The sequence below is a fragment of the Heteronotia binoei genome, chromosome 10 (assembly GCF_032191835.1).
Source record: "Heteronotia binoei isolate CCM8104 ecotype False Entrance Well chromosome 10, APGP_CSIRO_Hbin_v1, whole genome shotgun sequence".
NCBI lineage: Eukaryota > Metazoa > Chordata > Lepidosauria > Squamata > Gekkonidae > Heteronotia > Heteronotia binoei.
The window spans coordinates 73230512-73742324 of NC_083232.1; the positions used below are offsets into that span (position 1 = coordinate 73230512).

The following is a 511813-nucleotide window of genomic DNA, read 5'->3' on the forward strand; positions in this document are numbered from 1 at the left end:
TGTTGACTGTTTATTATTTAGTTAGCTTTTAATTCAGAAAAAACAGTGAGGATACAGAAGGAAAGACAAAAAGGGGTTTTCAACATAATTGCATTTGTCGAAAACAATCATGCAGTACAAAATGTATAAAACAAAAAATATTTTCCCTTATATCATCCTCATAATTTTAAGATATTATCTATGAAATACAATAGTACTTATTTCTGTTGTTTAAATTCAGTCTTTAAATTTCAGCATAACTAATCTGTTTAGACTACATCATTAGTTTCATCATTACTTCGTATTCAGTATTAGATATTTTTGTGACTTCTGCATATTTATTAGAACCTTTTAATAGATAAGATATCAAGGTGCAAAAGAAAGTCTATTATATATCTCATATCAAAAAACATTTGTATTTGAGATATTTCATTTGAAACAGATTTCAATTCCACTTCTATTTCATTACCATACATTTTAATATGATATTTACAGTTTTCTATTATTTAATTTGGTCCTGTTTTCTGCTTTCCTACAGTTTAATTGGCAATCTACTGTTTAATATAAATATATATATGAGCTCCTGTATATATCATTATATATCCTTATATGTCATTATATATATATCCAATTCAGGCAATATGTTCTGTATATAGTGGGCATACAATGCTACAGCTAGGGACATTTTTATAACGGGGGGAAAGGTTGTTGTTAATGTCTGTGAAACACCATTTGTATTACTTTGGTTCTCTTATATATTACACTGTTTTATCACATTGATCTTCACCACTGCAATTCATCTTTTGTGCTATTGATTTGTATTATATACTTCTAGGGCTTTGTTTGTAGGAAAAACCCAGCAGGAACTCATTTGCATATTAGGCCACACCCTCTGACATTACCATTGTTTCATGCAGGGCTCTCTTTGCAGAAAAGGCCACAGGAGCTCATTTGCATATTAGGCCACCTGACACCAAGCCAGCCAGAACTGCATTCCTGTGCGTTCCTCCTCAAAAAAAGCCCTGTATACTTCTATTGTTGTATTTAGTGGATTGTTCTCTAATTTGGTAATCCAGTGTTACTCACTGTTGGTTGTGTGTTTTATATGGTTCTTATTGCATGGCGGCGTTTTTTTACATGGTTTTTAAAAAATTGTTTAATCTACTTTGATTTGAAGTGAGACTAGAAGACTATCAATGAAGCAAGTAAATAAAAATGAATGAGGGTAATCTGAGAAGCATAACATGGGAAGGGGTTTTCCCCCAATAGTGGCAATATAAGACAATTGCAGGGGCATCAGTAGCTAGGGGTCAAAGGAATGTGATGCGTAGGGGTCATGAGAGTGTTGTGGTGGGATAAATAGTCTACTAGAGACTGACTAAAAGTATGACATGAGAAAGGACCTTCTCTGTTGTGGCACCAAAACTTTGGAACTCCCTCTCCAGGGAGATTCATTTATCTCCCTCTGTCAATGTCTTCTGCCAACAGGTGAAGACCTTTTTGTTTCATCCAGCATATCCCTAATAACAGTTATTGGCCTTCTCTGTAGTGTTGTTTGTGTGTTTTTAACTGAAATTTATACTTTTTACTGTATTTTAATTCCTTTAATGTTTTTGTGTTTATAGCCTTGTAGACCCAGTTTAGGAGGAAAGGTGGCATTTTTAAAAAGGTTTCAAAATAAATAAATAAACCAGGCCGCAGCTTTAATAAACTCAGGGAAGTATATCCTTCACCCCAGTGGTTGTCTCCAGACTGTGTTAATTAAAGTACAATATTTCATATGTGTCTGAGATTCTCTTAAAGGTTGTTCCTGAGTTTAGTTACCAGAATCTTGTTCCAAGACTTTATCCAACCCCCCTCCCTTTCCAATCCAGGGCACTCTTAAGGCTGCAATCACACATGCTAAATTAGGCTTCCCAATCCCCAGGTCCCAGCGGGGGGATCCTCCGGTTTTACAGGCTTCCCCCTGCCCCCAGCCAGCTGGCCAGCGGGGGAAGCCTTGCCCCCACAGCCACCACGCAGCTCTAGATCTCTGGCTGGTTTAGAAACCTGCAAACAGGTCCGTTTCAAAATGTGTGTGTGTGTGTGCCTTTAAAGTTGAGCAGGAAGTGCTTCATGGGAAAGGTCAGCAATACAGTCCCTCAGTTTGTTCTGCTTTCATTTCAGAGGAATTAAGTGTGTGGGTGGGTGAGAGAGAGAGAGAGCAGGGTAGCCCCTGTTCTTTTCAGATGTCGTTGTGGAGGAACCAACCGGTAAGTGAGTGTGTGTGTGAGAGAGAGAGGGTTGCCAATCCCCAAGTTTGGAGGCCCTCCCCCCCACCTTAGGATCATCAGAAAGCTATGGGGGAGGGAAGAAAATGTCTACTGGGCAATTATTCCCTATGGAGAATGATTCCCATAGAGAATAATGGGGAATTGGTCTGCGGGTATCGGGGGCTCTGGAGGGGGCTGTTTTTTTTAGTTAAAGGCACCACATTTTCAGTATAGCATCTAGTGCCTCTCCTGGAAATACCCCCCGAGTTTCAAAACGATTGGACCATGGGGTCCAATTCTATGAGCCCCAAAAGAAGGTGCCCCTATCCTTCATTATTTCCTATGAAAGGAAGGCATTAAAAACGGTGTGCTGTCCCTTTAAATGTAATGGCTAGAACTCCCTTGGAGTTCAATTATGCTTGTCACACCCTTTCTCCTGGCTTCGCCCCTAATGTCTCCTGGCTCCACCCCCAAAGTTCCCAGATATTTCTTGAATTGGACTTGGCAACTCTGCTAAATAATGCAGTTTCCACTCCCAATTCACTTTTCAACTGGATTTTGCCAGTTCACACAGTAAAATCCAGTTGAAAAGTGCTTTGAAAGTGCATTATTTAGCATGTGTGATCACAATCTTAGTGATTCTGGGGCCCCAGGCAAAAAACCAGGATGAGTCACTGCCAGCACCTCCCCTACCAGGGTAACCCCTGGTTCAAGCAAAGTGGGCAGGCACAGAAGCCCCTGAGAAGGCAGAAGTGTGTGCACATAGTAGTCAACCACTGCCTAAAGCCCAAAGGGGGTGGGGGCAGGCACTTGCAGTGGTCAGCTGCTTTTCCCCCTCTCCATGGGGGAGGGGTTGGCAGTCAGGGGCTCATCCAGTCCAAGGCCTGGGGCAGTTACCCGTAAATGCCCCTGGCTAAGAACACTCCAAATCAGTCAACACATATACAGCCCACAAAGGCATATTAACAAGTAATTGCACTTTTTGCAAAAAAACCCGCATTCAAATGTTCTGGACAAAGTCCATCAGAAAACACCTTTTACTGTAGAACAGGGGTGGCCAAACTTGTTTAACATAAAAGCTACATAGAATAAACGTCAGATGTTTGAGAGCTGCAAGACATGAGTGCCAGATGTTTGAGAGCTGGAAGGAAGAAAGGAAGGAGGGAGGGAGGGGGGGAAAGGAAGGAAGGAAAATAGATGGGGAGGAAAGGAGAGGTGGAAAGAAAGCAACTTTAACTTTAAATGTATTCTCCAAGCCACCGGCTGGCTTGGAAATGGCTTCTCCAAGGCTGCTGATGGGGCAGTGGGGGATCTGAAAACCACACAATATGTGTGAAAGAGCCACATGTGGTTCCTGACCACCCATGCTGAAGAACATCTGAATCAAGAACCTAACAGTGATAAGGCTAAATATGCTGATAAGAATGTTTCAAAGCAACTTCCTCTTCAGAAAGCAAGGCTTAAAGCTGATACTAGTCCTCCAGTTTCATTGTGACCCTCAGGTTCATTGTGACCCATATTTTGTACCCTTAGTCACCCCTCATCAATGACAGAAAACAGTACTACCTTTCCCTGGCTTAACTATAGCTATGCATCATAATTTTATTCATTACACTTGTAAGCCAGCTTCTCCTTCAAGCCTCAGGCCAGTGTACATGAAATGGTCCCTGATATGCTCTCAACATCTCTGCAACACAGTTCAGTCTGAAAAAGCAGTGAGCTGGCCAAAGCCACCAAGAAAAACCTATTGCTGAACACAGATTTGAAGACAAGTCTCCCCAGTTCAAAGCTGTGCCATTCCAAGGCACAAGTACACAACACTACTGTGGACAACTTTCATTGGTCGCCAGCCGGGATTGCCACTTCACCTGTATTTGCTCCAGTCCATTTCCTTTCAAAACAAGGCTGAGCTCCAAATGGTGTTTTGAAAACCCTGTCGGGGGTATGTTTACTTTTCCTAAGTATACACTGTGCCAAGTTGTAACAGGCACTCTTCACAGCATGGCTTACCAGCTGGATTCTTCCTTGTCCAGAAACAGCTAGTGAATGCTGCTCTGTTTTTCCTAAATAATTCTTTTTCAGCCAGGCTTCCTCACCGGCTATGGCAATGTATATGGCTAGTTGTGTTGTTTAAAAAGAAAAAAAAGCAGAACAGCTCTTGGGTGGGCTTACCTCAGCAAAGATGCTCGTTATTCTGCAGCTGCACTATTACTTAAATATTTCATTTGGTTCAACAGACTCCATCTGTTCTGTTTTTCCACCCAGCCCTTTTACATTATGTGGTCAGTGGTCTAAATGTTTCTTCCCAATTACCTTCTCCTGGACTTAGCATCTGCTGTCCCCTCTTCTACCAAACTCATACTCTTCCTCTGTCTATCTAGATGGATATATTATGACAATGTAGAGACAACTTTACCTCACAGGGAAAGCACCTTAAACCTTTGCATCTGTTTTATCCAGGGCTTTTTTTGAGCAGGAATGCACAGGAACACAGTTCCGGCTAGCTTGGTTTCAGGGGTGTGTGGCTTAATATGCAAATGACCTCCTGCTGGGCTTTTTCTACAAAAAAGCCCTGTGTGAAACAATGATAACATCAGGGGGGGTTGGCCTAATATGCAAATGAGTTCCTGCTGGGCTTTTTCTACAAAACTAGCTCTGGTTTTATCAATTGGAGAACTGGCCTTAAAGATGAGTTAATATCGTTCTTCTTGGCCCCATCACTGACCCTCATGGATCCAAGGTCCTGCTTGCACAGAGACCAACATGCAGTTCATGCCATTCATTTTTGTAGCATATCGTCTTCTGCATTTAGTATACAAATTCTTCCCACTTCCAGACTCAGCTGATCTGGTTACTCAGGTTTATGAATCTGAAACTTCCAAGTTGGATTACTGAACATCTGAAATTGTCTTGTAGTCAACCAGACTCTTGATTTATAAAAGCCAGTATTGTCTATAACTCTAGACTCTCAAATACTACTTTCTGATCCTGCAGGGCAGCAGCAGGGCTCAAGCCTTCCCCAATGGAAAGCAGGCTCCATGGAGTGCAGTCGCTGCCCGACTAGTTTCACGTTCCCCGGGTCTGTTACAGACACGGGAAACGTAAAAGCGGATGGCACCTGTGCAATGTGCTCCTTGGAGCCCAGCAGGGATAAATTAACCAATTGTAAAAGCTGAAGAAGAGCCGATTATAGTTTATAAAAACTGGCTCCTGTTGAAGTTGTATGCTGTCACTCATCCTTCCTACTCTACTTTAACAGAGCCATGGGGTGAGAGCCATAGCTCAGTGGCAGAGCATCTTTCTCACATGCATAAGGTCTTGTCACTGGCACCTCCAACTAAAAGGATCAAGTAGGAATGGTCATGTGAAGGTCTTGTCCCTGGCACCTCCAGCTAAAAGGATCAAGTAGTATTCTCACAATTTTTATTGCATAATCTCACAATCTCACATAATCTCACAATTTTTTAAAAAAAATTAAAATTTAAAATAAAAAACTGTAAATTAAAACTGTAAATAGTTTCAAGTTTTTTCATTTCTCCTACAGTTCTCTGTTTTTAAACATTTTTTTTGGGGGGGTGCTAGTGGCCAGCTCGCCTAGGGCACAAAAAAGCCGCAACTCCACTCCACCCTGGGGCAGTGCCCCCACTGGGATGTCAGGCCCTCTGGGATTTCCAGCCTCCACCCAGCCAGCCCTTTTGTCCACCCTGCCTGAATGCAGTCTGCTTTTGTAACCTTTCTGGGAAGCCCTCCCCCTCTTAACTCAGGCCAAACCAGGAAATCATAGATTCTCATCCCAGGCTCATGGATCCATGAATTCATGGACCTTCTTTCTTTGAAATTCTTTTGTGCTTGCTCCTATAACTATCACTGCTCTGCTGGCCAACTCTCTCCACTTGCACAAAGGTTGCCGATTTCACTTTTCTTTCCCTGGGACATTTACTTGCCGCACTAGAGCACCCCTCCCACTGCCTTACATTATTTTTTTTCTTTGTGTCTTTACAAGTTTTGCCTTAAAACTCTGCTCTCAATCTGTGGATCATTGAAACAGACAATGTACTGGAAGTTAAGGTGATTTTGGTATCTTGGAACTTGCAGTTTTAGAGAAAAAAAAATGGAGGAAATGGAAATATTTCTGTCTTTAGCCAGGAGTATGTGAGTGGTGTAGCTGTTAGAGTGTTGGTCTAAGATCGAGAAGACCAGAGTTCAAATTCCCACTTAGCTATCTTATTGCAGTGTGTGTAGTATAGCCAGGAGATCCTAAGATTGCCTGGCAGACACAAGTTCTAGCTATTTTAGCAATATACACCACTAGGTGGCAAGCTAGAAGTTACTGGAAGTTAAGGTGATTTTGGTATCTTGGAACTTGCAGTTTTAGAGAAAAAAAAATGGAGGAAATGGAAATATTTCTGTCTTTAGCCAGGAGTATGTGAGTGGTGTAGCTGTTAGAGTGTTGGTCTAAGATCGAGAAGACCAGAGTTCAAATTCCCACTTAGCTATCTTATTGCAGTGTGTGTAGTATAGCCAGGAGATCCTAAGATTGCCTGGCAGACACAAGTTCTAGCTATTTTAGCAATATACACCACTAGGTGGCAAGCTAGATTTATTGTTAAGGGAAGAAACATTTAAAAGGTGGTTTGCCATTGCCTGCCTCTGCATCATGCCCCTGGTATTCCTTGGAGGTCACCCATCCAAAGACTAGCCAAGGCCAACCCTGCTTAGCTTCCAAGATCTGACAAGATCAGGCTAGTCTGGGCTATCCCGTTCAGGGACAACAGACTATGTTACTTTTGGCCAGTCATATACTGAGCCTAAGTTATTATGGAAGAGGGGGAGTATTTCCTTTCATACACAAATGAAATATTTACTCAAATTGTCTAAGGGAAGGGGATCATGGCATCTTTCCTCTTCTCTTACAGAGTCCTCTTTCTTTGACTGAGACTCAGAATATTATGGATGATTTTTTAAAAAGAAAAACTACATGATTAATTGTTAATGGGATATGATTTTTGGAAATATAAATAATTTTATTGAAATAATGTAATATAAATTGCTAGGTATGGGTCTGGACTGGGTTCAGCCCTGTGCTCTCCCACTTGGGAAATTCAGATGTCTACGCCCCTGAAATGAGATGCTGGAACTTGAGACTTCTGCATACCTGGAACTTCTGCATAAAAACCAGATGCTCTGCCATGACCCTTCATGGTAACATGCTTTATGCAGGCCTACTGTTAGAATCTGGAATCGTCAACTGATACAAAAAGCAACAACTCATCTACTGATGGGTGATGACCAGTGGTGTTGAAAAACTGGTTGTCTCTTTGCTTTCCAAGCTCAGTTTAATATGCTGGTAATTATCTTTACATTTATCTATTTTTTGACCTGCTTTTCTCCCCAGTGGGGAAAACAAAGTGATAAATATCAAAATACAATTTAAATAAACCAAAAGAAAGAAACAGTATAATACTCCTCATCATGAGCTAGCCTGAATCCACCAGTCTGGCTCATTCAGAGAGAAGTCCTATGTCTTAGGTTCTATTTCTGTGAAACAGTCTGCCAGAAGATATGCACGGGACATTCATCAGTGGCAAATTACCAACATCACATCAATGTTTTGTTGCCTTCCTTGAACACAAATTGGGGAGAAGATTTTGAATTGTATTTTCAAAGTAAGGGATATATCCTTAACAAATCTGGAGATTTTTTTTTAAAAAAAAATTGCTTGTCACCAAGCTACACATCTGGATGGGGAAGAGGTGTGGTTTCTGGTTCAGCAAACATGAGTCTCAGAAGCTGGGTCCTTATGTTATTGTGGTAAAATGGGAGCTGCAATAGTGTTTTTCTTTCTTACACTGCCAAGTAATTTCTGGAATTGTGTAAGAGGAGTCTGCACTGCACCTCCTCACCATACCAACATTAATCCTAGTTTTGAGGGCAGACAGTGGATTGCGGGGGGGGGGGGGGGGGCGGTTCTTCCACATAACCTGGAGTTTCTCAAATTGTCTCAGTGCACTTTGGCTGCAGCCTCCCTAGAAAGATTAATAGCAAGCCAAATATGATTTTGATTTGTCTGGAACTGAAAATATAGAAACAGGTGTAAGCAAGTTTACAGTTATAAATATTGCAGTTCCTCTATGTAAGATCACATAATACATTCTAGACATTTTCCAGTTAAACTAGGAAGATGGAGCCCAGAACATATATGGTTTTTCTGTGGTAGTAGCGTGAAATAGTCCCACAGAATGTCCGTTTTGAGAGAGACAAGGTATCCTCTGAATCATTGAGGAGAATTTCCACCAAGCTTTGCATGACATGGCCTTGAATGATGATATAGACTAAGGCTAAGGTGCAGCTACCAATGAATCAAAGGGGGCAGGCTGTTGACCCTTCAGTGTAATTCTCAGAGGAACCAAGGGTGGATCCAACTACAAAGTCTGGGCCAGACTCTTGCTGCTGCATTTCCTGAGCCAGAAGTTCCTGAGCCAGAATCTCACAAGGAAGTGCCATACCCTACCATTGAAGATTAGCAGTCTCCTCCTCCCTGTCTCTCACTGAAGACAGCATCACCCCTCTATGAAAACTCTGGGCAACAAAAGAGTGCTAGGCTCAGGTTAGCATCTTTGTGAGATTAAGCCTGGAAAAGACTATGGGGCAGACTTGGGAATTGAAGTGTTTATTTTGATGGTAGAATTCAGTGGAGCTAGCTGCTTATGATGGCCTCTGTTCTGGCTTTTTTACTTCCCATGGGCATTGTGGCACCCTCTGATCTGTTTCCTAGCATCTCCTTGCTTCTTTCACAAAGAGCCAAACCTGGCTTTCCTCTATGTCACTGGAATAAAAGATGCTTCAGAATAGCCCAAGAGGTACCTCTGTGTCTACAAGGAACATCTCTTTGGTAACAGCTGTCTCCATCATAGGAGGATGCTTGTCTCTCTATCATCTAATGTTTTGTGCAACTTCCTGGTGTTTTGTGATTCGTCCCCCTTCCTAGCAGCTCCCTTTCAATTGGTCCCATTTTCTATAATTGCCATTTAGATGAGGCACACACCAACTGCCTATGCTCAAAATTACCCACAGATTTAATAAAGTTAGCTCCCCCTCCTCAACTGAACATGTCTTTTGCAGAACGCCTTCCCTGGTCTGCCTTTGCCTGCTACCTAAGGTTTTTGCTCATCTCAGCTCCCCTAATTGGAAATGGGGTTCAAATGCAGCCAATATAAATCTGGAAGATTTTTCTGCTTTCAAAATATTTGGAGCGCTTTCCTTCAGACACTTCCAGCTTTCCTACGGAGGACAGGATGATTAGTAGTGTCGTTACAAATCAGCAACCCAGAATCGATATTTATAATTGGAAGTGGTTTGTAATATGCATTGATCCTCGAGAACTGGACATATAAGGCAACACATAATTTTTTTTAATTGTTTGAGGATACATTTGTAAAATGTTCTTTTTTAAAAAATGCCTGCTTCAGAAGAGAAGATAAAACACTTACGAGCAACCCTAGATAGCCAACAAGAGAGTATGGCAAAAACCACGCGAGGATTTCCTAGCAGTATAAACAAAAGTTGCGGATTCAGAATAACTCTCAACCAACACCCTCTGAAATAACCTAGGGAATCCTGGTGGTGTAAATGATCCCCCAGCTGTGTCTTTGCAGCTCTGTTCCTTTTATTTGCAGCTCTGTTCCTGAGAGCTCTGTTCCTTTGCAGCTCTGTTCCTGAGAGCCAGTTTGGTGTAGTGGTTAAGTGTGTGGACTCTTATCTGGGAGAACTGGGTTTGATTTCCCACTCCTTGCACCTGCTGGAATGGCCTTGGGTTAGCCATAGCTATTGCAGGAGTTGTCCTTGAAAGGGCAGCTGCTGTGAGAGCCCTCTCAGCCCCACCCACCTCACAGGGTGTCTATTGTGGGGGAGAAGATATGGATTGTAAGCCGCTCTGAGTCTGATTCAGAGAGAAGGGTGGGGTATAAATCTGCAGTGTTCTTATTTTCCCATATGGCTGTCTGGGAGAAAAATTGCATTAACTCAAAAGCATATCCATTCAAGCAGATGGTTCTCTATTGTGCGTAAAGTAGAGGATTAATTTAAGGTTCTACTACAGAAACAAGTCTATATGACATCCTTTCTATTAAAATAGAAAAATTCTACTCCAATAACTTTCCTACAATAGAAGCGCAGTACGTTTATAAAAATAGCGCTGAAATAGAAGTGATATTATTATAGGCCTCTCTCAAACTCACAAGTTCCATTGTAAAAGTACACATTTCAGTGTGTGCATGAAGGGAGACTGTTTCTTTCTAGTTGTAAATTTTAAAAAGTGCAATTTGGTCTCTTTAGAAGCACCTTGGCAGCAATTCCAAGATTTATTGTTCAGCAACCCTAACATGAGAATCAGGGCTTTTTTTTTGTAGCAGGAACTCCTTTGCATATTAGGCCACACATCCCTGATGTAGCCAATCTTCCTGGAGCTTACAGTAGGTCCTGTTTTTAATGTCCTTAAAGTTTATGGCAAATGATAAATATAATAACAAATGCCTGCAAACATAGAAAGGTCCTTCTTGTGAAAAGTGAGATCTTTGTTTCTATCTTGGTAGGATCAAGTTTATTTAACAGATTGATTTGTGGGTCAGTGGTTTTTGCTATAAAGACTAGGAAAAATCCCTAGAGAGTCACTAGGTGGAGGCCATTTATCTCCCACTGTGAAGTTCCTCAGGGCAGGAAATTGGGCCTTGGGGTGTGTAAATTCCTGCTTTGCAGGTAATCGGGAGGTAGGTTTAACAGCTGTTGACTGGAAAATTCCTGGAGATTTGTAGGTGGAAATAGAGAAAATTGGGGCTTGGAGGGACCTCAGCAGGGTATAATGCCATAGAGTCCACTCTCCAAAGCAACCATTTTTCTCCAAGAAAGCTGATCTGTACAGTCTGGAAGCCAGTTTTAATTCAGGGCAGGGCTTTTATTTTACAGCAGGAACTCCTTTGCATATTATGCCACACCCCCCGATGAAGCCAATCCTTTTGGAGCTTACAGAGCTCTTAGTACAGGGCCTACTGTAAGCTCCAGGGGGATTGGCTATATCAGGAGTGTGTGGCCTTATATGCAAAGGAGTTCTTGCTACAAAAAAAGCCCGGATTCTGGGCAGGGCTTTTTTTTAGTAGGAACACACAGGAATGCAATTCCAGCTGGCTTGGCATCAGGGGTGTGTGGACTAATATGCAAATGAGTCACTTAAGATCACTTAAGAAATTAGAAATTGAAAATAGGCATGTATGAGAACTAGTCTGGATGACTTTGTAAATTGTCTTACGAAGAAGCTACAATGCAGCGGAACGGGTAACAAGCCGGTGATCACGTGAAGGTGAATTTTCCTTTGGAAGCCGACATCGGTGGAAGGACTCCACGTTTTGGATTACTTTGAAGTAGTATTACTCAATGAAGATTTGTGAATTTCTTCAGAGTCACCTTATGAAACTGATTTATTCTGCATGGGACTTTGTGTATAGAACTACTAATTTTAATACTCATGTATGAATTTTTGGATGCTTATGCACTTTCATAATAGGTATAATTTTCATATTTTGCATTAAGTGTGTGGTATTTGTGGCGCAGTTGTTTTTGGACATCTAATTGATATTGTGCCGTCATTGTTTCTACCTATCCTTCATACACCCAGCTTCCAAATTGCTTCTGGGGGATTTTTCTGCTTAGCACTTTCCTCTGGCATAAAAAGGCCTTGGCCAGAGAAAGGCTTCTGGTGCCAGAGGAAAGAATCACCACAATAACCAAAATTCCAGCTGGGGCACCTGTGTATGGTAGTTGCCCATTCCTCAATTATCTCTTGGCATGATTTCTTTAGCAGGAACCAGCTGGGGTATAGTGGTTGGAGACCAGCATTCATATCCCAGAAGCCCTCTGGGTGACAGTAGGCCAAGTCCTCTACTCTTAGCCAAACCTACTTCACAGGCTTGTGGTGAGGATAAAATGGAGGAGTGGAGAGCCATGTATGCTTGGCAGAAGGGTGAGATTTAAAAAGGAAAATAATACATACGTATTTTAAAAGGAAGTGTGTGGTCTTTAAAAGAAGATCACACACTGGATCCTGTAGTGCTAAAGGCAAACCAGTCTGGTAAGGGGGATGTGCGAAGAACAGCCTTAATCATATGATATAGATTTAGCTGTCTGAACATAATAGCGATATTTAAGAATCTGCGCCATCTCTCTTGTAGTTTGTGGCAGGCCAGTTCAATCTGAAGTGCTGCTAGGAGCTTGCATCTATATTAAGCAGTGTTGGGCAAAAAACATTTTGTGCCAAAACACATTTACCATTTCTCCCCATATAACATCTAAGTGTTTCTTAATTACACTAATGTTTTTCCTTTCCCTGGCCTTGACTCAGGGGTCATTCCACACATCAGTTACCACTTCTATAACAAAGCGATACTTGACAGCTTCTCCTTTCTCATTTTGCTGGCTCCCATTTGGGCTTATCTCTCCTGATGGGATGCAAATTGTAACTTCAGATGACATTGCCCATTAGGATTTTTATATAGTTCAATTAATGTCCTCTTAAAACAATAATTTTCTTCACCGCCTTCTGCCTCCCCCAAATATACAAAGTTTCTTTCTCAGCCAGATGCCACAGGATCTGTGTCTTTGTATTGGGATAAACCCTTTCCTACTTTTACTTTGAAGGTCACAATAGTTGTTGTGGTTTTTTTTTAAGTTGTCAGGAAAACAGCTCATGGGCAAAAATATGGGAGAAATGATGGGTGAGAGAGAGGAGTACAATAAGAGAACCAGATGGATACCAGAAGCAGAAAATAAGGATTTGCACAGAGATGTTATTTTAGTTGTTTTCCATTTTATAAAAGAAAATATACGTACTTTACTACAGTTATCACACCTGTTCAGGTTTACTTTTCCATTTATTGTTTGATTTATCAGGGCTGTTTCCACACAGAGATTTTTCAATGCTTTGCCTTCTAAACTAGGACATTTGGTGATGGTGTTTCAGTAAGTTCTACATGACATCATGCTGTAATTTTCTAGTTTCCGGGTTTTTCCTGTTCTCGACAAACTCTCTACCAAGGCTGCTTTACCCTGATCTTTTTGGATAATGCAGGTTGAGCACATTAGCACACTATCTAGAAGGAATGATGCACATCTCATGGAGAAGATCTCTTTCATGCTTAGCCCTACGGATTCAGATTCTAAGTTATCTCATTTTTTTGGACAAGTGAATGCTTCTTATTTCTTATTTGGAAATGTCAAAAAGGTGGGGAGATTCCCTCCAAATATAGGGTCCTTTTTGCATGGCAGTTCCGTCTATATCTCCTGTAGTAATGCATTTTAATTATTTGTTTTAATAAGTAAAAATTAAAATAAAGTTTTAAAAAAAACCCTCAAGGATTCAGATCAACATTTCACTCATTCCTAATGGTCTGCTCCTAGGATTTTTTTATCTCTTAAACAACTTTCTTCATCCCATCAGATTAACCTACTGCTGGGATTCCCAGAGAAACCAAATGTTTTCCTCACAAATTTTTCCTAACATTTTATACTAGGTTCCTCACAGGTAGGGTAATGGAACCATTTCCTGGCAACTCTGAAACAATTGGCAATTACCTGAAATATATTTGATGAGCTTTAAAAAAAGTCAGCACATTTATTACAATGATTTGTAGGGAGGGGGGTTAAACAAAATGCCTTGCTCACTAGACACCAGCAAACAGTTACCACATGATTCCCCAAGTCCTGGTATAAAAAGGAGACAGACTTGCACCAACAGAGCCTTTGCTATTATGCATAGCTATGAAGTCCAGCTTCTGAATGAAGGATGTGGCCGCTTCAAGCTAAAGCAAGGTTAAGGGATCTTCTCCTAGATGGAGGGATTGGTGTGGGTTGGGGAGGCTGTGTCTAACAGTACTGTTGTGTATGCAGCATGGGCAATCAAAACTCTCCTATTAAAACCTATTTTGATTATCTATTTTCACTGTTTGCAGATATGTTTTTACTGAGTACAAAATTAAGCACAAATGTTGAACTATGGAGGGGGGGGGGAGTTGCACCCAAGTTATGGTGACCCCATAGGGTTTTCAATGCAAGAGATGAACAGAGGTGGTTTGCCATTGCCTGCCCCTGCACAGCAACCTCTGGTGGTCTCCCATCCAAGTACTAACCAGGGTTGACCCTGCTTAGCAGCCAAAATCTAACAAGATAGGGCTAGCTGGGGCTACCCAGACAAGGTAAATATTGCCTTTGAAGATGCTAACAGTCTCACAGGGGAGGTTATGCCATAATTTTAGTGCTAGCACTGGTATATCACCATCTGTCAAACTTCTGCTGCTTCTGGCATTCTAAAAAGAGTACATTGTCTTAGTAGGTTAGTGCGGAACAATAAAACATATGCCATTGGATGGATAATTAACATATAATTGTGTTTATTGTTTGTCTACATTTGATAAAGTCCATTAATTTCAAAACTTTGAAGTTAAAAGTCATATTCTGAAAACAGTTTTTTTTTTTCAAATCCAAGATGCCATAAAGGAAATGTAAGTGGCTGAATCTGAAATTTAGGGCTTCAGTTTATCCATGATTCCCACAAGCATTTTTTTGCACCGTTAGCTTTTACTTCAGATCCACCCTCCAGTTTTTCCATTTCTTTTGAGATAATTTTTACTCTGATCTTTTTATGAAAGCTGATTTTGAGTTTCCCTTTTACTCCTGTGAATGCGTCTGTCAGTTTTCTTTCTCCCACCAACTCCCACCCACCTCTATCTAGGGTTTGCTAGATCCCCTCTGGCCACTAGCAAGGGATGGGGGAGTAAGGTTACCAGATCCAGTTTAAGAAACACCTGGAGATTTGGGAACTGAACCTGGGGAGGATAAGGACCTCAGTGGGGTACAATGCCATAGAGTCCACCCTCCAAAGCATCCATTTTCTGAATAAGAACTGATCTCTGTAGTCTGGAGATAAAGTATAATTCTGGGAGATCCCCAGGTCCCACCTGGATGGAATCCCTACCTCTATCCCACTTTTTGATGGCAGGATGGTTTTCAAACCACTTCCTTTCCCTCTCCCCTGCTCTGAAGATGAGTGGTTTCATTTTTTCTTTGTTAAAACAGAACTACAACATCAATATATTGATACAGTGTTGCCATGATAGGTTAAGCAAGTTATCTGAATTCCCAGCTTTCATTAAACAAAAAAGTTAGTTTTTAGCTTTTCTCCTTGAGAAAAAATGCCTTTTCCTTTTATCTCTGTGAGGGACAAGGCTAGAGCCTCACTTTCCTTTTTTTAATGAAAGCTGGTTCTGAGAGCCTGCTTAATTTATAACTATATCAATATATGGATATTTTAGTGAAGTTTAAAAATGCAAATATACACACTCACACATACACAAAAGCTTAAAAGTGGTGGATGCTGCAACACTACCAATGACAATAGCACCTTCCCTTGAAACTCCTGATTATTTAAGGCACATGAAGAAGAAAATAAATTGACTTCACAACTGTGATAATTCTCGGTACGGGGTGGGGGGGGGGAAGAGACATGCAGCAGAATTCTGCCCACACTAATTTCAGTGCTTGCAGATCAACCGCCAAGTCAGGAGTAGGTTGAGCATGTGGGAAAGTCCTTAGACAGATTTCAAAACTTTTGTGAATATTCAATCTAACTCTGCACGAATGCAGAAAGGGTCCTGAACTAGGCAGTACTGAAAAATCTAGTACATCTTTTCTTTAGTTGCTTTCCTTGCAAATGCAAACAGTAAAATATTGCTGATGCACTTGCCTGGAAGAGAATACTGCATATAATTCAGTTTTGAGCTGTCCTTTATTACAGAACAGCTTAAAAAAATATCGCCAATATTGTAGCTCTAATTTTGTTGGGAGGAAATCCTCAAAAAGGCCCTCCCTGTCCCCTTATTTTCCTGGTTTAAAAAAAACACACACACACACACAATGGCACTTTAAAGGTTTCTTTGCTCCGAAAACTCTGACTGCATCATGAGTCACAGCCTCTGTAGAAGCCAGGGAAACTTTGCTAACTCAAGCCTAAACAAAGATTGTGTCTGTGTGCCTGGAAATAGCTGAGCCACAGGGTGAACTCCTGGTTTCTGTCCGACATTGAGTCAACTGCAGGACACTGTAATAAATGTGAGTCACTGGTGTCATTAGATGAGAGAATGACCTCAGAACGGTGATGAAAGTGCCACTTCTGCCAGCTGTATATTCTCGAAAGTAACTATTTTTTTCTCACTCACGAATAGACCTCTTCTTAATATTCACAGCACTTCCATATTGCAGTAATTCTTACAACAATCCCGTAATGTAAGCGGATGTTATCCCTGAATTACTGATGGGAGGGGTGGAGAGTGAGCATAAGGTTACCAACTTCCGGGAGCTGCCTGGAGATCTTCTGGGATTACAACTGATCTCCAGGCAACAGAGGTCAGTTCCCATGGAAAAAATGGCAGCTTTGGAAGGAGGACTATACAGTATCACATTCCTGCTGAGCTCCCCTCCTCCACTCTGCCCTCTCCATGCACCACCCTCCAGGAATTTCCTAAGCTGGAGCTGGCACCCTAAGGAAATGGCTTGCCTAAGACTACTTAGTGAATATATGGTAGAGATCAGATTTGAATAATGGGCTTCCTAGTCCACAACCTTTTTTCTTAACTACTAGGCTATGCTGCACATTACTAGCATGTAGCAATATGTATATAACCCTGAAACATATACTGCAAGTGTATCTATAAACTCATGCTTTGGTCCTAGGTCTAATGGTTTTGCTAGTGTACAGTTCAAAATAAGGGAAAATAGTGGCAAAACCTGCAAAATAACTACTGCAATATTATAAAAAAGCTGAAAATTACAAAAATTGGAATGTCATATGAGAGTATACACCTCTAGTTTCAGACCCTTGTAAATACAAATTTTGAAACCTTTCAGGAAACCAAGAAATAGAAGTTGCTCACAGGATCCCAAATGCAGCCAGTGTTTCTAACTGTCTTAAAATCAAACTTGAGACTGTTGCCTAATGTGTGTGTTGCTATTCCAATGTATACAGGAGAAGGAGGGCTAGATTTGAGTCCAGTTGCACCTTAGAGACCAACAATGAGCTTTCAAGAGTCAGAGCCCCCTTTGTCAGATAGCTTCATCAGGATTAGCAGAGAATCGGTATCTCAAAAAAAGGTTAGTTCAGGAAAGTGCTTTGAAGATAACAAAGAGTGTTTTGTTTCTCATCATCTTATCAAAGATAAAGTTTGTCTAGTTCAAGGATGACTTCTCATCTATTGAGCATTGTTCTACTTAAATCTAATGAGCCCCAGAAAGCCAAAGAGCTGAATTCAGCAAGGTGGCCCAGAGATGTTCCAGCCGGCAGGGCACGTTCGCACGCCATTCTGTGGCTTCTCCAACTCTAAGCAAACTCTTCCTGATTTTTTTTTTTAATGCTTTCCATTCTAAGACTGCCAGTGTTGGGAGCAAAATGGGATCATGTTTCTGTGGGTAGAGGGCGTCTCCCCTCTCTTTTCTCCACTGCAAATAGAACAACAAGCCCCCATTTCTGCTGAGTTGGCTGTTCCTTTGCTTAGCTAGGTCTCTGTGTTTTTGTTGGCTAGGCGAGCACTGCAGATTTCAGAAACCGCACAGAGCAGAATGACTGCTATAATTTTTGTAATAGTCCTGCTAAATGCCTTGTCCTAAAATACACTGGAAGAGGGATTCGATGCCAGTACCAGCAGCCATATGTTTAAATACAGATCTTGAGGTTTGCTTCGGGTGTTGGGATCAAGGCTCTTCAACTCAGGCTGCCATCAGGAGAGGAGGGCCAGATATATTAAAACCACTGGCTTTCTTAGATCACCTATAAATGAACATAGTGGCTAAAAGGCTGAGCTACAAAAGCTGGGAATGCTTCAAATCTTGCCACTGTTGTGAATCCATTAGGAAAGCCCCTCAGCCTCCCTCTCCTGACACCTGAAAATGACAGTAATAATTTTCTTATTTTTGTTATGAGGATTACAGTAAAATAAAGTATGAGGAGATAATCTATCAAAAGTAATGTCTGAGAAGTTAATTTATGCACACTCTAACACAGGGGTGTCAAACATGTGGCCTGAGGGCCCCCAGAGGGCTCCTATCGCCCCCCCCCCCCAAGCAACTGGCTGTCATCTGCTTCCTTTTCCCTCTCTCTTGCTTCCTTCTGCATAACAGAAGGTTCTGCATAACGGAAGGTTATGCAAGGCTTGCTCAACTGCATGGGAGCTACAGAGCAAAACCTCTAATTTCACCATCAGCTGAGGCTCCTCCTTGGAGAGGAAGGTGGGAGGCAGAGCTTGTTTTTCCTTTCCAGGCTGTCTCAATTGCACAGCAGAGCTACTGAAGCAAGTTCCTCTTTCTTCTATTGACTGAGGCTCCCTTCCCCCAGTCCCCTGGGGAAGGAAGGAAAGAGCCAGAGCTTCCTTTGTCCTGTTCCGTGCAACCTATGGGAGAAATACAAAGCAAGCACCTTTTAGGTTTTTAAATATATACATTTAATTGTGTTTGTCTGTGTCCTTTATAAAGTTTATATCTCTACTACCTAATCTTAAATAGGTATACACATGGCCTGGCCCAACATAGCCCAGCCCAACCTGACATGGCCCAGCCCAACAAGGTCTCATTTATGTCAGATCTGGCCCTCATAACAAATGAGTTTGACACCCCTGCTTTTACACATTCCCTGTGCCCACTGCAGTCGGTGTCTCACATAGCTTTTGTAAATGATTCTCAATATGACCTTTTTGGATGGCCAAAGAGGACCCCTGCCTTCATTTTTGCCAGCAAAACAACTGGTTGCACCCAACCCATACATCTGTTATTTACACACAACAATCCTAAATAGTCAAGCTTCCAGATATCTGAAGGATCTCCTGCTCCCATTCTTGCTCAACCACCATGCTCAACCAAGAACAACCAAGAGGGCATGAGGTCATGAAGGTCATGAGGTCATTGTAGTCCAGTCATTGGGAACCTGCAGCACAGCACGCTTAGATGCCACCTCTGCTCTGTGAAATTTGCTCTTCCCCCATTCATCTGGTTTCTTCATTGAAGGCCTTCTGGTAGCAGTGAAAGACTGTTTATTCTCCAGAAGATCTTTTTAATCAAATCCTTCTATGTTTTCCTAAGTTTTCTGCTGCTGAGGCTTACATACATAGTTTTTAAGTGGTTTTCCATACATTACCTTTCTATACCTTCTTCAGGATTTTCTTTAAACAGAAAGGTTTGACTATAAATATATGTATATGAAACTGAACACTTCAGATGTATTGTGTCTGTTAACTGTTTCCTTATAATTTTGAATTGCATGGATTGACTGGAGGGGAGGTTGGGTGATTGCCATTTGAAACTCAGTGCGATAGTCTTCCTGCCAACTCTCACCTGGCTTCCTCTCTGCCATCTTGCCACAAGATCTGTGGTCTTCCTAGGCCTCAGAAGCAAAGGTGGTTGCTTCACCTTCTTCCTCTCTTCCATGGGCAAGAGCTCCTGCAGTCTTCAACTGAGCCTCCTCCCTGGCCATCATTAGGAGCCTTCTTTCAAAATCCTTGTTGTCTCCACCTCTTCCTGATGGACACCCTGTCTGGGGCCAGGTTCTATCCCTGCTGGTGCCTTGGCCAATCCCTGGCCTTGGAGGTGACTGACCCTCATTACTTCTTCCCCTTGCACACACCTGGCTCTTTCCCCACCCTTCTAGGATTGCCAGGTGTGTGTTGGAGAATACCTGCAGACTTTGGGGTGGATCTGGGAGAAGACAGAGTTTGGGGAAGAACCTCAGCATGGTACAGTGTCATAGAATCCACCTTCAAAGCATCCATTTTCTCCAGGGCAGCTGATTTCTGCCAGCTGGAGATCAGTTGTAAAAATGGGAGATCTCCAGGCCCCACCTGGAAGCTGGCAACCCTACAACCTTCTCTGCCTCTTTCCTCCTTCTTTTACTCAGGCAGGCTAGCCAGCAAGGAGGACTACTGGGTTTCTAGTTTTTCCTTACCTTGCAGGAAGCTCACCTCTTCTTCCTCCAACAAGCTGGGACCCCAGGCTGAGCTGTCCATTGCTGGAGCCCATTCCTGTGGTGTCATCCCCACCCCTATGAAACCAGGCTCCATCCAAACAGTCCCATCCTTAATGCTTGCCACACTGGGAAGGCTGCTTGCAGTTCCTCCAGCCTCTGACCTACCGGTAAGTAGGCCTTGTCACAGCTATCTTTGGACATTGGGTTACTTTAGGGTCCAAATTTATGATTCTGTGACATGATAGTGAATGTTGTAATGAATTTTCCTAATGGACCTTTGTGAGGCAACATAGCAAAGAAACAGTCTAGCAGTAAGCTCTGTTCACCCCAACGTTCCAAACACAATTGAACGTGATCGTGTAGAAATCGCTTGGGGGACTTAAGATTCCCACTAACATCATATTTAATGGCCAGTCTGAAAGACTCAAGGAGCTTCAATGAAAGCAGATAAGCATAATTATTTCCATTTCATGTCTCAAAAGGCAAAGAGCCAAAGTTCAGTAAGAATATGAATGGTTTCTGCTTGAGGAAGAAAGTTTGTTTTTCAATCTTGCCTCTGAGGAAATCTTATTACCTGAACAGTTTAGATCCATGATGGCTCAAGTACATCTATGAGGTCCAAATTTATTTCTACCAGGATTTGCTTTCAGGCACAATCATTAACCAGGTAGCAAAACAGTCATAGTTGTAACACTGGTCCAGTGTATGGATAAAGGAAATAATCTATCAACCATTAACCTAATGTGGCATGCATGTGACTGCACACTTCCACTATAAGGACAACTTTACCACAGACTAGATGCCGAAGTGTGGCAAATGGTTATTTATCCTATTTAGTAATCCAGCATTTAGAATCAATTGAGAAAATCATCTGATTGTTCACCATGTATAGATGGATGCTGTTGGGTGGGTACAAACAATTGTTTGTCCAGCTTGTTCAACTGGTCCCAAGCTCTTTCCTTGATCTGGATGGCCCAGGCTAGCCTGATCTTGTCAGGTCTTGGAAGCTAAGCAGGATCACCTCTTGTTAGTTCTTGAATGCATGGGATGGAGAAAGAAGAGAAAGAAGTATTTTTCTCCCTTTCTCACAATACAAGAACTCGTGGGCATTCAATGAAATTGCTGAGCAGTCAGGTTAAAACGGATAAAAGGAAGTACTTCTTCACCTGAAGGGTGATTAATATGTGGAATTCACTGCCACAGGAGGTGGCGGCGGCTACAAGCATAACCAGCTTCAAGAGGGGATTGGATAAAAATATGGAGCAGAGGTCCATCAGTGGCTTATATATGGGAGACCATCAAGGAAGCTCAGGGTTGCTATGCAGAGGCAGACAATGGCAAACAACCTTTGTCCATCCCTTGCCATCATGACTTGGCTGCAACTTGACAACACTTTCCTCCACCACCTAAGCTGTCATTGAAGATTGTTTCACAGCATATAAGTTTCATCACAGAAAGGATGTCCAGTTTTCCAAGGGAAACAGAGATGGGACTAGATACAACTATACATATCGAAGGCCTACCTCTTTCTTAATTGTTGTTTTTTTAAAAAACAATCAAACTTTATCATTGTTGCCTGATTGACTGAAAAATAGAAAAAAAACAGTAAAAGCCTATGCAGGTGAACATACCACCAAGAGTTACCACAGTGTAGGAGGCACATTCTGTGGTATGATGTGAAGCGGGGCAAAATGTCTGATAGGCTATAACGACCATCATGTTTACCCAGTGGTACTTTCCACATCAGAAGGAAGCTGGTATGATTACCTGAGTTGCCTATCAGGGGGTAACAGCATGCATCCACAGCAGTGAGGGTGTTAAGTTGTTCTTGCTAAAGGCAGAGAGATTATCTTCACTGGTTCTCCCACGGCCATCTGGCACAGATGCACATGAGGGAGATTAAACATGCGAAAGGCAGCAGCAGCAGTAACAACAACAAACATTTTCATAATAGTAGTTGTGGGGTGCGAAAAAAAAATACGTTGACTGTCTAATTTGGATTCATAAAGGAACCCATTAATCAGAGGCTTCAAAGAATTGTCTCAGAACTTTTAATCAGTGGCTGCATTTCACTATGGAAAGGGAGGAAATGGGCTCGGCTTGTTTTTCTGAAAAATACAGCTAGCTATTTCAAAGCCGACTGGGCCAGGGAGCCCAGCAGGGAGTCTCTTTTCACCCACCTGGAGAAGAGGCTCCATGAATGCTCATTTTGATTAGTGCAGGCCTTGCCAGCTCTTCAAAACCCTTTCCATTGGTTGCCAAGGCAACCTTGAACCGTATTGCGGCACACGGATGTTGCACGTTGACTGACATGCACATATATGCGCTTCGCTTGGCTAAAATGAAAACGGAAATAAACATGAGAAATGTCTTCAGCTTAATATAGGGGCATTGTCCTTTATTATGGGAAAATACATCAAATCAGTTTCTTTTATTTCTTGGCTTCTTTTGAAAATGGAACATAAGAGTTAATTCCATAGTAAACATACACGCACTGTTTGTGGGTTAGAGTTTCAGCATCCATATTCAGATGCGTATTTAATCACTGTTCAGTGACAGATTAGTAATTAAGATTAGTACGACATAGCATGGAGTTCAGACCAAAGTATGGCTTCCTCAGAATTAATTTATTTACTTTATTTATATCCTGCCTTTCTCCCCAATGGGGACCTAATGCAGCTTGGATTGTTCTCTTCCCGTCTCTTTTATCCTCACAACAACTCTGTGAGATGGGTTAGGCTGAGGGTGTGTGATTGACCCAAGGTCACCCAGCAACCTTCCATGGCATGAATGAGGATTCAAATCTGAGTCTCCCAGATCTTAGTCAAATACAGTTGACTACTACACCATGCTGGCAGTCATCCAAGTGTTCCTTGATTGGTGCAACCATATATATGTAGAGGAAAAATTCTATGCTATGTCATAGAATGGATATATTTATATGGGTCTCTGTGGCTATACATCTGTGCAACCATATGGCAAAAACAAATGTCCTTTAAAGTCATTTAGGTCCTAGAATGATTCAGCATAGGGCAGAGCTTAAGGTAACAACTGTTTACACAACCATTTGTTTCAGCATGTTGATGTCACAGCATCAGCCATGTTCAGGTTTCCTTCTGATCGCAGCAGTCCTTGGAAAGGCTTCTATTTGAATCATGCAGGATTCAAGCTTTTAGCACACAGATGTAAAACATCTGAAAAGTGGAGTTTGCAGAGGCAGGGCAAAAGCCGTTTCAGGCCAGTCCTAGCAAGATGGATGCTCCCCTCCTTGCCACAGGCTGAAGAGAATGGTGATGAACACGAGCACGCTTGTTCTCTGTAGCTATCATAGGCTATTATGGTTATAAGAAGAGACACTTGATGCAGGAAGCATTGTTTGAACCTTTCCAGAAATGTCTAAAACCAGGGCTTTTTTGGTAGAAAAAGCCCAGCAGGAACTCATTTTGCATATTAGGCCACACCCCTGACATCACCATTGTTTCACACAGGGCTTTTTTTTGTAGAAAAAGCACATCAGAAATTAATTTGCATACTAGACCATACTCCCCTATGCCATGCCGGCCAGAATTGCATTCCTCTGCATTCCTACTAAAAAAAAACAAAACCCTGTCTAAAACAAATACATTAACTGGTGGAACCATCACTTCAGTCCTTGAGATAAACATCAGGGGAAGGTCTTGGCCTCTGTGGCCTGTTTGTTAGCCTTTCACAGCAATTTATCAAACAGGATGCTGGAATATTTGGATTGTATGTTCTTATGTAGATTATCCACCCCCCAAAAAAGGATCTTTGCATTTTCTTAGAACATGGTTTACAGTGAAGAACTCATAATTAGCTGATCAAACTAGAGCTTCTCTACAAAAAACTGAGAAGCAGAATGAAGGACTACCATCACCACAGCAACACACACATACATGTACACACTCCTTTGACCAATGGGATGGATCCCATACTGAGCAAAACTGAAAGTCTTCCACACTGCGGAGGCATCAAATAGCAGCAAGAGGAAGAGCCATTAAAGTTGAAGGTTGCGGGAAGACTGGATCCACACAATCAGCTCTGCCTCTTGACACTTTCTGAGCCACAAGTAATAGGGCGTTACAAAATATGTCAGTGTAATTCAAAAGAATCCCAGGTTGGCAAATGAAAATATTGGAGTGGACAAACATTTAGGGACGGACGGTGGCTCAGGGGCAGAGCATCTGCTTGGGAAGCAGAAGGTCCCAGGTTCAATCCCCGGCATCTCCAAAAAAAGGGTCCAGGCAAATAGGTGTGAAAAACCTCAGCTTGAGACCCTGGAGAGCCGCTGCCAGTCTGAGAAGACAATACTGACTTTGATGGACCAAAGGTCTGATTCAGTATAAGGCAGCTTCATATATATGTTATCTAGCTGAACTCAATAAAAGGCCATTATCTAAAAAGACTGTATTTTCTAGTGTTGTACATAGCACATTTGGCACCCAGAGGAGATAATTTTTAACACCCTTCCTCCCACCATTTTGTTCTCCTTATCTATTCTCCCACTTCACTCCTGGTTTCCTGCCTTCTGGAGGAAGCCCCACCCACTTGGGTTGTATCGCTTCTGCCTGCTCAGCAACCTCAATATGGCAGCACCCTGTGGCTCTTCAGCCTCTCTGGCCTTTCTATGTTCAGCACTAATTAACCTAGTTACCCAGGTTCTTTCAAGCCAGGAGGCTGGGACATTAAAGTATTATGGTTGTTGTTTTTAAATGCTCTACAGACAGTACCCCCCCCCCTTATTGCCTGCACCCAGGGCTGACTGCTCCCAGTGCCCCACCCTTGGCATGCCACTGATATTTTCACATCTCTGGTGGGAATTTGTGACCCCCCTCCTCCCAAGGTCTGACCAGCTAAAATGGATGCTGACCTGGCTATACCTTAATGTTCTTGCCTGTGAAGAAAACATCCCTAGAGGTGAGGAAGGTATTAGGAAGATATAAAGTTATTTGCAAAAGGTATATATCATAGTGTGAGCTAGTAACTGCTGGACACTTCTGAAAATTTAGCTGCAAGTGGACACTTTCGGAAATATAGCCACTCAGGTGTACCATCCTTATCCAGATGACTGTGTCCTACTGGCATGGTCACTCATGCAAGTAAAAATGCAATGTCAGGTCTCTTTACATTACTTTCTGAAAACTCATATATCTTGCTAAGGCAATCTTGTGGAGGAGAATTCTTCAAGCACTGCTGTTGGCCATAGCAGTGAAAGGCACATGAAACAGCAGATATTCACATGAATATAGCAAAGGTGATCCAGGCACAGAAAAATACGTTTCCGTACATTAAGTGTTCTTCTGCATGACAACCAACGAATGTTACCTGGTGCTACCTGGTGGGGGGACAGGAGACTATAAGGACACTGCCTGAAAACTTCCTGGAGGCATCCAACCACCCACCGTTAGAAAAAGAGTGTTTGAGTAGAGTGACCTTGGCTCTGATAAAGCAGGCTCTGCTTATATGAAATTGCCTCTGCAAGAAGCCTTTTTAAAGAGCAAAAATGTGGAGGAATAAGTCATTTATTTATTTTTCTTACTTTATTTTATTTATAGCTCACCTTTCTCACTGAGATTCAAGGCAGTTTGCAGAATGTGAAACAAAGTGATCAGACATCCTAAGGACAAACAGTTTGGTGTAAGGAGAGCCAGTCTGCTGTCATGGTTAAGTGTGTGGACTCTTATCTGGGAGAACTGGGTTTGATTCCCCACTCTTCCAGATTCACCTGCTGATGTGACCTTGAGTCAGCCAGAAATTCTCTGAGCTGTTCTGTTCAAGGGCAGTTCTAGGAGACCTCTCTCAGCCCCATCTACCTCACAGGGCGTCTGTTGTGGGGAGGGAAAGGGAAAGGAGATTATAAACTGCTCTGAGACTCTCTTGGGTAGTGAAGGGTGGGGTATAAATCCAATTTCCTCCTCCTCCTCTTCTTATTCAATGAACAGTGCAATATAAGTACAACACAAAAAAGTAGCAGACATGATATATCATATGCAATGCAGAAAATGAAATTACAAAATGCAAAGCAGTAAGAGCAAAACAGTGCATTCAATAAGAGTAGAACAGAGCACAATCTGTTCCCTTTATAAAAGCATCCTTCTAAACCACCCCTAATTCCCATTAAAATATCCCCTACAGTCCTAATTCCCTTTATAATAATGTCCTCCTGAAGAATTCTGTTTTGCACATTCTGCCATCCTAGGATTGCTAGGCTGTGCTTGTGCATCTAGCAGGAGCATGGGTGGCGGGGACACATAGGGGTGCATGGCATTCAATGTGCCATGACAAGTTGCTATTTTATGATCATCTTAATTAGCTTCCTACAGGAGGCACCTGAACTCCCAGAATAGCTGCCATCTTTGGCCTGACTAGTAATTTTATTGTTAGCTATTAACCTTTGTTTGTTTTGATGTTTTAATTGTTCTATGTATTCATCTATGAATTGCTGTGACCCACCCTGAGCCTGCTTGCAGGCTCAATAAGTCAAATAAATAAACCAATAAATAAATAAATAAGATCAGTTCTGTAAAAAAAAAAAACCCAGATGTGACATCACATTATTCTAGGAATTACTGGAAACTCTATAGCAAAAACTTACAAGTTTCCTGTGATTCCTAGAACTATGTGATATCACTTCCAGCTTTCCCTCAGAAGTGACATCACATCACATGCAATCCCAATGGTTTTTTTCCCCTCCCACCACTTCTCTTAACAGTGGCAGGCAACAAGAGTTGATGGCAAGAGGCATAGCGGCCTCCACAAGATGCGAACCACAATAGAAAACGCACATGTAAAGGCCATTAGTGATCTTACCCATTTGCAACCTCAAGAGGTTTTTCTCAGATTGTCCATGATTTTTCAGTAGAACAGGTCAATAAATATGTGATTGCATTAAGTATACAAAAACTTAAAGAATTCTTGAATAGAAATTCTCAGTTCTTCAGGGGGGAAAAAGTCATATTATGGACTGGTTCTGGACTTCCATTGATGCAACATTTCCCCCCTCTCCTTCAGAGTGCATTGGGATGAAACCAGTGGATTCATACTCATAAGACCCAATAATTCAGAATAGAAAACCCACATAAACATATCCATAAGCAGCCTCACAAGGAAAACATGATATTGAAACCAGCATCCAGAGAGAGTACCTGAATCAGATCTGGCAAATAAATTTAGCAGAGCCAATGACCTCTTTCCTTTTCACAGGGTCTGACTTGGCCACAGGCCAATGTGTAAATAGTCTCCTTGGGGAATGATTGGCTGGGAGACTACTTTGGCTAAAGAAAGGCACATGACCCTGAGAGCTTTTGCTGTCCATCCACATAAAATATGTCTGAAAAAAAATAGTTTTCATTTAGATTCAGGAAGGGAGGGACTGGCTGCAAACATTCCAGGGGAAGAAGGAAGGGCGTGGGGCTAAAAACATCATACAATCACTTCCAACCCACCCGTGCTGCCTAGCTCTCAGCACCTTCCTGCAGCTTTTGCCTCTAGTACAGTTTAACTCTGAAGGCAGAAATCTAGGCATTTCGTTCTGTGCCAAGGAGAGTGTAGATTTTTATGGCTGCTGGGATGTGTGCACATTTGAGGGAGAGAAAGCAAAACAACAGCAAACATCTGTTCTAGGTGTTGAGAAAAACAACTTTGGCTGCAGTCCCACATATACTTGCAGCTGAAACTTAAACCTGGGGTTGCTGGCACAGCATCAACATTGGTCCAGTGCCAACACTGTTAGTCACTATCCTTGGTTCACTTAGCAAGGGCACCGGAATCCAGAGCAATCCTTCCTTTCCAGCATCTTTCCAGAGTAACTGGCAGGGCTATCCCAAGGATGCTATTCTAAGGACCCTTTCCTAGGAGCAAGCTCCATTGAGTAGACTTCAACCTGCTTAGGATTGTTCCCAAAGTTCTCAGTTGACCAGGGCTTCTCTATACTGCCCAGAAGAAGATGAAATCCATATCAGTCATTTTTATTGACTTCTTGCATGTGCTGGAGCTTTTGTTCTTTTCCTCTCAAATAATGATTAGATACTTGGGGTTTCTTTCAAATCGGAGACTGGGAGTGCATTGCTCAAGTACAGAGTAGAAATCCCAGAATCCAGAAAATAATACAGAACAAGACTATGGAAACAGGACTGAAGAAGAGCCCTTTAACTGGACTGACGTCAGGTTTTCCAGAGGACGTTAATTGGACAAAGAGATGTGTACAAATCATAAAAGCAATTGTTTTAACTACACAAGCTTGTCTGGTTTGGGGGGTCTGGTTCATTCAGAGGCCAGAAAACAAGCACTGCTAGCCTAATGTTGAGCAGAAACAGATGGGTCCTTTTTTTTGGCTGCAATTGGAACATATGAGGAAGTTGGGGGCATTTTGTTTTGTTTTGTTTTCCTTTTTCTTCGCTGGCTCCCTTCCTATCTCACAGAGTGCAGTGTGAGATTAAGCATTTAGGTACAGCCCCGTGGTGCAGAATGTTAAAGCTGCAGTACTGCAGTCGGAGCCCTCTGCTCACAACCTGAGTTCGATCCCCGGTGGAAGCTGGGTTTTCAGGTAGCCGGCTCAAGGTTGACTCAGCCTTCCATCCTTCCGAGGTTGGTAAAATGAGTACCCAGTTTGCTGGGGGGAAAGTGTAGATGACTGGGGAAGGCAATGGCAAACCACCCCTTAAAAAGTCTGCTGTGAAAACGGTGTGAAAGCAACGTCACCCCAGAGTCAGAAACAACTGGTGCTTGTACAGGGGACCTTTCTTTTTCCTTTCCCAGTGTTAGAGGAAGAAGTCTATGCTGGATGAGGGCAAAGTGCATCTACTGGAAGGAACATCTTAAACAACAGAATACGGAGAGAGAGAGAATGAGAAAGATACCTCTCTCCACATTCAGTTGTCAAATGCCCTATATCCAGACTATATTCAGGTATTGTGCATAGTGGGAAAGAGCAACAAGACACAGCACCAACTAGGGTTGCCAATTTCCAGGTGGCATCTGGAAATCTCTCACTATTGCAACTGATCTCCAGACCACCAAGATCTCCCCTGCCGAAAATGGCTGCTTTAGAGGGTGGACTCTATGACATTATATTCTACTTAGGTCCCACCCCTCCCCCAAACGCCACCCTCTTCAGGCTCCACCCCCCCAAATCTCCAGGTATGTCCTGACACAAAGCTGGCAACCCTACCACCAACCCCCCCCCCCGAAGAACTCCATTTCACTCCTACTAGTTGGCTAAAGTCCTGAGCTGGATGGCCCAGGGTAGTCTGATCTTGTCAGATCTCAGAAGCTAAGCAGGGTCAGTCCTGGTTAGTACTTGGATGGGAGACCACCAAGCAAGGCCAGGGGCTCTATGCAGAAGAAGGCAGTTCTGAATGTTTCTTGCCTTGAAAACCTTACAGGGTTGCCATCTGTCAGCTGTGACTTGACAGCAAAGATGACAGATCAATGATGATGATGATGATGATAGACAAATAGACAGGGACAGCTTTCTCACATCCAATGTCTAATCCCTCTGTCTGTGGGCAAGAACACTTTTTTCTTGAACTTGATCAGGAGGGGAAGGAGAGTGTGCTCCTAGCTGACCTTTGTGAATGCACTTCCACAGGGGATCTGTCACTAAAACGATGCACACTGGAATGCACTCATCTTCCAAGCACTTCTTCTGCAGGACCCCCATCCAATATACTCTTCTCTAGAACAATAGGCTCCCCTGAGGTTCTGTCTTCTGCACTAGGGTTTAGGTATGGTCCAGGGAGTTCTCATTCTTTGCCACTAAGCTCTGCCAAGATCTTAGCCATAAAAAGGCCACTTCTGACTGGCAGCATCCTCTCTTCAGGGACTCCTCTTCCATACTGCAGGCTGTAAGATTTGCAAGGTCTTAAGAGCTGAGCAGGTACTGCATTGTAAGGTCCTCAAATGAGAGGCTTGGGGCAACTACCCAAGCATATCCTATTATTAAAATGGCCCTGGAGTGATGATCCAGTGGCCTTGGAGTTGCTGAGATGCTAAATATGGAAAATTTGTTATGCATATATTTTCAAGTCCTATTAATAAGAGCAGCAATACATTGTAGCAAGGTGTCAAAGTGTTGTGTCATCCTTCACTGGCGATCCCAAAATGCAGGCTAAGCATTTAGCCAGGCGTTTCTGATTAATCCTGTAGCAACCACTGGTTAATAATGAACTCAGCAGGAAAATTTACTCTAATTCCATCTTTCCAAACAGTTGACCTTGTTGTATTATGCATATTTGTGTTTGAAAACCCTCCTTCTCTCATTCAGAAAAGGATAAAAGTATGTACTTTTTTTATTCCCCAGGGTAGATTATTCCACAGCAAAATAGACAAGGTTAATCTCTATCTATATATATGTAAAAAAAATCAGTTGTGCCAAGAAATGAATGAGATAATATATCAACTATCAACCAGGCTTTTTTTAAAAAAAAAAATGCATATATAGTCAGGATGAGTATTTTATGCGTGGCTTCTCTTTCCATGAAGGTAAAAATGACCTTGGTTATTAGAGAAGGAGAATATATTGAGCTGGGTAGAATCAACATAGTTCCATTTCATTTAGTCTCCACTAAAATTGCAAGGAGTGAACATAGAGATTGAATTTATTTTATTATATATTGCCTCATTTGAACTGTAGGAAGGCATTTGGTGCTGTGGAAAGCCCTTCCCCCACGCCCGTCCTCTTCTATAATCTCTTCTAGATGGCATGTTAAGGAAATTGCCTTGAGTTTATTGATTCTTGGTTATGAGGTACATTGTAATAGTTGGTAGGTTAAAGTGTGGGGGGGAAATGTATGCTGAACTACACTGGCGGTGATGCAGCTCTTTGACCCTTTGCTCTATCTGCCTGCACAGGAAAGTGACATTTCGAAATTATGAATTAATATTTCCTGACCTCCATTTTGTATCAGATGGATCTGAGCCATTTCTGAAAGACAGAAATCAGCCTGGTGCTCGCTGGCAGGGGCTACGGCTCTGGGTACCGCATTAAACCAAGCAATTATGTTTACTGCGATCTCTGCTTTGCAAATACATTTTGTATACATCGATATTAAATGGGCAACACAGTATACAGTTACTGTGAGAGAGCTGGGAAGTGCCCTGTCCAAACCCAACTTCATCCTATTTACAGTGACAAGAAGTGTGCCATTTAAACAGCACTCACCCCATACCACAACATGCATAACAAACATGAATAGTAGAAGGCAAAAAGTGGATCAGCCCATTATTTAGTCAGGTGGGCAATCTGGCTTTAAAAAAAATTAAAGCAGTACCTGAAAGCTTACATGTATGTGTGCTTAAAATAGGGATGCCAGCTCCAGGTGGGACCTGGGGGGGGGGGTGTCTCCTGGAGTTAGAGGTCATCGCCAGACTATAGAGATCAGTTCCTTTGGAGAAAATGGATGCTTTAGAAAGTGGTTTCTGTCAGTGTTCCCTCTAAGCTGAGTTAGTGTGAGCTAGCTCACAGATTTTTAGACTCCAGCTCACAGATTTTTGTCTTAGCTCAGGAAGGATGACCTCAGAGCACACTAATTTATGCAGTAGCTCACAATGTTAATGCCAGTAGCTCACAAAGTAGAATTTTTGCTGACAAGACTCTGCAGCTTAGAGGGAACACTGGTCTCTGTGGCCTTGTACCCCACTGAGTTCCCTGTCCTCCCCAGGCTCCGCATCCAAAATCTCTAGGAGTTTTCCAGCCTGGAGCTGGCAACTCTACCTCTCCATCCACCACCAGTGGCCAGAGGGTACAGGGAGCAGGTTTGAGACAGCACTGGCAACAGGCAAAATCAAACCTGCTGACCCATTTTCAAGAGTTATCAGAGTGGAAATAGATGTATTCATGGAATAGTTGAAAGCACCTCCAACACTTTCAAGATGGTACATTTTTAATGCACTTTTGTACCTTTCCTGCCACTTCCCTTATCACCACAGATCTCTCTACTTATTCTGCCTAATTCCCAGGCATAGTCATGCAGTACATATTAACCACACAAATCTTATCAAACAGGGAAATTAGGTTATGCCTTTTATATGATGAACTGACTATAGGTTGTTAAGACACTGTTTTACCACAACTTTGCAGCCAATTTGTGGTGCAGTTCCCCTTTGCAGCTAATATGTAGCAGAATCAAGCTACTGCAATAAGCAAGCTCACACTCGATTAGTTCTAGGGTTCCTGTGAATTTCTAGAGTTGCTGAGAGCCAGTTTGGTGTAGTGGTTAAGTGCACAGACTCTTATCTGGTAGAATCCGGGTTAGATTCCTCACTCCTCCACTTGCAGCTGCTGGAATGGCCTTGGGTCAGCCGTAGCTCTCAGAGAGCTGTCCTTGAAAGGGCAGCTTCTGGGAGAGCTCTCTCAGCCCCACCTACCTTACAGAGTGTCTGTTGTGGGGGAGGAAGGTAAAGGAGATTGTAAAACATTCCAAGATTCAGAGTGAAGGATGGGGTACAAATCCAATATATCTTCTTCTTCAAAGCAGATATGTGTGTTAGGAGAACATATTCTGTTTAACAGCCATGATCATTAGGGTTGCCAAGTCCCCCGCATCCTCCGGTGGGGGACTTTTAAAACCTATTGTACCATAGAGTTTCCCCTCCCAAATTGCTAGAGCATCCCAGAAAACCATAGAGTTTTCCTGGAAACACCTAGAGCAGCCGGCGCACAACGTCGCCAGCGCAATGACATCACCCACAAGTGACATCATCGCGCTGGCAATGTTGGGGGAGGTTCCCCCCACCGCCCCAATGTGGGCCGACAGGTTGGGAACCTCCAGGGCAGGAGAACCCCTGCCCAGGCCAGGGGTTTGACAGCCCTAATGATCATCTATGAGCTGAATCTTGGATATGATCACCTGTCCATCATCTGCTTCAAATGGCTGCAGACCAGCTTTGCAGCTGCACAGTATCTGTGGCAGTGGAGTTGCAGTTCCCTGGTGGTGATGAAGTTTTACTTCCCTGCCTTGTGGCGGCTTTTGGATATGTGCAACCAGTGATGTGATCCTAACAATGGCTGGGTCAGGTAATTAAATTATGTGAAGGGCTGGCACTGCACTTCCCATAAGGCTGTGCAAAAAAAAAGTATACATGAGTTAACACTGGTTGCACAATTTGTGGTTCATGGGCTTAAGCAAATACCCACTGCTAAGACTTTTAAAATAATACAATGATTATTTATAACTCCTGGCTGACTGATTGGTTTGTATGCTGTTTATTCATACAATCATCTGCTGAGTAATGTGCAGTGGCGACAGGGCTGTGGCGGGGGTGGGGGCAGAGTAAAATGCCTACTTAGGATTGCCAAACTCCAGGTGGGGCCTGGTGATTTCCTGCTTTTACAATTGATCTTCAGCTGACTCCCCTGGAAAAATGGCTGCTTTGAAGGGTGGAATCTTTGTACCATGCTGAGGCTCCTCCCCTCCCCAAATGCTGCCCTCTCCTGGATCCATCCCCAAAGTCTCCAGGTTTTTTCCAACACAGACCTGGCAATCCTATGCCTTCCCAGCTATCTAGGAGTGTACATAGTGGTGGCGGGGGGGAGGGGTTGGCATCAGGGATCAGGAATGCAGTTCCAGCTGACTCCAGTTGGCATCAGGAATGCAGTTCCAGCTGGCTTGGCATCAGGGGGTGTGGCCTAATGTGCAAATGAGTTCCTGCTTTGTTTTTCTACAACCCCCCCTTGCATATTGGAAACACTGTTGATTGCACTGTAGCATTCTGCTTGCACACACAAAAGATAACCCAGTGAACAGGCTTAAACTGTTCACAGTCAAACTGATTCATGAAAAATTATCTCCCTGTTCATGAGTGACAAACAGATAATGAGCCAAATCAGTGGGTGTTTGAGGATCTGTGATTAGTTCAGTCATCTACATTGTTTTTATTAGTTCTTCTAAATGAGTCAATTTTTAGTGTTGCCCCCTTTTTCGTCCCTGGGCTTTTAATTAGCAATCTGATTTGGAGGCATTGACCAGGTAGAGGTTTTTTCCCTGGGAAAAGCTTCACTTGCTGAATTTTGCCAGGTCAGGCTGTTGTGGCAATAGATGGATTCATATATTTGAAAACCTAAATTTGCAAAATATAATCGTAGCCAACACTGAGCGGAGATCTGCCCCATTTCTGACTGACAAAAAATGTAATTTTTATGTTATGTAAAGTTTATTATTTCTTTTTCTTAAGATTTAAAAAAATCTAGAAATTCACAGCTATATATCTGGTTCGGAAAGTTCGTCCTCCCATCATTTTCTCAAAACTTGGATAACTAAAGGATAAAGAAGCTGCTTTTGAGAGCTAGGTCCGGTCTGAGCTGTATTTTCTTGCAGCATTAGATCATGTTCATATTAGATATAATCCAGCACAAATCCTCTTAGTGTCGCAGGCACTGTAATCGTTGCTATAATTGCTCAGTGCTAAAAACACTTTTGTAGCTTTTTCTCCTCTCAGTCAGTCAGTCCCAATTAGGGCAAGCTAAACTTTCTGAAGGTCCAATGGTTTTATTGAAGACTTGGTTTCATCTGAGGGATATATGACCTCTAGGAAGAAGGCTGAGTTGAGTAACATGCTGTATGCCTTGATATCACTTCCCTAAGACAGAGCTAATGGGAAGAGAACCCTGTCTTGGAGCAAAAGAATAACAGCCTGTTCTTATGCATATTTACTCAGAAGAAAGACCCACTGAATCAAGAGGGGTTTTATCTGAGGTAACAAATGTAAAGTACCTGACAGGCTGCCATCCTCCTGGGGTGGCAGGCAAGCCCCTGCACCTAGTTTGTAGCCAGACGTGACATCATGATGCTCCCGGACCTGCAGGTCTCTATGGTAAAAAAAAAGTCCATAGAGATTAACAGTGTCAAGATGTCACTTCCTGATACAAAGCGGAAGTGACATCACAACATTGTGCATCATCATGCAACATGACCCCCTCCCCACCAAAGGTTCCTGTTGGCTGCCAGCATTAAACTGACAACCTGAATCTCTACTCATGCTGAAATTGTTGATTTGAGGTGCAACACAAATTAGGAGTATCTTCAATGACTTAGAACCAGTGTGCATGCACTTTTTTCTTTCTCAAGGTGGCTAAAAAAATGAAAATAATAAACTCAGACAGTTAAAAATATGCCAAGTGAATAGGCTTTGTTGTCTGTCCTTTCTCCGCATGCAGAATGGGTGACACCTGATGAAGTCTGAGGATGCACCAGGTGACAGTTGGCTGGACAGGTAAATAGAAGGAACCTTACTCTTTTCCCGTCCTGCCAATGGAATCCAGGAATGATGGGTATTGTTGAGCTGCAGTTGACTATGTGTAAGGAAAAGGAAAGGTCCCCTGTGCAAGCACCAGTCGTTTCCGACCCTGGGGTGACATTGCTTTCACAACATTTTCACGACAGACTTTTTACGGGGTGGTTTTCCATTGCCTTCCCCAGTCATCTACACTTTCCCCTCAGCAAGCTGGGTACTCATTTTACCGACCTCAGAAGGATGGAAGGCTAAGTCAACCTTGAGCCGGCTACCTGAAAACCCAGCTTCTGCCGGGGATCGAACTCAAGTCGTGAGCAGAGCTTAGGACTGCAATACTGCAGCGTTAACACTCTGCACCATGGGGCTCTTGACTATGTGTAAAGACTGCACTAAAATGAAGTGTCATAAAAGTTTTGTATCCGAGGAGCGATCTATGAATGCGAATTCACAAATGCAAGTCATTGCCCATTGGTGCAGTCATCAAAAGGTGAAGAATGGGCATACATACAGGAACCAGAACTCAGTGATGATGTAAACAATCCTTCAGCGGCATAGCAGGGCCAATGTAAATGGTCTCACCCCTCAGGCTGATTGACATCACACACTTCAGGGAGGTTCTGACTATTCTTTGTGTCTCCTCTATGTTAAGCATCCAGTTCATGAATAAGCGGATGGCCAATTGCCTTGGGAGCAGTTCTGTTTAACAGGAGGCCATCAGGTTGTCTCTCAGTTCCTTTGACAGCTATTCATCTTCCCCTGCACCTCATCCCGCTTGGTTTTGACAAAGGCCTTGTTGCCCCAGCCCGGAATGTTATGAAGGTATGCACTGACATCTCATTTGAAACAGAGATTTGCAGAAAGGTTACAGGAGGTCAACGCAAGAGAAAACTGGATTATAAAACGGCAACCTGAATTCCGGGCCTCCTGATCCTGCTCTTACTCCTGGGCCAGCCTTATAACAAACCCTTTTCGACGCAGTGAGTTAAGAAATCATTCTCCAGCCCAGATTAATAATGTTAACATCCATAATCCAAATTCCTTAATGTCTTAGAAATTTGTAATGTCTTAGAAATTTGCAGAGAGGATTTGTGCAAAAGTTTTATGGAGTGTAACTAGAACCTGTTTTGTGAAATATATACCGAAGACAATAGAACGCTTAAGATTTTAGAGCGCCACTAAAACTGTCTTGTTTATGTTTGCATCTGATTACTTACTAAGAACTTAAGTTCTGCTTAATGCAATGGGACTTGCTTCTGCGAACATATTTCAGATCTAGTTATTCTTCTAACTGATATGAAAACCAGATTACACCCTTCTTTCCTGCCTCTCTGCAAAATTTTGTTTCATCCAAATATGTTTAAAAACAAATGTCCCAATTTACAAGGCAAAATTGCTCAACATATTATGGATTTGAACAATGCTCAAGAATCATTTTGCCTGTGTTCAAGAATGAAATCAACTGGGGATTCTGTTTTAATATTGGTCATGTAGAGAAACTGTAGTTAACCTCAGGAAAAGAGAGAATAGAGATAAAAAGCTGTGATAAAAAAGGAATGACTTTTTCTTTAAACACACAATACAATGTAAAATCAGATTCATTATGTGCTTCAGCTTCTGCAAATGAGAGGAAGCTGTCTCAAAAACTATTTCTCATTTCAAGGTCAATAAGCAAAGAGCCAGTCCTCATTCTTTGGAGATAGTGTCCAGTCACATCCAGCAGCTCTTTTGTCAACCAGCTGTTATCTACATAGCCCATTCCTGCAATTTGATGTGCTACTGGTTTCTTGTCACTAGAGTGTAGGATATTTTCATCCTTCCTTTAGCAGATACCCTTCACATGCCAGCATAAAACCCCCATGTCCTTACAATGTCAGCTGACTATGAAAAGAAATATGGTAACTGTTCAGATCAAAGTTTCTAAATAATTATCCTCATCATTGGATGGCAAGTGAAAATACTTTTCACATATCCCCTGTGAGCTAGCTGACAAAAATAAAATTGATATGGTTGGCATTCCTGTTGATACCCTGGTTGACCTTTGGAATGGGGAAATAATCCTGGCAATTGACACAATTGCACCTAGAAACCTTTCTTAAGTGTAAGAGCCCAAGCAATGCCTTGATTTGCTGAGATGAAAGGTCAGGGGAGACAACTAGAGAAACAGGGGAGAATGACTGGGGATGAATTTGACAAGCATGAACTACAGCTCATTTGAAAGCCCACTCTGGCAGGATGGTGGCAAAGAAACAACATTTCTCTGTCACCATTGCATCTGCACAGGGTAGACCTTCAGAATTCTTCTACGTGGTCAGGAGTAGGGATGGGCATGAACCAGGAAAATGTGGTTTGGTTTGGTTTGTGGTTCAAACGCCAATGTGGAGTAGTGGTTAAGAGTGGTAATCTGGAGAACTGGCTTTGATTCCCCACTCCTCCTCCAAATGAAGCCTCCTTAACAGTTCTCTCAGAGCTCTCTCAGCTCTACCAACCTCACAGGTTGCAGGGAAAGGAAGGGAAGACAATTGTAAGCCACTCTGAGACTCCTTTGGGTGGTGAAGAGCAAGGGGTAAAAACTGACTCTTCTTTTTCTTCTGGTTTGTAGTGTGCCTGGTTTGTGGACCATGGACCATCATGAACTAGGACCAATATGCCTTAAGAACTGCTTTCTCTACATGAACCTACTCATTCACTCTGGTAATCTTTGGAGGACCTGCATAGGTTGCTACCATCATCTTAGGCTAAAGGGCTTTTTCAGTAGTGGCACCAAAACTTTGCAATTCCCTCCCCAGGGAAGTTCATCTGTTTCCCTCTCCCTCTTTCAGTGTCTTCTGTCAATGGGTGAAGTAGACTTTTTTGCTTCATTTGACAATACCCCAAAACAGTGATTGGCTCTCCTTTTGGTTCTGGTATCGTTCATGTGTTTTTATTGAATTATTTTATAATTTTAAACATTGTTTTTAGTTGTTCAGATATTTGAATGTTTGTATGTTACCACCTTGGGCACCCTAATGAGATCTGGGAGTGAAGCCAAGTTCAAGAGGGAAGGGACCTGAGTGGAGTCCATCCTGTTAACCTGTCATTTTTAGAGCCCACATTCTAAAGCAGCCATTTTCTCCAGAGAAACAATCTCTGTAATCTGGAGATCAGTTGTGATTATGGGAGATCTTCAGAGCCCACCTGGAGGCTGGCACTCTAGTCGCAGTGTTTATTATGTAATGTGTGGTAAGAGGGTCAGACTAGGGTTGGGGAGACTGACCATGCACTCCTAAACAAGGTCTAGGGTTGACAGGTCTGAAGAACAAGCCGGTGTGGGGCTTAGCAGAACACTCTGGGAGAGTGCTCACCTCAAATGCAATGTACCCACCTCATCTGGAAGTGGTATGGGCACACTGGTGATGTGGGGGTGATGCTCTGGTTTTTGGGCGATACTCTATGGTTTGAAACTAATTCTATCATAGAGTTTTGCCCCAAAACCAGAGTGTTGCTCCCCCTGCCTCATCAGTGTGACTATGTCACTTCTGGGTGAGGTGGGAACATCATGTTTGGGGTAGTTACTCTCCCCTGCCAGCCACCTGGTGAGCACCAGAGGGGGGCACCAGAAACCGGGGATCCCCCACATGCTAGAGGGACCCGGCAACTCTAATAGGGTCACACCCTTCTAAGGCCATTGAAATCAAAGAGCTTAGAAGGGTGTTATTCTGTTTAGGACTGCACTGGCAGAGTGTATTACCTGGTTAGGGCATTGTGCAGATAAAACAGAGGAGCTTTTTATGTCACGCTGAATTCCTTGGAGGAAGGATGGAATAAAAATTCTCTCCCAATCTCAGTTTCTCCATCACCGCAAACATAAAGTCCCAATTTAAATTATCAAAAGCTTTCTCTGCATCCGCAAAGAATAGCGCCACTTCTTTTTCAGGATGTCTTTCATAGTATTCCACAATATTTACAACAGTTCTAATATTGTCTCTTATTTGTCTCATTGGAAGAAACCCTGCTTTCTCTTCTTTAATAAACTTCATCAAAAATTGTTTAAGTCTTTCTGCTAGTATTCTCGTGTATATTTTATAATCCACGTTTAACAATGAGATTGGTCTATAATTTTTTACATATTTGACATCTCTATCTTCTTTTGGAATCAAAGAAATCACTGCTTCTTTCCACGTATTCGGTACTTTCCCCTCCATTCTTACAATATTCATCAATTTGTGCAGTTTGGGTATTAACCCTTCTCTGAGGACTTTCTAAAATTTCACTGTAAATCCATCTGGACCAGGTGCTTTTCCCATTTTCATTACATTTATTGCTGCTTCAATTTCCATTTTTTCTATCGGTTCATTTAAGACTTTTTCCATATTTTCTGTCAATGGAGCCACATTAATTCTTTGCAAATATACCTCCAATTTTTCTTTACTTATTTTTGATTTTTTAAACAATTTGGCGTAATATTTTAAAAATTCCCTTTTTATTCCTTCCTGATCTACAATTTCTTTTCCATCAACCTTTATTTTACTTATAATTTTAGCTTCTCTTTTCTTTTTTTTCAATTGCCAAGCCAAATATTTACCAGGTTTATTTGCTCCTTCAAAAGATTTCTGTTGCAGTCTTTTCAGGTTCCACTCTACTTCTTTATTCAACAAATGTCCCAGTTGTGTCTGCAACATTGTAATCTCCCTAATAATTTTCTTCTTCCTGGGTCTTTTCCTTAGTTCCATTTCCTTTTTCTTTATTTCATTTTGAATGTCTAACATTTGTTTTTCTTTTTCTTTTAACTTTATTATTCAATATAATTAAAATACCTCTCATCCCTGCTTTATATGCATCCCATACCATTTGAAATTCCATGTCCTCAGTTTCATTTATTTGAAAAAAAGCTTTAGTTTCTGTTTCTAGAGATATCCCTATTTCTTTGTTTTGTAGTAAATCTTCATTTAACCTCCACCTTCTGGTTTTTTTAATCAACTTAGTTGACCACATAAATGGGTTGTGGTCTGCTCTTACTTTAGGAAGAATCTCTATGTTTTTAGTTATAAGTCCTAAGTCTTTTGTACACCATATCATATCGATTCTTGAAAAAGTATTATGTCTTGCTGAGAAAAAGGTATAGTCCTGTACCTCAGAGTTGAACTTCCTCCATAAATCTTCCAAGTTTTCTTGTTTAACTAACTCAAAAAAAGATTTGGGCAATTTCCCTTCCTTATTATATTTTTCCTCCCTCCCCGATCTATCCAATGTATTTTTAATTGTACCATTAAAATCTCCCATTATCATAATTTGTTCATATGACACTTGATCAAGCTGTTGCATTATTTCTTTAAAAAAAGAGTCTTTCGCACCATTTGGTGCATATAGTCCTAGCAGCAGTGGGGGTTTTTTGTATTTAATGTTACTTCCACTGCTAAATATCTCTCATCATTATCTTTAAAAATTTCTTTTGGCTCCAATTCCTGTTTAATATAAAAAAGTACACCTCTCTTTTTTTGTTTAGCCAATGAATAAAATTCCAGACCCAATTGCTTATTCCATAAAAATTTATAATCCATTTGTTTAATATGAACTTCTTGTAAACAAATTATGTTGCATTTTTGCTTTGTAATCCAATGAAATGTTGCTTTTCTTTTTTGAGGTGAATTTAGTCCATTTACATTCCAAGATAATAATTTGTAATCCATTATATTTTCTTCTTTAAGCTGTGTTGCCAAATTCTTTATGTTCTTCCAAAAATCTTCTCAGTTCTTGTACACTTGTAATTGTAATCCTTCTGCCTTGGAGTTCAAAACTCAAACCTTCTGGTAGAATCCATCTATACTTTATATCATTGTCCCATAAGTTTCCTGTTAATTTTTTATAGGCCTTTCTATCAGTCAGTACTTTCCTTGGCAGCTCTCTCACAATTCTCACTACGCTGCCTTCCACCACGAAGTTCTTTTCAAAGCTTTTAGCTATAATTCTCCCTAGCATATCCCGTGTCACAAATTTTACTACCATGTCTCTTGGTAATTTATTTTTCTTAGCAGAGAGAGAATTGACTCTATACACATAGTCATATTGGTATTTTGATGTTTCTAAATCATCTTCCAAAAAATCCACAATGATTTTTATTATATAATCCTTCAGATCTTGTTCATTCTCAGGTACTCCTCTCAGACGTACCAGGTTTTCCATCAGCTTACAGTCCTGCAATACAACTTTCTCTTGCACACTTTTTAAGGTGGAATCATATTCTTTTACTTTTTTCTCCACATCATCTGCTATTTTTGATGTTACCACAGTTTCATTTTTAAGATCTTCAATTTTTTTTCTCTAAAGCTACTGTACTAGCTTCAATGTCCTTTTTAATTTCTTTCTTGAGTTCCTTCATTCCTTTCATCAGACTTGCTTCCATAGCCTCTAACTGCTCCTGCATCTTTTCCATTGAAACGGCCCTTGTCTTGTGATCTGACATTAAAAAATATTCGAAAACTTGATCTCAGCAAATTGAAAACTATATATCAGAATTAAAAGAGCAAGACTTGCTCTTTCCAATGAACCTAAAATCACCACTCCTGGGGCACCCCAAGCCGAGATATTAATATTTCAATTTTTTTAAAAAAATCCAAAATGGCAGTCACGACTTTTCTTACCCCTTTTTTAAAAAAAAAATTCTTCCTTTTCAGACCTTTATAGTTGCTTTCAACAAACTGTCCAATAGTGTTAACTTTATAATGTCTAAATATGCCAATTCCACCAATTTTCGAAGTCCCAAACTCTTTAAAATAATATTTTCTTTTGCCCTTCCTTTAACGGCCGCCGATGTTTTTCTATGGTTTTTCAGTCCTAGAGTAGGCTGGCTGACTTGCAATTTGACCTTTCAATGGTTACTTCCTGCTTTACTTGCCTCCAAATCCTGTTCTCACTGGTAATCAAATCATGCGATGATACAAAACGTTACTTCCTGTGGAATTATACTGACCAGCAATGCTGTAACAATGGGGGTGTTTTTCAGAAACCGCAAGTATTGAAAACATTCTTGTTTTTTTTGCTTTTAAACTCTGTTCCTTAATATTAAATAGTCCCAAATTCACCCCTCCTCCTCTTCTTTATATAAGCATGATATAGTCCTTTTGCCACCTTTTAGTTATTTTTGTAAATTCTTATTTTAGTCCCGGAGTGAAAGATAAAAATCAATACCTTCAGCAGCAGCTATCCAAGTAGACACCATCCTAGTAGTAATCCAGATGTTATTTGTAGTATAGAGGTGCTGGATCCTGGTGATTTTAACTCAATTTAATGACTCTGGAGACCCTCTGCAGACGATGTAATGCACTCGTCACCAGAGATCCTTCAAAGCTTCAAAGGAGCCCCCTCTGGAGCTCCCTTTCCGCCAAAGTTAATCTCCTCCAAGTTTCCCAAGCGTTTCTTGGACTATTCTCTAAATGAGAAAAGTAGGTAGTAGGCGTTGAATTGCCTTCTCTACCCCCACACAGAGGTTCCAGCTGCCTCCCTTATGAGAAGCAGTTCAGCTATCCATTTTCCAGCCCCTGGAAGTGTACTTTGCAATTATTGTTGAAGTAATTATTTTTCATTTCTACTCAGCAGAAACAAAATCGGCGTGTGCCCACAGCTCACAATGATTAAAATGCATGATGGCACAAACCAAATGAATTTAGTCAATTGATGACCTTCTAACTTTGTGGACGCTCCTCTTAGCAATGAGACTCAAGTCTTACAGATCTCTGTAAGTCAATAACTCCATAAGTCATAAAATCTTCATAAGTCACTAACACATTGAAGTGTGTCTGAATTTCTGCTTGTGGTGAGGTCATGAACACTTCCAGCCAACTCCCTTTGCTGAGAAGGATATATTTCTTGCTTTCAGATAAGGGCCTAGTGGCCAAGATCCATGCCACTATCTTCAAGGCTAAACCACAGTAATATGATCTACCAGGGGCTAGCCTTGATGAGTCTTCAGAAGCTTTGTATGACAGAGCAATGTGACTAGTGCCATATTGTTCCAATAAAGCCCTTGATACTGAAAAGGTTTCCAGTTTTTAGGTAATGGCCTATTAAAAGAAAGATGTCCAAAGCTCCCATTATCTCTAATTTTTTGGTATTTTTGAAGTTGATTGTGTGTGTGTGTGTGCGCACTTTGCTCCTGGAAATCATGGTGACTTCTGGTGACTGACCTCCATTAGGGACCTGGAAGATATTAGGGAGGTGGCAGAATAAAGCCTGCCCCTGACTCCTGGTATTCCAAGGTCTCCCATCCAAGTACTTGCCAGGACCAACCCTGCTTAGCTTCTGAGATCTGACGAGACTGAGCTTGCCTGGGCTATCCAGGCCAGGGCACTCCTATCATCTTTATGTGTGGTTCCATTCAAAGGAATGTTTCCTGCTTGTACTACTGGCCTCTTCAGAGGCACGCCTGCACAGCTGGCTTTCACGGATTAAAGAATGACCTGAAGATGCTCAGAAAGTTTGTCAAAATATATAGTGCAAGTGTAAAGTTCCCATTTTTTTTCATGTCCTACAAGAGCAGGAAAAAAAGGATGAAATGGATGCTGCCATTTTTGACAGCAGCAGGAATAAATTGTTTAGCGGAGCCTGGGGATGAATTGTTTCCCATTAAAAGTAAATGGGTCAGAGTTTTGACAACAAGACTACCAAGTACATTAAAAAGCCCAAAGGTTATATCTAAAGAGTTTTACAGACTTGAGACAAATTAAATCTCTCTAGTTTTATAGCTTGCCTTAGCATTTTTTAATAAAAAAAGGAAACAGGTATAGGCCAAAACCAGAATTAAGAGAGACAAGTTCCTGATGGTTTGACAGAAATATGAACATATGAAACTGCCTTATACTGAATGAGACCAGTTTTGTCTACTATTAGGTTCTGTCCCAGTTTGAGAGACCTGTCCTAAGACCTGCTACCTGAGGTCCTTTAACTGCAAAGGCTGAGGTTTGAACTTGAATGCTTTCACATGCAAAACATCTGCTCTGCTCCAGTTCCTTCACATGAACACAGAAAGTTGCTTTATGGTGAATCAAGTCATCATTACCACATCTACAATGCAATCCTAAGCATAGTTATAGGCTTCTAAAGTCACAGAAGTCATGATTGTCTTGATAGCCAACATATATTCTAAAAAGCAACAGCTCTAAGTGCTCAAGCATAGGTCTTTTGCAACCATGCTCAAGGGCTGGCAAATGACTGGGAGTGGAGGGAACCCTTATCCCGGCATTTGTTCCTTAATGGAAACTTGACTGGCAGAAATCAGTGGATACAAATGTTCACAGCATGAAGAAAAAACAAACACTTGCCATAGTCTTATATCATGTTGTGCTTGAAGGCATAGCTACTGTGGGCAGATGATAAGTTGGCTATTTCACATGCTCCCTGGTGTCCATGGAACAGGGATCAAACCAGAGATATTCCATATTCCAAGCATGTAGTCTACCACTAAGCCCAAACAAGCTGGAGGAGAACGGAGAAGAGTATCAGCTAGGAAATGGAAGATGTATTGCTTTTTTGACCTGTGTCAAAGTAAGCAACAGCAAAATTTTACTGAAAAGGACTGCCAGGGTCTTTAAAATGCTAATAGGCAGATACTGTATTCTTCTAAGGCTCCAGTCTGTCCCATGATTACCATTCCGCAGCATCCTGCTAAGTAAATACTATTGAAATCATTGGAACCACTGAATAAACATGGTTTGGACCTGTCTTTCAATTGTTACAATACATGTTGAACAGCAAGAATCAAGGAATCACAATCCTTCCCACTGCAGCCTGAAATGTGCCCCGCCCCAACATTACTCCCGGAGAACAGGAAATCCCCTAGGAGCAGCATGGGGGGAGTCAGAGATCTGCATTGGAAGGGAGGAATTGGTGAAAATTTCCCTCCTTGTGTCTATAAAAACTTTCTGCTGAACCTGGTCCATACCAGCTTTGTTGTCCTTTTGGTCATCTTATGTATAGGCTATTGTAAAATACAAAATCACACATTGCTATCTTGAGCAAACACTATAGAAAGGCCATGCAGTAAAGGTTTTCCCCTTGACATTAATACTTGTTCCAAAGAGAGCCAGTTTGGTGTAGTGGTTAAGTGTGCAGACTTTTATCTGGGAGAACCAGGTTTGATTCCCCACTCCTCCACTTGCATCTGCTGGAATGGTCTTGGGTCAGCCATAGCTCTGGCAGAGGCTGTCCCTGAAAGGGCAGCTTCGGTGAGAGTCCTCTCAGCCCCACCACCTCACAGGATGTCTGTTGTGGTGGAGGAAGATAAAGGAGATTGTGAGCCACTCTGAGATTTGGAGTGGAGGGCGGGATATAAATCCAATACCATCATCATCAAATTGCTAAGGTTTAATATTGAACAGGAGAGCCCCATGGCGCAGAGTGGAAAAGCTGCTATACTTCAGCTGCTATACCTCTGCTCACGACCTGAGTTCGATCCCAGCAGAAACTGGTTCAGGTAGCCGGCTCCAGGTTGACTCAGCCTTCCATCCTTCCGAGGTCAGTGAAATGAGTACCCAGCTTGCCGGGGGTAAAGTGTATATGACTGGGGAAAGCAATGGCAAACCACCCCGTAAAAAAGTCTGCCGTGAAAACATTGTGAAAGCAACGTCACCCCAGAGTCGAAATGACTACCTTTTTTAATACTGAACAGAAGAATCCAAGAGAGAAAGAAAGAAAGAAAGAAAGAAAGAAAGAAAGAAAGAAAGAAAGAAAGAAAGAAAGAAAGAAAGAAAGAAAGAAAGAAAGAAAGAAAGAAAGAAAGAAAGAAAGAAAGCATATTAGAACAAAATTTTATCTGTCTCAGTGACAGACTTCCATAGCAGTCTATTCCATGCCCTTTCATTATAGGATGCTCAATATGTATTTCATACTGTTGTTATGCCCTGGCTTGTTTTAATGGTGTCATCTTGTTTTCAGAGGCTTGTTTGGTGGCTTTGTTTTTAACAGTTGAATTGTAATGGTCTCTCTGCTTTTTTTTGTAAATTGCATCCAGCAGGTATCTGGAATATAATATAAATTTTCTAAATATATAAAATGTTTGACATAATAAGAAGGGCACAGTCTGGAAGAAAACAATCCATGCCTACACCATTAAATCTCAGGGAATCATGTGTTTCACTGTTTGTTCAATTCCTGTCAATTTCAGTGGGTTGTAGGTACAGTTGACTTTTTCAAGTTCAATTGCGATTAGAGGTGCCAGGTGTCTTGGATTGGCAGGAGACCTCTTCTTGGAAACCCTCTTCCTTCATTGCTACTTGGTGGGTTGGCAGGGGGGCAAATCACCACCCCCAGTAATGCAGTGATGTCATTTCTCATGCAACCCCAAGTGATGTCACCATATAGGGGCTGTGCTCTAACTTTCAACCCAAACCCTGTGCAAGAGCATCGCCCCAGGTGGTGGCAACTCTTCAGATCATGCTGGAAGTGACATTGGGCTGGCAACCCTAGTTACAGCTGTGGGTTTTAAGGTAGCAGTTACTTAATCTACCCCAACATGCCTTTAGCGCAATTAACTTTCTCTGCATAAAGTTGCATAGAGTTGCCTTGTCTGCATGGAAACATTTCAAAAGTATAGAATGCAAGTGATTCTATTGTCTCTTTACTCTTACGTTCAACCCCTTGGATCACCGTAGTAATCAAGATACGAAGCAAAGATAAACGTATAAAAAACATGGACCTCTTATTCTAATCAAAATTAGGTCAATTCTCTTTTGTTTGGCAAAAGGATACTTTTTAAAGTAACACTATGAAGGCAACCATTTATGCTTGACCTATCGTTTTATCCTTTGATCCTCCACTTTCAGCAAATTCTCACTGATCCAGTCATAATTCTAAACAGACATATCCATCTGCAAAATGAGTTGGCTTATTTATAATGTTTTCCTCGTGCAAAGAAAGGCTGCAGCCCACTGAAGCAAGCCCTGCCTGTAAAAAGAAACAAGCCAGATCTTCCTTCGGATGTATTTTTCATTTCAACAAGTAATGAATAAGAGTGTAAAATTATATGCATTGAGAAACCATTTTGTCAAATGCCTTGTACTCTGTGGAAGGATGAAAAAGTCACAGAGAAGGTTGCTGGTGCTAGAATAGTCAGTTGCAATGGATCAGTGTAACTTGGAACCAACACTGTTTTGACAGCAGACCCCCCCCCCAAAAAAATAGAAGAGGAGTACGAGTTGGTTTTATACCCCGCCCTTCATTACCCAAAGGAGTCTCAGAGTGGCTTACCATCACCTTCCCTTCTTCCACTTGCAATAGATGCCCTGTGAGATAGGTGGGACTGAGAAAGCTCTGAGAGAACTGTAACTGGCCCAAGGTCACTCAGCTGGAGGAGTGGGGATGGGGAATCAAACCCAGTTCTCCAAATTAGAGTCCACCACCCTTAACCAGTACACCATGCTAAAACTGGATTTGATTTCTCAGACTTGCAAGACCACATTGAAACTTATTCTGTAGTCTGCCCCCCTCCATCCCACAACCTGCCTCTTCCTAGCAGGTGAGAGGGCAGAGACCCTGACATGTGGCCTTTCTACTTGCAGGACTCCTTTGTACTCCTGCTATTAGGACTGGCCTTCCTAATGTAGACCTATGTGTCCACTCTTCTCACCATTGTCCCTATGAGCAGGTTAAAACCGTTACTTCTCATGCACAGTCATTTCCTGTGGCTGCCTCCATAGCCTTCTTGAGTGCTGATGCTTCAGAACAATGTCTAAAGAAATTCAGTAGGCTTCATTGCATAAGAGAAGCCATGTTGGATCAAGCCAGTGGCCCATCCAGTCCAACACTCTGTCACACAGTGGCCAAAAAAACCCAGGCTCCATCAGGAGGTCCAACAGTGGGGCCAGGACACTAGAAGCTCCCACTGTGCCAGCCCCAAGCATCAAGAATAAGGAGTATCACTGCCTCAGACAGAGAGTTCCAACAATATGCTGTGGCTAATAGCCACTGATAGACCTTTGCTCCATTTGTTTATCCAATCCCCTCTTGAAGTTGTCTATGCTTGCAGCCACCACCACCTCCTGTGGCAGTGAATTCCATGTGTTAAAAGGAAGAAGTACTTCCTTTTATCTGTTCTAATCCAACTGCTCAGCAATTTCATTGAATGTATTGTGAGAAAGGGAGAAAAGTACTTCTTTCTCTACCTTCTCTATCCCATACATAATCTTGTAAACCTCTATCATGTCACCCCTGAGTCGACGTTCCTCCAAGCTAAAGAGCCCCAAGCGTTTTAACGTTTCTTCATAGGGAAAGTGTTCCAACCCTTTAATCATTCTAGATGTCCTTTTCTGCACTTTTTGCAATGCTATAATATCTTTTTTGAGGTGTGGTGGTCAGAATTGTACACAGTATTCCAAATGAGGTTGCACCATCGGTTTATACAGGGGCATTATGCTACTGGCTGATTTATTTTCAATACTCTTCCTAATAATTCCCAGCATGGTGTTGACCTTTTTTATTGTAGTTTATTGCATTATCTCCTCATATTCATACAATTCAAATTCTGTGACTGCTGACTTGTTTTGAAGGGCTTTTTACAGTTCATGGGAAGATTGCACTGGTGGATCATAGAATCATAGAGGCGGGTGGAACCTCCAAGATCATCTAGTTCAACCCCCAGCACAATGCAGGAAATTCACAAATAACTCCCCCCCCCACACCCCAGTGATATTTGCTCCATGCCCAGAAGATGACAAAAATCACAAGTATTTAAAGTCCATGGTTGTTTTTAGTGCAATTACAGATCTGTACTTGAAATGGGGCCACATCCACACGTTGTTGGAAATCATGCTAGAGTTCTATGATTCCACTTTTTCACAACTGCAGTTTCTTGTGTAGATAAGTCGATGATAGCTATAGTACCATGACAGCAGAATATCTAGTGATATGTGGATGCCCCTATGAATTTATTTTAATGATTATGTGAAGGTTGTTTTTAATTATCATTGTCAACCTGCTTTGACTTTACAGCTGGAAAAGGCAGGTTAAAACACTCTAAATAAATACAGAAATAAATGAATAGAATGGCAATAGAATGGTCAGGGCAAAGGACTGTAAAAGATGCTTTTAGAAGGAACATTCCCACTATCCCTGGCCTTATCCTTTCTCTCTTGTGCAGTTCCCATCCCATTTAATTGTCAAGTGAGCAACACAACAGACTACCTAAGAGTCAAAAAGTCCATCTGTTCTCATCTTCAAATAGGACCTCACTCTTGTGAAAGTTCCATTGGCAGTAGAAAGAATTCTGATATCCTTGGTTTCTCATTACCTGGGGTAAGGGAAGAAACCTTGGCAAGAGATAATGAAGGAATGGACAAGACGTGTTTTGGGATAACCTTCAGCACTTTCACACATACTAAATAATGCCGTTTCAATCCACTTCAGTGACCATTTGCAAGTGGATCTTGCCATTTCACACAGTAAAATCCAATTGCAAAGTGGATTGAAAGTGCACTGTTTAGTCTGTGAAATGTCTCAGTGTGTCAACGAGTAGTACCGATGCCAGGAGAATATATCATAATACTGACTTGCCCAGATGGTCTGTGGGAGGACAAAGAAGCTACAATCTTGGTCTAGATGTTGAAATGTTGTAATGTTGAAAAAGAGACAAAAAAAGAGACAACTGGGCCTACTCAGCTCTTTTTTAGACAATAATCTGAAGAAAAGGAGCCTCATTGCTGCTTGCAGAATTTCTGCTGATGGTTTCCTGGTACACCATCTAGATCTCCAGAGAGACAGCATGATGCTCAGAGGAAATGACACCCCGCTGCCCAGTCACTGCTAGGGTGCAGCAGAAGTAGATCAGCAGATCACTCCCACATTCCATGTGCTCTATCTCTAAAGCATTAAGCTTTATAGGTCACTCTCTCATTATTGATCTGAAAGGCAGCGTGAACACCCCCTTCCCCCACTTGCGGCATATTTCGTAATCTCTGTATTATTCAAAATGAGCATAATAATCAACAATTACATGAAAGGAGAAACTGGTCATTAGCCCAAGTTTACACATGTGGATTTAGAAGTAAGTTTCATTGTGTTCAGTGGGATTTATTCCCAAATAAGATTGCAGCCCTAGTTTCAGGATTTAGAATCTTTCCTTCACCACAAACCAAAAAGCCCTAAGAACTTTAATTCATAGTAGTCCAGCATCCAAACATAAAGGGATTTTAGGACCAAAGTCTCAGTATCATAACTATTCTTGCTTTGTCAACAAATCCTGTAAATGGGTTTTGTGGGTTGTTGTAATTTTAATCCAGTATTGTATTGACCAGTTTCTGACAGCACTCTGTTGTTGCTTAGCAACCAGCACTTTCTCTTTCGATTTCTCCCCCGCCCAATATATTTGTATAAGAATGAAGAACAAAATAGGCAAAGACTGACATCCTATTATTCCATTTAATGCAGGGCCTCCAGTACTTATGCCAAGTCTTGCTTTGATCTGCAGCAGGACTTATTTGGATGGATTTCAGCATCTCACTGAATTCTACACAGAGTCCTGATGGGGCAGCAGACTATTGTCAAGGCTGGACAATATAGACTAGGCTTCAAATCCATACAAAATGGACTCGATAGTCAGGGATCCAATCACTCTCTCTCAGCTTAGCTGACTACCTTTAGGCGCTTGAGAGCATAAAATGAGATAGCTTCATATACACCTTTTTATTTTTTAAGCATAAATTCAAATAAATTCAAAATAACTGTTCCACCTGGTTTGCAATTCTCTTCCAAACTGTATTTATCCAAAACGTATCTCTGTTTCTCGTAATGCTTACAAAATACAAATAAGATTTTATTTTATCAACAAATTATCTTCATGTTGGAATCTTCTTTTTCTACCAGACTGTAGCTAACTCTATTCTGGTGGCCCTAATAATGTATTGTATAGGAATCCATGCCCTGACCTGCATAGCCCAGGCTAGCCCAATCTTATCAGATCACAGAAGCTAAGCAGGGTTGGCCTGGCTAGTATTTGGTGGGAGACGTCCAAGGAACACCAATGTTGTGATGCAGAAGCAGGCAACTTCTGAGATCTGACAAGATTAATGTAGCCTGGGCCAACCAGGTCAGGACAATATGGTAATCACAGCTACCTAAAAGAAATACAAAGATTCATACAGGGATACTCTTAATTTAAAAAGTTGTTGATATAAGCATTTTATGAAAAGCACTTTAGCTTATTAGTACTTTTAATTATTCAGGTGTTCTGAATATTCCCCCATCTCAAAACTACTCTGATGAAGTAGGTGGTTCAGTACCTATCTGGGGGGGGGGTCTATTTTTTCTTCTTTGGGACAAATGATACACTGCAGCCACATCACATCATCTCTATCGCAAAGAATTCATATTCTGGTTTCCCAGATCTGGATATTTCTCTATGCAAACTGTTAATTATGCAGACCAAGCACATTAATTACCTGTCAGTTGCACTGTACCTTTTCTGTATAACTGCAACAACAACAAAAAGCTAATCTGAAGAAACATCTTTGAACCTGATCATTTCTCATTGTCTGGATTTCAGTCATGCTTTCTTCTCAGACAACAAGTGTGACAGGGAGAGATGTAAAAACATTTCAGTCATTGTGATGACTTATTGATTAGATAAAATGGAAGGTGGGAGAATATTTGTGTCTCTCAAAATTATTGGACATTTTGCGTTGTGTCTATGGATCTACAATGGTTAGGGACTAACTAGTTCTAAAGAACGAAATCTGAAAACTGTCTCATTGTCTGGGTATGCCACCCTATACCCTGGTATGAGGGCTCTTTAAAGGCTCTAACACCAGGACACAGGGTGGCATGCCCAGGCAAAAGAGGCATTTTGAAGTAGCAAACAAGCAGGGATGGGGGTGGGGGTGCTTAATCCTTCTACAGCCAGCTATTTTGGCCTTGAAACTCCCCTCCCGATCAATGTTTACCTCATAAACTAGGATCCAGGTTAAGAGAAAGGAGAGAACAGCTTGGGGTAGAGTTTCTGAGGGGAAAACATCTACTACTTTACTATAAAATGCCTCTCCTGCATATTATATATCACTGCAGGATATTGCTTGTTATCTTGTTTACTGAAGAGCAGCTTGATAACATGCTTTACAGAATGTCCCTCTTCTTGATCATAATTTTGAGGTCCTTCCTCTCCCTTCTACAAGCTTTCCCTCAAACTAGGAGCTGGCTTCTATCTCATCTGCTCTCCCACCCTCAGCTTTGGGTAAAAGGCAGATTTAAAGTCTAAGTGTGGTGAATGTGACGCAATGCACACTCTCAGCTCAGAACACAGACTGCCTTGGGGTGCAGCTTGTGTTCAGAAGACTGCACCACATTTCAGAGTACATGTTTCTTTTAACTCCTAACCAATACCATTCTAGCCTTCATTCCCCTCCTCACATTGGAACCTGGCAACTTTTTCTTACACACACACTCATTAGAATAAATCCAAGTTAGAGCTAAGTTGTTACTAATACTAGTATGAACCTTGCAGGAATTCTGTGGAATGCAGAGAGGAGGTCACTCCAGCTATAATTTTTAAAAACCCTGAACCAAAGCTCTGCAAGTACCTTAATGCTGCACTCATCCAGAACTTGGCAGCTTTTCATTAGAATATGGATTTTACAGAATACAGGCTTGAATCAAACACAAATCATTTTATTATTCCTCAGGAGGACTAGTCACCTGAATGAAATTACATGCAGACTCCAACCCAATGAAACCATCCGCTTAATTTTCCCATTATGCCGAAAGGAAAGACAAGTTGTAATGTGAATCATTTTATTTGCCTGAGTCATACCATGTAAATATAGACCACTGTATTTATAGGCATGTTTCGATGATGGAAAGATGCAACCCGGAACCATCACAATGGATGAAAAGGTAGCATTCAAGAACAACCCTAGAAGCCTAGCAAATGGGAAGAGGCCTCTGTTCAGATTCTCGGTTACTTTGTGCAAAGCAGGGAAGCAGGGTTAGTAGCAAAAGAATAACAGAATGAAGAGTTCAACAAATACTAATACAACTCCTGCCTCCAGAGTTAATTGTGTAAAAGATTTATGTCTTCTGTCTTCACTGTAGACATATACACATATAGCCAACAAATAGCTAGACATAACTCTTGCATTCATGCATATAGCCAGCACATACACAGAAAACATGGCAAACTATAATTGTCTTTAAGCATTAGGATACTGATTCCAGCGTAATGAGTTGATCTTAGGAATGGCCAGGGCTTTTTTTGTAGACAAAGGTCCAGCGGGAACTCATTTGCATATTAGGCCACATGTTGACAGTCCCAGGGCCAAAGGCCATTTGCCTGACCTCAACTTAAGCTAGAACCTTCTCTGAGATAGCTTCTGCTCTATGGAGAGAGACCCAGGCCTTGCAGAACTCAGCTCAATTCTGCAGGGCCTGCAAAATGGAACTGGATCACAAGGCATATGGGTGAGTTTGGGGAGTTTTGTTTATATGCTTGCCTCTTGTTTTTTTCTCTCCCCTCTCTCCCAGGACAGTGGAACAGGTTTTTCTGCCATCTGGTTAATTTGATTCTGATGTACGTGTCTAATTTTCATCCGTTAGTGGTTTGTTTATTTATGTTGTAATCCACTCTGAGCCCCACAACTGTGGGGGAGAATGGAATAGAAATCTAATAAATAAATAGTATTACAGCTCATCAGTTATAGACATCCCCTGGAGAAAATGGATGCTTTGGCAAGTAGACTCCATTGTACCCCGCTGAGGTCCCTGTCCTCCCCATCCTCCATCCCAAAATCTCTAGGATTTCCCAGCCTGGAGCTGGTAACCCTACCCCCATTCCCCACTGATCTCCAGGAGGAACCTGGGAACCCTTTGTACCCCTCCCTCCCCACACGCAGCCACTTTTAGCCCCAGTAGGGAAAATAAGCACCCAGAATGTAACTGTCTTTGTTCCATAATGGGCTAAGTGCAAGTATGGGGGAGCAGATTTCTCTCAAAAGAGAGTTGAGGGTGGAAACCATTAATTCCACCCCCCACCACCACCATGCACCAAGGCCCCAATCCAAGTCAAATCCTTGTTATATGCTTTTTAGTCTTACAAAATAAATTTTGAGTAATGGATCTTTTTTGTTTTGCTTACATGTGCCCTATGCTGTGTCATCCTGGGAAAAGCTTTACTAGCTCCATCCTATGTAAAAGGGGCAGGGACGGTAAAGGAGTTGCCAGTCCTACTTAAAAGAGCCAACACATCTGATTCATTGTTTAGACAATTCTATTTTTGCCCAGGGCACAATTGTTTCAAAGCTCTCCGATTCTCTCACTTGGTCCTCTAAACAGAAACCTGTTTTATGGGAACACACAGCACAACAAATGTATGTTTATGTTTTATGTATTATAAATGCTTAAAATAATAGATGCCAACTATTTTGGTCCCTTATTAATTTACTCCCTCATGTCAGTATGGAATGACAAGACTGCTTAGTAATTGGTATCCAGAAAGACAAAGCCTATGTCAGAAAGACACCATGTTCTTTGGTATAGGTCCATGTTGAAATGAAGACCCACCATCATGTCCCACATATGAAATATACAAAAGTTATTCAAAATAGATGGAACTTGGAAAAGCTACAAATATTCAGCCTCCTTTCCCAACAATCTCATTTTGTAATGTAGTAAATACACTATTTATTTCTCATAGTCGATGTGGTGTTTCTGTTTCAGGGAAATCGTATTTCCCAAACACCCCAACTGCAATATGTTATCATTTAGAAAATGCAATCCTTCACCCTGGTAATTGTATACTCTTGTGCTGAATGCAATGCCCAGTAGCAGACCCAGTTTTATTTCTTTTAATGTGGCAAGCTTAATAGAGCAGGAAGAGAATATAGGGATTTGTGCCTTTAGTATGCATAAATAGAGCCAGTTTGGTGTAGTGGTTAAGTGTTTGGACTCTTATCTGGGAGAACCAGGTTTGATTCCCCACTCCTCCACTTTGCCTGCTGGAATGGCCTTGGGGTCAGCCATAGCTTTTGTAGGAGTTGTCCTTGAAAGGGCAGCTGCTGTAAGAGCTCTCTTAGCCCCACCTACCTCATAGAGTGTCTGTTGTAGGGAGGAAGGTAAAGGAGATTGTGACCACTCTGAGACTCTGAGATTCAGAGTATAGGGTAGGATATAAATCCAATATCTTCTTCTTCTCATGTGCATGCCCATTTCATTGATAATGGAAGCCTTACAGTGACTGGCATTATCACATGTAGCCTAAAAGCATGGTGTCTGGGGGAGGTAATTGGATACTGTTTGTGTCCTATGCTGCTAATACAGTTTTTGCTTAACCCCTCTATAAAGTCTGAAAATATTCTCACCAACTCTTTTTAATGTATACTCCTTCACAATTTAGCCTTGAATGCATCTAGGACCAGGGCCTTTGAGCCTGGCTGAATTTCCCCCTTTCTACATATGCACTGTGGGAACCTGAAAGATTGCCCTTGGCAAACAGTCTATCCCCCCTGAAGCAAGATCACCACCTCCACGCCCTTTGTGCAGAACTGATATTATACTACCTGTGCTGGATCAGGATTAGCACACACACAAAAAAGAAGAGGGTCTTGTTTTGTTTTTTGGCTTTGTCTGGGGAGGACCCAAACCAGCCACTTGAGTCATTTCTAATTTTCACAGGGTTTTTTTTTTAACTCCAGCATGCAGCTGGAAAGTGCAATATGCTTTGAGTGAAAGCGTAGGAGTCTGTAGGAGGGAATGACAGCTTGTAGATTCTAAAAGAGGGTGATGAAGTCCTAGGAATATTTAAGATTAACACTGAATATTTTATTGGTGCTTAATTCCAAGACATTTTGCATTACCAAAGCAGAAACATAATGGCTCATCTCTACACACCCATGCACACAAATCTTCTTATTTTTTCACTGCTTTGTTATTCATGGCTAAACTATGCATAATAATGGCAGGCCTGCATCTTCCAGTGAAAGCCTGCCCCATTAGCACCAGCATTAGTGAGAGCCAGTGTAGTGCAGTGGTTAAGAGCAGTGGATTCTGAAGAACTAGGTTCTATTCCAAACTCCTCCACATGAAGCCAGTTGGGTGACCTTGGGTCAGTCACAGCTCTCTCAGAGCTCTCTCAGCCCACAAAATAATCTAAATATCTGGTGAGGTGTAATGCAAAATAGAGCTAGTACTTCAGGCAACCAGACAATATTTAGATCTTCTGGCTATACCACACACAACACCTGATGATGATGCACTTGATGATGATGATGATGATTGTTATTGTTATAATTATTATCAGCATTAGCCTTATTGAGTAGCTGTTGAGGCCCCCAGTATATCAGGAGATGCATCTCTGACCTCTGAGTCACAGCTACCAAGGCTCAATGTTCACTGGTGCCCAGAGGGAGAGGATCTCCGTGATGACCAAGAAGTCACCCCTCCCTAAAACATCCTTACCTCTGTATCAAAGATTGAATACATTTGGGAAAACCTCAGAGTGCTCCCAACAGCAAGAAAGGTCAATAGGAATCAGATATCTCATCTAGGGAAGAGGCTACCATTCCTTCCTACAGACTCCTATGCTTCCACTCAAAGCTTTCAAAGCAATAGTTTTAGCTAGCTAGCAGGATGACCTGTAAATGATTTCCTCCACACTTTTCAGTTGACCCACAAATCTCTCACGTGATCAGTTTCCCAATGAAAATTAAGCCAATGGGATGACTGAGCACTAAATTTCAAATAATCTATAAAAAGAAGACCCCACCATTGGACTTTGTCCAGTCCAGCCTGGCACCCTTTTGTTCAGTTCAGTCTGATTTACTCTTCTGTTGTTTGCTCATCCATGCTGATGGTCTCTTTCTAAATCTTGTACCCAATTCAACTTATTTGCTTTTAATGGGAATAAGTCATTGCTGTGTTTTAACTGAGCCCCCTGCTCATGCTTCACAGACTCCTCAGCAAAGTTCCTCCAGCAAAGAAAGGAAAGATATAGCTTTCCACCTGGGTATGGGTTGAGTGTCTTGGCTTGAACCAACAAACAGAGTGCTGTCCAGGGTCCTGACAAAGCAAAGATGGGGATGTTGCACCTGTTCTTTGAAATAATTCTGCAGCTAGCGGTGCAAAAAACCCTCACTTCTGTTTTGGGAGGGTTTCCAGCTCCTTTTTACCCTACTTTCTAACTGAGCCTTCTCTCCTCCAAGGGCATCATTCTGTTAATACTTAGAGTTGATTCTGTGTCCATTCGTATACTTTGCATGTTTCATAATAAGGCTAGGAGTACTTTTTGCTTTGATGGCAGAAAGTGCCATCAAATCACAGCTGACATGGTAGAGTATTCAAGGCAAGAGACAAAGAGAGGGGGTTTGCCATTGCCTCTCTCTGCAGAGCCGTCCTGGGCTTCCTTGGTGGTCTCCCATTCAAGTACTAACCAAAGCAGACCCTACTTAGTTTCTGAGATTGGATGAGATTAAGCTAGTCTCAGCCATTGAGGGCAATGCTTTGAATACTTAGGGAGGACCAAACAAAGTGTCTGGCAGCCTGGGGAGATGGTGGGGTGGACAACATCTTAGGCTCCTTGGCACTGTGTTTCCTGTAGTTCCATCTTTAACTTTATCATCATGTAATTTTTAAAAAATCATTTTGTGTTTGTAGTGGTATTGTTGAGAAAAATCTTCTAAATTCCTCTTTACCCAATTTCTCCCTGAAATCAAATAGCCCATTTCTTTTCCTCTTTTTCAGGAATGTAGAGCCAGTTTCTACTCAATTCTGTTTTGTTCCAGAGGAAATTTGAAGAAAGAAGGGGCAGGAAGGGAGGCTCTGCAAATTTAAGAATTTCATGCTGTAGATGCCCAAAGGCAGAAAATGTCTTCCCAGACTTTCCTGTTCTTCTTCTAGTGTACCACCAGTGGTGTGTAACATAAAACAATTCAATGGGTTAAAGTTACACAGGGGTGCACTGATATCTCTTCAAAGAGAAATGAAAGGGAAACACTTCTTTTAAAAGAGAATAAAAGGAATCAACAACAATGTCTTGGAAAGTAAATTCAGAAAGAGAAATTCCCTCTCCCCACAACAATGCTAGTTTGAGAAGAGTTTACTGGTGACTGGGTGCAAATGTTTCTGTTGAGAACTGCATCTGCTAGTGCATGAACAGCTCATTGTTCAGTGTGGTTCTTTAGTTGTGTGAAAATGAGTACATTCCCTGCATTCAGTTTTTCCCCTTCAGCTATTGAGGTTCTTATAATTAACCAATGCACTTGCTCACTTGAGGGCTTTCACACTGCACCCAGCATCATTTGTGGGGGGACAGGGACTGAGCCCTAGTGATGACATTGGGGGGGGGGGGGGTAAGGGGGCCACAGAGGGAGGAAGAAAAGTTCTATTTACAGATGGAGCTCTGTTATCAAATTATTAGATCTAACCCAATGATAGGCCAGCCCATTGCTTGTTTTGAGTAGGTCTGGGATTACAAAAGTAGAAAATGTGTTCTGTTTAGGGATAACTGTTTTAGCAGATTTGGATTTCACAATCACCACTTCAAGATTACATGAGTAATTCTCAAGAACATCCAGCAACAGTCTCTTAAAGGAAAAAATCCACTTTTTTCTTATTATGGTGTCTGTGGCTTTATCGTTAGGCAATGCCCCCTATAGACTAGCAGTACTACTTTTGCAATATAGGTTTGACTTTGTACCCCTTGAAAATAACTGAGCTAGCTGCTACAATAGCGAGTCCTTGACTTGTTCAAAATTTCCTTGCATAGTTCAACTTCATTGACAAGTGTCCATGGCCAACCACTCTATCTTCCCTCAAATTACATTTGTTGCTTTTTCCCTTTTGATTTTGCCAAGAAAGGTGACCAATGCTTCTGTTACATGTTACTGGGACTTGTAGACATTCTGCAGCATTTTGAGTGTGGGACAGGTAATCCATTGATTTTGTGTTTCATGGTGAAGGTACGCTGAGGCCAGGCTCTCCAGTCACCCACTGGCTGGTGGTTTTGAATCTGGATGTTCAAAGATGATATTTTGAGGTCTGTGATCACTGATTAGGGGGAAACTACTTTTGTAAAGACATAAGAGGAATAAGTCACTTTATTTGGGACAATAGCTAGTTTGTCTCCTTTGTTTCTGCAGACTACTTCCTTTCCCCCCACACACACACAGAAACTAGGAACTTTCTCTTGTGCATCCATTTTTATATGGGCAGCTACTGTCACAGAAGAAGTAAAAACTCCCTGTGCTAACTCCCAGATGCCAGGTTTGCTTGTTTTATCCCTTTCCAAGTGAGCAAGCTAATTGATCTTTTCTTCTAGGAGCTGATGAGCCTTTTCAGAGATGGCTACTTGCACTTCAGCCATTTCATGATGCATGCAGAACTCCGCAGTTGTGTTAGGGTACTGTCACAATCAGCAAGCTCTTGGCTTTCTCACTCTGGCTGAACTGAAATACTACATAGTCTGTGATTTGATCGCTTTATCTGTTTTTCTAAAAGGCATCATTTGCTACTAATTGCCTGAATCTGGTGCAATAGTTTTCTCTTGTATTTGAAACTTTGCTTCCCTAAACTTGGCGGTGAAAAGTACTGACAAATCACAGCTGACTTATGGTGAACCCACAGGATTTTCAAGGCAAGAGGTGAACAAGGGTGGTTTGTCATTGCCTGTCTGAACTTCCTTGGTGGTCTCTCATCCAAGTACTAACTAGGGCTGAACATGCTTAACTTCTGAGATCTGAGGAGATCAGGCTCTCATGAGTCATCTAGGTCAGGGCCCCTGAACTAATGTGTAAACAAATGGCTGCAAAGCCAAAAAGGTTTTCACCTGGTTCCTAACATTTAACAAGTGCCAGCAGAACCTCTGTCAGGAACACATTCTATGTCTCCACAGAAAAGCCCATTCACCTTACCTCAGAAAGTAGGACCTCTGATATAGATCTGGGCATGAATGTTCGTATAGGAATAGGCCCTCCTTTGAGTCCCTGGTTCCCAAGCTATCTGGGCCTTGGATTCTAGGATTATGTGTAAGATACCATTCTCCTCTCTGTGGGAGTGTGTCAGCTATATCGTAAACTTCTTCTGTGGCAAACTGCAAGAGCAAAGCTCTCTTCCTGGTATTAACAGTATAGCTAAGGGACACTTATTTCTTCTGATGCACAAAGCAAGTAATAGGGTGCCATCAGGTTGTTTGTTTGCTTTATAGTTACTTTTAAGCCATTCCTCATTCTGTTAGTTTTTAATCTGGGAAGCCAGAAATGTTACGATACTGTCCTTTATCACTTTATTGCTTCAGATGCTGACTCATTTTTGCTGAACAAAACTATACAGTTGTCTGCTGGATTCTAGACCTTACACCTCATCTAGACCTCACTTCCTGTAAGACCTTCCTTTTCTTACAGCACAATCCAGAGAAGGGGTGGAAAGTCTCTTGGGAGCAGACGAGCCGCTATGTGGGCGCAGGAAAGGTTTGCACTGACATATGACCGGCACCACCACAGTGGAGAGGAATTATGTGGGTGGGGGGCCGCCCGAGCATCGCTCCATCCAAGGGCAGCGGCGCCTGAGGGCTGTGCCTGAGCATGGGCGGAAGTGAGGTGGAGTGCAGCTTTCAGGTGGAGGAGGGGGTGGAGTTGGGGACGAGGCCAGGTTTAGGCGGCTTTCTGAGCAGTTTGGCCCATGACACCCCCCCCTGAGAGGCACAACGTTACACCAGCAAAAATAGCGGCGTGTCCCATAGGCACTCGTTGAAATAAAAAACAAAGGTCGCCTCCACCGCTGCGGAAGCTTGCAAACCCCTTAGGGAGCAGTGTGATTGCCTCACCAATCCCCTCATGCCTTGGCCTGGCTGGCACCAGCGCCCAATCGCGGTCTCCTCCCTCCTAGAAATATTTCCACTCTGGCCTCGCACAATTCAGTTGGTAGGAAGAAAAGTGCATGGCGGGAAGTTCTGCCAGTGAGCTCCCAGCCATACAGACTTAGAGTGAGGGACAGGCAGGCACGTTGGTGACAGGTTTTGCACTGCGCGGTTGCTTTGACAGTATCTTTGACTTGCAAGGGGGAGAGAGGGGTCTCTCCCCTGCGGTTAACTGCTTTTGTTTCCAGGTCTCCACAAGTTCCGGACTCCCAGAGGCTCTGCATGCGAGAACTGTGACCCATGGCTGGGTAAGTGCCACTGTCTCCCCCCCCCCCCCAGCCTCCCCTTCTGCTTGCTCTCAACTGCTTGGTGTGCGAGCGTCTCTGGCACTTGAACCAGGCATTGGGCTCCGGCAGGGGGCATTTGCTGACCCTGCTTCCCTGTACTGCCGCCTGTTCCCTTCCCTTGGTCTGCCCTCTGCCATGTTCCCAACCCCTGGCAGGGCACGGTGTATGTGTGTGTGGCAGCTGCCCCATTATGGGGAAGCAGGTCAGAGACTGTCCAGCATGCCGAAGTACTCAGGAAGTCTACTAGCGACGCAGCAGCTATGCCACGACTGGCCACCACTTATGTCTGGATTGGGCTGCCCATGTGTCAAACACCAGGGCCATATCTAGGGGAGAGCAGAGGGGGGTGTTTGCCCTGGGTGCCGACGGAGGGGGGATGCCAAATTGAGTATAGAGTCCATTGTACTCTATGGGACCATAAGACAGAATGGCCCATAAGGGGGAGTCATTTTTTAATTTTGCCCCCCCCTTCAAAAAACATGTAGATTCAGTCTTGCAAAACACTTCCTATAATATATCTCTGTAAGATTGTCTTCATCTCTCTGAGAAAATATTTCTGAGAAAATATTCTTGTCTTCATCATCTCTGAGAAAATATTTTAATGTGTTATTGAGTTTTGAGAAAGCTTAGGAAGTATGTGATTTTAAAAAATATATTAAGTTTGAAAGCAATGTAGGATTTGAAAGCAATCTAGGATTGGTGAACGACAGTAGTCTACTGGATTCTAGACCTTACACCTCTTATAGACCTCACTTCCTGTAAGATCTTCCTTTTCTTATTGTTTCAAAATGCTTTCTAGAATATACCTCTGTAAGATTGTCTTTGTGTCTGAGAAAATATTTTAATGTGTTATTGGGTTTTGAGAAAGCTAGGGAAGTATGCGATTTTTAAAGACCTCAGTATTAAGTTTGAAAGCAATTTAGGATTGTAAAAAACATTCTTGCAAGTTATAAGATTTAACACCAACTGTTTTGTATTTCAACCTTGTTATTTGAACGCCAAGCATTATTTTACACAAGCACAACCAAGCTCACTGATTGGCCTTCCTCTCAGCTTGCTATCCTGCTTGTGGTTTTGATCCTGGAACAAAAATAGGAAGATGGATTTAAACACCGATTCAACACATTATTAGAGTGACCAGTACATTTCTGGAATACATGGGAATGAGGGTATAATTGTCACTCTGAACTGCAGCCAGGTCAGATACCACAGAGAAGGGGCTGTTTGCTTCCAGCAGTGCTGAAGCTCGGTGGATGGGTGCGGTCACTCCCTCCAGTAGCAGAAATACAAAGCCTGTGCCTCTTCCCTCTGCTTCCTTTTTAATTCCCTATTCCCCTGCTGAGAAAATGCTATACTGTACAGAAACAACAGAATGTTCTGCAAGGAAATGTCAGTGTTACTGGCCCCTGTTATGTAAGAGGAAATGTAAGCAAGGGTGGTGTTTTTATATCTGCTACAGCAGCCCTCACAAAAAGGAGGAAAAAGAAGCAGCTGTAGAAATCCATTCCTTTGTGAAAACCAGCCTGTGAGCTACGTTTAGGGGTTTTTTGACACGGATGTCTACATGTCCTCAATAACAGCCTTGAGAACTCCTCTAGGCCAAGAAGCCCCAAACTGTAAAGCAGGGGTTGGGAACCTCTGTCCCAAGGGCTGTATGTGGCCCTTGAGGTCACTTGGTGTGGCCCTCAGGGATTGCTGGGCCAAACCGAGCCATGTGGCAGCTTCTCTGGGGTCTGGCTGGCCAGCAAGGATCGTGGGGCCTAGCTGCACTGTGCAGCAGCCTCCCCAGGGCCAGGCAGGGATTACAGAGCCCAGATGTACTGTGCGGCAGCCTCCCTGGGGCCTGGCTGGCCAGCCAGAATTGATGCAGGACCTGGAAAAGTTACTATCACAGTTCAGTTTGCACTTGATTATACCAGATGGTGTGGCCTAATATGCTAATGAGTGTGTGACCTAATATGCTAATATTAGGAGATATGGTCTAATATGCTACTGAGTTCCTGCTGGGCTTTTTCTACAAAAATGCCCTGGACCTTTGCCTAGGGCGGCTGGCTATGTATGTGTGTGTGTGCCAGATTAGGCTCTCCCCACATGACTTCAAATAGAAAAACAATTATTTGCATTAATTTTGATGGCCTGAATCATTCTCCCTTGGCGGAGCACTGTTTTTTAAATTGATAATTTTTATGGCCCGAATGATTATAAATATCCATATGGCCCTTGGCGGAAAAAAGGTTCCCCACCCCTGCTGTAAAAGGGCCACCGTCTATTGTGAGTTTGCAGCCTGGATGCTACGTTGCTGAGGTATGAGCAGTTTTCACAGGAGATTGTTCACTGGAATAGAATATTCTCAGAGACTTTACAGAAGACCAAATGTATGACCATGACATAAGAGTTCTGCTTTCTTATTAAGATGTTTGTGATAAAACAGATATTATGCAATCTGAAAGACAAAGAACTAGGTACTATTAAAAGCATCTTAGGTTTTCTTAGATCTGAGTTACACATACATTTTTGAGTTGCCAGTGTATGGCCCCTTCACATACGAAGTTGGAGGTGCTTCCCTTTAGTGCACCTCTACATAACTGGGGGCAACATATAAATGATGCAGAAACATTGGGATGTATGATAGAGAAATGAAGCATATTTTGTTTTAAAATAAGGGAGAAATGAAGGATATTTTGTTTAATACTAAGGGAGGCCTTGATCTCAGGGTGGGATTTTTTTCCTGGGAAATAAAACAAGACATTCCTCAGATTTCAGTCTGAGATTAGATGAATTTCCAGATATTGGCAGAATGGAGATGACCATTTGGCTGCCTGCCAGAGGCAAGAAAGATGGCTATTCGAATATCTTGAGCTGGGCCATAAAGGTTTTGAGACATGTACCTTAAATTGGTTGGATAAAACATACTCATGGGGACTCAAACACACATAAAAAAATACAAAAAAGAAAAAACCAATAGGCTTGTTTCTTGATTACCCTAATGCTGATTTAATGGTGATGATTCAAAATGCAAGAGCAGCTGAAATATATTTGGCAACAGCCAAAGCAGTGCAAATTTAACACCCTGACAGGAGATTAAATAGGTGATGATTATCTGAACTGTCAAGCAATGTTCTAAGAAACACAGTTACTAGGAGAACTTATAAACTACTGAAGAATTTGCATGCAAAGTATGTTACACTTCAGGGAATTGAAGTCCAGATGGACAGATCCTTTGACCATATGGAGTGTTGAAGAACCTGCCATATAGATCTAAGATTGGTAATATAAAACAGGCCAGGGCAAAAGTGTATGAGGGAACAGTAAGAAACTGTATGTACTTATTTTCAGGAAAAAGATGTTGAGGGCATAAAGCCCAAATGCAATGGAGAGTAAATTCATCTGGTGTCTATTACAAGATACTCCCAATCAAGTAAGTAAAGTTTTTTTTAAAAAAAACCAAGTACAAGTTCTTCTAAGCCTTAACTCAGCCAAGCCTGGAATAGAAAACCTAGCTCTACAATTTTGGAGGAGGAATTGAAGAGGTTCACAAAGACTACTTGATCTCACCACACAATGCCTCACTTGCCTCACCACACAATGAAGGGAAGAGGGAGACCTGCTGTTACACACATGCATCCATCCTCTTCCTAACATCCCTAGCTTTTGAAAGCAGAAATGTTGCCTTGGCTGTTCTGCAAGCCAGTTTCTGGATTCTTCCAGAATAGACCAAGTAGTGAGTGCATATCTGTCCAGAACAAAGCCATGGTAAAGAAGCCAATTCCTCTGATTATCTCCAGCTCCTTCTCATTAGCTGCTGGTGGAAGGAGGTTGGCCCTTGGGCCACAGTCGGATGTCATGGGTTCATTCTGCAGTTTTAAATTAAGATCTCTTTGTCTCTAAAGCAAGGGTCCTTTAAGCTCCTGCTGCCCTTGGCTTAACCATTATGGTTTCTCTAATAACTTTACTCTGTAAAGATTTATCATACATTTCTGTAGGTTTCTCTTCTAGAAAGGTTTACATATCGTGCTTTGAATTCATCCCTGGGTCTCTGACAGAGAGGATCCCTGATTGTTTGCCCCTCTCTGTTTTCAGACACCACTGCAGCAAAACAGATTATTTAAACCCTTCAGGACATGTGCTTGTATGTATATAATTTGCTAGAAATGCATCTTCAACCCATTTTGGTGAAACGAGATGGAACAAAATCAACACTCGTGGTTCTTTACAAGTTGCCATTTCGATGTTCCTCCTCTTTGAGTTCATTGCACAGCTGAACTAACTGGGTCATTTGCTTTGGGTGGCTAGGATGTTTTCCCCCCTTTCTTAAAGTAAATTGGCTTTTATGTAAATAATTTCTAGACCCACTTTACTGAACTAATTATCTGGGTCATTCAAATTTCTGCTTCTGGAAGTAATTATGGCCTTTGGGAGTGTACAGGATAATGCAGGCTTCTGATTGGAGCCGAAGTATGAGGCCTCCTTATCTGCATGAACAGTATGAAGCAAGGTTAGCAAATCTTCTTTATGTCCTAAGGGCCTGTGTTTCATGCATAAAACTCCCATTGATTTGAATGAAAATCTCATACAAACACATACATACACTGAGACTGACACTGGGCTCTTGCTGCCTCCACTTATTATGTCTTCATATCTGCCTAAACAGTGCAGAGTTATGTCACTGTCGGGACACTGATAGCCAATTTTTTTCAGTTCATTTCAAATTGACTTGTGCCCCAGAGGAACCAGAAACTATCACGCACCACACTGAAGAAGTCAGGTGGCAGCTGACCCAGTTTCTGATTGGCTCATGCAGCTGCCATTTGTGTGAGGGTGGGAGAGATAGCAAACAGCATCAGAATTCCAATCTTCTTTTAACAAGGTGTGTGATCCCTTTGCATATCACTTGCAGTATGCTCAAACAGTAAAAAAAAAATGCTTTTAACAAGTTATCTACCACGAGTGTTGTGAATTAAACTGATATAGGACAAACGTCATATTTTGGTTGTCAAATATTTTCATAGGAGACTTCTTTAAGGGCTGTGTTTTAATTTTTAGATTTATATTCCACCCTTTCCTGCAAGCAGGCTCAGGGCGGCTTACAATAGAATTCAATACAATTACAAATAAATATAAAACATAAAACATACAGCTTAAATTTTCAGCACAGCATCTGGTGCCTCTCCCCAACAGCCCCCCCCCCAAAGTTTCAAAAAGATTGGACCCAGGGTCCAAGTCTATGAGCCCCCAAGGAAAGTGTCCCCATCCTCCATTATTTCCAGTGGAGGGAAGGCATTTGAAAGGAGTTCAGTCTCTTTAAATGTGATGGCCAGAACTTCCTTCAGAGTTCAATAGTGCTCGTCACAACCTTGCTCCTGGCTCCATCCCCAAAGTCCCCAGATATTTCCTGAGTCAGACCTGGCAACCAAAGCTCCTGGGAGTTACCCTAAAACCTCTGACTCTGTTATATTCTACAAGTGTCAGACTAGATGGCCACACAGAATGAACAACTCAAACTAAATTTTGAAACAAATGACAGTATATGGCAAACTACTTCTTAGAACAAGAGAAACTGGTGATACTCTTGTTTGCAAGACTGAAATCACTCCAGATCTAAATGAGACAGACCACAAGGTACACGAAAAATCTGACAAATCCTACACAGTAAACTTTTCACATATGAATATTTCTTTTTAAGATCAGACAGAGAAGCTGAGTTTCCTTGCTTATATAACTAAGAAGAGGATGACTAGCAAGGTTCTCTATATAAAGGTAAAGGTAGTCCCCTGCACAAGCACCAGTCGTTTTCGACTCTGGGGTGACATTGCTTTCACAGCGTTTTCATGGCAGACTTTTTACAGGGTGGTTTGCCATTGCCTTCCTCAGTCATCTACACTTTCCCCCAGCAAGCTGGGTACTCACTTTACCGACCTCAGAAGGATGGAAGGCTGAGTCAACCTGGAGCCAGCTACCTGAACCAGTTTCCGCTGGAATCTAACTCAGGTCATTCTAGATATAGATATATATATAGAACCTTCTATATATATAGAACCTTGCTAGTCATCCTATATAGTAAGTAAAAGTAAGTAAAGCAAGTAAAATTTTATTTGTATCCCGCCCTCCCCCGCCGAAGCAGGCTCAGGGCAGCTAACAGTATCCATAAATAAACAATACAATAAATAAAGCATTAAAATTAACATTTTAAAAACAATCAATACTTAGTTAAACATTACTAAATCTGACAGTAACATTATATAGAAGAGGCAAAAAGACAGAACATATGCTATCTAAATCAGCTGTGATGGCTCTTAATCCCCAAAGGTACAAGATTTGTAATCTCAAAATCTGTTGCACTTTTTCCAGAAGAGCTTCTTTTTTAGCAGGAACACAGTTCTGGCTGGGTTGGCAACAGGGGGTGTGGCCTAATATGTAAATGAGTTCCTACTGGGCTTTTTCTATTTTTTTCAGTTAAAAAAACACAAAAAACTTATTATTGGAACTGTATAGCCCAAATGTCAAGTTTGTGAGTTTATAGCTGTTGCTAAGAAAATATTTTACTAGAGAGACACTAACTTTCTTCAAATGAATAGTGAAGCTGAATTGCCTGTCTGTTTTTAGACTCCTCATTGTTTTCCCACACAGAGTTTCTGATGAGGGTATTTAATGACATTATCAAGTGTTGAAATCCTTCAATGTATATTGTCTAGAGGGTTAACAAAACATTTCATTTTGCATGTAGATCCACAATAAATATATTTTCTATAAAAGGAAATAAGCCTGTGGATGACCTGTTCCAGGCAAAATGTATAAACTTTTTACTGTATCTAGTCATATTACTGCACACCAGCTGATCTTTTAGGTTTATTATTCTCTTGAATACAGTAACAGGCTTCAAGTCACACACAAGTATATTTCCTAATAGCTTTCTGTATATACGTTTATTTAGGCCAATGTCAATGCTGTCACACATTGGATTATGAACAGTCCATTTATTTTCATTTCTCTCTTTACTCTAACTGTCCCTATTGAGTTTTAAGGTTTTGTTACATGCTGTCTGGAAAACACCAGATGAGTAGCTTCTAGAAGCCAAATTTGCTGTAAAATGAAAGCTTTCCTTTTAACTACATCATATTTAAAACCTCCTCAATCACAAACACTGGCTATATGGCAAATTGTTTTTATTGTGTTTAGGATAAGGATATCTCAGGAAATAATTTCTGTCAGGATTTTTTTTTTTAGAAAGTAATAATCAGTTTTCTATCTTCTTTGAACCATAATATCCAGAAAATTAATTTGGCTGCTATCAAAATGAAGCTCAGATTCATTATTTTAATTCACAGAATCTATTTAAGATGATAAACTGACAAAACAACACATCTCTCTTCCAAAGTAAGAAAAACATTAATGTGCAACCACTATTTCACCATATTTCTAGCAATGGGTTGTCTGAAAAGTGAATACATTTCTGTTCACGTTCACTCATATTCAAATTAGGCATTTCTGGAGCTAGAGATGAGCCCATGGCAATACCCTAGATTTGCCAATCTAATTTGTCATTAAATGAGAAATTCTTCTTCTTCAGAACCACCTCAGCCAACAATATCAAAAAAATTATCAGTGAGTTTTTCTTAACCCTTTCATTGAAATATTTTTAATGATAGAGTCAAAACCTCCATCAGGAGAATGTTAGTGGACAGAGATTTAACATCTGATGCAACTAAAAGGTCAGCTATTAACTTAAATAAGATATTATTCAATTTATTAATGAAATCTATGAAATCTCATATATAAGATCCAAGATCTAGTCCCAGTGTTTTATGTATTGGTCAAACTTAATAATTTCTTAATTTACACTACTAGGAAAACAAACCCTCATCAAACTATATTGATTACCTGCTCAGAATTTTCATTCATCATGTACCATCAATAAGTTTTGATGGTTCTAAAGAACACAATGGGTCAATTTTGACCAATACATAAAAGCAGAATGATTCAAAGTGGACATTCCTGAAGGGTTCAGTGGTAAACTCTTATAGCCACAATGGAATTTCTTGGTAGGCCAATGGCTTGCCCCTCTACCTTGGGCCAGTCCAGCCATCTAAGTTAGGTGAGCCTCAGCTGGTTTGGGGAAGGTAGCTCCTTGTCCAAGTGAGCTGTGCTTGGTCTGAGGAGGGGGACTCATAGCCATTTTAAGTCTCACCTTGCCTGGAAAAGGTGGCTCCCAGCCCAGGAGAGCCAAGTGCAGGACCCAGTAGGGCTGGATTCTTCACTCTTCCTGCTTCCCTCCAGACTTTGTGGAAGTAGGGGCTGGACAAGCCAGTGGGTGAGGCCCTTTCCAGGGCCATTATTTCCTCCCAGTCCACCTCTACTGAATTGTCATGAGTCATGACCAGATTAGAAACTCAAGGATACTAAAATATCAGGCCATCAAGTTGTTTCAGAATCTCCAGTTCATAGTCCCATCTACTTTGAAGGACAATTACGTCTGCCTTATCTGCTTCTTCAATTATGATATTCAGGTATTTAGCCTGATTTCTAAGTGCTATCATTTCCCTACAGCTCAAATTTGTCAATCAATGTCTAGGATTTAATTTCAGCTTTTCCAGGTCACACAGAATCTTATCTATCTATCTATCTATCTATCTATCTATCTATCTATCTATCTATCTGTCTGTCTGTCTGTCTGTCTGTCTGTCTGTCTGTCTGTCTGTCTGTCTGTCTGTCCGTCCGTCCGTCTGTCTGTCTGTCGTCTGTCTAGAAAATTTAGATGGAAGGATAAAATCAGTTGTAGGATGAAAAGGGGTGCACAACTGCTTGTCCAGTTTTAAAGTTCTAATAAATAAAATAAATGCAATTGAGTTAAAATAAAAGTCAAAGTCAACTTGAGTTATTTTCTCTCAAAGTGATTTATTTCTCCTGGTCAAGAGAATGATCTGAGTGTTTAGGGATTCCATATCTGCAACACAAGAACTAAATAGATTGAGTAAAATTAGCATCCTCATTTGCAATGGTGGTTTTTCATCAATTTGCATGTTCCAGTTTGCATGTTCAGTTAGAGAGCTGCTGAGGAATCAGCAAATAAAACCCTTCACACTGCTACAATTCTAAGAACCTTTTTTCTGGAAATAAGCCCTATTGAATAATATTAGATCCTTTTTGGTCTGGTTTCTGAACCATCTATGGGATGGAAACAGCTTTGGTTGCCCTGGTGGATGACTTACTCTGGGAGACAGATACAGAAAATGAAGCCAGGATTTTCAGGTCCCCAACCAATCCCCCACCCCGGTTGTTGCCTACCAGTGCCTGAAAAGACAGTGCAAGTAAACGGGGAAATGGGTACATTGGTACTGATGTCACTTTTGGGCTCATCATTATGTTGATGGGCCACCTAGGTCTGGGCCCTCTGGTGAGTTGGCTGCCACCCTTCCTGGGCCAAAAAAACCCCCTTGCCACTGTGGTACATGACCTGGTCATATTTATGTTAGAGTACTGCAATGTGCTCTCCATGCAATGCCCTTGAAAGATATTCAGAAACTACAGCTGGTACAGAATGCTGCAGCCAGAATGCTGACTGAAATACTTTGTAGGATTTATATGACTCTGATCTTGTTCTACTCACATTGGTTTTGAATTGGCTGCTGGGCCCAATTTAAAGCCCTATACAGCTTGGGACCAACACAACTTAAAGATCACCTTCTCCCATGTGAACTACCTGAACTCTGCAGTCAACTTCAGGGACCTTTATTCAGCATCTGAGCTAGATTGGTGGCAACTTGAGAAAGGGTTTTCCCAGTTGTGGTCTCAAAGTTATCAAAAGTCCTCCCCAAAGAGATCTCTCTGTCCTCTGTGATCATTGTCTTCTATCATGTCACATTTAGACTGTGCCCCAAGTGCCATGCTGTTTTTGGTTGTGGTGCTGTGGTGTAAAGGGGGATGCTCCATAAGCCTCAGATGGAGAAGAGGAGTTTACTCTTCCACCTCCCACCAGAAGATCATAGCCAGGTAGCTTGCAGGCTCCAGCTCCTGCATCATCCCTTGCTTATCATTTGAAGTCCCCTTTTGAACCTCCTATCACCCTCCTGATTCCCCCCATTGGCCAGAGGCTTGCCCTTAAGGTGGAGCCAAGCCCAGGACAGTCAGGTGCAGGATCCAGTAGGGCTGGCTTCTTCTGCTCCCTGCTTCCCTCCAGACTTTGTGGGAGAAGGGTCTGGGCAAGCCAGTGGATAGGGCCCTTACCACTGCTATTGGCTACCTTTCCCAACAGCTTCCTTCCTAGTCCCACCTAAACCCTTGACTCTCAGCATCTGCCAGGTCTGCCCTGCCTGTAGTGAGGCTCCTACTCAAGGGGCTGGGATGCCCATGGTTGCTCTCTGGGAGTACTGGCAAGGTCTCTGCCCCAGCAAGCATCAGCACTCTGGAGGTGGGCCTTGGCTGCAAGATCTTGTGAGGTCCTCCTGACTTCTACATCAGAGTCCCTGGGGAAGCCAACATCCACCCCGGCCTTTTCTACCCTCCCTCCATCTTCTGCCAACACACCGGTCTGTCATGACTTGAGCCTCCAGCATTCACCAAGCCTCCAGCATTCACTCAACTGCCTCCATCCAGGTAAGGTTGAGCATCTGGGGATTGGGGTTACTTTGGGAGGCCTTTGGCTCATTGGGTTGCTGCAGAAGTCCGATGACAGCCTCAGTGCCAGATACAGCAATAGGGGATGATGTACCTGTTTTATTTGGTGTTCTTTCCCTGATCCTCCTTCCTGTTCATGCATTTAAATTGTTTATTAGTTCACTTAATGGTTTGTGTGTTTGGTTTAACTGTTGTTTTTAATTGCTTTTATAATATGTGCATTTTAAAGCTTGTTTTGATGTAACTGCCATGTGTCTGAAGAGAAAGAGACTCATGCCAGAGAAACCCCAATTTGATTTGTGGGTAAATATATCATCTAGTTTGTCTCTGAGTAGGTGATATGAAAGACCTTTGCCGGGAGACCCTGGAGACTCACTGCCAGTCAGAATAGCCAATACTGACCCTGACAGACCAATGGTGTAACTCATTATATGGCAGCTCCATGTGTTCAACAACTATCGCCCTTGGTGGTTAATGAATTGGAACAGATCCCAAGGTCGCTCACAACCAGCAGAAGTCTGTTATCAGCCTGAATCTCTTGACTTATAAACTTTAAATCCAAAATAAACAGCATGGCCCATTTGAATTTTAGGAAACACTGGCTCTGGAATTTCCTGAGCACAGACTTTGACAACTGTGTATTTTAAAGAAGGCTCTTGGCAAATTTCCTCCACTCTTGCTTGCACTTTGTTTATATTTCACTTCCTGTTATTTAGCCCAGACATTTCTCACTCGGCTACTGGATAAAACAGAGGTCTCCTTGAAAATATTTGTTCTAGAACTTTACCTCACTCAGAAGTTTAAGGTAATGCATCCATCATTTAGGCTGGCTGTTATGGTCCCCTTCCTGGCATTGTAACGCATCCCATTAGCAATTGCTCCAGTTAGCAGGTATTCCTCAAGAGTTAATTGATTTGTGAGTAGTCTTGGCTAGTGGGCCTGCTATTTCATGCACCAACTCTTTTAATATTCTTGAATGAGGATTATCTCTTCTCTTCCCAACCCCCTGATTTGAGTAATTAAGTGCTTAAATTTCTCATGCTCAGATAGAATAACTCCTATTTTATCTCCTCTTTTTTGTCATTGTTTTGTTTTAAAAACATTTTCTGTACAGCTCAGTTGAAAACCAATCCTCTGTCTGCTAAACTACGCTTGTTTGCCTCTTCTCCTATCAAAAGGATAAATATTCCCTGATTGTCCATGCTAGCTCTCCAAGTTTGGGTTTGGAAACATTGTTAAGCAAAACAGTGCACAGAATGCCAGATTTCTACGCAGCTCTTACCAGTGTGTCGTAGAATGACCCTTCTCTGTATTTTTTTCACTCTCTTGCCTGACCTGCTGTGGAATCCTATTTGCCTTCTACCTAGTTGGATAAAGGGGCCTATTCAACAGTACCTTATCAGCCAAGGGAGGCTGCTGGGAAAGGTTCCATTAGTATGACCCAAGCCCATTGCCAGCTGCAGTTTCTGACATGATATTGGCACCTAGAAAAAAAGAATAATACTGAGAATGGGCCAAGACTGGAGAGGAGGAGAGCTACACTATCACTTTTCCTCTTTCTTCGTATTTAATAGACTAAACCTTGCTGTTGCCAAATGCCTATGTTGTCAATTATGCAATTTTGTTAAAGGGTACATCTCAATAATGTGAACAAGGGAACTGAAACACAAGGAAGCTTTCAGGGGCATGGTGTCCTCAGTGATATTTTATTTGCCCACTTTACCACTTTACTCCATTCCTACAAAATATCTAAAACCACTTTACTTGTCCTTTACTGGACTACATGGCAACACCCACCAATAAAACATGCTTTCTTACTCATTGGATGATGCTACTTCAGTGTTCATATGCTGAGCTGCTCGTTTGAGAACATCCCATCAAAAAAGAGCACCAAATCAAAACTTCAAACCATAGAACTGATGTGGAATTTTGACAGTGCTTTTAAATAAGTTCCCTCATGTTAAAATAGGTCCTATGATCCCATAAGAATCCTGTACCATCTTAAGCAACAAGCACTGGAATTGGTCCTATTCAGGTAGTAGCATCTAATGGTCCATTGATATGTATCTGCTCAAATCACTTGCTCCAGGCATTATTTATTTTATTGCTCTGACTAAATTTATTTCCCACCTTTCTACCCTCACCAAGGCCCCCAAGGCAGCTAGCAAATAAAAACATACATCATAAGGTCATATTGTAAAAACAACCACAAAACTCACACATTATTAAAACGGTAAAAAACAGAGCTAAAATATAAACAAAAAGACATAAAAACAGCAATTGAAGCACTGGTCAGGAAGGAAGAATCCCTGAAGGAAAATCAAATGAAACAATCAAATAAAAAGTCCTCACCCACTGGCGGAAAATGGCAACAGGATACAGATGAACCTCCCTGGGGAGAGAGTTCCAGAGCTTTGGTGCCACAGCCAAGAAGGCCCTCTCCCAGGTTGGCACTTACCTAATCTCAGAAGGTGAGGGCATCTGAAGCAGGACCTCTGAAGATGACCAGAGTGGTCAGGCAGGTCCATAAGGGAGCAGGCAATCCTTCAACTATGTTGGTCTGAAACCATATAGGCCTTTAAAGGTCAACATCAACACCTTGAATTGTGCTGGAACAAATTGGAAGTCAGTGTAGATGGGTCAAGGCTGGAGTGAAAGGGTCATGGCAAACCACTCCAGTCAACATTCTGGTTGCAGCACTCTGCAACAATGAAAGTTTCCAAACACTTCTCAAGGATGGGTCTATGAAGAATGCTTTGCAGTAATCATGGAATGCACTTGTTGGGTTGCCAGCCTACAGGTGGGGCCTGGAGATCCCCCACTTTTACAACTGATCTCTAGCTGGAAGAGATCAGCTCTCCTGAATAAAATGGCTGCTTTAAAGGGTGGACTCTATGGCATTGTACCATGCTGAGGCCCCTCCCCACCCAAACCCTGCATTCTCCCAGATCCATCCCCAAATTATCCAGGTATTTTCCAACACAGACCTGGCAACCCTACATCACAGTGGCCAGGTCTTTTCTGTCCAGGAAAGACTGCAGCTGGCTAACAAGTCAAAGATGCTAAAAAGTACTCCTAGCCACCTCTGCTACCTGCTTATCCAGCTTGAGGACTGGGTCCAAAAGCCCCCCTCCCCAGGTTACGGAACTGTTTTTTCAAGGGGGATGCTATTCCATCCAGCACAGGAGTCAACTCCGTTCCATCTTGTTGGAACTAAGCTTCAGCTGTATTAGCCCACATCCATTCCACAACTGCCTCCAATCACCGGTTCAGGGTTACTTTAGTTGCAAGATTCTCTCCTTACTGCCTACTCCTTCCTTTAAAGCAAATGTGCAGGACTGCCCATCTCCGCAAAGTGCTGCCTTCAAATTTAAGGACTGATAGGCCAAGAGTTGCTCATCTATGAGTCTCCAACTCACACTCAGTACTGCTACACCAGTGATGCCAAGCACAGTGGTTCCAAAATGATATTTCATCTATGTATAATTTAGCTTGCAGGCTGTAAACCCATTTGAGCAAGTTCACAACCGGCAGACAGATGAGAGCCATTTATTTTGTATACATTTGGTTATGAACACCACATTGAACGGCTCCTTTCCCTATTGCCTCTTCACAAAGAATCTTCCTTTTTTCTTGCTTGGCTAAGCAGCATCTTGCTACATGCATTATTAGCCTATCACTCTCATTGGCATTACATAGAGCATACCACCCAGCACGGCTTCTCTTATTTCTATATCACATGCTGGAAGCCTGGAAGTGCACTGAGCATGAATGACAAAGAGTTCCCTTGATTTAAAAGGAAGATTATTTTTGCCGTCATTACCTAGTAGGTTGTCTACAAAACATAGCAGACATAATACTGTGACACAAAGGCTCATCTTGTAGCAAGAGGGAGACGTTAATGGAGGGAGGGACTGGGATGCTTTATGTTGAACCACACTGGGGCTTTTAAAGCTCTTAACAAGCTGGGACCTACAAATCGCAGAGGGCTGGATCTAGGCAGCTTTTTCACTCAGTCCCACACAATTCTCTTGCCTGCTACAGCCCCTGTCCAATGTGGCTTTTTAACATGCTGATCCCATGGTTCTCAGAACAGTCATATTTGATGGCCAAAGAAAACCCCTCCTTCCTTTTTCATCCGCATAAATGCAGGTGGGATAGCATCAAAGCATGTGTCTGCCAGGGTTGGCATTGAGGATTGGCATTATTAGGCATCTGCTGAGATCCACAGCCCAGCACCAGACTCACTGCCAACAGAGAAACTTGCCCATCTGTTCCTAGAATAAACTGGGGATTGCTCCAGTGGTCCCTGTAACATCCTTAAAGAAGAGTTACATCCTGCTGCCTTCTCCAGGAGAATGAGTGCATGCATGCACATACACAAGGGGGAGATGTACTTAGTAGGAGGGCCATCAGAGGGCATCGTGCCCTGACCGCTCCCCCAAAATCTGGACCTACCCTTAGTGTCTTATTGTCAATTATGATGTAATTTAGCCACTTGCTTTGAGTTTGATCCTTGCAAAAAAGTCAGATTAGCCAACGCAAGGAACATGATTATCCCAGCTTGATGGATAGTCTGACACAGGAAGTACAGCTGAGCAAGACTCCAATGGCTGTAAAATCTATTTTCCTCCATCAGTAAGGAGAACTGACTGTAGGTGTCTGTGACCATATTTTTATAGTGTGCAGTTTTTTAGTGCTATTGTTCTCAATATTTTTATAAGCCTCTTAGAATTGGATACAACGAAGGCAGGCTTGAACTGTTGTAATTTTTAAAGCATATTCTGAGAGCACAAGTCTTGCAGTAAGTGAAGAGGAACTTGTATGTATTGAAAAGGTACCTACACATAACAGGGGACTTACATTATGTTCCTGCTAGTACTAAGTGACACAGAGAATCCAGACCTGTCTGCTTCATCTTCTGTGTGTTGTTTCTCTGAGTAGCATATTCCAAGTTTCCCAAAACCATAGGTAGATCTAAAGAATCCCACCCAATTCTTTTTGCATCAGCAGTGAGACAGCTGATTTCTCAAATGCCCACAATTTCTACAAACCCCCTCCCCATATCAATATCAGTAGTAGCACAAGAAACAATTCAGCATTAGCATACATCAAGTTCCATTTATGGCAGGGCCAAGGTGGGACAGTGGATGTACTACCCACCTTAGGCATTGGTTTGTCCCACCTAAGAGTTGTGGGGAAGACAATAAGTTTCTTAACCTGTCACGTGAAAGTTTCCGTTAAAGAGCACCTGTTCCTCCAAAATAGCAAAATGACTGGAAAACCTAGTGGTAGTGCACCCAGTTCTACTTATTCAAAATTCCCGTGATGGATTTATAGGTTTAAATGATTCTGTAAATAACCTTGTAGCTCATGCATTGGATAATGACATGGTGCTTAAATGGAGTAAGACAGGGGTGGCCAACAGTAGTTCTCCAGATGTTTTTTCCTACAACTCCCATCAGCCCCAGCCATTGGCCATGCTGGCTGGGGCTGATGGGAGTTGTAGGCAAAAAACATCTGGAGAGCTACCACTGGCCACCCCTGGAGTAAGAGATACCTTTATGAAATTAGTGTGTATGAAAGATTCCTTTCCTAGTATGTATACACTTTCAAACTTTAAAATAACTTCCCTTATTGTGTTTATGCAGAATATACCAACAATTTATAAATAATAGAGGACATATAGAATCTTGGGCTTGGTGACAGGTCTACAGAAGTTAGTGCCAGTCATAAGAAAATCCCTTATTTTCCATTCATGATTTTTAAGATTTCTGGAAAATATGGCTGTGAAAATATGACCTTGATTAATGGGTAATAGATCCATCATTTAAATGAGGTACACAGGATTGTATTCAGACAAAGTTCAAAGCCCTTGGTGCAGTTTTTCCCATTGGGGTGCAATCCTATAGCAACCTATACCCTTCTAAATCCAGTGAAGTCAACAGTTTAAAAAGGTGGAACTCTCATTAGGATTACGCTGTAAATAGTAGAGGCATTCTGAGGAAGTAACAAGACACTCTGCTCATGAGAAAATAAATGCATCTCTTCAAAGGGTAGCATAAAGAGATGTTTTATTTGCAATCGTTTACCCTGTGCCTCAAAGACATGAATTCTCCATCCCTACTGCCGCATAGCATTAAACTGGCAATAAAGCACCTTATGTGAATGACAGTAATTGTTTTAAACCAGAATCTAAACTATCATCTTAAGAAATAAGTGTTGCCTGAGAAACAAGAGAGCCAACAGATGCCTCCTTCTAGACAGAAAGAGAGACATTTGTTTTCTATATTACAGCAACTTTCCTGAGCAAGTCCATTTCCTTAGCTGCTGTGGGATTTCTCCTTTGGATTGTTGTTGGCAAAAGGGATGAATGAATTATTTTGTACCCGCTGTTGTGATCTAAGTTAGCCAGAAAACCAGCTTTCCATTTACAAAGCTGAGTTAGGCTCACTGCTATGCATGAACTGAGCAAAACCTGTATGTAAAATTTCTCAACCATAATTTTCTACCCACCAAGGTTAGAATTATCTATTCAAAACATTGAAGTGTTTAAGGATGCCTTGTTTTTTATCTTAAAGGTTAATATTATAAGGATGTGTGAAGCACAAAAATCTTAGTCTAGAGAAGATCTGGTCTAGTGGGATATTCCATTTAATTCACAGATGTTGCTGGAAAAAGGCCGTACCTCAGTGGTCATTACAATAAACTTGACTGCTACCTACAATTGCACAAGAAGGGATGGTTTCATCAATTCTTCCTTCCTGCAGCAGCCCAAATTGTCCTCCTGAAATGTTTCTCCTGAGGGTGGGGAGGGTTCCATGGGAGTGAAGAATCAGTGAAAATTACCAATTTTTGTGAGTGCAGAAATTCTAGGCAGGTTCCAAGCCATTCTTTGGATGTATGGTCCAAGGTTTGTAGTTTGAATAAAACATAATTTTGTTAGTTGGGTTTCTGTGTGTCCTTTAAAAAGTTTATATCTCCCATATCTGGAAATACATTTTATGGCACACATGGCCTGGCCCAATAAAGTAACATTTAGGTCGGATCTGTATATTTATAAGAAACTTGGCTATAGCAATGATGTCATGACAGAATCTGCTTGGGGAAGATTGACTGCTGTGGATACAGAAAAGAATGAATCTGGACTTGCTTTAGTTCAATCGCAATTTGCAATTGTGCCCCATGGAAATGGGTATACCTACACATGCTATAGAGGATTCTATGCAATTTTTGTAAATTAATATGCCACATTCCTACCTCTTTCTGACAACCATACTCACAGCATTCTTATACAACTTAAAAATTACTTGCTTTGCTCGCATCTTTCAACCGATAAGCTGTAAAGCGATAAATACAGTGTTTCCAGCATAAAAATTTACTGTCAGGGTGCATCTAGGCAGCATTACTATTTGTTTCAAAGTCAAGAAGAATAGACTCCAGATAGTATCTCTTTTGGGGTTCTATTTAACATTTCAGTTATGTGCCATTTAGAGATAAATATGTCCCACTGTAATCTGATACTTTAAAAGGAAATATGAACCTTCCTACGACCTAACTTGTGGTATATCATGATAGATTCATTTGTGGAGGCCACAGAACACATTACATGCATAAGAATTTACCCATATGGACAAGCATTTGAAACCCCATGCAGAGGCAATAGAGGGAGAAGCTGCTAGGTAGGGGAAATTTGGGGCAAGGATATAGCAAATAGGTGTAATCTTGGCTCTGTGCTGAAGTTTGTAAGGAAAGGGTTGTCCCTGAGACACAGAGCTGTAGAGGTTGACCAAGAAAAGGGGAAAGAGATTTCTAAGAGAAAGAGGTAATTCTGAGGAGAAACAGAAAAGAAAACGTTTTGAAGAAAATGTGTTCTGTGCACAAAAAGCCAAACTTGGTGAACAGCGTCAAAGGGAGCTGTATCCTCCACAGCACCACCAAGGCTACAATCCTAACAATACTTACCCACGAGTAAGCTCCACTGAATGAAATCAGACTTACTTCTGAGTAAATATATATAGGATTGTATTGTACAAATCCTAAAAGTAGCTCCACTTGAAAGAAAGACTATGTGTGAGACTTTCAAAAATCCATAGTTCTCTCTTCTCTTAAATTCTGGATGTAAACTGTATTTCTTGTGTTTGTGTTTATACATACATTTTCTTAACTTAATTTCATTTCCTATTCCTCCTTGTTGAATAAACTTTGTTAAGTTCTATTTGTGAAGGTTAGTAGAGGGTTGGATGGTTTTTAAATTGTAGTGTTTTTCTTTCCTCTGCTGATAATCCCCCCTAGTTAGAAGTGGAAGCCAGAGGGCAGGAGGCCCAGCATTTTCTTCCTATCGCCCTTCAAGTCCTCCAAGAATTTACAAGCAGGCCTGGCGCATGGGAGTCGGCCAAGTAGGCGGCCACCTGGGACACCACTTGGCCTAAGGTGCCATGAGGCACCCCCTCTCCCTGCGCCTGCCGCCCGCCTCCCCGCCTGCCTCTCCGCACCCACCTCCCTGTGCTGCTGCCGCTTGGCTCCTCCCCGCGCTCCCCGCCGCCGGCCACCACCTCCCCTTGCCAGTTTCACTCTCAGGCTGGCTCTCCTGCAGGAAAGGCAGCTCAAGAGTGAAGAGGACGCCCTGCGCCAGCTCTTTCTCCTGCCCAAGACTCAGGCAGAGAAAAGAGGTGCAGAAAGGTTGGGGGGTTGCATAGAGGGCTCCTCCTGCAAACGGAGCTGGGAGCCCTCCCCCACTGGAGGGGGGGCAGAGCCCGCTGCCCTTTCAGATTTTGCCGGGGTCTCCCGAGGCTCGGGAGTCCTCGGCAAAGTTGGGGGGGGTTGACAGTGACATCATTGTGACATCACCAGCATGCGCTCGCTTCGTGCATGCTAAAATGACCGGGGGGGGGGGGGATGATCACGGTCTGGCCTAGGGGCACAGGCACCCCTAGCACCGGGCCTGTTTGCAAGGCTCTTTTTTGTGAGCTCTTAGAGGATTGGCTACATCAGGCGTGTATGGCCTAATTTGCAAAGGAGCTCCTGCTAGAATTCTACTCCTGCATTTAGGTGAGTTTTTTGTTTGGAGGTTCAGTCTGGAGCTGCCTGGTTCATGAGCCCCAGACCAAAGCAGGCTTGCCCAGTCTGTGCCCATTCCTAACAATAAAGTACTTGATGTGTCTGTAGAGGGTCCCTAACTGTGGCATTTTGAATTTAAAATGAGCTAAATGTAATAGGGCTGCAGAAGTCTACCTGAGGGCCAAACAAGACATCATGTCTGTAGACTGTGAATGGAATGCCCCATATTATCAAAAAACGTAAATGGCAGACTTCTGGTCAATGTGGCAGGGCAGATGGACATTCCTTGCTTCTCCTGATTGAGACCCTTGCCATATATGCCAACCTGGCTCAAAATCTTGTTCCTCTGCCCCTCCCTTGAGCTACAAGATAATGACCCTGGGACCTTCTATTTGCAAAGCACGTGCATTACTACTTGCTGAAGTAAGATGAGAGAATATAAGATCCTACACAGCATGACCAACCTTGTCCATTGAGGTCCAGGGCTCATCCTGTACAATACCAAATCTTCAAAATAGGATTACCACTCTGCCATAGATCATGCAGCCTTTGAATTGCCCAGAACTGTCCACCTTGACAATCTTGGAAGCATGCTCCTAGTATATGGAATCTATATACCACCTTTGCAAATATTGAAGAGATGGTTAAATATATCCTCTCTCAGGAATGCGGTGTTCAAAGAACAAATTCACAGGGAACTTAAATAACAGTTTGACCTAAACCAAAGTTCAGTGACTCTGAGGGCAACGCTGTGGGATGCAGCAGAAGCCTATATAAGTGGCCACACAATACCTTATGCAGCTCAGAAGAAAACGAAAGGGAGAAGGTGATGCAGGAGCCGGAGGTCAAACTCAAAACACTTTTTGAAAAGTTTCTGTCTAACCTGGACAGCACAGCCCCACTCAGTTTAATTTGTACTATATTCAACAAGGACTGCATTTGCTTCAGCCAAGTATGAAATGAAAATTCTGGAAGATGTCAGAAAGAATCCAGGAATTTTGACCAAAACGAGCCAAAACACTTTCCACCATTCATTTAAGATTTCACAAATAAATGTCAAACGATAACCAAAAGCAATCAATTGTCAATGTTAGTGGTTTTATTTGAAATGATGTATATACAAGAAACACATGGAAAGACCACTGCGTCTTCTGAAGCAGGCAGCGGCATTTGCCACCCCCCCCTCCTTGAAGAAAGCACAAGGCTGGGGAAAACCAATTGGGGCTCAGCACGGGAGTGCTGGCCAATGAGATGTTGTCGTCAACCACCCTTCAGCATCAGTTTGGCCTTAAGTGCAGGTATGCCTGCAGAGCTTCCTTTAAAAAAAAATACTAGCAGTTTTTAATTTTCATAACAAGTACAAACAAAACCATAAAACAATTATCATTACACAATGAAAGGCTACTAACATAGCACCATTGCTCTTCGGCTGCAGAGCTTCCTTAAAGGAAGATCATGTAAGGTAACTTTCAGGTTTCATCTCTGTGATGAAAATGAGGAATAGAGTTAAAAATCAGAGAGCCAGCATTGGTGTAATAGTGGGGTTGCCAGGTCTGACTCAAGAAATATCTGGGGACTTTTGGGGTGGAGCCAAGAGACTTTGGGGGTGGAACAAGGGTGTGACAAGCATGATTGAATTCTGAAGGGAATTCTAGTTATCATATTTAAAGCGACTGTGCTCCTTTGAAATGCCTTTTCTTAATTGGAAATAATGGAGTATAAGGGTGCCTTTTTGGGGAGCTCATAGAATTTGACCCCTAGGTCCAATCTTTTTGAAACCTGGGGGGGGGGGGTGTTGAGGAGAGGCATCAGATGTCATGCTGGAAATTTGTTGCCTCTACCTAAAAAACAGAACCCCCCAGAACCCCAGATACTCATGGAATGATTCTCCATTATACCCCATGGAAACTGGTCTTTTATAATGGAGTGCCCAGTGGACAAGCACCCCCCCCCAGTGCTTTCTGACAACCCTGAAGAAGGGGGAGGGCCTCCAAACCAGGGGATCCCCTGCCCCCAACTGGGGATTGGCACCCCGAAGTAATAGAAAGCTGCACTAGGATCTGGGATAATCTCCACTATGCCATGGAAGCTCACTAGGTGATCTTGGGCCGGGCACTTCTCTCAGCCTAAACTATCTCATAAGATTGTTGTTGTGAAGAAAAAACAGAGAAGGGGAGAACAGTGTTGTAATCCACCACTGGGGAGAAAGGTATAAATATAAATGGGTATAAATATCTAAATACCCAAATAAATAGAATGTGACAAGATAAAGAGCCTCAGGGTTAGATTACTTCCCAGAAAAATGGTTACAAAGGTTTCAAGCACATATTAGTCCCCCAACTACATGCAAGCTTGTGAAAGAAAAAGGAAGGAGCTACATTGCAGGCTCCCTTTCCATCAAGCATACCCATGATATACAAAACAGTTGACCTAGCTAGCACTCCCAGCTACCACCATACTTCTTTGATAAATATAGATTCCAAAAAACCTGTTGCTATATCCATATCATATCCACTCAGGTTGATCAGGTGGGCCTTAAAGGGAACAGACCAGTCTTAGGTAATATCTGATTGGTAGTCTAACTGGTGGCACTGACACACAATAATACTATGCATATCCACAATGTCCCTGAACACAGTGAAAGTACAATGGGAACTCCTGTGAGCTACAAAAGAGGTTTTGTCATCCCTAAATCCTTCATAACTTGAATACAAGCCTTGTTATCTTTCAGTCATCTGCAGAATAATCATCAGTATTGTGATCTTGGGAATCAGTTATTTTATAATCAGGCAACTGACATATTCCTGCTATTTTCAATATTACCATCAAGCCCTCCTGCACATATTCTTCAATTAAATGAAAACAGAGAACTCCTGCTGGTGATCAGTAGCATAAATTCCTTCTCAATACAGAGGATGTGATGCTTTTCACAAACAATCCTAATAAAATTACCTAATAAAGTTACAGGGGAAATGTGGAATGTTCAATAAACTGGATGGAATCAGAAACCATGCCCCTGGGAACCAACATTGATCCCAATATGTTTAACAAGTGGAAATTCAGATGGCGAAAAAAAACCCCAAATTAAATACCTTGGTATAAAAATCTTGAATGAGATATCTCAGATGGTCCAAATAAACATGAAGTCTTTTTGCAGTTGATTAAAACATATCTAGACAGATGGAAGCAGATATAATTCTCTCTGTGGGGAAAGGTAAACATAATTAAAATGAATGTTCACCAAAGACTGATATATATTCTACAAGGCTTACCATAACATATCACAACTAAATATTGCACATGGCTCAATAATCTGTACAGGGGTTTTCTATGAGACCACAAGCATATTAATTTGCACTTTAAAATATGCAGGTTCCATTGAACAGAAGAAAATTTAGTTTTCCAGATCTGCCATCCTGTCATAAAACTCACATTCTGACACAAACACTAGAATGGCGGTAAGAACTGTCATAAACCCTCCCTTTGTTTATATGTTCTTACATGGATGATGCATGCTTGTGTGCATGTGAAGCATACTCTTGATCATTGTGCTGTCAGCCCAAGTTCAAAATCCATCTTCCCATATTACCAGTGATTTGGTGAACCCCAGTAAAGGCTGCCTCTGGGCAAGTACAAAGGGACAGAGCTTTCCAATTACTTCAGCCTGTCCCATGTGCAAGTGTGAGAGCATGAGCAAGTGATCAAAGGTGCCTGTGAGGAGAAGTTAAATCACAGCTTGCCTTCTTAAACAGATTAAGCTAGAGCACAGAGAAAATAGCTATCATTCCTACTGGTTACAGATCTAATGAACAGAACAGAAACATAACACTAAACTTAACAATACAAAATATTTACCTCTGACATTCCACCTGGATGTCTGTTGAACAAATGCACCTCCAGACCCCCTCTTGGCCCCTGCAGAGAAATTGATCTCACACATTTGAACACAGCATTTGGACCAGACAAGCCATTTTTAACCCTTCCTGTCTTTTGTTGGCAGAAAGCCTTTTCCAATTCATATTTAGAGAACTTGCCCCATGTTGGAAGGAAGGCACCCCCCAATTAACTTAGACCATATGTTCCTCACATCTCCATTCCCATAAAATAGCTATCCATCTTGCTTCCCCTGGAAGGTAGGCAAATGATTATCTCCCTGTAGAAATACATCTTCTCTTTTTGACCTCTTTGTGCATTTTATGGCTCTCTTCTCAGGAAAATGAATGACTGTCAGGATTCCAGGAATCCCCAATGCTCTTCAAAGCACTTTGCATCTCCAAACTACAACAAACATAAACTTCTGGGCCAAACTTAGGGTTGTCAACTCCATACTGGGAAATTCCTGGAGATTTGGGGGTGGTAGCCAATGTTTCCTCTAAGCGGAAGAGTCTTGTGAGCAAAAATTCTACTTTATGAGCTACTGGTATTAAAGTTATGAGCTACTGGCATTAAAGTTGTGAGCTACTGCATAAATTAGTGTGCTCTGGGGTTGAGGGAACACTGACTAGAACCAAAGCAGTCTGATCTAGCACATCAGATGGAGAGAGCTCTGAGTCACGAAAGCGTATGCTGGAATGAATTTTGTTAGTCTTCCAGCTGCCACTGGACTCCTGACTTATTCAGCAGCAAAAAGAGAGTCCTTGAAACAGGAAGATCCTAATTAAAGCAGAACTTCCTGTTGGAGGGATTTTGAGCGATCCTTGTATTGACAGCCCAGTCTGCTGCTGGCCATCCTAATTCTGCTCAACAGTCTGGGAGGTTGAGTTTACACTTTTGAAGGCAGCGTAGTCTATGCAGGACTGCAACATAACCTCCACTTTACCCACATTCTAGTCTTATTTGTTTAGCCACCAGATTATTTCAGAAACTGAGATCAAAATCCTGTGGCTGGGGAGGGAGGAAAACAGAGTAATATCACTGAAATTTTAGGGACAGAACCCAGCAGAGCCAGCCCTAGACTGTCTGGCCCCCTAAACAAGGCTAACTTCTGGCACCCCCACACTGATAATGTCACCAAATCACATGGGGAAGTGCCCACTTTGGCACCCTCAGAAGGCTGGCACCCTAGGCAATCGCCTAGTTTGCCTAGTGGCAGGGCCAGTCATGGATCCCAGATTCTGGCCTAGCAAATAATCTGCAGGTTACAGTGTTCATCAGTTCTAGATGAGCAAGTTTCTGACTGTGGTGATTCACTTGTGAAAATTCTGGGCACTCCTTGAGCTGATAATACATTTCTAATGAGCTAAATGCAACCATGGAACAGCGACTTCAGTGGAATTATCATGCAGAGAGAATGAGTTCATGGTTTCCATCTGTTGGCAGACCTGTATGCCAACAGAGGAGCTCCATAGAAGTTCACAGGGAAGTCACAGAGTGCTTTCAATCATCATGTCATAACTAGAAGTAGTCCAAATGCATGAGAAAACTGAAGATGATTCCTGTTAAAAATACTGCACATATAGTTTGTTGCTTTTGTGAAAACAGGGACTTTTAAAATAATTGTGCCTGTTTGTGAACTTTCCCCTCCAAAATGTATGGTTTAAATTCAGTGGTTATGTATGATCAACAGCACCTTACCGGGAGAGTAATGTAAAAAAGATGCTTCAGGAAATGTTGAAACCCCACTCCCGCCCCATATAGCCAAGCCAGGGAAAATGCTCCAGCAATTTTGGCGAAACCTAAACATTCATCTTAGCAGGAGCATGTATTTGGACGATGCAGTTAATCTCCGTGTTGCCAAAGCAGACTAAAAACAAGAATAAATTCTTGTTGAAGAAATAAATTCTTTCATGCAAATGCTGGCCACAATTCAGAGAAATGCACTCACAGCCAGGTGTTGGCTCCGGAAGGCAAAGATCTCAGGATCCAAGTAGGAAAGGCCTGGCAAATCTCACATACTTCCCTGGAGGACAGCTTGGTCTTCAGTTCTAATGCCAGTAACAGGGCTGATTCCAGGTTTGGGGGGTCCTTGGCAAGATGCTGCCCAGTGGTGCCCTTTCCTTGTACAGCAGTGGCCACGGTGGAAAGGACTAGCAATGACAGCTGCCCCTTGTTCCCCTTGCTTTGTATTCACCCATGAACAGCCAAACGAAGCAGCCGCTGTTGCTAAGAACAGCATCCGCTGCTTGCTTACCTGCCCTCTCTGGTTGGCAGCTGCTGCCGTTCCTAACAGCCAGTATGAATTGATGGAACAGCAAACAGGACCATTCCGCAGCTAATGCTGCCAGCCCTCTGACAATTTGGCAGAAGAGGTAAGGAAGGAGAGGAGGAAGAAGAGCAGCCATCACGGCTGTGCATGCCAAGGAAAAGAGAAAGGATAGGCAGTCACAACCAGTGTTCCCTCTAAACTGGGTTAGCGTGAGCTAGCTCACAGATTTTTAGCCTCCAGCTCACACATTTTTTGTCTTAGCTCGGGAAGGATGATCCCAGAGCACACTAATTTATGCAGTAGCTCGCAACTTTAATGCCAGTAGCTCACAAAGTAGAATTTTTGCTCACAAGACTCTGCAGCGTAGAGGAAACATTGGTCACAACTCTTCTTGGAGAGCCCTGTATCATCACTGAAAGGTGACCATTCAGGGTGTCACCATTTGAAGAAAAGTTCCTGCAGCACAGAGGTGAGCCCTAAGAACCTCAGGAGCTGCCCAAACATGTCTGTTGTTGGCCCTGCACAACGGAACATCCTTGACAGCAAACTCTGCCTACAGAGGGATTAAGATCAGCTCTTTATGGAAGGACCATGGTTCACTGACAGCATCTGCTTTGCAGGCAGAAAGTCCAAGGTTCAATCATCACATCTCCAGTTAAGAAAAGAATCAGGCAGTAGGTGATGTGGCAGACGTCTACCTTAGACTATAGGGAGCCATTACCAGTCAAAAAGAGACCACACTGACCTAGATAGATCTGTGGTCTGACTCAGTAGAAGGCAGATTTATGTGCTCATGTATGCTTGTGCATATTTATATGGAATCGGTAGAGACATGTCTTAGTGGTTGAGCATCTGCTTTCCATTAGCAGATGGAAAGCCCTATGTTCATTCCCTAGTATTTCCATTTTAAAAGCTTCAGAAAGAGCAGGAGGTTTGAAAGACCTCTACTGGAAAGCTAATGAAAGAGCCCTAAGAGCCACTGCTTTTCAGTGCGGACAATACTGGTGCTCAAAGAGTACATAAATACATGAAGCTGCCTTATACTTGTGCATCCAGGTCAGTATTGTCTACTCATATTGGCAGCGGCTCTACAGGCTCTCAGGCAGAGGTCTTTTGTATCGCCTGCTGCTTCATCCTCTTAATTGGAGAGACTGAGGATTGAGTCTGGAGCTTTCTTCATGCCAAGCAGATGCTCATCTGCTGAGTCGCTGTCCCACCCAGATGAATGGTCTGACTCAGGATAAGGCAGCTTCAGATGTTTATGTTCATAACAGATTCATCAGAGCTTTAAATCCCAGGTCATTATGTATGAACACCATCAATGGAAACAATCAGGAAATAACATTGAGATTTCTCTGCCAACATGCCAGACCCAAGAACTATGGCTTTTTTTGTAGCAGGAACTCCTTTGCATGTTAGGCCCTGTACTAACAGCCCTGTAAACTCTTGAAGGATTGGCTACTTGAGGGGTGTGTGGCCTAATATGCAAAGGAGTCCCTGCTACAAAACAAGCCCTGCCGAGAGAACACTGAATTCTACAGTATGCTATTAATGTGTAGTGTGAAGCAATTCACTGTGTGGATACTGTGTATGGATATTGCTTACTGAGAGACATTGTAGTGTAGTGGTTAAAAACAGTGGACTCTAATCTGGAGAACTGGGTTTGATTCCCCATTCCTCCTCCACATGAAACCTGATAGGTGACCATGAGCCACTCACAGTTCTGTCAGAACTCTCTCAGCCCCACCTACCTCACAGGGCACTTGTGGGGAGGGGAGGAGATTGTCTGCTCCTTTGAGACTCCTTAAGGCAGAGGAAAACAAGGTAAAAAATCCAACTCTTCTTTATCAACACTTGGTTTCAAATGGAGAAAAGGGCAGAAGAAATGACTCAATTCAAAGAGGCAGGAGGACCACCGAACCCCTAAATCTGACAAATCATGTCAGGAAAGTGTGGTGGCTTTCCATGCGGTTCTTGAGCAACACATTGCCCATCTTGGTGTAGTGGTTAAGAGCCACAGACTCTAATCTGGAGAACTGGGTTTGATTCCCCATTCCTCCTCTGCATAAAGCCACAACAAAAGGGAAATTCCCAGTTTTACCTTTGGGAAGTTATTTAAAACATGAGCCTGTCAAAAGGGTGGAACTTGGTGCCTCATCAAGGTGCCTTTGAGCCTAAGCAACTGCAAACATGTGTAAGGACTTCTCTTGGCAGCTCTCCTCAAAAAGGAAGCATCAACAGAGAAGGGGTGATTTCACATGCAGGAAGTGGTGGGGGAGTAATGTGAGAGGAGATGTTTTACTCTTTCCATGAAGATAGATCCAGGTGGGTAGCTGTGTTGGTCTAAAGCGGAAGAACAAAGTTTGAGTCCAGTGGCATCTTTAAGGCCAACAAAGTTTTGTTCAAGGTCTTCAGGCACCCTTCTATAGATAACAATGAAATGGAAATGACCAGTCCAAATGCTAGTCAGATGGCTTTGAATGAAAATAACAAACATGGAATTGTTTGTCACTTCTGAGGAAAGTGAGACCAGATTAAGAGGGATTGCTCTGTGGCTAAGCAGAGGAGAGCTTTCCTCAAAGCAAAGGGGGGAAATGGCGAGTAAGTTCCAATCAGATTTAAGGAGCTTCCATTAAAGAAATGTGTTGTGTTAACACAAGTAGCCACAAAGTCATATTTGGTATCTGGGCAGTGCCTGTGTGACCCACATGTGTCTTATAAAGATTTCTTTGAAATGTTAGATGAAGAAAAGAAAGAAGATTCACACCTGAGGAATCTAAAACAAACATTTTTGGAATGAAAGCATCCACCTGATGAAGCCAAGAAACAGATTAACAAAGCCCAAATGATACCCAGAGAAAACCTATTGCATGACAGGCACCAGAGACAATAACAGAACACCACTAGTGTTCACGTACAGCTCTCAACTCAGAACAGCCCTTACATCTGTATTCTCATCAATCCCCCAGAAGGACCATGCACCCTCTTTATTTTATTTCTTATTTGGAATAATAGATTAGAATAGTAGAATACAATGTAATTTGGAATGGTAGATAGGAATGCATTTCTCTGGGCTGGGGGTAGGGGAGATAACTCTACACAGCCAATCAATTGCCCCACTTCAAAAAAAGATGATTCTGTAAGGTTGCTGCCATGCTTGAGAGGAGACGGATGGAACATAATGGCAGGGTCTCAGTTAACTGCTTTCAGTATTCCACAATTAGGGATAAGAACATAAGAGAAGCCATGTTGGATCAGGCCAATGGCCCATCTAGTCCAACACTCTGCATCACACAGTGGCCAAAAATTTATACATACATACATATACACACACACACACTGTGGCTAATAGCCACTGATGGACCTCTGCTCCATATTTTTATCTAACCCCCTCTTGAAGCTGGCTATGCTTGTAGCCGCCAACACCTTCTGTGGCAGTGAATTCCACATGTTAATCACCCTTTGGGTGAAGAAGTACTTCCTTTTATCCGTTCTAACCTGACTGCTCAGCAATTTCATTGAATGCCCATGAGTTCTTGTATTGTGAGAAAGGGAGAAAAGTACTTCTCTACCTTCTCCATCCCATGCATAATCTTGTAAACCTCTATCATGTCACCCTGCAGTCGACGTTTCTCCAAGCTAAAGAGCCCCAAGCGTTTTAACCTGTCCGCTACCTTCGCACCAGGCAGGCAAGTCACCATACGGTCAGTATGCGGTTTTGCCACCCAGCTGTCTACTTGCCTAAGGATCGAATCACCAACTACCAAGACCCTCCCTCTCTCCCCGCCCAGGGATACATTTGTCCAGGGGGTTTTTTGAGCAAGAATGCACAGGAACACAGTTCCAGCTGGCTTGTGTCAGGGGTGTGGCCTAATATACAAATGAGTTCCTGCTGGGCTTTTTCTACAAAAAAGCCTTGTACAAAACAATGGTGATATCAGGGGTGTGTGGCCTAATATGCAAATGAGTCCCTGCTGGGCTTTTTCCAACAAAAAGAGTTCTACATATGCCCATCCATCTCCAAGTTTAACAAATGTATTTCCTTCTCTACATTTCTCCAGGAATTAAATCCAAGCAAATGGTAACCATCTAAATTAAGCTTCTTATTCCTTTTTGGTTCTTGAATCTGTTCAACTTCTTCATTATGCTGGATGCTAATTTACTGCTCACTCTCTACCTATATGTATGGACTGGTAATTTCCATTTCATTGTATTTGAAGAAGTGTGCATGCATATAAAAGCTTATACCTTGACTAAAACTTTGCTGGTCTTAAAGGTGCCACTGGACTTAAACTTTATTCTGTTACTCTTTCCTCGTCTGTCATTTTTTAATTCCAGATCACCTACTCAACTGCTTAGGTGTCCTCATTTGGGGACTTTCCCCTTGAAACCGAGTTTCCTAATAGCTTTTTCCAGTTTAATTATGAAAATAATACCTAGTGCATTCAGAATTATTATTCATCCCACTTCTGGGCAGATGAGAATATTAATTTATGACCCACTGCTTCCCTTATGTATGGAGTATATTCAGTTATATTATTAGCAGGATTAAAACACACACACACACACACACACACCATGTCAGAAACCATTGCACTGGCACTCTGCTCTGCAAACAGCACTGAACAAAAGCAGGACTTGACATTTCAGTGTATTTGCCTTTGTGTTCCTTTGACATTAACTGCACATGCTTTTAAAAAGATTTGCTTTTTGTTTTCAGTAGTCCTATAGTGGTCAGTGGTACATATCACAAGACCGCTCAAATTAATTAAGCCAGAAATGGAGGGGTGGAGGAGCACATTTCCATAGAGACTATATTGCCAAAAGCTATTTTATTCAAAATAGGAGAGCCTTTCAAATGGAGAAAAGGCTCCATTTGAAGTTAATAGGAGGGTAGAAAGACAAGGAGGAACTGGCAAAGATATAGATTTAATAGCAGGAGTTCTATTCAATTGCATGATCTTCAGCCATTGATTCAACTGAGTGCATGGAGATGAAGACAAGAAGTGTGGACGTATTTATTTCTCCTAGGCTTTAAGGGACCTGCAGAGAGAAACACAAGGGAGATTATGAAAAAAGCACTGCCTTTTCTTGCTTTGGTATTTCTTGGTCATTGGCAAGGGAGCATCAATACTGTCTGCCCATCTAACCATTTGCAAAGAAAAAGAGCATGCCATTCTGTTATGTGGCGTGACAAGGGCAAGGTAAGACCCAAACATGGTCATGAGGTTAGCAGATTGTTTTCACAATGACATCTACTGTGTTCCTGTTTTCTTGACCATCATATTTGACCATGGGACTCACCCAACACAGCAAGCAGACAGGGTGTCCTGCCTTCAGCCTGCCTCCAGCTTCCTGCTGGGGCAGCAGGAGAAAAATGGGAGGGGGCAGGGCTTTGTTTGTAGAAAAAGCCCAGCAGGAACTCATTTGCACATTAGGCCGCACCCCCTGATGTCACCATTGTTTCACGCAGGGCTTTTTATAGAAAAGGCCCAGCAGGAACTCATTTGCATATTAGGCCACACCCCTGATGCTGAGCTAGCCGGAACTGCGTTCCTGCTCAAAAAAACAAAGCCCAGGGAGGCAGAAATACAGTGACAGACTCTCGAAACCAGAAGTTGTGTGACATCAGAGGACACCATGTGATGCCTAGCCTTGCTTCCCTAGGTAAGAGCCTGCAGATTTGGGTAACAAGGGGAGCCTGATTTCATCAGATTTCAGGAGCTAAGCAGGCTTGGCCCTGGTCAGTAGCCATCCTGGTGTTCTTTGGTGGTCTCCCATCCAAATACTGACCAGGGCCAAGCCTGCAATGGAAAACCTCCTCTGAAATCTCTTTCCTTGAAAACCCTACGAGATTGTATTGCCATAAGTAGGCTACAGCTTGACAGCAAAAAAAAGGGGGGGGGGACCTTGGAGAGTTCAGACTATGGCCTTCATGAGCTTCCTACTGTCAAGGTGTGAAAAGGTTACTGCTTCCAGGGGTAATGTTTTCTTTTTTTTCTTTTTTTTCTTTTCTTTTTTTTTTTTTTTTATATATTTGTGTGTGTGCACATGGAAGTCATGCCAGCCTCTGGTGACTGACCCCTACTGGAGGATATTCAGAGAGGTGGCTGAATAGAGAGGTGACTGGGTGTTTCAAGGAGGTCTCCCATCCAAGTACTACCCCACAGTCAACCTTGCTTAGCTTCAGGGGATGAGATCAGGCTTGCCTGGGCTATCCAGGTCACGGCTAGGGACAATATTTTCAATCAGTTTAGTGCTAATAGCAATATAAGGAACTGTCAGTGGAATGGATCCTATCCTACCTCTCCACTGAGTAAATAAGTTTATTTATTAAAATATTTGTACTCTACCTTTCCTTGGGCTCAAGTTGGAATCCGCAGGAGAAAGAGCCACTTAAGATGGAGGAAGGCTACTTGGAGAATTATGAGCTTCACCCCAGTCATACTTATTGCTGCTAATCGAGAACAAACTTCTTAACCCTTCCAAGTAATTGAGGGGGTTTTTTGATCCAGGAAGTTGGGGGGGGGAGCTTTCTACAGGCACCAAACTCCTGTTGAGCCTTCTCCTCAATGAATTTCAATGCCCTGAAGTCCCTCTCTCCCCTCCCCACTACCTTTCTTTTTTAATTTTTAGTTTCATCAACATGGTACATGGGGTCCATCTGGTCCCCAACAGATGGCCTGAAAATGAAAGCGCTATGCATAATCATTACTGGGGTTTCTATTTCCCCCAACAAATACTGGAAAAAATGTTCCCATGTTTAAATAGATGAACCAACACCTATCATCTCCATTGTATTGAAAGGTGGAGCAAGCAGTAAAAACAAACAAACAAAAATTCTCATAAGTTATATCTATAGACATTTTTTGGCTTTAAAATTTTACATCACTTTTGGAATTGGGGGTTGCAACAGCCACCGAGGAAACCAGTCTTTAGAACCTGAATTGTTTATATAGCAGGAGCAGGTAAAAGCCCTGTGTTTGTGCTCTGTCAAAGCTTCCCTCATGCCCACGCCACATGGAAAAGCTCAAACTGAACTGTACTACAGTTTTGGAAATGGGGTCATTCTGTCTCTCAGCAGGATAAGCATGGACATGTTTGAAGGCATCCTCTGAACCTCACATTTTCCAGACCTGAAGGAACCATGAAGCCTGGAACTCTAGAAGACCCCTGGCCACCTGTTTTCTGAGCTAATTGCTTCCCCTTGTCCTTCAAATTTCGCATGCCTCAGAGTTATATTCTCAACTTTACATATCTGGGGTGGGGGGAGTACTTCAGGTGACCCCAGCCACGTGTCTGCTGAGCTGACCTTTGAACTGAAATATTCACCTTCAAATTTTCCAAACCTCTGATCTGACCATCTCAACTTTACAAGGGAAAGTTCTCTAGATCAGAGGTCCCCAACCCCCGGGCCCTGGACCACTACTGGTCCGCGGTCCATTACCAAACGGACTGTGCAGCCTTGCTGCTCCCCTGTGGTGCAGCCTCACCAGCCACCACCTCGTGGCACCTCCTCCTCCCTCCATTTTTACAATGTTAAGGCCCTTTAAAGACTCACACACACACACCTCTGATCAGTTGATTGGCGTGGGAAACCACAGCAGCAGCAGCAAGCGACCCACTGAACAAGCGGCGCTGCCCTTGCCTCCTTCCCACTTGTGGAGGAGGCAAGGGCAGCGGTGCTTGTTCAGTGGGTTGCTCGCCGCTGCTGCTGCGGTTTCCCCTGCTGATCAGCGGGGGGAGGGTGAGCCTTTAAAGAGCCTGGAAGACACTTTCCCTGGCCTTAACAATGTAAAAACGGAGGGAGAAGAAGGCGCCGTGGGGAGCAGGGCGGGGGCTGCCTGGCACCTCGGCGGGGGAGAGGCTGAATTCCGTGGCCCCACCCTGTTGGCCTTGGGGCTGCGGTGGACCAGCCGGCCCTGGGGCCAGTCCCTGGTGCCAAAAAGGTTGGGGACCACTGCTCTAGATGACCCATAGCCACCTGTGCACTGAACTGTGCACTACTCTAAATGACCCCTGGCCACCTGTTTTCTGAGCTAATCGCTTCCCTTGGTCCTTATTTGTTGTTCCACTATTATCACATTAAGTTTCGATGTTGTAACAGTTAAAAATGATTGTTTCCTTAAAAATAAACAGTTTTATAGATTCCCAACTGTGTCTTCTGCTTCAAAAATGTTAGGGACAATTTGACCCCATTTAGGTTTTTGTGGAGTTTTGACATTTTCAATGAGGGATATTTTTTACCCCAATTCCAAATTTTACTCTCCTTTGTCCTACATTTCTGAAGGAAGTTATTCTTGAGTCCAGATTTTTTTTTCTTAGTAACTAATGCCATGACTGAGAGAGCCATCCAGTTTCCATTGCTTTTTGCTGTAATGTGGGGTCACTTTGGCCCCTATGCCAAAGTAGTATAGTTGGGGGGGGGTTCCCCTTGGAAGGGTTAGTGAACTGATGATTTTTTTTTTATTAAAATGAGACGTTGACAGCTCCCTTTTCCTCCAGACTGCATTGCTTTCTCTGGAGGTTTTAATGTGTTTGTGTTTGCCACTGTTTCTAAGGGCAGTCTAAATTGCCATCCTAGGATTTGTTCACAATAAAGGGGAGTTCTCTTTTGGTTATCTTGATTGCACATATCTTGCATCTGAACTCTTTCCCTTTGAGATTTGTGTCATAACTAGTTGCCCCCCCCCTCCTTATGACAGCCCCTGAGAATAACAGGGAACCTTTTGTTGTAATAACTGATAAGAAGGAAAATCCTTCCTCTTGATATCAGAAACTGATATATCCTTCATACAGTAAATATTGGAAGAGGAAAGGCCAAATTCTTAACATAGCTTAAAATTATGATCCAGTATTTATATCATGTTTTCCACTCACAAAATGTCAACATAAGATCAGTTTATTTTAACTACCCCAGTGGAATTAGAATTATTGTCATTAATCAAGGGCTCTTAAAGGGGAAGATGGGGCTCTTAATGGAGGGGTGTTCCCTCAGGGTTTTATTAAATAGGATGGATTTCACATTGGTTTCTGCAGCCCCCCACCTTTATATATAATCCATCATCTACTCAAGAGGGTGTATGTAATAAACAAATGTTGCTGGAAAAACAGTACCAGAAAACAAGTTTATTGATTGCTTGAGAATATATGTAATGGAGGTGATAAGGTTTTTTTGTTTGGTAATCTTGTATGTGCAATACCTCTTGGAGACAAAGGAGCAATTTGTTGTTTGCAGCTCTGTGAGGGTTTTGCTAGGTATCTGGGCAGATAGGCCTTTGGTATGATGTGACAAAACTGATAAAAATAGACCAACCATCCACTCCCCTGCTACAGATTTGGAAGAAGACTGGTGCTTAAACAACAGGAGAGCCATGAAATCAAGCCATTAAAAAAAACCAATTTCTCTGCCAGTAACCTTCTCTCGCCTCCCTTTCCACTATGATAAGGAAAGCCTAAAGAAAGGCATTCAGTGTTTCTTTTTATCTTGTTCAGGCTGATAAGCGGAGTGCCGCACAAACTTTCCTATGAGGGGAAGGGAAAAAAGGAGTTCCATGTTTCAGGAATACATCTTTCTTCTTTTCCCCAATTCCCCAGTCCTATTATATTGGGAGAGCTTTGAGTGCTGATAGCGTGGGTTGGGCTGGGAGGTGCTAAACTTAACGAAGCAACACAGCCGGCTCTCAGCAGGATTCAGGAGTGCAAAGGAGAAGACACAAAAGGAAACAGCACTTCCTATTGGCCTAATTTTTTTTTTCAATTTGAGCACAGCTGGACAAAAAACTTAAGAGAAGAGGATCTATCATTGTTCTTGATAAAATGTTTGGGGAGATTGCAGAAGGGAATGTTGAAATTCCTGAAATGGCCTCTGTGTGTCTTTCACTCACTGTGACAAAAGCTACCTTCATTTGTGCCCCAAATCTCAAAGATCAAGTCTTGCAATATACACAGAATATTTGCACACCACTCTTAGAATAATGAGGTTTTGTAGAAATTAGAATGTTTTTGTGAAATCTAAGGATACTTTAGGGGCAGGATGTGAGAAGGGGGAGGAGAAGGGGTGGGAGGTGGGGTGTGGGATATTTATCACACATCTGTGCTGAGTGGGGTCCCAAAGAAGTTTACAGCATTGTCCTCCCTCCCTCATCTATTTTATCCTGACAACAACAAGCCTGTGAGGTAAGTATCTGGCTGGCTCAAGGTCATCCTTTAAACTTCCATGGCAGAATGGTGGTTTGAACCTGGGCCTCTGGGATCCTGCTTCACCACTCCAACCAGTTCAAACTGGTGTTTAGCCCTAGAGCCTCCCCCCCCCCCCAGCATCAGGTCACAATGTGAATATTTTGTGCACATGTGAAGTGCTTTTGTCATCCCATAGCCTCCCCTAATTAGCCGTGGCATGCAGCCACCTGTCTCTTTCCTCTGGACTTAAAAAAAAAAAAATCCCCTGTGAGCTTTAGTGAAGGAACAGCAATTCACTCAGCTGCTTTTCTCCCATTTAGTGTTGGGGGGGGGGAGACATGGGGGAGGACAAGCATAGTGTCCCATCTTTTTTCCTGTGAGTAGCATGCAACTATGTGGCAATATTTAATCCAAAAAACTGCCAGGGGGTAAAGGGTAAGCAACTCATCTTCTTTCTCTCCTCATCGCTCAAGGCTACTTTTGGTTAAAAAAAAAATGAGGGAGAGATACATGTAATGGTGTGTCATATATGATTCAGGATGGAGATCCAAAGTATTTGTCAGTCAGCTACCCTCATCCCCAAATCCCAACAGGGATAACTTGGAAATAACAAAGTGTAGCTCTTGTGCCATACAGTTTCTGGCGATTCCTAGAACTACACTCTGTTGCTAGTGAAATTCCCCCCAAAATGATGTAACAACTCACATCACAGCTCCCATGTCCCTGTCCCTAAAACTTCCAGTGTCTTTGGCAACACTAGGTTTGGTTATTGTCATAAGGGATCAATCAAAAGGTAGTATTAGGTTTAGAGTCAGTTGATGCATTTTTTAGCCAAGTTTGGTTCTCTGGATCAGACTTTTCTCAGGAACTACAGGCTGCTGTCCCATATTGTCCTGTCAGTAAGTGCTGTAATTTCAAATATAGCCAATTGGCCTGCTTAGAGAGATTGTGTTCTTTTTGAAACTCTTTGTAACTCAGAGAGAGGGAAAAGTTGCTCAGTCCTACATCCAGCATGTAGATCAGGACCCAAGGGAGGGGGGAGGGGAGAGTTGTCCTGCCATTCTCAAGATTGGGTTTTCCCATTGTGTCAGTTTAGCATAAGAACAAGGATCAGACTGAATCTGCCATCTCAGTTTTCTGCTGTACAATGAGCCACTGCAATTGGGAGTATATAAACAACTCTGAGGTATAGCTGAAGAAAACCCTGTGCCATCCAGCTTTTAGTAGTTTTATAATGTCTCCTGTTTGGCTAGGACTTTCAATCTCAAGATGAGGTCTGGGGCTCTTCTGGAATTACAATTGGTCTCTGGACCATGGAGATCAGTTTCTGTGGAAGAAATGGAAGAAATGGCAGCTTTGGAAGGTAGATTGCTAGGTGTACTGTATAACCTAGTTGAAACTGGAGTGACTTCATATTCCAATTAAGCTTCCTCCCCTTCAGAAACTCCATCCTCCTTAGCTACCACCAGTGTTCCTTCTAAGCTGAGTTAGCGTGAGCTAGCTCACAGATTTTTAGCCTCCAGCTTATACATTTTTGTCTTAGCTCGGGAAGGATAATCCCAGAGCAAACTAATTTATGCAGTAGGTCACAACTTTCATGCCAGTAGCTCACAAAATAGAATTTTTGCTCACAAGACTCCACAGTTTAGAGGGAGCATTGGTCCTAACAGTAATTCAGGGGAGGTCTTCCTTGCATCCAAAAGAACTAGGGCTGAAAACCAGTTGGCATCCCAGGTTTAAGCGAAGGCAGTGGTTAATACTTGGGTTCCTTCACTGCATAGAGTTGCAACAACTGGATTAGCTTCCTTCTAGAATTTCCTTCAGCCTCTGAAGAAATGTGCATGCACATGAAAGCTTATACCCAGAATTGGACTCTGTTGTTCTTCAAGGTGTCACTGGACTCAAACTTTGTTCTTTAGCCTTTCTGTTGACAAAGGGGTGGCCAAATTAGTTTGTTTACTCCTGTTTTTCCAATCATTGATAAAGCCTGGAAAGGATTAGCTTGTTCTGTGATAGCAACTGACCTGGACAATGGTGTTTGTCAACTCCCTTCTTTGATCCCAGCTTGTCCAGACTTTCTAAGTAATTTTTGTAGATTTGTATGTTATTTCACTCAAGTATGTAAATTTCACCCAAGTACATTGCCGTGGCAGATAACAAGTCTTTTTCCCCCCTGTGTTTTATCTCACACAAGTGGGATAAATATCAAGAAAAGATATGGTAGTTCTTGTTTGTAAACAACATTTTAATGCACATCCAGAGATGAATTTGAATTTATTTAAATCCTGCTTTTCTCCCCAGTTGGGACTCCAAGAGACTTAGAATGTTGTTCTCCCCTTCTCCATTTTCTTACAGCAACAACCCTATGAGGTAGGCTGAGCTGAGAGTGTGTGATAGGCTCAAGGTCACCCAGCAACCTTTCATGGCAGAAGTGGGGATTAAGGGTGATAGGATTACCATCTTCAAGTACTTGAAGGGCTGTCATATAGACTGGTCCAGAGTTGTTTTCTGTTGCCCCAGAAGGTTGGACTAGAACCAACGGGCTGAAATTAAAATGCTTTTGGCCAGTTGTTAGGAAGAACTTCCTGACAGAGCAGTTCCACAGGCTTCCTTGGGAGGTGGTGGGCTCTCCTTCTTTGGAGATTTTTAAACTGTGATTAGGCAGTCATCTGACAGCAATGCTGATTTTGTGAACATTGGCAGATCATGAGAAGGAGGGTGGGAAGGGTTGCATCATTGCTTAGTTCCCGTGGCCCTTTCTTACATGCCCAGGAAAATGCTGTTTCCCACTTTGGAGTCAGGAAGCAATTTTTCTCCAGGCTAGTTTGCCAGGAATCCTGTAGGGTTGGTTTGTTTTTTTGCCATCTTCTGGGCATGCAGCAGGTGTCATTGGGGGTGTGTGGGGAGAGGTACCGTATTTCTGAATGTCCTGTATTGTGCAGGGGATTGCACTAGATCACCCTGGAGGTCCTTTCCAACTCTGTGATTCTTTGGTTCTATGATTCTATGTTTCTTTGATTCTAAAACCCAGGTCTCCCAGTCTAATACAATATCCATTACACCATGCTAGCTCTCTTGGAATTTCTATCAATATTTTATTTTATTTTAGTATATTTCTATTTTGCCCATTTCCCGTAGGGCTCAAGGAGGAGCACAACATATAATAAAACAACAAAATACAATAAAAACATTTTATGAATAGACAACTCAACAGCACTCAGAAAATTTCCATCATCGAAGTATTTTAAAAAACTAAGAATGCAATATCTAGCTAGAAACTCCTCCATCTCCAAATTTCCACTCTCATCTTTCCACTTCAGTCTTCCAAAACCCAGTGAGTACCAACTAAGCATGCTTTGCTTTACACAGCAACAAAACTCACCAATGGAATAAAAGTTTCTATTGTTTTAACACATTGGCGCCACCTTAATTATCACTTAAATTGCTATCTAAGCACCAATTAACACCTGGCTGGTTGGGATGAATTACTGAGTCATCTGAAGTGCCAAGTTACTCCCCCCCCCTAAAGTGTCACAGAGGTTGGGATGAAATTTGAACATTTTCCTTTTGTTTGCAATTAAGGAATTTTAATCACCCATCAAAGTAGCAATGAAGTGCATATATTTATTTATTTGTATTTTAGATGCCAGGACACTGGGGAGACACTGAAGCAAGACAGGGATTCCTTAAACTTAGCACTAGTTTTTAAAATTTATAATTGGTCAGATTTTACAGTTTTAAAAGAACAGAAAAAATAAAATAACAAAAAAAATCAGACACATTAAATTAATAACGGTAAAGGTAGTCCCCTGTGCAAGCACCAGTCATTTCCAACTCTGGAGTGACACTGCTTTCGCAACGTTTTCACACTCAGTTCCAAACTTAGTATCTTACAAAGGTCTCATTCCACTACCAGAAAGTCTTCCGATTTCTACAGAAGCCCCATCAAAAATCCACTTACCCTGATGCACTTCAAAGTTGTTACCTTGTATATCTACATGATTTCCCAGAATCTTTTTAACTGCTCTTTAATCAAAAGTGAAGTTTTAATCCCCATTTTTAGTTACATTTATTCTGGTTGTTGTACTCAAATTTAGCACTATCTCTATAAGGCTTTCTCTGACCATATCTTTCAATAAACACAATAGCCCAAACAAAGGTAATTAAAGGAGATAACACTGTGTTTAAAGCACTGAACTAACATGAGTAATCTTAAATGCAGAGACAGCAAGGCTGAAGTGGCCAGCTGTATGGTTTTAGGTTGGTCATCAGCTATGTAAGGACAATGCTAGATTTTGGCCCATTGGATCCCATTATCCATGTTGGGGTGACCCTAGACTATGAGCTGCCCCCACTGGCAAGGCTGCCTCCACAGCCAATGCCAGTTGGGACTCAGGACAGCCCCGATGAGACATTGAGTCCAGTAGCCACAAAAGGGGCTGTGAGGAGTCCACATAACCACATGAAGCTGCCTTATACTGAATCAGACCATCAGTCCATCAGGGTCAGTATCATCTACTCAGACTGGCCGTGGAACTCCAGAGTCTCAGGCAGAGGTCTTTCACATCACCTCCTGTCTGGCCCTTTCAATTGGAGAGGCCAAGGATTGAACCAGGGACCTTCTACATGCCAACTCAGTCACCAGTCCACCTGGGTCCAGCAACAGCACAGGCATTGAGGCTTGGAAAAGGGTGACACAGACAGTGTATGGCCAATCCCAACCAGTCAACTGGAGAGATGTCTGGAGAAGGAGAGAACAACTTCCACTCCCTGGACATAGGTTGGGTGTGGCTGAGGAGGTGAAGATTAGCAGGTGGTAGTGGTGAAGGGTGGGGCTCTGTACATAGCCTCTTTAAAAAGGGCTCCTGTAGGAGGCCAAGGAAGAGGGACATATACAGCTTCAGGCTTAGGGTTGCCAATCCCCAGATGGGGCAGGGAATCCCCTGGTTTGGAGGCCCTCTCCCCTGCTTCAAGGTTATCAGAAGGGGGGGGGGGGAATGTCCACTGGGCACTCCATTATACCCTATGGAGACTGGTCTCCTAGGGTATAATGAAGAATCAATCCGTGGGTATCTGGGGCTCTGGGAGGGCTGTTTTTTTAGGTAGAGGCACCAGATTTTCAGCATAGCATCTGGTCTCTCTCCTCAACCCTCTCCCCCAAGTTTAAAAAAAATTGGACTGGGGGGGTCAAATTCTATGAACCTCAAAAGAAGGTACCTCCATCCCCATCCATTATTTCTGATGAAGGGAAGGCATTTAAAAGGAGCATGGTCACTTTAAATGTGATGGCCAGAACACCCTTTGGAGGGCAGCTTTGCTCCTGGCTCTACCCCCAAAGCCCCCAGATATTTCCTAAGTCAGACCTGGTAACCCTATTCAGGCTGTGCAAGCCGTTGCTTGGGGTTGAGGAAGGAACTAAGTGATGAAACCACTTTTCTTTCCAATTCTGAGGGGTCCTGCCAACAATCACTACCAAGATGGCTGAAGGATGGCTGGCAGAGCTGGAGAAGGGGAAGTAACACATCTATCAGCAGACAAGGCTAGTGCTCACCAGTCTTCCCAGCTCTCCCATTCCCTCAACAGCCATTTCTGATCTCCAGAAAGTTTTTTTTCCCAGGGATCCCCCTGGAGTTATTGTCTACATGGGTCAGAAGTTTGCAGTGGGGGACAGAAAGTGGATGGGAACAATTTGTGGCGTGATCTCCAACATAATAATTACTACACAACTCCCTTGTTTTCTCTGGTGATAAAATGCTTAAGCAATTGTATAATTTATGGTGGGATATATGGGAAGAGGTAGACTATGTTTCTGTTGAGAAAGACGTACATTAAATCCTGAAATACCCACCTAACAGCCAATGTACATTGTAGAAAAGTTATATGAATCAGTCTGAAAAGAAAAAGATGGTGTCAGCTATATACAGGCAAATAAAATGCCACTTTATGGTGCTTCCCAGCACTAAACATTTTACTGAAAACAAGACATACCATCTCTGTGAATTAGCTACAGCACTTGGCATTAACTGTGTTAGTTTAAAGGTTTGCATCGAATCGTTAACCTTTATTAGTAGCAAGATCCCCACTGCAGATGGTGTGAGACATACCTCATACCATATGAGCTAATTAAGGCAGATGATACTGTTTTGGAGGCAGGTCAAGAAATTATTTTCCTCCACAGTCTTTCTCATTACATTGAGGATCTCTGGTTCTCTTTCAGTTTGGAAATGGACGGTCTGGAGGTGACAATTTGTCTCTTCACAACAAGCAGATCCTCTCATCTGCTGAGAACGTAGCACCTAAAACCACTCAGACCTGGAGGCCTTGGTTCTCTGTCTTGTCAGCCCTGACCTGATATCACTCAGATTTGCATCGAATCATAGGCTATGATCACACACACTAAATAATGATCATAGGCTGTGATCACACACACTAAATAATGCACTTTTGACCCACTTTCAATGCACTTTCCACCTGGATTTTACTGTGTAACCTGGCAAAATCCAGTTGGAAAGTGCATTAAAATTGCATTGAAAGTGGATTATTTAGTGTGTGTGATGGCAGCCATAATGAAGATTCTTCAAAGCCCCAAACAAGAGTCTTATTCAAGATAGCAATCCCATAAATGAATGTGCAAAACACTAATCAATTCCATCTAAGGGTGAAACACTTTAGCATAGGCAGTTAGGATAAGAATCTGTTTGGCCACATGACAGCCTTTGGTTGTGTTGGATGCAAAACTGTGGACAACAGGATGGGTTGGAGCCAACCATTTTCCTGCTGGTAAAAAGGGAAGGCAGCATCCTGTTTGTCCACACCACAAAGCTAGGCTGAGGATCACTGGGACCTGTCTGTGCAAAAAGACATGTAGGATGGGGGCTATGGTATGGAAAGGAATGGGATGAAGCTGCATTTAAAAGCTGGCTGGATTGAACCCAGTAGCTGGGATTTATGTTGGGAAACATCTTATAAAGAGTTGATTGTGTTGATGGTCTTTGCAAAATATTTTTGCTTCGTCTAATGACTATTACAAAACCAGGGAAGGAAAAGAAAAGGAAGGTTTAGCAGAATTGCACAAGATGTGGAATAGCTACAGCTGAGCCCTTGGGGTAGTGGTAGTTACAGTGCTAGACTACAACTAGCGAGACTGAGGTTTAGATCCCTACTCAGCCCTGAAGCTCGACGGCTGCCCTTAGACCTGTCACTCTCTCTCAGCAGGGCTGTTTTAAGGATGCAATGAAGTCAGGAGGACTACATCTACTGCCTAGAGCCCCTCAGACGAAGGGTGGGGTGGAACCAGACAGATGACTGGATCTCTCAGCATTTCTGTTCTTATTTTATACTAGCCATAGGGGGTGAGGAGGCTTTGAAATGGATTGTTGCAGCAGTGCTAGAAAAATCTAGGAAATCTTTAAGTCTTTCCATTCTATTGACAATTAGGGCTAAATTAAAATAAATTAATGTAAACAGATTGTTTTAAGAATGTCATATCCCCCCCCCCCCCCACACACACACACTTTGGCATTTGGCAATTCAAAGGAATTTTAATAACATTGTTACCTGATTGGGCGTATTGGCCTTGATAGGTTCCTCCTTGACTGGATCAACTTTTCCCCATAAAAGATGCCCACTGTGTCCTTCATCTTTTCTTTCTCTTACTTGTTGCCCCTTTAGACCTCAGCATTGTGGCAGAATGTTTTATTTCCCCCTCCACAGGTCATTAAATCTGCATTGATTTCAAGCAATTGGTTCTCCAAGCTATCTGTGCATTGTTATAAATTAGTGTTACATGATGGGAGTTTATTTAGCTTCCCACGGAATGCCATTAATGGTATCTGGTAGACTGTTGGATTTTCAGTTTACCTTTCTATGCCATTCAGGGTGCATTTGTCACTGTCCTGGCAGCTCCTGATTAGCCTTCTCAGTAGCAGCAGTGCAAATACCCAAAGCCTTGACTAAAGAGATTGTTTTAAACATCTGGTAGATGCTCACAGTGCCATCCTAAGCAGAATTCCATGGAACTCAGTGAGCCTCGACGGGTGTTACTTCTGTTTAGGACTGCACTATAATTGGCCTTCCTTTTGGCACTCTGCAAAGGGTAGCAAATAAAAGAAGAATCCACAACAAAACTAAAATTTCCCATTAGAACAACGTAGCATCCAAAGTAAACACTGGGCATTTCTCTTCATTCATAATTACCCTCCAAATTCATCAACAGTTGGGAGCTGTCCTCACCCACTCTCTGTGGATTTATTGTTCTTTTGATTGGGTCTCACTCTTTGAAGGATTTACAACAGGCCTTTCTTTGTGAGAGCTCTCTATTCCTGCCCTTTGGATTGTAGCTTTGGGCATCAATGCACCTGCCAAATGGAGGTACATTTTATGCATCTGACAGCGAGCTCTGATTCTAGCACACATTTGGTTAGTTTTTAAGGTCCTGCCGGAGTCCGGATTAATTTTGTTGCAGCAGATGTACCCAGGCTTCCAAGGGGTGCTTGCCCCTCCCCTTCAGTTCTCAATGTACTGCTCTACATGGGGTGATCCACAGTAACTAGCAGAACTTGCTCCCTCCGAGTAAGTTTGGTGTAGTGGTTAAGTGTGCAGACTCTTATCTGGGAGAACCAGTTTGATTCCCCACTCCTCCACTTGCACCTGATGGAATGGCTTTGGGTCAGCCATAGCTCTGGCAGAGGTTTTCCTTGAAAGGGCAGTTGCTGTGAGAGTCCTCTCAGCCCCACCTACCTTACAGGGTCTGTTGGGGGGAAGGTAAAGGAGATAGTGAGCTGCTCTGAGACTCTGAGATTCGGAGTGGAGGGTGGGATAGAAATCCAATATCTTCTTCTTCATCTGTGGATGCCAGCTAACCCTTGGGATTTATGCCACTCTTAAGGTGGCATCGGTAGAAGGGTCCCTTCAGACAACTTGCTTTTACCCAGAGCCAAGGTGGAACCACAGCCCAAACAACACACTTACAAGCAGCTCTCACAAAGACTGGGGTTGATCGCACAGCAGGGACTCCAAACAACATACATATCTGGATGGTGTCCATCCCTCTCTTTGTGCATTAGCCATACCATAGACTGATAGCCCTTTATCTTCACCAGAATGTTGCTTCCCCAAAGTCCCTGAACGAAGTCGCTGAATTCCATTCCTCTTAGGCTGAGCGATAACTCTAATGCAGGATTAACATTAATACTAAGTACACTATAGTGTGGAGTGTCAGACAAATTGGAGCCCCTGGTGGAATTATCTGACAGCATCTCTGTGTATAGAAGCCGGGCCTCTTTGCTTCTTCTGAACTCCTTTAAATCCTTCACAGCTCAGGCCCTGGGTAGCCGATTCCTCCTCATGCTTCAGGGGAGTAATGGCCAAGTTCATATTTCCTAAGAAATGTCAAAGGGCGTCCTTTTTTTTTTTTGCAGCGGTCCCCAACATTTACTATTTGTTTAATGTAAAAACTGGGGGGAAGGGAATCCTTAAACTTTTTAAATTTTAAAGTGAACAATATGTGCCCCACAAAAGAAAAAAAAATGTTACAGGAGTTTTTTCAGTGCCCCTCAAAATTTTCACTGGTGTTTTTTTTTTTTAAGTCCAAAAATTTGTCTTGTGAAAGCATTTCACTCATTTAAAAAAATATTGACAGGAGGGGGTTTTGTGCTCTCTGAAATTTCCTGATTTAGTTTTGTTTCGAGAGCCAGGGAAAGGGAACAAAAAAAGTTCTGTTTTGACTCCCAGGCTCTTGCATCTCTAACTCTTTGAGAATTATGTTTTATTTATTGTATTGTATTTATTTAATCTGATTTTTAAACCACCCTCCCCTGTGAAGCAAGGTTCAGGGCAGTGCACAACAGAATAAACATTCAGCAATAAAATCACAATTAAAACCATATGATGTAATAAAAATCTAAAACCAATAAGATGGCGCTACCTCATGGGGGAGAGGGCAGGACAAACAGGAGTGCCAGCCAGATGGAAGAACCGCTGCTGCCCTCAACCAAACACTTGGCAGAACATCTCTGCCTTCCGTGCTCTGTGGAACTGTATTAAGTCCAGCAGGGCATGGAAGTTATTTGGCAGAGTTCCACCATGTTGAAGCGGGCCCATGGTGCAGAGTGGTAAAGTAGCAGTTCTGCAGTACTGAGGTCTGAACTCTCTGCTCACGACCTGAATTCGATTCCGGCAGAAGTTGGATTCAGGTAGCCCAAGGTTGACTCAGCCTTCCATCCTTCTGAGGTTGGTAAAATGAGTACCCAGCTTGCTGGGGGGGAAAGTGTAAAAGACTGGGGAAGGCAATGGCAAACCACCCCGTAAAAAAATCTGCCGTGAAAACGTTGTGAAAGCAACGTCACCCCAGGGTTGGAAACGACTGGTGCTTGCACAGGGGACCTTTTCTTTCTTTTCCACCATTTTGAGGCCAGCAGGGCTGAAAATGCCCAGGGCTTGGTCGAGGACAGATGGATTATCAGAGAAATGTGGGGCCCTAGGATGTAGTTCAGCAGAAAGAACTGTGGGGGTTTTAGGTCACCTGCATTTGTTCCAGCAAGGCCAAAGCAAGTAAAGAAAGTAAGGAAGATAGTAGTGAAGGGCAGGGGTGTCAGACTCATTTGTTACAAGGACCAGAACTAGGGTTGCCAATCCCCAGGTGGAGGCAGGGGGTCCCCCGGTTTGTAGGCCCTCCCCCCATTTCAGGGTCATCATAAAGTGGGTGGGAGGGAAATGTCTGCTGGGTACTCCATTATTCCCTATAGAAACCGATTCCTATAGGATGTAATGTAGAATTGATCTGTGGGTATCTGGGGCTCTGGGGGGCTGTTTTTTTGAGGTAGAGGCCCAAAATTTGCAGCATAGCATCCAATGCCTCTCCTGAAAAAACCCTCCAGGTTTCAAAAAGATTGGAGCAGGGGGTTCAATTCTATGAGCCCCAATGCAGGTGCCCCTATCCTTTATTGTTTCCAGTGGAGGGAAGGCATTTAAAAGGTATGTGGTCCCTTTAAATGTGATGGCTAGAACTCCCTTTGGAGTTCAATCATGCTTATCACAACCTTGCTCCTGGCTCCACCCCAAAGTCATCAGATATTTCTTGAATTAGACCTGTCAACCCTAGATGGAACCAACATAAATGGGACTTTGTGGGACCAAGCCATGTGTGTCATTAAATGTAATGCCAGGTAGTGGAGTTATAAATTTTATAAAAGATATAGACAAACTCAATTAAAGATATTATTTTTTTAAACTTAAAATATAAACATACTTCAAACTCTTGTGATACGTTGTTTGAAATAATAGGGGGGAATAGTGGGATTTGCCAATGCAATTTTTAAGATAAAACATCAAGAAAAAGCACAAGGATCACTGCAGAAACTAAAAATATAAAATGCTTTGAGCCTAGGAAAACTTGAATTGGCTGCAAGCTTCTCTCCTACTCAGATTGGCAATGGCTCTCCAGTGTAATGTCCCCCTTTGGCTGTGGGTTCCTAGGCTAGAGTACTCACTCAGGCACCTGTTCCTAGGTTCATTCAGCAGAAACAACCTGACTCAAAACATCAGCCATTTATTCACAAGGAGACAACTTCAGCAAGCAACAGCTTCAGCTAGCATACAAACAATGGAAACCTAGATCCAATTAGAAATCTTCTGGGGACATCCTCTGTTTTTTTCTAGTCTGAAGGAGAACATTTGGGAGCCCTGCTGAATCAGACTAGTGGTTTATCTAATCAAGCAGTCACTCAGTTGCCCTCAAGGCAAAAAGGTACAGAAGTCAAGGCCCTCTCCTGAAGCTGCCTCCCAGTATAATGATTTGCTCCTCTGTATATGGAGATTCCCTTAACTGACCATGGCTAGTTGCTATTGATGGCCATGTCCTCCATGAATCTCCTTCTAAAGCAATCAATAGTCCTGACCATTGCTACATCCACTGGCAGTGAATTCCACAGTTGAATAAAGAAGAATTTATTTTTCTTTGTCATGAACCTATTGCCCATTTACTTCATTTGGATGCTCCTGAGTTCTAATATTATGAGAGAGGGAGAAAAAGCTTTCTCTAGCCCCTTTCTCCACTCCGTGGATAATTTTATAAATATCTATCATGATTCCTTTTAGCCATATTTTTTCTAAACTGAAAAATCCAAGTCTAGTTTTTCTTCAGAGTCTCCAACACCTCTATCATCTTGGTTGCCCTCTTTTGAACTTTTTCTGGCCCTGCCAGAAAACTGCACACAGTACTCCAAATGTGACTGCACCAGTTTTATGCAAGGGCTTTACAATATTGTCTGGTTTACTTCAGTGCCTTTCCTAATAATCCCTAGCATGGAGTTTGAGTTTTTCTTTGCTGCTGCACAGTGAGTTGACACTTTCATTGAACTTTCCACTATAACCCCCAAATCTCTTCCATTCTCAGTCTCAGCCAGTTCAGACCCCATCAGCATATATTGAAAAACAGGGTTTTGTGTTCCAATGTGCATCATCTTACACTTAATCATGCTGAACTTTTTTGGACAGGTTTCTGCCCATACATCCAATGTAGAGAAATCCTACTGCAGCTCTTTGTATTCCACTTTGTTTTCCAGAATAATTTGTTATCATCTGAACAGCGCTTTATTGCAGCCCTTTGAGACACACAAATTCAGATAGCTTGTAAAATAGGGTGGGGGATACTGGATATAAGGTGCAGAATATATTTTTGTTGGGGAAAAGCAACCATTTCAAGGTGTGCCTCCATCACATTACCAGGCATAAATCGGTTATGGACCATCAATCCAGCAAAGTGTGTACAAAAATTGGGCAACACAGTATCCAAAGTTCAGCTGCTATATTACAAACAGCAATAAACTCTCCCACTGTTCTGGAGATGAGAAGATGCTTTATAGCAAGACTATTAGCTGGGTAAACCCTGGGGCAAGGAGCTCAAGTATGGGCATTAGATCAGTCCTACTGTGCAGTGAGAATCCTTTCCTTAAAGGTTACCGGTAGGGGCTGCCTTTGTTATGACCCTGGTCAGAAATCAAAGTCTGACTTTTTCCATTCTGTGCACAGACAGTATCTGCCTTGATATGGTCAAGACCCTTAACCCAAATTTGCATCTCTAAGCAGGGCTGCCAGCCTCCAGAGAGAATGGCAATGCAAAGGAACACAGAATAGAAAGTCAGACAACCAAAAATAAACCATGAACAAAATTACTGATAACAAAATTGTAACAATCTTATTAAAACTTCACTGAAATCCAAATTCCATACACACACACACACACACACACACAGTATTGATGACTTCCCTCAGTGCAATGCAATAAAAAGCTATAAAGTGCTTATGCAAAAATCAATATAGTCCAAAATTTTAGAAGTGCAAATAAGGAATAAGGAATGGACGTCTCAGATCCACCTCAATAGAGCTGACTAGCTATCATACCAAACTTTTAATAGCATAACAGTTGCAAATAAAAATACACAGAATAGAAAAATTTAAACATTGGTGATAAAATCAAAATGAAACCGAGCTTACAGACTCATTCATACATGGTCAGATTTAAATTTAAGGATGTCAGCCAAAAATTTTGCCACAGCCTCACTAACCTCCCCCTCAGTATCGTTCAATAAATAATAACAGGGTGGCAGAATAGACAAATCTGGGGAGAAAGAAAGCTTGCAAAATAAATCTTTATGGAGATTATGATAAAAGAAACAATCAAGCAATATATGCTGAATTAGGTCGGGAATATTCGCTCCACAGGAACAGAGTCTGTCGCCTAAAGGGACTCCATGATATCTCCCTTGTAAAACTTTGGAGGGAAACGCATTTAGTCTAGCCAACATAAATGCCCTGCGATGACTTGGAATGGTTAAGTCTGATAGAAAATGGGGCATTTTGCCGCAGAAAGCATAAAGACCTAAGGAAGCTGGGGAGCAAATATAAGGGTCTGTTGGATGTAGTTTCGTTTCCTCCAACTCCCAGTCTCAGTTTAATACATCTGAAGATATATGACTCATCAGAAGTAAAAAAAATCATCAACCTCTATCCCCAACTGGTTAAGTTTGGACATAAGCACAGCTGACCAGGATGAAATATATGGGTCTCTTTTCATACAATCAAGAAGGCTGTTGGGGATCTGTTCTAAAGTGAATTTTGAGCCAGAATTTAAACACTGCAATCCAGGCTTTTGTCTCCACCAAAGATTAACCCACTTCAGAGCAGAGAGCAAAGTAGGACACACATTTTGTCATACCAAGAATTTGTCTAAAGAATGAGGCTTGAATGCCCTCCATTTTCCTGGTAAATGCTGATATCCATATAGGGATACCATAGAGAATTTGGGCTAGCATTTTGGCTTTGAACACCTTAATTGCTGCCGGAACTAATTGGTTGCCCCTTGCAAAGAAAAACTGTTTAATTTGAACAACCGAACATTTAGCCAAGTTGACGGTGTTGTTACAATGTGAAACCCAGCTTAACTTGTGATTAAAAGTGATCCCCAAGTGTTTAAAATTTTTTGCTTGCTCAGTTGTTGAGTTGCCAATAAACCATCTCTGTGGGCGCCAGCAATTTGAAAAGACAACTACTTTAGATTTGGCATAATTGATAGAGAGTGAATTACAATTACAGTAGTCATAGAAGGCATTTAAATACCTTTGCAGGCCCACACTTGTGCAAGAGAGGATGGTAGTATCATTGGCATAAAGTAATAAGGGGACCGCTCGGCCTGCTAGTTTAGGCGGATGACCATTAATAGGGTTCAAAAATTATACCAGGTCAGTTAAAAATAAATTAAAAAGATGCGGAGCAAGCACGCAACCCCTTTAACACTGGGATTTTGCTAGTCAAGTCACCACTAGAAGAAAATTTCACTTGGCAAAAAGTATTAGAATGAAGTTTCCTCAAGAGAAACAGCAGACGAGGGTCCATTCCCAGGTAACCTAGCTTAATCCATAGTTGGGCTCTATCTATTGAATCAAATGCACCCTTCAAGTCGATGAAGGCAGCATATAATTTTTTTGTTCCGGTATGCATATATTTTTCAGCAAGGAAGGCCAGAATGCAGCAATGGTTCATAGCAGATTTGCCTTTGGAGAAGAGCTGAATAGTTTATTAGTCTGTTTCAAACACCTTCTTCATGGAGAGGTTTAATAGTCTCCATAATCACTTATTCCAAACCATTTACGATAGTCAACATGCATAACAAGCACAAAATTCTTCCAAGAAATGTACGTTGACTATTATAAGTGGCAAGGAACATAAGATATTGTGGATGATATTCAACCCCTCCATGAAGAAGGTGTTTGAAATGCACTAATAAGCTAGGCAGCTCCACTGAGGTGGTTCTGAGATGTCCATCCACTGATTCCATACTTGCACTTTTGAAATTTTGGACTATATTGATTTTTACACAAGCACTTTATAGTATTGTATTGCATCATGCTTAGAGAACGCATCTATATTGTGAATGGTTATATATAAAGAATTTGGACTTTAATGAACTTTTGATAATATAGTTACAATTTTGTTAACAGTAATTTTGTTCACAGTTTATTTTTGGTTGTTTAGCCTCCAGCTAGAGCCTGGAGCTCTCCCAGAATTATGGCTTATCCCCAGAAAGATCAGTTGTTGGGGAGGAAACGGCAGCTTGGGAGGGTTGAGTCTATGGCAGGGGTCCTCAAACTTTTTAAATAGGGGGCCAGTTCATTGTCCCTCAGACTGTTGGAGGGCCGGACTGTTGTGGTGGCTGCCGTTACTGTACAAGGCCGCGGGCCGTCAGTTCTCCGTCTTCTGCATCTCTCTCCCTTCTCCACACCACACACTCCAGCCTGGGAACTCACCTCACCTCGGTATCGCCTCACACTCTGTCTCTGCCGCCTCAGCCCAGTGCCGGAAGTGTGCATTGCTAACGCAAGTTTAGGTCAAACGTCACTTCCGGTCTGATTTTGCCATAACCCGGCGGGCCGCATAAACATCCTCAGTGGGCCGCATCTGGCCCGCGGGCCGTAGTTTGAGGACCCCTGGTCTATGGCATCATAGTGCCCCCTCCTCTCCCCAGACTCCACCCTTCCCAGGCACCATCCCCAAATCAACAAGAATTCCCCAAGCCAGAGCTGGCAACCTTTTGTGTGAATAGCTATGTGGAGAAACGCCATTTTAATCCAGGTTGGAGCTTCATGGGGAGGGAAAACATGAAACTGCGAAGCAGGCTTGGGCCTAGCCTTCCCCTCACTCCCCCCTCCCTTCCAGAGCCAAACCAATAACGCTAGGGGGAAAGTCTCCTAGAGAGACAGGAAGTTCTTGAGTTCTCAGCTGCAGCTCGAAGGAAGAGGTTGCCAGTGTGGGGGCTCCTGCCTGTGCATGCGGCCTATTCAAGAGAAAAGGCCCCCAGGCAGTCAGACCAAGTAAGTCATCCAAAAAGGCAGGGCGTGTTTAGACCAGGGACAGGAGGACGCGTTTAAAACCACATTTTGTTTGTCATGCTGTTTGCTGTACGGGTGCTGTGCTAACTTTTTAAATGCAACTGTTTTTGTTTTGTTCTTCTTTTATTTTCTTTTTCTCTTTTAAATAAATATATTTTTACTGTTTGAATGCTGGCAGTCAATCTCTGTACCACATAGATCCCCAACCGCTCTAGACCACGCTGTGTTGAGAAGGGGGCCCCGGGGAAGGGGGAAGGCATGCAGTTGGATAAGGTGCCAATCCTCCAGGGGTGCCCCAAAGAAGTGCTGAGGTCTCTGTGAAACCCAAGTGCAGGGTGGCAGAGGACCTTGAGGCCTAGCCTCATAGCTGGAAAGGGGGATTGGGAGTCCTGTTCCTCTCAATCTGAACCCCTAGACTGAGCAGGTGGTGGCAGCGAGCCCAAGGGGCAGGAGGAGAAATAGCTCCCTCCAGGAGTTGGCGACTCAATAGGAAGCTGACGGGACCGGGTCTGAAGGCAGAATCGGGCCGGTTCCGTCACAAGCTACAATGGTAGAGGTATTTGCGCTGACATGTCTACAGAGATATCCTGGTGAGAAGTGCATCAAGCTGCAGCTAATTTATGGTAACCCTGTAGGGTTTTCAAGGAAAGAGGCCTTTGGAGGTGCTTAGCCATTGTCTGCCTCCGCAGAGTGACCCTGAGCTTCCTTGATGGTCTCCCATCCACCAGAGCTGACCCTGCTTAGCTTCTGAGATCTGACAAGATCAGGCTAGGCTGGAGCTTGGCGCATTTATAAATTTGGAAGCCTTGTGATGATCCAGCACATGGAGGCATATGATATAACTGCTTAAATACCAACATCTGGTGGTTGATTTGGACAATGAATATTTATTATGTGTAACAATCTATTTTACAAGATTGAGATGTGTTCTTAATACCTTCTGAATAAAAATGTATGTTATTCTTGCCTTCAGGAAACCCACGCAAGATAATAACAATAATCACAAAAAATAACCTTAAATATATATTTTACAGTTTCATGTTGAATAGGCCTTTGGAGCTCAACCTCCCCAGCTAAATCACTTGGTTCACTGCCAGATTAAATCTGAACTGGCATTCCTGTTTTGAACATTTGGCAGCCAACGAGTCCCTTGCCCTTTCCCCCTGCCCTCTGGCCAGCTTGAGCTTTATACAATTCTGCAGTCCGCTGTGACAACCAGCCCACATGACTGCGCTAGGTAGACATCCAGGTTAGGTTAGAGCACTCTATGTTCTGCTCTAATCAGATCTAATCTGCTCAGGGTTCAGAGCTGTTGCATTCCACTCCATGAGGCTCTGAACTGCCATAGCAGTAGCTATATTTCCCAATTCTTTACTAGCTGGTGTATCAAACAGAAGTTGGCTGTTCATGTATACTCCAACTGTCCCAACTCACTGGGGACTGTCTTTACTTTTTGTCCTGACCCCAATTTTGTTGTTTTGCAGAACACTGTTACATTTTGGTAATGTGAGTGGCAAGAGATACCATAGTTGGGGTTCAACTCCTTCCCTATTGTCTTCTAAAGGTTACATTTCTTAGTAGGGAGTTCTGGATGCATCTTGTGCTTCTGCATATATAAAGACATGTGCAGAAACACTACAGAAGTGTGCAGGGTACCACCTACCATTTCACACATTGCAAAAGTCAAACTGTGAGGGCAGGCATATAATCATGCTTTTAAAAACAAAAACAAAAAAACCACTTGCTTTCAAACTGAAGTAAATTAACACAGGGTATAACAAAGATTCCAGTGCTTTTTGGTGTTAGAAAAGTAGCATTAACCATCAGGTTCCTATTTTGATTGGTGAGATATTGGAAGGCATACGTTTTTACTAGCATGCTACATTATGAGTCAATTTACCCATTATTTATTTGGCTATTCAACCCCCCCCCCCCCCAATTTTCTCCCCAAAGTAGCCTTTTGCATCATTCTCCCTTCCTCCATTTTATCCTCACAACAACTCTGTGAGGGAGTAACAGCTGAGAGAGTGACGCCCAAGATCAGCCAGTGAGGCAGAGTGGGGATTTGAACTTGGATTTCCCAGATCCTAGTCTGGCACTCTAACCACCACACCATGCTTCCTCCATTACAATGTTACTGTACAATTGAAGGGGGGTTTAAATGTCCTGCACCCACTTCCTGTATATAAGCCAGCTAGAAGTTAATTGACTTATGTGAGCATCACATAGAGAGATGGAGGCTCCCAAGGCCTATATCAAAGGAGAGTTGAGACTGTTCACCAGGGAGAAGAAGCCATTTGGAACATGACTGATGCTCACATTTCAAACAGGAAACACAGTATGTTTTGATTTTTGAGATCCTGAATGTATTCACATTGCAGTGAATGGGGGAAAAGAGACAGCTGCTCCTCAAAGAACATCACAGTGCACATATCTGTTTCTCATATTTTATCATACCGTGTCCTGAGGAAGCGGCATACCTCATTCTCCTAAGCTTGCCAGCCCAGCTCTGAGTTGCACCAGGAGCTTCTGGCAATGGAGACTTCAAAACGGCACTGCATGATGCCTCAGTGTCACTTGTGGATAGGAACCCAGAAATGATGTCACCACAATATTGCAATGCTTAAGGATTTCTGCCAATATCTATGGTAGAAACCACAGAGACTGGGGAAATTTCTAGAGTGTTACCATGCAACATCAGTTCCAGCCAGAAGTGATGTTGCACCATCATGTGATTCTGTTTCCCTCCCATTTCCCCCTTCCTGCTCCACTGAATGCTGAAAAGGTGCTGTCAGTAGGGTTTGCTCACTATAAGTGGGCAAGTCTCCCCTCCTCCCTTCATAACAACTGTCTGTGGCAGGCTAGGCTGAGAGAGAGTGATTGGCTTAAAGCTAATCAATGAGCTTTGTGCTGATTGGGGATTTGAATGTAGGTCTCTCCAGCCCCAGTCTGGCAGCTGAACCTTCACACCACCACAGCCATCAGCCCAAGCCTGACCAATTTTCTACCTCAGAACTAAGCCATATTTTCAAAACATGTCAGGAGTGTCAAACATAAGGCCCGGGGGTCAGAACCAGCCCATCCAGGGGTCTTATGTGGCCTGCAAATGGCAGGTGCAAGGAAAGGATCAGAAGAAGACTACTCAGTGAGGGGAATGGGTGGAGCCACTCCAATTGTGGTTTTAGCATGGTGGAACAAGTTTGCCTGCAGTAGTCAAGCAGAATGGGAGCATCTGCCCAGTGCTGCATCCACTGGGAATTCAGTTTGCCCATTTGGGTTTTCCTCTATACCCCCTCCCAGCCCATGGGGTTTTGCATTGAGGATGCAAAAGCTTGGAATTTACAAGCTGCTGTCCTTTATACAGTTTTATATGTCTGGGATCTGGCATTATGTTTTATGGCACACATGGCCCGGCCTGACAAAGTGACATTTATGTCAGATGCAGCACTCATAACAAATGTGTTTGACACCTCTGTGTTAAATGATCTCTCTCTTTTTTAAAAAATCAAACTCTTTTACAGAACTATTTTGTATGTGATTCCACAAATTAAAATCTGAAAGCAAGAATTATGCATTAAAATAACTTCCTCAGACTAACTGGGGGAGAGGAAGGAAAATAGAATAATATGTATATTTATTTTTTAAAAAAAGTTGTTCTTATCTGAAATCAAATCTAGTTTTCTTGTTTTTCATGTTTCCCTTGTAGACTAATCTTGTGTTATGCTGAATAGTTTGAAAACTTCCATTTAATAGTCATGGGCCATTAGCTGGATAGGAATTTGAAAAGGTCATTTCTTTTTAAAAGGAAAAAACAAAAACCAGAAACAAGTGTGTCAGGCTGGAGAGTCTGTATTCACTATCCATATACTGCTGAAGGTTAATTATGCTTTACAAAAATACAAAAATGCTTGAAGAACAACAGTTTGGTGAATTATTGGGTGGGGGAGGAAAGCTTTGGATGCATTCCTGGCCCTACACAAACCATATCTATTTAACCATATCATTCTGAAGGAGCCGCTGGATGCAATCCAGAAAAATGAAGCTATGTAAAGGAACTAGTTTTTGCTTCTAGATAAAACCCTTGAGAAATTTTATGGAGAATGCAGCAAATAAATCCCTTAAAATAAGCAAGTTAATAACAGAAATAAATGGCATTCAGGAGCCCATTATACAAAGCCATGTAAGTAGTGTCTACATGCTATCAAAAACCACAAGCCCAATTTCACCAGAGATTGTGGGAAGACATAAACAACGAACAGTCATGTACCGGGCAATGACCAGACTATACAACACCACCTCAATTTCTCTAGAAAGTGGTCTCTAGTGTGTTCTTATGCTTCTACCATGCAGAGTTGTGTGTATGTGTGTACATTTTGGGTTTGAACTCTGAATCATAGGCAGTGATGATGATAAGCATTCCTTGTAATATTATTTATTTAAATGGACATACTTTTATTCTGCTGGCTACTAAAATGTAACCAAGGCTGCTATCAAAATCAGTTCCAAACAGTAAACACACCCAAAATCATTAAAACAGAAAACAATATCAGTTAAAAGTATAGAATAAAAGTATACATCCCCTTGTCCCTCTCTTCATCAGGCCCATAGCTACAGTGGGGTCCGAGGGGGCAAGCCCATTCTTTAAAAAAAAATCCCTTCTGACTGTATGGTCCCTCCATTGGAGGGTTCCCTATCTGTTTCCTTTGCTCACCACTACTCTGAACAAGTAGTAGCATTGCTGCTGGTCTTTTCAATTTTTTCTCTCCCCTTCCCTAACACAGCTTGCAGAGCAAAGGGGGGGAGGGAGTAAAGAGCTCTCTGTCTCTCTGAGAGAGGGGCACATAAGAAAGGGGTGGGGAGAGTGGAGCTGCTGTGACTGCCCAGGCAGAGTAGGTGTGTTAGCTTGTGAAACTCAAGGCAGTTTACAGTGCTGAGAGCCCAGGGCCACCAAACTGGATGGCCTCCCAACCCACCCCAAACAACAAATCCTGCTGTGGGCCCCACCAAACATGAAATCCTGGCTATGGCCCTGCTCTTCATTCAAAGATACGTCTGAACTCTTTTCACTTGCCAGGAAGGAAGGGTCAGGGTATCCTCAAGTCTAGGTGCCACAGCAGAATAGGCCCTGTTCCTTATTGTCTCCTACCTATCTCACCTTTGTAGGTCACCCAGACCAAGGCTTCCAAAGATGATCTTGCCTCATGAGCAAATAGTCTTTCAAGTATCCTGGTCCCAGTTCATTAACCTGGGTTTTAAAGGTTAAGACCAGTACTCAGGAATAAACGGAAGAAAGAGCTAGATAGCCCTATTTTGCCAAAGCAATGAGATATGGCCTTAAAATTTATACCTGCTGTCTCCCCCTCTGTGAAACAACCCAGTGTTTCCAATGAGACTTAAAGAAGGTTACAAAGCAAAGCAACTTCGGTTGAATTCTGGTGGTTCTAGAAATTGAATTTCTTTGAAAATCTAAATCAGGCATGTGAATCCATATTGATCTTATGTGACATTACCTTTAAAAAGGTAAAGGTATTCCCCTGTGCAAGCACCAGTCATTTCTGACTCGGGGGTGACTTCGCATCATGACGTTTTCACAGCAGACTTTTTACGGGGTGGTTTGCCATTGCCTTTAGTTGAGTTATTTCCAAGTATTTATGCTTTCAGTCCATGATGCAGAGTGGAAATGACCAACGTTTCTTTATCTTGCTAAAGATCACAGAGTCATTTGCTAAATGAGAATTGCTAACCATGTTACGAAACTAAGAAGGTTAAAGCAGTATGACTGTTTTCTACAAAAATCCCTTATATGGTAAAAAACATTAGTGGTATATAGTGCAAGTTTCACTGGGTTTGATATGATTGTGAAACACATCTTAGTTGTTTGGAAACCCTTTTACACACTGGTAAATATCGGGTGTGTGCACACACTGGACAATATAAATGTAAATAAGGTGATGATTTTTCAGATCTGGACTCAAAGAAAGCAATTTCCTGTATGTGCTTGGGCACTGCATATATCAAAGGGGACTTGACACAGGACTGAGTTATAGGATGAGAGAATGTAGAATTCAAATTCCATTACCTGTATGACAAACATAGATACTATGGGTCCATAGATTTGTAAAAACAAAAATCCAGAATTTGATGAATACCAGTATTTGCATCTGAGGATCCCAAATTTTGCAAATGCAACACTATCATGATTATACAGAAATAAAAAATAACATTTAATGACTGGTAACATTAGCATATCTCTGAATTCTTATTAATTCACAAAATCAACAACATGATGAGTAGGGGAATCTCCATGTTCAAAGGCAGTAGACCTCTGAACACCAGCACTAGGGAACAACACCAGGGGAAGGCTTTGGCCTCTACACTCTTCACTGGGCCTCCAGGGCAACTGACTGGGCACCTTTTATTGGCCATTGTGTGAGCCAGCTGCTAGACTAGATAGACCAATAATCTGATCCAGCAGGGTTCTTCTTATATCCTTAAATTTGTCTGGAATTGTCAACATGCACCAGATTTTGGACAGTCACTTAAATTAACAGACGGTGGGTGGTTTTGAGAGAAAGTGGCAACCATGGTGAAAGGAGTAGGTCTTTCTTTCACATTGGCTCTGCTGGTTGGTGGGGAATGACTGGTTGAGTAACTGGCATAAAGGTATTCTGAGAGTTCTGCCTTTTAGGAGTGCGGCACATTCTTAGGGAGAAATGAAAAGCCATCTTTTGCTTGTGCCGAGGCATTTGCAGGAACACACAGCTTTGATAAATAGCGTATTCCTGATCAGGCTGATAATGATCGTCGGCCTAAGGATCTAGACCAGAGGTCCCCAGCATGTGCCTGTGGGTACCATGGCACCCTCTGAAGGAGAGTTGCTTTTGTACTCTGCCCTTCTCTTCCCAAAGGAGTCATCTTTCCCTCCCCCCCCCTCACACAAGAGACACCCTGTGAGATAGATGGAGCTGAGAGAGTTCTGAGAAAGCTGTGACTGGCCCAAGGTCACCCAGGTGGCTGCATGTGGAGGAGTGGGGAATCAAACCCAGTTCTCCAGATTAGAGTCTGCCACTCCCCACCACTGCACCAAGCAGACTGCCAATTCCTTTCATGGCACCTGCCAAGTAGGGTTGCCAATCCCCAGGTGGGTGCAAGATATCCCCCGGTTTGTAGGCCCTCCCCCTGCTTCTGGGTTATCAGAAAGCCGGGGGGGGGGAGAAATGTCTGCTGGGCACTCCATTATTCCCTATAGAGACCGATTCCATAGGGTATAGTAGATAATTGATCTGTGGGTATCTGGGGCTCTGGGGGGCCCTGTTTTTTGAGATAGAGACACAAAATTTGCAGCATAGCATCCAATGCCTTGCCTCAAAACACCCTCTAAGTTTCAAAAAGATTGGACTGCAGGTCGAATTCTATGAGTTCCAAAAGAAGGTGCCCCTATCCTTCATTATTTCCAATGGAGGGAAGGCATTTAAAAGATGTGATGGCCAGAGCTTCCTTTGGAGTTCAATTGTGCTTATCACAACCTTGCTCCTGGCTCCACCCCCCCAAGCCCCCAGATATTTCTTTAATTGGACCTGGCAACCCTACTGCCAAGTGTTTTTTAGAAAGTGGATGGTGCCGGGCAGAGTTCTGACAATGTGCAGATATTTTATTTAAAATGTGGCTTTGGCAGCAGCCGCCACCACAGCACAGCACCACACCACAGCACTGTGTGACTGAAGGTAAGCCAGCCATTTTACACAGCAGCCATTTTGTGGCATCGTCCAACATACTGTGTCAGAATTCCAAGGGTGTCCATGGCATGAAAAAGCTCAGGGACCCCTGCCTTGTACCATGCCATCTCAGTTAAAACCATTTTTTTTCTGGAGTGACATTGTTTGGATATTTCTCATTTTAAATATATCTTCCAAGTTGCATGTGTCAATGTATTCTGCTGCTGAGTACCATCAACTGGATGCTTCATATTTTCTACTGAAGGGTTTGGAAAAAATGACTCAAGCCACTCACTGGGAGGATTTGCAGAGAGAATTGGTAATAGTAACCCAGAGAGCCCTGTGTGCTGGCAACATTATGTTGCAATTTTCTAGAAGCAGGCTTCCCAAAGTGGAGAGGGGGAGGCTGACGAACGAATGTGATTGCTTTGCATGATAGGGACCAGGCTTTTGTAAAACAGAAAAAGAAAAAGAAAAGACAGGGTTGCATCACAAAGAAAACTTCCTGCAGTTTGCTCACAGAAGACTTTTACTACTCAAAGCGAACAACTATCTCCTGCCTTGAGAAAGCAGAGCTAGAAGGAGGCTGGTATGAGGCAGTAGTGCTGATACTTTCACCAAACACTTACCATGAATCTGCCCAGAACATACTTCTGTTTTCTCTAGTGGTGTTTTGTGGGGTTGACAATCAGCCAGTATTTTACTTCTCTGATTAGTTTAAAAAAATGGATTCTGTAGGTCATCAGCTCAAGTGAAGGCCAAACCAGACAAGGTTCTAGAAGGTTCTCTAGAAGGTTCAAGGCTAGACTAGACCTTCAGTATTCAGTTTTTGTAACTAGCACCTGCATGAGGCCCCACTTTGGGTCAAAATGATGGTGTGGGTTGAAGGGGCATTCAATCTTTCCTCCTTGTGCCATTTTCCTGACTTCAGTTGAGTTCCCAGATCAGCTGTTTTCCTCAGTGGTGCAGCTGAGTATCTGTATCTCCTAATGGGTCAAATATCAGCATGAGGGAAAGGTGGCTGAGGCTGAACCAATGGTGCTGGAAGAAAGAGCTAATACCCTCTCCACTGAATTATAATCCTGATTTGAAATGATACCTCCAGGGTCTACTAGTTAAAACACAAACACAACCCTTCTAGCACCTTTTTGACCATGAAAATCCAGTAATGTCCAGCCATTCCATGTCCACAACCCACCACATTTTGACTCATGATCGCACAACCTTCCAGATTTCATCCTGGCTCCCATGGTCCTCCAGGTGCAACCCAGGCTGTTCAGTTTACCCAAGGAAGCTGGTATTTTTGAAATCATAAGTTGGCCACTCAATGGGACATGGTTGACTGACAAGAAGAGAACCATGACTCTAGGGAGTGAAACAAATCTGTGGTTGTAATTCATATCGATGCCTAGACACCAATATATCCACCTTTTGTCATTACTTGTTATTAATTGTTCTCACTTACTCCATTGGCCCTATTGCTTAGTTTTTCAATGGTGGATAGAAGAACACAGAAAAAAATTATATCTCAAGGCTAGTTGTTTCTCTGTTGTTTCATTATTACTATGAAACACTGAACATATAGTAATACTTTTTTGTATTTATAGAGCACTCAGAGAACTTCATAAATGTTCAAGGTGCTTAGAAAGAGACTGAAAGAGCAGCAGTGGGCTTTTTGAAACGACTCAGCAGGAAAGGTAAATATAAAAGCCAGCTTAGCTTTGCTTTAACCAAAAAAGGAGAGTCATACTGCGGAAACTGCCACATTAACAAAAAACAAATTGGACAAACCCTGAAGATTTTCAGATCAGACTTATTTCTTTAATTGAGGAACTAAACAGGTTTGCTCTGAATCATAGCTTGGTTTCCTGTTAGATTCTTGTGAAATACAATAGAGCAGACACTGGGGAGACTGTTCTGCTATAAGTATCACTGCTGCTACTAACAATTTCTGTCATGAATGCCATAGCAGCAGCTACTACTGCTACACATTTGCTTATCTTCAGCAATGTGCTAAATCCCAGTTATTTCCTCTACTCTGCATACAAAATACAGGACAGTTCCTCAATACTGACTTGGTTTAGTTGACTAGGATTTAGGATTGCATGGGATATTCCTGGAGACTTGGGGGTAGCATCTGGGGAGGGCAGAGCGAGGGGAGGGAACTCAGCAGAGGTATAACCAGAGCTTTTTTGTACCAGGAACTCCTTTGCATATTAGGCCACACACCCCTGATATAGCCTATCCTCCTGGAGCTTACAGTAGGTCCTGTACTGAGAGCCCTGTAAGTTCTTGGAGGATTGGCTACATCAGGGGTGTGTGGCCTATTATGCAAAGGAGTTCCGGCTACAAAAAAAGCCCTGGGTATAATTCTATAGAGCAGGGGTGTCAAACATGTGGCCTGGGGGCCGAAACAGGCCCCTGAGCAACTGGTTGTTGTCTGCTTCCTTCTCCCTCTCTCTCACTTTCTTTTGCATCACAGCTTGCTTTGCCAGCTTGCCCAATTGCACAGCAGAGCTACTGAGCCAAGCCTCTCTTCCTTGTATTGTCTGAGGCTCTTCCCCCTCCTTGTCCCCTGACGAAGGAAGGAAAGAGTCAGAGCTTCCTTTGCCCAGTTCCCTGGATCACACAGGAGAGATACAAAGAAAGCACCATTAAGACCAACAAGTGCTAATGTTTTAAGCATGTTTTATTTTATGTTTTTAAAAAAATCTTTGTGTTTGTGTCCTTCATAAAGTTTATATCTCTGCTACCTGGCATTACATTTTATGACACACATGGCCTGGTCCGGCAAGGTCTCATTTATGTCAGATCTGACTCTCAGAACAAATGAGTTTGACACTCTTGCTATAGAATCTGCCTTCTAAATGTACTGAGTCCTCCAGGGGCACTGATCTCTGAAGTCAGGAGATCAGGTGTAATTTTAGAACTCCAGGCCCCACCTGGAGGCTGGTAAGCCTATGAGGGTCACCTTTCCCTTTCAGAGAGTTGTAATGGGGTGCTGTTTACCAGGTGATGTTATTTACTACCATGCCATTAAGCTTAAGCCTCTATTAAAGGGATAGGGCATTTTTTTCCTTCAAGGTTGCTGGCAACTATTTGACAGATTCAAATTTAAGGCATCAAACCCTGAGAGAATGATAGTATGGAGTGTGGGGAGGGATTAGGTACTCTGATGGAGTATATGAGTGGACCAAGGCTCAGCACCCACTGCTTATCTATACAGCTAGAGGTTCATTTATTCAGATTGTAGAGCAATACGAGAAATTTAAAATGCATTCATGTGCGTGAGGGATTGGGGGGAGGGTCTCATTTGGATAAATGAGAAGGCTCTTTATACAGAATTTTACAACAGCACAAAGTGAAGATTGAGAGACTGGATGAATAAGGTGAATAAGAAGTGCTCAACTGTAAACCAAAAGAGCTACTATAGCCACAGTGTGGAAGAACATGAGTTACAAATCAACAAGCCCTTGGTTCAAAGCTTGCTCCTGCTACAAAGGCATGAGGCAGGCTTTGGCAAGCAGCCTCCACTCCCAGTATGCAATATGGAAGTGAAAACTATCTTTCACAGTTGTTCTAAAGATTGCATGAAAGTTGTCTTTGAGTATGCAAAAGAATAATACTAATCATCATCATCAGAAAATTTTAATGGCAGCCTGAAAACTGTTCAGAGACTTTTTGCAGCTAGGAAAGCCGTTCAAATGAAACCATGTACTGCAAATGTAGGTGGCACAGTTCATTCGTTTTGATGTTTTGCTTGGGGTTTCCTTAATGTCCAGATTTCTAAAGCCCTTTCAATAACATTTCGAGAAGCTATCAGCAAAGAGGGAATGGAAAGCCTATGGAAGCAGCCTTCCATCTACCAAAGTGCTCTCATCTCTAATTCTATTTCTGAGGTCAGGGGAAACATACCAAAATGATTATGCAGGAACGAGCTCCAAGGGATTATCTTATTTGTCAAAGCAATAACACTGAACTCAATATGTGTAAATCTTTTCTCCGCGTGCAACACAGTGGTGCCTTCGGATACCAGGGGGACTTTGATAGGAATTGTTTTCTAGGCAGCTTGTCTTGTGGGCACTTTGTGGCTGATACATCCCCTCCATATATGAGATTCTCAGGTCCCTCTAGGACTGTGCTACAGGAGAGCTCACCTGGCTCAAGCAGGGCATGCAGGTCATAAGCAAAGCTGCACACATTCGATGACCATATGGAAAACATACAGAATTCAGTGACTGGGAGGAACAGTAGATTTGCCCATCTCCTAATTTAAATTTTCAAAAATGTTTCTAGTCCTTAAGGCTGCAAAGGAGGCTTGAAAAATGAACTTATAACAGTTATTTTTCGCTCCATAAGACGCACCTGAGCATAAGACGCACCTAGTTTTTAGAGCTGTTTGTGTGAATTTAGAGGCATTTGTGTGAATTTTTTGCAGTATTCGCTCCTTAAGACGCACACACTTTTCCCTCCACTTTTTTTGGGGGGAAAAGTGAGTCTTATGGTGCAAAAAATACGGTATCTTACAATTAGCCAGAACCTTAGTCTGTGGAGTCCAGTATTATCTCTTCTGGTTGACAGAGGCTCTTGGCACGCATTTGCCAAGACTTGCTACTTAAGATGCTTAAAGATATCAAGGATTGAACCTGAGACCTTATGCATACAAAGTAGTTAGGGTTGGCGAAGGGAGGGTTGCCAGATCCAGATTGGGAAATTCCTAGAAATTTGGGGATGGAGCCTAGGAAGGACAGGGACCTTAGTGGGGTACAATGCCACAGAATACGCCCTTCAAAGCATCAGTTTTTTCCAGGAGAACTGATCTCTGTAGTCTGGGGGTGAGCTGCAATTCCAGAAGTTCTCCAGGTCCCACTGGGAGACAGCCATCCCTAAAAGTAGGTGGATCACTGAGTTACAGGCCTTTCCCAATGAAATCTTAGGAATGTAAGTGATAGTGGGGGAAGAAACTGAACAGGATTTCCAGTGTGGAGCTTCAGTGATATGGAAAAGCTCTTTGTACCACATCCCTGTTTGGCACAAGCAAAACAAAGCATCCAAACATATCAATTTGCTTCACAGGATAGAAGAATAAAATTTAGCTCATTTTGGCACAGTATCTATGTGACCTTGGTGCAAAATTTTGATTGGTTTTGTTTGAAACACCCACAATATTTCCTAACTGATCCCACATGCGTATTTCCCTTTTCATGTCAGCTTTAACCAGAGTTTTACCATTATATTGACACAAACTATGGTTAATAATGCCCAAGTTTCCACTTTGCCAGAGCTTGAAAATCCACTTCAAAAAGAATCTTAGGACAGTTAGAACACAGTGAGAGGAATGTGTTTCCTGTGCATTAGGAGATATTTATGGTCATATTATGGTATTTTTTTCTTCAGTCAGAATGGACTTCTTCACCTATAAGCAGACCAAAAATACTCTCTGTAGTCATTATCAGAATGCTGGCTTTGATTTTTTTTTCCTCTGTGATCCAAGGCTATTTTCTTTGGGTCTCAGCTTTGATAACTGTATCGATAATAATATTTTGATAATGGCATCACCACCTCTTTAAGTAACATCTTTATAAAATCCTAAATATAGTTAATGCTCAAGGAAAGGAGTTGAAGGAGAGACATACAGGAGAGAAAGAGAGACTCCATGCACTGGAACATCATAACTTCAGAAGTGCTGAGGTAATTTTGTAAACGGCTATGATCCACAAATTGGTTTTGCCAGTTGACTTGGGTTTAAGCAATTTACAGCCTAATCCTAACCACATTTACTTGGAAGTAAGTTTCATGGTTTTCAATGGAATTTATTTCCAAGAAACTATATTTAGGATTACAGACTTTGGCCTGTTGTTTTCTCAAATGTTCCATAGGAAATTACAAGAAAACAAACTTTAGAAACCAATCTACATTCCAGATGAGTTAAAATATTAGGATTTAAATTCATTTATGCTTATTGTTGCAAAATATTCTGTTCCAGAAATTTCACAGCAAGTGAAGGCATTGCCTATTAAATTCCCTCCCCATATAACTCGCACTGCTGATTCCCAAGAAAGAAAATACTCTTGTGTTTCCATGCACATGACAGACTTATTTATTTAAGCACTTTAACTCATCTTTGTCTAGAAAAGCGTCTACGGCACTTACCAAGAATGAAACCAAGCCATAATTAAGCCAGCAGCAGATAAAATGGCAATCTGAATACCCCTCCCCCCAAAAAAAGGTACAGTGAGAGGCTGATGTATAGTAAAAAGTAACTTGTGAATCAGCTGTAAGCTTCCCCATTCTATCAACAGCAGTCTCAACAAATAACAGAGAAATCGAATTACCAACTATTTGCTTGTCAGCCTTCTCTCTCTCTCTCTCTCTCTCTTTTTTAAAAGAAACATCTAACAATCTGATATCCCACTGCAAGTTGCAAAGATCTTAAAAGGAAGCATGACTGGCATGGCGCTATTAGTATGTCTCCCTATTTACAAAGAGAGCCCCTCCTCCTGACAGAACTCTTAATTGGCTTCCCTTTTCTTCCCACTTTATTCAAGGCCTCTTGTCCTGTGTGCCACATCAGGCTTAAATTGGGAGGCCTTGCTGCATAATTTATGTGGCAGCCCTGAACTATATTTTGCATCACTATGCTGGGATGTTAGTCAACTGTCTATACATTTCTGCATTGTCCACAGAACATGCAGGGTCGGGGTGGGGGGGAGAGACCAAAATAGGGGTGGGGGTGAGAAGGGACTCATAGCTAAACATGTGTAGGAAACATATAGAAAAGCAATTCCCATGGCAAATTTCTACGATCTTCTAAAGTACGCTATGTAAAGATGATGTGGTTGAAAATGCTGCATTGGGAGTTGAGAAGTGAGTTTCTAAGCTGGGATGCAAAACTGCCTCTGTGTGTGTGTAGGAGAGATCCTACTGGTACTTTTAAAACATAATTTTGGTTTTGCAGACTTCAGAAGGTGAAGCATTTCACAGTAAGGAGAAACATCACTAGCTCATGCCTGCCGATAAAAGCAGAGCTATAATAGCCAGTAGGACAGTATCTGCAATGACTGAAGCTGCTGTACTTTGTAAGAATGTACAAATATATATTTTGCCCCCAGATGTCACAAAGACTAAAAACTTATTCTTAAAGAAGCTAAACAAGTATTCAGCTTATGGTCCGGAGGCTGTTTTCTTGTTTGTACAAATATAAATGTCTTGCTTACCTGATGGTGTCTGACCTTCATGCCAGTTAAAGATATTGTCTGAATGCTTCACTTTAAGACAATGGCAGAATTAAGAAAGGGATGGTTCTAAATAAATCTCCCTGTATGCTGATGATGCAGGTAATTGATTTTAGACAGTGAAAAGTCAATTTTGTCAAGGTCTCAAGCATCAGTAAATGAGATGAGCTCCAACCCATGAAACTTTATTCCATAATGAATCTGTTCTTTTTTAAGATGCCACAAGACTCTCTTTTTATGGTTAAGCAGATTCCTGACATTTTTGGCTTGCATTTACGCTAGACTTTAACATAGTGTTTTTATATTATAATTCCTAGAGACAAAAAACACACCCACACAAAAACCCTCAAATCTCTCATGAATGTTGTTGGATCTTTGCCTAGCAATACTGGTGTATCCCAAGGTCTTTGGCTAGGGATGCTAGACTGGTTTGAAATATTTATGTTCTTCCAATGGAGAGGTATTAACATGCTAGTTTTTCTAATGTAACCCACAGGCAGCTTCTTGTAGGATGAGAATGAGTGGTGAAGTGGTTAGTGTTGGACTAGGACCTGGGCAACCCAGGTTCAAATCACTGCTCAGCCATGGAAGTTTGCCGAGGCCAGTAACAAACACTTAGGCTAACCTACCTCACAGTAGTGTTTTTGAGGATAAAATGTAGGAGAACAATGTAAACTACGTCAGACCCCCATTGGGGAAAAAGGTGGGCTATAGAGTAAAGGACCTTAGGATCTACCGAGTCCAATTTGAACCTACCTGACCAATCTGTTTATCTTCAGAGGCTCTGCTTCAGGTGTTCCTGCCATCCACAGCTAGACAAGTGGCAACCTCAGAAAGAGGATTTTTGGTCATGGTACCAAAATTCTGGAATTCTCTTCCCAGAGAAATTCATCTGTTGTCTTCTATCATTGTCTTTTGTCAATGGATGAAGACTTTTCTGCTTTGTTAGGCTTTCCTTAGCTCTCACTAGCCCTTTCCCCTTCTTGTGTTTCTGTATTTATGTTTTAAGAATTTTAAAAATATTAATCTGTTCTTTAAATTCGGTTTCAATATTTTGATTGTTCACTGCCTCAGGGATCCTAAATTGGTGGGAAGGCAGCATAAAAATTAAGTCAATGGGCTTAGAAGGGTGTAACTCTGATCAGGATGGTACTATAAAAGTGTGACCCAGGAAATTCTCATGCAAATCTCAGCATTCTGCTCTCTCTTGGTCTTAGCCCCCCCCCCCACTTTACATTATCACTCCCTCGGTCTTAGGGGGGCCCCACACTTTAAATGATCACCAACATCCAGGGTCTTCTTCAGACATAAGAATGAAATGAGAAAAGGAATGATATTGTACCATCTCAGCTAAGGGGGGGGGGGGAAATTAAATTACTTTAAAAATGCTTCCCCTACCCCCACATACTGGCAACTAAAAATTAGGCTGAAATAGCAAGGCATTCTGGGGAGAGGAGGGGGGAGGTATTATTATGCTTGCTTTAGAAAGAACCAAATATGTTTAGAAAGAACCAAATTTGAGAACATAAATGTTCCCTACTCACCTGATTTAAAAAACACACAAAGCTTTTTAAAAAATCTTGATATGAGTTGAAAGGGAGGAGCAGGAAAAAATCAGAAATGTGTTATTTGACTCCAGTGATGTCACTGACACTAGACAATAGGAACCCACAACCGTATCTGCAACTGCCTTCTAGCATCTGTGGCATTAGCCTGATCTTGTATGTTTAATTCCTTTATTTCACTAATGCTTGTTTCCAAGTACTCATGCATAATATTGCAGCCTGAGTCTACCTTCAGAAAAAATGGTATTCCTAGCTAAAGTCTGAAGTGCACAGAAATCCACCATCACACTAGGACATTGGTGTTATCATACTGTTTACATGATTCTACAAATGAACTTTGCCCTCTCAACACTGTCAACTGAGGTAATGGTCTACCAGCAGCAAAGGGGATATATTGAGATGTTGTCCTGCTCGAGGACCTCTCTGCAATAAAAAGTAGAATGTAAATGGCATGAACTGTTTTTAATTCTTAAGTGAGATATCTGTATCGTTAAAAAAACACTCATATAAAAGTCTGAAGACTTATTTTTGAAAATGAAATATAATCAGAGTTCTTATTTTTTCTGGCTAGCCAGTTGCTCTTGTCTGCTCAGGCACCTACATAGCAAGACAACAGGGGTCTTAACTTACATTGACTTGTTTATTGCACAGAAACTCACATTCCCGTATCTTCAAAATGCCATTTCATAGAGAAACATGAAGAAAAAAAAACTAGTGGATTTGTTGCCATGCGGTAAACAGGAGACTTTTTATTCATGCCTCCATTATAGCAGAGTTGTATGAATATAACCAGAGTGATGCAGCTATAGGGAGTGGTTTGGCAGTTGTTATCCAGACAAAAGAGTCGCTGACATCAATGAAAGTTTGGTCTGATTAAGGGCTTAAGGATTAGACGGGCAGAATGGTGTGAAGGAGCAAAAGAAATACAAAAAAGGCAATGACATGTAAGAATTAATCCATGGCTGACTGGAAAATGGAACTACTATCCCGCAGGAAAGTCGGCAGCTAGCGCAAGATACATTGCCTTGAACAGTGAGGAAAAGTCAGAAGGGTTTGGAATTCTCTGTAAAAAAATGTGAAATTCATAAAATTTATTTTGTACCCAAAAAGGGTGAGATACAAGGTTTCCGCTAGAAGAGAGAAATGTACATATAACGTCTAGGATGCTCTAGCCATTGTACATACAGGGAGCTATACAAAAAACAAAAATTAAACATACGTTGGGTTGCTTGCTTATGGTCACTTGAGTGCCTGGATTGAGGTAGGGATCTGTACCCATGGAATTCTTTTCTATCAATTTTTTTTTAAAGGCAATCAAGCCTGTTTAATAAACAGAAATATATAGATAGTACATTGTATATTGTCTGTCTAGATATCAGTGTGATGCTTCCCTTAATACAAGGACCTCAGGATCAGACGACTATGATTAATTAAAAACCAGTGCCTTAATCCAAGAAAGCACTATGGCAAATGGTTAATAGAAACATTGGGATCTTCGGCACTTTCAAATAAGACAGTGATTTTATAATTCCAGTCCTAAAAATCCTTGTTTGGGCCTAAACTATAAGCAGCGACAGTAGAATCAAGTTTTCAGTCATGGACCTTTCCCAATAACCATCTCAAATGAGCAGAGGTTCCATTTAAAGCAACTCGAGGTTGTAGGCTGACATCTTTCCCCCTGTAGCTCCTCTTCTCTGCAGGTGATTATTCTCCTACTGGGCTATTCTCTAGTACCAGAATCTGATTGTGGATGGAGGGGGGTAGAGTGTTGTGTGTGTGTGGGTCTGGAGAACATAGGGCAAGATTTGATGGAAGATTACACACCCTTGAACTGTACAGCTCTTCATTGCTTGTTTTAAATATGACAGGGCAAGGCCACACCTGAAGATACAGGATCTGTCACCATCCTGCTTATTTTGAAGCATCTTAACATTTCAAGTAACAGTCTTATTTGCTTTAATGTTGGGCATGGCTTCCTGCATGCTACGGGGAATCTTATGTGGAATTTTCTAATCACAGAAGTGAACCGGGCAGTCAAGTTCAGGACTGCACTGAGCTCTTGTGCACATATCACTGGATTGGGGCAGACATACTTCAGTTAGGGGTGTAAGCTGACCTAAAGCTGTAGGCCTGATCATGTTGGAGAACACTTCCCCACATGGCTCCTTTGCTCATAATAAAGGTGAAAGAAGGCATCTGCTGGCTTCTTTTCTGTGCGCAGGATGATTCAGAGCAAACAGTTCCTCTGGATGCTCAACTCACTGTGATGTTAAGTCAAAATATAATTGAAAGACTCCAAGAAATTAAGTTGATAGCATTAAAAAAAAGAATCAAAAAGAACCTTGAATTTAAAAGAATAATGTCAAGGTTATTCAGTAAGGCTGAGCAACCTTTCCAAACAAGCAGTGCAGAACTGCTTGCTTGAGACAATTTCTCTCTAAAACATTATGTTCCAGTAGCAAATTTGAAAACCAACACAAAACGTAATCCAAAACATACTTGTTCAGCTTAGCCTTAATTTCCCAAGGCCTTTTCTTATTCAGGTTTATCTCCCAATTTTAGGAGATGAACATCCAAAAATATCATTTACCAACCTAACCAGGTTTGCTCGGAACCCGAGTCCGGTAGGGCTGCCATACTCAGTCGGTCTGCTTCAGATAGCAGCGTTGTTCCCCCCCTCTCTCTTCCAGCAGAAGTTGCAAAGCAGGTCCATCTGCATCAGCTACTGCTGAGAACTGCTCACCAGAAGCCTTCCTTGCGCCCTTATCATTGCCCTCCTTTTTGCATCAATGCCCTTCCTGTTATCAACAAGGCTCTTAAACCACAGCCAAGGTGTTTTATTTTCAAGGCAGGATGCACCATCGAGTCCTGCTTAAATACCTTCTTAACGCCAACCGTTTGTAACATGGCTGAAAATCCTCTTAACTTTTTTTGTCCTCTGCTAATGATTAAAACATTAGGAGAGATGGACCCTGACAACAGGCATAGGAGATATTAATAAGAGGACATGGTGATCTGCATTTTATTTTTGTTTAGTGAGGGGGTGGGGGGGGCTTAATTGTATTCAAACAGGAAATAGCTTAGGTTATGGGGTTCATATCTCACACACCTGCAGCAAATTAATTTGTTGTAGCACATTAATTATCTCATAGGTTCTATTTAGGCTGCAGCTGTTGCTATTATGTTAATATTCTCATCATCATGGTATACAACAGGTTATGGCAGTCTCAGGAAATTCTTGGGGAGGCTCCTCTGGCCGTCTCCTTGGTGGGGGGGGGCGGGGAGAGGAGAGAAAATATGTAACTGAGAAACAAAAACATATAAACCATGATCGGGGCATTTCGCCTTCTATTTATTAATAGTTTTGAAAGCGATTGGCCAACCGAATTCAGAAGAGGATAACAATGGACAAAGATGGCGCGTGCAGAATTTGTGAAAAGAAAAAAAAAGAAGGTGGGGGGAGAAAGAAAGAAATGCCAAACACTGCAGTGCTGGGCGGTGAGTGTTCGGGTGGGGGGGGGGGCTGGGGAAAATGCTGCAGTTTTCATGAAATAATAAGGTGGAGAAAAAAAGGCATACAAAGAGTAGGTTTTTCATTGTCTGTAAAATATAAACACAGATGAATTCTGTCTTTGGTTTGTTCATGCTTTTCACTCTGCACAGCAGGGATGTTCTTAAGAAGTTGCCCTCTGCGAAATTTCACTAAATGGAAACCGTGGACCTTGCATGATGTGATTATAATCACACCAGCCATTCTTTCTACATAATTTTTTTTGTTTAAAATCCAGTAAATTGTCTTGAAAAAAAGAAGAAAATATTTGTATATGGGTACGTAAAAACATGTCTTTAAAAAAAAATCCCTTCAGCAATGCAGAAAGCTTGAAGATATAACTGGCTCAGTATCCCATCGACAAGTCTCCATTGAGTCAAAAACAATATGAAAATTTTGAACTGACAAGAACATGTCTGCTGCCTCAGTCACCGCAATAGCTCACCATGTTGCCTACTAACCAAAAGATCAAAAATTATCGATTTCATGGCGCTGTGTGCTCGGGATAGAAAAGCTACTTTAAAATTTGCATTGTTTAAGAAATGAAATAAGAGGAAAGCCCAGTGTTTTAGGACGCTTTGGAGTGTAAAATGGCTTTATGTTTTAATCTTATCAATGATTTACTATAATACTATTATTTTTAGCAGCTGGGGCCTGGAAATGATTTTTTTAAACTGATGAATTTAGGATTTTGCCGCAGTATACATCTGCAGTCCCAGAATCCTCTGGTAAGATAATCCCTGTTGCGATGGGGAAACGCCTTTAACCTTTTCGTGAATAAAAAATCTGCGACCATTTTGAAATTTAAGAAAGGAGGGGAAGAGGGATGAAATCTAGGAGACAGAATGATATTGACTCTGCATTGAAAGAAAACCGAAAGGAAAACATACTGTAAACGCTTTATGTCCTTTGTTGGCGGCTGTCTTCATTACTTATCTTCTTCCATCAATGGTAACCACACCAACATGTCTCTGACACAGAACGGTAACCATTGTTGTCCTTGCTTAAGAAATCAAAAGCTCAGATATTAAATGTGTACAGTGTTTACAACACGTAAGTGCATGACTGCTATTAGTATTAGTAGTAGCAACCATGATGCAGGATAGCTATTGAGGCTCCCTTTGTCTTTGGAGAGACTCTCATTAAAAGCAGCCCAGTAGATTCTTACATGGCTTGAGTATATAACTGTATCTAAACCGGCAACTTATATTCAAAGCAGTTTAACCTTTTTACGGATGGAAGGAAAATTAAAAGATTGGTGGGCTTATTCAAAGGCCACTTGCATGTTGACTCTTATCACCAAAATTATTCTATTTGGATGTCTGTTTTATAAAATTCTCATCCAGCTGTCAAATATTTTCAAGTTAACAATTCATTATGAAGGCTCCTTCTGGATGAAGAAATACATTCTAATCTGCTAAGGAATAATAATAATAAACCTAGAAGAGAATGTTTTCAAAGCTGTCTGTCGCCTCATTCATATTCCCCATCAATTGTTCTCTATCATCAAGCACCAGCATTTAAGGGGTTACCTGTTGCCACAAATAATGGCACCTGGTGGATGGAGCTGAATGAGGAAAAGGGCAAGTAATGCACCTTTTCACTGCTTCTGTTGCTTTCCATTTAACTGCAGCTAATTTTTCTGCAAGGCTGGGTAAACACAGCAGTCCCGTATTGATTTAAACAGAAAATGAAGTACATAATTCAGATAGAATGGAATAGATATATATTTAATGATCACTTTGGTTCTAGGGGATGCTTGATAGGACACACTTCAAAAAGGCGACAAGATCTGCCAGCTTCAGTCACAAGTGCAAGGCATTTAAGGGACACTTACACTGGCATCAATGTATTGAGATCGCTGGAACTACACTGGTGCAAGTGATACTTGAATTTACCCTTCACGCCTCCCCCCTTCTAATTTTCCACATGGTAAATACACACACACACACACCAGTCTTGCTGTTTACTTGTTTGGGTTGTTGTATAGATATTTCGAAAGTGACATATCCCATTCATGTTTTCTTAGTTTTATTGTGGAACGATTAATGTGTCTACTACATGACTATACTACGTTACTTTACCACAACAATATTATTAAGTGTACCTGTTGTGGCACCTGCATAAAATGAATAAAATCCATGTTAGTTATTAAGGGATAAAAGTCCATCATAATACAGCAGTTGCAATTTTACACACACATACACAAACCCCTCCCCCCATAGGAATTGTTAATGCCAATTACTCCAAAATATCTGAAGCAACAAATAAATAGTACTAACATGTTTATTACAGAGATGAGCAAAACTAGATGTCCAAAAATCAAATACACACTTTCCCACTTTCTGGACACATATATGACTGTTCACAGTCATATTTAGCCAACTATCAAAAGTTCACCAGAGCTTCTTCGTGTTTTCAGATATCCACTAAAATTATTTGGAATTGACAATGTTCATATACAACACAACAACTTTTTTTTTTAAATGAAAGCTGCTTCTGGTAATAATATTTACCAAACCTAAAATAAGTAGTACCCTACTGTGCAAACCTACAACTTATGCTCACATATATTTCACATTGTGCTGGTTATGCATATGGAGTAAACAGCGCTGAAACATCTCTTACATCTTTTGCTTTTATTTTTGTATTCTTCAAGAGGACCCAAAGGATAGTAACACTGCATATAAAAGCTTTACTTGAGGGTGTGAAAAGGTAGTGTGTGTAGGAGAGGCTAACGTTGGGCGATTGGATGCCACTGGAAATGAAGTAATTTTTTTTTAAAAAAATTAAAGTACTGATATAATTAATGCCAAAACACATTCCTAGAACACACAGCATTAGAAGTCAATCATCTCCATTTTCAATGCCTTGTATCAAAGGATGAGGCCCAGTGTTTTGATGTTTCTTTAACTGGCAGTTTTGCTCCATTAGGGGCATTGCAATTTAATTCTTCATTATGTCCCTGAAATAAGGATAGCTAGAATTTAATATTTGCAGTGGAAGTCAGTGACAGTTAAGTTCACCTTGATCATGATTTTCTGAATTTTATTTGTTTGCTTCCTTAAAATTGATTTTAAACAGTAACATACTCAAAGATGAGTTATAAGAATACACCAATAAACTTTTTTTAAAAAAGTTTCTGCATCTCATCATGAACAGAACCACAAAACTACGTAATTTCTGATGAAGCTTTCTCATTGCAAAGATAATAATGACAGCAGAAGGGAGCAGGATGGGGGGGTAATAAGCCTTTGCTGTGTCAAAACCAATCATCACAACAAATCTGTCAAAGTGTACCCTTGGACAAAACTTCTCAAACTATACTTATCACAAACAACTCTTGAAAATAATAATTGCCAGATGCGACTAGGTAAATCCATTAAGCCTCACAAGACCATTTATTTTTGTTTTTGAATCTCTATATTGTATATTACATTGTGGGTTGAACCAATTCAATCATAAACAGCAGTTATTAAAAGTTAGTCAATAACTGGACCACTTTCAGCATTACCTTGGAACTCACAGCTAACCCAGACTCTATAAAACATTGTAAAAAATATAACAGAGAAATTGCAGCTAACACACAAAGCTAATGAGCCCAAAATTTCATATGCACAATTGACTATATGTCTTAAGAATATACAATCAGATACAGAATTGCTAAAAATACAAAACAGGAGGGGGAATCAAAGGCCTCTGGAAATATATTTCAAATAAAATTTAGAAACCTACTGGTATAACCGCCTGATTTCCCTGGTCTTCCTCAATGTGCCTGAATTCCAGGGCCAGAGAATCTCAATACAGACGCTGCCCCTCCTGCTCCTGCGATATCCAGACTTCAATAGGCCCAGCTCTTCAATCCTCAGAGGGTGGGATGGCACACAAAGGAGCTCTGAAAGGTACAGGGGACCATGAAATGCTTCAAGGGCAGTTGACTGATTCTCCGGTTGTGATCGAATACCCAGCGGAATTGCTTTGAGGCAACTTGAAAGCAACAGCCTATTAGCGCCAAGGCTTCTAATTTAATATAATGCATCTTTTTGGCAAGGGCCTAAAACATGGGTGTTGGTGCCAGTGTCCCCATTTTAAGAAGAGTAAAAGTGGGCCTAAGGTGATGAAACCTAAACATGTTCACCTCTTCTCTATCTATCACTGATGTCTATCATAGCAAAGGGACAGGTGCAGCCGTTTTTGGTCCCACCATCCACTGCAACCAGCTACGGTTAGATGGAAGACTTTGGTTCCGGAAATGCTTTCTCTTGCTCACCTTAGAATACTGAGATGGATAAAACATTGACAGGATCTGTAGCTATACCATTCTCAGATATTCTTTATTTTAAAGGATGTTATCTATAGAGTACACTACAATCCTTATTTGTGGGGAAGGGCTGCTGATTCCTTTTGATCTGCTAACCTATATTTTTTTCCTGCACTTTCCAGCCTCCATTGTAACTATTATGGGCTTGTTGAAACAAGCTCTGGTGAGAATTCTAAATCTGTGGAACGTTTACATGACTTTGTCCTGCCTCTTTAATGACTCAGGGGCTGAGATGGTACACAATCATCTTTTTGTGCACTTTGAACTAAGGTTTCAATAGGAAAAGGTAATTTTGTCCTCTCAAGCCTATGGGGATGTTGACATTACTTTGAAATAAAAACAAAGTGCACATTTTAGCTATGGAATCCTGTAGCTATTCAAATAAAGTTAGATCATCATCACCCCAGGTAACCTGATTGTGTTTATTTATGAAGAAGTAAACTCAATACGACTTTTTCCTATACAACTCAGTGCAGCTTACCTTTGAGTAAGCTTGCCTAAGATTGGCTGATAAATTAAAAATGTCACCAATTATCTCCATCAAACCAACAATTTACACATCTACCCAGTAAACTGATACGATTCAGTTTGTTTAAAATGTGCACTATAAACATTAAAATCTTAATCCAAATACAAGCACAATGAACAGCAAAGCACTCTTTAAACTGGCAGGAAATACAGTTGCCAACCTCCTGGGAGGGAAAAACCTGGCCTCTTTAAGAGAGGTGGAACTGAGTAGCTGAAGCTTTTCATGGAATGAAGGTAAAGAGCATTTCCTGCTATATAACATCCCATCACACCTCCATTAAAGGGACATTACATTCCCCCCCTCCAGGCAGTTGGCAACTCTATTAAGAAACAAATTTATGATTTAATTTTCTAGTGAAATTCCATCATGTCATCTCTACTAAAGAAATGGAAACAAATATTATATATAAAATAAACAATGCACCCATATTACTTGCATTTCTTCCCTAGACAGTTGCACATAAAGCCACAAGGCAGTTCTAGCAAACACATTCTATGACAACTGTAACCATAAACGGTATCACCACTCTCTCATTGATCCTTCATTAATAAATAAATTTCACTGAAGTCGCTCAATGGGTCTTACTTCTCAAAAGGCAAGCAATGCATTTAGATTTGGGATTCCAGAGGGTTTATACCTCTTCAGCCTTTTTTCCTGTAAATACCTAACAAATACCTGGTTGGGCTTGATACTTAAATATGCATTGGGCAAACAGCTTCGAGGGGTCTGGGGGAAGTTATGTCGGTGTGACGCCCTGGGATAAGAGAACACAAACTTGTTAAGTCTGAGGAAGTGTGCATGCATGCACACGAAAGCTTCCACCTTGAATAAAACTTTGCAGGTTTTCAAGGTGCCACTGGACTCCAACTTTGTTCTGCTGCTTGCGATCACCATGGCCACCCCCCTGGAACAAACTTGTTTAAACATTCAGAGCCCATTGAAGATCTTTAAGTCTTGCGGAGTCTACAAACCGGTGTAGTTGCACACAACGGCCGTGCAGGCAGATTGTGTGCCTATTTACTCAGAAGCAAGCCAATCCTAACGGCAGCGGAGCTTACTCCCCCAGTGCGAAGAAATGAAGCCACTGGGGATCATCACGATTGAAGGGGATCCAACCGGGCACCAAACTTCCGGATCCCTACCACGCACACCCACCCGCGATGGGGGCTAGCTTGGCGTCAAAGAGCGCGCCCGGGCGGGTGCAAGCGGGGAAAGGCCGTCGAGCAGCTTCCCCTTCCCACGTGGCCTCCGGGAGAGCCGCAGATTCTCCCAGCCTTGAACTCCTCCCACCTCTGGGAAGATAAGGAAGAGGCGGAGTTAAAGGAAAGAAACAAAGCTGGCAAAACACGCGGCTGGGGCGGTCGACCGGCCGGGAGTTTCTCTGGGGTGGTGTCATCGGAGGGCAGGCTCGCCTGGGGAGGGTCAGAGCAGCGCAGGCTGCCAGGAGCAGGGTCCCGATCCCCCCGCAGGGCCGGCGCTCTGGCTTGTTCTAGCCCTTCACTTTGGGAGAAGGACCGATCGCTCCACAGGTTCGTGAATCAGTTGAGACCCGCCGCTAGTAAAGATGTCTGTGTGGACTCCTGCGAGTTGCGTTAGTGTTAGTGGAGGCACCCATGAGACGGGAAAGGTTGCGGCTGGGAGCTTCTCCTTTGAAGGCTGTTAGGAACTCGGAGGAACTTGCGTGCTCCGTATAGCTCAGTACAAAAATGATAGCTTTATTAGTTTACGATTGCAAAAATCATGACAGAAGTCCACTTAAAATTCTATATAGGCCGTTGTAAAATCTTAGCAGTGCAACATGGGGAGGGATGCTGAATAGATCCCTTCTTTACATCGGAGTAGTATAGGATTTCACAGGCAGTTATGATCTGGGCTATATAGGCTATAGGCAGAAATCCCCTGTGCAACAAAATTACATGCACCATCCTTTCCTTGCCTGCGATATGCAATAATATACAGTAGTTTCCTCAGAAGGCGTTAAAATGGAAACGAGGTAGGAATGTTGGAGATCTGTCTTCTCTCCCCCCCTCGCCGCGGAAAATACGGTGTTTGCGTTGGCAGCCAGGGTTTCGAAAGGCATTGCAGACGTTTCCGCCTACGTGAGCGAGGCAGCTACAATCCCCTTCCCGAGATGCGGCGGGAGTAACTTTTTCAGGGTCTCCCCCCTCCCCCCCCCGGGTTCTGAACGCAAACGCAGAACCAGATTCGCGGCAAGCCTCCCTAGAGCAAGGCAGGCGGGAGGAGGAGGATTTGTGCTTGCAAAATACATTTCGGGCATTTCTAGGTTATTTCTTTTCTCGGGGGGAAGCAACTTTGTAGCGAGGCCGCTACCGGAAACCCCAGGTAGTCTCGTTGCCATTGATTGGTCTGGTGTGACGTGCTTTTAAAGTTGCCTCATTTAGTTGAATGCAAAGCTGGGGGGAAGAATTGCGCTTTTTTTGTTGTTGAGCGTCCGGAGGAACACGGTTTGACTGCCATTCAAACAAGAGAAGCTACTTATTTATTAAACAGCTTAATTTATTAAACAGCTTAACAACTTTACTGCACCCTTAAGAAAAAATCACAGCTGCTATTTCTACTCTGCCCCCCACCCCGCAGTAACTTCTCTTCCAGGAGGCAGAAACATCATTTCCAAGCTCAGCCTCCAGAAGAATAAAAAAACTCTCGCCCTCTACTCTCCCCCCCCCCCACGCCGCCGACCTCATCACACCTCCACTCTCTGCTGGATCCCTGCACCTATCCTGCCTTGTTCCTCCGAGGCCTCGCTCTGCCTCCCCCCACCCTCTTCTCCGGAGTTCCCACAATCCCTCTTCACTCGAAACTCCCTCTTTTGCCGCGAGCGCCTTCTCTGCTCTCGCTCATCTCCCTCCGCCTCGTCGATGAGTGCGAGCACGAGCGCGCGCCGGTCTGCAAGGGCGGAGGGGTACTATTTCTCCACCCCCTTCCCCCCCCCTCTCTCTTTTCCGCGCTGCTTGGGTGGGTTGCCTGTGGAATGCTGCGCGCGCGGCCAGGCGAGGCGGCGGCAGGATACAGTCGAGTTCCTGCGCTCGTTATAAGAAGCTCCTTGTGAGCGACGCCATTTTAAGTCTCTCTCCCTTTCGGGTTGGTGGGATCGCAGCGGTGGCGGCGACTATTACTCGGGGCGCGGTGAGACAGGGGAGAGGCGCCTGCGTCGTCCGTGCTGCGGTTGTGTGGCAGCGAAGGTTGTGGCTGGAAACAGGAGCCGCGGGGGCACCCTGCGCTCTCGCCTCCCTGCCAGTGTTAGTGCCTTTTCGGGGGTTCCGTCCTCCCTTCCCTTTTCAATTTTCTTTTCTCAGAAACTTGGGCTTCGTCCCGGGGCTACTTCGGTCTCCTCAGAGAGGGGGGCGGGAGGAAAAGGAGCGAGGCAGGCGGCGGTTTTTGTTTCCCCTCCCTCGCGGGAAGCGACCCGGTTTCGGTGGGGGGAAGGGGGATTCCCTCGCGAGAAGGGTGAGGGGGCGCGAAATGGGGCAGGGAAGCTCGGCGGGCCGTTTTGAGACACGGGAGTGGGTGGTGGGAAGTGTGTGTGGGACGGAAATCGGGACCACGTTGTGCTGTAAGGAGGCCTCGCTCCCCTCCTAATTCCCCTGTGGGTGAGGACTACGAGTTTTTGAATATAGGTGTACACAAGGCATCGACTGGATACTGTTGTGTGGAGGGGATCGCTAGGTCACACCTTCGGAGTGGGAGTTCTGGTTGTGCGAACCTCGGCGGTGGATTAAGGGAGCTTCGGTCTCTGGAGGGAGGGGCAGGATGCGGGAAGAGGGAAAGCTGTTGCCTGAGTCCGAAGCGTGCAGTGACGCCTGTGGCCGGACACTGGGGAAGAGAGAAAAGATTTCCTCCGAAAGATCGACTGGAACGGTGGAGGATTAGGCTGCTGCTTCTGATGGTTGCGGCCGCCGAGGAGAGTGGAGCCGCTCCGGTTGCCTCTTGCTGGCGGGCTTTTGCCTGCAAAGCTGTGATGGGGGAAGGGTTTGTTTGGATTGTGTGTAATTAACTCCACAGCCTCGCTGCAGTCAGCAGCCCCTAGATATCTGTTGCTTTGGGGGATGGGGGAGGTCTTGGGCTATTTTGCATGCATATTTTTGCAGAGGAGGCGCTCTCGACTTGTCTTTATAGGAAGATGTAGGGTGGCACAGATTCCCTCGGCTTTACTAGTTTCAAGCAGAAGACTGCTGGGGGAGGGGAAGAGATAAGGGATTGCTGTAGAGAGTTCTTCCGAAATATCTTTAGTAGGAGGGTCCTTTCTCAGGGTAATGATGAGAATTTGAATGGAAAGTGTGAAGTGCTAAATTTGGGGTTTAGATGGCTTCCGTGAAAATTGTACTAGTCAGGTTTCCACTAAAGCCTTGTTGGATGTGTTCTGGTGCTGCGTACATGTAGCTTTAGCAAAAAGGAAATATCACACCAGTATAAGTGGTTGATAATTTCAGTTTAATTTTTCTAGGACTGGGAAAACAAAGTGCCAGTGCCCACAATTAATTACTGGTATTGGATGTCTTGTCTTAGTTGTGAGCAGTCATTAGTTTGAATCTGTTTTCAGAAATAACGGGGCTTTTCTTGTGTGTGTTAACAGTAGGAGAAAGGAACTGATGGTACAGGAAGCACCTAGGAAAATGCCCCCCTTAACAAAAAATGTATTTGATCTGTGTATAATACTGAGGGTTGTTGTGAATCTTGGTTGGTCCTCTGCAAACTTGCCATCTGGTGGGTGACTAAAATAAAGTTTTGAAATAATGAATTACACTTAACTGTACTAGATAAGGTTCTTCAATAGACCTTTGCACACAGGGCTCTTAAATAGGTGTTCAGCTTAATTTTAATCACAAATGGCTGCATGCCTAATCTACCCATTTGAGAAGGTTTTTGTCCTTTAGCCTAAGCAGCAGTGTCACAGGCTGTTAAGCAAGTAGTGCATTTCTCAGCAAGAAAACTGCAAATAGTGAGTTGGATGCTTGATTGAACTCTTGTGTGCTTCTTTGTCATTTCTTAAAAACAAAAAAACAACAACCAAAAACACCCAAATCATAGACCAGCATGTTCTTAGTGACATGAGTATAACAAGTAACTAGACTAATTGTAAATAGAATTTCAGTAGAGGAATAAAATGAAAATTATTTGTAGACAGAAATAGATGAACTGTACTGAAACATGGCATCCCCTCCCCCCCCCAAAAAGCTGGTGCTTGAAAAAGTCACATGCATAACTTTAATTATAACTTTTGTCCACTCTTTCACATAGGTTATATATGTAGCAAAACCAAGTTGTTCTTGGTGTTTATATGAGAAGCAAAGTGGTTGACATGGAGTCATTACTACTTGCATGAAGTTCCAGTAAACGCTAGTCGCAATAGAGCTGACTTAAGAATCAATTTCTGGTGTATGTATAAGAGAACCCCATTGCTGCAGTCCTCTATTTGCCTTAACGGGATGTTAAGTAACACATGGGATCAGACTGCAGAAGTTTCCTACAGGATTAGCATCTAGTATGAGAATTTTCTAAAAGAATTGAACTGGAGTGGGTTTGCTACACTTTCTATTTTTCTGAAGATCCTCTATCACTTTAGGGCACAAAGATGACTGCATTCTAACTTTGATTTAATATTCAACATCATTTTCATTTGTAGGTAAACTGCTGTTAAATTGTTGTTGACTGATTTCTTTTTGTTTGTAATGTTGAAAAAAATATTGTGGAGCTCTTTTGCTATCTTATCCGTGTAGTTTAAGAGTAATGGGTTCTTGCATAGGAGTTTGTGAAATATATTCATGAATGAATCAAGCTTAAGGCACTTTTCTATTATGTAAGCATATTGATAACTAAATCTAGAGCCATTATATTGGACAGGATCATAAACTCATTAAATTGAATGTAAAAACATGGATCACTTTTGAAAGCTAATAACTACCTTCAAGTAGCCGGGTTCTTAAATATTAGGATATTTAAATTGAACAAACTTGTTTTGGTAGAAACTTACAATGTCAGTTGACATTAGATTATTCTTGGCTATGCATCCTGTTGCCTTTATCTTTACATTAGTGATCTGTAAACACCTAGGAATTTTTGGCTGATTGGTTAGCCATCCTCAAGTAAGTTGTAAAGTAGATTGATTTGTTAACTATGCAGTGAAAGATGGCAGGAAAAAAATCCCAAATGCCTGGTTATTACAGCTCATAAAATAGATGTTGATATATAGGAGTGTATAAACTCTTACTTTTTATATACGTTAGTAGTTTAATGTCAAAACTTTGCACTCAGATATGTTCTTCTGTGGGATGGCTGGTTAATTTTCTCCTACAAAGGAATAATGGGTGTTGGACTAGATGGCCCGGCCCCTTCCTGTGAGTCTATGAAAGTGCAAATGGAGATACCAGTGTCATCCTGTAAGGGGGCATGCACCACCCATAGCATTAAAAATAGACTTAGTGTAACAGTATGAATGTGAGTTGTATTTTCCCCACATTAAGTAAATTTAGGATAAAATTGTAGGTCATGTTGACATAGTTCTAACTGCTATGCAATCTTTGCTGCTTTTTCCAAGAAAAACCCCACGTTTGCATTACATCAATAGATGACAGAAAAATGGATATAACAGAGCTGGGTTTTTGAACCCATGTTTGCTCTTTTGCCTTGCCGTTTCATTGACATAACTGTATCATTGTGTTAAGGATGAAAAGATCATATGCCAAAAGCCGTTGTATGTTATACCTGAGTTATATTTGATTTTGTGACTTTGAACATTAATGTGGTAATTTGGGCCTTTCTAACAGTATGACAAAATTTGAAAGAGTTGGTCACTATAATGATATCTATAGAGATATTATACTATAGATATATAACTGGTAAATTGCACTTCCAGGTTAACATGTTACTGTTAAATCATAACTTCCAGCTTTGTAATCATACTCCTTACAAATGCTGTAGGTGCAAATACCTGCGAGTCAGTAATTTATGGACATTTGCTTGGTATTAATCGAGGCAGAGCAGTTGCACACTTAAGTTCTTGTGTGGGAGTTCCTTCAAGAAAGCTAATGGACAAACATTTAACTTCTCTGATGTGAAATATAAGGCTGTATAAATCAGTAACTTAAATTACAAAAAAATTGTGAATATTTTTGTAGTTTTAAATGGCTGTTTTAAATGGCTAATAAATTGCTACTTCAAACACCATGATTAAAATGCAGTGTACGAGACCAGGCTTGCTTGCAAAAAATAAATCCAATTACAGTTGTCAGGATACCTGTGTGACCTTGGGTAGCTTATTGATATATATCTAAACATTGGTCTGTAGTTAGTGTTCAGTTATGACTATGCTGGATCAAAACTTCAGCCTTACATCTTTGGATATTAATTTTCTCTGCCTGTGTCTTTTGTACTGGCTGGTTAAATAAGTACATATGACTAGTGATAATCCTGGTATTTTGGTACCTTTTTAAACTGGGGATTTTGCTCATGAATGTTATCAAACTGATAATGCATAGATGGTTTGATTTTCACTAGCGTGTAACAGTAAATGAGAGTTAAAGCAGGGTAGTGACAATGTAAGTACAAGAAAACAAATATTAATTTTATGAGTTGAATGCAACACTGTTCCAGAATTGCTCTGGTGCCTTTGGCAAGAGCTGCATGTTAAAGACTGGGAATGGTCAGTAATTAAAGTCTGAAGGCGGCACTGTAATAAAAGACAGCTTGAACAGCAGATTTTCTTTATTGGGTGGAGAACCTAAAAGAGACAGAAGGGAATAATGTGCTGTGTTCATGTTAATTTGGCTGGATCTGATAACTTCAAGGCTTCTTCAGGGAAGGTCTTGATCTTCCTGTTGGAGGAAGTTGCCAGACTTTCACCTATTCTAATTTTATGCAAGGGCTGCTTCAGATATGTAGTTGCAAGTTACATGTCTGTGTGGTAGGGTCACAGCAAATCCTATTTCTCTACAGCATGCAGAGTCAGAATAATAGAAGCATGCTTATTTATGTAATACAGTTCTACAGGCACAATGCATGCAACATATTTTAGTGCGTGAGAGTCCTAATCCAGACAGTTGATATGACTGTCATGTTTGCCTTTGGCAATGTGTCTGATTTTTTTAAAGTGGAGAGTAGGAACTGTTGGCTCTGTTAAGTATTTGGCCTGTGTCTGACCAGTAAATGTGATAATACAACCATGAATTCTTAAAATGTGAATTAAAACATTAATTCATGATAATCAGAAAGTAAACAATATTTGTTTTCCCAAGTTCTAAACTAGGAGTACCATTGCATCTAATGAGAAAAGTTTCTTCAGCATTTATTCTTCATTTTGCTGTGTTATGTCTGGGCTGCGTACCTAGCTTTATAATTAGCTAGACTAGATTGAAAGGACACTGCACAGGCTGGATTATTCTCCCAGTTTTGTAAAGTGAACCAGTACTATTCTGTTGTGTTCCCTTAGTATTTATAGTTAATGCATCTCTTTGTTAAAGGAGACTTCATAGTCTTACAGGATCACTAGGATTGCAATGGGTCTTTGGAGTAGAGCATCTTGAGAACCTTTTGTGCTGACATAATGTAGATATGAACTATTTATACATGATTAGACTTGCTTCTGTGAAGGGCAGTGTAATTTAACAACTGGATAGTAAGCTTCTCATAAATCCATCTAAACACTTTAAAAGTTTTTTTTCTGCTACAAACAGGTCAAAAGCTTGTGAACTCAAACTTTAAAGCTAACTTGCATACACAGGGACTCCACCTTCCTGTGTATTATTTGAATGCTAAGATAACAGGTGGCATCAGCTCTGCAGGAAGAAATGGAGCATAGTGAAATAAAGATATAGAAGGATTTCTAGAAGATTCTCTGTGTGGTCTAGCCATGATTAAATTTGGGAAAGAATCCATTAACTCTTAATCCAAGTACTTTTTTATGGGGAGAGGTTTGATAATCATTCTTTGTGAGAGATGATAGTACTGATTTCTAAAAATGCCATAGAATACAGATGTTGGTAAAGCTCTCTGGAAAACTTTGTGTACCATTACTTGCATTTGTTGGGTTGGATGGTCATTACAATACCCCTTCTGCCTTGCAAGAGGTGACATACAAGAATTTCTGTTTATTTCTGATTTGGCTTGCATAGCCTGTCAAGTAAATTCATAACTTGATTTTTATTTGGATTCCTCTATATATCACTAAATAAAATACACATTTTCACACAATTCTAAAGAATGGTCATTTGAAGAATATTAATTCAAACTTAGAAACTGGCTCAAGTGCCTAATGCTGGCAGTATTCATTTTTTTAATGAAATAGTGATCTTAAGAAATGAATTGTCCTTGAAAAATAGAGCACTAGAAAATTGTCTAGACTGTCTCTCTTTTGGTGAGAAGGAGCAGCATGACTTCAGCGCATGAACTGTATTGGAGAAACCCGGTTTACCTGTAATCTACTCTTCCATGCAGAATTGAGCACAGGGTACCAAGGGCAGGCTATCACTCTTAACCTGCACAACAAAGGAGCAGAAGCCTCACACTCTTACTGGAAGTGTGCATTATTAAAAGCACCTGCTGGTAAAAAAATTCCCTTGAAGGGATATGATTGTTGTAATTGTCATTACATGTTCTAGGTACCTGTGACAACTCCCCTACCCCATGAGTATCATGATTCAGTTTTATCACCTTGACCAATGTGAGTTGCATTGGGAGGATAAGCTAACTGACTTGATAAACAAAGTTTATTTTCTGTTTTGGTGAGTAACTTAAAAGCAGTTTTGTATGAAGCTGTCAAATGGAACTCTTGAGGAATATCCTGATGGCTTTCTGCATCTTGCTGGAACTGAAAAGTACAAGAATGTGGCTTGCTGACATTTGATAGAGGTGGAATTACTTTAGACTATGAAAACTCTGAACCAGTGCCCGGAGACAATTTTGGAGCGAATATGGGTTAATAACTGGAAACCTAATTGTCACAAGATGGAAGCACTGCTTGTGGGTGGAAGGTCTGACCTGGAATTTCAAGTGTCACTTGTTGTGGATGGGGTTGCAGTCTCCCTTAAAGGTCTAGGTCTGTAGTATGGGGGTGCTCTTGGACTCAAGCCTGTTGCTGGATAAGCAAGTGGCAGCTGTGGGCAGAAAATATGGTTACATATAGATTAGATTACTGCAATGCACTCTGTGTGGGGCTGCCCTTGGAATGTAAATTAGGTATGCTGCAGCCAGGATGTTGACTGGAGATTCAAGGTCAAAGTGTTTTATTGTTGTCATAGGCCATAACAATCCAGCTCCCCCCCCCCCCAAAAAAGTATACAGTTTACTTCCAGCCATAAAAATTAAAACAAAAAAAAATACATAGCAAAATACAATACTATGAACAAGATTTAAAACCTATAATAAAACAATGTTGTTCCATCTACACGGACTCCCAGTTTGTTTCCGGGTACAGTTCAAGGTACTGGTGTTGATCTCCAAAGCTCTTTAGGTTTGGGGGACCATCATGCATGAAGGACTATTTACTACTGTGGTCATTCTCTCAGGTCTTGCTTTGGGTGTTCTGAGAGTAGGTAGGTAGTAATCTGGGGGAAGGCCACCTTGGTTATGGGAACAAAGCTGTGGTACTCTCCCCAGAGACTTTGGTTTATCCCCCTCTTTTGCCACCTTCTACCATCAGGTGATTTTTTGATTTGTTTGGCATTCCTTCAGTGATCGTTCCTCATGAATGTTTCAATTACTATCTTTATGTCTTGTATGTATTTTAACTGTGTTTGTTTTAATTATTTTTGTTGGGGTTGGTTTTTAATGGTTTTAAAGTGCAAATTTGTCATGTTTAAAACTGGTGCCCCTTGTAAGGCAGGATATAAATTTTGTAAATAAAATGCATCCTGGGCATCAGATACTTGAGTCAAAATTCATAAAAGTTACAGCAATAAAAACAGCATAAGAGGGCCCATTTGTGTAGTATACATCTTTACATTACTGTTGATTGACATTGATTAATCATAAAGTTTCTGCAGTCTAAGCACTGGTGGTTGTGAGTCTTAATAATAGGGATTAGCACACATAAGGTCTCATATACAAACAAGTAATAAGTTATCAAATTAGAAGTATTCTTGTCACTTTTAGATACTTTGAGACCAGTGGTGTTTCCAGACTGCAAGTTAGTACTAAATTCACACCATTTTAACTGGCAATGCAATAATACCCTGCCTCTGTTAGGCAGTAGTTAAAAAAGCAGTCGTTACTGTAAGAGGACTGCATAGTTGTCTCTTCCAGTTTTAAGTATAGCATGTGCAGTCTTAAGCTGAACGGAATGGGAATGATCACTAAATGGCATGACAGGTTGCATTTTAAGCTTGGGTGAAACCTGTTTCTGGTGTGGTGCGGCAGGGCGTTTCCTACTTCTAATGTTCTCTGATGGGGTAAGGAAGGAGTGTTAGCTTATAAAATATGCCAGGAACTGCCCATAAAGCATTAACCCAGCTGCTCTATACAGCAAGTTAGTGCAATCAAGGAAGTAGCTGAAAGGAAGTTGAACTTTCCTTACAACAGTATTGCAATATTGAAGGTTGCTGTGCTACAGCTGAAACTCTGGTTGAGTGTCTGAAACATTTCTGAATGGCTATACAAAGACATACTGTTTGTGTCATTTAGATATGGAGGAGTGATGAAAACAAAACTTAGAACATTTCTTTGAAATGTTATTTGGGAAAAATAATTTAAGAAAGGCTTTGCTGGTTATTTGCTGATAGTCCTTAGTACTGTAGCAATAAAAAGACAATTTAAGTCCATAAGACTGCATGTTTCAGTTTTCTCAAAACGTCCATGGTTTAAAAATGTATAGGAAACTTATTGCTGAATGACTTCAGTAAAGAGCTCAAGACCAATTTAAAAGAACCACAGTAAAAACTGAGCGCATAGGACTGTATAATTATTTTCTTCATATGAAAGAGCTCCCTGTCTTGGGTATCATTCTGTGCTAATCTGAGTGGGATTGTCTCTAACCAAAGCAGGTTTAAACTTCAGTAAATATTGAAATAAATGGACTTGGATTCTTCTTAATTTCAGACTGTAGTAAGAGTATTTGAATTGACACGTTCATAAAGAAATTCTGGCCATGGCTGAGTATTGTCTTAAGAGTAAATACCTTTTCTGTCCAGATGGCAAAACATAGCAGCTGAAAAACCCCTGGTCTCAATTCTCAGTACTGAAACTGTTCTGATATACTGCTTGAAAATTATTGCTATCTGAGGTTAAATCTTTAGTTTACTTGAATAATGTGCTGCTTGTAAAAGTATTCAGAGTGTAGTAGTATCACTTTTGGAGTCTGAGGAAAAGAAGTAAGTTGAGGCACTTTTTTCAAGTGTTTGCAAGACTGCATTAATTTCAGTACTAGATAAGTTTGTTTGAAGTATATCAGCCCATCTTTATTTAGGGAAAATTCAACTGAGAGGCTGTAGGAAAGAGAGTAGTTGAAATGCTTTGTATCGTTGCTTTTGTCTTAACATGGGACTGAGGATGCAGATTCAGGGTGCCTATATGTGCATTCCATTAAGCAATTTGTAGATATATTTTTGGGATTTGCCAGCATAACTTGCAAAAGGAGGGGGGGGTGCAAGTCCTTTTTTTTTAACTTCTGCCTTCACGGAATAATAATATTGGCTTCAGAGTTGGAACAGAGTACAGCAAAACGTACAAACTGTTAGTAGACAGTTTAGTAATTGGCTTGTAAATTGCTCCTTGTCTTGTGATATGAGGATTGGTGATAGGCAAATTTAAGCTTTTTAAAAATTACACAGCTTGTGAAATGTGGAAAGGTAACTTGCAAGGCTGTACTTCAAAGTTGGGGCCTTGTAAATGAGAAATTAACATGTGTATGTTATCTTGCATTGTGGGGTAGCTCATTCATGGAGCTTGTGAAACAGAACCTGCTGTGCATTTCCACTTCATCCTAGAGTACAGAATAGTGAAGGATTTGGAAGGTCAAAAATAAAAACACTACAGCTAGGGCGCTAAGGTGTATTTTCCTTTGCTACAAAAGAGTTAAATAGATTTTTAAGTCTGTTTGGACATCCAATTTGTACTTGATATATGCTTAAGCTGGCTTCCGAATTTACTGTTGTGGTGTTAATAGTTTTCCTATTTAGTGAAACTGAATGTGTGAAATCAGCTACAAATAATGACTTTGCTTAATTAGATGCTTGGCATAGATTTAAATCTGAATCTGCTTAGTAATAACTATGTCATAATAAGCTTGAGAGTTCAAATTGTGCTGTTCTTGGTTACCAAACTCATACAACCACATTTTGGGAAGACAGCTGGAATGGTGGTGTATTGAGGGAGTAGGACTGTGTGACCTTGGATCAGCCACTCTTTCAGTCCACTTGTGAGGATGAGATGGAGGAAGGAGAGGCATTCATTGTCCTGAATGTGGAAGAAGGGTGGGATTAAAAGTGATTGAATGAGGCATAGCCTTCTCAAGTAGGGTATTTTGAAAGAGTAAAACTACAACTACAATCCAAAGATCACATTCTTGGAAGTAAGCCCCGTAAAATGAAAAGGGTCTTCTGACTAGACTTCAGTAAAATTCAGTTTGCATTGAATATACTGCCAAGCTTGTTTTCTGCTTAAATATTCCTACCTAATGGTGCTTATATTCTAAACACCATTAAGTAGGAAAAGATTCACAATTTGTCCAGTGGAGAGCAACCCAAAGTTTTGAATTGAGCAACAGATAACATGATCTACTGAGGTTTAAGTGCTAAATAAATCACTTTCTGCAGGACTTGCTTGCTCTGCTCTGAACTTGTATATATAGCTTGCTACAGTAACATAACACCAGTCTGCAATATCCTATATTCTTTGTGCATATTGATAGCCATGGAGCATTGTTGATAGAGTCTTAATGTTAGCTCCAACTGAAATGGGATATCTGCATTCCTTATCTCTGTTTACAGTTTATTATATAAATACATGTTAAATTATTAAATTGTCATTCAAGTTGAGTTCCATGTAGAGTTGCAGCCTGGCTGCTTGAGTAGCAATGGGTGATGTTTTTTACAGGATGTATGAATGTGTTCTGTTTGGGGCACTTGATACATTTAAAGATGTTCAAGTCAGATGTTTGGCTCCTAAATCATACCAGATTTCTACGTAAATAATAAGTAATTAGTATTGTCTTTATTCCATGTAAGGAAAGTCATTGAAGCATGTTATTGTACAACTGGTTTTACCATTTTGCAATTAAGTGATAAGTAGACAACAGCCAAATGATAGTTATTGTGTTTACTAGCAGAAAAGAAATATGGTGTATGGCTGATCTTTTTCTTGATACAAGCACAGCTCAAGATCTTAACCCCTCAGGTCCTATTGAGAACGAAGCAGAAGTATTTTGGAAACTTAGTTGAGCGCAAAAGATGAAGTCTTCAAAGGGCAGTATTATGTGGGGAAAATCTTTTGTTAACAGGTTCAGAGATGACATATAGTCCAAATCCCATAATAGCTTCTGTTTAAAACTAAGCATTTTCGAATTTAGGGTTGTTTGACATATTGAAGGCATTTATCCAGTTGCAGAAGGACAAGTCTTTAGGTCAGGAGTCACCTTGATGAACCTGTGGGCACTTTTGGAATTCAAAGAGTGGAGAATGGGCACTACCTGTGAGATTGGGGCCTGTCACAGGATGTTAGGAAGGTGTAGACCATGTGTCCTAAGGTGGAGGCAGCTGTTTCTGAATGAGTGCTCTGCATAAGCACAAAGGGGTGGGTTCTTCTAAAGCACTTCTGCTCCAGTGAGAGGACTTGCTATTTGCCTTGGGAAAGAAGCAAATGGGTGCCATGGTGCCCACGGGTGCCATGTTAGATATCATTGCTCTAGATCCCATGTAGTAATTTAGCTCTTTTTACTAATTGTAAAAGATTGAATAGAACTGTACATATCAGTAAAACCTTAAAGCCTGCATAAGTCATAACTGTATGTTCTTAAATTCATTTTAGGGTCTGAAGATCACCAGACCACAGTTCTGGGAGCACTCAAAAGAACATGGCAACTCAAGGTGTGTTGTTTTATATTTGACTGCAGACTGTCTTTGCTCTTATTTAAACAGCAGTCAACCAGTCTGCTTAGCCTTTAAAGGTAGCACATAGTCTATTGCATAGAAATCAGAGCCATGGAAACTAGCCATTTTCGTGGCTTCACTGTATGACTTTCAGATTTACCCTAAACAGAGCAAGTATCCAGTCCTTAACTGCAGAGAAATTTTGAAGTTACTATCTTCTTTGCTACAGATTCAAATACATGCAGGCTTTTGGGTAAGCTTTTTCATGCAGCTTTATAACTCCTGATGCTTATTCTCTGACTAGACCATGCATCTTGTGTCTCTCCATCTCAGTGTGTCTGTTCAAATACATACAAGTATTGTGTAGTTGCTGCTTAAAAAGAATCACTATCTTCTGCCTCTTACTTGCTCCTTAAACAGAAGGTGGGCTTGTAGATATGTCATGACGCTTCCAGTTCAGGCTGCTCACATGTAAAACTGTGAGGGGAGTATTTCTGACTTCCTTTAATACAAAGGAAAGTTTCAGTGTGTTAGGAGGCAATTGTGTGAGCACCATCCAGAGGGGTAGAATGTACATGCAGGCCAGTGGCTTTTTCTTCGTCAGACGGAAGTCTCTTGTCACAAGCCAGACTAGTTCAGACTGGCCACATAACCCTAACTTGATATCTATTTCAGAGCATAAATTTGTAGCATGATTTCTACAAGATATACCTTCTGCTACTTAAAGATAATAAACCCTCTTGTCAACAGTGGCAAATTACTTAGTTGTATGTTTGTTGCTGGAAGGTGTTTGGTGCACACTTAATGAAAAACAGAACTCATGCTAGGTTTAAAGTTTAGTCAATGTCAATAGGAGCCAGTTGCATTTGTCTACTGTTGGCTAGGCTTTCGTTGTTTAAATGTTTAGTGTGTGTGGTGTTTGTACATAATATATTGTAGTATGGATTGCACTAGAATGACTTCTGATGTCTAAGCTTATTTTTTAAAATACTGATAACCTCTTGCAGCTGACTTGATGGAATTGGACATGGCAATGGAACCAGACAGAAAGGCAGCTGTCAGCCACTGGCAGCAGCAATCCTACCTGGATTCTGGTATCCACTCTGGTGCCACAACAACCGCTCCCTCTCTGAGTGGCAAGGGAAACCCTGAAGATGATGATGTTGATACCACCCAAGTTCTATATGAGTGGGAACAAGGATTCTCCCAGTCCTTCACCCAGGAGCAAGTTGCTGGTAAGCAAGATCCTGTTGAAAACTAGCAGCCCACTTATTGTTTGTCAGTTACTACTCATGTGCTTAACTGTGTTTCAGATATAGATGGGCAATATGCTATGACCCGAGCACAAAGAGTGCGCGCTGCCATGTTCCCTGAAACGCTGGATGAAGGCATGCAGATACCATCAACACAGTTTGATGCTGCTCATCCAACAAACGTACAACGCCTGGCTGAACCTTCTCAGATGTTAAAACATGCTGTGGTTAATTTGATAAACTACCAAGACGATGCAGAACTAGCAACCCGCGCCATCCCAGAACTGACCAAACTGTTGAATGATGAGGACCAGGTATGTAGATAGGCAACCCATTTTCACTTGAACATATTGCACAGCAAGCAGACTGGAGGCTGAAAATTTGGCCATACTGTGTGTTCTTTGCATATAAAGTATATTTGAATGCTGAAAACTCATACTAATAACATTTTTGCGTTTTCTAGGTGGTGGTGAACAAGGCTGCAGTTATGGTTCATCAGTTATCCAAAAAAGAAGCATCTCGCCATGCTATCATGCGCTCTCCTCAGATGGTATCTGCCATTGTGCGTACTATGCAGAATACAAGTGATGTGGAAACAGCCCGATGTACTGCAGGTACACTACACAACCTCTCTCATCATCGTGAAGGCTTGCTGGCGATCTTCAAATCTGGAGGCATTCCTGCTTTGGTTAAAATGCTTGGGTATGTATACTTCATGGGGTTTTTATATACATAACATTTGTTAATCTTAGACTGGCTGCTTGTTAACCTGGGCTTTTTTTGCAGTTCTCCAGTGGATTCTGTACTTTTTTATGCCATTACTACTCTACACAATCTTCTGTTACATCAAGAAGGTGCCAAAATGGCTGTTCGTCTAGCAGGGGGTCTGCAGAAGATGGTTGCCCTGCTCAACAAGACAAATGTTAAGTTTTTGGCTATTACAACAGACTGCCTTCAGATTCTTGCTTATGGCAATCAAGAAAGTAAGGTAAATATCAAATACATTGTCAAAACTGCATAAAGGGCATAGTAAAGCATAGTTGCATTTAACCCACAACTGCTGTTCTGTGTATGCACATATTGGACACTGCAACAGTGTCATTGGTACTGATGGGGATAATGCTGGAAATATCTGATCATGCATTCTGCTAGGGCAGGTAAAAATTAACGTATAGATCTATTCTTTTGAACTTGGAAATGTAAACATGACACTGTATGTGTGAGTATACTAGCAGACAGTAGTTTGGAAAGCAACACATCTGTTTGGAAACCAACACATTTGTTTTTTCATAGCTTATCATTCTAGCAAGTGGTGGACCTCAGGCCCTAGTGAACATAATGAGGACTTATACATATGAAAAATTACTGTGGACCACAAGTAGAGTGCTGAAGGTGTTGTCAGTCTGCTCTAGTAACAAACCTGCAATTGTTGAAGCTGGTAAGTGTTTTTACACCTAATATTGGTGTTGCATTTTGTGTCCTTGGACTCTGTAGAAGGCTACAACTTTTGCATGAGGAAGTGTTTTGATCAGACTGGCGGAACAGACATACCAGTTGAATCAGGTCTGTGGTGTGTGTGTCCTTGTACTTGTGTGTTCTAGGTCTAGAAGGCATTAAAAATAGCTAAGGTTGTCTTATGCTGTTTAGGAAACTTGATTGTGTAGGTGTGCATGTTTAATCATAAAACTATTCCTGACCAAACTTGAAGCTTAATGAACTTTCACGACCTACAAGACATACTTTTTCCATGGGCCATAACCAAGTTACATGTACTTCAAACTTCTGCTTTCCAAATTGGCAGCATTGAAGTGTGGTGTGATTAATGGAAGTAAGGCTAAATTTAAAATGAAGACAGGAGGAGCATAAACTTAAAAAATTGCTTGATCTTTCAGGTGGAATGCAAGCCTTAGGACTCCACCTTACAGATCCAAGTCAGCGTCTTGTTCAGAATTGTCTCTGGACTCTTAGAAATCTCTCAGATGCTGCAACTAAGCAGGTAAGAAATGGCCTTGAACTTGTACGCTGAATGCTCAAGCTACAAACCTTACTGGGTATTTTGCAAGTACATGTGCTATGAGTAGGAAGTAACCAGTTACTTCCAAGAGATAACACAGACATCAGTTTTTACAAGTGGGTCATCTTCTGAGGGATGTGAACACTGCTGGGAATTGTTGTCGTCTTTGATGTAGAGAATGGATATGGTGTCTAGTAGGGGCCCTCATGTAGTACCCATGGGCACTAAGCCTTCACTGGTGCCCACAAAGTGTTTTTAGAAGGTGGCTAGGACGAAGTGAGGCTTTTGCTCAGTAGGACTTCTGATTGGCCGTTGGATATAGCAAATTTTTTTTTGAAGGTTGCTTTGGCAGCAGCTGCCACCACAGTACAAGGATCTTCAGTTTGTGACTGAAAAGTAAACTGCATATGCAAGAAAATATTTTGAAACAGAATGCTTATTTAAAAAGGCATCCTCTTAAACCGGTTTCTGCCTGAAATGTTGAAAAGTTGCTATTAGAATTATGGGTAACCTCACTCCCTGATACTCTGTGGTTGGTTCCCACTCCTGAAGCAGCCATTTTGTGGTCACCATCCTGTTGTCAGAATTCCAAAGGTGCCCACAGGCTTAAAAAGGTTGGGAACCATTGCTGCCTGTGTAGCTTTTCACAGTGTACATTGTGCTACATAGGATAGTACCATTTGATCTCATGTTTCAGTGGTGTGGCTGATGCTCACTGTAACAAACTTTTGAATACTAAAGCAGAATGTTGGCAAGGAATGTGTGATAGAAACAGGTACAACTGGGTGTTCTCCTGCAAAGCAAGTCCATCCCATCCCATAGAACCCTACTGTTTCTCATAAGGTGCTTGCCACTGCTGGCTGAATATTAGTCTTGCTCTTATCCTTTTGCTTGAGGCAAGCTGTATGAATATTAATACATATCTGTTTTAGGCACTGGGAGGTCCACTTGTTGCCTTGACCTTTTTTGGGGGGTGGGGGGGATAATGTAATTGAGTTCTCTTGCTGCAAAACCACACTAGAGGAATTCTGATGTTATAGGCAGTCTGCACTGTATTCATCTGGCATCTTATGAACTCAGGCTTCTGCCTTGTAGAGGACTGTAAAACACATTGATGCATGTCTACACTCCTATCAGAGTGCTCAACTGTCACCTGGAAGGATTACTACTAGCTTTGAAACAAGCCTGTGGAAAATCCTGTTTTCTTGCATATGTCGATTTGCATTAATTGTAAACTTCCTCCTGGCTGAACCCTTTGGTCAGGTGACAACCCAAAGGGTATTCCCAGTAAGGTCCTGTTAAATTGAATGAGCTCTTACAGCAAGCTGTTCCATAATTCCGCATTTTGACTCCTCTCGGCAACTAACCCCACTCCTCTGTCTACAAGGCTTGAGGAAGTCTGATTCAGTGTATTTGAAGAAGTGTGCATGCAGACTTCAACTTTTTCATCTTAAAGGTGCCACTGGATTCAAACTTTGTTCAGTGGCCTGCCCAGTCACTCCTTAGAAAAACAAATGTACCTAACCTATAATAAATATGCTATGTTATGTGCTGCTATAGAGCAGATTATTTCAAGGTTATTAGCAACTGTTAAGACTAGCTGCATGTGAATCAGCTGCTTGCAATTTACATGAGGGAGTAAATGGATGCAAAAAATATGCTAAGAATGCCTTTTTCCCCCTACAGGAAGGTATGGAGGGTCTTCTTGGAACGCTTGTGCAGCTTTTAGGATCCGATGATATCAATGTTGTAACCTGTGCTGCTGGTATCCTTTCTAACCTTACCTGTAACAACTACAAGAATAAAATGATGGTGTGCCAGGTTGGTGGCATTGAGGCTCTTGTGCGCACAGTTCTTCGGGCTGGTGACAGGGAAGACATCACCGAACCAGCTATTTGTGCACTTCGTCACCTCACCAGTCGGCATCAGGAAGCTGAAATGGCCCAGAATGCAGTGCGTCTCCATTATGGACTTCCGGTGGTGGTAAAACTCTTGCATCCACCATCTCACTGGCCTCTGATCAAGGTGAGGCTTCCTTTAATGGTCAGATGTGTGAAGAATCCAATTGTGAGTGATAATGGAGGTGAAGGGGACAGTCCACATACCATTTTCCACCACTGTGAGAGAGGGTGAGGGTAGAATAAGATCCAGAATCATTGAATTGCAGGACTTGTAAGTATTGGAGCTGTGTTTTGGTGTTTCCTTTGTCATAAATAAGCTTCCTAACTGTGTTCTTTAATTTCAGGCTACCGTTGGACTGATCCGCAATCTTGCTCTCTGTCCAGCAAATCATGCTCCTTTGCGTGAACAAGGTGCTATTCCAAGACTAGTCCAATTACTGGTTAGAGCACATCAGGATACCCAGCGTCGTACTTCAATGGGTGGCACACAGCAGCAGTTTGTGGTATGTGGTGCATATTGAAGAATGGCAGCAATTACCCCTCTGCTAGGCAGGCCCAGCAGTGATAGTGGAGAGATACACTGCCAAAAAATGTCCTGTCCTATTGGGTCAGAAACTGTAACTGATGTGAAACTAGTGCTTCATCATAGTGGGCAGCCAGTAAGAATTTGCAGTTTTTAAATAGTAAACATAATGTAGATTATAACAAAATTAAACTATGTTATGTGAAACTATAAAGCAGATTATTTCAGGACCATTCTAGAGAACAGCAGCTTTGTCAAATGAATTTCAGATTCCAGGCATAGTTCTTTCCACAAAATTAACTTGGGAAGTTCATTATTGGAAGCCAACTGTTGCTTGAAGTCCTGCAACTTAAGCTGTTTTACTAGTTTTGAGTTCAAACAGATTAATCTTGAAACGTGCAAACTAAGTTATCTTTATGGAAAGAAAATATGCAAGATATGTGGATAAATTTGTGAGGCTTGCATTCTAGCAAAAAATAGCTGGTCTGATGTCTAATATACAGTTAATCTTGTACAGGAGGGTGTGCGTATGGAGGAAATAGTTGAAGGCTGCACTGGAGCCCTTCATATCCTGGCTAGAGATGTCCATAATCGTATTGTAATAAGGGGTCTAAATACCATTCCACTGTTTGTGCAGGTAGGTATATCTTCTTTCAAATACTTCTATTGCTGTTATTAAACTGAGAGCATACTTTTCTACATAATATAGGAAGCTTGAAAAATAACCCCAGCTGTAACTGCACTTTAGTGGTATGTTCCTGAGTGGAATATAAGCAAACTTTTGGTCCATGCTGCTTGCGTTTGCCCAGAATTGTAGAATTTGTCACAAAGTGTAAATGCTGAATTGTGCTTGGCTCAAATTGGCCTATAAATTCTCTCAAGCAAGGGGTTATAAAATTGTCAGAAAGGAGGACTTGACTAATCCTAGAATCCCTCTTTATAATTTTGGGGGGTATATTTGTCTGTCTTGTGTGCACCTAGAAGTCATGATGACTTCTAGTGACTGACCTCTACTGGGCTTGGAGGATATTCAGGAGGTGGCCGAATAAAGCTTATTCCAAGAAGGGGCTCTCATTCATCCAAGTACTTGCAAGAGTCAACCCTTTCTTAGCTTCTGAGATTGGGTTTGCCTGGGCTATCTGGGTCAGGGCACTAATCCTAGAATTCTTGATTTTGAAAGTTAATTGCCCTTCCCAACTAATGTGATTACGTTCTTTAGTTGTTGATGCAGATTTGGGTTAAAGAAGGTCATGTCTTTGAATTTTCTGTTTTCTTCCCCCCCACAACTAGCTGCTGTATTCCCCTATTGAGAATATTCAGAGAGTGGCTGCAGGTGTGTTGTGTGAACTGGCTCAAGATAAGGAAGCTGCAGAAGCCATTGAGGCAGAAGGAGCTACAGCTCCACTGACAGAACTTCTTCATTCTAGGAATGAGGGTGTGGGTAAGTGAAATGGGGTGGGGGTGGCTTGGTTCCGTTCTCAGTTTCCCAGCTAACATTTTACTTGTCTTTTAACAGCAACATATGCAGCTGCAGTGTTGTTTAGAATGTCAGAGGATAAGCCACAAGACTATAAGAAACGGCTTTCAGTTGAATTGACCAGCTCTCTATTCAGGACTGAACCTATGGCTTGGAATGAGGTGGGTGATTATGGGTTTGTTTGCTTTTTAAACTTTTCCAATTTAAAAATTCAGGTTGGACAGCTAATGTGTCAGCAGCTGGCTGCTATTCAGTGTTCCTAGCTGGCAAAAGTGTTCTGACTTAACATGAACACACTTGGATCTAACTAAAATTCAACTAACTTACTTGCTGCTAGAGAACTAGGTTATGCTAGAGAACAGAGAATTTGGCATTTAACTTTTTAATTGAACAGTCACATAACATTTCTTAGTCTTAAAAAGTGCTGGCACAAATATTTTTAAACCAAACCAGCTTAGTCAAGTTACATGTCTTGCTGCACATGAGATTTATATAGCAGAAATGCATGTAGCTACATAACTTTATTGTAATTCAAGTCTCTGTTAAAATGCATTTGTTGCACACATTTCAAACACAAAGTGGCCGTTAGGATTAAAGGGAATACTTTATTTTGGGAGTAAATTGCTTGTGTCTACTGCAGTACTCAATCCCTTACATATTTTCTGCAGACTGCTGATCTTGCACTTGATATTGGTGCCCAGGGAGAACCCCTTGGATATCGGCCAGATGGTATGTATGAATTGTTCAGTTGTCTCTTAGTAAACCAAATCTAATCAAAATTCCTTTAATGGAGATCCGAAAACATATTATACTTAATACTTAAGCTCACGCTGCCATCTAATCTACTTGCACTGTTGAATGAAACAGTGACACTCAACGTGCCTTAAACGGCCTCCGTGAGACTATCTCACCAAGGCATTATGAATTGCTTGTTTTCTAACCCTTAAATAATGCCTGATGTGCTGTGTTATTTGAATATGGGCTGATTGTGTGAATGGTTTAAAGGCTGGTGAAAGGCTGTTCAGTGCCTCTACGTATGAAGTTTTTATTTTAGTTTGATGTGCATTATAGAAATGTTCAGTTTTCAGGAGTATGCAAACTAATGGCTTGGCTCAAATTGGCTTACATGTTCCTGATAGCAGCATGCTTTTATTGGCACAGCCACACAAATGTACTTAATGACCTGCCATTTTGTCCATACTGGTCCAGTCTATGAAATGTAACTTCAGATTGGCTGGATTATAAAAAAAAAATAATCTCACACACTGATGTTGAAGCTTCTGATGCATCTAACATGTTAACATGCTTTTTCCCCTCTCCTCTGCCGCCCTTAACTTTCATAGATCCTAGTTACCGTTCTTTCCACTCTGGAGGATACGGTCAGGATGCCTTGGGTATGGACCCAATGATGGAACATGAAATGGGTGGCCACCACCCTGGTGCTGACTACCCAGTTGATGGGCTGCCAGATCTAGGACATGCCCAGGACCTTATGGATGGGTTGCCTCCAGGTGACAGTAATCAGTTGGCCTGGTTCGATACTGACCTGTAAATCATCCGTTAGGTAAGAAGCTCCCCCCTACACCTACCTACCAAACTGAACTTGGCTGGCAGGGAGGGAATGGCTTGAGTGGGTTGGCCTGTGTTTAGTCATAGATACAAGTGTCAAGCTTGCAGTACCTGCATTCAAACTGACTCATGATATGATCTGTGAAAGTGATTAACTTAGATGTTTTGTGCTGCAGGCTTGATGCAACTCATTAACATGAGTAACCATATCTATGTTCTAACACTTACTGTTCCTTTCTTATTTTTTTCCCTACACAGCTGTATTGTCTGAATGATCTTGCATTGTGATTGGCCTGTAGAGTTGCTGAGAGGGCTCGAGGGGTGGGCTAGTATCTCAGAAAGTGCCTGACACACTAACCAAGCTGAGTTTCCTATGGGAACAACTGAAGTAAACTTTTTGTTCTGGTCCTTTTGGTCGAGGAGTAACAAATGGATTTGGGGAGTGACTCACGAAACGAAGAATGCACAAGAATGAATCACAAGATGGAATTTATCAAACCCTAGCCTTGCTTGTTTAAAACTTTTTTTTAATTTTTAAAATCTCTGTAATGGTACTGACCTTGCTTGCTTTGAAAGTAGTTTCTTTTTTGCAGTAACTGTAGGGTTTAAGTCTGTGTTTAAGTTATAGTGAATACGCTACAGCAATTTCTGATTTTTAAGGATCGAGTAATGGTGTAGAACACTAATTCATAATCACTCTAATCGTATTCTGAAAAGTGTAACATTGTGTAGCCTTTTTGTATAAAAATTAGACAAAATAGAAATGGTCCAATTAGTTTCCTTTTTAATATGCTTAAAATAAGCAGGTGGATCTATTTCATGTTTTTGATCAAAAACTTTATCTGGAGATGTCTGGGTAGGGGCCAGTAAGAACAATTGTATGGAACCTTGTATTGGACAGCTTACCAGTTGCCTTTTATCCCAAAGTTATTGTAGCCTGCTGTGATATAGATGCTTCATGAGAACACTTATACAAATGGTTCAGAATTAAAGTAAACTTTTAATTCCTCTTGTGTGAAGTTTTTAATTCACTTTGTCAAGTTATTTCCATTTTTTAATGTTTAAGATCATTTATTTTTGGTTAACAAAATATTAGTTCAGTTGTTCAGCAAAGCATGCACTATGCAATAGGAAAGAGTGGGGACAAGTGTCACTGAATTTAAACTTCTCAATTAGCATTTTAGATCTTGGTCAAATATGAAGGAATATAATTAGTTAAATGTGTTAGACACTGTGCCAGACTAAGTCCTGAAACCTGGTAATTCTCCTCCCCCCCCCCCCCCCCCCCCCCAGAAATCTTTTCCCCATCCCTGGTGCCTGAGTTCTCATTAGCTCAGTTTTGCTAGGCTTTCCTTTTTGGAAATTTTTAATCCATGCTGTCTTTAGAGGTTCCAACAAAGACCTGTTTCTCACTTTTGACTCAGACAATTGAAAGGCCAGGTGCAGCACCCATAGCAAGTATACAGTAGAGGAACCTTCCTGCCTGGAGGCAGAGCCAGCTGTGGCCTTCTACATACAGCTGTTTTTCTTTTTTCAGTACCTCCAATTGCAGTATCAAACCATCTTTTCCTTGTGCTCCATTTCTGTTCTCACTTTCTTAGGGTATCAGCTTGAATGTAGTTAATATTAAATGTGCCCAGAGATGCTGCCACTTAACACTCTCTGGCTGTTTGAGGTGGATTGTGTCTGACAAAGGGAACTTTGACTCTCAAAAGCTTAGACCTTAAAATATTGTTGATTTCTAAGGTGCTACTTACTGTACTGAGGCCTACATGTTTCACTGTAGCCTCAGACTCTATTAAATACACACACTGCCGTCACAGTTAAGGTTATTCTCATAAACTGTTTTGAAAGCACTTCATGATAAATCTGCATTTGCTTATTATAGCACCTAGTGTTATAGAAATGAAAAGATGATCTAGATTGGAGTCCAGGAACACCTCAGAGACCAACAAGATGCTGGGGTATGAGCTTTTGAGAGTCCAAGCTCCCTTTGTCATAGAAAGAGCTTTGATTCTAAAGCCTTATACCCCCAAAATCTTGTTGGTCTTGGAGGTCCTACTGCAGACCATCATGGTTACCTCCTCTGAAATGTGATTATAAATCCATATTATTTTTATTATAACCATAGCCAAATTCTACAGCTAGAGAGGAAGGGATAATATGTTAACCACTGTCAAGGAGACTTGGAACTTCTAGTTAGCAATACTCCTTTCTAAACTGTGGAGTCTTGTGAGCAAAAATTTTACTTCATTAACTACTGGCATTAAAGTTGTGAGTGAGCCGTTTTGGCTACTGCATAACTTAGTTTGCTCTGGGGCCATCCTTCCTGAGCTAAGACAAAAATGTGCGAGCTGGAGGTGGAAAAACTGAGCTAGCTCACAATAACTCAGCTTAAAGGGAACACTGTCTAGTAGCATATTAAATTGAGTAGATGCACAATTATGTGTTCCAGAAAAGATGGGCAGAAAATGCAGTCGGTATAATATGAAACTTATTTCACCCATATCTGGAGACAGTATGAAACAAAAGAAACAAGGCAATAAGCAAAACATTTTATTAGGAAAAGTGATTTTAAATCTTCAGAACTCGAGCAAAATCACAGCTCTTTAGTGGCATCAATTTAAGGAGACTGGATGATGTTCAATTTTCTTCAGGATTTCAGAAGCCAAGGAAGAAATTACTATATCAGCATGGGAGCTAACGAAAGGAGAGAAAACCAACAGTTAGTGAAATATGTCTAATAGGCTCCAAGCAGCTGGATTATTTAGAGCAGGGTGGCTTTTGATTTTTAGCCTGCCCTTCCTGTAGGACAGGGCAGGTTACATCATAAAAGCAATCAACAGGTAAAAACAATGAAAAACCAATTTAAAATATATAAAATCTAAAACTACAGAGTGCCAACAGAGACTAAAATGGCAGGTTCTGCTTCACACACATGGCCTATTGTCCAGGTCCAGCAGATCTTACAGCACTGGGATGAAGGGGAGACATCCACTGCCTCAGCTGAAAGCCTTGCGAAAGAGCTCTTATTTTACAGGCCCTGCAGAATTAATCCATCATCCCTGCCTCTCAAAAACTGGTTTTATATAAGATCACAGAGTTACAGCTGGGGGCTTGTTTTCATTTTAAGGTGAGCATAAACATCTTTATATGAAGCCAGGCCATTGGTCTTTCTACCCCTGAGTCTCAACCCATCCCCATCAGCAAAGAAATGGCGCACACATAATTTATGGCAGAAGATAGAAAGGATTAATATACATATTGGTATGAAATGTTATGCTTGAACAGATGTGCTCCATCTCCAAATCACTTACTGTTAGGTGCACCAATAGTGTCTGCTTACTTCTAGCACACAGGTCTCTGTCTCAAGAACAGGCTAGGCCCTGAGAATAATAGCAGTTAACCACGCCAGGGTAGATTACCAAAGGCTGCTATAAACAAAATAGAACAGTGCTAATGCCACAAATTGTGGCACCTAACCCTAGCAGATTCTATAACAAAGGCAATTTTCAAGGCAAGAGCTGAACAGAGGTGGTTTGCCACCGCCTTCCTCTGAACAGCAACACTGATCTCCCATCCAAGTACTATGACCTTACTATTTTCCATGCTGTGATAGTACATGAACTAGTCTGTGCTATTCAGGCTACAATTTCTGTGTTCCAAAGAAAGGGCTGTTAAATTGTGTGCATCAAAGAAGTGCAAGACATTAACTGACAGTCCAAATGAAATGCATGGCCTTTTTGAGTAATTTTAAACAGCAGAGGAGCACTAGTAAAGGGGAAGTAGAGGTATTGTACAGATAATGGGGAGTGGGGGGGAAAGGCAGAAGCTAAGCAGTTCACCTCAAAGTAAATCCACATGAACTAAGCAGATGCAGTAAGGGCCATTTTGACATTACATTCTCCTTGTGTTTTAAAAATATACATATGGGAAAACCTCCCAGGGGATGGACATATCAGCTTGTGGCAGTTCACTTTGCTTTTCTCAAACCTGGGTACCTTTTTTAATAGTAAAATATTATAAATCAGTTTTCTAGAGAATGTTCATGCTGGGTATGGTACTATTTAAAACTGGCGTGTCAATATTGCCTATATTCTCCACAGAAGTCAAAGATCAATTAATTCATTAAGAATTTATTAAGAAACTGAACTCTAAATGTCAGTGACCTGATCCATATCAAAATGTAAAGCTCAAGCACCCTGCTCTTGAAGAAGCAGGGTCCTTCCTATTTATGCAAAATTGGGTCTTTCCTGCCCATTAAGTATCCTAGTCTTTAGGGAACACACACAAGCCAAAACTGCATCTAAATCATAACTGCAAGCTTTGCTGTAAAAACACTGTAAATGAAAATGTGAAAAGCACTCTTAACAAGAGGCCAAGTACCAATAAAAAATGAGCTCCATCCACAAGCTATTTTATACAGCATCTCTAATGTAGATTTTGTGTTTGTGGATGTATACAAAGATGAAGGAGGGGTATGAGGGCTTTTTTAATGACAAGTTGTAAATGTAATGATTATTTCTTGTCAGAATGAAGTTTTGTTTCCTTATTGTTAAGAAGAATTTGAATGATTATCTACAGGAAAACAATGAAACTTGTATTTGCATCAAAAGATGCACCCAGTTAGGTTTGTGACCACAGGTGAGTAGCGCAATGGGAAAGCATGTGCATCTCACATTTGTGTTGGCTATGTGAGCTGACAAAAACTGGCTTCTGCATATGGCTGTGTGTATATACCACTGGTATGAGATAACTCATAAGTTCCTCCATAGGTGGTGTGGCAGGAAGCAGCTTCTTTATGAGAATAAAGAGCCATGGAAAAATGCCTCCCACAATGTTCTGGATGAAAGTAACAAAACACATTTCTCAGTACATAAAAAGATAATGTTGACATGGAATATAAAATGGGGTTGCACTTGTGTGTAACCGCTGTTCATTGAGTGGTCTTCTCTGTAGACACACCCGGAGACTGCAGGCCTGCCATAGAGTAGAGCAGGGGGTGGGGGTCAAACTCGTTTGTTATGAGGGCTGGATTTGACATAAATGTGACCTTGTTGGGCCAGGCCATGTGTGTCATAAAATGTAATGCCAGGTAGCAGACAAAAACTTTATAAAGAGGACAGACAGAATTTTTTTAAAAAAAAAACCAAAATAAAACATTAGCACACTTGCAAGATTTTGTTTTACAGTCTCTGATAAACGGGTTTGCACTTATCCGTAACTTCATCGAGTGACCTGTGCAGGCATACATCCCTGTCTCCTTCCTTGCAGTTGGCTGCCAACTGAGCAAGGTCTCATGGCAGCAAAGAACTGAGGGAGGAGTTTTAACCCTGCCAGTCACATGACCCTTTGAGCAGAAAAGGGATCTCTGCAGACAGAGGGAAGGGGGAACACTCCTAGAGCGAAGATACTTTAAAAGCTTGGAAGCTCTACTCCAAGGATGTCAAAACATGACCCACAGGCCTGATCCAGCCCTCAAAAGGCTCCAATCAGGCCCACCAGCAACTGGCTATTTGCTTCCTTTTCCCTTGCCTGCTTTCTTTGGTCGCCATTTCTCCTCTGATCAGTCAGCCAGCAAAGCAGGCTCTCCTTGCTCTTTCCCTCTTCCCCCTCCTTTTTCCCAAAGGGAGGAAGAGAGAAGAGGAGCCTCTTCCAATGAAGGAGCTTTGCTCTATAGCTCTGCTGTGTTGATTACCGTATTTTTCGGACCATAAGACGCAGCCCCCCCCCCAAAAAAAAAGTGGGAGGAAAAGTGTGTGCGTCTTACGGAGTGAAGGGACGATAGGACGTAACTTCCTCCGGGGGGGGGGGCGATCCGCTGCCTCCGATCCCGTCGCTTCCCCCGCGCCTGCTTGCCTGGCTCCAGCTCTGCTTCCAGCAAGCGCTGGGATCGCTCCACGCTGCCCCCACCGCAAACCCAGCGCTTTGCAAGCAAGCGCCAGGATCGCTCCCTCCGCCCTCCGATCCCGGCGCTTTAAGCATCAGAGCTGGAGCCAGGCAGACAGGCATGGAGGAAGCACCCGCCCCCTCCACAGCCGGTGCTCACGAAGTGCTGGGTTTGTGGTGGGGGCAGCGTGGAGTGATCCCAGCGCTTGCTGGAAGCGATGGGATCGGAGACGGAGGCAGCGGATCACCCCCCAGGAGGAAGGTGTGTCCTATGGTCCGGAGCGCCTTATGGACCGAAAAATATGGTAAGTTTGATAGGCTCAATCAATCACACTGCAGAGCTATTGAGCCAAGCCTCTCTTTCTCCTAGTGGCTGAAGCGCCTCCCTCTCGTCCCCTGGGGAAAGAAGGAAAGAGCCAGAGCTTTGATGCAAAGAAAGCACATTTAAGACTAGTGACATTTTATTGAAGGTATGAGCTTTATGTCTTGCTAGAGAGCAGGAGAATGAGTTTGGTTGGGCTTGTTATGGGTGCAACTGGGTTCCCTCCTCTTTTTCACTGTATTCATGCCCTGTAGTCTTTCTCAATAGGAAAGTATGAACTATTTAGAAGAGGAATAACAACAAGCCAGGATTAGGCTGAAAGTGTGTGTCCAGCCCAGGTTTACTCAGCAAATTTCCCTTGATTTTTCTTTCACATTTTCCTTTGCTTGGTGATCTTGAACTTAAACTTCCCAGGTAGTTTTAAAAAAGGAGTCCCTTCACATCTAAAATGTTTCTTCCAGTGATGACAACATCAGGGATGGGAAGAACACTGGAAAGTTGATGCCTTGGTTAGGGTGAAACTGGCACCACCTTGGGGAGAAATTCTATAATGGGTCTGAGGACTACTTTGGGTGGAATTTGATAAAAGGGAGGATTCATGATGAAGTGCCCATAGTTCTCCCACCCTTCTAGCAGCTATGACTGCCACTAAGAAGGCGGTCTTGTACAAAATACAGGACAAATCAGAAGTAGCCATAGGTTCAAATAGTTTATACATTAATTTTCATAGAACTAGTGACAAAACTCCACTGGTGTACTGGAGGCACAACATAGAAACATGTTAAGCAAGCTTCTAAAGGATTTTAAAAATAATTATTTTGGGGTGGAAAAAATGCTGCTCTCTAAGGTGGTCATGGTAAGTGGAGATGGTGGATAGGTGAACTTTTATTAACAAGGCAGCTGAGCCACCTTCCAGGTGACAGTAAAAAAACCCAATGCTCAAACAGCAGGATTGTGTGTTGAACCCTTGCCTGTCCTCCCACAACACAAATCTTTTTCCATTTGCACTCAGGATCTCTGAGATGCTGTTAATGCCTGCTCTACCTTTTTAAAAAAATTCCCTACTGCAGGATTAGCCAGATGCAGCAGTCACACTTCTGGGTGGCAAACAGGACCTATGTGTAGGATATCTTCCTTTGGGGGCACTATTATATGTCACACTCTAGCTAGTTTCCACAGAGTGGGGGGTCATGCTGTTCTGAGCCAGAAGGATGGTATGGTCTGCTTTCCTTTTTGAAACTACCTTGTGCGGAATATCAAAAAGGGAAATATTAAAATTATGGCCATGCCATCAATATTGGAAGGCATCTCTTAGTGAACCCTTGCCCCTGGTTGCTCTGGAACAGAAGAGGTGGCATTCCTTGTATGCTGATTCAAGGGGTCTATTTTGGAAAACCTCATTCTTTGAAAATTGGGGCTAGGTAGTGGTTTGATATGGACCAATCTTGATCTCTGTTTGCATCCCTGCTTAGGCTATCTGTAGGCAGGGTGTTGTCCAGACCAGCTATGTGAACAGTTGTCAGCTGCATTCTGTGTCTTACTGCCCACTGCCATATGAATGCAGCTTTCCTACACAGGCCCAGCTTGCCAGGTTAGATCTTTTTACACTCTGTTTTCCATGCCTCAACCATCAGAATGAGGTAGGCAGCACCAACAGACAGGTTCTTTTCTCATCAGTGGTATTTCACGTATGGAATGCCCTTCCCCTTGAGGCTTGCCTGGCACATAGGCACCAGGCCAAAATGTTTTTGTTTACCTAGGCTTTTAATTAAGGGGCTGATCTTTAGCAGCGCTGTTATAGTGTGCTTTTACCCTGAAAGCTGTTAAATTCATTTAAGCTGCTCAATGAGTTATGTTTCTATGTTCTGAAGCAGTTTTTAATGGGTTTTAAATTAATACATTTCAGGGTTTATGGGCTTGTTATGCATTATTTTGTAAGCCGCATCAGGCACCTTCCCTGGAGAGCCAGCATACATATTTTCTAAAAATATGTAAAAATTAAATCCTTGTATGCATTGCTGCAGCCCAAGTGTTTGGGATAGATCTGTGAATATGTCCAGTCTCCAAGCTGTTACTTAAAAAAAAAAAATCACACAGGCCACATCTTCCCTCAGTGCTACATCTGAAAGGGTTTCATGCTCATCACTATTGTTTTTTATCAAGAAGGAAAAGGAGCTGCTTTTGCTAGCATTCAAGAACAACAGATGGGTATCTGTTATGAAGTGAATGTTGTAAAAAGAAAAGGGGAAATTGTGTCACATAGCCCTGACCAGCCACATCAGGGAATTGAAACAAGATTAGCCAACCCCCCCCCACAACCCTCCTGGAAAACTGAATAAAAGAGTCTTGAGGACAGTATTGTGTAGGAGGGGGTGGGCTGGTAACACGAGAAGCTTGTACTGTCTGAGGTGATTACAGAGAGATGAAAGAGGAGGAATGCGCATAGTCTGGAAATTCCAGAAAGCCTAAGGGAACTCACCTGCCAGTTTGGGCCAATTTCTCTAGTGTGTGAACAAGAATATCTCCATCATTCTTCAAACTTTCAGTATGTTTCTCATTAGAAGTTATCTGGAATCAAAGGAATAATTGCCAAAGGTTTAGGCAGATGTTCAGCATCAGGTTATGTGTGTGGAGAAAATAAGAATTCTACAAAAAAATAAGCCTTGCAGACTATTATCCTGATGTAAAGACCCCCCCCCCCTCCATCGCCCCAGCACATTCTCAGAATCCAGAAAGCTGCGACTTTGCAAATCTGATCTTGCTATAGGCTAGCTCCCAAAGCCTAAGGACTGGAGGAGTTCACTGTGGCAGTGTCCCTCCTGGAAACTAAGCTTCCTGAAAGGTTTGCGGAGAAGATACCACAAACAATCCTTTCTAGCAGCTTGGTTTTCCTAATGGTACAGAAAGGAAGTTGCTAATTATACATATATAATTGGAATATATTATAGAATATAATATAAACAGAATACTGAATTGTATTCCAGTTTTTCTGTGCTTACAATCTTCTGTCAGAGTAAGCAGCTGTTTGAAAGAAGATTGGATTGGACGCTTTACTGGACAAGATTTGTTTACGTCCTTTATCCCTGTATTTGGCAGTTTAGAGTCCAATAGCTTCAGCACAAATGGGTTTCATTTTGGTGCAAATAATATAGCATCTCAAAAAACTCACCCCCAAACTCCACAAAAAACATGGCGGATTAAATCCCTGAGGGAGGGATGGTGGCTCAGTGGTAGAGCATCTGCTTGGGAAGCAGAAGGTCTCAGGTTCAATCCCTGGCATCTCCAAAGAAGGGTCCAGGCAAATAGGTGTGAAAAACCTCAGCTTGAGACCCTGGAGAGCTGCTGCCAGTCTGAGAAGACAATACTGACTTTGATGGACCAAGGGTCTGATTCAGTATAAGGCAGCTTCATATGTTCAAATCATGATACAATAATTCTCTGTTGGAAAGGAAAAATTCACTATTTCAGCTTTGGGGTTATTATAAGTACTACACATATCATGTTTGTTCATATGAACATTTTAAAAATCACTGCTGTATTGCAAAACAGAGTACTCATATGCATCATCTGTCAGAAACTAGCAAAATTATCTTTCCAACTGAGTCATTAAAATGAATGAATAATTTGTGGAGTGGATTGGGATTGGAGCAATGGTAACTGACCTTGTAAATCTTACGCATCTCAAATTTGTGTTATTAATGTGGTTAAAGTGACTTGATTGTTTTCACGTTTCTGACAAGTATAATATTATTTGAGACAACACTGAGCAACTCTATAGTCTGATGGCAGTCAGTGAGATGACACCAGTGCTCTTCATTTGTCTTTCTGATGGTCCAGTGATACTTTCTAACATGGGTCTGGCAGAAATGGCCATAAAGGGCAGGAGTCAGAACAGTACTATAAATGCAAAGGAGCCTAAAGACATTCAGAGCTCCGCATGCACAAAGAACAATCTCCTTAGCAAAAATTGTGGGACTTTGATTTATGGGTGCATATCTACCACACAACCAGCCTTTACATCAGGGTTGTCTTATGTTCTGTTTGTTTTCAGTTGAAATGTCTCAACAAGTCATTGTAAACATATCCCTAAGCATCCCAGCGCATATCCTTAAACATCACACCACAATACTATTATAAGGGGTTCAGGGACTTTGACCAATTTATTGTGATGAGTTATGAGCGTATGTTGAATTCTTTTATAATCTGTAGCTGTTCCCTTAATTAAAAAAACTGTAATTAAATCTTACTGTAGTGTCCATTTGCTGCAACTCAATAACAATTCCAAAATGACTTCTTTATGAAGCTAATAAAGCACCTTACATCACTCCTGTTTAATACAATCCAACAAAGTCATAAAGAACATCATTCATATGTAAATGGCCTAGTTAGTTCCTAAAACACAGAATAAATGCACAGGTAATACAGTGCTTTCATAAAGGAATTTAACATGCACTGAAATGCAGAACATGAAAAACCCATGATTAGGATTTCATTATTGTTCTGTCAGTTTGATTCATCTGCCGATTTTTGACAGATCTGATTCTCAGAACAAGATTATTAATAAACATTGGGGTATATTCTGGGTTAAAAGGGAAAAGGAGAGTCTTGGCTTCTCTTCTTAAGGTTTATGTCTCCAGAACGCTGAACTAGTCCCCCCCCCCCCCGCCCCATTAGTCATAACTTGGAAGTTTTCAATTTACAAGAACCTTCAAAATCAATTAACCTGTGGAATGAATTACTTTCATCTTTTTGAAGGGGATGGTTTTCTCTGGCTTCACAGTAACTTCAATTAAATTGGAAGTTTGCTTTCTCGATAGGAAAACTGTATGCTAATTGCAAGGTAATATAAAAGACTGTATGTAGAATTACAGCTTTTTGGGTCCAACTGCAATATAACACATATTTAACTACACATTACAACAACTGTGTAAATGAATAATGACATGTGAAAGTAAGTGAATTTAACTACATTTGGCACCATGATTTTAGATTACACACAAAGATGTAGACTGCACTAGGACATGTATCACTTAGGACCTTTTTGTTGAAATAGGAAAGTCTTAAAATATAACCTGCTTCTTTCTTGAAGGCACTTTCCCAAATGATTTGAGTTAACAATTATTCAAGTTCATGATCTCTCTGATCATGTCATATTGATCTGTGTCATAAATGACTAAATGTGTGGAGGGAGGGGTACAGTTTTAATAGGTTGTAGTCTTTTTTTTGGTATGAGACCATGCCCCCCCCCCCGTAAGTTAGCTCACCATGTCAATCATATTTTGATTTTTAAAATGTGTTTTTATTATGTATGCTTTAAATTGTTAGTTACTTTGGTGAACTTTGTAAGAGCAGAATAGCAGGATCTCTCATTCTGCCACCCTTTACATTAGGGGCAAACATATATTCTTAACATTAACCAAATATTTTCCAAATTAATTTACAGTGGAATAATGCCTTCCTATGCAGAAATCATATCCTTAATATGGAAGAATATAATATCTGATATAAGAAGAAAGAAAACTATTTTCAAGTTTAAGCATTTTAGCTTCTCTGTGCATGTACATTCACCAAAGATATAGAAGAAGAAGATGATGATGATATTGGATTTATATCCTGCCCTCCACTCCAAAGAGTCCCAGAGTGGCTCACAATCTCCTTTACCTTCCTCCCCCACAACAGACACCCTGTGATGTGAGTGGGGCTGGAGAGGGCTCTCCCAGCAGCTGCCCTTTCAAGGACAACCTCTGCCAGAGCTATGGCTGACCCAAGGCCTTGTATACCTGTATAGAGAGCCTTGTATACTTGTAATTAGGGATGGGCATGAACCAGCTCACAAAGTAAAGTTCATCAATTTTCACAGGTTTGTGGTTCACAAAACTATGTTCGTGGAAGGGTGACTGACAACACAAACATTTCATTACCCTTTGGTGCTGTTTGTGGCAGTTCATTTCCAGACAGTCTCAGTCAGTTAAACTGTTTACAAAACTCCAAGGCAATGGGGGTGGGGAAAGAATTTTCCAGCCTTGCAAGCACCAACAGAAGCCCTTCAAAGCTTAACAGGCACTGCTGCCGGCCAGTAACAGAGTTCCCATTCTGCTCTATGGACTTGGCTCAGTTTCGCAGCCTCTCTTCTCTCAGCTGCTCACAGTTACACAGATAAGAAGGGAACTTGTTAAAAGTGGAGTAGCAGAACACACCCCCTTTGTGATTGGGAATTCCTCTCCCCTGCTGGGGTTATGGCGTTAGGTGAGCTTAGGGGCTTTGAGCCACCCTGTCTCTCTGCTCACGCCATCTCTCTGTTCACACCAGAGGGACTTAACTAGTGGTTTTCTCAGCTGAGGACCCACATTTTGATAGGGAACTGCTTTCCCCTGCTGGGATTTGGGAATGCTAGGTGGACTCAGAATTCTAAGCTACCCTGTCTCTCAGCTCACACTGAGCAGACAGGCTTAGCTAGTGAGTTCCTTAGCTGAAGACCCAAATTTTGATTCCTCTCCCCAGCTGTGGCTTGGGGGGTGTTAGGTGGACTAAGGGCTCTGAGCCACCCTGTCTCTCTGCTTATGCTTATCAGAGAGGCATAGCTAGTGGGTTCCTCAGCTGAGGACCTGCATTTTATACTTTCCCACCCGACCTTATTGTGAACTAAATCCACAGTGCCAGGATGGTGCAAAAGGGTGCTTGGTGTGGGAGGGGGGAGATGTCCTCCATACTCTGCGTACCACAGGCCCCCTTCTCTAGGCACCAAACTGGAGCCCACCCTTAGAAGGGCATAATAAAAGGTCTTGGAGCCTCCTTCCCCTGATCTGTTCCTGTGGCTCTCCACGGAGACAAAAGAGTTGTTAGCATTGCCCAGAGACACCAACAGTTGCTAACACTCTTTAGAAAAGTCTCTGACAGCAGTCATTTTTTTGGGGGGAGGGGGGAAGCGCCTTCCCCTTCCACACAATTCCTTGTTGCTGCTCCTGCCTTCAGAACACCCTTCTGTGGTTCCTGCCAGTTTAGTGCCAGAAAGCAGCTGACCCGTTTCCCATCTTCTCCAGTCCTGGGGTGTCATTTCCAGCCCACTCTTTAGAAACATTTCTGCACTCTCCCCAGTGACCTGTGAGGCAGAGTGCTCCATTCTCCGCAGGCCCCTGCAAAGGGTGCACCCATTATGTTGCCACCAGGGGGAAAGAGTGGTGGCCAGTGGGAAGAAAAAGATACCCACTCCCTCTCAGCAAGAAGAAGCAGAAGGGGAGCAGGAGGCCCCTCCAAAAAAGGCTCCCTGCACTCAGGGTGCCATGGGTGGAACATCAAAGTATGGTGCCATGTGTGGGCCACTCTCCAAGATTCAATCTCACGGGAACACCAGCAGTGCCATTCAGAAGGGCTATGTAAAGGGAAGCAGTCACTTGCCTCGTTAGCAAGATGATTGCTATAGATGGTCAACCTTCTCCCTTGTGGAGGATGCAGCCTTTTGTGGGCTGCTACAACACCTGGCTCCCTGGTACTCCATCCCCTGGCTCCATTGCAGTGACAATGGTCAAGGTGAGCTCCCCAGAGTACAAGGCAAAACCATGCACTTCATGACAGACCCCTGGAGCATCCAGCAGCACAGCTACCTTTCCCTCACTAACAACAAACACCGTGATATACTGGCTAACAACGTTTAGTAAACCTTTTTAAGAGTCATATAATCTTTTGTACACATTATAAAGAAGTACAACATTACAAGAAAGGCCCATCCAATGAGTACCTGGATATAGGCTCATTTCATCAAAAAACTTCCTTAGGAATATTCCTATTTCCTCCAGTGTTATCAGCCTCTTGTTACAATTCAGTGTTAATGCTCTCTGCACATCTTTATTTTCTTCAAAATTTTGTTGTAATCCATGGTAATTACAACAAAATACAACCCAAAGCTGAGTGGAAGTGGATAATTCTTAAATTTTTAAATGAATGATTTTTAAAAATATTGTTAATTGCTATTAAGAACTTACTTCTCAGCAACCTGCTGAAGCTGCAGACCCTTCTGAGGCCCTTCAAATTTATAGCAATATAACTTCTGCTATAATTAACTTATAACAGCAATCGATCGCTAAATCCAGTCCCCTTGTTCGGAAGACAGACCCATGGTATGATAAGGAATGCCAAAAACTGAAACACCAGTTGCATGCAGTATATCGCACTTATCGTAACAGCTTCACTGCTGATATCCTCCAGAGCTACTTCGAACTGAAAAATTAGCTTAAAGATACAGTGGCTCATTAAAAAAGACAAATATCTATTAAGAACTGGGATTTACTTATTAGTGCCTCTACTCCCTCTAACAGTAAGCTTTTCTGGTCATTAGTTACTGGTGCTTCTGATATGAAGAGCCACTATTCTAGACATTCCATTCCTGCTGAGGTCTGGATAGACCATTTCCATAATTTATTTTTTGACCCTCTGACCATTGTATCTGATCAGCAATCTACCTGAATGGTGCCCTGTTAGTCCTAATGAGATTAATAATTTAATCAATCATTTGAAGGCAGGGAAGGCCCCAGGCCCAGATGGACTCCCACCAGCATTATTTACAAACAATTCTGACTGGTGAGCTTTCCCTCTAGCGACTCTCTTCACAGTGATCGATAAAACAGGGACCATGCCTGAATCATGGACAAATTCCATAGTTGTCCCAATTTATAAGAAGAGTGACCCACAAGAACCAGAGAACTATCGCCCAATTAGTCTGCTTGACATAGCAGGCAAATTATATGTGAGACACCTCTTGGGAAAACTCACTTCATGGATGAAAGAGCAAAATCTCCCAAGTAGGGAATAGATCAGATTTTGTCCTGGCAAGTCTACAATGGACCACTGTAATAATTCTTAACCATCAGATAGAGAAATACAGTGGTAGAGGGGGAAGAAGGCTGTTTGCGGCCTTCCTTGATTTAAAGGGGGCATTTGACTTTATGATCTTCCCTGGAACAAGTTGGACATCATGGGTCTGGATAAATGCCTACTTTTTCTTTTTCATAAAATGTATTCTCTTAATAGCTGTCAAGTGCGATATAACGACCTAGGTGCATTAACTTCAAAGATCATTTCCAATCGGGGAGTCAAACAGGACTGTATTCTAGCCCCCTATTTGTTCAATTTATTCCTGAATTATCTGGCCGCCTCTCTAAATGCTATTGATGGTCACTCCCCCAAATTTGGGCCATCCGTTATCCCCTTATTGCTCTACGCTGCCAATAGAGTTGTACTGGCATGTTCGTAGAAGGGCCTCAAGCACCTGTTACTCGCTTTTACTTCATACTGCGAGACAAATTTCCTGTCTATAAACTATGTAAAATCCAAAATTTTAGTGTTTTCAAAGTCCTGGAAACCACAAAGCTGGTGCCTCAAGGTGCCTAAATAATACTGAACAGGTGAAATCTTTCAAATACCTGGGGGTCTTTTTCCAATATAATCATAACTGGACAGTACAACGCAAGCAAGCAGTCAACTCAGCAAGGTGTAGCTTGTCTGTGGTGGTTTACAAGAATGGCAACCAATTTGTCCCAGCTGCCATTCGTGTTTTTAATGCTAAAACAGTTTCTCAGTTGTTATATGGGATCCCCATTTGGGTTTGTGCCCTCAATTTCCAACTTGAGCAAATTCAGGCAGCATTTTTACGCCATATTTTAGGGGTCCCCAACTGTGTCAGCTATGCTGCAATGTGCCTAGAGACTGGAACCCATTTGATTGAGACCAGGGCATGGCTACTAACTATAAAGTTTTGGCTATGCCTACACTTTAGGGCAGACCCTGCTAGTTATATCTATATGATGCTAGCGGATTCCTTCGTTTCCACTTGGTATAGTCAGATCCAGAAAAAAATACACTCCATAGGTGCACTCTTGGACAACCTCTATATGCTAAGTGAAACGAAGGCATTCAGAATCCTGAAACAGAGGATCTTAGATATTGAGAAACAGTCCCTTTGTTCTTCTGGACATAAAACTTGTTCCCCTTTAGCATTTGGTATCTTTCCAGATCATGGGTTGCCTGCTGCCCATCTTTCCCAGATTACCCCAGTTACACCGCTCTTTTATGTTAGCAAGACTCAATGTTCTACCCTCAGTGGTATTGTCTGGGAGGTTTGCCAACATCCCTTATCAGGATAGAGTCTGCCCATGTAATGGAAGGCACCTTGAAACAGTCGCCCATGTCTTACTTTATTGTGATTTTTATGGGGAAGTGCGGGACTGTATAATCAAACCTATTCTGTCTAATTTTTATGGATTACCTGAAGTGAAATTAGTTTTTTTCCTACTATCTGACCAATGTTCCCATATCACAAGCCTGGTTGCAAAGTACCTTTTGACTGCCATAACCATCAAAGACTAGCTCCCCTTCTTGATGTTTGACTGGTTTTTAATAGCTGAAACTCCATGTACATTTGCTATGCTGTACTTTTTATTTCTATGCCTATAAAGGTATTTGGATTGGATTGGATACTTCTCAGTACCACTTAAGTGTTTATATTTATATTATGAACTTAAGCCAATCCTGAACTTCTTCTCTAACCAGATGCAAAAGCCTTCTGGATTTTGCCCGCAAAATGCTCTCTACAATATTTATATTAGGAGCAAGCCGTTCCTTTTGATGTCAAAATGCTCTCAATTAATATATTAATTTAAGAGCAAGCCAGTCCTGAATCTCTTCTCTTACCAGATGCACAGGCCTTCTGGATTTTGTTGGGTCATTTTTATTGCCATTTCTGATGGCAAAAAGCTCTCAATGCCACTTAAGTGCATAGGTTAGGAGCAGGCATCTAACCAGACGCAAGAGCCTTCTGAATTATGCTGGCAAATGCTTTCTACAAAGAACTTGAAAACTGAATCTACCTAAAGAAACCTATTCTAGGTAACTTTGTGTTGGATATCTCTTGCTTAAAGGTATAAACCACAGTATAACATTGATCAAAATTCTTATGGGCTGAAACCACATGCAATACCTCCACTTAAATGGGCCTTAGACATGATAATTTTGAGATATGGACTGTATTTCTCATATTTACTAAATCACTGCAACCCCATCCCCTGCAAATGATTTAAAGCATTTCAGAGTCATACCAGAAGCTTCCATTTAGCTTTGGGTTGTATCTTCTTGTAATTACCATAGTTTATTCCAGGATGAGAGATTTTGAAGAAAATACAGATGTTACAAAGAGCATTAACACGGAATTGCAACAAGAGGTGGCTGGGGGTGGGATGAAGGATCTGCCCAAGTGAAGTTTCCCTGAGAGTTTGGTATCACTGGCTTGTTCCTGAGCTGTTCCATAGACTCCTGTAACTGCAGCTTTCTTTTCCAGGGAGAGCAATGGAGAGACCTTTTAAGGGAGTCTGTAACTGGGGTCCAGAAATATAATCTGCCCCCAATTTAGAGAGATTGTAAAGGAATGGGCAGCAGGATGAGGTTCCCTATGCATTACATTTTAAGATTTTATTTAGTTGATTTATATTCCACCCTTTCCTGTGAACGGGCTCAGGGCGGAGAACAACATATTCAACAATTAAAACTTACAGTTAATGGTCAATTTAACAAAATTTAAGACAATATTATAAAAACAACATAGGCGTATCAATTCCAGTTTGGCTTAGTTTGTGCAGCTTGCAGGGGGTACATTCTATACACTTTTGAACCTGTGTCTGACATTTCCCCCCAAAGAGTTTCCTGGGTTGACTCTAGTCCTGTTGGGTGTGCACTACCACAATGACACTGGTTCTGGTGGGCAACCTGCAGTGATTCTGTTCGGCTTGCAAAAACACCCCTCATCTTTAGTTTCTATTGAGAGATTATCTGGTTTGACCTTAGTCCTTTGGAAATAATGGGGGATGGGAGCAACTTTTTTAGGTGGTTGTAACCTGGACCCCATAAATCCAACCATCATCAACCTTGGAGGACAGGTAGAGGAGAGTCACCTGGAGATGCCCTGAGAGTCTGATGCTTCTAGGGCGTGATGTATGTGTTCTACCACAAGATGAACTTCACTAACCAAACCGGTTTGTCTAACACCAAAAAGTTCATGATGGCCCATGGTTTGTGACCTGTGCAAACCACTAACCACGAACTGAACCACACTTCCTGGTTTGTGCCTATCTGTACGTGCATTGGTTCAGATGGTGTACAAAATTCATTGAGATTCTTTTGCTGCTCCTGCAAATGAAGGCAGTTTATAAAGGAATGCTCCTAAAATGTGCTAAATGGTTTGTACACACCACTGGATAACAACTGCTTCCTCATGTATGTACAACTGTCAAGGCTAGACGTTTAATATCAGTGGTGGTGGCTTGAGCCTCTGTATAACAGATCAACCTCCGCAATTTCTGGAAAAGCCCAAATGAGCTCCAGTTTCTAAAAGATCCTTTCCACTGTTTTCAATAGTCATGTAACATCTTCAATTGAGAGACAAATCTGCAGTGAGCATTTGACAAGAGCAGAGCAAGTTGAACAAGTTTAGTTACTACTGCCAATTTATGACTCATACAAACAGGCCTGGGCAGTGATGATGGGCCTTTTAAACCAGAAGTAAGTATTATAACAGCACAAGGGCTCCAGGTGTTCTTTGGCAGGCAACTTTACAAACAAGTATTCTCAGACAGATTATAAAGATGTGTAATCTTCAGATCTCAGCAAATACATGTTACAACAACCAGGTAACTTCAGCAAATAAAAATAAAAGCCAACATAAAGGCGCTTACATTTCAAACAGTAAACTTATTTTCTTTCTCAGTTACAAAATGAATAATCTTTTTTGGAGTTTGAAGTCATTTGCAATTTTAACTTGGCAAGCCACACACCCTTGTGCATTCTGAAGGCCAGTGCTTTGAAGTTACCATACCCGCATAAAGCCACTTCTTCAGATGCAACAAGTGTATCTTCACTATGCAGTCACTATAATCAGTAGTGGCAGGGAGGACAAAAAAGTGAACAGCAGAGTCAAGAGGCCATGAAAAGCGGGAACTACAGAATGAACATAATCATATAAAATTCAGATCTAGTCAAGAAAAAAATGCAGAGACCTTTCATTAAACTAGTTAATGCTCAGTAATGGTTGGGGAGTCCCCCAAAACAGTTACCTCCTGCAACCAGTAAGAAATCTGACATTAAAAACTGCAGTTCTGCATTCAGAAATGAGTGGGATAACATTTCCACTTTCCTTCAGCTGACTCACACTGTTGCCAAACTCCTTGGTCCTCAGTTGGGAATCTGTCAGGCAACAGACTCGACTCTGTTTCCTAGGCCTCCATACTCTTAAAGACACACCAACCTAGCAACATTCTTCTGCATCGCCGACTGGGAAAAGCAAGCCCAACAGAATCCTGTTTACACGAACATCCTATTCACATTATTCCACAGAGACAATGGACTGAGAGAGGGGTGCACTGAGGGAAAGCAAGCATTATGCTGTCTTGTTTTGGAGATGAGAAGCTGTGTTGCTTGTGCTCAGGTCACCCCATGGTCAGTCATCTCAGGGCTCCTTCCTCCAGCAACCTGATATCAGCCATTCCTGGAATGGCCAACAAAACAATTAGAGATGAATTAACTGAAAGCCATATGCTTCCCCCCACACAGCCACCTCCTATAAAGGTTTTAAATACACACACACACACACACACACACGCTTCACCTGTGTGCTTATTTTGTGAGTGGAAACAAGTGTTATGAAAGTATGCTTTTTAAGGGTTTTTTTTGTGGGGTTTGGGGCTCCAGTACTGAACACTCTAGGGATGTGACTGGCAGGTGATATATATCTTATGTTTTATATATCTATATCTAACAAGTAACTGTTTTAGACGTAATCTTGGATTCCTACAACTACAAAGCCTAACACAAACATTTCCTGGCATTTTATGAAGAAGATATTGGATTTATATTCTGCCCTATACTCTGATTTTCAGAGCTGTCACAATCTCCTCTACCCCCCCCCCCCCCACAACAGACACCTTGTGAAGTAGGTGGGGCTGAGAGAGTTTTTTTACAGCATCTGCCCTTTCAAGGACAACTCCTGTGAAAGCTATGGCTGACCCAAGGCCATTCCAGCAGATGCAAGTGGAGGAGTGGGGAATCAAACCTGGTTCTCCCAGATAAAAGTTTGCACACTTAACCATTACACCAAACTGGCTCTTTTATATTTAACTCTGACATGAGAAATTACTATAAGACTCTGTTAACCAAAATATACACAAATAAAAAATATTTTTAAACTACTGTGAGTACACATTAGCACAAAATATATCTGAATGCATATAATAATTTTCCTGTACAATAAGGTAATAAAATTATTTTATTAATAATTAGGGTGTTCACAAAAAATTGGGATTTTTCAGATTTGGATACATTGGACCCCCTCTCCCCCAAAGTTCAGAATTCCTGGGGAAAAAATCCCAAATTCTTATACCAGTATGATATTTGGATTCAACCCCCCCACCCCTCAGAAATCCTGTCCCCCCCCCTCAGGATCCCTCAGGATCCCTAATTTGGTGCCTCTACTAAAAAAAAAACCCCAACAGATTCCCCCAGACCTCTGTATACCCCCCAGATAGTATACATTGACTATAATGGTCCCTACAGGCTATTATGGAGCTGAAGGCATATAAAGTCCCTTTAAATGCATTAATTAAGCTGAAGCTTCATCTGGAATGGTGTTTAAAGGGAGTGCACTCCCTTTAAATGCCATTTAACTGTGGCTATCCTGGCTAGTAGCCTAGATCTTGCCATATGGACAATTCTAAGAGAAGGCACCAAAGGCTATCTGAGGAACGTTAACTGGCATGTGAGAGTAATCTGGGAGAAACGGTTCACAAGTATGAAGGTAAATATCAAATATGTAAGTACAAAACCTTGTTTAATTAATACTCAGATAAAGAAACATAAGATTTTGTATTCTGAACAAAAGAACGTATTAATGTTGATATCTACCAGATTCTGAACAAAATTTCAAGGATGTAGCAATGCTTTGTTATACTTAAATGATCATGAATCTTACAAGAAATGGGGAAAAGAAAGATCTGTCATGTCCATTCATGGCTCCAAACTCCATGTTTAAGTGTCCACAGATATGTCCATGTTAAGAATTAGATATACGGAAGATGGTAATAAGAAAAGTGGACTAATTACCCCACTGTCACTGGACTGCCTTGTACCATGCCCAGAGTACTAGGTTGCAATTAGTGGGGAAGGTTAAGCACCTGCAAAATCTATCAGTCGGCAAAAGGAAAAGACAGAAGACCAATAAGTCCAACAAGCTTAACAAAAAAAGACAAATCAATTGATAACTGTTCTTAAAAGAACTAGGGAGAACAGTGCCTCATTTGGTTTAAGGACAAAGCCAAGTATCTGATATCCTCTCATGTCCTGACACCAAAAACTGGAGGGCACACCTTACTAAACCCACTGCAGGTATTCCACAAGAGATAGTGTTCGACTGTTATATTAAGCCATTGCCAGTAAGGAAAACAAGCTCTCCGACAACACTTATAAGCATTCCTTGTTCCCTTGTGAAGTGAGAAAAGCAGAGAGCAAAACAAAAGCACACTATACTACAACATATGTGTGGTAGAATTATATGTGACTTTCCAATAGACCCTATACAGAAGAACATTTGGACAACCAGTATGAGCAGCAGGAACATACTGCATCAATAGCAAGCACTTATCTGACCAGGCAACAGAAATAGATAAGTGAAATTCTTCACAGAAATGTTCAAAATATTATCTGTTTTGGTTTCCACTGGAATTTGACATGCATTGCACATCAGCAGGTCAACAAATTTCCCTTGAAGCAAGAACCAGAGGCAGCTTATAGATGGGCTGAACCACCTGAGAATTTTCACTAGTCTTGAAAATTCTTATGGCTTCTTTCAAAATTAATTGGATATTCTACTTGAAGCATGATACTTCAAATTTTACATTAGAGAAATATTTTAGGCTGGATCTTGAAACAAGGCTATCAAAGGAAGCATGTGGGCCAAATGTGATTTTGCAGCCTAAATATCAAGCATGCTTACAAATATTAACATGAAGAAATTAAGACACGCAAGAGATGACTGTTATCTATATCACGGGTGGCCAAAGGTAGCTCTCCAGATGTTTTTTGCCTACAACTCCCATCAGCCCCAGCCATGCTGCACAGAAGAGCTTCCAAGCTTTTCTGAAGAAGCTTCTAGATTCTGGAGTGCTCCCCCTCCCTTCTGTCTATAAAGATCCCTTTTCCCACCCAAAGGATCATGGGAGGTGGGATTTTTCTCAGTTTATCACGAAACCCAGTGACTCTATAGTGTGCAGGGCTAAGTTCAGCCTTTCTGGAGAGTAACTGACAAAGAACCAATCATCCAGTAAGGCTATGTTGTGCCACCTTTTAACATCAAGTGAGCTATATATCCTCTGCAACACAATTTGTGAATACTCTAGGTGCAATTGTGAGCCCAAAAGGAAGCACTGTGTACTCATAGGTGGTACCTGAGTATCTGAAGCTTAAATACTTCCTACTGTCCTTGTGTGTCAATGGAAATATCCATCCTTTAAATCTAGCTTGGCATCACCTCTTGTATGGATAACATCTTGAACTTTTGGACATTCAGATGTTTATTCAGGGATCTTAAGCCTAAAATGGCCCTCTTTCTCTGCTTCAATTGCTCCTCAGGAGCAAGTTTTGTAACTGCTCCTTTAGCTAATAGAGAGGAGATCACTTGCATGAGAAAAGGGAAAGGGTTGCAGGACTGGACCAGAGAGTATTCAAACAGGCAGTGATCTGAAATCCCAAAAGTAACCTCTCATTATAGAGGTTCAACAACACTAATGTAACACCACTCATAAAAGAACCTGGATAACTTATTCAACCCTCCCCCCCACCCCCAGTCAGAGTCTAGTCAGGCAGATGGGGCACTTCCTAGTATGTTGGTCTCTTGGATTGGGGGAGGATTCTTCTCCATTGTCAACCCTGCCTCCTGGGCTGGGATTGTTGAGTGTAGGGAGGCCTGAAGCCTTGCTGGAGGGATGGAGGGGCCCTGGTATCTGTTGCTCTGTGCCTGATAGGTCCCTGATTTAGGATATTTTTGGGTATGCCTTGGGAAGTACCTTTGTTTAAAAGATGTCTACAGAGTATGAGATATGCCCAAGGATTTAGTTGTTGATTTGTTTTTCCTAATCCTATCCAAAACTGTTTCAGTGTGGTCACTGAAGATGTCTTGACCTGCAAATTGGAGATCCTGTTTTGGCTTTTGTATTGAGCAGAGGGGTTTAGGAGCATAATCATGAATATCTCTGTATGACAATGCCAGAGGCCATTGACCTGCTATTACAAATTGCTCAGTGTCTTGGAGCACTGAGCTGCTGTTTTTCTAATTTTTTGTCTTTCTGCAATGAAGACCTTAGCCAAGTTCTGCTTATCAACAGGAATTAAGACTAGAAACTGTGACATCTTTTCCCATAGTAACATTTGGTAGTGCCCCATGACCACTGTGAAGTTAGCCACCCTCAGTTCTATAGCCCCAGAGGAGTAGATCTTCCTTCCAAGCAGATCAAGCCTTCTTCCCTCTTTATCAAGAGGGGATGAATGGCCTCCAGTACTTTAATGGTTGTTAAGACCTTTGATACTATGGAGTTTGCTTCAAGGTGGTGAAATGAGAAGTGACAGCCGCCTTCCCTGATCGTATAGAGGCTTTCCAGCTTCTTAGACGATGCTGGCATTGAGGCCTGTTTAACCCAAATAGCTATAGCCATATTCTGTATCCCCTGTAATAGTGGGAGCAACACAGGACCCAAGTCGGGACAGTATAAAACCTTCATTGCAGGGTTGGAAGGTTGCAGATCTGAAGCATTAAACTCTATACCCAGGGCTTTTGCCATTTGGATCAGCTGCTCTGAATATATCTTTAGGTCTTTTGTTTGGGAGGAAGCTGATAGGTTGGTGACTGAATTCTCTGGGGGTGGCATCAAATTATTCTCCAAGCCAACTTCAAAAAACTGGTAGAGTGTATCCTCTGAATCAGAATTGTTATGCATGGTACCCACAGCACAGTGATAATCATGCTGGTGATCTGGTCTGGATCTCATGGAAGATTTTACAGGTTGCCATGGGAAGTGCCCATTTTGTCCACTGCAGTGGCATCAGGAATGGAAATGGGTCCCATGCATTCTGTCGAGATGACTACAGATTTGGTGGCTGCAGATCTGGTTGCCCTTTGTCCTGAGACATGGGTGGGCCACTGGGTGGCACTTAGGGTAGGTGAACTTGCTATTCTCCCATGTGTGACTGCACAGAAGCTACAGTGATGAAAACATGGTTGCACTTACCTGTAACTGTTGTTCATTGAGTGGCCTCCTGTGCTGTGATACATCCCTCCCTCTTTTTCTCACCATGGGCTGCTGAATGTGGCAGTGAAGGGAACTGAGGCAAGGAGTGGAGTACTTGCCCCATCTCTGTCACATGACCCTATGAGTGGAAAAGGAGATCTCTATAGACAGAGAAAAGGGTGAGCACTCCTAGAAACTTCTTCAGAAAATCTTGTCAGCTCTTCTCCACAGCTCATGTAGTGGTTAAGAGAGGCAGACTCTAATCTGGAAAACTGGATTTGGTTTTCCATTCCTCCATGTGCAGCTGTGGGGCAACCTCTCAGAGCTGTTCTCAAAAGAGCTCTCTCAGCTCCTCTTGCCTCACAGGGTGTCTGTTGTGTGGGGATTGTAAACTGTTCTGACACTCCGAGTGAAGGGCAGGGTATAAATCCAATCTCTTCTTCATGGAGAAAATACCTTGTTGTTTTATTGCTGAGGCCCCATAAAGCAGTAGCTTAGAAGTACATCCTCTCCTCATGGTGGCAAGAATGAAACGGAATGAAGGAGTGCTTGCCCAGCCTCTATCACATGACCCTTTGGGCAGGGAAGGGCTTTTCTAAAGACAGAGGAGAGAGGGAGCACTCCACAACCTAGAAACTTCTTCAGAACAGCTTGGAAGCTCTTCTCTGCAGCTGGGCTGCAATCATGCAGTCCTGTATGTGCCTACATGGAAGCCACAGTGATGAACTGTACATTTTAAAATATAATTTACTTTCATGATTAATAACATGATAATGAGAAAGAAGAGTCTTCTGGCTTACATACAAAGGTTCCGGTTCTTCCTGCCCTCTCTTTACTTGTATTGTGGTGTTCACTGACACATCAGAATCTATTTGATAAGTTATATCCTCCAGTTGTAATTCAATAATATTTCTAATTTTCCAACAAGAAGCAACAGCCACAAAGGAAAGCTTGGAAGATAACACTTTCAAAGAAAGTAATTTACCATCCTAATAAAATAGTACACGATATCTAAGCCAAAAACTGCCTTGCTTACAATAGTATTCTCTGAACCAGCTGGCAGGGTATGGAGTGGGAGTCACGGCGGTGCAGTAGTTCTGTTCTTATCTATTAGACGGATTTATAGGAGGCAGTGGAGACTATTGCTCCACCCCATGAGAACTGTCCTGTGGGAGGCCACAAGATTCCATTGTCTGCTTCATGTTTTGAATGTTTACACATTTAACATCTGCATTGCTGAGAAAGCATGAATGAGAATTTAAGATCACTGTTAAAAATATGTTCATGACAATCTATATTTTTTCTCAAATTCCAGTGAGGTGGAAAAATCCTTGAATGAGGGTATGGAATCAGAAATGGGCTAATGAGGGACAACAAATTTAAGTTCAAACCATATATCTGAAGTACTGATGAGTCCAGTCAAATTAGAAGCAAAAAGCAGTTTTAAACAGACGACATTTCTGAAAGCTCAGATTCACAGCTTGAAGGCAGTGCCAACGCTGGTACTTCCGCTTTGCATTCACGTGGCGGTCTGTGATCAGGAGAGCCTTTGTATGATACACAAACTGCACCCTTTATTGTGGAACACAGAAACACTAACATAGTATGGTGTTAAGCTCAAGTTCAGACAATTACATTCTATGGGGCTGGCTTTTCAAAAGCACTCCTAAACTGCAAAAGACCCAGAATGTGATGACATGGCTCCTAATCAGTACTAACCAAAGAACTCCTACCATTGGCCCTCAGGTTATTAGTACTAGTTATCAGTTAACTTCTGGGTTACCATCTATCTCAATTCAAAGTGCTGGACATTTAAATAATCTAAACTTGGTTTTCTGAAGGAACTCCATTTCTCCTCTGTGTCATCCCTGAACCCTGAGATCATTAGGAAAAAAATGTGCTACCAAAAATGCAAGAGCTGGTCACTAAATTTGGGTCCGCTCCATAATTCCCTCTGCTCTATGAAAAACCCTTCTAAGGGAGATATGATTGTCCAGCTCATTACAGGGTTGTTGTTTATTTTAAATGGCTGAAGACTGTTTTGTTCACAGTGTCTGGGACATCTTTTACAGCATTCTGGTTTTAATAAGCTCAGCTGGAATTATTTCTTGTTTTTATTAGTTTGCTGATTGTAAATTACATTTTAGCTGTGGTTTTCTTGCATTTTAGCTGAATTGTTTTAATGTAAATGGCTTTTTAAGGCAGCTGATTGAAAAGTGGAATAAAACAGAACAAAGGAACACATAAAAACATTGGTTCATCATTCTCTGGTAAAGAGAGTTTGGAAAAAACACTTTTCTGCTATACATGGTCTTTTCAAACTGATATTTCTTTTGAACATTTTATATAAAATCTTGGTGTTGACCACTTAAGAAACGTGCAGACACGGCTGCCATTGCCCATACACTGTCCAATTACCAGCCATCATCAGGTTTAAGTATATTTTAATTTAAAACCATTTATAGAAAAGATGATTCATTTAATAACAAATGGTATACCAGAAGAACTTAGATCAGGGTCACCATCTATTGAAGGAGCTGGGGTTAGAAGGAGGAATGTCTTTTGACTGTTCTAGAGACTCCTTCTGTGATATACTACAATTGGAGTTGTGATGATGTTTCCTGAAGACTTTCTAGTACAATTGGACTAAACAATGCAACAGCACAGAATGAGGATGTTCCATCCTGGCTGAGATGGGACTCCGTTGGGGGCCCCTCCCACGCACCCCCGGCGGCAGCGGGATGTTGCTGGGAGCCCCCCGAGCACCCCCTGAGGCCCCAACCGATCTTCTGGCCACCCGACACGGTCTGCTCCTCCAAGACGCCGACCGGAGCCGAGAACCGACGGGCCAGGGCAAGTTGGCCGAGCCACAACCGCAGCTGGGGGGGAGAGAGAGCAGGAACACCACCTGGCTGAGAGGGCAGGGAAGGCAGGAGCCCTGAGCCACGGTGGCTCCCGTCAACACCCCCCATCCACACGACTGCCGCCGGAAGGCTACGCCTCAGGAAGACCTTCCTTAGCATCCCCGCTTATAAGTGGGGGTGGAGCTACCCGGGGGTGGGACCAGGGTGGCAAGGAGGAGACCTGGGGAGGGATAAAAGGCCGCAAAGCTCAGAGGTCGAGGAAGCTGGCTGATGCGAGGAACGGGCTGCTGAGACAGAGAGAGAGTGGAGCCCCCAGCACAGCTGGGGAGGACACGAGTATAAACGGGTGAGGTAACCCAGCTCTGTCCTCCTACATTCTGAGACCTCTGGGACTCCTAGCCGAGCCCCAGCCCAAACTAGGTCGCTAAGCAAGCACTAGTCACGGTGGGGTGTGGCGGGGGCCAGCAGGAGTGTGACAGAGAATGACGAGATGTGGAAGAAGCAAGCATTCAAACTCTGCCCCAGCATTACCTCCACATCGGATTTATCTGTTAGATAGAGACAAGAATGGGACAAACAGTTTGCTTCAAAGAATGGCTTTGTAACTGCTGCCAGTAGCTGGGTAGGTGTTGAAAAAACTAAGCAAGCTGATAAAAAATGTAGCAACCCTAATTTTAACAAAACCCTAATTTAAAAAAAATTACATGTCCACTTGTTACACCTATAAGGTTGCCAGACTCTCCACAGTGGAGGCAGAGGTGCCCCACTGCCAGGCCCCACTGCCCTGCTGCTGCTCAGCTGGCCAGTGGGGGGCTTACTCCTAAAAAGAGAGAGGCCTAGCTGATGTTGCAGCAATGTGTCTATATCACTTCCAATATGACTCGAAAGTGATGTCATCATATTGATGCAATGCTCTGGTATTTGGGCAAAAACAATATGGTAGAAACCAAATTTACCACAGTTTTTCAGAGCATTGCCCAACGTCACTGTGTGATGATGTCACTTTTGGGTCACATCGAAAGTGACAGACTCATTGCTGCAACATCAGCTGGGCCTACCTCTCGCTCCCAGTAAGTCCTTCCCTATCCCCCACTGGTTGTCAGGAGGGACCTGTATACCCTATACACGTAACATGTAAGCAATCTAAAAAACCAAAGTATTTTTACACAAATAATTATGGTTTTTACTATGTAGAACAGTGTATAAATGCTTGCACAAGTGTCAAAGCATGAACAGCATGAACAGGATCTGAGTATGTCTTACTGCTCTCAGATTTGCGACCTACCAGTTTTTGTCACAAGCAGACCACAGCATAAATCTTTCTTATATTAAAATAAGTGGGTTAATGTGAGAAATTGCTCAAGATGTCATCCACGAAGAAAGAATAATGCCTTGTGATTGTAATTACAGCAGTAATTACCCAAACTGTAACACCACAGAAGTATGATCTACGTATGCAGCAAAATGCAATTTTAATTCTAAAGTGATACAATGAGCCACTCCATTCCAGAATTCAGCAGGAAGGTCCAAGTCTTAATCTGTCTCCACACAAAACACTTCTACTAATAAATCAGAAGGAGACTTAGACTTGGAAGGGCAGCCATGGAGAAATTAGAAAAGTTGCTAAAGTGGAAGGAAGTGTCACTAAAGATAAGATCAAGTTAATTCATCCTATGGCATTCCCTATTAGGGGTGTGCATTCAGTTCACCTGAAAAACTCCCCCTCCCCCCAAAAAACACCTTACTGGTATTTTTCAGTTTTTTTAACCAAAAAGAAATCCAGAGTTTCTTTTCAGCTACTGATATAGCTGAGCATGAATAAAAGCTGATATTATTTGGCTTATATTCAGGTGAAGCTTGGAAAAGGCATTTAAAGAGATCATAGTCTGTTTAAATGCCTTCTGAGTTCACTCACTGAGCTGAGCCAAGTTATGGCAATGGTGCAGCTTGGAGAAGCTGTACAACTTTGTGACTGAACTCAAAAGGCATTTAAAGAGATCATGGTCTCTTTAAATGCCCCCCCTCCATTGATAGCAACAGAGGATGGGGGGGATGGGAAGACCTTCTTTGGGGGCCCATAGAATATGCTGCAAATTTGGTGCTTATCCCTCAAAAAACAGCCCCACCCAGAGCTCCAAATATCCCTGCACCAATTCTATGGGTACCACCTTTGGGGGCCCAAGGAATTGGACTATAGGGGCCCATAGAATATACTGCAAATTTGGTGCATCTACCTCAAAAAACAGCCCCCCATACCAAAGTACCCCTGGATCGAGTCTGCATTATAATGGAGCAAAAAAAAAAAAATCATCAGGTTTCGCAAATCCAAGTACGATACTGGTATTGCGATTCGGGAATACTGAGAAAATACTGACACACTATACCCAATCCCCCCAAATACCAGGATTTTTAGCACACTCCTATTCCCCGTTACTATGTACCCATGTGAAAGTTGAATAATAAAGAAAGATGATACAATGAAAATTGATTCATTTGAAATACAGTTTTGGAGGACAGCTTTACAGATCCCATGGATGCTAAAAAGATGAGTAAGTGGGTTTTAGATCAAATCAAGACTGAATTTTCCCCAGCAGTTAACATGGCTAAACTGACACTATCATATTTTGATCACATCATGAGACCACACTGGAAAAGACAATGCTAGGAAAAGCTCAAGGCAGTAGGATGGGAGGAAGCCCTAACATGAGATCAACTGACTCAATAATGAAAGCCAAGGCCTTCAGTTTGCAAGACTTGAGAATGGCTATTAATGATAGGACTCTTTGGAAGTTATTAATTCATGGGGTCACCATAAGACAGAAGCTACTTGATGCCATGTAACACATGGACAAATAAAATCAGCGTAACAGGAAAATCTTTATAACCCTTGCAAGCTGACCTTTGATAGCCCAGTCTAGCCTGATCTCACAAGCCAAGCAGGATCAGCCCTTGCTAATATTTGGATGAGAAACATCCAAGGAATACCAGGGTTGTAACGTGGAGGCTGGCAATGGCAAGCCATATCTGAGAGTCTCTTGCCTTGCAAATCCTATGGGGTTGCCATAAGTCAGTGTGATTTGACAATGAGAGAGTGAGAGAGAGAGAGGCTGAACTTATTTTCTACTTTGAGGGAATTACTAATATAGAGAAACTTTGAAAAATGTAATTCCTTGCATGATTTCTAGGTAATACAGCTCACTATCATCCCATTCTGTGGCAGCCTGGTCTTTGCCAGACAAACTCTTGTTCTACCCTTTGATAGCAATACAGAATACTGTCCAAGCCTGAACTCCTTAAAAAGAGGAAAAAAGCTAGAGAGAAAATCTTATTTCCACTTTATGTAAATGTCAGTCTACCATTACCTTCAGTAATGGCAGGGTTTTGATATCCTGTAATGAACCAAACATCAAGTGTTAATTGTGTCAACTTAAGATAATATCAGCATTGTTACTGAAACAATAAGGTGGCGCAATGCTGGTGAGATCTCCATCTAGAACATTCATCTACTAGTGACTGTGAACGCCCACTGGTAATCTGACTATCTAGCATTTACCTGTACTTATTTAACACAGATGTTCTTGCAAGCTTCAGTCCGGTCACACCTACGATATTAAGAAAAGCAATAGAGCAAGCAGAATGAGAAAATAAATGGACTTTAACTGAACAAATTACTAATGTCATTTCAACACTTTAGTGCCTTATTTAGTACACATTTTCAGGAAAACATGTTCTCTCTTTCCCCCTTTTTTATTGTCAGTGTCCCCTTTTTCACAGAGGTATTATCTATCCCAGATAATTGAAAGTATCTTTTAATCAAGTTAGAACCTTGCATATCTTGCACAAATGAACAGTTTTGCAACACTATTTTAAGTATTAACATTAAACAAATTTGGCTAGCGCAAAAACATTTTTGAAAGAATTAGGCTTCTACATAAAATTTAGATTGGTGTCTGGCAGACTCTCAGACAAGTGTAAACAGAAATCTAAAATCATCACATCTTTAAAGAATTCCTTTACCATCAAAGCTCAAAGATCACTTGGGTTTTTTTGAAGGACAAAGTAGCAATAGGAAATGTCTTGTCAGAGAGATAGTTAAAAGCCAGGCGTCTGAAAAGGCTCAAAGAATGGCTGATACTAGCTTTTTAAAACATTCCTACAGTCACCTATTTGGGAGCATTGCAGGGTTGTAATGAGATATAGACTCTTTCATATCCCCATGATGGCTTCAGATTAAATTCTGAATAATTGTCATTGGTACACTGGAAGAAGAGAGGCCAGGCCATGTGAATAGTCCAGAATTATTACTACCTTCTGTATCTCTAAGAATACTTGGAAAGACTGCTGATGCTGATGAGTATTCTTTAATTACTGATTATATAAATTTTGCCCTCACCTGGATGGTCTGGGTTATTCTAATCTCATCAGATCTTGGAAGCTAACAGGATTGGCCCTGGTTAGTACTAGGATGGGAGACCACCAAGAAGTATCAGGGTTGCTACACATCAAGCAATGACAAATCACCTCTGTGCATCTCTTGCCTTGAAAACCCTATGGTGTCCCATACCGGGTCTCACCCTTGTTTTCCTGGGAGAATAAAACTATAAATGTCTGGACTCAGTTATATAGTAGCTACTAATCTTACAGAACAGAACTAGTCTCAAGACTAGCTATATTGTGGCTTGCTTCATGACCTCTCTCTGAAATACAGTCAACTGAGAAAAAATTCCCTAGCTGGATCAAATAAAGCTGGTGATGAATGGAAGGAATTACAAGGCTCATGTCTAAATTGCCCTGAACATACATCTAAGCAGTTGGAGCCCTCTGCTCATGACCTGAGTTCGATCCCAGCGGAAGCTGGTTCAGGTAGCCGGCTCGAGGTTGACTCAACCTTCCATCTTTCTGAGGTCGGTAAAATGAGTACCCAGCTTGCTGGGGGGGGGGGGGGAAGCGTAGATGACTAGGGAAGGCAATGGCAAACCACCCCATAAAAAAGTCTGCTGTGAAAACGTTGTGAAAGCAACATCACCCCAGAGTTGAAAACGACTGGTGTTTGCACAGGGGACTACCTTTACCTTTTTTACAGGGCTACTATGGAGATGATGAGTAATTTTCTGTTATGCTAGCCTTGGCACAAGATGTCAGGCATTAGTGGACTAGGAATGAGCAATGATATATTCTACTACACAGAACAGAGGCAAGTATTTTATAGTGCAACACACAGTTGTTTCAATTACAGATACAAATGAGCACAGGTCAGGCAAACATTACTAGACTAACACTGCTGTTTCAAGAGTCTGTTTTTTAAAGCAAACTCTCCCCACCCCCAAACCCTCAATCTGAAGCGGATGAAGTACAAAAATAACTCAGCCTTCAAGCGATGACAGGGAAATGTCCATGTCCTCAGCAATTTCAGCATTACTGCTGAAGAGAAGTGACAGCACTGTAACTGTTATAATAAAAATATAAACCTCCTCCAGAATTCTAGAAAGAATAGCATGACCTCCATTCAGTGTGTATATTTATGACAGCAGGGACAATTTTAGCTTTGGGATTGGTTTCTTATTCTATATTCCCTATGAGCTGTTAATGTTGATCTAACTTTCCCCTTTCTTTTCTTCTTTAGAATAAGTGGGGCACAGTGGTCAAGTATTTCCATCTTTTTTTTTTTTAGTTTTTCATTTTATTGCTCTTTCAATCATATTCTTAGGCATACACAACGGCCAAAAAGAAAAAGAGACAAACCATAAAGGATTAACAACATCCTGTACATCTAAATACAAACTTATTTTTTGTACTGAGAGAGATGGATTGTGGTTATAAAACCAAATTTTAAACCTTTTTCCTATTTAAATTAAATAATTATATCATAAACATAAAACAGTAATATAAAACAGAAATCACTTATTTTCCAACCAATTATAAAATTTTTCCCATTTTTTTACAGCATCGATCTTCGGCATCCCTTTAACTAAATTAGATAGAATGTCCATTTCTGCTACTTGAAGTATTTTCTGAACCACATCGTCCCTTTGCGGGATGGATTTTTGTCTCCAACATTTGGCGAAAAGTATTCTTGCCGCTGTCAAAATATAAACTATAATATATTCATCCTCACGAGGTACTTCATTTCTAACTAACGAAAGTAACATCGTTTCTGGTTTGAATAATATATTTATATTAAATATATCTTTTAACATTCTATGGATATCCACCCAAAATCTTTTCGCTACATTGCAGGTCCACCATAAATGATAAAATGAACCTATCATTGTTTCACATTTCCAGCACTTGGGAGATACCGATTGATTAATTTTATTTAATTGGACCGGGGTAATATACCATCTGTGAAAGAGCTTGAAAAATTTTTCTCTAAAATTAACAGGTTTTATAATCTTATAATTATTTTTCCACAGTAATTCCCATTGTTCTAAAGTTATGTTTTTCTTCAGATTTTTTGCCCATTTTACCATAGATTCTTTGACTGTTTCATCCTCAAGTTTAATTTGCATCATGTAGTTGTAGACCTTCTTAATTACTTTTTCTTGTCTGGTAGCTAATATTTTATCGAAGTCAAAATTGTCCTTAGTAAAACCTAGTATTTTATCTTTATTGTATTTTGAAACGATTTGTGTCATTACCCACCAGTTAATATTAAACCCCATAGCTTCAAGGTCCTCCTTCTTTAAGTATTTCCATCTTGTGGCTATATAATTTTACATCGTGTATGTCGGTATTCATGAAAAGCAATTTGCATAAACATGAAGAAAAATTAGGCTAGGTGCTCCTATGTCTTGAGTATAGTCTGAAAAATGCTTTAAAAACAATGAATAATAATTTTTTCTTAATCAATTGATTACTCAGAGAGGATTGGGTCCAAAGCTTCTGTTTCACTGTCATTCTCCAGTACAAGGAGTCTTCCTTTGGAGGGAGACTTCTTACACCAGATAAAGGTTCCAAGCAGAAGGCTGCACCATTACTGGAAACCTCTGAATTCAATTCAATCCACATACAATACATATTACAATATTAACAGCATTTGTAAATGCTGATAGCAAAGGTTGTGTTTTAGATATAATGTGATTTGGGCAGGGCTGGTATGTGGGGTTCTGCTGCCTGAGACAGAACCCTGACGCATGCCCAACCCCTGCCCCCAGAATACTTATTGCATGCGCACAAAGTATGTGTGCGGGTGGCATGATAACGTCCCACGGTGACGTCATCATGAGCCATTGTTTCTGGGTGCTGAGGGGCCAGGAGAGTTCTTCTGACCCCATAGCACACAGAAACAATGTGGCTGAAAAAGCCATGTTGTTTCTAGGCACTGAAGGGTTGGAGAAACTCTTACGGCCCCTCAGCGCCCAGAAACAATGCGGCACTTTCAGTCCTGGGCACTCTTGAGTGCCCAGGACTGAAGAACTCTTCCAGCCCCTCAGCACCCAGAAACAACATGATGATGTCACTGTGGGACGTCATCATGCCAAACTGCGTTTTTCTGGGCGCTGAGGGGACGGGAGAGTTCCTCTGATCCTTCAGCGTCCAGAAACAACATGCCCCCCCCCACCAAAAGCTGGTGCTCGAGGCAACTGCCGAACGTTGCCTAATGAATGCGCCGGCTCTGGATTTGGGGAAGTTTCTGCTTGTTCCCTTTGCAATGCTTGAGAAACAGGTACAAGCACCATGTTCATTTCTACCAATGCAGAAGTTTCTGGTGGACTGTACCCTTCCTTAATAAACATGTCATGGATCACCACACACATTCCATCTTAAGTCATCCAATAAGTGCTTAGCTACTCCAAAAATTTAATTTTCTAATAATATCAGCTTGGTTTCTAGGAAAGAACAAATGAAATACACATTATTATTTATAGACCTCTATTCATGAAGCTTACTGGTGACAAATTACAACACTGCTACTCTCCCATACTGTTTACCACAAATTAGCTATTCATGACCATAAAGAACTCTGAATTCTCTTATGAGACAATCATTTCTTATGGAGCTAGTAATAGGTATCGTAATTAATTACAGTTTCAAGATAACTTTCATAACAATTCATGGTAACCATACTTATTTATTTAAAAAAGAAAGTAAGACAACGAGCATGCTAAATTGATATGAAAATATATGGAATGATCATCTTCTGGGTAGCAGGAAAGCCTGCACAAAATTATGGTTTCATACATCTTCATAAATATTATTAGAAAATATAAGGAAATGAAAAGAGCAATGGCTACAGTCAAAGATTTATACCAAGAGGGATAGGAATATATCTGTGCATACTGTGTTTCTTTCTGCATGTAAATTAAACTGCAGCAAGTTATTTTTCTTAGCCAAGTCATCTGTGCCTCTAAACAACAAATAAATCACCAATTTTATTATGAAAGGAACATCAAGATAAATAGCTTCGTTAAACTGAAATTCTTGTGGGGAAAATTTAACATTTAAGTGTTTTGATTTATAAGAAAGTACAATATAATCCAGTTCCAAATACTGAAACATTTTTGAAACATACTAAAATGGCTCCAATCATGGCAAGTAACAAAATTCACTCCTGGTTCAAGGATCTACATGCTAACTATGCCTACTTGGTATCTTATTGTGACTAAAATTATTTTAAAAATTATTCTCTCCTCTCCTAAGGAAAAAATGCATAGTTTTAAACTTCCCAAAAGGTGCTATTCTAATTTTCACAGTTTAGAGTGAATTCTTTATGAATTCTTCCTCATCTTCCTCTGTGTGGACCAGCTGTTTGTGTTTAAAGGGTCTTTCTTGGGCAGCCAGCTCTGCCCAAGAAAGCCCCTTTAAACAGTTGTGCTGCAGGAAGCAAACTGCTCCTGGTCCTCAGCTTTTGAAGGTGCTTTCTTGGGCAGCCAGCCCCAGGCTTAAAGCAGGCTCATAGCTAGAAAGTTTTTTCAGGGGGCAAAGGATTTGGGCTGGGAGAGGCAGGGACAGCTCTGAAGTGGGCAGTGATTGGGGAGAACAAGGTGTGCCTCCCAGAGCCATACAGCTGAGGAGGGACTGGCCACTAGGAAAAGCTAATATTGAATAGTACCACTGATGCCATTGCAGCTCCTTCTGCTGCCAATATCAATGGCTGCATTGAGTTCCGCTTCCTGAGTATCAGGGAAGATTTGAGGGGTCGGGGGGAGGGATCAGGCACTGCCCAGGATCCTGTTGAAGCTCAGAGCTCAGGTGCTGCCAGCCCGGAGCTCCATCAGCATGCCACATGCTCAAGCAGCAATGCCGCTGCCTCTTCCCAGTCCCACTGAGTCCCTCTCAAGCGTGTCCCCCATGAGCCTGCCTTTCTGGCTGGCTACTCACTGCTACCAGACTGAGCAGGAGCACAACCAGCAGGAGAACTTTACCAACAGCCACTTAGGTTGCCAATTGCTGCCCAGTGGCTCCAATCCTGGGCCCCATCTCTCCTGAGGCTCACCTTGGGTTTGGGGAGGGGATGTAGCAAATTTAAGAGGGGGCACCACTCCTCCAGCCCCCATCTAGCTAAGGACCTGGATTAGAGCCATTTGAATTCCTGCTTTCTGCTCCCTGCAGCTTTTTGAAGAGCTGAAAGGAGTGGTTTAAATGGCTCCCAGTTGGTGGACTCTAATTTTTGGACATACTGGCACAACAAACCATTTGCCTTTTATAACAGTGGAAGGATTTTTTTTCCCATTGATAACATTATGGACTGCAAGATGTCTTGATGCCCACCACTGTCCCAGATCTCCATCTAGGAATATGCTGCTCTCCCAGCTTGCCTGACTATCGGAGGGGTTTTTTCTCTCCCTCTCTTTTGCACACTATCACCAACTGATCATTTTAGGAATTACCCACCAAGAAGACAAGTACTCCCAGCTTCCCTTCCGATACTGATATTCCAAAACTCCACTAACTGCCTAATTTAGCAACTGGCTGTCTTCCTTCCCCAGCACCAATTTTAAACAGCATGCTTAAATGGTGGAAGTTATCATCAATCAATATGTTTAATACAGTCAAAGTCCTATCAGATAGAATATACATTCAGAATATAAACAAACATTCACAATAAACATGTAATTATAAAATCTACCCCAGTTACATGCGTTGTCCCAACTTTTAAATCTTAGAATTAATAAACCAATTGAGTACTTCCCCCTGCAATTTGCTTCTGAGATCTTATAGCTTGCATAACAAATTTTGCCACATTTTGTGTTTTTTTGCTATCAGCTAGAAGCTTATCTAAGTAGAATCTGGTATTTCTCCTCAGAAAGTAATTACAGATCAGAGTTATAAAGGCGGCTCTAATAGGGTGGCCATAATGTCTGAAGGCCAGCCAGGGATACCTTGGGGGGGGGGAAGGTAGGGGTGCGCGCGCGCGAAGTGCGTGCACCGCCGGAAACAGGAAGTGATGTCACTTCTGGCGACATCACTTCCAGTGATGTCATGCCACCGCCGGAAACAGGAAGTGACATCACTTCCTGTGACATCATTTCCCCCATGCCACCTGCCGGAAACAGGAAGTGACATCACTTCCTGTGACATCATTCCCCCATGCGCCACCTGCCGGAAGCAGGAAGTGACATCACTTCCTGTGACATCATTTTCCCCAAATGACATCATTTCCCCCAAATGCCACTGCCGGAAACAGGAAGTGACTTCACAGCACTTCCTGTGACGTCCCCAAAAATCCCCCAAATATCACCGCCGGAAACACCAAGATTATTTATAGAGAGGGAAAGGGGGAAATAAAGTTAAATAAAACTCTTTTTTTACTTTTTTCAAAGTGAGAAGACTAGAGAGAACGGGTTCCACGCTGAGAAGCCAGTCAGATTCCAGTGAGATTCCAGTGAGACTGTGCTGCATAATGCAGCCTATTTATTTTGTCCTGTTTGCTCTGTTGGCTCTATCTGCGCCACCTTCATCACTTTCGGGGTGTGGATCCCCCAGTGGGGTGGTCTCCCGACTCCCTCCGCCAGCTGTTTCTGATAGCCCTGTGCCCCCTCTTTCATTTGATATGTGTCCCGTGCGGGTGCCACCCTCCCGCCGGGAGATGCCGCAAAATGAGCCCCCTTGAGGCTTATGGCGGCAGGGCTCGGGGGAAGCGAGCTAGACTGCTGTTCTTTTGAGGGGTTATAGAGTGTTTCGAGCCCGTCCCTGTGGCATCGGTCCCATCGTTGTGGGACCCAGGGGGCCGGCGCAGCGGCACGCCGAAGCAGCCTGTCACTAATAACACAGGTCGAGATGCAGGACAGGAACCCGGAAGTGACCAACAGGCTGCTTCAGCGTGCCGCTGCGCCTCTCCGCCTCCTCCCCGGCCTCCGCCTGCAGTGGAGGCCCGCGTGCGGGTCCCTGCGGCGGTGGCGGAGGCCAGGGAGGCGGGCGCTGGTCGCTGGAGGGCCTCCAGCGACCAGCACCGGCCTTTCCGCCGCCTCCCCAGCCTCCGCCATCGCTACCAGGCCCCGCGTGTGGGCGGGGAAGGCGGCGAGTGAGGGAGGGAGCGTCCCTGCGCATGCGCAGAGCCCGCCACAATGGCCCTGCGCACGCGCAGGGACGCTCCCTCCCTCACTCGCCGCCTTCCCCGCCCGCGGCCCACCGGCTCTCTGGCTGGCTAAACCAGGACCTCTAATGGTCCCGGTATAGCCAGCCCGGGAGCCGGGAATTGGGGGCCAGAACCGGGACTTTCCCGGGAGACGGGGACGGTCTGGCCACCCTAGGCTCTAATATTTTGGTAAAGCTTACACTCAAATAAAACATGTTCCCTGAATTCCAGCTTTCCTTCCCCACAGATAGTCTCTCCTCATATGGCTGCCTCATATATTTACCCTCCATGCCTGCTGACAGTAGTCTATCCATTCTGAGGAGGGTAAATGCTCTTCTGTACTCAGCTTTATCTAAAATTTGCAAGTATGGAACCAATGTTACTTTATTTAGATCTTCTATTCCTGGTAAGTAGCCTTTTATTCTGTTCCTGGTAATCCTAGACACTGAAAGACAGCATGAACTGAACCTTTTACCTTATTCAGTTCATGCTGTCTCTCAGTGTCCAGGATTCTTCATTTGAGAAAAGGTTTAACAAAGTTGTATATTACGTTCAGCAAAAACTGTTTGGAACGGCCATAATAGCTCAATTTTAATTCAGTTTCCTTAACCCAAAACAGTGCAGTGGAATCTCTCACTGCTTAGTGGAGTTAGTCATTTAATTTAAACCAGGATGCTAGCGATCCACAGTTGTGCTTTAACAGTAACCATACCAGTTTCTAATTGAATACACAAATCTGAGACACAAGAAGGGACCTGCAATATGTGTCTTAAAATTTTTGATTGCACTTTTTCTAGTAGATGCCAGTGGGACTGATACGGTGTTTTACTCAAGGTGCCCCATAAAGTATTTGGGCAAGAGCCTTTGCCTTAAAGACCCTGACTGCAGATGCCACATTCTGTCCCCCTGTGGTCCAATAAAATTTCTCAACAGCACCCACACTTTTGGTTGCACTTGTTACAACATGATCCACGTGCACTTTTCTGGACCCTGAAGCCTGATACACTACTCCTAAATATTTGAAACAGCGAACCTGTTCAATATCCATGTTAATTTTCCACTGATCTGGGTCTATCTGCAAAGGCTAAAACCCTCAATTTTTGATAGTTAATTTCTGTGTGATTGACCTGGCAATAATGTGCTAGAATTTTCATAGCTCGCTCGAGTCCAACGGGAGTTCTGTAAACTATCATTGCATCATGTGTGTACAGTAAAAGAGGGATATGTTTCTCAGTGATCTTAAGGACACGTATCTCAGAACAGCTTAAACGTTCTCCCAGGTCATTTATAAAGAGATTAAATAGAGATGGTGCCAGAATACAACCTTAACACCTTTCTCTGCTTTTATACCTTCCGTGAGGTGGCTTGTGGACTTGTTCTTATCTGAATTTTGGTATTCCTATATATAGCTTGCATTAGGGCCAAAAATCTCCTATCAATTTCTATTCCTCTTAGCTTTTCCCATAAGAGATCCCATTGTATCATGTCAAATGTAGACTTTGAGTCTATAAAGGCTTTGAGTCTATAAAGGCTTTGAGTCTATAAAGGCTATATAGGGCACAGGTATTACTAGATGAATATTTAGTAATAAGATGGTCCAAAAATCCACAGTGGTCCAAGATGAAGCATCCCAATCTAAACCCAGCCTGTTCTTCCCTCAAGATTTTACTGTGCTCAACCCACTCCCCCAATTTCTCTTTAAAATGGCTAGCATATAATTTAAGATACTTAAGAGACTGATCAGTCTGTAGTTATTGGGATCATTTCTATCGCCTTTCTTATGGATGGTTACTATAACTCTGGTATCCCAACCATTGGGTACCCTCACTGTCCTATTTATTTCAGTGAATAATTTGGTAAGCAATACAGCCCACCAATCTGCATTTTCTTTGATTAATTCAGCAGGTATTAGATCAAGCCCTAAAGCTTCAGAGCTTCAGTGAAGGATTTTACTTTGGAGGGCTCAACCAGCGGCCACTCTTATGGAACCTCTAGTTCCTCCTGTAAACAAACTGTTTCCTCTGATGTTCCATACAATACCTTGCAATAGTTTCCCACACTTCTGGTAAAATTATATTAGTTACCTGGGACAAGGATCTGTTTGAACCATTTGTCACCAGTCTCCAGAATAGTTATAACTTTTTGGTCTTCTGGCTTGCCCCAGCTGTAGCCAAGCTAGTTCAACATGCCTCTTTTTTCTTCCTATTGATTAGCTTTTATATCTAGATTTCTGTAACTTTAATTGTTGTTTATAACTATCTGTGGATCAATCCTATATTTCAGATAGATTTTGCTAAGTTCCTTCTTTGCCATTAAACATTCCCTATCAAACCAACCGTTATTCTATTCTTCACTGTCAAGACAGTTTGCGTTTGCAATAAAAAAGGCCAACGCTATGCTGGGAATTATTAGGAAGGGAATTGAAAACAAATCAGCCAGTATCATAATGCCCCTGTATAAATCGATGGTGCGGCCTCATTTGGAGTACTGTGTGCAGTTCTGGTCGCCGCACCTCAAAAAGGATATTATAGCATTGGAGAAAGTCCAGAAAAGGGCAACTAGAACGATTAAAGGGCTGGAACACTTTCCCTATGACGAAAGGTTGAAATGTTTGGGGCTCTTTAGCTTGGAGAAACGTCGACTGCGGGGTGACATGATAGAGGTTTACAAGATAATGCATGGGATGGAGAAAGTAGAGAAAGAAGAGCTTTTCTCCCTTTCTCACAATACAAGAACTCGTGGGCATTCAATGAAATTGCTGAGCAGAAAGGTTAAAACGGATAAAAGGAAGTACTTCTTCACCCAAAGGGTGATTAACATGTGGAATTCACTGCCACAGGAGGTGGTGGCGGCCACAAGCATAGCCACCTTCAAGAGGGGGTTAGATAAAAATATGGAGCAGAGGTCCATCAGTGGCTATTAGCTACAGTGAGTATATGTGTGTGTGTGTGTGTGTGTGTGTGTGTGTATATATATATATATATATATACATATATATATACATATATATATATATATATATTTATATTTTTTTGGGCCACTGTGTGACACAGAGTGTTGGACTGGATGGACCATTGGCCTGTTCTAACATGGCTTCTCTTATGTTCTTATGTTCTTTGCCCTTAGGGTTTAATGTGTACCCTTTGAGTGGGGATTGTAATCGCTGAATGAGATCTCCATATAATTTGATAATCTCTTCCCCTTCCTCTGAGAGTATAATGCCTCTTGCAAAGCTTGATATAGGTTTTTGTCTCAGAAATTCCTGCATATTTTTTTCCTTTTTATAATCCCATTTTATCCTAACATGTATCCTCCCCCAAATATTCAATATTTCCCTTAAAACAATCCTCAATTTGCAGACCAAGGCTGGGGATTGACAAGGTCAGAGTGAGGGGGATATGATTACTGCCACAATAGGTGGCCACCTCAAATGATTCAATAAACGGGGCTAAGTTCCCTGAAACCAGCATGTAATCAATTACACTTAGCCTTACTTCAGATTGATAGGTGTATTCTCTGGGGTGATCATTTACATGAGAGTCATTTAAAATTTTTAGATTCAGAACACTGGCCATACAAGCTAATAAAAGTCCCACATAATTTATCTTCATATCCTTGAATAGTCTTGCATAAGGCAAATATGGCGTCTCTGAACTAGGGGGGCAAACGTCATACCCCTTATATAAGGCCTTATCATCTATTCCCAATCTAGCATTAAAATTCCCTCCCACCATTACATATATAGTCAGAAATATTCTGATTAATTGCCAGATGTAAGTTTCCAATTCTCTCCAAACCTGTTTTGTATGGGCTTTGGTTTTAGCGGGAGGGATATACACATTCATTATCAGACAATCAGTTCGTTTAAATTTCAGAATCAGAGCTATTGCAGTTAACAATAGTATGGAGAGTGCTGAATAATTTTAACTCTCAGTGCTGTGGTTACCAATACTCCAAATCCTCCCTTAGCCCTACCTTGCACCAAAGGTTCAGCCTGTATGTTATATGAACTGTATCCCTCTAGGGCCAGAGAATCTAAACACCAAGTCTCCTGAAGCATTATGTCATCAAATTTCCCCATAAGGTTCTTAGCATCTAATTCCTTGTATCTAGTGGTCCAACCCATAACATTCCACAATATTAGAGTAATTGGGTGGGGAGGGACCCTTTTTCCCACTGGCCCAATATCAGTCAGTCTGTCTCTATTGCATCCCAAACTCTAAAAGGATCTTGGAATACACATCCATTATAGGTGTGATTACACTGTCCTTTGTTGATCCTTTGGTTGGTATCCTCAAGATTAACTAAGCTAGAGGCATGAGTTCTATGATCAAGATCCTTCCCCAGGGTAGTACTAGCATCTATTACTTCTTCTAATCACCATGGAGCTTGATTCAGACATGGACCTTTAGGTGAGAGAAATTTCACTTCCCTAGTTAACCTTCATGATCTTATGATTACCCAATATCATCTTATCCTCTAATACTCTTTCTTTTGGAATGCTTTACTAATTCCTATCAAACTTTTATAAACCCCTCCCATCTAGAAAGTATGGTCTCCCATAGGGAGGGATGCAAAATCTTGTAGAAACTTATTCCCCTCAGTATTTTCAAGCCAGTCATCATCTTCAGTATGCCTCTTAGGATCTGTTCATAAAGTTGAACCAATATCTTCCTCTGTAGTATACCCATGGGGAGGGTCATTAATCTCCATCATCATATCTTGGAATTCACTCCTAACCTGTTTGCAGTTGTCTGGCAATCTGATGAGGAAAGGGCTTTTGATAGTGTTAACAAATACATGGGTCGGAAAGATTCCTTTTTGTCTCAAATCACTGCTGTAGATGATCATCTTATGAGGAATCCTTGAACTTTTAAAAGTGAGAATAACTCTATGGACTATTAGTAGTAATGTCCTCTGTCTCTTCCAAAAGGTGGATGTCTATGTGGTATGCCAGCATCCAAAACAGTAAAAAAGTCCACACATATTGTATACTCTCTGCACAGCAATGGACTGCAGAGAAGATTCGAGGGGTTTGGAAGGTCAGGAACTGCCAAGGATATAGAAAAGAAAGGTGTAAACACACAATTCCCCTTTCCCTCACATGCCCTAGCTGATCTTTTTCTAAGGCAGGCTCTTTAACTTAGAAGTTACAGAGTTTGAAAAGCACAAAAGTTATTTGCCTTATCTCCACCTATGTATACCAGCTGTTCTTAAGGCCAGATTTTAACCAAATATACATCTGTTTAATTTACCTGGATTTAATATAGCTGTTTCAAATAGCATCTACTGCAGAGCTTGTTCCTCAGATTAACAGCATTTATCCTTCTCTATTTTTTAATTCTTCTAATTTTCTGGCCTACTAAATGAGGTCTGCCTAACACCTGGATTCCTCACCATCCTCCACCCCTGTATTTTTTCTTTCATGATGCAAGTTTGCACACCAGGAGATTTCCTTCAAACTCCCACAGCTCCATTAGCACTCCTACAAGTTCATCTGAAAAATTGAAGAGGTGTTAATTAGGGCAGTAATGGCCAGAAAACAATATTTTCCTATTTCCAGAAGAAATAAGAGCATGATGGAAACCCAGTATTCATGTCTAATGTGCTAGGCTGCAAGCAAAATTTAACAAAAACAATTTCATTATGCACATTTTCAGTTCACTAGTAAGTGGCTCACAGCAGCCAATTATGCTGTTAACTTATTGAAAACAAAATGTAAGCATTTTACTTCTCCATAGGATAATGTAGTTCCTTTCTGACCAAGTCACATGGGGATGTAAATCCAACCTGAGATTATCTACATTTTCAGACAGTTCTTGCAAACCATGCTATTCACACCACATTTGTTTCAGTGCTGCCGTCAAGTCAGCCTCTGATAAAATATGAAGAGATAATTTCTACCCAGGACTCCAGATAAAAATCTACAAACTACTTTATATTTAAATTTGCTAACCATTCCTGTATTCATAGATAACACTCATGCACATACATGTATGACTTGCTCTGAGTTGGCAGTCACAGAAACCCATGGGGTACTTGCTACACATTACTGGTTGTATTCTGAAATATTCATTTTGATGTCTTATTACACAAATGAAACACTCTCTATATGGAAATTAACAGGAATCATCATGCTGTTTAAATACCTATAAAACAGGCAACAGAAGTTACACACAGCAAAACTAACTAAGAGCACAATCCTAAGGGGGGGCGGAAAGTATTTTGGGAGCAGATGTTCCACTATGTTGGCGCAAATAGCATTTGTCTGTCATGGTAGAGGGTACTTATGTCAGCGTGGGGCCGCTGGAGCACCGCCCCGCCCGAGAACAGCGATGCCTGTGGACTGCGCCCAAGCTTTGGCGGAAGTGCGAGGCGCTCTGTTGCAAGAGAGGGAGGAGTCAAGGGCATGGCCAGGCTTAGGCGGCTCTCTAAGGAGTTTGGGCCATGACACCCCCCCCCGAGAGGCATAAAGTTGTGTCTGCGAAAACAGCGGCGTATCTTATAGGCACTCATTGAAACTGAAAACGAAGGTGTCCCCTGCCACCACGGGAGCTCACAAACCCCTTAGGGAGTGGTGTAATTGCCTCACTAATCCCCTCGCACCCCGGGCTGACAAGCTGCCGCCCCTGCAGGTGCTCTTGATCTCTGTCTCTGTTTTGCAGGTGGGAATTGAAGACAGAGGTTTCCGTGTGTGGCGCCCCACCCCCCTCCACTCTCTCAGCTGTTTCTGCCCGTCGCTCTGAATGGAGCCCTGCCCCTGGTGAGACTGCCCAACGTGCACCGGGAAAACCGTTGCGCTCTGTTCCAGAAAAATAAAGTCTGAGCTGTGCCCTCTGTTGTCTCTCCTGCTTAGCATCTGCTACACATTCCCTGGGCGCCTCACCACCACCACTCTGTCAGTGGCCTCTCTGAGGGAATGCCTGAGAGGGTGTGCACACTTGGTTCTTGGGGGTGGGTGGGGAGAGGGCTATGAGCTGCCATGTTGACGGCCTACCCGTCCCCACAGGGCTGTTGTGTGCAGGGCACAAAGGGGGGGGGGGCTGATGAAGTGGATGCATGCCCAGCAGCTTGCGCTTTGAGTTCTATGGCCCCCGGGGGAAGTGTTCTGTACATATGGCAGGGGGTGTCAAGGTGACACAGGGGGTCTCTGGGTGGGGGGGTGTCTGTTGGACTTGGTGGTCTGCTCACTCCCAGACACACATTTCAGCCGCTGTCTATGGCAGCAAACTCCTGCACTTTGTGCTTCCTGTATGTCTGTGCATGCCTCTGCCCGTCTACCTGCCATTGGCAGAGTCTCTGACAGCAGAAAGGTGTGAGGGGATTGATGGCCTCTCAGACGCAGGCTTTCCACCCCCTCTCCCAGTCACATGCAACAGGTTGGCCAATCCCATGGTCCTGCGCAACCCTGTACCTCCCCCACCCCCATCTCAGCAGTGGGCCAATGGCATGGCATGGGCGGAATCACCATGGTGACGGCTTCTCTTGCTATTCTGCTCCCCGCCCCCCGCCTGGCGTAACATCTTCCCTTTGGGAGCCGACTGCAGTCGCCTACGCTAGTTCTACGCTCGAGCACAGCTACACGGCGGTTCTCAGGATGGGGCTGCCCATAGCTTAAAGTTGTATATAGCAAAAATTTCCTTCAAGGAGTGGTGGCAACACAAGTTCTCATTCAGCAGCTGTAACTTGACACTTATCTGTCTATAATGCTTTTATTATAAATTTGGGAGCTGCCCCCAAAAAAGAAGCTTAAGTACAATAAAAACACAGATGAAATTTATAAGAGCGAATGGAAATTCCTTTCCTTCTTGCTCCTCAGAGTCAACTACAATGCTGGTAACATTACTGAGTTCCCTCAGACTGTTTAAGTCAATATTTGCCTGAAATACATGTTTACACAGAGAGTCTGCATTAGAGATGGAATAAGAAGTTTCATGTATCAGTACACAGATGTCAGTGGAACACTACACCAATTTAAATTCATGAACCTTCTGAAGATGTATATGCTGGTCTTTCAAATTCATGGGACTGCCCTGCAAGTTTTTGAAAAAATATATTGGGAAGTGCTGGAGATCTGGTCACAGTCCTGATTCTTTAATACTTATGATATGGGATTACAGTTATCAGTGGCTTTTGGCTAGATATAACAAATTTAGTGCTGAAGACAGAACTTATCTGCAGATACACATGCCCTAATGAGCTACTGTAAATTCCAGTTTGTGGAATCTTAAAGAAGGTCAAAAATTGATTCCTCCATCTTTTTGGTAGTTAGAAGCTTAATGGTACAAGCATGGAATGCTATACACCTAATTTCTAGCTAGTAGCGGACTACCACGCTTACAGCAATAGCTAGTTATGGTATACAACTATAGGTCACAATACATTCTGTTCAAAGGGTTTCATGAATGTTTCTGTTCTTCCACATTATGCTGGGAGAGCACTTTGTCTTTACAGAAGAAAACAAAATGAAATAAAATGGTATTTCATTTCAGGGAAGAAATGTTGTTTATAATTTCAAAAATAGTAGCCAAAAAGTACCCATGAAATTTTAGGGTGACAACATGTAAACTACTCAAACTAAGGCAATAAATGCATTGGGGTGTGTGTGTGTGTGTGTAAAATATAAATTTTCCTGCTAATAAAATAAAGTCTGGGGCACATGAAAGGTTAAGTTTTTACATATTAGAGAATTAACAAAGGAGATATTTGTATTTCCTGCAACAGGTAAATAACAGTTTATGCATATTACGCAAAAAGGAAGGGCATGGAGAAAGAGAAAGAATCTAGTAATGTTGGATACCATTATCCTTAAACACAATAAGCAAACTAGTGAAGTGCTATTTATAAGATTGTTTAGAAATACATTTACTTCATATACACAAGTGATGTGGCCCCAGCTGCAATGAACAACTTGTCATTTTATTGACCAGCTGTATCACTTGCTAAATTTAATTGTGAAGATAGCTTTGCAATTAATCCTTGTATGAAATTAATTATTAACCAAAGTGCAGTTTTATTCAATAGACTCATTTACATTTAAATTTGCAGACTGTTGTCTAAATTTCATCAACCAGTTCAGTAAATCTACTCACAGTGCTTCACACTGAATTTTTTCTTTAAAAACCCTTTATTTCAGATGATCTAAGACATACTAATATACCAACTCAAATGTGGTATTTAGAAAGTTTTAGGGGAATCAAAATTAAAATGAATGGCTTAATATTAAGATACGATGAGTAAAGGATCAACATGAAGACCACTGTGCCAACACACTTTCTTTTCTTTTCTGGGGAGGTATTTTTGTATTGTGTGTGTGTGTCTGCACCTGGAAGTTATGGCGACTTCTGGTGATTGACCCCTACTGGGGGCTTGGAGGATATTCAGAAAGGTAGCTGAATAAAGCCTGCCCTTGTCCTCCCAACTCCTGGTGTTTCAAGGAGGTCTCCCATCCAAGTACTTGCCAGAGTCGACCCTGCTTAACTTCCGAGATCTGGCAAGATCAGACTTCCCTGAGCTATTCAGGTCAAGTGTGCCAGCACACTTCCATTGCCTGGGGCATTGTGCATCCATATGCCACCACTATCTTGGGTTCCTCCAAACACACTAGAATGACATGAAAGCCAACAGTATGCAGCAGATTTCTTTTGAAATAAAAATGAAGGTAGAACAGACCGCACCAGGGCTTTTTTTGAGCAGGAATGCACAGGAATGCAATTCCAGCTGGCTTGGCACCAGAGGGCTTGTCCTAATATGCAAATTAGTTCCTGCTGGGCCTTTTCTTTAAAAAAAGCCCTGTTTAAAAAAATGGTGATGTCAGGGGGTGTGGGCTAATATGCAAATGACTTCCTGCTGCGCTTTTTCTTATTAAAAAAAAAAAAAAGCACAGGATCTTACAGAAACACCAGTCCTTTTGAACTTCTGCCCAGGCTAGTAAATGCTTTGTGACTGACACCCCCCCACACACTGTCCCCATTGATTCAGCATTTGTTGCTGAAGGGAGTGTTTAATATGTTATTCTAAATTCTTTTGTAGATCCTCTCCTGCCAGTTTTTTCATGAAATGTCTTACGTATCACAAAGAATAATTAAAAAGCTGACATTAAGTGAGAACTGAAAATATTCCACACGTTTGCAGTTGGTGACAAGTGGACTCAATTATCTCCTTGTGTACAGCAATTGAAATAAATGGCACTATGCCATTTTATATGAACTAATGTTGCTCAATACCTGTGGCTAATGTGTAAGTAATCAAAAAAAGCGGTACTGAACAGTGCTTCTTTTAAAATATCTGTGTGGCTTTTGGGTGGTCAGTTGTACCCTTGGCTGCTTTAGTAGCATGGAAGAGCTAAAACAGCTGCTTTAAGAAAACTTCAGTGGCATTTTTCCCCTGACATTCATCCAAGACCCCACATTGTGCAGTAAACTCCATTTCCTTTAGACCTCCACGTTGATTCAGAATAATTAAGTTACTTTTAATCTCATAAAATGTATTCTAAATATAGGGCCACAAGCAATACTGACTTACAGCTCAGCCTTCAATATTTCTACATTACTGGAGCTTGCCTCTATGAAATGATGTACTTTTCAAAATAATGCCTGGACTATCTAATACATTTTGATGGCAGTAAAACCTAAAACTATCTCTTCAGTAATTTTAGGCCTTCCCAAATAGATGCCAGAAAAGGAAAAAAACAAATGTGATTATGAAGTGGCTCAGAAAAATGACAGCTTACTAATTCTTCTGATAAACACTGCTTTTCCAGTTGTATTTAAAAGCGCCCAGATATCTTGTCTAAATGGATCTTTATAATTTATGTTTAGGTACATCATTACCTTTCATCTTGTGAAATTGAAGAAAGATATTTCTAGTATCTTTAGCAGTGTATGTAGTCTAACATGTGAGGCCTGGACGCAGCCCAGAGCACTTTTCCTCCAGCTGATATCTAACCTATTGGGGCAGCAGTGATCTCTGGAGCAAAGAAGATTGAACAACAGCACTGAAGTATGTGAGAGACTAAATATTTCAGTAATCTGAGTCAGTGTTCACAGTTATGTGCACAAGACGAATAAGTATGAGAGTATGAGGAAAAAATCGTAGTCAGGGTTGGTAAACAGAATCACAGCCTTGGCATGCATGTGTGTAAGTGAGAGAAATGATAACTTGAGAATGCACTTTGCATGAGGATGAAAAAGATGAGATGGGCTGGATGAGTTATAATGAGATTAGACAGTGGAGTCATAGAGTGAGGTTCAGTAGTGGTTTTCTGTAACAGACTGACCATAGATTTGCTGTACAATAACCATAGTATTATTTTAGGCTCTCATTAAGAAGACGAAGAGAAGAGCTTGGATTTATAGCCTGCCCTTCACTACTCGAAGGAGTGGTTTACAATCTCCTTTCCCTTCCCCACCCCACAACAGGCACTCTGTGGGGTTGGTGGGGCTGAGAGAGCTCTCCAAGAACTGCTCTTGAGCACAACAGCCACTATATACGCAATTGATTCCATTTAGGCCTTCTTAGGAGTTTCATTTTTTTTTTTATCTAGGATTTTAATGGCACCTGAAAAACCAACTACAGCCACCCTAGCATGAGCAGCCAATCATCTTGGATGTGTGTGAAGGGGCAGCCCTGAGCTGAAGTCAGAAAAAGGGAGGAGCAGGGAGGGGCATGGAGTGGCTGCCATCCAGCATAAACCAAACACAGATACACTTAACCACTACACCACATGGATACTACAGGAGGCAGGCTAGAACTGGAATGTATATGGGAAACAGTCATGAACCCTGTATCCCTGTCAAATCAACACCTGCATGAAAGCAATGCAAACTCCTGAGCTGTGATGGCACAGCAGGAGTGCTATGCTTGGCACAGCCATGTTTATGGCACCCTAATAGGGTCCACAATCCCAGCCCCATAAGGAGGGAATTTGCCTGAAGCCTGCATGAAAAGAGATGATGGTGCCATCCAGGCCTCATTTTGGGCAGGCGCTCACAGGAGTGGAGCTCTGGAACCTCTAAATTTGATTGTGCTCTTTCTTTCTTACCTCCCCTCCCAATATTTGCTTCTGGGCTCCATTGTTCAAACGCCCTGTGAGAATGTTGCTGAACTCTAAGATTTGACAAACTTTCTAATATTTTCCTCCACCAAAAACAGAAAAATAACAAAAACATATAAAGTAGACAGATGGAAATCTTCATCATGCCACTGTGGCCGCATAGGAGAAAATAATTTAAACGGTATGATGGGAATAAGGTTTTAATATGACAACTTTCATTCAAGAAGCATTTTAAGGTAGATACAGAGATTAGATAATTTAGTACACCTTCTGGTGATGTCAGAGGTGTGTGGCATATTCAAATGAATTGTGCTAATGAGCTCCAGCACCTCCTTTTCTGCGAAATAACATCCAAACTACAATCACCCATCCTGTGTAAAAATGCTAAGAGTCAGCATATATTCAATCCACTGCAGGAGGAAATCTCAGGAAACTTCCCTTGGGAACTTTCCCCATGGTGTGATAGGAGCCATGGTGCCATGAGGGCTCAAGCTGTTCCTGCATGAATACAATGCTGGGCTCAGTTGTGAAAAGCAGCATCACTGTGGTGGCACCTGGACTACCGTAAGGGGAATAAGAAAGCAGGTCAGGATTCCTGGTCCATGCTTATCTGTCAGTGTATGGCCACCAGGCCTGACCCCAGACTGTCTGGCATCCTAGGCAAGGCAAACTTCTGCCCCCCCTCCCCTGCATTGATAATGTCACCAAGTCACATGGGGGCACCCAATTTGGTGACCCCAGAAGGCCGGTGCCCTAGGCAGTTGCCTAGCTTGTCTAATGGCAGGGCTGGCCCTGATGGTCACCCCTTTGAATTGAGCCTGTAAGGGCTCTGCATTGAGACATGTCAGCTACAGAATACGGCCTTTACTCTCTTTGAGTGTGTGTGCTAAGTGCTTACTCGGTCATGCTAAGTGCTCACTCTGTGCTTCTCCTGCCAACAAGTGCTACAACACTCTCTCTAAGTCCACTTGGTACAGAGCTCTGAGACAGAATCTCATCCTTCATGAGTTATGGGGCATTGTGGCCAGGGTTTTTGCAGAGCTGTGGGGGCAGAGATTGGATACTTTGGAGAGGGATTGGCTACTGGTGGGGAGGGAGGTGACTGGATGCACCCATAGTTAACATCCAGGCCTTTTGGGTGTGGGTGCACTGGTGGAGAAGCACTTGAGTTTTTGGTTTGCATGGGCACCTATGAGCTACTTTGCAGTTTTTGTTGGCATAACTTTCTGCTGCAGACAGGGGGAATTCCTGGGCTGAAATAGCTTAGAGACCTAACTAACCCCCATCATGCCCCCCCAGCCTGCCCACTTCTACACCAGCGCAGAGGCTTAGGCCTAGACTGCTGCAGGGCTGTGATGGTGGCCAAGAGCAGTAGGGTAGCACTGCACCAGCCTAATTCCTTACTTACACTGCTGTATCTCCAAGCCAGACTAGCATAATGACTAGTTGGTTCCCTGAATACTTTCATCCCCACCCCTTAGTACTGCACTGTTAGTTCGTCAAGCTCATGTCTAGTTGCTAGGATCACATTGATGGTGTTGGTTTTTCTTGTGGATCTGCATTTGGCTGAGGGGCTGTTATGTACTATTCTTTGTTTTAAAAATTAACATGCAGATTCATGATCAAGAGCAACGATAGCTGTAAATATATACAAGTCTGTATGTTGAGTCATTAACAAGCAACCCAAGAATGCCTAGAATTAAAAACCAAAATGACTGATGTTACACCTAATTTGTTATGATTTTAAAAATTATTTAACATAGTATAATTTTAATTACCCACTGGCAGATCTCATACCATTATCATACCACAGCATTTAATTCCCCTATGTAAACTATGTGGTTAATCAACAGATGCAACATTTTCATTAATGTCAATGCGGGACTGTAGTCAATGATGCTATCCTTAGATGAATAGATAAAAGAACTTAACACTTTAATAACAGAAGCAATTTATCCAAGTTTACAGATGTTAAGCACCATTTGGCATTTATGCCAAGTTTGTTAAGCCATATGCAGTCAGCTTTGTTGCTTCCCAAAGACTTATTTCTGTGGAATACTGAGATAATACCTTCTCTTTAACATTATAAACAGAAAGCTCTGAAACTAGATTGTTACTGAATGTCCATTGCTACATAGGCCTATTATACTGTTTAGTGCCACAAAATCAAAATTTAAAGCCCCTGTATAGTAATTTTTGCATAATAGAAGTATCTTCTCAGCAGCAAGGAAGGGTGGAGGAAAGGGTAAAAAGGAAGGTAACACTTCTCTCTGGGATGCTTTGCTTCAAGAACCCACCTGCACTTAGTCAGCTTTCTTTTTTTGTGTGCATTTTACTACCACTGAATTGTATGCTTTGCCTTTATACCATTTTTTTTGGGGGGAGGGGTTCCAGTAAAACCTTCTTTTGTGTTATCATGTGTAGTACCAAACCCAGGTACAGCTTGGCTATGTTATTTCACCAAGGCAGGGTCAGCCTTGACACATCGCATCGTTTTAGGCAAGGCTTTTCTTGTAGAAAAAGACCAGCAGGAACTCATTTGCCTATTAGGCCACACTCCTGATGTCATAATTGTTTTGCACAGGGCTTTTTGTAGAAAAAGTCCAGTAAGAACTCATTTGCATATTAGGCCACACGCTATAACACCAAGCCAGCCGGAACTGCGTTCCTGTGCGTACCTGCTCAAAAAAATCCCTGATTCTAGGGTATCTTCAAACTGGCTCTTTTCTTTGAAGACAACTATGATGATTTTCATTTCTGCACAGTCGAAGCTCTCTAAGTGGTTTACAACAAATGTAAACAATAAAACTGAATAGATAAAAACATTAAAAATTAACTTAAGGTAACTTAAAACATTAAAAACCAGTAGACGTGACCCAGAAAGGTCTGGCCCAAAGTAAAACAAGAAACACCTGGCTAACTGGGTTGGACACTTGCATAGCCAAAGAGGTCTTTATAAGCCTGCATAAAGAGGGTTGTCTTAACCTGGTGCCAAAAAGATGGCAAATGTGGCACCAGTAGGGCCTCAGGAGGGAGGATGTTCCAAAGATGGGGAGCTACCAAAAAGGGCCTTCTCTTAGTTGCCATCTTCTGAGCTTCTAGAGGGGTTGGCACCCAGAGGAAGGCCCCAGAGGTTCAACATAATGTCCAGGCAGATGGAGGTTGGGATAAGAGCTCTGACAGATATCGTGGTCCCAAGATGTGTAGAGCTTTATATGTTAGAACCAGCACCTTGAATTGGGACCAGAAGAAGTTCACACAGAATCATGAATAGGAGGAAACAATAAAAGTAAAGCCAGAGATAAATGAAAGCAGTGAGAAACAGGCTGAATGAAAGGTTGCTAAGAAAGATGGGTAAAAGATACGTTGGAGCAACAAAAACTATGTCCCTCTCCTTCTTGGCACCCCAGTTTGTTATGACTGCCATCCACCAGGCCCATGGATGCACATTTTAAAAGTCCACATACCAGCCAAATGATCAATGGCAGCTGATCTTTAAGAGTCAGTCTGTCAATGACAGCTGGTCTGAGAATCAGCAGTCTGGAAGCTCTACTCTGGGGGCAGGGAAAGGGAGCAGCATGGGACAGATTGTTCTGAAGATGTTTTAAGTTATTTGGCCACACCTTCATAGAGGTTAGACAGAGGTCACTGGGCATGCCCCAGGCCTCACTAGAGCCTTTAAAGGTTTGAGGGAGGAAGAAGAGGAAGAGCTCTGGCTCCCAGGTCAGATGGCAGTAGAGCTGAAGAACAGGTAGAGTACTGTGGTGCTCGATCCCCATGCCTTCCATTTGAGGCCAAGAGAAGGTGCTTAAGTCAAACCAGACCTTGGTGAACAACGGTCATAGCTTGGGACCTAACAAGGTACACATCAGAAATAAAAATTGTTTCCCAAAAAATGGACCAGATAATAGTAAGACATGAGGACATACTGATGGCATCTTTAGGAACCTACAGTTGGAAAGACTAAGCAGAGCTTTTTCTCTCTGAATCCAGTACTATTAGTTAATGTAGATGGAAAGAGTTTATGTTTGCATGCCTCTCTAGAAAGAAAGAAGACATACATTGAGGAAAAGCCAATAAAGTAATAACAATCTCATCAATTCTTCAGATTAACAGTCTGGGATCTAGAGAATGCAGTATCCAACATATGCCTTAGCATGTACATTTTGTAGTCTCCCTGTCAATAATTTAACAGACAGAATTCCTTTGCTATTGTACATTGAGTCAGACTGGTTTAGATGCCTCTAATGATAAAATCATTTGTATTACAGTGAAAATCATATGAAGTAGGAAACCATGTCAGGTCTAATAAAGAGGCAGCTAAACAAAGAACACTGCCGACAACTAGTAATTTTCCTTTAAATTGATTTCTGAGTAGTTCACAGAACATTTTAAATGTATATAACAACAAATAATCTTCCACAAGTAACTACCATATTTTTACAAATTTTTACAACAACAATTATCATTCTAGTTCTATTGATATGTCTTGAGAGGAAAGATTAATGACATGAAGTAAAATGGAGATAATGAGCTATGGCAGCTTTCCGAGTGGTAAAAAAATAAACTGTGATTTTCTATCTTACTACAATTACAAACAATATGCTAGTACTGATGTGATATTTTAAAAATGTGGCTAGGAAAGAAAAGTAGCTAGCACAAAGTCCACAGATGAGAGTTAGTTGTAAATGGCCTATATATATGAACACCAGTTTTAAATCATAATGGGCTGGATTTTATTTCGCTTTCAGTTTTGAAACACATACATTTTCAAAAATTCATCACAATGACAAATTGGAGGGGGGGGGGTTGAAATATCATATGGGTTAGTATAGAAAAGAGACAATTAAATATTGTAACCATATGTTATTAATAAATTGTTAAAACACGACAAATGTGTTTGCACCTACTTCTACAACACTCTTTAAAATTAAGCATTATCATTTTATGTTTTAAATAGCCTTAAGCATCTAGTTTCATTACAAGACATTTCCATTCAGGCCTGAAAACTACAAGTTGGAACCCGAGAGATGGCAAACTCCTGTGGTAGTGCTGTACTATCCATGAGGCTCCTGACAGCAGTGTAAGAATGTCATGATCTGGCTTGCTTGCCTCACTCAGCATAAGTTGCTGCTGAAAAAATGAATCCTGTAATAGTTGATCAGTGCAGCCACATTGCTATGGTGCAGTTTAAATTGGCCTAAATTTTAGTATAGCAAGGTAAATTAATATTAGGTTTTTCTAGGTGAAAAGGGGAGGAGAACCAAACGTTGGACTTAACGTCTTTTCTTCAGTGGGGCGAAATCATCCAAACTGGTTAGGTCATACCTCCTCTTGCTCCAGGCAGGGCTATGCAAATTTAGTTTGACTCTCCTGAGTTAAAGTGAGGCTGACCTTCCAGTCATCAAATGGTCTATCTCCAAAAATATCGTCCTCATTTTGATTTTTTTTTTTGATAGCAGGAATAGATGTCTTCACCTTACTGAAGAGGAGAAACCTTCAGGTGAGTCCAATGTTTCATTCTCCTTTGATGAGGAAAGTCATCCAAACTGGTTATATATTCAAGTTAGACATTGGGTGGGAAATCTGTATTATGCTCTCAGTCCACCACCTGCTGAAGGACTCTCCTCCCAAAGGAGGAGCTCAGAGTTCAACTGGTCAATCGTGTAGTGTCATAAGAAAATTGAGAGAAAGATAACCAGGGACCTGCCCTACAGATTTCTTCTGCGGGTGCTCTAGTAGAAAAAGCGGTAATGTTTTTGGGCACCCAGAGCCCAAGGGTTTTGTATGCTTTATGAATGCAGAACTTAACCCAGATTTGCTGTGCTATGCAAAACAAAGAACATATCCATTAGCTGGAAGGATGCAGTTCTGTTATACACACAGAGACACACACACAGCCTTGTGTACATCCAGTTTGTGCCGAGTCCTTTCTTTTGGGTGTGATGGTTTGGTAGAAGAAGACGACGATGACATTGGATTTATATCCTGCCCTCCACTCCAAATCTCAGAACAGCTCACAATCTCCTTTATCTTCCTCCCCCTCAACAGACACCCTGTGAGGTGGGTGGGGCTGAGAGGAGTCTCACAGCAGCTGCCCTTTCAAGGACAACTCTTACGAGAGCTATGGCTGACCCAAGGCCATTCCAGCAGGTGCAAGTGGAGGAGTGGGGAATCAAACCCAGTTCTACAAGATAAGAGTCTGCACACTTAACCACTACACCAAACTGGCTCTCCAGCTGAAGGAAGAAGGAAGAACCAGCTGCTGGTTTAAATGGTAGGTGGAGTTTACCTCTGGTACTGTACCATGTAATCTTCATGAAATATACATAATTAACTTGTAACAGATAGGGCCCCCAGTTCTGAAATTCATGTGGCAGAGCTTACAGCTGTGAGGAAAGCAATCTTCCACAAAATAAATTTTAATTCTTTTGATTTTAGGGGCTCAAAGGGTATATTTGTCAGAACCTGCAACACTTTGGACAGACTCCAGATAGGAAATCTGTGTTTGATTGGTGGAGCTTATTCCATAGTTCCTTTTTAAGAACCTCCTAACATTCTGTTGGCAGAAATATTACCCAGTCCCTTTATTCCCAGAACTGCTGTGAAAGCTACTACTTGCCTTTTTAAGGCAAATAGGTGTGAAAAACCTCAGCTTGAGACCATGGAGAGCCGCTGCCAGTCTGAGTAGACAATACTGACTTTGATGGACCCAGGGTCTGATTCAGTAGAAGGCAGCTTCATATGTTCATATAAGGCATTTAGTCTCAAATCTTGTTTCCATCCTTCTTGTAGAAACATAACCACATCCTTATGGGATTGTCTGACTGGATATATCTGTCTTTCAGTGGACTATTTTTTTTAAGGTAGGCCATGTATAGTTATAAATACACCTAGCTGCTGGTCTCCTTGCTTGAATCATAATATAATTTCCTCAGAGAAATCAGATCCCTTTAAATCTGCCCACTCAACCTCCATGCTGTTGAATGCAGTCTGGGTGCAGAACTGGATCCTGAGTCAAGAGATCCCTTTTGAGAGGTAGCTGCCATAGAACACCCACTGACACCCTCACCAATTCTGAAAACCATGGGCATCAGGGCCAGAATGGGACAATGAAAATCACCTCTGCTCTCTCTCTCCTTATTTTGTTCAGCATCCTGCTGATTAGAGGAGTTGAAGGAAAGGCATACAGCAGACAATGTGGTCACTGGTGTAGAAAAGTGTCTTCACCCTCTGCTTGGGCCTCAAGGTATCTTGATAGGTATCTGGGTACCTGTTTGTTGTTGGATGATGTTAACAGGTCCGCTGCATCTCCCAGCTCCACTGTGGGAGTAGAGGTGGAATATAGTCTTCCTGGAATCTGAGGGGAAGCAGAGGCTGGGCTTTTGACTCACCCAGCAAGCTTGCAAGCAGGACACAGGGTTTTTTTTGGGGGGGGGGGGGGGGCGGAGAGCTTGCGGTGGTGGCATCACCTCTGCTAAACTTTAAAGGGGAGGAGGAGGCCCAGACTGGGGAGGCTGAAGCTCCTGGGGAGAGCATCCGCCATGCAAACTGGCCTTCATGGGTGGGTGCTAGCAAGGTGTTAGCTGCGAAAGAAAGGGCCTTCAGGTGTATTTCGCAGTCAGAGACGGCAGCCTCAGCCCTCCTGGGCTCCCTCCACCTGTGGATGCCAACTTCCAGATCTTTTTGTTTCCTATCCCTTTGTTCCATGTCCCAACCTGGGACAGATAGCATCAGCAATTAAAATAAAGGTAATTAGATTAATTTTAATTTAATCACCTATGATTAGGTTAACTGCCCCCTAAAAATGTTTACTGCCCCTCAATGAAAAACATCCTGCCTATGGGCCTGAACACAGAGGATATATTTCAAGGGTTGGGGCTGTTAGTGGAAACTTTTCAAAGATCACACAGGGCAGGAGAACAAAAGAACATAAGGCAAGCCCTGTTGGATCAGACCAATGGTCCATCTAGTTCAGCACCCTGTCTGACACAATGGCCAATTATTTCCTCCAACGGTCCAACAACAGGGCACAGAAGTTGAAGCCTTCCTCTGATGTTGCCTTCTGGCACTAGAATCCAGAGCTTTAGTCACCATGGCCAGTAGCCACTAATAGACCAGTCCTTGATCAATTTATTCCATCTCCTTTTAAAGCTGTCTGGGTCTGTGGCCGTCACCTCATCTTCCAGCAGCAAATTCTACATTTTAATCACTTGTTGTGTAAAGAAGTATTTTCTTTTGACCATCCTGAATCTACTGCCCCTTAGTTTCACTGGAGGCCCCGAAGTTCTAATATTTTGGGAGAGGAAGAAATAGTTCTCTTTATCAACTCTCTCAACCCCATGCATAATTTTATAAACCTCTATCAAGCCTCCTCTTAGTTGTCTCTCCTGACTCTTCAGTTTTTCCTCACAGGGAAGGTGCTCTAACCCCCTCATCATTTTGGTTGCCCTCTTCTGTACTTTTTCAGCTCTGTGATGTCCTTTTTGAGATATGGTGACCAGAACTGCATATGGTATTCCAAATGAGCTCACATCATAGATTTATACAGGGACATTATAATATTGGACATTTTATTTTTAATCCCTTTCCTAACAATCCTCAACACAGAATTTGCCCTTTCACCGTTGCAGCACATTGGGTTGACACTTTAATTGGATTTAATGGTAAAGTAAAAACTGGTGGAAGGAACATTACCAAGTTGAGATACGCCATGTTATTGGCACAAAAATAGTGAAGACTTGTAATGACTACTAATGAAAGTTAAAGCAGAAAGTGCCAAAGCAGGATTATAGTTGAACATCATGAAGACAAAAGTAATGACCACTGGGGAATTACATAACTTTCAGGGTGACAATTAATTTGAAATAATTCAATATTTTTCTATTCCTTGGCTCCATCATCAACCAAAAGGGAGACTTCAATCAAGAAATCAGGAAACTGAGACTGGGAAGGGCATCTAGGAAGGAGCTAGAAAAAAATTCTTAAGTGTAAGGGTGTGCTGCTGGTAACCAAGGTCAAGATAATTAATACCACAGTATTTTCCATTACTTTGCATGGGGATCTGAAAGTTGGACAATGAAGAGAGCTGATGAGTCGATTAATTTGAAATGTGGTAATGGAGGAGAGTTTTATGGATACCATGGGCTATCAAAAATATAGACAAGTGTGTTCTAGATCAAATCAAGCCTGAACTCTCTCTAGAAGCTAAAATGACTAAACTGAGGCTATCATACTTTGATCAGAATATGAGAAGACAGAGTCACTAGAAAAAACAATACATTAGTATTGCTACTACAGATACCCTAATCCCCATTTTCGAATTTACTTCTCATCCTTGTTCATGCCTTCTATATGACCATTACAAAAAAAAAAATCTACCTTCATTTTCGGCTCACAGGTGTCATTAGTATAAGTATTAGTATAAGTATAAGTCATTAGTATTAGTCATTATTTTTACTTTGTTCCTATTAAGACTACCATAATACTTTTGTTGATGTACCATATTACCACTATTTTTAGAACATTGAGTTGCTTCTTTAAAAAAAACTGTGGTAGAAAAATATTTTGTGTTTGCATAACACAATATAAAGAAGGAGAAGGCAAGGAACCACTGACAGCACTATAACAGATGACCCGTTTCTTTGTGCAGGTCTTAAACATCTATGCTAAGGCCTCAACTCAGCTCAGGCTTTCATTTTCACCATGGAAAGCATGATTCTGTCCTAGGTTATATGCATTTAGTAAGACAGGTATTTCATAACAGTAAAGTGAGAGTGGCTTAGGCTATTTGATTTTTTGATTTGATGAATTACCCATCCTGGCTAGTACCAGGCTAGTGCCAGCAATATATAATAGATACATACATTAAAATCAATAAAACCAGTTGACATGATCATTCCGGAATGCAACTGACACAATTACTCCTGAATGCTCTCTTCCATGAATCAAAACTCACTCCATTCCTTGGTTTACTGAAGAGCTATGAGTGACAAAACAGCCAAGATTATGTCTTAAGAGTGATGGTGGCCAAAGACAATGAATCAGACACTGCAAGGTAAAGGCTATATTAGAGTATTCTATGATGGTGATTTTATTTATTTATTTTATTACATTTATATCCTGCTCTCACCTAACAGGCTCAGGGTGGCTAACAACAGTTAAAACAACATAATGTAAAACAGAGTTGCAATAAAATCATTAAAACATTTCATACAGTTTGAATGCATAATACAGTTTCAGGTTCACTCCCTAGGATCCAAAATGGCGGACTTTAGTTCTTATTGAGCACTACATATAATGATGTTATTAGATGTTATTTGGCGCTCTGCATTTATACTGGGATAGGTTCAGGTATCAGTGCTGTGGAATGGTGAAATAGTGGTTGCCTCCCAGTTGGATATTAAATGCTAGTATAAGCAATTCTGTCTTGTAGGCCCTGCGGAATTATGGCAAGTCCCGCAGGGCCCTGATGTTTTCAGGGAGGGCGTTCCACAAAGCAGGGGCTGCCACTGAAAAGGCTCTTGCTCAAGTTGTGGACAGCTGAGCTTCTTTTGGCCCAGGGATCATGAGAAGGTTTTGTGAGCTTAATCAAAGTGCTGTCTGAGGCTCATATGGGGAAAGGTGGTCCCAGAGGTAGACAGAGGTCCCAGGCCCCATAGGGCTGATGATAGCCAGTGAAGTTTTCAATTGCTTGCGGTGACATTTTTGCAAAATGTTTTGCAGGTAAGATTGCTCGCATCTGACCCAGCCATTAGACTCAGCAGTATTACCATTTGCTCCCACATATATTTGCTGTCTTTTTAGATGTCCACAGAGCAATCGTCCTGAGGAGCCTACAGGTTGTATAAAGGTGTAAACTAAAGAGTAATTTTTATGGAGGGTCTATTGGCTGGGAGCTTGTACATGATGTAGGATTCAACTTGTGCTGTAATACCAATTCAGGTTCACAGTTTTGGGGGCTATCCAATGATTCTGATTCACTTACATTCATTTTTGGGAGTAATTCAAAGTGTTGGTTTTGAGTTTGGATAGGTTGGGGCAGAGATACTATAATCCTCACAAGTCCTTTCCTCTTCCTCTGGTTCATGGGGAATCAGCCAATTGTGGGAAAGGCCTGGGAATGTTCTGAGCCCCCACGTGGCCAACTTTGTTCTTGAGATTTCCCATACATCACCTCATCAGGCTTCTGTTGGTGTTGGTTTCTGACCTGCCAGAGTTTAAAGCCATGGCATTGCTAGCTCACTAGCTGCTTCTGCTACCCTGAGGATGTCTGGCATCACGGCTGCTCTAACCATCAGTCTTGTCTCTAGAGACATAGGTAAGTGCCATGTCCCTGCCGAGGAGCTGTGGCCAACACTCCTGCCCCATTTTAGTGGTGGTTGTGGGACCAGCATTGGAGGCTCTTTCCTATTCTATACAGTTCAAATTACAGAGTGTAATATCATGAAGAGCTATTTAAGCTTCTCCTGCCCTGAACCAAGGAGGATACAGTTGGGGTTACCCCTTTCTCCACAGAGTTGGCTAAGAGAAAAAGGAAGGAGAGTGGATGGAGAGGGCTGGCAGGAGTAAGGGGACCAGGGTGAAGATAAAAATTCCTTCCCTTTGAGTCTGAGGTCTCTACAGGCATGGAGGGTAAACTTGGTATGACCTCCAGTGGCCTCATCTTTGAGGGTGCGGACATGCTACACCTTCGTTCCACAACCCACCAGCCAGATTATTGTGCCACTAGCACTGGATCCCTTCCTTACACAAATCTGCACCTACACTGACGTCAGCTAATGACGCCCTGCTTAGTACGTGATAGGACCTTTTCAGTGGCAGCACTGATGTCTTCCAGTGGGAAGTTAAGGATCTTCAGAGATGCTGAAATTAAACCTCTAAAACTTGCTGTACTTACAATCACTTGTCACTGTAGAAAATCTTGACTGGTGGAACAAAGGACTGGTGGAACAAAACAAGTTATTTAACTGCATCTATTTTTCTTTGAAAGGTCATCTGTACATTCACTCTCTGGGCCTGCACAGAACTTGGATGTGGAAATGTCTACATTTAGCACTTAACTAAAATCCTCTCCCCTTAAATATACAGCTTGGAAACTAACTCTTGGAGATATATAGAGATTATGAAGTTTTCATTTAAATTTATAATTAAGAAGCAGACTACCAAAAATTATATTGTCCTACACTCATGCTCATATTCAATACAGATTTTATTATGTGCTTTTAAGTACATGCAAAATTAAAGCACCATGCCTTAGGGAAGGGAATAAGGTAAAACCTGTGCAGATCATAGTGTACTGTAAAGATAAGGCATATTAATGTTCACAATGTTCCTATTGCCCCAGATTTCAACAACAAATTCTTATGTAGCTTGTCTGCTTTGTTTTCTAGAAGCTGAAAGTATGTCAGATTAAGTTCCTGTGGGACAAGAGAAGAGTGTGAAAAATATGGATGAAGTGAAAATATAGGATGAAAATAAATGACTGGAAATGGAGGCAAAAAGCCTGAAATAAGAGAAACAGAGGTAGTGGAGAGGAGCATAACCTCTCTTTTCAGTATGTCATACATATCAAGTTCCTGTGGGACAAGAGAAGAGCCTGAAAAATATGGATGAAGTGAAAATATAGGATGAAAATAAACGACTGGAAATGGAGGCAAAAAGTCTGAAATAAGAGAAACAGAGGTAGTGGAGAGGAGCACAGCCTGAGCTGACTCCTGAAGACCACCAAATTCAGACTGGCCAACCCCTCTCCATCCTCTTCCAGCAACATTTGCCACAAGTCTGAAATAAGCATTACTCTTCTAGTGTCCTGGCACCACTGATGGACCTCCTGATGGCACCTGGGTTTTTTTGGCCACTGTGTGACACAGAGCGTTGGACTGGATGGGCCACTGGCCTGATCCAACATGGTTTCTCTTATGTTCTTACTCTGTTAGGCCAAACTACAGAAGGTGACAGGAGATCCTTGACTGGATTCTTTTTTCAAATGCTAAACACAGCCACTGAAGGACTGGAAACAGATCAGGTCAGAACACTTTGGGAAATTTTTATACCATTTATCCATCAGGTACTATTTAATTAACCCCTTTCCAAGTATTCGAAGTCAAAGTCTATATTAATACAGTCATAGGCCAGAACAAGTCTCAGCAAAATTCCTGAACACAATGGGTAAAAAGAAAAATTAAAACTAACTCTCCACACATACCGTAAATTAGTTTTTAATTCAAAGGGAAGTATAAGTTTAATAAAAAGATAAAATTATTAAAATTCTGTAATATGTATATATAAAAGCTTAAGCCATCAATATCTGGTGAATTTTACAAGCTGCTGCACAAAACTTTGCAGTATGTGCTAAAACCAGTGGTTTTTCATCTACAAGTAGCATTTGAGCATACACCGAACATGATTAACTGGGATAGCTTCCAAGCAAGGGCAGAACAAATTTAGAGAAAAATCTGTTGATATAAGGGGGAAATGAAATAGGATGTGTTCCATAGTTTCAATCTCCACTGAACCAAAGGGACATAGCTTGAGCCTACCTTTTTATATTGCCCATCCAAAACCACAGAAGGGAGTGCTTGACATCTAGCAATGGAAAATGCTTTCCTGTGATTGAAAATCTCCAATTGGAACTCCAATTTGGACTTTTCCAAATACAGGAAAGTTGGTGACCTAAGTCTGCCTGCAGTCCAGTATCCATCACCCTTTGCTTTAAAACGTGTTTTCCCTGCTGGTATCCCATTTCCAAGACAGAGTGAAAATAAAAGCCCAAACTCTCCAGCTTGATCCCTTTAACCATGTAGATTGATAACTATCCAAAAGAATCAAGGAAATTAAGCCTCGAGGATTGAAATTTAGCTTTAACCAAAGGTTAATGGAGGCGTGACACACCTTAGCCTCAATTTTTATCATGCCTGTCTCCAAATGCAAATTTGCATTTGAAACACAGTAGGGTAGTTGAAGGGCTGCCCTTAGGAATTTTGATTGTACCCACTCGAGAGGTATAAGACAAGAAGATGGTGGCCTAATCATGGTCCCATAAAAAGGCTCAGTCAATGTTTTAGCCTGAAATAGTTTTAAGGACATAATTATATTATGGGCAGATCTTTGTTCAATTATTGCTAACTGAAAACTTTAACCTCTTTCCAGGTATTACTGTGCTGAAGGAGGAAATGCAGGTACTATATGGAAACCTGTGTGCATTTCGTTATGGACAAACAAGTCTATGATTTATATTCTGGAAAATAGCAGAGAGGGAAAGGATTAAAGAGCCCTTCCCCAGTGAAGCCACTCTGAACTACTTTAAGGTCCTCCACAGCTGCCATTAACATTTTTAAAAAATGCAGGAGATCTAGTCACAAGTCTTTCATGATCTTGCCTCCCAAAGAGGTAACTTATCACAGGGGTTTAGAACTTCTGGGTTTAGGTTATGTATGCTGTTTGCTGTTCCTCTTGTGTTAGCTGCAACTGGCACAGGGATTTGCACAGTTCTTCTAGCTTGTAGGCATCTGGTATGCTGACATAGCAGGGTGCAAATCACTTAAAACATAACCTAAAAATGCTTTAGTAAGTTGGAAAAGAAACAGTACAAGAATGTTCATTATTACAATCATCTCCAAATAAGCGTTAAAGTATTCAGGGCTGCAAAAAATCTCCCAGTTTCACTAATTTAGAGTGAAAACTACAAATCAGCAGAAGTCTACTCAGAATGAGTGTAGCAAGTACTTAATTAGCCTTGTAACCATCATAAACCAAATATTATTGGGTACTTGTTGTGATGCTAATACATTCACTATGAAATCTCTGACTGGCTAAGATCATTTCCAGGAAAGTGATGCAGTTAAAAAAAAACTGTACTAAAGCAGCTGTTGATTGGAGAGCAGCCAGATCTCAAACAGGTGCAAAACAGAGAGAATAAGGGATAATTTCACAGAACTTAACCCCCATCCTGGGAAGCATTACTTTCACACTGAAAATGATTTGTGAGAATGTTTGGTACAGCACTTGTTTCATCCAGTTGATCATCCTGTAATTTATTAGCATGATTTCTGTACCATCTGCAGAAATCAAGTATTCTAGTTTCTGTGTTCCAGCAATAATTATAAATGACAATATTTACTCCACCAAGTGCAAGTGGAAGTAATATCACTATATTATCATTATTTCCAGGGTCAGTCCCATCTCAATTATTAATAACTAAATTGGGCTACCCCGATGCTATAAATTATAGAAAATATCAATTTTTACCACAAAGTGCAAATGTAAACTCATTAAAATTTTTATAAGCTATGATAAATGAGTTGTAAATTCTTTATGAACTTCTTGTTCATATTTCATGGAAAATAAGAAATTCTAAGATACAAATAAATAAGACAAAATGCTGGGAGTAAGACAGAGACATTTATTTCCCCATACCACCTCACAAACAGGAAACCCTGCTTAAGACATCTATATTGTCTATCCCACCTATTTGAATTTGCTAATTATTAATGAAATCTACTCAGTCATTCCTAAATGGTCACTGACTCAACAGAGGATTTCGATCGGACTACATTTTATGACAAAAAACAAAAACCCAGAATGCTTTCTTTTTGGAATATAAAAGGGGCCAATTCACTGTATGAATGCCAAGATAGTGGTTCACTTATGTAGATGCCACTGAACTCAAAATTTGTTCTACTGCTTTAGACCCACCTGTAACTACTTTTATAGGTATTTGAGTATTTAATTGATACTCTTGAAATGTTTGGCCTGTTTAACATTACAACCTTTGGACCTGCCATTCAAAGCAAACGCGAGAATCAGGACACAGAAGTCCTTTAAAACTTGCTTCGCAAGGACATTTCTTTATCAAACAGATCTCCCTTTTCAACTGAATCAGTAGTAATGCATCTGAAAATGGTACAAGTATTAAGAATTAGTCTTCCTTGCCATTCTCTTTGCTCCAAGTCATGTTCTAATACAAAATTGGGGCTATTTCTCTAATGACACAGTGAGAACCATGGCTTTGTGAAAAATTGACTGTGCTAGAATTCCACTCCTAAATGTTTTAAATAAATAGATAAATAAAATGTTCTAAAAGTAACCTTATGCTACTAGGTCAAGCACAGAGCTTCATGACTAAGATGAGATCTGCACCTAGGTTGGTCATACCGGAGGTTAAAGTTCCAGTCTCAGTCTCTCATAGGATTACTGTGACAGACTTGGGACAAAATCCATGTATTCCATTCAGAGAACCATAGGGGAAAGGTGAGATACATATGTTAACTGAGATTACAAGTGAACTTAATTTAGAAGCCATTTTTCTATGACAGCATTTCACACTTTTCTATTTCTGACTTTTTTTTTTAAAGGGTCAGGATGCCAGCTTCATCCATGCATGGAATGTGGTGCTTTCCTACATTCCTCTTTGTTTCTGCATTCCATTCCATCTCCCAGAAAGATCATGTCTAAGGTTGTGAGAGCCTTGTAGAGGAATAGCCACATGCGTCAGGGTGGGGAGGAGGGCTGGAGTGAGGAGGGAAAGGAGAGTGGAATTGCTCTTCCTTTTCCACAAGTGTGGATCTGCTAAGTGAAGGGCGTGATTTTCGCACATGGGTGGTTGGCCATTGTATTTTTATTTGTGGAACACACTTTTTCTTTCATCTCAGCCTCTCTGTCATTCCTCAACTCTCAGTAAATCATCTCTTTTGCCAGAGGTCACTTTCAAAAGGCAGACATGGGTTAGTAGACCAACTGTCCCAATTATATTCCCACAGATAGCCAGAAAGCGTTTCCAGCTGCCAATACTTCCCCCTCACATAGTTTTCTTCTCCTCCTACTTCCCATTGTTTCTGGCAAGATGGAATAAAGACATGTGAAGCCATTGTTAGCAACACTCCTAAATGCCCACCTACTACTTCCTGGCCAGACAGAAAGGACATGGGAGATCACAGATATTTTGCAGTACAAACATGCAGACAAGGCTGGTCCAATAACTTGCATATATGTGTCAAAAGATTCCTGATTTTAGGACTTGTCCAAACATCAATATTCCCAATCCTGTTTTAGTGCTATAATAATATTCCTGTGTAAATGGTAAGGCAGTGTGGCTTTTTAAAATTAATATGAAATAACATGTGCAATTCTAAAATCTGACACTAAAGTGTGTTTTAGCTATAATTCACCTGGAGATACAAAAGAAAAAGGTACATTGCCTTCACTGACATGGGTAAAAAAAATCTGATATGAGAACTAGAACTGATATGAGGAAAAACTTCTTTACCTCTTTTTGCTCTACTTCTGCAAAACAGCCTTTAGAAAGGGATTAATTTTATTACTTTTCCATCAGGGACTGGCAATAGAGAAATATATCATGTTTTTACAGAGCCCAAAAATGTAATGGTTTAATGTTGCTAAGCAACCCTACACTGGTAGAGGTCTCTATATCTGTGATCAGCCAAGACTAATTTTCATTAAAACATGTCTGTAATTATTATACAGAAAGCCTGAGTAGAGTTTATATACAAAAAGAGCTTTTTGATACAATAGCAAAGGGATAACAAAATGAAGTTAGTACCTCCTATAAAATATTTTCCTCATCATCATTATGTTGATGATGTTGATATTTTGGATGCCAATTTGCTTGTGATATGCTGAACTACCCAAGTTTTGATGGGCTTCCATTTTTGAAGTTCAAACTAGTAACTCCTATCAAGTAAGCATTTCACATTTAAGGAGCATCTGTAATTGAATAGGAACAAGGAATATGTACTTTAATAAGAATTTAAAATATTTTAAAATAGCAGCAAAGTAAAAACAAGGGAGGATTAAATGTCTTGTGTCAGCAATTTAGATACAGATCTCAGGGATATTCCAATAGAAGCCACATCAGCCCAAAATAAGCACAACTATATGCACATCTAAACTGTACAATTTATGAATAGCTTTCAAAGTGCTTTTGTTTAATTTTTATTGTCAACAAGAATTGGGAAGAACAGTGGAGGGGCATAGGTGTGCTGTACAGGTTTTCTAATGAATGGAATAGGCTGTGCAAGTTGGCTTAGCCCTTGAGGCAAAGACAAGTGAAGATATTTAGACAGGGCCACACTGTATAATTCTGCAGCCAAGCTTAGTGAACTATGTTATGCTCCTGCACAGGGAATATAGGAGGGATGGGGAACACACAAGTAGGTAACAGCTGGGACTTCAAGAACCCACAGAAACACATACAGCGCAGAGGAGATGATGCAGAGTCCTGAACAAATAAATACATCCAAATTCTACGCAGCACAGCTATCATGTAGGTTTGTATGAGGAAAACATTATCATACACTACCAACAAAGAGTTCTATGGCATCTTAAAGACTAACACATTTATTCAGGCATGAGTTTTCACAGGCTAGAACCAGCTCACCACAGGTATTTACCAGAACACCGCTCAAAGATCATACCAGAATAAACTCTTTAAAGAGCAACAGGACCCTGTTGATTTCCTCTATCACAGTAACACAGCAACTCTTCTGGAATTTGGTGGTTTGGTTACACTGAATGTTATGTTCAACTGAAAAGCAGCAGGGAGATTCATGGGTATTCTGTAAGCTGTATGAATCTGGAGCTCAAGCAAAGGTGCTATGGTTCTATCAATTTGTGATTTAGAGCACAATCCAAAGGGGGGGCAGAAAGTCTTTTGGAAGCGGACAATCTGCTACGTGGGCAAAGGAAGGATCTGCACCCACTTACGAATGGCGCCACCAAAGTGGAGGGGAGTTACGTGCGCGGGGGGCAGCCAGAGCATTGCTCCACCCAAGGGCAGCAGCGCCTGAGGGCTGCACCCGAGTGTGAGCGGAAGTGAGACAGAGCATGGTGCTCAGGTGGAGGAGGGGGTGGAGTTGTTGGCGTGGCCAGGCTTAGGTGGCTTTCTGAGCAGTTTGGCCCATGACACACACCCCTGAGAGGCGCAACGTTACGCCTGCAAAAACAGCGGCATGTCTCATAGGCACTCGAAACCAAAAACAAAGTTTGTCACCGCCGCTGCAGAAGCTCACAAACCCCTTAGGGAGTGGCAGACTCTAAGCTGGAGAACCATAATTAACTCTTCCTCTACACTTTCTACAGCAACAACCAAGGAAGAGAGTGTTCGACTATAGAAGGGATAGCAGTCCTCTGAATTTGTTGTCTTGGTTATAATGAAGATAGATGAATATAGAGGATTATTTGCAGAACTTTTCATGCTGGATGGGTGGCTAGAGAAGATTTACATCCCGATCCAGAGAACCTCCATGTAGCTGCGCTCAAGTGCAGAATTAGCATTGGTGGCCACAATTGGCTCCCAAAGCAGAGACGGTACGCCACCCTTGGAGGGGAAGAGCAGCCTGACGAGTGAGAGGGAACCCGTCATCATGGAGATTCCCCCCAGGCACACGCCATTGGCCCGCTGCCGAGGCAGGGGTGGGGGAGGAACAGACTCACACGGGACCACGGGATTGGCCAGCCCGTTGCACGTGAGGGGGCAGAAAGCCCGCACCTGAGAGTCCGTCAATCCCCCCCACTCCCTCCCGCTGTCAGAGACTCTGCCAATGGCAGGCAGGCGGGAAGAGGCATGCGCAGACAAGCAGAAAGTCCCAAGTGCAGGAGTTCACTGTCCTAGACAGTGACTGAAATGTGTGTCTGGGAGCGAGCAGACCAAGTCCAGAAGACACCCCCCACCACCACCTGGAGTCCCCCCCTGATGTTGCCCTGCTGCCGCCCCCTGCTATGTGCAAGGAACACCTCCCCTGGGGGCCACAGAACTTAGAGTGTGAGCCGCTGGGCATGCATCCACTTCAGCAGCCTTCCCTTAGTGCCCTGTGCACAACAGCCCTGTGGGGTCAGGTAGGCCATCAGCCCGGGCAGGCTGAGCGGCGGCACCCCCTCTCCTGTCCAGCCATGCAGAGGGCAGCGTGGTGGCTCATAGCCCACTCCCCCCCCCAAGAACCAAGTCTGCCCACCCTTCCAGGCATTCCCTCGGAGAGGCCACTGATAGAGGGGGGGGGGTTGCCCAGGGAACGTGCAGCAGAATAACGTTGCCCAGGGAACGTGCAGCAGAATAAGATCTCTTATTCTGAAAGATTCTTTCTCTTTCTCCCAGTGTATCCTTAGCCATGGTGCAGCTAGAACTTGGATTCTTCCAGATTTCAACAACAGCATGGTACTATGCTATCAAGTTCAGACTATCACTCTGTGAACTGGTATTCTATCATCTTTCCTGCAGTTAGTAACAGCTGATTCCTGGTTGGGAACCTAGCTTAGTTCAATTGACTCAAAGCTTGCCATACAAAACCTAAGCCTAAATTCAAGGGACTTGGTGAAAAAATCCTTGTCAGCTGTACAAAGTTTTGTTTTTGTTTTTTAAAAACCACATTATCCTACAATTCCAAGCTGATCGGAAATGCTCCCCTAGTAACTTCCATTTATTTTTTATAAAATGTTTGAATGTCTAAATACTTTTTAAATTTTACATTCCCCAAATACTATTGCTTTTTCCCGTTACTGAGATATAATGTGTCACCTTCTGCTATGATGAAGGGCTGTTTTAATAGTATCCCTCCTGATACATGCTACTGTATTTATTGTAAAGACCAAGTTGATTCAGTTGCCCATATCCTTTTTAGTTGCACAGTTATAAACTTCACTTTATTACCAATATATTACTCCCTGGACTAGTCATCTACAGAACAGAACAGAAACTAAAGATTTTGTTGTCAGGCAAGATTTAGAAAGTGCATACATGATTTAGCCATATTTATCTATGCTGCTATAAATTTCTTAAACTACTCTGACATATGGCTTGTAGGCTGTTAAGTTTCAGGGAAAGAAAAGGGGTTGAAAACAGAACAACCAATATTATAATGCCCCAGTGATAGCTATGGTGCAGCCTCATTTGGAATATGGTATTTAGTTCCGGTCACCGTATCTCAAAAAGATATTGCAAAAGTGGAAAAGAGTGCAACCAAGATGATTAGGGAGCTGGAGCACCTTTCCTATGAGGAAAGACAGGAGTTTGGGACTTTTCAGTTTAGAAAAGAGAGAACTAAGGGGGGACATGACGGAGGTTTATAAAGTTACATATGGGGGTAGAGAGAGTGGATAAAGAGAACTTTCCCCCGCTCTCCCAAAATAGTAGAATTTGAGGACATCCAATGAAGTTGATGGGCAGTAGATTCAGGAGGGTGCCTTTAAAAGGGTATTAGGCAGATTCATGCCTTTAAAAGGGTATTAGGCAGAATAGGTTTATATCAGCAGCCAGAAAATATGATGAATTAAAGGAACTTCCACATTCAGAGTCAGTAAACCTCTGAATACCAGTGCCAGCAGGCAACATCAGGGGAAGGCCTTGGCCTCTATCCTGCTGTTGGACCTCCAAGGAAACTGGTTGCCCTTGTGTGAGAAAGGATGCTGGACTAGACGGACCACCAGCCAAACTCTTCTTATGTTCCTTATTGATTCAGATACCTAGATAATTTATATTCTAGTCACATTCTACAGCCATTTGAATAAATAACACACTTCTAAATTCTCAGAACATACAAAATTTTAATTTTGAATCATGATTAAATGTACATGCCTTGTACAGTCATCTGTAATGCCATTGTGAGAGGGGAATAGGGAATGGTGCTGTGGAACCTTATCAGAGCTTAAGAACATATTGGCAGCTAGGATACATCTAAGTGGTTGCATGATAATTTCCCTTCCTAATAAGGGGATGTCAGGTGCAAGCACTAGAACCTGACTTAGCATGCCTACTCAGACTAGGAGGCTGCACCTATGATATAAAAGAAAAAGAGGACTGTACAAGGAGCCTTCATTGAGTTTTTGTTAGAGAGATGGAACTGCTGGAAAATGCTGCAGCTGTAAGAAACCCCCAGTGATTACAGGGGGGTGAGGAACCTTATTTATGTATATTGTGGTTTGTTTTCTTTCCAGCAATTATAGTATATTTGTGTTACCACAGCCCCTTGCCTTTCAGAGTGTCCTTTGAACACTCAAATCCATTAGAAAAGAACCCTTGCCTCAGGCAAGAAAACAGCCTCTGGCACAACATCATTAGAAGAACTAGAAACATTAATCATGATTCACATGTTACTACTGTACTGTACGTATAAACTATGAAAGCTGAATTATCAGCTGGAAGAATATGATGACAAATAGGAAGGGTGAAGAGTATGGAGTGCAGGTCTACGTTGCTTAGAATGGCATGTTACAAAAATCGGTATTTTCCTGGTTCAGGTATACTGAACCCCCCAAAATTGGTATTTGTCAATATTCCTGAATCTCAATATTGGTATGGCATTGGGATTCTGGAAATATTAGGGATTGCTGAATTTTTTTTGCTCCATTACATACCCTACAGGAACCATACTCAGTGGTCCCCAACTCCCCACAGACCATAATTGAGAATTGATTCAAAGATAACTGGGGCACAGTGGGGGCTGTTTTTTGAGACAGAGGCATGAAATCTGCAGCAAAGCTGCTGGTGCTTCTCAACCCACCTCAAGTTTCAAAAAGATTGTGAACCAGAGTCCCCTCCTTCACGGTCATGTGAACATTGTGATTCCTGGCTTGGTTGCCAAGACGCCTGGACTTCCAACTTAAACACATCTACACTTGGCCATAAGCCAAGCTACCAGCTGGCTACTAGGCCTGTATGCGATACTTGGGACCCAGTCATCAGCGAAATACTTTCGTGAACAGGCCCACACCCGGCAAGAAGCCTCCCAGCCTGCCACCATGGTCACGCCGCCACCATGAGCTGTCCAGAGATGTGGTTTTCAGCCCTCCTGAAGGAAGCCATTACATGGGCTAACAGCACCAGTGATAATCTTCCTGTATCCTAGGGACACCATAAGAGCTAAACAGGAACCCCACGTACTCACAGTTTACCTGGACATTTACATAAAGCAATCAAGCTTACCTACCTTGTGCATCCTGCCAGGCATTCCAAGCTATACATCTTACAAAAGACTGTGCCAGCCAAGATGGGAAGAAGACAAAGACCCAGTCTAACCCAGAGACTAACGCCATTGTGTAGGTTGGGTGTCACTTTAGACAACAATTCGGCTCCATATTGTCACTATAGATAATTTTGTTTAGTATAGTTTAGTATAGTTACTTTCCAAATGTCACCAAGCCTCCCTTTTTCTGAGGTCACATACCACATGTCCCCACATCACAGCCCACCTGACCAGGTGTCACAGGTCATCTGACCTCTACCCCCCTGAGGGTACAGGGTAGTCCTTAAAAGGTCTAACCCATTGTTCTTCAGGTGTGCATCTGACAATATATCTACTCTGCTATTTAGACTCACCCCCAAAACCTGATCAGTTTCGAGTCCCCAATAGTAAGATACGCAGGCTGTGTCTTGCTCCCCCTTTCCTTTTTTGTTGCCATTGGAGCTTCACTTGAAGGCTACGATAGCAAAGTATCATCTTGTCTGTGTCATCCCTTATATGTAACCCCTATCAATTTCATCTCTATGTTTCCTAGAACTGTATGAGTGTTGAATGAATTTATTTCCTTGTATGCTTGACTGATTTTCCTAAACAAAACAATTTTATATTTTATCCAAATATCATCCTTGTTATTTCAAGGGAAATTATGGAGGTCATATTCTGTATACATAGATTCTGTATCCCGCTGAGCCATAGTTGCCCACCACTAAAATTCTCCACCTGTCATGGGTGCTGGGGACCCTGCAGAAGAAGCTGAGCCTGCAGAAGAAACTGTGCCCCTGCCACCTGCACCAGTGCCCCTGCCTCCTGCTGGAGAAGATCCAAGCCCCCCTGCCTCGCCCTCTCAGGTGGCTCGTGTGCGTGACCGCCTTCGTCAGGACCTCAGGGATCGGAGGAGGGCGGCACGCTCACGAGCAAGACGCTCCCTGAGCCCTGAGTTTTGAAAGGATTCTGGCCCTTCTAGGAGGAAGGATGCTTGAGTCTCAGCAGGATCCTGGCTGCCTCTCTGAGCCAGCAGTTAGCCCAAATGGGCAACAGACAGCAGAGGGCTATATAGCTGTGGGCTTTGGGAGGAGGCTTTGTGGAAGCAACTAGTCACTTACCTGACGTTCTAGCATCCACTTCGGCTTTTGACTTTGGCTTCTGGACCCCCTGACTTTGGCTTTGACTTCTGGACCCCCTGACTTCGGCTTCTGAACCTCTGACCTGCGATACCTGGACTGTGATTCGGTTTTGGTGCCTTGGACCCTCTTTGCTCACCAGCTACAGACCTTGGACTGCCCCTGGACTTTGCCTGACCCGGCCCCAGCCCGTGACACCACCCTCTCATTGAGGGCAATTTGGTTAACAAGATGGGACCAAGAGGTCCAATTTATGGGCCCCAAAAGAAGATGCCCCCATCCTCCATTGCTTCCAATTGAAGGGCAAAAAGCCACAGCACAGAGACTGCAGGGGCATAGCCAGGATTCCTTAGGTTGCGTTTTTTTAAAAAAACATTCAGGGGGCACTCAATTTTTTTAAAAGTTCCCCAACCTAAAATGAGGGCCCAGCAGGTTGGGTCTCCCTGCTTTTGCAACTGGCTGGCTGTGAGAACATGGAAGACTCACTGCATGTCACTCTCCCATCCTGCTCAGCTGATGAAAGCAGGAGGGAAGGGAGAGGTGGGGCCAGCAGAAAGACCAACCACAGCTGCCTCTTGCCTCCCTTCCTGCTCCACTGGGTTGGGGGCCCTGAGTTGGAGGGCCTCTGCAGAAAGTCATGGATGGAGCCCCCCAGTGGGCTCTCCTATAGCTACAGGCTGGGACAGTGAACTCCAAAGGCATTTAGGGACTACAGTCCATTTAAATGCCTAAGAGTTCACACTAAAGGCATTTATATGGACAAAGCCCTTTAAATGCCAATAACTGTGGCTATCTGGCAGTCCCAGAAAATCCTGAATAATTTCAGGGCAGCCATTTTCAGATGGCCCTCAGTGATTGGCCTAGAAAATACCTGATAAATAGCATTTATTGGGTATTTTTTGGCCTGGTTTATATTGAGTACACATTCCTATTGTTCACCCCTAATCTAGGGTAAGTATGGATCTAGTGGCATGCACATTCTCTAGAGGAAATTTAATTTAAAAATAAAAGAAGAATTTTTCCTGTTTCAGGGGAGCCAAGCTAAAAAAGCCTATTACACTTTAAGATATCTTCCACTTGAGGAGAGGCTTCTGTAGTTTTCCTGTTGTGACTGCTGATACAATGCAGAGTTGCTTCATGGCAGGTTTTACTGGAGTTTCCCTTCTTTACTCTCCAGGCAGCACCACCTCTACCCCCCCTTCATGCAACACTTGGGCGTTCCCAGTTTTTAAAATCAGCAAATGATTATAATTATAACAATCTGTGTAACAAATTATCTGACTTTCCAGCTGTCATTTATAAAATAAGTCCTTTTTGCTGCAGAGATATGCCTTTCCTTTTATATAACTACAATTAAATACCTTATTTCAAAAAAAATAAAAATGAAAGCTGGGCATTCAGAGAAACTGATACACAGATCTGTTATACTGTTATATTAATATTAAACTGCTGATTTAAAAAGTCTCCTGGTGCTTGTGCGGGGGGGGGGGGGGTGGCCACGACTGGGACAGGGAAATGGCTGCCATGTGGGTGAGAGAGGGAAAATCCAAACTTTCTCTACCACATGGCAGTCGCCCAGACTTTGCTACAGTCTTTCTCAAAACCATACAACAAAGCAGATGTGGGAAAGATTGGAGAAAAGTTACGGAAATCCTAAATGGATTAACAACAAATAAACAAAAACCCTAGCACTGAACCCAGGGTAAATAACCTCTGTGGAAATGGTCTACAAAGTAGCTATTAGCATCTTTTAGAATCTTTATTTTAAGTTTCAGTAGTCCAGGACATCAGTGAGACACAGATTTAGATACTTTTAGAAACTTTTCATGTACTTGGTCTTGTGTACTATCACTGTCCTCAGTAAAATCTGACGCTTTTCTCTGATACAACAAGTGTCTCCAGCACTTGAGGCCCAAACTTCTAAAACAAACACACAAATGATCAGAGGACCAAACTTTTAAAACAATAATACAAACCAGCCACCACTCAACTTAGAATCAAGCAGGACTAAACTTCTGTAAGCAGAAATATCTAATTTAAAATGTTATTTATACACTATATATACAGATATGATAATTGGCGCTAGAACTATTTTATGATAATAATGAAATAATTGACCTACCAGTCTTTTGATGACTCTCAACAAAAGCTTTTGATCTTTCACTTCCTTCTTGCATTGCAATACTTCAGCAAAGCTGTCCATGTTTTCTGGAGACATGCTGTCCATGTTATCCCCACCATAGAGCTGAACTAACAATGACAAGCACTGTGATGCATTCTCATATATTTCAGTATCCTCACTTGGAAGCTAAAAATGAAAAAAAAAATTATGAAAGTCTCAAAATTATGGATAACATAAGGACATGAAGATGTAAGAAAGACTGCATATCTCTATAAAGGAACAAAAATAGGAAAGAGTAAATTCAACCCTTCAACCACCTGTTGGTTTTGGTAGTTGAAACTGCCCCCCCAAAAAAAATATTATTAGTGTATGGGGGAATAGGGTGTTGTTGATTACTTTTTCCCTTCAAAATGCTAATAACAGTGTGGAGAGCCTAATTTCAATCTATGAAACTAAGCAGGGCTTGAAGACTTAATTCACTCTTTCCACTCTTGTGTGGGTCTGATCTGAATCGCCTGTGCACACAGTAACACTTATGTTCAAACCTGAAATATCATGTAGCCTTTTCTGGAAAAAAAAATGAATAAAGTGATTGTTTTAATAGCATTATAGGAGTTTAACAAATATAAATATTTTGTTAAGCTATATCAGCGTCAATGAGAATGGCTGTGAATAACCATAGTTCCCTTCAGTTTCAGTTTCAGATGTGGTTCCAAACTGCAGTTGACAGGATACCCTCCTTAGCGTTAACCACTGTTAATGTCAGAGCAGATATAATGCTTAACCACAAAGAAAGCAGGAGGAGGGATTAGTATTGTAGAAAGAAGACAGCAGAGGTGAATGAGATCCTCATACTTGCTCCCAACTACTTAAAATTATTAATGAATCAGAATTATTACATGTGCTTCATCCAAAATGATTAACTGTGTTGGCCCACCCCAAAATTAGTGAAACTTCTTTCATCAAAGAATATGCTTAGCCAACTGGCTCTTGAACCCATTCATAGAAATACAATACACAACAATTAAATATTTCAAAACTCTTTTTGAGGGAGAGGGGCTGAGAAGGTAAAGGGAGATGTTAAGGAAACTACAGAAGTCTCTAGGAAGCTATTTACTGAACACTTTTTTTGTTCTTTCATGTTTTCCTTCTTCCACCTATGTCATATGTATGAGTGAATGTGAACACTGAAATCATATGCACATTTCCATTATAGAATCATAGAGTTGGAAGGGACCTCCAGTCCAACCCCCTGCACAATGCAGGAAACTCACAAACACCTCCTCCTAAATGCATAGGATCTTCATTGCTGTCAGATGGCCACCTAGTCCCTGTTTAAAAACCTCCAAGGAAGGAGAGCCCACCACCTCCCGAGGAAGCCTGTTCCACTGAGGAATCGCTCTAACAGTCAGGAAGTTCTTCCTAATGTTGAGCCAGAAACTCTTTTGATTTAATTTCAACCCACCGGTTCTGGTCCTACCTTCTGGGGCCACAGAAAACAATTCCACACCATCCTCTATATGATAGCCCTTCAAGTACTTGAAGATGGTGATCATCACCTCTCAGCTGCCTCCTCTCTAAGCTAAACATCCACAGCTCCTTCAACCTTTCCTCACAGGACTTGGTCTCCAGACCCCTCACCATCTTCGTCACCCTCCTCTGGACCCCTTCCAGCTTGTCTATATCCTTCTTAAAATGTGGTGACCAAAACGGAACACAATACTCCAGGTGAGGTCTTACCAGAACAGCGTAAAGTGATATCATCACATCACGTGATCTGGACACTATACTTCTGTTGATACAGCCCAAAATTGCATTTGCCTTTTTAGCCACCGTATCACACCGCTGACTCATGTTCAGTGTATTATCAATACACTTGGGCACATGAACACATCAATATGTGCACGCCAGTGCTGTTTTTAAATTAATGTGCATGCTTTTGTGTTCCTTCATAAACTTCTGAAATATAATAAGAACCTCTGTAAGCAGAGTTAGTTTTGGCTCCAACTGGCACTATGAAGCCCACTAGTTTTTATCATGACAAAAATAAACACTACCTGAAAGCAGACCTGTTCTGATCCCCCCCCCCCCTATTTGACTGCAATTCCGACAGTAATGCTAGGGGTGTGTACTCAGTATAAACCAAGCTGAAAAAATACCTGCTAAATAACATTGGTATTTATTGGGTATTTTCTCAGCCAATCGCCAATGGGACTAGTGGTTCGGTAGCTGCAGTTATCCAGATAGCCACAGTTACAGGGTATTTTAAGTGCTCTCAGACCTTTTAAATGCCTTCAGAGTGAACTGCAGTCCCTTTAAATGCTTTTGGAGTTGTGCCGTGTCTTGGAAAAGGCATTTAAAGGAACCACATCCCTTTAAATGTCTTTCCCCCTGTCAATTGGAAACAATGGTGGATAGAGGCACTCTGGTTCAATCTATTTGAAACTTAGGTGTTTTCTTTTGTTTGGAGAGGCACCTAATTTGCAGCATGGCAAATTTACCTAAAAAAACCCAGCCATCCCCAGAGCCTCAAATACCCCTGGATTTATTCTCCATTATAGCCTAAGGGGACTATTGACTATGGTCCCCATAGGATATAATGGAGCTGAAAAAAATTCAGCAATCCCAAATATTTCCTAAATCCCAATACCCTACTGATATTGGGATTTCGGAATATCAGGAAATACCAATATTTTTCAGGTTCAATATACCCAAACCTGAAAAATAGCAATTTTTTTTTTGTGCACACCCCTAAGTAATACAGACAAAATGTAGCAAGGAAAGTATGTTGCGTAAGACCAGGGACAGAACAAAACTAGAACAGCCTCAGGTCCAAGCTGCACATACATTGTAAATATGAGAACCAGCTCATTATAGGGACTAGAGACCAAAGGGAACAAAAATTTAACTTTCCTGAGCTGCCAGAGAGATGGGAGAAGCCAGGAGAATTCAGAAGTAAATCTTCTGATAGGGGTAAGGGGAGGTTTTGAGGCAGCAGGAGGTATTAGGAGGGGATTTTCTGGGAAAAAAAAGCAGGAAGGAGAAAATTTAGAGAGAAGCAAGGTGTCAGCTTTGGGAGTAAAATTAATCAGGGCAAAAGCTAAAGTTGCTGGGAGTTTTTTAGTTCAGCCAGGGTAAGGCATAATGATAGAATATTGTGCCAATGATAGAATATTGGATCAAAATGCTTAGGGTAATTTCCATAGAGCTGGTAGTACTTGACTGGTCATTTCTATTTATACTTTTCCTTTCCTAGTGACCATGGGTTACTAACGGTTGTCACAAGATGGAATTTATCTAAATCTTGAGTGTAGATTTTCACCAATTTTGCGGTAACTATGGTAAATGTTAATGAGACTTAATGACTAACTATGATTAACTGAAGCAAAGGGAAATCATTGGTGAAGGAAGCAACAGATCCTTTGTTAAGGCTCAAACTAGTGTCAGATTGTGAGTAAACAACAAAATCTTAGGTGGATTTTATGGTTAAGGGAATGGACAAGACTCTTCTTTATGATAGGCAAGATAAGGACAAGGGAGGATTACTTCAAGAATAACTGAGGCATTGGGATAATCTTCTTAATTACTGTTTTCATGACAAAAATCATAAACAGCGAGCCAGCCTAAGATCTGCTACCCAAATGATGTGATTTTACTACAGTTGTTAAAAAATTTAGTCACATGCAGTTATTTATTTATCTGGGATTTATATCCCGCCCTTCCCATCAAGTGGCTCAGGGCGGCTTACAGCATATGTAAAACTAACATAAAAATAAATTACACTATAAAATTAACATTTCATTAAATAATCAAAATCCAACGTTTGTTATAAATGTACATGTCGTTAAAATCAGACAGCGGTCGTAAAGCTACACTCTAATCAAATTCAAATACTGATTCGGTATACCGTCTTCAACATTTCGATGTTCCATATTCGATATTCAGTAGTCGGTATACAGGTATACAAGGATACAAGGCCGGTTAGTTGTGGGCCAGCCGGAAGAGGGTTGTCTTACAGGCCCTGCGGAATTGAGTAAGATCCCGCAGGGCCCTTACCTCCTCCGGCAGCTGGTTCCACCAAAATGGGGCCATTACAGAGAAGGCCCGGTCCCTTGTTACTTGTTTATTGTCATCTCTTAATAACACTGGGAGAGTGTATTAATTTGATTGGAATATTTTGAATAGGTAAATTAAAAATTCAAAACATTGAACTTTTCAACAGACTTATGAACAAGGAAATTCTTACCAACTGAATAAGTAGGCTAATTAGGTCTGTCAGTGGCTTATTAATAATAAGAAGATCTTCAGCAGCTTGAGTGTCCCCTCCTATACCAGATTTCTGTGCCTTAATAAAGAAAAAAAATCATAAAAAAGAATATTGGAAGAAAGCATTCAGAAGATCACCATCACCACTTCAGGATTGGGCTCTATTTGTTGTTAAGTGTTTACTTAATTTGTGAAATGTTAAGTGCTCTATTTGTTTTTCTTAAAATAATCATGTTCAAAAAGCACAACCTCTTATGACTAGTTTGAATGAACATTCATTCCAGCAGTTCATTCTCTAATTAGATGTAAAATATAATTTCCATCAGACTTTTAACATAATAAATTCAAAGTCTAACAGAGTCTATTAGAATATACCATTATGGATGGTAGGTGGGAAGCCTAGAAGTCTCATCACGTTAAACAAATAAAACAAAACATCCCCATACGTTCAAAACATAAGTTACGAGGAAGTCTTTGCTAGAATCTTTACCTCTACACACTAGATTTATACGTACAGGGAATTTTTATGTAGGATATTATTCATTCAAATATTTGATGTCTTATCTGCAGTCTAATATGGTACAGTCCAAAAACGAAACAGTTGACCATGGTTGGCATCAATGTTCCCTCTAAGCCATGTTAGTGTAAGCTAGCTCACAGTTATTTAGCCTCCAACTCACACATTTTTGTCTTTGCTCAGGAAAAATGGCCCTAGAGCAAACTAATTTATGTAGTAGCTCACAACTTTAATGTCAACAGCTCACAAAGTAGAATTTTTGCTCACAGCACTCCACAGTTTAGAGAGAGGGATGGTGGCTCAGTGGTAGAGCATCTGCTTGGTAAGCAGAAGATCCCAGGTTCAATCCCTGACATTTCCAACTATAAAGGGTCCAGGCAAGTAGGTGTGAAAAACCTCAGCTTGAGACCCTGGAGAGCCGCTGCCAGTCTGAGTAGACAATACTGACTGATGGACTGAGGATTGGTCTGATTCAGTATAAGGCAGCTTCATATGTTCATATGGCATCAGAGTGCAAACTCAACATGTACCTTACAATATTGTAAATTTTTACCCAGATATTTAGGGTGGAATAAGGCAGAGATGTTCTGCCAAGCCTTTGCATAAGGACACCAATGGTTGCCGTGTTGGCACCTTTCTCTCTCCACCACCTCTTGGGGGGATCCTCCCACCCCGATGTGATGTGATGACTGAATAAGAGCACTTTAAGGGTCATCAGGGTTTGTAATCTTTTTACTGTAACTGATTTATGTATACATGTATTTTTAAATGTTGTACATCTCCCAGAGCCTGGCACTAGCCGGGATAGGGTGATTCATCAAATGCAATTAATAATTAATAACAACAACAATAGTATCTTTTGCCACAACAGGTACCTTTCATGCACAGTTTTCACAGCCAGGTAGACAGCACAACCTACACAATAAGATCACCATGGGCTACATCTCAGACCTATCAGGCAGCTCAGCACCAGTACGAGCTGGAGCTACTTATCTCATTCATATTAGATTATATGGATATGGAACGGGCAGTAAATTTGTACTCATTCATAAACCACCATTTAGACAACCCAGTCATTCACTATGAAGGTGCAATTTAGAAGAAAGGTAACAAAGAATATTTTTATTAGAAATATTATATCATGATAGAAACAATAACCATTTCCCAGGGAATCAAATGGGTTAGTTCTGACCGCTTTTGTACATTAAGTATGAAACTTCATAATAAAGCACAATAGAAATATACAAAGCTTCAGACACATAGCAAAATGTAGAATAGTTTAAGACTTTCAAGATAAAGAGACTATTTAAAATCTAGCATACCCTCTGTGGTTATTTACTACTAAAGTTATTTTAAAAATATAGCTTTAAAAAAAACTCACATGTAAAGACAAGCCATTGTCTGTAAGAACATCAAACATGTCACTTGTTCAATCAATCTATTTTACTTCAGAGAGTTTGCAGTGGAGAATCCAATAAGAACAACAGCAACAAGACTTAAGATCTGTACAATGGTGCTCATTCTACCAGAAAATAGACTCTATACCTGTAACGTCAGACGGATGATATTAGCTGTATATATCAGCATGTGGTGCAAAATGTCAAGCAAAAGGAGGAGCAATGCATTTGCTGTCTTGATGTTGCTTTTATCATCCACATCCAAGCACAGAGTGGCAGTTTCTATTAGAAGATTATAGACATGATGTACTAAACCTAAAAAGATAAACGGATGGAATACGTTTAGACAGAATAAATATACACAGTACCTGTAGAACAAATTGGTATAAAAAGCAGCTTTACAAGGAAATGTATATCATCATAAATAAAAAGATATCATCAGAAACATGGAATTTCACACAAACAATATTTTTTCTTTTTTAGCATTCAGATTTTAAATGAAGCAATAGATTTTAAGCGCTTATAACTAATTCTATTTTAATTCTCTTAAAATATAAAATTAAAATACAAAATATTTAAAATATTAAAATATAAATATGGGCTGTCAGTTGTACCCTTCTCCCCTAGCCTATGTTATGCTAAGACCAAAGGAACCTGTAATCAAGAGAGCTGTGGCCTGATTTCCCCCAGTTGGTCACTGAATACCAACAAAACATCAAAAGCATTTCAACTTTCATTTTCTTTAGGGAAACAATAGTTAATTAGAAACTAAGTATTTTTCCCAGTCCAGGGTGGTTGTGCTATCCTTCTCTTCCTCCCTTTCAGGTCTGTCCCTATTCCAGGCACAAGTAGGACAAGGTCAGAGTAACAGGCCCTTAAAATTTCAGCAACATAAGCAGCAGTAGCTTTTAATAGGCAATTCACTAATTTGCCAGAATATATTTATAAATGAAATATGGCATATGCTATTTGAGGACCACTCATGGATTGGAGACCACCCAAGCTGAGTAGATGTAGTACAAAGGAAAATGTCTGTGTAAATGAATCTTTCAAATTAGTCCGTAGGTAAAAATGTGTCAAACTTATTTGGTACCACACATTTATTTTCTAAGTTGACATAAAATGTGAGGTTTTTAAATAATGATTTTCTAGGATTTTAATTCATAAATTGGATTATTTGCATATGTAATATCCAGAAATGAAGCAAAAACATCCAGGTTAGAATCCTCCAGTCTATTTCAGAATCTCTAAGTGGAATACCTTATGGCTGGGTCCAGATGCCCAGTATGAGCTGCCTCAGGGACGCCCCACAATTGGACCAAAAAAAGTGTTCAAATGTGCACATTTGGATCCCATCCTGCTCCCATCCTCACCCATTGTTCTGCCACCTCAAAAAGCTACCACATACGAAGTGGTAGCAAATTGGTGGCGAATCGGCGAGGTGCTTCCGGGGCACCTTTCCCAGCTGTCTGAATGGCCAGAGAACGCCTGGGAAGCAACTGTCAAGCACATGAGAGGTGTGACCACTCATCGGAGGTGCACGTGGTCTGTCCCCATTCTGGTGGCAGGCCACTCACCATCTGACTGCCCTGGGGGTGCTTCTCTTTCCACAGGCTTACTTCAGGGATTGGAGGCTGCTGCCCCAAGCTGGCTGTTTGTACCCAGCCTATGTTTAGTTTAGTATAATGCCCTCTGGCTCTGGCAACCATTTAGGGCTAATAATTGATGCAACAAACAGTTCCATTAGTCCAAGGCCAATCATGAAACAAAAAGTTCTTCACAATGGTCTTGCCAATATAGTAATACTATAATTATATAAAACTATAGCAATACTATAATTGTTTAATATGTCATGATTAATTCTTATGCCTTATTTAGATACTAGTTCCATTTTAAACTTCTACAATTTCTAGTCCTATTATATTGCTTATCAACTGTATCATCCTATTGATCACAATGGGTAATTCACTTTCAGTCTCAGTGAAAAAGGTAAGGTAAGGTAAGGTAAGTTTTATTCTTATATCCCGCCCTCCCCCGCCAAAGGTAGACTGTAAACAATGTAAATACATAATACAGATATTTTGTCTTCAATCAATAGTCAGCCTTTATTGGCATATATCAAATAATAAATAAATAAATATTTTGATTTTGCTTGGTTATCATTATATAACAGTGAAAAAGAAAAAAATCAGCAAATTTCTAGTTAGTTACAAATAAAATACCACTGGGACTTTGTAGAAGCTTTGGAAAATAAACTTGCCATCTATAAGTTCTCTGTATGAACTGATGTTGGAAAAACAAATATTTGTTTATTCTTTTTCTTAAGAAAAAGATCATTGTGACCTAACATTAAAGTTAGCTGAGATAAAAGAATTATATGATTTGCACGGGATTTATAAACTGATAAATGTTAGATAAAATCTTTTGTAACTAAAGATTGTGACATTGAACAGGAATCTACATAATTACTAAGCTTGGGATTTTTCTTTAATAATAATCAGACATATATACATCTCTTTTCTACTGAAATTTCAAAGTACCTTACCCAAAGTACCTTATAAATAAAACAGAGTTAAAAGAAAGTGTTGATTTTTACAGATGAAAATGCTGAGGGATAAAAGAGCTATATGGTCTTTTTCTAACAAAAAAAAGTTTTGAAGTTATCTTATAGGAGACCAGGTCCTGTTTCAACATCTCCCTAATTCTTCTTCAATGTAAAAGACTTGACCTCCAGGACAACAGAATTGAATCTTTAGTTTGCTAAAGCAAAATAAGGCTAAAATAGCTTACTGAATTTCCCGTAAGCCTACACTGCTGCAAACTTGTGACCTACTAAAACAAAACATTAAAAGAGATATTCCTGTGATGGATGCAGCAGCAGTCAGTCTTTTCCAGCGGTTGCAACTTATAAGCACTCATTTCGGCTTGGCAAGGCCCACTAAATGCTAAAGTAAACCAGGGCTTCCAAGAATGCCAAACAGAAGAATGGGAAAAGTTACCAATCTGATTTCTAGTTAATGTGGTGCAATGGAGGCATACTGGTTTCAAATTAGTTGACAAGCAATCTAATGTGCAGGCCAATATAAATTGAGCAAACCTAAAAATTCAAGCATTGAATTATCCCTAAAACAATGTGCATCATAAAGGTTGGATGATTGCAAATAAATAAATAAATAATGCTGATAACTGAGAATGCAGCAAGAGATTCAGTATAAAGGTGAAAATCCAGTTAAGACATGATTATCTGAGAGATGGGCACATAGAAAGGAACCTAATCAAGCTCAAAATGAAATATATATTTAAGGGTAGATCCTATGGATCAACAAGGTATATTTCTTTCTGCAACAACCACCAGTGTTATGCTTATAGCACAAGAGAATCCAGGACATTGCACTGCCAGCTTTACTAGAATATGCCCTAATTGGAAGAGTGCTGTGCATTCTGGAATGTAAAGGGGTAAATAGTTGGTAATGAGAGACACAGTTAAGACTGTGTAAAATGAACTTTTGCATTTTAATGCAAGAGGATGCCTTGGCATTATACCAGCATGTACTGATTTCAGCATACATTTTTGAGGCAAATTCAGCATTCTTCAAAGTAGGAGGTTTTGTTAAGTATTAAACTATCATTTGTAAAGTGAAGTATTTTCAGGTTTTCAACACAACTAGAGCAGACGTTTTCAGAAAGAACCTTACTAGTGGCTTAAGATTTTTGACAAAGCACTAAAAAACTGTTCACTAATTTATTATTTTTTTAATGATATGTTTGTTTAAGGTCTTTCTTGATTCAGTTCCTGGTTAAATACAAAATATTACTTGAAATCATTGTAAAGAGTCAGCACATTCAAAATCCATTCTTAGACCTTCCTATTATATAGCTTTTATTATTTCCATTCTGGGACAAATACAAACCCATATATTGAATGTTCTGGCTTTTATCTACCTAAATCAAAGTCTAAAAGTTATATATATAATCTTATTTAATTTCCTCCTCTTTGTAGGCTTTGTTTCTTTTAACATTTAGCATACTCTGCACAAATAACAGGCTGCACACAGATATATTTAGGTGATGTCACCACTACCCACAAAAAGAAACTACACAAACACAATTACATGCTTCTTCTATTCAAAATCTGTCATCAGTCATTTTTCTTTTCATCAAGCTAAAATTTAGCAAGCCAAAATAAACAATCCAATAAAGGCGGGTGCCTACCTAACAGAAATCTGCAAACTACTTTGTGGACAAATGACCCTTTGCACTGTGTTTGCTGTGCACATAAGGTCACTATGACTAAGAGACAAACATGTTACATTTTTTAATGAACAGAATCCAGGCCCAACTCACTTTCCGCAAAGTCAGATAGCAGCTGTGAGGAAAGACTCCTGCCTGCCTATCATGACATTTCCCCAACCTGAAATGATGAGTAATTTGCCCATCTTTGGAACTGCACTGCAGGTGGAAGGTAGGAAAACCCCTCCCTCTGTACCATCACTGTCTTGAAGCAATTCAGTCTCCTGGGATTTTAAAAATGCCTTTCCCCACAGCTACTGGGTAACAGTAGGAACAGCGTAAACAATTCATCAAAAATGTAATGTACAGGTTGGCCTATGTAAATAAAACTGCATCACTTTACTTTTAATGGTGCTAGACTGATTTGTGAGACCTGGGTTGAAAACATCGCACTGTCATAAAGGTTCCTGGATGACGCTGGGCTAGTCACTTTCTCTCAGCCTACCCTAATTCATAGTATTATGAGGATAAACTGGAGAAGAGAGAGCTATGTGTGCCACACTGAGCTCCTTGAAGAGGATAAAAATGTACTGGGTGAACAGAGGAAAGAAATACTTGGATCCAATCCAAAGTTTTTAACCAGGTACGTGTATTGTTTGTATACTAACATGGGAACAACCTGCTGGATGACTTTGGGCTAATCATACACATTCAGCCTAATCTAATTCTTAGGATTGTTGTGAGGAAAAATTGTTTTTGTTACAACAGATTTAACACTGATAATCAGGGGCAGATTGGCCACTAAGGTAACTGGAAAAAGTCCTGGTGGGCTGATGGTTTAGGGAGTCACCACTCCAGTTCTGAGCGAGGTGACACTGCCCTTATTCAGAGAGGCCCCATGTGAACTGCCACAACAAGCTAGTGAACAGCAGGAGCCAGCAACACGAGCCCAACATGAAGCTGGCAGGAGCCAGCACTGCACTATTCTACTGCTAACCCTTAAATCAATAACAGAATAGTGTTAGCTTGGTCCTCAAACCTGGCCTCTGAACACCAAAGAAGTTCACTCTAATTGCCCTGAAGATCCTTGCGTTTGGCTTGGTACAGACCTATCTACAACGGACAGCTATGCAGGGGGGTTTTTGTAGAAGGAACTTCTTTGCGTATTAGGCCACACACCCGATGCAGCCAATCCTCCAAGAGCTTACAATAGATCCTGTACTAAGAGCCCTGTAAGCTCTTGGAGAATTGGCTACATCAGGGGTGTGTGGCCTATTATGCAAAGGAGCTCCTGCTACAAAAAAGGCGTGCAGCTATGAATTGCTGAAATTTAGAGTAATTTACTGGACTTCACTTAGCTTTTAACTAGATGGGCTACAGGTGATTATTGCATTAAAACCACTTATTTGTTTCTTAAATTGTTTTCACAGTCCATGTGCCATATTTGTTTTTTTTTTTTAAATTCTGTTGAACTCAGAAACTCCTGTGGCAATGATTGTGTACTGCTATTTGATTTGTATCTCTGAAGCATGTAGATATGAATCTATATCAGAAGTTACTGCAGTATCATCTTCAGATATGTCTCTTAAAAGATACTGCAATGTACCCTAATGTTTTGAGCCTATCTGAAATATACATTTAAACACCTATCTTTCCAGTATTTGTCCAAACAGACAGCACTGGATACTTTGACAGAAGCATAGTGAACACACCAGTTTACTTCACTTCTATCAATCTCCCCAAAGCAGTTTCCAAAAACTATTTTGTAGATATCAGCAGAAATGAGCAATTAAAAATAAAATATACTGCATCATAAGATTATGCTGCAAGCATTACTGAGTTTTAATTATTTTACTACTTCACTAGTAAATATACTATAACATATGAAATATTAGCAAAAATCCTCAGCACAGGCGTTCCCTACCAATACAACAAGATTCAGCAGTAATGCTGTAGATAAAACAAGATCCAGCAATTGAACTTGTAGCTTAGTTAAAATTAGGACAGAAGCTACTTCTAAATATATTTGCCGTGCTTGAATTATAAGGAACCTGGGATAGTTCAAATATTTAGCCTTCAAACAAATTACACAATTGCCTTATAAGTAAAAAACCTCTCCCCCATTGTTGTGTTTGGTCAAACTGAAGTCCTTAATAGAAAAGCAGGAAGATCCTTTGTAGGAAGATTCAAAAGTACTGTTGCTTCCACAACCCCCAATGGCTCCTAATAGAGTGTGTGTTTGTGGGGGGAAATCAATATATAAGATCATGGAAATATGGAAAGGCTAAACTACTTTCCCCCCTCCCTCCATGAATCCAACCTACATACTTGCAGACAAACAATTTAAATACAAAGAAGGAAATGAAAACAACAGAAAACTGCAGAAATAAAATATGCCTTTCTCCCCAGTAAACTCTTTGATAGGTAGGCTAAGGCAGGTTCTTTTTTCCTATAACACAGTTAAACTTTGCTTTTCTGTTTTGCTTGCTAACAGTACAGCGTTTTTTTTTTCCTTCCAGAAATGCAAAGAATGTGGGAAGTTGTCAGATTAATAACAAAACCCAGAAAAACAGCTTTTCTGCATGCTTCACTCAATCTTGATATTTTTGACAGTTGATCCAGAAACACTTGAATCGGTTTGGGCATGGTTCTTCCAGGTCTGCCCGCCATCTTAATTTTCACTTGTTGTAGAAGTAGAAAAAGAGTAAGAGTCCAATAGCACCTTGAAGACTAACAAAAAAAAATTAGGTTTTACTGGACTCTTACTCTTTTCTCCTGCTACAGACAAACACAGCTACCCATCTTGATTTGTCTCTAATGTTGTGGAGCCAGTTTATTTTCTTCTGCGTGTGGTTTAAATAATCAGGATTTTCCAGAGACAATGCTGTCATCAGTAGCAATACAGCACAAACACCTTTTTTTTTGCACATACTTTATATCAAAATATTGATATTATGGCTGCATTTTTAAAAAAAATGAAAACGAAAATACTGTTATCGATATACCATTGTAATGGAGTGGTCGGGGTGGAAGGTAGGTATGGCGGTGGAAGAAGGTCATGGTATAGGCGGAGATATGGGTATGCTTGTTTCCAACCTTCATTCCTTCCTGAGATGCATCTTTGTGGAGGCTAGGACCTTAGACTGATGCTGTGCAATTCCAGATCTATAAACAATAAAGACCAGAACACTGCAAGTCTACACTGCAGAACAAAATGTGGATCTGGTTTGTGTGACTGAGACCTGGGTTAGGGAGGGCAAAACAGTCTCCTTGAAAGAACTGCGCCCCCCCCCTCCAGTTTCTCAGTCCTTCGTCAGTCTCAAACTTGGGAGTGGGGCGGTGGCTGTACTCATGTGAGAGGCTTTCTCTTTCAAACCATTCTCCATCTCAAAGATCATCACTATTGACTCTGTTGGCCTGGTGTAGGATGCTGATGACAGCTTGATTGTCCCTCTGGTGTACCAACTGCTTTTCAGGTCCACATCCATCCACATGCCAGAGATCAAATCCAGTATGTGACCTGCTTGATGTGTGGGGCCTGAAACAGATTGGGAGAGCCAACATGGTATTTCAAGGAAGTCTCCCATCCAAGTACTAACAAGAGTCAACCCTGTTTAGCTTCTGAGAACTGACAAGATTGGGCCTGCCTGGGCTATCCAGGGCAGGGCCTATTAAATTTGTTTTTAACTTTGTTTCTCAGTTGCAACCAGTTCACCTCAAAAAATTCACTATTTTAAAGCAACAACAACAACAACCTGCAAAATCCAGATAGGAAAATTCTCAGAATATAACTGCAATATGAATGGATATTAAATAAAAATTCAATGGAACTGAAAAATGTAACATCATATACCCCTTTGGGTGAAAGAATTCAATGTGTACAAAAACCATACTATGTCTCTCTCACACTTTATTCTATTGGATCAAAACTGCCACAAAGCTAGCTTGGACTGTCATATCCATCTTTCAAAGCCTAGCTGGAGTTTAGTTTGGACTGTTAATAAATCCAAGTAAAAGAACATATGTCAGGATAGCTGCAAGAGCTATTTGAATGTGAGTTAAGATGGACTTGCTAAACAATTCATGGATTCTACCACACTTCTAGAACTGATATATCCTTTACATTGTAGCCATTAGAATTCTATCTCCATTTCGTTTCCTCAGTCTTTAGTTCATGCAGAACTCACCTTTCCCACCATCTTAGAAATATCTTGTTCCCTTGTCTAAAGTGTTGTTTACCAAAATAATTTGGTGAGCTACAGTTGGAGGATGTACAAACAAGACAAAGGAGGCTAGGGAGGGGAAGCCAGAAGACTAAATATTAATCATGGAGAATAATGACATAATTACAATGGGCTGAAAACTCCTGTCTAGTAACAAATCATCGATACCTTACAATCAGGATGCTATTAGTCCTTGAACAGTGCAATCCTACACAGTTATTCCATCCTGTCTATTAATATAAATGGGCTTGCAATGGAATAACTCTTCCAAGAACTGCAGTGTTATATTCTAAAAGAGTATCAAAATAAACATGGGAAAGCAAAGGTGTAGAGACCACTACTATTAACTGTAACCCAAGTACCACCATTAAATCATTTTGATTGCCTATTTCAACCAACTGGCATGTTTTCAGTTTTCACTGAAACTGATATCAAATTTTTTAGCATGCAATAAACATCCCTCCCTCTATTTGAAAAACAGATAGAGATGCCATGTGTGAATACTCAGAGACTATGAAGAATGGGGGGAATGGCAACAATGCCTCTCTACAACTACAAAAGCTCTCAGTTATGCGGAAAAAATGGTAGGGGGTTAGTGCTACTCTTCCACTGCCTAAAAACATAGCAGATGGCAACCTACAAACTGAAGCCTTCAGATGGTTCAGGCTGTGATAGAGGAGAAGGGTAAAGGGAAGGTGGGACTCTCCTTTCATGTGCTCTTCCGCTCTCCTCTATGGAAATTTTGCAAGTTTTTAAATGTGTAGTACATGGAAGAACTGTATCCATCATGTTGCATTAAACATCATTTATTGATGTGCCCAAGGTTTCTTTATTTTAATAAAAAAACATGTACAACAGTTTTCTGATGTGTCTTATTAAGTAACAATGTAATGACATCTTCAAAGGGAATGAAGAAATAGCCAGTGATCTAACTTTTTTTTTAAAAAGTCTGAACTTCAAAAAATAATAAAATACTAAATATAACTAAAAGGAGTTTAATAAAATAAAATACAAACCAGTAATAGCTTAAAAGGCCTGAACTAACCTAAACTAAGCTCAACTGAAAAGAATTAAAATAAAACCTACATGCAGCTGCAACCTCCCCATACCCAACACTCCACTACCTGGGAATAATGAGACAGAAGACAAAAAAGGCTATCAGAGTTTAAACTAATAAATCTTCTAGGTCTTCTGAAAGTTCAAGATAGAAAACCAATAAAATAAAATAAAGAACTGCTAGAAATGTCCCACCAATCCTGACATGATTAAACCCAATAGAGAGTGAGGTAAGGGAACTGGCTGTACACCAAAAATAATCACTCATAAAGGCAGTCCAAATAAAATGAAAGGGGACAGAGGGAATGAAAGGAGCATCAAAAATAGACCTAAAATGAACGGGGGGGGGGGGGGGGAGAGATAACAGAAGCAAATAGAAACTGAAAATTACGAGAATAAAACTGCTTGAAGTGGAGCATAACCTAAAGGAGTCAGTCAGACTAGCACCAGAAAATGAAAGTTGTCAAATATTTGAACATACTCACTTTCCTTCCTAGACCTTAAACATTTCAAGTATTTCCTTATTTTTAATAATTATAAGTGCTGCAGAGATTCATATATTAATTACATATGTTTTAATTGTATGGCTATTAGTAAAGATATAGCACATCATTAGGTTTATTACACAGATAATGCAACTAGCAAGATTTAAACATCAACAATGGAGCAGACTATCAGCACAATCCTAAGGGGGGGCGAAAGTGCTTTGGAAGCAAACTAACCGCTACGTTGGTGGAAATGCGATTTGCGCTGTTCTAACTCCCTCCACGCCAGCAGCGCAAATGTGAGTTGCGCCTGTCTAGGGGTGCCTCAGCGTGTGCCCGCCCATGGCTGCTGGTGGAGCGGTGCCACACCAAGCCTGTGGCACAACTGGGGTATAGGCAGCTATACTGCATATGAGCAGGCAGCCCCAGGGGCATACCCAGTGTTAGTAGGCTCCCTAAGACCTTTCAGCCTGGGAATGCTCCCCATGAGAGGCGTAAAGCTACGACAAGGAAAATGCTGGCATATCCCATAGGCACTTGTTGAAGCAGAAAACAAAGGTTGCCACCACTGCTGCAAGTGCTCACAAACCCCTCAGGGAGCTGTGCAATTGCCTCACCAATCCCCTCGTGCCTGGGGCTGGGTGAGCCCCCTCTCAGACACCCAATTGCTGTTCCCTGCCTCCTAGAAAAACTTCCACTCTGGCCCTGCACACTTCCTTAGGTAGGGCACCTGCCACAGGACTCTGTCTCGGAGCTCCCTGCCGTGTGAACTTAGAGTGAGGGCTGGCGCACTTTGGTGGTGGAGGCTGCACAGTGAGGGCACTTAGACAGTACGGAGCAAACTCTTTGTCTTGCAAGGAGGAGAGCAAAGTCTCTCCTCTGTGGCTTACCTCTCCTGTTGCCAAGTCCCAACAGGTACCCGACCTCCAGAGGCTCACCGCTCAAGGGTGCTCACACATGGACAGATAAGTGCAACTGTGGACCCAAAACTTGCCTCCCCCCTCCCCTAGCTCAAAGCTGGGCAGAGTGACAACATCTCTGGCACTTGACCCGGGCAGCGAGTTCAGGCAGGGGGCAGCTGCCGTGGCCCCCCCTTGGTCCATCCTTTGCCTTGGTCCCACTCCTGGCAGGGTACCGGGTGGAGGGGGATCTGGCAGCTGCTCCAATGCCTGTGCGGAGGTGGGTCAGAGACTGTCCCTTTAAGAGAGTCCCTCACCAAAACACAGCCTCACACTGTAGCTGCAGGGGGTGATGACTTATGAGCACTCCTGGAACCCCTCCCTAGGTGCTCTGGTTCTCTGTTTTGCAGGTGAGGATTCAACAGTTTGTGGTGAGTCAATCTCCTTCCCACTCTACTCAGTCAACTGTTCCCACCCTCTTCTCTGAGTGGAGCCTTGTGCCCTGCAAGACTGTCCAAGTTCCCCCTGGGATGCTGTTGCACTTGGTTCCAGCACAACAAAGTGGTACATGCACCCTACTTTGTCTCTCTTGCTTGGTGCCTGCTGCACATTCTCTGTGCCCCTCCCCCTCCACACCCACTCTGCAACTCTGACTGTGGGGTCCCTGAGGGAATATCCTGGAGGGCGTGCTCGCTTGCTTCTGAGAAGGGTGGAGGGTGGGACCTATGAGCTGCTTCTGCACGAGGCTGGACAGGGGAGGCTGGGGATCTTTCCTGCACTCATACAATGGGAGGGAGGGTGGTTTGGGGCCAGGTGCATCACCACAGCCAGCCCGCCCTCAGCCTGCCCGACCCCACGGTGTGTTGTGCTCATGGCATGGAGAAGAGGGGACTGCGTGAAGGGGGAGACGCAGATGGAATGGATGCCTGGCTGGTGCCTTGCGCTGTGTTGCTCTGCCACTGGGGCGAGGTTCCGCACACATAGCAGGGGGCATCATGGCATCATAGGGGGTCTCTGCGTCTGTGTTGGGGGGAGGTTGCCTGTGGGACTTGGTGGCATGCTGGGATTCCGTCTGCTCGTTCCCATACACACATTCTGGCTGGTGTCTTTGGAAGCAGACTCCTGCATTTTGTGCTTCTTGTTTATTTGTGGCTAGCCAGGGGGCACATGCTTCTGGCCATCTACCTGCCAATGGCACGAGTATCTAACAGTGGGTGGGTAAGAGGGGTTTGACAGCTTCTTAGGAGAAAGCTTTCCACCCCCCCCCTCCCAGTAATGTGCAACGGACTGGACAATCCTGTAGTCCTACGCTGCCCCATCCCTTCCCCCACCCCCGCAGCGAGCCAATAGTGCACGCACAGGTGGGATCACCATAGCGACAGCTTCTCTCTTGTGCCTGCTCGTCCGGCTGCACTCCCCTCCCATTCCTGCCTGGCGTAACTTCTCCCCTTTGGAAGCCGAGTAACGCCGCCTATGTTAGTTCTACGCTCGGGCGGGCCTCTGCAGCGGAACTCAGGATTGGTCTGCCCATATACAGCTAAACAAGAAGATATCAAAAACCATGTATTTCCTGGATTACAGCTTCAAACATTTTAGGACATACAGTATACCCATGCCAAGCATCTTACTGTCAAAATGACATGGGGCCCTAACACAAAGTCATTGCAAACTGTATGCAAAGTTTTCCACCTTTAGAATGAGCACTGGTTTGGACAAAACCATGTATTTTTAAAACAACACAGAATGTGCCCCAAAACTACCACAGATGGAGGTTGTTTAGCAATGTTAGCTGCCATGGGGTGGACCCAGTAGTTTCACCCCACAATGTTATACAATGCAGTTGCTTGCCCTGTACCCTCAGGACAGATCAACTACAAAAGAAGAAGAAGAAGAATTGCAGATTTATATCCCGCCCTTCTCCCTGAATCAGAGACTCAGAGCGGCTTACAATCTCCTTTATCTTCTCCCCTCACAACAGACACCCTGTGAGGTGGGTGGGGCTGGAGAGGGCTCTCACAGCAGCTGCCCTTTCAAGGACAACCTCTGCCAGAGCTATGGCTGACCCAAGGCCATTCCAGCAGGTGCAAGTGGAGGAGTGGGAAATCAAACCCGGTTCTCCCAGATAAGAGTCCGCACACTTAACCACTACACCAAACTGGCTCTCCTAAAAGTCTAAGTATATTTCAGATGCATAGAATACAAGCTCACAACAACGTCAGTGTTACACTCAGAGTCCAACAAATTAATTACACTAAAAAGAGAAGTACAAGATAGATATCCTGGCTGTCTTTGAATAGTATTGATACATGAAGGACAGATGGCAACAGATACAGCAAATGTACTGGAGAAAATTGGATGGTACAGGATCTTATTCAAGAGAGTGCACGCCACCTGACAGTATCATGCCAACAACTATTAAATTTAAGACTGTATAATATCATTTAAAATGAGTGGTAATCAGAGAATGTATACCAAGAGGGATGGAGTCAACTGTGTGCTGCCCTGATAAACTTCCTTGTGAGGTGTGTTGTCTCCCTGGGGCAAAGATTTGTGATGTTGTGGAGCAACTACCAAAGGTCATTAAACCCACAAATAAATATCCCGTTTTATATATATATATATATATATATATATATATATATATATATATATATATACACACATTAACACATAACAACACTTTATTTATCAATTACTTATACAGGACTAGGTTATACATATATATATAAATACACAAATACATACATAAACCATCACCCAACCCTCCACCCAAGGAGCTTAATAGGCATCACCATAACAGAGTTCCAGTTTCTTCTTATTAAGACCCATACTTTTTATCCAATCATATAAATAGTCCCAGGTCTTTCTACAATCTCGTATATTACCTCCTTTTAATCTTACAGTTAAGATATCCATCTCAGCTGCATCTAATAATTTTTGTAAAAACTCTCCCCTGTCTGGCAGTTTAGAGACTTTCCAGTATTTTGCATACAAAATTCTTGCAACAGTTATTATATGCAGCAACAATTTCTTCTCTTGTTTAGGTAAATTCCCTTTATAGACATTTAATAGATATAATTCTGAAGAATGTTGAAGCCTTATTCTTAGTAAATATCCTGTTATATATTTATATGGGGATGAGTGCAAATGTACAACATAGACTGAATTATATTTTCAAGGACTATGAGGCTCTGGCTAGAAAGTTTACGGAACTCAGGACACAGGTTGTGGTGGAATGGGCCGACTCTGGCCTGCATGCCTTGTTCCACCCTGCCCCTCAAGCTTTTCCAAACACCAGGAGAGGCTTTTCTTTCTTGTGTAATCATTGCTACCACCTGACTTTTGTAGGGAGTTGCCCGCTGGGAGGGTCAGGACTCCCAGTTTCCCTTCCAAATTCTGAGGTCTTGCCTCTGTATTTTCTGCAGCCCAGTGCCTGGTCGCCATGGGGTCCATTTACTGCCTTGTGCACCTCTAGAGGAACACTCACTTGTCAAATGCCTGCCTTCCCCTGGTGCTCCTTTTAAAAGAACATGTCCAAGATGTTGGAGGTCTCCATGGTACAGGGAACCACGACCAACATCAGAAATTCTAAAGTATTTATTAAAAAGAAAACATTCACAAGCATACTTTTAGCACAGCACCAGACTCAGCAAGGGATCCAAAAGAAATTGCTAAAATGCAAATCATCTTTCCCTCTCTCTATACATGCCTTATCACAACACAGTACAGTCTCCTAACATAGAACAGGTTCCTTTTGCTTAGGAAGTCACAGACCATGACCAATGTTCCCTCTAAGCTGCAGAGTCCTGTGAGCAAAAATTTTACTTTGTAAGCCACTGATATTAAAGTTATGAACTACTGGCATTAAAGTTGTGAGCTACTGCGTAAATTATTGTGCCCTGGGATCATCCTTCCTGAGCTAAGACAAAAATGTGTGAGCTGGAGGCTAAAAATCTCTCACGCTAACTCAGCTTAGAGGAAACACCGATCATGACTAAGTTCTTGTTGTAACAAAGCAACACTTTGAGTAGTCTGAAAAATATGAATTTGAGTTATATTAACTTATATGTGAGCTAATTTGGGACCTTTTAATCATAAGGGCTTCCTTGTACTGTTGAAAAAAGTATGATAAAATTGTGAACAAAAGCTGTGAACAAATAGCCATAAAATAAGCAGCCCCTTTATTGAATAAAATTTTCAGAACTAATTAGAAGAAATGCGGTAAAGGTAGGCGAATCAGAACTTATGGGGAAACTCTACGTTTCACATGTCAGTAATGGATTAAAGCTGAGGTGGAGTTAATACTGAAGCATAGGCAGACAAAAGAATGGATTTTCAGATTCCAGGTGACAATAAAATAGAACTAGGATTTGCTCAGCAGCAGAAACACAAAAACAGATTTATTTAACCAACCGTTAGAAGTATCTTTTAATAGCTCATCTGCTCTTGCTTAGCAGCAGAGAACAATGCTACTTTGGAATGTGGGCATTATTTAAGCATCCTGAGTCCTAAAAGTATTCATTCCAAATGTACACAACTGCTTCCTACCAGAGTCACAACAGCTACAATTTAGCGTAATGTGATTTTATGATTAGATGAATTAAAGATTGCCAAGAGTATTTGATCCTCAATCTGGATCTCTACCAGGAATTGCACAGAGCTTTAAACTGTTTCCTATCTTTATAAATGCATTGGAAGTCCAAGACATATTGCTTCATAGCACTCAGGGGCAACCATGTGATGACTGTGTTTACCTCTTAATGATCATTTTGAATAGTGGCAGTTTTAGTCATATTAGCTGTCTTTCCATCCAAGACTAATGTTCAGAGAGTTTCAAAGGCTCAAGTGATTATGTGATTGCTGTGTTTATCACATGAAAGCATAATTGTATGAATATTACTCTATAATTTTAAAAGACGAAGTGTTAAATCCAGCGCCTTCTGTTGTCTAAAGTTGTTTAATTTGGGAAAGACATTATTGGATATAACCCAGAGAATTTCAGTGTTTTTCCTGCAATATTTATTTTTGGGGGTCAGAAAAATTCTGCTTATGAACCATAGAATTAAGATTTTAGCTAAATATAAGGGTTTTTTTAGTATATATGTCTTATTGAATAAACCAATATTTCCTCAACAGCTGAATGTAGAAGACCTAGGCTTCACAAAGTATTACAAGTAATCAAGGCTATATAAACTTTTTTACTGTTCAATCAGTACTAAGTCTAGTGGTTGTTTGCTTCAATAAAGATTTTTGAAAACAATACAGGTTAAATATTAACAAAAATAAAAGGGAAAATTTAAAAACAAATATTCATTATTATTTTTTTAAATTGTGAGAGACAACTGCTAGTTTGACCAATATGGAAAGATGAAGAAAAGATAGTATGTGAACAGTAACAATATCATATGCTGTATATGTTCAGAAATCACTGTGGAAGAGAGCATGAACAACAGGTTGTCCTTTCAGCAATACCTAGTTATCTAGATATTCCAGAATATCATCTTAAATTAATGTAACTGGCAAATGGTTTCACTAAAAACAATGAACTAGCACCTTCTACATGCTATTGTTTTAAGTCTCCTAATGGTAACTTCCAGATGGAGCAGTTGGTCCTCAGCTGTAAATAACCAGAGATTAATTATATTGCAAAATGAGTGCTTGCAGCAGATATTAGATTTTATATTAAGAGAAAACAATAGGCATTTAGTGCATGGATAGTTATTAAAAAGAGGATTAAGTCTGCAATAAAACTTTGCAGAAGATACTTAATAACTCATTTATACCTCATGAAAGAAAGATAATACTAGTCAACCTTCACGGGTGATGTGCTCTATTCATCTTGTAGTCCACTGCTTTGACTTTTCGTCAAATGTCAAGAGATCAATTAGATTTCAAATTTCTTTGTGCTGGTCATATTGTTAAAGTCTGTTAAATCTGGCATCCTTAAAGTGAATCCTCTGAGAGCAGAAATCCAGCATTAATGCTTTTAATCAAAAAAGGTCATGTGTCAGCCTTTTATATTTTGAATATATAAGGGGCAATTTTCAAAAGGTTCTGAGATCTTGATAAGCCCCAAAGGGAATACAACATACCCAAAAGCTTGCAGGACCCTTCCTGTACTTGTAAGTAATTGTACTAGAAGTACAATCCATAGGTCCAACTTTATTTTCTCTTCTGTCACCTGTTAACTCCTGCATTATTCTGACATTACAGAATATCTGTTTGATTCCTGATGAGTTCCCTGTGCTTTCAATTTTCTTCTTTTACGTTGCTTTATCTGCAGCATTACCTTAAAAATATGCATTATTATTGTTTTCTGAACAGTGCACAGTAATGTAAGAGGATAATTAATAAGTCATTTACATAGTTTTCTTATGAAGAGCAATGAGTAGTTTACAGTAGGCAGGTCAGCTGAATTATGGATAGGGATGTTGTGACGGTAATGAACGGGTTACAATGAAAACTAAGGACGCATAGAGCCTGCATCAGGTGATCTGAGGGTGGGGGCCAGAGTGCTCAGAACTCTCAGAGGTGATTGACAGCTAACGGCTGAGGGCAGTTAGTGTCAGACAGAGTCTGAGGGAGACTGCTGAAGAGAGCAGTTGGTCTGAGAAGGAGCTGAGACAGGAGCTGAGGAGAGTCTTCGAGAGAAGCAAAGCTCACTGTTCACTCTATTTAGACAGCCATGGAGCTGTGTGTGACTAGAGGAGAGTCACAGTAAAAGACCTGAGAGGTCACAGACACAGAGACACTTCTCTTAAGAGCTAAAGAGGTGGTTGAGGGAAAGATGTGGGTCTAGAAGTCTGAAGGGCTGGGAGAAGAGACACCAGTCGACTTAAGAGACTTGGCACATTATACCCAAGAGGCCAACCCAGAATAGTGTTGGAGAGTGAAAGCTGTATGATCTGTGAAACCTGAGAGACCTAAGTGAACTAGATATTATAAAGCCTTAACTACAAAGACCTGATAACTGCTTGAGATACAATACAGCCCATGTATATATTTCCCATTCCCCAGTTGAAGACGGTCTGTGTATATTAATAAATTTCTGTGGTTTACTTTAAAGTTTCTCTGGTGCCAGTATATTGGGAAAACTATCAAAGCTGCTGTGGTCCCCTACAAACTGAGTTTATATCCATCAGAAAGCAAAACAAAACCAAAACCCCCGAAGAGACTAGTAGTGAGAAATCCATATTACACCCACCCCTTGAGTTTCATAGTCATGAGGTAAAATTCAAAAGGAAGAACTGAGGCGGAAGAGGGGGTGGGGTAGCCATAAGCCGCATATAGAAGTGATCCAGTGAGACCGCGAGGCGCACTGTTATAGATGTGCACTCAAAAAAGACTATTTTTCAGATTTTGATTTCTACGAGGGAAAAAATACCAGTATTTAATGGTATTTGGGTCCCTTGGTAGTGATTCAGATTTGGGGTTTTCCAGGATTTTTGTATTTGGGTTCCATTATTCCCTAAGAGGGCAATCTTTTTTCAAGTGGTGTGTGTGTGTCCTGGAATGTCCATTTTTCAACCAAATTACATCAAGGAGCTAGTGTTTCCTGTTTGCATTGTCTCTTAGCCTCAGACTTGAGAGAGGCACTACAAAAGAATCAGAGATATAGATAGGCTAAGACACTGAACATCCATTCCTTCGCTTCTCTTATGCTACCCCTTTGATGTGTAGATTGCTACTCTCAGGGAAACTTCCTTCTTTCTGGCCTTGAAGATACAGTGCTAGCCTTCTCCACCTTGGCAGCAGTACTCTATCCTGTTTAGAATGGAATTTCTTACAATAAAGGACTCATATTAGTTTGCAAAGATAAAGAGGTTCTGCACGTAACTTTGTTTCTACAGCACACATACTAGCCAGATAGTCTCAGCTATGTGCCTTGAGCACTCTGCTAAACTCAAACAATCCAACACTGCCTGTCTACTAAACAAATCCCAAGTTCAAGTGAATTGGAGCCAAAAGTTCAGTTCTTTGGACCTCTCCCCCAAAGGTGCCCCCAGCCATCCTAATTGCCCCAAACCCACAGAGTCCTACACGCACAAAGGACAAAAGGAAGGAGAAGGCGCAGCCAGGAACCACTTTCATGTGGCCTGGAATATCTGTTAAGGGATGGAACAGGCATGAGATCCTTAAAATGCTGACCCCAGGTATTTACTCTCCCTCTAATGGATTTATAATATTTGGTATTAGTTCACTGTCATCTAACCTCAGCTACATAATCTTGAGTATTCATGACCACGGTGGCTCCATGCTTGTCTGCTTCCTTTATGGTAATGCTTTGGTCATTGTCTAACATTTTTCATTCCCTCATATTTAAGTTGGACCTCTTGAAATGTTTCTCCTCCTCTATTCGTATGTCCCTTAAGACTAGCTGTTCAAACACTTGTATATTGGGATCAACAACAGAGGGTATAAATTTTGATTTAAGTTTAAATTTCTTTACCACAGGTTCTGAGTTTCCAAGCATTTTTTTCCAGTTTTAACAATCTAATCAGCTTAAAGATATCTGTATAGGATTTAAATGTATCATAATGATTGGGAGAGACATACCCTAATCCTAAATTCAAAATTCTTTTCCTCTGAAGATAACAACAACAAATATACCATTAGAGTTTACCCTGCAACAACAAATATACCATTAGAGTTTCTTCCACCACTTGTGTTGCTGGCAGCACTGAAAAAAACTTTCCTGTGCTCTGTTTGGACTGTCTATGTGGTCTGTATCTATATATCTAAAATAAATATTATATTCAGTATTTATTGATTTATGTGGTGCTTTTGATTCAGTATCTAGCCCATGTATGTGGATTAAATTTGAAATGTTTAAATATCCCTGAAATATTGTTGTTGCTCATTAAAATGTACTCTGCTTCCTCAGTGAAGGTTAGTTGTTCTCAAAGATTTCAGGTTTTCACGGCTGGTAACATCATTAGGGTTTGTAGAATCTTTCGGGCTCAAGTGCCGTGTTCTACTGGAGAAAGTTTTCCTTCCAGACGTTTCGTTCTCAGCTGAGGAGAACATCCTCAGTGGCGTTGCTGCTGTGCATTGAGTGGGGCCAGGGCTGCTGGAGAGCTGCTATTTCTAGGCTGGAGTCTAGGCTGCTATTTCTACCTCTGGAGTCTACAAAATACCCTGCTCCTGTGGTGCAGTCTACATTGGCACTACCCAACGCAGTATCAACACTCGTCTCACTGAACACAAGAGACACTGTCGCTTGTTTCAGCCAGAAAAATCAGCTGTAGCTGAACATGCACTTCAAGAAGGAGACCACGCCATCCACTTTGAAAGAACTGAAGTCCTTTCTACGGTCTCACATTATCATACCCGCCTGAACAGAGAAGCTATTGAGATTTACAAGCACCAACACAATTTTAACAGAAAGGAAGAAGGCATTTTCATCCACCAATCTTGGTACCCAGCTCTGCAAAACACCCTACAGACTATAAATTGCAGAAAGTCACAGAACAACCAGCACATTACACAGAACAATCAGCACAGTCAACAACCATCTTCCTTATCTTTACACCCCTTCCAACCCTCCCAGCAATTAACACAGAACAATGGTCACATTCAACAGCCAGTTTCCTTATCACTACCCTTCTAGGAAGCCCCACCAAACAATGGGCACATCCACAAACCAATTGCCCTTTCATCACACCCCCTCCAGCCTAGAAATAGCAGCTCTCCAGCAGCCCTGGCCCCACTCAATGCACAGCAGCCAAGAAGGTCAAAGCGCCTGCTCCGGCTGCAACACCACTGAGGATGTTCTCCGCAGCTGAGAACGAAACGTCTGGAAGGAAAACTTTCTCCAGTAGAACACGGCACTTGAGCCTGAAAGATTCTACAAACCCTAATGTTAGTTGTTCTGTTTCTGGAAATTATTCAAATCTCATTATTATGACAAAAGGTGTCTGACAGGCCTGTGTTTTAACACTGGAGCTCTTTATACAGGGGTACTGAACTCATTTGTTATGAGGGCCAGATCTGACATAAATGAGACCTTGTCAAGCCAGGCCATGTGTGTACCTATTTAAGATTAGGTAGCAGAGATAGAAACTTCATAAAGGACACAAACACAATTAAAGATTTTTAGCACTCATTGGTCTTAAAAGTGCTTTCTTTGTATTTCTCCTGTGGGATCCAGAGAACTGGGCAAAGGAAGCTCTGGCTCTTTCCCTCCCTCCCCAGGAGACCAGGAGGGAGGGAGCCTCCCCAGGGGGACTAGGAGGGAAGAGAGACTTGACTCAGCAGCTCTGCTGTGCAATTGAGAGAGCCTGGCAAAGCAAGTTCTCCCTTTCCCTTTCCTTTCCAAGGGAGGAGCCTCAGCCAGTGGAGAAAGTAGAGGTTTTTCTCTGTAGCTCCTGTGCAATTGAACAAGTCTGGCAAAGCAAGCTATTATGTAGAAGGAAGCAAGAGGAAGGGAAAAGGAAGCAGATGACAGCCAGTTGCTCAGGGACCTGATAGGAGCCATCTGGGGGCCTGATTTGGCCCTCGGCCCGCATGTTTGACACCCCTGCTATATGACTTGCCTCATAGGTTAACCCACAGTGAACGTCATTCATCTAGAATCAACCTCCATCCTATTTCTGTCCTGATTTATGCAGATGCTGTAGTTTCGTTCTGCACCAGAGTGAGACTAAAGCATGCACTTCATGCTATGGCAGACTTATGCAAAGAGAAACATCTTCTATTTAATTATTCCAAATCTAAGATTTTGGTATTTCAGAAGTCTCACCCTTATAAAGGTCCAGAATTCAGATGGATTCTAAATAGTCACCTTATCGAACAGGTACATTCTTTTTATTTGGGATAAAATTTCTGCCATCTAACAAATGGACAGCACATTATAATTACGTGCTTGAGAGAATTAAAATTCACCTATTGGATGTTAAGGGTTTTTTGCCAAGTTGGTGGCCAACATGTTCCTATGGCTCTTGCAGTATATTTTATGCTCTATGGAGATCCTTTATGGGCGTTCACAATTTCTATTAAAGTGGCATCAGTTCAGGCTTCCTTTCCTCTTGCCCTATTGCGGGTCCAAAATGTGTTTCAAATTCCAGCTAGCTAGATAAGACCTTAGACTGGATTGTGCAGCAAAATAGACAGAATACTTCTACTAGCATTATGGTCAAATGATCATTATAGCTAGATGCTTCTGCTGACCCAGAAGGAAGTTTACAGAAAGCACCGTTAATTGGTTCTCACACCTTATAGCTTTACCATTAGGTAGTTGATTGAACTTTAAAACTGACTTGAACGCCAGTTATTTTTATTTTTAATTATTTGAACAATAAGCAGAAAGTTAGATACCTTGTAATGGCAATCATTGATTTAACACAAACTTAATGATCATTTTGTAACTGTTTTCATTTATGCTTTACTAAGTAATGGATATGTAATATAATGTATACTAAGTATCAGGCCTCACTTAGGGCAGAAGCTCACAGGAGTGGCGCTCTGGAACCTCCAAATTTTATTGTGCTCTTTCTTTCGTACCCTCCCCCCCCCCAAAAAAAAAAATGGTTCTGGGCTTTATTGTTCAAACCACCTGTGAGAATTTTGCTGAACTCTAAGATTCGACAAACTTTTAATATTTCCCCCACAAAAAATGGGAAAATGACCAAAACATATAAAGCAGACAGATGGAAATCTTCATCATACCACTGTGGCCACATAGGAGAAAGTAATTTTAAAAAGTATGATGGGAGTAAGGTTTTATTATGACAATTATAATTCAAGAAGCATTTTAAGGTAGAAGCTGAGCTGATATAATATAGTACATCTTGTGATGTCAGGGTATGGCATACACAATTGAGTTATGCAAATGAGTTCTGCTAATGAGCTCTAGCACGTCTTTTTCTACGAAATGACACCTGCTGTATTGTATTTTACTTTGATCTTTAATAAACATATTTAAATTTTAAAAAATCCAACTAGTTTTAAAAAGTAGGCTATAGTTCCATTTCATTGAAGTCTTGGACTGCTGCAGTAAAATTTAGATTTTTTTCTTAGATCATGATTCTTTGCCAGTTTTACTACAGTAGTCACAGCAGGATTCCAATGTGTCATCTTGGAGCATTTTAGCTACAAAGTTAAGAGCACTGGACTGGCTTTACCATCATCTTCTTTTGATATCCCTTGTAGTGATGGGCATGAACCTTGCAACAAACTTAATTTTATCACAAACATGGCTGGTTCATAATTGATGAGATCACATCTTCAGTGAACTGCCAATAAACCACCATGTTCCCCACAGAGATTTGTTAGGTTTGTGGTGGCGGCTCATGAGCTAGACACGCTGGCACAGATGAATTAATTGACAAAGCAATGGAGAGGGATGGACTTCTGCAACTCTTGAAACACCTACAGTGGCCCTGCAAAGCTTGACAGACAGCTCTGGCTGCCTACCAGAGAGCTCCTTGTGGGGACCTGCCTTGTGGGGGGGTACTACTCAACCTTCTCAAAGCCAATCTGCATGCAACTTGGAGGGCAGGTAAAGAAGCATCCCAGAGAGGTCTGCTGTGAGTTCGTTGCCTCTAGCTTGCAGGGGGGCTGCTCAATACACTCCCCCTTTTGTACTTTGTACCCTAGGATCTTCCCCCCCAGCCAATCTGCACACAACTTGGAAGGCTAGTAGAGGGGTATTCCAGGGAGGTTCACTGCAAATATGATGCATCTAGTTTGCAGGGGGGCCATTCAATACACTCCTAAACCTTTGTCTGTGAGGTCTCCCGAGAGAACATTCATGGGGGTACCTGCTTTGGAGGACTGTAACTCAGCACCTCAAAACCCAACCTCACCAAACTTGGAGGGCAGGCAGAGGAGGGTCAGTGAATTTGGTATCTCTATGAATTTGGTATCTCTAGCCCAGGGGTGGGGAACCTCCATCCCAAAGGCCGTTTAGGGCCCTCAAGATCACTTGGTCTGGCCCTTGGGGATTGCTGGGCCGAGGCAAGCCATGTTGCAGCCTCCCTGGGGCCTGGCTGGCTGGCGAGAATCATGGGGCTCAACCATGCTGTGCAGCAGCTTCCCCAGGCCCTGGCTGGTGGGAGCTACCACCAGTTCAATTTGCACTTGATCATCCCAGATGGTATGGACTAATATGCTAATGAGCGTGTGATCTAATATGTTAATATTAGGGGATGTAGTCTAATATGCTAATGAGTTCCTGTGGGATTTTTCTACAAAAAAAAAGCCCTGGCCCTAGGCATTTGCCTAGGGTGGTAGGTCGGTGTGTGCATGTGTGTGTGCCAAATTAGACTCTCCTCACATGACTTCAAATAGAAAAACAATTATTTACATTAATTTTGCTGCCCTGAATCGTTCTCCCTTGGCAGAGCACGTTTTTTTAAGTTAATTATTTTGTATGGCCCACGAATTATGTTATAAATAGCCAAATGGCCCTTGGCAGAAAAAAAGTTCCCCACCCCGGCTCTAGCCCGTGAGGAGGGCACTGTACCATGTCATGAACCTCATGAAATGAACCAGTTTGGTAAACAGAAAAGTTCGAGGTTTGTGAGACCCCACAAACAGGGACAAACCTCCATTTTCTCAGTTTGTGCCCATCCCTAATCCCTAGTGTTATGCAGAAAACTCTTGTTAATGAAGAATGGTCAGGACAGAATTAACAACAGCATGCTAAAAGAATTTGTTCAGCACTTTGTTGGAGCTTTTCAACCCCTTTATTTTCTGTCCAGCAACAATATTTTAACTTTCTTACAGTCCCAATATATTGTGAGCTTTTCTTTTTAGCCTGACTAAATGCACTACTTTTGGCAGAACAGTGGGTGATTGTGCTGGACTTCCACTAGCCCAAAGAGCTGTCCATGTGGAAGAGCATACATTAAATCACTAGCCCATTTCTTCTTTAGTTGTTGTTTATATTCCACTCAAAGGGGTTGCTTTTTATTATACTTTGTTGCCAAGTTTCCTGTTTGCTTCCATGATTTTCATTTTTTATTTCTCTTGGCTGGCAGTGATAAGGCAAATACACCCTCTATAGTTTCTGCTCTAAAGTTAGGAGCCTGTATGTATCATCTAAACCTGGGGATTGAATTTGTCCCCATTATACATTTATTTATGTTTAACTATCTACAGAGGTGGATCTACTGTGAAACTAATCAAGCTTAAGCTTCAGGGCCTCTAATCCCTAATTAACAAAAATTAATGGAGTTTTTAAAAAGTGTTAGCTATTAAAATAAGGCTATTTTAGTGACAGAATCATAAGCAACAGCACTATTAAGGGTGGGGGGGAAAGTCTTTAACCTCCCAGGTACAGCCTGAAAATCTCACCCTCCTGTTCCAGTACTGTGAACGTTAATCTGAATGTACAATATATGTTTATTATGTGTTTAGACTTTTTGTACTGTGCATCTTTGTGCATAATGACAATATTTGCAGTTAATAATATCCTAAAGAGGCTTCCTACAAAGTAATAGCAAGTAGCTTGGAATGAACGAGGATTCCTATGAAACCCCCCATGCTTTTTGTTTATTTTAATGTTAATGTCTGTTGCATTGCCTCTTTTATGTTTGTGTTATTCATAAATACATGTAGTTGCAGTAAATAGGGTGGCCAGACCGTCCCGGTCTCCTGGGACTTTCCCGGTTCTGGCCCCCAATTCCCGGCTCCCGGGCTGGGTATACCGGGACCATTAAGAGGTCCCGGTTTAGCCAGCCAGAGAGCCGGGGGCCGCGCGCCCGGGCGGGGAAGGCGGCGAGTGAGGGAGGGAGCGACCCTGCGCGTGCGCAGATCGCCCTGCGCACGCGCAGGGACGCTCCCTCCCTCACTCGCCGCCTTCCCCGCCCGCGCACGGGGCCCGGCGGTGGCGGCGGAGGCCCGGGAGGGCGTCGGAAAGGCCCGCGGGGGTCGCTGGAGGCCCTCCAGCGACCCCCGCGGGCCTTTCCGACGCTTCCCCGGGGCTCTCAACCCCCACCCCCCGTCCTCCTCCGCCCGGGAGGGCGTCGGAAAGGCCCGCGGGGGTCGCTGGAGGCCCTCCAGCGACCCCCGCGACCCCCGGGCCTTTCCGACGCTTCCCCGGGGCTCTCAACCCCCACCCCCCGTCCTCCTCCCCCGGGAGGGCGTCGGAAAGGCCCGCGGGGGTCGCTGGAGGCCCTCCAGCGACCCCCGCGGGCCTTTCCGACGCTTCCCCGGGGCTCTCAACCCCCACCCCCCGTCCTCCTCCCCCGGGAGGGCGTCGGAAAGGCCCGCGGGGGTCGCTGGAGGCCCTCCAGCGACCCCCGCGGGCCTTTCCGACGCTTCCCCGGGGCTCTCAACCCCCACCCCCCGTCCTCCTCCCCCGGGAGGGCGTCGGAAAGGCCCGCGGGGGTCGCTGGAGGCCCTCCAGCGACCCCCGCGGGCCTTTCCGACGCTTCCCGGGGCTCGAAACCCCCACCCCCCGTCCTCCTCCGCCCTGGAGGGCGTCGGAAAGGCCCGCGGTGGTCGCTGGAGGCCCTCCAGTGACCCCCGCGGGCCTTTCCGACGCTTCCCCGGCCTCTACCACCCCCCCCGTGCTGGCGGAGGCCCGGGAGGGCATCGGAAAGGCCTCTCCGCCGCCGCCGCCGGACTCGCCGCCGCTGCCGCCGCCGCTGGACTCGCCGCCGCCGTAGGTAAGGGGGCCGAAAGCGGGGGGGGGCTGGCGGTTGGGGGTTTGCCTTCCTTTCTTCCCTCCTTCCTTCCTTCCTCCTTCCTTCCTTCCTTCCTTCCCTCCTTCCTTTCTTTCTTCCCTTCTTCCCTCCCTCCCTTTCTCCCTCCCTCCCTCCCTTCCTTCCTTCCTTCCTTCCTTCCTTCCTTCCTTATGTTCTTATGTGACACAGAGTGTTGGACTGGATGGGCCACTGGCCTGATCCAACAGGGCTTCTCTTATGTTCTTATGTGACGCAGAGTGTTGGACTGGATGGGCCACTGGCCTGATCCAACAGGGCTTCTCTTATGTTCTTATGTGACGCAGAGTGTTGGACTGGATGGGCCACTGGCCTGATCCAACAGGGCTTCTCTTATGTTCTTAAGTGTGACACAGACTGTTGGACTGGATGGGCCACTGGCCTGATCCAACAGGGCTTCTCTTATGTTCTTAAGTGTGACACAGAGTGTTGGACTGGATGGGCCACTGGCCTGATCCAACAGGGCTTCTCTTATGTTCTTATGTGACGCAGAGTGTTGGACTGGATGGGCCACTGGCCTCATCCAACAGGGCTTCTCTTATGTTCTTATGTGACACAGAGTGTTGGACTGGATGGGCCACTGGCCTGATCCAACAGGGCTTCTCTTATGTTCTTATGTGACGCAGAGAGTTGGACTGGATGGGCCACTGGCCTGATCCAACAGGGCTTCTCTTATGTTCTTATGTGACGCAGAGTGTTGGACTGGATGGGCCACTGGCCTGATCCAACAGGGCTTCTCTTATGTTCTTATGTGACGCAGAGTGTTGGACTGGATGGGCCACTGGCCTGATCCAACAGGGCTTCTCTTATGTTCTTAAGTGTGACACAGAGTGTTGGACTGGATGGGCCACTGGCCTGATCCAACAGGGCTTCTCTTATGTTCTTATTTGACGCAGAGTGTTGGACTGGATGGGCCACTGGCCTGATCCAACAGGGCTTCTCTTATGTGACAATACTGATTTTGGTGGACCCAAGCACTGATTCAGTGTAAGGGAGCTTTGTGTTTGTGTCTTCTAGTGCAATTTTGTTCTCAGATCCTGTATTTACTTCATCAGTATATGGGATAAGGCACTTTCTCAACTGTGCTGCATAATGCAGCCTATTTATTTTGTCCTGTTGGCTCTGTTGGCTCTATCTGCGCCACCTTCATCACTTTCGGGGTGTGGATCCCCCAGTGGAGTGGTCTCCCGACTCCCTCTGCCGGCTGTTTCTGATAGCCCTGCGCTCCCTCTTTCATTTGATATGTGTCCCGTGCGGGTGCCACCCTCCCGCCGGGAGATGCCGCAAAATGAGCCCCCTTGAGGCTTATGGCGGCAGGGCTCGGGGGAAGCGAGCTAGACTGCTGTTCTTTTGAGGGGTTATAGAGTGTTTCGAGCCCGTCCCTGTGGCATCGGTCCCATCATTGTGGGGCCCAGGGGGCCGGCGCAGCGGCCTGCTGAAGCAGCCTGTTGGTCACTTCCGGGTTCCTGTCCTGCATCTCGACCTGTGTTATTAGTGACAGGCTGCTTCGGCGGGCCGCTGCGCCGGCCCCCTGGGTCCCACAACGATGAGACCGATGCCACAGGGACGGGCTCGAAACACTCTATAACCCCTCAAAAGAACAGCAGTCTAGCTCGCTTCCCCCGAGCCCTGCCGCCATAAGCCTCAAGGGGGCTCATTTTGCGGCATCTCCCGGCGGGAGGGTGGCACCCGCACGGGACACATATCAAATGAAAGAGGGGCCGCAGGGCTATCAGAAACAGCCGGCGGAGGGAGTCGGGAGACCACCCCACTGGGGGATCCACACCCCGAAAGTGATGAAGGTGGCGCATATAGAGCCAACAGAGCAAACAGGACAAAATAAATAGGCTGCATTATGCAGCACAGTTGAGAAAGTGCCTTATCCCATATACTGATGAAGTATATACAGGATTTGAGAACAAAATTGTTTCCGGCGGTGATATTTGGGGGATTTTTGGGGACGTCACAGGAAGTGCTGTGAAGTCACTTCCTGTTTCTGGCAGTGGCATTTTGGGGAAATGATGTCATTTGGGGGAAGTGATGTCAGAGGAAGTGATGTCACTTCCCGTTTCCGGCAGGTGACGCGGGGGAAATGATGTCACAGGAAGTGGTGTCACTTCCTGCTTCCGGCGGTGGCATGACATCACCGGAAGTGACGTCACTTCCTGTTTCCGGCGGCGCGCGCGCGCGCACCCCTACCTCCCCCCCCCCCAGGTGTCCCTGGCTGGCCTTCAGACATTATGGTCACCCTAGCAGTAGAACTAATAACAACAATATGGCTGCAGTTGTACAGGTCAAGACCCCAAGAGGAATATCAGTGAGTTCAAGAAAGTACTTAAGTGGATACCAAACATGCAAAAGTGACCTGATAAAATTTCTAAATGTCAAAAACTACCAAACTATTTTACAATGTCAAGTCAAACTTTGTCAACACCTACAGCTGAAACAAGCGAAGCAAGCACCAGTGAAGCCAGTGATAGTGCACAAACTGTGGGAGCTCTTTCTAGGAAAAGTCAACCCACTATTGACACTTTTTAAAAAAACAGATGACCGTCACAGTGGTAAACATGAAAGTACTGTGGAACAAGAAGAGATAGAGCAGAAACAGGAAGCAGTGATTTCAAGGAATACAGTGACCTTGCAAACTGGTCCATAACAGGTGATAATGATTTCATACAGACTTCAGCAGGGTTTACGAGCAAAACAGAAGTTTCTCAAACAAATACTTTGAAAAAAAATAGAAAAATGGTCAGACTGTGATGAGATCTTGGTTAGTTTACTCAAAGAGCAAAGGCTGTATACACTGTTTTGCTTGCAAACGCTTTTCTAAATGCCAAATGTTACCTACAACCGGTGGATTATCTGACTGGATGAATGTACTCAGAATTCTGCAGAATCATGAAGACAGCATGGAACATAAGAGGGCAATGTTGTGTTGGATAACAAGAAAGTCAAATAAAAACACTGTGGATCAGCAACTTGAAGAACAGATGAGAAAAAGCATAAAGTACTATTTTGAAGTACTGAAAAGAGTTGTTATAATGTTTTTAAGTGAAAGAAGTTTGGCATTTAGAAGTCATGAGGAGATGTTGGGCTCACCAAATAATGGAAACTTCATGGGGGCCATTGAACTTATTGCGGCGTTCAACCCATTTTTACATGAACATCTTAAGAAATGTAAAAAGCATTTACTTACCTATCCAAAACTGGGGTAGAAGAACTGATAGAAATCATGGGGAAACATGTGCAAGATGAAATTGTGAATCAAATCAACAACTTAGCACTAAATACTACTCTACTGTTGTTGACTCTAATGCCTGGCCTGACCTGACACATGTTGACCAGCTGGTAACTGTGGTTCACTGTGAGAGATTTTTAACATTTATACCAGTAGAAAACCATTAATCCACGACCTTGTTCAACAAAATACAAGAAGGCCTGGGTGAACATAAGCTTTCACTTGAAAATATCCAAGGTCAGTCCTATGATAATGCATCTTAACATGAAGGGCTTGTAGAATAAAAACATTAACAGGAATGCGGACTATGTACCATGTTCAGCCCATTCATTCTACCTTGTTGGAGTAAAGGCACCCGTCTACTGTGCCTGAAGTTGTTGACTATTTTGGCATTTTGCAGGAGTTGTGTTTTCTTTTCTGGATCTCCACAGAGATGGTGAATTTTAAACACATAGAGCAAGCTAGATTTTTTCCCTAAAGAGCTTCATTGTACCTAGATGGTCTGCACAATATGAAGCAGTCCAGGAAATTAAAAATGGATATACAGGTATTTTACAAACTCTCAAACATATTTGTGAACACTCAAAAGAGAAGCCTGAATGTAAACGAGATGCAAAGAATTTATACTACAAGTTGGTAAAGTTGGAATCAGGGCCTCCCTGCCACTAGGCAAAATAGGCAATTGCCTAGGGTGCTGACCCTCTGGGGATGCTGAATTGGGTAGCCTCATGTGATTTGCTAATGTTATCAGTGCGGAGAGGGGGGCGGAAGTTAGCCTTGCCTAGGGTGCCAGACAGTCTAGGGCCGGCCCTGGTTGGAATATGCCATTTTAGCAGTTGTTTGGGAAGACGTTCTTGAGCATTTCAACAAAACAAACAAGAAACTCCAAACCACTAGTTTTGATGTATTTGAGGGTTATCTTTTGGTATTATCTACTTTCGTTTGTTAAAGAATTCAGAGAAAATTCAGCCGACTGAATTGCACACTATTAATGAGAAGCAAAAGGTTTGTGTGAAGATATCACCTCAAGTTATTATTATGTTTACAGATGCATTGTTACAAAGAAATTTTCAGATGGAACAAGAGGTAGGGCTTCTTTGAAAGGAGCTGACAAATTTAGGATGGAAGTGCTTGTGACAGATCCTAGGAACAATGTTGCAGATGCGTTTTTCCTGACTTACCAATTATTATTTGATTAAAACATGCAACAACATAATCAGGTAAAATAATGGTTGGTGTGGAAACCTACTTTAGCTATTATTTTTTCTAAGACACTTTGGATGCAACCTATGAATAGTTTCTGAGTAAGCATGATGCCAAGTATTTACAGTAAATACTAATACTTACCTTGTTCATAAAGTAATTCCATGTTTGTACTTTTATGAGAAACCAGATTATTTAAGACTGCAACTGTACTTTGTACTGTATTTCCAAGCAGCGTACCACGATGCTCCTGTAACAAAAATATATCTGCATGAGAAATTTTCTTCCAAGTATTCAGAAAGAAATGTCTTCTACCTAACCCAAGGAGGCCATTTGGGTTTCCTCTGTGGAGAAGGGCAGGGTATGATATTTCATATAAATCTAATTTTGCCAACAGTTCAACAAAAGTGGAAGATGGCTTTTGCCCTTCCTTTGCCAGGTACTGCTGCAAGTCTCTGGGCAGGAGGTAGAACTGCTCATTCAGTGTTCAAACTGTGTAATTTGTGAGCACAATAATTGGGGTGAGCTCTACTATCTATACAAGCCTTCATCATTGTGTAAAAGAAGCTGCAGGAGCTCTCTTCAACTCTTTCTAACCTGCTGTTCCTGCCAAAAATGCCATCCTCATCTACTCAGTTTGCATAGTCTGTGCCTCTATATATTACTTTCTAGCCAAGTGTCTTATTTTGTAATTGTATATTTAAACATACAGATAAATAGCTTAACTATATTAAGATACACTTAATTCTGAAGAATTGTGCTCTAGTTCACAAAAATGTCATGTCACGATAAATCTTTAGTAATTTTTTTTCATTTTTTAGATTTCTATCCTGCCCTCCCCCACAAGCAGGATCAAGGCAGGTCGATCACAACAAATATATAAAACAGTTAATTAACAATATACACATTAAAATCTATACACCCAATATTATAAAAAAAAATGACGGCGAGCTAAAAGAACAAAAATACCTGATGTAAGCTGTAAGTATGCCCAAAGGCCAGTACTTCAGGAGGTGGGCAAAACACCAGAAGACAGAGTAACTTGATAGAGCACACAGTGCAAAACAGAATGGATGGGTTTGGTCAAAGGAGGCCAATGTGATTTGGCACCTGTGGCCTCAACCAAAGGCCTATCAGAACAACTCAATCTTACAGACACCTTGGAATGTAATAAGATGTTGTTCAGTAGAGAATAAAGCTCTTCAGGGGACATATGGGAAGACACGGTCCCACAGATATGTTGGCCCTTTACCACATAGGGTTTTGAAGGTTAATATCATAACCTTAAACTTGATCTGGTACTCAATGGGAATCCAATGAAGCTGGCAAAGAATTGGCTGAATATGTGCTCTCAAGTGCATCCCAGTCAGGAGGCATGCCGCTTCATTTTGAATCAGCTGAAGTTTCCAGGACAACTTCAAGGGCAGCCCTGAATATAGCAAGTTACAGCAATCCAACCTGGTGGTGACCATTGCATGGATTACTGTGGCTAGGTAAGGTAAATCTATTTCAATTTACCTTTAGTTAGCACAAAGGCATGGGCAAAATGTCTTATTTAGTGGTACCAGATAAGAAGTAATGGTATCATAGATATTGATTTTGCCAACATGAAATTTAATGCCTACAGTTTAAAAAAAAATCATTTTCAAAGAGTTATAAGCGGTTCCACCAATGCAATAATAGCAACCCAATGATTGAACAGTGTTTAAAATGTAATGGGGGTGGGGGAGAGAAGAAGTTCTAACTTCTGTTCTACATTTAACATCACTAACACAGGTTTTATTACATCTCGTTTTATTGGCCAAAATAACAATAATCCAGGTCAATGTACACAAGATCTTAAGTCAAATTAAGGTACTGAAAACTTCTAGCTTTGTCTAAGCGGATCTAAATATATAACATAAATACTATTTTTATAATATTTTATTATTACATTACTATTACTGGTTGCTGATATATCACTGGATTTGGACAGATGGGCATAGTTAAACTTGTCTTTATGGGGTAAAGTAAGTACACTACAAGTGAATATTTTATGATTATAGCAGCGGTCCCCAACCTTTTTGGCACCAGGGACCAGTTTTGTGGAAGACAATTTTTCCAGGGATGTGGGGGGGGGTGCGTTTTAGGGTTGCCAATCCCCAGGTGGGGGCAGGGGAACCCCCAGTTTGGAAGCCCTCCCCTGCTTCAGGGTCATCAGAAAGTGTGTGTGGGGGGAGGAAATGTCTGCTGGGCAGACTGGTTCCCATAGGGTATAATGGAGAATTGTTCCATGAGTATCTGAGGCTCTGGGAAGGCTGTTTTTGAGACTTTTCAGCATAGCATCCAATGCCTTTCCCCAAAATATCCTCCAAGTTTCAAAAAGATTGGACCAGAGGGTCCAATTCTATGAGCCCCCTAAGAAGGTGCCCATCTTACAGACACCCTGGACTGTAATAAGTTTTCAATTGAGAGAAGGCATTTAAAAGGTGTGTGGTGCCTTTAAATGTGATGGCCAGAACTCCCTTTGGAGTTTAATTATGCTTGTCACAGTCACAACCTTGCTCCTGGCTCCACCCCCAAAGTCTCCTGGCTCCACCTCCAAAGTCCCCAGATATTTCTTGAACTGGACTTGGCAACCCTAAGGTGGTGGTTTCAGGATGATACAATTGTGCACTTTATTCCTATTAGTTTGGTGTGGTGGTTAAATATGCAGACCCTTATCTGGGAGAACTGGGTATAATTTCCCACTCCTCCACTTGCCTTGGAATGGCCTTGGGTCAGTCATAGCTTTTGCAGAGCTTGTCCTTGAAAGGGCAGCTTCTGGGAGAGCTTTCTCAGCCCCACCTACCTCACAGGGTGTCTGTTGTGGGGGAGGAAGGTAAAAGAGACTGTGAGCCACTCTGAGACTCTGAAATTCGGAGTTGAGGGCAGGATATAAATCCAATGTCGTCTTATTATTGTTATTACTACATTGTAATATATAATGAAATAATTATACAACTCACGGCCTGGTTGCTAACAGGCCACAGACTGGTACTGGTCCACGGCCTGGGGACTTGTGGATTATAGGATCTTTTTGACCCAATTTCTATGATGGATGTTAAGAAGACTGGGATTGGTAAAGGCTATTACTTGTATTCCTTGCCCATCCTGGCTGATAAAATATAGAAAAGAACATATAAATAAACCCTTACAATTTTTATACATCAGTCACTAACTCAGTGCACCTTCCACTGGCCACTCAAAGAGGCAGTTGTCTGCTACTTAATAAAACTGTCCCTACAGCCCTGACACTTGCCTCTATTTATGCCCCCAATTCGGCTCAACTTGAATTCATAAGTAGTACTCTAAAAAAACGAAGAGATTTTCAAAAGGGAGATGTTGTTATAGAGTGTGATCTCAATTATATCGCTGATTCTAATTTTGACAAAACTTATAAAACTAAGTTCAAATCAAGGAAAAAAGAAACATAACTGAATTGCCCAAAATTCTGGATTCTTTTAATCTAATGGATGTGTGGAACACTTTAAATCCAGGCTCTACAGAGTTTACCTATTTTTCACCTTTGCATAACGTCGACACACGGACAGATTATCTGCTGGCCTCTACATCTTTTGTCTCAGCAGAAATAGGTAACAGAATCATTTCAGACCACTCTTGGGTTGTGGGTAATTTTTTTATTTATAATCCAGACAATAAGGGCCCCAAATGGATTTTAAATAAATCTTTGTTATCTAGTGAATGTGTCTGTTCTGAATTAACTAATCGCATTAAAGAATTTTTTGATTTTAACTCTGATTGCGATGTTCCCCAAGAGAGTGTTTGGGATGCCTTTAAAGCTGTGTTGCATGGTCGCTTTATTGCTCTGGCATCAGCTGTCAACAAAGATAAACAAAAAGCCTTGTTAGAGCTAAAAAACAGTATTGCTAGATTGGAGCAACCCCATACAAAGTATGGAGGTAAGAAAACCTTGAAACAACTGGAAAAAGCAAGAAAACAATTGGAACTATTTGATACCACTCATATTCAAAAGGACCTTTTATTTCTAAAACAAAGATATCTAACTAGAACAAATAAGTTAATTAAATTACTAAAATATAGGGTTACCAAACGTAAAGCTGAAACTCAAGTACATGCAATTAGAACTTCTCAAGGTCATATTTTAAATACTTCTAAAGACATTAATCAGGCTTTTTTTTACTATTATCAGGGATTGTACTCCTCTAATCCAGATAAGGCTTCTATTTTGGATTATTTGAAATCTATTAAATCCAACCAATTGCTTAGTCAGGAACATATGGAGTTTTTAGATTCACCAGTTTCTCCTTCTGAACTGTCTTCGGTTCTGAACAAAATCAAAAATAATAAAGCCAATGGGAGGGATGGCTTCCCAATCGAGTTCTACAAGAAATTTAAAAATGATTTAATGGAACCTCTTATTAAAACCCGCAACAACGTAAAGGGTACAGGCAATATTCCTAAAACTTAGCTAGAATCTAGAGTTATTGTTTTACATAAGGAGGGTAAAGACAAACTGAATACTGCCTCCTACAGACCTATCTCCATTCTCAATCATGATTTTAAAATTTTCTCTTCTATTTTTGCTAACAGATTGAACAAAATTATAACCAATTACATCCATTCAGATCAATCAGGGTTTATGCCTGGTTGTACAATCTCTGACATTATTCAAAAAACTCTAAATATAATTTATCTTTGTAGAGCTTCTAGTACCCCTTCTATTATTTTGTCGCTGGATGTTGAAAAAGCATTTGACAAAGTAGAGGTCCCTTATTTGTTCTAAAGTTCATGCATTTTGGTCCTAACTTTTTGAGATCCATACAATCCATATACAGTGCTCCCTGTGCTCAAATTATGGTTAACAATTTTAGATCAGATAACTTGTTTTTGACTAGGGGAACCCGACAGGGTTGTCCTCTCTCTCCCATTCTTTTTGCTCTCTCTCTCTAGAGCCCTTCGCTTTCACAGTTTGCAACAACCCTAGAGTTGAGAGTATCACCATAAATAATTCCTCATACAAAATGAGTTTGTTTGCTGGCGACACCGTTTTTACAAAAGCAATCCCTTTGCATCTCTGACTAATCTTAAAACAATGATAGACCAGTTAAGCCATTTTTCTGGTTTTACCATTAATTTTTCCAAATCAAAAATATATCCAATTTTGGCATCCCCTTTGCTGCAACAATCTATTTTTGAGAAATTCCCATTTAAGTGGGTAGAAAGTTTCTGGAGGCACCTAGGGATTTATATTCCTTTGAAACTTAAATATTTGTTCCAATATAACTACACCTCTTTAAACAAATATGTGAATGTATTATTGATGGAGTGGCAGAAACTAGGTTTTTCCTTATGGGATAAAATCCAATTGATAAAATCTCATTTTATCTAAATTTTTATTTTTATTTCAAAATTTACCTATCTCTGTAAGTAATTCAGTTCTACATGGGTGGCAGTCCCTTCTTAACAGGTTTCTTTGGGGTTCAAAGAAGCCACGTATTTCTTTTTCCATTCTCTCAAAGCCAGTAGACATGGGGGGGGGGGTCTGGGCATTCCCATACTGTGGAATTATTATGCATCATCCCAACTAAGAAACATCCTTTTTTAATATGAAAGCATGGACGGAGATTGAAAAATCCTCTCTTTCAAATTTGTTCCTGCATGAATTTTTCTGGGAAGTCAAGGCTAACAGGCAGAAAGTTCTGTTTCACAACCCTTTTGTAAAACACACTTTAGAGATATGGGATGGCTATAGGCCATGTCTAGCTCCTTCTACCTCGCCCCTGATGGTTTTTCTTGGGCAATCCTGGTTTCTGCCTGGTCAACCTCACTCGGTTTTTAAAATCTGGAGAGAGAATAAAATCTTTAGACTTACTGATATAACTATTAATGGTAAACTTTGTACTCAGCAACAGTTAGAATCCAAATTTAAAATAAAGATTCCTTGGTATCAATACTGTCAGGTCCATCATTTGTTGCACCAAGTTATTCCACTTATTAATGCCAATAGACAGTATACTGCTTTTGAAAATCTGCTTAAAAAGGATTTGCCATCAATCAGAGGTGTGATTTCCATTATATATAAACTTTTAAATCAAAACTTCTGGAATCAGCTCACTCATAACCAAAAACAATGGCACAAAGATTGTAATCTTACCTTTAGTGAAAATCAGTGGAAATCTATTTGTAAATCTTTTTTTAAATCTAGGTCAAATGTTATATGACTACAGAATTATAAAGTTTTTGCCCATTGGTATTACACACCTTATTTAATGTTTCGAAGTAAGATCTCTCCATCTGACAAATGTTGGAAAAATTGTGGCTTGTCCGGCACCTTTATATATTCCTGGTGGACTTGTCCTAAAGTGTTTGCATACTGGAAACTGATACTTGATAATATTAGAAAAATTGTAGTAGTCTTGCCTTTTAAACCTGAAGTTGCTTTGTTAAACATGTGGCCTAATTGTTTTACTTTACATTTAAAATCTGAGGTTACTACTTTACTATTACTAGCTGATAAAATTACTTTAGAACGTCTTTGGAAGACTGATAAAGTCCCCTCTTTGAAGCAGTGGTACGAAAGCATATGGGACATTTTGGTTAATGAGAAGATTGCTTCTCAACTTATGGCAGCTGAGAATCCACTTCTTAGTAATACCTTTCTAGAAAAGTGGTTTGACTTTTTCTTGTTCACCCTTCTTCTTGTTCGATGCCAACCAAATATGTACATTTTATGTTGTATTAGTGACTATAATAGGAGACCTTTTAAAATCTAGCTTTTGTGGACCCTGTTCTGTTCTGTTTTGTTCATTGTTTATTGGTTGTTTTTTTAATGTGGTTGTTATTTGAGATTATTTTACTGTGTTTTATATTATATTAATAATGCTGGGTTATTAGATAATATGTTCATGCTATTGATTGGGGTATTGCCATACCCTGTTGGTTTGTTTTTCTTCTTGCACTTTAAAAATTTTCAATAAGAAAATTAAATTGAAGAACTGTCCCTACAGAAAAATAATGTGGCAATTATTGCCCAGTCTCTAACCTGACCTGATTGAGAGAGCAGTAGCAGATCAACTTCAGGCCTTCTTGGATAACTAATCTGCTCTGACCCTTTTCAGTCTGGTTTCAGGCCGAGCTATGGGACTGAGACAGCTCTGCTAGCTTTAGTTGATGAACTCCCTTTGAGTGTAGACAAAGGCCATGCCTTGTTGTTGTCCTTATTGGACTTATTTGCAGTTGTCCTTATTAGTACAGAAGATCATACCATGTTATTGAAGCACTTGAAAGCAGAAGCAGATACCAGGGGATGCAAGCTGAACTGGTTCAAATCATTCCTCATGGATCAGAATCAGTGTTGGACCTATCCTGTAGATCTTTACAGGGCACAATTCTATCTCCCATGCTTTTCAATCTCCATGTAAAGCCTTTAGGACAAATAATTCATAGTTTTGGAGGTTGTCCTCAATATGTGGATGATATCCAGCTCTATATATTCTTATGCAAATCTCTTGGTGATGTGGTAGAGGTCCTGAATCACTGCTTGACTACTGTAGTAAATTGTCTAAGAGTGAAACTAAATGATAATGAAACAGTAGTAATGCTGGTTGGGAAGGCAGAAGTCTTGAAGGACATTGCGATCCCCACTTTTGATGGAGTTCAGCTGCCACTTGCTGACTTTGTTAAGTGTCTTGGGGTTATACAGCAATTCTCTCTGGAGAAGAAAGCTAATGCAGTAACAAAGCACGCTTTCCCCCAACTCAGCATAGCCTGAAAGATGGCCCCTTACCTTGATATAGCTGATCTGTCCACCTGGATTCACACCACGATTACATTGAGATTAGACTACTGTAATATACTGTACGTTGGTCTCCCCTAAAATCAATTCAGAAACTCCAGCTGATGCAGAATGCCACAGCTCGGCTATTATCAGGAGCTAAGTGGAACATAAAAGCCCTGTGGTGCAGAGTGGTAAAGTTGCAGTACTGCAGTCCTAAGCTCTGCTCACGACCTGAGTTCAATCTCGGTGGAAGCTGGGTTCAGGTAGCCAGCTCCAGGTTGACTCAGTCTTCCATCCTTCCGAGGTTGGTAAAATGAGTACCCAGCTTGCTGGGGAGAAAGTGTAGATGACTGGGGAAGGCAATGGCAAATCACCCCGTAAAAAGTCTGCTGTGAAAATGTTGTGAAAGCAACGTCACCCTAGAGTCAGAAACGACTGGTGCTTGCACAGGGGACTACCTACCTTTTAAGTGGAACATGCTTATCACCCCCATTCTGCAATCACTTCACTGGATGGTCATCACTTACTGGGCACAATTTAAGGGTTGGCTGTCACATACAAAGCCCTTCATGGCCTTGGACTCTCATATCCATGAGACCATCTCTCCTACCACGATAGCTTTGCTCATCTGAGCAATGTCTTCTGTAGGTGCCAACGGCAAATGGTCAAAATCAACAACTGCCCATACACGCTCCCTCTGTTGTGCCTAAGTAACAAAGTTACTTAGATAAATTATTAGGGACGGTGGTCTACACTACTGAGTTTAGCTTGCTGAAACTGACTTAAGTTTGTGGATGATGCTAAGTGGTTCAGGGTGGTGAGAACCAGGGAAGATTGTGAGATGCTCCAAAAAGACCTGTCAAGGTTGGATGAGTGGGAAGTAATGTGGCAAATGAGAGGTTCAGTGTGGGTAAGTGCAAAGTAATGCACATTGGAGCAAAAAATCATAACCATAAATAAATGTTGATGGTGTCCAAGATGATGGATACTGACCAGGAGAGAGATCTTAGAGTTGTGATAGATAATTCACTGAAAATGTTGACCCAGTGTGCGACAGGAATAAAAAACGGAAATGCTATGCTGGGGATTATTAGGAAGGAAATTGAAAATAAATCAGCCAGGATCATACTGCCACTGTATAAATTGATGCTGTGGCTTCTTTTAGAATATTGTGAATGGTTCTGGTCACCACACCACAAAAGGATATTTTAACATTGGAAAAAGTGTGGGAAAGTACAACTAAAATGGTTGAGGGGATGGAACACCTTCCCTATGAAGAAAGGTTAAAAAGTTTAGGGCTCTTTAGCTTGGAGAAATGATTGAGGGGCGACATGACAGAGGTTTACAAAATTATGCATAAAATAGAGAAGGCAGAGAAGCACTTTTCTCCCTTTCTCACAACATAAGAACTTGTGGGAACTCAATGAGTCATAGGTTTAGAACACAAAAAGGAAAATACTTCTTCACCCAAAGAGTAATTAATATGAGGAATTCACTGCTGGTGGCTAGATAGCATCAAGGGAGGATTGGATAAACATTTGGAGCCAAGGTCCATCCATCAGCGGCTAGATGGAACACTATGTCTGGGGCAGTCTTGCACTGCATTTTTGGTGCTTTGGGGGCAACCGTGGGAGGGTTTCTGAAGTCTGGCCCTGTGGTGGGCCTCTTGATGGCACCTGGTTTTTTTGGCCTCTGTGTGCCACAAGGGTATTGAACTGGATGGGGCATTGCCCAGATCCAACATGTCTTCTCTCTTATGTTCTTAAACTAAGGTCTTACTATGTAATTTTTGCATCATTTAATGTGCTATAATATTTATGCTTTTCTTCAGTGTTCTGCTATAAACACTGTAGGGAGGCATTTCCAACCTGTCCTCCCCTTCTGAGGAAGGGCTTTGACAGGTGGGCTCATCTGGAATTTTTCCAGAACAGCTCTGATAACATCAAGATCATTGGGAAAGGGAGGCATATTTGGCGGTAAGAATAGACCATTCACTACCCTTTTGGACTCTTCCTGGCTTTTCCTATACCCTCTCTCCCCTATCAGGTCTTCCTCATTTTTGCTTTTTCCTTTGCATACAAGAAGAATATTTTAAAAATGATCTAAGTGAAGCAGCTTAACCAAGAGCTACCTCCTTGCCCCCAATTCTGTTTTAACTTTCTATTATAACAAACAGTCCCATCCTGGAAGGGGAAAATTTCTCTTTGACCAGCAACAACATATAAAGAATTTATCTGAGAGGGAGGAATACCAGACTAATGAGGCTGCTATTTTCTGCTAAAGCTTTCGACACAAATGAATGAATATTTTTAAGGAACTTTTTATGTTCTATTTTTCTAATTATGTTTCATACCAGTTTGACCCTAGAAATATAGATAAAAATGCCAAAGAAAAATGCTAACATCTGATTTTACTCCTAGGATGCCAACCCACTTCTAAGCTTTTGATATTGCTATATTGTTTTAATGAACTATAGTGAACAAGGCAAAAATTGCATAGTAACAAAAATTTGAACCTTTGTCTTACAGCATCTTATGGGCTTCCTCCCCCTCTATCTTTCTCATCTCTATTGAATTATCTAATTTTGGTTTTTGTAATTTACTGATTGAATGTACCATATTCATTCCTAGTTGTGCTGACTGGATTTCAGGTCTCGATTAGACCCATATAATGGAGTAAACTGAAGTTTTTAACTTTTGCTCTCTCTGTTTCCTGTCTTCCCTCTATGCTGAGAGGATAGTCTTGACTCTTCACCAAAAGGAATGTAAAGACAAGTTGCTTACCTATAACTGTAGATCTTCGAGTGGTCATCTGTGCATTCACACTCATGGGATAGAGCGCCTGCGCCGATCCCCGAATCGGTATCTGAAAAGCCCGGGATTTTTCTGCGCTCGGCACCAATGGGCATGCGCAGGGGTCCCAGTTCACATGCTCACCAGCGCCAGCACGGGGATCCCGCCAGTTCCTTCCTGACCGCTGGAAGCCCCTACTGGAGGGAGACCGTCAGCAGTGGGGAAGGAGGGCGGGTAGTGTGAATGCACAGATGACCACTCAAAGATCTACAGTTATAGGTAAGCAACCTGTCTATTTTCTTCGTGGTCTCTGTGCTTCACACTCATGGGAGACTAGCAAGCAAGACATACCTGGAGGCGGGAAGACGGTCAACCGGAAGAAACAGCTTGCAGCACCGCAGTTCCCAACCGAGTCCTCTGCTGAGCATGCACGTCTAGCGCGTAGTGCTTCATGAAGGCATGCGGAGAAGACCAGGTGGCAGCCTTGCAGACATCAGTCAGGGACACGCCTTTCAGGAATGCCACTGACGTAGCCATTGCTCTTTGGGGCAGCATATGAAGCAAAAAGCTGCTTGTCTTTACGAAAAATCTTCGAAGGGCTCAAATAAAACAGCAGAGCACGCTTTACGTCCAAAACACGCAATCTACGTTCCTCATCCGAGGAAGGTGTAGGGGAAAAGTGGGCAACCAAACCTCTAAGTTGAGGTGGAACTGGGAGACCACCTTAGGAAGAAAAGTAATATCCGGAGCTAAAGAAACTCCAGCCTCAAGGTAGGGATAATCACAACGCATCGCCGTGAGCTCCCCTACACGACGTGCTGATGTGATAGCAACTAAAAATGCAGTTTTCCATGATAGGAGCTGCAAAGAGCACGTGGCCATCGGCTCAAAGGGGCGACAAGTTAGTTTATCCAGCACTAAGGTTAAGTCCTACAACTGCGGGGGTGATCTTGATGGTGGATGCAGCCTAAACAAACCCCTCAAAAACTTTTTGGAGTGAGGGTGCGCAAAAACAGAATATCCCTCCACTGGGTCATGAAAAGCAGATATTGCTGCCAAATACACCTTAATGGAGGAAAAAACAAGACCAGCATCCACTAAGGATAACAAAAAATCAAAAATTACCGACAGCCCCACCCTACTAGGTGAGACTGAAGGGTCAACTACGAACTGAGTGAATTTCCGCCACTTCCTGCCATAGGAAGCGTGTGTGGAAGGCTTCCTACAGTTCATAAGGACTTGCTGGACCCTGTCAGAGAACCCCAAGGATCGATGAGCCACGCTGTCAGCTTCAGGTGGGGCACGTTGTGATGGAGTACGTGGCCGCCCTGAGCTGACAGAAGATCCGGTTTTGCCGGAAACTGGTAGAAGACCCCCCTCGACAGTTGGAGCAGGATCGAGAACCAGTTCTGGCAAGGCCACCAGGGAGTCACCAGGATGCAGCATGGTCTCTCTCTTGCTATCTTGTTGACCACCTTCGTCAACAACGGCAAGGCGGAAACATGTAGAGGAACCGGCCCTCCCAATGAAGCAGGAGACCATCCCCCAGCGACGCTGGATCCGCTCCCCCTCTGGAACAGAACATGGGACATTTCTTGTTCTCGGCCGTGGCAAAGACATCCAGCTGCGGGTACCCCCAAAGCTGGAATACAGGCTTCAGAAAATGCCACTGCAGTTCCCACTCATGTGGGGAAGCTCCACCCCTGCTGAGGGAGTCTGCCTACAGTGTATGTTGAGGACCCCTGGAAGATGTGCAGCCTTCACAAAGATGTCGAATTGTAGACACTCCAACCAGAGATCCATCGCCAATGCACAGAGCCGGCGAGAAACTGTCCCCCCCCTGCCTATTGATGTAGCACAGGGCAGTGGTATTGTCCGTGAGTAACGCTACAATCTTCTCTGCCACCAAGGGGCGGAAAGAGCGTAGGGCAAAATGAACCGCCAGCAGTTCTAGGTAATTTATGTGGCACTGAGTCAGTTTTGGCGGCCAAGGGCCCCCCACACACAGACCTTCCATGTGAGCCCCCCCAACCCCACAAGGAAGCATCTGTTGTGATAGTCACAGTGGGAGTCGTGAGATGGAAGGGAGCTCCCTGACAGATGTTGTTCTCTGACTCCCACCACTGTAGCGTCTGCAGAGTCACGGATGGGATGACGAACCTCTTTCGAGGTGAATCTCTGAGTGGACGAAACCGGCGCAGAAACCACAACTGTAGGCCTCTCATCCTCAGTTTCGCGAAAAGTAGCACGCTTGTTGAGGCCGCCATCAACCCCAGCATCCGCTGCAGCTGCTGCGCTGTGCCCCACTTTCGCCTTTGTAGAAGTTGTACCAGACAGATAATGTCTCTCGCTCTCTGCAGAGGCAGATATGCGCGATGCAGGTTCGTATCCAGCAAAGCCCCTATACTGCACTGTCCTTGACGGAGTAAGGTGAGATTTCTCCAGATTGACTTGCAACCCCAAGGTGTCGAGAAGACATAGAGTGATGGCAATGTGAGTTGACAAACTTTCCCTCGACTTCACCACAAGGAGCCAGTCGTCGATGTATGGAAAGACGATAACTCCCTGGAGACGGAAATGGGCAGCCACAACGCTCATCATCTTCGTAAACACCCGAGGTGCAGTGGACAAGCTGAACTGAAGAGCTTTGAACTGGAAGTGTTGGGAACCCACTGCAAACCGAAGGAAATGCCTGAACGCCGGATGGATGCTGACGTGGAAGTAGGCATCCTTGAGGTCCAGGGTCGCCATCCAGTCCCCTTGACTGATGAGGGGCAGGATTGTTTGCAGCGTGGACATTCTGAACTTCTGGTACAGAATAAATTTGTTCAGATTCCAAAGATCCATAATTGGTCTTAAGCCCCCGTCCCGCTTGGGGACCAGGAAGTAACGAGAGTAAACCCCCCCCTCCGGTCCTGGCCTCCATTGGAACTCTCTCTATGGCTTGTTTCTGTAGGCGGTTGTTCACCTCCGCCAGCAGAGGTGGGGAAGGGGGAGTCGTGATTATCATGGATTGGTTCGGAATCTGAATAAACTCTATTTTGTAGCCCTCTTCTATGATGGACAGTGCCCACCTGTCTGTAGATATCAACTCCCAGGCAGGTAGGAAAGGGCAGAGGCGGATAGATGCAGAACCAGTGGGGATGATGACGCGTGCCACGAGAAAGTCAAAGGCCCTGCTTCTGGGGGCGAGTGCCCTTGGACTTGCCAGAGGCCTGGGAGCCATAACGGCTCCTGTTGTTGCCTGAGTATGGTTGTCGGTTGTCAGGCTGGGTCGAACGAGGTCACCACTGTTGTTCAGGTGAGAACTTTGGTAGGTCTTCTTGGCTCAGGGTTTGTGCCACTGCTTTGCCTTGGGGGCTCTGGAAGTTGCCTGCATGCCCAAGTTCTGGAGGTCTTCAGGCTCTTGTCTATCTCCTGCAGTGCACTATCTGTGGTGGTGCTGAAAAGGCTGTCCCCTTCAAAGGGCAAGTCCTCAACAAAGGCCCTCATGTCTTGCTGCAAGGCTGTTGACCTCAGCCATGAGTGACGGTGAATGCACACGGCAGACATGATGGTCTTTGCGGACGCATCCACTATGTGCTTTGCTGCAGCCAATTGTTGCTTGGCCACAGCAAAGCTTTCTTTCTGCAGCTTCCTGGCCGCAGCCTTTTTGTCTTCGCTCAGGGAAGAGATGAGAGGGGTGAGTTGTTCCCATACAGAGTATTGGTATCTAGCCATGCAAGCAGCATAGTTAGATACCTTTACCCCAAAGGCCCCTGCAGAATAGACCTTTCTTCCCATATTGTCCAGCTTCTTCCCTTTCTTGTCAGGTGGGGATGAGTGGACCTTATGCGCCTTGAAGGAGGAAGCGACGACCACTGAGTTTGGTTTCGGGTGGGCGAAAAGGAACTCGGCACCCGCCTCCTGGACCCTATACATGTGATCCAGCCTCCTAGATGACACTGGCATCGAAGATGGTTTCTTCCAGGGCTCCTTGACTGCCTGCAGAATCACTTTGGTGACTGGCAAAGCAATTGCTGTGGATGTGTCCCTTTGCATAACGTCAAAGCCATTATCGTCCACGACAGGTTGTGGCTGCGTCACAGGCAGGGAGAGGGAGGTTGCCATCCTCTTCACCAGTTAGCCATAGGACTTCAGATCTTCCGAAGGTGATATAGGAAGATCCTCAGCCATATGGGACACTGGTGAAGGCTCCAAGGCTCTTTCCTGGTTGTCGGTACCGCTCTCAGAGTCCGACGAGGAAGACTCCCTTTGGATGGAGTGCTCGAAGAGAATCGGCGTCAATTCCCGGATGCGTGAACGAGTCGATGCCGATGGTCGCCGACGAGTCTCAGCCGCAGGGGTGGTGCCGATGCCGCAGGCCTTCTAGAGTGGTATGAAAGCCTTGACATGTAGGATGCCTTCGAATGCTGATCCCACTCCGCAAACTCCTTCGGTGGAAACCACTGATATGGTGGATAAGAGTACGGATAGGTGGGCGGCCACTGTCGCTGCTCCCACGGTGGTAGTGGTGGGAAATGGCGTGGTGCCATGGAAGGCTCCAGCTCTCACCTGCCTCTAGGTTCCATCGGGGTCAATGAGTCCATCGGCGCCGATGCCTCCACTTTGGAGATCAAACCACTCCCACTACGACGCCTCGATCCGAAAGAAGAGGATCGCTGAGTAAGATCGATCTCCTGCGCTTCACCCAAGCAGAGAAGACACAGAGAATGGCCGTCTGGGGGGGCAATCTTCTTCCCACAAGAGCGGCAGCATTTGAAAAAACCCCAATGTCTTTCCATAGACGCAAATTGCAACAAAACCCACTCAGAGTTCTCTGAGGGGAAAAATTTTGGGGGGAAAACAAACAGGGGGAAAGGCCCCGAAGGGCAAGTCCAACAATCACAAACTTTTTTTAAAAACTAACTATCTAATAACTAACTATCTATCTATCTATACTAAGAAAAACAACAAACGGGCTAAAAACCAATTATCTCACTGACCGGGGACACGAAAGGTAGATCCTCTCCGCGCAGCAGTCAGAAAGGAACTGGTGGGATCCCTGTGCTAGCGCCGGTGAGCATGCGTACTGGGATGCCTGCGCATGCCCATTGGCGCCGAGCACGGAAAAATCCCGGGCTTTTCAGATACCGATTCGAGGATTGGCGCAGGCGCTCTATCCCATGAGTGTGAAGCACAGAGACCATGAAGAAGATACAATCATACTGGATAAACGTGCTCTGAAGATATCTAGAGCCCAACTATTTTTGCATCCTGCCCTCGGTTCGCTTCCTAGTTGTCAGTTGAATAAAGATCTGATACCCATCCTCCTCTCTGTAATATGCTAATATCTAATATTTTTTTGTTTTGAAATATTTGACCAACAGCTCCAAGTTCTGATATGTTACCATCTTTTTCTGAGTGGAAATAGGGATGTACATCAGAATATTTAATAGCTGCTGAATACTCTTTTAATGAGAGCCAGTTTGGTGTAATGGTTAAGTGTGGACTCTTATCTGTGAGAACCAGTTTGATTCCCCACTCCTCCACTTGCAACTGCTGGATGGCCTTGGCTTAACCATAGTTCTTGCCAGGGGTGGCACTGCGGTTTTTGCCGCCCTAGGCTGCCTACACAGCTGCACCCCCCAATGTGAGGTCTGAGCAAGGCTGCATTTTCTTTCATCTGCCTGGCTGCCGGGCAGAGGAAAGGGCCCTGGGACTGCCCTGCCTCACTCTGAGGCTGTTTCCCCTTTGCAGGGGAGAGCTTCGGAGTGACGACACGCCTCCTCCTCCCTCTGCCCGGCTGCCGGGTGGGGGAAAGGGCCCCAGGACTGCCCTGCCTCACTCTGAGGCCATTTCCCCTTGCAGGGGAGTTTCAGAGTGAGGCAGGGCAGTCCCAAGACACTTTCCCCCACCCAGCAGCCGGGTGGAGGAGGCGCGGCGTTGCTCTGAAGCTCTCCCCTGGGGGAGATGCTGCGCCTCCTCCTTCCTCTGCCCAGCTTCCGGACAGGGGAAAGGGCCGCAGGACTGCCATGCCTCGCTCTGAAACTCCCCTGCAGGGGAGGCAGCTTCTAAGCGAGGCCACTCTCCTCCGAGTTTTGCTAGGAAGCCAGCTTTGGAGGAGAGCACAAACTGGGGTGCAGTTCCACCGCTCTCAGCTTCCGGGGTCTGCGACTAGAGAAGCTGAGAGCAGTGGGAGAGGGTGCCTGAAGGTGTTTTGAACCTGAGTTCGCCACCTACCTCACCGACTCCCACACGCCAGCTCTGGTTCTTGCAGAGCTGTCCTTAAAAGAGCAGCTTCTGTGAGAGCTGTCTCAGCCCCACCTACCTCACAGGGTTTCTGTTGTGGGGGAGGAAGGTAGAAGAGATTGTAAGCCACTCTGAGATTCAGAATGAAGGATGGGGTATAAATCCAATATCAATATCATCATCATCTTCGTATCTTAAAGCATTTTTAGAACGCATACTAGTTAATAAATATGAATGCAAACACGTATTCTTGTACAAAACTTCTATAAAAACCGCATCCTCTTAATAATGCAACTACAGAAGTTAGCAGAAAGATCACGAAGATGAAAATGACAGATGAGTTTTCATCAGATACTTTCAAATTCAGTGTAATAAATCCGTCTCTGTCCAATGCATCATATATGCAGACGTCTGATAATAAAATCCAACTTTTAATGTATCAAATGGGGAAAATCTTTTCAGCATTAAAATTCTCTCACAAGGTTAACAGCATTTAATGCAATCATATTTCTTTTAGCAGAAATCAGTCATCTATTATACAGCTGTCCAATGAAATAATACTGCACAGATGCAGTTGCTAATATTAAGATTGTGTTAACAATATAATCCTAAAATGAATGTTGCATGGTGGAAGCTCTTGATTGCTCCATCAGAGTCTTCGTATTTGAGGAGAACAAGTTTGTCTGGAAACTATAATGGAAAGATGCCTATTTTAGTCACATAAGACCCTTTCAGGATCTATCTAGCCACACCTGTAGTGCTGAAATCTCTGCAATGGCAACCAGACTCCCACATGAAATTTGAGGTGGGAGTTTGGTGAAAGGACTGTCATATTAATTCCTGATTGACTGAAGTACTTTAAACTCATGAAACTACAGGTATGTTTCATCCATGCATATAAAGTTATTGAGGGTTGTTCAATTGTATTTCTAAGACTTATGTAGAAAGTGTTTAAGTTCTACACAATCTGTCAATGAGAAAAGCTGATCTAATTTATGTGTACAACACCACAGACTGTGGACATTTAATGAACAGTGCTCTTGACAGCTTTAATAAAACATTGCATTTGCCAGCAGAGATAATTAGAACTGAAGCAGCAAAATTCTAGTGTTTGGCAACACAGATGAAACAACTTCATTAAAATGTACAGCTTCAGCAAATGAAAGGCAAGAAAGCACTGGACCCTGAAGAATCAGCCTTCTCAAAACTAATTGCTTCAGTGCTTAAACAGGCCAGCCATGAAATACCAAGGGCATAACAAGGAAAGAAAAAGAAAAAAAGTACAGGATTTCAGAAAAGAACTCACAAGAACCACTATACTCGTAAAGACTACATACTTTTAATTTACATTTTAAGGGATGTAGGATTCTACGAAAAGGTACGTCTAGGAGTTTAAATTACTCTGGTAGATAGAAATAAACAAATGTTCTACAAATCTTGTAATGCAGTGATTTTTAGTGTACAGAACTTAAATGTTTATCCAATATTATAGGATTTAAATCAGTGACATGGAAGCCATTTAACCCACTGAGTTTAAAAAACATAACAAGTTCTCTACTGCTTCAAGAGACTGCAAGGGTTCATTTCAGAGATGTGGTAAATAAGCAAATCACCACATGCGATGACATTCCACACAGTAATTTTATTCCACTTAATGAAATTACAGTGGATAAATTTCAATTACTTAGGGCACCGCTCTCTCTGAACTTCTACATGACCTTTGTCAGCAAACATGGTAATTAATGTAAAATCAATTCATACTGTCCTTATAAACACAATGATTTAGAAGAGATGCACAGCAAATTATAGTCACATTGTATTCATAAAAAAGTTTTCAAATGAATGATAAAACAGACAAGCACCAATGTTATATATTGGCTGTCTGCTAAAATTCTTGACAGAAGCAAAGTTTTATGCTGGATTGGGTATAATTCTATTTCTATCAAACACCTAGCAGTCCAGTATCACAGACACAGTATAAATAACTCTTTGTATTATCTATTTTATATCATTAAAATATACATTTAATTAAAATAGCATAATTAGCAAATCTCTGATAGGTTACTTTTAAAAAAACTCTGATATGTTACTGTTTTACAATGATTCCACATGTGCTTTGTATCCTGCCTGACTTCTGAGAGATCATGACAGTGTACATGTACCCCTCCTTCTCCTTGATCACCACAAAATCATGTGAGGTAGCTTGGCTAAGAGTTAGTGACTGGCCAAGATCATTCAGTGAGTTTCATGGCAGAGTGGGGACGTTAATACTGGTCCCCATGTCCTAGTCTGATAAACTAGCCGGCCAGTCATCATCATAGCTGTATATGACACATGACTGGTCCTCTTCCTCTCCTCAGCAATATGTAGAAACTTCATGTCATGACATAATTTGTGTTTTCCTCATCACACTAGCAGAACATGAGTAAGGAAATGTACAACATGAATCATAACACAACATGCAGTAAATGATTCTAGGGACCAGAAAAAAGATGCCAATATTGGTGGTGGCCCAGTATTACATATATGCTCAGAACTGCACTTAATAATTCATATAGTATTTAAAGGAGAAACACTATCAACTTGTTTTCTCAATATATTTATTTCACTGAATTGGCCAATTAGGCACAACCTATAAGTAGTCTTAATAGTGGACCTAGCACTATATTATCCTATTGTTAATATTGCACCTTTGACAAGGAATATCTCATGTTATCAGTGATTGCAGATATATATGTCAAGAAATTGCCAAGATCAGCCACTGGAAAGGAAAGGAAACACACACATTTCCTGGCTTGGGCAATGGCCAGTATGCATCAATTACTGAGCATAGAAAGTCAAACTGAGACATACAGTTTAAATATATATTTAAGACATATGCTCTGAAAAATAAACAAATGGGGGAAGGCTGGAGTTTAACAGCAATATTCTAATTTTTTCTCTTCTGCAGGAAAACCAGATTGCTGCTCTCTGTTCTCAAGCTATGATGCAATATTTGCATTGGGGGTTTCCTGGCCTGAAATGACAGAAGAGGAAAATCTCTTAAAACTGAAACTGTATTTAGTCAGGTCTTCTAGTGTTAAGGAGCTCTGAAGTCTTTTTAAAGCATGAATTCCTATACTATTAGTTTATGATACAACTTCAAATTAGAATAAACTTAAGACAATTCTGCTGCATCTATTACACTTAAAAAAACCAAATTACAGAGCATAAGCCAGGGGAGATCACTTGGTCTGGCCCTCAGAGCCAAGCTGTGGCAGCCTCCTTGGGGCCTTGCTGGCTGGCGAGGATCATGGGGCCCAAGCACGCCGTGCAGCAGCAGCTTCCCCGGGCCTTGGCTGGTGGGAGTTACCACTAGTTCAATTTGCACTTGATTATCCCAGATGGTATGGCCTAATATGCTAATGAGTGTGTGAGCTAATATGCTAATATTAGGGGATGTAGTCTGATATGCTAATGAGTTCCTGCCGGGATTTTTCTACAACCCCCCCCCCCCTTGGATCTAGGCTTTTGCAAACATGTATCTGGAACCATGCAACGTGTGACACTAAATGGATATAGTGGAAAATTAAGTGATACTTTCCCACTACTTTTTCTCAAAAATGTTTGTTAAAGGAGTGCTGTTTGAGAGGATTCTAAGTTGACTTGCTTAGATTTACATCATTAGTAACATCATAGTAACAAAGGACAGAAACAACTGCAACTGCAAAGCAGACCTTTTAAAAACATGGGACTTCAGCCTTCTCCCTCACACCACTTTCCTAACCCGAAACAAATATTGGGAGAATGCAATTTGCTCCACTAGGGGGTCTGCCCATCAATACAGTACAGGCTGATAGAGCAAACAGCACACTCCACCATTTGGAGTGGGAAAATGACACCAGCCAGCGGGGGTGGGGAGGCTGAAGCCTGTTCTCCTTCCATGCTGGGGTTCTGATCTGAACTGGGGCCCAGCATGCTTAAAAAACAATTACATGTGTGACTGCCTCACTCAAAGTCAGGTTAGTTGAAGCCAAACACTACATGTAGTGTGGTCCTCAAATTCACAGCTATTTTGAAGATGAATTTATTCTACCTATTTCTTTTGAATTTGGTTACTCTGCAAGGTTATTGTGCAGGATCTTTTTGTAATTAGTATGGCATAAGAAAATGATGGGGGGGAGGTAATCCCCGAATCGAATTTTGATCCCCTTCTCTTTGATAGTAGCACGACAGTACTGAACATCCTACCCTATAAACGTTGAATAAACTGGATGAATAAACGGGCCACTAGAGAACATCAGACTGCATTAGTATGTATAATTGCTACATTTTATACACATTTCTTTACCATTTCATATGAGGCACAAACAAGAAATTTAATTGCTTACATTCCAATACTAACAAAAAAAACCTTCAAACCCCTCCCCCCCATTACTTTAGAAACTATTCAGACAAGTGAGGATTTGAAAGGCTCATGAGGAGGGTATCCCCTATTACCCCACTGCTGAGCTGGCAAGACTCCAGCCCCAACACTGAACCCAGCAGCCAGTCTCTGCCACTCAAGTCAAGTCAAAAATTCTAATGGTCAAAGACCAGTCTAAATTCATAACATCTCTTAAGATCATCTTACAACAATAAAACTCAAAGCTCTAAAAATCTATTTCAATAATTCCAACCAGTTTTGTTTTCTAATTGCTATAGCACAGAATTTTGCTACCACATAGGTTACAAGTTTCTGTGTATCTTCTAAGAGATATTTCCAGAGTACTTCTGTCCTAAAATTCATATAATGCTTCAGTGGTATAAATTTAGAGGAGTGGAATGATTGTGATCTTCTTGATAAAATTCACAATGCAGGGGAATATCTGTGACATATTCAACCACTTTTTCAGAACAGAGACGATGTCGCTTCTGCAACTGTAACTGAGAAAATCTGCTGCAGCGCTTGGACCCAGAACAGCAGCTGGCATTGCCTCTGCGGCACTCAGGCCTGGAGTAGTTGCCGGTGTCTTCACCTCCGAATGCCAGGCTCACAGCAGCGATTGGCGCCCACTTCTGCAGTGCCCAGGCCTGCAGTCCTGTTGACATCCTCTGTTGCAGTGGCTGCCAGCATCCATCACTGCAGGGCCTGCAGCAGCTGCTGGTGTCCACCATCAGTGGGCCTGACATGCTCCTCCTCCCGGTGTCCAGCCGAAGCACTTCCAATGTATTGTCTGTGCATGTGAAGACAATGCAATTTTATTTGGGGGGCAATTTAACCCCCCCATATGTTTTTAAATTTTCAGATTTTTCTGCACACTTGGGTAGTACCCCAATTGAACAGAAAAATCTCTTTAGCTCCCACAGGGCCCCAATCTGTGGATTTAGATATCTGCAGATGGCAGCCATGGGTGGCTAACTGTATATAGATAATGGGATACTCACCTGATAATTCCCATTTATTGTTCATATCACATTACACTTCCACTGTTGTCTTCACTGAGACTTTTTGTGTTCTTTTTGCACTGCACAGCTGAGGAATCCTGGCAACGTGTGCCAACTGCATAAAACCAGGGTAGAGTTTTTGCTTTCCTTCATGTTACAGGTAATTAAACCTGGACAAGGCCAGAGTGGTTACAGATTAACTCTGGCTCTTCCTGAATAAATAATCTGCTTTAGACCCCTTTCACTGTAGTTTCAGGGCCAGGCTATGGGATAGAAAAGACACTGGTGCTCCAGTAGATGACCTCTGCCTAAATGTAGACAAAGGCTAAGCATCTCTGCTACTTTTACTAGACATCAGCAGCCTCTAAAACAGTAAACTGTGACTTCTTCTTGAGATGTTTGGAAGTGTAAAGGGATGTGCTTTGGTTTTTATCATTCCTTATGGGTAGAACTCAGAAGGTTGCTGTATGGTGTAACTTTTCTACAGTGTGGGGCCTGTCTTGCGGGGTTCCATAAGGCTTAATATTGTCCTCCATGCTATACAATCTGTGTGAAGCCCTAGGGAGAAATCATTTGTGATTTTGGAATAGGTTGCCATCAACACGCTGATGAAACAGCTCTACATTTCTTTATCCAATTCACTTCATAACACTATAGCGGGGGTGTCAAACTCATTTGTTATGAGCGCAAGAGACCTTGTTGGGCCGGGCTATGTGTGTCATAAAATGTAATGCCAGGTAGTGGATAAATAAACTTTATAAAGGATACAAACACAATTAAATTTTTTTTTGAACTTAAAACATGCTTAAAAGATTAACACTTTTGCAATATTTTGTTTATTTAACAGTTTCTGATAACTGACACCTTTTGCTCTGAATGATTGCATCAAAATCTGGAGACAATATCTGTGCTGTAGCAATCTTGAGTAGGCTGTTCAGATGTTGTTCAGGTGTGTAACTGTAAGTTGTAAGTCTACTTTTGATTTATTGACATTCATTAGAGAAATCTCATGGGCAATGCTTTGAGCCTAAGACCCAGGGGAAAACATGAAATGGCTGGGCATTGTGAACTTTTGTATATAAATTGCTATGTGTGCTGGTCAGCCATTGGAGAAAACAAATGCTTGCTCTATAGCTCCTTTGCAATTGAGCAAGCTTGGCAAAGCAAGCTGTGATGCAGAAATAAGTAAGAGAGACAGAAGGAAGCCGGTGACAGTGAGTTGCTCGAGGGCCTGATAGGAGCCCTTGGGCCACACATTTGACACCCCTAAACTATAGAGTCTGTGAAACAATGCCTGACTGCTGCAGTTGAATAGCTAAGAGTAAACAAGTTGAAATGTAATCCTAACAAGAGAAGAGCAATGTTGATTGTGAAGGCCAAGGACCTGTAGGACATGGGGCTCCCTATGTCTGATGAGGTCCAGTTGTTTCTTGCTGATTCAGTTAAGAGCCTAGGGGTGATTCTTGATCCTGCTTTATCATTGGAGAAGCATGCTGATGCATCTGCAGAAAAGGATAAGCTTTGAAGATGACCCCCTTTATGGATTTTGCTGACCTGGCCATGTGGATCCATGCTATGGTTATCTCAAGGCTAGATTAAATGCACACTACATGAGTCTGCCATTAAACTGAGAAACTCCAGATGGAAAAGAATTCAGAGCCCTAACTACTATTGTGTGCTAAATGGTATCTGCATATCACTCTCACTCTTCTGGCACTATCAATTACTGATGAGTACCTGGCTCAGTTCAAGATTCTATCACCTATAAAACTCTTAATGGCACTGGACCCACAAACTTGCAGGATCACCATTTCTGCTATGTTCTGCTGTGACAGCTTCATTCATCACAGCAAAGTCTTCTGAATGTGCCTGCGAAAAGCTAAAATTGGCAACAGCCCATTCACATTGTATTCTCTATAGGGGCTCTCACATTACAGAGTGGTTTACCTGAGGCTATTAGGATGCCGCGACCCCCCCCCCCCCCATCGTTTTGTAAAATGTGTGAAACAGAAGTGTTCAGGAAGGCATTGCTTGTAGAGGAGCTTGTAGGATGTAATGAATCAGCTTGGGGGGTGATCTCTGTTAGGGATAATGTGTTTCTTCTTCCTGACCTTCAATCCCAGCCCCACTGTATTATGCTGCTTTATTAGGAATCTTGGCTGTTAGACTCAAATGTTTTGAATCACTTCATTTTACTAGGAATCTTTGTTGTTAGATTCATTTAAATGTTATCATATTTTGTAATCAGCTTACTGATTGACAGAATGTTCTATCACATTTATAATTGGGTTTGATAACTGTGCAGGAGTAGTTCTGTGTATTTTTAAAATAATGTTTGTCAGTATATATTTGTGTTTCCTTGTAAGCCACTTATTAATATTATTAATGACTGTCTAAGAGGGAAAAAGCAAGATAATATAATAATGTTCATCTTAGAGCCTTCGCTCCTCAGAATTCTAGTCCAGTAGCACTTTAAAGACCAACAAAATTGTCCAGGATATAAGCTTTTGAGAGTCAAAGCTTACTTACATCAGATACCAGACTTAACTGACAAAGTGAGCTTTGACTAATGAAAACCGATACCCTGACTTTTTTTGTTGATCTTTAAGGTGCTACTGGACTAGAATTTTGTTCTACTACTACAGACTAGCATGAATACTCACTTGAAACTTTACAGATGTCAGTTTTCTAGTTAAACCAAAGGCTTTCTTCTCTCATCTGCATCCCTTTTTGTCCTTGCTCCCTACCACTGAAATGTCTTCTATTTGAGATCTAATTCCTCTTTATTATGAAAGTGCCTCTTTATAGAACATTTCTTCACTATGACTCCCCTCTCCCTTAATTTGATCTTTCTCCCTTAATGTGTCTGATCTTTGATTTAATGTAAGCTGATGGTCAAGGCTAGTTTTATTTTCAGTTTCTGTACAGTATCTTGTTGTCTGGGATGCTATTTAAATACTGTTATTAAATGCTTCTTACAGTGCTAGGATATTTATCTATAGATTGTACTTGCAATAGTCTAGAGATTTCAATTTAATACTTGGAATACAATTTAACTCTGGGTTCAAAAAAGTACTGGTTGTTACTTTCCTTTGTCAAAAGTATAACTTGAAATTTTGTTTTTCTCAATTGGTGCAGCGAGCAATATTACATACCTTCAAACCAGGACTTTCTCTACAAAAAAGCCCAGCAGGAACTTATTTGCATATTAGGCCATACTCCCCGACACCAAGCCAGCCGGAACTGTGTTCCTGCTCAAAGAAAGCCCTGATTCAAACTATTTGCTTATCATAGGTCCCACTCCTCAGCCAGAATAGATACACTGAAGCAACTTGCAGTGAACTAATTCAAGGTAGATGCAAGGAAACTAGAACCATGATAAAAGCAATAAACTTAGTTGAAACACTCAACTGTGACCAAGGATCTGCAAATATAACATTGATCATATGATGGTATAATTATCCACACAACCTTATTCTTTTAAAGCAGTATGCTCAGTCTATTGCAAACTTTCAATAGAAGAAGCAAATAATCAATTAAAGTAATTGGGTTTTGGCTAGGGATGGGCAGGCAATCTCTGTGTTGATGATTACTTTGGAAGCACTGTAAGACACATCCAGCTCAAGACAAGTGCACTGTTGATTGTCAGTCTCTACTGATAATGCTAATGATACAGAAAGACACCACTAGAAGTTTTTACATCAGCACTTACTTCACTTTGTTCTCTGTAAGTAGTTGTTCATACATACAGATGATTGTACATAAGAATGTCTTCAGCTTAGGACAAAGTTTCTTAGACGCAATATCAATATTGTGTTATTAACCAGTTTCATTTTCCAACATATGTTTCAGTATCACTTAGAAAAGTGACTCCGCAAGACTCCAACAAAGAGCCTAAATTAGATGTAAGGAAGGATAATGCACCTTAATGAATGAGATAGCATGGAAATTAAATCTAATCATGTTCCATTAAGCATGCTCTCACTTCCATTTTTACAAAATTATTTTATTATGGTTCCTCTACCGTCTATTGAAATAAGCTTTTACAGCAATTTAATTTTCGACTATAAACAACCCTCATTTTTCACAATGAATCCCCCTGAGATTACTGAGGAGAGGATAATTTAAATTTCTCCAGTCTTGCAGCTATACTAAGGTAACCATTTGCAGAGCTGAAGATTTTGTTTTCCTATTTGCAGCAGAGATCATTAAGATATAATTAGACTCTTATTCTTGAGTAAGAGCACGCCTGTTATAGAGATGCCTGTCACCCAATCAGCGTCCTCTGGACCTCTGTCGAATATGAAGGGCAGCAGGCATAATCCCCACTTCAGTCTCTGGAGAGTTCTACATTAAATGAACTGCACTAGACATCTCTTTCTCCCTCTTTTGTTATTAATGAAATCTTATTCATGCCTCCAGTGTTTTCTCAGACTCCATTATTATCGATCAAAATTGCTAGACTATTTGCTTTCAGCAATATGCTCCTGCACTGCCATCCAGATGTGAGTCCTAACTACAAGTATGTGTGGTGAATTTTAATCCCATCCTGCCTGAATCCTATCACAAAGCATACAAATGTGAAACTTCATGCTATAAAAAAAGATGAATCAGTCTACTCACAAAATAACCCTTGGCTTTCCGAAGGGGAAAAAAAGCTACATGTAAGTCTAATTTATAAACATTTTCCCTGTATATGGCAAAGGATAAAAATTCAATATAGTTTAACTAAGAATTAAACATACATGCTAATGCTATGCAGGATTTAAAAAAAAAAGAATACTCTGGGTAAATTTCCATCATATACTAGTCACAGCATAATAAAAGTAACATGAAAACAAACTCATTAGAGCCCTTCACAATCTGGGGCTCACATACATGAAGGCCAGATTGATACACAGTGCAACTGAAGATCCTAACATTGTACCAGGATATGCTTTAAAAGGAATTTTTAGTGAAATCTATATAGATAAATAACATAGATACTGGCAGAAGCAAAATCTATAAGCCTGGATAATTTTTTAAAAGGCAAGGGCTAGTACAATGGAGTAAAAACGAAAGCTATTAAAGTATAGTATTATAAAAAAGAGTGATTTACACAGTGACTGACTTCAATGCTTCAAGTACCTGAATGAAATGTTGTACACATGTCAGAACACAGTTCTGTATTTCAAATTCCAGCTCAATTCCCACACCCATTTTCAAAGAGAACCAGAAAATATGCAAGAGACAATTTAAGATGATAACTCCTTTGAAGATTAAAAGTGAAATAAGTTGTGAAGTTGGGAGATCTAAGAATATCTTTCACAGATTTTTTTAATGGATACATTTCAATGGCAGAGTGATCCTGACTTAGATCAGGCTCATGGCATGAAGGCAAGGGATTAAACGCTATAGACTGTGGTTACAACCTACATAGGCTGTTATATACACCAAAAAGATTTGCAAGAGATGTGGTTCACTGATCTTCCAATATCAAGTCTACTTAGGCTCTGAATAACTGGTCAAAGTTAGATTAGTGTGCTGCATCATCCTGGTGTCTCTTTACCTGTGACCTTTGCTCCTTAAACTCCATAACCTTCAGCTGTCTGAAATTTCCCTCCACCATTTTTTCTTGTCCCCCTTCTGTCTTGAATGCATATTGAATACATTATGTAGTACTATTCATTCATTACATTTTTATTGTGCCCTTCTACCAATTTGCTAAGGACAGTTCTTCCTTTCTTCATTTCATTTTCACAACAACCCTATGAGGTAGGTTAGAGTAACCACCTTCATTTCCATGAAACCATTTCTCAAAGCTTATCTGAGTTTGGCACAACTTAACTTTATAATTCCTTTTATTTACCAAAACTAAATACAAGTACCTGTACTTGCAATTTATTCCCACCCCCATTGGGAAGCAAGGGAGGCATATAATTGAAGTAAATAAATAATAAATAAAGCTGAAGGCAGGGGGAAAAGCAGGGAAAGGGGAGAACATATGGAGGTTGCTAGAAGGAGAGAAAGAAGAAATAGTATGGGAAAGGGGATGCAAAGGAAAATGAAGCGATCTCTACAAATCCTTGAAGATTCCCCACTTGTCAATATATCTAACAGTCAACATGGCCCTATCTTTAAAAGGCAGGGGTCCAACCCCTCCCCCCCCCCAAAACACAGAACAGTTGTATACTCAGACAACTGTTCCCTTGGGACCTCCTCTTCCCTTGCAGATGTGGCTTCACTGAAAGCATGTGGGCAGTGAGGTGAGAACGGGAGCCTCCATCATCCCTCCACTGACATAATGGTGAAGCAACAGGACTGGAAACAGGAAAGTAAGGAAGAGAAAGATCCTTTTCTCCTCCACTGTCCATCCAACCACCACAGAGGTGACAGTACTGGAGGCAGATGAGTAGACGTGTAGGAGGGAAAATCTCTGCCAGCTCCCAATGCTGCCATTGGACCTGGAAAAGGTGGCAGAGAGGCAGATGGTTGAATGAAATCCCCCCCACTGTGAGTCTCTTGGTCAGTGGGGGAGAAGGGGGTGGCAAACTGCCCAGCAAGTGGTTGGCCTGGGTAGAGGATGGAATTTCCCTCCTCAGCATCGGTCTCACAGTAGGTGCCACTGGACTCAAACCTCATTCCCACATTTGTTTGTTAACTCTTGTATTTGTATGGTAATTTACTGCCATTCATGAATCTTTCTTGCATCCAATCTCAGATATAATCACCCAGCACTAATGAATCTTGATTCTAAGTGGCTCTTCCTGACAGCAACCCCCCCTCCCCGTTAAGATAAGGCTTGAGGAAGCTGTTTCAAAGTATCTGACGAAGTGGGCTTGCACACGAAAGCTTATACCATGAATAACACTTTGTTGTCTTAAAGGTGCCACTGGACTTTGCTCTGCTGCTTCAGATCAACATGCCTATCCCATCTGAATCTAGGTTCCCATTTGTAATGTACTGCACCCATAAAACGGAAAAACAGGGACAGATGCATCATCAGAAGAAAGTATAATGAAATGGCCAGATTCAAAGCTACCTCTGAAAACAATAACTGTCTTAGAATTCTCTATTTACTTCATTAAAATAGATAATGGAGATAAATCTTATCTGTGAAATGGCAAATGGTCATGAAGGCATCTAGACCTTATCCCACAAATGCCCCATTATATATGTTCATAGTTACTTGGTACATTTCTGACCTTTTGAGAATGAAATCCTGTCTCTTAATTACCAGAACCTCCATGTAATATATTTAGTACGGCATATACCATTTGGATTCTATCAAAATAAAGATAATTAACTGAAGCATAATGAAGAAATCTGCTCAGATTCTAGCAGCACCATTAACCTGGAATCATCATCCTAGGTGTTATTTAATTACAAATTAGGCAGTGTGAGGGGGTTATAATTAGTTCATAATTCCCCTAGATGGGATATGTCTATCCACACAACAAATATTCTTTCATGATACAATACATAAACTATATTTTGAAACATGTAAATCTTTTTTAAAAATTGACATGTCTGCTACAAATCTTTGAATTTTTAAACTATTGTAAGTTTAGAATGTGAGAAGTTAAGTTTTTAAAATGCAAGAAACACTCATTTTCCTTCATTTATACCATGCTTTTCTCCAGGATGGGGAGATGCTTACACTATTCTCCTGTAGTCTATATACTACATGGACGACAAAGATTAACAAGTGTTGGGATAAAGGTCCTTATAAATTTTTAATATTATGGTTATAAAGTTCACCTCTTACATGGTTAGGCTGCTTTGGCACAAAGTATGTCAAACTGTAGCAAGGAATTTATTGAACATAACCGCATAAGAACGTATCAGCAGTCATGATGGATCTGACCAATGGTTCATCTCCTAGTCCAACGGCCTGTTTAACCATTATAAAAGCAGCATTCGTATTCACAGTATTTCTGCCAGTGAACATGGAGGTTCCATTTACCCATGAAAGCTAATAAACCAGGCATCTATAAGCTTGTCTAACTCTTTTTAAAACCAATTAAACTAGCTGCAACCATCAGATACCACAGCACCAAATTCTGTTTAGTAAATGGCACTTCTTTTTGTCTGTTCTTAACCTACTAGCCATCAACTTCATTTATGAGTTCTCATATTACAAGAGAGGGGGGGAGAGTTCTCTCTATCCCCTATCATTACTTCATGTATAATTTTAAAAACCTCTACTAGGTCCACACATTTGGGCCCTTTCTATAATTGAAACTAAAGCTGTTTCTCAGAGAGAAGGTGCTCCATCCTCTTGATCATTTTGTCTGCCTTTTCTAGATCTATAAGAACTTTTTTGAGATATGGCAACCAGACCTGTACACAATATTCCAAATGTGGCTCCACCATCAGTACAAAGACATTACATTACTAGTCATTATATTTTCAAATCATAATTTTAGCGTAAAATTTGTCTTTGCATTGATGCCACCACAACCTTAAAGTGATATTCTTGAACATTCACTACTATTTCAGGCCTTCTTAGCATACATTTAAGGTTAGGATTTGTCACTCTGATTTGCATAACTTTACACTTATATTAAATATCATTTGCCATGTTGATAACCACTTGCTCTGTTTGGAGAGAACTTTTGGGAACTATTCCGAATAATTTAGCATCATCTGCAAACCTCGCCACTTCATTGCTCAGCCCCAATTCCAGATAGTTTATGAACAAATTAGATAGTAATAGTTTCAATACCAGCCACTGAGGAACCCCACTGCTTATTTCTGTCCATAATGAGATTTGCCCATTTGCTGTTATTATCAGTTCCTGCCAGTTTTCTAATCCATGTGAGAACTCCTCCTCTTATCCCATATCAGTCTTTAGCCTTATTTGATATTATCACCCAAGCCAAGCAGTGAAAAAAACTCTACCAAAATAATCTTCTGTTTATATACAATTTTAGCCCGTTTTATCTCATAATTTTATAAATGCTCTATCTAAAAAGGGGCCTACACTCATATTTCAGGAATGAGCTTAATATTACCTGGTTTACTTTTTTAAAAAGGAGGTTTCATACTCAGATAAACAAGGAAAGTTTAGGATGACATTGAGTTCTTCATCGTTCTATTTATTTTGGGGACATCAAAGTGGCCTTAAATAAATATATTCATTGCCTGCAGATTAAAACATTGTACAGGCTGGCACTGACTGCCTTAATATCTTGCAAATTCAGCAGGGAGTTTAAAGAAGGTTTAAAAAAGGACAGTAGTGAAAAGAATACCTTTGAATAGGAATTTGTGCCAGAGAAGACTAGAGAAAGCAGAAGGATTCATATTCCCAAGGCTGGCTCCTAATTTGAAAGATACAGTTATACAAGTAACCATTGTTACAACAGCATCTGATTAGAGATAGCAAGGTTTATCAATATACTTGTATAATGCCAATATTTATTTTGGGTTAAAACACAGCATCAAAGCTCTCTAAGATTAATAAAGTTTTATCTCCCAAATGTTGGAAGTGTGAATCAGAAATAGGCTCTTTTTATCATATTTGGTGGACATGTAAAGTTGTTAAAAAATTTTGGCTGAGTCTCTACGGTATGTTGAAGGCAATACTTGATGTTAATATTTGTTTTAAACCCGAGTTGATGCTTCTCTCATTTGTCAGAAAAGAAGTCCCCTTAGAGGATGAATATTTAACAATTTATATTATCACCGCGGCGCGAATTGTATTTGCTAAATACTGGAGACAAAAGATATGTCCAGATATGAGTGAAGTCATAGCTAAAATTTTTCAGGCTGCAGAGTTAGATATACTATCAAACTTGCTAAAAGGGACACCTGAAAGTGAAGCTACTAGAAAATGGGTAAAATTTTATAATTGGATAGGAAAAAGAAATAACATACTACACTAGGAAGTAGTAGTATTTGTTAAGTATTTGGTAAATTGATGTCGGTGATGTAAATTTTTTCTTTTTTTTCTTTCTTATTAATATGTATCCCTAAATACCTCCTTAAGGATGAAAGTTATGTGTGTAATAGTAAGAGTTTTCTCTTTTTCTTCTCTATGTTAAAAGAATTGTTGGAAAATATTGATGACTCAATAAAATTTTTGAAAAAGTAAAAAAAAACCCAAAAAAAAAACCACAGCATCAACTGGGGAAAGGTCAAGCCTAAGAAGTAGCTGGAAAGGGTGTTACTGCTTTTTGTTCCCCAAGTTTTGGAACAGTGACGCTCTTCACTGGATTCCATTATTTAGGGTTTTAGTCAATATCAAGGTGAGAGGTTTTAAATTTTCAGACACTGGGAGAATGGGGTCCAATACTTACACCAAAATTTGTGTTTCAAAACCAGTAAGGGCTGAAACAGAGGAAGATATAAAAAACACTCAGATAGCACAGACATCCAATGAACAATGCCATGCAACTAGAAAAAATGCAAAGAACTGTCGACATATCTACACTATCATGTAGATAGTGGGCTGCAAAGGTAGAAAACAATGCAGTAAAAAGAAAGCGATACATACAATAAACACTGCAGTAGACTACAGTCCTATTACTGATCTGTTTCATTATATTAGTTTTAAACTGGCAAAATTCCAGCAAAACTCAAAAAGGACTGGGAAAACTAGTAGAAGTCTAGCAATATAAGCTTGAACTCCTAGTACAGGAAAGTGCATTATGATTTCATAACTGAGGCTTGGTATAATGACTAAAATGTAGCAATAAAGTACGTAACTTGTTTTAAAAAGAATAGACGCAATAAAAAAGCATTCTATATCAAAAACATGTGTGTTAGCTGAGAAAGCCAAGGGCCTGTAGCCCTGTGGAGAACATCAAAATAAAAATAAATGGAGACCAAAAAAACACAGTTAGTTACAGGACTCTATACAGACCACCAAGAAGAGGCTGTGGATAATGCATTCCTGAAAGAAATTAGAGCTCTTGCAAGCATGCATGAATGAGGAATGATGGAACACTTCACTTATTCTGATACACGTAGGAAGATGAACTCTGTAAGCCTAGAATCTCCAATAAATTTCTGACACATCTTGCTAAGAGCTTCCTCGTTGGTGGAAGGAATGAAGGACATGATCCTAATCAGTAGGAATATCTTGGCTGACAAAGTAGAAGCAGCAGGAGCTTTTGCAGGAATGATAATGCAATAATGCTTGATCTATAGATAAGCATAATCACCTCAGTTAAGATGGTAACATGCAAATGTGTAATAAAGATGTGCAATAACTGTTGAACTCGTAGTTTGTCTCGCCAAGAGGGAGAATTATGCACAACCTTGTAGAAGCAGCACAAATGACGAGGAGACAGGAAGGCAGCTTGATTTTTAAAGATGTTGGTCAGGAAAGACCCCCCCCCTCCTCCCAGGCAACCAAATCTCTGCCTTGTATTTTCCAGTATGCATGGTACACAATAGAAATTATTTAACTGAAATTATTTACAGCTGTGTTTTTTTCTAATCTCAGGTGTGTGTTTGTTTTTCAATAACTTTCCAACCTATGTTTTTCCATATAAATAGACATGGTTTTCAGAGCAGGTGGGATCTGAATTATTCTCTTGAGATATTCCATCTTGGGTGATACCAGAATTGGAAACTGAATCTTACAAAGACATTAGGGGAATAATATAGCAATCAATGTTCCAGATATTCAATTTACCTTGTTATAACCTATAAGATTTTTGTTTAAATTAGAGATTTGAAAGAAACTCCCCCAAGGCTGCACTGTAACTTGAAAATGTAACTAATGTCAGAATAATTATTCCTGATACTTTCATCACCTGTCTTCCAGCTTTCCTAGAGAAAAAGCAAATTTTTGCCTAGCACCCATGAAATGAGAAACACAGAGATTTTATAGTGTTTAATGAAACACTACAAGTATTTTGAATTTTATTGCTCATGAAATATAGCCATTTTATTAAAGATTTTTGGAGAAAAATGTTCAGTTAATCCTCCCCCCACCAATCCAAAACATCCAGTAAAATCTCTTATTCACTGCGTCTTCTGATGTTAGTTACTTCAATTTTGAAAGTTTCTAAAATGGAAGTATATTACTAATCTAATATTTATAGGAATCGTATAAAAAGATTTTCAAGGACTTCTATTTAAACATTTTGAAAACTATCAGTAGTTAAAACATTTGCATATTTATTTTTTTAATCCTAGGAGTAGCCAGATTTTCCAGCTGGAAACTTTTGTTTTTAATATATTTATACGTACTTTTAATCTTGCTTTAATGTTTTCATTGTTCATCACCATGGGGACACTACATTAGGTGGAAAAGTGGTTTAAAAATGTTAAATAAAATAAATAAAACCAGGTTATTCCAGTCTTTAGTGGCATTGTTGGTGTTCTTGCCACATGTGGCAAGTGAGAGAAAAAAATATTTTCTCCACTGTTTAATTTATGCAGAAGCAACTACCAGACCAAGACGAGAGATGTGCTACTTAATATTACAAATTAGAGGGCTGCACTAGACAATCCAGCCCATACTGAAAAGCATAGCTTTGGAGATGCTACTCAACTAATTACAAACTCAGTGGGCCACTTCCTGTCAGCCATTTAGAAGGCTGACAGGAAGCCTTCTATGTGCAACCGAGACAGAAGCAACAGATACTTTTTGCTGCCTTAAAATAGATATTCTAGTGGTAGCGGTGGAAGTGCTTTCAAGTTGCAGCTAACTTATGGGGACACCTCATGGGAAGGCAGCTTGCCACTGCCTGCCTCTGTGTCATGACTCTGGACTTCCTTGGTGATCTCCCATCCAAATACTTACCAGGATCTACCCTGCTTAGTTTCTGAGATCTGATGACATGAGGCTGCCCAGTTAAGGTCACAGATATTCTAGAGTCTTGTAAAATATAATTTATAGTAGTCCCTCCAACTCATTGTATATTTCAGCTATTTTGATTATTTTACAGCCACAAAGGTCTGTGAAACCTCTTGTTTAGAGGATTACAAACTGATCCACTATAACACTGAAGCTCAGTACATGTATAGCTCAGACATGGAAAAAGGTGCTGAAAACAAATTCTCATTTCTTAAAAATAAAAATATATTGTGTTCAATTTACTTTGAGCAAGGAAAAAATATCTTTCCAAAAGTTTAATTTATTGTTTTCTGCTTTACAAATATCTAGGCATTAAAAAATAGATCCACATAGTTCCAGACAATTTTCATATTTATTAACCTCCTTGAACTTCAAATACTGTAAAGAAAGGACAAAGCATGACTACAAAATTTGCATTTCTTTCTGCAAACTGATTTCAGTGTAATAGTTTTCTCTCAATATATCTCATCCAGCCTTTAATAACTCATACATATTAATTTCATGTCACAGCAGGAAAACAGTAAATTTATTATCAGATCTGATGATGATATAAGGGACCATGTTTCAGCCACAAAGCTGCTAATCTGTAAAATTTTATGTTCTAATGCTTGCTGAAATAGTTATTTTAATAGCAATAGCAAACATGTTAATAAAACATGAGTGGGACCTTCCCAAGAAAATCAGTGGAAGACACCTGAGCCCTGGTGGAATGTGCCTTAATCAGGAGTGGACATTCAACCTTGGAAAGTGAGTAAGCCAACTTGATGACAGAAACCACTCATCAGAAGATCTGACAAGTGGCAGGGTCCAATGAAACAAATAAGGAGATTGTCAGCCTGACAAGACCCCTTCATACAATCCAAATAAAGAAAAAGTTTTCTTTAAATCTGGAGTGTGTAGTATCTGTTCCTCTGGGTCAGAAGGGAAGGGAAAGAAGACTGGAAGGACAATATCCTGAGAAATATGAAAACTGGAGGCTACCTTAGGTAAAAAACTTAATCTAGTGAGGAGCACAACCTTATCCATGTGAAACCTGGTAAAGAATGGAGAACAGCTGAGAGCCCCCAACTCACCCACCCTATGGGCATATGTAACAGCTAACAGGAATGTCATTTTAAATGACAGGAAAGACAGGACACATATAGCAATGGGTTCAAAAAGTTTATACTAGGGATGGACATGAACTGGGGAAAATGGTGGTTCGTTTGATCTCTGACCCAGTTTGTGGTTCATTTGGTTTGGGAGATATAAACTCACTGGCAGTCTTCAGCAGGCTCTCCCCCCACTCTCCAAGTCTGGCGAAGACTGGATTTGGAATGGCCGTGTTATAGTCTACCAAAGCAGGTGCCGCCAGGAAAGCTCTACTTCTTCTTTCTTTGTGATTGGCCTCCAGAGCTGTCATTCAAGCTATGGACAACTGCTATGGGTGTTTCTAGGACTCCCAGAAGCCCACCCCCAATGTTGCCTAGAAATTGATTGAATCAGCGCCAGGCATTCTGGGAAAATGAACCACAAAAATAAAACAAATGAAGTATCAACTTCAGAACCAGTTCAGAATGAACTACAAATTGGCCCAATTCATGCACGAATCACAATTCGTGGTCCAGTTCATGCCCATGCATAGTTTATACATTAAACAGGAGAGAACTAGGGAAAGGCTCCACTGAGGAACAGGTTGAAGGACTAATGGGTACATATTAAACAGACCCTTCAAAAACCTTTTTGCACAATTTAATGGCCATATGAACATATGAAGCTGCCTTATACTGAATCAGACCCTTGGTCCATCAAAGTCAGTATTGTCTTCTCAGACTGGCAGCGGCTCTCCAGGGTCTCAAGCTGAGGTTTTCCACACCTATTTGCCTGGACCCTTTTTTGGAGATGCCAGGGATTGAACCTGGGACCTTCTGCTTCCCAAGCGGATGCTCTACCACTGAGCCACCGTCCCTCCCCTGAATCACTGGGTGACCATCCACACCATCATGTTAAACAGAAATAGCCATCAGGTACATCTTTATCAGGGAAAGTAAGTAATATTAAAGATAACATGTAAAAGGCAGGACTCTGGTGCAAAACTGTTATCACACAACCAGGCAAGAAACCTTTTCCATTTTGCAGCATAAGATTTTCAAGTAGAGGGCCTTGTATGCTGAAGAGAGGACCTTGGTCACCCTATCAGACCAAGTAATCTATCTTCTATTTTCCATGCTGTGAGGTAGAGCACACTGCTGCATCCACACTGTGTTGTAGGAGAGGGCCTATGCGTAACAAGTCTTCCACTGGAGGAATTAAGTTCTCCACCAAACAGCTGATTGGTGCTGGAGGAGGGGCCCCGTAGTTGGGGATCCTTGCCCCAGGCAGGGCCTGGCAAGCCTATTCAGCATTTGGGGAGGGGGAGAGAGCTGGTCCCTGGTCCCTTCACAGCATTGCTTTAAAATGGCAGCATTTTGGACCCACAGATGCCATTATGTCAAGTTTGTCCCTACATTACAAACATTTTTCAACCTATGTTTTCTCTGTAGTAGCACTGAATGTTGAATCACCAAATTGATCTATGTTATTTATTTTTAATACCTTTTTTCATAGAATTTATTTGAAATTCAGTGGTGGGAGGTGATGGAGAGAAACCTCCTATAGTGATCCAAGGCCTACATCGATCCCATAAACAAAAGCAGAGGGGAGTGGATGGGTTCCAGCCTGTTTTAACACTGAAAAACTGACCATAATTGTTGTGTTTTTAATATGTATGTACTAGAAGAAATTTGCAAAATATTGCTTTTGGACACTACTGTAATTCACCTAAGTAGGAAGAATGTATTGAGTTTGGTATAGATAATGTGCCATTATCCAAAATAAATTTTCCTGATCTCCATGTGATTGCTTCTCTTTTAAAACCAGCAATCACAAAACTTAAATCTTGCACTAAGTTTCTACAGGCAGGGTATGCAGCAGACTATGAAACATTTTACAGATAAATGATGTACACCTAATAATTGGCAATAATTCCATCACTGAAATATATCCACAGAAAAGCCCAATTTAACTAACATTTATAGGGTGTCTTTTATGGAGTGGCTTAAATTTAAAAGACTAATTATTAACAGTTGATAGTTTTTTAAAAAAATCACGATCTACTTTTTAGATTATATTATCATTATGCAAGTCTCTTGCATCATCATTAAATATGAAAAATAAATACAAAATTCAAAGGAGTCCTTTTGCATATGTGAGGCAACTTCCATTAATAAAAGAACTATTTTACAACTTGCATTAGATTGCAATCATATATCATGACAAACCTGTGTTTGCAATGGATGCAGACACAACTAGTTGCCTACTCACACTCTATTTCTCTTCCTAACAGTGTGACTATAGACTTCCTGGTTTTGGAAGCCTTGAATCAAACACCAAAATGCTGTGAATTTGAATGCAGAAGACTAGAAAAACTGGACTCTTCTCTCCAAAAAACAGGAAGCCTGAAGTATGGGAGGACTGATCTTTCCAATTTATGATGGTGGCAAAATCTTGGTGGTACTCAGTGAGGAGTTTGGTACTAAGATCAGCTCTGTGGGGAAGCAAGTTACTGAAGTAGCTGAAAGTCCTTTTTTCTCCCATTTGCACTTGGTTTCTACATTAAAATCATACCTGGACTCAGGTAACCTGATCATACAGATCCATGCAACAGTAACCTTGACACCTGACCACTGCAAGAGGCTGTATGAGGATGTACTGTTGAAAGCTACTCAGAAATATCAGATAGTATGAAATGCTGCAGCTAAACTTCAGGTTGCAGTCAGTAAAATATGCATATTACACATACTTTGCAATCATTGCACTGGATACCAGTTTAGTATAGTGGTTAATTGTGCAGACTCTTATCTGGGAGAACAGGATTTGATTCCCTGCTTCTCCACATGCACTGGCTGATGTGACCTTCGGTCAGCCACAAGTTCTTGCAGAGCTGTTCTGCTTAAGGACAGTACTTGGGAGAGCTCTCTTAGACCCGCTTCACAGGGTGTCTTTTGTGGGGAGGGGAAGGGAAAGGAGATTGTAAATTGCTCTGAGACTCCTTCAGGTAGTGAAGGGTGGGGTATAAATCTAATCTCTTCTTCTTCTACTACTTATCTGTTCGAAGAACAATTCAAAGTTTTGATTCTTAACTTTAGAGCCTGGGGCCCTCGTATATGCAAGACCAGGTCTCCTGTATACTCCCAAATGATATTTATGGTCTACCAATCAAGGCCTACTATTGCTTCCAACCTGCAGATATGCTTAGACTTTAAGTGCTTGGGCTAGGATGTTTTCTGCGATATTGCAGAAATGGATTCCTGCAGATGTGAGGAAAGCCTTCACTTTGATTACTGCAAAGCTGAATTGTTTTTAAAAAGGGCTTCACCTCTATTTTAGTTTTCTTTTGTTCTCATTAGTTTCTTTTACCCTTGTATATTTTTATTTAATTTAATATCTAAGGAGTGAAATGGTTTGAATAAACAGACCAGGCTCTTACCCCACTCCTGACATGAGATTTCTAACACAAGAAAATTTATATGGATATAAACCCACTACCCTCCTATTATATGTCACTGTAAAGTGAGCATTCACAAAATAACTTTTATGTAATTTTAATTATATTTAATTGCATCTCATAAATAATCTGATTTCTGGGAATATATTTTGCACACAGCACATCAATTTTGTATGGGGTTTCTTTCTAGAGCATTTTACTGCAATGTTTTACAATTTAACATTTACATTAGCTCATCAAAATATTGGATAAACTTAAAATATGAACTAATAATATCTCAGAGACCACATATGAGACCTTTTCGGAAGCCTGTTTCAAAGTACATTGACACAAAGTTAGATATCTCCTGCGTGGGCTTTTACTGTGGCAGTGTGCAGGCTGTAGTGTAAAGCAATCTAGATGAGGTTTAAGGTTATGTCAAGAGTAAAAATTTAATATCTTCAGAGGAACACACCCTTGCATTAAACCTTTTCAATTAATGAGGAAGCATTTTTTAAAAAATACTTTCAATGAAGACACAGGTACAAGCCACCTCTCGGCATTGTCTCACTATTTAAAGGAAGCAAGCTGAAAACACTAAAATATCTTGAGATGTCACTAGTAGCCTAATCTTAGATCAGGTAATTCAGATGATCATTAAAATAAAAATGGTTTTGTGTCATGTCCAAATCCAGCACCAGAACAGCTAGAGAAAAGTGAGAGCAACAGAAGGGTACTCTTCTTCTCTGCTAAACCAGCCTTATAAAAATTGGTTACAGAGCATAGTTATCTTTTTATAAATTTGCAATGCTAAGCTGTGGGATATGTTCAAGTTCTTATTAAAATGGAAAGTTATGTAATAACCCACATATTGCTACAGATTTGGCACATTCAATGCAAATGAAACAGATGAACACAAATGAAGTTGCCTTATACTCAACCAGACCATTGGTCCATCAAGGTCAGTACCGTCTACTCAGTCTGGCAGCAGCTCTCTACATACTCAGGCAGAAGTCTTTCACCTTACCTACTGCCAGGTCTTATAACTGGAGATGCTAGGGTCTGAACTTGGGACCTTCTGGATGCCAAACAGATACTCTACCACTGATCCATGGCCCCTCCCGAAATACAGTTCTAAGAATTTAAGCCAGCATATGAAGAATAAAACAGATTTTTTTTTGTAGTACATCCGACAATACCACATTCATCTGACAGTCCTGTACAGGCTTTTTGAGAAAAATCTGTTGAGATACCATTATTAACAAGAACAATAGCAAAGTTAATATGGCTTTAAATCTACTTTAAAATCAATTTATGAATAACAAATATATTCTTACCATAATGACTTGAAAAATCGCTCGAATGAGATGAATTTCTTGAAGAAGACTGTAAAAAAGCAGATTAAATCACTGAACATAAAGTAGCACAACAAAATCTTTGTTGAAATAATCAGTGACCTACAAACTCAACTACTTCAACTTCTACTACAGCTATTATATACAGCAAATGCAATACTGCTTTGAAAATTACTCTTTGGTCTACCTCACTGATGTGAGGCAAGTAGGTGGAACAGTAAGTAAATGAATATTTTAAAAGGCAGCTATTATACAGAAATATGACTGAATCCATCAAACAGGCAATGTAAGTGATAAAATAATTTGAACTAATAGCCCACAATAGACACGCTGAAATTAAAACACATGATGAGGCAGATTTTTATGTATGCCTCATTAGCTACTTTATATTTTCCTGTATTAATAAACTTACATATATTAAGAATCACTTCATGTGTATCTGATAAATGATTATCCAGCAAGTTCCAGATAAATGAATGTGCAGTTTTATGACAACACAGAGCATAGATTAGGTATTAAAAACTTAAAGTATGAGCTTAAGTAGTTAATCTTTGCCTTCTCCTCCCTCAAGTAGGCCCTCGACTCCCTTCTCTTGCTGTGAGTCTCATCTCTGACTTATTCTTTCTTGTCCATCTCTAATTTCTGGTTCTGCCAGTACTCTTCTTCAATTCAGGACCATAAGAACTATAAATGTATCTTCTTGATTAAAATAGCAAGTCACCAACTACACATTTGCCCAAACGTCATTCTTTTTAACAGTGAAAACTCAATTACATATAAAAAGCATTATTCCAAAAGGTGGGTAAATACCAATGCCACTCCTTTGTAAAGTAGTTACCTATATAGCGGAATACTACCAAGGTGGGTGGGGGAGGTCCTTCCCATTACATCTGTTATGGGAAGAGGGATTATGTGTGGCATGCTAGTAACAATGAATGTGAACAAGGGTTAAAAATCTTTGCATATTCCAAACTGCAGATAAGCACATGGAGACTAGACAAAATAGTAATGCAGGACTGGCCTCCACAGAGGTGGAGCAATTCTGTGAGTGAATGGAAGGCATTTTTAAACGCAGAATACATTCCGGTTCCCTGATTATCTGAATCTCAATATCATACCAGTATTAGATTTGGGAATACCAGGAAATACTGAAATATTTTGTGTCCAATGGACCCAAATCCAAAAAAGCAGATTTTTTTTCTGCATACCCCTATTTATATCTTGTTTTTCTCCTTGTGCTTCAAGGCAACTTACAACAATAAGATAAAAATATCTTAACTTTAAAACTAAAAACAACCAACCAACCCTAAATCCTTTCCCCCTCCATATAAGCCTGCCATTCAAACCCTCAAAATTTCAGACAGGCAGGCTTTGCAGCACTTCCTGAACATCTCCAAGGAGGGGGCCCCCACCCCCTCAGGGAGTCCATTCCACATAGCCAGAGCAAAAATGGAATAGGCTCAGGCTTGGTTAGATTTCAAACAGATCACTTTAAGTGGTAGGACAGCCAACATATGCCTTCCTAAATACCATAGTTGGCACGTTGGAGCATATGAAGAGATGGCAGTTCAAACATGTGGGTCATGCAGGGCTTTTAAGGTCATAACCAACACCTTGAATTGAACTCAGAAACAGACTTGCAACCAACACAATTGTTCAAAATGGGCAACATATATTCCTGGTGGCAAGCTCCTGACAATCATCTTAGAGGAGTTTAAAACTCCCGTCTAAAATCCACCAGGGATCAGGCCTTCTCAATAACGGCACCTTATTGGTGGAACCAGCTGCCGGAAGAGGTGCGGGCCCTGCGGGATCTAGGGCAATTCCGCAGGGCCTGTAAGACAGTCCTCTTCCGGCAGGCCTATGACATTAACTGACAATGAAAAATATCTTGGATGGAACAAAATGTATCTATAGGCCGCCGGTTTTATTCTATCTTGTTTTTATTAATTTATGGTTTAATTTGTATTTTTAAATGTTTTAAACTGAAGTTGTTTGATTTATTATGTTGTAAGCTGCCCTGAGACACTTAGGTGAGAAGGGCGGGGTATAAATCTTAATATAAATAAATAAATAAATAAATAAACTTTTTTCTGCTATTAAGACAATAAATAGTTTTTAAATCTTTCTATAACAGCACATTAAATCCATCATTCCCCCCCTCCCCCCCAAAAAACCCACCCATCTTTAAGTAACAGCTGTTCAAAGATCAACATCTGAAAATACATCTTGCCAGAAAAAAATGGTTGGGACCTGCCAACTATTTAAGCTCAATTTTTCTATCATCCAAAAGAATGTGGCTTCCAATCACATTAAACATACAATATATAAAATATATATTAGCAAAATCCACTGCAAAATCTTTACAAACAAATTGTATGTCTATAATTGCTCCTGGGTATCAAATCCTTGAAAAACAAAAATATGGGAAAGGTTTGAAAGTTCAGTCTCTTTATAACCAAGTTCAGTCTCCTTATGTCTGAAATCAATGTTGATGATCACAAGGAAGGACTAAACACATGAGCCCTTCCTCCATGTGCTCACACTATACAGACAACTCAAGGACTGCATGGAGGCAGGACCTACTCTCACATTTCATTAGGTGAATCAATACACAGATGGCTCATCTGCACAGGCCTTGTATTAAACTGTACAGTAATGTCAAAAATGTGATTATCCCTGAAAACTAGGAAAAAACCAGCTTATCAGGAATCTGGCTCCCAACCCTTGATAGGACACCTTTGGTGCCATCACTGAGGATAAAAAGTTTAGATGTTATCCTGGACTCCTCCCTTTCCATTGAGGCTGGGTTGCTACTGCTGCTAGGTCAACCTTTTATCATTTTTAACTGGTCAAGCAGCTAGTTCCCTATCTCACTTCCCAGGACTTAGCCACAGTGATCTATGCAAAGGTCACTTCCAGACTTGATTACTATAACTCACTATATGTGGGGCTGCCCTTGAACTTGACCTGGAAACTGCAACTGGTGCAGAATGCAGCACCATGTGTGCTGACAGTGAAGCCTATGTGGGCTCACATTCAGCCAGTGCTCCGCCAACTGCAATGGCTGCCTACAGAGTACTGGATCCAGTTCAAGGTTCTAGGTCTGACTTTTAAAGCCCTATGCTGCCAGGGATCTGCATATCTCAGGGATTGTCTCTCCCCATGTGTGCTCCACAAAGCCCTGCGTTCAACTGACCAGAATTTTCTGGTTGTTCCTGGCCCAAAGGACATCCGACTAGCTTCAACTAGGACAGGGCCTTTTCAGCCCTGGCCCCAGCCTGGTGGAACAAGCTCTCAATCAAAATCAGGGCCCTGTGGGATCTATTTCAATTCTGCAGGACCTGCAAGATGAAGCTGTTCCATCCGGCTTTTAGTTGAGAAAGAGGACATCCAAATTCTTCCAACTCTTGGCCTCCCCTACTGGTAGCCTTGGCTTTGAGGTAGCAGCAAACCTCGATCAGCTGTGCTCAGAAGGGTCCATCATAGCATCACTACCAATGATGTTTTTTCATTACCATTTCAATTTTATTTTTCTGATTTTATATGGTCATTGTGATATTGTTTTATCATCACGATTTATGTGACCTTGCAACCACTCTGAGCCCACTTGTGAGGAGGGTGGAATATAAATTGAAATAAATAAATTTTAGTGGTTGAATACTGCTAGCTCAGTCACAAGTCTGCAGTATATTCCTTTCATGAAACAAACAATTGAGTAGGCTTACTGCAGCAGGGTCTAGATATGCAATGGGGATTTTGCATTTTGCCATTTCCCCCTCTCTTTTACAAAATATATTCTGTAGTGCGGTTCTCGACAGGATGAGTACACGTATATGCTATTACGTTTGGTCACAGAAATGGTGCAGACAGAACAATGTGCTGTACTTTACACACTGCATAGTTCAGCCATATTTATCATCAGAAGATGTGATAATCTGTTATCATCATCATGTGAGAACAGAATTAAACTAATTTATGATAGCTAAATGGAACCTTCAAAGAGTTATGTTTGAGATGAAGTCCATCCTTAGCATGCTTGTGAGCTTCTCAGCCTAGATCTGTAACTACAGGATCATCATGTGGAGGCAACACTTCACTGTCGTGCTCCACCTTGGAATTTTCAGCTTTAATTTCAAACAAGTAAGTCCCTAGTTCTTTTCTTTACAGAGATATGAGGAAAAATATACAAGCAGATATTCTTTTGCTTGCCTGAAAATGGTGGAGTGGCACTTGAAAGATAGCTGAAGCTGGGATAGCTAAGCCCTTAATAGCTTAATTCATTTTTATCTGCTCTGTTCCATCATATTTTTCCCTGGATCCTTTACTCCTTCAGTGTGCATAGTATTAAATTATTTATTGGGTAGAAAACTTTGGTGACATTAATACAATTATACTATTGTGTTGCTTTTCCATCACTCCACAGTAATCATATACATCCATATACCTGGTACAAGAGGAAAATTTCTAGGTTGTAGGAAGATACCTGCAAGGAGGTGTAACTTTGGAGGTAGAAAACTTTGGTGACATTAATACAATTATACTATTGTGTTGCTTTTCCATCACTCCACAGTAATCATATACATCCATATACCTGGTACAAGAGGAAAATTTCTAGGTTGTAGGAAGATACCTGCAAGGAGGTGTAACTTAGAAACCTCCCATTTAGTAACTAAGGTGCTATTTAATCTCTCTCTTCCATTCCCTAGCTTTCCAAACAGTTTTGAATCCTACTCCACAGTCTTTTATCCTGCAACATCATTTGACAAAACATAAATACATTAATTAAATCAATAAAGAATCTGAAGTATGATCAATATCAAATTTCTCTCTGGATAATTCATGATTTGCTATATGTCTGCTTCTAAGGCTTCTATCCCTGCATGTGAGGAACTTGAGATGGGAGACAGAACCTGACATTGAAAGCTCAACTATATTTGACATTTAGCACAGTTAATTTCATGTTATTATTTTTTTTACTGATAAGTAGCCTGTCTCTTTAAAGCTGCATGAAACCTCATGGTTCATACCTAGTGGCATATGCAAAGTATTATTATTATAACATACCAACTCAATGTGACATCATCAGGGCCCACTCTATGGTATCACTGTATCTCACCCATGATAAGCTTCACTTCCCACTCTATGACTCACATAGTTTAGGATGATCGGGAACTGGCAAACCTAGCTCCCGCCCCCTCACAGAAGTCATGCCCTCTCACAATAAAATTTCTTGTTACATACATGTCTCAATGGCATCTAAGGTAACCAATAACTAGCAACAAAACAATGGACTAGACTGACCTGCATTTGATCAAGTAAGTCAACTGTTGTGTTTTATAATGAATGAGCCAATAAAGAAGGTTGCACAGCATCAGTTGTGAAGCTATGAATATGTTAAAACTCCTTAATATGACTGCAGTTTATACCAAAAGTACAAAAATTAAGCTAAATGATTGAATTTATAGCAGACATACACTATATATATTTATATTACGGATGTGTTATAAATTCAGTCCTCAGGCTTAATTTTATATAGACACATATACTACTAGGAATAAGGTCCGTTGTGAGGGAAAATACAGCAGGCTCTAGAAAGAGGATCTGGGCAAGTGCCCCCCCTTGCTGTTTTCCCACTCCCCCCACCCATGACATTAATTCACCCCCCCATTTGCTATCCCACAGCTGAAACAGATGCTGGCTCCCCCCCCCCCCCCATGTGTGTGTCCCCATGTCTGTGGTGGCTCAAAGACCTGAAAAAGACCCAGAATGGAGATAAGGAAGAATAACTATGTGAGGTGGAGGGGCATGATGACAGTCACACAGACGCTGAAGCTCAGCATTCATTTTGTTTGCATTCCTTGTGTCCTTTTCCTGTCATATTCAGCCTTGTGGCATTTAGCATGAGCGTGAGCTTGTGGAATTATCTGGTTTTTTTCATGAGGCTTGGTTGTGTTATGGTACACCACAGAGTATGCACCTCAAGGTGGCTGTTTTCTGTAGGGGAACTGAACTGACTTCAGTTTTCCATCTTCTCTCCCCTCCCTGCAGCCACTCCACAGTCCTTCTTCACAGTGGAGTACAAAGCAGGAGGGAAGCAGCCTCAACAGGTTATAATGACACAAAGTCCACCCTGCAAAGCAGTCATTTTCTTCTCTGCCATCTGGAAAGCAGCTGTATTTGAGTGACTTCCAGCCCTCACCTGGAGATTGGCAACAATGGTTCCCCATGAGAACATGGCATTGCACCTGTCTGAGGTTCCACCCCTTATCAAACCCCACCCTCTCCAGGCCCCACCCCTTAAATCTCCAGGAATCTCCTAACCTGGAGATGGCAAACACATCTCCTCCCATTTATCTTCCCCTCTGACTTCAGCTGATCATTTACTTCCCTTTCCCTGCAGCCTCTATTTAGGAAAAGGAGAGTCCTTCTGCACAGTGGGAGGGGGGACCAAAGCAGCTCACATCATTCTCCTTGCACACAACCCTGTGAGGTGGGTGAGGCTGCAATTCTGTGACTGGTCTAAAATCACTCAGTCAGCTTCCACAGCAAGAACCTGTGTCTGGCAGGCCCCACTCTGAAGTCATGACTTCAATGCCCTCCTCGAACTCCACCACAGAATGTCCACTAACCCAGAACTGGCAGCCGTAGTCAGAACTGGCCCCAGTGAGTATTCCCTCAGAGGCCTGTAGTGATACCTTTCAGACCAAGACTCTCTTTCTGATAACATCTTTTCCCTTCCAGAGGAGGATAGGGAGGAGTTCTTAGCCAATCAAGGAAAGTATCTCTTTAGCTGCTTCCCTCCTCCTCCCTCTCTCAGCCAATCCAGGTTAGGGTTTCTTTCTCTGGTCTGTAAGTAAGTGCAACAAGCGGCTCAGCCAATGGGAGAGTAGTGAGAGCCAGTAACTGCTAGAGCTAAGGTTGGTTGTGTTTCACTGAGAGAATCAGATTTGCTGGCTAGCAACAGCCACTCAGGTGGGAGAGAAGAGCAGACTGAACCATTGGCATGCAAGTACTCTTGACTGATAGTTTAACAAGCCAAAGGCTAATGCCGTACAGTCCCACTGAGCCCCAACCAATCAGGATGGTCAGATTTGTCACCACAACAGGAGAATTATTTATTACAGATCTGCCTATATAGTATATCTATATACTCTATATTTATGTACGTTATGTGTTTTATCAATTCAGTTCTTGTTTGTATGCAATTATATGTATGTACGTTAATATTACATACAAGCACAACTTCCACTATCAGCTTGTTCTTCTCTTTCTCTAGCACACAATTATCCACACCTCTGGCTGCATTGTTCTACCAGCACCCATCAATTTTATTCTTCACACTTCAAAAGAGATTGTCTTGATAGGCTAGACAAACCTATTCCAAGTACGCCAATAATCACCATCACTATGAGCCAATTATTAAGTTAGCAGAGATGAGCAAAGAATGAAGAACAATTGTAGCAATTTCACGTTCCTAGAAATAATCAGTATCTAAATTGCTACTGCCGCCATTACTTTGGAAAGACAAAGACAATCATTAGCACAGATGAATAAACAAATAGCTTCATCTGTTTGCAGACTATTAATTATGAATCCTAAACCTACTATCATATGCTGGCCCAGTATTGACACTAATTATACAGATGATCTACATGCAAGGAGGGACTCAGGTATCTACAAATACTCTATATGTCAATTCAGACTGAGGACTGGGAAGGCCATTAGGTAGGGAAGTAAGAAGCTAGTAAAAGAAGAAAAGCTAGTAAAAGCTTCTTACTTGTTTATTTTAAATATCTGAGTTTGAGTGAGCAACTCAGCATGCCTGGACATTGGGGGGGGGGCACTATATCACCCTAAGGACTTATAGGTGTTATCTCCTCGAATGGGATGGCCTCCCTCTGTCTTAACCTGGGAGCCCAGTGTTCCCTCTAAGCTGAGTTAGTGTGAGCTACCCTCACAGTTTTTTAGCCTCCAGCTCACACATTCTGTCTTCGCTCAGGAAAAATGGCCCCAGAGAAAACGAATGTATGTAGTAGCTCACAACTTTAATGCCAGTAGCTCACAAAGTAGAATTTTTCTCACAAGACTCCACAGCTTAGAGGGAGCATGAACCCCTTCCCTCCTCTCTCTTGCTTTGTCCTGTCACTCATTCAAAATGGCCTTCTATGGAGACATATGTCTCTGCAGATCTCTCCTGTAGATACAGAGTTCTCATACTCTGAAACACAATGCCAGACAAACTGACCAATTGTGATGGAGAAAGTACTCTTTAGCCTTCTTTCTCTTCTTTTGACTGCAACCTGAATGTGAACTGGATTAACATGAATATATGTAAATTTATCTTTTTGAAATATAATTCTTGGGAGATTTATTTACTGCAAATCAGTATCACTTTTCCATGGCTGAAAAAAATTCTGCTATATTAACCAAATATACCAGTAATTTCTATCCTGCCTATCTTTCAAGTTCAAGCTGACTTATCTTTTTCTGAACCTAAATACTAAGAAGTCTTTGGATTCAGCATTATTTTATTTATTTATTTTATTTTTGCAAATTTATAGTCTGCCCTTTCCCATAATGGGCTCAGGGTGGATTACAACACAACAGGGCAGGTAAAATCCAACAATAAAACAGTTAGAACCATTAAATAAAAATAAAGCAGCATGGGTGGTGTGAACATAATTCGCAGACTGAGACATAGAAGTCATAGGTGTCTTGGATGTCAAATGTCAGCCTGGTCCCTGGCTATCAGGATGGTAAATCAGTGCAGAGAGGCCAGTTAGATGGTAAATCAATAAGAAAATTAATGAAATGAAATGAGGGCGCCTGCTTGACTCAGCCAAAAGCCTGGCGGAACAGCTCTGTTTTGCAGCCTCTCCAGAATGGTAGTAAGTCTGGTAGGGCCCAAAACTCCATGGGGAGATGATTTCACTAAGTCAGAGCCAGGGCTGAAAAGGCCCTGGCCCTGGTTGAGGCAAGTCAGATGTCCTTTGGGCCAGGGATAGTCAGGAGATGTTGGTTGGCCGATCGTAGTAGCCCCCAGGGCTCGTATGGGGCGAGACGGTCCCACAGGTATGTCAGTCCCAGGCCATGTAAGGCTTTAAACATCATACAAAATTCAGGAAGGAATGTGTTACCTTGTAACAGCAGGACCATATTCAGTCAGGGCAACTAACAGTTTCAGAGCATAAGCTGGTACTGGGTCAGGAGCCATTAGAATTTGTTCAAATCTGGGGCAAAAGAAAATAATACAACTATTTCAATCACAATTTTCCATGAAAATAATTGAATAATGTTATCACAAATATATGTGTAGAAGTGCATCTTATTTTCTAAAGGACCTATATTGCAAGATGATGCAATATATGGTAAATGTAATGAAGTTCTGTTACCAAAAACACCACCAAATTGTCCTAGTACCCAGTATATTATGGTTGCCTTACTTTCTGGGCCATAACATGATAGCAGTCAAGGATGTTGAAAGAGCATGAGGCTCCCCCGAAGGTGGCTATAAAAAATAAAGTTCAATGATAGCATAGTACAGCTATGATAAAGGAACCAAGAGCATTATCCCCAAAGTAGCAGCATGATTTTCAGTTGTCAAACATTTTTAAAGAGGGGAAAGGAGAACAGCCTTGCTGCAATAACAGAACCTTGGGGTGCACAAACCTGTAACTATTTCTGAATACTACAGTTTTTATTATAGTATTCTTTAAATCTCCCACTCACAAAGTCAGAGGAGGACAGCGAAGTCTGCCCACTTATTGACACGTCCTCTTCAAAGTACCAAGCACAACAGTACTCATCCAGCAATTGTGAGCTAAGTTACAAAACTGCTGCTGCAATCTTCTTTTCAGTTGTTTACCGTAGTGTGGTTTTACATTCAAGGAATTATACTCGTCACATAATCTAGTAATATTTTTTGCTAAGGAACTCATGCTTCCACAACTATTACATCTTTTTGAAAAGGAAACTGTTTTTGAGTGAGCAATTAAAAGTAGGTTGAACGGTTATTTTTCAGGTTGCAGGTGTACACAGAAGAAAGTGCTGGTTCATTTTCTAAAGGATTAGAAGCTTTGATTTAGAAAGAACAAATTTTAATATTGCACACATGACCATCTCCCTCATTTTATGCTTTGGAACTGCTGTGCAAGAAAAATAGCTTAATTTCCTTGTTGCTCTCCCCAACAGCAGGGGCTTGATGCTCAGCAGTATACTGGGTAGTCACCATGAGGCTTCCCTTAATACTCATTCCCCTTACTCATTCTGCTGTGTCCTTTAGGGATGGGCACAAACCAATTCACAAGCCAAAATTCAGCATGAACTTGGCCTGGTTCTTAGTCCCCAAATTGGTGTTTGGGGAAGGTGTCTTCCCTGAACATTTACCAAACTTACGTCCAGTTTGGCTCTTAGGGCCATTTAAACCTAAAAACTGTGGGTCTGCAACTCACCTGTTAGGTTTAAATGGCTGGCAGCCATTTCAGCCAAACAGCACACAGGCATACCCACCCCACTATTAGGCTGAAATGGCTGCCAGACATTTAAACCTATCCATTTTGCTCCTCCCAGCTTCAAAATGTGGGAGGGGGAACAAAACAAACAGGTGTAACTAGTCAGAGGGTACACAGACAAGCAGGCCCTTGTAGAATATGCAGGTCAAACTCAGGGGAAAAGTGGGTGAAGCTGAGGGCAGATGCAGGAGGTGGCAAGGAGAGAGATTTAAGCCACCGGCACCAACAGCATGGGACCAGAGAGCAAAGGAAGGACATTGGCTCTGAGAATCTCTCTCTCTTGGAAAGACACCACTGAGATGCCCCCGAGGACAGAGGACTCAAATACAGAGATAGATGAAGATATTGCAGGAGTCTTTCATCTGTAAGATTCTCCTTGAACACACCCCTTAAGATCAGGTCTGAGGAGAGGACCCTCAGCATTCAGCTCGGTTTGGGACTATGTTAAATGGTTTTGGGACACTTAAAGAATAAAACACTTTACTGCAGCAAGAATTGCCCCATGGCCTTCTATTTCCATTACAACAGGTTTAACAGCTCACAGCCATTTAAACTTAACAGCAGACAGGTGCACAAAACAGATTGACCACCCCTGGGCCAAAAGAAGTTAAACTTCGGACTACCTATGCACGGGCCTTCTCTACCGCGGCCCCTTCCTTGTGGAATCAACTCCCAGAGGAGGTGCGGGCCCTGCGGAACCTTGATCAGTTCCGCAGGGCCTGCAAGACCACCCTTTTCAAACAGGCATTCATGAACGGCTGACCAAGTCCACAAAGAAACATCAAAATGGTCCAGTCTGGAGATCCGCCATCATTCACAAACTGACAGGCATAGCGTCGATTAATAACGGTACTGTCAGATCTAACTTAATGTTTTTAGACTTAGTAACTGTTTTAACTAATGTATTAATCGGTTTGGGGTTAATTTAATGTTTTGTTAAATGTATTGTTGTTTTGCTGTTGTTAGCCGCCCTGAGCCTGCTTGGCGGGGGAGGGCGGGATATAAATAAAATTTTAGTTACTTACTTGCCATAGTATTAGGCTGAAATAGCTGTGAGCCACTTCAGCACTCCATTTAGCTTCCTCCCACTTGGAAGTGGGGGAAGCAAAACACAGAACTGAAATGGGTGCCAGTCATTAAACTCATCCATTTTGCTCCCCCCTGCTTTGAAGTGGGGGGTGGGGTGGGAATGAAACAGATGGCAACCATTTAACCCTTTCCATATGATTCCCCCCCACACACCTTGCCACAGCCAGGAGAAAGAGGGATTCAAACTGGCCAGTTTGGTTTGGGAATTTTTTTGTTCCAGTTTGAACCCTGAATGCAAACTAGAAGTTTTAGATTTGTGCCCATCCGTAGTGTCTTTTACAAGCTAAGAAGCAACTCCAAATAGCCTGCTAATCTGTTTCCTCAAGACACAGAAAATTGCAACTTGTATAGTTTTCTTTGTTTTATGTTTGCTAAATCAGTCATTTTTGTTGTTTTTATGGTTTTCCAGAAGTAACATAATCCCATAATTCCAGCAACAATTTCCATCAAAATTAACTTCTCCTTCTAGTTTTTCAAACCTCAGGCCTCCTAGCATCCTTCCATGCTCCAGCCATAAAAACACAAGTCTGAACACACTGATACCCTTAGGTTTAAGTTGCCAATATCAGGTATCTCTAATGGACCAAATAAGAAGGGCAAAGGAGGATTATTAAGGGTGAAGGATAACATGTCTGCTACATTTTGCTTTCCCTTACTAGTTTCTTCACTAAGTAGGAGTCAAGTGCAGCCTTTAAGACCTGATTCCTCTGTACCTGATAAGCTGTACCTGATTCCTCATCTGATGAAGTGTGCTTGGAGCACATGAAAGCTTACATTCTGAATAAAACTTTGTTGGTCTTAAAGGTGAGACTTGACTCCTACTTTGTTCTACTGCTTCAGACCAACAAGGCTGCCCACTTGGATCTAGTTTTTTCACAGACCTAGAAAATATTGTGGTTGATATAGAAATGTTTTGGAAGATTTCACTAACACCCAAAAGACTACTCTATATATGGGACTATAGGCTATATGTATGGACTATGAAGATTATCCAACTCTTTTACATACTGCACAATCTGGTCATATAATGCTTTATACCCATTTTGTTCTCAATGACCACTTAATTCTTTATAGTATACCCACTTTGGGAATCACTGTCCTAAAGGGTACATGCAGGATTTAGCATCCTAAGTATCCTAGGGAACAACTATGTTAAGTAGTTCTCACTTTAAAACAGTGAAAGAGAGAAGGGTTATAGAAAATGTTTGTTTACTGGTTATAACTGCAGAGACAAACTACCAAAAGTTGCTAAGTAAATACCAAAGCTCATTTTTCTTTAAGCAAATAATTCAGCAACTTGCATTAAATATGGTAAAGTTCAAAATGCTGAACAGACATTCGTTTTTCTGATTTTTCTAAAAAGTTAGGCTATGGGAGCCAGTTTGGTGTAGTGGTTAAGTGCGTGGACTCTTATCTGAGAGAACCAGGTTTGATTCTCCACTTCTCCACTTGCAGCTGCTGAAATGGCCTTGGGTTAGCCATAGCTATCTCAGAGTTGTCCTTGAAAGGGCAGTTTCTGTGAGAGCTCTCTCAACCCTACCCACCTCACAGGGTGTCTGTTGTGTGGGGAGAAGATAAAGGAGATTGTAAGCCACTCTGAGTCTCTGATTCAGAGAGAAGGTCAGGGTATAAATCTGCAATTCTTCTTCTATGAATTATAGGATTCAGCATACTGAACAATTTGCCTTTTCTTAAAAAAAAAAAAGATTATCCATGTTATCACAGAACCCATTTGTTTCGAGAACAGGTTAGAACCAAGCCAAAAAGGTTTTCTGCTTGTGACTTGCTGATGGAATGTTCTGATCTTGATCAGAGATAATAAATATCAGTTAAACTCCATATATAAATGTCGGTCTTTATCTGTGAAAGAAATCTCACAATCCTGCAATAGATGTATATTTTCCCATACTTTATCATGTCATATCTCAGTGAAACATATGATCAAGGAAACATTTTTGTATTCAGAATTAAGATGACAGATAAAACATTAACTGCTCATCTTAAAGTCCAATTTCATGCCTTTGTATTCAGAGGCATACACTGCTCAGCTTCTTTACTCTGAAGTAAGTATACAAAAGAATGCAGACTTAACCAGAATATATTTATAAACAGATTATTAATCATCAATCATCAATAACACATGTGGTTTTCCTGTATTGAGATTATCTCCAGTGGGAAGGGCGGGATATATATATTTGATATATATTTGATATATCAATCAATCAATCAATCCACAGAGGAAACTTGACAGATATGTAGAGCCTCCAGGGCTCTTTTTGTAGCAGGAGCTCCTTTGCATATTAGGCCACACCTCCTTGATGTAGCCAATCCTCCAAGAGTTTATAGGGCTCTTCTTACAGGGCCTACTGTAAACTCTTGGAGGATTGGCTACATCAAGGAGATGTGGCGTAATATGCAAAGGAGCTCCTGCTACAAAAGGAGCCCTGAAAGCCTCTATGTGAAAATGATTTTCCTCACTGCCAATTCTATGCTTTCCAGCAAGACCACACCAATCTTGACATTTATCTTCCCCTTCTCACCTACATGCCTGAACCAAATCCCTACAAATTCTACCCTTTTTTTAAAAAAAAATCACTTTCTGGTACTCCAACCCCTTCTTGAAGGATCTTTTTGTTCAGCCCCATTGCTCCTCCATGAATATAACTGGATTCATTCAAAAGGCCTAATTTTGCTTGATCCTGCCTTCATGTTTTAAGAAAAGTATTTACTTAACATACAATTTCAGTGACAAGTAGACTGATTACAACCAAGTCAGCTTTATTGTAGGTAGAAAGGCAGAATGAAACCCAATAAGAATAGCAGCCAAATAATTAGGCAAGACCTTGCTTCTTTTAAGGAGAAACCAGAAGTCTATAAAACTGCTGTGCAAATGTTGGTGTCTTGCAGCGTGGGCAACTTCTACAATACGTATGGGGAAGGACTGTATAAAACTCGCACTGAGACATCTGGCAGAAGAATGTGTAACAGTGCTCATTGTTCAGTATAACTACCTTACTCTTGTCATTGATCTCTAACAGCAGTTCTTTAAAAAAACATACAGTTAAAACAGATTGGTTAGAGAATTAGTTTTGATTAGAAAAAAATGTTCTGCACTTACTGAGGCAGCAATGAGTCTCTAATAAGAGACAGAAGCTTGTTGTTTGCGTTAAGGTTCTCTTTATCTTCAGCCATGACCTCGTGGCTCACAAGAAGTGATGTGGTTTCTGAGAGCAACCGCAAGCTGAAGAGTCTCCATTCCACTAGAAAAATCAATGTGCCAAGAATGTGACTGCACTGATGTCTAATTAAAGCAAAATGGATATTTCAGTTGATGTGGCCATATATTTACCATTTTGACTGGAGACCAAAGAAACTAAGGGTGGAAGGATGTAATCCATAACCTAAAGGGGAGCACAATACAAATCTGGTTTAAATTATTCAGAAATAAAAATAGAATTCATATATATTGCAATCTACATTTATTTCCCAACTACTGCCTCTAATCTAAGAGCTGAATAATCAAAAATATTTTCATTCACAAACTTGTGTAAAGACAAATTAATTTCAAGTAAATGTCTCTATTTTACATATGAGACTATATTCTATTGGCTTAAGTGAACTCTTATATTCTGTTGGCTTAAGTGAACTTCCTATCAGTTTTACGATTCAATTGGCATAGACTATCAAATAACAAAAAGATACACGTCAAATCTATGTTAATGCTAATCCTGCACTATATAAAGCAGGGGTGGGGAACTTTTTTTCTCCCAAGGGCCATTTGGATATTTATAACATCATTTGTGTTGATAACAAAATTATCAACTTAAAAACAATGCTCTGCCTAGGGAGAATTATTCAGGCTGGCAAAATTAATGCAAATAATTGTTTTTCTATTTGAAGCCATGTGAGGATAGCTTAATTTGACACACATGGCCTCCTGCCCTAGGCAAATGCCTAGGTCCAGGGCTTTTTAGTAGAAAAAACCCGAGGAGGAACCCGAGGAGGCCGCTGCACAGCACAGCTGGGCTCCACAATCCTTGCCAGCCAGGCAGGCCCCAGGGAGGTTGCCACATGACTTGCCTCTGCCCAGCAATCCCCAAGGGCCAGACCAAGTGATCTCAAGGGCCATTTACGGCCCTCAGGATGGACAATCCCCACCCCTGATACAAAGGAAGAAATATGCTTCAGTGGCACATTATCATCCATTTGTTCAGTATAGCGGAAGTTTTTGTGCCAATCAATAAAGCATTCAGTCAGTTGTATCATTCAACACTTCCACTGAATTGAGGTCCAAAGGCTCAGTTTGGTGTAGTGGTTATGTGTGCAGACTCTAATCTGGGAGAACCAGGTTTGATTCCCCACTCCTCCACTTGCAGCTGCTGGAATGGCCTTGGGTCAGCCATGGCTCTCACAGAGCTGTCCTTGAAAGGACAGCTTTTCTGTGAGAGCTCTCTCAGCCCCACCAATCTCACAAGGTGTCTGTTGTGGGGGAGGAAGATAAAGGAGGTTGTAAACCACTCTGAGACTCAGAGTGAAGGGTGGGATATAAATCCAATGTCTTCTTCTTTGAATTTTTTTGAACAGGATAATCTAGAACTCAAGTACTGAAGGACCAATACCTACCAAAAGGCAGCACAGACAGGCATATGTGTTTTACCCACTGCTAATGTGGATGCCAATACAGTTCAGCAGCAATGTGGCTTCTACATGGCAGGTTTCCTCAGTTTCCTTGTCCACATTTCCCTTGCTGCAGTCATCCTTCCTACCCTGAGCTACTGGGGACTTTTCAGTTTGTTTTTTAATTAACTGAATAGCATTATATTGATATAACATTATAAAAGTAAGTCTCTAGCCTCTTCCATTACAGAGTTATTTTTCCCTTGTATTTCTGCAGAGACAGAGACTTACTTTTAAAAAACAAAAGAAAACTGGGAACTCAGAGAAGCGTTTAAACATATTGTTATACTGATATAATGGCATTCAATCGCTGAATTTAAAAAACAAAACAAAAAAGTCTCTCAGGGTGGGGAGAGGAAATGGCTGCTGTGGGGACAGTGTTATAGAAAATAACATGGGCAGGGAAATCCAAAATTCCCTATGTACATGGTAGCTATTCGGGCTTTACTGCAATGTTTCACAGCAAAATTTCACCACAAAGGAGGTTTAAGAAAGATCAGAAAACAGCCGGAGAAACTCCAGGAGGTGCATGAGTGCACAACGATATTGTGGAGAAACGGGGGGAAAAAACGCAGTTCCCAACAGTGTTAAACCCAGGACAGATGATCCCTGTGGAAATGGCCACAGTTTCCATAGTCCTATGTCTTCAAAGAATATGCTGATGGAATTTCATTCAGTCCATGGCACACATTCATTATTCTGTTCATGTAAAATAAACAGTGAATGGATCAAAGAGAAGATAGGGTCCTTACTGTCTCAAGTTCTCCATATGTAATAAATCTGTGTCAGAGGTATATAAGAATGTAAAGGTGCCCATGCTGGATCAAACAAACAGTCCATATAGCCATACACCTAATTTCTTTCTTTATTTCAAACAATCTGATTACCCAACAGTCAAGGACAACAAATATTGTGCTATTACCACCCACCATTGTATTTAAGCCACTACAGCCAAAAATTTTTTCACAACCAGCATTATATTAAAATTAGTATCAGCTAGCAAAAAAGTTGGAGAAGCATCAGAAGCAATCACTGGCTGAATCACTAAATCTCTCAAATGAGTCACGAGTATGAAATCAAAGAAGATATGTACCAGATCCTCATGGACACAGACTATCTGAATAAAGTAATCCTCAGAATCTACCCAACAAAACAACAGAGGGAAAAGTGATCCAGTTTCAGGTAACAGTTTCATGCCCCCAGAAGGCCTACACAGGATAAATCCTTCCACTGTTCTTGCTACTCTGTTGCTGATATTGATGGTTATGTTCTCAACATTTAATCATTATGGCTAACAACTACTGATGGATCTATCTCCTTCATTAAATTGTTTAATCCCTTTTAAAGCCAACTAAACGAATGACTATTATTCTAATACTCTATATAAGATGGTATCTTTTTGAGCTTCTTGGAAGGTGAGGATTCCTCAAATGTTGACTTCACCTTGATTTATTTTTTACCATAATACATTTTTATTCTATCCTTCCTCCAATGAGACTAGGTTGGCTGTCAACCAATGTTCCCTCTGAGCTGTGAAGTCTTGTGAGCAGAAATTCTACTTTGTGAGCTACTAGCATTAAAGTTGTGAACTACCGCATAAATTAGTTTACTCTGGGACCATTTTTTGTGAGCTAAGACAAAAATGTGTGAGCCAGATGCTAAAAAACTGTGAGCTAGCTAACACTAACTTACCTTAGAGGGAACACTGCTGTCAACCCCTCCCTTTATTCTCATAACAAGGTGTGTCATTGAATATCTGCTCATAGGAGCATACAAATACTGTGAATACAGACCAGCTTAAATAACAGGAAAGAAAGGTCCCCTGTGCAAGCACCAGTCGTTTCCGACTCTGGGGTGACGTTGCTTTCACAACGTTTTCACGGCAGACTTTTCATGAGGTGGTTTGCCATTGCCTTCCCCAGTCTTTTACACTTTCCCCCAAGCAAGCTGGGTACTCATTTTACCGACCTCGGAAGGATGGAAGGCTGAGTCAATCTTGGGCCGGCTACCTGAATCCAGCTTCCGCTGGAATCGAACTCAGGTCGTGAGCAGAGAGTTCAGACCACAGTACTGCTGCTTTACCACTCTACGCCAACAGATGTAGATATAATTTTAAACGAACCAACAACATAGCCATATAACTTAAAGCTGCTTGAAGATTTCTTTTGCAAGTTGCTTTGCTTTCCTCTAGAAACTATTACTTGCTATGCAAGGTAATCTTAAAAATATTTTACTCCATAAAACATGGATGGTATCCAACTTTGTTGACACTAACTAGCCTACCCTCTGGAACCAATATTAGATGCACACTTCTAGCCAAAGAAAAGAGCATCCTATTAAGAATGTTTATGTTTAACGTATTGATCTGGAACCTTGAGCACATCCTGCTTCAATTTAATAAGAAAGCACCAAGTCCCTTTTGGTGTGGAGCATTTACTGTCATAGATTTCAAGTCATACTCAACAACACATTAAGATATCCCTCGAGTGAAAGCATTTCTAAACTATTTATATGTATCATGCAAGTGAAGTGTTAAGTTTCTCCTACAATTATGCTAAGCCATACTCTAAATAATTAGAAGCATATACCTTTGTGCTGCAGTACAGCACTACTGATCAAAGCACTAATATGATTAGGGATTTAGGGCAACCAAAAAGTAGGTATCTACTGTATGTTATTATGAATATGTTTTAATTTTCAAGTTGTAATCTTTTTTCTGACCTCATACACACAGAAATGATTTACAAAACGACATGAATGTACAAAAGGTAAATTGGCTCCAAATAAAGGATTTAAGCTACAGTTTAAACGTTCACATGAACAATCAGATTCAACAGAGTTCAGTTCAAAACAGATTCTAATCAACTGGCAACTGAATAAAAGAATCTTAGTGAAAAATACTTAAATCAATTTCCTTCTTCTCCTGACAGTTCATTTTTTAAACCATGACCCTAATAACTACTGATGATCTGGAAATATTCCATTTGTTAGTGAAAGAACAGTCAGTAAGCACATAAATGCTTCATGTAGTGCCAGGACTTACTGTTGAGCCGTAAAGCATCAACAAGGCTGGATGCTGTATAATTGCCTCAAGTGTTGATAAGGCAGTCTTGATCAGTTCCTCTGAAGCTGTTTGTCCTGGGGGAAGGAAATCACAGCATCTATTTTTTTTTTTTGTATCAAAGACAGAACTTTATATATATATAAAGGATATGACAAATGTCCCAGATACACTCACCTATTGCTCCACGTAAGTTAGTTTCTCCTGAATCGATTGATCTGATGAAATTCTGGAGCAGAGGAGCAGAAATACACAAATACAGAAAATTAGTTTACTTTTACATTATATGAAACGTCTACATTTTTATTATATGTAAAACAAAAGATACTTATGTGTTTACCTAGTAGTTACAGTAATGGCAGCAGAGAATATAATGTTGTACTCTGTAAAGCTGTTTAGCCACATTAAATGTTTCAAAATGCACATACAAGTTTATAACAAAATTTTTGAAGTTCAGTCAAGTTTCACCTCCATTAGACGTACTGCGAACTGAGTGATTTTTAGAGTTATTAATATCAAGAAAGATAATATCAAGATAAAATGCGACACTGTTAAACAATGCACTTCATTGGGAGATTAAGACTCCATTTTCAAAAGTAGTTTTGAACTTCAGGGTACAGATTCAAAAGATTAAAAAACTTCTAGAAAATAGTTTTTCGTTATTCGTGAGATCTTTTTGAGTTGCTCCTCATAAAACACACACTATGAAATACGTATTGAAGGACGTGCAGAAAACTATACACTCCCACACTTTTAGGATAACCTAAATAAATCATCCTTCTGAAGAACAGCAAAATGAAATATTAATGTTCTGGGATAAGTAAATATTTCACCATTATTCCCCCTGCTCTTGTGCCACTTAATTTATTTCCATTTCTGTGATTCAATTTTATGCATGTAAGATATTTTATACGGATTTAACACATATGTCATTGATGCTTATGTGCCAGAGAAACAATAAGCCTCTACAAAATGCAAAAAATATATATTATATTGTTCAAGCTCTATAGAATAAATGTATTATTTCTTCTCCATTAATAGTCACATGAGAAAAGCATCATCAGATGAAAAAAGAAATCCTGGCACTCTGAAAGAAAAGTATCAAAACATGTTTATTGTGTTTAGATCCTATATTGTTTTCCAATCGAAAAAACCCAGGTTGCTTACCTGTAACTGATGATCTTCGAATGGTCATCTGTGCAGTCACGCACATGGGTCTTGCCCTCAGCAATGGATCCATACCTCGGAGACTCCAATAGCTCGCTTGAAGTGTCTTTTTGGGTGCGACTTCCATTTCACTCTGGGGAGCAGGCATCAACTGTGAATGCCTGGAGTGACCAGAAGACACCCCTCCCAATCAGTTTCTTCCAGCCACTACCTGCAAGATAAAATAGTATGTGACCAGGGAGAGCCAGCAGAGGGGAAGGCTGGGCGAGTTTGTGTGACTGCATAGATGACCACTTGAAGATCATCACTTACAGGTAAGCAACCTGTTTATCTTCATCATGGACTCTGTGCAGTCCCACACAAGGGTGATTAGTAAGCTGAAAATGAAGAAAAAGGTGGTGGGTGCTGGCACATTTGCATACTCACATTTCAGCATGCACTCACCTGAGGTTACGTCAGCGGAAGATGGATTTGAGGACCGCTTGTCCAAAGGAGGCGTCCCGCCTAGCACAAATGTCCAGGGCGTAGTGGGAGACAAATGTGGATGGGAAGGACTAGGATGCAGTAGTGCAGATGTCCTCCAGGGATATGCCCTCAAGGAAAGCTGACGAGGTCGAGACAGCTCTGGTCGAGTGAGCTCTAAGACCTTCAGGTAAGGGTTGTTTGGCAGTCTCATAACACAAACAAATGGCATTAGCTACCCACTTCGACAGTCTCTGGGTAGATACTTTAGACCCCTTATGAGGGTTGCCATAGGCCAAAAAAAGGTTAGGGTCCTTACAGAAGGACTGTGTGTGGAAGAGACAGAATGCTAGGGTATGCTTAATGTCCAGCGTGTGCAGTGCCCTTTGGTCTGAGTCCTTGGGGTCAGGAAAAAATGTTGGTAGTGAGGTGGAATCTGAAAGGTGGACACCACTTTGGGTAGAAAGGCTGGATCTACCCGAAGGACCACCTTGTTGTTGTGGAATACTGTGTAAGGTGGGTCGGAGCGCAAGGCATTGAGATCACTGACTTGTTTGCCTGACTTGAGTGCAACAAGGAGAGCGGTCTTCCAGGAGACAAGATGCAGAGCTGCAGACGCTAAGGGTTCGAAAGGTGGCCTCATAAGTTGGGAAAGAACCAGCAATAGACTCCAGGCTGGTATGAGATGTTTTACTGGGGGGTGTAGATGAAGTATTCCCTTAAGGAAGGATTTCGATGAACGGTGTGAGAAAATAGTCTGGTCCTCGACAGGCACGTGGAAGGCAGAGATAGCCAACATATGAACTTTAAGAGAAGAGTAGCTAAGGCCAGCAGCCTGCAAAGATAGCAGGTACTGTAGGATCATTGGAAGCGGTGCAGCCCTAGGGTCAAGCCAAAGGGACTTTGCATAAGTACAGTACCGTTTTCATTTGAGGGAATAAGAACGTCTAGTCGAGGGTTTTCTTGCATTTAAGATGACATGCTCAACCTCAGGTGGCAGATTTAAGGGTGAATCCTCCATGCTGTGAGTCGTAGGAGTCGAGGACTGTGGTGCCACCCCTGCACCCGATGTTGCGTCAGGAGATCAGCTGCTAGAGGCAAGCGTCGATAAGTGAGATGCGACAGCTGAAGGAGGCTCATGAACCATGGTTGACGAGGCCACCAGGGCGTTATCATGATACAGTTCATCCCGTCCCGAACGAGTTTGAGAATGGTTCGAGATATTAAAGGGATTGGGGGGGGGGATGTAATGGAGGAATTCCGCCCATGTGTGAAGGAACGCATTGTTGGTGCCCCTGGAGTAAAAGCGGTCGCACTTCGCATTGGTCCGGGAAGCAAAGATGTCTACTTGAGGCGTCCCGAAGACATTGAAAATACACTGGAAGTAGAGTGGATTGAGGGATCATTCGTGGTCGTCCAAGTGAAGTCTGCTGAGAGAGTCCACCAGGGTGTTCTTCACCCTGGGGAGGTGAATGGCCGTCAAGTGGATATTGTTCTTGATGCACCATTCCCAAAGGGTCATGGCCAGATGGCAGAGTCTGGCGGATCTGGTCCCTCCTTGTTTGTTCACACAGAAAACTGTGGTCATATTGTCCATGATGATCTGTACATGTCTGCCGGCTAACGCAGGGAGGAAGGACTGGAGAGACCTGTCTTGTGGACGGCAATAAGTTCTAGGCAGTTGATATGAAAACATCTTTCTGCTGGGGTCCAGAGACCTCTGACAGTCTTGTTCTCAAGGTGGGCTCTCCAACCCCACATTGAGGCGTCTGTCTTCACCACGGCTGAGGGAGACGGCAGTACGAAATGTGTCCTCTGCAGTGGATTGGTCAGGTTGGTCCACCACAGGAGGGACAGGACAACTTCTTGGGGTGCTGTCAGCGTGGTTGTACGTGAGGATGAAAGGAACGTACGAACCAGAGTTGAAGTGGTTACATTCGAAGCCTCGCAAAGTGAAGAACGGAGGTGGCTATGAGGCCTAAGAGGCGCTGAAAAATGAATGCAGGCTGTGTTGGATTGCGTAAGAGTGAGGTCGCAAGGGACTGGATAGTCAAAGCGCGATCCTGAGGGAGGAAAACCAAGTGGGGGCTCGTGCACAGGCGAGCACCTATAAATTGAATGTCCTGCATAGGGGTGAGGTGTGACTTGGCGAGGTTCACACAGAGACCTAGGGAGTCCAGCAGAGCACGGGTGGTGCAGAGGTCTTTCTCTAGTTGGTGAGGGGATGCGGAGATTATGAGCCTACGGAGATGTTGCAGAGGCGAAGAGCCGCTGCCACCACTGCCATGCATCTCGAGAATACTCGTAGAGCTGTTGATAGTCTGAAAGGAAGAGCCTGATATTGGAAATGCTGGTGTCCTATGGTGAAGCGCAGGAAACACCGATGCTGGGGCCTGATAGTTAGGTGGAAGTAGGCATCCTGAAGATTCAGGGATGCCATCCAAGTACCCTGGGAGATTAGAGGGAGTTACCATAACCTCCGTAAAGATTTATTTGGCAAGCTTTCTTTTTCTCCAGATTTGTCTATTCTGCCACCCTGTTATTATTTATTGAGTGATACTGAGGGGGTGGTTAGTGAGGCTGTGGCAAAATTTCTGGCTGACATCCTTAAATTTAATTCTGACCATGTTTGAATGTATCTGTAAGCTCGGTTTTATTTTGATTTTATCTCCAATGTTTAAATTTTTATATTCTGTGTATTTTTATCTGAATCTATTATGCCATTAAAGGTTTGGTATGATGTCTTCAGATTAGAGAGAGGATCGACTGGATAGAGATCATTCTGAATTTTTTGTAGATTATTCATTTGTTTAATCTTCTCAGATCCAGAATAGGGCGCTTGCCTCCATCCTGTTTCGGAACTAGGAAGTACCGTGAGTAGAAACCTGTCCCCTGATGGTGAGAAGGAACAGGCTCTATTGCATTTTTGAGAAGAAGAGCTTGAATCTCCTGATGAAGCTGTGGAGATGGAGGGGTGGTGACGAAGTGGTGGCGGCAGGGGGGCAGTGAACTCTATGGTGTAGCCGATTCGAATAATAGTGAGCACCCATGAGTCTGTGGTGATGTTCTGCCACATTCTTAGAAAGGGGTGCAGTCTTGTGTATTGAGATGTGAGTTTGGTGGGATGGCGGGGGGAGTCAAAGAGACTGCTTGGAGGGAGGTGTCAGCTTCTTTGATGGTTGGGTCCGAAACTTTGGATGTAAAGGACACTTGGACTGGGGGGCCGTTCTCTTCCAATAGCCTTTTGCTTTGGAGAATGCTGTCGCTTTGGGTAGGGGGGTCTCCAGGTTCTGGGCCAGCTGGCTTGTGCGAGTGGTTGAGGGACAACCAAACACTTGGCCTGCTTCTGACTGTCGTCCACAGAAGTGAGCACCTCATCCATAGACGCGTGGAACAGGCCCTGGCCATCAAAAGGGAGGTCCTCAATTTTTTGTTTGATGTCAAGATGCAAGTTCGTTGACCGAAGCCAAGCGTGGCATCTTAGGGCGATGGAAGAGGCCATTACTCTGGAAGAGCAGGATACAGCATGCCAGATGGAGTTTATCTGCTGCTTGCTGACTCTTGAAAGCTCAGCCACGAGGTTTGAAGCCATTCGCTGGGATGCATCAGGTAGGGCCTGGATCAGTGGTGTGAACTGGTTGGCTAAATTATAGGTGTAAGCGGAGAAATAGGCCAGGTAGTTTTTTATCTTGGAGTTGGTGGCAGCCAGGGAGGAGATCTTGTGTGCCACAGTATCTAGCTTGCAGCCCTCATGATCTGGTGGGGTAGGGTGTCTAGAAGGTTTAGCCTTTGATGCCGGGTGAATGATTATAGAACTCAGTGCTGGATAGGACACGAGGAACTTTGACTCTGGAGCATGGACCCTGTAAAGGGAGTCAAAGCATTTTGAAGTCAGTGGCACGGAGGCAGGCTTATCCCAAGCCTCTCACAGACCCTCAAGGTGCACCGGAAGCATGGGGAAGAGTGACCCTGCTGGGAAGTCTGCCCGTACCAAGTCATGAACTACATCCGATATCTTTGGAGGTAGGCCCTGGACCCATCTGAAGGATAGAGACGGTTTGGTGGTGTCTGAACCCGGTGACAGAGGATGCTCTGAGTCCATGAAGAGTATGCCTCATCAGAATCGGAGTCATCTGGGTTCTGAGGGGGTGTACGAGGATTGGAGGGGTGCGCCTCTGTCTCTGGTGTTGGACGAGTTGGAGCCAATGAAACCTGAAGGGGGGATCTGGAAAGCAGCGGAGCTGTAGTGAAAGCCATGGCTGTAGCTGTAGGAACTGTGGGCTGACGTTGTGGGTAGAGATCCTGCTGATGCTCTTGGAATCAAGGAGGCACGGGTTCAAAGTCTCAGATTCAGTGTTCGAAGTCTCGGGTTCGGTAGTACATTGCATGAAAGTCATGGATCCGATCATAGAGCTCACGGTACCGGGGTCGTCTGTATCCGTCTGATGGTGATCGCGAATAACATCTGAGAGTCCTACGGGATCGAGGAGATGGAGAGGAGTAATCGCCCCGTCGGCTGTGGTGATAGTACTCTCTGTGGTCTCGATAGCGTTCTCTATCAAACGGTGAGTGGGACACATCATGTTCCCATCTATAGTGCTGCGAGGAGATCTGAGTAGAAGATTCTCTATATAGGGGAGAAACCCCGATGTCTTTGAAAGCCTCAGAACGAATAAGGTTGTGAGGTCAGACCTGGGGTTCGGGTTTGAGAATGTCCAGAGGAACCGTGCTGTGAACCGAGGGTGACCTGGAAGGTATAGGGATGATATCCACTGGAGCATTGGACGGGACCTGTGGCATGTTGGTGATGACGTCGGTCGGAGCTGAGAGCTCAGGTGGTAGGAAGAGCTGTGTTGACAGAGTCTAAGCCAATATTTGAGACGGGTTCGAGGGTTGGGTCGAGGCCATAGACGATAGGGTAACGGTTGCTGTTGGAGCCGTCTTTGAGTTGTAGGTGTCAACTTCGTTGTAGAGGTTGTCGGAGCCGATTTGGATGACGAGGTCGAGACAGTTGTTAGTGGTTTGGATGCCAGAGTCAGGTGGGCTGTTGGAGCGGATGATTCCCACGATTTTTTGGGAGCCGAGGCCGAAGACTAGGAGTGGTGTCAAGACTTTTTAGAGGACTTATGTCCGGCCTCAGAATGGCGGGAAGCTCCCTTGTCAGGCTTATGCTTTCTCAGCGACTGAACAGCGGCGGACGCAGCTGAATCTCCTGCTCTTTCTGGGGGAGGTGGCAGAGAAGTCGATCCAAGCATCACCTGGAGGGATTTCTCAAGGAGAAAACTCTGGAGTCTTGCTGCTCAATTTTTTTGCGCTTGTTTTCCAAAGTTAGAGCAATGGAGGCAGGTTTCAACTCGATGGGCTTCTCCCAAACAAAACAGGCAGTGAGAATGTCCATCAGTCGTGGGGATTTTAGTCCCGCACCTCCGGCACTTTTTAAAAGTTATTTTCCCTTCCATACGCTCCATACGGGGGGGGGGGAAAGAGGGGGAGAAATAAAACGCAGTAACAGGGCCTCCTTTTTTTTAAAAAAAGGACGATGGAAGATGAAGAAAAAGACACATGTAGGAGAAATTAAGAAAATATACGATACCACATGAACAAGAGAAGGAGGAATGAGCCAAGGAGAAGGAACGCAGCGAGGTAGGTGTTGTCCGGGCGGCGGTTAGGAAGAAACTGAGTGGGAGGGGCGTCTTCTGGTCACTCCAGGCATGCGCAGTCGAAACGGAAGTCGCACCCAAAAAGATGCTCCGAGCGAGCTATTGGAGTCTTCGAGGTATGGATCCATTGCCGAGGGCAAGACCCATGTGCGGGACTGCACAGAGACCATGATGAAGATCTTGTGGTGACCGGGGTGGAATTCTAGCAGGAGCTCCTTTGCATATTAGGCCACACACCCCTGATGTAGCCAATCCTCCAAGAGTTTACAAGGCTCTTTTTTGTAAGCTCTTGGAGGACTGGCTACATAAGGGGTGTGTGGCCTAATTTGCAAAGGAGCTCCTGCTAGAATTCCACCCCGGTGGTAACTAACAAAAAGAAGTATAAACATCAGCCAATGGAAGGGCTTTCAGTCTTCTTTGATCCCCTTCAGGGTGACTTGCTGCTGATGGCGTCAGAGTGGAGGAGCCAACCAGGCCAATGTTATGAATTTTTCCTCTCATCCTGTTATGCATCAGAGTGGCTGGCTGCTGATCGAATTCATTTATAATTAAATCATGGACTTAACTTATTAACCAGTTCTAAGATAGAATCTGGTAAGGTTAGAAACTCTTTCCCAGCCCTTTCTCCAGTGATGGCTTTCCAAATGGGGAGAATTGTCTGAATAGTCATACAGGCTCCATTTTGGAAGAAGTGTTCTACTACTGGAGTTAAAAAGAAGAGTTTAGAGCAAGGGTTTAGAGCAAACTCTTTGTTATGAGGGACGGATCTGACATTTATGTCATTTATACCTTGCCAGGCCAGGCCATTTGTGTCATAAAATGCAATGCCACGTAGCAGAGATGGGAACTTTATAAAGGGCACAGACAAACACAAAGATTTTTTTTTTAAAAAAAAAACCCTAAAAATAAAACATGTTTTAAACATTAGCACTCTTGCAATATTTTGTTTATTTAACAGTCTCTGATAACCGACATCTCTTGCTCTGAATTATTGCAACAAAATCTGGAGACAATATTTGTGCTGTAGCAATCCTGAGTATGCTGTTCAGATGTTGTTCAGGTGTATATCTGTAAATTACAAACCAGCTTTTGATTTATTGACATTCATTAGAGAAGAAGAAGAAGGACTGCTGATTTATACCCCATCCTTCTCTCTGAATCAGAGATTCAGAGTGGCTTACAATCTCCTATATCTTCTTCCCCGCAACAGACACCCTGTGAGGTAGGTGGGGCTGAGAGCTCTCACAGAAGCTGCCCTTTCAAGGACAACTCTTGTGAAAGCCATGGCTAACCCAGGGCCATTCCAGCAGCTGCAAATGGAGGAGTGGGGAATCAAACCCAGTTCTCTCAGATAAGAGTCCGCACACTTAACCACTACATCGAACTGGCTCTACACCAAATCTCATGGTCAAAGCTCTGTGCCCTAGGTTCTAGAGGAAAATATGAAATGGCTTAGCATTGTGGGCTTTTGTACATACATTGTGCTTCTTGTGCTGGTCAAGAACATGTGAAGGCACTATGACACAGACTGGGGGGCTATGTATTTATGTGTTTACCTATTTCCTCAGAGAAATTACTGCAACTCCTATGAGGCTGGATCTGGATCAGGAGGGCATGAATACAGAACAAAATAAATAGTCCACATTGCTTTCCTACTGAGAAAGACTGAATCAGGAGGGCATGAAGAGAATGCAAAAGGGAGAGGGAACCCAGTTGCATCCAGGAGAGCTCTGGCAAACTAGCTTAACACACACACACACACACACAGTAGCAAGGCAAAAAGCTCTTACCTTGAATAAAACTGTGTTGGTCACAAAGGTGCCTTTTGTATTTCTCCCCTGTGATGCAGCCAAACAAAGGAGCCTCCTTGCTCATTTCCTCTTCCCCAAGGAAGGAGGAGGGAGGAGGAGCCTCAGCCAATGGAGGAGCTTGGCTCTGTAGCTCTGCTGTGTGATTGAGAAAACCTGGCACAGCTCTAGCTTTGATTGAGCTCCAGTCATACCAGGCTCTCTCAATCACACGGCAGAGTTACAGAGCCATTGGCTGAGGCTCCTACTCCCTCCCCCTCCCTTGGGGAAGAGGGAGGGAGAAGAGGGAAAGAGTGAGGAGAGGCTGCTTTGCTCAGCTGCCTCAATCCCAAGGAGAAAACAAAAATGGTGATGACAGAAGCAGGACAGAGGGAGAAGGAAGCAGAGCATAGTGGGCCATATAGAAGCTGGACATTTGACAATCCTGGTTTAGAGCTTCAAGTTGCAGATAGAAAGCAGTTAAAAGAAAGCAGGAAAAATGTTCTAAAAATCTGAGCTCTACGGTAATGAGGAAATGTTGCCTCTGGAAAAGCTACAGGAAGAGCTAGCTAGTTATTTATTTATTTCTATCCCGCCCTCCCCAAATGGGTTCACCGCAGGTCACATCAAATAAAACAAATTACATATTTCTAAAACAACTAAACCAATTTACAAATTAAAATGCACTAATCAAGACAAAACTCAGAATTCAGAAGGTGATCATTTCACAAACCTAATCCAGGGCTAGACTGGAATAGTGAATAAAGTAGACATGGGCAAGCACTACTCCTGAGTAGGCCAGGATATGACAGGGAGGCTGCATTGATGGTTGGTGATGCCCACTGCCTCAACTAAAGGCCTGGTGGAACAGCTCTGTTTTACAGGCCCTGCAGAATTGCAGCAGGCTCTGCAGGGCCTGGATCTCTGAGGGGAGCTTGTTCCACCAGGCAGGGGCCAGAATAGAAAAAGCCTTGGCCCTATTTGAGGCTAAGTGGACATCCTTTGGGCCAGGGGCAGACAGAAGATGTTGCTCAACAGAGCATAGAGTTCTCCAGGGGGTATATGGGGATCTTCAATCCCTTAGATATCCTGGTCCCAGGCTGTTAAGGGCTTTAAAGGTTAACACCATCACCTTGAAACGGATCCAGTACCTGAATGGTAGCCAGTGCAACTGTCAGAGAACCAGCTGGATATGTGCCCATATAGGCATCCCAGTCAGCAGGCATGCTGCCGCATTTTGCACCAGCTGGAGTTACCGGATCAGACTCAAGGGTAAGCCTGTGTAAAGCAAATTGCAGTAATCTAATCTGGAGGTGACTGTTGCATAGGTTACTACGGCGAGATCCTGAGTGGAGAGGTAAGGACTCAGTTACCTGACCTTCCAAAGATGGTAGAAGGCAGATCTGGCAACCGCTGTGACCTGGGCCTCCACAGAAAGTGAAGCATACAAGATCACCCCAAGGCTTCTAACCCCCGGCACTGGCACCAATGATGCCCCACTGAGGCTCAGGAGTCTGATTCCAAGACCAACTCCACCCCAGCTTACACATAGGACCTCCGTCTTAGATGGATTAAGTTTCAACCAACTCTGTTTGAGCCACCCAGCCATAGCCTCCAGCGCCTGGTCAAGATCTACCAGGGCAGAGTCTTGGTGGCCATCCATCAAAAGAGCTGGGTGTCATCCACATACTGGTGACATCCCAGCCCATACCTCCATACTAACTGGGCAAGGGGGTGCATATAGATGTTAAACACCTTGTGGCACTCCACATTCCAGTGGGTACTGCTGGGAGACCAACACACCAATTGCCACCTTCTGCCCGGACCTTAGAGAAAGGAGGAAAATCACTGCAAGCAGTCCCCTGAACTCCAATATCAGCAAGGCGGTGGGCAAACAATTCATAGTCAACCGTGTCAAACGCTGCTGTCAGATCTAACAACAGCAGCACTGACTCGCCTCCAGAGGTCATCTGTAAGAATGACCAACGACGTCTCCACCCCATGACCTGGGCAGAAACCAGATTGGAATAGATCCAAGATAGATGCTTCATCCAGATAGGTCTGGGGCTGTTCAGCCACTGCTCACTCAACCACCTTACCCAGGAATTGTAAGTTCAACACTGGGTTGGGAAGGACCATAGGGTCCAAAGATGGCTTCTTTAAGAACGGTCTTACCGCTGTCTCCTTCAACCCCACTGGAAAGATCCCAGATTAGAGGCTTAAATTGATAATCTCTTCCAGCGGCCCCCATACTACTTGGCATCCTGATATATAAAGAATTTAAAAGAGAACAAGAAATTAAACGAGAACAAATGAGGGGGCATGAAATTTGAGGGGGGAAATCCCATTCCCTGTCAGCATCCAGCATGACTCCTTGGGAGTCCAGCCACAGCAGTGGTGGTATCTTGGAGGCTGTTGGGCTACAACACTGCCAGGCCTAGAGCAGCTACCAGTCTGCACTACCATTGCAGCCAGCAGCTCCCAGGCCCCACCATCTCTGTCTCTCCAATCAGCAGCTCCCAGACCCCATCACCACAGCTGCTGGCATCCTCCATGGCTGCACCCTTTGTTTTTAATTTCTGTTTTTTCCCCACACCTGAGCCTGCATATGGCCCCTATCTGCAGATCTTGGCTACATGTGGCTAATAGTATACAGAAGTTGTTATGTAACCCAATGACAAAGAAAGCTATAAGGAAGCTGCGCAAGGGTGGAATTCAGCAGCAGTGGCCATTTTACAAATGGCTATGGAGTCAGCACTAGGAACTCTCTCACTTCCATTTTAGTATAAAATCACAGTCTACTATGTTCGCAGGGCAGAAGGAATCATGAACAATATTCAGTGGCATGAACCAGCCAACAAATTAGAATTTCTCACCATTTTTGGCCTGTTTGGAAGTTGTGAACTGAAGGTTGTGACAAACTACCTTCATGGTTTACCCCTGCTTTCTGCTCTTCTCTAGAAACAGCTGAGAGGTTGGATGCTGGGTTTCAACATTTAAACTGCTGCCTTCTGCTCCCTGTGGCTTTCTGCGAGAAGCAGAAAACAGGAGTTTAAGTGGCCCAGTTTTCTGTTCCCCATGAAAAGCTGTGGGGAGCTAAGAACAGGGTTTAAAATGGAAGGGCTGAAGTTCCTTCCAAGGAGCACTTCACCCCCACTTTGGGCTGCCTGGTGCAGCCTCTTTAAATAGACTGCATAACAGAGCCTGAGAGTGATAGCTCAGCCAGCAGGAAGAGACTTCTTTGATAAGAAGAAGATAATGATGATATTGGATTTATATCCTGCCCTCCACTCCAAATCTCAGAACAGCTCACAATCTCCTTTACCTTTCTCCCCCACAACAGACACCCTGCGAGGTGGGTGGGGCTGAGAGGACTCTCACAGCAGCTGCCCTTTCAAGGACAACCTCTGCCAGAGCTATGGCTGACCCAAGGCCATTCCAGCAGGTGCAAGTGAAGGAGTGGGGAATCAAACCCCGTTCTCCCAGATAAGAGTCCACACACTTAATCACTACACCAAACTAGACTCCAACAAGATTGAACTAAGAAGATGCCATGCAGGACTCTGTAGAACAGGTTGGCACTAAGGACCTGGTACCATACCATGGCCATACTGTCTCATACAGCCCATTTAAAGGGGCTGTGTCAGGCACCTTGAGACAGCTGAACCCACCTGCTCATTTGCTTCAGGTGCCTGGCGCACCACCATTAAACAGGCTGTGCAAGTGGGTCTGAGACAGCTGGGCTGGTGTGCAAAAGTCTCTTCCTGTTGGCTCAGCTGCATTGGGGTGCTTGGCATGTCCCCCTTAAATGAGCTCTGTAGGTGGGCCCAAGGCAGCTAAGCCAGCATGGTACAGCCCTTTTCAATGGGCTCCATGAGCAGGCCCCAAGACATCTAGGGCAGTGCAAAAGGAAGGGTTGAAGTGCCTTTCTGAGGGCACTTCAACCCCCACCTTTTTGCAGCCACCAGATAGAAAGAGGTGAAGTGCCTCCCCAGGGGGCATTTCAACCCCTCCTTTCTGCTGGCCCCAATCAGCAGACAGGAGAAGGTAAGGTGACCCCCGGGAGGCATTTCACCGCTTCCTTTTTGCTGGTCGGGGAAAGCAAAGAAGGTACTTCACCCCATATTTAACCCTCTGATTTTACTTTCCCCCCTCTCTTTGAACCAAAGGATTTAAATGGCTCTGAACGGGCTTTTAAATGGCTTTAACAGGGAACCAAAAGCAGGGTTTTTAACAATAAATGGCTCACTAATCTATAAGAACGGTTCCATTTAGGACTGCCATATCCAAGCGGTTTGGTTCCTGGTTCAGTCGTGAACCATGAACTGGACTGCAAAAATGCGGTTCATACCCATCCTTAATACAAATTATAGCTGAAAAGCTACTTATAAAACTACAATGATGATTAAATGAACATGTAGCCACTCCTTCAAAAGATTTTAAGTAGAGAAAAGATCATAAGTATGATGGTAGAGTGCATAGGTTAGGATCCACAACCCCCAAACTGATAGCTTCACTGTATCCTGAACTTAAAATTCAGTGTGGATAATGATTTCAGGACTTGATCCACCCGAAGTTAAGCAGTTTCAAGTCCAACCAACTTCGGTGGTGGAGTATTCAGCTTTTATTTGTTTCTTTAGTTGAAACAAGAGTTTAAATATCTTCATTTTAGCTAGACTGGTTTATGCCCTCTATTCCTCATGGCTGTAGGAAGAAAACAGGACATAAAAGAAACAAGAGACCAGCTATGTTCACCAAACAAAGGGAACTTCACTGGGTAAACTGTAATATCCCAAATGTCTTAGAATAGGCCTTCATATAACATGAGCTTCCATCATTCAACTACTTCAAATTTTAAATTAAATAAATGCACATTCTACTAACCTCCCTTGAAAAATCTCTGTGCTAATATAAGCTAAAGTACCAATTTATGTGGACTGCCATTCCAAAACGTTCCTGCAGAAATAATCCTTCCTAGCTGTAATATATGAAAATATACCATTTGCTAGTTCATTTAATTGCAGGGCTTGTAGCTTTTTGTTCATAAATTTAGCATTTTTAGTGCAGAACAAGCAGGACAACAATGACATAACTGTCTCTCCACTAAGCTGCATTCTGTGAGGGAGAAAATACTAAACAACAATCTTATATCAAAAGAAATTAACTCACTCTCTTTGGTAAAAACTGAACTAATCAAATATTTAGGAGATAAGAAAGCTTTGTAACTCTTTTTCTAAGTTCGACTTGCAATTTATTTGAATTCTAATTCTAAAAATATCTCCATAAATATTGTGTCTACAGCATCGAATGTTCCAAGTAAATTTAAGGCACTTATATTTTTTTGGAACTGAAGAAGTCCATGGAGGTGGACATGAAGTTATCCTGCTAGCACCAGGAACTGCTGCTGTCTTCTGTATAAGTAAATCATATATTTGAATACTTGCTAAAGAAACATATACATTCATCATATTTTGTTTCAGTTAAAAAAGGGTATTATTAAAATATATACTTGTCTTTTTATAGCTACTGTCTCAGTCATAGTAAACTGACAATACAATACAGAAGTAGTACTTCATTTTAACTGCATTGTGCTGTGACACAACTGAAACCCCAATACAGGTTTTATTGTTAATATCAAAGCTAGCATGCTGATGCTGAACGTGACAAATGTCTCATCTTCACAGTTTATAACACTCAGCATTTTATCACCTAAACACAATTCAAATGTTCTGGCATTTCAGGTCATATTCTCCATCTTTTAAGACAACAGAATCTAATGTGCATTATTTTTGCCATACTATGAAAGAAATTCTACATTTACTCAAACATGTTTTAAAAAGTTAATGTAGGGTGGCCTGTTTTTGGTTTTGCCAAAGTGTGATTTCTCGTATCAGCAAAGGAAGTTTAAAACCATACTTCTACCAGCTAGGAGACTAAAAAAGCCCCTAACAAGTGGTATTGCTGAAACCACGTAACGGCTTGTAGGAACAGAGAGGTGGCACCTGCTGAGACTGAAGGAAGGTAGGTTTTGTGGCCCCATATTTATAAGTTGCTTGGTAAACAACAAAAAGAGATGATTATTGGAAAAGTTGCTTGAGAGAAAACAGTCACTCGGTGGTGAAAGGATCTCAAAGGAAGCTAGGCTGATGAATGCTGTCCTTAGTCATTAGTTGCTCAGTTTAACACGGGACACCAGATGGCTAAAAGCAGGACCTAATGCAGGTATTTAGTCAATTGCTGCAGCTCTCTAAAACATATATTTGAATTTCTGAATTGTTAATTCCTCAATTCCTTTAAAACAACATTTCTTTTTGAATGTATGTTAGGGAAAAAATACTTGCATCAGCAAATTAAAATAACAGATGCACACACAAAAAATACTAAAACAAACTGCTAACATTTATTTTTATTTATTTATTTTATTATATTTATATCCCGCCCTCGTCTATCGGGCTCAGGGCGGCTAACAACAGTCAACATTATGGGCATTTGGGTTTTACATGTGGATTGCTCTTCTCATTGTTTTGTACATCTCTTACTAAGCACTGTTACTTACCAGGAAAATCCCATAGTTGCAAAGAAACTCTTCAGTTACAACTTGGGGGCGAAACACCTAAGTGCACAGAAGTTTAAAAACACAGTAAATACTTGTAGTAGGTGAAGGTGCTGCATTGTGTAATACAATTTTTAATACAAACACATTTTGATCAGAATGGAGCATGACAGACAACCTCACTAGCAATTACGGTAAATATGGATTTCAAAGTGGAATGCCAAAACCCAATTATGTCCATTAATGTTGCCTTCCTGTAACAGAGAAAAGTAGAGAAGGAACACTTGCAGCAGCCCACATAGTCCTCCTGTTTTCGTCTTTGATAACTATTACCTGAGATGTTACGAGATGAAGTACTACAGGCATCATTGGAAGGCAACCCTTCAACTGTTTTGCTTGAACCGTTGATGGATGCTTACGTCCTGAAACATTGGCTAAAGCTGCAAGCACGTCATCTGTAAAGGACAGGTTTCATATTATTAGAAAATCATCAACTCATCTACCTAATGACTTACCAGCACTTACTAACCCTATCTTAATTTCAACAAAATATTTCAATATGCATTCAATACGAGGAATTCAAGCTTTAAAACTATGTACCGTAATCAATTCATAATTCATTGACAGATTTTTGAGTGTGTTTGTTGTTACTCTGCAGCTCCAAAACATTTAAAAGAGACATGTGTCTCCCTAGTTATGAAGAAAATGTGAGTCCAGGAACCAATACTTCCTAAGGCCAATGAAGCTCTTTACTTGTTTATGACTGGTAAGTCACCAGGAAAAAAAATGGAACTTGCTTCCAGATTGAAGTGCACAGCTGAGGACTGAGGCATAAAGCAGCAATACATTTGAACAGTGGGGTCCAAATTCATGTTTGAAACACTGCTAGAGTATGAATATATACCTTTAGAACATTTGCATTATCCCCTCTCCCCCCAGGATTTTTCAGTCTAATGTTGCATTAGCAAATTCATTTGCATATCTCAGGCTATTAGAAAAGAGATGACATATATTAATTAGGTATTTTATATATGAAAAATCTCGAAGTACTTTTTGCCAGCATTCACTCTTACATCAAAGTTGTATCCAACAGACATGTTAAATAAGGCGGACAGTTAAGACACCACTAAGATTTTGAGTCAGCAGGGCTGGGAGAAACCCCTGAATTGCTGCCAGTCAAAGTAAAGAATACTGGGCTCAATGGACCAGTGTGACTACAAGGCAGATTAACTAGTTTATGCATTTAATGTGTACAGAGAGATAGCACACATGCAGGCACAGCATTAAATGTTACTGGTTAAATAAAACTTTAGATGCTTTGTTTCCTGTCTGAGCATGGGATATGTACACGGAATACTGACTTTTCAGGAATTTATTCTAGGTTTTGATATTGCAGCAAAGGCCTGGCCTGAGGCAGAAACTTTCAGAAGAGACAGCACTTCTGTGATTGGCAACACCCCTTTCTTGTCTTTCATACAAGTTCTGCATGTTTGAGAAGCAGCTTGCAGGGTTGCGCTTTCTTCCATCTTGAGAAGATTCTTCCCTTTGAATAATTCTTTATTACTGATAGCTACTGTTTTAAGCAGGGTGTTATCCAAGAATCCTACTTAAAACTATTTTGAAGACACAAATGGTGGGTTTTCCTCTCCTACATTTTTCTCAACAGGGTGTAACTGATCTTTGGACTTGCAAACTGAAACTTCATTACTCTTCCTGCAAATACCTGATTCTCTCCAGTTTCTAAAAAAGAAAAGAAATACAACTGAACTATCCTTTCTTGTGCCCTGATTAAAGAATGCTAAAAAAGAGGGTCACTGTTCTCTCACCTTTGCTTTCAGAAGGTGTCATGTTCGGGCTTTTGAACCTAGAGACTCTGTGAGCTTCATCCCTGCTAGAACACCTGGATTGAAACAGCTGCAGCCTGGCTGGACAGGCTGCCTTGGACCACCTATAGGGGGTTTGTGGGCCAGTCTGAACGCACCTGTGGGTAGGGAGCAGGGTGGAGCTTCACTGTATATAATCAGTCGAAGTTCTGGGGTTTGCATGCTAGTTTACTGTACATAGTTACGCTGAATCACTGAGTAAAAGATGCTGATCACTACTCTGGGAGTCCTTGTTCTTTCCATTGAGCCCAATATTTAACAGAAAGGCTTCTGATGGTTTGCCTTAGTTCAGTGTTCTTCAACCCCTGAGTTATGATCCTCAGACTGGTTGGAGAGCCCCATTTGCTTGTCTGTTTCTAGAGCACCAGTTTGTTTTGCTGATTCCTTTGGAACAACCTGTACTAGTGCCACATTTTCAGCCTCTGTTGCATACTGAAAGGCTAAGTCACTGAGTGATTGAGAGGACTCTTCAAAGGCTCTAATCTTGGCTTCCAACTCAGTAGGTCTCATGCTGCCATCAGGAGGTTTAAAGTAGGTCCCAAGTAAGAAAATACTGAAGACCTCTAGCTTGGAACCTATTTTCTTTTGTAGACTAGCTGCTAAACTTGAGGGTTTCAGTGGTCATCATGATAATTGAAGTTTGTAGTTTATGGTTTCTTCTTACCAACAATTTCTTCCTGTCAGAAAAAAATACTGTCCTATGAACAGCCACAAAGGGGATGGGATCTCTGCAACCCCTTGTAGGCTTACTGGGACAGGACTTCTGTGATTAATACTAGGTGTCAATGATGCCTCACTCATGACCTCCAGACTGGGACTATTTTAGACCTAGGAAGACCCTCTGCTTCCAGTTACAACCAGGCCTTGGATTCAGCAGGAGCTCACAGGAGCACAGCTCCTGAACCTTTCTGAGGGATCCCTCTCATCCTTCCCACCTTGTCCACTGAATAATAGGTGCAGCTGCATAACAATCCCTGGATGAGCTCCACCATCTATTTTTCTACAAAATGACCCCTGGTTACAACTATTGCTGGTCCTGCCTCCAACCAAAAATAAACAATATATTTCGCAATAGACTGTTCTAGTTAACTGATTAGCCACTAATTCTCAACTCCCCTACCCACTGAAATGTGGTGACTGGCCAGTTACTTCAAACAATGTTCTGCAGTAATCTAAGTCTTCAAAAATCCTCATCAGCGCATTGATGCTATGACTGAATGTTAGTACAGTATAATATGACAATATAGGCAGTCAATACAAATTTTTCCGTTTTTAAAGATAATATTTTACTAAGATATTCTAAGTAAACAACATTACTTTAATGTCACTTAATTATTGCATACTCCGTACTTAATAAAAAATAGGATATTTGTTGAAACCTAAAATATTTAGTTACCTAAGATAGTAACACAATTAATAGTATGCAGTGCTAAAGCTCACCCTATAAGATAATTAACAAGTTTTTAATAACTTATTATAGACCATATGGCCCATTGTGTAACAGATGTAGATTACAGCCACATCTGCTGGAAAACACTAAGAGCTTTTTCCCACACAGCTTACCGCGGAGCGAAGTCCCCCCTCACCGCGCAGCGTCTGCTCCGATTTCCCACCAACTGCTCCGCAGAAGCAGGAAGATCCACAGCTTTTGCGTCACTAACGAAAACTGGGTTTTAGCGATTTACATTTGCGATGCAAAAGGCCCAGCACTTCCTGCTTCCGCGGAGCAGTTGGTGGGAAATCTGAGCAGACGCTGCACGGTGAGGAGGGACTTCGCTCCGCGGTAAGCTGTGTGGGAAAAAGCTCTAAGATTTAAATGTTTATACAAATATGCATAGAATTTAAACAAAAAATTAAACAATATCTGATTAGTGTCACTTTGCAAACTTAATTTTGGACACTGAGGAGCTATCTATGCACCATTCACAAGAAGCTGTGTGTGTGTGCCTTTTAAAGAAAAGCAACTTTAGATAGGTGGGCTCAATGCACGTTTGTAATCCAGACCTTTAAAACTGAAAATTAAAAGTTTTATTTCTACTCCAGTTTTCCTTAACGTATCTACACTCGACACTACTAACCATTCTAATAATCATACTAATAATCAAACCTATTACTAATATCCATTCCCCACAGCTGTTACATGGCTGCAGGGGGCCCAAATCTTAAAATACTTAGGTATTTTGCCCTCAGGTTTCTTGAAGCAGAAACAATGTTTTCTCAATTTTCTACAGTTAAGTGCTACACACGAGAGTAAAAAGAAAAATCCTGTTTATAGTCAGGCAGCTCAATTTACCTAGAATTTGTGGTAGCTCCTGCACAATGTGATAGATGAGAAGATCCAGACATTTTGACAGGTATTCATTGCTGCTTTGCTGTTCTTTTCCTGGCGTGGACTTTCTGCTGTCTCTTTCAATGTACATCACCAGTCTACATACAAACAAATGCAAAGTTTACCTCATATGACAAAAAATGATGTTACTCTCTATATCACTGAGGCAAACATTTCTATAAGGGAGCTAATGTTTAAACAATGCTCTAAAGCAGCCCATTTAATATATTAACTTGACTTTGATCAGAAAGGTAAAAAAAATCACTAAAGAGAGAAAAATAAAAAAAAATATGTAGTCAGATGCAACTTAGTTGTACAGAGGTGACACCATTCATAATATTTTGTTTACATGAAATGAATGAATTTGTAAAGTAGCTCATTATCTCATAATTTAATTTTCCACATTTATCTCTCCTTCCACTACAAAATTCTCAGTGGAGCCTGAACTCATAAATGTCATTTTCAGAAAAAAAACATATCTCTTTCACTAACTTAGACTGCATGTGCAGGAAGGATTCAGTATTTGGGGGTTCTCCATTTAATCCTGGTAAATGTAGACACAGCAATTTCTAACAAATTACTACACAATACATAGTCAAGTAAAAATGTAACACTATCATCACATAAGTTAAATGTAGTGATTTCACAATATGTACTTATGGTACTGTACAACTCCTGCCTGATTCATTTCTAGGTTGAAGCTTCAGATTTGGAAAGACACCAAACATTCAGCAGTAACAAATAACAGGGATTTCAAACTGACTCCTTCAAATATTTATAAGAGGTAGCTTGACTGCAAGTAGTGTACCAATTAATCCCCACAATGGGAGGGGGAGCAATTTCGATGGTTAGAAAAAAGAATACACAAAATATAAAGTACCGCTATATTATTTCTACCACACAAAAAAGAGTAGCATTTACTGTTGTTCATTGAGTGGTCACCTGTGAACGTGGGTTACTGTGCATATGCAGGCTCACCACAGAGAGATTCTGAAGCTCAGAAAATCTGGAGCAGGGGTGTCAAACATACAGTCCATGAGTCAGAACTGACGTATCTAGGGTTCTTAATTGGCCCACAGGCAACTGGTCATTACCTTTGGACATGGACATATGAAGCTGCCTTATACTGAATCAGACCCTTGGTCCATCAAAGTCAGTATTGTCTACTTAGACTGGCAGCGGCTCTCCAGGGTCTCAAGCTGAGGTTTTTCACATCTATTTGCCTGGACCCTTTTTTGGAGATGCCAGGGATTGATCCTGGGACCTTCTGCTTACCAAGCAGATGCTCTACCACTGAGCCACCTCCCTCCCTAGATGATAGAAGCTGTGCATTATGGCTCTATATTAGAAGAGTGCATTCGGATTTACCTGAACTGAAAGTTCAGTGCAGTATTTGAAAAATACCTTAACAGTATTTTTAGAGTATATTTTAGCTTCCCAAATGTATCTAGATTTTCTCAGGATAACAAACAAAACCCCTAAGAAAATGCCATATATATTCAGGAATTATTGGTAGATTTGAAAACAGCTGTTCGTGGAGCTTCTACTTTAAACTTTAAGGGAACTGCAGAAAATGTCAGCATATGTTGACTCTGTCATGGTGGCTGAGATTGCTGCCAGGTGCACATTGATGGAGGAACCCCATGTCCTTGAGAAAAAGCAAATAATTGAATATGATGGGCAGGGGTCAAAACCTTTCTCAGCCACCCACTGGGAGAATTTGATGAATAGTACTTCTTCATGGTGTGTTTAAGTGCAGTCAATAAAAATCTCTGTAACCCAAGATGAAAGAGAGTCAGTTTGGTGTAGTGGTTAAATGCATGGATTCTTATCTGGGAGAACCGGGTTTGATTCCCCATGTGCAGCTGCTGAATTGCCTTGGATCAGTCATAGCTCTCACAGAACTGTACCTGAAAGGGCAGTTTCTGGGAGAGCTCTCTCAGCCACAGCTACCTCACCTGGTGTCTGTTGTGGGGGAAGAAGATAAAGGAGATTGTAAGCCGCTCTGAGACTCTGACTCAGAGAGAAGGGTGGGGTATAAATCTACAGTCTTCTTCTTTTTCTACATGGTGTGTAGAAAGTGCAGTCAATAAAAAGCTCTGTAACCCAAGATGAAATATTCTGGCCCAGAGGACTAGCCAGATGGTCAGATGCAGGGGTCCTACATTATGGTATCCTAATAGGCCTCTCTGAAGGAGCTCTGATTCTGGTGACAGAGTAAAGCAGAACCCCCAAGCAAGCCCGTAGCCATGATGGGGCCCCAGGGTCCCGGCCCCATCACTTACCATCCTTCTCAGCATGGGTATTTACTGCACACCTCCATTGTACACACACACATTCTCTTTTCATACACTGAAAGAGGAATGAATCAACTTCACAGGAAAAAAGTCAATCTGAGGAAGAGGTAGGGAATGCTTACCCTTCCAAGGATTGAGAACTTCTTCCTGATCTGTCACGTGGCCACCAAAGGACCTCTTTCTTGCCAACTTTTTAAAAGCATGGTTGCTCAGGAGGAAAGGAACTGCAAGCTTGCATTGCCAGCTTCCAGGCTCAAGCCAACAGGCTACAGATGCAAAACTAGTGGCTTTGAAGCAAACGCTAAAGGGCCAATGACCCCACAGGAGAAGCATTTGCCACCCACCGACAGAATGGGGAAACCACAGAGCCCTACTGCCTTTCACTGGGGGGCAAGTTTTCTTCCTGGGGGGAGGAGAAAGAAAGCCCAACCCAGCCAGTCGCCACCTCCTGCTCATGTCTCTCACTCTGTTGGTGCTTACTGCACCACGACCCCCTAGAGGCAGCTGGTGCCAGTTCGCTTGGATCCCTGCCTTCACCAGGGGACTGCTCACCATGCCATGGTTGTAAGACCATGAGCCCAAGGAATTTCACTGCACAGTGCAGTATTTGAATTCAGGGTCTGCAGCACCCAGTACTCTAACCACTGTGCCATGTGATAAGCTGGGCAGAAGTGCCCTGGGACTTTTGGAGGAGGCAGCATGCTCGGCCCCTCTGTTGTCCCCAGAGAGAGGGGGTGCCCTCCGAGAACCTTCCCTGCAAATTTTTAAGTTTTATTTTTGTTATATCATTTTTGGGCCCCCACCACTTTCCCTTATGCTCCCCACTTAAAATTTTCTAGCTGCAGGCCTGCCCTCAAGACAGTCCCCATAGAGCTTGCAACCAGAGCTTGCAAACCAGAGTTTCCTGGACCAAAAAGTAGTGATCAAGATACCACTTGGTCTTTCCATCCTGAGTTTTGTATCAATCTGTAGAGCAGGGGTCCCCAACCCCCAGGCCGTAGACCAGTACTGGTCCGTGGCCTGCTAGCAACCGGGCCATGAGTTGTATAATTATTTCATTATATATTACAATGTAATAATAATAATATAACGACACTGGATTTATATCCTGCCCTCCACTCTGAATCTCGGAGTGGCTCACAATCTCCTTTACCTTCCTCCCCCACAACAGATACCCTGTGAGGTGGGTGAGGTTGAGAGAGCTCTCCCAGAAGCTGCTCTTTCAAGGACAGCTCTGCAAGAGCTATGGCTGACCCAAGGCTATTCCCAAAAGCATCGCCCTGCCACCCCCCCCCCCCAGTCCATGGAAAAATTGTCTTCTGCAAAACCGGTCCCTGATGCCAAAAAGGTTTATTTATTATTTATTTATTTCTCAGATTAATATCCCGCCCTCCCCGCCGAAGCAGGCTTAGGGCGGTTGGGGACCACTGCTGTAGAGGATAGGGAGCATAGGAATGCATAGAAAAACTTCCCCTGCCAATGGAGCTGGAATGCATCCTCAAGGAACTGAGGGGTGTTAAGTTCCATGTGGGACTTCACAGATGATCATTTGAATAGTTTTAAGTGTAAGTTATGACCGTTGCTATGACTTTGATAAACACTCTGGGGGGTGAACGTAGGGCAGTGTACTGCAGTTAGAGGCTGCCACATTGGAAGCAGAAGTATTATTGGAAAGCTAACCAAAGTTCTTTGACATTATAATCAGGACTCATTGTTCTTGACAAACTTTCTCCCATGTTATGTGGGAAAGATTCTGTTGTGGCATAGGTCATCTGGATGGTGTCGGTGTGGACACTAGCAGAGTGAGTGGTGTGATGAGCCCGACACTGAGCTCCAGGAAAGAAATCAGCCAGACACCTGCAACTAGTGCCAAAGTAGTGTATTTACATTATATACAATACGTGCTCTCTAGTGCAGTCCAATATATCTATCACAGGACCAAAACGCTCCGCCAGCAATTCAATTCTCAGAAAGAGACCTGTGTACTGCAGACACAGTTCATTTATAGTCCAGTCAGCCAATCCTGGCAGATCATTGTCATGCTGACTCAGCAGGTTCCTTCACCTGTCCTCAGCTGGCTCAAACCAGCCTGCTGATAAGGTCACTGTGACCTAGCATGCCGGCTAGATCACCAGCTGTCATTGCAGAGCTGTCAAAGCTGGGTTAAGATAGATTCTTTCTCCAACAGATGGATGGATCAAATGGGTTTTGGGGGGGAACTAGAATCTGGATTTTCCCTTTTAAGAGGGGACCCTTTTTCTAGAAGGAATGGTACTATGGGTGCATGGTCCTAGTGGAAGGTGCTGGAAGGTGAGGAGGCATGCAGAAGGGTTGGTTTCTGAAGGTGCTGCCCTCTGCCTCTGTAACAGCCATAAAACCTGCAATATTGTCTAGTCCTTTGAGCATTCTGGGGAGAAGGAACGAAACCTAAGAGTTTGGGTGTAAATTTGTCTTTCCTCATTTTAGTGAGGACCTCATTGGACCTACTGCTAAATAGTTCAGCCCCATTAAAAATGAAGTCTTCCACTGTGGCTCAGGTTTCACTTAGTAGAGCTGTGGAACAAAACTAGGTGTGGTGCTGGAGCAACATTGCTGTGAACAGGGTGAAGGCTACAAAATCCACCATGTTTGGTGAAGGTGATCTGGTGCTGGGAGAACTCTAGTGCCAGGAGCTTGACTAGTTTGTGCTTTTCCTCATACAGCAGTTTCAGATAGTGAACAATGACATCTCACAGGAACAACTGGTATCTAGCCATTATGCACTGGTAACTAGCAATCTTGAAAGTCAAGGTGGAGGAGGTGTACATCTTTTTGACTACTCCACCAAGGCTGCAGCCTTCTCTGTTGACAGGGTGCTTTTTCTTTCATGAATAGAGTTGATCACTAGCAGGGCTTTTTTTAGAAAAAGAAGACGACTGCAGGTTTATACCCTGCCCTTCTCTCTGAATTAGAGACTCAGAGCGGCTTACAATCTCCTATATCTTCTCCCCTCACAACAGACACCCTGTGAGGTGGGTGGGGCTGAGAGGGCTCTCACAACAGCTGCCCTTTCAAGGACAACTCCTGCGATAGCTATTGTTAACCCAAGGCCATTCCAGCAGCTGTTAAGTGGAGGAGTGGGGAATCAAACCCGGTTCTCCCAGATAAGAGTCCGCACACTTAACCACTACACCAAACTGGCTCTCGAACAGGAATATACAGCAACACATTTCCGGCTGGCTTGGTGCAAATGAGTTCCTGCTGTAACAATGGTGATGTCAGGGATGTGTGGCCTAATATGCATATGAGTTCCTGCTGGGCCTTTTCTTTCACACACACCCCCCCCCCCGGCCACTAGGAAGTTGATATAGATCATAGTATAAATTAGATCATAGTATAAATTATATACCGTATTTTTCGGACCATAAGACGCACCTGACCATAAGACGCATTTAGTTTTTAGAGGAGGAAAACAGGAAAAAAAATATTCTGAAACAAATAGTGTAATAAAATATTTAATAAATTATAACAACAACATTTGAACCATGTAAAGTGCAAAACAGCAGTCAACAGTGGCATTAAGAACCATTATCACTGTCATTAACAAATGGAGAGACTTAAAGGTTTGAGTACTCTAGTTTTCTGGAAAACCCAAGAACTCATCATCGCTAGAGTCAGAATTTAGGAAGCTCATTTGCTCACAATCACTTTCTTCACTGTCTTCATATAAGAGATCGTCTTCACTTCCATCTAAGGCATTGCTAATGCCACATTTTTTGAATGACTTTACAACGATCTCCTCCTTCACTGAGTCCCATGATGTTTTCACCCATTCACAAACTTGAGTGATGGTGGGCCTTTTCATCCGTCCAGTAGGTGTCAGATCATGATTACCAGCAGCCATCCATTTGTTCCACTCTTCTCTCATTAAGACCTTAAATGGCTTGTTGATGGAAACATCAAGAGGTTGCAACTGGCTGGTAAGACCTCCGGGAATTACAGCTAGATGAGTCTTCACTTCTTTGAAGCACTTTTTTGTTGGTTCGCTAATATGTGCTCTAAACTGGTCAAGCACTAATAAGGCAGGTTTTTTCAGAAGTCCTCCAGGACGTTTGGACCACACCTTTTCAACCCATACTCTCATTCCATTTTCATCCATCCATCCTTTCTCATGTACATGTACAACAACTCCTCGTGGAATCACTTCTTTTGGAAATGTTTTCCTTTTGAAAATCAACATGGGTGGCAATTTGGTGCCATCGGCACAGCAGGACAACACAGCTGTGTAATGGGTCTTCTCATGCCCTGAAGTTTTCACAGTGATGGTTTTAGCACCCTTCAGATCTACAGTCCTATTAGATGGCACATCAAAGGTTAGCGGGACTTCATCCATATTCCCAATCTGGCCAATTTCAAAGCCATGTTTCTCCCTAGCATCTATAACAAATTTATGAAAGGACAGAATTTTGGATTCATATTCTTTTGGCATTTTTTGCGCAATTCTAGTTTTGGTCCGCATAGCAAGACTATGTCGCCTCATAAATCTGAAGCACCATGATGGTGATCCTGTAAAATCCTGAATGCCTTTCTCTATAGCAATGCGTTTCGCTTCAAACATGATCATTTTTGTAGACACACAGAAGCCATTATTCCGGTGACGTACGATCCATTCTCTCAAGTCCACCTCCAACTGTGGCCACTTTGCAGCATGCCCACGGAAAGTGTGCTTACTTTTATCTGCTTTTTGCAGCTGATCCTCCTGTTTCCTCCACTCTCTTATCATTTTTTCCGTTGGAGGAGGCCCAAAATGTCTCTCTGCTGCTCTGTTTCCATGCTCCTTAGCATATTTTACTACCTCCAGTTTAAAAGGAATTTTATATGCTAGCCTTTTCTGCTTTATCATGCTTGCACTGGTAGAATGAGGTACTGTAGTATGGTATTTTTCTGCAAGAAATGAAGGGACTGTCAGTATCATTTCTTCAATGTTTACCATTGAGCACTAACCATACATGTAAGCCTCCTCAAGTTCCTCCCAGGAAAGGTGAGAAAAAAATGTGATGAATGGATAGTAGGCACTGCTCTTGCATCAGGTGCAACAAATGCATCCACACATACAGTTTCAGTACCCCTTAGAAAGCTCAACAGCGTTTGGACATGATCCATGGTGTAACACAGTAATGGACTGAAAGGAGACTCCATTTACCGTACTTAAGGGAGTGACTCCATTCTAGGGTTGTCAAGTCCAATTCAAGAAATACCGTACCGTATCTGGGAACTTTGGGGGTGGAGCCAGGAGACTTTGGGAGTGGAGCCAAGATCAAGGCTGTGACAAGCATAATTGAACTCCAAAGGGAGTTCTGGCCATCACATTGAAAGGGACAGCACATCTTTTCAATTCCTTCTTTCCATAGGAAATACGGTAATGAAGGGATAGGGGCACCTTCTTTTGGGGCTCATAGAATTGGACCCCCTGGTCCAATCTTTTTGAAACTTGGGGGGTATTTTGGGGAGAGGCACTAGATGCTATACTGAAAATTTGGTGCCTCAATACCAAAAAACAGCCCCCTCAGAGCCCCAGATACCCGCAGATCAATTCTCCATGATTTTCTATGGGAATAAATCTCCATAGGGAATAATAGAGTTCCCAGCAGACATTTCCCTTCCCTCCCCCCACTTTCTGACGACCCTGAAGTGGGGGAAGGGCCTCCAAACCCGAGGATCCCTTGCCCCCACCTGGGGATTGGCAACCCTACTCCATTATACCTCATTTTCCTCCCCAACAGAAACCCAAAGCAGCTTTACACCATTCTCCTCTTTGCCTTTTTTTGCTCACAACAATCATATGAGTTAGGCTCAGAGTGTGTGAATGGCCCAGGGTCACCCAGTAAGCTTCCATGGTTTTGAGCCCAGGTCTCCCAAGGCCTGATACTCTAACCACTACACCACACTTGCTCTCATGTGTTCATGGCATACTGTACCTCACAGGATTGTTGGTATCTGACAACAGTGAAAAGTGGTTATCTTCTGTAGGTACTACGTAGTAAATGAGAATCTGGCATCAAAAGACAAGGGGGGGGGGGTTCTGCAGCCACTGCCTCTACCGCCCCACACACACACACACACACACACACACACACACACGCACTGTGAGGCGAGAGGACGTTGGGCTCGTCGGAGGAGAGGAAAAAAAATGCAGAGACCCCAATGGCGTTTCGCTCATGCTCTGCCGGGCTCTGATTGGCTGATGCCTCTGCCCATGCCCCCCCCTTCTACCTCGTGGTTCACAGCTCAGCTAAAACTGCTCGCTCGCAGAGTTTTCTCTTTTTTCTTTTTTATGTACCATACCTCCTCTCCCCCCCCCCCAACACGTTCCCGTTTTTCATCCCTGGCTGGTACACCCTTTTGCCCCTCCCCACTCTATTTGCAAAATGCATGTCTCCTCCCCCCCCCCCCTTTTATGGACCAAATGCCTGCAGGTCAACTCTGCAGAGGCAGGAAGATTCCCAGATGGTTTTCGCTTCCCTTTACCAAGAAACCCAAACAAAAGTTTTGCAAGTCGGCAAAAGAAGGGGGGGGGATAAGCAGCCTCCCGGCGGCGGCCGTGCAGAAAGGGGCCCGATCCCCCCTCCTCCTCCTCGCATGGGCTCTATGGAGCTGCGGGTGCCACAGCAGCGCCTTGCTGGGCGTCCTGGTCCCTGATCCCGGCTCTGCAGGCTCCTTCTGCTCAACTGCGGAGAGGAGAGAAGCAGCCTAGACGGCGATCATGCCCTTCGCTTCCCTTTAGGAAGAAACCCAAACAAAAGCTTTGCAAGCCGGCAAAAAGGGGGGGGGGAGAAGCTTCCCGGCGGCGGGCTGTGCAGAAAGGGGCCCGATCCCCCCTCCTCCTCCTCGCATGGACTCTATGGAGCTGCGGGTGCCACAGCAGCGCCTTGCTGGGCGTCCTGGTCCCTGATCCCAGCTCTGCAGGCTCCTTCTGCTCAACTGCGGAGAGGAGAGAAGCAGCCTAGACGGCGATCATGCCCTTCGCTTCCCTTTAGGAAGAAACCCAAACAAAAGCTTTGCAAGCCGGCAAAAGGGGGGGGGGGGGAGAAGAAGCTTCCCGGCGGCGGGCTGTGCAGAAAGGGGCCTGATCCCCCCTCCTCCTCCTCGCATGGGCTCTATGGAGCTGTGGGTGCCACAGCAGCGCCTTGCTGGGCGTCCTGGTCCCTGATCCCAGCTCTGCAGGCTCCTTCTGCTCAACTGCGGAAAGGAGAGAAGCAGCCTAGACGGCGATCATGCCCTTCGCTGGAGGGCACAGGCTGCTTCTCTTCTCTTCTCTCCTCTCCTCTCCGTTTCTGCACAGCCCGCCGCCGGGAGGCTTCTTCTCCCCCCCCCCTTTTTGCCGGCTTGCAAAGCTTTTGTTTGGGTTTCTTCCTAAAGGGAAGCGAAGGGCATGATCGCCGTCTAGGCTGCTTCTCTCCTCTCCGCAGTTGAGCAGAAGGAGCCTGCAGAGCTGGGATCAGGGACCAGGACGCCCAGCAAGGGGCTGCTTTCGATCGCGCAGCTCCGCTTCCTCCTTCGCTCTACCTCCCTCCCGCTGCAATTTGCATTATTTTTTGTGGAGCGAGGCTCGTGGCAGTGCTGGAGGAGGAGGAGGCGGGGGTGGGGGGCGACAGCTCTCCTCTCCGGAATCGATCGGTTCCAGTATTTGAGTTTCAGCCATGCAGTATTCGGTCCATAGGACGCACACACTTTTCCCCCCACTTTTTTGGGGGGGGAAGTGCGTCTTATGGTCCGTAAAATACGGTAGATTTTCTAAAAGAGGTCTTGGAAAAGAGGTTAGGGGTGTACACCATTGGATCCAACTAATATGCTGAATTGATGAGATGATGAGGGTTAACAGGCTGATCCAGATTCTACAAATTTACCTTCTAAAACTGAGGGAGCCAATATCAGAGTGGCCAAATGATGAAAAGGTTTTTGGAATCAGTGTGGATCCAGTGACAGGTTTGAAGACTGGCTGTGACAGCCATGGACTTATGATAGAAAGGAAGACAACTACATGGATTAATTCAGCAATACTTCTTCCACATGATTATGCTTGTTATGAGCCTTCCTAGGGGAGATACTCTGAAGCAATTCCCCTAGGAGATGCCATGGTAGTAGAGGACTGTCCCATTTTCAGCACGATGGCTAGAACGGAGAGCTCTGAAACCTGTCTCAGATCTTGGATTTACACCAATCTTGGATTTACTACCTCTCTGGATTTGGACTTGGCGTCATGCTTGGACAACTGCCAGAACAGTGCTGGACAAAGCTTGTTTCCCCATAAAGCAGCTTTCAAATGCAATGTTCTGTCATGTTCAGGAGTAAACTGTATGCATACTGGACACCTCAAGACATCATGTTCCTTACTGAGGAATAGTGGACACATGATACAGTTGTCCAAACGGGGATTTTCACCCCCAAAGCTGTGTGTTTTTAAAAGAGAGCTTTCTGAGCCATGATATTTGAGGCTGGTTGCTTTGAATCTCTGAAATAAATTTAGGCTGCCAAAAGCAGAAGGCTTGAAGGCCACACTTTTCCTCACACAGAGCTTCAAATAGAAGATCCTCTCTCCAGAGCAGCAGAGAACTGAGGAATGGCAATGCCTTTTATACTGGAAAAGACAGGAAAGCAGCCTGAAGAAAGGGGAAAAGAGCACCCTCTAGTGTTTTTGAGTTTCCAAATCTCTGTGGTAGGCTTGTAAGTGTGCAGTAACCCATGCACAGGGACTGCACAGGTACTACAATGATGAATTTAAGCACCTGTTGTTGATTTCCCACATGAAACATAGTGCAGAACATGTTTCCCACATGAAACATAGAACGGTACCCCGTTATGGAACAGTGGCCTCTGAACTTAGAATGTTGAATCACAGAACAAATTCTATGTGTATCTATTTAGAAGTCAATCCTGCTAAGACTTACTTTCAAGTAAATTGACACAGCTAAAGCTATAAAACCAACTGACACCCAGAAACCTAAATTTTCCAAAAATTGCACATTTAAAAACATTTTTTTATTATTCTAATTACTCACTAGCTTAGATTTCTAGTCAGAAGCAGCTGTATCCTTCAGCTTCTAAGACACCTGGGTAACATTGCCTATTATTCTTGTCTATTATTCTTGCCCATTAAACAAACAGCATCCGACATACAGAATGCTGTAAAATTAATGTTATCCTGATATAATGGGTTATGGCATCTTAATCACCCATTGGTAGCTAACCTTCATTATGAGCAAAAAAAAATCATATAGCAAAAAACAATGTTTAGTAAAACTACCATAAAATGCAGGATTGCCACAAAAGTTCCAAACTCCCATGTTAACAATCACTATACCTTGCTTGGCAGCTCAGAAGCAGCATCTCCCTATTATTAATTATAACTTGTAATAGGACCAGAAAGGCTTTTGCTCGAATGGAAGCTGAAGGACTTTCAAATAGTCGAATAACTGTAATTACAAAGTCCTGGTTAAAAGGAAAAATATAAACAGTTTTAATGGCAGAATACAATAAAAGCAAATTTTCCAGAAATGTTATTGATAACAGCATTTCAATGAAATAACAATTTTATAAAATTATGTAAGGAGATAATGTGTTGAATGCAAAAGTCCTGTTTGGTGTGCAAAAGACATTCTGTTCATGGAAGCTGTTTTTGTATTCAGGACCAGGCTATTAGGCGCCCCAGGCAAGGCCCACCCTACCCCACCCCACCCCCGGTCCTCCCCCCCACAGGTGCCCAGCCAGCCTCACCTCACCACAGCAGTCTTACCTAAGAGGCGGGGTGGAGGTGTGGTGCAGCCTGGCTGCGTACACTGCAATTCAGACACAAAAATGCACAATGTGTTCGCCTCTGCCGCCTCCACCCTCCCAGGCATTTAAAAACACACAGAAGGGTGCAGGTGAAAGGGTCCACTGATCAGCTGATCAGTGGAGCCTTTATCTGTGAATGGGAAGGGCAGTGGCTCTCTCTTCCTTGCCTACCACCTGGGAAGGGCGGCATCCAATTCAGTGCCCCCCCCAAGGCCTTGCCCATAGGTGACCACCTAGGGTTGCCGAATGGTTGTGTCAGCCCTCTTTGTATTTCACACTGAACTGTTACAAGAGAAAACTGAAACTAAATCCAAAAACGATGTTTCCCTTGTGGAAGAAACTGCATAAAATGCATCAAGAAAAATACTATAGAATCTACTTAAAACATTATGAACCCTGACGCTGGTTCTTACTTTTTGAACAATCTCTAACAAGCTTTTGTGTTTTTACAGATTTGGATTTTGGATCCACCCTACTTAGATAAGAATTCTACTATACGTTAGCTAACATTTTTACAAAGGAGTAGCTTTTAGATTATTATTTAGATAACTTCTACTCAATTTCACATTTCTATTCCAAACAATGCTCTAGCATTCTGAATCTATTCTGCTAGCTTAATGGCATCTAGTAATCCACACACAGGAGAGTACAATAAATCTTGGATAGCTTTCCATACTTCCAATTGTGACTTATGACACAAACTAAGAATGCAGATTCTCCACATGCAGATATGTCTTTGGTGTGGCGACTGTACAAAAATCTCTCAAAAAACTGGGCTATCTCCAACTAAAATAAATTTAGCACATTGTCAACCATAGAATATAATATACATAATTTTATGACAGTATCCTTTCAGAATATAAAGGGATCTAATATATTTTTAAACAACTTTTCTTGCAATTTGTATTTATTTTAGAATTTGTATCCCTACACATTCTTTTGAAGAACTGATGATCTCGTATTTTGTTACCAGTGACAAAACAAAACAGATTCCCAATGAAGAAAGTTCATGAGCCTGGAATATTTCTATAATAGATATAGATTAAATTTTTAGTACACTATGACTATATATGTTTTTTATTTGAGGTCACAGTATGTACACTCACAGTTTTATTAAATGGGAGGCCAGAAACTTGTCATTATCTTCAATGAAACAAAAAGGTTCCTGAACTTCAAAACTATAATATACAGTTGCAATTTTGGGAAACAAGAATTGAAGATTACATTAATAAATTTCTCTGGGTTTTTTTTACAAGACAGTTGTAGTATTTTAAAGATGCCATATAAATATGTTTCTGCAGACCGATAACTCCACAATTTCAATGAAACAAAAAGATTCCTGAACTTCAAAACTATACTATACAGATGCAGTTTTGGGAAACAAGAATTGAAGATTACATTAATAAATTTGTCTGGGTTTTTTTTTACAAGACAGTTGTAGTATTTTAAAGATGCCATATAAATATGTTTCTGCAGACCGATAACTCCACAATTTCAATGAAACAAAAAGATTCCTGAACTTCAAAACTATACTATACAGATGCAGTTTTGGGAAACAAGAATTGAAGATTACATTAATAAATTTGTCTGGGTTTTTTTTTACAAGACAGTTGTAGTATTTTAAAGATGCCATATAAATGTGTTTCTCCACAATTTCAAGAAGAGACATGGTTTCTGTCTCCAGTTTGTATCAAAGAGGGTTATACTACTTATAACTGTTGTTTATCAAGTGGTCTTCTCTGCATGATGCACATGCAGGTCAGCTACAGAGAGAATTTTCTAGCTAAAATAGTAAAGCAGAGGTTGTCCCTGCCCCTCAGGGTACACCAAGAACTGTCTCTCACCGAAACAGTCATATACTCTGAGGAAGCAGCATCCCCCCTCTCTCTGTTCCTCCTGAAATAATAGTGCAAGCCTTTATTCATTTTTGAAAACACAGCTTCCAGCGTTGCAGGCTGGAGAGAATGTGTGTCTCCACAGAAGACAACTCAATGAACAAGTTTCAGGTTAAGCACAACCCTGTTTTCCTCTTTGGTCTCCTGTGCAGTTGCACATCAGGAGTCTAACAAGCTACCGAGGAGGAGGATACAGCTCTCAATGAAACAACAAATAAAGAACTGCTTTGCCAACTAATGTCTCTTAGTCTTGTGTTTACATCCACAGAGAAACATCTGATGAAGGTATTGGAAGATGACCAGGTTAATGCTCTGCATATATCTGCTATGGAGACTCCCTGGAGAAATGCTGCAAAAGATGACTGAGTCCTTGTGGAAATGACTCTTGACAAGTGAAGATGACTCTCAAGCTTGACTGTAACAGTCTAATTGCAGCAACAATCCATCTGGTTGCACTCTATCCTTATTGGGACCAGCATATGAAATAAAGAGATGTGGATTCTTTCAAAATGAACTGGTTCTTTTAAAGCAGAGTAAGATAGCCTTCTTAACATCTAAAGTACATAATGCTCTCTACACAGCAGAAGGAGGTTGTGGGAAAATCACTGGGAGAGTAATATCTTGTGTTTGGTGAAAACTAGAATTCATCTTAGGCAAAAATGCCAAACTTGAGATGTAACACTAGCTTACCATCATCAAATTTTAGAAAAGGAGAATCAGACCACAATGCAGTCAAGTTACGTACTCTCTATGATAGCTAGGAAGATCACTTTCTAGACAAAAGAGTCAAATTACAGGTGGTTAGAGGCACAAAAGGCTTAAGCATAAATGTGGCCAAACCCAAACTAAGCAGACATTGTAGAACTGTAGGGGCCCAGGAAGGGAACATATTGGTTATTTCCTTCAGAAACTGCCTGGAAATCAAATGTGAAAAGTGCCCTCCCTTCTACCAAGTTACACAAGGCCAAAATAGTAGCTAAGTGTACTCACAGTGAATTCAGGATCTAGGCCTCATAATTTTAAAGAGTACACATAGTCCAAAACTGTGTAGTGGACAAGTGGAGTGTGACAAGCCACATTCTCTCACCCAGGTGGAAAAACAATCCCATTTTAGAACAGATGTGTAAAAGGTTTTCTAGTCTCTAACAACACCGTCTCCACATCTATTGAAAGATTTCTTGGTACAAATTTCTTCAATTCAGGGACCTGATTAATACCCTTAAGATCTCTGGGGTTTTCGATAAATCACACCTTTGAAATTATGATTAGTAAAGAAAAAAACATTTTAAAAAGATGGTCTCTTCTATTTATAGGATGCTTTGTTATGTTTACCATATCAATCAAAATGGAAATAAATCTTACTGAATCTAACTGGAAACAAATTTGGAATTCCCCCTCAAATAAATCTGAGATGTGTAATATTTGACTTCAATTTTACAAATTGCTTTTAAATTGATACTTATCACCTCACAAAATTCATTTGATGAATAAAACTTTCAAGCCCAAATGCTGGAAGCAATACAATCAAATAGGAACTAATTTCCATAATTGGTGGGAATGTAATGTTATTCAAGGAGCCCCATGGCATAGAGTGGTAAAGCTGCAGTGCTGCAGTCCGAGCTCTCTGCTCACGACCTGAGTTTGATCCAGGCGGAAGCTGGGTTCAGGTAGCCAACTCAAGATTGACTCAACCTTCAATCCTTCCTAGGTTGGTAAAATGAGTACCCAGCTTGCTGGAGGAAAAGTGTAGATGACTGGGGAAGGCAGTGGCAAACCACCCCGTTTTAAAAAAAAAGTCTGCCGTGAAAATGTCATGATGCGACGTCACCCCAGAGTCGGAAACGACTGGTGCTTGCACAGGGGACTACCCTTTTAATGTTATTCAGGCTTTTTGGAGAGAAGTTCATAAGACGATTTGTGGACTTGTGGATTTTTCTCTTCCATATTCTCCAGAATTTCATCTGGTAGATTTTTGGGCAGACTTAGAGCTTCCAAAACAACAGAAAATTTTTATTTCGACATTAGTGGCTGCAGCTAGATTGGCTACTGTGAAAAATGGAAGTCCCCCTTGGGTCCCACACTTCTGGTGTGTAAAATTGTAGGAGCAATATATTACTGGGAAGATTATTAATACCCCCTTTTTCTCGGACTCTTCCTTGGTATGGGGACATTTCAATTACGAGGAAACTTGGGAACCAGTTATACAATATCCTGCAGACAAGAGAGTCATCCCTTTTGATCAGTATATTGGTGTAGCATAAATAATTTAAATGGGTTGGAGCACTGTATAAATTACTTGCTTATCTCATTTTCATTAGGTGTCTTTCAATGAAATTGCTTTTAATCTAAATGGTATTTTGATATTATGATATGTACTTTTTATTTAAAATATTGTTCAAAAAATCAAATTAACCAAATATCCCAATACAACCCCAATAGGGTTAGCAACCTCCAGGTGGGGGCTGGAGATCTCATGGGATTGCAGCTGAAGGGGATGACTGTTTTAGAGGCTGAACTCTATGTTATTGTAGCCTGCTGAGCGTCACTATTATGTGTAAAGAGACAGCATATAGCACGTGCTGCAGAACTGAAAGTAGATCTAGAGGCTTAGATGATCTACATGACAGCAGGTGGCTGGCTGCCAGGATTGCATCAGCCAGCAGAGTCAGCATGACACAGCAAGTTGCTGATTGGCTGTCCCATGTATAAATGTACAGAGCAACTGTGGTGATTGTGGGTTAAAGGAGTTGGAGTGCGGCGGAGCATATTGTCAGTCAGGAGAGTGAGTTGGTGTAAATAAATGTATATAGTGGTTTTACAACTACTGTGTACAGCCTTCATTCTTGCGTCGCTAAGAATCACCCTCTTGGTCTCTAAGCGCATCGACAGGGTTATGGGCCCAGCACGCTTCCGCTGCGCCTAAAAGACCTGAGAGAGAGGTGGTAAAGAAAGGACGCTGACTTGCTCCAGAGGCTGTCTAGGAGGTGAGACCAGCAGTGGCTGAAAGGAGTCTGAGCAGGATGGCTACAGCAGCAGCTACAGTGCTGGTGGAGAAGCTCACCACTACCAACTACAACACCTGGTCGCTGAGGTTAGAGCATTTCCTGAAGAAAGAGGGGCTTTGGGACTGTGTGTCAGCTCCTCCAGCTAATCCCACGGCAGCAGAGGCCGTTCAGGATCAAAAAGCTCTAGCCACAATCATTCTAAGTGTTGCAGATGACCAGCTGGTGCATGTCTGTGGGCACCAGACAGCAAAGAAGGCTTGGGAAGCTCTCAAGGCTGTGTATGTACAGAAGTCAGCAGGCTCGCTGATATCCCTATGGAGGAGGCTCTACAGGAAACGTATGCTGGCTGGGGAGTCTATGAGGGACCACCTCAACGGTATGTCTAATTGTTTCCAAGACCTAGAAGCAAGAGGGAAGGCCGTGGCTGAGGAAGATAAGGTGTACATCTTATTGAGCTCTCTGGATGAGAGATATGACATGCTGGTGTTAGCATTTGAAGGGCAGGATGCTGACAAGCTAACTTTGCCTTATGTGACCGGCAAACTCCTGGCTGAAGAGCAGAGGCAGCTGGAAAGCAAGAGAGAGCAGACTCGAGCCAAGGAAGAAGAGAAGCCAAGGTCTGTTGGGGCTGGTTCCAGCTGGCAAGCTAAAGAGGAAGAAAAAGCCTTGCAGGTGCGGAGGAGGCGTTGTTATCTGTGTAATCAACTTGGACATTTGAAGAGATTTTGTCCACAGCAGCAGAGAAAGAGCCGGCAGCAGCCTTCAAGGACACCCCAGGTGACTCTGGTAAGAACTGGTCCGGGACTGCAGAGTCTGCCCTGGGTTGTAGATTCTGGGGCTACCCAGATATTTTGCTGCTGTGAAGAAGAGCTGCAAGACTGCAGGCCAGCTGAGCAAAAAACTGTGGGCTTAGCTGATAGGAGACAAGCTAGTGTGCTTTGCCAAGGCACGGTCTATTTTCCTGGACTTAATCACAGGTTTGATAATGTGCTATGTGTGCCAGAGTTAGAAACTAACTTGTTAAGTGTCTCTGTTCTGGCAAGAGCTGGGTTTACCGTAATATTTGATAAGCAGGGCTGTGCAATTTTGAAGCAGGGTAAACAGCTGGCTAAAGGCACTCTGAGAGCCAATGTGTATGAGCTTATGCAAAATGTGGGGAAGGCACATACTGTGTGGAATAGACAGCCCCACAGCAGGTGCATTCATAGGCTGCATAGAAGGCTGGGTCACGCCAGCTACCACACAATAAATAAAACTCTGGAAATATTAGAGGGAGTGAAGGTTGACAAATGCAATGCCTTCCTAGATTGCAATGTTTGTAAAGAAGCCAAATCAAGGGCAGTTGCATCGACCAAACAGAGTGAACGTGTGTCGGAGAGACCGCTCCAATTAATACATGCCGACCTGGTGGGGCCGTATGCACCCAGTGTTTCTAAAAATAGGTTTGGGTTAATTTTGGTCAGTGACCACAGCAGGTTTGCGTGGGTGTATGCTATTAAGCACAAAAGTGATGTCTGTGCCACCTTCAAGTACTGGGCTAGGAGAGTGCAAAAACAGTTAAATGCAAAAATTGCCTCAATTCAAACTGACCAGGGAGGTGAGTTCCTGAACAAAGAGTTTGCCAACTATTTGAGACAAGAGGGCATAGAGCACAGGGTTGCCAATGTTTCCTCTCCGTGGGAAAACGGGATTGTGGAACGAAGAGCGGGAGTACTCCAAGGTATTTGCCATGCTTTGTTAGAAGATAGTGGTCTAAGGCAGGCATACTGGGGTGAAGCCTTGAAAGCGTCTTGTTATATTTCCAACCGGTTGTGGACAGAGGCTATAAACGATATACCCTACAGGGTCTTATATGGGAGAAAGCCATCCCTGGATCACCTAAGAATATTTGGTTCAAAGGCTTGGGTGAACATCCCTCTGGATAAGAGGAGGAAGGGAGGTCCCAAATCCAGAAAGCTTGTGTTTATAGGGTACCAAAATGGCATGAAGTCCTGGAGGTTTGTGGAAAATAATGACTTGATTAGGCTGAGTAGGTCTGCCTCGTTTTGCGAGGATGAAAACTGGTCAAAGATTCATGCCAATGAAATGCCTGGAGAAAATAAACGGCAACTGTCTCTAGAAAGTGAGGAGGGGCAAAAGCCAGAAAGCTCACTGAAGCAGGAGGAAGACAGTATGAGCAGTTCAGCAGGCAGCAGTAAACAGCAAGAGACTTCTGAGGCTGTAAAAAGGGAGCCGGTCAGAGTCTCTGCAAGGGAAAATAAAGGTGTGCCACCCAAAAGATATGGTTTGGATACTGATGTGAATTATCTGGGCAAGGGAAACAGTTTGCCAGATGGAAAGCCAAGGGGCTGTGTAAATGCAGCAGAGGTACACGTGGGAAGAGGGAGGTTATACCTATGTATACAATGACCATCCTAACACATATCCCAGTGTGCTGGAACTGTTGAATGAGATGTCTCTTGGAGAAGAAGGACACACATGAGCAAAGCCTGGAAGGAGAGGCAGTAAGCAATAACTGAATTAAAAAGGGTGCAATGTACAATGAATAAAGTGCTGGAATGTAAAGACAATGCTGTAAAATGAAACAAACTTACTGTTTGAAGATGTATGATAAGCTGTAACAAAACTATTGTAAAACTGAACTGAAGAAGAGATGTAACAAGCTATGTGTAAGAAAAACCTGAAATCTGTGAGCAAATGTGATTTGAAATGTATGTGCACCTTTACACCACAAGATACGGTACTGTGTATTTTCAACAAGTCTGGGAAACAAGCCAGCAAAAGATAAGGCAAGTGCTCAGTCTGGGCAGAGAGCCAACTGAGGAGATATGGTCAGTCTGGGCAGAGTGCCAACTGATAAGGTTGTAATTGCAGGTTAATTGGCAAGCAGAAAAATGTGTGTGTGTTCAAGAGAATGGAAGTAACTGAACTGTAACAAATTACTGAACTGTAACCAATGGTATATATGGGAATGTGTGTAACCAATATATTGATGAAGAAATGATCAATGTGTATAGGCAATGTTGTAATGTATGGATGACAGCACAGCTATAACCTGAGGAGGGGTGTCACTATTATGTGTAAAGAGACAGCTTATAGCACGTGCTGCAGAACTGAAAGTAGATCTAGAGGCTTAGATGATCTACATGACAGCAGGTGGCTGGCTGCCAGAAGGATTGCATCAGCCAGCAGAGTCAGCATGACACAGCAAGTTGCTGATTGGCTGTCCCATGTATAAATGTACAGAGCAACTGTGGTGATTGTGGGTTAAAGGAGTTGGAGTGCAGCGGAGCATATTGTCAGTCAGGAGAGTGAGTTGGTGTAAATAAATGTAGATAGTGGTTTTACAACTACTGTGTACAGCCTTCATTCTTGCGTTGCTAAGAATCACCCTCTTGGTCTCTAAGCGCATCGACACTGAGATCTCCAGCTCTGGGTTGGGAAATGTGGAGATTGGGGGGTCGAGCCTGGGGAGAGTGGGATTTAGAGAAAGGAGGAACATCAGCAGGATAGGATGCCATGGAGTCCATCCTCTGGAGTGGCCACTTTCTCCAGGTGAACTGATCTTGGTTGTCTGGAGATCAGCTGTGATGGCAGGACATCTCTGTCTGCCATCTAGAGGTTGACATCCCTAAGCATCCCACCTCTTTTAGGTGAAATCCTTTCCCTCTCCCTCTCAGCTGCTGGAAAACGATTGTACTGTCTGCTGTAATGCTGCTATTTTGAATTGGTATTTCAATTATATTATTTTTTTCTTCCCTCCCCCTTTTTTAACTTTTTAACAACTTTATTGCGTAAGAAAATAGGTATACAATTAAATCAGCATAATATAAAATATACAGTATAACAGTTCCCATCAGGGATAGTTACAATAGTGGTTGCAAGCTAAAAAAAAAAAAGAAGACACTAAATCTAAATAAAGCACAAAAGTATGAAATCAATACAATAAGATTTAAAGTTACTCTAAAATTCTAATGCTAATAAATGGTGTTAATCACTTTCATTTGCGATGAAAATTGACTATGAGAGGCTAGGGAAGCCAAACTCTTAGAAAGTTCAATTCCTATGAGGCCGAGTTTTGTTGTTTAAGATAGTCAGTAATTTTGTCGAGTCCGCAAAAGTTCTTGGATCTTGGTGTGCCAATTTAAAATAGATAAAGATTTAGGAAACTTTTATTTTGAAGCAATTTCCAGATGTGCAGCTGCGCAAAGATATTTAACTAGCTCATAATTGTAAAAATGAGGAATTTGAGGTATCCAGAGGTTTAAAATTATATTATTTCTTTTTAAAAGGTATAAGCTTTTTTTAGTCACTGCTCACTTCTTCAGATAAGTTATAGCTGCAATATAGGTAAATAAAATAAATAACACCTCAAGCAGTTAAACTAGATGACACAAAGGTACTATTGGTAGGGAGTACTCTAGACTTTGGAGGCAGTATTCAACCTCTTTTGGATAGGATGCACTTCCACGAAAGGCTTAGGGCTGCAGCCTGAGGTGTTTTTATAACCATTCTTTTCTCTGATTATCATTACTTAATCTCACCAAGCCAAATAAATACCCCCCAAATACCTTATCGGTATTTTTCAGGTATTTCCTACAACAAACTGGATTCTCTAATCTGTAATTGGTTACTGATACAGAGAATCCCAATAAAAGCCAACATTATTTGCCTTTTATTTAGCTTGGCATGATAATAACAAATTGAAGCTTCTCCTGGCCTGCTGTTTAATCCGTAAACCAGCAGAAGCCTGATGCATTTAAAGGGGCCATCCCTTTAAATGTGTTTTGCATATCATGGCACAAGTTAACCCAGAAAGTTCACTCGTGCCGCAGCTTACAAAATACGCATCTGAAGGGACCGTCCCTCCATGTCTGTGCAGGTTGGCTTTTTGGGGGGGAAGGGGAGATTCTAGGGTTGGTCTAATGTGTAAAAGGGGAGGGAGTGTGTCAAACACCTCCACCCCCTGGCAAGGTAAAGGCATCAAACTGGTTACAGACCTCCCTGGGATGCTCCTCTATCTGAACTCAAAGTTGTGTGCAGACTGGGCTTGTGGGGGAAAATCCTAGGGTCCAAATGAGAGGGAGTATGTCAAATGCCCCCCATTACCTAGACCTCCCTGAGTGCCCTTTTACCTGCCCTCCAAGTTATGTTTAAACCCCCTCCATAGGCAGAAGTTGAATGCATTTAAAGGGACTGTTCCTTTAAATGCACTTTGTTATTATGGTTATTTTCTCTCTCTCTCTCTCTCTCTCTCTCTCGTCTATCCCACCTTCTCTGCTAGCAGACTCCGGGCAGCTAACAGTCAGTTCAGACATTTACATTTACAATTTAAAAACCAATAAAATACAATTACAATTAAAACATTTTATGGTGCTGTCTTCAATATAGGCGGGTTCTTTTTTCCTGATGGTGATCATATAGTAATCGTAGCTCTTTAGAGATGTGGGGTGGCAATCCTTTCAAGCATCCAGGTCATGAGTTCTATGTCAAAGTAATTGTCCTCATATGTTTTTCACTGTTTTTTTTTCCTTGAGGCCATTATTAGTTGATGACCATACTCATATAATGTAGTGAATCTGTACAGCAACTCAGATACAGATTACTTCTACCTCCTGGGACTTGGCAAAGAAGCCATGTCATGTTCTTTCCCTCATTATTTTATATTAAGTTTATCTGCAGGGGAGGGTTACATCATGAATGATAAAACTTCCCCTGCTGAATATTATCTTCTGCTTGTTAAAAAAAAATCTCTGAAAACTGGTGGGATCCAAACTCTGTACATCAGAGACTCCTGAATGAAGATTAATAGTATATGCTGTTTCTGCTGTAGTAGTTCTCACAGCTAAGGAGAAAATATGCTTTTTTAAACTTAACTGTAGCTCATCTCTTCTAAATTAGAACTGTTGTGCTGAAATAGAGGGCAAACCTCTGGCTGTACACCCAACTAGCTTCCATGTGCAAATGGCCCTTCTCAGTCCTGGTTAACCAGTAAGCATGTAAATGTAATGGAAACTCTGACTGTTGACAGTCAAGTCCAGGACTCTGGCAGTTAATTTCTAGGATCATACCACATTTATAAGGAGCCCCGTGGCACAGAGTGGTAAGCTGCAGTCCAAACTCTGCTCATGACCCGAGTTCAATCCTGGCTGGGTTCAGGTAGCCGGCTCAAGGTTGACTCAGCCTTCCATCCTTTCGAGGCTGGTAAAATTAGTACCCAGTATGCTGGGGGTAAAGTGTAAGTGACTGGGGAAGGCCATGGCAAAACACCCTGTAAAAGGCTGCCATGAAAATATTTGTGAAAGCGACGCCATCCCAGAAACGACTGGTGCTTGCACAGGGGACTACATTTACCTTTTTACCACATTTATGTAATCATCATTAGGAGTGTGCTCCAAGAAGTTGTTATGATGTTGGATACAGGATTTCGCTAAGGATTCAAACCTGAGAGGTTTTTCAGGTTCCAGAGTTTCAATGGGGAACCCATTCAAGGGTCTGGGGCAGCTGTTTATAAAGATAAGGGCATCAAATTTGCACAGAACATAGTTCTTCCCTCAGACAATAAAAATGTTTTACCCTTCTGCTGAAAACTCTGTGCCATTCTCCCTTGTTGTGGTCTGTTTCTTTCCTTTGGTAAAGTAAGAATGAAGGAGTGAGCTAGAACAACAATAACGCTGTTTTTCCTTTGGTGGATTCCAGAGATGGAGAGTGGGACTGGAATAGCTGTTTCCAACTAAATGACACCAAAAATTTCAGGGGAGCTAGCGCTGATTGTTTACTAAAGACACTTAGGGTTCAAGTCAATTGTACCAAGGGATCCAATCTTATGGGTCTCTGAACACGGTGTCTCCAGGCATTCTACTTGCAGAGGGGGAAAGGGGCTCCAGCCCCACAAAGGAGGGAAAGGGAATGGAGCAAGATAGAACTACAGTTCTGCCAGGCCCTGTGCCTGGCTTGCACTGGCCAGGAGCCACCTTGCAAGGCCACCTTGCCAGGTGCAAAAAAAATAAATAAGACACCTGCTGCTGATCGTAAGTGCCTAAACAAGCTGATAGTAAGTGCCTAAAAACAACATGGATTTTTTCCGTGGAGGGTGTTTTCCATAAAGCTTAAGAATCCCACATCTGTGTAACCATTCAGGAAATTCAGAAGAACTCCTCAAAACAGCAATTTCCACATTTATATTTTGGCTTTGGAATCCTGGAATGCAGGATACACCAAAATAATAATAATTTACACACTGGGATAGATGCTACCAAATGTTCCCACTGAAAGGAGAGGGGTACAGTTTTAGTCAATCCTTCCTCCTGCAGCAGACCTTCAACTCCCCACTCATCCCCGTCTGCTATAAGTATCATTTCAGTGGGGCATTTTGGGCTGCAGCAAAAGAGGGAGATGGCAAGGAAGTCACTCTCCAGCAACAGAGATCTTTCCATCAGTGGCAATTTTCAGCAGGATGAAAGCTAACGTATTAAAAGTAATATAATATTGAGCTCTAGTGAGAAATTTCAGTGTTTAAACAACTATTCAAGTAATAAACTATAAAGTAAACACTCTTTGCAACATAATACAGAATATCAAATTTAAAACAAACCTTTTCTTGAACCAGTCTCTGCAAATGGATCCCACAAGACAACATAGAAGAGAACATAGTCATCATATACTGCTGAACTTTACATATTCCAGTTGCCAGTGAATTTATCACAGCTGTTAATCCCACTTTTTCAATCACACTCTGGAAAGCACTAGGTGAGTGACAAGTAATTTTGCATAGTGCCTAGATAATATAAAACAAAGCACTGCGATCAGATAAGGTTGTTACTTATTAAATATTTATTAAATATTATTCAGAATGTAAACATTTGTACATATCCATGTATATACATCACTCTTCAATCTGAAGGACCCTCAAAGTAGGGGATATCCCATTTGTTCACCATGATTAGGAATTACATGGGCGATGACTAAGGGGAGCTGTCAGTCATGGCAACGCCTGCAGCTAGCCCCTCTGAAGGCACAGAAACTGACAGTTGGCTGCCACCCACATTCCCTGCACCTGAGCAGCTGCAAGCAAAAAGCCCTCTCGACTTGCCCCCACAGATGGCTCATGTAAGGTACTGACTCCGCCAAGACTTGGCGACCCGGTGCTGAGAAGCATGGCTGTGAGCTAGGCACTCGCTCAGCCTGGAGTTCTAACAGGAGCCTGGCCACTCGCTAATTGGAAACAGCGATGGCAGACCATTTAGCTCCCTGCTCCAGGCTGAGCCCCCTGTGGAAGAAACAAGTCTATCTTGTGACTTGGTCCACCTCAGCTTGGCTTTGAAATTGATCCCTTGGTTTCTTGACTCCTAGCTTTGAATGACCCCACTCTTGGTTTGTGCTTTAGACTTTGCCCTTTTGGTTCCTTCTCAGTTTTTTGGACTCAGACCCTGGCTTGGACTTGGACTCTTCCCCTGACTACACCCCAGTGCATGACAAGAAACAGGGCTTTTTTTGAACAAAAAGCCCAGCAGGACTGTATTTGCATATTATGCCACACCCCTGATATCACCATTGTTTCACACAGGGAATTTTTGTAGAAAAAGCCCAGCAGGAACTCATTTACATATTAGGCTACCCACACACCTACCCTGACTCCAAGCCAGTTGGAACAGCATTCCTGTGCATCCTTGCTCAAAAAAAGTCCTGGTTAGGAGTGGTCTGGTGGCCTTAATGACCCCCCACTAGCACCATCCTAGCCTCAGAGCAGCTTTGCAAGAAAGAGGCAAAAGCCACAACCACTGTGAGTCTGCAAATTCTGCAGAGTGGTGGGGTGGTGCTAGTGCCATAATCCAATGTTTCTTGCACAGGACAGATAGGCATGAAGTGGATAGGAGCCATTATCACTATCAGCTAGAAGCTTCTGCAAAAGCTGCTAGCACCACAAGCTGGTGACCTCCATTTCGTAGATGCCAGCAGACTCCTTCCCATACAAGATAATAGCACCGAAATATTTTATGTTTTTATATTATTCTATAGTTTATGTTTTTAATGTATTACTGCATTTACTCATGCACATGCATGTCTATGTGAGCCGCCCTGAGCACGCCTTAGCCAGGAGGGCGGAATACAAATGGAATAAAATAAAACGAAATAAATAACAAGGCAAACAGGCATGAAAGAACGAATCCCACAACCCACAGTTTATCATGATGGCTCAATGTTGCCTAAGAATTAAAATTGTTAGCAATGAAGTCCTAGAAAACCCCCAATATACTTGATATCAAAAATGGAACTTGGATTACCTTTCTTCCTGGAGTTTTACTTTCATTTATACAACCCTTATCCCACAATCAGAAACTTGACCATACAGTTCTACCAAATAACTGCCCCTTGGTAACATGAAATCCTTGGTGCAGTTTAGGCTTGCCAGGTCCCCTTGCCATCATGGCAGGAGGATTTCAGGGTGTTCTGGAGGTGCGTGGGATGTCACACACAACACTCTGGTTTTTTTGTCTTCAAAACCATAGAGTTTGCCCAAAAACCAGGGCATCACTGCATGATGCCCCTGTTTGGGGGTGGGCTTCTCCCACTGGCCAGCAGCAGATTGAAGCTCCCAAAAGTGGGGGAAATCCCTGTTGGCAACCCTAGTGCAGTTAGCAAAAAACAACAACTATATATCAATGTTGATAACAAAACTTGTTAAATAAACAGAATGATAAAGTGATAATTGTGGAGAAATAGTCATCTCTCCCCATATGTACCCCAGAGGGTGCTGAGATCAGGTTCACAAAATCTATTGATAATCCCCGGGCCTAAGGAGCCCAAACTGAAAACTACAAGAGAAAGGGCCTTCTCAATCATGGCTCCCCACTGGTGGAATCAATTACCAGAGGCGGTGCGGGCTCTGCGGAGTCTTGCTCACTTCCGCAGGGCCTGCAAGACTACCCTTTTTCAGCTGACCTTTTCTTAATGAGGATTATGCTGTACGGTTGTTACGAAAATCTGTAAATGAGTAAGATCAGAAATTTTTGAAAATGTAACACCGAGTATGATCGCATGAAATTGTTGGTTTTGATTAGATGGTTTTAAGGAAATTGTACAATGTTGTAGATTGTTGTTTTATTATGTAATCTTTGTATTTTATATTATGTTGTGAGCTGCCCTGAGCCTGCTTTGGCGGGGAGGGCAGGATATAAATTAAATGTCGTCATCATCATCATCATCATCATCATCATCATCATTATTAATATCTAAAATAGACCATGACAGGTGCTTTGTAGGGTTCCTAAGGCTGGGCAGGGAAAGAGATTATCTGAAAATAAGTTGGCAATATTATTTGGGACTTCTGCTTTAGCCTAAAGTTTATATTCCTTTGAAGTACACATGATATAGTTCAAACATTAACACAATGAAATAAAACAGTAACAGTAGTCAACTGCAAATATCCATTCGATGTCACTAACAATTTCCCAGTTCAGTAATATAAATGGTATATAAAGGATGGCCAAATTGTTGTGAACTGGCAAATCTTTGTACTCCTCTGCAAGACAGAATTAGCCTAAATTTTAGTGACTTTATGTCTGCATTATTTTAGAACTATAACTTAAAAGTATGTTTTGGCTAACAAGGCCACATCTGTTCCAGTTATTTAGAGACAAATCGTTGAAAAAAAGTTTGTGAGCATGAACCTGTTTTGATTCTGAAATGTAATAGAACTATTTCTGATTTTTGACACTAGCAAGATGATGAAAGATTCAGGCTCTTCAGAAAGTATGTCTGTGACACATACCTGAAGCAGGTTCCACTCCAAAGCAAACAGAAAATGTGACACAGTTCTGGTTTATTATCCATGGCAGATAAGACTGCACAGGGCAGTGACATTTACTATGCAACCTGCAGGCTGCAAAGTGGATAGTTCCATCATAAAAATGGCTTTCCTTAACACTAGATATGGGGTAGGGGATTATATTTGTATTAGTGATTTTAAAAATAAATTACAACTCCAGCATTCTTTTTATGTAAAATTTTACTCTAAAGATGTACAATGCCTATTTAAAAAGCTAACAAAACTGAGGAATTTTCCAAAATACTTTGTACTCAGTCAAAGAACCACAGTAGGGCAGCAAAAAGTACTATATGCTAATATAGTACTAAGGACAAACTGTTTATGTAAAGTATATATAGTACTGAGGAAAAGTGATTACAGAGGAAAAAGTGATTATGCATGCATAACAGTAAGAAAGAATTCCTGTAAGGAGAATCCATATTATATATGAACACACTGAATTTAGAAGTTGACAACAGTTTATTAGAAGGTTTCCATTCAGCATATTGAGCGTATGGCATAAACATGTACTTAACTTTCCATTCAGCGTATGGCATAAACATGTACTTAACTTTCCATTCAGCGTATGGCATAAACATGTACTTAACTTTCCCATCACATTAAAAGTAAAGTATTTCGACGTGCAGTCTCCTGATACTTGACTTATATTTGATGAAATAAAATTAAATATTCACACAGTCAGTTTTGTAATTCTAAAATGCATATTGGAAACATAAAACAGCAACCAAAGTGCAAACTAAAAAGCAATTCATTTTCAAACAAACAAAAAAAATTAGAAAGCGGCAATAAATAAATACAAGAGGTTGCTTGCAATAAACAATGCGCAAGGAACAACACCATTTTGTACAAATTCCTTAAACTTAACCCGTAAAATATGCATATCACTGCTAAATTTAGTTACTCTAGCTAAATTCAGATATTGTAAACAAATCTCAGCTTGGATGGGCATAATCCTGGCTAATTCCCATGTTCAAATGCTCACCGTTCTTTGTACCTGAAACAGCAAAACTGAAGATCAGTCCTTAATTCCAATTACTGATATCCAAATGCTGCACTTTCACTGAGGTTGGCTTCTTTACTAGTAAATGCAACTCTTAACCAAGGGCTTTTCTGCACACTCAACTTACTCCTGATTTTCTTGGCAGCCAATCCACATGCATTGGAATCTGTTTGGGAATGTTCTTCCATATGTCTGCCCTCCCTCTGAATTTTCATAATTGTGCCTTCAATAACTATAGATTTTCAAGGGAGAGCGCCATCATCATCAGTGGCATCACAGCACACACATCCCTTTTAAAAGGCACTGAGTATTGATATGTAATGGGAGCATTGTAACAACAGGCTTAGGAGGGTCTCTGAATTCCCATCTTTCATTTTAAAAAGTCTGTAGTCTCTTCCCTTGTGGAGAAATGCCTTTTTTCTCATACCTCTGTGAGAGAAGGTGTTAGTGTCTTATCTTTTTCCAAAAATGAAAGTTCGAAATTTAGAGAACCTCCTAATCCTAGCAATATAATAAGGACTTTTTTTAGCAGGAACGTGTTCCTTGGCATCAGGGGGTGTGACCTAATATACAAATGAGTTCCTGCTAGACTTTTTCTACAAAAAAGTCCTGTGTGAAACAATAGTGATGTCAGGGAATGTGGCCTAATATGCAAATGATTCCTGCTGGGCTTTTTTTGTAGAAAAAGCTCAGATTTCAATGCTTCAGCAATATATCGATATTTTGGGGGCATTTAAAAAAAGAGACAGAAAGAAATCATTCATCTTTGGGAGGGTGAAGAGAAGCAGTAGTTTGACCATGACAGTCCAATAATTGAAAAATGGGCTGAAGTTGGATGGGAATGTACAGGACAAAGAAAACCAACAGAAATGCAACAATCAAGGGGAAAGGCCACCTGAAAACTGGCTTCCAGGAAAACATCAGTGTAAAAGTGGTCTCAAAAGAACCAGGGGAAAAAACAGAAAACAAAAAACAAAGTAAAAACTAAAGAAATAAAAACACATGCAGAAATTAGAATAAACGAAAACTCTATGGGGTTAGAACTGGAAAAAAAAGAGAGAGAGATAGCCCCAGGATTGAATAGCAGCTAAGACTCAGTTACTGGAAAAGAAACAAAATGAAGGTGCCTACATTTGGACATCATCACTACTGAGAATTAAAATAGCTTCTATATATTATTGTAGTACAATGAGTGAGGTGACCACACAACCCTATCAACTAACTAGGTTTATGCTGGCCACAAATAAACTAAGAATTATCTGCGAAAGTAAGCTTCTCGATAAAGTAATTTTGACATTTTCATTTAAAAGTAGCTGGATTATAAATGGAAGTCTAAGAAAAGCATTTTCATTTGGTTCATTTTTGCAGTTCGTTTTTCCCAACAGGCTAAAACTGATTTAGTCAATTCCTAGCCTACACTGGTGGTAGACTTCTGAAAGCCAACACCCATAGCAGTTGTCCATAGCTTGATTGGCAGCTCTGGGAGCCAATCATGTAGCTCCCATTCTGCTCCATGGGAGCAGACATCCTGATTCAGCTGCGTTCACTTTGCAGCATGAAGAGAGACAAGTTAGTTGTTATGAGAACTAGAAGCTGAGCTTTCCGGGGGGGGGGGGGGGGGCGGGGACCTGCTTTGGTGAGCTATAACTCAGACATTCCAATGGGAGCCTGCTGAAAGACTCACCACTGAGAGTTTTACACCTCCCGAACCAAACAAATCAACAAACCACATATCAGTTTAGGCAATCACATTAACCACAAACCACGAAGCAAAACAAACCACCATTCTAAACAGTTATACCCTTTTTTGCCCTCTGAGTTCCACAGCTTAAAAAGGGTATAACTCTGCTTAAGATGGCATTGTTAGTTTTCCAGGACAGAAGAAGAATTATCTTATTAAGGAAATTTTACTTTTTTAGAACTCATCGTTCATTTTCTTTCTTAAATCATTAATTAGGGTTGCCATGCTTCAGGTGGTGACCTGGGATTACAAGCTGATCTCCAAGTGATAGAGATCAGTTCACTTGGGGGAAAAAGGCTGTTTTGTAAGGTTGACACTATGGCAGTACATCTCAGTGAAGACTTTCCCCCCCTCCCCAAACCTCACCTTCCTCAGACTCTGTCCCCAAAATCTCCAGGTATTTCCCATCTCAGAGCTGGCAACCCTATTAATTAATACAGAGGTTACAAACAAAGGTGACCAGAATGCATTGCTGTCACATTCACTACAATGCTTGTTACAACTATGGAGTCTGCCTCTTCAGGTCCAATCTCAATTACAAATAATGCCTGAGTATAGCACTTTGAGAAATAATAATGATGATCAACACTAGACAAAGTTAATATACTGCTGATTGGAAATAAAAATCTGGGTATATTGGCCTGAGAATGGTGTTAACAATAGGACATTTTGGAGGACATTAAGAACATAAGAGAAGCCATGTTGGATCAGGCCAATGGCCCATCCAGTCCAACACTCTGTGTCACACAGTGGCCAATATATGTTGCGTGTATATATACACACACACATACGGACTTCCGGTAATGGCGTGGTGCGGCTGAGCGGCTTTTCCCGAGTCTCGGGAGACGGCTCGGTTTTGCGGGGCATTTGGGGGGGCTTTCTGCTAAGAGAGCACCCCCTAAAGAAGCATCAGAAGACGCTTCACAGTTTGGGGAGCTGCTGGGGGTCGGAGGGGAGCGGAGGTTCCTCTTTCGAGCCCAGCTGTCCCTGTAGCCGATGCTCTGCAACACTTCTGTGTCCAACTGGGCTACCGGACGAAGGAGCGGGTCGGGACAACAGGATTCATTCCACACAAGGAATTATCAACTAAAAGGCACCGAGAAGCTGAAAAACTGGTTCCTGCTTACTTCTTTGAAAGAACTGAGACTCAGCTGTCGGGTGACGATTGATCGGAGAACGTGGAACGGGAAAGAGACAGCAACGGGGAAGTGACAGCAAGGAACGGAGAGAAGCGACCAGATGACAAGAGACTTAAACAGGTACGAAGAAGCGGTGGACGGAGGGGAATTTAAACAGATGAGGTGAATGGGAAGAAGATAGAAAACAGAAGATATAAAGAAGAAGAAGGAGACTGTGAGAGTTGAAACAAAGGGGGCAAGAGTAAGCTGAAACGGATCGGAGCGGACAAGGAAGCAAATGGCGGGCGGCGGCAGCGGCTGAGCCAGGAGAGACTGCGTTGTACAGGAAAGTGAACAAATTTGCCAACTGAGTGAGTAACGGGTGCTGGGGAGAGGAGTTAAAGACTTAAGTTGGAATAATATAGTATATATATACAAAGAGAAAGTGGAAAGAAGTTTAAAGAGGAGGAAGAACAGAATAGAACGGGAAAATAGACTGGAACTGCCACGTGGCTTAAAAGTGAAAGTACAAGAAGGGAAGAAAATGGAGTCTGTTTGAACAAGTGAACGGTATAGGTTTTTGGATATTTATTTAATAGACTTAGAGCAGCATTTGAAAAAAGATCTGGGGGACACGTTCCAGGAAAAGGGTGGGGAGAGGGTTTTTAGCAGCGGCTGAGCTGCGGCTGTCTCCCCACTGAAGATGGGCATTTAAATACTGGTGAGCTATTTGAACTTAATTGGTGGAGTGAGAGTCAAGCAAAAGAAGAAGGGGACAAACAACAAACATAATATAAAAGAAGACCTTAAAAGGTGTAAGGGAAGAAGAAGGGAAAGGACGGTTTAGTGATACATGTATAACTTAAAATTGACTAATGCTATAAGTATAACTAAGGAACAGTGGAAATGTTATTGTAGAGTTATATGTATAATATATATCAGTGTCATATGTATAATTGATGAACAGTAGAACAATAGAAGGAAGGTCATATGTGATTGATTTATGGTAGTCTGCAAGAAATAAGAATTTAAGATCTGTCAAAATTTATTTAAGGAACAAGAAGCAAATACTGAATTGTATGGTTGATGTGTATATAAGCATTGGATAAATTGGTTGGGTTAGCTATTAACTGATGAATTTTATTGCTTGTGTCAAAAATTGAGAAAGGGAAAGAATTAATATTGATAACTGATATAGTATCAAGTTTGTAAGTAACAGAAATGGGTCCAAAAAAATTTGGTCAAGGTACTCCCTCACCCACCACAGGGGGGGGAGGAGGAAAAAGAACCCCTGAAGCTACAAATCAAGATGCTATTGAGAAATTGCAAAATATAGTGACGGCTGGTTTCAAGCAAAACCAAGAAGCACTAGAAACAATGAAAACTGATCTGATGGGGCAGATATTGAGAACCAACAAACAAGTTGAAGAATTCCAAAAGCAGTTGTTGGGGAATACTCAACAGGTTCACAGTTTGGCTGCCAAAGTGGACAAGATAGTGGAACATGAGAAGGAAGTAGCCAGTATAGCTAGGGAAAACAAAGTAAGACTGGCCCAATTGGAGCAAAGAGTAATAAAATTAGAGATGGAGAAAGCAGCGTATATACTGCGTTTCCAAAACCTGCCGGAGGAAAAGGATGAAAAAATAATAGAGAAAATTATAGACTTGTTGACGTGTGAAGATGAAGACTGGTTGGAAGAGGGAAGAAGAGAGGTCGAGTGGGCAAAGAGAGTGTCTTCTAGCTACACGAGGAAGCATAATTTGGCAAGAGAGGTACAAGTTAAATTTACCCATCTCTCAACGTGTGAAAAAATTTTGAAAAAAGTAAAAGAACAGGAGCTTAAGTGGAAGGAGACCAATATAAGGGTGTTGAAAGAAGTGCCTTGGGAAGTTCGACAGCGGAGGGTGAAATATCGTAAACTAACGACATGGTTGATAAGACACTCGGTGCAATTCAAATGGTTAATCCCGGAAGGGGTTTTTTTTACATATCAGTCCAGAAGACATAATGTAGTTTCACTGGAAAAATTAGAGGAATTTTGGGACCAATATGTAGATCCAAGCAGCCGTGAATCTGGAACAGGGGACGAGAGGGAAGAACAAGAAGAAGAAGACGGTCAGAGCCAGACAGAAGAAGGAGCTGGGCAGAAGGTCTGGAAAGGAGGAGTAAAGACAAGAGCTAAAATCAAAAAAGGCCAAAAAATAATACCTGATAATATAGATCTCCTAAAATGAAAACCAAGGCTGAAATACAAATAATATCGATTAATGTTAATGGGTTAAATGACCCCAGAAAAAGAAGGAAGACTTTCCAACAATTGAAAAAGACGGCCTCCTCAATAATTTGCTTACAAGAGACACATATTCAAGAAAAGGACGTTAAATACCTACACAATGAGAAACTGGGAACACTTTATCACTCTTCAGACCCAAGTAAGAAAAAGAAAGGGGTAGCTATATATGTCTCTAAGTCCTTACAATCTAGTTGTCTGTACACGGATGATAAAGGAAGAATAGTAATAGTGGAAATAGAGTATTGCGGCGACAAACTGATATTAGTGAATATCTACGCTCCAAACGAAAATCTTGGAAAATTTTACAAAACCTTGCATAAAAAATTGATGGAGTTTGAACCAAAAAATTGCTGCATTATTGGTGATTATAATGCGGTTTTTGACATAGAAAAAGATAAAAAATTTGAAGAACAAAAGAAAAGGAAGCTGCGAAGTAGACTACCTAAAGATTTTTTGAAGCTAGCTGACGAACTTAACTTATTAGATGTATGGAGAACGAAGAACCCCTCAACCAAAGATTATACCTACTATTCATCTGTCCATAAATGTTGGTCGAGGATTGATATGTGTTGGCTATCGGCAGATTTAATGTTATCAATTCGACAGGCAGACATTCTTCCCAGAACATACGCGGACCACAATCCAATCCAGATTAACCTATTAGGAGCGCTAAGGAACTCAAGATGGACTCTTAACCTACAGATTTTGAAAGAGGCAAAATTTTTGGAATCCGCTAAGAAGGAAATAAAAGAGTTTTTCCAATACAATTTAAATAAGGACACGAGTATGCACATCATTTGGGATGCATTTAAAGCCTTTTTTCGCGGAGTGGCAATAAGATATGCAGCCAGCAGAAAAAGAGAACGTTTGAGGTCCTATAAAGATTTAGTCCAAAAATTAAGTGAGCAAGAAAAGCAGCTAAAAATAAGGAACGTGGAAGAAATAAGATTAAAGATCTCAGCCCTTCAACATCAAATTAATTTATTACTGATGGAAGAAGTAGAAAAGAAGATGAAATGGATGAAGCAAACATATTTCGAGAGTGCAAATAAAGCTAGCAGATGGCTAGCATATAAGTTAAAGAAGGAAAGAAGCAAAAAAATTATAAAGTTGCTCAGAGATGAAGATGGGAATGAGACAACACAAGCCACCCAGATGAAGACAATAATTCAAAGATTCTATCAAAAATTATATAGAGGTCAAGAAATACCTAACCAACTACAAGAAGAATACTTAGCAAAAACTAAATTAAAGCAGCTGACAGAAGAACAAAAAGGGAAATTGAACGCTCCGATTACCATGCATGAAATTGTGGAGGCGATTAATCATCAAAAATTGAATAAAGCACCGGGGCCGGACGGCCTTCCAATAGAACTTTATAAAAACTTTGAAGAAGAACTGCTTATTCCATATAAAAATGTAATTGAGAACGCACAAAACAATCATGTAATCCCAGCATCATGGAAAGAGGCTTTTATTACATTGATATACAAAGAAGGTACAGATCCAGCGGAGGCTAGAAACTATAGACCTATCTCGCTGTTAAACAGTGACTACAAAATCTTTGCTACTATACTGGCGAATAGGCTCAAAAGAATTATTAGTGCGGTTGTTTACGAAGACCAAACTGGCTTCGTTCCAAATAGGCAAATGAAGCAAAATGTAAGATTTTTAATGAATGCAATAGAATATTATAAAGAGCACCCCGAAAAGCAAGTGGCATTAATATTTGTGGACGCTGAAAAAGCCTTCGATAATGTAAATTGGAGGTTTATCTTGAAATCATTAGAAGTAGTAGGTTGTGGGGAAACTTTTTGCGGACTGGTGGAAACCATTTATATGGAACAGAATGCAAAGATCAGTTTTAATAATGTCCAAACAGATTCGATTGTCATAGCGCAGGGCACAAGACAGGGGTGTCCCCTATCACCATTATTATTTATAGTAACATTGGAGTTCTTAATGCAAAGAATAAGAGACGAAGATGGAATAAAAGGTATTAAAATTAGAGGAGAGGAGTTGAAGATTCGAGCCTTTGCGGATGATTTGCTATGTATTTTAGAAGATCCCAATCTCTCTATCGGACAACTTAAAGAAACATTTAAACATTATGGACAAATTTCGGGACTTAAGATCAATTTGCAAAAAACGAAATTCTTTACAAAAAATATGAATAAAGAACAAGTCAACCAATTTGAAGCCTTATCGGAATTCACATACGGGAAAAAAGTAAGATATTTAGGAATCCAAATGACTAATGAGCTTAAAGACTTGTATCGGGACAATTACGAAAAATTAATAAAAGAAATTCAAGAGGATTTAAGAAATTGGGAGGATTTACATATTTCGCTTCTAGGGAGAATCGCAACCATAAAAATGAATGTATTGCCAAGAGTTCTATTCCTTTTCCAAATGATTCCTATTATGCTGCCGAAGTCCTTTTTCCAACGGATTAATAAAATAACCTCATCGTTTATCTGGCAAAACAGAAAACCTAGGATCAGATTAAAAATACTTCAGGACAGTAAACTTAGAGGTGGATTTGCTCTACCAGAATGGAACTTATATCATAAAGCCTGTCGTATTGTATGGTTGAAAGAGTGGTTTACATTGGAAGATAAGAGAATATTAGTCATTGAAGGGGCAGATCTGGGGAAAGGATGGCATGGATATCTTTGGTATCAGAACCCACCTCCAAATAGTTTGTTTTGGAGACATGAGATAAGAAAATCTCTTTATAGAGTTTGGATGGAAATTAGAAAATACTACTCTTATACTCCATTATGGTTATCGCCGGTTGAGGCTTATACACATCCCAATTTGTATAGTTGGGAAAAATTATTAGATTACCAAAGTCTTTTAGATAAGCAAAAGAACTTAAAAATGGAAGAAATGACTCAACTTGACTGGTGGTTAAAATGTCAAATACAATCATGCTATCAAAAAGATAAGGAAAGAGGATTCCCCAAGAAACTAAACGATCTTGATCAAATTATGCAAGGAGACCAGAAATTAATCTCTAAAATATATGAATGGTTATTAAGAGAAAAAATGCAGGAAGAGCAGGTAAAAGAATCATGGATAAAATGGTTAAGAGATTTTGGATTTAATATATGTTTAGATGATTGGGAGAAAATATGGAAGCGAAATGTTAAATTAATGACCCCGGCTTTGTATAAGGAAAATCTTTACAAAATGATATATCGATGGTACTTAACACCAGACCGGTTAGCTAAGATATATCCTAGTTACTCCAATAAATGTTGGAAATGTAAAAAAACTAAAGGTTCACTATTCCACATATGGTGGAAATGTGAGCGCGCCAAAAAGTACTGGGCTTTAATACATACTTGGACGCAAAAAATTTTAAAGATTAAATTGGAACATTCACCAGAATTATATCTTCTAAATGTATGTAGACAAGATTTTCCACCTAAAATAATTAAGATATTGATGTATATTGTTACAGCTGCAAGGATATTATTTGCGAAATACTGGAAATCCCCGCAAATCCCGTCAAGGGAAGAATTTATTGTTAAACTTACCGAAGCGGCGGAACTGGATTTGATGACTATTAGAATCCGTAATGGTGATATTTTAAAATGTAAAGAAAGTTGGGAACCAATTTACTGCTGGGTTAAAAGCAAAGGATTGATATTGGAATAATAGAAATAGAATAATTTATTCTCCTATCGCTCCCGGGATGCTTGGGAGTATGTCTGAGGGGTGGAGGGACTCTTATTGTTAGGATGCAAGAGAAGGGTGGAATGTATATGTGTGTATTGTATGTCTTGTTTGATTTTGTTTTTGTTTGATGTTATTTGTCTATGTACTTTGGTAAAATAAACTTAAAAATGTTAAAAAATATATATATATATACACACACACATACACATACATACATACACACACACACATATATATATATATATATATATATACTGTGGCTAATAGCCACTGATAGAGCTCCGCTCCATATTTTTATCCAATCCCCTCTTAAAGTTGGCTATGCTTGTAGCCGCCGCCACCTCCTGTGGCAGTGAATTCCAAATGTTAATCACCCTTTGGGTGAAGAAGTACTTCCTTTTATCCGTTTTAACCTGACTGCTCAGCAATTTCATTGAATGCCCACGAGTTCTTGTATTGTAAGAAAGGGAGAAAAGGACTTCTTTCTCTACTTTCTCCATCCCATGCATAATCTTGTAAAGTTAAAGAGCCCCAAGCGTTTTAACCTTTCTTCATAGGGAACGTGTTTGAAACCTTTAATCATTCTAGTTGCCCTTTTCTGCACTTTTTCCAATGCTATAATATTCTTTTTGAGGTGAAGTGACCAGAATTATACATAGTATTCCAAATGAGACCGCACCATCGATTTACAAAGGGGCATTATGATACTGGCTGATTTATTTTCAATTCCCTTCCTAATAATTCCCAGCATGGCGTTGGCCTTTTTTATTGCAATTGCACACTGTCTCGACATTTTCAGTGAGTTATCTACCACAACCCCAAGATCTCTCTCTTGGTCAGTCTCTGCCAGTTCACAACCCATCAACTTGTATTTGTAGCCGGGATTCTTGGCTCCAATGTGCATTACTTTGCACTTGGCCACATTGAACCTCATCTGCCACATTGACGCCCACTCACCCAGGCTCGACAGATCCCTTTGGAGTGGATTAATTATAATTTATAAAATTAATTTATAATTAAGTCGGAAGCAACTTGATGGAACTTAACACAAGCAAACATATTGGTCTTTATGCACATACAAACATGTATAGAGAAAGATATAAACACTATATAGACAGATCTCAACAGAGAGTCAAAAACCTTTAAAATGTATTCGGAATTTTATATTCACAAGTTCACAAAACTTTTAAAATATACAAAAATATGAACATTAGGTATAAAATGAACTTTATTTTCAGAACAAAATTTGCTTACTGAAATAGCAGTTATCCTTAAAGAATCCATGGTTGAATGTGTAAAAAGATACCATAAAGTAGGTCCAATTTCTCCAGTAATAAATCCCTGAGCATGGCAAGAAAGAGTGGAGCAGACATTTTCAACTATTTTTGCAGCCATGTGATTCACAACACGTTCTTCCTAGAAAGAGGTAAAATACATAGGTAACACTTTGTAAAAATATCACAAAATTAAATTCACATTATAAAAATTATTGGAAGATACAAGAAAAAAGCCTAAGCAGAAAATCCCCATGCCATGATTTCCCCCACAATTATGAATAATTATGAATTGTTTCTCTTTCATCACATGGACAGATTCAAACAGATTCTTCAACCACTATCATTTTGGGGAAATAGCTACCACTGCTGAATATAAAATCTTTTGTTAATGTAATACCTCATGCTCCTTTCCCCTGCATTCTATCAAATACTTATCTCACTCTAATGTATTCAAGGCTGAGTATATGGGATTTGTATTATCCTCACAATCCAAGCAACCTAGGCTAAGAGATTGTGACTACTCAACAGTGTCTAACAAGTTTCATAACTGATTCTTCCAGCCTGTGTCCCATCCCAACAGCTGCATACAGTGCAGCCAGGTTGAGTTACCCACCTCCAACACTGGTATGTAATGCTAGGTCCATTAATAAGACCTGCCGAACTTCCTGCTGGTAAGAAAACAAAAGCCTCGCTACAGGTTTGTGCTATTTTCCTGTTTCACCTTAGCTTCTTCAAGCTGGATAAAATTGAAACAATATTACAATACATTTTTTGATACAACATGTAAAAAACACCATAGATATAATGGCTGATTGGAAGAAACATACCTTCTCATTAAGAATTTTCAAACACTGGGTAAGAACACCGTCTGTTTTACTCAAAAGTGATCGCAAAAGTGGTGCTAGCCACCCTGACTCCAGCCATTATATACACAGGTGAAAACACTTTAGGCACCCCTTAAAGGTACAATAATAAAAGCTACAGGAATATCCATACTAAATTTCTTATCCTTAACATTTTTACAGTAGATTTTTTTCTTTACAGACATCAAGGACAAAATTAAGAACCAATACAATGATTTATAACCCATTCAAAGAAAACAAGCCAAATCCCAATCGTTGCGCTATGCAATATTCACCATTGACCCAAACAATTTACAGTACCATTAAAATTTTTTGATTTATTATGCGGGACCTACCAGGATGTCAGCAAGTTCCCAGAATGGGTTTTAGGAGAACTTAGGTGAGCGCTTGATCAAATCAGACTTTGTATGTCAACCAAAGGGTGTCAATAACGCGGGCGGGCACTTTAAATGCGGTGCCTGCTCCGCTTGCGCTCTTTCTATGGAAATAAGAGAGTTTATACATCCAGCCACAGGATACAGAATATCACTCAATGAGACCACCACGTGTGCTACGAAAAAATGAATTTACGCAATCCTCTGCCCATGTAAAAAAAATTATTTGGGTTCCACTACGCGTGCAGTACACACACGCATGTTGGAAGTTGGAACACAAATCTAGGGTTAATGGTTGATGCTCAACATGGTTGATGTTCCATTAGTTGAGCATTTTCATTCCCTAAGGCATGAGTCAGAGTCCATGCGCTTCTGTGTCATTGCTAAATTTCCATCTCGACTTCAGGACAGAGTAGATTGCAATCGCTGGTTGTTACAACAGGAGATGTGCATGATTTTCAGACTAAACACATTGAGTCCTCGAGGTTTAAACGACGATTTATCATGGTGTTTTTTACATGTTGTATCAAAATTTTTATTGTAATATTGTTCCAATTTTATCCAGCTTGAAGAAACTAAGGTGAAACAGGAAAACAGTACAAACCTGTTGCTGCTTTTGGACTGCTGGATATACAGCCCTATGAATTGTGGGCTGCACAGATTCAAGATTACTGAACGTGTTGAACATTTGTCAATTTCACTGGATGTTTCCCAAAGGAGCTACGACTTTTATTGATGGAAAAGGGTGGGACTGGCATTCTGGTGCAACCGTTCCTCATTGTATGAGAATTCATGGTGTTTGGATATTTAATATAAAAGACTTTTCTAATATTTTCTGATATTGCTTTATTCTGTTATTTGTTTGACAGTTTGAGGCTGGTTTTCATGGTAGCGGGGCTTTTGTTTTCTTACCTTTTTGGCCGCGATTCTTTTTTTGTTACAGACTTCCTGCTGGAGCAGGATACAGACCTGTCTTGCACGACTGAGTGTGAGATGGGGAGAGAGTTGCTCTCTCCCTTGTAGCTTCCTCCCGGATTCTCAGTCCTTCACCAATTGTGGACTAGCAGGCGGGGTGGGGTGGCCCTATTCATTTGGGAGGCTTACTCCTTTTGAGCTCTTCTATCCCCAAGGATCACTGGTATAGAGTGTGCCGATCTGGTGTGTGATGTTGAGGAGAGTTTGGCTATCTGGCTGGTGTACCGACCACCTAATGCACCAGCCAGTGCCTTACTGTTCCTTGTGGAGGCAGTAGCAGGCTGGGCAGTGGATTTCAATGTCCATGCTGATGATGCAAGCTCCACACAGTTGGCAGACCTAGTGTCATCTATGGTGGCACTGGGACTCTCCCAACCTCCACTCACCAGGTGGGACACACACTGGATTTGATCTTTATGATGGGGGTTACAGTGAACTAAATTGCTGCTGAAGCAGTCCCATGGTCAGATGACGATGCTCAGAAGGCCTGTATGAATGTCCCACCTTGACCCTGTTTGGCAGCAAGTGTATTTTAGCTCGCCTGTAGAGCCAAATGGACCCTATGTGGCTCTATGGAATCCTTGACCCCCTGGCAACTCATTAGATGAGTTGGTGGAGACTTGGCATAGTCAGCTTTCCATGGCCACTGATAAGACCATTCCCTGGCGCCCTCAGTGCCTCTGTTCAAAGCTAGTACTGTAGTATACCCCAGAACTGTGGCTGATGAAATGGAGGCTAAGACGGTTAGAGAGGCAGTGGCAGCACACCCATGACAAAGTGACAAGAACATCTTATAGGTCATTTATGAGAACCTATGAGATGGCAGTCAAGGCCACTAAGAAAGCTTATTTTACAGCCATGATTACATCTGTAAATTCATGCCCAACACAATTATTTAGTACAATTTGGTCTCTTATTACCCTACTACAGGACAGAGTAAATGCTAGGGAATTGGACATAGGCTGTGAGGCTTTTGCAAGCTTTTTCACAGATGTCCTGTTGCTTCACCATGACATTCCCACCACAGTTGAAACAGTGAATAAGTTCGAGGCTCCTTGCACATCCTCTAGTCAGATTTTGGATCAATTCACTCCACTCAGCCTGGAGAAAGTTGACAGAGTCCTCTATACCATACGTTTGACCACCTGTAGTTTGGAACCGTGCCCATCGTGGCTGATTAAAACTAGCCAGGTGGAGCTGCGAGTTCCCTTGAGGGAAATTGTCAACAATCTGATCTTCCCTCAGCCTCTTGAGACGGTGATCCACCCTCTCTTTAAAAAGTTATTATTAGACCTGGCCATACTAGCAAATTATCAGCTGGTGTTAAACCTGCCTTTTCTGGGCAAGATCATCAAGAGGGCAGTAGCATTACAGTTGCAGAGTTTTCTTGAGGATGCTTCCATGCTAGACCCATATCAATCCGGCTTTCGTCCAGGTCATGGAACAGTGACAGTACTGGTCACCTTCATGGATGACCTCCAGAGGCATTTGGATCAAGGCAACTCAGCAGTACTGTTGCTGTTGAACCTGATAGCAGTGTTTGACATGGCTGACCATCAGTGACTGACCCACCGCCTCACCAATGCTTGGAGTCAGGGGTCTGCCTTACAATAGCTCTCCTTTTTTCTCCAGGGTCAGGGACAAAGAGTGGCAAGAGGGGAGCAGTTGTCCCAAAGACATCTACTTATACGCTGAGTGCCACAAGGGGTGGTTCTCTCCCCAATGCTGTTTAACATCTACATGTGCCTCCTTGCCCAGAGGTGAGGGCTGGGATGCCATCAGTATGCAGTTGACACCCAGCTCTATCTGTTGGTGGGTGGCTGGTCTGACTGCACCCTGGAAAATCTGGCCCTGGTGTTACAAGCTGTGGCAGGATGGCTCAGGCTGAGTCGACTGAAATTGAATCAAATAAAGACAGAGGTCCTATATCTAAGTTGCGGCAGTACCGATTCCACTACTAGCTTTCGATGGGGCACCACTTATGTTGGCATCAAAGGTTAAGAACTTAGGGGTGCTCCTGAATGACTCTTTAATTATGGAGGCCCAGGTAGCAGCCCATGCCAAATTGAACTTCTACCATCTTTGGCTAAAGGCAGTTGGTTCCCTACCTCCAACACAGTGACTTGGGGACAGTGATCCATGCTATGGTCACCTCAAGATTAGACTACTGTAATGCCATCCACACAGGGCTGCCCTTGTGTCAAATCTGAAGCTTCAACTGGTGCAGAATGCTGCAGCCAGGCTATTATTGAAGGTCTCCTTGTGGGAACACCTACAGCCTGTGCTGAAAGCACTGCACTGGTTACCTATTGCATACCAGATTCATTTCAAGGTGCTGGTTCTTATCTTTAAAGCCCTGTATGACCAGGGACCTGCATACCTTCAGGACCACCTTTCCCCACATATTCCCCAGAGAGTACTATGTTCAGGGTCCCAAAACCTTCTCTCGATCCCCGACCCTAAGGAGGCCAGGCTAAATCAAGAGCCTGGGGGTGCTATTGGAGCCTTCTCTGACGATGGAGGCTCAGATAGCAGCCACTGCCAAGTCCGCTTTTTTTCACCTTAGGCGGGCGAGGCAGTTGGCCCCCTTCCTGGAACGCGACGACCTAGCAACAGTGATTCATGCTACGGTCACCTCGAGGTTGGACTACTGTAATGCCCTCTACATGGGGCTACCCTTGTGCCGGACCCGGAAACTGCAGTTGGTGCAGAACGCTGCTGCCCGGCTGTTACTAGGGCTCCCAAGATGGGAGCACATTCGGCCGGGGCTCCGGGATCTGCACTGGCTGCCAGTAATATTCCGAGTCCAGTACAAGGTGTTGGTCATTACCTTTAAAGCCCTATATGGCCTAGGACCTGTCTACCTTAGGGACCATCTCTCCCCACACGTTCTCCAGAGAGTACTACGCTCGGGTTCACAAAACCTGCTGGTAGTCCCTGGGCCAAAGGAGGCCCGCCTAAAATCCACCAGGGATCGGGCCTTCTCAATAGCGGCACCTTATTGGTGGGACCAGCTGCCGGAGGAGGTGCGGGCCCTGCGGGACCTAGGGCAGTTCCGCAGGGCCTGTAAGACAGCCCTCTTCCGGCAGGCCTATAACACCTAACTGATAATGAGAACATCTCTGGATGGAACAAAATGCTTCTATAGACCGCTGGTTTTATCTTATCTTGTTTTATTAATTATGGTTTTAATTGTATTGTAAATGTTTTAAATCGAATTGTATGAATTATTATGCTGTGAGCCGCCCTGAGACACTTCGGTGAGAAGGGCGGGATATAAGTCCACTAAATAAATAAATACAACCAGAGCTAGGGCCCTCTCTGTTGCAGCTTCATGCTGGTAGAATAAGCACCCTGAGGACGTTAGGACCCTGCAGGATCATCTTAAATTCTACAGATCCTGTAAGACTCTGCTCTTCCTTCAAGCCTTTGATTGTTAAGACCAGAGATTGCTGCATTGAATAAAACAAGACCTGAAACCTTGAAGCACCCTATGTTTCTACAGAATATCCAGATGTAACAGTTATGAAGATATGAAATAGATACACTGTATTCTTCCACCACTAAATACATTAATATATTAAGATTGTACTTATATAGCACCTGTACTGTTTTAGTATTTATATTGTTTTATTGTCTATGCTTGTTTTAATTGGTTTTATGTAATTGTTCCTTATTGGCCTGTAAGCTGCCCTGAGCCTGCTTTAGCTGGAGGGTGGGATATAAACCTAATACATAAATCGATACATAAATTCTGAATTTAATTTTTAATATTAAATCATCATTAAAATATTTAAATTTTGATTAGACAAACACTTCAAATATTTATCTCAAAATGATTTTATACTCATGTTGCACTACATGTGGACCATAGTATTAACAACAAAACTGTGCTTGTCAAAGATATGTATAGTATTGTGAAAAAATAAGCACAAACAAGTGACAATTAAGCAGCTTTAAAATCACTACCTAAGTGTCTGTTATGGCAAAATAATATAAACACATATAGATTCCACCTCAAATTAATGCTTATTTTAACATAACTGCACATCCACGACAAATCATAACTATAAATAGAAAATGATCTAAAATACTTTGCTATTGAAAGGATTAATTATCCAAGTTTCTTACCACAATAATCAGAAGCACTTATCAGGATCCCAATATATATTAAGCCCTGCATTTTAAATTAAAACATATACTAACTAAATCAAAAAGATATCAGTTATTACAAACAGTAACAATCTAAGTAACATACAGCAGCAATTTTACCTATCTACAGAAAATGTCCTTAAGGGTTTCTTTAGCTTGCATATGGCTTCCAATAATGAGATGAAGTATGACCTGTGCCAGACAGTCTTAGCATCTTGGCTGAAAAAGGGTCATGGATTGTCACAATGTTCCATAAACTCAATGAGGCTGTCAGACTAATTCAATTTGCTGCCACCTGAGATGGGCTGTCTTTAGCCCCTTTGGGATCTATTATCAAAGAGAGTCTATAAGCAGGAAGATTGTACCATTTTCTGCGTAATTAGCTTTCTGGAAGGGAAGACTAAACTAAACTAATATTTGGTCTCTTATGGCTGAAAGACTCCTTTTTGCCATATCATAAGTCTATGAGCTGTGTTCATAAGAAAGGAATACAAGGCTCTAGTCCAAGGGTGGCCAAATTGCAACTCGGGTGCAACATATGACTCTTCCACACATACTGTGTGACTCTCAAAGCCCCCACCACTCCGCTGGCCAGCTTGCAGAAGGCATTTGTCTCTTTAAATCACTTTTTCAAGTCAAGTCAGCTGGTGGCTTGGAAAATGTAATTAAAGTTGCTCTCTTTCTACCTCTACCTCCCCATCTATTTGCCTTCCTTCCTTCCTTCTTGCGGCTCTCAAACATCTGCTATTTACTCTAAGTGGCTCTTATATTAAGCAAATTCGTTCACTCCTACACTAGTTCCTCTTTTGTCCTTCTCATAAACTGTTCCAAAAAGCAGGCTGAAAAAATCTTTTTCTGTTTTCTAACTGAATTCTAGTTTTGTCTCAATGCAGTAAAATTTAGGAGATACTGACCACCTACAACTTCAGTGGATATTCAAACCAAGCATGCAAAAGAAAAGGATGCTAATGTTGGAAAGTTCTCCTTTTAGCTAGTATCAGACCAGACTACTTGTTACTCTTCATAGGAAGAAAACAAATAGTGCAGAAAATGCTTTAGAATGTTCATGTTCTTCAGGCAAATATGGATATACATAATTTACTGCCTATATGTATCATTTGAGGAGGTGGAGACAGAAAGAAGAAAATCTACAGGCAGTCACACATCCATCTTGCCAGTAGATCACCTCCTACACAAACAGTAGAACTTCATCTGACCATTAGTGGTCTGCATGATTGGGCATCTAAGGGCACCCATTGCAGATTGGAGTCTCCAATCCAATTGTTGGATACAAGCCTGTCATTGATGGATGGGTGGCAGTGAAGAAAAGTAACCACAACCTTTCAGAGGTGCCTGATGGTGGCTGCTTTTGGACTACCACCTGCTCACTCACCATCAGAAAGAGTAGTACCCCTAGTAAAGACCAAGAGTTAAAATCACCATCCTTCCATAGTGGCCAGTCAGATGCTTCTAGAAAATCTACAGGTTGATAGTTCCAAAAATTTGTCTAATTCCTCTTTAATGCCATGGAAACTGTTATAGTCAGAGTGCAGATGGATAATATTTGAATATTATGAACCTCTAGGACAGTAAACTAGTCGGGGGAATTCAACCCAACCCACTCTCTCCATAAGAATAAACTGAATTTATAAAAATTATATGTATTAAAAAGTTATTTGTATAAGAAAAGTTATTTGTATTATTGTATAACACACACAAAACAAGACAGTAGTATATAGGATGGAACAGAATTAAAAATTAGAACCTTGTTAGTTAAACATCTTGCATTCACCCTTTTCTCCTCTAAAATGTAGGAAATGAAGTTCATCCGTACTTGCAGACTGATGGCTGGGTTCTGACATACCTCAGATAGACACAACTGACTGCCTGACCAAAAAACCCTTCCTATTTAATATATTATGTATTTATTTTATTTTATTCTATTTTTATCCTGCCCTCCCTATAAGCATAACACATAAATATAACACATAAATATAAAAATTTAACATTTTAAAAACATAATGCAATAAAATTCAATATACTACTACTGTAACATGAATTACAAGATGGTTTCAAGTGCTCACAAAGAACTTTCACTGCATGTACATACTCAGATGTTTCATATTTTAACAAGTGGTAAGACTCACCCCAGTAGCAGCATAAAGTAATACATGCAGCTAATGCCAGTGGACAGAACAGGTGGGTAGAGCAAGGAGGCTCCACCTCCTTAACCAAAGGCCTGGTGGAACAGCTCAATTTTACAGGCCCTGCAGAATTGTAATAAGTCCCAGGGGGCTCTGATTTCACTTGGGAGACTGTTCTACCAGGCCAGAACCAGAGCCAAAGGTTCTAGCTCTGGTTGAGGCTAAGCTGACATATCTTGTATCTGATTTTGGAATGCAGGATATGTTTTCTAGATAAATAGCGAAATACAACTCTTGTTCAAAGTTCTATCAATGGCTACTAGCTATGGTGAAGAAAGGAACTTCCACATTCAGAGGCATTTAGCCTCTGAATAACAGTGCCAGGAGGCAATATCATGGAAAAGCCTTGGCCTCTATGCACTATTGTTGGATCTCCAAAGGAATTGGATATCTACTATGTGAGACATAATGCTGGACCAGATGGACCACTGGTCTGATCCTGCAGGGCTCTTATGTTCTTAATGCAATTCTACATAGAGTTATACCCTTTGAAGGCAGTATCTAGACATGCCACTCTCCACATGTCATGGAACCCCACCCCAGACAGTAGTCAAATCCCACCACTGGCCAACAGGGAGTCTCAGGCCAGGCTCCGGTGTCCCAAGGTCCCTTACAAGCCCCAGGAGTCCAGCCCAGGTCACTATCTCTGGTCCCTGAAGCCAGAGATTGGGGAAGTCTCCAGCCCTTCCCAGGAGGCTAGCAACAACCCTGCAAGGTTGGCTTACAGCGTAGACAAGGATTATAGTAGGTAGCCCTGATCTCAGACACTAAATTTAGCCTTTGAGACTTGCTAGCAACAGACACCACACAGTTTAACTGATTAGAAAATATTGTATTGTGAATGAATGAATGAATGAATGAATGAATGAATGAATGAACTTTATTACAGTCATAGACCAATATAAAAACTACAACACATCATATAAAACCCTCCTAAAATACCTAAGATAGTATAAAATACCCTCCTAAAAAAACATAAAATACAATAAAATACATAAACATTTCCCCACCTATACAATCCAAGATAACTAAAATATAATTTAACCAATTTTAAAATTCAAGTCAGTTCCAATTTATATAAATCCTTTAAATCAGAGTATATAAAAACATTTATAAACTAAAATTCCAAGAGGTCATTCAAGACATGCAGTTTCTTGTTTCTTAGTATGGAACTTCACAAGATAATGGCAAAATTTGGCTGTCTAGAGATAGTTGGACTTGCATCCACCAAAAGTTTCTCCAAACATGCCTCGTCCGCATCTGCCATTGGTTTAACTACAAACGGGGAAACAAACCTATCCCTTTGTACTTGGTGGAAAGGGCATCGAAAAAACATATGAGTCATCGACTCCACCTCTCCCATAGCACAAGAACAGCGTCGGTCTTCATACGGGACTTTTCTATATTTCCCTTCTAGCACCTTTGAGGGCATGGCTGCGCATCGAGCCAACGTAAAGGCTCTTCTGTGGGCTGGTACTTCCAAATAAAAAAAGTACTTGGCCGTCCTCGTAACATATTTGGTCTCAGTAGATGCTAAAAAAGAGGGGGCCTGTTCTAGATCCCTTTGTCTCTCTATATCGCAGATTCTTTGTTTGATAATACTTTTTGCTTTGGCATAGCTCTGCGCCAAGAGGTTTTCAAGTGAGAATCCTATACTTTCTAAGTTGCTTCTGACCAATTGCAGCCACCTTGGCCTATAGGGGTCTTGAGTTATTAAAGGGAAGAGGCCTTTTTTGTTTTTATGGATCCTTAGCCATTGATATGCCGAAGATAACATAATTCTGGCCTCAATTCTCATTTGCCCAGTTTCTAAACGCAAAAGGGCATTTGACACACCTGGTGGAAGCTGCAGAACGTTACGAAGAAATTTAGATTGCACTTTCTCGAGAGCCTTCAGTTTTTTAGCCGAAATGCCCAGGTTAATACCATAGAGCAATTGTGTTAACACTTTGTTATTGTATTGTGTGTGCAAAGAAAAATTAAAAATTAAAGTTATTAGGAAGAAATGAAAGTAACAGACTATGCTTAACCGGTCTTGCTGACACTTGGCATTGTTACCCAGTCACAGTCAACTTCAGTCAGGCAGGGCCATAGGTTCTTAAAGTTCAGCTAGGCACACCAAAGTTACAGAAGATACCACCATAGTTCTGAATAGATCAGTCTAACAGCATAACAACATGCAGGTATGTGAAGGAAGCATGAGAGGAGTCAGACTCAAATTGGGCTTGGCATAGCTATACTTTATAGCCAGGTCCAATTAATTGCCGGGGGCCCTTGCAATCAATCCTCACCTGGGATGATGAGATCACTCTCTAATCAAGGAGTGATTTAGAATAGTCCCACCCATTCAGTGTGTGACATTGGATTTAGAAGACATTGGATTTATAGTCCGCCCTCCACTCAAGAGTCTCAGAGCGGCTCACAATCTCCTTTATCTCCCTCCCCCACAACAGACACCCTGTGAGGTGGGTGGGGCTGACAGGACTCTCACAGCAGCTGCCCTTTCAAGGACAACCTCTGCCAGAGCTATGGCTGACCCAAGGCCATGCCAGCAGGTGTAAGTGGAGGAGTGTGGAATGTTCTTTCTTAATTAAGGAGGCTCTCTCTGCCTGGCACCCACCACAGCTGATCCCAGTTTGCCAAGGTCACATACCAATCCTTATCTAACTTACATAAACACTGAATCTCCAGGACCCAGGTCTGAGTTACAACGTAGAATAAAAGGCCTCTTGACCTGGACTCTAGGCACCCAGAGGTCAAAACATGTATCAATGATAAGGAAAGGAAAGGTCCCCTGTGCAAGCACCAGTCGTTTCCGACTCTGGGGTGTTGCTGCTTTCACGTTTTCACGGCAGACCTTTTTATGGAGTGGTTTGCCATTGCCTTCCCCGGTCATTACACTTCCCCCCGCCCCCAGCAAGCTGGGTACTCATTTTACCGACCTCAGAAGGATGGAAGGCTGAGTCAACCTCGAGTTGGCTACTTGAACCAGCTTCCACTGGAATCGAACTCAGGTCGTGACTCGTGAGCAGAGGGCTCCGACTGAAGTACTGCAGCTTTACCACTCTGCGCCACGGGGCTATCAATGATAGGGGGCCCAAAATCATTACACCACAATTTAACTCACATGCAGCTACCTGCAGGTGAACATTCTTGAGGAAAACCTCACACAGGTCTGCCCTTAATTCTTCCAAGTTTTTAAAAAAAGATTTCCATGGCAACCCACAGTTGTCTGCCTCTTGAAGCAGTATAATCTTTAATTAGCCGGCTTTCCCTGTTGCATCTACTGATGACCACGAGTTGGAAATTTCAATGATGAATGACCACAAAGTGGCCTTTGCCGTAATGACGCTTTAATTTTTACCTATGTGTTTTAAAAGTGAACATCTGAGTGAATACATTATTTTTAAAAATTATTCTTACATAATTAGACTTTTTAATGTCCTGGAACGACTGTGGGTTGGATACAGATTAACTTTCTAGTCACACAAGACACATCTGCCAGTGGAACAGAACTTTCCTCCCTTCCTCCCCCACTGCAGGCCACTGACCTCCTAAAAATGCTGCTCCAGGGGTTAGGGGAACTGTTGGAGAGGCAAACTGAGGTCTACAGCAGAATAGAGAATTAGGGGAAATTAACACAGAATGTATATTAGTGGAAGTTTTAGCCTGGATCCAACCCTGTATTTGAAAGATCAAAGCCTGAGCTGTGTAGTCTTCCGGGGGCTGGAAAATAGAGAGCTGAACTGCTTCTCATAAGGCAGCTGGAACCTCTGTGTGGGGGTAGAGAAGGCAATTCAACACCTACTACCTACTTTTCTCATCTAGAGAATAGTCCAAGACACACTTGGAAAACTTGGAGGAGATTTACTTTGGCAGAAAGGGAGCTCCGGAGGGGGCTCCTTTGAAGCTTTGAAGGATCTCCTGCGACGAGTGCATTACATCATCTGCAGAGGGTCTCCAGAGTCATTAAACTGACTTAAACTCACCAGGATCCAGCACCTCTATACTACACTTAACATCTGGATTATAACTAGGACAGTGTCCACTTGGATAACTGCTGCTGAAGGTATTGATTTTTTATCTTTCACTCTCGGACTAAAATAAGGATTTACAAATATAACTAGAAGGTGGCAAAAAGACTATATCATGCTTATATAAAGAAGAGGAGGGGTGAATTTGGGACTATTTAAAATTAAAGAACAGTGTTTACAAGTGAAAAAAACAAGAATGTTTTGAATACTTGAGGTTTCTGAAAAACACCCCCATCGTCACAGCATTGCTGGTCAGTATAATTCCATAGGAAGTGACGTTTTGTATCATCGCGTGATTTGATTACCAGTGAGAATGGGATTTGGAGGCAAGTAAAACAGGAAGTAACCATTGGAAGAAGGTCAAATTGCAAGTCAGCCAGTCTACTTGAGGACTGAAAAACCATAGAAAAACATCGGCAGCCATTAAAGGAAGGGCAAAATAAAATATTATTTTAAAGTGGGACTTCAAAAATTGGTGGAATTGGCATATTTAGACATTATAAAGTTAACACTATTGGACAGTACTGTTGAAAGCAACTATAAAGGCCTGAAAAGGAAGAAACATTTTTGAAAAAAGGGGTAAGAAAAGTCGAACGCCATTTTTGATTTTTTATAAAATTGAAATATTAATATCTCGGCTTGGGGTGCCCCAGGAGTAGCGATTTTAGGCTCATTGGAAAGAGCAAGTCTTGCTCTTTTAAATCTGATATATAGTTTTCAATTTGCTGAGACCAAGTTTTCGAGTATTTTTTAATGTCAGATCACAAGACAATACGTACAAGGGCCGTTTCAATGGAAAAGATGCAGGAGCAGTTAGAGGCTATGGAAGCAAGGCTGATGAAAGGAATGAAGGAACTTAAGAAAGAAATCAAAAAGGACATTGAAGCTAGTACAGTAGCTTTAGAGAAAAAATTTGAAGATCTTAAAAATGAAACTGTGGTAACATCAAAAAAAGTGGATGGTGTGGAGAAAAAAGTAATAGAATATGATTCCACCTTTAAAAGTGTGCAAGAGAAAGCTGTATTGCAGGACTGTAAGCTGATGGAAAACCTGGTACATCTAAGAGGAGTACCTGAGAATGAAAAAGATCTGAAGGATTATATAATAAAAATTATTGTGGATTTTCTGGAAGATGACTTAGAAACATCAAAATACCAATATGACTATGTGTATAGAGTCAATTCTCTCTATACTAATAAAAATAAATTACCAAGAGACGTGGTAGTAAAATTTGTGACACGGGATACAGTAGGAAGAATTATAGCTAAAAGCTTTGAAAAGAACTTCGTGGTGGAAGGCAACGTAGTGAGGATTATGAGAGAGCTGCCAAGGAAAGTACTGACTGATAGAAAAGCCAACAAAAAATTAACAGGAAAATTACGGGATAATGATATAAGGTATAGATGGATTCTACCTGAAGGTTTGAGTTTTGAACTCAAGGCAGAAGGATTACAATTACAAGTGTACAAGAACTGAGAAGATTTTTAGAAGAACATAAAGAATATGGCAACACAGCTTAAAGAAGAAAACACAATGGATTACAAATTATTATCTTGGAATGTAAATGGACTAAATTCACCTCAAAAAAGAAAAGCAACATTTCAATGGATTACAAAACAAAAATGCAACATAATTTGTTTACAAGAAGTTCATATTAAACAAATGGATTATAAATTTTTATGGAATAAGCAATTGGGTCTGGAATTTTATTCATTGGCTAAACAAAAAAAGAGAGGTGTACTTTTCTATATTAAACAGGAATTGGAGCCAAAAGAAATTTTTTAAGATAATGATGGGAGATATTTAGCAGTGGAAGTAATATTAAATACAAAAAAACCCACTGCTGCTGGGACTATATGCACCAAATGGTGCAAAAGACTCTTTTTTAAAAGAAATAATGCAACAGCTTGATCAAGTGTCATATGATCAAATTATGTTAATGGGAGACTTTTATGGTACAATTAAAATACATTGGATAGATCGGGGAGAAAAAAAATAATAAGGAAGGGAAACTGCCAAAATCTTTTTTTGAATTAGTTAAACAAGAAAACGGAGGATTTATGGAGGAAGTTCAATTCTGAGGTACGGGACTATACCTTTTTCTCAGCAAGACATAACACTTTTTCAAGAATTGATATGATATGGTGTACAAAAGACTTTATAACTAAAAACATAGAGATTCTTCCTAAAGTAAGAGCAGACCACAACCCATTAATGTGGTCAACTAAGTCGATTAAAAAAACCAGAAGGAGAAGGTTAAATGAAGATTTACTACAAAACAAAGAAATAGGGATATCTCTAGAAAAAGAAACTAAAGCTTTTTTTTTTTCAAATAAATGAAACTGAGGACATGGAATTTCAAACGGTATGTGATGCATATAAAGCAGTGATGAGAGGTATTTTAATTACATTGAATAATAAAGACAACAAAACAAAAGAAAAACAAATGCTAGACATTCAAAATGAAATAAAGAAAAAAGAAATGGAACTAAGAAAATGACCCAGGAAGAAGAAAATTATTAGGGAGATCACAATGTTGCAGACACAACTGGGACATTTGTTGAATAAAGAAGTAGAGTGGAACCTGAAAAGACTGCAACAGAAATCTTTCGAAAGAGCAACTAAACCTGGTAAATATTTGGCTTGGCAATTGAAAAACAGAGAGAGAAGCTAAAATTATAAGTAAAATAAAGGTTGGCGGAAAAGAAATTGTAGATCAGAAAGGAATAAAAAGGGAATTTTTAAAATATTACGCCAAATTGTTTAAAAAATCGAAAATAAGTAAAGAAAAGTTGGAGGTATATTTGCAAATAATTAATGTGGCTCCATTGACAGAAAAGATGGAAAAAGTAACAAATGATGCGATAGAAAAAATGGAAATTGAAGCAGCAATAAATGTAATGAAAATGGGAAAAGCACCTGGTCCAGATGGATTTACAGTAAAATTTTATAAAGTCCTCAGAGAAGGGTTGATACCCAAGCTGCACAAATTGATGAACATTGTAAGAATGGAAGGGAAGGTGCCGAAGACGTGGAAAGAAGCAGTGATTTCTTTGATTCCAAAAGAAGATAGAGATGTCACAGATGTAAAAAATTAAAGACCAATCTCATTGTTAAACATGGAGTATAAAATATATACGAGAATACTAGCAGAAAGACTTAAACAATTTTTGATGAAGTTTATTAAAGAAGAGCAAGCAGGATTTCTTCCAAGGAGACAAATAACGGACAATATTAGAACTGTTGTAAATATTGTAGAATACTATGAAAGACATTCTGAAAAAGAAGTGGCGCTATTCTTTGCGGATGCAGAGAAAGCTTTTGATAATTTAAATTGGGACTTTATGTTTGCGGTGATGGAGAAATTGAGATTGGGAGAGAATTTTATCAGAATGGTAAGAGCAGTATACACTGAACAATGGGCAAGACTTTGTGTTAATACAGATTTAATAAACTATTAAACAATAATAAAAAAAAATACAGATTTAGCGGAGTATATGATGATCAGCAAAGGAACAAGACTAGGTTGCCCTCTATCTCCGTTGTTGTTCATAATGACTTTAGAAATTTTGCTGATGCAAATACAAGAGGATAGAGAGATAGAGGGACTGAAATTGAAGGAATTTTCCTATACATATAGAGCATTTGCTGACGATGTTATGTTCATAAACGAAAACCCATTAAAAGTAACGCCACTGCTCTTAAGTAAAATACAAGAATATGGAAAACTGGCTAGATTTTATATAAACCAAGAGAAATCAAAAATTTCGTGTAAAAATATGAGAACTGAAAACAGAAAGAATTAGAGCTTAACTGAGTGTGAAGTTACGACTAAAGTAAAATATCTAGGTGTGGAAATTACAATGAAAAATATTGACTTATATAAAAATAATTATGAAAAGTTATGGCATAAAATGGAAGAAGGTATGTTAAAATGGAATAGACTTAATTTGTCGTTATTGGGAAGAATAGCCGCAATAAAAATGAATATTCTACCGGAATAATGTATTTGTTTCAAACAATCCCGATTGTGAAGGATAATAAACAATTTATTAAATGGCAAAAGGAAAATTTCAGAATTTGTGTGGGCTGGGAAGAAACCAAGAATTAAAATGAAAGTGTTAACAGATGCCAAAGAAAGAGGTGGATTTCAACTACCAGACTTAAAACTATACCGTGAGGCGGTGTGCTTGGTGTGGATAAAAGAATGGATAACTCTATTAATTAAAAAACTTTTAGCATTAGAAGGACACGGAAACAAATTTGGGTAGCACGCATATATGTATTATGGTAAAAATAAAATGGATGGCTTTTTCTCGCACCATTATATAAGGAGAAATCCGTTAAATACATGGGAAAAGTATAAAAAATATGGAGATGAGAGAAAGCTGCTGTGGATAGTGCCAACAGAAGTAATAAAAATATATGCTGAAGGTGAAGGAAAGTTGCTATCATATGGTCAAATACTGAAAAGTCAAGGTGGTAAAATCGAACTAAAGATGGAAGAATTAAGTAATAAATATAATTGGTTTCAAATTCAACAAATTAAAAATCTGGTGGAAAGCGACATTAAAAGTGAAGGAATAAGAAAAGAGCAAATCGAATTGGAAAAGGTTCTGCTTGCAGATAATGAAAAGTTGATTTCAAAAATATATAAACTACTACTGAAATGGTCTACTGAAGTAGTGAAATCTCAAATGATAAAATGGGCAATCAATGTTAATAAAGAAATATAGATGGAAACATGGGAATACTTGCGGAAGAACTCTATGAAAATTTCAACATGTTATAGTATCAAAGAAAACTGTTATAAAATGATGTACAGGCGGTATACGACTCCTAAAAAGTTAGCAAAAATGAACAATAAGATGCCAGATAGATGCTGGAAATGTACAAAGCATGAAGGTTCTTTCTACTATATGTGGTGGAGTTGTGAAAGAGCAAAACAGTTTTGGCAAATGATTCAACAAGAAATTTCTAGATCTTGGGATATGAATTTAAGAGAACTCCAGAGACTTTCCTATTGGGATTACAAATGGAGAAATTTCCAAAAGAAGATAGAACTGTAATTTGGTACTTGCTTTCAGCTGCTAGGACATTATATGCAAAGTTATGGAAGCAAGATAAAATACTAGAAAAATGGGAATGGATTGTAAAAGTTATGTCATGGAGTGAAATGGATAAACTTACAAGAATCTTGAAAGACTATGATTTAGAGGGATTTAAAATGGATTGGGACAAGTTCAGAAGATATATAGAAAAAGAATGGAAAGTAAAAGGACATTGGGTGATTTTTGAGAATACCACTTAGGTTTTTAGAAGAAGAAAGAAGATGAACTATAATAACTGGGTGGGACTTTATAAAGTATAAAAAATGGGTGTTCTTTTTATTTCTTTGTAAAATGTACATATATATTTTCTTTTTTCCCTTCTTATTAAGATTTTTTTAAAGTTAAAGATACCTTTTGTTATTAGAATTTTAGGCAATTGGTACCAGCGGAAGTCAAGATTTGGGGGGAGGAGAGAAGGGGAAAGTATAATGTATGGGGAAGGCAGTAAGTGTTTATTATTATTTTATTAGTATTGGATATAATTACCAAATATTACCAAATAAAATTGTTTAACCACAAAAAAAACCCTGGACTGTATATACAAGTGCCTGCTAAGCAGGGCCGGCTCACCCACTAAGCAAACTAGGCAGTTGCCTAGGGCACTGGGAGGTGGGAGGCGGCAAATTGGGCTCTCCTCCCCTCCGGTGCCCCAGGCAAGCACTTAGTTTGCCTTCCTCTCCTCCGCCCACTAACCCCCTCCGGCCCACCGCTCCCCAGCCTGCCGCTGCAGCCACGCTCTGCTTAACTCTCCCCTCCGCCCCGCTCGCTGCGAGTAAAACTAAGGCCTGCCAGCTCCTCGCAGCCTGCGCCTGCGCCATTTTGTTAATAGTCTCTTAACAAAACACACATGCATGGGCTACGAGGAGCCAGCAGGTCTTAGTTTTACTCGCGGTGAGCGGGACAGGGGGAGCTGAGACGAGTGAGCAGAGCACCACAGTGTTGGCAGGGGCGTGAGGGGCATCAGCAGGCCAGAGGGGGCTAGCAGTAAGCCAGAGGGGGTGGGAATAGCTCAGAGGGGACTAGCAGCGGCCATGGCGGCGAGGGAGGCAAATGGGAAAGGAAGAGGAGGAAGGAGGCGGGGGTACGCTGCTGAGCTACATCTTTTCCTTGAAGCTAAATGCAGTTATTGTGTGTTGCAAGAAAGGGTTTGGGCAAGCATAAATCACAAACAATTACATGTATCACTGTCATCACATAATTTTTTAAAAAAATCTACCCCTAACTCCAACATTAAATCAAAATCAAAGAAACTTTTGAAACCATTGCTATTGACCAGATCCTTTTCATTGATGCTTGAACCAAACTATTTTTCCTGATTTAATTTCTTGAATGTCTGCTTTCCCATATGAAGACTCTGTCATTCAAGGCATGAATGAAAACACTGAATCATTACTAGATCCTCGGGGTGGGGGGAGGTGTTCTATTTTTGCATTCTGTTTTGAGTATCATTCATTCAAAGAGTTATCTATTTAAAATTATCTTTCATTTATTAAAAATGGGTAATGCATAAAGTGTTTGCTTGATATTCCCCCCTCAACTTATAAGATATGTTTTCAGCCTTCAGCTTTGCCTTAGGCATCAAAAAAGTCAAACTGGCCTCAGGTAAATAGTAAATCCATCTTTCTATGTGGTGCTAATCCACACATTGCCATTTTATTAAACAAGAAATTCACATGGCTGGCTTCTGAATAACGGAAATCACCCCCAAAAGAAACAGAGACAAGAAAAAAAAAAACACCAAAAATTATTTACCATTTCAGAGTCCCCAAATATAATTCACTTATGAGATGGTAACTAATAATTACAAAAAAGGAGGATTTTACAAATGCATGCTATGACAGGAATTGTATTAGTTGTCAGGATTCCTTTAAGAATTCTGTAACCTGAATATTATATTAACCAAGCAAATTTTATTTCTAAATCAAAACCAGTAATTTATAAATGCTGAGCATAAAGAAAGAAACACTTTATTTTTTGCCCTTTGTTCTTCGATGGGTCATGGTCTTATGATTATTTAAATTCAGGAGCAATCCTTGGTTGATAAAGCACCACACTGCTGCAGGCTACAATCCTCTCACAATGCCTAAAGGGTTATTACAATTGAGAGATTCTATTGAGAACAACAAAAGAGCCTTACCCCTTCCCGAAGGCACCTCATTAGTACAGTGTAAGCAGCTGAAGGAAGGACCCAGTTCTCTCTGGAGTGTTCTTTTTTCCCTTCCTGTAAAGGAAGTGGAAGGACCAGAAATGAAACAGATACCACAAATTATGTAAAGTCTTTACTGTAAAAATTATAATTTGAAAATACACAATTGATATTACTTGCTTTGGAAAATGATGACTTTGATGTCATGCTAAATGTCATTACTAAATTGACTTTGCTAAAAATGTAACTTCTGTGTACATATTAGTCACAACATAGCATCAGTACTCTCAATTTTTTTAAGGGACAGCATATTTTTCAAATGAAAATTGAGAACAGCAAACTGAACAGGGCTGAAATGCATCATGACTTTTTAAAATATAGTGATGGTTGAGTATCTCCTTAACAGATTATAATATTTTATATTTCTCTCCTGCCATGTCAGATGCTCAAGGCAGATTACTAGCATATTTTCTCATTTACAGCATGGTAATAAATCAGATTCTTAAGAGTTTTACAAAATGAAAAGGAAAAATTACATATATGAGTGTTATCAAATTTCTCCATAATTTAAAAATAAATAAATAAACAGTACCATAAAACAAGATCTCACTTGATTTCCTTTAAATGTATTCTCCAAATTACTTTCTAGCTTTCAATAAGGACTACTTCATTTTGATTTATTCTAAGACTAAAAAGGGAAGGATTATGATATTTTTACCAAACAGCATGACTGAAATTAACTGATTACTATTGGGGGAGGGGAGGAGGAGATTGGATTTATGCCCCTCCATTCACTTGGAGTTTCAGTGTGAATTACAATCTCCTTCCCTTCCTCTTCCCATAACAGACACTTTGTGAGGTAGGTGGTGCTGAGAGAGTTCTCAGAGAACAGCTCTGTGAGAACTGCCTGTGGAGGCATGGGGAATCAAACCTGGTTCTCCCAATTAGAGTCTGTACACTTAACCACTACACCAGACTGATAATTTCATCTAATGTATTAAATGGAGATTTGCCTCTTCAGCAGAAAAGTTGTTAGGGGTAATTTATGCCCATCTTTCCAGTCTGTGCAAACAAGGTTTGACTGCAAAATCTTCAAACAGCTACCTAATGGATAATTTCTTCCTCTTGAGCACCAAGATTCTCCAAAAACATCTTTTGAATAATTTATCTACATGGAAAATCAACATGAGCAAGATCACACAAAACACTCTTCGTGGCTACTCCATAATCATAAGTGTCTTCCCTCTTATTCTGTTACATTTGAGTAGACTTCTGAATATGGAATGTTGCCAGCATAATGTTACTGGCATAAAATACAACTGACATAACAAAATCAGTAAATAGATAATCCCATTGATCAGGACAGCATTACTGATGTATCGTCAAAGATAGATAGATAGATAGATAGATAGATAGATAGATAGATAGATAGATAGATAGATAGATAGATAGATAGATAGATAGATAGATAGATAGATAGATAGATAGATAGATAGATAATAGTATTTATTTGTATCCCGCCCTCCCCGCCAGAGCAGGCTCAGGGTGGCTAACAACATCATACAAATTTCAATTATACAAAGAAAGCAAAAAACACAAAATTACATTTAAGCATTAAAATTCTGATTAGGTTTAAAAATTAGTTAATTAAGTTAATAAAAGTGCTAATACTACTGTTCTTTTAGGATGGCGGTTATCATTGGCAATTTCTTTCTACGTCAGCGAAAGCCAGTCGAAAGAGGAAGGTCTTGCAGGCCCTGCGGAACTGTTCAAGGTCCTGCAGGGCCCGCATTTCCTCTGGAAGTTGGTTCCATAGGCTCGGGGCTACAGAGGAGAAGGCCCGGTTACGGGTGCTTTGCAGCTTCACCTCTCTCGGTCCGGGGGTGGTCAACAAGTTTTTCCCGGCTGACCTCAGTGCTCTCTGGGGTTCGTATGGGGAGAGACGGTCCCTAAGGTAGACAGGTCCTCGACCATATAGGGCTTTAAAGGTAATGACCAGCACTTTGTAACGAACCCGATATATAACTGGCAGCCAGTGCAGCTCGCGCAGTCCAGGCTGTATGTGCTCCCATTTAGGAAGCCCCAGCAACAGTCTAGCCGCTGCATTCTGCACCAGCTGCAGCTTCCGGGTTCGGTACAGAGGCAGCCCCATGTAGAGGGCGTTACAGTAATCCAGTCTCGAGGTGACCGTTGCGTGAAGTACCATTGCCAGATCAAAGGATGCTGGAAGACAGGAGGGCCTGTCGTGACTTTGTCCATGGGGTCGCAAACAGTCGGACTCGACTGTGTGACTGAACAACAAAATTCACACTTAAAATTAAATAAGATAAATAGTGTTAATATTTGATTTACAGCCGGGGTGGCTCGATGCCCCATGGCGCCCTAGGCAGACTCGCTGCCTGGCACCCCCGTGCCTCCCCCCTCCAGCTCAGTGCCTCCTTGCCGCGCCTCCTCCCTCCCTCTGGACCCTTTCCTGCCCCCCGGTGCCAATTTCAACGCTGAAACCGGCTCTAGCGCTGCATTCCAGCTCTCTAAAGCCCTCCCCCGGTCGAACACTGGAATCGTGGCTAAAACTGCGCCTTGGGGCCGGGGAGCACTCACTGTCTCTCAGGAAGAGTGTCCTGAAAGGGCGACCCCTACTGCCACTGACTCCTCTCCCATCCAGGAAGTGGGGAGGGGAGGAGTCAGTGGCAGTGGGGGTCGCCCTTTCAGGACGCTCTTCCTGAGGGACAGTGAACGCGTCCCGGACCGGCGGCGTGGTTTTAGCTGCGTTTTGAGTGTTTGACTGGGGAGGGGGTGCTTTAGAGAGCTGGAACGCAGCGCTAGAGCCGGTTCCGGCTCTGAAATTTGTACTGGGGAGTGGGAAAAGGTCTGGAGGGAGGAGGAGGAGGCGCGGTGGGGAGGCACGGGGGAGCGTGAGGATGTGGTGGGGAGGGGGGAGGCATGGAGTCACCGGGGGGGAGGCGAAGGGAGGGAAGGGAATGGAGGGGTGGGTGGTAGCGGCAGGGGAGAAAGACAAACTAGGTTCTTGCTTGGGGAACCGGGAGGGGAGGTGAGGAACCCAATTTTGCAAACCCACCCTCCCACCTAGTTTGCCTTGTGGGAGGGTCGGCCCTGTTCACAGCAAAGTCTGGTATTGTTACCTTTAGCAACATGAGAGCAATTGCAATAGGGTTACTCCTGTGTTACCATCAGTAAAATTTAAAAGGCAGTGATCTTGTGGGTAGAAGCAAACAGTTCCTTCTCAGAACAGAACCACTTGGCCAGCTCTACACAGGATTTACATTTCAACAACAGCAAAAAATGAAAAAGCTAAAGCATGTAACGTTTAAAACTGACAGATATAGCAGTCTACAAACTTCAGTTACCCAGAATGGAGTAACTCTGTACATCGCATACCATTGATGTGACGATGATGCTCCTTTGTGTAATAAAAATCTAAACTAAAACATAAGTAGTATGTGTCTTGAATTCAGAAGCCAATTTGTATTATCAATATTTTCTATTTGTAGATTTTTTTATAGACACAAATTCAGAGCTAGAGAGGTGAACAGTTCTGAGTATAGCAAGAGTAACTTCTACTGAAATGGACTAATGTTTATGCTTCTGGCTTGATTATTCTGGCTTAATGCCCTCAGCAAGTGATTTTAGGAACTAGATAAAAAACTAATATAGTAAAATATGCATGTGTTTCCAGGAAAGCATACATATCTCTTTAGTTTTTATTTCCACACTGAACCCAATTGTATCTACAGAAAATAATTTCTCATTAGAAACAAAAAAATCAAACAGGTCTATTGACAACATTCTTTTCTATTGCTACATATATAATCTCTTTTGTTGTTCTGAGAAAGCACCTAAAGAAATATTAGGGACCAGTTAAAAGTGTATATAGAAGAAACTTAAAATACTGGATCAAAATTATTTTAATACCCCCACAATTAGACAAATGTACATGAAGCAGAGGACTTAGAAGGTGTTTGGGATTTATCAGTCATTTGACACTGATGAGAAACAGAGGGCTTCTTTCAAGCAAAACAGCCACACTCTCATCTAAAGCCAAGTAATTTATTGCACCTTATTTAGTGCCTAGCCTTCAAGTGCTGAAACCCAGACAACGAAAGCTGCAAGGCGTGAATTCCATTATCTTCTCCTGTATCTTCTCTAATTTCACAGCTACTGTCATAAAACTGTCTTTGTTCCATCTTTAATTACTCCACACACAACTTGTATTTCTTTCCTCCCCAATCCTCCCTCTGGCATACTTCAAGCCTCACCCCTACCTTATCCATCTCCACTGCTTTCTCAAGATCATCCCCCCACAAAGTATTCTCTTTTCTTTAAAAAGAACATGTTAAGAAGATTTTCTTTGAAATCTGCATTTTTACTAATTCCAGTAAGATATTCTGTGCCTTAGGAGATGGTCCTGATGAATGGCAAGTTTTTTTCTATCATGTTATCCCAAATAAAATTCATCTTCATTAACAAAGAAGAAGCACTATGATCATAACTTTACTTTAAATAATCCAACAACCCATCAAGGAGATAGTACTTGAAATTTATTCCCTGTACTTGATACATCTCATTGCAACATAGCTGTAGGCAGAAATTCAAGATCATTTTCTGCCTGTGGAAGAGTGTCAATGCCCCCTCTAATAAAGGCCCTTAGTCCACCACTCATGTTTCGGCTGATTCGGCTGTAAATACGGCAGTGCTGATTCGGCTGTAAATACGGTTCGGCCGAACCGAATGCACATCCCTAGTACTGAGGATATGACTGGAAGCAGGGGCAGTGTGAGGGGTGGAGGACCCAACAAGCCTGGTGACAGGGACTCAAGCAAAGGCCAGTTAGGACAACAGGAAGCCAGGGGCATAGCCCACCCATGCCAAGGGCTTGTCACTCTCCAGAGATGACAGCACAACACAACTGCAGGAGGCCACACCACAGATGAACAGAAAGCCACAGTCAAGGGTGCAGGCACACCACACACCAAGGAAAAGTAGACAAAGGGTTAGGAGGAACAAGACCAAGGTCAACTGAGGGAACCCTGAGCAGATGTGCAGGGGCCCAGCCATTGGAGTAAACAGAGGGGTGGGATCAAGCCAGGAGGTGGAGGGGATAAAAGAAGTCTCAAATACCCACAGCCAGAAAGTGCTTGTAGCATGACAGCTGACACTCCAGCTGGGAGAAGGAAGACTTGGGCGAACCTAATCCCCTCTTCTCCTCTCCATCCCAGAAGACAAGTCAACACAGTGGAAGGCAGTGTGTCCCCAGGTGTGCAGGAGGGGCGTGACAGTTTCAATCCCACATTATATCACACAATTTAAGAAAAAAATACACAGAAATAACTTTTTAGTAATTTTGGGGAAAAGAATGGCATTTGCAGCCCTTACAACAGGAGACATCTTTGGATATTTTATCTACTAAATCTCTTCATATTTCAGAGAATATGGTTCAATGAACTGAAAAGATGGCCTTCCTTAGGTTTTGAAGATATCCTATTGAAAATACTGCATTTAAGAATACATTTAAAATTTATCTTCCTTATTATAACAAGGGATAGTACGATAGCATTATAAAATTACAAGTAGAAACCACAAGGACTTGGAGAGGTTATTTCATTCTCCTTCCCCTACTATTTCCTCTTTTCCTTCCCTTAAAGCCCCCATAGCTCTTCCTTTTGCTGCTTCCTTCTTGCCTGCTTACACACCAAACCATCTATTTTTATCGCACCCCCCCCCTTCCTCAAGCCAGTCTTTAGTTTCCCTTCCTCTACCCCTGGCAGCCTCTATCTGGGAAAACTAAAACCCTGGTATATGGTGCCGTTCACCAAGACTGGACACAGCTGCACAGGGGGGAACCTACAAAGACATGTGAGTGGCACATCATTTTCTCTGTATCAAACTGTACACACTCCCTACTCTTTCCTCCCTCCTGACAATCCTCATACCTTCACCTTTTCCTGCTTCCTTCTCTCCTTCCCATTCACCCACCAACCTAACTTTTCCCACCCACCCCATCTTCAGTTACATTTATTATTTATTTACTTCATTTCCATTTCCATTCATTCATGCAGACTGGGAGTGAAAACCCATGGAAAACAGTCTTGCTCACAGTCCACCATTGCCCCACCACCCAAAAGAAAGAGAGAGAAAGAGGCACCCTGCCCCACCCTCACAAAGTAGAAAGGGAGAAAAAAAGAGGAAGCCTGCCTAACCAATTGACTGGGTGCTGCCTCCCCCAGGTTGCATGGCATTTGAATGGTCCAGCTCAGCCCTTCCGCTGCAGGTCTAGCTGCATCCAGGTGTTAGAGAAGACCATCAGTCCACTTGAATGTATCTTCATGTTATGAAGGGCGGACCTGCCATTGCCTGTGAGGAAAACTATGCTGAAAATGTGCAACTGATTCAAGGTCACCCAGGGAGTTGCCAAAGCAAAACAGACATTTAAGGTACTAGTCTGAAACTCTTAACCATTACACCACATTGTTTTTTGCAAGCTAGCCATCACTGAACAACAGAAAGCAGCTGGGCCTGGGTGAGTCATGCAAGTCACATGGTAGAAAGTCACCCAGTGGTTCATGCTAGGCCTGGCCATGAAAAGTCCTCCCTCAAATGTCAAATAACCCAGCAAAAGACCTTGTTCCCCTCATCCTTTCCTGACAGAAACCAAACCAAACCTGGAATGATTGGCCGCCTAGCAACAACCACAGACAGCATCTGTTTCTTAAAGCTTCAGGTTTTGTTTTTTTTAACATTTCATATTTTTCTACAAAAGGGATACTTTTCAGGTTTGTAGGAAGAATTGTCTTGTCCATTCATGGCTCCAGTCTCAGGATTTAAGTATCCTCAGAGTTGACCAGGTCGAGAGTTGGAATATACAAGGGACCCACAATGACTTGCAGGAGGTATCTCATTTTTTCCTGGCCCAAAAGAAGCCAGGCTATGCGCAACAAGATCTAGGGCCTTCTCGGTGGCAGCACCAGAACTCTGGAACACCCTCCCAGAAGCTATAAGGGCCCTGCGGGATTTGTCGACGTTCCGCAGGGCCCGTAAGACCGAACTGTTTAGACAGGCTTTTCTGGTTGACTGAAAATGGGCTGCCACCGGACATCCTACAGAAGCTGGTGGTCATAGTCAGAACCCAATACCGCCAGACTGGATTGAGATAGCGTAATAGTTTTAAACTGATAAATGTATTATGGTTTTATATGTTTTATGGAATTGATTGTTTTTATGATACTGTAAGCCGCCCTGAGTCCGCTTGCGGAGAGGGCGGGATATAAATGCAAAGTAATAAATAAATAAATAAATAAATAAATAAATAAATAAATAAATATTCCTCCTGAACTATTTTCTCTTCTATTTCCTGAAAGCATCTCCCATTTCCCTGCTTCCTTCCCAACAGCTAAGTTACTTTTATCTGCCTCCCCATCTACAGCTTGCCCTTCTCCTTTCCCCTTTCTGGCAGTCTCTACCTGGAAAAACTACAGCCCAGTTATATGGTGCTGGCTGCTGAGCCAAGTCTACTTGCATGCTAGAGAACCTGCAAGGACTTGCAGGGGGCACCTCACTTTCCCCTATATTATCCTCCCCACACTATGTCCTTGTTCCTTCCTCCTTGCAACTCCCATATCCTCTCCCCTTTCCCTATTTCATTCTCCCCTTCTCAGTCACTCACTAACCTACCTTTTATCTGCCTCCTATCAGCAACTACGTATATTTACTTCATTTATATCCCACTTTTCTCCACAGGGGAACCATCATTCTTTTTATCCTCACAACAACCCTGTGAAAAATGTTAGACTGAAAGTAGGTGACTGGTCCAAGTTCACCTAGTGAGCTTCCACAGAACCTGGGACTCCCATATCCTAGTCAGAAGCTGTAACCACTGAACAGCAGTAAGGAGCCAGGACTAGGTAAGTAATGCAAGATCGTGGTACCAAGTTGTCTGGTGGTTGCAATTAGGCCTGGCTCCGATCAGTCCTCTTCAAAATTCAAAATACCCTAGGAAATGGCTCTTCCCTCTCTCCCTGTATTTTTCTGCAAGAAACTATGCCTGGAATGCTGGTGAAACTGTTGTGGTTTCCTAGCAACAGCCACTGAGGGCATCCATTTTTAAAAACTACAGGTGTTCTTTTTATCGTTTTGGATTTTCCACCAGCAGGGGGCTGTAATTGAAAAGGCCCTATCCCTGGTTGACTTCAAATGGACCTCCTTCGGCCCGGGGATTACTAGTGGATTTTGGGAACCCTAAGGCTCCCATAGCCTCGTCTCTTTTTCTGTCTCCTTCTCATCCAGGGATATACCTTTATTTCCTCCCCATTGGTATTCAGTTTTCCTTCCTTCTCAACTCCTGGCAGCCTCTACATGGGAAAACTATGGCCCAGTTGCACAGTGCCAGTTGCTAGGCGGGGACCAGTTGCAAAGAAGAAAATCTTAAAGGACTTATGAGCAGCATCTCATTTCCCCCATATCACCACCCCCACACTATTTCTTTTTTCCCTTCAGGCAGCACCCATACTCTTACCTTTCCCTCCTTCACTCTCCTCTTCCCACCCACAAACCAACCTAACTTTTATCTGTCGTCCCCATCCTAAATTTTATCTCCCCTACCTTCAGCTATATTTATTAATTTATTTATATCACACCTTTCTCCCCACAGCAACAGTGGCAATTTCTGTCCCACCAGTGCTGGTGTATGGTTTATGTAACTAGCAGATGAGGGGACAAATTATTTAGGTCAGGGGTGTCAAACTCAGTTGCTAGGAGGGCCGGATCTGACACAAATGGGATTTTGTGGGACTGGACCATGTGTGTCATAAAATGTAATGTGAGGTAGCAGAAATATAAATTTTATAAAGGACACAGACAAATACAATTAAATATATTGTTTTCAACTTAAAATACAAACATAGTTAAAACTCTTGCAATATTTTGGAAAGGTGGAGGAATAGTGGGATTTGGCAATGCAATTTTAAAAAATAAAACATCAAGAAAAAGCACAAGGATTACAGCAGAAATTAAAAATACAAAATGTTCTGAGCCTGGGAACACAATGAAATGGCATTGCAAGCTTCTCCCCACCCCCCTGGGGGTCTACTCAGATTGTCAATGGCTCTCCAGTGTAATAGGTTCCCAGGTTAGAATACTCACTATGTCACTTTCAGCAGAGACAAGCTGGCTGAAAGCATCAACCCTTTGCAAGGTTTGCAAGGACACAACTCCAAGAAGCATGAGCTTCAGCAGTCTATATAAGAATGCTGAAAAGTAAAACAATCTCCACTCCACTGAAACACACTGAAGCACAAAGTTGCAAGGAAAACGAGGAATGGATTTTTTCATTAAGGTCTCTGGGCTTTATCTATTTGAGCACAGAGACCTTAATGGAAAATCCATACCACATTTTTCTTGCAGCTTTGCTTCCTGCTGCAGCTGGAAAAGACAAGGCAGATTAAAGCCTTGGGTGGGCTGGTTCTGGCCCATGAGATGAACTTTTGACACTCCTGATATTCAATAAGAATGGGGCCAATAAACAAGTCTGTATTACCCCTTTATGCAACGGGATTTCATCAGTTAAAGTCATTTAAAAAAAAAAAAAAACCCTAAGAAATATGCCATAGGGACTTCCCTCTCATCAGATTGGGTAATAAGGGGATAAAAAAGTACAGGAAAGACTTTTCAAACCTAACTATTTATTATCATTACCCACTAACTTTCACAATGTTCACAGGCCAAACTATATAATATAAAGGATATCTGTAATCACATGTCTTTTAACACAGTCAGGGGGTGGAAAAGCAAGAAGGAAACATTCTGGTGACTGAGAAAAATGTGGGGGAATGGGGTTAATAAAAATAGTTATTAGCTTTACTGGGGAACATATGGTTTGTTTACACTGCTCTCTCCTATTGAAAAGTCATACTCCAGAAGAATCCCCAAATGATGAAGTTCCTCAAGTGAGCTCCTTCACAGTTACCTAATGGTCTCCTCAATCAGCAGAAGAGAGTAATACAATTCAACCCATAAAGCTTCCTCCCATGGGATAGCTGAGAGGGGAACATACATTGGAAAAATGATTTGAGTATGAGAAGGATTAACATGCCATCTCCTAGTGCTGCTTGTCCATCAGATCTCTTGGCTAACAAAAATATGACCCTACAACAAAGTCTTACTTAATACTATAAGGTAGCACTTTTTGTTTATGCCCTTTATAATGAAAACGATATATATTGCAAATGACACAGCCAAGAATATAAGAATCCTAAGAACATCTTTTTAAGATGCTCATCTTTTTTGTTTATTTACCCATGTGTAATTAGAGAAATTAGATTCTATTTGTCTTACCTGGCTGGCCACAAGATAGAGCAATTCTCCAAGGCTAGGTAAAAGGCACTGTTTCAGTTTACTATTCCTAAAGTTTTCTCTGATCAGTTCAGTTAACAGAGTGACAGCCTAGAGAGAAAAAATATATTAGGAGGAGTAAGGTGCACCACTGGACAGAATGTCAGTCACTCAAATAAAAAGAAAACAAAATACATTTTCCCCATCAAAACCTGCCAAAGAGTTGCCATTAATTGATGAATAAAATAAGCCCTTCTGACCAAAGGATTATCGTGTCCAAGAAGCTTTCCAGGAAGCCAAAAGCAAAAGCCTTTCCCCATCTTTTAGCAAAAGCCAGCATTCAGAGGTATACTGTATTTATACCTAATTGTTCTCATGGCTAACAGTTATTGATAAGCTTACTCTAATGAATTTATTATTTTAAAGCTATATAAGCCCATGGCCACCACAATGTTTCATGACAGTGAGTACCTAAATTATGCTTTTCCAAACAAGTACTCATTTCCTCTAATATGAATGTATTACTTATTAATTTAATTAGAAACCTTCAATTTAACTCTTGTGGAATTTTTTGTAAAGTTTTTCCGAACTGTTGGTATCACATTTATTTCCCCCTTAGTCATCTTCTAAACTTTAGTTTGTCTTTCCTTTAGAGAAAGTGTTCCAACTCCTTGATTATCTTTGGGTGCCATTTTAGGCTTTTTTTCCATCTATAAGCCATTCTTTTTTCAGCTTGAAGGGAACATAACTACACAATATTCCAAACATAGCTGCGCTGTAGATTGGCAAGATAAAGATTTGTGTTGCTATCATTTCCCCATTTTATTTTCAATTGTTTATACTGGCCATTTTATTTTCATTTAAAATCCCTGATATGGATTTTTTTTTTTTTAATTTTCCACGTGAGGGAAGGCTAGAGAATCTGGGACTTTTTAGTTAGGAAAAAAGCAAGGATTAAGGGCGAAATATTTTCATGTAAACATATGCCTCTAATATGAAAGGCGAACTGGCTATGTTGCAAGTTCAGGTTCCCATTACCCTTTAAAATATAGCTACTGTCTACTTGGATTTTGACACTCTATCCCAAACCCACTGCAGCCTCTCCATCCACATTGACAGCAGCTGGAGAACTGGCATAGGTTAAGGAAGCAAGTGACAGAAAGACAAAAGAAAAAATTTGTAAGCTAGCAAATAATTAACGTAAATGAACAACATTTCAACAGTCAGACTTTATCTTAGACGCAAGGAGTGCCCCATGTAGGCGTGAATATAATTTGCTATCTTTGTAGTAATAATTATCAGCAGAGCATTGTTCAGTAGTATTAAGAAAGACACCATAAATTAAGGCAGTTTTAATAGTGGCCAGATATTTTTTCCTTGTTAGTCATTGTGTTCCATAATATTTTCAACAGCTTTGCAATAAAGATGGGTATTTTCTAGACATTCAAGTCAAAATTAAAACATGTAAGGTGCAGAAAACTATTTTTTTCATGGGTTGGCTTTTAAGTTTAATTTTCCAGCTGACTGAATCATACAAAGGCAAGTTCCAGCTTTAGCTATATATGACAAGTAATACAAGAGAACCGGAGAGCTGCTTAATTGATTTGATCCTGAGTTTTTCAACATACAAATATACAGATGAGGATTTCAAGAAGCATGCATTAATGATTTAAGAAGTACAATTATGATTGAAGAAGTTCTATCATTTTCTCAAAAAGATGAAGTTTTCTAAAATGTATCAATCACAGTATGCATGAGAAGAAGGAATGACAAAAGACTGGTTAAGTCTCTAAACCAGGGGTGGGGAACCTCCATCCCGAGGGCCGTATGTGGGCCTCAAGGTCACTTGGTGTGGCCCTCGGGGATTGCTGGGCTGAACGAAGCCATGTAGCAGCCTCTCTGGGGCCTGGCTGGCCAGCGAGGATCATTGGCCAGCCGCGCAGCCTCCCCAGGGCCAGGCAGGGATCACAGGCCCCAGATGTACTGTACGACAGTCTGCTTTCCCTGCAGCCTTCAAACAACCTTGAAAGACTATGCATGAGAACCATTAACCAGTGCATGCCATATTAGGCCACCAGACTAAACAATCCACTTTCCCCTGAAGTGGCTTGAACACACAGCAAGATTGCTAACCTGCCTAGGAAAGGAAAGGAAAGGTCCCCTGTGCAAACACCAGTCGTTTCCGACTCTGGGGTGACGTTGCTTTCACAATGTTTTCACTGCAGACTTTTTACGGGGTGGTTTGCCATTGCCTTCCCCAGTCATCTATGCTTTTCCCCCAGCAAGCTGGGTCCTCATTTTACCGACCTCGGAAGGATGGAAGGCTGAGTCAACCTCAAGCCGGCTACCTGAAAACCCAGCTTCCACTGGGGATCGAACTCAGGTCATGAGCAGAACTTAGGATTGCAGTACTGCAACTTTAACACTCTGCGCCACGGGGCTCTTCTGCCTGCCCAAGAAACCTCTAAATGTTCTTTCTCAAACCTCTGTTAAATGGCTTTTTCTCCCTCTGTTCTTCCCCCTCCCTCCAAGTGTTCCAAGGGCTGTTGTTGGCTTTCTTTCCTGAAAAGGAGACCAGGTGGAGAGAGGATTGGCAGTTATGAAAAAAGAGGCCAGACTTGGCTGAGTCCATCATAATGTCTCAGAAATGGGCTGGAAATATGGGAAATCGTTATTTTTTTAAAAAAACAAACAAACCTGGAATATGTTTGCATTAAAGTATATTAAAGAAAATCCAGATTGGGAATGGGCCTTGGCTCAGTGGAAGAGCATCTAATTTGGGAAGGTAGCACATGGTGTAAATGACCTCTGCCTGAGGCCCAAGAAAGCTGCTGCCAGTCAGAGTAGGCAGAACTGACCTTGATAGATGAACTGTCAGACTCAGGTTTTTAAGCAGTTTTATGTGTGTTTGTGTGCATAATCCAGATTAACCAAAACACAGCACTAGATTTTGCATCCCTGCTGCAACCACTTATCTATTACCAACAAATGATAATAGTAAATAAATCTTTTTACTCAAGCTTTTAACTAGGGGTTTTATTTTATTAGTTGTTTAATGATCTAATTCTGTTTTATGAATAGTTTTTATGCTGCTTATGTTTAATGGCTTGTGCATGAATACTGTGGTTTTTAATAGTGAACTGCCTCAAACTGGGCTCTGAGGTGACCTAGGAATATTCTAAATAAATAACTAAACACATTGAGGGAATGCCAACCTTCAGGTTTCTATTTCATAGTGATATTGCTCTAATTATTACTAGCCAGTTCAAGCCTATTAATGGAAAGGCAGAATACAAACATAAAAAATAAACTGTCATTTTTGCACAACCCAGAATGCAGGTATTTATAAAAGATGGGGCATAAGTCTAAGGTTCCTGCTCACAGGCACTTTCCCACTGTTGACTCAGCAGATATTCAGTGAGCAAGAAGGCTCTTATGCAAAAATATGGGGTAGTTCACAAGTGGAATCTATTTGTATAGATTCTTCTCATGAAGGCCATCCACCCATTTTTTGGGACAGACAGGCACCGATGCAAATAGGCTCTGATTCCACACTGGACATTCTAGCACCTTATTGATGCAAATTGTTTTCTATAAAATCTATGCACCAGGGCAGTGTGTGAGCTGGATGTTCATTTAAAAACTAATTCCATTTCAAGTATAAGAGAAATCAAATAGTCCTAATGGCCACTTCAGCAATAAAGTATAGCAACATTATTTGGAAAATGTATAATATACAGCAATCAATTATTTATTGCAATTATATCCTGAATCACAGAACTCAAGATGTTTTAACACAGAATTCCAAAAAGGAATCCCTTCACCAGGCACTACTCTAACCCTCATACAAGGTTGCAGCATCATGTGCTCTCCACCGTACTCTGGTTCTAAAGTAAACAGATTAGGCAGGCTTAAATATTATATATAATACTTAGGTTTCACTAATCTGATGTGATAGGAAGCCTAAGTATTATATATAGTATTTAAGCCTGCCTAGTCTACAGACAGCCAGATCCTCAAGAGCTAAAAACTCAGTACTTAATGTTTATGTCCAAGTGACCTCTGGTGGAAGCTTGTGTAATAGTACACTGACCTTTCCAAATGCTATTAAACAACTCAAAGAAATTGCTGAGCAGTTGGGTTAGAAAGGATAAATGGAAGTATTTCTTCACCCAAAGACTGATTAGCACATGGACTTCACAAGCATAAACATTGAATTCACTGCCACAGGAAGTGGTGGCAGCTAAAAGCATAAATGGCTTCAAGAGGGGATTGGATATGGAGCAGAGGTCCATCCATAGCTATTAGCCACAAGGTATAGATGGAACTCTGTCTGGGGCTTGCAGGGGGCAACTGTGGGATGGTTCCTAGTGTCCTGGCCCCACTACTGGACCTCCTGATGGTGTCTGGTTTTTTGGCCACTGTGTGATGGAGTGTTGGACTGGATGGGCTGTTGGCCTGATCCAACATGGCTTCTCTTATGTTCTTAGTAATTATGAACTAAGGGCCTAAACAGCCTTTGACAAAATTAGGTTCCCAGTTCTTTGAAGCCAAAAGTCAATTCTTGGATAAGCCCCAAGCTGCACACATCTTCAGAAGAAATGCAATGCTAGAGTGGCTGTGCATGCTCTCTTGACCTACATTAAGAAAGACTACGGGGGGAGTGGCTCTGACCAATATCCGGCCAGGAGCTTTTGCCTAACGCTCTCCCAGCTGTCTCCAAAGTTATATCTTTTTTCACCCCTTTAATTATATTTTTTGAACTTTTGAAAGATGCCTCCGAAAGGGGGGAAAAAAACCAAGCAGAAGGAAAAAAGCTTTCAGCTTTTAACTAATTTCTTGGAACAGCCTTCCACCTCCCAAGCAAGGTTGGCGAGAGATGAGGAACCAGAAACTGAAGATAGCCCTCTCACTGTGAATTTATTGTCTCAAGCTATGTCTAAATTAAGACAAGAATTACGAGAGGATATAACTTCTATGCTTCAACCAGTGTGTCAACGTCTGGATGAATTAGAGAATTCTTGTAAACAGGCAAACCAGACCGCACTACAAGCGTTAAAAAAAGCTCAAGAGACGACTTCAGATGCATGGACGAGGGAACGAGTTTTAATAATGGACTTTCGGAGCCGGGAGCTGTGCTTAAAATTTAGAGGCTTTAAATCGGATGTGGAAGCTGAAATGGACTTATATATATTCATGGCAAATTGGCTTGCTGAAATAACCCACCTGGAAGCCGAAACTCTCCCACTCATTCAGAAAGCATATCGTGTTGGAAAGGTATGTGAAGACAATTCGTCTTATACCAGAGATATTGTGGTGCAGTTCACGGATTATAGAATGAGACAAAGAGTCTTTGCAGAGGCGAGGGACAGGGGAGGCTTGGAGTACCAGGGGTTAAAGATTCAGGTCTTTCCGGATCTTCCTCCTGAATTTTTAAGAATCAGAAGAGACCTTAAGGACACAACTGCCAAATTGCGGGACTTAAAAATTAAATATAAATGGCTACAATCAGGCAAACTATGTGTCCAAAAAGGCTCCACTTCGTTTACAGCTTATGACGCAGCTTCGGGTGAGATACTACTCTCTAAATTAATTGCCTCCTCCCCTACGTCAAGAGTTAATAAGAGAAAGGAATGCTCTCCTCTTGTTCCTCCAAGGACAACCCGTGCGTGTATTGAGGAAGTTCATGTCAATCTGGAAGAAAGTATGGACTCTATTTAAAAGACACTGAAGCAACAAGAAAAGGGAAAAGCTGAAGAAACTTATAATTTATATGTATTGTTTTTTCTTTCAGAATTAAAGGCTGGGTGGGGTCAGCTGGTGAGAGCACCTGGGTAATATCCCTCCTTGTTTAATTCAGCCCAGGTGAAGAAAGAAGAGGTTCTTGTGTTTTTTTTTCTTCTTGACCTTAATTTTAAGGTCTCCAGGGACTGAGATATATATATTTAGAATTTACTCTTTATGGATTTTTTTTGAGAGTGGAAGGAATAATCAAGATATAGAAGAAGAAGGAAAATAAGAAGTTATATTGAATGCTTGTGCTATTAAGTTTTCTAAAAATCTGTTAGGGAAAGCAGCATTGTTAAGCTTAATTATTCCTCTGCTATAAAAAAATAGAAAATATAAATAGGCATATATATATATATATATATATATTAAGTGGTGTGGAATAGTAACATATGAGACTTTTTTAAGTTGTGTTGTTTTTGATTTGTTATTATGATACACCTACCTGTTGGAACAGGTAGTAATTGTAATGAGTCTATAATAAAAAATTTGAGTAGAAGAAAGACTACACAAGTATATAGTTGCCATAGGAGTGTGCTGCTCTTTTCCTGGAAGGGCTATTGGGGATGCTTTTTCTAGCCTTAAATATGGGCACAAGCAGCTGGATGTTTCTTTTTAAGTTCTTAAGACATTTCTTGGGTGGGCTTTTGGTAGTGGATGATTCAATTATTAAAGATATAGAGGGAGAGAACAAAACCATGTGTTTTGAATACATGGTGACTTGCCTGTCTAGTATTAAAATTGTGAACATTGCATGCCTAGACAGGTTGGGAAAGTGCTTTGAAAGTCAGCAGTCATGGTGCATGTTGGCAACAATAAAATTGGGAAATAAAATCATTTGTTCCTGGAGGAAAAATTCAGGTTATTGGGCAAAGTTAAAGGCTGGGACCTCAAAGGCAGCATGCTCAGAATTGCTACTAGTTCCATGTGTGGAGCCAGGTAGACAGGTACAGATCAGGGATCAATGTATGGATGAGAAAGCAATGCCAGGAGGAACGACTGAGGTTTGTTAAGCACTGGAGAGCGTCCTGGGACAAGCCAAACATATACAACAGATGAGTTTCACTTGAACTGAAAGGGAATCAGACTGCTGGCACTTAATATCAAAAAGGTGACAGAGCAGTTTTCAACGAAATCCTGGAGGGGAGGAGTCAACAGGATCTGGAGAGCCTCTGATTTGGGACAAGTCAGTCTAAAGAGACAATTGTGTAAGCACTCAAGGTAATACTAACAGGAACTTGGAAGTGGGGATAGGAGGGCCTTATGTGAAGACAGAAGGGACAAGGGAGACTAGGGTTGCTGGAGAGGGAAACATATTATAGGCATCTATATGCCAATGCTAGAAGTCTCTGAGCTAAAATGGGGGAGGTGGAGTGCTCGGTGCTAAATGACAATTTTTATATAGTGGGCATCTCAGGAACATGGTGGAATGGGGAAAATCTATGGGATACAGTTATTTCTCAGTATAAACTCTATAGGCAGGTGTGATGGATTGCAAGATTTTTAGCTAAGTAGCAAGGAATCAATTGAGCTGCTAGATCACATGACTAAAAGCTGTGATATCAGACAGCTTAGAATTTGTGAGGAATTAAAAAAGAAGAAGCAGTGAAAGATTTAGTTGAGAGGGTCAGCCAGAGCCTTCAGATCTAGAAAGCAGATCTGTGAAACAGCAGCCAGTTTTGGGGGAAACTGCTGCTAGAGAGTGAATTCTGCTGATTACCTCAAGAGAGATGGTAGTTAAATAAAAGGAGACGCAAACAGGAAAAGTCCTTGGTGTTGAAACAGTCACACCCACTTCTCAGAGAAAGCTTTTACCCAATTGAGAAAAGACTAGGTGTCTGGAAAGGCTTGCCATAGGGCCTGAGAAGAGACAAGGCTTGCCAAAGGGCCTGGGTAGAGATAAGGCTTGCTAAAGGCCCTGGGTTCTATCAGTGTCTACTCGCCATGGTGCCTTAAGGAACCTCCATGTTCAGAGGCAGTAAACCTCTAAATACTAGTGCCAGAAACCAACATCAGGGGAATGCCTCGGCATCTATGATCAGGTGTTGTACCTTCAGAGAAAATTTTTGGCCACTGTCTGCAATGGATGGCCACTGTCTGGATGCTGTACTAGATGGACCACTGGTTCTATCTTGTGTTCTTTCCTGAAATCAGTTTGATCAGGCTTTTTTTCTGGGGGACCACAGTGGAACAGAGTTCTGGAACCTCTTTGTGGAAACAAAATTCTCAAAAAATGTTCAAAAGTTAATGAGAGGCACCCATGTGTTTCACCTTCATTTCCCTCTTGAGAGTTCTGGCACCTCATTTTTCAGGAAAAAAGCCCTGAGTCTGACCCACATTAATTCACGTTTACTGTTGAGCTGGTAATCAACTTTTAGAACATTTGATCATCATCCACACCATCTTTATTAAATATGATAGAAATTATGTTCTAAACAAACAGTGGTATTAGATTTTTCATCCCCTTCTTTAGAACATTATTTGTGTTTAGTCCTGCATCTCAGCACCTTTGTCATCTTTAAAGAATGAGACAAGCATTATAAAATCATTCAGTCAAAAATTAACTTTAGATGGCTCAACCAAGGACAAAATCTAGAGCATCCCAAAATATAAGGATTCTCCTGGGTATCTATGCCATTTTCTAGCTTTTAATCTCCATTATATCACAATAGAGAGAAAAAATTATTACTAAACTCTGAATTTAAATTCCTTTTGATTTTGTGCCGCTATAAAGATGCATTACTCCTTTTTAGACTTTATAAAAGACAGATTTAAAGAGCGGCATGTCTTCAAACTACATCTAATTTTAAATATCTGACAGATTGGTAATGCAAGACTATTTGCTTCTGCTTTGCCTAGGAAATCTTGGGGAAGCCAAGCTGTGCTGTTGTAACTATATGGTATTTTGACAGAGCATTGGACGTAGGATGACTCAGGTTCAAATCCCTGCTTAGACAAAATGTCACTAGAGGACACATTTTAATTAAACTCACAGGGATCTTTTCAGGATAAAAAGGGGAGAGGAAGACATGTATATCACCCTGAACTTCTTGAAGAATATAAAAACGTAACACATTTAGCCATCACCATAACCCAATTAAGTTTTAAAATAGATGTCTAAATTAGTACTATAAAACATTTCATTTTGACTGTAAATCTTGGATTAGCAAGGAATACTACCTCTATAACTGGAACACTTTCTTTAAGTTCAGATGTATGTGATGCCAGTAAACCAATCACTCGGGCTGCTTTGGCACGTCTGCAACACAATGCATTTATTAACATTGTTTTCTGCATTGTTTAAGATACATAATGTCTGATATCTTTTTCTTTTTACACTGTTTTTACATCTTGAATCTCAATGAGAAAGGCAGGCTATAAATAATAAACAGCTGAATTTACAAAACTATAAATTTATTGTATTTATTTTAAAATTTATTTTTAAAACAGTTTTATGAAAGCCATATATTTGCAAATCTCCACCCCAAAAGCAAAAGAATGCCCAGTAGAATTGTAAGCATAAGAAGTCCTACACCATTCTTCAGAGAGAAACACAAAATGAGTATGTGCTAACCAGAATGGTATACAATACCTAATGAAAATCTGCTGCCTGCAGTTTGCACACATATTCAAAATAGTCACATATGGTTTAACCCTTAATTCAAAATTTTAAAAGGTGAGTTAAAACTATTTCCTAAAGCACCCAGAAGAGGGCATTATTGCAATAAAATATCTGGTTTGTTTTCTCTGTTTATGATTATAAAATAAGCATATAACAGAGGGGGAAATAATTTTTGAAGGAAAAGGATAATGGCCTAGCACGCAAGACCAGATTTTAAAAATGTAGGTTCATATCAATATTGAATTGTAAAGTATTCTTATGTCCCCTGTTTATGCATACACATCTTACCCTTAAATTTGTGAATTAAATTATTTTAATGGAGTAGAATAATATTAATGGTTTATGAATACGACAGGCAGGGTGGACAGGTTTTTCAAAGCAGGAGAATATATTTCATTTTCCATGCCTCCTACTCACTCCAACCCCTCCAATAAAGAATGTTATTTCTTAGTACATCACACCAAGAATACAGTGGCTACCTGGGAGGCAAAGAAGCATGAAGGAGCTAGTTACCACCCTCTGTCATTTGCCTTAAGCCTCAGGTCATCAGAGATATACTGCCCCTAAACATGGGCTCTATATAGCTGATTGCTACAGCTTTCGATGGAATTGCTGCCCACAAAATTGGGTATAACTTCAGGCTTCATGTTGCCGGCAGGGAGGGAGGGAGGGAGGGAGGGAGGGAGGGAGGGAGGGAGGGAGGGAGGAAGGAAGGAAGGAAGGAAGGAAGGAAGGAAGGAAGGAAGGAAGGAAGGAAGGAAGGAAGGAAGGAAGGAAGGAAGGAAGGAAGGAAGGAAGGAAGGAAGGAAGGAAGGAAGGAAGGAAAACTTCAGGGACCTGTTTTATGTGGGGAAGCATGTAAACAGGCATTGATCTGTAACCTGAAATAATACATCCCACAACATTATTCTGAACAAGTTTGTGTCCATTATCACATCTTGTGGTAAATTCTAAGAGTTGCATGCTGCAAAAAGAAATATTTGTTTTTTTCCTATTATTAATCTATCACTACTTTCCTATTATTAACCTACTACTAATTCCAATATTGCATCAAACTGCTTCACTCCCCAATCCCTATTATTCCAAATACTTTGCTCTTTCATTACACTCCCTTTGGAATGTTCCATGACCAGCCTGAGCAGGGAGAGAGCCAACAAGGAAGATGAGATGGCTTTCACTACAGTGACCCACAGCCAGAGATTTGCTTCTCTCCATATATAATGTAGCTCTTACCAAAAGTGCATTAATGAAAAATTGCATACTGTATAACATGCAACTCACTACATTTTGCTTCCAAAACTTCCATTCCCTTTGGCAGGATTAATAATCGCATCAAACCAAACAAGTAACTTATATTCATTTCACAATAAAAACTGGCAAAACTTTCTAGGACTGGTATAATATTCACAGCCACCTTCTGAAATTTTGAATAACCTCTAAAATAATGGCCATAATCCTGCCCTTGATAGGCAAATAGGTGCTAAGATGGTACTGCCAGACTACTACCTTCAGTTGGATACCAAGTTCTTGCCAGGAAGCCACATCAATATGAAGATGTGCCCGTAGAGAACCCATAGCTACCAACCAGTTTACATAAATTTCTTGCTGCATGGTTCTCAAGCAAGAAGCACCTTATTCTACACTCTCAATGGTAACCTGGCAGCTCCCTCTCATCTGCAGAGACCACAGAACCATCAAGACTGAAAAGGCGCACTTGTGCTCCTTATCCAGTATTTTGTACAAGTGTACATGAAGCCTCCGTGGATCATGCCATATTTGCACCATCAACTGCAATACTTACATATCCCAGTTTGGAGCTATCCGCAACTGCTGAATTAGCACTATGAACTAGGAAGTATAAAAAGATATCAAATTAGTCATGATAATAAATGAACAAGAAATTAAAACATCTGGAAAAAATAACATCATTATAGTTTTATTTGAAGGGCCACAAGGTCCTGGCAAGAAATGACAGGCTATCATTCATGGATTCTAATCTTCACCTTTCCACCTCTATTATGTAATATATTGCCTAAGAAAATTTAGACCAATCTGATTGAATTTCAGGAATGCTTTTGGAAATCTGGTTTTATAAATGGTTTATAGGACCCTTTATGTAATTTAATCAGCAAAGTTAATTTTAATAAATAGTGTAATTTCAAGTTTCTAAGTTCCAGAGCACCATTTAGAAGAAGTTCTGGTGATACCAATGAAGGTTATGCTGAAAAAAGAGAGTATAGATTGACGAGACAGTCATAATGTACACAACTAAACAAGACACAGTGTAACAGGATCTAGTTGTTTATTTAGGAAATGGAAACTGTTGATTCTAGCATACAGAAGCACCAATTTGCAAATGCTTGTATTTCACAAGACAAAGACAAATCAAAAAGCAAAGTCAGTTTTACTTTATCACTGCACAGGTTTTCAAGCAATGAGCATCTTATTCCATACTGGAAGAAGACTTAAAAAGATCATTCTTTTGCTTATGCTTCCGCCATAGAACTGTACAATTCAAATACGCAAGGTTCTATGTGTGTGCTAGAATATATATACTGCCCTAGAATGAGAGAATGCATTCTTAAATAAAGCACATTATTACACTTCCATTCTTCAATCAAGCACTCAAAATAAGCAAAAATAACTACATCCAGTTAGTGAGTATAACGTTTTATCCAGAAGTAGAGTATTTCCCCTCTCAGTTCTGATGACACATCAGTTGCTTTTGTGCTCTTACAGTACAATTTTAATGAGAGTTACACCCTGCTAAGCCAAATGACTTCAGTGGACTTCGAAGGGTGCATCTCTCCTTAGGCCTGCACTGTTAGAAGGTTTAAAAGAAAGGGGGGGGGGGGAGAGAACAGAAGTAAACAGCATCATTGCAAGCGGCATCTGACTTTTGCCACATTAGCGTTGTGCCAATCTTACCGGCTCTTGACAAGCTAAATTACTTACCAGCTGTGTCTTGATAAACTTAGTTGCTACTTCTTTATTGCCAACAACAGTGCAGAGGTAACAAAGTAAATTCAATTTAGCTCGGGTTGTTCCCGTGGTCTTCTCCTGGGAGTCAATCAGCTGACACAGTTGCTGCAGGAAGTCATTCCATTCCATTTCTTTTAGCAGCAACAGCTTCTCAGCTGCACAGAAAATGTCAAGAATAATTTAAAAAACATATGCTGTGTTCTCTAGCTGTCAACTGTCAAGCCCAAATAGTGATTTTATAAAGAGTTTGCAAATATTTACTTATTTTCAAAATGATTAGGTAATGTAATATTTTTGTTGAATGCTGACTGACTAGAAGAGCTTCATACAAAACACAATGCAAGATTTGTATCACAGCCTGAGCTTACATATATTAAATCAAAAGTAATCAGGTTTAGTGTGTCCCAAACAAGTGTGCATAACATTGCACCTCAGTCTACTGAAAGTCTAAATTTTGCACATTTGGAGAGCAGCTCATTAAGTTTCCATTGCTCTCCTAACTATAGCACAATATAAATCAGATAACAGTTTACATTTTTAATGTCATAGATCAGCTTGTAAGCATTGTTTGAGAAAAGAGTGACCATAAGAAATCATTTCTTACATCTTACTGTACAGGTGTTATTTACATTTATCAATATTTATGTGATCTATGAACAAACGGGCAAAATACTCTGCTAAAGAGCTAGAGAAATCAAGTGATTAGTGTGAGGTCACCAAGGCAACCAAAGCAATACCACAGTACTGATTAGACTTTAAATATCTAACTAAGATATAAGAATCCAAAAAATCCTGCTGAAGTCAATTTACTCTAAGTGCTTAACTGCATGCTTTAAGTCATACTGATGTCAGGAGTAATTTTTCCTGGTGTACTCTGTCTAATTTGTTGAATAGATAATGAAACAAGATCTTCTATTTTTCTATGCTTATCTTTAGGCAAGAAACAAAACAGAGATTTCAACTGGCACAGGAGTCAGATTTTTGGCTCAAATCTGTTTAGCAAGGACATTCATATCTACCTAAATAATACCTAAATAGTACTTAAGGAAATGATAAAGGAAGAAATTATACATGCCAGATTATGATCTTTTGTTTTTCTGATCAGTCTCTGCTACAAGCTTATTTTAAAATGTGCTTTTATTTAGTACAATGCAGTCAGTTAAGTCTTTTGCATCACACATTTGTCTCTCTCACTAAAAATACATTGTATAATAAGTGTTACCCCATATATTCAAAATTTAGCTATATGGCATGGAAAACATTTAAAAGAGAGAGACCCGTTTATGTGATAGTCTATGCTAGAAAACGTGAAGCCTCACCAGAACAAGATTTCAATATCCTAGTAGATCTCAGCTATGATTTTCAACAGTGTCAAAATTTAGTCTGCAGATCATTACTAATTAAGGGTACAGTCCTGGCTGAGTAAGACCAATTTGACATCTGCTACTAGCTTCAGTGGGAGATGGCACTCCCATCAACATTTTAGAGTCCAGAAGGAATTTGAAAGCTGCAATGTACATGCAATCTTGTTTCAATTATTCCTCATCATGACCATTTTTTTGTCTCTTTAAAGTTTCTTGCGGGTTTTTTTGTCATTTGTCTAACACTACAGCAAGATTAGGGCCATAGCTGAAACTTGTCTGCATACATCTTGCTAAACTTACGTTTATTTACTTAGTTCATTTATACCCCCCCTTTCTCACCAGTGGAGACCCAAAGTGAATTACATCATGCTGATCTCCACCACATTATCCTCACATCAACCGCAGTTCAGGCTGAGAGTATGTGAATTGTACGAAGTCCCATAAGAAAGCTTCCAAGGCAGAGTGGAGATTTGAACCTGGGTATCCAGGATCCTAGTCTGACACTCTAACCACTACAATACACCAGCTCTCAAATTAGTAGGCACATCTTTCATTTGACAAATCACCAGGTGATTTTCTCCAACTATCTTACATGCAATACTTTCCCTTTCCAAATGTAAAAGAACAATGGACAAGAATACATTCAACAACCTTAACTCACATGCACTTGCAATTTAACACAAGACCCTGCCATAACTCAATACATCACACTTGGAAGCCATTTTCCAGGTAAGTTCTGGAGGCTATGGGAGGCTCTCTTGTTCTATTATCTGATACAACAAGCCATTCACACAAAAACCTATATCCCACAAAGGACACAAAAGGGGCAACACTCCAAGAATGGCTTTAAAACCATTGCTTTGTTTCTGGAAAAAAACAAGCATGTAGAAACCCTTTAACAAGATAGTTTAATGTGACTACCCTACAAGGTAAGTTCAGTACAGGAAATTTCACATTTCACATAAGCAGGCTTGCAGAACTGCAGTACAGGAAGTTTCACATTTCACATAAGCAGGCTTGCAGAACTGCATCTAATGCAAAGAATTTCCATTACCGGAACCAAAGCAGCTTTACTACTGAAACAGAATACATAAATCTGGTTTGGTTTCAATATATATTGTACTTTAACTGCAATTTTTGAGAATGTAAAAACAAGCATCTAGCACCAATGTATGACAGGGTCATCTGACTCATCATGTTACAGTCTACCATCCTGTTGCATTTTTCCTTAAGACAAACACTAAATAAAACATGCCTAAAATTGACTACCATAACATACATAAAACAGAATACATTTAATTTTAAAATAACAATAATAACCTTTCCTGCCCACTCACATATGCCTTTTATATAACAGCATTTGTGAGAATTCAAAGTAAATCAAATAAGTACAAAAGATCACATAGCAGTTAAGTGGATTCCAAGACTATCTTTAGTATCAAGAATTTGCCATTGTGTATATTTTATGTATTTTTAGAATTGCTTCATATTTTAAAATTACTTCAGCAGACTTTACCTGAATAGGCTGGTATATGTAAACTTTTCAAGTCAAATCTCACAGGTGCTTGCTTTACTATCTGAAAAAAATGAATGGTCTGACTTTGAGGCAATTCTGAGCATCTGACAAGTATAAAATTTGCATGTATCCTCACATTGTAGTTTTTATCAGAATAAGCCAACGAGCTGTTGATATTTCAGTCTTAACCCCCACAAAACTATTACTATCATGAAGCTGGAGAACAATGTAAACCTATAATATGATGAAAACAGTATCAATGCAAGTAGCTAAATAGTGTTTCCTGAACTTTGTCCATTTCAGCATTAAAGGAAACCAGGAGCCTCAGTTGTTTTTTAAAAAAACTGTTTTATCTGAAAAGCGGCTCATTATATTATAAACTGTAGTAGTGCCCTCTGACATCATATGTGGTCTTGGGATCTCAGTTTATGGGGTCTTGGGATCACAAGCCCAGTCACTGTTTTCTTATGCAAGTTTTTATTTATCAATCCAGACCCCTGAAAGTCTGAATCACTTCACCCCTCAGGGTTACACTGCATTATACAGGAAAAGAGCCACAACATCACAACCTGCCTCCTACTTTTGCCTTCTTCTTCTCTTACCATTTCCCCTTCCTCCATTTTTAGAGCCCAAGCCTCACACCTGGTTAAGAGCTGTCATCTTCGCTTCTGTTCCCTGACTTCCTTCAAAACACCTGGGTCCAGAGACCCCTTTTTCCTCCACCCAGGTTTGCTCACTGCCTTCACATCGTTTGAGTTTCCCAGGACCAGACTGCAAAGGCTACCCTGTTGCTGAGGCTACCATACTTTTCTGCCCTTGGTCCCAGCCTGCTCTACCCAGGTGAGTCTTGCTACTAGGCAGGGCAGGAGTCTCGCTGCTGCCCTGCCCAGCAGTTTGTTTCTGAGTAGCTTGCCACAATTACTTTGAAAATTTCCTTCAGTTTCAAAAGTAGTTTACCATAAGCTTGGGGAGTTGCTATTTTGGGAGTTGCTTTTTGAGAAACACAAGTCCAAAGCTCCTATGGCTATGCAGAACCAGATCTTTGGATCACAGCCACACTTAATATGCTTTTTATTACCAGGCTCAACTGAAAGCCCTAAGTGCTCTGGAACCAGGACCATCTGCTTTCATGTGCACTTGTTCAAGCTTCAAGATTGTCATTGCCTGCTTCAAACCCCTCCACTTTCTTAGGTGAGCAAACATGAAAGCCTAGGGACTTTTCTGTGAGATCCTTTCCCCTGCCCTATACCCAACAAAACATTCATGGAATGCAACATCAACTAAGTGCAGTTTTACGGATGCAAGGGTAATTGCAAAAGCAGAAGAGCAAGCTCATGCTCATTGCCTGAAGGGCGAGTAAAAACTGCAAAAGATGGGACACTTTTTAACCTACTCCCAAAGTCTCTTTAACACTTTCCCATAATGACCACAAGGGGCCCCCAGTCATCAAGCAGATAGCCATGTTCCAAAACATGAAGGATATTTTTTAACTCTTGGGAGGAGGGGGGGGGGGTCCCGGATACATTTCCACTTCTATAAGATCAGATATATACCCAGAAGGAAACCATCATAAAAAGGTCCCTGATTCTTTGTTCCATGCCCAACCTGTTAATTTTTCAGCAATAGGCCAAAATGACTATACCATTTCAGGCATTTTAATTTGTTTATGTATTTACTCCATTTACACGCCACGTTTCACCCCAAAGGGGACCCAAAGCTGCTTACATTGTTCTCCTCCAGTTTATCATCACAACAACTCTGTGAGGTAGGTTGTGCTGTGTGTAACTAGCCAATGATCACTCAGTGAGCTTCCATGGCAGAATGGGGATTCACAGTTGGGTTTCCCAGTCAAACCACTACAGCAGTTTGAAAACTCAGCATCCCTTTATCACTTTACTAATAACATTTGTGTGATTAGAGTGTTTCACTTGTACCAAAGAGATCAAGGTTCAAAGCTCTGCCCATCCCTCACCCGATTAATTATGGGCAGATCACTCTCAGTCTAAATTACCTCATAGAATTGTTATGAAGATTCTGTGGAATAACCACTAAAAGCCTGAAAGAATATAAAACCATACAAAAGGACAAGATGGGAGGGGGGGAAGGACACCAACCCACAGAATGCACAATTTTAATGTTAAGCTAACTTCACAGGCCACAACATTCAGAACACACACCAAGAAAAATGCTAAAAGACACAATGCCTAATCATTTTTTTCTGTTAATATAGCTAATACAAAAACTATCCATCCAACCAGTACATGTGTTTTATATAAAACTGTAGAAAACCGGGATGACCACTAGGTTTATAAGAGGTAAAAATTTATTTGAGCAGGGCAACAAATGGCTTGACGTTCCTGAATACATTCAGAAGAGCTGTGTGGGAAGAGAGTTTTAATGTTACCTTTGGATTGTCAATAATAGGAGTTACACTAAGATCAGAGTCTGTGTAGATAAGTTCCTTCATTCTGGACTCTATATCCTGCTGACTGCAGTATGAGTATTTAACCTAGAATATAAGTAAAATATTAGTAACTAGGAGTAAGGTCCGTTGTGAATAAAAATACAATGGGCTGTAGAAGGAGGCTCTGGGCAAGTGCCCACCACCCTTGCTGTCTTCCCACCCTTTCTATGAAAAAAAATTCTTACAGTCCTCCTTAGCAGCCTCTGTCAGCTTTAAGTTTGGAGAATGACTCCATGCACTCTCCGTTGTCAATGATAAGACCATAAATTATCTATATACTATTAGATGCCCATAGGCACCAACTGACGAAAGCTAAATTAGGGCCACATTGCAGTTAAACAGATTTTTCTGCAAATTTGGGGCACTCACAAGTTTACAAAAAAATCTGGAATCAACATAGTGGGGTTTAAATCCGCCCCCCCCCCCAATACATTTGCATCATCTGAGCCACTTCGGAGGGAAGTCAAAATATAAATAAATAAATAAATAAATCTGCACACATGCAGACAAATAAAAATACAAAACAATGGGTTAAGTAGGTTACAAGTCAACAATTACATCCTTAAGTACATGGCTAAAACACTAAAGTAAAACCAGTTAGGTTTAAGCTTCAAATATTAAAATGCCATAATACTAAGATAACAGCTAAAAAATAGTAATATTATAAAACTTATTGGCCTCTTCCTTTCTTCAGTCTGCACTCACCTTTACAGAAGGAGGCAGTGTCTGGTGTGCTGAATTTGGAGTCAGACCAGTAGTAGTGCCATTCATTTCTAGTGCAGCGCTAGTTCTTGGAGTAGGGCGAGAACTGGAAAAGAACATGCAAACAAAACAGAGTACTTAAATTTCAACTCTCTCCTACATTAATCCTCTAAAGCTCCCAGAATTGTATGCTATTATGTACACATAGTTCAAGTTCACTACCATTTTCCACCAGTCTGCTAGCAAACAGCAAATCCTGCTACAAAATCAAGCCTCAGGTGCAGCTCACTATTCAGTTGCAGGACAAGTTTTCAGTTGTAGGTTTAGCCATGAAACACATGAAATTAGGCCACTAGTCCAACTAGTGCAGCTCAGGAAGATATCATATCAGATATTCTCTCTTTGGCTCCCCACAACAACTGATGTTTGAGGTCTAAACCAGGGGCAACAACCTATGGCTCATGGGCCAAAAAGGTCTGCCCAGGGCTTTAATTCATCCTGCAGTTCTCTTCTTCTCCCTGCCCCCTCCCCAGCCTGTCCTCACCATTTGGAGCTCAATCCAGAGTGATGCTGAGTGCAGGGAGCAGAGGACAGGGCTGCTAAACTTCCCAGTTCGTTTTCACCTTCAGCTGGAAGCTCCTATGGACTCCACTGAAATATACCTCAGCACAAAAAAGTTGCAAAGAAAATGTGGAATGGATTCTCCATTCCCAAAGTAATTATTTGGGCCCAGAGACCTTAATGGAAAATCCATTCCACATGTTCTGTGCAACTTTTTTTGTCCTACAGTATATTTCACTGGAGCCCATGCAAGTCAACTGGCATTCTTGGCTCCCATTATCTCCAATGGGCCTTCAAGCCTCTCCCATTTCAAACCACCCTGTACAAAAACTCCATGGAGTATGACATTTATTGTATATATGGATATATATAATGGATATATATATATAACAATCTGCTCCCACTGGTATCTATGTGATTTAGTTTGGTCCTATTGGGTGGAGCTCTTGATTCAGTTTCTAGTTTTGTATGTTAGTTGTAGCCATCCCCTTGCAACAAAATGACTGATGTTTTCAGCCAGCTTGTCTCTGCTGTGTGGACCTGAGAACAGGTGCCTGTGTGAGTATTCTAATCCGGGAACCCACAGACAAAGGAAGACATTACATGCAGAGCCACTTACACTATGAGTAGACCTGGGGGGAGAAGTTTGCAATACCCAGCCATTTCATGTTTTCCCAGGTTCAGAGCATTTTATATATATTTTAGTATCTGCTGTAATTCTTGTGCTTTTTCTTGATATTTTATTTTAAAAATTACATTGCCAAATCCTGCTATCCCCCATGTCTCCATTTTAGGCAGGCATTTTTAAGAGGGGGGGAGGTTTGGGACCAACCACAGTTAAAAACTCCAGTTTTGCTGAGAAATATTAGTTTTAATACACACACCTAATGTGGGGCTCCAGTGCAGAACAAGTGCTGAAGAGGACAACCAACATTATCTCAAATCACCCTGTGAAAAATACCTGAGACCCTGAGGAGCCACTACCACTCTGAGTAGACCTGAGGGGAGAAGCTTGCAATGCCCACCTATTTCATGTTTTCCTAGGCTCAGAACATTTTATATTTTTTGTTTCTGCTGTGATCCTTGTGCTTTTTCTTGATGTTTTATTTTAAAAAACTGAATTGTCAACTGCTCCCCCAACTTTCCATTTTAAGCAGGCACCTTTTAAGGGCAAGGGTGGAAGGTTTGGGAGGTGTCACATATCAGACTGTTAAATAAATAAAATACTGCAAGAGCATTAGTGTTTTAAGCATGTTTATATTTTAAGTTAAAAATACAGTATCTTTAGTTGAGTTTGTCTGTGTCCTTCATAAAGTTTACATCTCCACTACATGGCACTACATTTTATGACACATATGGCCCAGCCCAACAAAAGTCCCATTTATGTCAGATATGTCCCTCATAACAAATGAGTTTGACACACCTGGTCTAAACCATATATAAGATGGAAACAGGTTTGTGTTTTTAAAGCCTGCTGTAATCACATAATAAAGCCAGGGGATGGAATCTGATTCAAGGGAAAAAAGACTACGTATTATGTCATACCTGAGAAGAAATATAGACTCATTTGATTCACCATCAACAGCACTTTTAGGACGTAATTCTTCTGGATTTTCTACCAAATAAAATATACTAGTATTAATATAAATATTTATATGTATACAATTCTCCAAACATCCATCTTCATTAGGATTATCACATTATACTAATACAGATGTTGTACTCTTACCTAGCTTGAAAGATTTGTTCAATTGTTTATTTTCTGCTTCCGGGCATATAACGATGTCTGCCTTTTTTTTACTCTCTGACTGATTGTTAGACTTTCCAGATACAAACAGGTTGGTGCTTTCACCACTATTCAAACAGAAGTGAATTAATTTTGAAGTCAATACAATTTCACTGAATTTATTTAAGGTCACAACTTTAAACAACTTGAATAATTTTGCTAAAACATTTTTATTTAACTAACTTTAAGGGGACGCATTCTGAAAACGTAATTGGTGAGGTGAATGTAAGGCAATTGTGACCATATCAAACAGAATTTAGTGGATGTTTCACAATGAAAGTTATGCAAAGTTACTTCAGCCAGCACTCATTCATTTCAGTAGCCTTAGATTGGGAGTAATTATGTAAAACATTGCACTGCAGAAACCCAAGAACCTCACTTTACCACAGAAAAGTTTGTAGTTGTCATGATTATTATTCTAGAAGGCAGGTGGAGATCCATCAAAGGACATTGCTAAACATACATTTCACTCCCTGCTCCCCCAGTAATATTTAAATTACTCAATGAATCAAATGTCAGTGTCACATTGACTGGTGTTTATTATATGCGACCTCTTGCCCAGATTGCCCGAAGGTATGGGCTGGGGTGTCACCAGTACGCTGATGACACCCAGCTCTATCTGCTTATGGACGGCCGACCGGTCTGCGCCCCAGAAAATCTAGATCGGGCACTACAGGCCGTGGCTGAGTGGCTCAGACTGAGTGGACTGACACTGCATCCGGCGAAGACAGAGGTCCTTTGTTTTGGTCGCCGGGGACCGGGGGGGGAAATCCCCCTGCCAGCTTTTGACGGTGCTCCGCTGATACCGGCGGGCAGGGTCAAGAGCCTGCGGGTGCTATTAGAGCCGTCCCTAAAGATGGAGGCTCAGATAGCAACCACTGCCAAGTCCGCGTTTTTTCATCTCAGACGGGCAAGGCAGTTGGCTCCCTTCCTGGACCGCGACGACCTAGCAACAGTGATCCATGCTACGGTCACCTCAAGGTTGGATTACTGCAATGCCCTCTACATGGGGCTGGTGCAGAATGCCGCGGCCCGGCTGCTATTGGGCCTCCCAAGGTGGGGGCACATCCGGCCGGGTCTTCGGGCTCTGCACTGGCTCCCAATAACATACCGAGTCCGGTACAAGGTGCTGGTTATCACCTTTAAAGCCCTATATGGCCTGGGACCTGCCTACCTGAGGGACCGTCTCTCCCCACACGTTCCCCAGAGAGTACTGAGGTCTGGGACTCAAAATCTCCTCACCATCCCTGGGCCTAAGGAAGTCCGTCTCAAGGCAACTAGAGACAGGGCTTTCTCTACAATGGCTCCAACATGGTGGAACCAGCTACCGGAAGAGGTGAGGGCCCTGCGGGATCTTACTCAGTTCCGCAGGGCCTGTAAGACAACCCTCTTCCGGTTAGCCTACGCCCGACTGGATAAATGTAGCCTGCTAAACTGCTGTGTTTTATACTGTGTAGTGTTAATGTTATAATGTTATAGTTTTTAGGTTTTTAAATGCTTAACTTTTTAAATGTAATAACTGTGCTTCTGTTTTATTGTTTTATCGTTTTGTCGTTGTTGTGAGCCGCCCTGAGCCACTCTGTGGGAAGGGCGGGATATAAATTACGGAATAAATGAATAAATAAATAAATATACAATTACATATATAATTGTTTGTCAGAATCAGGCAGTAATTGTACCATGCGCTACATAGGGTGCAACAAAGAAGAAAAGTTTTTCAAAAAACATATTTATTCATGTTTGTTTCTTCCAGTCCAGAATGAAACCATGCCTTTAATCACGCTGACTTCCAGCAGTCCAAACTGCAAAACTAGAAGTAGCAGTGCAACTGGCACATTCGTACAAGTGACTGCGGTAAAACTCCCATAATAGCCAACATCTGTTCCTGAGGTACTTTTTCATCCAGCAACAATTCAGTACTAGAACTGCTGCGTGCAAATAGGGCCACATTCCAAATCTGTGTGAACTAAGTGCATTCTCAAGAAATTAAAACTGAAACAGCAACTGAAAAGACAATTTAAAAATGACAAGAATCTCCACTGAATCTATTGTACCTGAAGCTTGAGTCCTGGCTGGACATGGATTCACTGGGAGTTTGAATAAAGGCACCTTTCCAGAAAGAATGCTGTAATAATTCTACCCAAGTCAACCTTTAAATGCAATGAAATGAACTTATATAACTTTCCAAACACATTGACAATTTAAAGACCATAATGCATCCTCCTCCCAAAAAAATACTATGGTAATCCTTACGATCAGCATCTATCATTTACAAATCACTAGATTTTCAAATCAACGTTCTAACATTCTCAACTCAAGACAGAACATTTTCGGCCCTGACCTGGGGCCAGGTGTAATGCTCTTCCCAATGAAATCTAGGCCCTGTGGCATTTATTCTGCCTGGCCTATGAATGAGGCAGTGACAACTGTACCTGGATTGGCCTCCCCCTAGCTTTCCTCTGATCACCCACTCCATCTTAGTTTTTAAGATCAGCTATAACATCAGCTTATAATTCACAGATGTACTGTATATATAAGGAAACTATCCCTTAGTTAAGATGTATCAATTGTGCTCCATGTGCCATCTGTTTGGTGTTAATTAGGATGATAAAGGTAAAGGTAGTCCCCTGTGCAAGCATCAGTTGTTTCCGACTCTGGGGTGACATCGCATCACGACATTTTCATGGCAGACTTTTTACAGGGTGGTTTGCCATTGCCTTCCCCAGTCATCTCCACTTTACCCCCAGCAAGCTGGGTACTCTTTTTGCCGACCTCGGGAGGATGGAAGGCTGAGTCAACCTTGAGTTGGCTACCTGAACCCAGCTTCCACCAGGATTGAACTCAGGTCATGAGCAAAGCTTGGACTGCAGTACTGCAGCTTACCACTCTTCACCACGGGGCTCCTAATTAGGATGATAAGAACTGTTTTAATAGTTAAATTATATTTATTGTTTTAACTATGTTACCTGCCCTAAGCCCTGCTGTGCAGAAGAAGGCAGGCTAAACATTCAATAAAATAATAAAATAATAAATAACCTCTTTAGCGGATCCTTTTGAAGCAAGGACTCAAGCAAACTAATAAAGTCTGAGGATGGTTTTAGAAGTGTAGGTCCTGTAAAGTAAAATTGCAGAGTTGATTTTTTTTTTTTGGGGGGGGGGGAAGTAATTTTCCAAACAAAGTCTAAAAATATCATGATTACACTATCAAAATAGAATCAAGCTCATCTGCACTGGTCAGTCTTACAAAAGAGTAACCAAGGGCATGTGATGTTGTCATTAGATCAATATTGCTGGCTATGTGTTTCATTTTAAAAAGGTAAAGGTAGTCCTCCTGTGCAAACACCAGCTGTTTCTGACTCTGGGATGACGTTGCATCACGTTTCATTTTGCAATCTTTTTAAAAAAGTAAGCATATCTATTAGCTCTTAGATCCATTCTGCTATCAGATTTCTAAAATTGCACAAAGCAATGGGTTCGTCATACAGTTAATGATGCTTATTAGACATTAACTTGTTCTTGTCACAATAAATGAATTGTAGTGATATCAAAATAACTAGATCTGTACTTTAGCTGTTAGGGCATCACAAAGATCTGGGAGATCTTGGTTTAAATTCCCAGTCTGGCATGAAGTTTGCCAGCTGAATTTCAGCCAGGCAGTCTCTTAGCCTAGCCTACTTCATATGATTGTTGACAGGATAGACAAGAAATTATACTACACTGAACTCCTTGGAGGAAGAGTGGGACCAGACAACAATGTATTAGCAAAGAGAAAGAAAATATTATTACCTTCATTAAACTCTTCCTTAAACTCAATTTTTCAAATATCATCACAGAACACTGCAAATTCTTGTCCTTGTCAATGAAATCTAGGCCTAGTGTGCACTGCCACGAATCTGGGAAACCTTTTGTCACTACATTCTCCCAAATCAACCTTTCACTTCCTATCTTTCCATCACTACCAAAACTAGTTCTATTCGCCACTCTTTATATACTTACTAACTGCTGGCAATATTTTCCCAATGCTTGCTTTCTACCTTCTTGCAATTACTGGCAGTCATTTTGCTGGCATCTTTGGCCACATGAAGATATACTTCTCTGTCCCTTCATGCACAAATTTTGGGCCCGCATGCTCAGTAATCTACTGGTGCTATATGACCAACTATGTTCTATGCAGGTACAGAGACTGAACTTTATAATGCTTCTTCAGCACACTTTTCCAGCTTTCTTCTTTAACAGAAAGAACTGATTCTTCCCGTTCTTTCAAATGAAATTTTACAAAACAAACCCCAAAACTTTTGTTTGTAATAAATATCCAGTTACTTAGTAGTCTTTCATTGGGATTTGTAGCACTGGTAGAAGGGTGACATCTGAATGCAGTGTTTATTATTACACGCCAGAAAAAAAGAAAGGTGTAGTAGCAAGAAGGACGTCTTACGACATTTTGCATCACTAGAGTACATATTAAGTTTCTGAAATATTTTCTCCTAGGTATTACTTTGACAAGCAATAAAACCCATGCATGCTTTTCTCACACTTGAGAAAGTGGCTATGTTATTTTTAACTAGGTTTATTAAATCATATATTACCAGACAGCATTACCTTCTTGTCTAAATGGAAAAGGATCTTCATGAACAATCTGTTCTGATAATTCAGTGAGGTTTTCTGAGACGAATGGAGGTTTTCCTATAAATATGTTTGGTCCAAAGTTCAACAAAAACAACATAAGTTTCGAAATAGCTGAAAATTACAGTTGTAGGAACTTATTATACTAAAGATATAAACCTGTGCTTTCTGAATATGATAATACTGACCTGTAGATACTTTGCCAGAATGAGTTCCCTCACTGAAATACTTCTGCTTAGCAGATCTTTCTCTCTCTTTCTTGAAACACACACACTCCTCTCCATTTTGGTTCCTGTTCTGTTTACTACATACTTGGTATACTGTACATACAAGCCACCTTCTCCTAATGACCTCATTACATTTTAGCTATCTGAATCTTAAAAACATTTAAAAATATAATCGTCTTAATTTTCCAAGATATTTTAATATGCATAATATGCAATGAATTATATTGTACGAATACCTGAGAACATTTCATACAGCAAACAGCCCAATGACCACAGATCACTGGCTATAGAGAAGTCAGCTCCTTTTATCACTTCTGGAGCAACGTATACTGAAGAGCCTGCCAAAAAAAGTAATCAGTAGTGATTTTTTCCCATATCTGCAAAAGATAGCCTTCAAAAGTCACTAACGTATCTATTACCACCCCTACTAGATTTTAAGGAGAGTAGTCATTCTAAATAAGTAAGTCATACAGATGGGATTGCAACACAACCTAGAGCCACTTCAATTTATCACAGAACAATAAGCAGTCACAAAAAGAGGATGATGTAAACATTCAAGCAGACAGACTTGGAAATCCAAAATGTCACCTCTGCTTTGCACTTTATAATAGCTGTAGGATGAAGTCACCTAGAAGGGGAAAGTGCACGGGGAGACCACAGAAGACCTGGGGTAGTGTAGCATCCACTGCCACTTGGCACAACTCTCAGCTAAGCAAATACACTGCATTATCTTCTAAGGACCATAACAGTTTGGTATGTCTTTGCATTGAACAATGAATAATTGTCCATCCACCCAAGAAATGCTTTCAATAAAACAGAGAGCCTAAGTTCACACAGCACATCACCTAATATGATAAATCACAGACAAAGCATCTTTTGGATATTATAGCATTGGAAAAAGTCCAGAAAGGGGCAACTAGAATGATTAAAGGGTTGGAACGCTTTCCCTATGAAGAAAGGTTAAAATGCTTGGGGCTCTTTAGCTTTGAGAAACATCGACTGTGGGGTGACATGATAGAGGTTTACAAGATAATGCATGGGATGGAGAAAGTAGAGAAAGAAGTACTTTTCTCCCTTTCTCACAATACAAGAACTTGTGGGCATTCGATGAAATTGTTGAGCAGTCAGGTTAAAATGAATAAAAGGAAGTACTTCTTCACCCAAAGGGTGATTAACATGTGGAATTCACTGCCCTAGGAGGTGGTGGCGGCTAAAAGCACAGACAGCTTCAAGAGGGGGAAGTCTTCTATTGGTGAAGTCTTCCTCAGATGCAAGGAACCTTCTGATGGTGAAAACTGCATGTTCTAGCACAAGGAGGCTCCTTACATCAGAGGAAGGCTTCATCACTAAAAGAACAGAAACTCTGGATCCAGTCCTTTATTTTTAGTTATCAACATCTTTTCATATTGAAATATACCTTTAAGTTTGTTTTTCTGATTTCTTTGTCCTGTGTTTTCACCACTGTCACCTACTCCCTCCTCTGTTCCTATTAAAGCAAAAAATTCTTCTAAGTTTTCACCTTCCGCTTTAGCCAAGCAGAAGTTACTGAATTTCAGAGTGCCCGGTCCTTCCAGGAGAATCTGTAATGTCAAAACACAGACATAAACACTAATTAGTCATTTCTTAGACACTGAAAGAGATTTAACAGTTTTAGGAATTCAGGTATCAATCTATGACTTCAAATATCCATCTGAAAAAGTGGACTATGGAAGCTAATATTAGAAAAAAATTACTCTTTAAGGTTATACTAGATATTTGTTTTATTTTGCTATGACAAACACAGCTATCTGTTTGCAATCATCATCTTGGAAGACACGCTTACCTTTCCAGGTGTAAGATCACAGAAAAGAATTCCAAGGTCATGAATATGATGGAGTCCAGTAACCAAATCAATACCAAACTCTCGTACAACATCCTCAGGTAGATGTTCATCTTGAGCAATTACCATTTCTAGTGACCCACCTGTAAAGGTATTAATCGAAAATCACTTTGAATAATTTAACTTTTTTGCAATAGACAGACTACTAGTAGCATTACATTATAAACTTTCTAAATATTTAGACACATTTATTTATTATTTATTTTTCGCATTTATATCCCACCCTCCCTGCTGAGGCAGGCTCAGGGCGGCTAACAACATTTCAACATCAACAATAAGATAGTAAAACAATAAGAGTAATCTATTATCAATTAAGTAGTTAAAACAGTTTAAGATTATTAATACAATTTTAAAACAACAGTTTTGGTGCTAAAATTAATACAATACATTCAATGGTATTGGGCATCTATGTACTTTGGCTGAAGGCCATTAGTAATAATGTTGTTTTGCAGGCCTTGCAGAACTGGGCAAGGTCCCGCAAGGCTCTAACATCTTCTAGAAGTATGTCTTACAATATAACCCCCCCATTCATTGGCACATATACACCTGGCACAAATTCATATACACCTATTCATAGAACTGAAAAATGTTAACCTGATATTCCAGTTGTCTCAACCTCTCTACTGTAGTACTCCATTCTTCTATAGGATGTATTCAGTATATAAAATTAAAAGTAGACAGAACCTAAATTCACACAGCGCATCACCTAATATGATAAATTACAGACAAAGCATCTTGTTGGGGTAACAGGTTTAAAAACTTTGCACTAGGTCCAAATGGCTTAGTAATTCTGCATCCCCAAGGAAGCTTTGGACTTGTTTCTCTCAATCAGTTTGTCAACCAGCATGGCGTAGAGGTTAAGAGCGGCAGACTCTAATTGGGTCTGAGTCCCCATTCCTCCACATAAAACCTGCAGAGTGACCTTGGGCCAGTTACAGTTCTCTCAGAACTCTCAGCCCTACCTACCTCACAAGGTACCTTTTGCATGAAAAAGACGGGAAAGGTGATTATAAGTCATATTTAGATTCCTTCTGGTAAAGAACAATCTACTCTTCTTCTGTTCACAATTACACACAGAGACCTAGCAGCCAAGATGCATAGCAAACATCTTTTGAAACTGGAATGTTACAAGCAGTTTTTCAAAGGGGAAAAAAAATAAAAATCCTTACTTGCATACCCAATCCCTAGGTTACACCTTAAGTAGCTTTTTGGATTCTGACCTTCATTATCCATAAAAAATAATAACTTTGGCCAGGATCCAAAAAGCTATGACATTAGTTGTATGAACCCAGGTGAGCTGCACAGTTGTTTTCCATAGTTGCTCATTCCACATAGAACATTTATTGAAGCTTAAGGAGAGTTTGATTAAGACCTCACTTTCTCTGATACACAGGAGTGCAAAAGGGTGGAGAGAAGATGAGGAGTTGGATGCCTCCACTTCCCTCCCCTTTTGTTACTTTGGTTATAAAGATTGTAAAATGATAATGCAATCCTATGCAGCAAAGGAAGTGAGGTCTGATTCACAAAAGCTTAAACGGGAATACATTTTTGTTCATCTTTAATGTACCACTGGACTTTTAATTTGTTGTAACAGACTAGCATGACTACCCCTTGGGAATTATACTCAACATATCGGCTTAACATACTCTTACCTGTACATAATTCTACCACAAGCCAGAGATGATTGCTTGTTTCATACCATTCATGAAATGTTACTATGTTCTTGTGTCTAATTTCATGGGTAAGACGCACCTGTAACAGATCATCTACACTTAAATGACATGGGTTGGGCCAAACAGTATCAGGCCTTTTAATAATCTCATAAAGGAATAATTTAACAATCCCTTGCATTTAAAATCATTGTAACAAATGCTCTAGATACTATGTAATTACCATTTACTTCAAATAGTTTCTGCATCTACAAAGAATTATCTCACAGGAAGTTTCTGACTGAAAAATTGTGCACTATTGGTACAAACGCTCAAGATACAGAGTAATTATTCTGTTTTAGTACACTAAAGACAAAGAAATAAACTGACAAAAGAACACTTTTGTCAGTTTATTTCTTCAATGTGCTATTTTGGCACATTATAGTTTCACTGTACTCTATGAAGAAAGCAATTCAACAACAACAACATTTTATTTATATCCCGCCCCCCCCCCCCCCCCGCCGAAGCAGGCTCAGGGCGGCTAACAACATCTCAATCCATACAATAAATTATACAACAGATTTAAAATCACATTCACTTAAAACATTCCACTTAAAATTAACATTCCTGGTGCTACTCTATTAGGCGTAAATATTATGGTGGAATCACTTAAGGCGAATCATCAGTCGTTCAGTCAGGTAAAGGCCATCTTAAAAAGGATGGTCTTGCAGGCCCTGTGGAACTGTTCAAGGCTCCGTAGGGCCTGCACTTCTTCCGGGAGCTGGTTCCATAGGTGTGGAGCTGCAATGGAGAAGGCCCGTGTACGGGTATTCTGTAATTTTGCCTCCTTCGGCCCGGGGATAGTCAGCTGGTTCTTCCCAGCTGACCTCAGTGCTCTCTGGGGTTCATATGGAGAGAGACGGTCCTTCAGGTAGCCAGGTCCTCAACCATATAGGGCTTTAAAGGTGATAACCAGCACTTTGTAACGAACCCGGTATACAACTGGTAGCCAGTGCAGTCCGCGCAGCCCCGGCTGTATGTGCTCCCATTTCGGAAGCCCTAATAACAGCCTAGCTGCCGCGTTCTGCACCAGCTGCAACTTCCGGGTTCGGCACAGAGGCAGCCCCATGTAGAGGGTTGCTATGCAGAGATCACCTCTGAACAACTCTTGCCTTGAAAATTCTACGGGGTCACCATAAGCTGTAACTTGAAGGCAAAAAAAAAAAAGCTTTCAAGAGCCAAAGTTCCCTTCATCAGCTACCACTAAAGAGACTATGACTTGGATCCCACAGAAAGTGATTGCTGAAGAAAGAGATTTCCAATAGTGTAGCACATGTTCCTCACTTCCCACAATACCCCCCCTCCCAAATGCTGCTCCTGGGGGACAGGATGCTTCTCCCCAAGAACAGCAGGGGAGGGGGTGGGATATTGCTGAAAATCAACCTCACTTTCTGTCAGTGGACATTCTCCACCAAACCAATAAAACCCCATGTAAATTATAACCATTTATACAGTATTATAAGAATTTATTATATCGTAGAATCAAGGAATAATCCATCTCATATATATATATATATATATATATATATATATATGAGATTTAATATTTTATATATTTAATTTATTAATTTAATATTTTATATATAATATTTAAAATACATAAGAATTTTCTTTATACAATTACATCTCATGATAACCTTGTCACATAAAGCAACAACATTTTAGGGATTCATTCTCAATTTCTTCTTTCAAAATGAAAAGAACGAGACTGACAGTAACAAGCCCTTCCATTGTAATCAACATCATATTTTGTCCAGATAGGATTTAAAAAACTCATAAAGATCCTGCAAGTTGTAAGATACTGAAAAAATGCTATTTACTCAATTCAATCAGTTGGTATGTTTGTTTCTCAAAATGTGTTGTTGTTAGATAATTTACATTCACATATCTTTCACATATATTCAACATAATTCTTACCCAGTTTGTTATTTCAGCTCTTTTGCATTTATCAGTACACAAAATAGCCACAAAATTAATAGTTCCTTTTCTTCTGCCTTTATAAACAACTGTTTTGCTTCCTCTTCCGATCTCTTCATACAAAATAAAGTTTTCCATACTGAAAGTTATATTGGCCACATCAGATTAAAGCCCCTGATTTTGTAACAGAGCATCACCTTTAAAAGAAGAATGCAGTCCTCATTTAATGTGTAAACAGCTACTTTAACTCATAGCACACAATTTCATACATTTTTTACATGTTCCCCAAGTCTGACATTAATCCAACCACAACCCAAAGTAAGGGGGAGTCACTATTGTATGTATCTGGTAATGAAGTTGAAATTCTGAGGGCTCACATGCAAACCTTTATTGTGTATAAAGTGATAAACACCAGTAACACTGACTGAGATGTAGTTCCCTTTCTACAAAACTATAACAATAAGAGTCTTGTTCTGCTTCCCAAACCGCAAGGAGCACCTCGGGCAGTCGAACACCGCATCTGCAACCACAGCAATCCCCCGTATTGGTCCTACCTGAACATACGCAGGAGGGCCAAGAGAGGAACGATTCTCTCGCAAATCTCCCTCGCCGGCGGGGCTGACCAAGAACACGCACGTACACAGGGAAGAGAAACAAAACGGAACATTTTCCCGGCAGAAAACTGCACGCGGCTGCTCTATCTACAGCCACCAAGTATAGAAACAAGCGCGTGACTCCCGCTCGCCAGGACCCCAGAGAAATAAATAACACTCACCGAGCGCAGGCTTTCCAAAACAAAACGCACAGTGGCCTCCACCGCAACGCATTAACCAGCAATGATGGTAGCGAGTTTGCGAGCTGGCCTTCCTCTCGTTATTACGGCTAATCCAACAGCGGGCGTGATGCCTAAGGCTGCACACGAGCAGCGGGGCCGGCGGACGAGCTACTTCCTCCCCTTCCTGTTCTTACTTCTGGCGCGGCGCTCGATCGGCTTCCCTCCTGCGACACAGCAGCCGACCTCGTCTCACTCTCCGGCTGCTCCCCCGGGGGAACAAGGCTCCGGCAGCAGGAGCGAGAACGAAGGTACCTCTCTGCCTCCAAACGCCCTGGCTGGGCGGCATACAGCCAGCCGGCTCCACACGTGGGAAATGGAGAGGAGAAAGGCCGGCTGCTGCGATTTCCTTTTCCAGCCGTCGCAGGAGAGTGCTGTCTGGCGGGCGGGGGGCGCTGTAGCTCCCGGGCTTGTTCGGTGTTACGTGCAGAGTACCCACGCCCCGAGCCGGGGTCTTCAACTGCTAGTCCTGCGCTCTGGGGCCTGGCGACGTTTTCCACCGTTTGCCAAAGACCATCTACTGCCGCCACCGACCCTTCAGTCTCCGTTGCCTGCGGTCTGCCTGGGGAAAGGTTAGCGCTTCAGTTGCACTTCTTGCCGCCAGTTGCTTTCTTTGCCGCCTGGGCGGGCCCTAGGCTTGGTTCCTCCATTGCAGGCCCTCCCCCCTCCGGCTATTACCTCATCGCACAAGCCCCACTGCTGGGGAGGGAATGCCCGAGCGCCTGGGGTATCTAGGCAACGGGCTCTGATACATCAACAGCTGCTGATCCCACTCACTGTAGCATGAGAACTTGGTCGAGCTTTCCCCCCCTCTCCCCTATTTAAAAAACCGCGACCTTCAAGCCTATGTCCTCTTTCATAGAAAGCAACTGTTACTGCCAAGTTCATCTCCAAAAGTTAACTGTTGGAGTGAATGAAATTCTAGCTAAAGGGTATAAAAAGTCTAGCAAAGAAGAAAATCTAGCAAAGAAAACAAACAAAAAGAATTAAAATGTGTTAATGACTATGAAAAAAAAGAATACCCCCTGCAATATCTGTGACTACAAGATACAGCTCTAGTTATTTAGAAACATTTCTGTGCCACAGCTTCAGAGTAACTGCTTATGAAGTAAAATATAAAACACCATAAAAGTTGTTCACAATAAGCTATTAAAAATCCAGCATTACAAACCCAATCAAATCATGGATCAGCATAAACATCAAGCAGCTTAAGTTTTGTAAAATAGTTTTCAGATTAGGAGAAAACTATACAATGATATTAAAAGCCCAAAACAGAGAGTATGATAGGCATGCCTCAAGGAGAAAGGCCTTGTCTCTATACTACCCACTTCACGTCTGAAGGCAGGGGCACAGACAGCAGGGCTGGTAAAGAAGATCTTAGCTGGCAGGCTGAACAATGGAGGGGGGGAGTCAGTCTTTCCGGTACCATGGCCCCAAGCCACTTAATGCCAGTGTACTCTGTCACACACAGAGGTCTGGAATAGCATCAGTCAGTCTCAAGCACTCTCAGTTGGGCCTGGAGACAGACAGATGGACAGCTAGTGTAGATCTTTCAGCACAGGGGTGATAGTTCCTGCATTTCTGGCGTAGTCAAAAAGAGCCCTATGTATAGCACATTACACTAATTAACCTACATGTGATCAGAGCATGGATCATGATGGCCGAATTACTTTTTTTTTTTAAGGAATGGCTGTAGTTGGCATATCAGCTAAAGCTAATGAATGGTGCTATATGTCATGGGACAGACTTGAGTCTCCAACCACAGGCCAGGATCCAACTGCACACCAGACTATGAACCTGCTTCTACAGGTAGTAGTTAAAATTAATTACAGTATGTTTCTTGGGGAGGGGGACAGGCTGAATATAGACTACAATCCTATGTGTGCTAGCCTGGAAGTAATGCCCATTTAATGATGTTACATCTAATTAACATGCATAGGGTCTGTTTGAATGCCAGCCAGATAAAATGTTGAGAGTAGTATCAAGAAGTTTTGCAATTAAATTGAGACCACACTTTAAAGTGGAGAAAACATACAGTGTTCCAGTCCTAAAGATACACAAAAGTTTAACTCCATTAGTTGAAATAATAGAGCTTTTGGTTTCTGTGTGTTCTCAAGGCAAAACAGTCCAGAAGAGGGAAAAATGCACCTCCAAATTCATTCTCACTTTGGTTGTAAGAAGAAAGTGACTTATTGTGATACAGGCTCCAGTCCTTTGCAGTTTACCTGGAAGCTCCATTGAACATAATGGTAGTGGCTTCCTAGTAAGAGTGCATAGGATCACACTGGAAGGAAAGTATGCTCTGGCCACCATGTGGGCCAGAGTTGAGCATTTATTGATAAGCTTATGAGTTTGCTCAGGCAGTGAACACTCAAGGGATTCTAACTAATGTGTTGTGCAAACATACAAGACACTGGTGTAGGCAGCAAAATACTCCATTTGGAAAAAGTACATACTGCATGAACTTAACTATATAAGTCAGATCGATTACAATATTTTCAGAAAAGTATTTTCAGGATAACGTACAACTACAATCCTATGCACAGTTACTTAGGAATGGGATTTCATTTTGAGTAAAGATGCTTAGGGATTGACTTCAACTCTCTACCTACATCTTTTGTAAAGAATTACCAGGGTCAACATTTTAAGTTGATTAATCTGTTGACCATTAAGAGTGCCTGGTAGAGGAATTCATGGTCTATAAAAACCTGAGGGAGGAAATGTACAGAATCTGTTACCAGCTACCATCCTGCAGCACATGCAATCAGAAAGATTTCATAGATCTTTGCAATTCCTTGGAGGTTTCCCAATCCCATACAGATACAGGGTTGTATCAAGCACAATTGAACTCCAAAGGGAGTTCCCTTTCTACAAAACTATAACAATAAGAGTTTATGCATGACTGCAAAACATTAACAAATATTTATAGAAATACAATATCGTTTGGGTTGCCATTTTTGCAAAGAACAAAAACAGCAAATCAGAACCTGGAATGTTATTTTCAGGAACCTCATGCAGAATCCCAAAGTACAGCTAAACATGGTCCAATTTACCTTCTTCATATTCTATTACAGTCTAAGCATACTCTGCATTTTTATTGGGTCTATCTGATGATGAACCACACACTACAAAATGTGTGCTTGAAATAAATCCCAGGCACATGGGACCAAATCACATTAGGACTACAGTGCACAGGGAGGGGAGAGTTAAGCCTTCCCCTTTACTGCTTTCCTGATCTGAAACAGCCCCAGAGAAAGGGTAATAATAATACTGTTTACTACTTTAGGGAAAATGTGCGCACTGATGGGTTGTACTTAAAGACACTTAAATCTCATCCCTAGGACTTGGGAAGGGCCCAAGGAAAGCATGACTGAAAGGTTAGTCCTTCAGCCTCACAGTGGGGCAGTATGACCAAAAATGATTATTTACCTTCCCATAGTTTGAATTTCTGATACACATTGCATTTAGCTCATCTTTTGCAGTTTAGGGATGCAGTGCAGCATAGTGGTTAACCGCTCGTATAGCAACTCTGCCAAATGCTGACCTACCTTATAGGTTCATATGAAATCACTGGGATAACATTATATAAAACACTGAAAACTCTAGAAACCCTGAGCATGTTATTGCTTCACATGCACCACCTTGAGTGCTTCTGTTAGAAACTTTAATGTCTGGTTCATGCAAAATGTTTGGAAATTTGACAGCCAAGCCCTGAATCTCTTTCTAAGAAAGAGGTATCCCCCAGAGTGCATTTGCCTCTTCCCCCCAAAAAATCGTGCCTTTGATAGCATAGGTTGAAATCCAAAGTTCTTCTCACTGAAATGGTAGACATTGGTGATAATAGCTGTCTGTCAAAACAGCTGGAGAACCTCTATCAGAGAAGGAAGAAAACTGCAGGCAGTTTGACTCTTATTTTAGAACAGAACGTTTCTCGTGGGAGGAGGAAAATAAAGCCTCGCTTCACTCACACCCCTCGACGCCTTCCTTGAGCGCAACAAATTCCTCCGAAGGAGAAGGCGGGAAAAACCCCTGGACCGGTAAGCGACGTTTGTGTGAGCGGGCAAATAATTTAGATACAGCTTCTTGCCTTTCCCCCTCCCCGCAAGAGCTTGCTGGTCGACTTTCAAATTCAGAAAAGGGGGGAGGGAGGCGCACAAGTTTTTTCATTCACAGGCACAGCACGCGTCTGTCGACTTCGGTTGCTTTTCTGTCCCCGCCCGCACCATTCTTAACGAGGAATACCTGGTCTTTTGCAAAGAAAGCCCCAGCAAACCGGAACGGGAGTAACGGTAACAACCGTTAACAAAAAAAGCTGAGCCCCGCCCCCTCCAGGCTGATCCATATTTTGCAGGCACAGGGGGTGGCTGTATATTCGGGGACAGTAGCGCAGCTGCCGGATAGCAGTGAAGGGATGCGGTCTGCCTGTGGGAATGCATTTGACCCACCACTAAGGCTCTTCCTACCGACTACGGACTTTCCCAGGACTTTGAAGAAATCATATTGCTGAAGAGTTCAAACCTCCCCCCCCTCCTCCTTGCGTCTTGAGTAGGCCAACCTTTCCCCCGTATCTAAGATACGGCGCTGGACGCCGGAAACAACATTGCGCGCCCCCCTTTGAGGGGGAAGGTAGGCGGGCTGCGTGCAGCGTTTATAGTAAACGGCAGACCCGCTCGCACTCCAGCTGTCCCCTGCTGCCTCCCCTTCTGTCAGTGGTGCCCGGATGTTCCCCTTTCGTCGCCTAACGGTACAGTGAGGAGGAGCTGTCGGACCGTCTGTTTCTGTGGAAACTTGTCCTTCGCTGATTGGTCCTCCGCACCACATACCAAAGGCCGGACTCAGACCATTGGGAGGCCCATTGCTCACTAGCAGTTGGCATTTCTTCTCCCGTCCGGCGGTGAGTGGGGGTGGCTGCACGCCATCCTCCAGAGGGCGCTCGTCCCTTCCTTCTAAAGCCAGATATGGGGCTCCCGTGACTATTAAGCCTGCGTTGAAAAGCCGTCGGAATCCAAACGAGCCCGTTCTCGAGTCAGCTAGTGAAAACAAAGCGTAGAAGGCCAGCCCCGACACCTGGCAGCCTAAAACTGTAGAGATGAAGCTGACAGCAACGAACCCAGGAAAATGTGACATTTTGAGGAAAAAAGGCTGCTGCGGAGATACCGCAGTTGGTGTTTCCAAAATAAGGAGCACCGAGGCAAGGGAGGCGGGTTAGGACAACATAAGTGAACTTTAAGGAGAGGAGACAGCCCTGGGAAGCAGGAGAGGAGGTAACAGTAAGGAGCACAGTGGACGAGCTTTGGGTGCTGCAGAAGGGAAATCACCACAGGGACGTGGAAACCAAAGATGGTTTCTGTGGGAAGTGATGTGGTTGTAGTGAGACCCTCAACCGTTCCTGAATCAGGCCTCTTGTGCCTTTCTTGGGGGTCTGGGTAAAAGTCGGATCTACACGGATCTTCATGAATTCATATGATTTTTACATTGAAATGAAATCAAACCACTGTAATTCTATAGATCCTGTCTTAGACTATAGGCAGGACCACAAAAATCATGCCTCCACGAATTCGTGGAGCCTCAGCAGTGCAAAAACTGGGTTCCAAAGCACGGATCCTCATGAATTCATATGATTTTTTGGGTGAAATGAAATCAAACCACCATCATGTTGTAGATCCTCTCTTAGACTATAGGCAGCACCAGAAAAATCATGCCTCCACGAATTCGTGGCGCCTCAGCAGTGCAAAAACATGTTTCCAAACTACGGATCCTCATGGATCCTCATGATTTTTGCTTTGGGCCACCTCAAGATAACCAGCCAATCACATATCATGTCCATGGGCAGATGTTGCACCACAGAAATCGTGGATCCACGGCTTCGTGGCAGCGCCAGGGACTAAAAACTTGATTTTGGATCACGGATCCTCATGGATCCATGTGATTTTTGCCTTGGATCCCCCCAAGCCTTCCATCCAGTCACATATCATGTCCATGGGAAGAATTTCCACCACAGAAATCGTGGATCCACGGCTTCGTGGCAGCATCAGGGACCAAAAACTTGCTTTTGGACCATGGATCCTCATGGATCCACATGATTTCTGCTTCGGATCCCCCCAAGCCCTACATCCAATCACATATCATGTCCATGGGCAGAGTTTGCACCACAGAAATCATGGATCCACAGCTTCGTGGCAGATCCAGGGACCAAAAACTTGATTTTGAACCACGGATCCTCATGGATCCACGTGATTTTTGCCTTGGATCCCCCCAAGCCCTCCATACAGTCACATATCATGTCCATGGGCAGAGTTTCCACCACAGAAATCATGGATCCACGGCTTCGTGGCAGCGCCAGGGACCAAAAACTTGCTTTTGGACCATGGAATCTCATGGATCCACATCATTTTAGCTTCGGATCTCCCCAAGTCCTACATCTAGTCACTTATCATGTCCATGGGCAGAGTTTCCACCACAGAAATCATGGATCCACGGTTTCATGGCAGTGCCAGAAATAAAAAACTTGTATATAAACCACGGATCCTCATGGATCCACGTGATATCTGCTTCGGATCCCCCCAAGCCCTACATCCAATCACATATCCTGTCCATGGGCAGAGTTTGCACCACAGAAATCGTGGATCCACGGCTTCGTGGCAGCATCAGGGACCAAAAACTTGCTTTTGGCCACGGATCCTCATGGATCCACATGATTTCTGCTTGGGATCCCCCCAAACCCTCCATCCAGTCACTTATCATGTCCATAGGCAGTGTTTGCACCACAGACTTGCTTTTGGACCACGGATCCTCATGGTTCCATGTGATTTATGCTTCGGATCCCCCCAAGCCCTGCATACAGCCACATATCATGTCCATGAGCAGAGTGTGTAACACAGAAATCATGGATCCACGGTTTCGTGGCAGCCCCAGGGACCAAAAACATGATTTTGGAACACAGATCATCATGGATCCACATGATTTCTGCTTCGGATCCCCGCAAGCCCTCAAACAAATCACATATAATGTCCATGAGCAGAGTCTGCACCACAGAAATCGTGGATCCACGGCTTCGTAGCAGCTCCAGAAATCAAAAACTTGGTTATAAACCACGGATCCTCATGGATCCACGTGATTTCTGCTTCAGAACCCTCCAAGCCCTCCATACAGTCACATATCATGTCCATGGCCAGAGTTTCCACCACAGAAATTGTGGATCCACGGCTTCGTGGCGGCACCAGGGACCAAAAACTTGCTTTTGGACCACGGATCCTCATGGATCCATGTGTTTTTTGCTTCGGATCCCCCCAAGCCCTCCATACAGCCACATACCATTTCCATGGGCACAGTTTACACCACAGAAATCATGGATCCACGGTTTCGTGGCAGCGCCAGGGACCAAAAACTTGCTTTTGGACCACGGATCCTCATGGATCCATGTGATTTGTGCTTCGGATCCCCCCAAGCCCTCCATACAGCCATATATCATGTCCATGGGCATAGTTTACACCACAGAAATCATGGCTCTATGGTTTCATGGCAGCGCCAGGGACCAAAAACTTGCTTTTGGACCACGGATCCTCATGGATCCATGTGATTTCTGCTTCGGATCCCCCCAAGCCCTCCATACAGCCACATATCATGTCCATGGGCACAGTTTCCACCACAGAAATCATGGCTCCATGGTTTCATGGCAGCGCCAGGGACCAAAAACTTGGTTTTGAATCACGGATCCTCATGGATCCACATGATTTCTGCTTCAGATCCTCCCAAGCCCTCAATCGAATCACGTATCATGTCCATTAGCAGAGTCTACAACACAGAAATCATAGATCCACGGCTTCGTGGCAGCTCCAGAAATCAAAAACTTGGTTATAAACCACGGATCCTCATGGATCTACGTGATTTCTGCTTCGGAACCCCCCAAGCCCTCCATACAGTCACATATCATGTCTATGGGCAGATGTTGCACCACAGAAATCGTGGATCCACGGCTTCGTGGCAGCGCCAGGGACCAAAAACTTGATTTTGGACCACGGATCCTCATGGATCCACATGATTTCTGCTTCGGATCCCCCAAGCCCTCAAACCAATCACATATCATGTCCATGAGCAGAGTCTGCACCCCAGAAATCATGGATCCACGTCTTCGTGGCAGCGCCAGGGACCAAAAACTTGATTTTGGACCACGGATCCTCATTGATCCGCATGATTTCTTCTTTGGATCCCTCCAAGCCCTCCATCCAGTCACATATCATGTCCATGGGCAGAGTTTGCACCACAGAAATCATTGATCCACGGCTTCTTGGCAGCACCAGGGACCAAAAACTTGCTTTTGGACCACGGATCCTCATGGATCCACGTGATTTTTGCCTTGGATCCCCCCAAGCCTTCCATCCAGTCACATATCATGTCCATGAGCAGAGTCTGCACCACAGAAATCATGGATCTGCGGCTTCGTGGCAGCACCAGGGACCAAAAACTTGATTTTGGACCACGGATCCTCATGGATTCACATGATTTCTGCTTCGGATCCCCCAACCCCTCAATCCAATCACATATCATGTCTATGAGCAGAGTCTGCACCACAGAAATCGTGGATCCACGGCTTCGTGGCAGCGCCAGGGACCAATAACTTGATTTTGGACCACGGATCCTCATGGTTCCATGTGATTTCTGCTTCGGATCCCCCCAAACCCTCCATCCAGTCACTTTTCATGTCCATAGGCAGTGTTTGCACCACAGAAAATGTGGATCCACAGCTTCGTGGCAGCGCCAGGGACCAAAAACTTGATTTTGGACCACGGATCCCCAATGATCCACATGATTTCTTCTTTGGATCCCTCCAATCCCTCCATCCAGTCACATCCAGGCTTCGTGGCAGCGCCAGAGACCAAAAACGTAGTATTGGACCACGCAGCCTCCAGAATCTTCATGAATTTTGCCTCGGATCCCCGCAACCTCACCATACAATCGCATATCATGTCCATAGGCAGAGCTTCTACCACAAAAATCATGGATCCACGGCTTCGTGGCAGCACCATGGAAGAAGAACTTGGTTTTGCTCCATGGATCCTCATGAGTTTACACCCCGGAAATCATGGATCCTTGGCATCGTGGCAACATCATGGAGCGAAAACATGGCTTTGGAGCACATATCCTCATGGATCCTCATGATATCTACATTGGCTCATCCCAAGCTCACCATCCAATCTCATGTTGCGTCCATGGAAGAGCTTGCTCCACTGATATAATGGATCCATGGTTTCATGGGGGATCCGAAGCAAAAAATCACGTGGATCCATGAGGATCCGTGGTCCAAAATCAAGTTTTTGGTCCCTGGCGCTGCCACGAAGCCATGGATCCACGATTTCTGTGGTGCAGACTCTGCTCATGGACATGATATGTGATTGGATTTGGGGCTTTGGGGGATCTGAAGCAAAAATCATGTGGAGCCATGAGGATCCGTGGTCCAAAATCAAGTTTTTGGTCCCTGGCGCTACCACGAAGCTGTGGATCCACGATTTCTGTGGTGCAGACTCTGCTCATGGACATGATATGTGACTGGATGGAGGGCTTGGGGGATCCAAAGCAGAAATCATGTGGATCCATGAGGATCCGTGGTCCAAAATCAATTTTTTCGTCCCTGGTGCTGCCACGAAGCCGTGGATCTACGATTTCTGTGGTGCAGACTCTGCTCATAGACATGATAATTGATTGGATTGAGGGCTTGGGGGGATCCGAAGCAGAAATCATGTGGATCCATGAGGATCCGTGGTCCAAAAGCAAGTTTTTGGTCCCTGGCGCTGCCACGAAGCCGTGGATCTATGATTTCTGTGGTGCAGACTCTGCTCATGGACATGATATGTGATCGGATTGAGGGCTTGGAGGGATCCAAAACAAAAATCATGTGGATCCATGAGGATCCGTGGTCCAAAAGCAAGTTTTTGGTCCCGGTGCTGCCACGAAGCCGTGGATCCATGATTTCTGTGGTGTAAACTGTGCTCATGGACATGATATATGACTGGATGGATGGCTTGGGGGGATCCAAGGCAAAAATCATGTGGATCCATGAGGATCCGTGGTCCAAAAGCTAGTTTTTGGTCCCTGGCGCTGCCACGAAGCCGTGGATCCACGATTTCTGTGGTGCAACATCTGCCCATGGACATGATATGTGATTGGCTGGTTATCTTGGGGTGGCCCAAAGCAAAAATCATGAGGATCCATGAGGATCCGTGGTTTGGAAACATGTTTTTTCAGTGCTGTGGCGCCACAAATTCGTGGAGGCATGATTTTTTTGGTGCTGCCTATAGTCTAAGAGAGGATCTACAACATAATGGTGGTTTGATTTCATTTCACCATAAAAATCATATGAATTCATGAGGATCCGTGCTTTGGAAGGCAGTTTTTGCATTGCTGAGGCACCACGAATTCGTGGAGGCATGATTTTTGTGGTCCTGCCTATAGTCTAAGACAGGATCTATAGGATTAAAGTGGTTTGATTTCATTTCAATATAAAAATCATATGAATTCATGAAGATCCGTGTAGATCCGACTTTTACCTTTTTCCCTTTCTTGGGTTATATTGTAGGAGCTTAAGTTTTCACTTCTTGTTGGAGCAGAAGAAAAGCTGTACCTGCTGGATGTGTATGTTGAGACAGGGCTGGCCCTAGGCTGTCTGGCACCCAAGGCAAGGCTAATTTCAGGCACCCCTCCCCCCACACATGGGGGGTGTTCAATTCAGCACCCATCAGAAGGCTGGCGCCCTAGGCAATTGCTTCATTTGCCTAGTGGTAGGACCAGCCCTAACTTGATGTGAAGCTGTCAAAAGTGAGACAACTTTCCTAGGGGAAACAGATGGCAATTCTATATTTTTTGAGAAACGATGAGCGATTTTTCATAGGCACACTAAACTACAGGGCTATCTCCATTTCTTGAAACTTTTAAAGCTATTCATCCTACTCCCACCTTCAATCAGGTATAAACCGCCAGTTCCCAGGTGAATGCCCTTCTCCCTACTCCTTCTGGAAGCTTGTTGGAATGATAGGACAGTGAGGGTGCTGTCACTTTCACAAATCCAATGGGAATCAATATGAATCCTCTGAAAGGCATTCAATCCACCCTGGTCTTGACTGGTTGGGGAAGAAAGTACTATTGGTCTGGGATCTTATCCTTTCTGGAAACTTTCACTATGTGCATGTACACCATACAGAAGAAGCACATTAACTGCTACTTGCCCATGGGAGACACAGGGTCATTTTTAAACTGAAAGAAGGGCCTTCCTTTCATTCAGGCTGTTGATACGATATGTTGACAGGGCCTGCCCTAGACTGTCTGGCACCTGAGGCAAGGCCAACTTCTGGCACCCCCTCCCTGCACTGATAATGTCACTAGGTCATAAGGGGGCACAACGTTTTGGCACCCTCAGAAGGCCAGTGCCCTAAAGCAATCACCTAGTTTGTCTAGTAGCAGGGCCAGCCCTGTATGTTGATTGGTGATGTTGCTGAAACTTGTAGTTACTTGGTTTCCTATATAGATTTGTGCAGCTCACAATGCAAAGCTGTATCATTAATAAAGTGCAATGATTCTCAGAGGCTCTTATCTGACAAGGAGCAATCCTAAACAGGTCTGTTGGAAATAAATCACATTGAGTTCAATAGGACATAATAACAAGTAGAAGTGCATAGCATTGTGCTCTGAGAAAGTTAAAAAAAAATGCACAGGAGATTAACCTTTCCAGGGTTCATATTACTCTTTACTCACAACAAAATTTTAATTCATTGCTGTAAAGAACATGGCAAGAACATCTAATCAAAGCAACTCTTTGGTGAGTACAGTTATTCCATTGTTTTTTTGCAAATGCAGTATCATGTAGAATGCTGAACTAGGGCTGGGGAGATCAGATTTCAAACCACCATTCAACCATGAAGGTTACTGGGTAGACTTGTTTCAGTTTCCTGAGATTCCTAGAGAGAACTGATGTTGTTTCTGGGTTTTCCCCAGAAGTGACATCAGGCCAATGGCCATGTTTGTTTTTTGTCCACTACTGCTCTGAGCAGGGACAGGAAACAGAAGCTGGGGATGTCCCACTGGGCAGCCCTTAATGCCATTCCCCTTGAGGCTCACCTGGCACCTATGCTGCTTCCTTTTAGGCATCAGCCCAAACCATTTCTCTTCACCCGGCTTTTAATTAAGGTGTTTGTTTTTGTTAGTCTGTAAATTGATATTTTAATCCATCAGTGGTCTGTTTTTGTGGTAAGGACTTTCATGCCGGATCTTAATTTTTTTTTTTGCAAGTTGCTCAGACAGGTTCCTGAAGAGGTAGCATAAATGTTTTCTAAATCAACATTTGATAAGCAATAGATTGAGTTTGTTGGGTACAATGAACTGTTTAGTATCAAAATTATTTTCAGCCCTTTTCATTTCAAAACTAGTTTGTCACGGAATACCATATTAAAGTTGTTGGAGTAGGAGGACAGAATTTTATAATTATATATGCTTTGGGGATACGATACCCTGAATCTCAAAGTTGGTTTTGATGTTCAAAATTCTTAACACCATTTGTTTGCCATCCTGTGCACATTTACTTAGGAGTGTCACTGAACAGGGCAGGATGTATTTCAGAGTAAAATGGGTTGTGCTGTTAGTTCCTGCCCTCTCTTTAGGGATTCCAGCTTTTGTTTCAAACGTCCTGGTGCTGGCAGAATCAGGGGACAGAACTTATCAGCTTCCAGTAGTCATAAAGCTAATAATAATAAAAACATTCTGTAGCTGGGGCTGATTGATTTGGTGGTAGGGTTGCCCGGTCCAACTCAGGAAATATTTGGGAACTTTGGGGGTGGTGCTAGGAGACTTTTCCATTCCAAATAAACAAATAACTAAAAATACTACACTGTAGTTCATTTCCTAATTCTCTGTTTGCCTTTTTTTGTTTCCCGGCAGCTGCACTTCCACTAAATGAAAGTGAACTATGGTTGCCAGTCCCCAGTTGGGAGTAGGGGATCCCCAAGTTTGGAGGCCCTCCCCCCACTTCAGGGTTATCAGAAAGGGGAGGCAGGGTTTGAATGTCTGCTGGGCACTCCGTTATACCCTATGGAAACCAATTCCCATAGGGTATGATGGAGAATTCATATGTGGGTATCTGGGGCTCTGTTATTCAAGGTAGAGACACCAGATTTTCACCATGGCATTCAATGTCTCTCTTTAAAACACCCCCATGTTTCAAAAAGATTGGACCAGGGGGTCCAATTCTATGAGCCCCAAAAGAAGGTGCCCCTCTCCTTCATTATTTCCAAATGGAGGGAAGACATTTAAAAGGTGTGCGGTCCCTTTAAATATTATTGCCAGAACTCCCTTTGGAGTTCAATTGTGCTTGATACACCCTTGCTCTGGGCCCACCCCCAAAGTCTCCTGGCTCCACCCTCAAAATCCCCAGATATTTCCTGAGTTGGACTTAGAAACCCAAAAGTGAACACACACACTCACAAAGCAGCTGAAATAAACAGGTTGTATACCCACAATAATGTAGATATCTTTACTCTGCAGAGTTACTGAATGTAACAATGGAGTTTTTCTGTATCCATAATCAGGTTCTAGTTAACTCTTTACTATCCCTTTTACTCTACAAACAGCTTTCAAAAGGAATGCAAAACAAACAGAGGGACTGGCCTCTCTCTCTTCCTCTCTCACACACAGCTCTGCTTGCTCGCTGTGCCCCCATGTAACTCCCAGTCTTGCTGAAATTTAAAGGCACATGTACGCCTTTAAAAAAAAGCAAGCCATTTGCAAGCTTCTAAACCTGCCTGAGATCTAAAGGCACATCATGGCTGTTGTGGTGGAGCTTCCCTCTACTGGGCTACTGTCTGCAAAATCAGGGGATCCCCTGCCCAGACCTGGGGATGGCAAGTCTGTTTGGTGGAATAAACCTATATGTATTTAAAATATTTATAAGTTCCTCTTTCTCCCACACAGCTGTTTTAATGCTGGCTAAAGAAGTTACTCAGGGAACTGGGTGTGAAATCAAGCTGCCTTTACCATGTTGTTTTGCCACCACCCAGCCTGTCTTAATTGGTTCAGCAGAGCCTTTGGGAGGTTAATTCTATAGTCTTTCATGCAGTTAGATACCTGTGACATTAGAAGCTGAGGTTCAGCTCTGCAGATTAATTCCATTGCTTACAGTCTATGCATGAGATAAACAAGCATAAACACAGATGGAAAGTGATGTTGCTTACATAAGAAGTGCACAACAAAAATCTCCATCGATGTTTAATCTAGACATTCCCTGGACACGCACAAAGAATATAATCTGCCAATAGGCTCAGAGCTCCAAAAGCCAATGGGTCAAGGTTTTCCTGCTCAGTTAGCAGTGTCCCTACATACTTGCAACTGAGGTGGGGGCAAGTATTTATTTGTATATAGAGTGTTTTTAGCATCAAACACTGTATGCAAAATTTGTGGAAAAGATTACTGTATCACATAGCATAGCTAGACTAACAAAAGTTTATATATAAAAGTGAGAAAGCCCTAGTAGCCACAACAGCAATGCAAAATGAGAAAAATGAACAAAAGAAAGAGCCTATTTCTTTATGTTGCTGGATTGGAAAGATATTACATAACTAATGGGTTAAAATGTTCCTCTAAAATTCAAAACATAAATAGCAGCTGTAAGTGGAGGAGTGGGGAATCACTCATGGTTCTCCCAGATAAGAGTCTGCACACTTAACCACTGTACCAAACTGGTGGCGCAGGCTTCTTCAGGGGTTAATGAGGGCTGCTGGAGGCATGGCAAAGCCCCTGGTGGCTGTCTGTCTGCCTGCCTGCTCTCCTAATCCAGGGATTGTTATGCAGCTGCACCTACTATTCAATGGACAAGGTAAGTGGGAAGGAAGAGGGGGAACAGTCAGAAAAGTTCAGGAGTTGTGCTCTTGTGAGCTCCTGCTGAATCTGAGGCCTGAATGTCACAGAGAATGCTCTTGAGATTTGCAGCTCACAAGCAAAGTGCAGGGATAAAATAAATTGCTCTAAGGCCCTAAACAGACATGTAAGTTTGTACAAGGAGAAGCAATTCATCATTTTGGTTTATTTAAACTTTCAATTAGTAAAGAACACTAGAGTCTTCAAGCTATAGTGTTTAAAACTATAAGTCAGTGTTATCATTCCTTTACAGGGACCATAAAAAGTTACAGGAACCATGACTATGTAAAAGAGAACTGAAACTGATTTTTAAAAATTCTTCCTTATTCTTTGCTCTTACAAAGAACTCAGTACAAGTACTTGGATAAACATGGGGGGACCCCTTTGTATAGAAAATACCTGGATGGCCCAGGCTAGCCTGATCTCGTCAAATCTAAGAAGTTATGCAGGGTCAACCCTGTATCTGTATGGGATTGGGAAACCTCCAAGGAATTGCAGAGATCTATGAAATCTTTCTGATTGCATGTTCTGCAGGATGGTAGCTGGTAACAGATTCTGTACATTTCCTCCCTCAGGTTTTTATAGACCATGAATTCCTCTACCAGGCACTCTTAATGGTCAACAGATTAATCAACTTAAAATGTTGACCCTGGTAATTCTTTACAAAAGATGTAGGTAGAGAGTTGAAGTCAATCCCTAAGCATCTTTACTCAAAATGAAATCCCATTCCTAAGTAACTGTGCATAGGATTGTAGTTGTACGTTATCCTGAAAATACTTTTCTGAAAATATTGTAATCGATCTGACTTATATAGTTAAGTTCATGCAGTATGTACTTTTTCCAAATGGAGTATTTTGCTGCCTACACCAGTGTCTTGCATGTTTGCACAACACATTAGTTAGAATCCCTTGAGTGTTCACTGCCTGAGCAAACTCATAAGCTTATCAATAAATGCTCAACTCTGGCCCACATGGTGGCCAGAGCATACTTTCCTTCCGGTGTGATCCTATGCACTTTTACTAGGAAGCCACTACCATTATGTTCAATGGAGCTTCCAGGTAAACTGCAAAGGACTGGAGCCTGTATCACAATAAGTCACTTTCTTCTTACAACCAAAGTGAGAATGAATTTGGAGGTGCATTTTTCCCTCTTCTGGACTGTTTTGCCTTGAGAACACACAGAAACCAAAAGCTCTATTATTTCAACTAATGGAGTTAAACTTTTGTGTATCTTTAGGACTGGAACACTGTATGTTTTCTCCACTTTAAAGTGTGGTCTCAATTTAATTGCAAAACTTCTTGATACTACTCTCAACATTTTATCTGGCTGGCATTCAAACAGACCCTATGCATGTTAATTAGATGTAACATCATTAAATGGGCATTACTTCCAGGCTAGCACACATAGGATTGTAGTCTATATTCAGCCTGTCCCCCTCCCCAAGAAACATACTGTAATTAATTTTAACTACTACCTGTAGAAGCAGGTTCATAGTCTGGTGTGCAGTTGGATCCTGGCCTGTGGTTGGAGACTCAAGTCTGTCCCATGACATATAGCACCATTCATTAGCTTTAGCTGATATGCCAACTACAGCCATTCCTTAAAAAAAAAAAAAGTAATTCGGCCATCATGATCCATGCTCTGATCACATGTAGGTTAATTAGTGTAATGTGCTATACATAGGGCTCTTTTTGACTACGCCAGAAATGCAGGAACTATCACCCCTGTGCTGAAAGATCTACACTAGCTGTCCATCTGTCTGTCTCCAGGCCCAACTGAGAGTGCTTGAGACTGACTGATGCTATTCCAGACCTCTGTGTGTGACAGAGTACACTGGCATTAAGTGGCTTGGGGCCATGGTACCGGAAAGACTGACTCCCCCCCTCCATTGTTCAGCCTGCCAGCTAAGATCTTCTTTACCAGCCCTGCTGTCTGTGCCCCTGCCTTCAGACGTGAAGTGGGTAGTATAGAGACAAGGCCTTTCTCCTTGAGGCATGCCTATCATACTCTCTGTTTTGGGCTTTTAATATCATTGTATAGTTTTCTCCTAATCTGAAAACTATTTTACAAAACTTAAGCTGCTTGATGTTTATGCTGATCCATGATTTGATTGGGTTTGTAATGCTGGATTTTTAATAGCTTATTGTGAACAACTTTTATGGTGTTTTATATTTTACTTCATAAGCAGTTACTCTGAAGCTGTGGCACAGAAATGTTTCTAAATAACTAGAGCTGTATCTTGTAGTCACAGATATTGCAGGGGGTATTCTTTTTTTTCATAGTCATTAACACATTTTAATTCTTTTTGTTTGTTTTCTTTGCTAGATTTTCTTCTTTGCTAGACTTTTTATACCCTTTAGCTAGAATTTCATTCACTCCAACAGTTAACTTTTGGAGATGAACTTGGCAGTAACAGTTGCTTTCTATGAAAGAGGACATAGGCTTGAAGGTCGCGGTTTTTTAAATAGGGGAGAGGGGGGGAAAGCTCGACCAAGTTCTCATGCTACAGTGAGTGGGATCAGCAGCTGTTGATGTATCAGAGCCCGTTGCCTAGATACCCCAGGCGCTCGGGCATTCCCTCCCCAGCAGTGGGGCTTGTGCGATGAGGTAATAGCCGGAGGGGGGAGGGCCTGCAATGGAGGAACCAAGCCTAGGGCCCGCCCAGGCGGCAAAGAAAGCAACTGGCGGCAAGAAGTGCAACTGAAGCGCTAACCTTTCCCCAGGCAGACCGCAGGCAACGGAGACTGAAGGGTCGGTGGCGGCAGTAGATGGTCTTTGGCAAACGGTGGAAAACGTCGCCAGGCCCCAGAGCGCAGGACTAGCAGTTGAAGACCCCGGCTCGGGGCGTGGGTACTCTGCACGTAACACCGAACAAGCCCGGGAGCTACAGCGCCCCCCGCCCGCCAGACAGCACTCTCCTGCGACGGCTGGAAAAGGAAATCGCAGCAGCCGGCCTTTCTCCTCTCCATTTCCCACGTGTGGAGCCGGCTGGCTGTATGCCGCCCAGCCAGGGCGTTTGGAGGCAGAGAGGTACCTTCGTTCTCGCTCCTGCTGCTGGAGCCTTGTTCCCTCGGGGGAGCAGCCGGAGAGTGCGACGAGGTCGGCTGCTGTGTCGCAGGAGGGAAGCCGATCGAGCGCCGCGCCAGAAGTAAGAACAGGAAGGGGAGGAAGTAGCTCGTCCGCCGGCCCCGCTGCTCGTGTGCAGCCTTAGGCATCACGCCCGCTGTTGGATTAGCCGTAATAACGAGAGGAAGGCCAGCTCGCAAACTCGCTACCATCATTGCTGGTTAATGCGTTGCGGTGGAGGCCACTGTGCGTTTTGTTTTGGAAAGCCTGCGCTCGGTGAGTGTTATTTATTTCTCTGGGGTCCTGGCGAGCGGGAGTCACGCGCTTGTTTCTATACTTGGTGGCTGTAGATAGAGCAGCCGCGTGCAGTTTTCTGCCGGGAAAATGTTCCGTTTTGTTTCTCTTCCCTGTGTACGTGCGTGTTCTTGGTCAGCCCCGCCGGCGAGGGAGATTTGCGAGAGAATCGTTCCTCTCTTGGCCCTCCTGCGTATGTTCAGGTAGGACCAATACGGGGGATTGCTGTGGTTGCAGATGCGGTGTTCGACTGCCCGAGGTGCTCCTTGCGGTTTGGGAAGCAGAACAAGACTGTTCTTAATTAGTTTGCCACTGGGATGTGTTACTGAGCGGTTGCGATTCATGCAGTTTTTTCCACAAACCCTTGTTTTGTGCCGCATGACAGTGGGATGACCTTCAAGGATACTGGCTGGAACATGGGTAAAACTGTGTCTCCTGTAAAATGTTCTTTAGCCGTTTGTCTCATTCATTCAGTGGATGCCTGTTTACACAAGAATTTGTTTGCAGAAAGTGAGCCTGGTGAATTATTTACAGGAACATGGCCAGGCTTCCCTGAACCCTCTTTTCAGTTCTAAAATTGTTCAACTATTAATCCTCAGTCTTTTAATGGATTTTACCTGGGCTGGCAGCTAGAAAAGATTCCAAAGCATTTTCAAATATTTACATTTATAGGTATGGTAAGTCAGTAGGTTAATGGGAATACATGCATAGCGGGGCACTTGCTGTTTAAACATTTAAAAGTTGAAATTGTAGGTGGCCGACCTGAGTGGGTGCACCACCTCCAAAACTCTTAATTGGTGCATTTGTGTTTATTTGGGAATTAAGCCGTGCCCCATGTGTTGCTTATTTCAAATGAAAAGAGTTGAATTCCACTTTAATGAAGAGTATATTTTAAGGCTATTGTGCTGAATGTATTGTTTCCAAGGAAGGCCTAGGTTGAGTTTCTAAGGCCTGTGCCTTTATGGTTGCATTAAACACAATCTTATAGCCTGTTTACTTACTGGCTTTCCTCAGGCATGTTTAGGATACATGCTTTTCATGCTTAACATCAAGATATTCAGTAGACATGTTGATCCTAGAATAAGAAATATTTCTATGCCAGCTTTCCACCTAAATAGGGCCCCCAAAGCAGTGAACATGAAAACAGCATTTAAAATAAGGTATGTATAAAATATTTTAAAAACTCAACACATAGACATACAAACACACAACAACAGAACCAGGGAGGAGTGCCAGTAAGGGTTACTGGTGGTATGCCAAGCAAATCAAAAAGTCTTCACTCACTGGTGAAAGGCAATGCTAGAGGGAAGGGGAAGAGACCAATCTCCCTAGGGAGGAAGTTCCAAATGCAAAATGTATTTAGAGAGGTGTAACTCTATGTAGGATGGCGCTGTGTGTGACATTTATGGACCCGCCGCCTGGCATAGTGGTGCTTCATGGCATTAGAAGCATGTAGGGTAGGGTTACATTCAGGCAACACAAACCAACCACAGTTTGTTCATGATGAAAACAAGACAAATTCTCAGACTGTCATGCTCCCTTTTCCTCTTTCAAATTTTATGAAGATTGTAGACTTCCTGGATTCAACTTGTCATGACATCCAAATAGAATGTTGAGATTGCTTGGAAACATGGACACCTAACCAGAATTTAGCATAGTATAGAATTTTGATCTGTGGGTAAGAAACAGTCCTCAATTTGTTAAAATACTTAATTCAGACTTAATGGCTGAAGACTTCTTAAACTAGGAAGTCATCATTCACTGTGTCGAAGGCAAGGAAAAGTCTCAGGCTCAAGGATTTCAGGCTAATATTCTCATCTCAAACTAGTGGTGGTTTGTTTGTGCTATCTCTGTGTTGTAATTCCTGCACTTTAATGCATAGCACAGATGCTACTCTACAATCATCCCACTGATACCATTTTGAAAGTGGTGCTGTCTGCCTCCTTGTATTACTGGAAGTTTTTCAAAATAGCAGAATACACCAAAATCTTTCCCCACTGACCACAAGGATCCCATGTCTTTGTCATCACTGGTATTTTGAACCCCTAGTTTATTTATTTATTTATTACTTTGCATTTATATCCCGCCCTCTCCGCAAGCGGACTCAGGGCGGCTTACAGTATCATAAAAACAATCATTCCATAAAACATATAAAACCATAATACATTTATCAGTTTAAAACTATTACGCTATCTCGATCCAGTCTGGCGGTATTGGGTTCTGACTATGACCACCAGCTTCTGTAGGATGTCCGGTGGCAGCTCATTTTCAGTCAACCAGAAATGCCTGTCTAAACAGTTCGGTCTTACAGGCATTTACAGCCCGATTCTCCTGTAGTGTTCCTTTGCATGGCACTGAACAGTTAATTTGTATTCTGTGTGTGTGTTTCAGGAGTTTCTTAAGAGCTGCCAATAAGTCCCTTAAGTCCCTTAAATGAAGTTATTCCCCTTAATAATGAAGCAAACTGTTAACATGCAGTTGTATGCTTGTTTACTTGGGACCAAGTTCCTCTGTACTTAGTACAAATTACTCCTGGGTATGTGTGCATAGGATTACACTAAAGCAGGGGTTTCAGTTATAAGGCCTGGGGGTCAGAACCGGCCTGTCCACGGCTGTTATGTGGCTCACTAGCAACAGGTGCAAGAAAGGAAATAGGAGGCTGCTCTGGAGTGGTCGGACGAAGTCACTCCAATTATGGCTTTAGCATGGTGTGACAACCTCATCTACAGCAGTCAAGCAGAGCCCCTTCACTTCAAGGACCGGTAAGCTGGGGGCCACTGCAGCTTCATTCATACCTCTCCACTCAGCCTACAGCTCCAGGGATGCTGCCCAGATGACAGCAGGGATCAGTATTTGTACTTGGGGGGGGGGGGTGTGCAGACAGTCCTCTCTTGAGGCATGGGAGCATCTGCCCAGTGCTGTACTGCTGACTTTCCTGTCCACCCATGTGGGTTTTCCTCTGCAGCCCCCGCCCAGCTCATGGGATCTTGCAGTGAGGACATACCAACTTGGAGCTAACCAGTTGCTGTCCTTTATAAAGCTTATATCTCTGATACCCAGGATTACATTTTATGGCACACTTGGCCCAATGAAGTGGCATTTATGTCAGATCCAGTCTTCATAACAAATGAGTTAGACACTTCTGCTCTAAGGTATGGAATCATTGCATATGATCCTAACACATAACACAGCCAGTTTGGTGTAGTGGTTAAGTGTGTGGACTCTTATCTGGGAGAAGCGGGTTTGATTCCCCACTCCTCCACTTGCACCTGCTAGCATGGCCTTGGGTCAGCCATAGCTCTGGCAGAGGTTGTCCTTGAAAGGGCAGCTGCAGTGAGAGCCCTCTCCAGCCCCACCCACCTCACAGGGTGTCTGTTGTGGGGGAGGAAGGTAAAGGAGATTGTGAGCCGCTCTGAGACTCTTCGGAGTGGAGGGCGGGATATAAATCCAATATATAAATCCAATCCAATATCTTCTTCTTCTTCTATATACAGCTATGAATATATAGGACTAGTGGTAAAGATGCACACATATCTGAATGCAAGATTGCAGTAATAATTTTTGAAGTTTATCAACTTATTTGTTCAAAGCCTGAGAAGCTTTCTTTCTAAACCTGTCACTGTTCACATTATTCATTTGGTGACATGTTCTGTTGGAATCATTTTATGTATGATGTTATATTTTCCTACAAGTATGATGTATATATTGATTATTACTTTATTTTATTACATGGTCACAATATGCCTATGCACACTATTCCCCCCACCCCATAAGTTTCTCTCAGATATTTTTTAATTTGTATCTTTCATGTAGCACTGGTCTTCTGACAACAAAATGAATGTGATTATTATAGAGCTGTCTAGTTTAGTATCTGATGAAGACAGCATTGATTCTTGATAGCTTGAAGTTACAGTAGTTCAGTCAAGTCCATGGCTCTCGGGGATATATTTGTGGAAGATGGATGGTGACATTGAGAAGGTTGCTATGAAAATACGGTTAATTGCATGTAATAATGGCTACTGAAGAGAGAACAGTTCTCAAAAGAAGCAACTCTGCCGTTATTCTGAAAAATAATTATGTTCAGGGCTTTTTTGTAGCAGGAACTCCTTTGCATGTTTGGCCACACCCCTGATGTAGCCAATCCTCCAAGAGTTTACAGGACTTTTAGTACAGGGCTTACCATAAGCTCCAGGAGGATTGGCTACATTATGGGTGTGTGGCCTAATATGCAAAGGAGTTCCTGCTACAAAAAAAAGCCCTGATTATGCTGCCTTTTGAAAAAATATATACAGCAGTGTTAGTCTTTGGTTACAGCATTTGCAGTGCAGTCCTGTGCAGTTACATGTCTAAATTCTTTGAAATCGGTGAGCTTAACCTGATGTAGGATTGCATAGTTAAGCTGTAAATTCAGTAGCACCTCTTAAAGGCTGTAATTCTAATAGATTGTAAACTTTTGTAAGTTGCAGTTTCATTTGGATGCAGAAGCAGGATAGCTGGCAGCAAGCATTTATAAATTACTTACATGGTATGCTTATTTTTAACTAGCCTTACATAGGCACTAATCTATACTATCATGTAGGTCGGACTATAAAGGGAATATAAGACTGAACAACAGTTTATAATAGGAGATGAAAACCTAGGTATAAATTCTTGCTCTCTCACTTTATAACCCATATTTCCAAACAAAGGTAATTCGAATATATATTGTATAAGACTATGTACACTGAGTTGGATAGAGAAGAAAATGAGTGAACTCATGAGGCTGGCACACACTGAAGCTTACTCAAAACAGAAGGGTAAAGTGTTGACAGAAACACATGTAAAGAATGAAACATCTGAAATAGTATTCTCTTTGTAATTTATATACATACACATCTTTCTTGCTGTTGGGTGAATTCCCCCTGCCTTCGTGGTTTTCCGTGAACAAAGACTAGTGGTCTCCTCTATCAATTTTCCAATTCCTTCCCATTGCTCATTTTTCTCCCTTCCTGGCAAGCATGTGTTCTCATTTTGGCATACTTTAAAAGAAAGGAATTTTGAGTTGCTCTCTCACACTCACATGCAGAAACAAACACCAGTTGTTTGAAACTATGTAGACACTGGTAAGAGGTCTTAAAACTGACTAGGTTTCCCAATTTTATGAGAGTGGTTTGCTTCAGAGTACTTGCAGCAGACTAGACTGAAAATGTCTAGCTAGTTTACCATTGTCTTTATGTTTACTGACAGTAAATATACCCTCAGTCACTTAAAGTACATAGTTTCATCCCAAGTTCTGACCTGTTCGAGCCTTTTTGTTGGTTCAGAAAATTTGTTTGCACATCAGTGCTGATGCAGGTACATTTAAAAAAAAAGATTGACCACATATTAATCTTTCCTCTAGCTCTGTCTGCTTACAGCCATAGCCTATTCTTCTTTAAAGCTTATTTTTTTCCAGAGGATCCTCTCTTGAAATGAGCAAAGAATAAAAATTCTTCAGCCAAGCAAAAAACCTGGTTGTGACTCTTTGCACAGTTTTTGTATGCTGCTTTAATTGATCATATGAGCCCCGTGGTGCAGAGTGTTAAAGCTGCAGTACTGCAGTCCTAAGCTCTGCTCATGACCTGAATTCGATCCCCCATGGAAGCTGGGTTTTCAGGTAGCCGGCTCGAGGTTGACTCAGCCTTCCATCCTTCCGAGGTCAGTAAAATGAGTGCCCAGCTTGCTAGGAGGGGGAGCGTAGATGACTGGGGAAGGCAATGGCAAACCATCCCGTAAAAAGTCTGCCGTGAAAACGTTGTGAAAGCAATGTCGCCCCAGAGTCAGAAACGACTGGTGCTTGCACAGGGGACCTTTCCTTTCCTTAAATGATCATATGGTACCCTGTTAAAGTGCTCAGGGTTCCAAAGATAGTTTTTGTACAAATGGTACTAAATAGTCAGAAATATAGGAAAGGCATATGTTCAGATCCTTAGTAGTAAAAACCTTTTTGCAAATTTGTCAAGAGGAGATTCGTAATTTTTTATGTAATGCCATCATTGTGTGTGGTGCTTTATAGAGTACAAGATCGCTCAAGGAGTTCACAGTCTAAAAGCTAAACCTGAACAGGTGGTAAAAGTTAGTTTAAGCATTTGAATTGGAGTCTTGTAATGTGTCTTGCTCGCCATGTGGGAAGCAAGTCCCAGTAGCCACAGGGTCTGACAGCTGGGATTCTCAGGTCACAGTCTAGAAGTCACAGAGGCTATGAGCTACTAGGTGTTTGTGCATGGTTCATGCCTTAGCCCTTCCCTTCTTCTGGGGTGCTTTGGGGGACCGTGCCAGTTTTGGTCATAGACAGATCCATGCTGGGACCTCTAGGGCTGAGAGCCCTGCTCACAAGGTGGGGCTTGGGGGCAGGTTGTCATCTTTTTCCTCCGATGAGGATTCATCCATACTGCACCAGGACAGCCTATGACACCATGTTATGAAAATAGTAGTTCTGCCTACAGAGTCTTCTAGCATTTTTGTACATTTCTTTGTAGTTAATTATGCCATCATTTTTGATTGAATTTAGTATGCTGAAATATTATTAATGTAGCTATATTATGCAAAGTAAAATTGCATCTGAGCACATTCTAGCAATTTATTTAGCTTACAAAGGGTTTGGTGTCCATTCTAACCTAGTCCTGTGGTAGAATATATGGAGAGACTCCTTGGGTTAATATGGAATGAGGGTGCACAAATCGAGTCTTGATTTCTTTAGGAGAATACAGTTCTGTTGATGCTGAGAATCATTTAGCAGGTATTTGAAAACATTGCTGTTCTGTGTTTACTTCATTTAGCATTGAGCTGAAAGTAAAATACTTCAAGTAATATTTAATAGTGTTCTGTTGAGTTGTGCTGATTTTATAGTTGTGCTGATCTTATGGTTCATGAAATCTGAATTTATTAATATTCAATATATGTTCCCAACCTCACAATGTCACTGGTTTTAACCACCCATTCCTATTTTACTTGTTCCACTTCTTTACCCTCAGTTCTTATACCCACCCTCAGCTCTTACAACCAGTATGCCTCCCATCAACTATTAACATACGAATTCTTTCTATACTGCTTGATCCCTACCACAAAGTAATTCATATTTCAGAATTCAGAGATCCAACACATACTCTACTGCCTCCCTTTGGATGCCCTGCTCTCTGTTTAAGAAACAAAATCATGTTACAAGTGATATAAAAAGCTGATGTTTGAGAACAAAAGCTGATGTTGGAGCACAACATTTTTGGATGCAAAAATTTACACATTAGCTATTTCTGCTATTAAGTGGCCGTTGCATACCGCACAAGAACCAAATTCTTATATGAGACAAGTTGTCTACCTTTATTCTCTTATGTCTCGCCACTGTTATTTGAAACTATCTAGGAGCCATCTGTTTATGAAAATTTTTAGAAACAGGGTCCTTCCTTCCTGTTTCACTTTATCTGCCAGAAATATCAACATGAAGGTAGAACAATTGCTCAGTCAAATAAATTGTGTATTGGTTTATGTTTAAATCATCTTGAGGGACCAAAAAGTTATCAGAAAATTTTCCCAGACTGGGGCTAAACAAGCAAAGTATCGCTAGTAAGTTACAGAGACTAATCTGCTAAAATAATTAACTGTAAGCATGATCTCCCAGCTAATCTTTAGGCTATCAGTAAACCTCTTAACTGAATAAGAGTAAATAGTATTAGAAAGTTTTCTTCAGAACATTCTGAACTTGGTGAGCAATTAGTTGAATTGTTCTGTATCTTCTGGAGGAAATTTCACTTTGTCTTTATTTCTTTCTCTGACTACTTATGACCCTTTCCATGTGGTAAATCTATGGTTTTGGACATTATTTTATCCCTGAAGCCCACACTGCTGTGAAGTTTCAAGGAGAATAACCATATTTGTCTCACTAAACTTACAGGCAGATAATTAATACAAGTTCACTGGTTTTGCTTGGTCAGAATGAAGTTTGAACTGTAAGGTTGCAGTCCTTTGCATACTTATATATTACAAAATAGAACCTTTGAGTAAATGTGTTTAGGCCAGGGCTCAACAAATCCTGGGTCACCATGGCCCAGTAGAAATTTCACAGTGGCCCCTAGTATTCTCAGCAAAGATTTCGTTATAGAACAGAAGCAGAAATAAAGGTTTCTCTGTGCTATTCATATTGTACTGCAATTTAGCAATATTTATTTCAAGTTTTGCATTTAAAAATAAAAATTTTAAATAAAAATGAGTAATGGAGAAAGTAATTACTTTTGGGGTCCCAGGTTTTTTGAGAATGTCTGTAGGGTCATAGAAAAAGGTGATGAAATGGAAATGCAAAGGGAAAAGGAAAAGGAACAGCTAACTAGTCTTGCACTGTGGTCAACTATCACATGGCATGTGTGCAATTTTTTTTTAATTCCAAAAATTTCTCCACTGTGAGAGAACTAAAACTAGTAGTAACAGCCATAGAAGTTATATATAGTTGTCAAAAGACTATTTTATTACAGCCTTATTTCAGCAATGGGCATGTTTAAGCTTGCAAAGTTTTCATCTTCAATTTTTTACTCTTGATTTTTACAGAACGCAATAATTCTAGTTTAGGAGGATTTAGTTCAGTGGGGTCATCAGGCTTTTATTGGGGTATCTGTTTCATAACTGGAAGTTTGGTTCTGTCTAGTATCACAGAAATGGTAATGGTAAAAGGAGGTCGGTGAGTACTAAAGTTGCAATCATATGCGTTGTTCCATGGCAGGAGACTGTAGTGAAAACTTAATTTTGTGGGGGACAGTCCTGTCTGTACTGGGGGGCTCAAAGTAGAAGACAAGAGATGCTACTTTCTTACCAGTACTATGTACCAGCCTGTACCAACTTAGAGTGTCCTCTGGAACAGACCTTCATTAAACATGATGGTGGAAAGTGTCATTAAGTTGTCCATGACTTATGGCAAACCTGCAGGGCACGAGTGTCAAATGTCCTGCGGACCACAACCGGCCCACCCTTTAATCAGGCCTGCGGGGCTCTTTTCTTCCCTTCCTCTCCCTTTGAAGCCCCAAGGCTGCTGAAGTTCCCTGCTCTTTCTGTGTTGTTTTCACTGGCTGCAACAGGAAGCAAAGCTGCAAGGAAAACATGGAATGGATTTTCCATTAAGGTCTCTGTGCCCGGATAGAGAGGGCTCAGACACCTTAATGGGAAATCCATTCCATGTTTTCCTTGCAACTTTGTGCTGCAATGTGTTTCAATGGAGTAGAGATCAGTTTCTCTTTTCAGCATTCCTATAGCCAGCTGAAGCTCATGCTTTCTGAAGTTGTGTCCTTGCAAATAAAGACTTGATGCTTTGAGTTAGCTTTTCTCTGCTCAGTGGACCTAAGAACTGATGCCTAGTGAGTACTCTTCTGGGAAACCACAGCCAAAGGGGGATATCACATTGGAGAGCCATTGCCAGTCTGAGTAGATCCATAGCTGGGGGGGGGGGGAGAGGGGGAGGAAGCTTATAATGTCATTTCATTGTTTTCCCAGGCTCAGAGCATTTTATATTTTTAGTTTCTCTGTGATCCTTGTGCTTTTTCTTGATGTTTTATTTTAAAAATTGCATTGCTAAATCCCACTTTCCATTTTAAACAAAACATTGCAAGAGTTTTAAGCATGTTCATATTTTAAGTTAAAACATAATATCTTTAATTGTGTTTGTCTATGTCCTTTATAAAGTTCATATATCTGCTACCTTATGACATACATGGCCTGGCCCCAACAAAGTCTCATTTGTGTCAGATCCAGCTCCTAACAAATGAGTTCAACGCCCCTCCTATAGGCTTTTCACAGCAAGAGACATTCAAAAATAGTTTGTCATTGCCTGCCCCTGTGTTCTGACCCTGGACTTCCTTGGTGGTCTCCCATCCAAATACTAATCAGAACCAACCTTGCTTAGCTTATAGACAACGAGATGGGACAGGATTAGACTAGTTTGCGCAATACGGGTCAGGGCTCATCAGACATAGGGGGATTTAATTTTTAATGCATGCATACTTGACACTTTGGCTGCAGTGGTAAATAAATCTAATATCTTTCTGTTCAAACAGCATAACTAAAACAGCACGAAATACTAAATAAAAGGTATATCTTTCTATTAGGATAGAATTTTGAGGTCTTCCATTTGCAGTTCTGGCACGTGCATAAATAATCCTTCAGACTCTGAAGCTGACTCAAACCATTTGTGTAATATTTATTTCTTCAGTTCTTTTTCACCTGGCTCTAATGTATTTAGAGCAATCTACTGGCCATAGAGGATTATCAAAGCCTAGATATGTATTTAATCCTTTTTCTAATTGGGGCCATCTGTACGCTGGCACTTGCTCATTTTCGGATGGATGTTTGGAATCACAAAAAAACACCTGCAGGCTTTGATTTCCATTAACTCAGGTGGTATTGTTTTTTTTTTAGTGCATACTGTTTGTTCTGTCTTTTTTTCCATGGCCTAGTCTGCCACAAATTTCCCTTAATGAAACAAAACCCTGTTATATCAGTGCCCGAATTAGGAGTTGTATTGTTCTACCTTTTTTCTTACAATCAGAACTATAGTCTTAAACATAACAAAGATATTATATACATCCTTGTTGCTTCTTCCAGAGAACTACCTATGCAGAAAAAACAGAGAGATATGGTTTCCATCATTGATTTAGAAGTATGGAAATATTTCGTCTTAATAATTCAGCCATGGTAGAAATGTATTTATTATTTATGTACTATTTCATAGAATGCTTTTGAGGTGATGTACAGGAATATAAACAATAAATAAAGCAATAAATCACAATAGATATAGTTTTTAAAAACACTTTGATTTGACAGCAATAAAAATAACAAGGTATAAATAATATAAGATTGATTACTTGCATTTCTTGTAAAATCAGCCATACCCACATTAAAATTAATCACTAAACCCTTAAGAAATTAGCAGTGTTTTCTTCTTGTATGTAAAATGTAGCAAAGATGACACCAGCTTTGGGGGAGGCTGGTTCTACAAGCAAGATGCCACCACTGAAAAGATCATGTTCTTTAAAGTCACCTGTATCATTTCAATGAACGAGGGCTCACTCAGCATGGCCTCTGATTCAACTCTTAGGGATCAGACAGTTCCCATGGGAAAAGGTAGTCCAAGACAACCAGGTCTCAGACTGTATGGGTTTTAAAGGTAAACACCAGTGGTTTGAATTATGTTCAGATACCATTGGTTTGAATTGTGCATTTTAATCGATATATTCTCATAAAGATGCTAAGCCAGGTATCCTGGCTCTGACACTGAACATAATGTTGGATTTAAAGCCAAAGGTTACCAACAAGAAGTCTTCATTGATGAGTCTTCCTAACCTACTTGATAAAGCTGTAGAAATGATTAAAAATAGGTCATGTGACTTTGAGTCAACTTGTAGGTTGCAGTAGCAAATTTGGTCCAGTAAGTGATACTGAGTTGGCAACAAGTTTCAATATTGTAATAATTGGCTTCAGTATATGTCTTTGAATAGGAGCTCTTATTGCAGGGGTGGCCAATGGTAGCTCTCCAGATGTTTTTTGCCTATAACTCCCATCAGCCCCAGCCATTGGCCATGCTGGCTGGGGCTGATGGGAGTTGTAGGCAAAAAACATCTGGAGAGCTACCGTTGGCCACCCCTGCTTTATTGTATCATTTCTGCAATATACTTGTGTACTCTTAGGCCTTAATAAGCCATTTTTGAACTTACCATGCTAAAATGGCAAACATTGTGGTATGTAAACTTTATTTGGTTTTGGTTTTTTTGTAAACTTTGTTAGTGATGCACAGTTTTGACTTTGTGTGAGATAAATAAATGCTTTTAAGACTTTTTTAAAAAATAGTATTATAACAGCTTATTATTGTTTTGTCTGTACTAATATGATTTTTAGTGGCTATTAGCCGCAGTGTGTGTATGTGTGTGTATATATATATAGGCCACTGGACTGGAGTGTTGGACTGGATGGGCCATTGGCCTGATCCAACATGGCTTCTCTTATGTTCTTATGATTGCCTTTTACTAATCAATGTTTGTTGCACTCTGGCATTTTAGGAATAATAAAAAAATGAGTTTCTAGAAGGTTAGCCATCCAATAAGACTCTAGAATTGCCTCACGTGTTACCCAGATATTGGAGGCTTGTAGCCAATGGTGGTTCTGATCCATGAACAATCTGTGGTTTAACCCTCTGTGCACTTATTTGGTGTAAAGTCCTACTGAATATGGAGATCCTTCTGAGTATGCTTGGACAGGTACTGGCTGTTGGTCTCAGGGGATTTCTCCTTTGACTAAATCAATTTTAAATTCTGCTGTGCTTGATGATTATTATTTTCACTGGCTTTTTGTGAATGGGTTACTCTCCCTATTCTGAATACATTTGTACACAATATACTTCTGCTATCATTGGCATGCCTGCTGGCAGAGGTTTTTGTGAATGCATCCTTGGATATCTGACTGCGTATGCAGTTCACATATCTGCTGAAGTGATCTCTAGCCCATGAAAGCTGTGCCATGCTTTGTTCAGCTTTTAAGGTACCAGAAAAGTTTGTTCAACTTTTAAGGTGCCAGAAACCTAGCATGGTTTCTGGGATGCCTGATTAAATAACAGGTTGCTACACAGAGGCAGACAGTGCCAACCCACCTCTGTAGGTATAATTGGCAATACACCTCTGTATGCCTTGAAAACCATGTGGGGGTCACCATCTTTTGGCTGTGACTTGACAGCACTTTCCACCCCCAGACAGAAATTAAGCTTGGATTCTAAGGAGTCATTCTGTCAACACAGCAGCAGCTCCTCCAATGAAAAGGCTTTTCCCTCTGTGGAGGAAGGGAGGGAGATTTTTGCTGATCTCCTCCTCCCCCTCCTGCAGATTCCTAGTTTGCGTCCCACAGTGTTTCTGGGGATCAACTGACCTGTAGAAGCTTGATTTTAGGGGAGCAAAGAAGGCTTCAGTGAAGTAGAGAGGCAGAGAAGTTGCCGTCCTGTAACATAAATCTCCTTACCCTGCTTAGTGTCCAAGCTTTTATACCAATGTATTAGTGAAATTTTATTTGTGCCTTAAAAGGGGTTGGGTTAAGTCATTTCCATATATGTTTTTATTATTTAATAATAAAGTGTACTGCTTTTCCACTGGTGTCTGGCTTAGTTTAACTATTTGTGCAATGATCAAAGTACAGGTCATCTGATATTTATTAATTGTTTTATATAATAGCTACAGTGGCAGTTATTAAAAAGGCTTTAGATTCATCTCTTTGCAGTGAAATTAATTTTGTTTGGTCTTCATGTGCATTTAGAATAACTGTGCAGCAAGGGAGATTAACGGGAAGCTGGAATGATGTATAATCATGGAAACATGCATTCTTTAATTGGGAAACGTTGTGTATTGCCAGTTATACCTACAGTTTTCTCTCTCTTGGTTTTCTGTCCATAGCATTTTTTTTTTCTCAGCTCTATGGGAAATGACAAGACATTTTAGTTAATTACAAGATTAGGTGTCTACTTGTATAGGGGCTTTGGTACAAAAGCTCTGTAGATGTTCTGAGTTCTAAATTACTCTGAGAATGTGTACTACTGCCAACACTAACTTCTTTGTGCTTTGCTGGTGGAGTATAAATCAGAAGAAAAGCTGTCTTCTCTATACTATATTAACTGGGGTGCTTCAGTCTTAAAATTAATGCCAATTAGGTCTCTTAAGTTGTCACAATGTCTGTTCATCTGAAAAGAAGGCTGAATGGAAAGTTAACTCTCTTAAATCTTCTCCCACTCCTCCCCCCACCATCTGAATTATTTCCCTAGCTGGTAGCAGCATAGCAGTGGTGATAAGATTTGGGAGCTCTGTAAAGATTTACTGCTAAAAGGCTTTCTAGTCTCAATTATTCCTTCTGTGTTAAACAACTTTAATTCTTTACTGGTAGGTGGGGAAGAAAGCAAAGTCATTGTTCATGATAGGAGTTTTGCCAAAAGCTTGAACTTCTGAGTTGACTGTCAGCAAAGTAATGGTGTATTAGACTGTGTGAAAAAAAGATCACATGCCTAGAGATGTAGAGGGATCTATGATTGAAAATAAAAGGTTAGACTTTTTGAAGGCAGAAAAGTTAGGAAGAGAGACAAGTTTTCAATGTATATATGTGCATATCCTTGCCAGTCTTATCTTTGTTTTAAAAAGTTTTACCCCCAATATGTATTTGTTTGGGATAAATCATTTTTCAGCTCCCTTTCTTTGTTATGGTGTGTTTTATGAAAGGGGAGGGATTCCATGGGAAGATGGTGCGATCACTCTGCAGGGAACACCAGCTGCACTATTATTAGAAGGTTTTAATGTCTGTATTGGATGTTTTTAGGCTCTTTTCCAGATTTCTTGCATATGGTGTAATGGGGTCAGTGGAAAATGAGAGCAATCTGCCAAATTGAATATCTGTGAAATAAACCTCCCTTCTTTTCTCTTCCATCCCCCTCCCCCTGCTTCTTACTTAAAAATATATTGCTGGGATATGTTGGGGAAGGAGAACAATGTTAGCCGTTTATAGTTCTCCATGTCCAGAAAGGTGAAGTATAAATGAAGTAAATAAACATGTATAGCTGAATCAAACATGTTGAGCTTGACTGAAAAAGTGCTGTGTGTGAGAAACAGATGTTCCGTACTCTAACAACGGACAAACATGTGCCCTATCTATATCAGAAAAGGGTGACCCTTTCTGGGAAACATATAGTTTAAGGCAAATACAGTACTTGGCATAATCCAAGAGGCTGAAAGTCTCTAGCAGGTGGCCCTTCTGCACACATTGCAGAGTCCTTATAGATGCTATCAGACACATGATGGGTTTGTATGAACAGAAGCTTTATTCTGCTAACAACTGCAACATGTGTGGAGAGGGTGCTTCAGTTTTCCCCTTACTGTTTTCACATATGATGTTGAAAACAGTTGAGAGGGATGCAGAATCCTCCCCTCCATACATGCTATGGTTGCAATCAGAATCAGTCTGTGTGTGTCATGGAGTCTCACAACTCCCATTGCATGTCAGATATAAAGTTCTTGTGGTAACCATGAAGACTTTGGAATGTGTGGAATGTTTCCTAGAAATCTCAGCTAGGAGGAGCAAATGAAACTCAATGTTGAGGGTAGCTAGTAAGCTCTAAATGTTATGTTCAGTTTGATCTACACAGCTACATTTGTCTATCCCATTGTTTGTCAGTGGTGATGGCGGATTCGGCGTACTCTGCGTGAGTCTATAGTCCATCTGAACAAGCAGGTTCTCACTTTGGGCCTGGTTTTAGATCTACATCTGTAAATGGATATCCATGTTGTATCTACTTTAGTTCATTCACCAGCTGCAGCAGTTCCTTGAAAAGTGAGGTCTGGCCTTGGTTATCTGTTTCATTGTATCTGAAGAAGTGTGCTTGCAAATGAAAGCTTATGAGTAAAACTTTGTCGGTCTTCAAGGTGTCGCTGGACTCAAACTTGGTTTTGTCAGTTCCAGTTAATTTTGGTAGTGCTCTTTATCTGGGGCTGCTGTTGAAGATAATCTAGCAGTTTCAGTTAGTTCCAAATGCAACAGCAATGTCATTGGCAGATATTAACAAAAGGCAACACATTTTACCAGTGCAAAAAAGCTCACTGCTTGCCTGTTGGTTTCTGAGTTCAAGTTGTTAGATTTGTGTTTAAAACCATACACTTAGAATCCTAGTATGTTAAAATCAGTCCATTCCGATATGAAGCTGCCTGAGCTTTGCAGTCATCACCACAGACCCTTCTTCCCCTCACCTTCAGAGATAACATTTCCAGAATGTGGGAGCTATATTTTTCAAGAAAGGGTTGTTGTTGTTGTTGTTTGGAGGGGGGAGGGGGTTAAGAAGAAAGGTTTTTGGGGGAAATTGAAATGTGTGCACTGCTTTGTTATCATACCTAAACGGTATTGTTTTAACATGTATAAGTTAACAAAGTCAGTTGTACTTTTTGACAAATGTAAACATTATATACAATAGCCATTGCTATATATTATTTTGCATTGGCAATGAATCCTACATAATATTAGATGCTGGAGGACCTGTGTGCTAGGATTTAGTTTGCTACATTCATTTACATGGAGCAACAGTGTGCTTATATGTGTGTTTATGTGCAGCCTTACTTGCTGCAGCTGAAAACCAGTTTAAGAATCACTGATTAACACAAGTGCCTCCAGTTTTTAAAATCTTTGGGGGCTGCAATTATTTTGCTTTATTCTAGGAATATATATTTCTGGTTATACAAGGAAGTGTAAGAGGAAAAATGCAGTGAATTTACCATCTTTCATATGCTGTCATGCCCCAAATGGCCTCAGAAGTAAACACTCCTCCTTTTTAGCCTCAGCATCATGTGTTAATTTTTGCCTCAATGATTAATCAAGTAAATCTTGTTTGCAGGCATATTAAAATTATTTCCATGTATTTCTGAACAAAGGATAGTAAATGGATGTATTGCGTCTGGGTGATACGATCTGATCCTAATACGATATTAATAGAATCACATGACTGGAATGGTACCTCATGAAGGGCACTTGGTAGGAAAAGTTCATGTCACTCACATGAATTACTTTTTGATCATGAATTGGAATTTGTGGTGCTGGCTGTTCTAGAGTCAGTGTGAAAAGCACAGTGCCCTTTTCTCAACTAAGATTAAAATTCAGGAGCCAAGAAAATTTTAGAGGATTAGTCATTGAGTTAAACTTCTCTACTTAAGTAGAAATCTTTGTGAAGATTATTCTGCTGGAAAGTTGGGGAAATGTTATGTTTTCTATAGGTTTCAGATACTGTTTTCTGGAACATGAGGAGGGGTATTTATTCAGAAAATTTTTGTGTGGCCTTTCAAGAGAACCTGCTTGAGGCAGCTTACAAAGTAAAACATAATAAAAACAGTTCTCAACAACTAAAAATCAATATTTGTAACTCACTGTTCAAAACAGTCGTGCACACAACTGATTTTTGAATCCTTACCAGGGTTTTATTTGAGCAGGAATGCACAGGAACACAGTTCCAGCTGGCTTGGTGGACGTGGGTGTGACCTAATATGCAAATCAGCTCCTGAATGCAAAACAATGGTGATGTCAGGGGGTGTGGCTTAAAGTACAAATGAGTTCCTGCTGGGATTTTTCTACAAAAAAGCCCTCATCCTTACCAAAGATAACATGCAAACCTCTTAATACTTAATTACTTCCTGCCCTTTGGACAAGGATGTGTGAGAAAGTGCTGTATCATCCAGAACATTTACTATACAAAAGTTCAACCATATTAAATAACTAACTTATATGTTGGTCATTTTATGGGGTGAGTATTGAGGGCCTATGCATTGTAGAGGTCTCCAATGGAGAGCAATAGATTTGTACACACACTGCATCTACATCTTCTTTCGAGGGCTTCCTAGTAATGGAGGCCTGGCCAGTCAAGGGCAATGGCCCCATTTTGTAACCACTGTAGTTTATTATTTTAATTATTCCCATAAGAGTGAATGGTAGCTGCATTTATATGTGGTAAAAACAATGTATACATTCGAGAACATCTGGGGGAGTATCTAAACATGATCTTTTTTACCTGGCGTGTGGTTCATGCCTGTCTCCTCTTCTCTATTGCAACATGTATAACTTGTGGTTATATCCCCCATATAACTTGGTGGTGTACCATTGACAGCTTGTATCTATCCTGATTGTTTTGGTATGCAAATGATGATATGAGCATTTTCTACTACAGATGACATGCTTCAACAAATTTTACTTTTTTGTCTCTCTATATTGGTATTCTTAGCCTTCATATACCAAAACATTTTTGCTTTGAGTCAGCCATTACATGACCAGCCATTACATGGCCATCTTCTGTTGGATATATAGTTGGTTCAAAAGGCAAGAGGGTGAAATGTGTATAAGCTGTTGATAGTTGGAAAATGACTTTTGATATAGAGACTGTTCAAAATAAGAGAGGTTATTCTGAACAGTTTTATTCCACTGAGCACTAAATTGTTTTAAACTGGAATACATTTATACATCAATTCATTTAGAACAGCAGTGACTTGCCAGGAATTTTTTTCCATACACATATAAAAAATGACTTGGGTGTGTTACAAGTAGTGAATGACTGCAACTTGGAAAATTTAAAATTATAAAGTACTTAATATATTAGTTTGGCAAAAACTTCCAATTATACTCTAGGAGAATACAATATTATTTTAAACCATAATGACTGCAAGGCGCTTAAATGTGTGTCTCAAACCTTGAGGCCCTACTGCCATCAGGCCACATTGTGGAAGCGGCTGCATTCCAGACTCTCCCTTCCACTTCAGTTGTAATTGTTGCTTTGTGACTCATTCAGTACAGTAAGTAGTATTCAAGCCTAACAAGACTGTTCATTCCTGAGCAATGGGCCATTAACTCTTCTTTTCTTCTGGGTGATGATCTGATTAATAATTAGAATGTTTCTGTAGCATCTGAATTAAATCCTGTGTTTTAATTGGCAAGATTACAGTGAAAGGGAGATGACAGTCAGAGTTGAAATAATACCATTTAGCCAGTCATGTTATCATGATACAGTAGTGCTGTTAGCATGAAGTTTTGTGCCAGGTTTACCATACCGGGCAGAATCAATGGGAACAGCATCTTGGGAATAATGGTATTAAGAAGAATAACAATTCTTGACCAGATCAGTTTTTTTAAAATAACTTTGTGTGTAGTCCTTTTAAGTTTCTTAAAACTAGATTTTATATATGACGTATACATTTTTTAAAGCTTGTTATAAATGGAAGCTGTTACCAAGGGGTCATCTCCCCACAGTGTCTTGCATGTTGCCCTATTTTAACACCAATGCTTCTTCCCCACAATATGCTTTATAAGTAGCCCTGCAACAAAGAACTATGTGATAAATGCTGACCCTTGTTGCTTTCTTCTGGAGTGGAATAAAACTTAGACTGCATACTTAGACAAACAGATAATGTAGATTAGTTATTACCCTTTTTAACTACCAGACTGTACTTGAGTGGTCAGGTCGAATCTCATTCAGGATGACTGAAGGGTTGTTTACCTAAGTCAGGAATGGCCAAACTGCAGCTTGGGAGCCACATGTGGCTCTTTCACACATATTGTGTGACTCTTGAAGCCTCTGTTTACCCCATCAGCTGGCTTGGAGAAGGCATTTATCTCACTAAATCACTTCTCCAAGCCAAGCCAGCTGGCAACTTGAAAAATTCATTTAAAGCTTTCTTCCTTCCCTCTTTTCTTCCCCCTCTCTCTCCAGCATCTGATGTTCATGTCTTGAGCTCTCAAACATCTGATTTTTATTCTATGTGACTTGTATGTTGAACAAGTCTGACCACCCCCGATCTAAGTTAATACTTATAGATGAAGTGGGAAATCCAGGCTCCAGTAATGTAGAAGTGGTTGCTGGAAAAGCAAAGGTATGATCTCTTTGATGTAGCCCTAAATCAGGAATGGGCAAACTTGCTTAACATTAGAGCCACATAGAATAAACTCTATATACTTTCTTCGCACAGAAAGATAAAATGTATGCATTTCACAAATGTATGAAATTCATATGTATGCATTTCACAACACGACCGTGCTAGAAGGAAACTTAAAAAAAAAAAAAAGCTGGGAGTTACAGTCTCCAAAAGACAAGCATAGAGAAAGGCTAGGGAATTATTTTGGCACCAGTGGGAGAAGGAAACACACATGTACCATATAAATCACTGACCACCCTTTGCATCATGCATCTCTTTTTGCCTTGACATTAACGTTAGTAAAATACGGTTCCTACAAGAGCTATAAAACTAAGGGGGCACCTTGTGCCACCCTTTAATTCCATCCCACCGTGGGACAGCCTAATGGGTGGGGAGGAACCAAGAAAAGGTGTGAAGTGTTATCACAGGTGACCAAGAGATATCACAACTTTACCACTGCTTCTGCAGCTGCCTAGAACCTGGCAGAAGCCTAGTTAACCCACTTACTTCTACAGCCCAGCACAGAAGGGATGCAGCAGTTCCTCCATATTGAGCAGGCCCACAAACCTGTCAAGGGACAATGCCATTTGGCAAGCCACAGTCTCCAGCTACCAGGCCTGGACTGCTCAGCCAGCCATGGAAGAGACACAAGCCTCTTCTAACAGTGCAGCAGCTCACTCTGCTAGGTCACAGGGCTTTCCATTGGCCATCCTGGTGTACTTCACATAGGAAAGACTACCATCACTCTCCCCTTCCAGTCCCCCCACTATCGTTGCTCACTGAGCCAAGGGCTACCACCAGCACTTGCTCTCTTGTATTTCTTTCCTCATTCACCACTCTAGATCACTGCCCTTCTTGGTGGTGGCAGCTTTCAAGTTGCTCCATCCATCCAGCAGGGAAGGGTGGGAATACTGAGTGCACATTCAGCTGGAGTCAGCTATGTAGCCTGTGGCTTCCCTCCCCCACGTGCTCGCTTTTCTCCCTTAGCTGTTGTTCTATCTTTCCTGTTCTAGGTCTCCAAGCGACCTCTGTGGTGGAGGATAAGAGCTTGCAAGCCTGCCTTCTTTGTTTCTCCTTCCCCAGTTCACACACAGCAGAAACAGTTGCCTACCTATGGATGAACGCTGAGAGGCTGACTGAGGTTCTGATGCTATGCATGATTACTTGAGAGTAAGCCTTCATTAAGTTCCTCCTGAGTCTCTGGGAGCCACATATTATGTGTGAAAGAACTGCATGTGGCTCCTGAGCCACCCCTGTGCTAGACGATAGTGGTAACTATTTTTATTTATTTGATTTGATTTATATCCCGCCCTCCCCGCCGAAACAGGCTCAACTACTGTAAACATCAGTTGACTCTAGCTACTTAGGGCAAAAAGTAGACCAGCACTAGTACATATCCATTATATAGAAAGTTTAGTACACAGACAGTAAAGCATTGTTTGCTGATCCGTAATGAAAGTGCATTCAGTTATTGTTGGATATTGTAACTCTGCATGTGAGAGGATCTGGGAAGGAAAGAGTTAAAATAATTTTCTCATTCGAGTACACTTGGCTTTTGACCCCACCCTCTTATCTGTTAGATGCTGAGCTGTCTTTGGACTTTGCTTGCCTTCTGTTTTATATAGGACCTCTTTTCTTCTCTAGGACCTCTCTTCTTCTCTGTCTTATGTGGGTTTGGAGCTATAGCAAATTAACCCTTTTGAAGTTAACCTGTTTACAATGTTAAATACCTATATCTATATGAATATGTCATGTAAGGAATGCTATTTTTGTAAGTAAAATTACTTTCTCTTGTTATCATTGGAACAAGATCTTCTTTGTAAGTTTAGCCATCTCTGCTAATTCCATCTTCAACATCCATCCTTCCATTGTAGGTATTACTGATTATTTCAATAGTCTTGCCATCGTTGTTATATATAAAAATAAAGTTCTTTGTGTTCTTTTGAATTGATCATGCATCAATCCCAGTAAGCCTCTGGTTTCAGTAGTATATTATTCTTCAAAATTTTCTGGATAACACACATAGTACAAAATGCTTTGGTACAAATGGATGGGCCATTGGCCTGATCCAGCATGGCTTCTCTTATGTTCTTAATACATGTCCATCATAAGTGATAAAATGTTCCTTCTTGCTGTGCATATTTCCAACACTCATTTAAAATATTTTTATACATTTTAGCTAATTTTTCTGGAGACATATACATCATTTTATAGAAATTATCTTTTAAATGATTAATGTATATCTAAGACCCTTCAACAACATATTTTGCCATTGTTCCACCTGTTTGTTATATCCAAAAATTTTAGTCCATTTTACCATACAATCTTTAATTTGTTTTTCTGTGTTTCAGATTTCAATAACAATTTATCAATTTTTGCAATAACGTTCATCATTCTTACATAGTTCTGTTTCAAATTCCATTGTAGGTTGTTTAAAACCACAAGATCTCTTTCCAATCATTTGCTCATTAAAAAACCATTGACAATTATATTCTTAAGATCTTCTCAATTTCATTTTACAGACTCCTTGTGTGAACTGTAATGTATCAATACATTAACCACTTAGAATCACAGAATTGGAAGGAACCTCCATGATCATCTAGTCCAGACTCCTGCATAAAGCACGAATTTCACAAATCCCTTTCCCCCCACCACCACCCCACACAAACACCCAGTGACTTCTGCTTCATGCCCCCAAAATGGCAAAAAAGCCAGGATTCCTGGCCAAACTCCCCTGAGGGGAAATTGCTTCCTGATCTCGAAGTGGTAATCAGCATTTCCCTAGGTTTGTTAAAAAAAAAAAAGCCACAAGAACTGATGCTACCCTTCCTGTCCTCCCTCTCATGATCTGCTTAAGTTCACAGAATCAGCATTGCTGTCAGATGGCCATCTAGCTTCTGTTTTAAAGCCTCCAAAGAAGGAGAGTCCACCACCTCCCAAGGAAGCCTGTTCTACTGAAGAAGCTCTCTGTTAGGAAGTTCTTCCTAATGTTTAGCTGAAACCTCTTTTGATTTAATTTCTACCCATTTTAATTTCTACCCAAGGTTTTGGTCTGACCTTACAGGGCAACAGAAAACAACTCCTCACCATCCTTTATATGCCATCCCTTCAAGTACTTGAAGATGGTTATCATATTACCTCACAGTCGTCTCCTCTCCAGACTAAACATACCCACCCCTTTCCCATAGGACTTGGTCTTGTCTAAAAAATGCTTCCTGTGTTGAGAGCCACAAAGGTGGTTTATACATTCCATATTTGCAGAATGGCACATTTAATAAAATGATTTTTAAAATCAACGTTAGCTTTTACTTTATTGTGCCATAAATAGGCATGCCACTCGAATCTTAAATCATCTTCCAGCTCCAATAATTATTTTCTCAGCCTAATAATTAATGACCAATGAACAAAAATTATCTGCAATTGCCTGGCCACATTTTTAGTGTGAATCAGCAGGGGGAAAGGACTGATGCATCTGAAGAAACCATGCGTGAGTTCCAAGGGTGGTTCAACTCCATAAACATTGTGATATGTTTTCAAACTCCTAGGTACTTCTGAAGATTGTATGAAGACTTACGTTATTTGCTTCATAATAAACAGAAGACCTTGATGATCTTTTATACATGAGATTAGAAATTAGGTTGATAGTACTACATAATGATGACGTACATTCATCAGTTGATCCACTTTGTGACCTTTTCAACATGTTGCCAGTATTTGGAGATTATTTAGCATGTCACTCACAGTTAAAAAAAAATCATACTGTGTTATGCTTTATTTACATTTTGGTTTATTTATTTATTTATTTATTTATTTATTTATTTATTTATTTATCTATCTATCTATGACTTGTATCCCGCCCTTCCCACAAGTGGCTCAGGGCGGCTTCCAGCAATTGATCAACATAAAAATTAAACAATATTTAAATATATAAACTATTAAACATTTAAAACAGTTAAAACCTTAAAAACCAGTAAACGTTCCAAATACATATAAAACATATAAATAGATATTGTACTTGGTCTAGCTCAGTCTACAAAAGCTGTCCAGAGACCTTACATAGCAGACGGTTGCCATCTGGACCTGCCAGATTGCGTCTGGAGACTATTGGGCTGAAGGCCTAACATTGTACCTTCCGCAGCTGTTGCTGTTATAGCCTCCAGTTCTGTTTCCTATTATCCATTTAATATCTGCTCAGTTCCTCTGAAAACTTGCAAAATGTTATCTACCTATTCTAGAACTGCTCTAAAGTGAACTTTTATAGTAATATTTGGTTGCATATTTCCATCAGATTGCTTCCCATTCGAAGTGCCTTGAGCTTGATAGCGGTGGAGCAGAATGATTTTAAAATATGATCAGAGTAGCTTGACAAAGTCCTAAGTGAGGTGGCAGACTTGGTGTGGGTTGGTGATTAAGTGAATTTTATTCCAACAGTATAGGTATCGGCTGTTTGCAGGTACCCTAAACAAAAAAGGAAAAGAGGTACTTTTAACAAGTAAGCTTATAGTTTAAAATATTTCTGTTTTCATGTATCACATTCTGAATTTTATGTCCACTGTACTTACAATTTGATTTACTAAAGACTGAAAATTTTTAGAATCAACTAGGAAATATTTTAAATAGATTTTGTTTTGTTTATATCCATCATTTCAAGTCCCTAGGTATTTTTGCATATTGAGCTTTTTATAAAATGTTGATTGTTTTGAAATTTGAACATGGTCTGTTCTGATGTATTTCCAGGTGTGATATTGAGGAGAATATATTGTATTTATGTGGGTGCAAAATGCCTGCATAAAGTTGCTCTTTAGAAAAAGAATGGTATTCTACTCTTCAGTCACATGTTCTCAGCATAGTTTTGGCACATAACAAAAATATTTGGGTGATGATTGTTGCTTTCTTTTTGTTCAGCATGGAGCTTTTAAAACCACCCTTCATAGTGACCATTACTCTGAAGGGTCTGGTGTTTTAATTTTATGTAGTTACATTCTAGCAAAGTGCTAAGCAGAAACAAATAGATTTTCCTGCCCTATCACCTATTTTGATTTCCCCTGGATTATTTAAAAAAACATTTCTGAAATTAAAATGCAACTTCAAAATTACATAGAAGTCTACTCTTTTGCAGGTGTGCCAGTTCAGTTAACTGCTTAACATGGGATTAATTGGATCTTATGAGACAAATTAATTGCACTGAATGCTCGTTGAAAATGCTATACTCATAGCAGTTACATCGTTCTGTATTCCTGAAACTAACTTCAAAATCTTTTTTAAAAGAAATTAAAGTTTTGTATGCAAGTAGGCAACAGTAAAGCAAGTCCAAACATGGCAATGAATACTTTAATACATTTCTGTATGTATTGTAACATTTTACTAAATTGCTGTCAAATTTCCATACGTGATAATTTATCTCTAGTTTTATATGTTTGGTTACTTTCAGATGTCAGCAAATAGGTCAGTCTAACCATTCTTCTCTATCCAGACAATAGTGGGACATTGTTCTCCTTTCCTCCGTTTTATTCTCACAGCAGCCCTGTGAGGTACGGTATGTTAGGCTGACAGTGTGTAACTGGCTTAAGGTCATCAGTAACATTATTTTGAGGAATAAATGGAACACAGCCACAGTAGATCCCTCTAAGCTGTGGAGTCTTGTGAGCAAAAATTCTACTTTGTGAGCTACTGGCATTAAAGTTGTGAGCTACTGCATAAATTAGTTTGCTCTAGGGCCATTTTTCCTGAGCTGAGACAAAAATGTGTGAGCTGGAGGCTAAAAAATTGTGAGCTAGCTCACACTAACTCAGCTTAGAGGGATCACTGGCCAACACCAAAGGATAGATACTCTGTTTAGTTTAGTAGTTCTCAAAGTGGTGTTTAGCCATGGCTGCAAGTGCACAGTGCACATGGTGGCTGGAGACATGATATGGTTGATTGTATCACAGCTTGCTGAAAGATCCAGCAAAACTATTGAGGTCATATTCCTCCTGTTTAATTCTTGATAGAGGTCATCAACTGAGGTGACCAAAGCAGTCTTTGTTCCATATCCTGGCCTGAAGCCAGATTGAAGTGGGTACAAACAATAAGTCTCTTCCAAGAATTCCTGGAGCTGAGAAACAGCAACTGACCACAAATTTTCTAATGTAGTAGGACTTGGGGTCTTTTTTTCAAAACAGGCGTGTCTTCTTGCCTGGAGTGGCAGAACTCCTGCTCCCCTTATCCACTCACACCAATCCCCCAAAGCAGCTTTTATCAGCCAGGGTTGAGAACACAGGTGGTAGGTCTCACCTGTCCAAGGATCTTGTTCACATCCTTGGGATCCACAAGCTGAAAGGTGTCCATAGAAATTGGACTAGCAGATTCTGAAGGTTCATCATCTGAACATATATCCATGCTGGTATCTAACCCAGAGCAGATCTGGGTGATCTTGTCTGCAACGCAAGTGGCAAATTGATCTCATGTGGTCAGTCTCTAAATTTTTGGTGCTATGATATAAAAGTCCCAGAACCACACACACAACTCAACTGCACAATTATGTACAGATTTTGTCTTCATCACAGCCGCAGAATAGGCTCTACTGTGGGCTCTATGCCATATTTGATCGATATCCCTCTGCATTTTCTGTCAGTGGCACTCTAGCCATCGTCCCATCTATTTCACCACTATCAGTTCACCAGTGATCCAAGAAGATTGCTTGGCTCTATCTAGGAGAGATGATGCCTAGGGACTATTATGCCAACAATATGAGCCACCTCCCTATTCCAGAAAGCAGTCAAGAGTCTTGACAGAATTGTAAGCAACTGAGGTGGGGAAATCCCCAAGTGCCAACAGGAGTGCATTGGGATTCATCAGGTGCCTGGAGTGGACAATCTTAATTCTTGTCTTTATCTTTGGGCTTGGGCACCACTAACAGGGTGTCCAGATATTTTAATCCCTCTGCCTTGGCTGGGTGGGGGTGGCTTTACCCATTCCTTAATTTGGGATATATTGCCCTCATGGGACACTCAGCACTTCTTTCACCAGTAATGTTGGAGAACATGTCCCCCTTCTTTATTGCCTAGCTTTAGTTATTCAGGTAGCCATCAATCTTGCCCCTTCCTGGTCATTCAGCAAATGGTTATCTCCTTGCCGTAAAACATATCTCCATTTTCCATTTTGTTCATTACTCCCTTTCCTGAGAAAGGATATTGTTCCCAGAGTTTTAGAATGACCTGGTGTGCCTCGAAGCCTCTTACATTTCCCTGTCACAACATGGCCCAGATCACAATTAGATATGTGATTGTCTTTGGTGTTCAGGACAGTGACCCGCTGAACATGAAGGATCTCTTCTCTGGACAGATTTTTTCTGCTTGCAAGCTAGAAGATTGTGTTGATGCTCAAGTGAGAAAGAAACATTAAGCTCTGTATTAGAACAATTTCTTCATACTGAATGTAGGTCACATTTAAATATGCGTGAGCTGCATATAGCAAGTTCATTTTTTTAAAAGCTGGAGAACTAAAGTAATACATAGAGTGCAAAACACAAAGGAGAATGTGGCTACTGCCTTGGCTCTTTTACCTGGAAGAAAGTTTAAATCAACTCAATGGGGCTTTTATTCTGAGTAGACAAACATGGGGTTTGTCCTGCAAAACACAATAAAGACAAAATAAAATTAGAGTCCAGTAGCACCTTGAAGGCCAACAAAGTTTTATTCAAGGTATAAGCTTTTGTGTATACACACATACTTTTTCAGATATAATGAAATGGGAGAAAAGCATTCAAACTTATAGACAGGGTTGAGAAAAAAATAAATTAACATATAACATGATGTAGACATTTTGAGATAAAGCAGGGGCAATAAGCAAAATGCACAGGGTCAACAGCTGTATTGATCCAATTAAGGGGAAACAACATTTGAAGCAATAAAACAGGAGATAAGTGTGTAAGAGAATCTTTTCTAATTGTGGGAGAGTTAACTTTATGATGCCCATCTGCCTCTCCTCAGCTGTGATGGTAACAATTGCTTTATGCAGTTCACATATTTAGTTCATTGTTATTATTATTACTACTACTACTATTTTATGGTGGTGCTGGACTATGATGTAATTTTTTATATTTTTGTGGCGTCTGGCTTCGTATTTTGAAAAAGCTCCTCTTGGTCCAAAGTATCTTAGGTAAAGCAAACTCCCCTAAGATTGGCTATTTTCATTTTGTTCTTTATAAACTTTATTTTGAAGCACTCGCTTGATTCAGATCTGTTTTTCTGGAATGAAATGAACAGGAAGTCTACTAATAATAGAAGGGTATGGAACATTACATGTTATATAGACAATTAACTGGTTTATGTAAATATTCTGATAAGAACCAGATGCTGCAGAACGGCATGGGCGACAGTGAAAGAACTGTGACATTCAAATGACTGGTATAAAATATACTACTGATCTTCAAGGCAATGGAAGGAGTGAAGAAATAAAAAAAAAGCACAAGCAACTTAGTAAAAGTAGTCACAGTATGAATTAACCTGCAGTGAAATGCTTGACAGGAGAAAACACAAGAGTAAATTACAAAAAAATAGTTCCTACAACTGTTTATTGTTTCCTTGACTGATTTCAACAGAAGCAATTCTAAACAGAAAAGGAACATGTCAAGGATGTCCTTTTTCACCCTTAATATTTATCCTAGCGATAGAGACTTATAGCTACGAAGCTAGACAAGACACAATTAAGGAATAAAAGTGGATGATGTAAAATTTAAAGCTAAGCAGACAATGTGGTTCTAACAGTCTTGGATCCTCAAAAATTATTACAGTATGTTATGTAACATATTGACGAATTTAGACTCTTCTCAGTATATAAAATCACAAAGAAGAAGAAAAAATGATAATGAAACGAGAAGATATTATAAAGAGAATGGGATGTACAGTAACCACTGATCCCATTAAATATCTGGGAATAAATGTGATTGGTCAAAACTAATCTTTTAAAAACAATTATCAGGAACCCTGGAAACTGATATAAGTAGAGTTATCTATTTGGAAAAAGTTAAAAATCCTTGTGGCTGGGAAGAATTTCTGCAATAAAAATGAATGTACTTCCAAAACTATTTTTTTTTAAATTCCAAATGCTATCTATACATGTAGAAGAAAGAATTCTGATAAAGTGGCAAAGACAGATGAACAAATTTATTTGATATAGCAAGAAACGAAGAATAAGCTTTAAAATGTTACACGATGAGAAAAAGAGAGGAGGGTTATGTACGGCAATATGGTAAATGCTTAGGGGAAAAACAAATCCTTACGAGATATTAGAGATGAAGGAATAAACATTCATTGGTTGCTAGATTATCAGTTTCAAGACTAAAATTATCAACATGAAGGTGGAGCTCTAAGACAGGTGACTGAGTTCCAACAGCTGATTACAAAACAAAAAGACCATTTACTGCAATGGGTATATGTTATTACTTGAGTTAGAAATAGAAGACAGAGTGAAAAAATGTATGATTAAATACACTCAAAATTTTCAGAAAGCAGATACCTATGCCATCAGTGGGAACATTTATGAGAAAAAGAGATTATGTTTACAGCCAGCCAGGTTTTAAGAGAAAACTGATATAACTTTTTAATGATATATAATCCCAGAGGATATTGAGAAAATAGACAAAAACTCCAAAGGAAAATGCTGGAAATGTCAATACATAGACATTTATCAATGTGGTGGACTTATAAAAAAAAAGCAAAAATATATTTGAAGGAAATACATGGAAAAATGCAGAACATATTAAAATTTAAATTCCGTATGGAAGCTAAGAATATGCTATTAGGTATACTGCTTACTAAATTACCAAAAAATCTGGAAGAGGTATTCAAATATATGGTGACATTGGCTAGAATTATCTATGCAGCAAATGGAAATTAGCCATCTGTCCAGTCTTAGAAGAATGGGAAAATAAGCTTACCAACTATGCAGTAATGGCAAAATTAATAACCTATTTGAGAAATGGATCAACTATGAAATTTGAGAATGGATTGTGTATTTAAAATGAGGAACAGTTTAAAATTGTATATAACTTAATTGCAGTGCAGAAGCAGAATGGGAATAAATTTTGAATATAAAAGTGGAAGTGGATTTTGAGCAGAAACATCTTTTATTTTCTTATTATGTGGTATATAATTAACTTTCCCTTGTGCTTTGATGTATTAGTTGTAGTGAGTATGTGGAAATGGCAAAATATGAATGTGTAATATTGACTGTGTAGCAATGATTAAACTAGTAATGTAGTTGCAAAATAGATCAGTTATGAAATTTGAACTTTTGGTTATATGTATTTTATTGAAATTTTGAAAAGTGTGTGTGGGGTAAGGGAATACAGAATGGGAAGGGAAAAGGAGTAAAAGTAAAATAAGAGTCATTATCATTTTTTCTCTGCATCACTAGTTCAGTAGCATTAATATATAGGTTTTCCAGTTGTCTGAGATTGGTATGATAAGCTCTCACTTGGGGAGGAAGAATCAAATATGAATTTTTTTGCAATGATATTTCAAAGCCAAGGTGCTGTTTCTTGAACAGATGTGTGTGGTTGAGACTGAGATGTCTGGGATCTGTTCTGCAATATCTAATATGTATACTTTGTCTGCAAACCAAGTCCCATATAATGATAGCTGTATTGTGAAAAACCCAAAACATGATTTGAAAGTTATAGAAAATTTATCGAGCAAGAGTGCTCCAGTTACTTCAATTCAAGGTTTAATACATAGTAATGTACTCCGTGGTAATTGAAAAGATCTTCATTTGCCTATATGGGCATGTCAGCCCCAATGAATTTCTACACATCACATTAGTAAAGGTGAATGTGGAAAAAAAACCTAGAAAATACTTGAAACCTGCATATCTTCGCATTTGTCTGTGTCGGCACCTGGTTCTGTAATCCCTTAGAGATGTTCATTATCCTTAATCCAGTCTTTTACGTTAGCTACAGTTTGAGGCACAAAATATTTTAAATGAAACAAATGCCACTTCTAAGTGTTTCAAGTGGTAATAGTTATTCATGCTGTGATTTCAAAACTTAATTAAATCTTGCTGTCCTTTTTAAAAAAGAGAAATCAAGTATTGCAGTTTTGTTAAATGAAATATGAACTCTGTCTTCAGCACCTTAACCTTCTGATCTAGTACTGAGATTTGTTCTTTGCAAAGTTATCTCACCGAGTACAAGATAGGCTTTTGTACTTTGACACTTCATTACTCCTCTGTTGGTTGATTGGACTATGAAGGTAGGTGTTGCATTATAAAGCAGATGAAAAATGGTAAATTAGCAGAAAAGGGGTGGTTATTCCCCCCCAATACTGAAGCTACAGCAAGAACAGAATCAGTTGTCCAATGAAGCACTAAAAATCAGATGGAGAACAAGCCACTGGATCTTAATTTAGTTGAAGAGTAGGAGAAGCTTAATATAGATAACCTCTGTCACATGGAAATTCCAGTTTAAACATGTATGATTAGTATAAATGGAATCCACATTTATTTCTGTCAGGCTATGTTTTCCCTAGCTACTGTTTTTTTTTTCCTACATCAGATAACATCATCCAATATCCCAAAGTACTGGTAATTCTTTTTTATTGTAAGGTGGGAGTGTTTTGGGGAAACATGATGCTGAGAACCATCCAGTAGTTTGTACATATAAAAACAAATAGTTGAAATCAATTGATTTTTAAATCTGCCTTTTTTGCAAGAGGAAACTTCCTGTCTCTGTCCAGATAACTGGGTGTGAAGTATTCTCATTCTCACAATGTGGATGAGAATTTTAAGGGTTTTGATACAGCAGGTATTGTTGATCTGTGTTCATCTTTCAAAGAGAAATTGCACAAAAAGTTTCAATGCCAATGTCTTTTTTAATTCAGTCACACACACCTGTCTTTTAACCTGCTAACAGCATAGGCAGTCTGACTTTAATTAGTGAAACCTTGTAGAAGATGAGGGTCTTCATATCACAGCATTTCATGAAACCCAACTAGATAACAGGCAGCACTATGGAGTTCATTATGTCACAATACGTCCATTAAGAGAAGCAAAAAAAGAAATGTTGCAGTTTCCTTAGTCTAAGCAAAAATGTTGTGCACTGCTTTAGTAATGCCACAATACTGAACATGGATCAAGAACTTTGAGCTTGTTTCTGCAGTTATCACTGACATAATGTCAGAGGAAAGTTCATCATATATTTAATGTTATTTGCCCTATTTCAAAAGTGTCATGGGAAAAATAAACTGGATGGCCGTCAAGACACTGTGAGGAGCATGGAAACCTCTTTGGAATTCTGGTTTCATCTTCTAGTGGCAGATGATGCAGTAGCAATTTTCCACTGCTGCTAACTAGAACCATTTTAAGAGGCTTGATTACATTGGTTTTTTTAAACATGGATTTAAATTGAGTAGCAGCAGGAGAGGGGTAGTCTTTCATTTCCTGTTCTGTTCAGTATGTATTAAGGGGTGAAGTCTGTTTTTTCTTGCAAGTTCATCGTTATGTAGGTCTTCTACAAAATGATAGTTGGTAATTGTCACATAATTTAACACAAAGCAAACACATTTATTGAAAGGAAGAGGTAAAATTTAACATTATAAATACTTCTATTTTACAATGATACTCCTTACACCAAACCTTTTAACTGATGGTATATTGCCAGTAAAGAATTCAAGCAGGCCAGAACCTCATAATGTATGACAGACAAGAGCAAAGTGATAAGAGAACCATTGAGAAGCATAAACTTCCTTTCTACATGTCAGCATCAGAGATATACTAGAAAAATGCACTCTTCACTTCCCACTTTGATACTGTTGGAAAGATTTATTTCACCAGCAGCCTTCTGGTGACCTAGCAATATTTGTCTTGGGTTCATTGAGTCAGAGATGACATGTCAGATTCATTGTCTAGATACAAATGTTTCCTGGATTGCACTTCAGGCATATTTTCTTTATGTATGTTAGACAGGGCATATTATTTTTAGACTTTTGATCTTCCATCTAATCAGTCCCTTTCACATACACAAAAATCACCCTCATGTTTTATCTTCCAAGATTCTTTAAGGAATTATTTGAATTGTACCACCTCAGAATGTTGGGGTGGTAGTGAGGAAGTGGCTGGTTTGAATGTTTCCCATAAGAAAGAATCCCCTTTTCAATTTACATGAGCATCTTGCATGCTTCAAACATGCAGCTTAGAGTTGCACAGGCTAGGCTGTATGCCCAAGTATTTGTGCAATACTAGCTATTCAATGCCCATGTCCTTAAATGGGCCACTTGGATCAAGAGCACAGGGCTGAGGCAGCTTGTAGCCAGGTAGAAAATTGTAAGAAAGTTTGAGATGCTGACAACTCCCAGTCCTATAGTCAGGAAATAGACAGGGCATGATGTAGTGGATGGAGTATCAGACTAGGACACAGGAGATAAGGTTTAAATCCTCCAGCTGCCATGGAAGCTCACTTGGGGACCATGAGTCAGTTGCTCTTTCAGCCTAGTAAGGGACAATGATGTTGTATGCTGCTTTGGGCTGATCTCTCTTGGAGGAAAAAGCAGTGTCTGTATGTACAAATAAATATTGTCTGTGATTCGCCCTGAGCCCGATTGTAGGGAAGAGAGGCTACAAATCAAATAAATATATATCTTCATAGTGCACACAGAGAATCACATTTTGGAATAATTCAGTTATTGTCTAATAAAAATGGCCTTCAAATGATTTTTTAAATCCAGCAAACAGTACAGGTAGCAAAGCACCAGGGGTTGAACCTGATTCCCTGCAATGTTTTCTACTTGCATGGAGTTTTTCCAGTGTGAAGAAATGTCCAGAGCTGCAGTTAATCATCTGCAGTGGGGGAAGTGGTGCAGTCCATTTTGCCACCTCATTTCCTTGTATGTGTGGATAAGCCTGCTTTAGGAGTTTTTAGCCTTCTGGCCAGGCAAAGAAAACTCTGTTTTTGCTGCTAAAACTAGCAAATATTTCCCTGCTTAGAAATTTTTGTTTCTTCATATGATACAGCATTACATTTTCCTTCATACGGGGGTGCCATTTCATCTTGGCTGTTTTATCCGCACGTAATGCTTTCAGCTGCTCCTGCAGGGCTGACAACAAATTTGCAAATTCTTTTACTGGTAAGGTTCACGCCTTATAGCAAAGTGGCTATTTTTAGTACTTGCAGGATTGGAGTCTACTTCTTTCCTAGAGTCACAAGGGACAAAGCTCTGGCAGAGCTTGAACTGAAAGCAGCCAGTGCTGTTGGAATAAAAGGGATGGATGGATTTCATTTGCAAGTAAAATGAGCATATTTCTACACAGGCATTTAAGTACTTGGAAAGGAAAATCCTGAACAGGATTCAGTACTATCCATTCCAGCACTTTTCAGTTGTGAATGAATAGACTCTTGTCTTGCATTAACTGACTGATTTGGGGAGGAGAGATATGTCACAAACCTACCCTGAGTTCTTACATGCATGTTGTGTGTTTACATGCATGTAAAACTGTGTTCCTTGTTCCTGTGTCATCACAGCCTCTCATGTATCCAGTTCCTTGGGGTATCCTGCTGAAACTGCCTCTGAGCCAATACAGTTACTTTAGCACCCCCTACTCCCCTACATGCATGTTCTTAGCAAGCATAAGTAATCTAGGCTTGTGGGCAGGATTTCGATCACAATCTGATTTTTAATCAGGAAAGAAACTTTATTACAAAAGATTAAGCTGGATGACATACATGGAATATAGTTATAATGCCTAATGGTTACAGATTTAAGAAAAATAATACAAACATAGGTCTAGCTAAGTTACATCACAAGACAGTTCTGCCTGTTGATCATGGAGCAAACACACCCCAGCCCTCCTCCTGCTCCCTCTGCGGAAGAGACTGGGTCAGGGGTGGCCAAACTTGCTTTAATGTAAGAGCCACACAGAATAAGCATCAGATGTTTGAGAGCCACAAGACATAAACGTCAAATGTTGGAAGGAAGGAGGGAGGGAGTGAAAGGTGGAAAGAAAGCAACTTTAACTTAAGATGCATTCTTCAAGCCACCAGCTGGCTTAGCAAAGTGATTTAAAGAGACAAATGCCTTCTCCAGGCTAGCTGACAGGGCAGTGGGGGCTTCAAAGGCCACACAATATGTGTGAAAGAGCCACATGTGGTTCCCAAGCCACTGTTTGGCCACCCCTGGACTGGGTCCTAGCATGTAGTCACACCATTTGGGCAAAGCATTTGAACAAAGAAAGATTCCATCTTTTAAACCTTCCTGCCTGCTTTGGCAGGAACACTTCTCAGTCCAGATTTAGGACTCTTGCCCCTCGTGGGAGATACCCTCAGACTCTTCTCCAATCAGGTTGTATGTCTTGTAGCACACATCTCCAGTCCCCAGATCGTGTTTTATGACATATCCTTCTCCCTGGCAAGTAAACAAATGACTATTGTGGAGCTGAAACCCATGTCCTGTCCCCTAAAGCTCTCTGACACATTTTATTGCCTTATTACATGGGAAAATAAATGACTATTGTGGACTCTGGGATCCTCTTCACAGTATCTAATATCTCTGAATTTGTAATGGTATATTTATAAACTCTTCCTCCAGATCCATCTTTTTATGACAAAAATGCCAACATGGAATTATATCCTCTGAAGTCTTGGAAGGACATCACTCAGTTTAAGATTAAACTATAAGGAAGTTGTCCGATGCCTATGGTTCTTTCCCTTGCCTATTTTGTCTCAGAGATAGTCTTTCCCTTTCCACAGCTCATGCTGGAGAAGCAGAGTTGGAAGGTGAAACAAATGTATGCAAAACAATGCTCAGTTCTGTCCAGGGATCTTGGACAGTCCCCCTCATTATCAGTAGAGAGGAAACAAACACTTGAAGCTGAACA

The 511813-nt window shown here is 41.5% G+C and overlaps 4 protein-coding genes and 1 long non-coding RNA gene across 7 annotated transcripts; 2 read left to right on the forward strand and 3 right to left on the reverse strand.

Moving 5' to 3' along the window:
* Positions 1-136905: 136905 nt before the first annotated feature.
* Positions 136906-138240, reverse strand: LOC132577833 (uncharacterized). The gene is made up of 2 exons (XR_009555853.1): positions 137852-138240; positions 136906-137081 (listed from the first exon to the last, which is right to left on the reverse strand). It is a non-coding gene; the product is annotated as an uncharacterized LOC132577833 (long non-coding RNA).
* Positions 138241-141929: 3689 nt separating this feature from the next.
* CTNNB1 (catenin beta 1) lies at positions 141930-163745 on the forward strand. 3 transcript variants are annotated; one of them, XM_060247510.1, is made up of 16 exons: positions 141930-142032; positions 153940-153998; positions 155009-155236; positions 155315-155568; positions 155718-155956; positions 156041-156242; positions 156548-156692; positions 157147-157250; positions 158955-159293; positions 159514-159672; positions 160210-160329; positions 160983-161133; positions 161209-161330; positions 161838-161898; positions 162513-162733; positions 162997-163745. In XM_060247510.1, exons 2-15 carry the CDS (start codon positions 153986-153988, stop codon positions 162719-162721), a joined length of 2346 nt encoding a protein of 781 aa, XP_060103493.1. In that variant the 5' UTR covers positions 141930-142032; positions 153940-153985; the 3' UTR covers positions 162722-162733; positions 162997-163745. The 3 variants fall into 3 exon arrangements, with proteins under 3 accessions (XP_060103493.1, XP_060103492.1, XP_060103494.1); XM_060247509.1 differs by having other exon boundaries at positions 142021-142226; XM_060247511.1 differs by lacking the exon at positions 141930-142032 and adding an exon at positions 154171-154254 and having other exon boundaries at positions 153954-153998.
* A 1536-nt stretch (positions 163746-165281) lies between these two features.
* On the reverse strand, positions 165282-462546 carry ULK4 (unc-51 like kinase 4). The gene is made up of 37 exons (XM_060247507.1): positions 462507-462546; positions 457433-457629; positions 455459-455558; positions 453750-453889; positions 453345-453507; positions 452164-452265; positions 451677-451760; positions 450114-450189; positions 449132-449227; positions 447021-447145; positions 446837-446906; positions 444734-444836; positions 443969-444073; positions 441565-441625; positions 438658-438839; positions 437504-437550; positions 435261-435339; positions 426297-426404; positions 415941-416024; positions 396068-396229; positions 381740-381922; positions 368773-368900; positions 357100-357233; positions 353257-353378; positions 352927-352983; positions 337472-337523; positions 337277-337371; positions 332906-332957; positions 332675-332816; positions 327094-327186; positions 317936-317984; positions 277237-277342; positions 246239-246405; positions 244157-244255; positions 239911-240096; positions 171429-171517; positions 165282-165438 (listed from the first exon to the last, which is right to left on the reverse strand). The coding sequence occupies exons 2-37, from the start codon at positions 457568-457570 to the stop codon at positions 165357-165359; spliced, it is 3861 nt and encodes a 1286-aa protein (XP_060103490.1). The 5' UTR covers positions 457571-457629; positions 462507-462546; the 3' UTR covers positions 165282-165356.
* On the forward strand, positions 458028-460175 carry LOC132577928 (uncharacterized). The gene is made up of 2 exons (XM_060247718.1): positions 458028-458836; positions 459949-460175. The coding sequence occupies exons 1-2, from the start codon at positions 458269-458271 to the stop codon at positions 460173-460175; spliced, it is 795 nt and encodes a 264-aa protein (XP_060103701.1). The 5' UTR covers positions 458028-458268.
* Positions 462547-472392: 9846 nt separating the features above from the next.
* Positions 472393-476685, reverse strand: LOC132577929 (uncharacterized). The gene is made up of 3 exons (XM_060247719.1): positions 475873-476685; positions 474634-474758; positions 472393-472425 (listed from the first exon to the last, which is right to left on the reverse strand). Exons 1-3 carry the CDS (start codon positions 476438-476440, stop codon positions 472393-472395), a joined length of 726 nt encoding a protein of 241 aa, XP_060103702.1. The 5' UTR covers positions 476441-476685.
* Positions 476686-511813: the final 35128 nt, after the last annotated feature.

Excerpts from the sequence above, each read along its gene's own strand:
- CTNNB1 (XM_060247510.1), top strand. Across the intron at positions 156,693-157,146 it reads ACCTGCAATTGTTGAAGCTG|GTGGAATGCAAGCCTTAGGA; the intron begins GTAAGTGTTTTT and ends TTGATCTTTCAG. Across the intron at positions 160,330-160,982 it reads CCATTCCACTGTTTGTGCAG|CTGCTGTATTCCCCTATTGA; the intron begins GTAGGTATATCT and ends CCCCACAACTAG.
- LOC132577928 (XM_060247718.1), top strand. The coding sequence starts at position 458,269 with ATGATGGTAGCGAGTTTGCGAGCTGGCCTTCCTCTCGTTATTACGGCT. Across the intron at positions 458,837-459,948 it reads TGCGGTCTGCCTGGGGAAAG|GAATGGCTGTAGTTGGCATA; the intron begins GTTAGCGCTTCA and ends TTTTTTTTTAAG.
- LOC132577929 (XM_060247719.1), bottom strand. The coding sequence starts at position 476,440 with ATGATGGTAGCGAGTTTGCGAGCTGGCCTTCCTCTCGTTATTACGGCT. Across the intron at positions 474,759-475,872 it reads TGCGGTCTGCCTGGGGAAAG|GAATGGCTGTAGTTGGCATA; the intron begins GTTAGCGCTTCA and ends TTTTTTTTTAAG. Across the intron at positions 472,426-474,633 it reads CTATGAACCTGCTTCTACAG|ACTGTAAGCAATGGAATTAA; the intron begins GTAGTAGTTAAA and ends TCTCATGCATAG.
- ULK4 (XM_060247507.1), bottom strand. The coding sequence starts at position 457,570 with ATGGAAAACTTTATTTTGTATGAAGAGATCGGAAGAGGAAGCAAAACA. Across the intron at positions 396,230-415,940 it reads TGAGGTGCCTTCGGGAAGGG|GAAGAACGTGTTGTGAATCA; the intron begins GTAAGGCTCTTT and ends ACCTCTTTCTAG. Across the intron at positions 332,958-337,276 it reads TGATGCTTTACGGCTCAACA|GTTATGGATTACATCCTTCC; the intron begins GTAAGTCCTGGC and ends GCTCCCCTTTAG.